The sequence below is a fragment of the Lissotriton helveticus genome, chromosome 5_1, assembly GCF_964261635.1.
Source record: "Lissotriton helveticus chromosome 5_1, aLisHel1.1, whole genome shotgun sequence".
NCBI classification, from domain to species: Eukaryota; Metazoa; Chordata; class Amphibia; order Caudata; family Salamandridae; genus Lissotriton; species Lissotriton helveticus.
Window position 1 is genome coordinate 508,449,933 of NC_136065.1, and position 576,716 is coordinate 509,026,648.

The following is a 576,716-nucleotide window of genomic DNA, read 5'->3' on the forward strand; positions in this document are numbered from 1 at the left end:
AGGTCAATGCGAGTATCCGCATAATTAAAGTTACTAGGCGGGCAAAAGGATAAACCCATCGATAGAGTCTTTAATTCGGAAGATGAAAGTTGCATAGGGGTGAGATTAATAATAGAAAAGTTAGACACACCTGATACCTCTACTGCTGTTTCTTCTTTTTGTTCCACGGCTTCTTGTGCGGTTTGCCCTTGAGTGCGTCGCCTTGTGTTTGCTTTACGGCGCTCTCTGCGTTTGGCATTGATGTTTTTGTGCCTTGTTGAGGGTCCACCCTGGGGCGTAATGTCGCCCGCCTGTCCCGGCTCACTATTTCCAACTCCTGAGCCATGGTAAACCGGGTAAACCCCAATCCCGAACGGGTTCTGCCTGTTTCATACTCCGAACCGCTGTCGATATTCGAGCTCAGATCTGCATTTGAAGAACTTGTTGGTGAGGCTGCACGCTGGGCCCCCTCATCTATGGAAACCCTCCGAGTTTTGGGAGGTTGAGACAATTTTCTGGCATCGTATTTACGCGCAAACGTAAAAATACGCCCTTCCAGGTAGTCCGTTTTATCACGCTGGAACTTATATTGTTTCCTTTTAATAATGATGTCCTCCTCCTTTTGAATTCGGACCAACATCACTTCTCTGAGTTTTAGACATTCTGCTATTGTGTCGGTTCCCAATTTCTCAATTTCCAAATTCAGTTCCTCTATTTGTTTCTGAATCTTAATCCGGTCTGACTCAGCGTAGCGTACTAGAATTTGGACGAGTCTTTTCGAGGATTCCAAATTGCATTCCGCCCACTCTCTGAGCATTTCAGGGTCCGGCTGGTCATAAGTTGGGGCCAACATCACTCGTAGCCCTCTCGGTATCCGGTCGACCTCAAGATATCTGCTCAGAGAGCGGTGCTCCCACCACTTTGCCTGCTCTTGTTTGGTCAATTTCTCCAATTTTTTGAACATACTGCGCAGATTCACAGCACCATCTGTTACTTGTTCAGTGGGACCTGCCACATGCGACCCCCCAGCCGGGGAATCGTCAAATACGTCGAGGGCTGCTACCTCCCTCCCTCTTCTTGCGCCAGCTGCCATGTTGCTTAGAAATAAAGTGTTTGTCACGCACAGTCTTGCGTTACTCACAGTTCATTGATTACTGGTAAATACCGTTCACCAACGAAACAGGAACAATACTCCTTCACGGAACGTGTCCAGAAAATTTGCCGGGTTCTGCAGAAAGTTCAACAAACCAAACGTGTGACCACCGCCACAACGCTGATTCGGATCCCTCTATAAACTCGGCATTGTAGATGGATATTCCGGGGCTTCGCAGTCACTCCCAAACAGGAGAAACAAATGACTCCGGGTCACCGGAGGTCGCGGCTTCCTGCCGCAAAGCCACTGATTGAAGGAGGGGTCGTGCTACGCCGGAGAAGCACTCAACCGGCTGTAAAATCCACACGGGTTCTCTCAAAACAGCGCTGGGGTATCAATATCACGGCAGCGCCATCAGAAAACAGCAGACCCAGAAGTTTCCGTGAGTAAATTAGTTTATTCTGCAACACACGGACAGCATAACGTTTCGGCCTCCCAGAGCCTTGGTCACATGGCATTCCAGGGCGGAATAGCAGAAATTTAAAGTGCACATGCATATGGCAATAGCCAATCAACGTAGAGATATGTACAACGGTGCAATAGACATGGTAAACATACTATGCGCTACCATGATGTTACAAATAACACTGCATCGTAACCATCTAAACAAAAGTTTTGGGTTAAATCCCAGAAAATTACCAACAGCCAGTGTTTGCATTTGACAAAAACCCATATACTGGCATAATGCCAGATTAACTGTAATGATATACGAACAGAAAAAACACACATATATATATACATTCATACAAAGGTGTATTGAATAATGAGTGGGTGTATGAGTGTCTGAATGGATGATTTAGTGGGTACATGACTGTATAAGTGAGTGATTAAACATGTCTTAGTGAATGCATGGGTGAATGACTGTTAGAAATGGGTGTCTCTAGTTGGCAATGATTTGAACCTTGTGCAATTAGGGACCCTTCCTTCTAGTCAGGGTAAGGGAGTTACACTCCTGAAATAACTCCTGCTCATCCCCTTGGTAGCTTGGCACGACCAGTCAGGCTTATCTTAGTGTGTAAAGCATTTGAACATAACGAACAGCAACACAGTGTAAGCACTACAAAAGGACACCACACCAGTTTATAAAAATATCCAATATTTTTATATGCTTAAGACAAGACCAAAAACAAAAGAAATCTACAATACAGTACTTAGAAATCTTCAGTTATCCAAATAAACTTGAAATAAAGTTCCTTGAAGTCGATAGCTCTGTCTGGGGCTATCACGGCGTTGTGAACAACAAATCCAAACAGTTCTGGCTGACTGCGGAGTCGCGGGCCAGCTATGGTGTCAGGAAGACCCGCAAAACAGTACCTTTAGAAATGCAGGGCATCAGTGACCTCTCATTGAGCTCCAAAAGCAGGGCGCTGCAGGCTTCGGTTCCAGAGGTCGGTGCAGGAGTCGTTGGGCCCTTGAAGTCACACGCGTTGCAGATCGAACTCCTCATTTTGAAGTCGGGAGCGCCAGCATCCGCAGGCATCGGATGCTGCAGTACGAAATCAGCGGTGCGGTATGCAATTCCCTCAGGTCGAGGTGTAAGCAGAGGCTCAGTGACAGTCGTCCAGCAGTATCGGTGAAACCAGGGCTACAGTGCAAAGTGATGTGGTGCTCGTCACGGTGCTGGCATATCATGGTGCAAGCAGCGGCGTCGTCGTTGCTAAAGTGCTGTAATCGGCTGTCGAACTGGAGTCACTGGCACCGGCGTCAGTAGGCCAAGGCTCCGGTGTGGGATGAGGGTGGTCCATCATGTAACTTACGAGCGGTGCTCTGGAACCACGGTGCAAACAGCGGCGCCGATGTCGGCATGCAGCATTGTCGTCGGTGATGCCAGGATGACGGCGTGAAGCGAGGCGGTGCGGAGTGCGGTGCCCACAGGTCTCAGTGCAAGCAGTTGCTCAGTGGCGGCGTCAGATGACGTCGTCAGTGAGACCAGGGTTGCGGTGTGGCGTTGCGGCGGTGCCCTCTGCAGTGTCTTCAGGACTTGAAGTCAGTACTGGCGTCGTAGACGGCATCAGGTTGCTTATTCTTCTGTTGTAGCACAAAACACACAGTCCCTAGTGCTGATGGTAGAAGAACTTAAAGTCTTTGCTGTTCCTGAGACTTCTTAAACAGGGGGCAAGCTCTACCTCAAACCTTCGGAGAAAGCCACAAAAAGAAATTGCAGAAAGTTCAGTCCAGTCCTTTCACTACCCAAGACAGAAGCACCCACTGCAGGCCAACACAGCAAATCATACAGCAAAGTGGTAGTCCCTCCTCACAGCTTCTCCAGCTTTTCTTCTTGGCAGTCTTCTTGGTTCCAAAAGAATTCTAAAGTTCTGGGCCTCAATATTTGTACCCCAAAATCCTTTGTCCTCTCAGGCAGAGAGTGTCTGTGCTTAGTCCATACCAGTTCTGTCCTTTCTGGCCCAGGTTCCTGGCAGGGGATGGAGACAGCATTGTTCATTGCAGACAAGGCCTATTCAGGTGCAAGGGAAATCTCCTTCCACCACTCTAAATGCAGACCAGGCCTATTTGGGTGCTAGTGAAAACTCCTCCCACTACTCTGAATGCAGCCCAGGCCTATTCAGCCCAGCCCTGACTCATTCAAGCAAAGGCAGGACACACATCATCCCCCTGGTGGCCGTCAGGGAGAATGCACCTCCCCAACCCCTGTCACTCCAAAGCCAGACAGTTAATACACATCATAGCAGAGGCACACGGGATGGCTATGCAAGAAAATACCTACTTTCTAAAAGTGGTACTTTCAAACATAGAATGTAAAAATCACCTTTAGTAAAAGATTCATTTTAACATTGTGAGTCCAGATATAATAAACTTTATTTTTCTACCTTGTTGCCAGGGGTAGTCATGTTTATAAGATAATATAAACAAAATCTCCCCATTCTGTCCAATGGTAACAGGCAGCCTTGCAATGGTGAAAAATGAAATACACTATAATTCACCACCAGGACATGTCACACACACCAGTACATGTTCTACATTTAACGTACACAACACCCTGTCCACAGGGGTACCTTGGGCCTACCTTAGGGGTGACTGACATGTAGAGAAAGGGAAGGCTGGGGCCTGGCAAATGGATGCACTAGCCAGGTAGACATGGCAGTTACAAACTGCACGCAGACCCTGCAGTGGCAGGTCTGAGTTACCTTTTCAGGGATACTTGTGTGGGTGGCACAATCAGTGCTGCAGGCCCACTAGTAGTATTTATTTTACAGGCCCTGGCACACCCAGTACCCTTTACTAGGGACTGACAAGTAAATCAAATATGCCAATCATGGAAACACCAATCCATAACACAGTTTTCACAGAGAGCATATGCACTTTAGCACTGAATAGCAGTGGTAAAGCGCCCAGAGTCCTAAAACCAACAAAGACAGGTCAGGAAAAAATAGGAGGAGGAAGCAAAAGGTTTGGGCATAACCCTGGAAAAAGGGCCATTTCCAACAATGACTAATCTGTGTGAATGTCTTTATCAGTCTGACAGTTGGTGTGTAAGTGGCTGCATGGGTTTGTGAGTAGCTGCATGAGTGTCTATAAGGGTTAATGATTGGTTGTCTGAGCACCTATATTGGTGCCTGAGTGTCTGTGTTGGTGGGTGGGGGGTATGTGACTCCCTGCAGGGATGTGTGAGTGGGTGATTCACTGGGTGTATGGGTTCATGAGTGGATCTGCTAGGGACTGTATGGGTGAGTGAGTGTGCGTATGGCCGTGTTGGTGAGTAATTAGATGTCTCAGTGGTGTGTGAGTAACTGCATATGTGAAAGGCAGTATATGTGAGTGTTGGAGTATAGGTGACTATATGCGAGAGTGAGTGACTGTGAGAGTGGCTGTATGCATAAGTGTGTGCTTATGTCAGTGATTGTAGAAGAGAGTAAGTATGTGTTAGTATCTGTATGAATAAGTGAGGTGGTGTGTGTATAACTATATAGGTGTGATTGATTCTTTGGGTGACTGAGTAGGTGTGTGAGTGGTGGTGTTTGATTGTCTGTATGGGTGTATGAGTACCTATATCAGTAGCTGTATTGATGAGTGACATGCGTGAATGAGTGACTGTATGGGTGAGTGAGTGGATATGTGTGTAGGCCTATGAATCAGTGCGTGGATATTTACTAACTAGTATTGGTGTGTCTATGGTTTCAAGAATGGTAGTCTTTATTTTAGAGTGGGTGTATGAAAGGTTATATTAGGGTGTGAGGAGGTGCATCAGATTTAAAGTGGATGATGTCATCAGTGACGTCATCCGTGATGTAATTGACCATGTCATGAGTAATGTAATATGTGACATCATCAGGAGTACATTGCGGGGGCAGAAGTTATAGTTAGCTCAGCTAACTAGAACGGCTGAATTTCTCTGGTTTTGTATGAGTGAAATGTTAACCTAACTATAACATCCCTGAAACTTGCGTTTTTTTAGTGAATTTCTAAGGTTTTTGAAATGATAATCCCCAACCATAACATCCCTGAAACCTGTGTTTTTTTCTGTGAATTTCTAAGGTTTTTTAAATGCTAATTTCTAACTAGGCCTACATAGGTAGAAATTGTACAGAAAGAGGAATAAAGGCGCAGAAAGAAGCAAGATTGGTTTAGAAAGGGGTAAGAGAGGTGCAGAAAGAGGATGAAAGGTGCAGAAAGAAGAAGAAAGGTGTAGGGAGAAGCAGAATATATGAAGAAAGAAGAAACAGAAGTCTAGAAAGAGGAAAAAAGGTGAAGAAGCAAAATTAGTGCAGAAAGTGGCAACAGAGGTGCAGTAAGAGGCCTACTTTGACTGTACCTCTCTACAGACTCATACAAAGTAGTCTAATCACGTTCCCTTCTCCCAAGACTTCCTAAACCTCACTTTTCTCTTGAAGGTTCACTATTCATCGACTGTTCAGAATGTTAGGCCTGCCCAATGTAAAACAGCAATTTTAACCACATCACTGTTGTAAGTCTGACCAAGTTTGTGAAGGTATACATGTGTGTCTCTGCTTTTACCTAGTGACATGTTACATAAAAATAAACATACAGATAAGTGAAAACCTGTGTTTCAAACAGCATACTCTGTAAATTTGTGTACAAAAAGGTGTATGTATTTCTTTCTGCTCATAATACAGGACACATGGATATTCAATAGTATTTGAGGGGCTCTATAATACCTATATACATAAGACATGTCTGCCTGTGCAACCGAATGACAGAGCAGAACTGAGATTTGACCACCTATAGGAGAAGCTACCCACTTTTTAAGCTATCATCTTCAGATGCATAACACATGTGAGAATACATGTACAAGTAAACATATATCAGTCACAAGAGCATGCCTACCTTTAAACTTGACAGCTCGCACTTCCCATTTGAATACAGAAAAAAACTAAAATTTGTGTCGAAAGAGTAAGAAATGTTCTGAAAGAGCAAAGAAAAGTGCAGACAGAGGCAAGAAAAGTGCAGAGAGAGGCAAGAGAGGTACAACAAGAGGGAATAGGGGTGCAGTAAAGAGTTGAGAGGGGTGGAGAAAGAAGCAAGAGACATGCAGAAAGAAGCAAGAGAAGTGTGGACAGAAGCAACAGATGTGCAGAAAGATGTAAGAGAACTGCAGAGAGAGGCAAGAGAGGTGCAGAAAGTGGGAAGAGGGTGCAGAAAAAGACAAGAGAGGTGCAGAAAAAGGCAAGAGGGGTGGAGAAAGAAGCAAGAGACGTGCAAAAAGAAGCAAGAGAAGTGCAGAAAGAGCAACAGATGTCCAGCAAGAAGCAACAGATGTGCAGAAAGATGCAAGAGAACTGCAGAAAGAGGCAAGATAGGTGCAGAAAGTGGGAAGAGGGATGCAGAAAGGGACAAGAGAGGTACAGAAAGAGGCAAGAGAGGTGCAGAAAGAGGGTAGAGGGCAGCAGAAAGAGGCAAGAATGATGCAGAAAGAAGCAGGAGATGTATAGAAAGAGGCAAGTGAGGTACAAAAAGAAGGGTACAGAAAGAGCGAAGGGGGTAGAGAAAGAAGCAAGAGAAGGGCAGAAAGAAGCAACAGGTGCAGAATGAGGTAGGAAGGGTGCAGAAAAAGGCAAGAGAAGTGCTGAAAAAAGCAACAGCGGTGCATAAAGAGGCAAGAGAAGTGCAGAAACAATGAACAGAAATGAAGAAAGAGACAAGAAAAGTGCAGAAGGAAGCAACCGAAATACAGAGAGAGGCAAGAGAAGTGCAGAAAGAAGCAACAGAGGTACAGAAAGGGGCAACAGAAGTGCAGAAAGAAGCAAGAGAGGTGCACAAGGAGACAAGAGAGGTGCACAAAGAGACAAGAGAGGTGCACAAAGAGGGAAGATGAGTGCAGAAAGAGGCAAGAGGGATGCAGAAAGAGGCAAGAAAAGTCCAGAAAGTAGCAACAAAGGTGCAGAAAGAGGCAAGAGAACTACAGGAAGAGCAAAAGAGGTGCAGAAAGAAGCAATAGAGGTGCATAAAGAAGCAATAGAGGTACAGAAAGAAGGAAGAGAAATGCAGAAAAAGGCAAGAGTGGCGCAGAAAGAATTTAGGAGTGGTTTGCGCACCATTAGTACCAACTTAACACCCACATTTAGCAATAAGTAACAGGTGACCATTCCAGGTTTTCAAAGGCCTTCCACCATGCTGTAACACTTGTCGCTGCATTTATGGTAACGTTTGAGCCGTTTGAGCTAGAAACAAGTCTTTTTTGTTCAAATCTCCAGATTATGCAGCATATGATGGATTATGTGGCAAAAGCGGAAAATGTATAATTGTGCGAAAATCAGTGCAGCCGAACAGTCGCATAATTCTAGTGGCCCTGTTCATACCTCTGATTAGGTCCAGAAGTGCTCCATAGTGGTTCCTTCTTTTTTTGCCCCATTGAGTTTCTAGTTTAGCTTCTATGGAAATGAGGAAGACTAAACCTGAGGTTACCACTCCAAAACACAGACTATTATACCAGATAATTACTCTCCATAACACATAATCCCACTCTACATAATTTCTAAACACTAATAACCACATACTTTCTATCCACATAATTTCACTGCACAACATACCCCATAATTGCAGTACACACAACGTACATCCACTCCACTCCAAAAAACATTAGTAAAAACCTTTTACATTTACAATGCCCATAGCTCTAACTCTCACAAATACGAGACCTATTACATTGCAAATGCTTCTTTATCTAGTAGTCGCGTTGGCAGAGTGGTGGAAAAAGTGGGCTGGGCCTCCGACCAGCACTCAGGAATTCCACTGCATAGGACTTGCAGGAGGTACCAGGAGGGCTTCCTGGCCCCAAATGTACCTCAGATGTAAAGTTTACTTCATCCCCCAACCAGTAGTGTGCCAGGAGGTGAGTTTGCAGAGTGATGGAGAAAGGGGGGCATGGCATCCACAGACCACTTAGCAATCCCTCTGTGTGGAACTTACTGAGGTAACAGAAGGGGTAGTTGGCCCTCAAGGACATCCTTGGGGGGGCCAACTACCCCTCCTATTACCTCCAGTAAGTCCAACACATCAGGATTGCTAAGTTCTCATAGCAGGCCACGCCCCCTTTGCCCACCACTCTACAAATGTGCTCCCTGGTGCGCTATTGGAAAGGGGATTGAAATCCCCTTTGCTGCTGGGGTCCTTTAGGGGACAACTAGCCTACCTCTTACCTCCAGTAAGCCCCAAACAGTGGGATTGCTGAGAGGTGGACACAGGCCAAGCAGCCCTTCCCCACTTCTCTGCAAACGTGCCCCTTGGCACGTTATAAGTTGGGGTATTAAGTCCCCTTCATTCCTGGGGGTCCTTGAGGATCCCTGGGGGCCAACTAGCCCACCAGGTACCGCCAGTAAGCGCCACACACCTGGATTGCTGAGAGTAGTCTGAGGCCACGCCTCCTTTTTACACCACTCTGCAAACGCGGCTCCTGGCGCACTGTTGCTTGGGGGGATGAAGTCCACTACCGTCCTGAGGTCCTCAGGACACAAGAGGACCTCAATGCCCCACCAGCAGTGCACCAAGAGGTGCGTTTGCAGAGTGGTGTAAAAAGGGGAGTGGCCAAAGAATACCTCTCTGCAATCCAGCTGTGTGGCGCTTACTGGATGTACCTGGTGGGCTAGTTGGCCCCCAGGGACCCTCAGTATTCAAGGGGACTTAATTCCCCAACTTAGAACGCGCCAGGGGGCGCGTTTGCCGAGTGGTGAAGGGAGATGGCGGGGCGTCAGGCAAGTTGCCGGCTTTTAAAAAAAAAAAATGTTAGTAGGGGGCGGTGGGGCCCCACTTTTTTTCTATTTTTGGGGCCCTGGGGACCCCATCCCCATATGCTCAGACGTGAGTCCCTTGCTCACTTGGCCACTGGATTCAAGATAGCCTGGCTGATGAGGATTATGAATCCGAAACCGGTCCCAGGATGCTTGTTTCCGGTCCATGGAAGACATGGCTTGGCAGTTCGGGCTGGACTGTTCCCATGAGGCACAGGGTCAGACTGATTTGCATATAGACATGTCTGAAATGGAGTGGCTGAGTGGGCTAAAGAATGGTGATGGATTAAACCCAGATCAGTTGACTGGGGGTGAGTGTTTGATTTGTTCAAACGCTCCGTCCATCATCCCCTTTTGTATTGCTTTGTTCGCCCTAAGTGTGGCAGGGTATGCTCAGACGCGAGTCCCTTGCTCACTTGGCCACTGGATTCAAGATAGCCTGGCTGATGAGGATTATGAATCCGAAACCGGTCCCAGGATGCTTGTTTCCGGTCCATGGAAGACATGGCTTGGCAGTTCGGGCTGGACTGTTCCCATGAGGCACAGGGTCAGACTGATTTGCATATAGCCATGTCTGAAATGGGGTGGCTGAGTGGGCTAAAGAATGGTGATGGATTAAACCCAGATCAGTTGACTGGTGGTGAGTGTTTGATTTGTTCAAACGCTCCGTCCATCATCCCCTTTTGTATCGCGACCCCATCCCCCAGGGCCTGACCCCTTTTTAAAAAAAAAATTTAAACGGGAAGGGGGCTGCTAGGCCTCCCTCCCAAGGCCAATTTTGACCCCGGGACCCCATCCCCGGGGCATGGCCAGGAACACTTTTTTATTTTTTAATGGCGGGGCCGCATGGTACCCCTCCTGAGGCTTTTATCTTCCCCGGGGACCTCATCCCCCATGGCCTGGCCTCACTTTTGGGGACCATGGTTTGGAGCCCCAATGCCCCCACAGTCCTGCTGGCTCCCCGCCTCCTGCGGGAGCCGGCATTGCTTTTGCACAAGGGGAGCTGCTGACATGCAGCAGCTCACCTTGTGCAAAAGCAATCTGCTTTAGTTTTTGTAAGCAAGAGCGTGTTTTTCTGCTCTCACATCCAAAAACCAAAGCAGATTTTGCTATGACAGGGCGGGAGCCATGCTCCCACCAATCCATAGCAAACAGCAATGTCCCGGGGATGTGCACCCCGGCTCATTGCAGGACGGGCCCTGGGGGTGGCCGCCCCAGGGCCATCAAGGGCTCCTGGAGGAAACCCCGGGGAGGTGGAGGTCCCCGGGATGTGGGGGGGGCCAGCGAGGCCCCCACCTCATGATTAAAAAAGCCCCGGCGAGGTGGTGATTCCTGGGGCAGCGTGGGGGGGTAGGGACCCCCCAAACATTTATTAATGAAGCCCCGGGAGGTGGAGGTCCCCGGGGCTGCGGGGGGGGCAGCAGGCCCCCCTGCATTCAATTAACTAAGCCACAGGAAGGCGGCAGTCCCCAGGGATGCGGGGCCCCCGCGAATTAATTACTGATTGCCCCCGGGACCTGGCCCGCCCAGGGGCTTATAGAAAACGAAGTGCGGGAGCCCACGCTTTGTTTTTTTAATTTTTATGTCCGGATTCGCAAATCCAGCGCAAATTCATCCGTTTTCAAAAAAGAAGCTTGTTTTGGGCCTGGGGACCCCTTGAGCAGGCCTAAGGGTGTTTCTGCCCTGTCCCGCTCTCTAAGTTTTCACCTTTTTTTGTACTGTTTTCTTGTGACTCGGTTAATGAGTCAAAAAAGGTCTGTCAACATATTTTCATTGGAATGTTGGCAGCCAATCAGAATTGAGCTTGTGCACGGGAACCCTCCCTGGTGCTCAGATATCGATATTTACATTTTTTTAATTTCTCAGCAACTACACAATTTGAAAAAAGGTCGCTTTCTGAAGCAAGAGCAAACTTTTTGCCAAATTTGGTGTAATTCTGTTCAGCAGTTCGGGCTGTAACCTGTTTCAAAATTCCTTTGGAAATTAACATGGAGAAAACATGTTTTAGGGCCCCCCTTTTTTCTCGGCTCCTGCTTGACAAATTACTCCGACAATTTCAAGACAGATGCTGACTATAGCGCCCCATTAGTTTAGAACATTTCACGAAGATTCGTCAAATGGTGCCAAAGATATTGGCAAATCAAAAAACGCTTTTCCCATGGAAAATACATTCTAACTATAACTACCTATATATATATTATATATATCTCCTACTGGCAGTTGCCAGTAGGTTGTTATAGTTAGGATCTAGTTTCCAAAGGAAAATTGTTTTTTGACTTGCCTATAACTTAGGCGTTGTTTGACAAATCTTCATGAAATGTTAAAAAAAAAGTGTTGAAGTAGGTTCTGTGTGTCATGGAAAGTGGGGTGATCCATGCAGTGGGGACAGTGAAATAGGGGCATGAAAAAAAGGTACGTTTGTAATGTTAATCCCCATGGGAATGCCTTGACGAACCTACAGCCCGAACCACTGGACGGAATTACACCAAATTTGGTAGAAAGGTAGACATTATTAAGCAGATTGTGCTTTTTGTTATTTGTCAGCTCAGTAGTTTTTGAGGAATTTAAGCTGAAAATTATAGATATATCTGCCCGCGGATATTTTGCAGTGGTTTTGCGGTTAATTGCATGCCAACGGAAATGCTCTGATTGGCTGGTCGCATTTGAACAGAAAGTTGCGGCTGATATTTTATCATCTGGTTAAGGTTCCCGGGGCTGAAAATTTGTGTGACAGCTAACATAAGGGGCCAGGCTAGAGATACTCTGACCCCATGTTAGAGAAACGGTGTTAGGGACACAAGTTATGTGTCCAAAATTGAATTTTTTTAATTGTGCGTGATATTTGCAATGACGCCTCCATCACCAGCACAGCCACCTGTGTACTACCACGGGGGCATCGTGGCTATCATGACATCATCGCAAATATTAGTGGAAATATTAAAAAAAAAAGAAAATCTGTGAATTATTAATATGCATTGTCGGGCCTGCCTGAGCTTCTGATAAATGTTTTTGTAGAGTTACTTAGATAGTAAGTTACCTAGTGTGATGGTTAGAATTTTTTATAATGTTTGAAAGTGGTGGTGGCTATTGAATTCCTGCTTTTGCTTTCCGCTTTTGCGCAGTGTCCGTGGGGATCGTGATTACCAACGGCATCTCAATCTCCGGTATGATCTCAAAAACAGAAAATAGTTGTTAGAGATAGTTGTTCTACAAATACACTAGAAAAACATGAGTTTGACGGGTACAGTGATAAACCCCTAGTGTGTAAAATGCTGTAATACTTGTGCATAAATGTGTTTTTCACATTATGGAAAAGGTGTGAACGTCGTGGTTAACGGAAAAGTAGGTTTTAAAGATGGATTTTAAAGAAACTTAATACCCAAACATGAGTTTAAAAATGTTTTTGAAGAACCATGTATATAGTAATATGTGTAGCTCAATGTTTAGAATAGATTTTTTTACTTGTGGTTTTCGGATGTATTGGTGGCAGTTGAATGTCTGCTTTTGTTTTCCATTCTCACAATGTCTCCACGAACATTGCGATATCGTCGCAAAGATACCCATAATCTAAAAAAAGGGACCTTTTAAAGAAAATGAACAATATTTTGGGTACATGGGTGGCCCTGAAAAGAGCCTTTGTGATGATTGTGTGTATATGAGAGCTACAGATAAGACCGGATGCAGAGTTTCAGGTTACTTAGAAACACCCTGTTGCCTTGGGCTGTAAAGTGAATTCCATCATTTCTAATAATTCCATACATGTCAAAATGCAGGTTGTTGTTATAGATACAACCCATGCGATGGTCTCTGAGGAATGCAGAAACAGTTTTATTAACATGTTTCCTGTCTTTGTCAATCTTTGGACAGAATTGATTTGACCACTTCCATTTCTGTCTTTGGCTTATTTTAGAGTACACCAAGACAGTGGGTAGGAAAAGCGACATCAGTTTTGCAAAGGTTTCTTGCATTAGGATTTCCAACCCTACCCCAGTCAATGTGCCTAGGTCACTGCCACCACAGTGCAAATCATGAGGCGAGGAGCTCGGGAATCCACAATGGATTTAACCAAAGCCAGCAACTGATGAGACTTTAACCCTCTCTAGCCAAACCAAATTATCTCCATATTTGGCAAACTCAAGTCCCTGTCAATACCTCTCGTTTTTGAAGCCTCTTTAGCCCAATAGACATTGCTCTTGCCCACAATCCACACTCTAAGCCTTCTGAAGTGAAGGGGCAATAGCAGTCAGGAGAAGGCTGGAGCTGAATGAGGTCATTTTCCAAATGAAAAGCAGTTAAAATTGAGGTTTTTTTTAAAGATATATTCCATCGGGTGCTGTCAGCATGAAAGTGAATAAAATTAGGTAGTGTGCTGAATGCCTTAGCAAGAAATCCTATTATTGGCTGTTGTTTAAAAAAAGAAATGTAATATAGACATGGATAGACTTTTGAATCTGTGGAGTAAACCACACCTGCTGTATCTCATTTGGAAGTAGCATGTTCCGTCTAGAATGTGCTGGGAACTTGTTCCACTTGGTTACAAGATACACTGAGCGAAGAGTGTATTGGGGGAGAAGGGTGTTAAAGACAGAGAAGCTGGGGAGCTATGATACAATTTAAGTAACAGCAACGTTTAATTTCCAACTTAGGACTATGTAATGAACAGTAGTACAGTATTCAAATTTTTAAAAACTGAAGCTAAATATCAGTTTGGACTCCTGTTTTTTGTGTGATTACTCCTCGATAATTGCAATAAAATCCCGAACACACGGCGACAGGAACCTCATTTTGAAATAGAGGGAAAGGGTTAATAGATGCTAACCATTCACAAGTGGCAAGACAGTAGTCTAAAATAAAAGGCATTAGTGGAAAGTTGAAGAGGTTGCCATTTTATAGTTGTTTTCTATGAGAGTGTTGTGCCATTCTTGTGCTTAGTTTTTACAAATTGTTAGTGCCAAAGCTATCCAGACAGAGCTAAAACAACAATATACCCTACAAACTCAATTCACTGGTATGTACATAACTTTATATTTATTTAAAAAATGTACATTAGAAATGAAGGTGTATATGAGAGTTTGATTTAAAGGAGTATCACAGTGATGTGAAAGAGAAATGTATCAGATGAACTATATCTGGCAGAGGGTATGTGTTTAAGATGTTAGTAAGGTTGAAAGTTAACATAAATAATATCTCTAAAAATGATAATGTTTTAAATGTCTAAGCATCATGTGCATACCAGACAGTTCTATGTTATTTGCATTCTGGGAAATGTAGTACTTTTAGTCACATTATTAAATAGGAGTAGTGTATGAATAAAGCATAAGAAAATGTGCTGTGCCTGTATTTCAATGATAAAGTAGTAATACTTGTTAGGTGTGTATTAGGAAGTGTTTGTCAATGTGGTTTTTAACTTATATAACTGGTTTGCATATTTATAGATGGTGAGATAGTTTTTTCTGGTTGCAGATAGTTATATGTACGATGAGACTCTTGAGATAACTTAAAGATGCAGTGAACTATATATTTTTGGAAAGATGGCCTGAAGGTGTATATCTATTAAGAAATCATATATAGGTTTACAAGGTGATCTATGTTTTTTAAGGGTGTTGGAAATTTCATGTATATGGTGAGGGTGTTGTATTTCTTTAAACATGCTATGTTTAAAATTGAGTAGTGTTAACAGTGCAGAATGTCTTTTGAGAATTCTTGTGCTAGCTTCACTTGGTGTGTAATGTTTCTTTGAGAAATTCTCACTGTATGTTTTAAAGACAAAGAAGTATTTGCGAAATGATGTCGGTATGCCATTAAGAAAAGATTTTGTGCTTTGAAAAAGTGAAATTGCTTTCAGTTTCAGAAACTTACTGACTCATGTGTATGCTGAGTAATAGAGCATGTATGCTCTTAGAGAGCCATGTATGCAATTATAACTCAAAAGTGATATCTAGGTGGGTACGTGCTGACTGCCGAGCAAGATGGCCGCTCACTATAGCGGCTCTGATCCCCCTCCAATCTATCATGCTCCATCCGCCACAATAATCAGAATCCAGCCTACACAATAAGCACATCACATCCAAATTATATTGTTATATTCCATATAGGTGCCACTCATAGGCGTAGGTAACATTGCAACCTTTCACCTATATCCTTCCCTACTTTACATACATAACGGTTCATAGGGACTGACATTTTACCTAGATACGAAACTGCAGTCAGAACGTGGGTTTTTCCCTAGTTCGAAACGCATACATTATGCATGAGGCTTCTTGGAAGCACAGCAGGACTGACAGCAAGACGACCATCTCCTGTACAATATCTCTGTATAAAGTTCAGGCATGACATCATCCTTTAGGCCAACACTGTAACACAGCAAGGTAGGACCCCAGGGGAGATCTGTGGGTATATGTACATCATGTCTTACTTGGAAAGACAGAGGAGACCGATATTTCCCAGCTGACACACTGACCAGAGACGCTGAGGTTCCTGCATGCAGACACGCCAGCTCGCAGTGGTCTAACATCCCTTGTGGTGTGTCCAACTCGAGAACAGGACGGGGTCCCATATTCTCTCCTTTCTCTGGTAATGGGGTTGACTAGATCCTAGAGGGATTCTTGGCATAACACCTACGTAGATGCTAGGTACATTTTGTTACTTTTAGTTAGGGATACATAGCACGCACTTTTATCATGTGTTTTATATATGTGTATGCATTCATGATTATCACAAAATGGTAGAACTGTACCATCCCTTTACTTTCGTAGTACTGCTAATCATATATCTCTGCTATTTGTCTAATGGTTGTTACAGCACATCTATTTGATACTAGAATAACAACTGTTCAATAAATCCTTATTGAAATGCCCAGATTGTTTATTCTGTGTATCTCTGAGACAAACTAAGTGAGCACGAGTGACTGAGCGAAAGGTAGTATATTGTTTCCACCATCCTGGGGGATCAGGGTTGTCATGTTCTGAGGTTGCCAGAAACTATTCTCTCCCTGATCAGAGGAGATTCTAGTGGCACTGTGAGCTAGCTAAAACAACAGGCTAACATATCCTGTGGGGGTGCTTGGAACCAGTCTGCCACCAAACCCACAGTTTATGTTATCTGAACCAGCAGATCCTGTATAAGAACTACACGACATGGCGCTACCAACGTTGGTTGGGTACTCATTTAACAGTAGAATCTGAGTAGTTCAGTCGTACTATTCTCAGAGACCCCTACTCACAAAACACCAGACACATCTGGAGTGGGTGGGCACAAACTCCGCCACAGCTGAGTAGGTGAAAATCCTACTTATTAGCTGTTGGTTAATCAAGCTTGAAGGACACAGTGTTCCTAAAATAGTGTATAAAAAACCTTTATCTTGGTTCCCTTGCACAAAACTTCTCCTTTACAAAAATGACAGATAGGAGAAAACCCCATAGTGGATCTACACCTCTCAGCCGGAGAAGAAGATACAGACGCAATTCCTATTGCAGAAAAATTCAAAAATACAGTCACCCTGAAACTGCTAGAGCATGGTTTAACACCTAGGGGTGGCAGAGTAGCATTCTTGATTGCGGCACACAAATCTAACAAAACAGAGGTATTTTATTCATGGGTTACATTCCCAGCAGCAAACATTTCATTCTTACACAGAAGAAGATGCACCAGAGGAATATTGTCCGTTCGAGGAAACTGAAGTTCCACTCACGTACCAGGAACATTTATACTGGTTTCAAGACGCCCTACCAAATATTAGAAGAGAAGTTAGACTCGGCCCGCTCATAGGAGAATGGGCAACACGGGCAATATTAGTGGCCTACACACCACATCCTGACATTGACACAATACCACTAGAAGACTTACTTATACAACAGAAAGATTTAATTAAAATCTATAGAAACATGACACAATTCATCATGAGGACATTTACAGTCCAACAAGCAATAGTTGCAACAAATGGAACTCAATCTCAGGGTACAGCAACTAAAAATGCACCACTAACATTACATGCAGGGATGGGCAAAATGCCCACAAAATGCGAACAAATGCCTTTCTGGGAAGCTCAGAAAATAATACAGTTAGAGGCAGAATTCCTGAATACTACCCGTATGAAAAACACAGAACGCTAACAATCTGCTTGCCCATTGGGATAACTCCACAAGTAGAGGATTGTATCACTTGGGGAACAGTCTTTGCTGCCATTTATACCAGGACCCATGGTATTCCTTCATTAACGGTGATATCTGATGCATTAAGGCAAATACAAAAAGAGTATGCTTTAAACCTAGGTATCAAGTTACATGGTTACTAAGCCCAGGTATCAGCCATAATTTTAGTTAACATAAAAAGGGAAGCAGCTTCAGTGGCTATCTGCCAATGCCTAAGGGAGTTTAGTCCTTTAGAACAGGAACATGAACTAAATTGGAACTGCGTATACAGAATTAGGCAGAGACAGTTTGGGTGGGAAAGCGTTAACACCACAACTAACAGGCAGTTCTGAAAAGGACCCTACCAAGCAGACACCTTCTTCTTCTAAAAAGAAGTGAGACAATAAAAACCAACAAACAATTCAAGGGAACAGATCTCAATCCCTGGGTATATTTCCTCCACAGAAGCCCTCCGAAAAGAGGTATAACCTCAGGAATTGGGATAATATTAGGAAACCTGACAGGTATCAGGATACTGATACATGTTCCTCTTATTCCTTCCAAGGCTCCTTATAAAACTCAGAGACAGAATGTAAATGTAAATGTACAGGAATTTATATAGCGCAAATCACCAAGCGGTTTCTAAGCGCTTGCTTAGGGAACCCGTCCTGGTATTCCCCTGTGAGATAACCCCGGCAGGGTGTCCGCAAGGTGAAAGCCAGGCATCCCGCCGCGAGGGGCCGTTGTGGAGATTAAGCAAGCTATTGCCCAGAGTCGCAGAGTGTGAACCCGTGAATCGAGTAGGCACCGAAGCGAGAATTGTCGAGTCCATGGACATTTTAGGACTCAAGACCCCGCCGAGCCGGGAATTGAACCCTGGTCCCGGGCTGACCTCTGCTTCCAGGTCTGCCTCCTCTAACCAGTGAGCCACACTTCTCCACATAAGGACGGTGAGAAAGACAAGAAGAGCGTACAAAGTCCAGAGACAAGCAGCACGCTCAAGATTACACTTCCAAAAAAGAACTAAAGCTAAAGCAAAAGCCACAGTACAAAAAGTAGAAGGTTGCAGGTCTAAAGATCAGACATGCCCAGAATTCTGAAGACTAAACTACTGAATGGGCTCAGACAATGCCAGACAGTGCGGCAGAAGTAACAATAGCTCACCAGAACCTGATGGAATTTCTGGTGATAGCGTACTTGAATGATTACATCACGGTGGAAACACCTGATACTAGGGTAAGTGTCCCACATAAAGTATATGAAATAACGCTCCAGATGAAGGGGGACAAGTGTAGAAAAGTTAGAGGTCTCTTTTGGAAGAACCTTATGTTTGGCTATGACATTTTGTTAGCTGAACGAGATTGGCCACCAGCATTCGTCATGGATTGCTCTAAAGGAGAAACAGTAATTCTACCGGCATTCTCAGATTGTATTCCCAGGCATTTGCAACACTCATATGCGCAGGAGTGGGCGGTAGCCCAGACTCCAGCATTATACAAAAACCATGTTGGATGGGATAAGAATTCAAACCACCACATAATTCCTTAGAAAAATACTCCAATGGCACAGAGGCAGTTTACAATAAAACAAGAAGCTAAAAAACAGGTCAGGGAGATGTTAGATCAACGTGAATACTAAGGGGTGATTGAAATATGCACCTCTCAAATGAACAATCCTTTGATTCCAGTCATAAAACCCGACAATTCATATTGTCTAGCTTTAGATTACAGACATTTAGGGGCATATGTATGAAGAAACCGTTTAGAGAATCGCAATTAGAGAATCGCAAAATGCAATGTATGTAGGATTTGCAAAAATTTTTGTGAATCCTACATATTCCTTATTTGCGAATCGCAAATTGAGATTCGTAAATAAGGAATACCTTGCCATTCATTCCAATGGGCTAGGAGGCCTATAGGAATGAATAGAAAGACATTCTCAATTTGCGATTAGCAATTAGAGAATTGCAAATTAAGAATGCAATTTCAAGGGTGCAAGGGTGTCATAAGGACACCCTGATGCACCCCTGAAATGAGCATGTGTGCACATGTGGCACACATACATGCCCTAAGGGCATGTATGTGTGCCACATGGCACTTTGAAAAAAGCAAAAAAGTGTTTTTTTCAAAGAATTAGCAAATTACCACCAACTGTCAGTTGGTGGTAATTAGTGATTTCTTATGTCAAATTCGCACAACTTAGGTGCTTTCTATATCGCATTTAAAGAATCGCAATTTGCGATTCCTTAAATGCAATTGCAAAATAGAGAATCAACAATGTTGTGATTCTCTAATTTGCGATGCCCTTTTATGATGATACATCCCAAAAGGCCTTTTCCCGTTTGCAAACGGGCCGATCTGAGAAGCAGCCCATTTGCGAACGGGAAAAGGGCTTGATTCATATGGCCCTTAAAAACTTGCACTAAGACATTTGCAATTCGAAATACACACAGTGCCGCATTAATGAATAACACTGTATAGAAAAAATACAAAACAACACTTGATATCTGGTCCCAGCGGCAATTTCATTGACTCGCCCAGGGGTATAAGAACAGCCCGGCGTTGTTTTCGGCCAGAGTTACTTAAAAAATTAAATGAAGAGGCGTTGTCCTATGTGGATGATATTTATCTGACGGACGGTGACCTAGAGGAACACTTGAACAGAGTGAATACCATAATTTCGGGATTTGCGTCTGAGGGCTACAAATGTAACTTTAAAAAATCAAACATTTACCACCTCAGTGTCCTGTTTTTAGAATATGAGCTTTCAAGTGAAGGAAAAAGCCTGGCGGCCAATTTTTTTGAAAAATGCGTGCCGCTCCAACCTCCAAAATCAGTACAAAATTTAGAATCAATCTTGGGATTCCTAAATGTTGGAGGAACATACATTTTGGATTACACAGAAAAAGTAAAACCTTTCTACAATTTAATAAAATCTGATTTTTCTGTAAGACATTGGACACAGGATCACACAGATACACTTTGTTCCATTCAAGCTGACATGTAAGCTTCCAAACACATACTCACCCTGGTGATCGGTATAATTGCGGGTCAATCTGGGTATGCCTATCTAACATATAACGAAGGTGAAGCAGTACCAATTACATACAAATCACATTTGTACACAAATGCTGAGCTGTGCTTCGCTTCTACTGAAAAGAAGCTGCTGTAGTGAGAGAAAGAGCACTGGCATAGGGGAAACAAATAATAGTAGTGACCCTGGTTCCAGGCTTAGAGGTTTCCACAGAGGCAATCGTTCCTAACGCTAAAGCTTTACATCCAAGATGGATACAATCAGCTAATTCCCTCACTGCAACAGATGTAGAATATAGGTACAACACAAATTTAAAGACACAAGCATTCCTGCAATACGAACAGGAATATCCTCTACCAAATTAAAAAATAACTCTAGATCAGTGTAAATATATTATTTACACTGATGGATCTGCTCAAACGGCCCTAGGAAATAAGCAACGACATAGCGCGGCATGTGCAATCGTTAAAGGACGCATGCGGGATGGAAAGTTCCATTCAAGTTGCACTAAAACGCAATCTCTAGGAGACTGCACGGCACAGTTGGCAGAGTTAAAAGCCTTGGTACTGGCACTTGTAACTACGAATCGGGAATTCCCCACACTAATTGTGTGCGATTCCTTTTACTGTGTGCAGTCATAGGATGAATACTTGCAGCACTGGGTTCAAAACGGGTTGAAAGACGCAAAAGGTGTCACAATTAGGCATAAAATGCTATGGGACCTAGCAGTGGAGTTGAAAACTGAACTACCAAGGGCTCACGTGATACTACACTGAGTCATCAGCGTGATGGTGTTCACGTTGAAGGGAATTCATTAGCTGATGAAGCTGCAAAGGGGGCTGTATGTGCGACTTCCGCAGCTGCAATTACTCATTCTAAAACTAAAATAGAGAGTGAGACTATGGTGGCTGTTATTGCTTCCCGCAAAAACAGCATTGCAGTACAAAAAAGATTTCCACTCAAGTACTCCTACAAGTTAGATGGCAATAAAATTCCATTTGCTCAGATTCCCGGTAACAACGCTATTGGTTGGCTGAATTAACAAAGTAGACTTAAGACTACATCTTGAAATGCGACATCTGCCAGCAGATGGAAGGTCCCACTGCAACACGTCCAGTGCAGACACCATTGTTAATAGCTGACAAACCACTAGCGTGTGTCTACCTAGACCACTGCGGCCCCTTGAAAAGAGATGGGGCTAAAAAATATATCATGGTAACAGTGGATTCCTGCTCGAGATTCTTATGGGTGTGGGCCCAGCGCTCTGCCGATGCCCGAACTGTTATAAAAGATTTGCGAGTCTTCATAGGATATACGCAGTTGGCATGTTACATTCTGACCAGGGCCCTGCGTTTAGCTCTCGGGCTTACAAGGAGACCATGCGAGGATTGGTTGTAGCATTGCGGGACTCCTCTCCGTACCATCCAGAGGGAAATTTGGTTGTGGAGATGAAAAACCGAGACTTAAAGCAGTCTTTAAATGCTAGAGCATTAGGCACAGGTGATAGCTGGGTAAAACATCTTTATGGGGTACAGCGGGCTCTTAACAACATGCCAAGAAGTTCTCTGGGGGGGGTCACTCCATATGAGGTCCTATTTGGGACAAGAATGTGGGTGCCTGATCTTCATTGTCAAGGAATTCGTTCCCCTTGAACCGGAAGTTCAACTTCAAAATCAAACTCAAAATGACAAACAAATTGCTTTTCGACCAAATACAGATGTCTACATCAACATGCCTCAACAAGAGCAAGGAACGATTTCTACAAATCCTGATGCAATACCAACAATTGATCAAACTTTGATACGTTTTCTTTGGATCCAAGTGAACCTGAAACGATGCCAGCCCAAATATCACTCAAGCAGCAAGTTACAGACTTTCTGAACTTTCTTATAAAAACGTACCTGGAATCACCATGAGTAGAACTATGGATAATTTCCAGGGTGCTTTTCTGTCTTTTCTGGTTATGCTTAGTAATAGTTTTTAGCATGCTTGTTAATGGCAAATACCTTCGACAAAGCTCTGAAGCCCAAAAGGTGATTTTAATTTTAAAACAACATCAATCATGTCATCGAGAACAAAGAGACTTGTCATCAGTGAACATTACAGCAGTTATTGTACCGGATGGTATAGTTTGGGACAAGTTTGATTTCAATATATTTGGCCCGACAGAAATTTTAAAAATTGCACACTTATTTAAAATCATTACCTCACATACATTTTCGGGTGATTGGGATTTTGAAATTGTAATCATGTTTTCTGATTTTGAAAAATCTGCTTCATTTTCTAACAGTGAAACATTAGAAAGCACACCACATTTCGAAACAATGTACTGTTATCAGCATTATGGTCATCACTTTTTGCATACATCTGCTAATCCTAGAAATGTGTTCACATACCATCAGTGGGAACATTGTCCAACACTGCCAAAAGGCAGTTCAAAAACATTTGCACAAAAGTTTCCATATTTTTCAGGGTTTAACCCCTTCGCCGCTAGGGTAATTCCCCCACGGCAGGAGGTGTGGGGGGCGCGACGCCGCGGTACTCGTGACGAGCCCAGCTCGTCATGAGGCACAGTGGTGCTGTGCTCATGACGAGCTAGGCTTGTCATGACTCCGCCCACTGATTGATTCTTCATAGGTGGGGAATCAATTGCGCATGGGAGTGCCGCGGCCGTTAGGACAAGACCAGCTCGTCATGAGCAGAGCACCACTGTGCTTCATGACGAGCTGGGCTCGTCATAAGCATGGATGTGGTTAATATGTCTGACCCATCCTCATATTATTATAAGGTTGCACCAACATCAACACAGAAAAATATACTAACACCAAGCAGATTTACTCTGCATCCTTTATTGCCCAGTTGTCTGAACAAGGTTACGACTTATGGAAAGACACCGTAGACTTAAAATCGTTCTGGGGTACTAGAGAAGAGCAAGTTCAGGGAACGGAAGCTTTATTTAGAGCATGCCTTATCCCTCGACAGATCATGTTTTTGAATGAGACAGTACAACAGAGGTATTGCCTTGGAATAGCCAAGAACAAAGACTTGAACACACCTTGGCTACCAACACCATCACTGACTAAGGGTAACTAAACATCACAAACAGAGGTTACATAAGATGACATCGTGCAATACAATAGATCAGACCCCGATTGGAAGAAATGGTTGATTTGGCCCACAGACACCAATAGTTGTCAGGCGAGATTCCTGGGTAAAACCGATGGGTTCGCTATCCACTCTCGTTTGGCTCCAGATAATGATTCCAGGTGCCGAGATGCGGCCTCTCAACATATTCAGGTTAGACAGCATATTACAGCATGCCATTTACTTTTACTTTTGCTGACCTTGAAGGACCTTTTTCTTGTAAGGACTGCCACTTCAAAAGCTTCTGTGATAGACGTTTCTCTCCTGAGTTGGGGGATTGCTATAATAGCCAAGGCACACTAGCATGGGTGGCTGCGTCTCCCCATAATCTAGTGAAACCCCATAACACAAATCTGATTCCTTCTTAGCGAATGTTCGATCATTGCCTAAACACGCCACTGAACTCTGGGATCTGTTGAATTCCGATTCCCCTGACTTAGGCTTCCTAACGGAGACATGGCTTAAAACCTCCTCGTTACCAGCTATTGCCCTTGCCTTTCTTGATAAGTGCCGGAATCTTAGACTGGACAGAGAAAGAAAAGCGGGAGGAGGTGTTGCCATTGTATATAAAGATGTGCTGAAAGTCAGCATCATTTACTCCACTTCTTTAAATAAAAAAAACTGTAAATGTGGTCCTCATTCTGTCAATTTACTTGTTGGCGATACTCCCTTTCCCTTGCTGGGGGCCGGCTAGGAATGAAGTCGTTCCACTCAAGAAATCTAGCTGCTTCCACTCCCACCCTTCTCTGATATACCATACAAAACAAGAGGAACAGGACCAACAGCTATTAATCGGCTTAATCATTGGACCCCAGCTTTTTGACTCCAATCGACCAACATTGCCCATGTCTTTGCCCCGACTACTGGGGTCACATGCTATGTCCTGTTGACTTGTAAATATAATGTTCTTTATACATTCCAAGAAGGGGGGTGGAAAACCTGATTTCCAAGCTCTACAAATCTCCCATCTTCCCAGGAAGATCACATAAAAGATAAATATTGCAGCCTTTTTGTTTATGGCAAGAATACTATCTTGGCATCTTCCAATATAAGTAGAGGGCTTACCTACACCTGCACTCCTGTAACCTCGAACAAAAATTTACAAATATCCGTCCAACATTTAGTAATCTCTGGGCAAGTTAAAAACATATGACGATCGTCTGCTGAGGGGTCTCGACATCTTGGGCAGACATACTGTGACTCCACATCTGATAACGAAATGGAAATTTTTATTTTTAAAATGTATTTTACCCCCAGGAATTTAAAGGGAGCTCCTATATATCACCCTCCCTGGCCTCTTAAAGAGTTTAACTTATAAATGATGGAGAAAATTGCCCCTCATAGGATTACCTCCAAACACTTTCTGCTACTGGGGGATTTCAATATCTACAGTGAAGATAGTAAGAATATCGATGCTGCAAATGTTCTTGCTGATATGGCCTTGCATACATCAATACTGGCCCTACCCATTTGGCTGGTTATACTTTGGACATCATACTCACTAACTCACCCTACATATCTACTGATCCCCCTTGCCCAATGATCTGATCAAATCATTCATTGATTCTGTTCCAGATTAATGGTTTCTTCAGGAATCGAGTCCCCACGCACTCCCAACACAGTCATAGAAGACAATGGCATAAAGTCACACTTGACTCCTTTTTCAAAAACGTTGTACCTCCCATATTTGATGAACATATGGATATTGCCAACAAGGTTAGGATCTTCAGCGAGGCTATCAATTCGTGTCTCTCCCCTGAGGCGGAAGCCGGGGGCTTAGCCTGCCATTACTTGTTTTAAAATTTTAATTTACCGTTATTTTGCGCCTTGAATACTGTTTGTCTTTTTAAAATACCTGCACATTCTTGAGCCTCTCATTCTAACCCCGATCCCCGGCGCACACGATTAGGTGGTGACGCTCTGGGAGAAAGGGTTGCAGCCGCCATCTTGAGCGGAGGAAAGGGTTGCGGTCCAGCTGTTGGCCGCCTCCCGCCCTCCCAGGATATTTTTTTTTTGGTTCGTAAGAGTTTTATTAACCTTTGACATTGTTACATGCAGTTCGCCTACAACCCGGAGGCCGGCTCCATTTTTAGTCATACGTTATGCGTTGTGGTACACAGCTATTCAGCCGACAACCAGCGGTCCGGCAGCAACAGTATCGGAGTATTCTATACAGTCAAAGAAATATCAATATTAAGCATCAGTGACTCTCACTTTTGTATTTTATAAACCAAACTAAAACTTTTGATACAGTATAATGAATAACAATCGATAGCTCTGCCCCGTTCACATGCCCTGTGCACCTGCGTTCCCGCTCTGTCCCTTGTGTTAGATCCGTGTGCAAGTACGTCCTTTCAGGAGTCTGTCCCATCATTCGAAGTCGCTAAGGAGACCCCGTGCCCACATTCATCACCTTCATTCATCCGAATCCCCCCCATCTGAACAGTCCAATTTATCTTCCGTTAGAGGGTCACATATGTCTCCCCGATATTTATTCCAGGGTGTCCAGACTGCATTCCATTTGCGCGGGTTGGCCCTCTTTTTATACACCACCCTTTCAGTCACCATAATCATATCCATGTTCTTGCACCACTGACCTAGTGTAGGTGTTCCCGCTACCCCCCACTTTTGTGCTATATCCCGCTTCGCTACCATGCAACCCACCGTCGTCCATATCCTCCCCTGGTGTGTGATGTCTGTCGGTCCCCATATGTGCAGTAGGGCCATACGGGGCTCAGGCACCAGTGTCGTGGCAAGCGTCTGTGAGATGGTACGCACTATACGCCTCCAGTAGTCTGCAATTTTCGGGCACTCCCAGAGTGTGTGTAGGAAGGTTCCCTCCCCACCACATCCCCTCAGACAGTGCGGATTATCAGCTCTGTGCAATTTATGTAAGGTTGTCCTAGTGAAGTATATGCGGTGGAGGACCTTCAATTGGACCAGACGGAACCTTGCCGAGATGCCCGCCTCTCTGGGGGAAGCTAGCGCCTCATTCCATTCAGTTTCGTCCATGTCCCCCAACTCTCCTACCCATTTCTCTCGCAATTTGAGTAAGGGGTCCGGCAGGATATGTAATATCTTACGGTATGTGAGGGAAGTGGCGCCCGTGTGCATAAAATCTGTTAGCAGTCTGTCTTCCAACGGCGACGACTCCGGCATCGTAGTCCCCGCTGGTATTGCGGTCATGAGTGCGTGTCGAATTTGGATATAGCGATATGTTTCGGTGGGGCCTAGCTGATAGGTCTGTTGTAGTTGTGTAAATGGGACCACACCACCTTCCGCCCACATGTCTCCTACCGTTGATATCCCTATGGTATCCCATGCATCAAACCCTTTGGACTGTCTCCGACTGCCAAGCGCCCTGGTGTCCCATAAGGGCGTCATTCTCGTTATGACTCCCTTCCATTTAAGTTTCGCCTGTGCGCTGTGCCAGAGAGTCACTGTGTGTTTGGTCGGCCCTAGGAGCTTATTCGCCTTCCCTCTATGATACAGCGGCGCAAGCAAGCCCGGCATTCCTAGTTGATGTCTGTCCGCCATGTAAGCAGGGTCGTTTTGTGGGGCATGAAGCCATTGTACCAGCCTCTCGTGAGCTTTACATGCGCTATTCGGGGCGGGCGCTCGTCCCATAACAGGTTGTTCACCACTGCTGTCACCTGTCGGATATAACTTGCGGGTATTACGCTAGGGGCATTCTCTAATACATACAGGAATCGAGGCAGCGCCAGCATTTTGAATAGCGCCGCTCTACCTAATAACGTCAGTGGAAGGGTCTTTCAGTGCCTGACGTCTCCCTTCAGTCTAGTCAATGGAGGCAGTAAGTTTTTTGCGTAAAAAACTGTAGTGTCACGCGTGACGTGTATACCCAGATACTTAAAGGAGGAGCCCGCCGTTTGCAAGGGGCAGTCAGCCGGTAATGTGGGGGAGGGACCCCTCAGTACGTACATGACAGACTTGGTCCAGTTTATCCTATAGCCCGATGTCCGCCCGTGCGCCTCACAAAGTGTCAATAGTGCTGGGATCCCGTCTTCGGGGTCTGTGAGGTATAGTAACATATCATCAGCGTAGAGGGAAACTCTGTCTTCCCAGTCGTTCCCCCACACGCTCCCCCGCAGCATTGTCGTGGCCCTAAGTATCACCGCCAGCGGTTCAAGGACTACCTCCAAGGATATTTAAACAGCCTGAGAGCGCAGCGCGCTGACTCAATTCGTGTCTCTCCCCTGAGGCGGAAGCCGGGGGCTTAGCCTGCCATCACTTGTTTTAAAATTTTAATTTACCGTTATTTTGCGCCTTGAATACTGTTTGTCTTTTTAAAATACCTGCACATTCTTGAGCCTCTCATTCGAACCCCGATCCCCGACGCACACGATTAGGTGGTGACGCTCTGGGAGAAAGTGTTGCAGCCGCCATCTTGAGCGGAGGAAAGGGTTGCGGTCCAGCTGTTGGCCGCCTCCCACCCTCCTCACGACCGGATATAAGGACCATGACACCCCGTCCGCGCAGCGCGCGGGCGGCGCAGCGGGCGCGCCGAAGGCGTGCCAAAGGCAAGCCCGTCTGCGCCCGTCCGCGCCGGGACCGGGCCAAGGGCCATGCCCCCTGGTCGAACGCTGACGTGGATCCCCTACTCCAAAGCCATGTTATTGCAATATCGACCACGTCCAGCTACTAATTGCCCAAAACATGATCCAGAGTCTATCCCTTTAATGACTATCAGCAGCTCCCACACTGTAAATCCTCGCTACCTTTTCTCACGAATATTGTAACTACCAGTAAAAAGAGTGCCACAACAAACCTAAATATATCCATAGCATTTATCAATGCTCGATCGTTAGGCAGACATAGACAGGACATATCAGACCTCATTACGGATAGGAAATTGGACATACTATTTGTCACGGAGACCTGGATGGATAACGCCTCAGATCCGGATCTAGTGGTTGCAGTACCACCTGGATATAAAGTCTATCGACATGATAGACAAAGAAAGAAGGGAGGTGGTTTGGCAATAATTGCCCGCACCACCTTAACGGTGACGTTGTCTCCTATACTCTCACCAACTTGTGAAGCAATTCTTTTTGCCATTATGTTGACACCCTCGCACAACTTTAAAGGAGTCCTCCTGTATAGACCGCCAGGAGCGCGTACAGAATTTCTCTCTAATTTGAACTTAATGCTTGAATCACTAGCAACAGAGGACTGCTTTACGGTCTTAGGTGACTTTAATGTCCACCTAGACAAACAAGACCATAATGAAACACAAACACTACTGACTGATATGGAAACCCTAGGACTTCCCCAATTGGTTACTTCATCTACACACGAGGCCGTCATACTCTGGATGGCATCTTTTCCAACTTTAAGGGGATCCACTTACAGGACATTTTCCCACTCCCCTGGTCTGAACACCATGCCATTCTTTGTGATATCTCAATTAATGATGCCCCATTAGGCAGACCAACCAATCCCTGTCGCACTCCCTTCAAAGCTTGGAATGACCTAGATAATGCAGATTTTAGAGAACTATTGGATAGCACCTGCCCTATTATCTCAGAGGACCCAAATTTAGCCATGAACCAATACTCAGAGTGGTTAGGCAAAGCCATAAAAGCATTGGTACCATACAAAACCATATCTAGAAATAGGACAGCCTCCTCTGCACCATGGTTCTCGGAAGAGCTCAGAATACAAAAACAAATCTGTAGGAATCGTGAGAGGATTTGGCGTAGATCCTACGACGTAGAAAGTAAATCTCGCTATAAGGAAACACTAGGCAACTACAAAAAAATGATTACTGAGGCAAAAAGGAAGTACTTTAGCGACCAAATAGATCATGCAAAGAACTCTAATAAACAACTCTATGACGTAGTGAAGCAACTAGTGGGGAATACCCCTGACCTGGCCCCTCCTCCCTCTCAATCTTTTTGCGATGTGTTGGCCAATTTCTTTTATACCAAGGTTAATGACATTTATCTAGCCTTTTCTTCCAAGGACAATTCCATCACACACTCCAGCTGCACTGTACCCCCTGCCTGTTCCCTATCCCAATTTAAAGAAATAACAAAGCAACAAATAATGGTGGACATCATTAAAAACAGGATCAGCTCTGCACCCATGCCCATCAAAAATGTTTCCACCTGTCATGGACCTACTAACACGTGTGATCACGCAAATATGTAATGCCATGTTTAAATCAGGGATTTATCCCAATGTTTTGAAAAACACCCTTTTAAAGACACTTCTAAAAAAAACGCAACTGGCCAAAGATGAATAAAAAAACTACAGACCAATAGCTAGCCTTCCTTTTTTGGCCAAGGTGGTAGAGAAAGCTATGAATTATCAGCCGTCTGAAGATATTGAGGAACATCACCTGCTGGACAACACCCAGTTTGGGTTCCGTAAATTTCACGGCACTGAAACCGTCCTCATTAAAGCCGCCGATGACATTAGAGTCATCAGAGACCAGAAGGGAACAGCAGTACTTGTACTGCTGGACCTCTCTGCGGCCTTCGACACGGTTGATCACTCCATCTTGATCGACCGTGTCGGAAAGATGGGCATCCAACTGGGAGCTAAGAACTTACTTGCCTCTTTTTTGTCTGGCAGGACTCAGGCAGTTGCACTAGGGCCATTTCAATCGGCCGAGCTATCTCTAACGTGTGGGGTTCCCCAAGGCTCATCCCTTAGTCCGACACTTTTTAACATCTATGTGTCGGACCTAGCAAGAGTTATCAAACAATATGGGATGGGCCTTACCTCCTACGCGGATGACACCCAGTTAGTCCTCGCCATTAACAACGACGTAGAAGATGTGGCTGAGCGCCTCCAGGAAGGTATGCTGGCAATTGGAGACTGGATGTCCTCTAGCTGCCTTAAACTTAACTCCGAGAAGACCGAGGTTGTCATCTTCGGGAAACTTTCCCCACGCTGGTCATCCGCCTGGTGACCTTCATCTTTTGGAACTCTGCCCAACCCTGTTCCAAAGGTCAGGAACTTAGGAGTTGTGTTTGATGAACACCTTAACTTTTCCGCGCATGCTAATCAGATAGCGGCAACAGCTTTTCATAAGCTAAAACTCATTAAAAAAATCATCCCGTTCCTACCCGACAGGGCATGCAAAACCCAGGTAAGCACACTTGTACTATCATCACTCGACTACTGCAATGGCTTGTTTGCCAATGCACAAACTCGGGTTGTTAACAAAATGCAATCGGTACAAAATGCTGCTGCAAGTCTGCTTTCCAGAACCCCCAAATTCAAACCTTTCGCCCAAACTATTCGGAACTTTCACTGGTTAACGATTAAAAATCGAATAAAATTCAAAACACTCTGCCTTGTTTTCAAAGCACTGCGTAATCTAGGTCAGCAGTTTCTTAGGAATCAGCTTACACTATACCATCCTTTAAGGCAACTAAGATTGGTGACTCTGCACCAATTAACTGTTACCCGCACAAAAACAGTCTCCTGGGGTGATAGACGTTTCCCAGTCACGGCAGCCCGACTTTGGAACTCCCTCCTTCTGGTGATCAGATTAAGTCACTCCCTTTTCTCCTTTCGTAAAAGTTTAAAGACTTGGTTGTTTGACCAGTAACCCTCAGGATTTATATCAGAAGAGCCACGATCTGAGTTTTCAGCGCCGAGACGCCCACGGGCATTCGTTCGCGCTCTATAAATCTCAAAAATAAATAAATAAAATAGACACTCTAGCCCCCTTTAAACATCAACAAAGTAACGTTCACCAAACATTTGCAGTTTGGTACACTCCTGACTTGCGTAATGAAAAATCTAAATACAAAAATCTGAAAAGAAATCGGGCACAAAACCCATATGGAGACTGAGAAACATTTCTATAAAAAAGCACTCATTTCCTACCACAACATTTTTAAAAAGGCACAGAAAGCCCATGTCATCTCAAAGCTCAATCAGGTGGGCAACTTGACCAATGAACTTTATAAAATTCTTTACACTTTTACTAATCCTACTGCTTGTATCTTACAAATTCCCCCCTCCCAAGCACCATATGATAACATAGCTGACTATTTGGATGAAAAAATAAATCTAATCTATGATCAATTTCCTCATGACTCTAACTCCTTGGATCCTTGTAATTTGCTGCCCTCAACCTTAAGAAGGTCTGATGCAGGCCTCCAGCAATTTAATGCGATACAGTTGCCACAGGCCGAAGCCATGCTAAGAACAGCGAAATCTGGTTCTCCTATAGATGTTATGCCAGCTTATGTGTTTGCCTTACTTGCCCCTCTTCTGGCCCCCTCCATCTGTAACATCATTAACACCCCTTTGAGTGAAGGGGTATTCCACTTGAATGAAAGGCCGCTCAAGTGTTACCAATCAAGGAAAAAGCTCAGATACCGAGGGGAGGTGATTGTCAACTACGCCCTATTTCGCTTCTGTCCCTTATGAGCCAAATGGTGAAGGGTACGTCAACACCCAGCTGATAGGTTATCTTGAATCTAAAGGTACCCTTGACCCCTCCCAGTCTGGGTTTAGTCCCAACCACTTTACGGAAACCACCCTCATCGGTGTCACAGACTATACTAAAATGGCTCTGGATAACAAGGCAGTGCTGCTGGCTTTATTGGTCGAACAGCAGTCCTGTCTCTCACCAGAAACCTTTTGGACCAGCGCATTCAGACGATTAACCTAGGCCCCTTTCATTCCCTTACCTTGAAGCTTACTAAGTGGGTGCCTGTGGGCTCTTGTTTAAGTCATACCATGTTTATTGTATATGTGGCCCCCTTGCCAAGATTATTAGGGCACACAGATTTACTTCCTATTCGTATGCAGAAGACATGCAACTACTCTTATCCTTTTATAAGGTTACAGAGCAAGCCGTATCTGGCTGGATGATAGAATATTTCCTCCAGCTGAATGCCGCTAAGTCTGAGATCCTGTTGTTTGGCTCTGCTCTAATAACGTGGTCCCCTAACTGGTGGCTCGCTATGTTAGGTCCCCCCTCCTACCCTGTTACTCATGGCAAAAAATGTAGTGGTCCGTTATTAATTCTCTATCTATGAGAGACCAAGTCATGGCCACCTCAGGGGCCTGCTACCACACTCTGAGTCTTTGTGCAAAGTGTTCCAGTGGCTACCCTTATCAGTCAGAAGAACCCTGATTCAAGCCCTGGTCATTGGCCGACTTGATTACTGTAATGCTCTTCTAACATCAGCAAACGAATCCCTCTTGAGTAGACTACAGATAGTCCATAATGTTGCTGCATGTCTGGCTCTCCAACTGACTCTTCGTACCGTCTACCGGCCTTCGCTGAGACGGCTTCACTGGCTTTCTATTCACCAGAGAATCAAGTTTAAACTCTGCTGCCTCACCCATAAGGCACTTTACGGTGCGAGTACTAGCTATCTGGCAGATAAATTAAAATGTTACCATCCAAGCAGGCTTCTTAGATCCAAAGGTAAAGGGTTGTTAGTGGTCCCCCGCAACAGGAAATTACTAACAGGAGGAAAAACATTTGCCTACCCTGCTCTGAAATATTGAAACACTCTGCCCGAGGACCTGCGCAAATGCCCCAGTCTTCTTCATTTCAGGAAACTCCTGAAGTCTTAATTATTACGGGACTGATTGTGCCTGGTCTGTCTTTTGTCTTCTCTGCAGCACAGAGATACACTTTCAGGGGTGATTCCGGTGCACTATAAATCCCATACAATACAATATAAATCCCATACAATACAATAGTCCAGATCCACACTATGTACAGCGAGAACATCAAGGGGTAGTGACATCCTACAGTGTTTAGAAGTTGTGCCTTGAATGGCTAAAAACCTCAACACTCACCGAGGTGAAGCAACACTTATCCTTAGGGATTTTTTACTAGGTCCCAGGAATCCACGTCAGACAAGTTTCATATATGCTGGCATTTATGCTGCCTACAATCACATTTGGAAAATATCCCAACAAGAGGCCACAGAGAGATTATGGAATATAGACCGTATAAACTTGGAAAAATCTCTAGCAGTGGTAGACAATGAGTTAACAACATTGACCTCCAGGATATATTCCTTAGACAACATTGTATCTTCTGTGATAGACATACTAGAACAAGAGTTGGCCATATTACAACACGGGCAATCTCAGTTACGTTCTATTATGTTGTTTAGTTGGACGCTGCAATCTTTGCATGCAGGCTATGTGCCTTGGCATTTTATCAACCGTACGTCTCTGTTTTCTGAATACAATCTAACAGATAAACAGATATAAATGGCACAAAAAGATGCAATGCTGCTTATCGAAAAACTGGATAGATTACCATTTACAAAGGAAGAGACAACGTCCACAGAATGGCTAATCCATGGCCACGTAACTCTACCCGTCACTACTTTTCAGTTTCAATATTGCCTTGAACAAAAGCAGGCAGGCAGATATGAAAAATGGTTAAGGAATACATTGAGGAATCTTGGGAATTACCATACAGATTTCGATTCCGGAGTGGGGATCGAGAAGTGTTTCTAAGCGGTACAAACTGTGAGAAAGCTTTAAGTGGATCACTCATATATCAGGATATAAAGTTGCATGGGCTTGTAATGGTTCTGTAGCAAACTTGTCCTGTCATCTATGGGGTGCCCCAGCTGCTGTGATTACTCCAGCGTTCGGGCTACTTTCAAATGGGAGTTACTTGATGCTGAACAGTCAAGGCTGCTGCGGAATGCTCCTGAGCATTGCATATCTGATAACTGTGAGCTCCAGGGTTACTTATATTGTTTCCACCGACACATACAGCCAGGGAGGCGCTGTTATGGCCTTCATTGAATGTTTCTTTAATACGGTTTGATACTCTAAGCAGACTGAAAGCCATGCTTTTACAGAAGTCTGTGCCCTTAACCTCCGCTCGAGAGACTTCTGATCTCCAGATCACAAGGTCTTCAGCAGAGATACAGGCGCTTATCCATGCAAACTGCCCCTTGCATTTCGTAGAAATGATAAATCGTATCTTTAACATGTCTGATATGACTGGCATTGTCCACCTGTTTAATACCATAGGTTCTGGACTTGTAGGCACCTTTCAGACGCTACTTGGAGTTATACCAAACTTCATACACTCCGTGTTCTGAAGCATCTTTGGAGGACTTCCGCTAATACTGTATCTAATAGCTGGTATCCTGATTGTCTTCTATCTGCTACGCAATGGACGTCCCAGTCACTAAAGAGATGGAAAAAGCACTCTTGGAGAGGAAATACTGTGACTGAATTGTACAACATCTAGGCACGCCTTGCCTGAGAGAACTAAGTGCATCTTGGTTCCTGTCATTGTGACCAGTCTGGATGGACTGCATCTTACCTGTCCTCCGATGCCTGTCTTGCAGAGAAGAATGCGTGTTAGACATTTGTTTAACACTCCCATCATGTGCGCAACCGGACGTGAATGCTCCACTGGACCCGATAACGGCCCATGTTCTGCAATGTCATCAGCGTATTTCAAAGTTGATGTCGGCATTCCTTGAGCCACCGCAGGTAGTAACTGCACCTGTTGGTATGGACACCGGCTCCTCCACTGACTCCCAGGCTTTAGACGACACACAGGCTACCCCAGCAGCGGCTGCGGATAGCGCGTAACGTACTCTGGGGGGTGTTACAGGGGCCGTCTACTGTGGAAGCAAGCAACAATAATGTTGCGTATACCAACCAGGACACATAAACATTTGACTCACATTTGGCTCGTCGTGTGCTGGAATAAATTTGCCCTTTTTAAAAAACTCGATTTGGAACTAAGAATCAAAATTGACATTCCTTTCGTTATTGGGCATAAATGGCTTTCTGATGCTTGTAGTGTTTCGGACCATAACTACGGACACTTTTAGAGCTGTAGTTTGCAAACATTTACCTTTCAACACTTTTTAAGTTTTTTGTAGACTTTTGTTTTAGATGTTTTTAACCATTGCAGCAATAGAAATGTTTTTAACACTTTGTGCATACCAATGTCCAGTTAGAATGGTAGTACAATTAGAGATTACATATGTTGTCCAGTCACAAGAGGAGTGGGTGTTATATTCCACATAGGTACCCATTATAGGCGCAGGTAACACTGCAACCTTTCACCTATATCCTTCCCTACATTACATTCATAGTGACTGACCTTTTACCTAGATCCGACACTGCAGTCAGAACGCAGGTTTTTCCCTAGTTCAAAACTCATACATTATGCATGAGGCTTCTTGGAAGCACAGCAGGACTGACAGCAGGACGAACATCTCCTGTATAATATCTCTGTATAAAGTTCAGACTAGATGTCATCCTTTAGGACAACACACTAACACAGCAAGGTAGGACCCCTGGGGTTACCTGTGGGTATATATACATCATGTCTTGCTTAGAAAGACAGAGGAGACCATGACTTCCCAGCTGACACACTGACCAGAGACGCTGAGGTTCCTGCATGCAAGCACTCCACCTCACAGTGGTCTAACATTCCTCGTGGGACCGGGACGGTGTCCCATATTCTCTCCTTTCTTCGGTCATGGGGTTGACTAGATCCTAGAGGGATTCATGGCATAACACCTACATAGCTGCTAGGTACATTTAGGTACATCTAGGTAGGGAGTCCTCTTAGGATGGACGCGCTTTTATCATGTGTTTTATATACGTGCATGTATTCATGATATTGCAAAATGATAAAACTGTACCATCCCTTTACTTTCGTAGTACTGCTAATCATATATCTCTGCTACTGTCTAATGGTTTTTACAGCACATCTATTTTACACGAGAATAACAACTGGTCAAAAAATCCTTATTGAGACTGTTTATTCTGAGTATCTCTGAGACAAACTAAGTGAGCACGAGTGACTGAGTGAAAGGTAGTATATTGTTTCCACCATCCTGGGGGATCAGGGTTGTCATGTTATGAGGTTGCCAGAAACTATTCTCTCCCCGATCAGAGGAGATTCTAGTGGCACTGTGAGCTATCTAAAACAAACAGGCTAACATATCCGGTGGGGGTGCTCGGAACCAGTCTGCCACCAAACCAACAGTTTATGTTATCTGAACGTGCAGATCCTGTATAGGGTATATAGGACCTACACGACAAATATCTGAGCTAAAACTGGAACTTGTTCAAAAAAGAAACACCCACCGAGATGACAGCCAGAGGCTGGAGGTTCGGCACCCACAACGGCACGCCTAAGGCCTATGGGCAAGTGGACGGGAACCTGAAGAACAGGGGAGAGCAGTGAGGGGTGCCGAGGAGGGCCGGTGAGGTGACGGGCCCTGGGCTGCACATGAAGTGACGCATTCACCCCGGAGGAGCGGGGACGTAAGCTACACCAGATCCCTGGACGGCAGTGTGTGCCAGAGTCAGAGACCCTCCCTGGCCTGAAACCTGTGGAGCAAATTGCCGGCGGCCCACCGGCCAAGGAAGGACAGAAGCGAGTTCCGGGGGGGGGCAAGTTGGAGAGGTGATGGTTCTCGGGCACCGGCCAGGCATGACAACCACACGCTGGAGGAGCAGGGCGGGGCCTGCCCCGACAAGAGAGGTGAGGAGTTAGTAGCGAGGGAGAGGCATGGCAACTGAGGTTGGGGCCTCCCTCTCTCCCCATCTATATACATAGCAGCTGGTAATTGCGGAAACGGGCCATACAGCCCATGACACTCTGGACCTCAGAGGATCAACAGACTTGTGACTCTGCCTGGTGCCGAGGTGGGCCCCCTTTCAGTTGTAGCTAATCACCGCTGGATTTAACGGGCACATCAGAGGTGTTGGAGGGGCACATACAAATGGGAAACGCAGGCCCCGATAGTAAATAACAGTAAGAAATAAACTTGTACGGGACGGAACCGGCTAGAACAACCACGGCAGCTTAACTGGACCACGGAGAGAGAGTAGGTGGGCATCCATTACTAAAATCAACGAATCCAAGACTGGACCTTACCTAGTAACACACATAATGGATGGCACATGGTGAAACTTACGAGATAGATTTATACTTGCCAAACCGCGAACGGTCACCTGGACTTGGGACTCCCAGCCTGGTGCAGAGGTGGGCCCTTACCGAGTGCTGATCACCGCTGGATCTAGCAGGCCCATCCGAGGTGGCGGAGGGGCTCAGACAAAGGGGAAACATAACCCCCAGTAGCTGATAGCAAAAAGGTATACATCCCTTATAGTGCAGTACCGGCTAGAGAAACCAAGGTGGCCACACCGGGCCATGGAGAGAGCGTAGGTGGACATCTGCTACTGAAAGCGTCAGATCCAAGACTGGATCTTACAGTGTCGCTGACGCAGGACAAATGGTGCTCACTGTAACACCAACAGGCCGCGGGGCGACACAGAGCCCTTGGCATCCAATAAGAAGTGTTGGCCCTGGTTGAAGTAGCAGATCCACCCCCAACTGCAATGCCGATCCCACCGCTGATGACTCACTAACACTTCGAGATGTCATGACAGCCATACAGGGAGCGCAGTCATCTCTGGAGAATAGAATCGTCACGATGAACGTGTAACTCATGCTAGTCCAAGCCGACTTACGTAATGTAGGGGCCAAAGTTAAGGAAGTGGCGACCACTACGGCAGCACTAGAGGTGAAAACAACCTCCCTCAAGGCCCAGGTGTCTGACCTGGAGTCTGCCATGGCAGACTGGTATGCGTGTCTAGAAGATGCAGAGGAACGCTGAAAAATAAATAACATCTGCATACTTGGCATACCAGAAAAATCGGAGGGTCCTGTGACTGACCTATTAGTTGAAGACTTAATACTGATAAACCTGCAACCACGAGGACTATTTAAATTCTTTTCAGTGGAGAGGGCGCATAGGTTGCTGGGGGCCTGTCCACGGCAGGGGGCTCCCCCACGTCCTATCATTGCACGAATCTTTAACTTTTGGGTTTGAGATGTGATCCTGCAAACTGCGTGGAATGCCCTGATACTGAAACATGACAATGCACTATCACATTATTCCCTGATTTTACTCTTTAGGTCCAGAGGATGCAACTCTCCTTCCTGGAGGTTAAAAAAGTGCTTTGAGATAAAAACATCAGATACTCTATGCTCTTGCTGGCCCGCTTGAGTTTGTTTTCCGAGGACAAAACCTGGTTCTTTGACTCAGCTTACTAGGCCTGGAAGAGGCTGGAGGGGTGGAAAAGAGCCCCGGGATCCACATCTCAGAACCAACGCGAAAGGCAAAAATTTGGGAGAAGAGAACAGCGACCAACAGCGTGGGATGAACGGGCGAGGCAGCCAGGGAGGCTACCCCTGGACCAACAGCACCTGGACACTCTGCAATAGACATAAACCAAAAGCTGGTGGGCACAACTGACTGAAGCTCTTAAGGTTGGATGAGGGAGAGGCGGCAGTGGATTCCCTCTACACAGTTGTTTGATCTGTTATTTGGGATGCAAGGTGCCCTGCATAGTTGCGGTGATGGGCAGTTCAAGGCTCGTTTTGCAAGGAGGCAGGGTGGGGGATAATGTTGGGATATAGGCACTGTTTTTATTATTATACTTAAAATGTTACAAGGAAATCACCACATCACGAATGGTACAACTTATCACAACAAATAGAAATAAAAGGCAACACTGGCTTAAATGACAGTAACGAAGAACCATGGCAGACACACTAGATACAGCGCAATTACGAATTCTGTCCTGGATTGTTAATGGGCTGGGCAACAAAATAAAAGGAGGGGTCGTACTCCAACATAAAATGGCATGCACCTAGAGTGGTCTTCCTCCAAGAGACGCACATGACCGAAAACAAGAGTAAAGCATTGGACAGATGGGGATATAAAATGCTGACACACGCTAGCTAACATCCGGTTCTCGGGGAGTGGGGATACTCATAAAAAAAAAAATTGCTTGCATTTCAAAAACACATCCTCCGAGTGGATGAGCATGGCTGATACGTAGTAGTGGCCGGCACGTTGGAAGCGTCCCCATTAACCTTATCAGCATATACTGGCCACCAAAACTCCAAGAAGCCAACCTGATGGGATTAAGTAAAATACTACTTACCTTCCCTGAAGGGGCACTATGCATGAGGATGACTTTAATCTAACCCTCGACAACCCTGTTGACTGCTGGCCTCCGAGAAATATCCGGTGGGGGGGGCGGCCACAGTTGGGAGACTTCATAAACGCCATGGGCCTGACTGGCATATGGCGTACCCACCACTCAAGGGAGCAACAATTTACGGTCAATTTGGAAGCGCATGGCTCCCTCTCCAGAATTGATTACCTCCTGACATTGACACAATACTTGCCACCATACCGAACAATTAGTCATTTGCCAAGAGCCATTTCAGATCACGCACCCATATGGGCAGTATATGGTGGAGCAAAACTGAGCCACCACCAACACATGAAGTTAAATCTGTGGTTCCTCAAAGTCCCCACTATCAGAAAGGTACTAACGGTAGCTACAGAACAATATTTCACTGAAAATTGGGCCTTGCGGACTCTGCAACGCTACTGTGGGAAGCTTACAAACCCGTCATCAGAGGACAGGGGTCTCCTTGGTCGTGGGGCAATAAAGGGACAAGAGGGCACAAATAGAAGCCATTGAAAGAGACATAGACCAGCTTGAGGCACAGCTTACTGATACCGACAAAGCAGACATAATGCATAGACTGGCCCTTAAGAGTAGGAATATCGTGGGCTTGCAAGAGAAGAAGCCAGGGTGAAACAAAGGGCGACTCTCCATCGTATTTATGAGATCGGGGATAAAGCCGGTAGATTGCTGGCCTGGCTAGACAAGAAAGAAAAAGCGAGGAAATGGGTACACAGGCTTTATTCCAACAAGGGTGAGCACATAACAGACAGAAGGAATAGCAGAGGAGTTTGCCACATACTACACAGGACTCTATTCCCCATCTAGATACACGACCTCGGCAGAATGTCGTGAATTTCTGAGAGATATTCCATTCCCAGTTCTTACAACTGAAGACAGCACTCTTCTTGAAGGAGACCTGACTCAAGAGTAAATAATGCAGACAATCTGAGACTTGAAAACAGGCAAGGCGTTAGGACCAAATGGCCTGCCAGTAGAACTATACTAGCTTAACACCGCAACACTGGCTCCATACCTCTTGGGGATTTTAGAGGAAAGTGGGGACTGGGCAATCCTTCCAAGAGATCAACAAATTGCTAAATTATTGCTATCCACAAAACTGGGAAACCCCCAGGAGAATGTGCCTCGTAAAGACACATATCAATCATTGTTGAAACCAAGATACTGGCAAAGGTGCTAGCCTACCGGCTGGAGCCGGCCTGCCAGACTGCTCCCCTCTCGAGGATCAACTTCTTAACGACCATATGACTTGTAAAGCGACCTCACTCATATACAGGAAACTCACAAATAATTTACCTGACACACTTTCACAACTACGGGAAAATGGGTACTTAACGTAGGAGACTTAGATGACGAATGGGCAGAGGCGCTAGCTGCACCTAAAGAGGTTGCCATCAAGGCTGGGTTCAGACTGATAAAACTCAAGGTACTACACCGGGTCTACTACGCTCAAACTACATTGATCAAAATGGGTGGGCACAAACTGAGACCAGTCGCCGCGCATGTAATCAAAAAGGCACATTTTTTCACATTATTTGAGAATGTCCAATGATACAACTCTATTGGGAGGTAGTAGTAGCTAAGATGAATGAGGACTGGAGCGAAACTGTTACCCCAACACCAAAATGGTGTCTCCTGAATGTATGGGACAAATCAAATGTTATGAGAATGGGGAAAATATGGATGACTTTAGGGCTGGTCATCGCCAAACGTAATATAGCTCAAGGATGGGGTGCAACTGGGGCCCCCAGTCTCAAGGACTGGGAAAAAGACCTGGACACAAATATGGTGGCGGTAAAAAACTGTATATGTTAACAGAGACTGTCCCGGGAAATGGGATAAGGTCTGTGGCAAATGGAATGATGCACGAGAGGGGCTGTGCTCCCTCCCAACCCTCCTGGACAGGACTTAAGTGATCAATGGCGCTGGACAGACGCAATGAGACAGCCCGCATGGACAATGCTGTGTTGCTTAAATGAAAAGATACCAACCTGATCCATGTAAACTGATTCTCAGAGGTGATTATGGAGCATTGTTACCTTTCCTTTTTCTCCCTTTTTCTTTGTTTCCTTAACCTCCAATAGAACAAGTTACTTACCTTCTGTAACAATATATCTGTAAGAAACATAGGTTAGCTATAGATTCCTTACCTTAGAATTACCCCCAGGCGTCAGACTGGATCCGGAAAGTTCTTCGTCAACAGTACCCCTGTGCGTCGGAAGGTGGCGTCGGTGAACTCAGCGTCCATCGTTGGCGTCGTGGTTCCCGGGATGACGCCAAGGTAGCTACATAGATGACGCCCTCGCGCGCTGACATCAGTTCTGAACACGACTTTCCATGCCAGAAGCGCAGAGCCATGCAAGACACCGACCACTGGTGCACAATACTAGGAACCTGAAAGGATATCCTTAACCCTAGAAATCAGTTCGTAGAACTGGGAGGATGGGTGGGGTGGTAAGGAATCTATAACTAACCTATGTTAATTACAGATATATTGTTATCGAAGGTAAGTAACTTGTTCATCTGAAAGAAACAGTTAGTTATAGATTCCTTACCATAGAATAGATACCCCAGCAATACCAACCCTGGAGGTGAGTTGCAAACCAAGTTCACGCCAGGAAGTCCTGTAGAACAGAACGGCCAAAGAAGCCGTCTCTACGGACTTGGCGGTCCAGGCAGTAGTGTCTTGTAAATGTGTGCAGTGATGCCCACGTAGCTGCCTGACAGATGTCATTTAGGAGGCTCCACGTCCCAAAGCAGTAGTAGCTGCCGTCGACCTGGTGGAATAGGCAGTTATCCCCAACGGAGGCTCCTTCGTAACCAAACAATAGCAGGCTTTGATGCACCTAACAACCCACCTGGAGATTATCAGTTTGTGCACGGCCTGACCTTTCTTAGCGCCCACATAACCAACAAAAAGGTGGTTGACCACCCTTAATTGTTTGGTGCAATCCAAGTAGAAAGAAAGTGCACGTTTTGGATCCAGACGGTGGAGCCTCCCTTCCTCTTTTGAAGGATGCGGAGGTGGAAAGAAGGTGGGAAAGTGATCATTTGGCCAATGTGGAAAGAAGTAACCACCTTAGGAAGAAAGGAAGGCCTAGTTATAGGGATGACCTTGTCCGGATGGACAGCCAGAATGGGAGGCTTGGAAGACAGATCTTGAAGTCCACTCATCCTGCATGCAGAGGTGATGGCCACCAGAAAATCAGTTTTCAAAGTGAGGAGTCTGAGAGGACAGTTATGCAGTGGCTCAATGGGAGCACACATAAGATATGTTGGAACCAAGTTCAAGTCCCACTGGGGCATTGCGAAGGAAACAGGAGGAAACAGATGAGTAATGGCCTTCAGCGATATATTTACAACTGGGGAATTGAAAAGAGAAGGCTGATCAGGGAGACTGAGGAAGGCTGAAATGGCCAAGAGGTAGCCCTTAAGAGTGCCAAGAGCAGAGCCCTGCTGGGCCAAAGATAGGAGGAACAAGAGAACCTCAGAAAGAGAGGCAGAAAGGGCATCCACAGCCTTTGCTGTGCACCATACCACAAATGTATTCCATCTGCAGGCATATACCGTCTTAGTGGAGGGACACCTGGCTGTCAAGATTACATCACAGGCTACGGGAGGCAGGTCAAATGACATCAACTGCCACCGCTCAATTTCCATGCAAGGAGGTGGAGGCTGGACAGGTTCGGGTGGAGGACCGTGTCCTGCTGCTGTTGACAGAAGATCCTCCCAAAGAGGCAGTCGGATCGGAGGATCGATGGCCATGTTGAGCAGCTCGGGATACCAGACTCTTCATGCCCAATCTGGCGCCACAAGAATGACTTGGGCCCGGTCGCGCTTGATCCTCTTTAGCACTCTGGGCAGAAGTGGTATAGGCGGAAAGGCGTATAGAAGAAGGCAAACTCCACTCGCGATGAAAAGGGTTGCCTAGCAAGTGCCACCTTGGAAATTCCAATGCGCAGAATTGCTAACATTGCGTGTTCTCTTCGGAGGCGAATAGATCTAACCAAGGCTCTCCCCACTGTAGAAAGAGATCTTGCACCACCTCCGACTGAAGACTCCATTTGTGATCCATCAAGCACCTGAGGCTTAGTTTGTCCGCCCTGGCGTTCAGTGAACCTGCCAGGTGTTGCACCACCAGGGATATGCCCTGATGTTCCAGCCATGTTCAGAGGTGGAGGACCTCTTGACATAGGGTTCACGACCCCACCCTCCCCGTTTGTTGCAGTACCACATGGCAGTGGTGTTGTCCGTGAACACCTGCACTATTCTTCCCAGGACAGAGGGAAGGAATGCTTTGAGTGCAAGACAAATTGCCCGAAGCTCCAAAAGGTTGATGTCGAGCCCGGACTCTGCCGGAGACCAGAGGTCTCTGATCTCCGCCTCTCCCTTGTGGCCGCCCCATCCCAGAAGGGATGCGTCTGTCACTACTGTGCATTCTGGTTGGGGAAGGGAGAGGGATGTGCCGTTGACCCAATCCTGGTTCGTTAGCCACTATTGCAATTGACATGCAGTGCCCTCTGAGATCTGGACGCAATCGGACAGATTCCCCTGATGCTGCGCCCACTGGAACTTCAGGCCCTACTGCAGAGCCCGCATATGCCACCTGGCATGATCGACTGGCTGGATGCAGGAGGCCATGAGGCCCTGCAGCCTCAGGGTCATCCTGACCGGAACCCGGGCTAGAGGCTGAAAGAACAGAATCATTGCCCGAATATCCTGGACTCGCTGTTCGGGAGGATAAACCCGAAACTGTGACGTATCCAGAACCGCTTGGATGAAGAGGAGCATCTGAGAGGGGGTCAGGTGTGACTTCAGCATGTCGATGGAGAACCCCGACCACCGCCATCACTTTTGTGAACACCTGAGGGGCACTGGTAAGGCCAAAGAGAAGCACGGTAAACTGAAAGTGCTCGTGGCCTACCGTGAATCGCAGATAATGCCGGTGGGCCGGCAGGACAGGGATGTGAAAGTAAGCATCCTGCAAGTCCAACGCTACCATCCTGTCTCCAGGGTCGAGGGCATACAAGACCTAAGCGAGCCTCAACCTTTTTGAACTTCTCCTTCTGGAGGAAGCGGTTGACGTTCCTGAGATCCAAGATAGGACCCAGGCCCTTGTCCTTCTTGGGTACCAAAAAGTAGTGGGAATAGCAACCATGACCTATTCTGGGGCAGGAACGCGCTCGATGGCACCCTTGGCCAAGAGTGCCGAAACTTCCTGTTGGAGAAGGGCTAAGTGATCCTCTGAGATGCGATGGTACTGAGGTGGCATGGAGGCTAGGGTAGTCTTGAAGGGGAGGGAATAGCCCCTTCGGGCTATTTGCAAAACCCTCCTGTCCGGCGTGATGGGTCACCAGTGGGGGAGGTGATGGAGGATCCTGCCACCCACTGGCATTTGGTGGCCCTGAAATGTCAGATTAGGAGGGTATGGAGGCTGTTGCGGAGGGGGTTGTGGTGGACTGGCCCGGCCGCTGGCCCCCACAAACACGACAGTGGTTCCTACGTCCCCAGCTGCACTGGGGCTGTGCAGCCTGTGCCGGCCTGTAGCTCTCGGCGGGATGTAACGGGGCACCGCTTCTGTAACCATGAAGGGGCAAAAAGCAGACTGTGCAGGGCGGGTGGTGGAGAGGCCCAAAGACTTGGCCGTAGCCCGAGAGTCCTTAAAGCGCTCTAGGGCGCTGTCTGCCTTGTTGCCGAAAAGGCGACAGCCATCAAAGGGCATGTCCATAAAGGTGGATTGGACATCCCCAGAAAAACCAGTAACACACAACCAGGCATAGCATCGAAGGGCTACTGATGTGGAAATCGTCCTGCCAAGTGCGTCGGCAGTATCCAGCCCACAGCAGATGGTAAACTGCTGCATCGCTCCCCTCGGCAACTGCACGGGAGAGTACGGCCCGGGCCTCCTCCGGGCACTTAGGCAGCACCTGCGCCACCTTATCCTACACAGAGTGGGAGTAACGACCCAACAGACATATGGGGCCAGATGTAGGTGGCCAATTACCGGTCGGTAACGGCCGTATTCGGCCGTTACCGACCGGTAATTGGATTTTGAGATGTAGGGGGAAAAAAACAGGCATTTTCGGTAATTTTACCGAATCGGTAAATATACTGGTCGGTAAAATTACCGAAAATGCATTTTCGGTATGTAGGTGCCAAGTTGCACATTGACACAGGGCTTTGAAAATCGGTATTTTACCATGCAATACAATTGCATGGTAAAATACCGATGCAGGTGTACATGCACATCTGTGCATGTACACCTGTGCCATGTGGCACACATACATGCCCTTAGGGCATGTATGTGTGCCACATGGCACACAAGCCTAAAACAGGGGTGCCAGAGGGTGTCAAAGTGACACCCCCTGCACCCTTGCTAAAATCGGTATTTACTGATTCTGTAATTACAGAATCGGTATTGCCCATTGATTCCTATGGGCTTCACAGCCCATAGGAATCAATAGGAAATACCGATTCGGTATTTCCAGATTCGGTAAATACCGAATCTTAACGATTCGGTATTTCCACATCTGGAAATACCTACATCTCCCCCCTTCATATTTACCACTTCTTAAATACCGAATCAGTAAAATTCGGTATTTAAGAGGTGGTAAATATGAATTACCTACATCTGGCCCATGGTGTTTACTGACCGAGGTCCCAAACTGGCAGAAGAAAAATGTTCTTCCCAAGATGGTCCAGCTTTTTGGATTCCCTATCCGGTGATGCGGTAAGGGAAGGTGCCTATAGAAGTTGAAGCTTGAACCACCAAGCTCTCAGGGGTGGGGTGTTGGGAGCAGAAGGTGGGGTCGCCCGGGGGCGTCGGGCAATCATCCTGTCCACAGGAGCCCCTGGGTTGGGCCTGGAGTAAGTGCCCAAAAGGATGTCCGTGAGGGCCTCATTAAAAGGCAGCAGGGGCTCCGAAGAGTTCGCTGCCGGTTGAAGGACCTCTGTCAGTAGGTTAGTCCTGACTGCCACCTTAGGTAGCTCGAGGTGGAGAGCGTATGACGCTCCCTCCTCAGTAGCCACGGTAGGAGGAGACAACAGGCCTAGGTCTGGTGAGGTGTCCAGACCACTGGCATCCCCAAGTTCCTCTCTCCAGTTCGGATCGTAATCTAACTGGTCTGTTAAAGGGTCACTAGACTCCTCCCAGTCTTCCTCACCCTCCTCTGGCTGCCAATCAGGTTGAAAATGGCAGGGAGGAACACAGGGACAAAAGTAACCATTGGCACTGGATCCGGCGTCGGTCAATGCCGGTCCGGCTCCGTGTTCACATCGGGGCAGAAGCCGGGGTTGACACTAGCTGGGGGTCCAGCCGGCATCGGCTGCGGGCGTGGTGCTGGTGGAATCGGCACTGTTGGATGTGTAATGAGGTCAACTGGCGCTGATCCGGATCCAGGCCTGGATCCAAGGGGGCCCTGCGGTGCTTTTAATTTATATCACTTATGCAACCTGTTCATTTCACGGCATATATTAAGGTATAAGTCGCCATTCTGCATAGGATTTGATGCATCCCCCCCCTGGGTCACCGATACATGTATTTTCGTTTGTTTCTTGTAGAAAATTCCCCCTGAAGAAGTGCTGCGGCTCGAAATGCATTGGGGATACATTTTTCAACATATTAACCCCTTCACTGCGAGGCTGTTTCCCCCGCTGTGCTGGGGGGCGCGCATAGCGCCCCGGTGCTCATGACGAGGTCAGCTTGTCATGAGCCACGGCGCTCCGGTTCTCATGACGAGCTGAGCTCATCATGACCACGCCCTTTCCAATGAAACGCTCAGCACAGCAAGGGAATCAGCCCAGCATGCGAGCGTTCCATTTAACGGTCGCGGTCATGACGAGCTCAGCTCGTCATGAGCACCGGAGCGCCGTGGCTCATGACGAGCTGACATCATCATGAGCACAGGAGGGGTTAACGCAACAATGATGGATAATTGATAATTATTTCCATTGATGTCCTATACCTGATTGATTTACTAATGGATGTTTTATCATATGATGTAATATAATTTAATATTATACACAAAAAGAGAGACAGGTAGGGCTTTATTTAACGGGGTCCAGTGCATGCGCCCTAATAGCACAGTGTCAAAGAAGGAATGCACAGTTCCCCTGGGTCCACAGACCTGGGACGCGGCAGTTGAAAGGTAGAAGTGAGTGGAGGCAAACAGGAGGGTTCCTCCTATTCAGAACTAGAGGCCTCACACACCCAGCAAGCTAGGTATCATGCTTCATCATATGGCCTTGCCCCTCGTCGGGTCGACGGTGCAATACCCGACGGGCACCCATAATGGGGCTCTTTGGCGGGGATCTTTTGTTCCTGCCTTATGGTGCTGTGGGTGTGAGGGCCCTAGGGAATAGTGGTGAGTGGTGTAGATGTGTGGTAAAGTGATATTAAAAAAGGTTGGGTAGTCCACCAAAAAGTTTTATTAAAGTGGTAACCCACCTTGCTAAAAACAAAGAGAGTGGTTGCCTAATCAGGCTCTAAGGTCCGTGAAAGCAAGAACCTACTCTAACATAAAGTGGTCGACATGTTTCATGCTAATGTGTTCAAAGCGAGAATCAACTAGGCACTAGCTATGCACTCTTCCAATCATCCAAGGAGTATTTTTGAACTCAACTAGAAACACATGTATTTACAAGTTTCAGTGAGGAATATGTACTCTTTTAGAACCATCTGGTGAATGATACATATAACCTGTCACACACTGTTTGCATGTACTCAGAAGAATTAGTGAGCTTTATGCTGTGATACAGATTAATGTACAGATTTTTATATGCAGTGTTTCTCAAAATTTAAATCTGACACATCTAATTAGAAAAGTACTGAAACACTAAATATACCAGTGACAGTGGTAGAGAGGCACAGAAATAGCTTATTAAATTGAGTTTTTGAATTTACAGTATTGAGACACTACATGTACTTTTACACTTTCGTTGATATTTATTTAAAATTGAGTACATAAGGTATAAAGTGGTCTTTTAGCGTGTATTAGTGAGAAATTAAGATATGGCGCAGGTGAGTTGTAGGAGAGGGTGATATAATATTAAAAGGTAACTAATAAATTAAGTTTTGTGTTTTGGTTCGGGTTTGGAACATTGAAGTAAGGGCTTGTAGTTATAAAGGTAGGTTCATTTGTAGATTTAAACTGAAACATAACATAAAAACTGCTTTTGTATTAAAGTAATTGGTCATTGACTAGAATTTTTTTTAATATAGATTTTTTTTATACAGAAGAACATCTGCATAGTTACAACAAAATGCCTACAAAAACTGAGGAAAAATGAACATAATCTATGCAGAACTGAGACTCAAAAGGGTCAAAATAAAGAAAAAGTGGTGAACGAAAAAAGTTATTGGTAAGAGGACAAAGTAATTTCTTAAAAATATACTTTTGGATGGTACTCTGGCAGACGTAGAAAAGGTTTTTGATGATCTGCAGTTTTGTTTCTTTGGTCCTGAGCAGGAATCTAGGGAAAATGAAGAGTTGTTAAGAGGAGCTGCAGAACAGGACACAGATATTACATTTGATAGTTTTGAAAAGAGAGATTAAAACATTTTAAAGTGTGGTCTCAAAAACCAAAGTGTATTTGTATATGTTGTCAGCGCACTCACCAGAAGATTCAAACACAGACTGATGACTTGAATTTAAAAAGTGAAAAAGTAAATAATGTTAACTGGCAAAAGTTATCTGTGTATTTATTTGTAGAGGAATGTTTTGACTTGTCCATATGGTAAGTTATATGTAAGAAGTGTTACAATAAATTAGAAGATAATATAAAAATGAAGACCACATAGATATTAGATAGCCATTTTGTAAGATAATAAAATACCTGCTAATGTAGAAAAAGTATGAAAGGCCAAAAATAAAAACAAATCAACATTTATGATTCTTTGCAAAAAGGGCTGCTCTCCAGCACTCACTACGACTCCACAATCCATGCAGTATGATGCCATCCAGGAAAACTGTGGAGCCAAATCGTGAAGTTAAAATTAGAACTCTGCCCTGGTATTGTTGCGGCTGCTATTGAGGTTGAGGGTCCTTCTGCCTTGCATTGCCTTCTGGCTGCTTTTGCACTATTTCTATGGTTTGTTTTAAGATGGTAAAGCATGGATCTAGTCCCGCAAGAATATTTTTTATTTGTACCCCCTGACAATGTCTTGTGACATATTGTGCATTGCGCAAATCTGCCCACTATGAACTCCTCTTAAAGAATGTTCAAGATAGATAAATGTATATATATTTTTCATGGTAACAAAATGGCAACTGGGACAGAAGGAATTCGAAAAATGTGCACTGAGAAATGTGCAAAAAATATAAAATGTGAAAAAAAGTTAGCTTGTATGATTGTTTGCAGCATTGCGAATAGCTGTAACACACTGCTCACCAGCACTTATAGCAATACTACCTTCCATGCAATACGTGGCCATTCTTGAAAACTCTGGAGCCATATCTGTTATAGTAGTCTGCATCTCTGATGGGACTTTCTATTCGGGTATTGTTGCAGCTGCCACTGATGTAGATGGTCCTCCAGCTTCCCTCTGGTAAATTGCCAGTTGGGAGACGTTTTCTATGATAGGTTTCAAGATAATATAAGATGGACGTCGTCCCCATTAATATTTTTGGTTTGTCCCCCTAGAGAGGGTCTTGTCACACAATGTGCATTGCACTAGTTTTGCAGCAGTTTTTGATTCCCCATGAGCTTTGGTACCAATGGATAGTTTGGTGTTTGTTTGGAAGTTATGTTGTGTTCGTGAGTTCAGATGCTGAAAGTTATTTTTTGAAACTGCGTTTTTTTTCAGAAATAATTGTCAAAAGAAAGTTAAACCAATATGTAACACAAACCTCATGAAAAAAACTCACAGTAGCTGGATAATGTGATCAGTGATGTCATCCGTGAGGTCATTTCCAATGTCATGAGTGATGTCACTGACTATGTCATGAGTGATGTAATATGTGAGGTCATAAGCAGTGTGTTAGACCTGGCACCTTGGCGTGAGTTTCCCTTCCACTTTTTGCTGATGTGCCTCAGATGTTTTCGCTGGTGTCCGCTGCTCAGGGCACTGCGCCACGGCCAATCCGTGCCGCAGTGCAAGTGCTCCCTATGTAAAGTGTAACTGTGATTGATGTTCCTGATTGGTTCATTGGATTTACTGTCAGTCCCCAGTAAAGTGCACCAGGAGTGCCAGGGCTTGTAAATACCAATGCTGCTAGTGGGCCTGCAGCGTGGTTGCGCCACCCACATAAGCAGCCTTTTAAAATGTGTCTAGGGTCTGCCTTTGCAGAACCTGTGTGCAGTCTGGTACTGTCATGCTGGCTGGGCAAGTGCACACACTTGCCAGCCCCTAAACCTTCCCTTAACTTCATATTAGTCACCCCTATGGTAGGCCCAAGGGCAGGGTGCATTGTAAGTGTAAGGTAGGACATGCTCTGATGTGTGTGGCATGTCCTAATAGTGAATTACAGCCAAATTCGTTTTTCACTATTGCAAGGCTACCTGTTCTCTTAGGCCAAGATGGGCTGCTGGAATTATGACACTATAATCCCAGCAGGCTCAGGGAACATGGTAGAAAATAAGGTTTAGTATGCCTGAACTCAAAATATTAAAATACTTCTTTTAATAAAGTTTATTTTAATATCCTGTGTTTGCAAATGCTACTTTTAGAAAGTTAGCATTCGCTTGCCTAACCATTTCAGCCCGCCTCTGCTTGGATGTGTATCTGACTGTCTGGGTTATGGTAGTGACAGGGCTGGGGGATAACAGGTGGTGAATGCAAGGATTACACCTTAGTGGGAGGTGGGAGTGCCCCTGGACTCTGAATAGGGCTGTGCTCTGCCACCACAATGCTGGCTTCCCCCCCCCCCTGTGAAGCGACTGATGACTCAGCCGGCACCTGGCCCAGGAAGGACGAAGCATTGTCATCAAGGTACTCCTGGCTGCCCCTGTCCACACAATGCTGGCTCCACCCCCTGTGGAGCGTCTGATGTGCCTGCCCCTCACACTGAAAGCAGAAACCAGAAGTACACCCAACAAAGTGCTCAGAGACTGAAAGAAGTTATGCAGAGCCCTGGCCTGCAAGAACAAAGAAAATGCTGTATAAAAGTAGGAGCCCTGCTCCTTGTAAATCAGATCCTGTTGATGCCAAGAAGAAATTCTGCCTGAAGAGAAGGACCTGGAAAAAGCTGCATGGAGAAGTACTGTCTCTAATCCTGAGAGACTGGCCTGTGGTTGGTGCCTTGCTGCTGAAGGAGAGGAAAAGAAAGACTAGAAGAAACTTTGCTTTATTTCCTACTTGTGCATCTGACAATCTCCAAGGGCTTGCTGTGGAACTTGCCCCCTGAACTGCGCCCCAGGAACAGTGGGCGCTACCCCCCCTGGAAAGAGAAGCTGCCGTGAGATCTGCATCTGCCTGGTAAACCCTCCTAAGGAAAAGCTGAGTGCGCTGTGAAGGAATCACTGCGCTCCCTGAGAGGCCCTTGGCACCCCCGTCCCGCCGAGCAACGCATCTGCTACCTGACAGGCCCCAGCTAACATCGCCAGGACCAGCCTCGCTGGCCCCAGCACCGTGCCTGTCGCCTGCCTAACTGCGAACTGCACCGCAAGACCGGACTCTGCCTTTTGCCCGCCTGCTCCTAAGGAGAAGTTGCCCTGAGGCCCCAGCCGCCGCCGTTCGTGTGAAGCAGCGGCGTGGGGGAAGAAGGAGCCCCCCTGTGCTCATCGAGGCTTGTTTGTGCCTCACTCTGCTGCCCGGGGCCCCGCCGCCTCTTTCCAGGACCGGAGGTGCTTTGCCCGACTGACCCGACCCTCACCGCAACGCCGACCTCCCGAACCGAGCCGTCGCTTGCATCAGCCAAGGACGACACTGCGACGTGGGACCTCGAGCCAACCCCTGCATTGCCGCCTTCATACCCTACAAAGATCTCCAAGGTACTGTGTGCGTGCGCGGTGCGAGCCGCCTGCCATTAAAGCTCGCACCGCTCTGTGTCCCTCTGGAGCCCCGCAGCGTGTAAACCCGAGCCGCGGTACGAGCCACCCCCTTCAGCGAGGCTCGCACCGCTCTTAGTCCCCCGAGGCGCCCCTGGCACGCTACGTGGCCTGCGCACCCTCCGGGTAGAGTCGCACACAGCAGTACGACTCGTACTCAGAGTTAGACCCGGCCGTGCAGTACGCATCTCACGCGAGAAGCGTGAGCTTTGGCAGGCCGGGCCCGCATCACCGCTAAGAAGCGTACAGAGGCGCTAGGAAGCGCACAGACCCCCAAAGAACTACTAAAGCAAACTAAATTTGACACTGAGAACTGTGGCAACCTGATTAAGAGTAACTGGAACCAATTTTAAACTGCACAAGACTGTATTTACAAACCTGCTGAAAGTACATATATATAAAGGAGATATATTTTTGCAAGAATACAGTCTGGTGTCATTGTGTGGTGGGTTGGTGGTTATTGTGTGTGATACTGCAAATGTTTAACCCTATGTGCTCTAGAGATTAGCCTTGACTGCTTGCGCCACACTACCTAGAGGGTATTCTTTTTAGAGGGTAATACTTCGCCCTGACTTAGAGGAGAGGGTCCCTGCTTGTCGCAAGTACATACCTGCGCCAACCAGAGACCCCCAATTCTAACACAGTGCATTGCGGGGACCTGAGTTATAGGTAGCTCAGCTAAAATGTGAACTGTCAGCCTACCTATATCGTCCCTGGAACCTTTGGTTTTTCCAGTGAATTTCTAAGGCTTTTTAAAATTATATTTCCTAACTATAACGGGCCTGGATACTTTGTTTTGTTTCAGTATATATATATATATATATATATATATATATATATATATATATATATATATATATATATATATATATATCGCTCAAAATCTCCTCCCCAGCCGGGAAAGAAAAAGCAGCACTCACGGGGTGTTTGTCAGTCTTCCAAAATATTTAATAGTCCTTACAGACGCGTTTCGGGTCCAGCCCTTTCTCAATGTGTCAACACGAGTGTTGTACACGGACTCATTTTTAAAATGCAGCGTGAAAGTTTCCAGAGAAAGAGAGGTAGGACTGCTCATGAAATTTTCATGAGCGCCATATTGGAATGTGCAAATCGAACATAACCACATAAATACAATTCATAGTTAACAATAGAAACTATAAACCATAATAACTCATCAATATTTACAATTTGTACACTTGACGCCGTGGATCGGCTGCCCCAATGTATGATTTTCTACTCATAATGAGTCACTGTAATTAAGCCGTGAATCGGCTTGTTGAAATAAACAGTACATGTTACAATCATGAATATTCAATTATCCGTATTCTGGCATTACAATTCCAAACACATGTCCCATATTAGAGTATTCCTGCAAGGGCAAATACATAAATGGTTAAATTGAACGATACACTTTACCAATAGAAAAATCTTGCCGTGGATCGGCACTAGCGGTTCCCAAAAATAGAAACCGCTAAAGATACCCCTCTGAGTGTCAAAATTAACACAATTCATACCCTGTAAACTACAGTAGTGGCCCTGTTAATATGCCTATTACTTCATTTTCCTAAATGGATGGCCAGTTCTTCTCCGCTATTCAGGCCCGTAGGAAGTTTAGTTTGCAGATCAATGATATATCAGGACTCTAGACGTCTGAGTTTGGTAAGTCTATTTCCGCCCCTTTCATGTTCTGGCACCTGATCGATCCCGAAGTACTGCAAATCATCCCTGTTGCTCCGATGTTTAATAGCAAAGTGTTTAGCCACAGGGGATGTCATATCTTTATTGGCTATAGCGCGCATGTGCTCTAGGATTCTTAATTTTACACTTTTTATGGTACTACCAATGTATCTAAGTTTACAAGGACACATCAGACAATACACAACATGTGTTGTTAGGCAGGTGATGAATGACTTAATAGGTTTTCGATTTGATAAACCTGGTACCTCATAGCCTAGAACCCTTTTACTGTGTGCGCACGCCTTGCACTTGCCGCAGGGGAAAAAACCCTTCATATCTGCCACTGTGTTCGCTCTTGTTTTAGGGGCATCTAAGTGACTGTGCACCAAGAGGTCCCTGAGTGACTTCGTCTTTCTGAAAGTCACCAAGGGAACTCCCGGGATGTCCATGCCAATGATCGGGTCAGTCTTCAGAATGTGCCAGTTTTTTCGTAATGATGCCTTTAAAAAGTTGGCATCGTTAGAAAAAGTTGTTATTAGGCGAAATTTTCCGTCTTCATTTTTGCTTACTATCTTGTTTTTCAACAGTTCGTCCCTGGGTATCCTGCTTACCCTGCTCAAAGTCTGATTCAGGTGGGTCGAGTTGTAACCTCTGGCTCGGAATCTTTCAATACTTTCTTTCGCCGCATTTTGAAAGTCTTCCTCACGGGTGCAGTTGCGTTTCAGGCGCAATAGCTCGCCGTAGGGGATACTTTGTTTGAGGTTTGTGGGATGGCCGCTAGCAGCATGTAAAATGCTGTTGCCGGCCGTGGGCTGACGGTACAGCAAAGTGACTACCTGGTTATTTATTATCGTTATTCGAAGGTCGAGGTAGCTCACTGCCACTGAGCTCACTTCGCCAATGAATTGCAAATTCACATTGTTGTTATTCAGGTGTGAGATGTAATCTTTTGCACTCAGATGTTGGGGCTCATCCAGAGCTTTGAATGTACCAGCAGTCCAAATCGTGCATCCATCTGAGGACTTTATTTTCCTGACACTACAAATCCCAGCATGCCAAGCTTCCTATCCAAGGGCGTGGCATGGTCTATCTAAAGAGGGGGTGTGTCAGGCAATGCACATTCTGACCTGTCGGTGCCTCTGAGGAAGGAGTTTTCACTCTGAAACGCGTCAGGCGAGAACGACGGGAAAGCTGCTAAAAGGGACGACATACTGGTCTTCGCTTGTACTCAATAAATACAGCTTGGTCTGCAGGTGCCATTTGGGTGCGTCTATGTTTGTTGGACAAACTTGGAGCTTGAATATTACGCAGTCGTCCTGCCGCGATAGACGCACCACCCCGGTAAAGTGGGGGCCACGAGACTTTGTATATATGGGGTCTCTTCGTGGAACAGCACCTTGGGATAAGAGTGAACACAGATGTTGGGGCTCATCCAGAGCTTTGAATGTACCAGCAGTCCAAATCGTGCATCCATCTGAGGACTTTATTTTCCTGACACTTCAAATCCCAGCATGCCAAGCTTCCTATCCAAGGGCGTGGCATGGTCTATCTAAAGAGGGGGTGTGTGTCAGGCAATGCACATTCTGACCTGTCGGTGCCTCTGAGGAAGGAGTTTTCACTCTGAAACGCGTCAGGCGAGAACGACGGGAAAGCTGCTAAAAGGGACGACATATTGGTCCATCCGGATCAGTCTGGCTTTATCCCGCATCGCAACACTGCTTTGAATCTGCGACGCCTTCACGGCGTGATGGCGAGGGCGGGGCTTCTGACTGAGCCGGCCATTTTGGCGTCCCTGGATGCCTCTATGGCCTTTGATACTGTGGAGTGGCCCTATCTATGGGCGACTCTTGAGAAATTCGGATTCGGGTGCGAGTTTATTAGCTGGATTCAGTTGTTGTATGCGGAACCTCTGGCACAAGTTGTGGTAAACGGTAGAGTGTCGGCTCCCTTCTCCTTGGGCAGGGGTACCCGTCAGGGTTGCCCCCTGTCCCCGTTGTTGTTTGCGCTCGCTCTTGAACCATTGGCGGCCTGGCTCCGGTGGGAACCGTCCCTTAAAGGGATTCGCTGGGCCCCGGACTTCGAAGACCGCGTCTCGCTTTATGCGGACGACATCCTTTTGTACCTTACTTCCCCTCGCAAGTCTTTAACTGTTTTATTTGACGTTCTTGTGTCCTTTGGCGCTAACTCAGGCCTCGTCATCAATTGGACTAAATCCTGTGTGTATGTTTTGTCTGGTGTCTTGCCTCCGTTGCCGAGCAGACTTCCTCTTCAGGTGGCCAGGGATGGCTTCAAATACTTGGGGGTTTTTGTTACCTTGGACTCGTCCCTTCGTTTTGATCGTAATCTCCTTCCCCCGTTACTTAGGCTACGTTTGGACGTTGCCCGTTGGCGCAGACTTCCCCTGTCTCCCCTGGGTCGGGCGGCCCTGTTTAAGATGATGTCATTGCCACGGTTTCTCTATGCTCTCCAGAATTATTTTGATCCTATCCCTAAGTCCTATTTTCGGGAGATTGAGAGCCTTCAGAGGCAGCTTATTTGGGATGGGCGTCCGCGCATTGCTCTCGCGAAACTTTCCATCCCGTGGTATGATGGGGGCATGGCGCTCCCCGATATTAAGAGATATTACTGGGCTTCCCATCTGTCCGCTATCAATCACGCTATGTTTTCGCCAGGTCGTAATCCGGCGTTTGAAATGGATAAACTTCAGCTTCCGGGAGGTGACTTTAACAGAGTGCTTTATTCTCGCTCCGCTGGACGCCATCTGGTGGGACCTACATTGACTGCTTTGACGGTGTGGCGTGCCGCGACTGTGAGCTTGGGATGGGAGGATCGCTTGACGTTGGCGACGCCGCTTTATGCTTCAGAACGTCTGGGCGGTCTTTGGTCTTCCGAGGGTTTCGACCGTTGGGACATGATTGGGATTTCCAAGGTGGGGGATGTGTACTCTAAGGGTTCTGTGCGTTCGTTTCAGGCCCTCCAGGCTGACTATGGCCTGAGTGGTCGGGAATTCTTTCGTTATTTACAGCTCAGGCACGCCCTGACTTCGGTGTTTGCTCCTGGTGAGATTCCACCTGACTCTTCCCCCCTTGAGGACCGTATCCTTGATGGACATCTTCCTGATAGCACTATTTCCCTGATCTATAAAAAGTTGATTAACAATCGGTCCGACTTATTGGCCCGACTTCGGGAATTGTGGATGGGAGATGGGTTGGAACTTGATGATGAGGATTGGCAATCAGCCCTCTCCTCCCCGAAGGAGGTGGCTATTCCGGCTCGTCTCCGTCTGGTTCAATTGAAGATCCTTCATCGGGTGTACGTGACGGGACCGCGACTGGTGGTGATGGGCTTTTCCTCCGATGGACTGTGTAAGCGTGGGTGTGGATTGCGTGCTACTTTCCTACATATTCTCTGGGAGTGCCCGATGGTGGCTGCTTATTGGGCGGCCGTGCTTGAAGTGATGGCTGTGGTGACAGGTGTGTCCTTGTGTCCGGAACCTCGTCGATGTCTTTTGAGTGTTTGGGAGCCCACGGACTATTCGGTGGCGCAGACTAGATGGGCCACCCTGGGATATATGGTTGCGAAGCGAGACATTGCACAACTCTGGGGGGCCTCCAGGCCCCCTGACCTCTCGAAATGGGAGGATAACATGGATTGGTCCATGTTCCGTGAGAAAACCGTCTATGTGGCCAGGGGCAGACCCAGGGCATGGGTGAAGATGTGGGGTCACTGGAACGACTACCGTGGCGACATTTGTACTCCTCCCCTTGTGGGCACTGTTGGGCTTGCCCTGTCTCCATAGGCAGGCGTTCTTGGAACCTTTCATATAGGGGTTGTGCTGGTGTCTCCGGCCCTCCCCCTTCCCTTTTGTGTACTGACTTCTGGGTCCCTTCCCCCCCCCTCCCTCCGAGCTCCTCGGTGCTTGGTGTTTTGCTACTGTACTTCTGTTGCTGTCCCCCCCCTTACATCCATTGAGCTGACCTTCGGTACTATACTTTCGCCTTTTGTGTGTGTTTGTTCTTCATATAAATAAAATCTGTTTTTGTCCTGTAAATAGAGCTGAGTATTGCATTGTTGATTGACTTTTACCTCTGCGGGCATATATGATATGTGTCCACTCCTCTTTTAGCGGCCGGCCCGTGTGGTTGTAGGCCCATCCTTGTACTTTTTTGCTTACTCAAATAAAGGTTTTTCAAAAAAAAAAAAAAAAAAAAAGGGACGACATACTGGTCTTCGCTTGTACTCAATAAATACAGCTTGGTCTGCAGGTGCCATTTGGGTGCGTCTATGTTTGTTGGACAAACTTGGAGCTTGAATATTACGCGGTCGTCCTGCCGCCATAGACGCACCACCCCGGTAAAGTGGGGGCCACGAGACTTTGTATATATGGGGTCTCTTCGTGGAACAGCACCTTGGGATAAGAGTGAACACAGATGTTGGGGCTCATCCAGAGCTTTGAATGTACCAGCAGTCCAAATCGTGCATCCATCTGAGGACTTTATTTTCCTGACACTACAAATCCCAGCATGCCAAGCTTCCTATCCAAGGGCGTGGCATGGTCTATCTAAAGAGGGGGTGTGTCAGGCAATGCACATTCTGACCTGTCGGTGCCTCTGAGGAAGGAGTTTTCACTCTGAAACGCGTCAGGCGAGAACGACGGGAAAGCTGCTAAAAGGGACGACATACTGGTCTTCGCTTGTACTCAATAAATACAGCTTGGTCTGCAGGTGCCATTTGGGTGCGTCTATGTTTGTTGGACAAACTTGGAGCTTGAATATTACGCGGTCGTCCTGCCGCGATAGACGCACCACCCCGGTAAAGTGGGGGCCACGAGACTTTGTATATATGGGGTCTCTTCGTGGAACAGCACCTTGGGATAAGAGTGAACACAGATGTTGGGGCTCATCCAGAGCTTTGAATGTACCAGCAGTCCAAATCGTGCATCCATCTGAGGACTTTATTTTCCTGACACTACAAATCCCAGCATGCCAAGCTTCCTATCCAAGGGCGTGGCATGGTCCATCTAAAGAGGGGGTGTGTCAGGCAATGCACATTCTGACCTGTCGGTGCCTCTGAGGAAGGAGTTTTCACTCTGAAACGCGTCAGGCGAGAACGACGGGAAAGCTGCTAAAAGGGACGACATACTGGTCTTCGCTTGTACTCAATAAATACAGCTTGGTCTGCAGGTGCCATTTGGGTGCGTCTATGTTTGTTGGACAAACTTGGAGCTTGAATATTACGCGGTCGTCCTGCCGCGATAGACGCACCACCCCGGTAAAGTGGGGGCCACGAGACTTTGTATATATGGGGTCTCTTCGTGGAACAGCACCTTGAGATAAGAGTGAACACAGATGTTGGGGCTCATCCAGAGCTTTGAATGTACCAGCAGTCCAAATCGTGCATCCATCTGAGGACTTTATTTTCCTGACACTACAAATCCCAGTATGCCAAGCTTCCTATCCAAGGGCGTGGCATGGTCTATCTAAAGAGGGGGTATGTCAGGCAATGCACATTCTGACCTGTCGGTGCCTCTGAAGAAGGAGTTTTCACTCTGAAACGCGTCAGGCGAGAACGACGGGAAAGCTGCTAAAAGGGACGACATACTGGTCTTCGCTTGTACTCAATAAATACAGCTTGGTCTGCAGGTGCCATTTGGGTGCGTCTATGTTTGTTGGACAAACTTGGAGCTTGAATATTACGCGGTCGTCCTGCCGCCATAGACGCACCACCCCGGTAAAGTGGGGGCCACGAGACTTTGTATATATGGGGTCTCTTCGTGGAACAGCACCTTGGGATAAGAGTGAACACAGATGTTGGGGCTCATCCAGAGCTTTGAATGTACCAGCAGTCCAAATCGTGCATCCATCTGAGGACTTTATTTTCCTGACACTACAAATCCCAGCATGCCAAGCTTCCTATCCAAGGGCGTGACATGGTCTATCTAAAGAGGGGGTGTGTCAGGCAATGCACATTCTGACCTGTCGGTGCCTCTGAGGAAGGAGTTTTCACTCTGAAACGCGTCAGGCGAGAACGACGGGAAAGCTGCTAAAAGGGACGACATACTGGTCTTCGCTTGTACTCAATAAATACAGCTTGGTCTGCAGGTGCCATTTGGGTGCGTCTATGTTTGTTGGACAAACTTGGAGCTTGAATATTACGCGGTCGTCCTGCCGCGATAGACGCACCACCCCGGTAAAGTGGGGGCCACGAGACTTTGTATATATGGGGTCTCTTCGTGGAACAGCACCTTGGGATAAGAGTGAACACAGATGTTGGGGCTCATCCAGAGCTTTGAATGTACCAGCAGTCCAAATCGTGCATCCATCTGAGGACTTTATTTTCCTGACACTACAAATCCCAGCATGCCAAGCTTCCTATCCAAGGGCGTGGCATGGTCTATCTAAAGAGGGGGTGTGTCAGGCAATGCACATTCTGACCTGTCGGTGCCTCTGAGGAAGGAGTTTTCACTCTGAAACGCGTCAGGCGAGAACGACGGGAAAACTGCTAAAAGGGACGACATACTGGTCTTCGCTTGTACTCTATAAATACAGCTTGGTCTGCAGGTGCCATTTGGGTGCGTCTATGTTTGTTGGACAAACTTGGAGCTTGAATATTACGCGGTCGTCCTGCCGCGATAGACGCACCACCCCGGTAAAGTGGGGGCCACGAGACTTTGTATATATGGGGTCTCTTCGTGGAACAGCACCTTGGGATAAGAGTGAACACAGATGTTGGGGCTCATCCAGAGCTTTGAATGTACCAGAAGTCCAAATCGTGCATCCATCTGAGGACTTTATTTTCCTGACACTACAAATCCCAGCATGCCAAGCTTCCTATCCAAGGGCGTGGCATGGTCTATCTAAAGAGGGGGTGTGTCAGGCAATGCACATTCTGACCTGTCGGTGCCTCTGAGGAAGGAGTTTTCACTCTGAAACGCGTCAGGCGAGAACGACGGGAAAGCTGCTAAAAGGGACGACATACTGGTCTTCGCTTGTACTCAATAAATACAGCTTGGTCTGCAGGTGCCATTTGGGTGCGTCTATGTTTGTTGGACAAACTTGGAGCTTGAATATTACGCGGTCGTCCTGCCGCGATAGACGCACCACCCCGGTAAAGTGGGGGCCACGAGACTTTGTATATATGGGGTCTCTTCGTGGAACAGCACCTTGGGATAAGAGTGAACACAGATGTTGGGGCTCATCCAGAGCTTTGAATGTACCAGCAGTCCAAATCGTGCATCCATCTGAGGACTTTATTTTCCTGACACTACAAATCCCAGCATGCCAAGCTTCCTATCCAAGGGCGTGGCATGGTCTATCTAAAGAGGGGGTGTGTCAGGCAATGCACATTCTGACCTGTCGGTGCCTCTGAGGAAGGAGTTTTCACTCTGAAACGCGTCAGGCGAGAACGACGGGAAAGCTGCTAAAAGGGACGACATACTGGTCTTCGCTTGTACTCAATAAATACAGCTTGGTCTGCAGGTGCCATTTGGGTGCGTCTATGTTTGTTGGACAAACTTGGAGCTTGAATATATATATATATATATATATACACATACATACAACACGTCCTTCCCCTTCTTGAAAGGATGTCAGCCCACACAGGTAAGTTAAAGTTCCTCCTTTTATTGCAGTGCAAAGAAACAATCTGCATGATGCACTTCATGCCTAATAGCCTTCCTCAGATGCCTTTGGTCGAATGGTGATTCACTGTTCACTTTTTGAAGCGCCTCACTTCGATTGGTAGAGACACTCCCACATGATTTCAGGGGCGGGTATTCAAACCAATGTCCGAACTTCCACAGCTGCAGCACCACCTGCATAATTACTCGCCCAAGTGGACGGTGTCTGCAGCTACACCACTGAATCCTGGATCTTGTACTGAAGGTAACGGGACTTTCATTCCTTCTTCCAGCCGCAAGTCACCACACGAGCCAAGGCATCCACCGCTTCAGTAAGCATGAACGTAGCCACACAGTCATGGCCCAGCAAATCCTGGCTTAACAACTCACTGTGGAGTGTGGCGGTTCGACATTTATATATATATATATATCCGTTATAGTTAGGAAATATAATTTTTAAAAACCTTAGAAATTCACTGAAAACCCCAAAGGTTACAGGGACGGAATATATATTTATATATATATGTATATTCACTACAAAAACATAGGTTTCAGGGACGTTATAGTTAGTTGAACATTCGATTCATATAAAACCAGAGAAATTCGCCTGTTATAGTTAGTTGACGTCACATATTACATCACTCATGAAATGGTCAGTGACATCACTGATGACATCTCAAATGACATCACTCATGACATCACTCATGACATCATCCACGTGATAATCTGATGCACATAATGATGCTCTAATATAAACTTTGATACACCCATTCTAAAACGCAGACTACTATTTTTGAAACCGCATAGACAAGAATGCCATATACTACATACTACTCACTATTTCCTAGGTCTACACACATATCCAGTCACTTATACTTGTAGTTACTCATCAATACAGGACTATAATATGCACTCATACATCTATACATGCAGTCACACTCTGCCACTCATCTATAGAGTTACTCACACACCTAGTCAGTAAAGCAAAGAATCAATCACATACCCATTTACACATGTATACAGTTATACACACCAACTTCGTTATTTGTAGACATACCACATCACTTATTTATACAGAAACTAACACATATTTACTGTCTTGTACAATCACTGATAGAAGCAAACACTTATTTATACACGCACTCTTCAAATAAGTCTTACGTATATTCATTTATATACTTCAACACTCACATATAGTGCCTTAAAACATATGTAGTTAGTCACAAATATACCACGGAGACATTCATTCAGTCACCACCACACCAATACACACACTAACTCACCCATACAGTCCTTCCCAGATGTACTTCTTAATCCATACAACCATTGAATAACCCACTCAGACATCTATGCACAGACTCATACAGCCCCTCACGCAGCCACCCACACAGACACTCAGGGAGCCATACAGATACTCACACAGCAAATCAATACCCTATATAGGCACTCGTGTAGCTATTCAGCAACCAATGCAGTTGCTTACACACTAACGGAGAGACTAATACAGACTGTCACACAGTTTAGTCACTAACCCATGCATTCAGTAAGACACATTTAATCACTCACTTATACAATCAGTCACGCACATACATAATATTTCCTTTAGGCACTTGTAAATTCATTCATTCTTTAATACACCTTGATATATAATATATATATATATAAAAACATATTTAACCTTTACATAAACACACATTCACTGGATGATGTCATAAGTGATGTCAAGAGTGATGTCATTTGAGCCGGCACGGTCAACATCCTTGAATCTTAGGCGGTTCTTTCGAATAGCGGCTGAGGCAACAAAGAAATGGCCTAGAGCGGGATGCCTAATGCTCGACCTGGAAAAGGCTTTCGACTGCCTGGAATGGGGATATTTAGCCAAGGTGTTGATGCGCTTTGAGTTCGACGTGGGCTTCCTACAAATGGTTGACCTCCTCTGCAACAACCCTGTAGTGAGCATGCAGCTGGGCCCCTACATCTCTGAAGCGGTGGCAGTGGGCAGGGGCACTAGGCAAGGTTGTCCCCTGTCGCCCCTACTGTTTGCACTGGCGATAGAGCCTCTGGCGGCGGCACTGCGGCAGACCCTAGATGCGGGAATCTCCCTGGGAGACGCAACACATCAGGTTTCTCTCTACGCCGATGACCTGCTGGTATTTGTACGAGATGTGAACTGCATACCGGAACAGCTGACCCAGCTGCAGAGTAAGTTCGCAGAAATCTCGGGACTTCAGGTAAACGTGTCCAAGTCCTGTATATACGCATTCGATAGCGGACTGGGCGACCTGGGGTACTGCCTCGGGGGCACAAGAGTCCAATGGAAGGCTGATACTTTTAAGTATCTGGGGATCCAGATCTATCGCCAACCAGCTGACCTGTTCGACGGAAATCTGGGGCGGGGGGTGGCAGCGCTCAGATCTCAGATAAGCTTTTGGTCCACGCTTCCGTTGACAATCATGGGCAGAGTAGCCCTTGCCAAAATGGTCATGCTTCCCAGGCTCCTCTACTATTTTGTCAATTTACCATTATTCATCCCGACCCCCTTCTTCTCATAACTCAATGCGGTCCTGCTGGACTTCATCTGGGGCACGTCCCGGCATCGACTAGCGCTGGCGAAACTGTTTCTGCCAACGGACAAGGGAGGCCTAGCCGCCCCTTGTTTTGAGCACTACTACCTGGCTGCACAGCTACAATGGATTGCCCGCTGGTTGGCAGATAAGGGTCGGGAAGACACTGCTACTATCGAGCCGCCGTACTCTTTGTGCCGTGTCACCAAGCTCTTTCACCCGCTGACGGCGCCTGAGAAGCCCGCTACGCTGTTGCTGGCGGTGGCATAGTGGCATTCAAGTGCCTCCGTAGAGCCCTGTTCCTCACTCGAAAGATGCTTCCGTACGCACCTGCTATACCCTTGGAGGGCTCTCCAGGGGGTGGGGGGCTATCACGCACCCCATGTTGGAGCAGTGGAGAGAGGCTGACATCCAGACACTGGGCGATCTTTTCAGGGATGGAGCACTAGTGGCATATGAGACGCTGGTATCCGAGGACGGGATACCTCCTGGGGGGTTCCTGCTACATCGCACACTCGTAGCGAAGATGGCGGCTAGATGGGGAGACATGGCGACAGAGCCTGAACAACACTTAACCATACAATACCTGCATGGGGAGGGGTAAGCACCTGGTCCGTTGGTTTGCCGCATCGCTAAGGGCTCACACAGAGATCAGTTTGGCTCCGCTCAGAGGCAAGTGGGAACGAGATTTGGAATGGGCGCTGACTGATAAGTAATGGGAGAGAGTTCTCAAAAGTCCAGTGCGCATTCCCCGAAACATGCGCTTCCGCCAGATACAACTCTTCATTGTTCATAGGGCCTACCTTACACCTGCGCTAATTAACAGATACTTCCACCGCTCCGCCGCGTTCTGCCCCAGATGCGATGAATTAGACGCAGGACTTCTCCACCTCTTATGGAACTGCCCTAGACTGGGTGATTACTGGAATGCGATATGTGGAATGCTCGGGGTGTGCACGGGTCGCACCATTCCCTTTAGCTGGCCTGAGTACATCTTACACCATTTCAAGAGGTCACCCAAAGATAAAGCATCATCCTGCTTCTTAGATCTGGGGTTGGTGGTGGCGAAGCGTCTCCTTACGAGACGGTGGAAGGCGCGCAAACCACCTGCTGCGCAGGCGTGGGTCTCTTCCCTTCAGGCGTGGGCTCGGGCGGAATGGATCGCCATACGGAGGGAGGAAACGACGGGGCTTCGAAAAGCACCTATGGCGGAACAATAGGAACGCATGCTCAATGCCCTACAATTGCCAAGGGGGGCTAGCGACTCGGATGCTGAAGCGACCTAGGTAAATGGCCTGAGGGGTTGGAGCGTACCGGGGGATACTTTACTGTCCGGATAACCTGTCACACAGTCTTCCAGCCTTCGGGCACGCAAGTCTGCGATACATACTAGCTCACGGATGACGCTGCACACGCGGGAGGGCGCTGGCGGGGCGGGGGGAGGAGGATCAGCACGCACAAATGCATGTGTTTTGCCGCTACTGTTCAAGTTCTTTTTGTATAACTGTTAGATAAATGTCATTTCTGGGCGCAAGTCCATAGTAAAAGGATCCACCCCACAAGCATGCTACTGTGCAAGACTGAACCAACAGATAGTCATGAATCAATATTGAGGGTGCCGGACTAGGCCCTACCCGTAACAGTCAGTTCTGAGCACATGCCCTTCGCTTTTAAGACATTGTCAGCGCGGCTTCACGATTTCACTCTGTATTGATCTGTGATGCTTGAATGTTGAGCTGGCGTGGCCGGAATGTCATGATAAATTGATCGTTCTTTGTATTGTACCTTGAAAACTATAAAATGCTAATAAACAGATTTGACAAAAACAAAAAAAACAAAAAAAAAATGAGTGATGTCATTTGAGATGTCATCAGTGATGTCACTGACCATGTCATGAGTGATGCTGATCCTCCTCCCCCCGATGTGATGTGACGTCATAAGCAGTGCATTGTGGGCGTGTGAGTTATAGTTAGCTCAACTAACTATAACAGGCAAATTTCTCTGGTTTTATATAAGTCCAATGTTCAACTAACTATAACGTCCCTGAAACCTATGTTTTTTTTGTGAATTTCTAAGGTTTTTTAAATGCTAATTCCTAACTATAAAGTCTGTAAAACCTATGTTTTTGTTCAGTGAATATATATATATATATATATATATATATATATATATATATATATATATATATATATTCACTGAAAAAAAACATAGGTTCCAGGCACGTTATAGTTAGGAATTAGAATTTAAAAAACCTTAGAAATTCACAGAAAAAATAATAGGTTTCAGGGGCATTATACTTAGCTGGACATTTCACTCATACATACCCATTGAAATTCCCCCGTTATAGTTAGTTCCGCGAACTATAACTCGCGCGCCCGCAATGCACCGCTGATGACGTCACATATTGCACCACTCATGACATGGTCATGGTCAGTGACATCACTCATGACATCACTGATGACATCTCAAATGACATCACTGATGACATCATCCAGTGAATGTGTGTCTTTCTAAAAATTAAATATTTTTTATATATTTATATCTCTAAGTCGATGGAAGAATAAATAGGTAAATAAGTGTCTAAATGGATGATTTTCTTTTGTAAAATTGATTGCATAACTGAATGCTTAAGTGTATCTTAGTGAATACATGGGTTAGTGAGTAAGGTTTAAATATGTAAATATCTGAATCAGTCTCTCACTTTGTGTATAAGTGGCTGCATGGGTTGGTGAGTAGCTACATAAGTGTCTCTATGGGTTATTAGTTGCTTTTTGAGTATCAGTATGAGTGTCTGAGTGTCTGTATGGTTCGGTGGGGGGTATTACTTAGCACATAGATACATGAATGAGTGACTCACTGTTTGTATGTGTTTTGAAGACAGCATGTGTGCAGGACTTTATGGGTGGATGAGCGTGTGTATGGGTATTCTAGTGAGTAAATGACTGTCTCAATACTGTCTTTATGAGTAACTACATATGTTTAAAACTAGTATATGTGAGTATTGGCGTATATAAGTGAGTATATGTGAGAGTGAGAGATTGGAAGAGTTCCTGAATAAATAAGTATGTTTTTCTATAAGTGATTGTTTAAGAGAGTAAGTATGTGTACATTTCTGTAGAAGTAAGTGTAGTGATGTGTGTATAACTGTATATGCAAGTAAATGGATGTTTTATTCTTTATTAGCATGAGTGACTATGTGTGTGAGTAACTCTATGAATGAGTGGCGGTGTATAACAGGATGTATAGGTGTATGAGTACATATGATGAGGGAGTACATGTATGAGTGACTATACAGGACTGTTGGTGAATGAGTGGATGTGTATGTAGATTTTGGAATTGCTGTTGTAACATTAGTATGCCAATTGTTTTGAAAATTTTAGTTTCTATTTTTGAATGGGTGTATCAAAGGTTATATTAGGGTGAGAAGAAGTCTGCCACTCTATCTCAAGGATGATGTCATGAGTGATGTCACAGACCATGTCATGAGTGATGTATTATGTGACGTCATCAGCAGTGCATTGCGGGCGCGCGAGTTATAGTTAGCTGAACTAACTAAAACGGGGGAATTTCAATGGTTTTGTATGAGTGAAGTGTCTAGCTAACTATAACGCCCCTGAAACCTATGTTTTTTTCAGTGAATTTCTATGGTCTTTTTAAATGCTAATTCCTAACTTTAACCCCTCCCACGGCGCTCCAGTGCTCATGACGAGCTCAGTTCGTCATGGCCCATGGAACGCTCAGGTGCGGGGAGAATTCCCCTGCTGTCTGAGCATTCCACGGGAGCCAATGCACCTGTGACGAGCTCAGCTCGTCATGAGCACAGGAGCGCCGTGCTCCCCCCCCCTCCCCCCAGCACAGCGGGGGAATAACCCCCGCAGCGAAGGCGATAACGTAACTGAAACCTATGGGTTTTTAAGTGAATTTCAAAGCTTTTTTAAATGCTAGTTTCTAACTATGCCTACATAGGTAGGTCATGTGAAGAAAGAAGAAAAAACACACAGAAAGAAGAAAAAAATGCAGAAAGAAGCAATCGAAATCCTCAAAGACGAAGAAAAGTGCAGGAAGAAGGAAGACGTGCAGAAAGAGCAAACAGAGGAGCAGAAAGAGGCCTTGTTGCAAAATCATATTTTACCCTCAAATTTTTCAGATGGGTACTGGTGGAAACTGACTCTGACTAACCAGTCTTAGATCCAGTGCTATGCTAAAACACACTTAGAATACAGTTAAAACCCCTACATACACCAGGGAACACTATGCGTTGGGGTACCCCTGTTATTAGCATGTCCTACTCTGTAAGCCCCTCGTATATAATAGGGCAGGGGGATTAAAACTACCTCTTAAATGCGTCACAGGGCGCGTTTGCACACTGGTGAAGGGAAGGAGGGGGCTGAGCTGACGTGTGCAAACACACCCTGTGGCCGTTTTAATTTAGGGGATAAAGTCCCCTTGAATCCTGAGTGTCCCTTTGGTACAACTAGCCCATCAGGTATCTATAGTTAGCACCACAGAGCTGCGTTGCAGAGAAAATGGACACAGCCTGGAGCACCTCTCTCCAATGCAGCGCAGTGGCGCTTACTGGAAGCACCTGGTGGACTATTTGGCCCCAATGGGCCCTCAGGATTGAAGGGGAATTATTTCCCCAACTTAAAACGGGCCATAGCGCGATTTTGCACACGTCACCTCAAGCCCCGCCGACTCCCTTCCCCACTGTGTAAACACGCCCTGTGGCCATTTTAAGTGTGGAGATTAACTCCCCTTGAATCCTGAGGGTCCCTAGGTGCAAATTAGCCCACTAGGTGCATCCAGTAAGCAACATTGCAGAGATGTGTAAAAAGGGGCACGGCCTGCACCACCTCTCTGCAAAGCAGCGTAGTGACGCTTCCTGGAAGCCCCTGGTGGGCTAGTTGGCCCCCAGGGTCCCTCCTCAGGATTGAAGGGGAATTATTTCCTCAACTTAAAACACGCCACAGGGCGTGTTTGCACACGTCACCTCAGGCCCCATCCCCTCCCTTCCCCACTGTGTAAACGTGCCCTGTGGCCATTCTAAGTTGAGAGATTAAGTCCCCTTGAATCCTAAGGGTCCCTAGGGTCAAACTAGCCCACTAGGTACCTCCAGTAAGCGCCACAGAGCTGCGTTCCAGAGAGGTGTAAAAAGGGGTGTGGCCTCTGAACACCAGCCGGCAACGCAGCTCCCTGGTGCATACTGCAGATACCTGTTGGGCTGGTTGGCCTCAGGGACCCTCAGTATTAATTCTCCAACTTAAAACGCGCCACGGGACGCGTTTGCACAGTGGTGAAGGAAGGGGGCGTGGCCTGAGGTGACATGTCTGCAAACATGCCCTGTGGCGTGTTTTAAGTTGGAGAATGAATTCCTTCTAAATCCTGTGGGTCCCTGGGGGCCAACTAGTGCACCAAGTACCTCCAGTATGCGCCAGGGGGCTGTGTTGCAAAGAGGTGTTTAGAGGCCACGCCCCTTTTTACACCTCTGCAACGCAGCTCCATGGCGCTTACTGGAGGTACCTGGTGGGCTAGTTGGCCCCTAGGGACCATCAGGATTGACGAGGAATTAATTCCCCAACATAAACTGTGCCACAGGGTGTGTTTGCACACATGTGCACTCAGACCCCGCCCCCTCCCTTCTTTATTGTGCAAACGCGCCCCGTGGCGCGTTTTAAGTTGGGGGATTAACTCCCCTTGAATCCCAAGGGTCCCTGGGGTGCAACTAGCCCACCAGCTACCTCCACTAAGCACCACAGAGCAGCGTTGCAGAGGTGTAAAAAGGGGCGTGGCCTCAGACCACCTCTCTGCAACGCAGCCCCCTGGCATATACTGGAGGTTCCTGATGGGCTAGTTAGCCCCCAGGGACCCCCAGCATTCAAGGGGAAATTGTTCCCCATCTGCAAACGCGCCCCCTGGTTTCAGAGTGCTGAAAGGAGGGGGCGTGGCCTCCAGCTAACGGGCACGAGGAGTCGAGGACATCGTCACTCATTAGAAGGCCGAGGGAAGGTACTCACCTGCACCCCTGCAGCTTTGCTTTCCTGTTCAGTTAAACCAGCCGGCGCTTGGAGGTAGTTCACTTTTCATATTGAGTGATATTCGCGCATTGCCCTCTCGATCCTCCATTCCGTAATAACGTCCTCACTTCTCTTGTCACTCATACGCGACGTCGGCTTTCTCGCCATCCCTGTTTTTTCTTCCATGGTCAGCGCACCCACAAACTCAGTCCCTCATTTTGTTCTCGCTCCCTCGCCCCAGCTACTCACTCACTTCCTTGCTCGGCCCATGCTCACTCGCGGACACGATCGCTAACCTCATTTACTCAATCCCTGATTTGCTCACTCACGCCATACACTCACTCCTTCACTCGCTTACCCAGTCCCTTCCCTACCTGACTCCCCAGGCCATCACTCACTCTCAGTCGGTAGTCGGTTAGTCACACCACTCACGGACCTGAAACCAATCATCGGATGATTTTACAGAGAGCGCCTCAGCAATTCGGTTTGGGTATCTGTGAGCTACATTTGACGGGAAGGAGGCACCGTCCCACCTCCCCCCCCACCAGGCCCTGACATAGTCTGAGATAATTAGTGCCCGCTGCAGTTTGACCCAAATTTCTGGTCCGGCAATGAGCTTAGGCCCCTGGCACCATCTCACCCAAATTGGTGCCCTGGCATCGCCCTACACCACTTGGTGTGCAATGCACTGGCACTGCCCACCTCACTCGGTGCCAAGCCACCGGCTCAGCCCACCCGGTGCCCCAGTACTTTCTCACCATAGCCAGTGCCCTGGCACAGTCTCACCCAACTGTGTCCGGCCCCGTCCAACCCAGCTCTATGCCAACCCAGTGCCCCGCGAATCAGCGCCCATGTACCGTTGAACTTTATGCAGTGCCACACTGCCCCATTCCACGCACTGCCCTGGCTCCATCCCAACCCACCGAGTACTCCGGGCCAGCCTCACCAAACTCAGTACTTTGGCACCAGCTGAGCCCACTCGGTACCTAGACCCGGCACTCCAGACTGAGTGCCCTGGCAGTGACCCATCCCGCTCAGTACCCAGGCACCTTACCAGCTTACTCAGTTCCCTGTACCAGCCCAGCCCACTGAGTGCCCGGGTATGTCCTGAGCTACCCAAACCTGGCCCGACTCAGCTCACCGAGTGCCCGGGCTTCGCTCTACCATAGTCAGTGCCCTGGAACGATTCAGCCCACTGAGAGCTCCAACCCAGCCCGCTCAGTACCCAGGCACCAGATTAGGCTACAGCGTGCCCCGGCGCTGCAGCGCCCCCTGGAAGTGTGTTTTCCATCAGGCGGAGTCACTTTGGACTCTGCGCCACAATTCTCAGGGTGTTCCGGTGGACGGGTCTTGAGGCCAGCGGTCTTCAGCTATCAGTGGGTCAGTCTCAGGCCCTTGCAGGCCGCATCGGTGCTGTCCCCTCACAGAGGACATGGAACCAAAGAGGCTAATCTCAGACCGGATTGTTTTCTGTATTTGAACCTGCTGGGGCCTCTCGGGTCAAGTCCATTCCGCAGGGTATTTTTTCTTTTAAAAAAAGCCCCGGGGGTGGCGGTCCCCGGGGCTCGGTGGGACCTTAGAGGCCCCCAACATTAAACTATTAAGCCCCAGGGGTGGCAGTTCCCGGGGCTGCGGGGGGTCATGTGCCCCCACAATTATTCATACTTTGCCCCTGGGGGTGGCGGTCCATGGGGCAGGGTGGAGGGGTTTGGGCCCCCCTACACTTTATTTTCAACATGCCCTTGGGACTTGGCCCCCGGGGGCTAATTAGCATCGAAGCGCGGGAGCCCACGCTTTTTTCTTTTTTTCAATCGGCAGGATCCGCTGATTTATCCGATTTAAAAAAAAATATTAATAATCTTGGGGCCTTGGGGGTCCTTGTGGGACACCCCTAAGCAGGCCTAGGGGGTTAGGGTGTTTTGTGCCTCGGTTCAACCGATGCACAAGATGGCTGCCAACACTTCCTGGTTTGGAGTGTTGACAGCCAATTAGCATACAGCTCGTGCTCGGCAGGGTGCGCGGATCCTGCACGGCCATAGATATATATGTGATATTAATTTTGATTTTCTCAGGAACTACTGAACAGATTTACACCATTTAACCAAAAGGCACAACTCTGAACCAAGGTCTACCTTTCTGCCAAATTTGGTGTAATTCAGTCCATCAGTTCGAGCTGTAGCTGCGACTAAAGGTTCCTATGGGAAATTGCATGGGGATAACACATTTTGGGACCCCCCTTTTTCCCGGCCCCTGTTTGATGAATCACCCAGTGACTTTTGGGATAGGAGTGGACCGGAGCGCCCCAACAGTTTTGAAAATTTTGCGAAGATTCGTCAACCGGTGTCAAAGTTATTCCAAATAGAATGTTACAGATTTCCTATGGATAATAGGTCCTAACTATAACTACCTACTGGCGACCGCCAGTAGGTAATATATACATATATTCACTGAAAAAACCATAGGTTTTACAGACGTTATAGTTAGTTGGACATTTCACTCATAGAAAACCAAAGAAATTCCTCTGTTATAGTTAGTTGAGCTAACTATAACTCACGTCCCTGCAATGCACTGCTGATGATGTCACATATTACATCATTCATGACATGGTCAGTGACATCACTGATGACACCTCAAATGACATCACTGATGACATCATCTAGTGACTATGTGTTCTCTATAAAATTTAAATATGTTTTATATATATGCCAAGGTGTATTGAAGAATGAATGGGTGTATAAGCGTCAGGATGGGTGATTAAGTAGGTATGTGACTGACTGTATAAGCGAGTGATTAATTGCGTCTTGCTTAATTCATGTGTTAGCGACTGATACAGACATTCACACAGTTTAGGTTGTCAGTTGGTGTGTAAGCGGTTGCATGGTTTGGTTAGCAGCTAAATGAGGATCTATATGGGCTATTGATTGCTTGTCTGAGTATCTGTATGGGTGCCTGAGTGTGTGTGTGTGTGGGTGTGACTGTGCATAGATGGGTGAGTGGATAATTCACTGGGTAGATGTGTTCAAGTCTGTATCTGTGAAGGGCTGTATGGCTGGTTGAGTGTGTGTATGGGTGTCTTTGTGAGTGAATGGATGCCTCAGTGGTACATGTGTGAGTAACTGCATATGTGAAAGGCAGTATATATGAGTGTTGGACTGTATAAATGACTATATGTGAGAGTGACTGATTGTGAGAGTGCCTGTATGGATCAGTATGTGCTTGTATTAGTTATTGTAGTAGAGTGTAAGTATGTGTTAGTATATGTTTAAATAAGTGAGGTGGTATGTGTATAACTGCACAGGTGAGTAAATAAAAGTGTGATTCATTATTTCCATTACTGACTAGGTGTGTGAATAATTATGAATGAGGGGCGGTGTGTGAGTGTCTGTATAGATATGTGACTGGATATGATAATGCTGTATTGATGGCTGACTGTATGTATGAGTGACTGTATGGGTGAATGAATGGATGTGAGAGTAGACCTAGGAATTAGGGAGTGGATATTTACTAACTGGTATTGGTGTGTTCATGGTTTCGAAAATTAAAGTCTGTATTTTAGAGTGGGTGTATCAAGTGTTATATTAGGGTCTGATAAGGTGCATCAGATTTTCACGTGGATGATGTCAACAGTAATGTCACTGACCATCTCATGAATGATGTAATATGTGAGGTCATCAGCAGTGCATTGCAGGGGCGCGAGTTATAGTTAGCTCAACTAACTATAACAGGGGAATTTCTATGGTTTTCTAGGAGTGAAATATCCAACTAACTATAACGTCCCTGAAACCTATGGTTTTTTCTGTGAATTTCTAAGGTTTTTTAAATGCTAATTCCTAACTATAATGTCTATAAAACCTATTTTTTTGTGAATTTCAAAGGTTTTTTAAATGTTGATTTCATATGTTAATATTTATAAAATCTATATTTTTTCAAATCTTTTTATATTTTGGAACTCTGTTATCCTTTTTTTAACTTCAAAAATTATGTAATGTTTAAATCTTACTATAATATTTTTTTGGGTGAGAAAAGTAGTCCCGTACCGGTAGTCTACCAAGCTCCATCAGCACGCGAATCCTATCCGCCATATTGAAATAATGCGCTTTTCGTATCTGACGGGTTCGTGGCACCGAGTCCCATGTAAGAACATATACGTATGAGGTCGCGCCAGCTGCTACTTTGGTATGCGACGGGTACGCAGTACCAAGCCGCGCGTTATGTCATGTACATATGGGTTCGTGCCCGCTGCACGGTGCGTATGCGACGAGTGCACGCTGCCAGGCCCTGTGTTACGTCATAGACGTGTGGTGTCGCGCCGGGTACACTATTCCCTCATTTTTTTTGCATGTCTCAATACTATATCTAAATAACTTTAAAGTGTATATGAGAGCAAGCATTAATCTAAAATATTTTAAACATTTATATATTTCTAACTGTAATAAACTTATATTATAGTATACATATTTTCTCAAAATCGCGTGGGGCGCGAACTCCTTGCGTGCTGGGTGTGCGATTGCCATGTGACCTTAATAAAAAGCATTTGATTGGTTGATAACATTTCCCATTGTAGCAGTTGGAAAATGCCATCCATTTTAGTCATTCTCTCTACAGCATTTGATGAGACACATCTCTTCTGCTTAGACAGCTTTTTTGAAAACTTTTTGCTATGTACACATATCTTACACTACACGCACCATGCAACCATCATCTTCATCAATATTCATGGTCTGTAAAGTAGCCTTCCACCTGTGTTATGTAACCTGAAAGTTACATAACCAAAGTTTTCCCCACTGCCAGAGGTAACATGGTTGCATACGCTGTCCACAGCACAATGTAATGTGGTACGGCTCATGGACAGTATCATGCATAGATAATGAACACACGGACACAGATAGATAGTGGAAGTGGATACGGGCACATGCGCTCAACACCTTTTTATTACCAGGGTCACATATCCAGTGACATCTGTGCTGGATGCGTGTGGGGTGAGTTAAACCAGGCCTCAGGGAATGGTTGCTGCTAGCATCAACTACAACAGTAATCATTGGATCACACACAGAGATTCAATAATAAAAGAGTCAATAGTTTGTGCTGCAGTAAGGTAGGGACAGTAGATGTAAAATAATACAGACAAAGTTCTATCGTAAAAGAACCATAACTTGTGATATACTGTGACACAGGCAATAGATCTGAGATAATACACAAAAAGATTGTATCATAAAGGTTCCAGCAGTTCTAGTGCGCTCAGATAGCCACATAAAAAGCATTCAGCATGTGCACAGCCAGCGATGATGAGTGCTGCGGACGGGCCGTACTAGGAGCAATGTCTGTTGCCATCAACACTGCATCATCTGCAATAGCGACTCGATCTGAATTGTGAACACTGCTGTCTGCAGTGTAGGCCAGAGAGAGCAGTCAGCAAAGGCCCACAGCCACATGCCGTGGACTTGAGCTGCCCAGTTTGTCATACACAAAGCAACAAAAAGCACGTGCGGAGCCTGCGATGACGCATATGCGTGGTGCGGACAGAGCGCACTGGAGAAATGTCATGTCCTAGAGGACTGCGTAATCTACAATAGCGACCCGTTCTGAATTGTGAACACTGCTGTCTGCAGTGTAAATTGAAGGCAGTAGTCACACAGACATCCATGAATACGTTTTCTCACTTCCTCTTCACAAAATACAACAACATAAATTACAGAAAACTCTGCAATAAATAAAACAAAACAATACAAATTGCGATTTCTGCTGTCCACAGTGTAGACTATTCAGTGTTCCTTTGAACTTGCAAGATGAATTTCGTCATTGTAGTAAACCTATAACTAGGCTTTCCTGTTTTCAGCTTCTATTTTTGGTCAATTCTGGTGGGTTTTTTCAGTGTTTTCAAGTGATGTCAATACCTTAAAAAAACAGTTATCTGTGGTTACACATTTTTGCTCCACAAAAAACAACAGAAAAAGTATTTATCCGGTGTTTATGGAACATTTTGCTTTTATTATTGCTTGTTTTCTGCACTGATAGAACATGGTATATAGACAGTGTACATAAAGTGAATATGAGGTCCAAATAGATTTTTGAAAATTAAAATTATTGTAGTACACCATTCAATACTTCTTCAGCGAGTCTTTGGTCATGTGCGCTCGCTCTTTCCTTCCCATGGAAACTCTGTGAAAAGGCCCTCTCAACATTGGCACTTGAGACAGGCAATGCCAAAACAGCCAATACACAATTTCTTAACTCTGGCCACTGACATAGCTTTCCATGCCAATACTGGTGCACTTGAAGATTGCGATTCTCAGGGCAGGTTCTGCAACATTTTCGTTAAGCTGGGCGCTTATGCCCTCAGAGTTATTGAAGTGGTGAAAATTAAGCATTCCAAATGACACTGCGTTCCATGTTTTCCAAAAGTTTGGTGTCATGTTTTCACCACTATCCCAGATACTTTGTGATAGCGCTCTTTATACATATACTTGTCACTATACCTTGCATTGAATGTTTAAACCAGGAGGTGTTGGCAATTCACCTACTATCAATACTGACCCAACAGAAACTGTGGGCTGATGTATTAATGGTTTTTACCCTTTCTCTGTGGGTAAATGTGATGACACATATTAGGAAAGATTCTTATGAAACCAGCCATTTTACCTATCAGTGAAAGAATCAAATGCAGCCCAAATATCAAATATCATTTTGATATTTCCTGATTCTCTACAGTTCATAAAATAATTAAACAAGACCTAAAACATGCTTCTAAATCCTGCATCTTTAGACCAAAGACCACAAAACTGAAAAAAGGAAGAAGAAACAATATTTTAGTGGCATCCCTAAACAACAAAACTTAAGCAGAATGTTAGCCCAGTCTTTCTTACTTCTAGCTTGTATAACAAAGTTACATTGTATAGACCCCTTCAGGAAGAAAATAAATTACTCTTTCACTCTCTATTTCCTTTCATTGAATGGCATTTAGTTTGCGGTTGTGCAGGTGTTTTTTCAGTTTTTATACGTTTTTACTGGTGAGGGCTATTTCTCTTTCAGTGGGGTTTTATCAGTTAGTATAGGATTAATCCTAAAACCCCACAGCCTACCTATAACTCATCTAAAAAACGTTCTTCGAGCAAGTATACTAAAAGGATATTGTGTATATTTCAAGAGACGTTGTAGTTAGTTGCCTACTGGATTCTGTAATTAAACAATCACCACTCAATCCGAATTGTGAGCCCTGCTGACCGCAGTGCAGGCCAGAGCCAGTGGTCATTAACGCCTCACAGCCACGTGCGGTTGGATTCGGAAGCATGGAGTTGGTTGCACCTGATCAGAGGGGCTACACAGAAATAATCACAGACTAACTTCTTACATCCTCAATCATAGAATCAAGACCCCGTTTCACTGTTCGGACCTGCTGTAACGCGGTGTACTCCACCGACTGGTGTCAACCAAGCACAACAATCATGTGCAACAGTTAGCTACGCAAGCACAGAGTCTGATGCACCTCAACGGAGGGAGTTCTATGAAAACCAAGCAACAGGTAATATCGGACATCTTCCATTGTGGGATCAAGACACCGTTCCACTGTTGGGATCTAGAGTTGGTTGCACCTGGTCGAAGGGAGTACCTTCATCTCCACTCTCAGATGCAGTTCTAACATCGTCCATTGTGGGATCAAGACACCGTTCCACTGTTGGGACCTAGAGTTGGTTGCACCTGGTCGGTGGGGGAACAAAGAAATCATAACAGACTTTAACTTCTGACATCCTCATTCATAGAATCAAGAACCTGTTTCACTCCTTCGGACCGGCTGTACAGTCCAGCGAGTAGAGTCAACCAAGCCCAATAATCCTGTACAGCAGTTAGCTACGGAAGCACAGAGTCTGATGCACCTCAACGGAGAGAGTTCTGTGAAAAGCAAGCAGCAGGTAATATCGGACATCGTCCATTGTGGGATCAAGACACCGTTCCACTGTTGGGACCTAGAGTTGGATGTACCCGGGCGAAGGGAGTACCTTCGTCTCCACTCTCATATGCAGTTCTAACATCGTCCATTGTTGGATCAAGACACTGTTCCACTGTTGGTACTTGTTCGACTACTATGTTAGTAGTATACAGAGCACTCCACGCTGCTGGACCTCAGGCTGAGCGCTGTGTGCCTGTGTCGCGGTAGCCATCGTTGATCGCAGGAGCCTTCCGAGCTCGCAGACATCGGCCCAGCAGCTGCCGCTGGCACTTGGTGAGCCCTCTTTCACATACGGCGGTGTCGAAAGATGAACTGTGTGGCATATATGCGTTGCAGCGGTCATGACAGATTCTCGGTACCAGCACGCTGAGAGCATCATTCATGCAGCCACCTTCGCTCACGGGGTCAACCTCGTGGATGTGTAAGCTGCGCAGACCTGGCAGACACGTTCGCCATTCCGGAACAAAACCACACCCAGAGAAATGTGCCTTTTATTCATACCCCTACGCTAGCCTTGCGTACACCGAGCCAGCCCACTACGCTAAAGATTTGGGGGGAGGAGGCACGTACGCTCTATGTTTCCGTAATCTTTCCTACTGACTGTACTATTATGGTTGCGTCCACGGTCTACTTCACTCAATAGACCATCAGTGTATGTTGACATGTACGTGTCTGTGCTCTGCATACTCAAGTCTGTCCAGCACATCCCCTCAACACTCTGCATACTTTTATAATCGAGAATCACTTACCACCTTAGCACATACTTTACTCCCATTTCTCCCCACATTCTGCATTGTGTAACAGAGGTGCCATGCCATGTTTGGTTTGTGTACATGGCTAGCCACGATTCCCACAGTACGTAGTGTTGTTGTGTCTGCTAGGTGTACATGTTGTTTGTGATTAAACAAGGTAGCACGTTTATTCACAAGCAGTGGTTTCCTCCCATTTACATATCGCTGTCTTAAAGAGCATACAGAAGTTTTTCTCACAGGTAAAACATGCGACCACAATGGCAGTCATTCATTACTATCCATGAATGTCCAACTGCACAACGCTTATAAGCTTACAGTCCCCAATTTTGCGTGCTTTCTTAAAAGCACACCAACTCCCACAATCAGACCAACATTCACACAGCTTTAGAACGGCAGTTATCTGCTTCTCAATAACATGCACTCCTATGGAATGTGAGGTATGCCCTTACTCTTTCAAACCGAGTAACTTCCTGTGGCAATGTCTATTCCCACCCACACAAAGTAACTCCCAAACTTCAACTTGGCCTTCAATCCCTACTTTAAAAACAGATTTCAATAAACTAACCAAGGTAAAGCGCTTTTGTTCAGAACAAAAGTGTCCCTCACCTCTGCAAAAGAAATTTATCGACTGCAGATAGCACGAACTTCAAGTAAAATACAGTCCCTTTTAATACGAACCTCCCATTACACTTTGTGAATTGTTACACAATTTTTAACACATCTCACACTCCATTTTCAATTTCATACAGCTTTATTCGATCATTGTGAACAGATCATAAAAGAAAAAGAATACATATAAAAATATTCAGATCAATAAATATTCATATATACATTAGTTAAAACATTATGAAATACATGTTGCTGTGGTCCAGTTAAAACCTTTAAAATCGGTTATAGTAGTAAAAAAAAAAACTGTTCATAATATGGTTACAGGGTGCTGCCAGAAACTATGCCCACCCTTTTCCTCTTCCTGAGGCAGGCCCATAGATATGAGGCATCACAGAAACAGACAAATGGGTCACATAGGGCTTTTAAGAAATACATTGCGACCCGACATTGCCTAAAATGATGATGCTTCAGAATTGGCAGTGTAAACCATTTTCTTGCTTCAGAATATTTTTGACAAAATAGTAGGATATGCAGATCTGTCTGCGCCGCAAGGTTGTGACAGGGGCAGCGATCAAGATCTGCTAGCCTATACTTCTTTTGTGGATATCCCAGGAGTAACGGGATCATGTTTAATCTAAAGCGCAGTAGAATAAATCTGTGCTGTGCGTTGTTTATTTGTGCTAAGTAATGGAAACCATCTCCTGGTATTAATGGGACCAAGTCATACGCAACAGTAGAGTGATGAATCTGTTTTTTTTCCCTGCGGGCGTATTCTGCTCTTTGGGAATGTAGATCTTTTAACCGTTTCTTTGTGACCCCCTTACAGGAGTGAGGGTCCTGAAAGAGTTTTTCCATCCCTAGTCTTTAATACAGTTTCTACATGATTTAGCCACCTAATTCTTTTGTAATAATCTACAGGGCTCGACAAATCCAGTCGCCCGCTCGCATTTGCGAGGGAGAATGGATGAGGACGAGCTATTTTTAGGTCCTACTCGACCTTTCTGGCGAGTAGAAGTCAAACTAACTTTTGTCCTCTGTCTTTGAAAACAGAGCAAAAGTGACAAGATAACACGATTTAAAGGCATTTTTATTGCTCACAAAGGGAATGAGCAATAAAGATGCCTTTAAATCTTGTTATCTTGTCACTTTTGCTCCGTTTTCGGAGACGGAGGTCAAGTGGGTTGCAGTCAGGTCGAGGGGATTTTCCATGGTACCAGACCTGCAGGACTAGTACCATTTTTCGGATTTGTCGAGCCCTGATCTAGGTTACAGCATTCTCTTATAATGGTTTGTGTCAAATCAATCAATCAATCAATCACAGCATTTATAAAGCGCACTACTCACCCGGTGGGTCTCAAGGCGCTGGGGGAGGGGAGGTCCGCTACTGTTCGAACAGCCAGGTCTTGAGCTGTTTCCTGAAGGCGAGGTAGTCCTGGGTCAGTCGGAGGTGGTTCGGGAGGGAGTTCCAGGTCTTGGCGGCCAGGTAGGAGAAGGACCTTCCTCCTGTGGTGGCTCTTCAGATGCGGGGGACGGCGGCGAGGGCGTGGCCGGTCGAGCGAAGTTGGCGGGTGGGAGCGTAGAAGTTGAAGTGGCTGTTGAGGTATCCTGGGCCTTGGTTGTGTAGGGCCTTGTGTGCATGGGTGAGGAGACGGAAGGTTATTCTCTTGTTGACCGGTAGCCAGTGCAGATCTTTCAGGTGTCCGGAGATGTGACTGCGACGGGGGATGTCCAGGATGAGTCGTGCTGAGGCGTTCTGGATCCCCTGGAGTCTCTTCTGGAGTTTGGCGGTGGTTCCGGCGTAGAGGGAGTTGCCGAAGTCCGGGCGGCTGGTGACGAGGGCCTGGGTGACCGTCTTCCTGGTCTCGGTGGGGATCCATCAGAAGATCTTACGTAGAATGCGCAGGATGTTGAAGCATGACGAGGAGACGGCGTTGACTTGTCTGGTCATGGAGAGGGAGGAGTCCAGGGTGAAGCCCAGGTTGCGTGCGTGGTCTGTTGGTTTGGGTGCGCTGCCTAGGGCGGGGGGCCACCAGGAGTCGTCCCAGGCGGAGGGTGAGGATCCCAGGATGAGAACTTCCGTCTTGTCTGAGTTCAGTTTCAGGCGGCTGGTCGTCATCCATTCGGCTACGTCTTTCATCCCTTCGTGTAGGTTGGCTCTGGCGGTGGCGGGGTCGTTGGTGAGGGAGAGGATCAGCTGGGTGTCGTCGGCGTAGGGGATGATGTTGAGGTTGTGTTGGCGTGCGATGGCTGCGAGGGGGCTCATGTAGACGTTGAAGAGGGTTGGGCTGAGCGAGGAGCCTTGAGGAACGCCGCAGATGACTTCGGTGGCTTCTGATGTGAACAGGGGGAGGCGGACTCTCTGTGTCCTTCCGGCGAGGAACGAGATGATCCATTCCAGTGCCTTCTCCTGGATTCCGACGTTGCTGAGGCGCTGCGCTAGGGTACGGTGGCAGACAGTGTCGAAGGCCGCGGAGAGGTCTAGGAGGATGAGGGCCGCTGTTTCTCCGTTGTCGAGCAGGGCTCGGATGTCATCGGTAGCTGCGATCAGGGCGGTCTCGGTGCTGTGGTTGGCCCGGAAGCCAGACTGCGAGATGTCGAGGGATCCGTTCGTCTCGAGGAAGGCGGCCAGCTGCTTGTTGACGGTCTTCTCGATGACTTTTGCAGGAAACGGGAGCAGCAAAATGGGGCGGTAGTTCTTGAGGTCGGAGGGGTCGGCTGATGGCTTCTTGAGTAGAGCGCTGAGTTCGGCGTGCTTCCAGCTCTCCGGGAAGGTAGTGGTGTCGAAGGAGGTGTTGATGATGTCCCGCAGGTGGGGTGCGATGACGGCGTTGGCCTTGTTGTAGACGTGGTGAGGGCAGGGGTCGGTCGGAGATCCGGAGTGGATGGAGTTCATCGTGCGGATGGTGTCTTCGGTGCTGATCGGGGTCCAGGCGCGGAGGGTGGTGGTGGGGGCGGTGGTTCGGTCGTGGCGTGCGTCGGTTGGGAGCTGAAGCTGTTGTGTATGTCCGTGATCTTGTTGTGGAAGTAGGAGGCGAGCGAGTTGCAGAGGTCTTGCGAAGGGGTGATGTCGTTGTTTCCGGCGTTGGGGTTGGAGAGCACCTTGACGATGTTGAAGAGTTCCTTGCTGTTTTGGGCGTTGTTGTCCAGTCGTTCCTTGAATGCAGTTTTCTTGGTGGCGTGGATCAGTTGGTGGTGTTTTCGGGTGGCGAGCTTGAGGGCAGTCATGTTGTTCGGCGTTGGGTCTCTGCGCCAGGCTTTCTCGAGGGCTCGGCATTTCTTCTTGGAGCTCTTGAGTTCGTTGGTGAACCATGGGGCTTTCTTGCTAACGGGTCTGCTAGGCGGGTCTTCAGAGGGGCGAGGTCGTCTGCGCAGTTGCTGATCCACTTCGCGAGGTTGGTGGCCGCCTGGCTTGGGTTCGTTGCGCTGGTGGGAGGGTGCATGCTCAGGGAAGTCGCGAGCTGGTCGGCTGTGATCTTGTTCCAGCTTCTTCGTGCAACCTGTAGTTGGTGGTGGTGGATCGTGGTCCTTCTGAAGCTGAAGTAGACGCAGCTGTGGTCTGTCCAGTGGAGTCCGGTGGCGTGGCTGAAGGCGATGTCATTGCTGGATGAGAAGACGGGGTCGAGTGTATGTCCGGTGTAGTGGGTGGGAGTGGTCACCAGCTGCTTGAGACCGAGGTTGGCGAGGTTGTCCAGCAGGGTGGTGGTGTTGCGGTCGTTGTTGTTCTCCAGATGGAAGTTGAGGTCCCCGAGGAGGATGTAGTCAGCGGAGGCGAGGGCATGTGGGCTGATGAAGTCGGCGATGTCTTCGCTTAATTGTGTGCGTGGTCCCGGGGGTCTGTAGATGAGGGTGCCTCTGAGGGTGGTCTTGGGGTCGATGTGGATCTGGAAGTGCAGGTGTTCGGCGGGTGCGAGGGTGTCGTCGGTGTTGGTCGTGATGCGGATGGAGTTCCGGTGGATGATGGCGATGCCTCCTCCGGTCTGGTTGACGCGGTCCCTCCGGATGATCTTGTAGCCGTCCGGGTTGGCGATGGCGGGCGCTGAGGAGGCGTTCATCCAGGTTTCCGTGAGGAAGGCGACGTCTGGGGCTGTGGTGTCGAGCAGGTTCCAGAGCTTGATGGCGTGTCTGTGGACGGAGCGGGTGTTGAGCAGGATGCACTTGAGGTGGTTGCTGCTGGAGTTCGGCTTGGTCGGTGCTGGTGTGGTGCAGGTCCGAGTGCAGGTGAATTTGCAGGAGTGGCAGCAGAAGGGTCCGTGGGTGCGTCTCGGGGTGGCTCGATAGCAGCCCGGGAATCTGCCGGCGTTGAGTGCGGTGAGTTCGGTGGCGTCGTAGGTCCGTCGGGTCGGCTTCCGTCGGTGGAGGCCAGGGGGTCTGGCGCTGGGCCCGGTCCAGGCGGGACGGGCGCAGACGGGCTTACCTTTGGCGCTCAATCGGTGCTCCCGCTGCGCGCGTCCGCTGCGCGGTCGCTCTGGGGGCGTCATAAGAAGGGAGCAGGTAGGGAGGGTCTGCGGGAGCGCGTTAGCCAATCGGCTGGCGGGGGGGCGGGGCCGCGGGCTGGCAGCGGCGGGAAAATCGAGTGCGGGCTTGGTGGGCGGCCCTGCGGCGGCTGGGGCGCTGGAGGAGGGAGCAGGCGGCGTCGGTGGCGGCAGGCACAGGCAGCAGGTAGGCACAGGAGCGGGAGACAGGAGGAGCGTGGGGGCGACCAGGCCGGTAGGCGCAGTGGTCGCTCCCGAGGTGGAGTCTGGTTCCCCTTAAGAAGGGAGCCGGTAGGGAGGGTCTGCGGGGAGGCGGAACGCGTTAGCCAATCGGCTGGCGGGGGGGCGGGGCCGCGGGCTGGCAGCGGCGGGAAAATCGAGTGCGGCCTTGGTGGGCGGCCCTGCGGCGGCTGGGGCGCTGGAGGAGGGAGCAGGCGGCGTCGGTGGCGGCAGGCACAGGCAGCAGGTAGGCACAGGAGCGGGAGACAGGAGGAGTGTGGGGGCGACCAGGCCGGTAGGCGCAGTGGTCGCTCCCGAGGTGGAGTCTGGTTCCCCTTAAGAAGGGAGCCGGTAGGGAGGGTCTGCGGGGAGGCGGAAGCGCGTTAGCCAAACGGCTGGTGGGGGGGCAGGGCCGCGGGCTGGCAGCGGCAGGAAAATCGAGTGCGGGCTTGGCGGGCGGCCCTGCGGCGGCTGGGGCGCTGGAGGAGGGAGCAGGCGGCGTCGGTGGCGGCAGGCACAGGCAGCAGGTAGGCACAGGAGCGGGAGACAGGAGGAGCGTGGGGGCGACCAGGCCATCTACTGTAGTTCTTTGCCAAATGGATAGCCACAAGAGGACGGGGCCATTCTTATGGTGTCGCTCAGAATGGGGAGCCCTAATTCAAGATGTAGAATATAATTTGAAGCCGATTGGGGTAAGGACACACGGTTTTAAAAATAAAAAGAGTCTTCCATTTGCTGTAACAGGCCAGTATTGGCCATCCCCCACACACACGCTCCACATGTTGTGGCTGATTTTATTTTGGCTTGATAAATATTCTTAGTTATGTCCAGTGAGCATCCACCCAATTTTTTTGCAAATCTTTTAAATTCGTTTAGGCTCCTTTGCATGCCCTGGGCTCTTGTTTTTACTAGTTTGTACTAAGAATGATCCTTATCAAAGAGCACTCCTAGGTATGAAAAGGAGTCTACCACCTTAATTTCATTGACGGCCATCTGGAATTGTGGCGGTTTTTCTCCTCTGGCAGCTCAGCTACAATTATGAAAGATTTTGTTTCATTTACTTTTAGGTCAAGGAAAGCCATAAAGATGGCGTAAGCTTTAATTAGTTTTTGTAGGGCCAGGCCCGTTGTTGCCATCAGCACCGCATCATCGGCGTATGCCAAAATCAGGAGGGGGGTTTGATCAAATTTGGGCATGTCCAGAGAGAGCAGACAGGGAAGACTCAACTCCGTTCCTATAGATTGAAAAAAGGAACGGGGCGAGCACACACCCCTGTCTAACTCCCTTTTCAATTTTAAAATGACGTGTGCACTCCCCCTTTCTACCATACCTTACACAGGCAGTGGCATTTGCATACAGCTGGCGGATGAACCCAATAATAGGTGGGTCTATACCCATGTCCTCCATCATGGACCATAGCCTAGAGTGTCATCATAGACTTTAACTTCTGACATCTCACACTCAAGGTCTGGCACACTTTTTTAACACGGTCTCCTCCGGCCTTCTCACAGGCTTTCAAACTGTTTTTGGTATAATACCAGACTTCATTCATTCAATCATCTCTTGAATTACAGGAACAGTGCCCATAGATCCCGCTCTCTTTGCAGCCATCCCACTAATATTTTTGCTTGTAAAAAATGGCTGCACTCCCTGTGGTAACAAGCATGTCCGACAGAATACGCCTCTACGCGAAGCTATATAAATACCGTGAAAAAATTGAACTACTTTTCGGCTGCCTGCCTCCATCTATTATCGTAGCCAGCTACAACATCACATTTATTTACATATATGCAATCTGCGTTCAACCATCTTTTTATTGCATAACTTGCCCATTTGACTGGCGAATAAATGTATGTCTTGCCAGCATCCCAGCAATCGCTCCCGCAGGTAATGCAGTATCTTGAAAACCATGGACTTGATTGTTCAGGCAGTGGAGCAATGGTGGATGCAACGCAAAAAGGTATCCTGGTGGAATGGGATTTCTGCGCAGCTGCGAAAGATCTCCTGCAACATGCGACCTTTCACAACATCGCAGATTGCCTGCCAATTCAAATTTCCGCTCCAACATTCGAGGAACATTACTGTCCTTTCGAGGATATGGATTGGATCGCTTTGCATTTCTCCCACGATGGGTATGGCCTTGGACCACTCTCAGAAATACAGCTGTGTGGGGCTTACTGGAGGTACCTGGTGGGCTAGTTGGCCTCCAGGGACACTCAGGAATGAAGGGGGCTTACTACCCCAACTTAGAACATGCCAGGAGGCGCGTTTGCAGAGTGGTGGAGAAAGGGGGCATAGCCTGCGTCCACCTCTCAGCAATCCCTCTGTGTGGGGCTTACTGAGGTAGGCTAGTTAGCCCCTAAGGATCCCCAGCAGCAACGGGGACTTCAATCCCCATCCAAGAGGACGCCAGGGAGCGCGTTTGCGGAGTGGTGGGCAAAGGGGGCGTGGCCTGCTATGAGACCTTAGCAATCCTGCTGTGTGGGACTTACTGGAGGTAATAGGCGGGGTAGCTGGCCCCAAGGTTGTCCTTGGGGGCCAACTGCTAAAACGTCTTTGGAAGAGACGCTCCTCTTTCTCCATCACTCTGCATATGCGTATCCTAGCAGACTACGGAATGGGGGATGAGGTTCACTCTACTCCTGAGGGACTTTGGGGACCCAGAAGCCCTCCTGGTACCTCCAGTAAGTCCTACGCAGCGGAATTCCTGAGCATTGGTTGGAGGCCCAGCATCCTTTCTGCACCACTCTCCAAACGTGTCTACTAGTTAAAGAAGGGTTTGCAATGCAATAAGGTTAGCATTTTCTATAGGCGTTGTAAATGTAAAAGTTTTTTACTAATGTTTTTTTGGAGTCGAGTAAGTCCGACGCAGCGGAATTCCTGAGCATTGGTCGGAGGCCCAGCATCCTTTCTGCACCACTCTCCAAACGTGTCTACTAGTTAAAGAAGGGTTTGCAATGCAATAAGGTTCGCATTTTCTATAGGCGTTGTAAATGTAAAAGTTTTTTACTAATGTTTTTTGGAGTGGAGTGGATTTACGTTGTGTGTATTGGAATTCTGTTTTAAGCTGTGCAGTGAAATTATGTGGATAGAAAGTATGTGGTATTTACTGTGTAGGAATTATATAGAGTGGGATTATGTGTTATGGAGAGTAATTATGTGGTATCGTAGTCTTTGTTGTGGAGTGGTAACCTCAGGTTTAGTCTTCCTCATTTCTGTAGAAGCTCAACTATGAACTCAGTGAGACAAAAAAAGAAGGAATCACTGAGGAGCACTTGTGGACCTAGGCAGAGGGATAAGCAGGGCCACTGGAATTATGCGACTGTTTGGCTGCGCCAAGTTTCTCACAATTATATATTTTCCACATTAGCCACATATTCCATCATCTGCTCTCTAATCTGCAGATTTGAACAAAAAAAGCCTTGTTTCTAGCTCAAATGTTACCAAAAATGCAGTGAAAAGTGCTTTAGCATGGTGGAAGGCCCTATGCAAACCTAGAACTTATTGCTAAATGTGGTTGTTAAATTGGTACTAATAGTGTGCAAGCCACTCTTGCTTCTTTCTGCGCCTCTCTTGCCTCTTTCTGCATTTCTGTTGCTTCTTTCTGCACATTTTGCTTTTTCTGCAATTCTCTTGCCTTTCTGCAAATCTCTTCTACTTTCTGCACCTGTTAACTATTTCTGCACCTCACTTGCTTCTTTTTTAACCCTCTTTCTACACCCTTCTTCCCTTTCTGCACTCTTCTAGTCTCTTTCAGCACCTCTGTTGCTTCTTTCTGTACTTCTCTTCCTTCTTTCTGTACCCCTCTTGCTTCTTTGTGCACCTCTCCTACCTCTGTCTGCACCCCTCTTTCTGCACCTCAGATGGTTCTTTCTGCACTACTCCTGATTCTTTCTGCACCTCTTTTGCAAATTTCGGTATCCCTGTTCCCTCTTTCTGCACCTTTCCTGCCTGTTTCTGCACTTCTCTTGCATCTTTCTGCACCTGTTGTTTATTTCTCTACTTATCTTGCCTCTTTCTGCACAACTCTTGCCTTTCAGCACCTCTGTTGCTTCTTTCTGCACTTCTCTGGCTTCCTTCTGCACCCCTCTTGCCTCTTCTGTACCCCTCTTGCCTCTGTGCACCTCTTTCTGCACCTGTTGGTTCTTTCTGCACCTCTTTTGCAAATGTATTTATTCTTCCTGACTCTTTCTGCACCCGTTCCCTCTTTCTGTACCTTTTCTGCGTTTCTGCACTTCTCTTTCTGCACATCTGTTGCTTCTCTCAGCAATTCTCTAACCTCTTGACTCTTTCTGCACCTCAAGTGCTTCTGCATTTCTCTTGCCTCTTTCTACACTTATCTTGCCTCTTTCTATACATCTCTTGCCTCTTTCTGAACCACACTTGCCACTTTCTGTTCTTCACTTGTCTTTCTCAACCTCACTCTCTTCTTTCTGCACCTCTCTTGCCTCTTTCTGCACCTCTCTTGCTTCTCTGTACCCTTCTTGTCCCTTTCAGCACCTCTGTTGCTTCTTTCTGCACCTCTTACTTCTTTCAGCACCCTTCTTGCCTCTTTTTGCATCTCTCCTACCTCTTTCTGCACCTCGCTTGCTTCTTTCTGCACCTTTCCTGCCTGTTTCTGCAACTTTCTTGTCTTTCTACACCTCTGTTGCTTCTTTCTGCACTTCTTTTGCCTCTTTCTGCACCTTTCTTCCCTCTTTCAGCACCTCTGTTGCTTCTTTCTGTACTTCACTTGCTTTCTCCTGCACCCCTCTTGCCTCTTCCTGTACCTCTTTTGCTTCTTTCTGCACTCCTCTTGCCTCCTCCTGTACCCCTCTTGCCTCTTTCTGCACCTCTGTTGGTTCTTTCTGCACTGCTCTTTCTTTTTAATGCACCTCTTTTGCAAATGTATATCGCTCTGGCCTCTTTCTGCACCCCTGTTCTCTCTTTTTGCACCTTTCCTGCCTCTTTTTGCTCCTCTCTTGCCTCTTTTTGCACCCCTGTTCCGTTTTTCTGCACCTCTCTTGCCTCTTTGTGTACATTTGTTGCTTCATTCTTCACTGCTCTTTACTCTGCACCCTTCGCGCCTCTTTCAGCTCGTCTGTTGCTTCTTTCTGCATCCCTCCTGTCTCTCTCTGCACCTCTCCTACTTATTTCTGCACCTCTCTTGCCTCTTTTTGCCCCTCTGTTGGTTCTTTCTGCACTGCTCTTGCTTCTTTCTGCACCTATTTTGCAAATTTCTGCATCCCTTATCTCTTTCTGCCCCCTCTCCCTATTTCTCCACCTCTCTTGCTTCTTTCTGCCCTTGTCTTGCTTCTTTCTTCACTGTTCTTACCACTTTCTGCATCCATGTCCCCTCTTTCTGTACCTTCCTTGACTGTTTGTGCACCTCTCTTGCCTCTTTCTGCACCTCTGTTGCTTAGTCCATCACTTCTCTTGCCTTTGTTGTACCCCTCTTGCCTCTTAAAGAAACTCTGTTGCTTTTTTCTGCATTTCTCTTGCTTCTTTCTACACCCCTCTTGCCTCTTTCTGTACCCCTTTTGCCTCTTTGTGCACCTCTCCTGGCTCTTTCTGTACCTCTCTTGCCTTTTTCTGCAGTTCTCTTGCCTCTTTCTACACCTCTTTTGCTTCTTTCTGCACTTTCTTGCATATTTCTGCACCTCTGTTGGTTCTTTCTGCACTTCTCTTGCTTCTTTTTGCACCTGTGTTGCAAAGTTCTGCACCCCTTTCCTCTTTCTGCACCTTTTGCCTCTGCATACCTGTTCCCTCTTTCTGCACCCCTTCTGCCTGTTTCTGCAGTTCTCTTGCCTCCCTCTGCACCTCATTTGCCTCTTTCTGCACCCTTCTTCCTTTTTCTGCACATCTCTTGCCTATTTCTGCATATCTCTTGGTTCTTTCTGCACCCCTCTTGCGTCTTTGTGTACCTGTTTTGCTTCTTTCTGCACCCCTCTTGCCTCTTTCTGCACCTCTATTGGTTCTTTCTGCACTTGTATTGCCTTTCTGCACCTCTCTTGCTTCTTTCTGCACCCCTGTTGTCTTTATGCACTCGTCTTCTCTCATTCTGCACCTCTCTTGCTTCTTTCTGCACTGCTCTTGCATCTTTGTGCACCTCTTTTGCTTCTTTCTACATTTTTCTCTCGTCTTTCTGCACCTGTTGCTTCTTTCTATACTTCTATTGTCTCTTTCTACACTTCTATGGTATCTTTCTGCACCTCTCTTGCTTCTTTCTGCACCTCTCTTGCCTCTTTCTGCACCTCTCTTGCCTCTTTCTGCACCCTTCTTCCCTTTTTTTGCATCCCTCTTACCTCTTTCTGCTGTCTCTTGCCATTTTCTGCACCTTACTTTCTTTCCACACCTGTTGCTTTTTTCTATACTTCACTTCCTTCTTTCTGCACTCCTCCTGCCTCTTTGTGCACCACTCCTACCTTTTTCTGCACCCCTCTTGCCTCTTTTTACACCTCCGTTGGTTCTTTCTGCACTGCTCTTGCTTCTTTCTGCACCTCTCGTGCCTCTTTCTACCCTTCACTTGCTTCTTTCTGTACCTCTCTTGCCTCTTTTGGCCCCTCTGTTGCTTCTTTCTGCATTTCTCTTGCCTTTTTCTGCACCTCTTACTTAGAGGTAGTTTTAATCCCCCTGTCTGATTATGTACTATGGCCTTGCGGGGGAGTTCATGCCAATCATAGGGGTACCCAACCCATAGTGTACCCTAGTGTATGTAGGTGTTTTCACTGTATTCTAAGTTTCTTTCAGCAAAGCACTGGCTCCGGGGCTGGTTAGTCAGTAAGTTTCCTACCAGTAGCAGTACCAGTCAGCAAAACGTTGGGGGCACAGGATGCCTTTGCAACAAGGCCTCTTTATACACCTTGGTTGGTTCTTTCTGCATTTCTCTTGCTTCCTTCTGCACTTTTATTTGTCTTTCTGGACCTCTGTTGCCTCTTTCTGCATTTTTCTTGCTTCTTTCTGCACCTTTATTCTTTTTTCTTCACATGTCCTACCTATGTAGGAATAGTTAGAAATTATCATTTAAAAAACCTTTGAAATTCACAGAAAAAAGCCATAGGTTTCAGGGACATAATATATTTAGAAATTAGCATAAAAAAATAGAAATTCACTGAAGGGACTTTATAGTAAGTTGGACATTTCACTCGTACAAAAACAGAGAAATTCGACTGTTCTAGTTAGTTGAGCTTACTAGAACTCGCGCCCCCGCAATACACTGCTGATGACATCACATATTACACCATTCAAGACATGGTCAGTGACATCACTGATTACATCTCAAATGACAACACGGATGACATCATCCACATGAAAATCTGATGCACCTCCTCATACCCTAATATAAACTTTGACACACCAACTCTAAAATATAGACTACCATTTGTAAACCAAAGACACAACAATGCCAGTTACTACATACCCACTCACTGTTTCCTAGGTCTACACATACATTCACTCATTCATCCATACATTCACTCATCAATACAGCACTATCATATGCACTCAGACACAGCCAGTCATCCACAGTTACTCACACACAGTCAGTCATGCAAAGAACCAATCACACTCCCATTTACTCACTTACACAATTATTCATACACCACCTCACTTATTCATATAGATATTAACACATCCTTCTCTCTTATACAATCATTGACACAAGCACACACACATATATATATACATATACATATATATATATATATATACATACATACACACGTTAGGTGTTTGAATGAGAAATGAGCTTATATTAAAGAAAAACACTGAAATATATCAGCTATGATTTCACTAACTAACTGCAACTTGAAGCCCCATCATGAACTGCTAATGACCTAACATATTACATTACTCCTGGCATGTTAAATTACATCACTCATATCATCTCAGTCATATCCTCTGGCGTGACCCAGCATCCAGTTCTAGGAAATGATAACACCAATTTTTTCTGGATAATTGTTGAAATGGTTCTCAGTAATGGTATTCTATGAAAAAAAATGTCTCTGAAATGAGTGTCAACTTCATCCAACATAGGGACATTCAAATTTAGATCTCTTCGTAACTCCAGAGAATGCACAAAAACCTGCTTGCAAGCAGGTGGTAATGTCCAGGAACTCATGGAGAAGCCCTTTCAATCTCATGACCAGAAACCGTTGATTACATCTTTCTTCAAATTCCACTGGCTCCCAAGATTCCTAAGACAGTTAAATGGGATTCATGCCATGTTGTCCTGATTACTGCTGCATGAGCCAGACATTTTTCATACAGAGATCTGTGGATCTACTGATGGGCAAAGTTGATCCAAGTCAAGATAAAGCCATATCTCCTGACGACAGACCACTGCAAGTTGTTACACCACAACACAGACTCTATCCAATTAAATGCTTTGAATTCTGACCTTTAAATATACCTCAGAAATGTCTTAAGATCTTCCAAACAGAAAGGATTGATTCCACTAATAAAGCTTACCTTCTGAAGGGGAAGGGATTTTGCATTTCGGCAAAAGCATGCAATTTAAATTCGCTCCAGGTGAGTCCTCAAGATTTCCTGCCAAATAGTCTTTAATAAGAGTTCAATTAGTATCCATATCCAGATCTTTATGATCTCCATCTAAACCACTGCTGTTTTTTTTCAGAATTGTAACCCTTTTAAGCACAAGCCCCCATTATAACGTTTTCTAAGGGCAAAGTCACATCAGTCAAAAAGCCACATTTTATTTCAAAATTCCCATTATCATTCCACCTGAATGAGAATATCCAGTTGCTGACATTTTTTATCCAGCCTTCTACTTCTGGGCAAAGGGCAAAGGGCACGAGATTACTTGGGCGTTAAACAATGCTCACATTTTTAGATGGACTAAGGTTTGTATAATTTATCCATGACCCTATCTCTAAAAAGGTTATCTCTTCAAGGGTTGCCTCATGGATCACTTCTGCCAGTTAAAAACTGACAGGCAAACACTACACAAAGTGTAATACACTGGAGCTCTTTGCAGGCATGCCACTTACAGACATATGTAAAGTTGCAATGTGTGCATTTACATTGACTTTTACAAAGCGCCACAGCGGAGATATGCAGTCCAGATTAGAGACAAACACTGGACAGGCTGCAATGCAACCACTTTTATTAAAACAAGCCTCTTCCCACCATCCTCTTTTTTTGTAAACTACTTTCATAGTCCTAAATCAAGCATACAAATCTGTGAAAGTCCCAATGCTGGAGAAGAAAAATGTTACTTGCCTGTAACTACAGTTCTTCACTATTGATGTTTGGAGGGGAGTGGAGTAAGAGGGACCAAAGATTGAGTTATAAAATGAAGATGATAGACTACTTATGGTCCATAACTGCTTTCAATGCAGTTGAATGGATAAACATACTGCTAGGATAACATTGATTATGGAGAGTTCACAGTCTGATGTCAGTACATAATTCAATCATGTGAATCTAGAACAGATTCTAATCCTAAAAAAAAATTACTACAAATAAGCAACCTGTTTCTTCTCATACCTTGCCTTTTTAGTGCGTTGGAGGAACTACATCAATTTAGGAATATAAAAGAGTGAAGAAAATATCATTTGAAAACATAATCAAAACCTGTGCATAGAGATACATGAAAGTACAACTGGGCAGTAGTAGGGGGTTCATTATTTTAATTAGTCAAAAAATGAATCTATGAATGCATATACACCATAGGGAATGACATTCACATATAGAGTTGTTATTGAAAAATGTGCAGCAGAACTAATTCATGTCTCAACAATACAATATATCACTCACTCTATTGCATTGCATGAACACAAAAAGAATTCACATTTATATAGAGAAAGAGCATTTGGCTGTCTGGAAACCTATCAATGTTGGTAGTCTTCTTTCAATTACTTTACTAAGAACTGTTCAAGCTTAATTTATTTCATACTTTGAATACCTGTAACATTAATTTTGATAGGACATTTAAAAAAACAAATAGAGAACACAAACGAAACCCAGAAAAAAAGAATTCATAGAACAGTCTACAAGCAATTTAGAACATGTCACAGAAACTTAATATTAGTAAGCATTTCATAAAAAGAGAACAAAATGGAATATTGTTCAGGGCTAAATAGACACAAAAATCTCTTTGGTAAAAATATTAGTGTGAAGTAGACATTTTACACATATGAAATTCTGACAATTGCACAGACTTTTCATTTGAAATTAAACATTTTTTTTTTTTAAATGAAAGTCATTACAATACTGGGTTCTACCACAATGATAACAGTCCATGTTGTTCACACTAAATCTCAGACAAGTAGAAATCAATGTTACTGATGGCAAATTTAGTCCATACGGTCAATCAACAGTTAAAGATGAAATATGAAGGTGAAGAGGATTACAATTAACAGACTGCTTTCATTAGCATAGCCACATAACCCCCTGCAGAAAACTAGCAAATGAAAAAGTCTGAGGTTCTAAGGACACAAGTATAGTATTCCACCTACAAATGTTACTGTATTTTGTTTTCTTTATAATGCATTTACATTCTAGAAAGTTCATAATACACCCGTTGTAATTTGAAGCCCAACCATTTGAGAACGTTTTAGAAAGCCTTCTGATGGGATTTCTTTGAGAAGGTTAGTTAATTATTTTAGAAAGTCTAAAAATTAGAGTGAACCCCTAATAAATTCGGCACAAGTGCAGTAAAGCGTCAAATTCAATAATTTAAATTAACACCAACAATAGTACTTTTAAATACCTACAGTATCCATAAAAAGGTTTGGAAGTACTGCATACGCAGTCAAAATATTAGTAAGGTAAGAGGAGTTGAGAAAAACTCATTAACTCTCTGTTAAAGTTCATCATGATAAAAATGTTCATCATGCAGTTGCCTGCCAAAATCTGTTGCTTCACTGGTAAGAAAGAGATCCAGGTTTTCAATAATTTCTGCCTCAGTCAGCCTGTTATCGTCATCCATGTCGATCTCTTCAATGACATGAACAGCCTTTAAAATAAAAACAAACTTGTAAGGACAAATGTATGTAGTACCTTTGCTGTTCTAACTCTTTAGCCAGGTATAAGACTGCACGCAATTTTAGGTCAAGATAACTCTGCCAACTTCTGAAATGGTTTTACATAACATCAAACACATCAAAGAAAACGCCTCTTTTTTTGTTTCATTAAACTTCAGAAAATAAAATGCACATAGGTGACACCACCATACAAAGCATAATTGTGCAATTGCATCAACTGGAATCACCCCCCCCCCCGCCATGAAAAGCTTTGAGGAATATTATTTGTTAAAATGATTACAAGAAAATCAGCAATAGTCATTCAACAATAGAGAAATGCTTATTTCAGATCTTGTAACATTTTGCACCACAGTGGACCCTCAGAAGAACTAAAAACAACAAATTAGTTACCCGTAACTTTAGGTCCAAAAATATCTACGCGTTGAGTATGTTACCAGTCAGTCTCTCCATGACAAAAGGTAAATGCATGAATTACTGTCCATGCATCACTTTAATAATAATAATAATAATTAAGAAGTACCATTCCCTGTCCATTGTTCTCATCATTTTAACACAGAACACGGTGTCCCTTTCCAATGGCCCAGTCTAAATATTTGCTACCACAAGTTAAGGAAGACATTTCAAAGCTGTCTCTGGAGGATAGGAAAGTTGTCGAGGTAATCACCACTGTGCTTGCTGTCCATAGTTACAGATACGTGTCATACTCTCCATCACACTGAATATGTAAGTTCACACTCTTCAGTCACTCCCACCGCAGTGTCAGCCTGGGATTTGGGAAACTAGAAAGATTTGACCATTATTATATTTGCAGAGAATGTCTCTTTAAAACTGGCATTAGCCCTGAAGTGAATGTCTGTACAATAATGCCTTACAAAGTAATCCAATGATGCTCAGGTTGTAGCCCTGAACATCACCAGCAAAGATGTTATCCTTATTAACTTGAAAAGCAAACAGCAAAGTGATGGTAACAGCCAGTATTTTAAAACAAGAATAAATGCTGAAGACAGTCAAAATTATAATTCAGTTAAGACAGCAAGTTGAATAGTGGAGTGCTTTCTGCAGACACCTAATGCCTTATGACTGCTGTGATTCCTTGAGCCTGACTCAAGTTTCTAAACTAAGGATTGAAAAATTGACATCAAGAAAAATTCCCCCTCTAAAAAACTTAGCATCTTATAGATTAGCCAAGAGGTCTGCCTCATTGTAGAACTGAAATAAATAGATAAAAACATCTTATGCAGTAAATTGGATAACCTAGCTGCCTCGGAAAACAGTCATATCCTATTAGAGAAATAAATGTGTTACTTACGGTATGTGTCATAGATTCATATCCATGATTCATTCCTCGCTGTCAGGCTAGGAATTCCTTGTAACTTTAAATCCCAGTAAACCGTGTTAAAATTGCCATAGTACCAATAACAGTTTGTTTATTGGCACATCCCCATCTTATTCGGAACACCCCACTCTTCAGCTAATGACGGAGAAGGGCTGAGTGCTCTACTCCTCACTAGAAGCCACCATTGCTCAGATTTCATAACACAAAGGTGAAGGATACACAGGTTAGGTAGTGAGCCTCTGACTAAGGAGGGCCACTTTCAAAACTAAGAAAGATCCCAACGCTGAAAAACTGCAGTTACTGGTAGCTTGTTTCTTCTACAGCATTAGATCTTGCACAGATTTGCATGCTTAAATGAGAATAAGAAGCAGTACAAAACATTTTAATAAAGCAGGAAGCGAGGTAACTGTTGAAAAGTAAACCTTCACACTCACGAAGGAAGGTAAGTTCCTCCAAGGTTTATTGCAGCATATACAGTGGCAACTTCAAACCACAACGACCAATGTTCCCTTCCACCCGAACCTCCACCTCTCCAGCCTTCTCTCCCCATCATCCCAATGTTCCACACACCTTCCCCCAACAACCTATAACAAATACAAACAACAAAAAAACACACACAGAAATATATATACACACACACACACACACACACACACACACACAATTAACACTAATTGAACACCCTTGTACACAGGTCCAAAGAATGAATCACCAGGTACCTCAAGGTCCATTCATCCATCATGAACTCTTTAAGATGCTCTGGTAATCTCCTCTCCCTCACACTAAGACGTACCAACACTTCAGGAGCACTTTGAGCCTCAGGAGAATACCAAGCTCTGCCACTTGCCACAACAAAACTTCCACTCCCACACCCCTCATTCACCCTCAAATTAGGTAAATTTCCTACCACATCACCAAATAAATATCCACCCACATCCTCCTGAAAATTTCACTCCTGACCACCGTGAACACCAGGGGCCCCTTTACACAAACACACATGGCGTAAATTCCGCACCCTTCCATCCTCAAGTCTTACTAATACACTCACAATCCTCAAAGGATCTGACCAACTAGGTGCTCCCTTTTCCACCAAGCCTGGTTTCCTCGCTCATACTTACTGACCTACCGAAATACACAGAATTTTCTTACCCACATTGAGCTTTTCCTGGACCAGGGTTTTCTATTTTTCCACTTTCCACTTCATTTTAAGATCAAACTCCGACTTACATTCCTCTCCCTTCTTAAGTCTCAACGACCATGGTACAAGTTTTGAAGAAGGGTTCCTCCCACTTAACACTTAAAACGACGTTCTGTCCGTTATGGAGCACGGAGTAATCCTATATGATTACAACATACTATGAAGAGATTACTTCCAAGACAACCCAGACTTCAGTGCAAATTGTATAGCCTCTTTGACCAACGTATTGAACCTCTCGACTTGCCCATTACTTTCGGGATGATACAGCGGCACCCTCACATGCTTGATCCCACATTTTCCCAAAAACAATTTCATTTTACTAGACGTGAGCTGTACACCATTATCAGATACCAATGTTTCAGGGACACCTTCCCTGGAAAAAACAACCTCCATAAAATAAATAACCACCTCTGTGGTCACGCTACCAAACATGCGTACTTCCGGCCACTTAGAATAATAATCAATAGGAACAATGGCGTACGCCTCCTTAGATGGCAACATGGTGAATGGCCCAATAAAATCAATTGCAACTTTCCACAATGGCTCGTCCAGTAAATCTGTTGTTTGTAAAGACTACAATGGGTTTAATCACCTTATCACTCGATTGACATGCACTACACTCCCTCACCCAATGGTATACCATTCCATCGACTCATGGACACCAAAAATGTTCTTTTATTTTCCTCCTGGTGCTGGACATTCCGCCATGACCCTCATAACCCAGTTTAACAAGGTCTTTGTGCATTCCCATGGGAGGTATAATCCCATCTCCCATCAGAACCATACTATTGCACACAGACAATTCCTCTTTCACTTACTAAAATGAACAATACTCTCTTTGTAACTGAGGTTCCGATGGCCAACCATTTACAATAAATTCCTTAACACCTAAAAAGCCCTACATCTTCCCCCCATTTCATTCATCCATTTGAACCTCTGACAATTCCGACCAACTCTCAACATCACTTTCCATACCACATGTCACATCTTCATACGTGTATGCCACCTCACATTCATTCATATCCTTTTCATGTATGTCACATGATTCCAGAGGGAGCTGTAAAAACCCATCAGCAATACAATTGTTCTTACCTGAAGTATGTACAATATCATGATGATACATTTGCAACTTTGAAGCTAACTGTGCTAACCGCTTGTAAGATTTCTCCCACCCCCTGGTTTTAAAATATTTACCAAAGGTTTATGATCTGAACACATTTTTAATTTTCTTCCTCAAATTTAAATTCTGAATCATTCCATAGCTCAAGTTGCAACAAGTAATTCCTTTTCTAGGACAGAATAATTCCTTTCCATTTGTGTAAGGGTGTGTAATGCATACAGGGGAGTGGAATTTAATCAAATATCTACTTGTACGTGGGGCAGGTTGCTTCACAATTCTACTTGTCCTGTAACAAAATCCACTTGTCCCTCAAAGTGCCATGTAGTGCGGTGACAAATCATGGCAGCAATCTCATTATATAAGAGCTCTGATACAGGGCTCATACCATAATAGTGTCTGAATACTTGCAATCCACTTATGTTGCCACGTTTTCGCAGATCTACATACTGGGGCTGAAGGTAGTGGTAAGCAATAGTTTAAGGGTTAGAATTAAGGCTGGGCGAACTGAGCAGTAGCCTGTTCGCACTGTGCAAGATGCCTTTTCAAAGACTGCACAGTGCGGACAAGCATCCGGCAGTGTGCAATCATTAAAAACTGCATCTTGCACGGAGCAAGCTGTAGTTTTCTGCCGCTCGAGTAGATTTTTACTCGAGCGGCAGCTTTCTCAATGCGGACTGGTAGTTTCTCATTGCGAGCGGTCGCGAGCTTACACAACTACACGCAATGAGAAACCTGACCTCCCCGCGAAGAGAATCTCGCCAGGAGGTTTATTTTCCACACTCGCGATGAGCAACTTGATGTTGCTGATCACGAATGAGGAAAAAGTCTCGCTGGCATGTCATTTTGCTTGCTCGCAGTCGGCAACTTGACGTTGAGGACCGCGAGCAAGCAAAAAATGACCTCTGCACTACTCTATGCATGTTTGCACTGTGCTACGTGCAGCTCGCGTAGTGCGAAGTAGCGCAAACTTCGCTAACTACGTGAGCGTAGCCTAGTGCTGCGCCCAGGACTAGTTAGAATGCCCTTTTGAATCTGTGCAAACCTACTAACTTTCATATTTTTAAGGGTTTTCAGCAACTCTAATCTAATCTAATATTTTCCCATACTGAGAAATGTTGAAAATTTACTCCTGACAATGGCAGACGTAAACCTTCTTCTAGAGTTGGGAAAAAAGTGCTTGGAGGGAAAGTGAACTAGCAAACACTCAGATTTTCGCATAAGCAAATCTACACATGCATATTTGCTCATGCTAAAATGCAGTTCACAAATATTTTCTAGGAGTACAATTTCTTCTCCTACTTCTGTAAATTCTAGGGAATTCACGAAAGCTTTATAGCTGCACTTATTGCAAGAACATACCATGGCTGCACTTTTGAGACTTTCTTTAATATTGGGCCCATAATTTGGTCTGGCGTGGACCTTGACCTTTAGCGTTTATTAAAATTCTGTCTCTCTCTCACACGCTCTCTCTCTAAGTATCGGCTGGCATCACTGTGAGTGACAGCATTCCGCACTTTCACAAGGGGCATATCGGCACACAAAGTAGTTTTGTTTAGTGGCAGTGTGTGCTTTATAAACCAAAAACAGTTTTTACTTTTGCCAATATTTGTTATAATGATGAGGGCCTGGCAACTCCCACACCAACAAGGTTTTACAAAAACCATGCCAAGACAAGTCACACATTGACAAAACTAAAACGCTGACCACCAATTTCAGTCCTACTGGCTTTGCCAATGCTCGCTTATTTTTGTTTCCCATAATCTTATTGAAACTGGTTACACTGATTTTCCATTAGGAATATTTTGGGGAAATACTAGCATACAAATGTTACTAAATTATGCTGCAAAGAAATGGTACCAGAAACTTTACAGTAGTCTAGCAGAATGTTTTTTTTTCCTGCTTTCATTTCTGATCAACATTTTATTTTGAAAGCAAAGAATCCTCAATCTTGCTTACAAGCTTCTGCAAATATTTGCATCAAATCAGAAAGCATTCTGGGAGCATTATACATAGCCTCATATTGTTAAACTTTGAAAACGTGTGTACACATTTTTATACTGGAACCACTGTCGGTAGTGCAGTCAGAGCTTACAATATTTACTTAGAGGGCTCGGCCTAATAATAAAGGCTTTCAAATAGTGAACCATAAATACAAATTTGAACAGCATTAACATATGGACAGAAATATTACCTTAACTGCAGACAGTGCAGTTAAGGCTTCCCTGATCCATAATGTGGCACTGCAAATGGCAGCTAAAGGGTTTGTGCTGCAGGGGGTTGGGCCTACTTATCCCAGGGACAAAATATACACAAAAACTTGTTGCCCTTGACCCCAAACAATAGGTCCTGGGCGCCAGGCTATAGGAATTCCATATCCCTGTGCATATGCTACAACCTACTCATTATCGTCCTTCTGCTGGGATAATACAGCTCCAACCCCGTAACCACTGACATCCACCGATATGGTACAATCAACACCCATTACAAATGATTTTAAACACCGTGCTTTTACAACAAAATTCTTAATTGTTGCAAACTCCTTACTGAGTGAGCACTTGTCACCAAATAAATAAAAAAAATGTAATAAGGCCAGCAAGTTCTCCCCCTTTAAAGCATAATTCTCCACAAAACGGGCATAACATTCTGTTAGCCCCCAAAAAGACATTAGTTGTTCTTTACGCTTGGGCTCTAGGGCATTCATATTGGCTTCCATATGACTGACTTTAGGAAGTAACCCTTCCCTGGATATAACATGCCCCAAGTATTCCACTTTTCTTCTTTTACCGTTAGGCCGCTGTTCATTAAAGCGTATAATAACTCCTTCAGAATGCTGCCATGCTCATCTTGATCCTTCCCAAATATTGAAATGTCATCTTGAAACACGTTCGCTCCTGTAATTCCTAGAAAACACCCTGGACATCTCTGGCTGAAACACAGCAGAAGCACTTGCCAACCAAAATGGCATCCTTTTATACTGGAACTTGCCCTCAGAAGCTATAAAAGCCGTACAGTGCCAAGACTCAGGCTCCAGTTCAATCTGATGATACGCGCTAGTCAAATTAATTGTGGTGAAAATAGTAGCTTCTCCAACAGACAATACCAGTTCTTGCAAATTAAGTAAAGGAAAAAAATCCACCCAAATACCCTCATTAAGACTGCGTACATCCACACACAATCTTAAATCCCCATCAGACTTCAAGAAAATTACAATCGGTGAAAACCAGTCTGACTTCTCTATTGGTTCAATAATGTTTTATTCACATAAATCCTACAACATACTTTTTAACTTTGCTCTGTAGTTAAATGGAACATTTCTAATTTTCTGCCTTACAGGCATAGCATCTTTGCCTAAAACAATCCTATGTTCAAAACCTGTCATCCTGCGCAACTCCCCTCCAAACACACTCAGAAAGTCTTTTTTTAAATTAGGCTATATAATTTGTCCTCCCATAGAGTTACTGTCCTCATCCACTGCATACACAGACTGATTCGCACATGGATCCATCTTCAACCCAAGTTCAAAAATATGCGGCTATCCCAGAATAATAGCATCCTTTTCAGCCACAAACACTTGACCAACACACTTCCTACTATCAAACTTTAACTCAGCTTGCATGCACGATGAGTCAATTCAATGCTGTAGGATCCTCTGAACTGAACGGAGTGTGTCACCGAGAACACACATGCACTGCACAAAGAGCTCAATACAAAACGCAGTGCAGCTTATTCCACTATGGCACCGACGTGGCGTGCCGTCGTAACATGCCGTAACGTGCCGACATCACAGTATGCTTACGTATCGACACTGCTTGCCTCGCTCCACTCTGCAAGTAACCTTAGACCTCGCGCAGCAACTGCTCTCCAGCTCCACAATGCACATGCTCTCTGGTAAGTAAGCTCAGGCCTCATGCTGCCCTCCAACTCCGCAATGCACGCGCTCTACGTCAACAGAATACCCAACATCAAATCTTACCTCCAATTCACGGAGAGCACAGATTCACGTCAGGGCAACAAACTCCTCGGATCTACTTCAGCTTCGTCCCGCTTGGAGCCCGTCATGACATCGCTCTCGCCCATCGCATCGCCATTGTTAAAAAGTAAACCTTCCCACTCACGAAGGCAGGTACGTTTATTAAAGGTTTATTGGCACATATACAGAGTCCGTAAGAAGACAATGGAAAAAGTGATGCCAGCAAGTACTCCAAACTGCTCCCCACCTGGCAACTTTAAACCACAACCACCAAAGTTCCCTTCCCCCCGAACCTCCGCCTCTCCAGCCTTCTCTCTCCATTATTCTATTCCATCTCAATGTTCCACAGTTACCTTAACACAGGTGGTGTAGAGCTGCATCGACATGCTTGCAGTAGTGCTTGGTGAAAGTGTATTTGCTTTCTCATGTGGCTGCGCAGCAGATACCAAGAGGCACACTCCTGCGTATTATGCAGCTCTCATTACTCTGATTCTTGTGGAATGTGGCCATTCATTGATGAAAAGCAGATGTATTGATCTACTGTAGCAAAAGGTGATGGAGGCTGACAGTCAGTGGGTAATGCCTTGTTGTGACAGAGGTGGACGCTGATAGAGTGTCTAAGAACAGATAGTTGATCTAAGGTTCATATCAAACCCTATGCATCAGTGTACATCCAACAAATGGAAGATCTTTCTACCAACAAGGATGGATTTGGGGGAACAGTGAGGAGAAAGACAGGCTTGTTTAAATAAAATTCCCAGGAGATCTTGAGAATGAAACAAAGGTTGTGTGTAAGGTGACTTTTTCTCTTATTGTGAATGCCTGCAGTTTCCCAATTCTCCTTTATGAGGTGAGAGCCAATAGTAGGCCAAAAAAGACTGTTCATGAATTGCTTAATGATTCTCTGATAAAACAATGTTAATGTTAAAAAGATTTTGTATAGCGCACGGCTACTCCGGGGAGTGTCCCGGCGCTTTAATAAAAACTAAGAGACAGACATCGGGGCGGAAAGGGACCAAAACATAAGGACCTACTGGACAAAGAGCAAGACTTTAGCTCCCTCCTAAAACCCAAAAGACTTGCGTTGAGTCTCAAGGACACTGGCAGAGAGTTCCAAAGCTTGGGCGCCAGATAGCGGAAAGAACGTCCACCGATTCTGGCCCGTCTGATTGATGGAACTTGAGCCAGAGCCAGGGAAGCTGACCTTAGCGTCCTCGTAGGCAGATAGAATGCCAAATGATTTCTAATGTATTTAGCTCCTGTGCCATGAAGCGCCTTAAAGGTCAGTGAGAGAGCATTAAAAGTCACTCGCTTTTTAATGGGGAGCCAGTGAAGATTTTTTAATAAAATAGTCGCACTAGTTCTGCGATGAAGCCCATAAATGGCTCTGGCGGCAGCATTCTGCACAACCTGCAGGCGAGAAAGAAGAAACTCCGGCAGGCCCAGGTAGAGAACATTGGAGTAGTCCAAACGAGAACCAATGAGCGCCTGGACGGTAACCTTCCGGTGGCAGAGGGCCAACAGCGGAAGAAATTTTCTCAGCATCTTAATAATACCAAAGCATTTGCCGACAAGACCCAAAACCTGGGGCTTCAAGGTAAGACCGTCGTCTATCTGAACCCCCAGATTCTTGGCCCTGGAGGACACAGCTGCAGGGGGAAACATAGCCGGCGGCCACCAGGTCTGCCATCTGGGGTCGGCGGAACAGCCAAAAAACATCAATTCCGACTTGTCGGAGTTGCATTTCAGGCAGTGCCGTTCGAACCAATCAAAAACGGCTCCCAGACAGCCTCTGATCTGCCCCCATCGAAGTCTGGCCCCTTCTGACTGGTAAAAAGAAGCTGGGTGTCATCAGCATAGGACACAGTCTGGGCACCGAAGGACTCCACCAGAGCTGCCAGGGGTGCCATTTAAATGTTAAACAACGTAGGGCTCAAAACAGAGCCCTGAGGCACCCCTACCTCAAGAGGTGGCATCTCGGCAGAGAAAGGCGGGGCCCAGACCGTTTGCCGGCGGCCGGCAAGAAATGACTTAAACCAGTTAAACACCGCTCCCCGCAGCCCAATCTCCCTGAGTCTCAAAAGGAGACTGCTGTGGGGAACGGTGTCAAAAGCCGCCGACAAGTCCAGCATAATCAGCATGGCCTTACCTCCCGCATCCAACACCTCTCTGATGGCATCTGTCACCTCCAGTAGGGCAGTCTCCGTACTCATGTTGGCCCGAAAGCCTGACTGAGTATCATGGAGGATGTTATTGCTCTCCAGGAAGTGCGCAAGAGAGGAGTGAACGTGCTTCTCCACGACTTTAGCCAAAGCCGGGAGGAGGGAGATAGGCCTGTAGTTAGCGTGCAACAGAGGGTCAAGATTAGGCTTCTTCAGAAGCGGCAGTATCAAGGCATGTTTCCAGGCCTGAGGAACAACTCCCAAATTCAGCGAACAGTTGAGCACAGGGTTTATAAGCTCATTAATGACAGGAGCCATTTTTGCCAAAACCTTCGCAGGACAAGGATCCCATGGAGAGCCCGATTTAAGTTTAGAAACCAGATCCAAAGAGGAGGCGGGAGAAAGAAAAGGGAAAGTAGCCAAGACCGGACCATCCTCCGGGAGTGATATAGAGAGAGGGGCGTATATATCAGAGGGAATCACCAAAGTGGAAAGAGGAAATGAGTCTTGGATAGTCTTGATTTTGGACGTGAAAAAAGCCATAAGGGACACCCAGGATTCCGAGTGATGAAGTGTGGGCATGGCCGAGCTGGGGGAGATGAATTCCTTAACAATAAGGAAAATTTCCTTACTGACCGTAGCAGCAGCCTCTATACTACGAGCCAGATAGGCTTTCTTCTCCACCAGAATACTACTATGATATCCCTTGAAGGCCTCCCTGTAAACGATTTTATCCAAGGGGTCATAATAGCGGCGCCAGGCTCTTTCCGCTTTCTTACAGCTGCGGCGCAGAGCAGCCAGAGAGGTTGAAAACCAAGGGGCAGAAGCCTGAATGCTGTTTTTGCGGACAGTAGAAACAGGGGCTAATTCAGCAAAACGCTCCGTCAGCCATCTCTGCAGGCGGTCGATATCGACCTCAAGACTGCCTGACAACTGGCAGGGATGTACAATGAGAGCTTGAGCCAGCATGTCCGGTGATACTCTACTAAAAACTCTTGACGTTTGACGCCCACACTCGAAAGGTCGAGCAGTGGACTTGTTAGCCAGGGAAAGCTGAAATTTAATGAGGTAATGATCAGACCATAAGACCGGTTCAGGGGGCGGTACAGCAATAGGGAGTGTACAATGATTCAAATTCATCTTTTCTTCTAAATCTCGATACTGAAGCCCAATAAATTCTAAGTGATGAGTATTAGTCCTTCTTGGCCTAGGTGCAATAAATACGGTAGTACTTAACACATCTACATCGAGTTGGGATTAAGTCCTTTAGTCTTGCACCACAAGCAGACGAGTTTCTAATTAGCATTTTAAGTTTTCCTCACATTCATTGCTCATGCTTGAACTAGGATTTATAAGCAGTCTGCAGGGATATTGAGATGGCCAAATTCTAAGATGTCAAAAACCAGGCTGACAAATTAAGTGATTTTAGGTTGTGGTGGAGGACCCAACCGTTGTGTCTGCAGAGGAGCTTCTTAGAATGGTTCTAGAATTTCATTGGTTGGTATTGTGACAGTCAAAATAGGTCAGTATTGCCAAAGTGATGCAGACACGCTGGGGAAAACAGTATCATTGAACAGTTATGCTTCTTGTCCTTGCTCAGCACCCTGGGAATGGGGTTGGGGGGAGGGGAGTGGTGGAAAGGTGGATGCGAAGATGATTCACCATGTCATCAAAAAGAGATTGCACTTGGACCCTGGGTGCCAGTACCTGCTTACGTAGTACAGGCTTTTTTGTTCTGCATACTGGCAAATAGTTGTAAAGTCAGATGACCATACTTTACAAAGACATGCTGCAATAAATCCTACTGGAGGTTCCACTCGTGGCAGTCTGACAGGGAGCAATAAAGAGCAATAAGAGCAGCTGCCTAGTTGTTTTGAATTCCTGGTAGCTGTTTCACGGAAATGTCCACCTCCTTAGCTATGACTGAAGCAGGCAGAAAGGCAATCATCCTATGCATAATGACATCTGCTTCAGTAATGATTTGTAAATCCTGAGTTGGATCAATTGTTTGCAAAAGATGGTTTTCGCCAACAGGGCCAGTTCTAGGATTTGTGGGCCCAGGGCAGGAGATGAACATGCGAAGCCCCTCTAATTTGCATAAAATGCAATATCACAGGAAGTGACACTGTGGGAAGTGTCAATTGACTATTTATTTTTGGCTCTGTTGAAGCAGCTTTGCAAGACGCTACTTATCTAGTGTGGCCCCCCTCCCGGGCTACTAACAGCCCCGGGAACCCGATCCCCCAGGGCTTGCCCTCTCTGTTGGGGACCATGGGGGGGTCCCCAATCCCCCCGGCCTCCTACGTCCTGCGGGAGCCGGCATTGCTTTTCCACATGGGGATGCAGCTCCCCATGTGGCAAAGCAATCGTCTTTGGTATTTGGAAGAGAGAACAGGTAACCTGCTCTGTCTTCCAAATACCAAAGCAGTTTGCTATGGCCATAGCAAACTACAGTGTCCCTGGGGTGGGCACCCCAGGACACTGCAGGAGCCGGCCCTGGGGGGTGGCGGTCCCCAGGGCCATGACAGGGCTCCAGGAGACAATGGAAAAAGTGATGCCAGCAAGTACTCCAAACTGCTCCCCACCTGGCAACTTTAAACCACAACCACCAAAGTTCCCTTCCACCCGAACCTCCGCCTCTCCAGCCTTCTCTCTCCATTATTCTATTCCATCTCAATGTTCCACAGTTACCTTAACACAGGTGGTGTAGAACTGCTTGACTCACCGACGTATCAGCAGCTGCATCGACATGCTTGCAGTAGTGCTTGGTGAAAGTGTATTTGCTTTCTCATGTGGCTGCGCAGCAGATACCAAGAGGCACACTCCTGCGTATTATGCAGCTCTCATTACTCTGATTCTTGTGGAATGTGGCCATTCATTGATGAAAAGCAGATGTATTGATCTACTGTAGCAAAAGGTGATGGAGGCTGACAGTCAGTGGGTAATGCCTTGTTGTGACAGAGGTGGACGCTGATAGAGTGTCTAAGAACAGATAGTTGATCTAAGGTTCATATCAAACCCTATGCATCAGTGTACATCCAACAAATGGAAGATCTTTCTACCAACAAGGATGGATTTGGGGGAACAGTGAGGAGAAAGACAGGCTTGTTTAAATAAAATTCCCAGGAGATCTTGAGAATGAAACAAAGGTTGTGTGTAAGGTGACTTTTTCTCTTATTGTGAATGCCTGCAGTTTCCCAATTCTCCTTTATGAGGTGAGAGCCAATAGTAGGCCAAAAAAGACTGTTCATGAATTGCTTAATGATTCTCTGATAAAACAATGTTAATGTTAAAAAGATTTTGTATAGCGCACGGCTATTCCGGGGAGTGTCCCGGCGCTTTAATAAAAACTAAGAGACAGACATCGGGGTGGAAAGGGACCAAAACATAAGGACCTACTGGACAAAGAGCCAAGACTTTAGCTCCCTCCTAAAACCCAAAAGACTTGCGTTGAGTCTCAAGGACACTGGCAGAGAGTTCCAAAGCTTGGGCGCCAGATAGCGGAAAGAACGTCCACCGATTCTGGCCCGTCTGATTGATGGAACTTGAGCCAGAGCCAGGGAAGCTGACCTTAGCGTCCTCGTAGGCAGATAGAATGCCAAATGATTTCTAATGTATTTAGCTCCTGTGCCATGAAGCGCCTTAAAGGTCAGTGAGAGAGCATTAAAAGTCACTCGCTTTTTAATGGGGAGCCAGTGAAGATTTTTTAATAAAATAGTCGCACTAGTTCTGCGATGAAGCCCATAAATGGCTCTGGCGGCAGCATTCTGCACAACCTGCAGGCGAGAAAGAAGAAACTCCGGCAGGCCCAGGTAGAGAACATTGGAGTAGTCCAAACGAGAACCAATGAGCGCCTGGACGGTAACCTTCCGGTGGCAGAGGGCCAACAGCGGAAGAAATTTTCTCAGCATCTTAATAATACCAAAGCATTTGCCGACAAGACCCAAAACCTGGGGCTTCAAGGTAAGACCGTCGTCTATCTGAACCCCCAGATTCTTGGCCCTGGAGGACACAGCTGCAGGGGGAAACATAGCCGGCGGCAACCAGGTCTGCCATCTGGGGTCGGCGGAACAGCCAAAAAACAGCAATTCCGACTTGTCGGAGTTGCATTTCAGGCAGTGCCGTTCGAACCAATCAAAAACGGCTCCCAGACAGCCTCTGATCTGCCCCCATCGAAGTCTGGCCCCTTCTGACTGGTAAAAAGAAGCTGGGTGTCATCAGCATAGGACACAGTCTGGGCACCGAAGGACTCCACCAGAGCTGCCAGGGGTGCCATTTAAATGTTAAACAACGTAGGGCTCAAAACAGAGCCCTGCGGCACCCCTACCTCAAGAGGTGGCATCTCGGCAGAGAAAGGCGGGGCCCAGACCGTTTGCCGGCGGCCGGCAAGAAATGACTTAAACCAGTTAAACACCGCTCCCCGCAGCCCAATATCCCTGAGTCTCAAAAGGAGACTGCCGTGGGGAACGGTGTCAAAAGCCGCCGACAAGTCCAGCATAATCAGCATGGCCTTACCTCCCGCATCCAACACCTCTCTGATGGCATCCGTCACCTACAGTAGGGCAGTCTCCGTACTCATGTTGGCCCGAAAGCCTGACTGAGTATCATGGAGGATGTTATTGCTCCCCAGGAAGTGCGCAAGAGAGGAGTGAACGTGCTTCTCCACGACTTTAGCCAAAGCCGGGAGGAGGGAGATAGGCCTGTAGTTAGCGTGCAACAGAGGGTCAAGATTAGGCTTCTTCAGAAGCGGCAGTATCAAGGCATGTTTCCAGGCCTGAGGAACAACTCCCAAATTCAGCGAACAGTTGAGCACAGGGTTTATAAGCTCATTAATGACAGGAGCCATTTTTGCCAAAACCTTCGCAGGACAAGGATCCCATGGAGAGCCCGATTTAAGTTTAGAAACCAGATCCAAAGAGGAGGCGGGAGAAAGAAAAGGGAAAGTAGCCAAGACCGGACCATCCTCCGGGAGTAATATAGAGAGAGGGGCGTATATATCAGAGGGAATCACCAAAGTGGAAAGAGGAAATGAGTCTTGGATAGTCTTGATTTTGGACGTGAAAAAAGTGGCCATAAGGGACACCCAGGATTCCGAGTGATGAAGTGTGGGCATGGCCGAGCTGGGGGAGATGAATTCCTTAACAATAAGGAAAATTTCCTTACTGACCGTAGCAGCAGCCTCTATACTACGAGCCAGATAGGCTTTCTTCTCCACCAGAATACTACTATGATATCCCTTGAAGGCCTCCCTGTAAACGATTTTATCCAAGGGGTCATAATAGCGGCGCCAGGCTCTTTCCGCTTTCTTACAGCTGCGGCGCAGAGCAGCCAGAGTGGTTGAAAACCAAGGGGCAGAAGCCTGAATGCTGTTTTTGCGGACAGTAGAAACAGGGGCTAATTCGGCAAAACGCTCCGTCAGCCATCTCTGCAGGCGGTCGATATCGACCTCAAGACTGCCTGACAACTGGCAGGGATGTACAATGAGAGCTTGAGCCAGCATGTCCGGTGATACTCTACTAAAAACTCTTGACGTTTGACGCCCACACTCGAAAGGTCGAGCAGTGGACTTGTTAGCCAGGGAAAGCTGAAATTTAATGAGGTAATGATCAGACCATAAGACCGGTTCAGGGGGCGGTACAGCAATAGGGAGTGTACAATGATTCAAATTCATCTTTTCTTCTAAATCTCGATACTGAAGCCCAATAAATTCTAAGTGATGAGTATTAGTCCTTCTTGGCCTAGGTGCAATAAATACGGTAGTACTTAACACATCTACATCGAGTTGGGATTAAGTCCTTTAGTCTTGCACCACAAGCAGACGAGTTTCTAATTAGCATTTTAAGTTTTCCTCACATTCATTGCTCATGCTTGAACTAGGATTTATAAGCAGTCTGCAGGGATATTGAGATGGCCAAATTCTAAGATGTCAAAAACCAGGCTGACAAATTAAGTGATTTTAGGTTGTGGTGGAGGACCCAACCGTTGTGTCTGCAGAGGAGCTTCTTAGAATGGTTCTAGAATTTCATTGGTTGGTATTGTGACAGTCAAAGTAGGTCAGTATTGCCAAAGTGATGCAGACACGCTGGGGAAAACAGTATCATTGAACAGTTATGCTTCTTGTCCTTGCTCAGCACCCTGGGAATGGGGGGGGGGGGGGGGGGGGAGGGGAGTGGTGGAAAGGTGGATGCGAAGATGATTCACCATGTCATCAAAAAGAGATTGCACTTGGACCCTGGGTGCCAGTACCTGCTTACGTAGTACAGGCTTTTTTGTTCTGCATACTGACAAATAGTTGTAAAGTCAGATGACCATACTTTACAAAGACATGCTGCAATTAATCCTACTGGAGGTTCCACTCGTGGCAGTCTGACAGGGAGCAATAAAGAGCAATAAGAGCAGCTGCCTAGTTGTTTTGAATTCCTGGTAGCTGTTTCACGGAAATGTCCACCTCCTTAGCTATGACTGAAGCAGGCAGAAAGGCAATCATCCTATGCATAATGACATCTGCTTCAGTAATGATTTGTAAATCCTGAGTTGGATCAATTGTTTGCAAAAGATGGTTTTCGCCAACAGGGCCAGTTCTAGGATTTGTGGGCCCAGGGCAGGAGATGAACATGCGAAGCCCCTCTAATTTGCATAAAATGCAATATCACAGGAAGTGACACTGTGGGAAGTGTCAATTGACTATTTATTTTTGGCTCTGTTGAAGCAGCTTTGCAAGACGCTACTTATCTAGTGTGGCCCCCCTCCCGGGCTACTAACAGCCCCGGGGACCCCATCCCCCAGGGCTTGCCCTCTCTGTTGGGGACCGTGGGGGGGGGTCCCCAATCCCCCCATGGTCCCGCCGGCCTCCTACGTCTTGCGGGAGCCGGCATTGCTTTTCCACATGGGGATGCAGCTCCCCATGTGGCAAAGCAATCGTCTTTGGAAGAGAGAACAGGTAACCTGCTCTGTCTTCCAAATACCAAAGCAGTTTGCTATGGCCATAGCAAACTACAGTGTCCCTGGGGTGGGCACCCCAGGACACTGCAGGAGCCGGCCCTGGGGTGTGGCGGTCCCCAGGGCCATGACAGGGCTCCAGGAGGGGGGCCGCGCGGCCCCCCTCCCAACATTACAAAAGCCCCAGGGAGGTGGTGCTCCCCGGGGGGTCCGTCACGGACCCCCCCAATTATAATACTTAGTGCCCCGGGGAGGTGGTTCAAGTCCCCCTACACAGGATTATTTTAAAATTAAAGCCCCGGGGGTGGAGGACCACAGGGCTGGGTGGGCTCTGAGCTCCCTCATATTTTTTAAAACCCCCAGGGGAGGGTGGCGGTCCTCTGGGCCCCCCATTACATTAAATATATTGCCCCCGGGACTTGGCCCCCTGCACATATACATATATATATATACATACATTACCTACTGGCGGTCGCCAGTAGGTATATATAGTTAGGATTTTTTCCCTATGGGATTTTTGAAAATTCTATGTCTAATAACTTTGGCGTTTGTGGACGGAATTGGCTGAAATTTTCTGGAAAATGGAACATTTTGTTTCTGAGCAGCCCCTGAAAATTTGGGGGGGGTTCGTCCAGGGGGGGCCGAGAAAAAAGGGGGGTCCCAAAACGTGTTTTTAACATTGAGTTTTCCATAGGGCGGTTAGCCTCACTTTTAGCCCGAACGGCTGAATGGATTTGCACGAAACTTGGCTAAATTGTAGGGACTGGTAGCCCGATGTGCCTTTTGTAGGTCTCAATATATGTGCTGCAGTGGATTTTGAGAAATTAACGTTCAAAAAAAGATATATATCTGTAAGCGCGGACCAGGCAGCGCCCCGGTTCGCGGACCTTAAGCGTACCAAAACTTCGCGTAGCTAAGCTGATTGGCTCTCCGGTGTCTGTCAACATTCTAAACAGTCCGGAGCGGCCGCCATCTTGTCTCTCGGTAGGATCGAGAGACAAGAGGAGGCCAAAACAAAGGGGTAAATAACCATAAGGGGGCATAGTAGATCCTCGCTGACCCCCTAGGTTTAATGTGGAGGTTTTAAAAGGGCCCCGCGGGGCAAAAAAAAAAATTTTTTTTTTGTTTTTTTTGCGTGGGTAGCGCCCGGTACGCGAACCGGGAAGCGTTCTGGGGAGCGTACTACAATGAAAAATGAATGATAGACTTTTCAAATGCTGTATGTTAATTGATTGTTGGATTTGTTGATTATTTTTTATTTTCTTTATCTTCCTAGGGAGCGACCCGGTACGCGAACCGTTGAGCGCCTCGGTTCGCGGACCTTAAGCGTTCCGGGAGTCCACCATTTTGTGTTTCAGTCGAATTAAGATACAAGATGGAGGGCAAATAATGTTCAGAATGGGTAGAAGGGGGCACGGTAGAGTTATCTTGACCCCCTAGGTTTTCTGAGGGTGGCTGAGGAGGCTTATATGTGCGAAAAAAAAAACATTTTTTTAAAAAAGAATTTTTGGGGTTAGCTCCCGGTCCGCGTACCGGGAAGCTAACCCGGGAGCGAACCAAAAGAAATAGAGCTTGCCAGAGTGCTAAACATTGTAGCAATTTTTTTTGAAAGGGAAGGTAGTTCTGAAAAGAACTTTTTTTTTAATATTTTTGTTGTTTTATATTTTTTTTGTATTTTTTGAACATTTTTTGTTTTTTTTGTATTTTTTGAACGATTTTATATTTTTTTTGGTTTTTTTGGGGGGGGGGAAACAACAAAAAACAGGCGTTGAAAAGGGCTCAACAGGAGCAAAAAAAAATTACTGGGGGCGGTTAGGGCAATCATGGTGTTCATATGCAAGGTTGAGTGCATTGATGCTCATGTTGCCACAAGCTAATAATGCACGACAGTGCATACATAAATGTATCATATGCCCAAAATTTGGTTGGATATTTGGCACAGTTTCCCGTGCCTCCTCTGGTGTTAAAGAAACCGATGTTGTTGATCTCGCCACAGGAGTTGCTCTAGGATTGTCCATCATATCCCTTAATTCCGCCCGGCTGTAATTTAGGGGATGTTTCCTCGTCATGTGCCTATGCATGGTGTGATTACCATAACTGTATTTTTTGTCCGTCCCTCTGGACAATTGTTCCTTGCATATGAGGCATGTTGCGTACCTGGCATTGACCTTTTTTTGGCCAGGAGGGATGGAAAAAAACTGCCAGATGAAACTGGCTTTCTTTCTTGAAACCCGGGGCAACTCTTCCAGGAATTGTGGTTGTTCTCCCTCCTCATCCATTTCTTCATCTTCCTCCTCAGTGTTGGTAACCACCTGGGGAGGTGGTCCTCTCTTCCCATGAGAAGGTGGAGGTGGTGGTGGGGGTGCACCAGCTGCAGCAATCAATGAAGCCATTTTCACACAACCAAAATAGGTCTTCCAAGAAGCAAAATAGGTCTTCCTCTCACAATAATGAAAGTCAGAGTGAGGAAAGAAGGAGGGGTTTTCATTATTTGTAAAAAACAATACTTCTCAACCAATGAAAAGTGTTATTTTTAGGTCACCTGACCTAGCCTTCCATAATTATGAAACTAAAAGTGAAATGAACCAATGAAAAGTTTTATTAACAAGTCACATGACCTCTAACGCTCATGTTACGCGCTGCGGAACGCTCCCCGGTTAGCTTCCGGTTCGCTGCGCTTCGCGCCTCGGTCCGCGCCCCGGGACACTTCCGGGTGCGCTAACGCGATACGTCACAAGACGCATTGCGCGGCAACGCGATACGTCGCGCTTTCGCGCCGCGGATCGCTTCCGGGGAGTTGCGTTTCGCGCCTCGGTCCGCGCCCCGGGGCACTTCCGGGTGCGCTAACGCAGTACGTCATAAGACGCATTACGCGGCAACGCGATACCGTCACTATGTTGATTTCTTACCGGTTCGCGGACCGGATCGCGGAATCAAATTGAGCTAATGGGAAGCTTTCCGGTTCGCGGACCGGGAGCGAAACAAAAAAAATATTTAAAAAAATTATTAATAAACATATAAAATATATTTTTGGATTTAAAGAAGAATAAATTTTACATCTATAGATATTAGCTTTTAAAAAACCAATGAAATTCATTGAAAAAACCATAGGTTATAGACCATATATAGTTAGGAATTAGCATTTACAAAACCTTGAAAATTCACTGAAAAAACCATAGGTTATAGACCATATATAGTTAGGAATTAGCATTTAAAAAACCTTATTTTACTCACACAAAACCATTGAAATTCCATATATAGTTAGTTGTACTAACTATATATCGCGCACCCGCAATCCACTGCTGATCATGTCACATATTACATCATTCATGACATGGTCAGTGACATCACTGATGACATCACTGATGACATCTCAAATGACATCACTGATGACATCTCAAATGACATCACTGATGACATCACTGATGACAACATCCAGTGACTGTATTTTTCTGTAAAGTTAAAATATGTCTTACATATTTAAGAATGAGTGGATGTATAAGTGTCTGGATGAAGGATTTAGTAGGTGCATGACTGACTGTATGAGTGAGTGGTTAAATGTGTCTCACTGAGTGCATGGGTTAGTGACTAAACTGTCTTAATTTGTGCATCATTATGTCTGTTGTTCTGTAAACTGCTGCATGTGTTGATCAGTAGCTATATGAGTAACTATATGGGTTATTGATTGGTTGTCCAAGCATTTGTATGGGAGACTGAGTGTGTATGTGGGTGGCTGGGAGGTGTATGACTCTGTGCATAGATGTATGGGTTCAAAAGTGCATGTGGAAACAGCTGTATGGGCGGTTGACTGTGTGCATGAGTGTATTGGTGAGTGAATAGATATCTCAGTGCTACATGTCAAAGTAAGTACATATGTAAAACACAGTACATGTGAGAGTTGACATATATAAATAACTGTGCATAAGAGCCAGTGAATGTGTGAGTGGCTGTATGGATCATTGTGCACTTGTATCCAGGATTGTATAAGTGAGTAAATATGTTTGAATAAGTAAGGTGTGTATAACTGTATAGTTGTGAAAATGGAGGTGTGATTGATTCTTTGCATGACTGACTAGGTGTGTAAGTAACTCCATGGATGAGTGACAGTCTGTGAGTGTCTGTTTACACTGAGTGTATCTAAGGTTATATTAGAGTCTGAAGAGGTTCATCGTATTATCACATGAATGATGTCATCAGTGATGTGATCAGTAATGTCAAATGAGATGTCATCAGTGATGTCATCAGTGATGTCATTTGAGATGTCATCAGTGATGTCATCAGTGATGTTATTTGAGATGTCATCAGTGATGTCATCAGTGATGTCACTGACCATGTCATGAATGATGTAATATGTGACATGATCAGCAGTGGATTGCGGGTGCGCGATATATAGTTAGTACAACTAACTATATATGGAATTTCAATGGTTTTGTGTGAGTAAAATAAGGTTTTTTAAATGCTAATTCCTAACTATATATGGTCTATAACCTATGGTTTTTTCAGTGAATTTTCAAGGTTTTGTAAATGCTAATTCCTAACTATATATGGTCTATAACCTATGGTTTTTTCAATGAATATATATATACATACATATATATATACATACATATGTATATACATACATATATATATATAACAGCTCCCAAACACCAGCCAACTGCACTCTCGAGCGGGTGCACACAAAGCGGGGGTGTGCCCGCGAACGTATTCAAGCTCCAAAAATCCACAGGATGTTAAATCCAAAAGAATGCAGCACACGCAGGGGTGGTTCCAACCAAGTTAGCACACGCAGGGGTGGTTCCAACCAAGTTAGCACACGCAGGGGTGGTTCCAATATATATATATATATATATCCTCTCCTCTCTAAGATGGCGGCCACACTACGGAGGCAGTTGAGCTATGTCTTTCCTCTATATATGGCTTCACCCTGACAAATAAGGTGTTATGGTTGGACATATTTACTGTTATTATGTCGGTTTGTTATTTTGGATTCTTTGTATATGTGGTTTTATTCTGACAAATATGACGTTAGAGTGGGTACAATGATTTGTATTGTGCCCACTTCTTCATTTCATGAGTATGACTGCATTTATCTTGACAGTTGCATCATAGATATCTGAATTTTATGGTACAGTTAGACCTTCTTTTCCAACTATGGTCTCAAATGGATAAATGTGATGTTAAGGGAACTGTTGTCTCTTTGGTTTCTTGCTCTCCCCATTCGAAACCTTTACCAACATGTCAGAACCGGACATTTATTTGACCTATCTTTCGACCTGTAGCACAAGTTACTTACCTTCGGTAACGATATATCTGTAAGAAACAGTAGTTAGTGTTAAATTCCTTACCTTAGAATATCCCCAGGCGTCAGACTGGATCCGGAAAGTTTTGGGTAGCAGTACCCCTGCGCGTCAGTAGGCGTCGTCTGCGGCTCCACGTCCGTCGTTGCCGCCGGGATGACGTCGGAGTACTTAGACGCCGCCCTCGCGCGCTGACGTCATTACTTATACACAGCTTTTCCACACCAGAACGCAGAGCCATAATAAAAACCGACACTGGTGCCATGAAACTTGGGCCCTCAAAGGGAAGAACCTTAACCCTAGATATCGGTTCGCAGAACGGGGAGGATGGGTGGGGCGGTAAGGAATCTAACACTAACTACTGTTTCTTACAGATATATTTTTACCGAAGGTAAGTAACTTGTGCATCTGAAAGAAACAGGTTAGTGTTAGATTCCTTACCTTAGAATAGATACCCCAGCAATACCAACCCCGGTGGTGGGTCTGCGAACCAATGATCACACCAGAAAGTCCTGGAGAACAGAACGGCAGAAAAAGTCTTCTCTCCGAACTTGGCTGTCCAGGCAGTAGTGTCTAGCGAACGTATGCAGCGAGGTCCACGTAGCTGCCTGACAGATGTTCTGCAAGGGGACTCCCCGACCCAGGGCAGTAGTAGCCGCCGTGGCCCAAGTGGAATGGGCACGCAGCCCCACAGGAGGCTCCTTTTTAACCAGTGAATAACAAGCCTTTATGCACAAACGACCCATCGAGAAATGGTTCGTTTGTGCACCGCCTGTCCCTTCTTAGCGCCCACGTAACCAACAAAGAGCTGGTCGTCCACCCGGAACTGGAGTGTGCGGTCCAGATAGAATAAGAGTGCACGTTTTGGATCCAGATGGTGGAGACTCTCTTCCTCTTTCGAGGGATGCGGAGGTGGAAAGAAGGTGGGAAAGGTGATGGACTGCCCGATGTGAAAGGCTGTAACCACCTTGGGCAGGAAAGAAGGACGCGTTCTAAAAACAACTTTGTCCGGATGGACAGAAAGAAAAGGAGGCTTAGAAGATAGAGCCTGGAGCTCACTCACTCTCCTGGCAGAGGTGAAGGCAACCAGGAATGCAGTCCTAAGAGTAAGAAGACAAAGAGGGCAATTGTGAAGTGGCTCGAAGGGAGCGCACATCAAATAAGTCAGAACAAGGTTCAAGTCCAACTGAGGCATCACGAAAGGAACAGGAGGAAACACGTGAGTGATGCCCTTCAAGAATCTATTTACAACAGGGGACTTGAAAAGAGAAGGCTGATCAGGAAGCCTCAAGAAGGCAGAAATGGCAGAGAGGTAGCCCTTAAGATCAGAGCCCTGCTGGGCAAGAGAAAGAAGGAAGAGGAAAACCTCTGAAAGGGGGGTAGAGAGAGGATCCACAGCCTTTGCTGTGCACCATGCAACAAATTTGTTCCACCTGCATGCGTATACCGATTTGGTGGAGGGACGCCTGGCTGCCAGAATTACATAACAGACTTCAGGAGGCAAGTCAAATAGCCTCAACTGTCGCCGCTCAATCTCCACGCATGGAGGTGGAGACTGGACAGGTTCGGTGGAGGACCCTCCCCTGCTGCTGCGACAGAAGGTCCTCCTGAAGGGGCAGACAAATCGGGGGATCAACTGACATGCTGAGTAGCTCGGGATACCATTATCTTCATGCCCAGTCTGGAGCCACAAGGATGACTTGGGCCCGGTCGCGCCTGATCTTCTTCAGCACTTGGGCAGAAGTGGTATAGGCGGAAAGGCATACAACAGACCGCAGCTCCACTCACAATGAAAAGCGTCTCCGAGCGAGTGCCGCCTTGGAAATTCCAATGTGCAGAACTGATGACATTGCGCGTTCTCTTCTGTGGCAAATAGATCTAACCAAGGCTCTCCCCACTGCTGAAAGAGACCTTGCGTCACGTCCGAGTTCAGACGCCATTCGTGATACATCATCCACCGATGGCTGAGTTCGTCCGCCCTGGCGTTCAGGGAACCTGCCACGTTTTAACCACCAGGGACCTGCCCTGGTGTTCCAGTCATTGCCAGAGGCGCAGAGCCTCCTGACAAAGGATCCAAGACCCCTCCCTGTTTGTTGCAGTACCACATGGCGGCGTTGTTGTCCGTGAACACCTGCACTACACATCCCCGGACAGAGGGAAGGAAGGCTTTCAGTGCAAGCCGGATCGCCCGCAGCTCCAGAAGGTTGATATGGAGCCGAGACTCTGCCGGAGACCAGAGGCCTCTGATCTCCCTCTCTCCCATGTGGCCCCCCCATCCCAAGAGGGACGCATCCGACACCACTAAGTGCTCCGGTTGGGGTAGGGACAGAGATCTGCCGCTGACCCAATCGCGGTCCGTGAGCCACCAGTGCAACTGACTCGTAGTGCCCTCCGAGATCAGGACGTGGTCGGACAGGTTGCCCTGATGCTGGGCCCACTGAAACTTCAGGTCCCACTGCAGAGACCGCATCCGCCACCTGGCGTGATGCACCAGAAAGATGCAGGAGGCCATCAGCCCCAGAAGCCGCAGCGTCAACCTGACCGAGACTCGGGATAAAGGCTGAAAGATCGGAATCAGAGCCTGAATATCCCGAACCCGCTGTTCGGGAGGATAAACCTGAAACTGCGCCGAATCCAGAACCGCTCTGATGAAGAGGAGCTTCTGTGAGGGACACAGGTGTGACTTCGGCACATTGATGGAGAACCTCAGCAAGTGCAGGAGGTCGGCCGTAGTCTGGAGGTGGCTGACGACTGTCTGGAGCGAGCCCACCTTCAACAACCAGTCGTCGAGATAGGGGAAGACTGACACCCCTAATCTGCGCAGATGAGCTGCGACCACCGCCATCACTTTCGTGAACACCCGAGGGGCGCTGGTAAGGCCGAAGGCGAGCACGGTAAACCGAAAGTGCTCTTGGCCTACCGTGAACCGCAGGTAACGCCGGTGGGCCGGCAGGACGGGGATAGGAAAATATGCGTCCTGCAAGTCCAACGATCCCATCCAGTCTCCGGGGTCTAGGGCAGCTAAGACCTGAGCCAAAGTCAGCATCTTGAACTTCTCCTTCCGGAGGAAGCCGTTGACGTTTCGCAGGTCCAAGATAGGGCGCAGGCCCCCTTTGCCCTTCTTGGGAACCAGAAAGTAGCGGGAGTAACAACCACATCCTACTTCTGGCCCAGGAATGCGCTCGATGGCCCCCATGGCCAAGAGGGCCGTAACTTCCTCTTGCAGAAGTTGCAAGTGATCCCCCGACACGCGGTGGTACTGCGGTGGCATGGCTGGAGGGGTCGCCTCGAAGGGGAGGGAGTAGCCCCTTCGGACGATTTGAAGCACCCACCTGTCCGATGTGATAGTGGAGGAGGTGATGGCGAACCCTGCCCCCCACTGGCGTCAAATGGGCCTGAAAGCTCGGACTAGGAAGGCTTTGAGGCGAATACCGCGGGGGTGGATGTGGACTGGCCTCGCCGCAGCCCCTGGCACCGCCACAGCGGTTACCACGTCTGCCGCCACGCTGGATGGTAGTCTGTGGCCCGTGACTGGCAGGACGTGAGGGGGCGCCCCTTCCTTGCCCACGAAAGGAGCGAAAGGCAGAAGTTTGCTGGCGCTGGCCCGACAGGTCCAAGGACTTGGCCATAGGCCTGGAGTCCTTTAAACGCTCAAGCGCACGGTCTGCCTTGTCGCCAAAGAGGCGACGGCCATCAAACGGCATATCCATGCGTGTGTTCTGGACATCAGCCGAGAAGTTGGCGGACCTCAGCCAGGCATGGCGGCGAACCGCCACCGTCGTGGAAACCGCCCTGCCTAGCAAATCCGTGGTATCCAGCCCACATCGAATAGAGTACCGTGCTGCATCTCACCCTTCCACAAGGGCTTGAGCGAGTTTTGCCCGGGCCTCCTCCAAGCAGTCTGGCAGCACGTCCGCAATCGTGTCCCACAGAGAGTGGGTGTAACGGCCCAAAAGGCAAGCGGTGTTGACCGATCGCAACCCCAAACTAAGTGAGGAGAACAGCTTCTTACCGAACTGGTCATACCTTTTGGATTCCCGATCAGGAGGGGCAGTCGGGAATGCGGTCTGGGAGTTAGAGAACTGGATAACCAGGCTCTCCGGGGTAGGGTGGGTGGACCGGAAGCTAGGGTCGCCCGGGCCGGGCGGTGGTGTCTGGCCACGTTCCGATCTACAGGTGGGCCTGTAGCGGGCTTGGACCAGGTGCCCAACAGAACGTCAGTAAGGGTCTCATTAAACGGCAGTAGAGGCTCCAAAGAGCATGCCTGCGGTTTGAGGACCTCGGTGAGGAGGTTAGTCCTCACGGCCGCGACGGGGAGGTCAAGAGCCAAGGCCTTGGCTGCCCTCGTCAACACCACGATGTAAGCATCCCCCCTCCTCCGTAGCCACGGTAGGAGGGGAGACAAATCCAGTGTCGGGCGAAGTGTCCAGCTCTAGCTCAACTGCCCAGTCCTGATACGACTGGCACTCCCGTGCCAGAGGGTCCTCAGACCCCTCCCAATCCTCCTCACCTCCCATATCCTGATTGTCAGGTGCAAAGGATGGGGCAAGATCATAGAAGAATTGCTCTTCTCTTGGCGTCGAATGCGGCGTTGAGCGATGCCGGTCCGGCGCCGGATCCGGACTGAGGGAGGGACCGGGGACGACATCGTCCGGGAACGTCATCGAGGGCGACACCCTGGGGGTCGGCACCGGCAGAGGGGTTGTAAGGTCGACCAGCGGCGACCCAGATCCAGCGGGGCCCTGCGGCGTCGGGACCAAATTCGTCGCCGGGGCCGAAGCACCCAACGGCGCTGGGGCCGAAGTCCCCGGCCCGCTTGGGCTCCTAGTCGGGGCCGCGGGGCCAAAAGGCGCCACAGCGGGACCCGACAGAGGAGAGAGCGACCTCATGGCCATGAGGAAGGCATCGATCTCCTCCGGCGTCTCGTTCAGGCCAGGGACCGGTGGGTATGGAGCGCTGCGCCTGCGGCTCCGGCGGAGCCGCGTGGGCGGTGTCGCCCGAACCCCCGGCCGCATTGCGCAAGCATCGGGGGGAGTCGGAAGAGGGATGTCATCTCTTCGACTTCTTGTGCCTCTTAACGGAGGACTTGGAGCCCGTCGAATGGTGTCGACTCGCCGAGCTGCGATGACTGTGGCCCCACGACCGATCCTTCGACCTCCTCCTCGACCGGGACCGTGAACGGCGCGGGCCGACTGCCGGAGCTCGAGGTGCTTGCGGGAACAGCTACCGCCTAGCCTTCGATGTCAAGGCCCGGCAGTCAGGACACAACTTGTCGTCGTGGTCGGCCCCAAGGAATTACAGGCACCGACGGTGGGGGGTCGGTAACCGACATCAGGTGGTTACAAACGGCACAGGGTTTGAACCCGGGCATCCCTATCAGCACAGAGAGAGTCTACCGACTCGGAAAAGTTAGTCAAAAAGTGACTAAGAAGTACTGCTTTTTCCGGATCTGCGCTTGCTGGCGCGGAAAAAAAGAAAAACTGATGTCAGCGCGCGAGGGCGGCGTCTAAGTACTCCGACGACATCATCCAGGTGCCAACGACGCCGACGACGGACGCGGAGCCGCAGACGACGCCTATGGACGCGCAGGGGTTCTGCTACACAAACTTTCCGGATCCAGTCTGACGCCTGGCGATATTCTAAGGTAAGGAATCTAACACTAACCTGTTTCTTTCAGATACCCTTACCAACCTGCCCGAACCTAACGGATATGGAGTTCACATTTTGACATCACTTTATATAGCAACCCTGGGTGCAGTTCCATATTCAATATAGTTGTTTTCTATCTTTAAATATCTATTATTAATATATTGGGGACAACCTGACATGACTATTTGTATCCAATGCAATGTGCATGGATCTTTAAATTGCATTGGTTAAGATGGTGGCTATTAAACCAACTTAAATACAGCTTACACTTGCATACTCCACAGATACTCATAATTGATCGGGTTTTAAACTCCGGCCTTTCACTTGAGCACGACTTTTTGAATTTGCCTTTTCTGCCCGACTGGCCGCATTCTACACGCATGGTAAGAATGGGGATTTTGTTTGTTTAGACACATGTACTTGTGCATCGAGCAATGGTTGAAGGGACTTATGGGTATATTGACGGGTCTTGCACTACGGATGTATGGTTACTATGCAACTTAGGGGGACAATACAGGGTGTTTATTTATTAACAAGACAGACGTGCCTGAGGTGGTACTACACATGCTATGATTTGCTGAAGGGGTCCTTCAGTACAAATTTTGGGCAGTAATTCAGTTCAATTCAAATGGATACAGCAACAAACAGACCGTTTGAGAATGTATGGATCTTTTAATGCATTGAGGGACTCTTGTTATCGAACAGGCAATGTTTTGATGGTACCCTGTATAAAGTAACGTGAGTGCCATTATAGGAGCACAATACAAATACCAACAGTAAACCATTGTAAATATTGAACTAGGATGCAAATGAGTGATATTGGTTGATCATATCCACTTGTGCCTGCGTGGAACGCGTGATGTAGCAATAGAGTTTCCTTTAATTGGAATCGTATTGGCTGGCCCCCCTTATTTTTTAAAAATATATTTCCGGGGCAGCCGTAAATTATCACTTGGGCCGCTCACTCAATATGGGCATGGGGAAATCCCTTTAACAGAACATCCATAAAGTAACAAGTGTGTTACCCTTGGGGTACAATTGTAATTTATGAATTAATGATGTGTGTCTTAGAACATGTAACGTGGTGGCATGCAGCATTGCAAGAGTAGGAACAAACCATAAAATCAGTGTTTATCAAATATTTTGAGAAATAGGGATGTAGAAGAGAGGTTGTGTTGGAAGATGTAATTGCTTTCTCCTCTTCATACTCTTGATAGATTCTGACGCCGACATGGGTTGGACTTTATAAGCTGACAACTAGTGCATAGCTTGACCTGTGGGTTTAATACATAACGACATGAAGTACACTAATCAATATTTGGTTTTAAAGAACTGTTGACGTCTCCCCTTGAAAAATGATGGTTAGTTTGCTTAATGACCCTCAATATTTTCGTTTTAGTGATCATAAATGTATCAACAACTGACAAAGGTCATAAAACAAATATTTGGACTTTTTTGATTGGCTACCAAACTTCGGCTTTTAGGCTAAGAACGTACAAAGCATTCTTAACCAACAATTTACACAGGTGCCAATATGACATCAAGGTACATTACGTTTAAATTGATTGGATACACCATTCTTTGTCCAATGTATTTAGGAATGACTGGCTTTGTGCACCTTAATTTTATGGGTATGAGCAAAACCTGAATTGAATATCACTGTTGGTCTAATCATAAAATATCTTTTGTGTGTGGATGTGTTTTGAGATGCATGCCATATATGAAAAAATTACAGCGACTCCCCTAAGAATGAAATGTATAGGTTGTGGAACATAGTTATGACAATTAGAATACGAATTGTAAATAGCCCCTTAACCTCATAGCTGCTGCCAAAAGCCGTCGCGTGCACTACCTTTGGAGTGCTGCGCACGTCCGTTGGCCGTCGCGGCCCCGCCCGCGCAATAAAACGTTTCGCACTAGCGCGGAACATTCGACGCAGTTAAGGAGTTAAACTGGGATATGGTTTCGCATTGGGTAAATTGAATTGGTAAACAATGAGATGTGCACAGCGAGTATATTGTTTGTAGGATATTAATCGAATCATTACTTGACAGTATGACATGCATCAATCACATGGATTGGCAGTTTGAGTGGAAAGGGATTTTTGTAATTGATTTTGATTATGTATGTATTGTCTAAATTTTGTAGCCCTGAAGAAGTCTCCTTCAAGAGACAAAACGAGTTAGCTAAATTGGAGAGAGACTCTTAAGCAGATATGAATAAACAAATCTATTTTCGAAAAAATGTGCATGAGTCTGTGCACCTTATGACTTAATTGATCTGTATCTCTTACATATTGTATATGACGAATGGTATGTGCCGATCATGTCTTTGTGACAATGAAGGGAAACGTTGATTAGCACCAAACTGGGAGAAGAACTCCTGGATAATAGCGTATTTGTTATGTCTTGGTCATAGTTAACCACTTGTGTTCTGCCGCGGGATGTAGATCATGAAAAACAAAAATCTGCTATGACAAACAGGAAAGGATAGCTTGAGCGCTCGACAAAAAAAGCAATGTGAGAGAGTCTGATTGCTTTTTACTGAAGTAAACATGCTGGTCTATTTCTCATTACATAGCAGGTAATAATTCATGCTTTCTTTCATAATTGTTATGTTGAGAAACAATCATATATAACTGGATTGCACAGTTGGCTGTGTTCCATGGAATTATTTTATAGTTACTGACTGAATTAAGAAGTCTCGTAAAGCTGTTGTGAGCTTTATATGGAAATGGTATATCCTAAGGAACAGAGCAAACACAATAAGATGATGGGACGGAGCGCTGAAACTTTTCAAACCCTCAACCCCAGTCACTATTCGATCTGGGTTAAATCTATCATTGCTCTTCAGCTCACTTCGCCACCCTAGTTCAGACCCAGCTATATGCAAATCAGTCTTGACCCTGCTCCTCATGGGAACAGTCCAGCACAAACTGACAGGCCTGGTTCTCCCTGGCCTGGAGACAAGCAAGCAAATTAGGTTCCTCTTTTCTGTGCTGACATTTGATACACAAAACTAACAAGTTTGTGTTTCAGTGCTATGATATTTCAGAAGCTCTAGGTACTTCACTCTCCTGGCGCACTTTGGGACAATCAAGATGACTTGGGCCTGGAATATACTGATGTTCTTTGGAGCCTGAGGCAAGGGAGACATCAGTGGGAAGATGTACAGGAGTTTTTCTCTCCAGTCCAGGTGGAATGTGTCTTCTAAAGAGTGCCTTGAAGGAAGCCCCAGTGCACAAAATTGCTTACAGTACACGTTTCTTATGATGACAAGTAGATCTAGTCAGGATTCTACCCCAGTGGTCGAAGACACCTTGAACAACTAGGAATAGAGACGCCACTAATGAACTGCCAAACAACACCTTCTCACTTCATCCACTCTGCCATTCAAGGACTCTGCTTCGTGGTTGGCAACCAGGAAGATGTTCTTTTTTTTCTATATTTCAAAATTTGTCTGACTGCAGAATAAAAATATCATGAATGTTCGGTGTTGTTTCTAACACTCTGTTTAATCATTGGCATTAAAGGAAGAAATCTTATCGAAGCTGCCATCACCATAAACAAACCCTACATTTGAACCTCAAATATTGTCTATTTATGCTTTTGGTTTGTTAGTGTATGGGGGAATGCACTACAATTATTTTTTAGGTTGTTTAGGTCTAATTATAAGAGCTCCTTGTTTCTCCTCTTTGACTCTTATACCAAAACCAGATGGGCAAGAACAAGGACAGGACCATGTAGCAATGTAGGCATCAATGAGTACAGCATTAAGTGGTAGCAAGTGCTCCAACAACATCTGTTTGTGTCTCAATGGTGAGCAAGTGCAGATCTAGTACCTTAGTTACCCTCTGGACCACTGCTGCAAACAAGGCACTTTAGGTTGCCTGTGTGGCAAGTCAAGTTCTGTTTAAGGGGAGGTGCCTAGTCCACTGAAATTGTGTCAATCTAACAATAGTTCATCATCAGTATAGTGAAGGGGAGGAATCCATCACCATCATATTAGTTCTGGGGCACCCTACGTGTGTCTTTTATAGGGTCGAAGTCAGAGCCAAAAAGAGAATGGAGTCTCTGCTAATAGTTGAGCTACAACAGAGGCACTGGGTTAGAGTGACAATGCATGATAACCAGTTGGGCATTTGTGATCTTGTGGCACAACATTGGTCAATCACAGGCTGACGTTGGTTCAAACGTCAGCACTGCTGGGACTTCCACTGGTACAGGTTGAGTCGATATTAGCGCCAGTGTTACAGGAACTGGGGTGGATCCCTGGGCCAGTGTAGAAGCTTGTATCAGAGTCTTTGTGGACCTGGTAATGGATTTCAAGGAAACATACAACTCCAAGTAGAGCCCACTGGTGGTAATCTCACTGGAGGTGCCTTTGCATGTCTGTGGGGCTCAAAGGCACACACTTTATGACTCTAAAGATATGTAGCACGGCTTCAAGGTCACTATATACTGCAGGGTCGACGATGGTCCAGGAAAATGTGAGCTTGACAGACCAGCTTACAAAGCAGTTCTGAAACTCTGAACTTTGCAAAAGTGCAGTGTTTACACCCTCAGGCCTTCTACTCTAAGCATGGGTGGTGGGATGGGGCGAGTCCAGCTGTGTCTATTTGTGTTTGGCTTGGACTTAGACTTACCCAAAGATTTCCGGCAAGAAATGGATCGTTAGTGGAAATGACCGTGTGGCGAGACCTGACCCACAACCTGAAAAGTGAGCAACACCTGTGCTGCTTCTTATGTTTGACGACAGTCCCGGATCATCTTTGGGTGCAATAGGGCACACAATTCACGACGCAAAGCTCATGACTGGAGCCCAAGCTGTAAAGACAAATCATGTGCAGGACAGTCAACATCTATTTCTGGCAGTCTTTGCACGGTTTAAAGCCTGCAGTTTTCAGAAGGGACGTAATTCCCTAGCACACTAATACTTTTGGAAACGTCAGAAAAATGACAAAAGATGGGACGATAGTAACAGATTATAGGTCTTCTTGTAGAGACGAAGATCAAATATGAAAGCACGAAAAACTATAAAGCTTGAATAATCACTGTTGAGATAGCACAGAAAACACAGTCCTGCAATGATGTCTCTTAAATGAATCCCAAAGAAGGACAATTTTACAACAAAGTCTTTTGTGCATAAGGCCTTAATCATAACTCAGAAATTTATCACCTCAGGTTAGGCACTCAAAACCCACTGTTCTTACATTCAGTAAAATATAAACGTTTTAGAGGTAGGTTATTTCATGTTTCAAGGCTGTCCCTCTGAAACTCACCTAATTTCCCCTCTGCACCAGAGACAAGTTCTTAAAGTTCCGACAGACCCTGATCAAGGATCTCTTCAGGCAGGCATTTGGCCTGAACGCTACCCAACAACACAAGCTCCAGTGATCTCTCATTTTAATGCAATCATTAGGTCAGTTGATTTTCCCACTTGCAATTCTTTGTACCCTATTTCCCTGAATAAAAGGGAAAAAATACATTGACCAAGAAGGTCCCTACTAATAAAGCATGTTTAAATTAAATGTACAGCTACTTATTTTGAAGTTGGAAATCCCAAGATAAAGTACAGGCACATCTGTGAATTTAAATTAAGATTTTGGAGTTGTATTTGTTAACTTAAGTATGTGGAGTATGTAACTTTTGGTTCTCTTCAGAAAAAGAAGGAGATGGAAGGAAAGGCCAGAGTCCAATCAGGAGCTACAATAGAAATGTCCAATTTTCAACCCATGTTCATTGCTAAGTTCAATTAAAGGCCAATTTGAATAGTTCCGTTTTCAGACGTTTCTGTGAGTCACATGTCACTGGAATCAGATTTCAAGTGTAGGCTGAAAGTATTCCTGTCTGGGTCCTTGTACAGATCTTGAAAGGAGGGCTCTGCAGCTGCATGGAAAATGGCCAGTTTCTGCAGGTATAACACAACTTTAGAACAGTAAGCGTAGTGGACAGGGAACTTAACCTTAATTTTAATCCTGGCAACCACTGGGTGCCAATGGAGAGCTTTACGGGCAGGTTGGTTGTGGTCCCACTTACGAAGGTTCAGGTTCATTGAGGCTGCTTAGCTCCAAAGTCTTTTAAGTCTGCAATTCGATTATTGGAGAAGTCAGACTTCATGATAATTCAGTGGTCAAGGAGAGTCAAGAAAATGGCTTACATCAGCTCAACTCTGTGGTCAGTGTCAAGAAGAGGCGGCATTTTTGGAAGACAGAGCAGCCATTTGCCACTAAATTGAGACGAGGAGGCAAAGTGATATCAGCATCAAATAGTATCCCCAGACTCCTTAATTTTGTGAGGTTTATGGCACTGTACACTTTTATAACTTGGGTACCTGAAGACATTGAAGAAAAAACATGTTGCTGCTTAGGGATTTTTGGTCTGTATTTTGGAAAGAGAACGTAGATCAAGTTAGGAAAATTGTATCTAATGAAACAGCCTTTGGTCTTTGGTTCAAGCAGTGTTACACTAAGCGGTTTTAATTGCTTTGTTTCCCTTCTCATTTTACTATAGCATTAGTTAACAATTTTGAGAACACACAAAGTCTGATGATTATATAGGATCTTTTTCCCATCTTCTTTGTGATAAATATAGTCTATTTGAATAGAGAGACCTGCTGTTTTCTTTATCAACTTGCAATTACTCATGGCTTTTACTTTCCCCAAAGGATTTGGTTAACACCATTTTTTTTGTTTTTATAGATTTTTCTCAACCTTTTATTTTACTGAATACTTATTAACCACAATCAAATATTTTTACTTTCCCTACTTTCAAGTTTATGTTAATTTGGCAATTTCTGATATTTACTGTGATGACCTATGGATAATTATCTGTGACCAACAAACCTGATGACGATGACAATCAAACCACAGAGGGGAAAAACAAAACTCTTAATCATTTCAACCCACCTTCCTGGCTTGCTTGTGCCTGCTACTATTCTTCCTCAACCACCACATATCTCACTACGCAGAATTTGCATTGCACAATTAAGTCTCTGCTACTTCTGATCCATCAATCTGGTTGGCTTTGATAGAATAAGCACTTGAATTTGGCCATCTAACAGTTAAGCAGCCTTATTTCCTTTTTCTCATACAGTACCTCTTCTTGTGCGATACCCTCGTTATTGGGAACTATCCAAGACAGTAGTTCTTCAGGGTTCAGTTGCCCATCACCATCTTTGTCATAATCATTTTCAAATCGGTCCTTCTCAACAAGGATCCATTCTGGATCATCCTTTGCTTCTAAAACAGAAAAAGAACGACAAATTAAATGTTGTAAAGAGACAATTATTTCCATTCATTTTACTAATAAAGGTGGATTTCCCTCATAACTAGACTAAAGATAATTTACGTTCTGTGGTTTCATGTCTTAAACATATTTAGTTGTTCTGACTCTTCAGCATCACAGAGTCACATTTTTTTATTGCTGAGAACCTGGGATATTTTTTCTTCAAACTGATATTGTTGCTAAAAGAATCCAGTTGAGTGTAGATGGCTGAATAGCCTAGCTGCAATATCAATATGTATATTTCTTGAGCTACTGGGTAAAGGCTCATGGAATCGCCCACAGTTTTGACAACGTACACACCGATTACTCCAGAACAAACACACTTGTAATAAATCAGTGGGGAGATCACTCATTCAGGATGACTGGCAAAACCAAAAACTACATTTAAGGCAATAGTTATCTGTAAACAAGTCTCAAGAAAGCTTAGTGTAGATCGGTGGGGTCCATCATAAGCCAGGGAGGGCTATATCCAGACCAGATGATCAAGATATCTGTCTGAGACACATTTTCATACAAATCATCTAAGTGGGACTTATTATTTATAGTTACTCAGCTAAGGGGGAGGGGGGTAACCCCCAAACACAATCTGGGATCAGCTACACAGTCAGAGTTAAAGGGAAAGTTAAGTGGTCACAGAAACCATGGAAGATCAGGAAACTGGTGAAAAAGAGGCAACTTGGGACAGTCCTATAGGTTGGGGTGTAAATTATTAGGGGAGGATTTGCCAGGAAAAGTGGTTTAAAAAGTGGTTTCCATGGAATTCAGTACTGGAATGACACCAATGTAGATGACAAAAGAATGACATGTTTGGTTTGTAATAAATGTTCGTTAAAACTCCTTACATTTACATCTTAATATTCCTTACATTAACATGCCAGTGCCCATTAAGCAAGCTGATACATAAAACTCTTTCAAATAGGAAAACAATCAACTATCTTCTTAGGCTTGCAGATGTGCCCGATGGTCCATCTTTCCGGTGCCACTTCTTGACTTATTGTCTAATCTGATCAAAGGAGTTTGTTACCACAGTCTTCAATGCTTTTGTGAACATCCCTGCTTCTTTAGTTAAAACCCGACACCTTGCACCACACCACCACTAGAGATTCCACTAATACAACTGAAGTGCTCATGAAAGGGTGGGCTACCCTCAGGACTCGATCATTCCAAAAGTCATCACTGGAAAGGTATCTCATTTACATTCTGAACTCTTTGCTGTTTCTCTGCCTGACCATTACTGCCTCTTAGATCCTTGCTCTTACCTCGCTATATGCAATATGCAGCAGTCACTTTATGGGTCTGACACCACCCCAGGGAACTACACTGAAGGCACCTTTCCACCTACCCACCTCTCTGCCATCAACAAAGGGTGGGCTATTTCACTGACGTTACATCATTCTGAGGATTATTACTGGAGGCACGTATCCACCTGCACATGTACAGATCTCATGGGTAGGTAGGTCAGTACCCGCATTCTCTGCCTCTGCACCCTGGTTTAGTATATCATAATGTCAAATCATAGGATGCACCTACCAGGGCTTCCAAGTAGCAATCTAATCAGCCAATGGCACTGCCCTTCTCACTCAAGCCAGGGAAGGCGTGCTCATCACTTTCATATTTTAACTACTACAATCATGGCTGCCTTTTCAGCTACTTCTTTCTTGACACTATGTCCCTTTTTTTCTCAAACACCTTGTCATTATCCACCTTGTGCCCCAAGCAACCTTTGTCTTTCTAACCTCATAATTGAAAGTGCTGCCTGTGTTTTTCCAATAACAAGCTTCACTCATAGGAATTCACGTGCTTTGTGCAACAAGACCATTTTCACTGCTAGACCCTAATTATGAGATTCTCAAACTCTCTGATAGGGGTAGTAACGGAATTTAACAGATCCCTAGATTCACAGTACAACCTCAGACCTAGATATATTCTGGCTGCTTACAATAACTGAAATATGCAGGGGAAAATATGTGAAATGATGGGAAATAACCAGGGAAATGTGACCCAGAATTACTGATTTCACATACTAATTCCCCTTTCCTCAGTGGAATCGCAAGGTTCCACCTGCAAATGTAAGTAACGCCACACCCTTGGATTAGTACCTGGGTGATGTTGGATCTCCACTGCAACAACGGGCACTCATATGATGGTCTTGATCTTTACTTTTCCTTCTTTTCAACTTCAAGCCAAGTTTTCTGCACCAATGCCTCATTTATTTATTTTTATTTATAAAGTTTTATATTGCGCAAACATGACCCAATCGGGTATCAGAGTGCTTTACAGGTGATACAAAGTAAGTAACATGTGAGGAACAGTGGCACAAAATGAAAAACAGCAAAAATGTGGTAAGTAACCTCAATACATAAGTTCAGCAAGGCAAATAATATACATATGGTGGAACAAGAGTCCAAGATAATGCAATTAGGGTAGCCGTTGGTTCATATGAAATGATTTCACGTATTTTTTGAATGATGCAGTAGAAGGGATCGGCCTGATTTCAAGTGGTAAGGAGGTCCAAATTTTCAGGGCAATACCTGAGAAGGCTCTGTTGCAAGTTTTCATTTTATGGATTATCTGTGGTTTTAGCAACAGGGAGCTGTTACTTCTAGAAGGTCTGTCTCCGACAGATAGTTTTAAGTTTAGTGCCAAGTATTGTGGTGTGTTGTAGTTTATGGCTTTGGGAGTCATGCAAGCAAGCTTTAGTTGTATTCTTACCTCATAAGGTTGCCAGTTCAGGGACTTTACATCTGGGGAGATGTGTTTGTATCTTTTAGTTCCAGTGACGAGTCTGGCAGCAGCATTAAGTCCACAAAGAGACGCACTTCCATAATACAATCTTAGAATGACTAAGGCTTGGAACACTGTTCTGAGTTCGTCATGAGGGAGGAAAGGTTTTAATTTCCTTAGAATGTTCATTTGGTAGTTTGCTCCTTTGGTGGCAGCACTGATGAGCTCTTGCATATTCAAGTACTTTATTTCTCCGAATCAATAATGTGAGGAGAGCAGTGAAGGGCTGTTATATGCTTTATCCATAAATCAGTCTTGGGTTTCGGATTGAGTGGGGCGATGAGGAGGAATTCGGTTTTGATAGCGTTTAGTTTGAGATGGTTATGCGTTAGCCAGTTTTGAGAATTTTGTAGAGTTGCATTGAGGGACCTGACGTCATCTGGGGAGGAGATTTTCTCAGTTTAGCATTGTCTACGTACATGTGCTATTGAATGTTGGAAGCTTCCAAGGAATCTGCTACAGGTGAAAGAGAGGACCCTTGTGAAACCCCTAGGATGACCGATGTAGCGAAGGAAAGGGACTGAATCACCTTAACTCTTTGGGATCTGTTGTGGAGAAATGAAGTGAACCAGTCTAGTACGGTTCCTGACAGCTCCATTCTATATTCAAGTAAATCTAGTAAACTGTTGTGTTTGTTGTGTTTAATAGTATCAAACGCAGAAGACAGGTCAAAGAGGATGAGCAGGCACACTTCATTTTTATTCAGCATTTTCAGAAAATTATCAACTATGCGCGTGAGCGCTGATTCAGTGCTGTGGCCTTGGCAGAAGCCAGATTGGAATTGGTCTAGAAATTTGAATTGATCTATATGGTTGCAAAGTTGGACCTGAACACACTCTCTAGGAGCTTTGCCAGGGTGGGAATGTTGGAGATGGGCCTGAAATTGTTACGGTCCAGGCCACCTGCATCAGGTTTTTTTTAGGATGAGAGTTACCTGCTCTACTTTCAGGCAATCTGGGATAGTGCTTGGTGAAGTGAACAATTAACTATCCTTGTCCAGAGTGGGAGTAAAGAAGATTTGATCTCCCTGAAAATATTCGGAGCTAACGGAACTATGAAGTCATTAGAGGGTTTCAATGCTGTAAGAAAGTTGTGGATGTTGCTTTCATTAAGGAATGTGAATGAATGTCAGGCAGCATTGTTTTTGAGGGAATGCACTGCGCGAACCCCAGACTCAATTGTCGATTAAGGGGGCAGATTGGTGTGAGGAAGGATCGTAAGGAGCATCCTCGCTATCTGCAGATCATCCTCGATTTTTTTTCGTTTTGCTCTCGAAGAAGGTAGCAAAATCAATGCATTTTGGAAGAGGCTTGTACCATTGCAAGAAGAATTGGGATGATTGATCGAATGTTGTTTGACAAGTTCAAAAAGTTTTTAGGCAGGTTTTTGGCTAGATCCAGTTGGGTTCTCAAGAAATTTGCTTTCAAACTTCTAATTCGTTTATTGCAGGTGTTCCTCACCGATCATTGGTGTTTTAGTTGATCAATGGACAGTGAGGATCTCCAAACTCTTTCTGCTAGTCTCAGTTTGCGTCTTTCCGCATGCAGGCTCTTGTTGAACCAAGGTATAGAGTCTTTGGTAGATATTCTTTATAGTTGTAAGGCCGCAACTGAGACAAGAATGTTCAAAATGGAAGTGTTGTAGTAATCAGTGAGAATGTTGAGGTCTGCCATGTCCACTTGGGGGTCAGAAAATTGTTAATGAGGGCAGTCCGGTCATTAGGGTTTTGGTTCCACAGACTTATTTTCAATTGTTTAGGTTACTTTAGTTGATACTTTTTTTAACTCATCACCTTAGAAATGAGGATGGTAATAAAGTGTTGATCTGATCAATCACAAGGGGATAATGGATTCAAGTTGGATGTTGTTCCTTTTCACAATGTTTAAGTCCAAACTCTGAAGCTTAATGTGAGCAGGGGTGTCATAGATTTGGAACAGCTCAAGGTCTGATAAAAATATTGAAGCTGTTCACTGCATGGTCATTCAGATCATTCCAGTGTAGGTTGAAGTCTCCCAGGAAGAACTGAATAGCTTGCTGATCAGTGTTGGTTGAAAAGATTTCCATGATTTGTTCAATGAAAGGGAGGTTGTCTCCAGGGTAATGGAAGATCGCGTGACGTTTGCAAACATGTTTTCTGTTACTAGCAATAGCACTGCCTAGCTATTCGCAAGCGGGAAGAGTAGCGGTATTTGATTGTTTCTCGTCAAGGGTGTTACGGAATATACAGGCTACCCACCACCTTGTCTGTTGCTCTATCTAGCCTAATGATACAGTGACTAGGAGGTCTAGTATAGGAGCAGAGGCATCATTAAGCCAGGTGTCTGTAAGTATAAGGATGTCCAGATTATGAGTGAAGATGAGGTCAAAAATATCTGGTGCCGCCGCTCTGCAGTTGAGGAGCATGAATTTAAGATGAGTAGAGGCATTAGCTAAGGGAGTCTCGGTGATGTTAATTGGCTTAAGATTGTCTTAGTTAACGGCTCAGGAATTATGCCTAGGTTCTCTGTGTGGATTAGCAGGAATAGTTTGGATTTGGCTCCTCATATCAGTTTCGGAATTTTTTAAGGGGTTTGAAGAGATGAGGCGGGCTTGGATGTCACAGTCACTAAGTTGCTCAGTCAGTCTGAAAGGCAGAGAGGGGACCTTCAGGAAGGGTATAGTCTTCCTAGTTAGAGGAGAACGGTGAAGGAGGGCGAGAGGGTGCCCTACAGCAGAAGTTGCTGGATGTACATGGGTACCCGTAAAGGTCAGCGGGAACCTTTTGGGCCTTTGAATGCCCACCAACTCTGCAGTGATGGATGAGAGGCTCCATAGATCTGCCTTGAGTTGACGAAGGTTGAGTGAGATCTCATCTAGTCTGGATTCCAGAGAGGCGTGGTAGGGGGTAGGCCGGTAGAGGAAGGGAAGCCAAGGGTAGTGGTAAACTTTTTTTGCTGAGCAAGGAGGTCCAGCACAGGGTATATCCGGCTGGACTAAAGTGGCAGTGGGGTAAGGGAGCGGTCTGAGAGTTGAGTGGGTGTTGTAAGAGATACAATGTTAGTCGTGTTAGAGAACTGATTTCTGAATGTCTGACTCTTGTACCAAGGGGAAATCAGATGGCGTGCAGACAGGAATCACAGGGGTGAATTCGAAAAACCATAGTACAGTCATGAGGGAGGGCTTAGAGTCAGGCCTTGGAGACTCTGTGCTCACTATTCTGAGAGCACAGACTTAATGAGGACCTGCTTGGGGCATCAATGGGAGAGCCATTGTCCGTTCCGAAAGAGAGGAATCTAAAGAATTAAGAGAGGGGAGCGAGGTACGGGCACATGGTACAAAGCAGCTGAAATGGGGCTGGAAGTGGCTAAGGCAATAGTAGGTGATACTAGAGATTCCTGAGAAAAGATTGAGGGGCCAATGTGAGCTTGGGAGGGGGAAGTAGCCCTTTTTGGCCACATCAGTTTTGATGGTGGTAAACATTTCGTCCAGTATTTCTAGGTTGTTATTAGAGGATTATAAGAGGATGATCCCATTGTTGTATTAGGAGGTGGTAGCATCTGCTCTGCAATGGGGAGAAGGGGCTTCCGATAGTCTGAGACCATGGGGTGCTTTCCTCCATTGTGCTAGTCTTTTAGTGAAGAAGATGAGGTCACTGATAATTGTCCCCTTATTAGAGCAGCAGAATAATGGTTTGGAGATAAGAGTTTCTGGGTGAGATTTGAGGAATCTATGTTTAAGTCTTTTAGAGGCATTTTTAGCAAGATTAGGAGGGTACTTAATTATGTAGGCATTGCATCCTGTTGGTTCTAGTTTAATATCTATTACTCTTGGTAAAATATGCTCATAGTCTGCAAAGAGATACGTTAACAATAGAGGAGGGTTCCAGAAATTAACAAACAGTACTTAGGTTACAGCGTTGGCTGTGAAAAGCGAACAATGTTAGTATTCTTTCCTGTTTATTTAATTATTTTTCCCTCTTTGTCTCTTTCCTTCTTTTTTTCTTTCCTTCTCTTATATTTTGTCTATTCTTTTATCCCTTCATTTCTTCAACTCTTCCTCCTTTTTTATTTTCCTTTTTTTCCTTCCTTCCCCTTTCTTTTTCTTCTCGGAGTGCCTTCCTTCTCGCTTTAGCCACCTTTTTCATCCTTTCCTTTTTACTTTTTTCTTTCCTGGGGTAGAAGGGTAGACCTTATCAAATGAAGTGGGAGAAGAGAAAGAAAAAAAAGTCCTTTGTTTATTTCCATGTGGGTAATGCCAGAACCACCATCTTAAGTTGGTCCTCGAGTCCAAGGATGAAGCGGGAAAGTTAAAATGGCCAGGAATAGTCAATAACAGTAACTTGCCAAAACATCAAAGGGCTCCTTCACACGAATCACCTCAATCCGGAGAACACAGCCAGAACTCCATCCCAGGCGAGTTACACGGCACCTCAAGCGATGGAGGAGGGGGGGGCTGAGGGTGTGGTCCGGGGACTCACCGTGGTCAAGGCTCAGGTCGGTAGAAACCGGTTGCTGAGGGGAACATCAGCGAGTGGAGAAGGTGATCCACCAATGCTGATCCACAATGAGAGTAGGGCGCCAAGCCCCTGACCCCCTTACTCCAATCAGCTTGGTAATGATCACCTAGTAGGGAGCAAGTGTGGAGCTCGCAGCGAGAATTGTGGAAACAGTCCCTCCTCCAGTCAAGACTCAGCCGTGCTTGATCCCCGGCCGACAGGCCCATGACCAGAACCAGTAGGGTGGATAGTGTTCTCCAGCTGGAATCCAAACATTGGATCTGGCAACAATGGGCAAGAGGACAAGCAGGGAGACTCGGAAGAGGCAGGGAGAGCCAAGTCGCAAGCAATCGGATGCGACAAGGCAAAGACACCCACCAGTTCACGCTACAAAGCATACTCGGGCATGGCCAAGCTGCCGATGGAGTGAGGCATGTCTCGCTGTGTTCCCGCTCCTACGTAGCCTTCCAAAGCAGATCTTTCACCATCAGTGCCTGCAATCTCCCCACTGTGGCTGCTCCGAGTTTCATACTGCTGCCTGCTGTTGGGGGAACAAGCCAAACGTCCTCCATTACTGCTCGACAGATCTGTTGTTTGCTGCCGGAGAGAATACCATGGCCTGAGCCGCCATTTTGAGGCCTGCGACGGAGCCGCCCATCGTCCCCGGATAGCCTTGCTGAGCCCGCTTCTGGTCTCCTGTGTCCTCGGCAACAGCCTACCTCCTGCTGCTGTGGAGGGGATCCCGGCCCCCGCCGTGACTGGGGATACCGCGGGGATCGTGCCTAGCCTCTTGGTCCTTGCGGGGCAGCTCATCCGGCACTGTAGCGCACTACCGTGGTGTTTGACCAATGAGGGAGACAGCCGGACCTGCAGCACTATGGGGATTGGCAGTCTCCTCAACTGCTGCTAAGATGCCCAAACTACCTGTGTCATTGGCTTGGGGCCTGCAGTGGTGCTGCTGATTGCCCCTGGGGGGCCCGGTGTGGCTTGTCGAATACATCTTGAGGCTCTGACAGTGGCCTGCTCCCCTCGATGCAGGATTACCAAGGCCACAACCTACAGCACTCTCCCGGTGCCTTTCAAGAACACAGCCACATGCACTCCGAAGGATCCAACCTGCAACTTCACGGCCTGTACTGTCGTCATTAGCCGCAAACAGTGGAAGCCATGGGCTTGAACTGAACTCTGCTCTCTGGCCCCCGAGGAACAGTCCGCCCGGCAGTACAACACACCTCGGAGGCCTTCACGCATCTGAGAGGGGGTGACGGGGACTGTGGTCCCCCACTGGCAATGGAACCATTGGTGGGGGAATGACACCCGAGGCCTGGATTGGACCCAGCCGAAGCTGCAGTACTGACCCTAGCGAGGACCCCTGAGCTGGTCTGGGACCACTGGACAATGTCTCCACACCACAGGTAAGGGGTGATCGGCTGTGATATTGCACAGCGGGATTCTCCCCCACCCTCTCCTATGGGTCACTCACCTGGTCCCTGCCTATGAGACCAGAGTACATCCTTAGACTCCACGAAGCTATGGCTGATGTTTATCTTGGTGCTCCTCCTCAGGACTATCACCTCCCTCATTGGTATGACCTGCTGATTCCATAGTCTGCCTGCGGCACCTCTGGGCCCCACTGACACTACACTTTGGCGCGACCTAATGCTGTCAAGGGACATTCTATGTGCCTCGACTCTCCTGCTGACCCCACTGCAGTGTTCGTGGTCTGACTTCAGGGCCTGAGATTCATAGGTCCACAGTCTTCTTGGGGTGTCAGTGTACCTGAACGAACACCCGGTCGTGCTGGGTATAAGGGGACTCTTTACTCCGGGGTACCCAGTTTGTTCCTTATGCAACAAGGTAGCCTGCACCCCTACTGGTGCCGGGGGGATCTGGGAAGCCCTGCCTTGTGGCTGGGGCTTTACGGAACTGGTTATCAGCGGTGGAGCTATGCTACATCCTCTCCTTGGGTCATGAAGGACTGCGTCTTGCCATAGCAGACCTTTAACTAATGCCGGGTTCGCACTACGAGGACCCCAGACGGAGGCTACGCTCATCTTGGCCCAGAGATATCATAGCAACCCCCCCCATGTCACTCATCAGACACTGGCAATTGGAGGGATCTGCTCCTGATCATGCCACACAACAAACCTAGCAAAGACATTCCAACCAGCCTTCCTAATCCAGTTCCTCCCATGTGGCTCAAATCTGGTCCAGGCTCCCACTGACCCGTGCCTCCCCCCACCCTCCCCTTGCCCGGCAACCGCGGGCAGTGAATCAACGGCCACCCCCTTATACAAGCCTATATGAACAATTTCCTCCAGGAAATAAAATTTTAAATTGGACCCCTCTAGACCGAATTCAAGGACTGCCTTTGTGTCCTTCGATGTGATATTACTGAGATTGGGGGACGGGTTGATGACCTAGAACATACAGTAGATGCACGCTTGGAGGAACAGGAGAACCTGTGGCGCAGAATCGCCACTCTCGAGGAGCAGCATATTGACCTTCAGCTGAAACAGGAGGATTTAGAAAACAGGAGCAGAAAAAACTATCTGCGCATTAGAGTGGTACCTAGAGGGGCTGAAGGCTCAGATATGATGGCGTTTGCGGCGGATCTACTCCAGACGGTTAGAGGTGACAAGGATGCCTCTCCACCGACCTTAGACAGAGCCCACCAAGTTGCCATGGCTCAGTGCTGTCCAGACTTCGTCTCTGATATACTCACACGTGTACACTTCTTCACTAAAAAGGAAACTACCCTGCAGGCCGCACAACATAAGGCGGATTTGGACTATAAGGGGACACTATTCAAGTATTTCAAGACATCGCTCCAATGACGTTGCAGTGTTGCAGAGATTTCAAGGTTGCTAGAGACAAACTACGTGACCTCCTCATCAAATACCAGTGTGGTCACCCCTTTGCTTTGATCTTTACATATGAGGGCAGACGCTAGGTGCATTGCTCCCTATGGGATGCTAAACAACTTTTGCATCTTCCAGTAGATTCCTGCCAGGCTTGTCCGTCTCCCCCCTCCCATCTCGTCCCGAGAAACCATATGCCCTGAGTGGTCCATGGTGCCCCCTGATAAACAGAGCCCATGATAAGGAACAGTCCTCCGCTGAAGCCTAGCCAGACATCATCCAACACCTCCGCTTCATGGACAGTGCACACTCCCCAGTCCGATCTAATTCAGCCTCTGGGTGAATACAGGATTGCTCCTCCCTTGGCTGGGACCCTAACTGTTTACTTGGTGTTACTATGCTCCAGCCGCCAGCACAATGTTACTCTGGATCCTATGTACAAGGGACTATTGGCCTCCTGTTATAATAGTCACTGACGCTGGCTTCATAGCGGGGAAACCCCTCGCCCTGACTACCACTCGCTGCGGAGGCTGGAGACTAGAAGATTCACTGATTTCTTCCATGTCCCCCGCTCAATATGTTCCCTCGGAGAGTGACTTCTCCAGAATGGCCCGGGCCCAGACTAATGGGCCATTCAGGACTTAGAGTTTTTTGGCCCGGTTTGCCTTTTACTGGCAATTCTTCTCTCCCTTCGCTTATCTGTATCCTATCCTCGGGGAGCTCGGGTTGGAGGTGGGGGACTTTTTGGGCTACTTCCTATATCTGCTCAACTCTATGGGAGGGTGGTTATCCACTTCAAACTCTGAAGTAGCCTCTTGACCTCACCTTTTATCGCTTTTTTCTCTCTCCTCTGGCACGGGGGCAATCTCTTAGATCACCACTAATGCTCACCGAGACTCTTGGAATTGGTCCCTTCAATACCCGGGTTGGACACCCTTCCCTACTTCCTCCGCTATAGCAGCTGACCCTCTCGCTCTAGACAATGGTTGATGCCCCATCCATCAAAGCTCTCTCTCTCTCAATGTGAGGGGACTTAATGCTACTAACAAGCGACGCCAGATATGGCGCTACCTACTTATACACGACCCAGATGTCATTTTCTTAAAAGAAGCTCAGCTTTTACAATATTATATACAACGAATGGCCCACCCAAAACACCAGACTCAACACTGGGCCCTCTCCAATTAAGAAGGCTGGGGGTGCAAACTTATGTAAGGCAGGATTCTGCTCTAAGGGTTCGCGGGTGGTATGGGACAGGGAAGGTTGTTTTTAAAAAATCAAAGTCCAACACAATGCACAGCCTCTCACCCTTCTCAATGTTTACACACAAACCAGTGGCAGGATGCATATGTTAGAACATTCTTGAAAAAAAAGGTAACACAGGAAGGGGACCGCTTAATTATGGGAGGGGATTATAATTTGGTCTGGGACCCTGAAAAGGACTGCATTGCTGCTACCTTCCAGGGCATGGGGGCGAGGTCCGCTGCGCTGATCAGGGATTATAATGCGGAACATGGAGTCAGCCCTCATCTTAGACATCTTCATCTCTGACCATACTCATCTGGAGATGGTGCTGCGATGCTGAAGCGCTACATCACGATCCTCCCCCCCGCCGGTAACTCTCTCCCCATATCCTACGCAACCCAGTTAATGTAGATGAGATATGGTGGGAAATGTCAGCCTACTTTGAATTAAATGACATACCCGATATTCCAGGCTTTATTCTATGGGATGCCTTTAAGGCAACAACTTGGAGCATCATTACCTCAATTGTTATTGCCCGCAATCGGGAGGCTCGGCTAGTGGAAGCCGGTCTGACTAAGGACATCAAAGCCCTGGAAAGGCTGGATCACTCAGCGCCCTCTAGACGCCACAAGAAGCAGCTTGCTCTACTGCGGGGCCAACTGAGGGTCCACTGGATGAACAAGGCGGAGCGATCACTATTGGCATTGAAACAAAGATATTATGAGGGAGGAGATTAAGTGGGATCCATTCTTGCCCATCGACTCTGCTGGCTGGCTACACTGACCCATATCTCAAAGCTCAACAAGCAGATGGTACAGGGGCTACTTCTGAGCGTGACAAGCAGTAAGCGTTTCACTCTTTCTACTCTATTCTCTGTGAGAAGGAAAGCCCTCCCCAAGATTACATTAATTATTTCTTGACCTCTTGTCCGTAGTCACTCCTTGATACCATACACAACTTCTAGAGGCTCTGATTACCTTGGTCGAACTTCAATGTGCTCTCAAAGATCTGCCCATTGGCAAAACCCATGGCCCGGATTGCCCCCCGGTCTTATTTTATCGCGTGTTCATGCCCCAGCTACAGGACCACTTAATAAGTCTTTTTAATTAGTTCTCTGAAACCACGGGCCTCACCCCCCACTATTTCCACGGACAAAATAGCTCTCATCCCTAAACCAGGGAAGGAGGCCTCTTTGTGTGAATCTTACCACCCTATTGCCCTGCTGAACACAGACACCAAGATTTATACAAAAATCTTGGTAAATCAACTGGAACCATATTTGCCCAGCCTGGTTGCCAATTTAGTTGAGAAGGACTACCAAACACCAGGACATCCCAGAATGCCTACTCTCTTTAGATGCTGAAAAAGCCTTTGACCAAGTTGCTTGGTTATTTTACGCGCAGTCCTGCCGAAAATTGGCTTGGGCCCGGCTATGATATCTCCGATCATGGCATCTTATTTATTTATTTATTTATTTATTGGGCATTTGTAAAGCGCCTGGTGACGCCACTGGCGTGTCCCCGCGCTGTGGTAAGTGAAGTGGCTGCCCCCCCCCCCCCCTCCCACTGAAGGCTACCTGCTGAAAAGGTGGGTTTTAAGCTTTTTCCTGAACAGGATTTCAGATGGTTCAAGTCGCAGTTCTAAGGGTAAGACATTCCAGCATCTGGGAGCGAGATATCTAAAAGATCTCCCTCCCATACGCGCCTTCCTTACCCTGGGTACCTTTAGTAGCCCAGTCTGAGAGGACCGTAAGTTGCGAGTGGGCTCGTAGTGGGACACCAGACTCTGAAGCGGCTCGGGGGCTTTCCCGCTCAGAATGCGATGGCATGTGGAGAGGGCTTTAAACTCTACCCTCTTCTCCATAGGAAGCCAATGGAGGGCTTGAAGAGCAGGTTTGGAGGGTGACCTCCTAGGGAGCCTGAGTACAAGCCGCGCCGCGGCGTTTTGGAGCACTTGCAGGCGGCCCATGACCTTGCTCGTGGCCCCCAGATAAAGCAAGTTCCCATAACCAAGTCGCGAGTTGACCAGGGCGTGCACCAGCGTCCTTCGAGCAGAGATGGGAAGAAGGTCTAAGACTTTCCTTAAGGCTCTTAGGACACCGAAGCACACCCCCGTCACCCGGCTGATCTGGGGACCAAAGGCAAGGTTTTATCCAGCCACACGCCGAGGTTCCTGGCCTCATGGCAAGGGGCGGGGACCTCGCCCAGGCAGGGCGGCCACCACGCCGACGACCAAGCCGAGGGCCCTCCCCCCACCACGAGCACCTCAGTCTTGCTACCGTTCAGCTTTAAACAGTTTGCGGACATCCAGGTTGCAAGGTCTTGCATGCAGTTCCTGAAGATGTCCGCTGCAAGGCCGGGTGCACGCGATAGGGAGACGACCAACTGCGTGTCGTCGGCGTAGGACACCAGGCGAAGACCGTGTCCCTCCACGATGGCCGCTAGGGGGGAGACGTAGATATTAAATAGGGTTGGGCTCAGGGACGAGCCCTGAGGCACGCCCTGGCCCAACTCAATCTCCCTCGAATAGCATTCACCCAGTCTGACCTGAAAACACCTGTCAGACAGGAAGGACCCGATCCAGCCAAGCGCTGCGCCTGTAACCCCACCTTCATTCAGACACTGTAGCAAGGTGGAATGTGCTACAGTGTCGAATGCTGCGCTTAGGTCAAGCAAGATCAGAGCCATGGTTTGGCCCTCATCCACACCCTGTCGTAGTGCTTCAACCGCCACGAGAAGTGCCGATTCCGTCGAATGACGGGGGCGGAAGCCGAATTGCGAGTCGTGGAGTAGCGAAGCTTTCTTATACCTCTCCCACAGCACAGATTTGGGTTTAGGGTCGGCTTTCTCCACCCATACGCATACAAAGGGGCACCAGGCAGATTGCCATACGTCAAGCTACAGACATAAAGAGCATCCCGTTTGGCGGCCTTGAACACAAGGTTGCTTTATTTGCTGACGGCCTCTTGCTCACACTGACTAATCCTAGGACCTCCCTGCCTACATTAGTATCTCTTCTTCGATCCTATGAGGGACTCTCAGGATTCAAAATTAACATGGCCAAATCCCAGGCACTGAATCTATTGATCCACCCACAGGATATACCCGCTTTACAATCACTTGCTCCCTTCAAATGGGCTTTGCACTCGCTAAGCTACCTAGGTTTGAATTTAACTCAGTCCCTGTCATCATGGACCAAAGCAAACTGGTCTCAGTGTAGACGATCTGTTCTAGAACTATCTATGTCTTGGCTCAGTCAAGATGTCCATTCTGCCAAAAGTCTTGTATTTATTTCAAACATCGCCCACACCTATTCCGCAGGCTGCTATCCTATGACTACAACGCAATGTGACTCTTATGTGGTAAATAAATAAATAATACCCTATTTTTGACTAGACTTATAGCATAACAGATAGCTCAATAAATAAGAGTCAAAATTCGAGGTAGTAGGAGTTTCTGCAGGTTTATTACAGCATAAGGACAGGATCAGGACAACCTGCATGGGAATAGGACAATAAGGCCCAGCAGGACAACTGGGGCCCAGCAGCTGCCGGGGCTAGGTCTGGGATGAGCGCGCTAACATTTAATAACATAACATTGACTTATATACATAGCGCAAACACATAGCATTACATTGCAGTAGGCGTAGCAGTGGGTGGAGTAGAAGGCGTGACGCGTAGCAGTCGCGAGAGATAACAGAAATAAGAGGTGTAACTAGGAGTTTACTTAGACATGTGATGCAAAACGTAACAGAATATGTCATGAATGGGCGGACACATTGGAGGGGGCTACCTAAGGAGCCGGAACCTCTAATCTAATGGTGCGCGAAAACTAGCAATGACGTGTTACTAGGAGAAGCTGGGGGCTACGAACTCTGTGCTAGGAGCAGAGACTAGAGTCTGGAGGGTCGGAGCGACATGTACCTAAACCCTATCTGGTATCTAATGTTTAGGGAACATGTTGATATAAACTAGAAGTCATGAGGGGAGAGGCTAACCTGACTCTAAGACTGGACCATGCATTATTCTACATGTAGTGCGTGAAGAATATTAAATGACCATTAAATACAGTATTTCTCTAACGTGGAGACGAGAAGGCTAGACAATGACGGAAACTATTGATGCAGTTCAGTAGCTTAGGAATGCAGAGGAGGAGGACTGAACTGATAGCAGGAACTATAACATACTTTTGGCAGACTCAGAGGCAGAGCCGGGGTGCACCGGGCACTGCAAGGCAGGAAGTAAGTGAAGGGTCGAGGATACAGGTGGGGGCTGTATCGCTCCTCAGCGAGGCTTTCAGGAGACAGGAGCTGAATCTGTGGTCCGGGCCCTTTTTGAGGCCTGGAAACGGGGACTTTATAATGGAATAACGTGCACACTGAGAAACGTGGCAACATTACTTACATAGGCCTGATATTCGTAGTATTCACGAGGACTGGAAACTAACATACTAGAGGTGGACACAACTGTAATTGCGTCTTTAATCAGAAATGGGGAATAACATATGCATATTGATCATGCACACATAACATATGATGGATGAGGCGTAGGGACACAGAACATGGCAAAATTTACTTTTCCACATTCCCTCCTTGTCACTACGTTTCCATCAGGAAACATCAATATTCATGATACCGTCTATCATTTCATACAGTACCATTTGCTCGTCTCGAATTGTCTTGGAACGGGATTTAGAACAGGGCTTGGGACTGGGAATACAAGAGGTAGCACACATGCTGCAAATCGCAGGGCCGCATTGTATACAGAGGCAGCAGCTAAATATAATCGCTACTGCAATACCTAGAAAGGACAGGACTTTCCAACCCCATGCGGAAATTATATTCCAGAACCAACCGGACCATGTCCAGGTGCCTGGATCTTGGTGTAACAGATGGGCAATTTTATGGAGTCTGGTTATAGCTGAATAAACAGACGGCGCGTTATTTGGAATGAAAATACAACAACTGGATCCGAGAATTCTACAGGCCCCGCCCCTATCGGCCAGTATGACGTCAAGGACGAGACGATTCTGTAAAACGACAATTCTCATAAAGGATTGCTCTTCAGTTAAGTTACCTAGAGCGGAGGCAGTCTCATCTACTACTGCTTCAAGGGTTCTTGTTAACCTACGAATAAGCTTACTATTTACAACTGTACCTAAATAAGGGAAAACACCTTTATCTATATCAATGAATTGCTCTGCGGCGGTTTCAGTATAATCGACAATCGGGAGATTTCTCTTGTGTCTAGTGTGTACTAAGAAAGAATTCCTATGATAGTCAGGTGGGGCTAGAAAAACAGGTGGCAGTAGGAAAGCAATGTAACAGGTTCCCTCCCAATCGAGGGGCAGACGGACATATGCAGTTTGACCACAAATAAAATAAGAATGACGTGAAGCTTTGAAAATAGATTTCCTACTGTCACTATACTGGATAACAGTAGTACATTCACTATGACCTATATGTACAGAACCATAACTACGGACACATAATTCGCCTTTGACTGGTAGTACTGAAATAACGGGTGAGTCTGGAGTGGTATCAGACTGAACATTCAGAACCATGAAATTCGACGAATAATTTCCTAAATTATATACCTCATTTTCTAAATCTAAACCTGTTCTGTGGGGGAAACCTTGCTTGTCTGGGAAACATGTACTGTTAAGAAAAGACATATCTGTTGAGGATGACGTTAACGTGGACCATGCTCCACACGAACCATTGTGTGAGAATGGATAAGGAAAAAGTGGCAGAACTCCCTTCGGTGTCTGGAAAGGGGGGAGTCGACCACACACCCAACAATTAGTGGCATTGCTGGTCTGGTGTGAATAATGTAACATACGGATAAATGTGTTATTACGCATTGCGAGGCGGTATGAATATTCGTGAGGAGGCAGATCACTAAACGTGTGCTCTACTGTAGCATGAGCAGACATATTTACATGAGGAACTGAAAAACACAGATAGAAAGCATAGCTGGTGCAGGAAATCATTATGCTGATGAATAATACGAAACTCAGAAAAACGATACATTTGATTGAGCTTTGACTGACTCTCTCACTATGGGGGTCTATTTTATACATGTCAGAAACAGTCTAACCGTTTCACCTAGGGGAGGACTTATACAATCAAACTGGCTGACTTATTAGACCTGAGCTTTAACTTATACTCCTGTTGCGGAGTTTTCTCTAACAAGGGAGGGGTTGTAATAAAGTCTTGTGCGGGACAGTCCTTTAAAACAATGTTCTGGCAATCCTTCGAATCCTGGGAAATGTTCTTGGAAATGTTTTTGAAGACTGGCTTCGGTCCTTTGAAAAGTTTTACATGAGAAAGGTGGACCCACCCCTTCCTGCCTTCCAACTTGACGGCAGTTCGGGTGGTCAAGAGGACCTGACGTGGCTCCTTCCAACGTGGTTCCAGCGGACTTGATCTGTCAAAATTTCTGATCATCACTAGGGAGCCTGGAACGATCTCGTGCGGTGCCACCTCGGTATTGTCTGGAAATGCGGCAGCAACCTGTGAACGACATGAGTTGAGGGCAGACATCAAGGAAGCTAGGTAATCTGTCAGCATATTACATGAAACATCGGTAATACTTCGGGGTCTAGGAGTACCCCACATATTAGGGGGGCGGCCGAAAACGACCTCATACGGGGACAGACCTGATCTAGAATGTGCGACCATACGCATGTAAAACAGAGCGACTGGCAAAGCTACTAACCAGTCCACACCCTTGTCTTTACAGACTTTTGCTATACGGATTTTCAGAGTCTGATTATGCCTTTCGACTAGTCCAGCTGCTTCTGGATGGCGTACACAATGGAACTTCCACTGGTACCCTAACAAAAGGGAAACATGTCTCATGAGTTCGGATGAGAATGGCTGGCCGTTATCAGAATATACGACTCTAGGGAGTCCATATCTAGGGAAGAATTCACGAACCAACTGCTTGGCAGTGGTCGCGGCTGTGTAATCTGGGACTGGATATGCTTCTGTCCATCTGGACAAAGCGCATACAACTACAAGGACATACTTGAAACCTCGACATCGCTCCATTTGAATATAATCCATCTGGAGGACCTCAAAAGGGTGGTCAGGGGGCTGGAAACCACCTTGTTCCACCGGGACACTTTTACCTGGATTAAACTGACAACATATCATACAGGTACGGACTTTCTGCTTGGCTGCAGCTCGTAAATGCTTGTTGAACCAAATGTTCTGGATACTGTCTAACATAGCTTTTTCTCCTAGATGTGCTGGACTATGTGCGGTATTGATAATGACTTGAACCATAGAATCGGGGAGAAACCATGTGGCTCTACCCTTCGTTAACCATCCTTGATCTGTCTGGACCCCTCCTTGTACAGACCATTTCTTGATTTCATCGGGAGTGGCATGTGACTGGATATCTATGACATCTTGAGTAGGGTCCTTAACTGTCATGCATGTAGTCAGATCTGGAATATGTGTCTGATTAACTGGAATGTCTGGAGTCTGTGCTGTAAGCTTGGCTGTGCGGTCTGCTAAATCATTACCTTGGGAAATAATGTCTGTAACTTTCGTATGTGCTTTGCACTTCATAATAGCAATAGATGTCGGTAAATGTATGGCATCTAACAGGGCTTGAATAAGGAGACCATGCTGAATCTTGGTTCCATGAGAAGTCATAAAACCTCTCTCCTGCCAGAGCACTCCGAAGTCGTGTACAACTCCGAATGCATAACGTGAATCTGTGTAAACATTAACCTTCAGGTTCTTGGCATGTATACAGGCTTGTGTCAGAGCGACTAGCTCTGCTGCTTGAGCGGACAGAGTATCAATACGGTGTGTTTCAATAACTTCAGTGTCAGTAGTCACTGCATACGCGGCGACTAGTTCTCCTGTACTAGTTCTCATACATGAACCATCCACATAAAGTGTCAGGTCAGGGTCTGGTAACGGAATATCTGTCAGGTCTTGTCTTGGCTTTGTCGTAATGTTAACTACTTCCACACAATCATGTGTGTCTGGATTTGAACTAACTGATGGTAACAGTGTAGCAGGATTCAGGACGTTGCAGCGTCTAATTTCTATGTGTGGCTGGAACAGTGTCAATTCATAACCTGTTAAACGTGCAATTGTCAAGTGCTGAGTTTGTGTTCGGTTTAAAAGAACTTCTACTGAATGTGGGACCTGTACTGTCAGGGAATGTCCTAAAACTATGGAATCACTTTGTCTGATAGCTAGTGCTGTGGCTGCAACTGATTTGAGGCACGCAGGCAACGCCTGGGCGACTGGATCTAATGTGCTCGAAAAATAAGCACAGGGCTTGTATTGACCTGCTTGATCTTGTGTGAGAACAGATAATGCTGTACCTTTGCGTTCTGTAACGAAAAGTGTAAAAGGCTTACTGTAGTTCGGTGTAGCTAGAACTGGAGCTTGACATAGGGCTTTCTTTAACTCGTTGAAACTAAGTGTATGGTCAGATGTCCAAGGGAGGACAGTCGATACGGCTGCCTCCTGTGTCGTTAACTGTATCAGTGGCTTGGCTAGGAATGCATACTGGGGAATCCATTGTCTACAATAAGAAGTAAGGCCGATAAAGGCACGTACCTCTTTCTGGGTTCTGGGCTGGGGAAGACTCGCTATTAACTGGATACGATCGGGTGTCAACTGCCTACCCCTCTTGGACAGCAAGTGTCCTAAGTATACCACTTGCTGGACACAGAATTGAAGCTTCGAAGGTGACACCTTGTGCCCCATCTCGGCAAGGAAATACAAAACTGTAAGTGATGCACGCTCGCAGTCACGTTCAGAACGGGCTGTGATCAGTAGATCATCGACATACTGGAGCAGGGCAGTGTCAGTTGGCATGTGAATATTGTCTAGTTGTCTCTTGAGTGCTTGACTGTAAATACTAGGGCTTTCTGTGAAACCTTGAGGAGCGCGTGTAAACATATAGCTCCTTCCATTTAAACAAAATCCGAAAAGAAACTGGCTGTCTGGATGAATTGGAACACTAAAAAATGCATTCTTGAGGTCAATAACAGTGAAAAACATGGCTTCGGAATCAATGGCTGTTAACAGGGAAGAAATATCTGGGACAACTGGGTACTGAGGAATAATACATTTATTAAGCTCTCGTAAATCAATCACTAATCGATATACTGGGGGTGCATTTGGATCAGTACGTTTCATGACTGGAATGATCGGAGAATTGCATACATTGGAGTCAGTTTCTACAACTACTCCTTGAGCCATGAGCTCGTCAATAATTTTGGATAAGGCTGCTACAGCCTCAGGTGGCAGTCTGTACTGCCTGATTCGGGGTAACACTACACCTGGTTTGAGAGTCACACGATAGGGTGTGATTTGCATGTAACCTACATCAGTTGGACCTTGCGCCCATAAATGCTGCGGAACATTAGACAATCTAGAATCAAAATCTCGTAATACATAGTGACCCTTAAAGTCACGTAGGAACAGACGTATTCCTTCTGGGGAACAGCAAATAACTGCACCTAATTCTTTCAATGTCTTAATGCCTAATAGATTTTCTGGACATGACTTAGTAAGTAACAGATCAGTAGTACGGGACAATGGACCTACTTCTAGAGTAACTGGCTTTGATATTTCATTAACTATGGGTTTTCCTGAAAATCCAAGGGAAACATTTCTTGAGCCTGAGAGCGGAGCCCCTGGAACTTCGGCGTGACTAATTGTGGTCCTACTTGCCCCTGTATCGATCAAAAACTTTCTGTCTTTCCCTAATACTTGACTATGAACATAGGGACCTTCTTGGTCTACAGGTATCTCGATGAGAGGCAAGCCTACCTCCCTCTCTAGGCTGTTTCATGAATATGACTGGTACTCTGGATACTCGGACTGTGCATACTGGTACATCTGCGATGTAACGTGCTGTGTTGCAGCAATAGGCTGCGGTACTGTAACTGTCTGTGGTGCATTCTGTGACTGAGAAGTCTGTGAAACTTGTTCTTGTCTCGGCGGACGTGGTCTTTCTTTAGTCTTACCAGTAGCTATATTGTGTTTCAGGACTGCACACTCGTTTATGAAATGACCTGGCTGTTTACAATAATTGCAGTTCCCTTTAACGGGAGCCGCAGGATGACTGGCTTGATTTGGACCCCTCTTCTGACTGTCTTGAGGAATAGATTGTGCAACTAGCACTTTCATTTTCGTGTCTTTCATACGTTTTCTTTCGTGTTCTTGCTCTTCTCTGATTCTATTCTGGTGATACTGAAGCATCTGGAGCATCTGAGACGGAGTATTTGCTTGCCAGGTGCTTTCGACTTTCAAAACTCGGTTTTTAATTTGTGGACTTGAATTCTCGACTAATTTGGTAACGAAAAGATGAGGGTATGACTCACTACTTGTCTTGAGACCACTGTTAATACTGAAACATTTCTCGAATCTAGAATAAAAATCACTAATATCCTCATCTTGTTTCTGTTTACAGGCTGAGATTGCATCCCAGTCTTCTTTTCTCGTTGTCAATAATCTGGGTAAAACTTGAATCAATAATTCTGGTAATTCTTTACATTTATCTCCAAGACCGGTACCTGGTACTCGTGCCTTGTCTTCAGCTTCTAGAGCTGTCCAATCGATCTTTTTCTCTCCCACCTCCCATTCTTTTTCCTTTAACTTTTCATACACCCCTGCGGGTAGCAGGACCTTTAACATTTTAATGATATCTGGGTAAGTGTATTCTCCCATACGGAGCATGTCTTTTAATTCTCTATGGAACCCCGCTGGATCTTTGTCATGACAGGGGATTAATTTCTTCATTTCAAGGAGTTCCATCTTTGATATCGGAGTGTATACAAACACTCGTTGCATTACGCCACCCGCCCCTTGGACTGGGTGGACTTCTCGTAGCGGATTCTGTCTGTCTATGTAGAATGGTTTACTTTCTGGGGGTGAGACATGAACAAAATGCGGGTTCAGGAACGTTCTATACTTGTGACGCTGTTCTAGAATGACACTAATTAAATCGGTACTTAGACCTCTCCATCTGTACTGGAGTAACTCGTTCAGGATATCGTGTAACGGGCCTGGATCAGAATGTTGACCCTCATACAGGGTAATGAGGTGCTGGATCATATACATACCCACCAGTCGTTGCTCGGCTGGGGGCAGTTTCAGAAACATTTGTGCCACTATTTCGTCTGGAAAAGTGGTAAAATCAGTAATCCATCGGACTGCTGATCGGGCTAGTTCTTGTTCGTGCATGGTACTTAATTCGCTATAACCGACTCGTGATTTCAGAATGTGATCGGTAGCTTGAAATACTTGTTCTAGAGAACCTTGTTCTGGTGCCGGATGATGAAAAATAGACTTAGGTTCTGGACGTAAATGGCGATCTGGAAATCTGGATTTTCCTACATACGCTATTCTGGCGGGATTCTCGTTCTCTTCCTCTTCAGGATCAGAGATACTTTCTTTCTCGCTTACTTGTGCTGCTTTACGCTGTTCGTGTAACCTTATTATTTCTTTACGAATTTTCTTGTACATACTTTCCATGGCACTAATGGTCTTGTGCTTACCCTCGGCTATATTATCACTCCACCTTGTTAGGATTCTCATTTCGGCGGGATCTTTAGACGGGTAATCTTGTTCTCTTACTAGACAATTGATCAGGAACTTTAATATCATGAGCTGAATCTCGGCTTTCCTTTGAGACATAATCTCGCCAATACTTTCTGGATCATCCCCTGTACGGATGAAACGATATATTCTGTCTAGATCTTCTTTCATATTTGGTAAGGTGACTAGATACTCGGTCACCCTTCTTACGCGTACGGAATATAAAACCATATTATACTCGCCTGGGACTGCGTCATAGACACATTCGGCAAGGGCTTGTCTGATTTCTGTAACAGACTTATTACTTTTAGGAGTACGCTGTGATGCTTGAGCATGTAATTCGAGTGCTGATAAACGCTTGTGTGGCGGCGGGGTTTGAGGAGTACCTCCTCCTGCGGCCCCTATACTAGAATCGTCGACTGACATTCTTCGTGCTTGCAGGGTCGGTAATTGTAACGTGGGCTGAACTTGTATGGCAGGCTGACCCGGGGGTACCGTAACAGGTACTCCGGTGTCTGGAGGAACGGGAAGTGCCTGATTTACAGGGACAGGTGGAGCGCGAACTAGATTTGCATATTCTGGAACTGTGTCGTCCAAATAGGACGAAATAAAAATATCAGCTGCGGTCGGTTTGTGACGTAGCTTGGTCGGAACTAGTGGTGGCGGGAAATTACTGGGTGCCTCTGGGGTCGCTTTTGGCAAGCCTTCGGCAAGGAGAGGATACATACCCTTAATAAGGGCATGCCTCTGTCTGTCTGACTGTTCGACTTTGACTTGTTCACCTATCTCGATTAATTCTCTTTCTTGGGCTCGTTCTTGGGATTCTCTACTTAACTCTGACTTTCTGACTTCCTTTTCCGTTCTTCTATGCGCTTCCTTACGCCATAACTCGATGGCATCTTTCTGTGACTGTCTGGCTTTCTTTTTCCATAATGCTTCTTCTACTCGCATGATACATTCGGCATCCCATGTACCCGATACGGGCCATCTATACTTTTCTTCTAACTGTTTGGTATACTCTACCCATAAATCTAGATACAATATGGCGCTTATGCCATGTTTCTGATACATAAAGTGACCTGGACTGTCCCTAGGCGGAACGGGAACTGCTGCTTCCAGCAGACCCTTTCTAGTTTTTAACTGACGTAACTTGGAAAAGAGCGGCATTCTAAACTTGAATCGGAACACAATACACTACACGAAAAACAATAACAATTGGGAAAACAATTCAGGCATACCACGACATTGGAAATACATTAAACAACATTATAAATAACAGTTCGAACAGAATACTACCTGAAAAAACTGAAAACAGAAACAGAACAGAATTCTCGAGAACGGAACAGACTAGAGTTACTGGATGCACTGCTGTAACAGTACGGAACATACCGGTCCCATAAAGGAACACATCAAGACCCGTATCCACCTAGGTGAACACTTCGTTTGTGGGCTTGGGTACCACCAACCCACGGACCAGGAGTCAATTTAGACTGACCCTGTCTAGATACTACCCCAGCAATGGTACTCACCGGGCAGCACAGAACGGAAGGCCTCGGACGGGACTGGACTACGACGACGAACTTCGGACTTCGGACTTCAGTTACGGGTGGACCTCCGGATACCTCGGACCTTGGACTCTCGGCTTGGGCTCTGGTCGGGACTCGCCGCGTTCCTCCACCGTCTCGTTCGGATGCTGGACCGCCTCCTCCGTCTCCTCCGTGGGCCTGAGGGATACTTGAGCAGAAATATCTGCCACTGCGCAGAAGAGTTCCGTCACGACTGCAGAGGGTCAGGGGGTCGGCGTGGCTTCACCGACGCGTGGGGAAAGGGCAAGTCCCTATTCGGGCGCCATTATGTGGTAAATAAATAAATAATACCCTATTTTTGACTAGACTTATAGCATAACAGATAGCTCAATAAATAAGAGTCAAAATTCGAGGTAGTAGGAGTTTCTGCAGGTTTATTACAGCATAAGGACAGGATCAGGACAACCTGCATGGGAATAGGACAATAAGGCCCAGCAGGACAACTGGGGCCCAGCAGCTGCCGGGGCTAGGTCTGGGATGAGCGCGCTAACATTTAATAACATAACATTGACTTATATACATAGCGCAAACACATAGCATTACATTGCAGTAGGCGTAGCAGTGGGTGGAGTAGAAGGCGTGACGCGTAGCAGTCGCGAGAGATAACAGAAATAAGAGGTGTAACTAGGAGTTTACTTAGACATGTGATGCAAAACGTAACAGAATATGTCATGAATGGGCGGACACATTGGAGGGGGCTACCTAAGGAGCCGGAACCTCTAATCTAATGGTGCGCGAAAACTAGCAATGACGTGTTACTAGGAGAAGCTGGGGGCTACGAACTCTGTGCTAGGAGCAGAGACTAGAGTCTGGAGGGTCGGAGCGACATGTACCTAAACCCTATCTGGTATCTAATGTTTAGGGAACATGTTGATATAAACTAGAAGTCATGAGGGGAGAGGCTAACCTGACTCTAAGACTGGACCATGCATTATTCTACATGTAGTGCGTGAAGAATATTAAATGACCATTAAATACAGTATTTCTCTAACGTGGAGACGAGAAGGCTAGACAATGACGGAAACTATTGATGCAGTTCAGTAGCTTAGGAATGCAGAGGAGGAGGACTGAACTGATAGCAGGAACTATAACATACTTTTGGCAGACTCAGAGGCAGAGCCGGGGTGCACCGGGCACTGCAAGGCAGGAAGTAAGTGAAGGGTCGAGGATACAGGTGGGGGCTGTATCGCTCCTCAGCGAGGCTTTCAGGAGACAGGAGCTGAATCTGTGGTCCGGGCCCTTTTTGAGGCCTGGAAACGGGGACTTTATAATGGAATAACGTGCACACTGAGAAACGTGGCAACATTACTTACATAGGCCTGATATTCGTAGTATTCACGAGGACTGGAAACTAACATACTAGAGGTGGACACAACTGTAATTGCGTCTTTAATCAGAAATGGGGAATAACATATGCATATTGATCATGCACACATAACATATGATGGATGAGGCGTAGGGACACAGAACATGGCAAAATTTACTTTTCCACAATCTGGGGGAGGGGAAGACGCCCAAGATTCTCTAATAAATTTCTCATTCTGCCCATTGACCGAAGGGGCTTGGCAGGTCCCAACCTCTTGGAGTACTATTGGGCTTTGCACCTCCGATATATTTCGGAATGTGTCATCCACGAATGCGAAATGCACTGGTTTCCATATGGATCACGCGGTAGCCTGTAGGCCACTTTGGGGTGGCTTCCAAGGCATATCCTGTAGCGCCTAAATAGCCACCCTAATGAAAACAATCCTCGATATCTGGGACAAGAATGCAATCTCCAGGGGTCTCGCCTCCTTTCCTTCTCCCAACACGCCTCTGGTCCGTAACCCCGATTTCCCCTCACCTAACAACCGCAATCATTCTTAGCTTGGGGAGAGGGTGAGTGCTGCATGATTCAAGATCTCTTTGAGGGGGATGTGCTTAAAACTTTCAAGCAATGCAAGAAAGAATTCTGCCTTACTGACGCATCACGACTGCGGTATTATCAAATCAGACATGGTCTGCTCGCACCACTGAATGCAGAGGGGGCAACTAGGCCACCCACTCCTTTTGAGACACTGGTATGCTCATTCGACGGCACGCGGGGATTGATCTCTGGCACAAATCAGGTGCTACAACACTCCACCCCTTCCCAGCTCCACACTTACCAAACACAATGACACAGACTTTACAGAGGAAATCTCCCCGAAACAATGGGAACAGCTATGGCGCGATATTCCTAGGATATACAGGAGCGTACCCAAACGTGAAACCGCCTATAAACTCATGACTAGGTGGTATTACACTCCGACATGCTTACAGAATATATGTTCCCCGCCTCCTCTCCTCGCTGTTGGCGCGGGCAATCGGAGATTGGCGATTTCACTCACATTTGGTGATCCTGCCCCCTACTCACTTTATACTGAAAGGAAGTCCTGAGGCACATCAAAGACACAGTAGGCTTTCCCCCACCGAACTCACATACAGTGGTCAATATGGGTATTTGGCACCAAACACATTCCGACTGGAACCTTGTTGCAAATATGCTGGGTGTGGCCAAACAATTACCTGCTCTCCACTGGAAGAAACCCTCTGTACCATCTATTACTATGTGGTTCACACACCTCTGGCATGTCATGGCAATGGAATTCTTATCACGCCGGTTGACACATACAGAAGCCAAATTCACTTGCATTTAGCAATCACTGATTGATCACTTCTCCAAACTGAAACACTCATGTTTCATTGCTCCCCGCCTTCGCGCCCTCCAACTCTTTGAAGATGTCCTCCTAACTCGTGGAGCCGAAACTCCTCTGAAAGATGCCCAGCACCATAACATCGAAAATCCGATTCCCTCCCCCTAGCCTCCGACAGAAGCATCAACGGATCTAACTCAAGATATTTCATCCCCTCCTCTCTCGCCCCCTCCTTTTCTCCCCCATTTCTTTCTATTCTCTTTCTTGTCTCTTATCCTCTCTTATTCTACTCTTCCCTTCACTCTCCCCATTATTAGCCCACCCAGGGCTCAACCTGCTGTATCTCTGGCTCATCTACTCTCCCCTTCCCCTTCCCCTTCCCTGTTTTCATGACCTGTTGACCAAGGCGTTGACCCCTCTTTGAGATCGGGGGAAGTTTTTGTTTCTACCTATTGCAACAGCTGCTGCTTCTCTGGCCGGTCACAGCTTTACCTTTAATCCTTATCCAGCTGGGTATGTGATAGAAGATGACAGTTGCTTTTAATGTATGCCTTTCATGTCCAAGAAATGATTGATAATATCAGCTGCCTGTCATATGTTTTACCCTATGGTACGTGTTTATGTTCTTCAATAAAAAAGAGTTGACAAAAAAAAAAAAAGTGTCCTCGAACTGACCTTACTGCTTCCCTTTGCTTCCAACAGGCATATCTTCACAGCCCAGTGCAATGGAGGTTTCAAACCTGAGCATGGAGTAGTGCTGCATCATATCTCTTAATTATATGACTGCTTTTCTTCAAAGAACCTTACTACTAACATTTAGATACCGCTTTCTAATCTCCAACTCTGATATCAAATTCCTCTGTTTCTTTATTTTCCCAGATCTCTGATTCTGATCTCCACTTATTCCTTAAGCTTATCAACTCTAGGGCATCCCCCTTTTCACCATGCCCTGGCCTATGATTATCTCTTAGCGCTATCCTCTGCCTCTATTTGCTCTTTTCAATTTTTCTCTCCTAATTCGTTCTATCCACCTTTTGTTTATACACACGGCTAGTTTCCCACATCTCTATCAAACCCTTTCTCAATCCTTCAGTACGCTCTAATTTCTGTTCTATTTGTCTTCTCTTTCTTTCTAAAATGTTTGAATTCACTGGGCACCTTCAATTCCTGACCCTGCTTGATTTTCACGTCCAGCTTCCACTTTTTCAGACAAGTTTCCATTCAGCCAACACAACATAAATAATTATTGCAATATTTAGTCAAGTCATCTCTGAATGCCATTCTAAAATAGTTTCTCTTCTCAATCTGCTGCCTGCTGCTTTCAATACAGTGAACAACCAGTCATGTTTCCAGTTTACCATCTCTGTATTGCTGGCATATATCTTTCTACTCGATCAATCCTGCTCGTTTCTTCAGTTATTTATTTCCCTTCTTTTACTCATCATTAATGGCAAGCCAAGGCATTGGTCCTTGTCTCCTTTCTAGCTGTACTTCAACTCTCTAAGGGATCATCACTTCTTTTTATCTTCTTACCACATCCGTTTCTATTAATTTCAGTTCTCCTTTTCCTCTTTTCAATGTTCACATTTGCACCACCTCCCATCTCTTTGGTTTCAATTCAACAATCTTCACAAATGTTTCCCCTTTCTGACATTCAGGACACTAAAACCCTTGTCCTCAGCTCTTTGCAGGCCGTTTTTGTTGCCTATTTTCTTGCCTGTCTAAAATCGGATCTGAACTCTGCCATCGTCTTCTCTCTAAGCTACTGCCCACTGTTTTTCTTTCACCTCACCATATATCTCTCAACTAGGTACCATTTTCTTTCAGTCATCTGTTTGGTTTCCTATTCATTGTCTCCAAAAGAGTGTCCTTGGTATGCCCACTCTTTACCACTCCACTCTTTTTGAGCTCTTCCCCTTTACACTCTGCTTCCCAGTTGAGGCCAACCTCCCCACGCCTCTTGGTGCCTCATCACCCTACTTTCCCCATGGCAATGGAACTCCCTCTCCTTGTCTTCATGCCCTTTTTTCTGTTTACACATATATGATAACCTTTTGAAAGCCCATCTTCTCTAGGTACTATCCCCATCAGTATTTAGATTGGCCAAAGCATAGATGAATTGATGTGTTATGCACTTCTGACATGGTGATTGAATAATTAATTGATCTGTACCCAATTTTATTTCTGTCATTTTGCACTGTACATTAGGTAGGAGCAAGTAAAAAATACAACAAAATAAAATGAAATAAAACTCCAATAGATGTAATCTTTATTCTGACAACAAATATATGTATTTACAGCATGAGACAAAATAGATCTCCAAGCTGTCAGTCAAAGGTTGGGCATAAAGTACAGTAGTTCCACACAACACGAAAACTTAGGCTCTTATTCAGAGTGTATCGGTCTTCAGCTGTGACCACCACCGCCGCGGCCTCAGGGAGACTGCCAAGCCCTTGGTGCATCCGCCTCCCTGAATACGACTTTAATCCAGGCCAGGCTGACAGTGCTGCGGCAGTCTCAAGGCGGTGGTATGTTAGGCTCATAGGAGAGCCTAACAAAGCATACAGATGCCATTAGAGAGTCTGCAGCATGCTTCTGGATGGTGTGGCATGCACCATGCTGTGCATGCCACACCGTGCAGGAAAGAGGGTGCAATACCCGCACGCACCCCTACGCCCTGTTAGGGCCCCTTACCTGCATGAACGCCACCCTTTTCAAGGCAGGGTACCCACCATGAAAAAGGCGGTGGATATGCAGAATGTAATATGCTCCTCAGGGCCGGCTTCTGCACTGCCAGCATATTCAGGCCCTTTGAAGACCGCCCCAGCCGTGTGATCTGTGATCTTGGAGAAGGCGGTAGTCTAGTGGCGGTCCCACCACCACTCTCGTAATAGGGCAGAGAGGTGGTGGAGTCCGGGCTGTTACCGTGAGTATGGTGGTCCCAGGACCGCTGTACTCGTAACCCCTTCGCTGCGGGGGTAATTCCCCCGCTGTGCTGGGGGGCGCGCACAGCGCCCGCATGCTCATGACGAGCTCAGCACGTCATGAGGCACGGCGCCCCTGTGCTCATGACGAGCTGAGCTCACAGGTGCACTGGCTCCCGTGAAACGCTCATCACAGCAGGGGAATTCTCCCCGCACCTGAGCGTTCCACGGGCCATGACGAGCTGAGCTCGTCATGAGCACTGGAGCGCAGTGGCTCATGATGAGCTCAGCTCGTTATGAGCATGGGAGGGGTTAATAAGTATAGAAATGAAGAGGATACTGAAATCTGTTTTTATTACTAGGGCACTAGGAGAGTGTGAAATTCCTGAAATTTGAGTTCCCGTAGTAATGCAAAATTTCGGCAAAAGTATTGGAAATTATACGTAATAACTCCAATTGAAAATCAGCCATTTTAAGCTATAATTTTGTGTGCGTTTCATTTCCCTTCCCACCGATATCAGGAGTAAATATTCAACCATTCTCAGAGTTGGAAATGGTCAGGAAAATTAGAGCAATATGTATGATAATACCTGCAGTCTTCTAGGCTTGTGGGTGGTAACAAACTCTCAGGGGAACTCGCACCCTTGACTACCTGCTGCATGCAACCAGTACATTTACTCACACAAGAACCTCCGTATGAACGAATTGATCACTGGTTCAAAACCGCAAAAAGCCTAAAAACGGTCGAGGAATTCTATTCTTGAGACTGGCATCTAACTTTACATTTTCATAAAAAACAGGTATGGTGCGACAAGCCACATCCTGGTGTGTTCATTCGCAGCCGACGTGCATGCCCCAATGCACAGCTGTGTCAGCTGCGTTGTGGAAGCCAAAATTAGACACAAATACATTTGTGTATGAGGTACAAAGAATGTCAGTAAGAACGCCTGGACAATGTTAAAGTGGCAACATTCTTAACTGAAGGAAAGTGGAGTTAGCTTTTAAGTACCCATTCGTAAGAGAAGCAGTTTGTTTGTAATAATTAAGACATGATTCAAAAACAAATTATTAAAAGTTGCAAAACTGCACACTCGCTCCAATTACCTCCACTTCTTAGAAACCATATAAACATTCAAAAGTTCATCCCAAAATTCCAAAATCAGTCGATCAGTCCAGAAACGCACTACAGGCTAAGAGCTAGGTCGAAGTTGTTTGCCAACAACATCTTGGGGACATTCCAAAAGCTTACCTGGAATTGCTTACAATTGGCTTCGTAACTCACATTTGTTTGCTTTCTATTAGCTGGGTTTTTTTGTTTTAGGCTGTCCAGTTTGAGTTCGCCCATCCCCTTGGCCAAACCCTATTTACAGTTATTCTTATACCAATACTGACTTTCTATAAATAGTCCTTTAAATCTTGTTCTTATATTGTCATATATACTTTGCATTTAATGACAGAGATCAAATGTCATGATCTGTCTTACAGGGAGTTTGGTGTTTGCTTATCTTTCTCTGACTTCAAATGAAAAGATTTATGTCACAATCATGCTGGCTGCTCTGGATGAGCTGTACAATGTTGTTTTTTAGCACAAAAAAACAATATCAAAAGTCTGTAAATGAACTGTGCGGATATTTGAGAATATGGAAAGCAGAAATTAAGCAAATTTTTTGGTAATTCTGAGATGTGGTGGAAACAAATATTTTAATACGATCAAAACAAATCAATACACTAGGTGGTGACTTATCCGCACATTATCGTTTGTGGGCTGTATACTGTTACCAGTAAAACTGTATGTCTGTGTAAATGTAATGGTCATTTCAACTGAAGATGTGTTGTCTATAATGGCAGTGTGCTACCACACCATGAATACTCCACTTTACCCCACTCCACACCACTGCCCTCTACTCTGCAACATTCCACACTGCGACACTGCGCTCTACTCTGCACCACTCCAAGCCACTTCAGTCGACGCCTCTCTACTCTACACATCTCTACTCTACACCAATGCACTCTACTACACACTTTCTCTACTATGCACCACTGCACTCCAAGTCACTCTAACCTACTTTGCACCACTGCACTCTAGGACACTCTACTCTATGCCACTGCAGTCTATGTCATGGCACTTTACAACAATGTACTCCACTTTATCCACTCTACAACACACTACTCTTCTCCAAGCCACTCTTCTCCGACACTCTATGACACTCCACTCTAAGCCATTCCACTCCCCTACACTTCTCCATCCTATGCCACTCCACTCCCACTCTGCCACTCCACTTAGCCCTATGTCACTCATCTCTACAAAACTCTACTCCATGCAACGCAACTGCCCTTTAGGCCACTCCACTCTGCTCTACACCACTCCACAACACTCTATGCAACTCCACTCTACAACACTTTATGCCACTCTGACACTCTATTCCACTCAAATCTACGCCCTCCCATTCCAAGACATTGTCCTTTAGGCCACTCCACGACTCTCCACTCTACCCCACTTTATGACACTAGACTCCACTCTCCTTAACCCCACTAACTTTTAGCCATGCTGAACAGCAGCTACGCGGAGTCTACAACATTGCTTATACATTTTGGCAAAGTCAACAGCTCTGAGACCTATTGACTTTGCCAATGCTTGTTTGATAAAAGCTTTAATTACTACAATTCCACTCTGAATTTACAAAGAAATTCTAAAAGCACAAACAATTTCAAACCAAAGAGAATGTCAGTGAACCATGTGCTGTGTTCCATTCAGAGCCTCTGCGATGCCCAGATTGGAGTCAAGGCAATCCTAACATAGGTCCTAAATCATCATTCAAGCCAATGCAACGCAGTGCTCAACCTGTGTCTACGAATATAAGGGTGAGATGAGTCTGAATGAATGTCTTACTGCTGGATTCTAAGACACCCACTCAAAGTAATATGTGTGTGTCACTAGAGAAAAAGTGTGCATGGGACACATGTAGGCTTGTTACAACTCAGGGGATTTTGCATCCCATGCCTATACTACCTTATTAGCAATGCTCTGCTTGTGTATTTATGATAAACCTGATTAAAATCACAATGGCTCCGAGTAGGTGCTCTCCTGGCATCTCTCCACAAAATGGAATCAAATGAGTCTGGAGTGAACAGGGCATCTAGTATTAAAGGATCGGAGGCCGTCTATCGAATTTATTTTACTGCTAAAGGCCCTTCCTCTTAGGATATCAGAGTGCTTTACAATTTGAGGCAAAGGTAACAAATCAGAACATTAGTCTAACATGGGGAATATAATGGGCATTGAATCAACTAGTACAAACATAACAGCTCAATATAACCTGAGTGCACGAGTAGGATAGGGCTATGTGATGGAGCATAGAGAGATAAGGGGAGTACATACAATAATCATATACAGGAATAATAACTAGTACCAAAACAATAATCGAAACAAGAGTGAAATGGGGAGTCTAAAAGGCATTGAATCAAATGTTAAACATCTAACAGATCATTTATACACCTGGTTGATCTTAATCAAGTGAAAAAAGTGCTGCTGAATATGGAGGTTTGGAGAGTTGCTCTTCGTAAGATCCGAACAAAGCTAGGTAGAGTGCTTAACTCGCTCCAATTGTAGGTCAGGCCTTCAAGAGCCTGCGCTAGCGCTTGCAAAAGTTTGCGCTATATAAAACTTTATAAATAAATAAATAAATAGGACTTAACTTAAGAATGTCCATAAATGAGATGAAGTCCTCCTATTAGCCACAATGTTTTTGATAAATAAAAACCACACTCGACAGAAGATCCCTAGAGTCATTTTCTGCACTTCAGTTGCTCAAGCTTTGCAGGACCAATTATTTCTTTTTGTTACACATTTGGTGACGATTACTGACTGTGAGGCAATTCTGGCGTAAATCAAACACGAACTGACTAGTAATAGCTGTCATTTAGGCAGGTAATACAGTCTTATTGTGGGTCAGATAGAGAAAGGGGACTACCAAAAAAGGCTTGAAACAGGTTTCTTGTAGTGTACATCCTTAAGGCAGCTTTAGGAAATGTAAACCAGAGTTTGGAATAAAGGCATGAGAACAAAATAGGTCTTGGATGTGCAGAGGGCCCAGTCATTCCACCTCATTGTCTGCCACAAGATCTTTGTGTATATGTGAAGGGGGCAGCCTACATGATATTTTAGAGCCCCTGCCATAAAATGCGCATGGGATCTCACTATTCGCTTACATTGCAGAGCAAATTAAAAAAAATGTTCTTACTTCGGTGCCAAGAATGGAGTTGCTTAAAAAAAAGACAAACTAGAAGAATGAAAGTGCAGAAAGTACGAGGTAGGCTCTAGTCCATACCGGCTGGAGGAACATGAGGCAAACAGCCTTAACAATGCAGGCATTACAAAGCAATTCCTTTACCACAAATCGTCTTTACAACACAATCTTCACAACATTTTCCCCAAACGTGTGCTGATGGTTCTTATTGTGCATCAAAAGTTTCTGGTTTATCCGTAAAGCGGGGGCCGAGAATAAAGGTGTGTGGGGGCGAGGGGGGTTAAAATGTAAATTTCCCATGCTAATTCCCATAGGAATTGTGAACATGATGACAGCACGAACCGCTATGCGGAATTACATCACATTTGGCAGAAAGGCAGCTCTTGGTCCAGAAAGAGACCTTTTTGTGATTTGGTGTAAATCTGTTCAGTAGTGTGAGATATTAAAAGAAAACCAAATTTGTATATCCCAAGGGGCGAATCCTAACAATTATGTCCTGAGATCGGACTGCCATCATGTCAACCAGGAAGCGTTGGCAGCCATTTTGGGACTCGGATTCAGTCGAGTAGTAAAAATAAAGCTAAAAATAAAGAAAAGGAAGCAGGGTAGGAATACCCTGACCCCTAGCCCTGGTACTGGGATCCCCCAGGGACACCGCCAGGGCAAAAAAGCTTTTTTATTTTCAATTTTGCAAAGATTTCGCAACCGATTTGCGGCAAGATTTAAAAAGAAAAACGGGTACGGTCTCCCGCCCTTATTTAAACATGGGCCCCTGGGTGAGCCTGGTCCCAGAGGCTTTATTATAATTTAAATACGGGGAGGGGGAGCATGAGTCCCCATCCCCATGGACAATATTGGCCCTGGGGACAGACCCCTCTTCTGGGCTGGCCGAATGGAAAGAAAAAAAAAAAAAAAAAAGAAGGAGGGCCTTGCAGGGTCCAACACCTCCTCAGGGCTTTATTATTAAAAAAACGGGGGGGTCTCGTGGACCACCCTCCATTGTTTGTAAGGACCCGGGAACCACAACCTCCCCGGGGCTACGTATATAATAGAGGGAAGTGGGCCATGTACAGCCCCAGAGACCATTGCCTCCCCGGGGACATGTAATCTGTGTTTTTTGATGAAGAAATATGGGACTTAGGGTCCGATGTAGGTAATTCATATTTACAGACTCTTAAATACCGAATTTTACCGATTCGGTATTTAAGAGTCGGTAAATATGAAGGGGGAAGATGTAGGTATTGCAGATTCTGTAAATACCGAATCATTAAGATTCGGTATTTACCGATTCTGTAATTACAGATCCGGTATTTCCCATTGATTCCTATGGGCTTTGAAGCCCATAGGAATCAATGGGAAATACTGATTCTGTAATTACAGAATCGGTAAATACCGATTTTAGCAAGGGTGCTGGGGGTGTCACTTTGACACCCTCTAGCACCCCAAAGACGGGCATGTGAGCCATGTGGCACACAGACATGCCCTAAGGGCATGTCTGTGTGTCACATGGCACAGGTGTGCATGCACACCTGGATTCGGTATTTTACCACCCAATTGGATTGGGTGGTAAAATCCCGAATCTGTAATGGCTTTGGGACTCTGAAGAGTCCCACCTACATATGAAAGATTCCGAATCGGTAAAAATACTGATTCGGTATTTTACCGATTCGGTAAATTTACCGAATCGGTAAAATATGCCCCCTACATGCCAAATCTTAAATACTGGTCGGTAACGGCCGACCGGTATTTTGGCTCCTACATCTGGCCCTAAAAGTATAATTATATTGTAAGTGTTTTTTTTATATGTATTTGACATTCTTCAGAGACTTTGTCGGCCATCTTGGTTGGAGATAGAGTTCCGAATTGTGTAGAAATGGAAAAAATATACATTTTATTTGCGTTGTGTTACGTACTGTACTGTGTTGCATTGTGTTGTTTTCTGTTAAACACATATGCGCTGCGCAACAGTACTTTTTATGTTCCTAAAAATATTTTTCTGTATATTTAAGTACATTTGGGTAAATGGATAAAAAATAAAATTCTACATTTAATAGTAATTTTTACCTTTTGCATAAAGTGTGGTAAAGGTTTGCATGTTAAAGGAATGAGTGGTAAAGGCATACGTTATAATGGTTACTTTAATGTAATCCTATCTATGTTAGTGTTAAAGGCATATATGGTAAAGACGCACAAGTTACTACCTGTGTAACGATATATCTGGAAGAGACATTAGTTGGTGATAGATTCCTTACCTTAGAATATCCCCAGGCGTCAGACGGGATCCGGAAAATTTTGCGTAGCAAACCCCTGCGCGCCGGCCGGCGTCGTCCGCGGCTCCGAGTCCGTCGTCGGCGTGGTTAGCGCCGGAATGACGTCGTCGGAGTACTTAGACGCCACCCATGCGCGCTGACGTCAGTCATGATACACAGCTTTTCCGCGCCAGATACGCAGAGCCATGTTAGGACCAACACTGGTGCCATGAAACTAGGGCCCTGAAAGGGGATGAACTTAACCCTAGATATCGGTTCGCAGAACGGGGAGGATGGGTGGGTCGGTAAGGAATCTATCACTAACTAATGTCTCTTACAGATATATCGTTACACAAGTAGTAATTTGTGCATCTGAAAGAGACACGTTAGTGATAGATTCCTTACCTTAGAATAGATACCCCAGCAATACCAACCCCGGTGGTGGGTCTGCGAACCAATAACCACACCAGAAAGTCCTGGAGGACGGAACGGCCAAAGAAGCCATCCCTCCGGACTTGGCTGTCCAGGCAATAGTGTTTTACAAACGTGTGCAGCGAGGCCCACGTAGCTGCTTGGCAAATGTCCTGCAAGGGCACTCCTCGGCCCAGGGCAGTGGTAGTCGCCGTGGCCCGTGTGGAATGAGCCCTTAATCCAACACGGGGCTCCTTCTTAGCCAATAAGTAACACGCCTGGATACACAAGATTATCCACCGCGAGATGGTCCGCTTGTGCACCGCCTTTCCCTTCTTAGCACCCACGTAACCAACAAAGAGTTGGTCATCCACCCGGAACTGGCGTGTGCGATCCAGATAGTAAGAGAGCGCACGTTTTGGGTCCAGACGGTGGAGCCTCTCTTCCTCTTTCGAGGGATGCTGAGGCGGAAAGAAGGTGGGCAAGGTAATGGACTGTTTGATGTGGAAGGCCGTGACAACCTTGGGCAGGAAAGAGGGTCTCGTCCGCAACACAACCTTGTCCGGATGGACAGAAAGGAAAGGAGGTGTAGAAAAAAGAGCCTGGAGCTCACTCACTCTCCTGGCAGAGGTGATGGCAACCAGGAAAGCAGTCTTCAAAGTAAGAAGATGGAGAGGACAATTATGGAGCGGCTCAAAGGGAGCACACATCGGGTAAGTAAGTACAAGATTCAAGTTCCACTGGGGCATCACGAAAGGAACAGGAGGAAACATGTGTGTGATGCCCTTCAAAAACCTATTTACAATTGGGGACTTGAACAAGGAAGGCTGATCAGGTAGCCTTAAGAAGGCGGAAAGGGCAGGAAGGTACCCCTTGATAGTGCCCAGAGCAGAGCCCTGCTGGGCAAGAGAAAGAAGGAGGAGGAGGAGGAGAACCTCAGAAAGGGGTGCAGAGAGTGGATCAACAGCCGTTGCTGTGCACCATGCCACAAATATGTTCCACCTGCAGGCGTATACCGACTTCGTGGAGGGACGCCTGGCTGCCAGAATTACATTACAGACTTCGGGAGGCAAGTCAAATGGCCTCAACTGTCGCCGCTCAATCTCCAAGCATATAGGTGGAGACTGGACAGGTTCGGGTGGAGGACCGTCCCCTGCTGCTGCGACATAAGGTCCTCCCGAAGAGGCAGACGAATCGGGGGATTGACTGACATGCTGAGTAGCTCGGGATACCAGTATCTTCGTGTCCAGTCCGGAGCCACAAGGATAACCTGGCCCCGGTCGCGCCTGATCTTCTTCAGCACTCTGGGCAGAAGTGGTATAGGCGGAAAGGCGTACAATAGACCGCAACTCCACTCGCGCCGAAAAGCGTCTCCGAGCGAGTGCCGCCTTGGAAACTCCAATGCGCAGAACTGAAGACATTGCGCGTTCTCTTCTGTGGCGAATAGATCTAACCAAGGCTCTCCCCACTGCTGAAAGAGGCCTTGCGCCACGTCCGAGTTCAGCTGCCACTCGTGATCCATCGGCTGAGTTCGTCCGCCCTGGCGTTCAGAGAACCTGCCAGGTGTTGAGCCACCAGGGTCACGCCCTGATGTTCCAGCCACTGCCAGAGGTGCAGAGCCTCCTGGCATAGGGTCCACGACCCCACCCGCCCCGTTTGTTGCAGTACCACATGGCTGTAGTGTTGTCCGTGAGCACCTGCACTACACTCCCCCGGACAGAGGGGAGGAATGCCTTCAGTGCAAGACGGATCGCCCGCAGCTCCAGAAGGTTGATGTGGAGCCGGGACTCCGCCGGAGACCAGAGGCCTCTGATCTCCGCCTCTCCCATGTGGCCCCCCCAGCCCAGGAGGGACGCGTCCGTCACAACCACGTGCTCCGGGTGGGGCAGGGAGAGGGATCTGCCACTGACCCAATCGTGGTCCGTGAGCCACCACTGCAACTGTCTTGCAGTGCCCTCCGAGATCAAGACATGATCGGACAAGTTGCCCTGATGCTGGGCCCACTGAAACTTCAGGTCCCACTGCAGAGCCCGCATCCGCCACCGGGCGTGATGCACCAGAAGGATGCAGGAGGCCATCAGCCCCAGAAGCCGCAGCGTCAACCTGACTGAGACTCGGGATAAAGGCTAAAAGATCGGAATCAGAGCCTGAATATCCCGAACCCGCTGTTTGGGAGGATAAACCCGAAACTGCGCAGAGTCTAGAACCGCTCCGATGAAGAGGAGCTTCTGAGAGGGACACAGGTGCGACTTCGGCATGTTGATGGAGAACCCCAGCAAGTGCAGGAGGTCGGCCGTAGTCTGGAGGTGGCTGACGACTGTCTGGGGCGAGCCCGCCTTCAACAACCAGTCGTCGAGGTAGGGGAAGACTGAAACCCCTAACCTGCGCAGATGAGCTGCGACCACCGCCATCACCTTCGTGAACACCCGTGGGGCGCTGGTAAGGCCGAAGGGGAGCACGGTAAACTGAAAGTGCTTGTGGCCTACCGTGAACCGCAGGTAACGCCGGTGGGCCGGCAGGACAGGGATGTGAAAATAAGCGTCCTGCAAGTCCAACACTACCATCCAGTCTCCAGGGTCCAGGGCAGCTAAGACCTGAGCCAAAATCAGCATCTTAAACTTATCCTTCCGGAGGAAGCCGTTGACGTTCCGTAGGTCCAAGATAGGGCGTAGGCCCCCTTTGCCCTTCTTGGGTACCAGAAAGTAGTGGGAGTAACAACCACACCCTACTTCCGGCCCAGGAATGCGCTCAATGGCCCAATTGGCCAAGAGGGCCGTGACTTGCTCTTGCAGAAGTTGCAAGTGATCCCCCGACACGCGGTGGAATTGCGGTGGCATGGCTGGAGGGGTCGCCTCGAAGGGGAGGAAGTAGCCCCTATGGACGATTTGCAGCACCCGCCTGTCAGACGTAACAGTGCGCCAGTGGAAGAGGTGATGGCGAACCCTGCCCCCCACTGGCGTCACATGGGCCTGAAAACACGGACTAGGAAGGTTTTGAGGCAGGAGCTGCGGGGGGAGGTGTGGACTGGCCTCGCCGTTGTCCCCGACCGCCACCACGGCCGCTACCGCGCTGTTGAACATTCTGCGGTGCGTGGCTGGCAGCACGTGTGGGGGCGCCCCTTCTGAGGCCACGAAAGGAGCGAAAGGCACCCGATTGCTGGCGTGTGGCTGAGAGGCCCAAGGACTTGGCCATAGCCCTGGAGTCCTTAAAACGCTCAAGCGCATGGTCTGCCATGTCGCCAAAGAGGCGACGGCCATTGATCGACATGTCCAGAAGAGTGGCCTGGACATCGGCCGAAAAGTTAGCGGACCTCAACCAGGCGTGGCATCGAACCGCCACTGTCGTTGCCATAGGCTCTGCCCAGTGAGTCCGTGGTATCCAGCACACATCGGATGGAATATTGCGCCGCATCTCGGCCCTCCACTAGGGCTTGAGCGAGTTTAGCCCAGACCTCCTCCGGACATTGTGGCAGCACGTCCGCGACCTTGTCCCACAGGGTGTGGGTGTAGCGGCCCAAGAGGCATGCGGTTTGACAGACCGCAGTTCCAAACTCAGGGACGAGAACACTTTCTTCCCGAATTGTTCATACCTCTTGGATTCACGATCGGGCGGAGCCATCGGGAATGCGGTCTGGGAAGTGGAGGCCTGGATGACCAGGCTCTCGGGGGTGGGATGGGTGGACAAAAAGCAAGGGTCGCCTGGGGCCGGGCGGTAGCGTCTGGCCACGTTCCTATCCACAGGCGGACCTGTGGCGGGCTTGGACCAAGTGCCCCCACAAGAACGTCACACAAGGCCTCATTAAACGGCAGCAGAGGCTCAGTGGAGCTTCCCTGCTGTTTAAGGACCTCAGTGAGGAGGTTAGTCCTCACGGCCGCGACGGGGAGCGTCAGGCCCGAGGCCTTGGCTGCCCGCGTCAACACTACACTGTAGGCAGCCCCCACCTCCGTAGCCACGGTGGGAGGGGAGACAAATCCAGTGTCTGACGAAGTGTCAATTCCACTGGCCTCCCCAAGCTCATATGTCCAGTCCTGTTGAGACTGGCACTCTTGTGCCAGAGGGTCTACAGACCCCTCCCAATCACCCTCGTCATCCATCTCCTGCAGAGCAGGGTCAACAGACGGGGCCGTTTCATGGAAATAGAAATCTCCAAAGGCCGTCGGAAGCGGCGCCCAGAGGCCCTGCTCCGGCGCCAGATCCGGACCGAAGGTAGGATTAGGGACGGCGTCCATAGTGGGCGCCGGGGGCGACACCCGCAGGGCCAGCGCCGGTGAGGTTGACCGGCGACGACCCGGATCCGGAAGCAGATCCAGTGAGGGCCTGCGGCGCCGGGACCGAAGTCGCCGGGGGCGCAGGGGCCGAAGCACCCGACGGCGTCGGAACCGAAGCACCCGACCGTTGGGCCCGGAGGCGCCACGGGACCCGGCAGAGAAGGGAGGGACCTCATGGCCATAAGGTACCGCTCGACCTCCTCTGGCGTCGCGCCATGCCCAGGGACCCGAAGGTGTGGGGCAGGCGGCGACGCCTGCGACTCCGTCGGAGACGTGTGGGTGGTGTCACCCGAACCCCCGGCCGCATCGTGCGAGTGTCGGGGTGGGTCGGAGGAACGATGACGTCTCTCCGACCTCTCATGCCTCTTACCTGAGGACTTGGATCCTGACGACCGATGTCCACTCCCGGAGCTGCGAGGACTCCGACCCCGTGACCGGTCCCTCGACCTCCTGTGGGACCGGGACCTGGAGCGGCGCGGGGCTGACTGCCAGAGCTCGAGACCGCTCCCGCCTAGCCTTAGACGTCAGGGCCCGGCAGTCGGAGCAGGTGCAGTCGTCGTGGTCGAGGCCTAAACACTTGAGGCACCGGCGATGGGGGTCGGTAACCGACATCAGTCGGTCGCACTTGGAGCAGGGCTTAAACCCGGGCCTCCCTACCGGCACCGTCGGAGGCGAAGACTCGAGTAGAGAAAAGATCAAAAAAGTTTAGTCAAAATATGACTAAGGGGTAGAGCTTCTCCGGATCTGCGCTAGCTGGCGCGGAAACAAGAAGAACTGATGTCAGCGCGCATGGGCAGCGTCTAAGTACTCCGACGACGTCATTCCGGCGCTAACAACGCTACGCAAAATTTTCCGGATCCAGTCTTACGCCTGGGGACATTCTAAGGTAAGGAATCTATCACCATATCTATCAGATATGCATGGTTAGGGCATGTGCATTGTAAAGAATGCTTGGTAAAGGCATGCGTGGTTCTGTCGTACATCCAACATGGGAGACGATGTTGGTCTTCAGAGCATATGTCAGGCTTTGGGGCCCAACACATGAAGGGAAATGCATTTGTGTTAATTATGCACACTGTTTTAGGTCCTAAATAGTTTTAGACTCTTCTCCATAATCACCATATGCTTGTTGCAGTGCCCAGAGTTTGAGAATAAGACTGTCAGAAGTAAAAGCAAGGGAAGTACCGGGTTATTTAGAACCCAGCGGTGCCAGGGGACACACCCAAAGACTTCGGATTCTCCTGTCTCAGACTACAGAAACGCAGAGACTTCTTGGTGACGTCAAAGATCAAATTTATTGGCTGCAACCAGTAACAGAGTTCCTAGAAGTACAACACGGTGTATGTTCTCAGGAGACTGCTCAACTTTACAAAGCTAGTCATCCCTTTTGTACCAAATATTATGCTTCAGGCAAACATTCCTTATTTACAGTTGACCATTCACAAATTTTCACGACAAAGAAAAAGCAGAGTCATGATGACAAGCCCATATTTCAGTTTGTCCAGCCCACAATCAATTACCCGGCAAGGCCCAACACTTTTCATCAGATAATCGGACGGACCCCTAATAAAATTGGGCACCTCCTCATCGTAAAGCAGGCCATAAAGAAAGAACAGAGACAGGTGTGAGTAAGATTAGACATAGTTGTGCGCAATACAGGGTTTATGGCATGTTGTGGCTTGATTCCTAATCTCGATCGGCCACTGGAAAAGGAACTGGCCGAACAGGTTTGGCTTCGGGCAGTGAAGTCAGCTTGCCCAGGTCACACAGAAGTCAACAGAAAGTGTACGTGTTCCTAAGACTCGTTCGGCCTTAGTCATCGGCCTATGTGAGGGCAACCACAAAATGGCTGCCGTACACAAAATGGAATCCGAGGGTTCAGAACGGAATCCCTGATTTCATGGTGATCTCGCCACTCAAATATGACGAAAATACTCGCACACCTTACACTTGTCATTTTCAGTCTGATGTTACCAAAATCGTCATGATACGGCGATTCTTATGACACGGGTGCAGAATTTCAGTACCACAGACCCTCCTTTTGCCCTTACATAGGCAATAAACTACACTCACGCTAATCTGAGTCTAGGTCTATATTCATAAAATCATTGAGATGTTGCTGTAGCATCATCCTATTACTTAGCTCGTCCCTCGATATAGGTTTCCTCATACATGATGTAGCACAGAGGCCACATATAGTAGGAGCACACTGTACGCACAGACAGAACAGAAAAAGAATGGCTAAGATCATCTCAATGACCATCAGAATCTTCCATCCCCAGGCGGATATCAGTTCCCAGAACCACCCCATTAACGACCAATCTCCTTTATCCACATGTATAGAGTCGGAGATCTTATGCAGTTTGGAAATGGCCTGGTACACTGTCGGAGCATTATCTGGAATGAAAACACAGCAACTTGATTGGATCACTTTACATACCCCACCTCGGTCTGCAAGTATGACATCTAATGCAACTCTGTTCTGGAGTGTCATAAGACGATTCGACTGGAGCTCAGCAGTCAAGTTACTAAGGGCACCAGCAGTTTCAACTACGGTGGACTCGACCACCCTCGTCAATTGTTGTATGTTCCTGCTGTTAACCATAGGTCCCCAAAACGGCAGAAAACTCTTCAAGAAATCTCCTAATTCTTGTCCTGTAGTATCTTCCTCAGTGAAGACACCTCTAAACACCCTTGTCTTGTAGTAATCTGCCACAGCTGTGTAGGTGGGAGGCAACAGGAACGAGACAAAACATGTGCCAGAGAAATCAGGGGGCAACCATGTGTATGCTCTATCGTAGCAGATGAAGTAGGTACCCTTAGCTGCTAAGAACGAAGGGGAAGTCTGAGACGCAAAGACATATGTCTCTTTGCAGATACTCTTCCCTAGATGAGCTCTTGGATTCTTGCCATTACCCTGCAGACAGTAGTGACCCTGATGGGGTACAACCCAAATCGGGGAGGATCTTTTTGCACTCTGGTTTTCACTCAGACTAACTCCATATCCGGTTACATTCCATCCAATGTATGCCAGTGTCTCATCTCTCGGGATAGTCTCATAGGAAGTAGTCCCTCTAATCATATCCACTATACCCTTAACTAGAGCACTACTCTTTGGACTATCTTTTATAGAACGTAGGGGATGGACTTCACGAGCATAGATGAACATCGTTCTGTATGCCCATACAGAACCATTGTAGCTGAATGGCAGGACCAGGTAGGGAATACCTTTATCAGTAGTATGAGGCATAAGACCACACACCCAACAGTTAGTTGTGTTCACTACTAATTGGTGTTGGTGCAGAAGCTGAACTAAAGAGTTATTAACGAATTCCAATTTTCTAAAGGATTCATGTTCAGGCAGAGGGTGAAAAGAATGTGAGGAAACAGTAGAAAAAGGCATAGGCTGTGCGGTGGGTAAAAACGTCACTCGAAAAGAGAATAAAACATATCCTATTAAAAACATCATTACGCTAAACAACATGAAAATGCATAATATCAGAAAACGTTTTCTAGTCATCATTGTACACATTTTGGCTCTAAAGTTCATCTCTTTGGCAGGTCTCTCCTTCTCGAAAAACTCCATCCTCTAACCTTGCTGCTCGCGGAGGTAGGGTGTTCCGTGCTAAGGAATGCGCCTGTCAGTCCAGGGAACTCCCGAGGACCAACCAGAACCGTCGACCTTGTGTCTTCGGCTTGCACTCCAAAGACTTGACGCCGCGACCCTACAGCTGAACCTGGATGGTGGTTCGAAAAACAAAAATCAAAAAAGTTTCTCAGATGAGAAAGCTGCACTTTCAAAAATAGCAAAGAAAAGGAATTTTTATTTATTTGTCCATAGTTCTCGGCCTCAAATTATAACGGCTTTTTCCTGGTAATGTCTCATCTCGAAGCTACAGGTCAGGCTCAGTAGTGTCCAATCGAACTGCAGATGGCACGGCTTCTTGCAGAAGATAGTCGCTTTCACGTTCAGAATTTGTCCCAATTAAACGTGCATCGCTAAAAGGCAGAAAACGAGGCACAGTCTCAGTTTCAGAATCTGCAATACCCTCCTGGACCCACCGGTCGTACGGCAGAGGCAAAGGGACCCTCTTACAGTGTACGCCATGGATCCAGTTCTTCTTTCCTTGCACTCGCACTGCAGATCTCGTTGATAACAGACTAAATAGGGGCCGTTCCAGCTGGGCTGATCATTCTTTGTCCGCTGAAAGTTTTTGACTAAAACCCATGAACCAGGATCGATGACGTGTCCTGGATCTTCAGATGCCTGAGGCAGTGTATCGTGAACCTGTTGGTGTAAAACACGCAATTTAGCCGTCAAATCATACAAGTAATCGAGCAGTACAGGGTGTTCAATCTCGCTGAATTTCGCCCTCCCCATATGTTGGCCGGGCGACCGAACACAATCTCATACGGACTAAGTCCCACTCGTGAATGCACAGTCATTCTTGTCGATAGAAGCGCTAGGGGCAAAGCATCAGGCCATTTAAGACCAGAGCTCGCTTGTATCTTGGCCAATTTCAGTTTTACCGTGCCATTATAGCACTCTACTAGTCCAGCTGATTGGGGGTGATTTGCAGCGTGAAACTTTTGACGGATTCCTAGCCCTTCACATACTCTCTTCATCACTCGACCTACAAATTCGCTCCCATTATCACTCCAGACCATTCTCGGCAAACCAAATCTGGGGAAGAATTATTTGACAAGGGCTTTAGCTGTGGACATGGCAGTGTTATCTTTCAGGGGATATGCTTCTACCCATCTCGAAAAGGCACAAACAACAACGAGTACGTATTTCAAGTTGTTGCACCTCTCCATGTGGATGAAATCTAGCTGCAAAACCTCGAACGGATACGTTGGAGGCGCAAAATGACCAGCTGGAGTTGGAGTTCCCCTACCAGTGTTGTATTTCAGACAAACCATACAATTCTTGACCACATTCTCTGCACACTTAGAAATTCCAGCATTTTGCCATACTGGAGCCAACAACTTACAGATCCCTTTCACACTGATATGAGCCATTCCATGCGCCATCGTAACCACTGCAAGCACATACGCATCGGGTAACAACCATCGCTGATGCTCTGACAATTCAACCCAACAACCATTTGCATTTAATTTACCCGTACTCTCTCTCCACACACTCAGCTCTTTCTCTGTAGCTTCAGCTTGAATAGACTTCACACTCTCTATCGTATCTTCACACATTCCAACGTCACCAATCCATCTTGCAGGGCCCTACACATACATTCGACTCATCACATCTCTTGCTGTTTCTTTCGCCACTTCATCAGCAAAGGCAGTACCGCGACCAACGTCGTCAGTAACCTTCTTGTGTGCACTACATTTCACAATCCCAACTTGCAATGGCAAGGTAAGTGACTCAAGAAGCTCATTCACCAACTGACCATGCTGTATCTAGGCTCCATGCGAAGTCAGAAACCCACGCTCTTTCCACAATCGTCCAAAACTATGAGCCACACCAAACGCATACTGGCTGTCAGTGTATATGGTCACTTTCATTCCTTTTGATAATACACACGCTCTCGTAAGTGCAATCAACTCGGGTGCTTGAGCTGAATTATGTGGGATACGTGCAGCTTCAACAATCGTATGCAAAGTCGTAAAAGCATATGCCGCAGTCGTATCCCCATTCGGAAGCTTGAAGCATGAACCATCCACCCATAAGGTACCATCACACTTCACAAGAGGAGTGTCCTTAAGATCTACTCTCCCTTTCGTTTCTTCTTCTGTCCTAAGAAAGCAATCATGCTGTTCAGAAACATCTGTCTCTGCTACAATCGGCAACAACGTAGCTGGATTCAACGTGTTGTATCTCTTTATGTGCAAATGACTCGCTAAAAGTTTTAACTCATAACCTGACAATCGAGCACTAGTTAAGTGCTGTGTCTTGGTCCTGTTTAACAAAGTGTCCACTGCATGTGGAACCATTACAATCAACATATTATTCATCACTAAACCAGCAGACTGTCGAATAGAAACAGCTGCTGCTGCTGTCGCTCTCAAATAACTCGGCAACGCTCTAGCCACCGGATCTAAAGTTGACGAAAAATATGCACATGGACGCTGCTTGTCCCCAAAAGACTGTGTCAGCACTGACAAAGCACAACCTTCTTTCTCATGGACATACAATGTAAAGGGCTTACTGTAGTCGGGGGTACCCAACACAGGAGCCGAACACAATGCATCACGCAATTCGGAAAAACTTTTCTGACAATCTTCAGACCACGGAAGGGGATTTGGCGTATCTTTACAGGTCAATGCCACCAAAGGTTTGGCCAGCAAGAAAAAATTCGGTATCCATTGTCTGCAATATGACGTGATACACAAGAAAGCTCGCACTTCTCTCTGTATAATTGGCACACTCAACTTTGCAATCGCTTGAATTCGTTCTGGGGTCAATCTTCTTCCCTCCTTCGATAAGAGATGACCTAGGTAGGTCACTTCTTGTCGACAATACTGTAATTTAGAAAGGGACACTTTATGATGCAGATCAGACAAATGACGCAACAACGACAAGGTGGCTTCTTTACAAATCTCCTCAGTATCTGCAGCGACTAGTAAATCGTCAACGTACTGAATAAGAGCAGCACCATCAGGTAAAACAATCGTATCAAGCTGTGTCTTCAAAGCCTGACTATATATTGATGGACTTTCACAATAGCCTTGGGGAGCGCGTTTGAACCGGAAGCTTCGTCCTCCTAAACAGAAGCCGAAAATATCCCTACTCTCCTCGGCAATCGGGATGCTGAAAAAGGCATTTTTCAGGTCAATCACCGAGAACCAAGTGGCGGAAACCGGAATCATCGTTAATAAGGCAGTGATATCAGGAACAACTGGAAACTGTGGCACAACTATGTTATTCACCTCCCTAAGATCAATCACAAACCTGTAAACAGGTGGCTGAGAAGAGTCAGTTCGTTTCAGAACAGGCAGAACAGGGCTATTGCAAACGTTACCTCTTGTTTCTTCAATTACATCTTTCTCAATCAAGTCATGAATGATCGCTAGCAGCGCCTTTTCACCTTCACTAGAGATCTTGTATTGGGGAATGCGTGGCATTTTAACGTTTGCTTTCAACGTCACAACATATGGCGGTATTTCCAAAAGACCCACATCATTAGGACCAGTAGCCCAAATAGAATCAGGAAGAGAAAACAGTTCTGCCGGAAGTTTATCCTTCGACAAATACATCGGGGAGACCACTTTCTTACCCAATGTGAGTTGTACTCCCGAAGGAGAACAATACAATGTCGCGTACAATCTTTTCAACAGATCCAATCCTAACAAGTTCTCACCACAACCCGTCGTCAGAATAAGGGGTGCTTCGAATTCACAAGGTCCAACAGAAAGAGACATAGGAATAGAAATCGGGTTCCTAAACGGGGCGCCAGAAAAACCTACTGAAACGTTCATTTTGCCAGACAAAGGTGCGCCAGGGAGTTTAGAGTGCATAATAGAACTTTTTGTAGCACCAGTATCCAACAGAAAAGGCTCTGACACGCCTGATGTAATCACCTCAACATAAGGTCCACTCTGATCTACTGGAACTGAAACAACTCCCTCTCTTTGTCTATGGCTGTCCTAGCAATCATCACCTTCCATATTCTCACCTTCTGCATAGTAGTCATCAGCATAGTACTGAGTCGTTCTACCAGACGCGTTATTCTGCTGATCACAATTATTCATTGAACTCTGTGGAGGAAAGGGACGTGTGTTCTGGGGAAAACCTCCACGTCCTCTACCTCTAGGAGCTTGTGGAGCACCCCGACCTCTTGAGCTAGAAACACCATTCATACGTTGTAACAAAACAGGGCAGCTACTTTTAAAATGACCCTCTTTTTTTTGCAATATGCACACTGGTTAGGGCCTACAGGAAAACGTTGTTGAGAAAACTCGAACCTTTGCGAGTTTCTCTGAAACTGCTGAGGTTGCTGATAATCACGCTGGCCACCACGAGGTGGGTACGCCTGCTGCAAAAGAACCTTCGTCTTCAATTCTTTAGTTTTCTTGTCTGCCCTATCTTTCTCGTCCTTATCTCTATTTTCGTAGTACTGTGCAGTAGCCAATATCTGTGCTGAAGAGGAAACGGCCCACGAACTCTCTGAATCTTTCAATTTCTTACACAACTCAGGAAGCAAATTGTGTACAAACTTGTCAACGAACAACCGTTGACCACCTTCTGTACTCATGTCTTGACCACTGTGGTCGATAAACGTCTCTTCAAACCCGGTGAAGAAATCAGACACGGTTTCCTCTTTCTTCTGCTTGCATGCAGACAATTTATCCCAATTTACACGCATCGCACGCATTAAAGTTTTCATGTAAGTAACGATCTTACCAGGGAGTTCTGCTACTAAAGGCTCAGGTTTAGCACCACCAACTTGTCGGCCATCTGCAGCAGCAATATTAACCCAGGTATCACCTAACTCCTGCCCATGATCTGTATGACGAATTAATCTCCACAAAGGCTGTGGAACCACATTTCCAAACAACATGTCTATGTCAGCTAAATTCATAACACATGAGTCTGCAGTCTGAGATAGTTCCTTATAATACCCTGCAGGATTCTTCCGGGGGTCAGGTAAAGTCTGCTTAAGGGCCAACACTTCAGCACGTTTCCATGGAACATGTATCCAAACACGCTGAAAATGAGGCTGAACAGGTGGATTCGCTGCTGGAACCCCTTCTTTCCAAACTGGGGAAACTTCTCTCATCGGATATTGTCGCGCTTTTCTCCTAGCAGAGGGATCAGGTTCAAACAACGACCGAGAGATAGCCTCACGCCTAAATGACAACAATGTCGCAACTGCTCTCTCAACATCGGAACCCACAATCGTGCCTTTCGCGAACTCGAACCGTACACGACACAACTCAGGCGGATTGGATTCCAAATCATTATCCTCCAATTCTTCACAAAGAAAAACACACATTTTATCAAAAACATATCTTTGCTTCGGTGCTTCCCATTGGCGGAAGACATCCATAACAGACTAACTCATATCTTGGAGGATCAGTAACCCATTTATGCGCCAAGGGATCCAACACTCCCTTCTTTCTAGAATCCGGCAGTTGGCTACGTAACTGTTTACGCTCTGAAACAGGGTTCGTAGTTAATGACCCAAAGAAAGGAGACAAGAGACTAGTAACAGTGTCAGTCATTCTCTGTCGAACGGAAGGAGAAGTCGACAAAAGAACAGGAGGAAAGACAGGATGAGACAAGGCAGACGCAGAGGCAGTATCAGGAGGAATATCGGAAGAAGTAGTTGATACAGTAGGCAAAGTCGTAGGAAGTATAAGCGGAGTAGGTAGCAAAGTCGGCGGCCCTTGAGGAGGCTGCGCAATAGCAGTGGTAGCCAACTGAAGAGGAGCTGGCGGTTGTGGAAGAACCTGAGGCAAAACAACCGGAGGTTGCACAACTAAAGGTTGCGGAGGTGCTGTAGCACTCTGCGCATAAGGGGGTGGCGAACTCAACAAATGCGACATTAAAGGATCTTTCTCGAGTTCCTTTGCTGCATCTTGCTGAAGAGGCGGCAAAACCGGATAGCATTTATCAATTGCCATTTTACGTTGCCTGTGCAACTGCTCACTCGCTTGTTCTTCTTCATCACCTTTATACTGCATAGCAGCTTGCATTATCGAGATACCCTTTTCTCTTTTGTTCCTCTTTGCTAATTTAATTTCTTTCTGTTTGGCTTCCTTTCGCCATAGGCGGAAAGAGTCAAACATCGCCGGCCGGGCTTTCTTCTTAAAAAGTCTAACCTCTAGATTGTCTAAGATTTCCGTGTCAAAACTACCATATTGGGGCCATTTGAGGACACCGTCCTTCCTCGTGTATCGAATCCACACTTCATTATATGTCATGGGGCCCACGCCATGCTTCACATAGAGTTCATAGGTTGGAGTTCCAATCGGAGGAACCGGACACGAGTCCTCCAATCGGGAATCCCTATTTCGACCACAACAAAACAAATTTCCAAGTCTGCTAAGACCAGGCATCTTCGCTCACTAGTCTAGCTTCAAACTTCAAAGGATTATCAAATACGATAGTCTCGTGAATACACGAGTCCCTCGGCTTTGGTACTTGCAAGTTCCAAATCAAAGATCCCAAGGGGATACCCAAAAACTAAGGACTGGGAGACGCTCCACTCATACTTAACTGAGGTATCGATGACGTCACCAGAAGACTCGTCTATCGTTTCGCTCTACAAATCATCAAAGGGTCCAAGACAGGGCGATAGTCAGGGCAGCAGTCCTTCGTAGCCGTCGGAAAGCGGGGAACCTCGCAGCAAAGACTTTCGGACCACGACGACATACAGGGGTCGATGAAGTGGTTGGCCTTCCTCCAGAATTTTCACACGAAGCTCCTCACGAACCTCTGGCTTGGACCGGTACCGCTGAAATCGCCCCACGTTGGGCGCCAAATGAAGTACCGGGTTATTTAGAACCCAGCGGTGCCAGGGGACACACCCAAAGACTTCGGATTCTCCTGTCTCAGACTACAGAAACGCAGAGACTTCTTGGTGACGTCAAAGATCAAATTTATTGGCTGCAACCAGTAACAGAGTTCCTAGAAGTACAACACGTTGTATGTTCTCAGGAGACTGCTCAACTTTACAAAGCTAGTCATCCCTTTTGTACCAAATATTATGCTTCAGGCAAACATTCCTTATTTACAGTTGACCATTAACAAATTTTCACGACAAAGAAAAAGCAGAGTCATGATGACAAGCCCATATTTCAGTTTGTCCAGCCCACAATCAATTACCCGGCAAGGCCCAACACTTTTCATCAGATAATCGGACGGACCCCTAATAAAATTGGGCACCTCCTCATCGTAAAGCAGGCCATAAAGAAAGAACAGAGACAGGTGTGAGTAAGGTTAGACATAGTTGTGCGCAATACAGGGTTTATGGCATGTTGTGGCTTGATTCCTAATCTCGATCGGCCACTGGAAAAGGAACTGGCCGAACAGGTTTGGCTTCGGGCAGTGAAGTCAGCTTGCCCAGGTCACACAGAAGTCAACAGAAAGTGTACGTGTTCCTAAGACTCGTTCGGCCTTAGTCATCGGCCTATGTGAGGGCAACCACAAAATGGCTGTCGTACACAAAATGGAATCCGAGGGTTCAGAACGGAATCTCTGATTTCATGGTGATCTCGCCACTCAAATATGATGAAAATACTCGCACACCTTACACTTGTCATTTTCGGTCTGATGTTACCAAATTCGTCATGATACGGCGATTCTTATGACACGGGTGCAGAATTTCAGTACCACACAAGGTAAAAAGTGAAGGAAAGACTGAAAAATTAAGGTGTAAAACAATGTTACTTGGCAAAGGAGAAAAAGAATAAAATTTGTAATATCTTGCTCCTGCAAAATAAGTACAGATATGTATGTATATATATATATATATATATTAAAAAAAAAAAATTTAACCGTCCTAATGTTGCTACAGTTCAAAACCACTGCAAACCTGTACTATCCCATGATTGAATAATGTCTGGTGCAAATGCCACACATTTTTGGAACCTCTCTAAGAAAATGTTACCAGCTGCCCAAGGTAAAATGTACCAGACTGGAAACTAAAGAAGGTGGGTTAATCACTGAATAGGAAGGGGACCAGTTACTGGCTGGTGGTCAACCCAACACTTAAATAAGTACATATACATACAAAAAATCTAAAAGTGACCATATTGCCTTTTGTGTGCTACTACCACCACCACAATCAGCCTTCATGTATTTCGAAATCCAGTCTCCCACAGGGTTGTGGATTCTCCAGAGTACATTTCACATGTAGCTTAACTTGGGCTAATAACACCAGAGAGAACAACAGTTTCAGTGCGACATTATTGAATCATGTATAGTCTGGCAGGATACTAAAGAGGACAGTGGCTATTCTCAGTAGAACCTCATGACCAGTCACATCATTGATTATTTTACCCAGTGCCTTCCAAAATGAGGACAAAGCAGATCACTCAAAAAACAAATCCAGATCATTTGCTTTTAAGGTATTATATATCAGTACTCTTGAGAGTGAAACTTAGAGATCCAGAGGAGAGAGCTAGTGTTTGTACAAAAGCTGAAGGGAGAGAAATGAAATCATATTTTGTAAGAGCAATGTCAGGAAGAAAACTGCCCACAGTACCTATGTCGGGAAGGCACAGAACCTGCAACTTTGGTGTTAATGTGTGTCCTAGTGCCTTCCAAGGACACGAAATACAAGTGAAGCGGTGATGCATTTTCTTCATGCTGGAGCTTTCCCATCTATCGCCAAAATGGCACACTGATGACTCTGCCATGGCTTTGGGAGCGGGAAAGAAAGAGGGGGGCTACAACTGACCCAAGCTGTCAGGACCCAACAGCAAAGAGACCACTGAGATCAGGAGGGAGCAGGCGAGGAAGAAACCATGGGACCCGAGGAAGCCACCTCTGTTCTCCACTTCAAATCACAACACTTAGCGAAGCTGCCCGCAGAAATGGGAGACCAAAGAGGTTTCTAGGCAAAAAAAATCATTATGTCCCAATCCACATCAAATCAGATGGCTCATGCCTCAATGGAAACAACCTTTAGATAACGGATTTTACATAGCGATACATGGTGCTCTAGACTAAGGAATAGTATGATTTACTATTCCAACACCTTCCCTACTGTTGCACACACTGGAGTTGGAATAGTAAATCATACTAGTCCTAAGTCCATCTAGCACAAGTCATTGTAACGACTTTCGTTGTAACGGCACTGCATTGTAACAACGCAGTCGTTGTAACAACCGCGTTGTGAATGTATCGTGGTGTAAAATCCACACTGTAAAGTGCTATATTCATGCCTCAATCCACGTGAGACACAAAAACAGCAAAGCATAAAGGGGCAAAGGATTGGAAACTCCACATCAATCTCACAGTAGATCAGGTGAAGGGTAACAGAATGTCCTTAGTGAGCTAACTTACTGTTGACATCTTCCCCCCTCACTACATGTATATGATGGTGGTTTTGTTACAAAGAAAAGCTTGTCTTCAAATTTTGATGAACTGCTTGTCGACTTACTCTGCGCTGCCATGATTGTTGCAAATGGATTTTGTAAACCTTGTCTTATACTCCATAAAGCTATCACTGAGATTTGATGCTGAAAAGACAATGCTTAAAAACACATTAGCATATTACATGGTCCTTTCACCCATGATTACGAATGGTACTGCAGGTCATTTGTTAAATCCATGGCACACAAGGTTTCAGAAATCCTTGTTTGGACATTCTCTCTCAATCAATACCACACAAAAACAGCAGTTGCATCTTTTGACAATGCATGAATTTGTAAAAAGAAGAAAATAGAAGCTAGTATCTTCTGTTTAAAATTTTACCATGCATCCTCCTACCAAAAACATTTAAAATGTGTCCATGTTTTGAGTTATTGGCAATACATGGAACAGCCAAAAACAAATTGTCCTAATTGAAGATTTAACTATAGTTTTCTTTTCCAGTGATGGTCAATTTCATAGTTTGGTTACAGTATTACATAATGTGCTTATACTGTCCTCAGACCATCTCTTTAATGGTTTCTCTGGTCATGTGCCATTTGGATTATTGGAATGGCCTATACAGTGGTCTCCCCAGCATATATCTATCAAACCTCCATATAGTCTAGAGCGATGCAGCGCACCTATCAATTGGGTGGAAATGACAATCACATCAAACCATTTCAGAAATCCATCTACTGACTGCTTATAAAAGAGTGATGTTCAAAACACCTTTCCTTATGCATAAAGATCTATATATATGCCTGTCATACCAACGATTTTTTTTAATTGTTTGCTTCTTACCATTGGACCAGAAGCTTCAGATCTGCCACTCAGGCATACTGATGTCCCTACCATTGAGATACAAGAGTTACTTTAGTAGATTTATTCAAGCCCAGGCTTCTCCCTGCAAGAACTCTCTACTACTACAATGGAGAATGTACAATAACTACCGCAAAGCACTCCTCCCCCTTTATAATAACATCCTAGAAAGTGAGCGAATCCCTGACTCCTGGAAAGGATCAATTATTTCCCCTATCCACAAAAAGGGTGTCATGTCAGACCCAAAAAATTATAGGCTTATCGCCTTAATAGACATTGAAGCCAAATTCTATGCAGGGCTCTTATTAAATGAACTAACAGTTTGGGCTCTGGAAAAAAACTTAATTCCCATAAATCAAACTGGTTTCCAGGAAGGTCTGGGGACTTCAACAAACATTCTCGCACTTTCCCTCCTGTCTGACGCCTCCAAAAAAAATGAACAAACCGCTATTCGTCTGCTTCATTGATTATAAGGCAGCTTTAGATAGCATCGACAGGGGGCTACTTTGGGCAAAACTGGCGAGCTGGGGAATCCCTACAAACCTTCTAAACCAGCTAATCCTGCTTCACTCTGAAACTTGGGTCCAGATTAAAATTGGAGCAGGAGATACCCTGTCTAGAAAAATTCCTACTACCAAAGGGCTGAAGCAGGGATGTGTACTGGCCCCAACTTTGTTCAACCTCTTTGTCTCTGATCTTTCCACCGACTTGGACAACTGTAACAATCAAGCACCGAACTTAGGGGGCTTAACACTATCGAACCTCTTGTACGCTGATGACCTCCTATTAATTAGCCGTACTCCAATCGGTCTCCAGCATCTGATAAACACCACAAGTACCTTCGCAGATAAAAATGGGCTGACCATAAATCTGGAAAAATCTAAAGTAATGGTATTAAACCAAGGTCCAAACAAACCCTACCTACGATGGTCAATGAACAATCGGCTGCTGGTCCCAGTAGAGGAGTACAAGTATTTGGGAATCATATTCGAGAGAAACGGCTCATTTTCTAAACAGAAAGCCTCCATCAAAGGCAGAGGAATTGTATTGGCAGTTGCTTTAAAAAACATCGAGCAAAAAATAACTAGCCCTAGCCTTCTCCCTTTGCTAGAAGTGCTTCGAGCGCGCCTCCTTCACTCCATCACCTACGGAAGCGAAGCAATGAGAGGTAGAGATGAAGTCACCCTGGACATTGCGGTTGCTAAGGCCCTAAGAATAATATTCAATCTTCCGCAATTTACCTCACCAGCGCAAATAAGATTAGAATTTGGACTGCTAAAGCAGGAAATCTCGCGGAAAGTGGCCTACGCCAATTGCTGGTTCAAAATAAAGGGGGCCGCGCCGGGCACATTGAACTCATATCTGTGGTTGGAAATTTCAAATAGAAATGAAAGCCCAGCGAAGACTTACCTCCAATCAGCAATCAAGCTGTTAGCTTTACAGGACCTATGGGACTCATGCCCATCCCAGAAAAGTTTTACGGTCCTGGTAAATAAGTCAGTAAAGATCGCATCTCTCGCAGAAGACAAAGCTGCCCTTAGTAGGAGAGCCCACGGCTGGTTCATAATTCAGAGCTATGTGTCAACAAAGCCCCAACCATACCTAGGAACAGGTTTTGCAAGAACAACAAAAGAACGGTTCCTTCATTTGAGGTTGGGAATCCTACCAGCAAAGCCCCATCTTCCTCCATGGAAACGTACAACCTCCACCAACTGCTGCAGACTGTGTGGAAATTTAAACGAAGACATAATACATCTACTATGCATCTGCAACGGCTTGAAAGCGGAAAGGAGATAGTTTCTCAAACAGCTCCTGATTGTAAGTCAGGTTCGATCCTGTAGGGAAGCGGTAAAGGCCTGTTTTGAGGGCAGCAATATCCGTCTTTCCTGCAGCCTTGTTCGGTTTATGAGGGAAGCGAACGCTAAACTAAGTCGTGAAGACCCCCAAGTCATCGGTCTTTATCCTATGCTAGCGCACTTATGAGTCAAGGTCAACAACCGTCTCTACTAGCGCTTTGATTAAGTCCTATGAATACCTCCCTAGTTGTCAAGCTCCCAGCAGTCAGTACGGCCTGGCTTTGAGCTCATTGACTCGTTCTCTCCACAAATATCATTTCTTGGTGTGGATCCGCCAACGAGAACATGCCCTATGCTGATTTATCTTTTTTTCCAAGAAGAACCATTTTAGTTATACATTTTTACTCCTTTGTAATTTTATTGAACTACAACATATTTGTAATCTTTTAACATCTTTTAAAGGAGAAGCTGTATCTTGTGAACTAATGTTTTACTTGTTTGCGAAGGTTTTAATTAATCATGCAATAAAGTCATTACCTTACCTTACTTCACCTCAAATTCAGAAGACTCTTAAAGGCCCACTTCAAATCTGAAATACTCCTTTGCAATGCTTTGTTTGGGGTGAGGTATTTTCAGTGAGAAGTGACCTAAACCCATTAAAGGAGATATTTGAAAGAAGGGGTACTGCTGATGCTTCTACTCATATTAGACGTTGGTCCTGTGGACTGCAGGAATATTCCTTAGCTACATGTTACGTTCCTGGTGCATGTAACTGGGCAGCAGATAGTTTATCATGCTTGGTGTCAGAATCTCATGGATGCGGAACAGAGTAAGGCATATGTGATGAAGAGATGGCATATGTGGTTACTAGTGGGGTGATAGTGGAGGGAAATTGGAAGAGGGAACTGTTAGAAGACAAAAATATGCAGGAAAAGGTCAGAACATAGAAGGAGGGGTGAAGCGTAAGTCTTGTATGACTGCAGTTTATGACATGCTATAGGTAGGTGAAGGATAACCTTGCTGAGAAGGCTGATTTGGTGTTGAGAGGTACACAGTTGATAATACCCACATCCACAGGAAAACATATTACAGAATAGGCTTATGTGGGGCACTTGATGTGATCAAGAGACGGAGAAATTGGAGCTTGATTTTTGGGATCTGGTCTACACATAGATTGAGCAGATGGTGAGAGAATGCTGGGATGCTGCAAGAGTGGCAGGGTTCTCACCACCTATGCTTTGCAGGAAGGTTCTAATTGTTCCATGGGAAGAAATATCCTTGGATCGGCTAGGCCCATTCCCAGAGGGGTGACTTCCACGATGTTCTGCTGCTTGTTTATTTGCTTTCAAGAAGGTGCCTCGAGACATGTTGGGTGAGTGATATTAGTTTAAGAAGTGTAAAGAAACTCCCAGAAGATATATTTTGGAGAGTCTATCAGACAATATTTACAGTTTTGTTGCAAAGAGATTGAAGATTATTTTCAGAAAGTGTGGCATAGGTCATAAAAAGAGGGCAGTGTATCACAAGGAAACCAACGGCATGGTAGAAAGATTCAGCTGCACATTGAACAAAAGAATCTGTTGGCCAAGGTGTGTGGGTTAGAAAAGAAGAACAGACTATTTGCCTTTAGTAAAGATCTGTCTAACCACAGATTCTGCACCTTGTGAATATTCCCCAGGAATCAGACTGGACCCAGAAACTTCAAAGCAGTATCCGTGTGCACCAGTAAGTGATGTTTTGCATCTCCTCATCAACATCGTTATGCGCCGGATGTGATGAGCAGAGCTGCATATAAGCACCATCCATGTCCACTGACGTCAGTGGTTTCTTAGGCTCTCCACACCCTCAGACGCAGAGCCCATCAGCAAATTGGCATAACATGCTTGTAGATCACCAAAAAGAGCAATATCGAAGGTTAGTAACTTTTTCTTCTGATAGATACTTCTAACCACAGACTCCTCTCGTCTTGTGAATAGATACTATAACACTCCCTCTTCAGTTGGCAAGACTATGGACTGGGTCATACCAAAATGTCCTGCAGGACTGATCAGGAAAAACGTCTATCTTGACAGACCTAACTGTTGAGGCATTAATGTTTCCTGAACATGTGTACTGATTCCCACACAGCGCCTGACCAATCTGCAGAACAAGCACTCCGGGCTGCCAACGCAGTAGGAGCAACTTTAGCTTGGTGAAATGATCCCATAGGCATTCTGGAGGTGGCTTCTTGGACAGTGTGTAGCAGATCTTGATACAGACTACAATCCATCAAGAGATGGTCCGCTTCTACACTGCTTTGCCCTTCTTTGCATCAGCTAACCCCACAAAAAGCAGATTTTGCACTTGATGTGCTTTGGTGGGATCATGTAAAAACTTAGTGCTCTCTTGGAGTTCAAACAATGGAGTCTCTCTTCCTCCTTGATGGATGAGGCAGAACAAAGAATGTCTGAAGGGTGATAGCCTGCCCAACATGAAATGGTAATACCACTTTTGGGAGAATAGAAGTTGGGGTCCTCAGATCCAGCTCATCTTGGATGAAGGTCGCTCACATGCCAAACTGATTTCATGGCAATGAGGAAGAAAGTGTTGAGGGTCAGGAGATGGAATGGGCACCTGTGCATCAGCTCAAAGTGAGTACACATTAAAAAAAGGTGAGAACCAAATGTAATCGCAATGTAGAATCAAAAAAGTCTTTGGTGTAAACATATGTTGCAAACCTTCCAAAGATCTTATAACAAAGGGTGAATTCATCAATGAAGGTTGATCCGACAACCACAAAAAAGACAACAGAGCTGAGAAGTAATCTTTAACAGTGCTCAAAGCAAGTCTTTGCTAGGCCATGGAGAAAAGAAACAACAAAATGTCGGACAACTAGGTCTACAGTGCGTCAATGTGGTGAGTGCTGCACCAACCCACATATTTGTCCCTACGAGTGGCATACCCCATTTTGTAGCGGGACGCATTGCCTTCAAGATGAGACCTCGGGAGAAAGGTCAAAAAAGGTCAACAGCTACAGCTCAATCTCCAAACAATAAGATGCAGACTGCCTAGGCCCAGTTGCAGCACTCTGCCCTGCTGTTGAGACATTCGATCCCCTAAGGGGCAGCTTGATCTGAGGATAGCTACTCATGCCCAATTTTCACAGGTACCACACTCTCCTGGCCCATTCCGGTGCCACTAGCATGACTTGGGCCAGGTCCATCCTGATCTTCAGAACTCGGGGTAGGAGAGGCAGCAGTGGGAGGGCATACAGAAGTCTCGAGCTCTTCTCTAGGTGGAATGCATATTCAAGACAGCCTCATTGGGAACAACAAAGACCAAAAGTGCTGATACTGCATGTCTTGGCAGTGGTGAAAAGACTGAACCAGGGTTCTTCGCACTGATGGAAGATGCCCTGCACCACACATCTGCCATTCATAGTTTGCTAAGCGTCAGTAGCTGAGTTCGTCCGCCCTGGATTTAAAAAATGCTGATAAGTGATTCACCACCCCAAAACCTCCCTGGGAGTCCAGCTACTTTCAGATCGCAGTCTCCTGGCACAGGACTCAAGACCCCACTATGCTTGTTGGAGAACCACATGGCAGGCTGGTCCAACAGCCTTCCTCTCACGGTTGGTAGAAATGCATTTAATGTCAAGCAAATTGACCTCAACTCCAACAAACTTATGTGAAGTCGAGCTGTCAGTGACCAGAGACCTCTGATCTCCACCTCTCCTAGATGATCTTCTCAATCCAGAAGCAATCCACCTTCACCACTGTCAAATATGGATAGGGTAAGAAGAGGGGGGCTGCCACTGACCCAATTGTGAGCCAGCAGCCACCACGTCAGGTATTTTGCAGTCTCCTCCAAAATCTGGATACAATTCGAAAAATCACACTGGTGAGGTACCCACTGGGATTTTAGGTCCAACTGCAAAGCCCACATTTGCCATCTGGCATATTTTACCAGCAGGATTCAGGAGGCCTGAAATCCCACTATGGTGAAAAGATACAAAACATTTCTAAAACTAGAATGGCTCAGATGAACAAGAACATCTGCGACAGAGTCAGGTGTGACTTCAGCATTTTAATAGTGAACACCAACAATATTAAGAGTTTCGCTATTGTCTGGATGTGGTTGATGACTGCCAAGCACAAGCCCGCCTTCAAAGACCAATCGCTAAGGCAGGGAAGACTTCCAAAAGTGTTCTACGCCCAACGAGAGGCACAGATGATGGCAAACGGGAGTACGGAAAACTGAAAAAGCTCCTGGAACACTGAACTGCAGCTAGCACCCGTGGGCCTGCAGGATGGGGATAAGGGAGTTAGTGTCCTGAAGGTCCAGTGCCACCATTCAGTCTCCGGGGTTAGGCCAGACAGCCCTGGGCTATTGTGAGCATCTTGAATTTTCCCTTCTACAGGAAGACATTGTGAGGATGGAGAACTACAATAGGACGCAGTCCACCATCTCTTCTTAGCACCAGGAGTAACATGCAGCTCTTAATTCCGAAGCCAGAACCCTCTATATGGGCCCTGCACTTGCAACTGCTAGACACACAGATTGTTCACAGTTAGCCGCCCGATGGTGGGGAAAGGTGCAGCGGGGTGGAAAGAAATGGGGAGGCATAACCTAAATGGAAAATTTGGAGGACCCACTTGTCAGAGGTGATGGCATGCCACCCCTGGAGGAAATGCAAGATCCTGCCTTCAACAGGGTTGCAATGCCTCACAAAGAAGGCACTAAAGGGGTTGTGTGTCTGTGGTTGCTGGAAGGGTGGGGGACTGGGCTGGAAATAGTACATGATGCTCTAGGCATTGTCTCTGAGTAAAATCAAACACAAAAAGTGGTACAGTGGCAAGCTTAGAATAAACTACCTGGTGTGCTATATACCCAAACTTTGGTCTAGCACAAGAATCCAGATTATGGAGGTGACTAAAAACTTGTTTCCTATCTGGGCAAAGTCCTCCTTACTGGAAGAGGAAACCTCACACACATAGTAGTGTCATGCTTCATCATCTCTATCCTCTCCCTATCCTGGTAGGACAGTGCCATAAGGGCGGACTCGAAGACTCCTCATAGACTGTACAGAAAGAACGGAGTTCTTATATAAATCTTTCTGGACAACGTCCAGATTGAATTTTTTTAAAACTTAGTGTTCCTAGGATAATACTTGTATTCACCAGGACACTAGTTATGACTAAAAGTCTCATCTAAATTGGTATTTTGAGAGTAATGACACACCCACTTACTATCCGCCATCATGTTTCGGCCTATATCTGTTAGCCTAAAAGGACCGGGGCATTCTCCAGAGCTTATGGATCCCTATTGATAAATTTTGTGATTGTTATAATCACTCACATTTAATACTAAAGAGTGTGAAACTACCTTTTTAGACCCAGGTGAGCCGTACCTGGAACTGGATAAGTCGAATTGTTATACCTATTTGGGAATAGAATCACAATTAAGTATAATTAAAAGCATTTTGTACGTAGAGGCGATCCTAAAATTAAAATACATGGAAAACACCCTGGAGATATCAAGACTTAAAGATACATTTTGGCATTATTATCATGAACATGCAGGTGCTCTCTCTCTGCAGTCTCCTGACTATGGAGGACTACATGCGAAACTATAGTGGTAAGGCCAAATATCCATCTTGAGATTATCACTTAGCTATACCATTCAAACTCTCATGCTTTAGGAGATAATCAACCTGGTTCTTACCCTAGATTGGTCACAGAGGGGGTGGTGTCCTTTGTAGTTACACACTATTAAAGAAGGGGGTAACATATTAAATCTTAACATAAGGTATTATGTATATGCTCGTAAATGATGCACGATACCTATAGTAGGCCACAGGTATCTTTGATTTTGAATTATTTTTAGGCTTTGATATTACGAAGACAATCCAACAGGTTGATCTGATAAATGGTATCCTGTTCTTTACAACTCTTTTTCAGGGTCTGTTTTCTTTAGATACAGGAGGCGAGTTGTGCTAGTAGTTAGGTACTTCTTCCGACCATTGGCTGAATTGTAAAATGTCATTTTGAGCGGTCATATTCTTATCGGTATCTGACATCTGAGGCTGCCACTTAACACTACTTATTTCACTACTTCTTTGTGTTATCTCGGGATACCGATAGGTGAAACAATGGAGCCCGTTTCAAGAGTTTGCATTTCCTTTTAAAATACCCATCATTGCCAAGATACTGGTGCAGGAGCTACTCGTTAAATATTTAGTTCATATCTCCTCCCCTCTCACCGGCTCCAATTGTCATGGAGTTCCTGTTGGCCCATATCGAAAAGTAGTGCCCCCATAAGCAATCAAATACACAGCCACATGGTTCCATATAACACGTTCATCCACACCACCTCCCAACCAAAAGGACCAGTGTGCTCTGAAAATGTTGGAAACCGCTGTTGAAGAGTTGTTCCCGCCCGCAGCTCCCCACACTTACTTCTTCAGAAGGTACGCCACTCTTCAAAATTGTCAATGTCCGAGTCAGTATCAAATATATTGTGCAACTCCTAGGCTCTGCTGCGAGGTAAACACAAGGTAACTGAATCAGATGGGTTGCCGGATGGCTGGGCCCTAATAGTATTAGGACACAGCCTCGGTCAAGGTTATAGATTCCTTACCTTAGAATTACACCCAGGCAGCAGACTGGATCTGGAGAACTTTTTTTGTAGCAGTACCCCAGCACCGCAGTAGGTGGCGTCGGTCGACTCTGCGTTCGTAGTCGGCATCGTGATCACCGGGATGACGTTGCAGTATCAACTTAGATGCTGCCCCTGCACGCTGACGTAGGTTCTTTACACGTCAATCCTTGCCAGAAGCGCTGAGCCATGCAAGACACTGACCACTGGTGCACAAAACTAGGGCCCTGAAAGGGAGTCCCTTACCCTAGAAGTCAGTTCGCAGAACAGGGAGGGTGGATGGGGCGGTAAGGAATATATAACCAATATATGTCTCTTAAAGATATATTGTTACTGAAGGTAAGTAACTTGTTCATCTGAAAGAGACTATTAGTTATAGATTCCTTACCTTAGAATAGTTACCCCAGCAATACCAACCCCGGTAGTGGGTCTGCGAATTTAGTTCACACCAGAAAGTCCTGGAGAACTGAATGGCCAAAGAAGCCGCCTCTCCGCACTTGGCTGTCCAGGCAGTAGTGTTTTGTGAACGTGTGCAGGGATATCACTGAGGGGGACTCCATGTCCCAAAGCAGTAGTGGCTGCAATTGCCATGGTGGAATGGGTCCGCAGTCCTACTGGGGGTCCTTTTTTGCCAAGGAATAACAGATTTTAATGCAAAGGACGACCCATCTAGAGATGTCCGTTTTTGCACAACCCAACCTTTCTTGGTGCCCACAAAGCCAACAAAGACTTGATCGTCCACCTGGAATGGTTTTTTGCGATCCAAATAGAATGATAACGCACGTTTTAGATCCAGACGGTAGAGTCGCTCCCCTTGCTTGGAAGGATGCGGGCGGGAAGAAGGTGGGCAAAGTGATGGCCTGTCCTATGCGGAAAGAGGTAACCACTTTGGGAAGAAAGAAGGTCTAAGGACAAATTTGTCTGGATGAACAGCCTGGAAAGGAGGTTTGTAAGAAAGAGCCTGTAGCTCACTCACCCTGCGAGCAGAGGTGATGGCAACCAGAAAAGCACTCTTAAGAGTCAATAGTTTGAGAGGACAATTATGTAATGGCTTGAAAGGAGAACACATACGGTACGTTAGAACCAGATTCAAGTCCCACTGGGGCATTACGATAGGAATAGGAGCAAAGGGGTGAGTAATGCCCTTAAGAAATCTATTTACGATAGGGAACTTCAAAAGAGAAGGCTGATCAGGAAGCAGAAGAAAGGCCAGAATGGCCGAAAGATAGCCTTTTGTGGGTACCCAGAGCAGAGCCCTGCTGGGCCAAAGAAAGAATGAAGAGGAGAACCTCTGAAAGGGGGCAGCAAGGGGATCCACAGCCTTTGCTGTGCGCCATGCCACAAATTTGTTCCATCTACAGGCGTATATCGTTTTGGTGGAGGGATGCCTGGCTGCCAAGATTACATTACAGACTTCGGGAGGAAGGTCGATAGCTGTGAACTGTCGCCGCTGAATCTACACGCAAGGAGGTGTAGGCTGGACAGGTTTGGGTGGAGGACCATCCCCTGCTGCTGCGACAGAAGATCCTCCCGAAGAGGCAGTCTGATCGATGGCCATGTGCAATAGCTCGGGATACCAGACTCTTCGTGCGTAATCCGGAGCCACAAGAATGACTTCGGCTCGGTCATGCCTGATCTTCTTCAGCACTCTGGGCAGAAGCGGTATAGGCGGAAAGGTGTATAGAAGACTGCAACTCCACTCGTGACGAAAAGCGACGCTGAGTGAGTGCCGCCTTGGAAATTCCAATGCGCAGAACTGCTGACATTGCGCGTTCTCTTCGGTGGCAAACAAATCTAACCGAGGCTCTCCCCACTGCTGAAAGAGACCTTGCACCCCGTCCGAGTGAAGACGCCATTCGTGATCCATCATGTACCTGCGGCTGAGTTAGTCAGCCCAGGCGTTCAAGGAACCTGCCAGGTGGTGAACCACCAGGGACATGCCCTGATGTTCCAGCCATGTCCAAAGAAGAAGAGCGTCCTGACATAGGGTCCACAACCCCACCCCGCCCTATTTGTTGCAGTACCACATGGTGGTGTGCAGGTGTTCACAAACTACTCGTCCCCGAACAGAGGGAAGGAATGCCTTCAGTGCAAGACGAATCGCCCGGAGCTCCAGAGGTTGATGTGGAGCCCAGACTCTGCCGGAGACCAGAGGCCTCTAATTTCCGCCTCCCCATGTGGCCGCCCCATCCCAGAAGTGATGCATCCGTCTCCACCGTGAACTCTGGTTGGGGAAGGGAGAGGGATCTGCCATTGTCCCAATCCTCGTTCTTTAGCCACCACTGCAATTGGTGTACAGTGCTCTCCGAGATCTGGACACAATCGGAAAGATTCCCCTGATGCTGCGCCCACTGGAGCTTCAGGTCCCACAGCAGAGCCCGCATATGCCACCTGGCATGATCCACCAGCAGGATGCAGGAGGTCATGAGGCCCAACAGCCTCAGGGTCGTCAGACCGAAACTCGGGATAGATGCTGAAGGATCGGAATCATAGCCCGTACAACCCAGACTCACTGCTCGGGAGGTTTAAGCCCGAAACTGTGCTGTATCCAGAACCACCCAATGAAAAGGAGCTTCTGAGAGGGATTCAGGTGTGCCTTTGGCACGTTGATAGTGAACCCCAGCGAATCCAGGAGGTCCGCTCGAGTCTGGAGGTGGGAGACGACAGCCTTGGGCGAACTCGCCTTTAACAGCCAGTCATCGAGATAGGGGAAGACTGGAACCCATGATCTGAGCAGAGCTGGGACCACCGCCATAATTTTCGTGAACACCCAAGGGACGCTGGTAAGGCCAAAGGGGAGCACGATAAACTGAAAATGCTTGTGGCCTACCGTGAACCGTAGGTAATGCCGGTGGGTAGGCAGGACGGGGATGTGAAAATAGGCGTCCTGCAAGTCCAACACGGCCATCCAGTCTTCAGGGTCGAGGGCAGACAAGATCTGAGCTAATGTCAACATTTTCAACTTCTCCTTCTGGAGGAAGTGGTTGACGTCCCTGAGATCCAAGATAGGACGCAGGCCTTTGTCATTCTTTGGTACCAGGAAGTAGTGGGAATAACAACCACAACCTACTTTTGGCACAGGAACTCGCTCTTTAGCTACCTTTGGCCAAGAGAGACGTAACTTCCTGATGGAGAAGGGCCAAATGATCCTCCGACATGCGATGGAATGTGGGTGGCATGGAGAGAGAGGTGGTCTCAAAGGGGAGGGAGTAGCCCCTTTAGACTATCTGCAAAACGTACCTGTCCGACGTGATGTTGTGCCACTGGGAGAAGTGATGGCAAATCCTGCTGCCCACTGACAACTGGTGGCCCTGAAAGGTCGGATTAGGAAGGTTTGGAGGATGCTGCAGAGGGGGCGCTGGTGGACTGGACCGCCTGCTGGCTCCCAGACCCACAAAGCTGGGCCCCACGTTCCCGCAAAGGCTGGGTAGCTTGCGCAGGCCTGTGGCTCTGGGTGGAGCGTGGTGGGGCACCCCTTCCATAGCCACGAAAGTGCCGAAAAGCAGACTGCATGGGGAGAGAGGTGGTAGCGAGGTCCAAGAATCTGGCCAAACAAGCGACGGCCATCAATGGGCAATAGAAGCCCTGGATTACATGACCCAGAATAAAATACTTGCGTAAGTGTTATTTTAAGATGCTGAGAAAGCTTTTGATTTAGTGTCATGGGAAAGCCTTTTTTTCTGACATTTAGGTTCACTAAAGATTTTAAACAGATAGTCACACGCCTATATAAGGATGCCTTCATGCAAATAATTATTAATTCCAGAAAAGTAGGCAGTTACAGAGTAAATAGAGGCACTCGTCAAGGGTGTCCCCTATCTCCAATACTCGGTGCTTCGTTCACAGAACCATTAGCAATAGCCATTAGGCAAAAAGCCGCATTTTCAGATCCTATGCATGGTATGTCCAATATAAAATTATATGCTGATGATATTGCCCTCTTTCTTAACCTGAGAGAAAATATTCAAAAGGAAATCTTTGCAATATTCAGGGTATATCGAGCACTGGGCGGGTATAAAATAAATAACGGCAATACCAAAATCCTACTTTGTAATTGTTCACAAGATTCATTAATACCTGAATTCCAGCCATTATATCTTAGGACCTAAGCGATATTTAGGTATATTTGTCACTGAAAACGTAGACGACTTATACAGATTAAACTATGTTCCATTAATACAAGAGATCAAGAGATTATTCGTAAAATGGAACCAATTACCAATTTCAGTTATCGGACAGGTAGGTCTAATACGCATGTTGATTCTACCACGTTTTATCTTTCTATTTTCAGCAATCCTGAATGCATTACAAAAGTCTTTTTTTAAAGAAATACAAAGGTTATTTTCATCTTTTATATGGCCCAACAAGTCACCAAGATTAGCACTAGCCACTTTAAGTAATCCAACCAAGAAAGTTGATATTGCCCTCCCCAATCTTAGGGAATACCATCATGCACATTTTGCACATATTATGCACAGAATGTTTAGCTACTCTGATCCACTTCATACAGAGAATTTTTTATAACAAGAATTATGAAGGAATATAGAATCCCAGATCTAATGAAGCTAGTAAAGAATCCCCCAAAAAGTGTCACAAGGTGCTCCAGTGGCTTTTAAAACAAAAAGCGCAAATGTTTAAGTTTTATAATAGTCCGCTTATAAACTGCACCACAAGCCTGGTAGACTTATATGCTGGGGAGTAGCGACTTGTCTAACCTAATATTGTATACAAATGGGAAGAAAATGGATACACAATGGTGGTAGATTTTATGAATGTTTATTCCTGGAAAAATTGGACAGAAATTGAACGAGGTCTAAGTCTTTTAAAGATATACTTAAATGGTCTTTTCTACAAATTAAACATTTAAAAAAATATATAGATCCTATTATACTTTTTGCAAAGTTAGACCTTAGTGAAGCCCTTTTGGAACTAACCACATGTAGATCGATCAGCGGTTGGCAGCAATTAATTAGAGTGCATAAGGACAAGAGGTTGTATGAAAAGGCCCGAGATAAATGGCAAACTAAAGAAGGCATTTATCTATCTGGAACAGAATCAACAAATTCAGTACAACTCTACTGAGAAGAACAAATGACAGGAAAATGCAATTCTACACCTAATGGTTGCTATATAGGACCCCAGCTTTTCTACACAGTATACACCCCCAGATAGAAGATACATGCTTTCGCTGTTCAGCAGGAGGAGGGAGTAGCTGGAATCACATTGTTTGGGAATGCCCTAAGAGTAATCCTCTCTGGGACGAGATTGAGAAATACTGTAGAAATAACGTAGGGCGGGGGCTAGCTATTGATAACTATATTGCAATTCTCAACAGCTCCCCAAATATAACAGTCAGCATTGCACATGTGGAAGGTTTATATATTCCTGCCTTATTGGCAATATCACCAATACTTCAGAATAGGCGGAATGAGTATATACCCTCTTTTTGCCACTGGCAGATTAATCTACACAGAGTTCGAGAACAGGAGAAATGATACGCCCTTAGGTCAGGTCTTAAAGCCCTATGGAAATCTATGTGAATTAAGCTGAGAAATATTGGAGATTGGAGGTGAAACATAATATGGTCATTTTTAGGTCTCGCCCTGGAATTCGCATCCGAAGGATGCGTCCAGGGACGGAGACTTAAAGCTGCCCGATGCCGGGGAATGAGGGACAAAAAACTGTCACGAGCTTTAGCTGGCGGATTTGGCTGCGCGAACGCGCACGTTCCGTCCTGCGCCGTGCACTTCCCTCCCATACTCCCAGCAAGTCAGGCTAACGCGCATGCATGCACACGCATTTACACTTACACGCAGGCACCCAGACAGGCAACCCCCCACAGTCACACACACACGCATACACACAGACTCCAAGACACATACACACACACGCACGCACGCTCACACACATACACAGCCCGCCGCCGCACGCGCGCGCGCACACACATGCCCCCCCCAACAAGGCGAAGCCCCACTGACCGGCTTCCTCGGCTCTCACCGGCAGCAGGACTCTTCCTTCCTTCTTCGGCACCGGGGCGCAGGGTAGGCTCCTGCCTGCTCCGGTGCTCAAAACAATCGCGGCTCTTCCGTGGGAGGCGGGGTAGGCTCCCGCCCTCCTACTTCCTGTTTCCGGTTGTCCCGCCCGGCCTGCCTGACTTACTGCTCGCAGGCCGGCGGCGGACTGCAGCACGCGCCATGCTTGTTCCAAGGAGAGGCCGGCGGCTTGAGCAGGGGGATGGGCAGTTTGGTGTTTGCGTGGTATAGGAAGGTGAGAGCCCAGCAGGAGGACGACAACTTGGAGTTTGTTCTCATTTCATTATATTTAATTACACCCCACACTTACCACGTACTGGCGCCCCTTGCACTCACATGCCACCTCTACACTCGCACATTAAGCGCGCATAGCCTCCCCCCTCCCAAGTTGAGGACACCCACGCTCACTTTAGTGCCTGGATGTAGGTTTTTCGGCGGGGATACGGAGGGTGGGTGAGGGTTTTCAGTGGGTTTATGTGTTGCAATAGCAGTCTGTTACGGTGTGCCTAACCCCCTGTAATAATGTCACATTATTGAATGTGAGAACATCAGATATCTCATTTACTTGTTCTTGTAAGCAGGAAATTAAACACTGTGCCATCCTGAAATGTAAGTTCCTCGATTGTGAGTATTTGGTGCTTTTTGATGTTTATCACCATGGCATTGCTTGTTGTATTCACATGCAGCTTGTTACAACTCGCTTGCTGACTGATCTATTCCCTTTGCGAAACGCTGCAGAGAAGGCAATCGGTCTAACTTCCATTTAAGAACCTGGTGGTAAAGGGCGGTCATGTGGGATAGCAGACTAACAGCAGCGAATGGCCTTGTCGATCCTTCTCGATCCCGGGTCCAAGAAATTCACGGAGCACAAGTTCTCGGTCTCGTGAGTGGGTTGATAGACGGATAATGAATGCCATCTGTGTGAGCTGCTACATTCAGGCGGGGTGCGTTAATCCTGTGGGGGGTGCCTGTGTTCGCGCCCCCGCCCCCACACTCCTCTTCTGCCCCCACTCTCCGGAACGCAGCCCCCAGGCCGCCAGACTTGTGTAAAAGCAGAAAGTCTGTCCAAGTCACAAGTGCGTAGCGCACGTGGCAGCCATTTACTGACACTGCCAGCAGGATAGTTCGGTGGGTTCGTGTGCCTGCCGCACAAGGTTTGCCTCGCCAGAGGAAGCTTTCATCCTCCCCAGGTTGATACATTCCGAGCTGCTGTGCCGTGTAATATTAACCCTGCCGTAACCACAGATCATCAGACACAACCCACCCGTGAAATTGCTCAGTGGGTTGAGGCACTGCTGCATGTCTGCAGTAAAAAAAAGTGGTTCCCTTGTTTGGCACTGCGGATAGCCAGTAGTAATCTGTATTCATGGTACAGTACGGCATTTGGCATTAATTTAATGCCATGATAAATTGCAACTCTTCATTTCTGAGCTGATTACCACAAGTGTGAATGAGCACTGATTTTAAATGACAGCTGCTGTTGTACTAAGGTTTACATATTTTGTATGTTTATTATTCGTTAAGTTGCAGTCTACACACAACATTGTTATTGCCTCTAGAGATGGTGAGTGTACTGATTTATAGTCTAGCCTGGATCATAAGGGTCAGGTATACAGGATCTAATGTACTCGACCAAAGTGCTTGCCATCCCTGCCCCATGGAAAATAAACCCTTCCACCTGATAAAAACCCAACATGGTTTGTCCCATATACATTATAGCATACAAGGCTCTTTAAAAAAAAAAATATATATATATATTATATACACCTTTACAAAAAACAAATACAATATAATGCAGTTTTACCTTTTATGGGTTTTGTTTTCTAGACTGTTGAATTTTTACTGCGCACAAGCTGTGGCAGTCGGGACCTATATGAAATAACTTCTGATGAATGCACACAAATATGTATGAATTCTTAAGTTTTATAAAACGTTATGTTACCACTGTCAGTTCTTCCGTAGAGTCCAGTGCAGTCAGTCAGTGGTATCATTTCAGGATTAGCTTTTTTGCAAGTGTCAGTTTTTCATACACAGTAACTTTCCTCAAAATCGAGGCAGGTGTTACACTTGATTTGTTGTGTGTCGAAAGCCTCAGATACGTATAAATTGACATTCTAGCCAATCACAATGCATTGCCGATGATCCAGTATGCAATAGTGTTTAATATTGCTTTTCATTTACAGATGACTGCATTCAATTCTGGAGCAGCAAGTACATTTCCTGATTTTCCTCTATTGTTTATTTCAGCATTCATTTGCACCCCACCCACTCCCCCCGTTACTTTCAGACTTTTCTTTCTTAAATACTGCAGGTCCTGTCTGGCTTCTCCTTCCTGTTCGTGCTACTGAAGTTCAGATGCAGGATTGGAAGTTTTCTTTGCGTATTTGCATAAATGTGTTTTAAATTGGCTGCTGACTCCTGAAAACATGTAGAACTTCAAATGCCCGTGGGTCTTTTGTCTTTGTGTTACAGCTTACTGGTGGGCGTTTCAGTTGGCTCAGGATTTCAGCCTGATCCAGTGAGTGAAATCTGTAATTGTGGGCATGTGAACTTCTGAGGCCAAAATCAGTTGGTTACATGCTAACATGCAATCCACACCATGCACAGTTACCCCAATACGCGCACACACAAGCACAAACCCACACGTTCATGCAGTTACATTCATTACTGTTACATATATGACCGCACAAGCACTCACGCACATATGAGCTAATTCAGACATGTACAGATATAAAAAAAATAAAGCAAAGACAGACAGATACAAGTGAGTGCAGAGTGACAGTGAGTGCAGAGTGACAGTGAGTGCAGAGTGACAGTGAGTGCAGAGTGACAGTGAGTGCAGAGTGACAGTGAGTGCAGAGTGCGTGCAGAAACAGTGAGTGCAGAGTGCGTGCAGAGTAACAGTGAGTGCAGAGTGACAGTGAGTGCAGAGTGACAGTGAGTGCAGGGTGAGTGCAGAGTGAGTGCAGAGTGACAGTGAGTGCAGTGACAGTGAGTGCAGAGTGACAGTGAGTGCAGAGTGACAGTGAGTGCAGAGTGACAGTGAGTGCAGAGTGACAGTAAGTGCAGAGTGACAGTGAGTGCAGAGTGCGTGCAGAGTGACAGTGCGTGCAGAGTGACAGTGCGTGCAGAGTGACAGTAAGTGCAGAGTGCGTACAGAGTGACAGTGAGTGCAGAGTGCGTGCAGAGTGACAGTGAGTGCGAAGTGACAGTGAGTGCAGAGTGACAGTGAGTGCAGAGTGACAGTGAGTGCAGAGTGACAGTGAGTGCAGAGTGACAGTGAGTGCAGTGACAGTGAGTGCAGAGTGACAGTGAGTGCAGTGACAGTGAGTGCAGAGTGACAGTGAGTGCAGAGTGACAGTGAGTGCAGAGTGCGTGCGGAGTGACAGTGAGTGCAGAGTGACAGTGAGTGCAGAGTGACAGTGAGTGCAGAGTGACAGTGAGTGCAGAGTGACAGTGAGTGCAGAGTGACAGTGAGTGCAGAGTGCGTGCAGAGTGACAGTGAGTGCAGAGTGACAGTGAGTGCAGAGTGACTGCAGAGTGACAGTGAGTGCAGAGTGACAGTAAGTGCAGAGTGACAGTAAGTGCAGAGTGACAGTGAGTGCAGAGTGACAGTGAGTGCAGAGTGACAGTGAGTACAGTCACTCAGCACCACCACATTATCACTCAGAACCACCACAGCATCACTCAGAACCACCACAGCACCACTCAGCACCACCACAGCATCACTCAGCATCACTTAGCATCACTCAGCACCACCACAGCACCACCACAGCACCACCACAGCACCACCACAGCACCACCATAGCACCACTCAGCACCACCACAGCATCCCTCAGCATCACCACAGCCCCATTCAGCACCACCACAGCATCACTCAGCACCACCACAGCACAAATATGTTCTCTCAATGTTTCAAGCTTTATTACAAATGTCACAAAAAGATGTTAATATTTCACTTCTGTTCTTGGATTTCGTAAAATACACTGAACATAATCTTCACAAAAGTTATTTACAAAAGTTTAAGCTATTGCCATTATAAATTACAATCACTTTTATTAAGTATTAAAAAAAATTAAAAGCCATTGTTATTTGTAATATCAATACATCTAAGTCACGTAAATACAAATGTTGCATTACAAATGCTATAGGTGTCACATTTGCGAAAGTTATAACTATTGGCATTGTAAATGACAAAGCTATTAATTTAGCTATTTTCAAAACCAACACATAAATGAACATTTGGTGAATTACCATTAAAATATTTGACTTTTTTACTAAGATATTATTGTACTCTTTTATGCAAACAAAATTTAGATACTGCATAAATAACTTTAATAAAACATATTTTATATGTAGCTTTTTATGTAAAAAAAACTATAGCACAAAGCAAAAAACAATTGCCATTTACAATGCTAATAGCTCAAACTTAAATAATGCGAGACCTATTGCATTGCAAATGCTTGTTAAATTATGTAGGCCATAAGTGGGATTGTGCAATAGGTGTGTTTTTTATTATACCGATTGAGCATACCCTCCTTATTTATAAAAATTACATTGTATCGTTTGAATATGGATCCTCGATGTTATGTTTTAAGCACATTACTGGATAAGAATACCTGACATATTTATTTATAAGAACTATAATGTATCAATTGAATATGTATCCTGGATGGATGTTTTACCTGATATATATCAGGCGCATTTGTATATGTGTTATTACTAATTGAACTCTCAATAAAAACATATTTTATTTAAATAGATGTGCCTTCTCTGATGGTATCCCATGTCTGAAAAACAAGTGTTCAGCTTTTGGTGAGTCTGTCACCAATCAACATAAAGGTACAATCCAAATGTTAAACTCTGCATTTCATCTTAATCTTCAAAATGCATGTATCTCTATATGCAATACTACCATCGGCTCCCTTGCTAGTAGCATCAGCTTCCAAAGTAGCACAGCCTCCTTTCATTACTCAACAGCGAGTACTTCCCATGGCAGGCAAGCGAGATGAATGAGTGTTCATCCTGCCAAATGTAATGACAGGCTGTTACTTAGTCACTCTTCGGTCCAATGCAATGCATAAGATGGTGTGAGTTCCACTGCAGTTATCGCTATTTTCCTAAACCATTTTGCCAAAATGTACCTTAAATTGCTCTCACTAGATACCACCACCTTATTGCCACATTGTATCTATCATAGGATCTATCAACAAACCTTTATCCAAATATAAAGCCTGCATTTTACAACCACATGTAATTTAAGATTAAATCATACATTAAAGCTACTAGAGAGATTATCAACAAAGTAGAATTTTTATCCTTCAACTCGAATACTGATACGTTGATAACTCTAGATACTGAATCTTTCTACAGCAATATACCTCAGTGAAATGCTTCACAGAGGCACAAAACAGTATGGGCCAGATGTAGGTAACTTCCATTTAGCGAGTCCTTAATAGTGATTTTTACCGAATCGCTATTAAGGACTCACTAAATGGAATGTAGGTAGGAATCGCTAAAATATTAGCGATTCCTTAACATTGCTTAATAACGAATCGGTAATTGAGATTCGTTATTAAGGAATACCTAGCCATTCATTCCTATGGGCTAGGAGGCCCATAAGATTGAATGGGAAGAGATTCACTATTAGCGATTCGGTATTACCGAATCACTAATAGCAGGAGGTATTTCAAGGGTGCCAGGGTGTCCAAATGACACCCTGTTGCACCCCTGAAATGTGCATGTGTGCACATGTGGCATACATCCATGCCCTAAGGGCATGGATGTGTGACACATCGCACATTTAAAAAAGCAAAAATGTGCTTTTTTTAAAGTAAATCGCTACTTACCCCCAAATTGAAGTTGGTGGTAATTAGTGATTCCTTAAGGCTGAAGTGCACTATTTTTAGTGCCAAGTACATTGCATTTAAGGAATTGGTATTTCCGATTCCTTAAATGCAAGAGCAAAATAAGGAATCACTATTTAGCGATTCCTTATTTTGCAAGTAGGTTTGAACTCACCTACATTGCACATGGCTAAATACCAGTCGGTAATGCAGTAGTTTACGGAATTTCGGCGTTACCGACCGGTATTTAGCCACCTACATCTGGCCCTATATGCCCACACGCATTTGTCGTTGAATGCCTCAGTATTGGATTATCTGAAAATACGTTTGAGTTTGGAGGTAAGCTATTCAAACAAACTAAAGGTGTCCGTAGGGGAGCATCTGTAGCCCCGTCAGTAGCCAATAAATCAATACTGACAACGAGGTTGCTCCTTTCTTTAAAATCTGCGACCTATTGGTCAAGCTATATTGATGACATCTTTTTTATCTGGAATGACACAAACTCAGAGTTCCTTCTTTGGCTCGACCACTGTCAATGTCTAAGGTCAAATTCACAGCCCATACGAGCGATTATCAAGTAGATGCTTTAGACATCTTAAATCATAACAATGATGGGATCCTAGAAGTAGACTTGTATGTGAAGCCTGCAACTAGAAACACCTTTTTACACTACAAGAGCCACCATCCTCTGGCCCAAAAACAAAGTATACATTTTGGACAATTCTTTAGGCTTCAGAGATATTGCTCCAATTTATAGGATTACGACACACAAGTGATTGAAACGAAGGAAACTTTTTATGAGAGGTTATCCAAAATAACTTGTGAGAGACACATTTAAAAGAGCTAGAATTTTTGATAGAGACCATCTCCTACGAGAACAATCATGTCAGTCAGTACCTCAATTAGTGTGAATCACTAAACATTTCACCATGAACGAGAAAAGCAGACAGATAATTAATTCTAATTGGCATATTCTAAATAGTGATGCCACACAGGAATCCAAACTTCCCAAACCACATTTTGCCCTTCTGCGAAATAAGAATATCAAAGCTATCGCTGTATGTTCTTGTTTTAAGACTGGCATACCCTTCATACAAAAAACTATAGATGGGAATAAACCACTAGTAGGTACATATAAGTGTACACTATGCAAAGCCAGTGATAGAGACAGAAACTTTTACCCACAATGGGTATACAATAAAGGCAAAAAAGTTTACCAACTGCAAAACTATAAATCTTCCCTGTCTCTGGTATATAATTTGGGTTACGTCAGTGAAACGGCTCGCCCTATTGCTACACGTCTTAGAATCCGGTATTTGTAAAGCGCAAACTAATCACCCCATAGGGTCTCAAGGCACTGCGGGCCGCTGTGGAGATTAAGTGAGCTTTTGCCCGGAGTCACATGATGCTGAGCTGAGCCGCCGCCTGGGATTGAACTGTGAGCCCCACGCTCCGGAGGCAGCTGCTCTGGTCGCTGCGCCACACCTCTCCCTTATTGAACACTGGGCAGCTATAAGCACATCTAAACTCACAGCTCCTTTGGTAAAACATTATTTAGAAAAGGAGCATACTGCAGATGAGATTAGACGGCTAATACTGGAGAAAATCGAAGTAGATCAAGAAAACCTAAGCCAAGAAATCAGAAGAAGACGCAAAGGCTTCTGGATATCTATTCTGGACATGTCGACCAGATTTCACATTCACAAATACACACGGGTACTGAGAGCAGCAGAGTAATACCTCGACCTCGACTATATTTGTTAAAAAGAGAGGCGCCTCCTTTCCCCTAATTGTCTTTTAACTTTGACCCCAAGGACCTACAAATAAAACGGACTCCAGGGTACTGGCAGGGCAATTTTAATACACTTGCACCACCCTTTTTTAGGCCCACACACCCACATGCACAACTGCGGCGCCTCCTAAAAGATCTCCAACAAAGAGCTCTCTCGCAGGGCCCGTGAAGGACAGCAGCGCCACCCCCACAAGGAGTAATGCCCGATGATGAAGCATGACACTCGCGAGAGTGTGTGAGGGTACTAATTTCTAAAGGAGAAATTCCCCCTTCTTCATCAGACTGAGAGCACATCTAGAGATCATTTTATAACTTCTGTCCTATGTAACCCAGTAGGTTATATCTCCCTCTTTTAGGAACAGTTACCAACAAGTGAGTACATATTAATTCTTGGGAGCAACGGTACTGGACCTACCTTTTCTTTAACGCTCCCTGTGCCCCCTCTCTTAGTGTTTAAGGTATTTATTCTGGACACCTTTATACAGAAACTGAATAATAAGATTTGTTTGGAGAATGCTATCAGGTACAACATTGTCATTTATTCAATTTACTCAGACCTTTGGGTATATTCCACCGTTAACATAAATAGATTCTTACACATATTTACAGTTCTATAAGAGTACAATGAATTGTACGTAACCAAGCAGTCAGAAAATATTAAGATTCATAGGCTTAATATATTCTGTCTCTTAAGCCGATTAGAACTTCTTTGCCAACGTAGAAATCCTTATTTTGTTCTCATATTAGTTTTAGTTTTTCTTATAGTCTTTTCTTTATTTTCTTCTTTTTTTATTTCAAATAAATAAAGTTAGCTGCCTAGATGTAAACATAGGGTCAAGGAACATATATATTCATAGGCATTACAATAAAATATTTTGTCAGCATTTAAAGATTCTTCCGATCATCTGGCAGCAGTTCATGTTATTAAATAAAAACCAAAGGTGGTGATGGACGGAGCGTTGACAATACAAACACTCACCCCCAGTCAACTGATCTGGGTTTAATCCATCACCGTTCTTTAGCTCACTCCGCCACCCAGTTCAGACATGGCCATATGCAAATCAGTCTGACCCTGTGCCTCATGGGAACAGTCCAGCCCGAACTGCCAAGCCATGTCTTCCCTGGACCGTAATCAAGCTTCCCAGGACCGGTTTCTGGCATTACAGCCGTCTTCAGCCGGGCTTGCTTGACTCCAGTGGCAAAGTGAGCAAGGGACTCACGTCTGAGCATACCCTGCCAACTTAGGGCGAACAAAGAAAAACCAATGTTATCAAATAGTCTTTCGTTTATTTCCCTATACTAGCATGAGTTCAGTTTACAGAAGTTCAGTCTAGTTGTTCCCAACACCATAGTCGTCGGTAACCATCTTGACGCCTTTTACGTCACTCACATCGTCTCCCAAAATCCTTTATAAAGGAAGCCTTTTCCTCTTAATCCATCTATCACCATTCTGGAGCAGAGGACCTTTGCCGATCTGCTTGTAATCTCCCTACTATCACAGGTACATTTTTGTTTACCTTTTTGCATATTTGTTCCCATTCAAATCTCATGCAATCTCATATCTTGATATCGCTGAGCAAATTATATGTCTACTAAGGGGAAAGTCACCGCTTGTTGGCAGGGGAAGTGCGGGTGGAGTTGCCTCTACCCCTGCCCTTGTTATGGTTCCCTCTGTAACCTTCGCAAAAATAGCCTCTGGAGGGACTAGATTGGTTGTTCCCTTTGTAAGAAGAGGAGGGACTTTCTGATTAAATACTTTTTGAGCCACCCCTGTAGAAGGAGCAACGAAAGGAGCCCCTGCTAGAAGGTAATTGTAGGGCTCCCATGGATTTTGCAGTGTCAGTATCTTTCTCCATATTTTCTAATGAAGTATCCAGAGGTGGTTCTTCTGATGGAAGTTCTTTGGAAGAAGTCTTGTCCCTTTTGGAGTGGATTTTGGCATCGAAGATTTTGGTTCAGAATCTTTGGGTGCCGCATGTTTTGGAACAAGTTCTTTAGTTTTAGCCAGTTTAGGCAGTGTAGTTTTTGGAGTGGTTTGTTTCGGCTCCGAACTTTTGGCACAGAGGTTGTCGGCTCAGAGCTTTTAGGTGTGGAGCTTTTCGCACCGAAGATTTCGGCTTGGACGACTTTGGTTCTGACTCCTTTGGCTTGGAGGGTTTCAGCTCAGAGGCTTTCGGCACCGAAACATAAGGACAAACGTGTGCTTTCGTCAAGAGTGTCCGGACCTTGCCGCCCCCCAACCCAGTTTGCTCGGTGCAATACATTAGCTGCAATATAAGGCCAGCCCTGAGTTCTAGAATACTCCAGCAGGATCATGACAGACTTTCCATTACCCTGGAACCCTTCTGTAATGAGCAACACAAGCAAATAAACATGGTTGGCAATCTCCTCAAAGTAATTACCAGTGGTTCCAAAGAATTCAAACATTCGAACAGACCGAGCAGGCGCAAGACCTTCAGGACGGGAACAGCTGATCCATTCTGAAAAAGTGGAAATATTGCCTGGGTGTCTTGAATTCTCTGTAGAGGTGCGAAGGCATGACTCACAGTAGTGTCCGGTTCTGTTCCTATGAACAGGTTACGTTGAGAGGGCACCAGGTGAGAGTTGGGTACATTTATCGATAACCTCAAGACGAACAATAGTCATGTTGTTACTTGCAAATGATGCAGCAACATCCCTGGCGACTTTGCATTGCGCAGCCAGTCGTCCAGATAGGGGAAAAAAAAAACATATGTTCTGAAATGTGCTGCCATCACCTCTGTAAAGACCCGAGGTGCGGAATTAAGACCGAACAGAAAGACTGCAAACTGTTACAGTTGAGACCCCTCCGTAAAACAAAGATACTTCTGATGCGACTTCAGGATGGGAATGTGAAAATATGCATGCTGCAAATCGAGCGACGCCGTACAGTCTTCCTTCTGCAGCACAAGAAGAACCTGAGCCAGGGTCAACAACTTGAATTTCTCCTGTTTGAGGTAAAAATTCAAAACCCTGCGGTCCAGAATCGGCCTCATGGACCGTCCTTTTGGGAATCAAGAAGTACCGGGACCCCTTTCCTGCTCCGAAACCACCTTGAAGCAGGAGGTGCTCTTTGAGCACAAACCCTGACTAGGAGGGAAAGGAGGGGGGACTCCTGGAAGGGTAGAGTGTACCCATTCTCTAAGAAAGTTCAACACCCAGAGATATGTAGTAACAGACCTCCAATTTTGTAGAAAATTGGACACACATCCTCCCATTGGATAAGCATGCTCCAGGATGGAGGAACTAGAGCTGCTCCCCTGCCGTACCAGCTGGAGGGGCAGAAGAAGAGGAGGAGACTTGCTGTTGTGCTGAACCTTGCAGACAACCTCTGCCCTTTTCCCTGTATGACCTGTACAGAGGGTTTGCTTGCTGTTGCGGCTTTTGAGGCTGGTTCTTGGCAGGAAAGGATAGTGTCCTGCAAAACCATGAAACTTACGCTATCTAAAGCCCTTGGATTGAGACTGGAGACCCAAAAATTCTGCTGTGGCTCTGCGGTCTTTAAAGCGCTGCAGTGCTGAGTCAGATTTGGCCCCAAATAGACTAGGTCTAACAGGGTAGCTTGGACATCAGGGGAGAACCCCTGAACCCCGTAATTAAGCATGCCTCCTGGTCGCCACAGAGGAACCCATTGCCCTGGCAACCGAGTCAGCAGTGTCCACACCCGATTGTATGGCCTGGCGGGCCGTAGCTTGAGCATCAGAAATAGCCTCCGAAAAATGACCCTGAACATCCTCCGGAAGTTTCGGGAGCACTTCCCTTGCCCAGTCCATAAGTGCATGGATATAGGGACCCAACAGACATGTAGCATTAGTTGACTAGAGAGCTGTACTACCTGAAGAGAACACCTTCTTTGCAGATTGCTCCATGCGTTTGGACTCCCTATCTGCAGGTGTAGACGGGATTGACCCTGCAGACTGCTTCAAGGAGCACAAAGCCTGGACACCAAAATTTCCGGTGATGGAGGAGTGGATAGGAAAGCAGGATCTCCAGGAGCCACCTTATACCTTCTCGCCACTGACCTGGACACCGCAGGAGCAGTCATCGGCTTCTGCCACACATCAAGGATGGACTCAGTCAAAGCCCCTTTGAAAGGAAGCAAAAGCTCTGAGACGGAAGAAGGGGAATGAAACACCTCCGTCAAAATGTTAGCCTTGAGTTCTACTGTGGGCAGAGGTCACTCCAGTAGATCCGCTGCCTTTCTGATCACAGAGTGATAAGATGTAATCTTCTGCGTTGGGATACCTTTTGGAGAGGAGAGTTCCCATTCAGGAGATGTATCCAGGCCACTAGCTTTCTGCAGACCTTCAAAATCCTGATCAGGGTCCACAATCTCCCCTTCCTCAGCCTCCTCATGTTGTTCTTGATACTCCTCTTTTTCCATTAACCTCTGTGCTTCTCTTCTAGACCTCATCCTTGGAAACAGCGTAGGTGGCGATAGATGTGGCGCTGGCGGCTTCAGGATCAGCGTTGAAGGAAGGTCTACTAGGACAGTAGACGATGCTGGTAGAGGTCGGGTTGACGCCGGTTCGGAACAAGACCGTGCCAGGGAAGATCCGCCCAGTGTCACGTGCCCCTCCAGAGATTGTACCGGCATCGAACATCTCGGCGCCGGGAGAGGCCAACTCCCTGGAGCAATCAGCATATAAGGCATGAGAGGTGACTGAGGGAAGTGAGGAGGCAAACCTCCCAGGGAGTATGCCAACGGACCCATGGGGCCAACCAGCGCACCAGTAGGGTTTGCCACTCTGGAGAACAAGCCGAACATCACATTAAGAAAATGCGACGGATCCGTACTCAGAGTTGGGAAGGCAGGATACCCTGTATCCAGTACTGCAGGCTCTAAGACTGCCCGAGGAGGCAGCACATTCGGCTTTGGTTGCGGCACCGGAAACCCTGGAGCCAGAGGTGAAGTGGTCGGCAACAGTGGAGGTGTTGCTGCTTTTGATGCCGGTGAAGTCACCGCTCTCGGAGCCGGAGACGGGGCCACTTCAGGAGATGGAGAGACTTCGTCCTTCCGATGACGCCGGTGTGCCGGGGACACCAAATTCGGCGTTTCATCTTTTGATAAAGGACGCCTAGACCCATGGCGCCGCTTCCTTGACTTCGAGGTATGCAGTGGCAGTGACTTGGATTGGGACCTCGATCTTCATCGACCCCTTTTTAGTTTTTTAGAATTGGCCATGAACAATTTGGCCTCCCACTCCTTCAAAGCCTTGGGGTTCATGCGCCTACATGACGTACAGTCCCCGACGTCGTGGTCCGACGAGAGACACCACAAATAGTCTTCATGAGGGTCAGTAATCGACATCTGACCCCCACATTTCCTGCCTGGCTTGAATACGTTTTCCTCTAAGTCGCCATGGTCGCTGCTACAAAGACCCGAAGACTTGCAACAAAGAAACTCCCAGAAATGGAGAGCCCTGGGAAAAACCGTTACACGTCACCGGCGCGGAAAAAAGGGAACTGACATCAGCACACCGACGAGGTCTTCTTATGGCTTAGATTACTTAGGACTATAGTGCACCCTCTTCTTCCTCTAGTGAGCAGCAAAGTTAAAGTTCCCTTCGGCTCAGGAGAGTGCTACTTTGTGAATATTGAACTAGGGCTGAACGTTGTAATAGCTTGCAAACAGATATCAGAGAATAGTTAAGCTTGTACCAGAAAGTGCTGAGAAAATACGTGAGGGTTGTCATCATACAGTGATGTTTATTATATCCACCGCCAAAAGATGAAAGGACCTATTCTTATTAAAACCTGTGACCGAATGGTAGCACAAGACTTTTTGTGGGAGACACATTAAACTGTTGTTCTATTTCCTTGACTGGTTTCCCAAATCAGACGTGAGCACAAGAACAACTGAACGTTTTCAACATTTTTTAATACAACCCTCATTTATTTAGAGTAAACTTAAACTCCTCCATTTTCAGCAGGAAATCCTAAATATTCCACCACCATAGGGATGTTATTGTGGAAGAAATTCAGCTGAAGGATGCCATTTCATATTTAGTGTTTCCTCCAGCTATTGGAGGATTGTCAGTTCCCTCCAAACCCTAAATGAGACCCTTAGTCATGGAATCTCTAAACCCTTCTCTCAGTGAATATGAAAGGCTTAATTTGTTAAACCATTTAAAGCAGTTTCAACAGTTCCCAAATCTGAAAACACTAATTCAGAAGTTTAAAGATTATTCTGACCCTAAGCCACAACTAAGAAGTTAACAAATAGAGTGGTTTAGCAATGTTCCATGGTAATTTGCCTAGTACATTAGCAGTGTAAACTACTGGGGTAACAATGAATTGTGTGTAAAAGGTAAAAATCATCATCTATTAAGAAAAGACTTTATGTGAAGACAAAAAATTAAGTGTATTTGTAATTTAACTCCAAGATGATCCCTCGGGGAACCACTGCAGGCTCGGGTGAGGCATAAGCATTGACATCAATGATTTTACTGGCTGTCTTTGCACTGTCTACGGATTTTTATGACACCACCAAAAAAAGAAAAATTGATTATGATGTATGATGAATCAAAACCAAAATGTTCTGTATGATACAAGTATGATTAATTTCACACAACACCTTCAGCAATGGTATGTTGAATTTGTAACTTTTTTTCTTACCTGGGTCTCTCCTGTAATCACCAAGGAATTCTTCTAAACTTACAAATCCGTCACCGTCTTTATCATGTTCTTCTAATGCTCCATCAAGGACAAACTCCTGAAAGGAGATTCATAAACATGGAATTTTATAAGTATTCCTAATAAAACTTTCATTTGGAGACTCCACTGAAAATTTTTAAAATAAAAGACAAATTAATAAAAATGTTATGAACCACCTGTGGCATTAATCAATCAACCTCTGGAATGCCCCACCTCCACAGGTCAATCTTGCTATATTTTTTCCAGTATTCAAAAAATGCTTTAAAAATATCTTTTTTCTATATTAAGTCCAATGGCCCATTATTTCTTTGTAAACCTGATCAAATGTACTTTTTAACTGAGTCTCTAATGTAATTACTGTATTTTAGCCAAGCCAACCAGTGGTCCCTGTATACTATAGTCGGTATACCATATAACAATACTGTATCAACCACTATCTTTTTATCAAGCGCTCTGTCATTCTTCCTGTAGGGTTTAGTTTGCACTGTGGAAAAACCAAGTAAAGAAATAGAAAATAAATAAGATCATCAAATTTAAAGGTGATTGTCAAAATCATATTTCTTTGCATGCCCAAAAGATTTGCTTTCACTCACAGTAGGCTCATATGCGACAAAAAATTTGAGGTGACTGCTTAACGTACATAGATGATGTCTTTCACTTACATACCAAAATATCTTTTCACGAATGGCCAACAAAGCTGTCAATAAGAAGCTATGTTGGTGACAGAAGCAGTGGTCTCTTAAACACGATCTAGAAATGACTGAGGTCTTGTTACAATCATATATATAGCACACACTCAGCCATTAGTCGGGTCTCAAAGCAGCAACAGAGTTTAAGTAGCTTCCAACCTTTGTTTCGAGGAATAAAACACAGATGAGGGTATAATTCACCTTGTGAGCCGGGCATGGCCAAGTAACATGGCCGACAGGATGTGAGCCTTCGTAGCTCCCAGTCCGTTCGACCAAGAATCCTGCTGCAGATGTCCTTCACTAGTCAAAATAGAAGTACACCGATCTCTGGAGTGCGAGGAATCACCCAGGAGACAGCTACAACAGGATTTGAGCTGCTGTCCGTGAAAGAGATCGCAGTGGTCCGGAGGCCTGGTTTGGGAGTGGTCGAGGCCTTGTGTGGGCGATGGAGTCTGGGGACGCCTGGTGGCGGGGGAGCCGCATTTACACCTGACTGGTGGGGATTGTTGCGCTCCCTCCCCACCAACCCCACTACTTGCCTCCTAAATGTTTTGCTGGGTGCCGCGGCAGCGGTCGGAGCGCCAGGGGGAGCGGACTTTGATCCTGATCCTGGACGGGCCCGCCCTGCTGACAACGCGCGGGCAATCTTGCCGTATCGCCGCAACTGCACAGTGCTGGAGATGCTCATCGGCAGGAGGTCCGTGAGGGACTCTGGGGCATGCTGTGACTTAGGACCACCTGGCAATTACGACGGCAGAGGGGCCGCGTGGTGCGGGGCCCATTTGGAGGAGGTTATTGCTGTAGAGGTGAGATCTGTACGAGTGTCGCGCCCAGCTGTGTGTGTGGCAGGAGAGACAGTTTCATTGCTCTGACCGGGGTGGATCCAATAAACATCTGAAATTGCTAGTGGCCCTGAAGGAAGATCCTGCACCAGCATGAGAATATACCCACCCCAGCTGGTAAGGAGAGGGGTTAAAGCCATCTGGGGATCCCCCTGCTGTGAGAAATAGAGCCGACTGGCAGGCCAGCATAGCCAACAAAATAGTGTGACCTGGCCATTGGGGACTACTGGCTGACTTTGGGGAGCGGGCCCTGGGATTTGCCGCTCTGATCGGGGCATGGATTTTATGCCAAGACGCGGGTCCTTTGCTCACTGTGCCACTGGATTCAAGCTAGCCCGGCTGATGAAGGTGTGTCCAGGCAATTGGCGGGCGGCAGGGCCCTGAGTTGTCCGGACTCGTAACTGTCCCCTCCTTGTGGCAAGGTGTAAGAATTGGGGGGGTCGCCTACTGTGGCCTTACAGTGGGCCCAGGCTGACTGGTGGTGCCAGTGGAAATGTGTGGCCCAAGACGGTGACTCCACTACGCCTGGGTAAAGGCCTGAATGTGAAGTGGCACAGTGGCCAAGGGGTTGTCTGATTCCCCCCTTGGACGGTAATTTCAATACTCAAGATTTTAGTGAGCAGACAACCTGGGCCAGCACCGCCCACTGCAATAAGGAGAAAGGTAGGGGGAAAAACACCAACACAAAACAAAAAGAACACAGATGTAACAAGCCTACTTGGTAACTTTTTGCAAGGATACAACACAAAATTATATTGCTACAAGCGCCGGACCAGGCCCTAGCTTCGGACTATGTTTTTGGCCAACCCGGCTCGGAGTGCAGCTGAAGCCTCCTGACACTACACAAATCGCTATTGGATTCCTGTTGCTGTAGGGGCCACAATGGTGAAAGATAAGGCGCAGAAGTCAATACAATTACTCAATACACAACCACGAGGCACCCTCCGCAGAGATTGACGAGGCAGACCGGGGGTGCGGGCCTGATGATGAGAAAGGAGAACTGGAACCCACTAAAGCGGATCTCATGGCTGCCATTCAGGGGTCCAGAAAGGTGTTAGAGGATCACATTGAGACTGTCTCCATTGATGTTAACCTACTGTGGACTGATCTCTGGAAAGTGGCTGACAAGGTGACAACAGCAGAGGCTAATATAGTAGAATTGCGAGGAGATGTGGTAACTCTCAAACAGCAGGTGGCACAGATGACAGTGGCCACGCAGGTGATGGAGCGGCGTGCTGAGGATGCTGAGGGAAGAGTTTGGCGTAGCAACAATTTTCAAGAAAGCTGAACAAAGCACACCCAAACAATTCCTAGAGCAGTGGATTCGCACGCAGCTTCGACCTACAGGACTGTCTCCCCTGTTTGCGATTGACAGGCCTCATAGGGTATTGGTGCAGCCTCCGCCCCCCAGGGCTCAACCCTGTGCACTGATTTGCAAAAGTGCTCCATTATCTAGACAGGGACTGCATCTTGCGGGCGGCAAGGGAGCATCAGAACTTGCAATATGAAAATAATAAAGTCTCACTGTATCCAGATTATACAAGACAGGTGCAGAAACTTCGGAAATCATATCTGCAAGCAACGGGAGTTAAAGCTAATGTACATGTTAGTGTACCCAGCTGAAGGTTCTTTCGGGGGGAAGAGCACATTTTTTCGACTCGCCACAGGATGTTTGGGAATGGTTGGAGCTGCAGGGGGATGGCCGCCCATCTAGAGACCCTTGTGGGCAGAAGCGGGGATGGGGGTCTCGGCTGGGTAAAAATACTCAGCAGCAAGCAGAAAAATGGAGAGTGCAGGAACCTATAGAACAGACTGACCATAGGATTACAGTGGGGGAGGATGGCTTGCTGCAGTTGGATGCCACAGTGGGTCCTGGTGAGGGGAACACTCCGCAACTGGACGCCCTTGTCAGAATCGAAACCCATGGCACTGGTACTGGACTCAACGATGGAAATTGTCCTGGAAATTTTGATGGGAGATATCTCTGATCATGGCGGGGACTGGTGGGAAGACACTGTCCGCTGAAATGGTGAACTGCAATAGCTGGAACCTACATGGTTTGATGTCATTGAAATAAAGAAATCCATACTAATATTATAAAGAGAGCCCAAACCTTTGAGGCGGGTAATCTCAGTAACCACAGCACCAATCACAACACCCAATACAGCGGTGGAAAGGGCAGTTGCAGCAGAAGGACATAGGCTATGCAGATGGCCACCATACTTATTTATGTATTTATTTAGCAGAGTTTTATATAGTCCGAACTTAACCAGAACTGAATCAGGTATCAGAGCGCTTTACATAGCACCAGTTACGTTACATGAGGACACATATTCGGATGTTGGATGTTGATTGATAGGCTTTATTTCGATATAAAAATATCATAAAAGCTTGTTCAACAATTATAAAACGCAACATTTGCAACAATCACTTCCTAATTACACAGAAATCACTTCCTAATTACACAGAAAGGGAGAAAGGGGGTAAAATGTTAAAACAAGAATTAAATTGACAAGGACAGCCTTCTAACACGAATCAACCATGACCACTTTAAAAATTTTGAAACACTGCATACAACCAAAGCGGATGTGTCAGACATTAAAATGCGTAGCGCCACTGTGTGCTGGCGGGTGCCTAAAGGTCTACATAAGGGTTTGAGCCAGCGCCTCCTAGGTGCACAGTAATCCGGACACATATTAGTTTTTGTTAGGCACGGGGTGATTACGTGATTTGCCCAGAATCACAGGATGTTTGTATCGTTACCAAGACTCGAACCCAGATCCCCAGGTCCGAGGTCGAGCGCCTTAGCCATTAGGCCAACTCCTCTGTACATTTAAAAGGTAAAAGAACCATGCCAGCAAAGTAGTCCCTTGTGGGCGTGTCTGCGTTGTGCTGTGGGCATGACTAACGCTGGGGGGCGTGTGGTACGGCCATCACATCGTGGGCTGTGGGCGTGTGCTGGGGGCGTGACAAACGCTGGGGGCGTGTGTCTGCCCTTCATGCCATGTGAGTCGTACATACAAGCGCCAATTACGTTGCTACGCAGCATCAAGGGGCACGCTGGGGGAGTGAGAAACGCTGGGGGTGAGTGTCCGACCTTCATGCCATGTGAACGCAATTGCGCCGCATCAACGGGCACGCTGGGGGCGTGAGAAACGCTGGGGGCGTGTACTACGTTCTGCCCTTCATGCCATGTGGGTCGTACATTAATCAGAAGATCGTCTGCTGTGGCCGTGTGCTGGGGGCGTGACAAACGCGTTCACCTGGAAGCCTGGTAAGTAACGTTACTACAGCCTCTCCTGCGCGCTGTTACTGAACTCTCTCATTCAACGAAATTACACGCGCCTGCTACCATCAACCAGGGCTCTAGCTGGGCTCAGGCGGCGGATCAGTACACTAATTACACGCACCTGATAACATCAACCAGGGCTGCAGCTGGGCCTCAAGCGGGGGAACACGCGCCTGCTAACATCAAACAGGCCTGCATCTGGGCCTCAAGCGGGGGAACACGCAAATGAGCGTGTCTGCGGGGCCAATTACTGCAGCCTCTCCTACTCGCTGTCACTCAACTCTCTCATTAAACGGATTTACCCGCGGCTGATAACTCGCTCATTCAACAACATTACACGCGCCTTCTAACATCAACCAGGGCTGTAGCCGGGCTCATGCGGCGGATCACTACACCAATTACACGCGCCTGCTAACATCAACCAGGGCTGCAGCTGGGCATTCTCCGTCCCTATTCTAATGAAACAAAAAAATGTTGTCTGCCGCGAGATTTTAAAATAAATTGCCCTTGCCAAATACACACATTACACACATTCTATTTTATACCCGGACAACGTCGGGACGGGCTGCTAGTTCTTCCTATAAAGGAACTGGTCAGTCTCTTGTTCTCAGGATAGGGGGGCGTGGCGGAGCACCACTCCATGAACATCTAGTATCTCTTCTGCGTTGCAGTTTGCACCCAACAATCTTCATTCCAACTCGTACAAAAGGAACTTAGTGGTGAAGTGCGGACACTTGGGTCCGCCGTTGGCCTGTGCTTGTCTTTTGCAATAGCATATGTGTTGATGGTCTGTGGAATGAGGTAATGTCGAATTACTTGTTATGCCGGCTAGAAATGGGCACACCCTGACTCCAGAGCCATGTGTATGGAAAATGTTGCGGAAGGTCCAGGGGTGGCTACCTGAGAGATATCACTTATCTGCAGTATTATAGATTGTCACGTTTCCTGTCTGAAGCTTGGGGGGGGCGGACTGGGAATGTAATGTTTTGTATTGCCCCGGTTGGGCTAAATGGTTAGGTGTGCACGTCCTGGCACGAGCAAGTGGTGGGCAGTATCGTCAGTGATGTTAGCCGAGAATTGTTTGTTGGTGGGCAGGCATTTAGTTTAAGTTCTTGTTTGTGGATTGTTCTAGGTTATATTAATACAGTAGGTGAGATGGAGCACCAGATCAGTGACCACGGAGACACACATGAGGTGAGGAAACTACAGGGACATAATGACACAGGAAGTTAAGTGTCTTAGCTGGAACGTCAGGGGGCTGGGCACGTGTACTAAGCATCATAGAGTTCTCTCTTTTATCGAAAAGCATAAGATAACAATTGCATGTTGTAGTGCTAGAGGCACTCTTGTGGTCTGACACCCTGTGATGTCCTTTGACTACCATTATTTTAACTGACTTTAGTGTGTTATTTTACCCTAGACTGTATGTACGATGTCCTGCATATGCCTGTTTCTCTTAAAAGTTTCTTTCTTGCAATCTTGCAGTCTTTCAGTGGGAGCTGTCACGGAGTAAAACAGCCTTGCCAAGAACAGAACGTGTGGGATGTGCATTTGAAAGCATGAGAGGGAGAGAGAGTTGTGGAATGTACGTTTTGGTCTCGATGTGCAGTGTTGTGGGCAGTGATGCACACATGTGCTCGGTGTTGTACAGAGATGAAGTATGTGATGCTATAGGACATTGAGAAATGAAGTATGTGAATCTATAAGCAGTGTGTTCACAAATATGCATTGTGTTGTACATTGATGAGAATTATGAAGTTCTTACTATTGGCTTTGACATGGCCTCATGTCATCCTGGATTCTGACTTTGCCTTGCTTGAGCTTTATCTGCGTGCACAGCAGCGCTTGCAAGTTGTTTGGGTTAATCACGTTCAAGGATTATTTTTGTGACAGATTCTTTAATGTACACGGGAGGCTTTGTGAGCTATGTCAAGATAAAGGCTGGAACATGCGAGAAGGGGATGTGGGAACTCCTTCCAGCCATTGGAATGCTTGCTTGGAAGCTGGCCAGTTCTGGTAAGATTCCTCTGGCAAAGAGGGGAGGTATCTCTCGAACCTTCCAGTGTGTTTTGAGATTATAAAGCTGAGGGTTGTTGACTTAGAAACCGGGAGTTTGGAATCCGAACGGGGACGGACGCGTCTACTTCGGTGCGTGGAACCCTGGTTGCTGAGCTCTTGACCACAGCTGTTTAATTCTCCCAGTCAGGAGTGGGCTGAGATGCAGTGTTTGCACCAGGTAAAGTATTGAGTTTTGACTAGTGCCACTGTGATGCGTGGTTCCAGTGGCTGTGGTCATTTGAGGTGCTTGAGCTTTGATTGTTGCCATTGTGATGTTTGGCCAGAGGCCCTGATCATTTGAGGTGTTGTCTTTGGATTGTGTAAGTGAGTTGAGGTGCACATCCAAAGTAATCATTTGATGTATATATATCTTTCTGATCTCTTGCAGGATGTCCTAGTATAATTGTTGAGTCGTATTTCATATTATGTGCTGCTTGTTTATTATTCATGCATTCAGACCAAGTGTGTTATTATTGCTTACATAGAAGTGTATATATATATATATATATATATATATATATATATATATATATATATATATATATATATATATATATATATATATATATATATATATATATATATATATATATATCTTTGTGTATTTGAATGTTCTGCATTTGGCATCTGGGAAAGTCTTTCTGTTAGAGAGGATTGTTGTGCCAGTCTGCTGGAAACAGGCAACAGGGACACCACTTCTGAAGAAAACCACGCTTGGTCCTCTCTGTCCATCCAACTACAGACCTATCTCCATGCTCCCTTACCAAGTAAAGATTCTAGAGCGACTAGTCGGCAAAACCCTCTCACAAATTCTAGAAAACAACCATAAGTTAGACGATGTACAATTTGGGTTCCGCCGAGCTCATGGAACAGAAACTGCACTAATAACGGTCTTGGATGAATTAAGAATGCGAGCAGACACAGGCCAGTCAGTTATACTAGTGTTATTAGATATGTCAGCCGCTTTTGACACGGTTAATCATAACATCCTTTTGGGAAGACCTATGGATGTTGGAATTGGGGGGAAAATGCTGTAATGGTTTAAGTCATACCTATCGGATAGGCAACAGGCTGTGGCCTTAACTCCCTTTACTTCTAAATACCATTCCATTCAGCATTGTGTCCCTCAGGGATCGGCGATCAGCTGATTCTGTTTAATGTATACTTGAGCCCACTAATTTCCATTATTAAATCTTTTGGAATTAAATTGGTAAACTACGCTGATGACACACAACTTATCTTCTCACTGGAGGGGAATCAATCAGTATCACTGGACAGATTCACGAATGTACGAGAAAAACGGCAAGGTGGCTCAGGGACAACTCTTTACAGTTTAACGGTAACAAGACAGAAATCTTGCACTACACAGCAAACAAAGTCCCATGCCCACTTCCGACCAACTTTTGGCCAACTCCCACAGGAAACCAACTAATCCCATCAAAGACAGTGCGTAATCTGCGGGTGATGTTTGATGATAATCTAAAATTAGACTCCCAAGTTGATAAAACAGTGGGAATCTGCCTTTCTTTTATCAGAACCTTGCGGAAAATACTTCCTATGCTACCATCCTCAGCCAGAGCATTGGTGATGAAAAGTGTTATCATGAGTCGGCTCGACTATTGTAAAGCTCTGCTACTGGGTGCACCACGCACTGATGAAGAAACTTCAAAGAGTTCAGACAATAGCGGCCAAGATAGCGCACGGACCTTCACTGGCTGCCGATTATTCAGAGAATACAGTTCAAATCGCTCTGCATAGTCTTCAAGGTAGTACATGGAATGGGATCCAGACCGTGGAAGAGTAAATGTACCTGGTACAACCCGGTCAGAAGTCTTAGGTTAGCAACAGCTAGGCTGGTGAATACCCCTAGAATTAGAAAAACCAGGATGGGAGGCAGAGCATTTAGCACTGTAGCCGAGCGACTGTGGAATGACCTCCCGGTAGATCTCAGACAAATAGGCCATCTACTACAGTTTAGAAAAAGGCTCAAAACCTGGCTTTTACCGAGAGATTAAATAAACCCAGCTTCAATCTGAGTTAATTTCGGTTGTGGATTGGTTGTACATGTGCTCTGTAAAACTTAAGGTAATCTCAGTGCCAGGATACCCGTGGGGCGATAGTGCGCGTTATAAGTATATGTTACATTACATTACAAATGCAGAAGGGGCAGTGGAGGAAAATGATGTGAGAACTCACCTGTCACCTTATGAGTTTTGCTGGTTTTGTCTAGACTCTACTGATGATACTTGGAATAATCTAACACAAGTGATAACATACAATGTCACTGAAGGTGACATTTGTTATAATCTGACCAGCGACCCGATTAACAATGGTAAATGTGCTCAAATACGACTTGAAGGAACTGAATCACAGATGACGTGGGAACAACTAACCGTATGCAAAAATCGAAATAAGAGTACATGTAAAAATATGCATAACAATATGTCATGTAAAGATGAAGTATCTGCTGCCAGTCATATTAGGCATGTTAAATTGCCAGTAGGGTGGTTATTTTCTTATGGTAATGTTATCCACACGTATGTTCTAGCAAATATCACAGGTGGACCGTATGACTTTACTAGATTAGGCCTCATGATGGTCCCATTATATCCAACATCACATGTCCAGAATACGAGAGAAACTGTTCAACTCAGTGAACATTGTGATTCTGCAGTTCATTTATTATCCAAGTCTGAATATATCAGTTTAGCTGCTTCAATAGAAGGAATTCCAGGCTTAACCATATATAATTCTAAGGCTGTTAGTTAATTAGCAGGTTTGATAGTGAAGAATATTAATCATACATCAGTTGCTTTAGCAGAATTATTATTAGATGCGCGGGGGCAAGAAAAGCTATCTTACTTCTGTCTTGACCTTGACATTGACCAGAACGGTCAGCTCGGTTTTTCGTAACTGACGAAAGGGGGCGAGGTTTCTAGAACCTTCGCCTCAAGTTGAGTAAAGGTATTAAAGGCAGGGAACCTTCGCACCCAGATGGGAGCTCGCTTGTGGGGCAAGCGTGTCTTCAAAAGGAAACAGAACTTTTGATAGTGCCGATTGGAATCCTGCCTGCCTGTCAGAAGGGCTCCTCCAGCCCGAGTTGACAAGGATGTCGAGTGAAGGATCGGTAAGCTGTTACTTACTTACTGTGTATATCATTTCTAAGTTTCTCTACTCCATGTATATATGAAACATTTTATTCTAGTTTTGCGTCAAAGTTACTTGATATTTGGGAGTCTGCATTAACCAATATATTCTGCCTTCCTTTTCAAAGTGCTGGATTAATAAATATGTGTGTGTCACTTTAAATGCACCTGAATTCGTTTTCTTCCTTCGCCTTAAGAGAGTGCTGCGTCTTGTTTTGTGGTCTCGTCTTTTGGGAGTGCTGTGTTACAGGTTATTTAAAAAGGTGCAGCAGTATATTTGCCTCTTCTCGGGAGTGCTGGGTTTAAGTGTGTCCTATTGTTTCAAATCTGAAGCATGACACCCACTCCTACTGCTTGGGAGATCTATCATATGGCCAGGCAAGCATCAGAGTAACGACTGATATCAAACTCACAAAAACTGCACTCTCTATGAAGAAACACCTTCAGAAGCTCACAAGACGGGCACAAGGCCTAAGGACAAACCCAAGCATCTGGCAAGAAGTCCGATCGACAAGGAGACAATACAAGAAGCTGGTCTGGATGGAAAAAAGGAACAAAGCTAACGACTTTTGGGCTAAATTGTTGTACAACATAAAAAATCAGACTCCAGGGCTCTCTGGATGCAAGTCAACTCCATTAACAGAGCAGCACAACCTGTAAGTATGACATGCATCGCTGAAAACGATTGGGCCCAACACATAGTCGAAACATTCTCAATAACGCCAACGGCAAATCAGATTACAACGTCAATACCTGCATCTGAAACATCAAGAGCTATGAACCAGGAAAGTTCGATTGTTTCTAGCACTAATGGCATGACCACCAGCCAGGAAGACATGGGTCAATCAATACGGACAGATGACGATTGCCGAATACTACAAGTAATCAAGAAAGGCAAGCAAGAGAGTGCGCCGGGGCCAAATGGCATTCCGCAGGCAATCTACAAAGAGGACCCCAAGTTCTGGGCATGCAAATTCAATATCCTATTTCGGTCAATTAGCAACTCAGATCGGGTCCCGGAAAGCTGGAGGGGTGCCATCATCAATCCCATCTATAAAGGCGGGGACCGCAAAAATCCAACTAATTACCGCTTAATAACCCTGATTGATGCGGAAGCAAAATACTACGCATCCCTGGTACTAGCCGATCTAGCACAATGGTCGGATATGAACAGCAAAATCCCGTTAAACCAGACAGGGTTTCGTCGCGGAACAGGCACTATGGCAAATGCAATGGCGTTATGCTTGATTGGTGAAAAAAGTCTACAAACCTGGAACGTTACACCTGTTTCGTTGACTTTAAGGTGGCCTTCGACCGTGTCAACAGGAAATTACTATGGGCCAAACTGAAGCAGCAGGGCCTGCCAGACTCAATCCTAACGCCGATCATTGACCTGTATAGTAACACCTGAATGCAGGTAAAGATCGACTATGGACAGAGGCTAACCCGGAAGATCAATACCTTTGATGGATTAAAGCAAGGCTGTGTGTTGGCCCCCCACCTCTTTAATTTATTCATGGCGGATCTAACAGTAAGCCTTGATCAGATCAATGCTCATCCACCGCGGCTAGGTAATCTCTGCATAACACACCTGTCCTATGCCGACGATGTGGTCCTACTAAGCCAGACAAGAATAGGCTTGCAACGTCTAATACAGGAATTGACCCGCTATACCAAACAGAACATGCTAGTAATAAACAGCACAAAAACAAAGACTATGGTTATATCCCGACGCCACAACGTGCAACCAACCTTCACTATAGACAATGTTAAATTGGAAGCGGTTGAAAGTTACAAGTATCTTGGGATACTACTGGATAAGTGTCTTGACTTCACTACGCATTTCAATAGCATGGAAAAAAAGGGCATGGTCCTATTGCCATCTTTTAGTAGCTTGGCAACCGAACCTAAAGGCCCCCTGGTCTCCCCCCCTGCTAACAATAATGAAAGCTAAACTCTCCCAACAATAGCTTATGGGAGCGTTTTACATCATGGCAAGAGTGCACAACTCCTGGACAAAGTTCAAATGAAAATCTACAAACGTGTATTTGCGTTACCTAGCAATGCATCACCCGCACAAGTAAGACTTGAATTTGGTTTGCAATCCCAAGTGCTGCTGAAAAAGTACGAGACCATAAACTTTTGGTACGATTTTTGGATGAACTAAGAAATTGCGCTGCATCGTGCCATGTGGAAAATAATTAGTAAAAGTCCCAATTCTCACTACGCCAAGTATCTTAAATCGTCATTAGAATTAACTGACTTGGCCGAACTTTGTGAATCTAAGCTCCCAGTATTTTCCTTTAAACAGCTGGTAAAGAAGGCTGCCAACAGGCATTCGCTGCTCGATGATAAATTAACCTTCAGTCGTCGGTCCCATGCCTGGATGACAATTCAATCATACAAACAATTAGTACCGGCAGCCTTCCTAGACCTTGCTTTCTCGCCATTCATCAAACGGAAACACCTCAATTTAAGGCTGGGTAGCTTCCCAACAAATACTGAGTCACCAAAGTGGAAGCCCCAAGAACGTGATGGATGCGGTTTATGTGGCGCAGGAAGACAAGACTTTATCCATCTGATCTGCATTTGCCCGGCTCTGATCCAGGAACGTCGGAGTTGGTTAAAAACCAAATTTAAGGAGTATGGAATACGCACCTGCCGGTCCGCGATCATACTAATCCTATGCTCAGTAGATCCGCAACTCATTTGCAGAGCAGCCAAATTCATTGACAATTTCGAGAAAAAGCAAAGAACACTGGCAAAGTCTTGAACCCGGAACACGTCTATTTTATTTATTTATTTTTTACTTGAAATACCCTTTCATTTTATAACTTTTTATCACACACACAACAGTGTAAACTTTCTGTGTTTTAGTATATTGTCGTATATATACTTTGTAATGGTTTTTACAAACTACACAATAAAGTATCATTAATGGCATCAGAGTAACGGCTGATCCTGCAGGGCCGTTTCTGCTCAGAGGAGCTCTCCAACCATTCCGGTTACATACACACTCACAGAACCGGTACTGGAAACAAAACACGGCATTCACACGAAAACTAATTAAATGTGACATTCTTATAGCCCAGATTGTCCGGTCCTGTAAAGAGTACGACTTAAAGACTCTTGGACATCATATCAACAGTTTGGTGGAAACATGTTGGAAAGAACGAATAAACACAAGTTAACCACTCCTTTAGTACTTGTACTGGAACCCCCCCCCCTTACACCAGAAATTCACTGCAACAACCTTCACTAATCTCACCTGATTTCAACATCCTTTTTAAGCTGTGTTTGAGGTTATGCGGGCAGCTGTCATTTGTTTATTTCATTGTTTTTATAAAGTTGTTTTGAGTCTTGAAGGCTTAAAGTTTTGGCGAGGAAAAACTATGGACCTGATTTAATGTTTGGCAGAGAGAGTACTCTGTTGCAACTGCAATGAGTACTCTCTCTGTCAAATGCTTCGTTCACCGTCTGATTTACTGGTGGGTGAACCCTTAGTATCTCAATAACGGAGCCTACTCCAGCTCTATCACAGTGATAGTGTTCATATAGCCAAACAAGAAGCGTGAGTTATTGGAGTTTGGCAGTTTGACCACTTGCCCAATATCAGTCACCACTATGGTAGGCCCTAGCTAACCCTATAGGCAGGGTGCATTGTAGGTAAAAGGTAGGGTGTGTGCCTTAACTGTGTGGCACGTCCTGGTAGTGACAAACAGCCCTTTTGGTTTCTCACTACTGTGAGGCTGTCCCTGATATGTGCTTCAGTGGTAATTCCTCGTAGGAGAGGAGTAACGTGATCAAGTGTGGTATATTTGGAATAGTGGTAATAAATGCTATGCATAAGAGTTCGCAGATTTATTATCACTATTTTAGAAATGCTACTTTTAGAAGTGGGCATTTCTGTGTGCTATGTGTCTTTGTGCCTGCCTGATGTTTATTGCATGTCTGGCTCTGGATGACAGGGGCTGAATGAGTCGGCGCTAGGCTGAATAGGCCGATCTGCATTGGGAGTAGTGGGAGGCGTAGCATCTGGACCTGAATAAGACTGTGCCTGCCTTACACAATGCTGGCTCCACCCCCTGAGGTTTGTCTGGGGCCAGAGCCTACACTAATAATGAGAGTGTGTGTGTGCACTGTAAAGATGTACAGAAGTACCCCCCCCAGAATTAGTTTGGACTGGGCTTAGGCCTGTGCCAGGGGGAGAACAAAGACACTAACTGATTTAAATATTGGGGCTGTGACCCCATGTCTTGGTACCTGTTGGGAACTGTGCTGCTGAAGGACTGCTGGGCGCCAGGTGGAGCCACCACAAAGGACCGCCCGTCTGCTGGAGGGCCCTGTGAGCTGTCCTGCCTGGGCCCAGCTCTGCCCTGTGGGACTTTGGGGACTGAGCATGTTGTGAGTGCTTAAATTTCCCTGGCAAGCAATCAGCGCGCTGAAGGAGTGTGGTGAGCATTGTGCATCCAATCACCGCTGGAGCAGTTTGACTACTTATTTCCCCACAACGGGGAGGGGGCTGGACAATGCGGTTTTAAGAGCCCGAGAAGTGCGCTCAACTTTCCTAGATGCGGCGGGCGCAGTGTGCGTTTGCGCCGTGAGGAGATCACCTAGTCTTCCCCTCAATTCGTGCCCGGAGCAGCGTGTGGCTGTGCTGTGGGCGTGGGGCTGCCTTCCCCAATCCAAGAAGGTGTGGAGGCTTCGCTCCGTATTCACCGGCAGAGGAAGTGAGCCGCCAGAACGAGACATGGAGATGGGACCAGAAGCCAGGCGGCTGCTGCCCGAGTGTGGGTGGGGCCGTGCAGCAATAACTGACGCCGAGGGCCGGACGCGCCCATCAGTGGAATTCAGGCGGTGCCTGGTGGTGGCAGAGGCGCCGCAGAGTCTGCATCCTGCCGGGAGCCTACTAAGCATGAGCGCTAAATCCGCTCCGATCGCGGATTTTGCGAATTTTCGGTAAATTCGCGATCCGCAAACTCTCGCGAATTTGCCGAAAATTCGCAATCCGCGAGCGGCGGATTCCGGGGGCAAAAGTTCAACCATTCCTGGTCTGTTGTAACTAATTTACGATGGCGCCGGCAAGCTGCCAGCGCCATCCTAAGATAGTTACTAAATTAGCTTCAACAGGAAGCTCTAATAGATAAGATAAAGCAGGTCATCGAGCGCCTGCTTTATTTAATCTATTAGAGCTTCCTGTTGAAGCTAATTTTGTAACTATCTTAGGATGGCGCTGGCAGCTTGCCGGCGCCATCGTAAATTAATTACTACAGACCAGGAATGCAATAATACCGTTGTGGAGGCTGGGCAGGTGTGCCTTCTTCCCAAATATACCGTCGAAAATCAGCTGTGACGCTGGACAAAGGCCTTTGCATCTTTGACCTTTCACGAGCGCAATCCCCGTGCTGTTATGTGACCAGGGCTTCTGTCTCTACATCTGCTGCTCTGATCAGTCTCTGACCTTGTATACACACAAGAGCCATGTGCACTCGCATGGAAGCGCCGTCCGTTTGGCCCCACCCACACACTCGCGGTGTGCACCGTCTTCCCGCCATTTACCCACTATGATGGGCAGATCACTCAAGGGACCCCTGCGCCCTTCGGCGCGATTGCATAGTACCACACACCTGGCCGCTGTAGACAACTCTCTGCCACTTTAAGCAGCTGTAGTGTAGTAAAAGCACTATACATTTACCCAACGAGGTAGCACTTACTGATTATCCAGTAGAAAGTACGCCAGTTGAGTAGAGGTATGGCACAAAACGGTGGCGTCTTCTTGAATAAATACGAAGGGCAGGGTTCAATCTGGCACGATGGTCCTGGCATGGAAGCCACGCCCCAAATCCGCCGATCCGCTAAATCCGCGGATTTTGCGGATCCACGATCCGTGAATCCGCAAATTCGTGAATCGTGGATCCGCAAAATCCGCCCATGCTTAGAGCCTACCCCGCGTTGCCGATCCGCAGAAGGAAGCAGACAGAAGCCAGGCTGGGCTTGGTTGTAGGCAGGCGAAGCAGGCTCATGCTCCAGACCGCAAGACAGAGGAGCACAGGAGCCTGAGCCATCGGTGGCGGGTTGACTGCCATGTAACTCGCTCAGCCCCCAAGGAATGGTGAGTGGGGCTGAGCTTTTGTGCATCTGAGCTCCGGTCACCGTGAGGGCGGGAGCAGCACGCTTCCTAATCCGGGGCAGAGAAGGGGGAGCAAGGTATCGGTTTCCCTCCCCCTCGGGGACCGAGACTGCCCGGGGTCGCTTTTGTGTTGCCCAGAGTTTGAGGGCAAGGATCAGTGTTCGCAGCTGCACCGCCAGATCGCTGGCAGCTGCTTGATGGACACCCAGTTAGGAGAGCCCTGACTTTTGGGCAACGGGCCCCCAAGGTCAAGGCCAGTAGGCCTGATTGTCGCCCCCTATGTTTAGGTGGGGCCTGAGGTGATATGGTGTAAGGGTCACCTCCAGTGCACTGGCACTGATTAGGGTGTATGCCTAAGAGGGGCATGAGGCAATATGAAAATGATACATTACTGATGATCTTTTCTGCCTAATGTGTTTACACTACTGGTGGATTGTATTTCACTACTTGGGTGTGCTAATGGTTAAGACTGTGACCTGATTGGCCCTGTAATGTATAGAATACCCTGTAAAGTGATACCTTGTGGCAGGTGGCACAGTGTATATATGTGATTGCATTCTAATGTGTTTTATGAGTAAGGCTCCCTGTTTTCTGTTTTTATGATTTTTTACAGATAAATACAGACGGAAAACAATGTGTTTTCTGTCTGCATTTATTTTCAAAAATGGATGTATACGGAAAATTGTGCTTCTTTTGACTCTCCGTGCTTTCTTTCACGAACTATAGGCAAGCAGCTGAGCAGATGGACAGCATGGGAAATTAAAAAGCAGGATGACATTTTTTTTAAATAACGCCATATGTCACCATACATTTATGGTATAATGCTAGTATTTACCAGTGGATGCAGTGGTATGTAATATTTGACAGCTTAAATAGCTAAAACATGACAGAATGCACAGTATGAGTGCGCGTCTAACAGTTAAATAAATATGGAAATGTACAGTTTTACAACTTCGTTTATACGAAAAACACAAAATAAATATGGATAAATACCGATAAAATGGCCCCAAAAATAAATATGGATAAATACAGACGGAAATGTAAAAATAAAAAATACCATAAAACCGGGGGCCTATTTATGAGTAATACAAAGGCTATTTTTTATATAACCTTTTGTGGTGTGCCTAGTGTGTCGCTGCTGTGTGTGTGTGTTGCGCAAACGCTTTACACATTGCCTCTGGGATAAGCCTGAATGCTCTGCAAAGCTACCAATGGGGTGAGCATGGATTATCTTCAGCATGTAACTCCCTTGACCTGACTAGAGTGGTGGTTTCTGCCTGGCTTAGGCGCATGCCCTAGCCAACCAGAAAGCCCATTTCTAACAGCGACTGAGTATTTGACTTCTTCACCCTGATGGAGTTCAACCAATACTACGCACTATAAAATCAGTCCCTATGTAATATTATCAAAGAATTGAAATTTGTATACAAAAAAAACACACAGTTCATGAGATATGGTGGAAGGCTGCACAGTGCTGCTTTGGTAAATAAACGCATTCTTCTTAAAAATAACACTGTGTCCTCCTTGGACTCTTCAAAAGACATAGCCATCTTCAAGTTGCATGAATTTTAAAGATACATACATAACGATAAGAGTTTCAACAGATGCCATTTTAAAATAATTTACTTTTAAAGGTAATTTTGTGACAAATTACGTTTTTATAATGACTCACAATCACATATTCTACTGCTCTGCATATATTTCCTGCTATCAGAATTGAAGTTAAATAGTATCTGTTACACAAAGGTGAAAAGAGCTAAAGAAATGTAAGGGGCTGATTACGAGTGCGACAGTCTTCTTAGCAGTGGCGGTCCACTATCTTCTGGATTACGATTTCGTAACGGTGGTGGACCGCCGCCTGCGGTGGTACAGCGGAGGCCCAATGTAACATGCTGAGCAGGACTGGCACAGTCCCGCTGAGCATATTATGAGTTCCTCCACCGCTAGACATTTCATGACGAGCTCCCTGCCATGAAAAGGCTGGCAGTGGAGGAACAAAAGGAGCCAAACGTCGTAATTGGCCCCTAAGATTTGCACGACTTTTACAGAACATGAAATACTTTCACAATTCAACCTCAGAAAGAACTTTTACCATCTGCGCAAATGATGCCAGACATTTGAAAATATTTAATTTAATGCATCAAATACAAGTTGAAGAATATCAATAACACCTTCTTGTCACAGAGGACTGAATGTGAGAGGAAACGTTTTCCACAGACACAGTGCATGCAACGTGCCAGTGTGAAGATGGGACAAACCTTACCGTCATGTGCTCGGTCTCTTCAGGGTGTTCAAAATCTGTGAATTCATTTACGTTCAGCCCAGGTACCCCATCTATGTCAGCATGTTCAAAACGCTTCTTGTCCTTCAAGTGAATCTTTAAAGACAACATTGTTTTTAACATCTATTAATTTCCAAATAAATTGAATAACAAAAAGGAATTTAAACAACTAACAAGTCATAGATTGGGGGTAGCTTCTTTTCCATTTAAAAAAAACTTATTGTTGCAGTATTTACTAGCTCTTTTCACGTTGGCTAATTTACCCTCCATGAGAAGACAAAGGTAATTGCCACCCAATGTCCGATATTAAACCATCTCTTGTGTACTTTCTGGCCAAATATAGTCACATATGCTGACTTCAGACCAGTGAAAGCCATCCTGAATTTCTTCAGAGGTGCTTTCAGGAATGAGATTTCTCTCTTTCTTGCCCTCCATCTTCCTCAATCCTGTCCCCAATAAAGTGAACAAGAGGGCAACCTCTACCGAGCTAGTCCAGGCTAGCTCTGGGCAAACAAGATTAACAGTGACTTTTACAGATATCACTACTGAGTAGATGTGGCCACATTTAGAGGATTCTTTTGGCATATTATGCCCTTCCCGTTCAACTGAGAGCCATAAACTTGAAACAAAATAAGTGATCAAACAGTGGAAGGGTGCACTCTGCAGGTCTAAATCTAGGTAGTGTGCACAGGACAATCAACATAGTGGGGAAGGGAGTCTCAGGCAACGTCACCCTTCCTTCCATAGGGGGCCTGAGATGCCCTCTCCCAATCGCAATCTTCTAAGACATTTTTCCTATCCTGACTGAACACTCTATAGCTCTGCTTTCAACCAGGACATTACCACACGGTAATATTAAATTCTGGTATACTACTTAATCAGTATTTCTTTCAAAATGAGGGTCTGTGAGAAAATAATCAATTTAAAACATTACCCCTACACAAAGAACTGCCTATGCAAAGATTATTTTATAGAGAAACTCACGGCTCACAAATCCCAAACATTGTCATAACATTAAAAAGGCTAGGACTCTGTGGGGTTAAAAAAAATAAAAATAAAAAGGAGAGCACATAAATATGCAGAGCTTTAATTATTTTCAGCACGGACAAGGAGTTTAGTAAATCACAACAAAAGGGAAGGAAAATACAATGATACTCCAAATCCACATATAGCACTGAAAAGCAAAACATAGGTTTTCAATCCTTTGAACAATTAGGGCTATTTGCAAAGCTGTCCAGTTTCTCTGACTTCAACAGGTGGGGACCACAGACGACTGTTGAAGACAGGATTCTGTCTCATTTTAAATTGAAGAGGAACAAAATCTAGGAGAAACCTCTTTGGCGGCAATAAGGTTCCAAACCATGTGGACATCAGCGTGTACACTAACATTTCCAAAATATCTTACCTGTCTAAATGATTCTTCTTCGTAATCATCCAGTGCTGTGTTTTCATCAAAATCTATAAAGCGATCATACATTTGAATATTGTACTCTTCCCAAGTTACTACTCCATCACCATCTTGATCATATTCGATAAACTGTTGTTTTGCATCTTCATCTCTATAATGCTTGAAAGACTTTTGGATCCAGTGACTGATTTCCGCTGCAAAGTGTGTTCAGAATCTCACAATTAGTTTTCGTGTCTTTAACACAAACTTTTCAATGATCAAAAAATATATTATACAAATGGTCAATGTTTTATAATGTAGTGTAGTTAGGTTCAATTTAATTTGCCAAAACATGTCTCACATAATAGGGTAGAATTAGTGGCACTGCCAAAAAAACATTAACCTCAGAAACTGCTTCATTACATTCAAAACAAATTACCAACCATCTATCCCATGCTTTTACAATCAATACAGCTTTTAGATTCTTTTACATGCGAGAGAGATTTTATGGGAAGAAACAGTTATATATCTCTGTTAGACCTGGACCTTTTGACAGGTTTATCCCCATACTTTTTGCCTTTTGCCTCCTATTTTTCTGACTTTGTTCTTGTTGGCTATAGGATTCTGGGCACTTTTCCACTGCTGATCAATGCTAAAGTGCATATGCTCTCTGTATAAATTGTGACAATGATTGGTTATCCATAATTGGCAAGTTTGATTTACTGGTAAGTCCCTAGTAAAGTGCAGGGTGTGTGCCAGGGCCTGTAAATCAAATGCTACAAGTGGGCTTGCAGCACTGGCTGTGCCACCCACATGAGTAGCCCTGTAAATGTATCTCAGACCGATCACTGTAGTAGCTGTAAACTGCCATGTTGTCCTGACAAGGGTACCCACTTGCTAGGCTGAAACCTTCCCCTTCCTTACATGTATCGCCCCCCTATGGTAGGGCCTAGGTACCCTCATGGGCAGTTTGCAGTGTATGTGGAAGGTAGAACATGTACTGATGTGTGTGTTATGCTCTGATACTGTGAATTTCATTTTTCACTATTGAAAGGCTATCTCTCCCATAGGCTTATCATTGGGGTTGCACTGTAGCATTTGTAGGCCTCGCCTACGCAGTGTGCATGAAATCGAGTCGCTTTTTCGCCCAAAAACGTGCACGCTTTGCATTGCTTTCAATGGCAACGCGTGCACGTTTGGCGATTCCCTTGCGGGAGCGAGCTTTGAAACCATCTGTTTGTAATTAACTTGCAACCAGATGGTGCCCCTGCTTGCTCCCGCAAGGGAAACAGGCACAGGGCCCCTCCTCTCTCCCCTCCCCCTGCTGCCTCCTCCTCTCCTCGTCAAACTTATCCTCTTTGGCTTTTTTTTCTGCTCCTACTTTTTTTTTATTTTTTTACACAACACCGGCTGGGTGGGTTCCCGTCTCTTACGCGTCTGCGCTGTCAGGCGACTTAAATTTTGTTGCAAACTGCTTAAGTATCAGGTAAAACCCACCTCAAAGAGGGCTGAGATATTAAAGCGAGGGGCGTATTCATTTTTGAGCGCTCCTCCCAGACAACTGTCACGGAAAAATCCAAACATCAACCAACCTCCTCAACGTACGCGGTCGTCGCCCTCAGCATGCGTCACATCACTGGACCAGTCCCTGTTATCTAGCTCGAACACCTCATTGGCTGACGTCCAGGTAGCGTGAGCTCTACTCACATGGGAGGCCCACCTCCAATTGTTCGGGCAAAGTGAATCAATGAGGAGAGGGCGGATGTTAAAAGATGACAGGCTCTTAGGATTAGCACGGGGCTCGCAATGGGCTGAGGACGTGTTTTCCGTTAAAGAATATAACTTGACAGTACTGTACATGTATGCTACTGAATATTGCGCTTGGCCCCGCCCCTTTACCTGCTAATGACCGTAGGATGGCGTTCATTAGGACCAGAGGAGCGCTTATAGGCTCCCGTGTCACCAGAGGGCGGCCTCATCCTCCAGCCAGCCATAGGCTTTCTCGTGCTCTGCTGCATCCTTCTCCATCACCCCACCTAAAGAGGCAGCAGGACCCGGCATAGGTGGGATAGCCCACTGCACCTCATCAAAAATACCTCAAATTAGTAGCACAGATATTATTCATCACTAGCTCCATTCCAACACCATTCCCTCTCTACCGCGAATCCATTCTAAATAAGATCTACAGGCATTAACTAGAAAGAAAAAGCTGCCACCCCACTAAGTAGGTCTATCACTAGCTAGCAATTATTCCTAAAGCAAGCATTTCCTCTAAGCCGAGATAACAGACGGACAGGGGTAATGTGGATCCCCAGAGTACTGTAGGTGCCACTGTTATGTTATGTTATGTTAATAACATTTATTAGGCGCAACAGCTGCCCCAGCGAAGGGGCGTCCTGGCGCCTGATCATATGCAACAACACAACAGATCAGAGCTGAAAAAGGGGGATATTAGCTAACAGAGATAAACAGGTGGGTTTTAATGGCTCTTCTGAAGAGGGTCAGGCTATTAAGGGCGCGAATGTGAACAGGAAGGGAATTCCATAGGTCCGCCGCCAACACGCGGAAGGAACGTCCTCCCATCCTGCTAAGCCTGAACCTAGGCTTGTTCGCCAGATACTGGGCTTCGGATCTGAGGGATCGCGTGGGGACATACGAAGAAATAAGGCCTGTCAAGGCCGGGGGAGAAGAAAGCTTTAAAATCTTGAATGTCAGACAGAGAGCCTTGAATTTGATTCTCTGTCTGACCGGAAGCCAGTGCAGAGAGGCCAAGACTGACTCCACTTTACATGAAAGTGGATCAGAATACATTCTCCTCTGGACACCAAGACCACGGTCTATTAGGTTTGCCCCAATGCGCTCCGTTGGCCTGCGATTTAGAGATGACAATTAATTCTGAGCTTCACACCAAGAAAAGCCTCACCTTAAAGCTATTGTAGCTAATGATTGTTCTTAGTATTAACTAGACAACAAACACTCCAACCCCTCATTAACTTGAGGAGTGGACTTTTAAAAGTCATGCACAGAGGGTATGGCTTGGACAAATCCCTTAAAGGAGGGTGAAACATTGATGCTTTTTTCTTACAGTGGAAGACTGTCAGACAACCTATTTTTAAGATGTATATTTATCTAAATAGATAAAATGTTGTTCTTTTCTTCATTTGCAGTCCTGGGCATTTGAAACATAGGCAAACTAACATGGAGAGATACTCAGTGAGGCATATTGTTTAGGTCGGGTTTAATTACTACTGAAATGTCATATAGGTTTTTATTGTTTTTCATCAACTGTATGCGGTTTCCTTATATCTAAGGATTCGTGGACTTTGCATGGTTATAATGTTGCCTTTCAGTTCTACAGTTGTAGCTTTGATGACACTCATCATCAAGGTATTTGTGTTACAATCTTCTGTTGCCCTTGGCATCTTCCGGATGCAAGAAATCATGGTGTTACCCATTGATTGCATTATTCCTGCTGTCAGAATGTAATGATTAAAGAAATGTTTTCTCTGAAGGATGGATAAAACTCGCTCCTCCTAAGCACTTTAGAGTCTTGAATGACTCCTAATATGTAAAACATATGGACGATACAGAGGGGATTATTGACATCTCACACATAGCGTGGCAATTGTATTCTCTGCAGTGCAATAAAGAGGGTTTTTTTGTTCACTCAAAGGTAATTTTTCTAACTGGTTAATCATACAAGTATTGATAAAGAAAAAAGTATTTATTCCTGAGAGAAGTATCTAATCCTGCTAAGCACTTGTAGAAGGGTCTAGGGGCAGTCTACAAGCTCAGTGGTAGAATATTGAACTAGTATGGCTTATAGGTTTATGATTTGTAAAATGTAAACTTTAAGGCAAGGCCAAATCACGTTAACCATTGAATACATTAAACAAAATAAAACAACCAGAAAACAAAACGATGATGCATACAAACAAAATATACTAACACCAACCTACAAAGATCATTCTTGCCTAACAAACCCCTTTAAAAATAATTCAAGGAACCTATTTGAAAAGGTGGTCCTTGCTGGCATCGACGTCCTCTGCATAAGTTCTGGAAGGTGTACCACCCTGTCCTTGTTAGTTTTTCTATAAAGCCTGTTTCCCTCTTGTGAGCTTGTCAATCATGCAAGCCCACCGATTTGCTCCATATCATTAGGTCTGGCTATTGAGACAGCTTGACGTGTCTCACCTGACTATAGGGGCTTCTGGTAAGGGGACTTCATCCATTTTTCTGTGCAAGTAACCTCCACATTTTGCTTATGGCCACAACATCATTCAGCAGGAATCAATTGATCAGAACACTTTACCCACTGACTCCCTTCACTCTGAGTAAATCTACTAAACATCTACCTAAAAGTACTTTCGTTGCCTTAAATTGTAAACTGATTGAAAGTGTGCTTTTTAATTATATCAATTTTTGCATTACTTTAAATGCCAGATGTGTTTTTGCCTGCACTCCATTAGAATGTTTGTTTTAACGTTTTTAAATGACATTCTAACATGGTACCTGGATGCAATTTGAGTGCTTGGTTAGGTGGTGATTTATTCTTGCCTGGTTCACAATTAACAATAATCATTACATTCACAGCACAATCAACAGCCTGGCCGTAAAAAAAATTGTTTTAAGGAGAATAGCTGTATCTGTAAATGTTTTTAAATGTGATATTTTTATTACAAGTATAGGGCGGCCATGTTTAGGTGAAGGCCCATTTTCTTTTTTCCCCCCTTTTACTTTTTGGAGAATATGCTTGCAGTACACAAGAAAAAATAAATCCCACCAGTTTGTCAAGGCCAGGGGTTGTATCTTGGCTGCAAAATATACTAGCACCTTCTCTTCTTTGAGTAGGTCTTCATTTCAATTGTTTGATTTGTGAACAGGGTAATATCAGTTTGTTTTCTAAAGAACAGTACAGACTGATCACTGATGTGGTCAAGTGTTCTACACTGTGACATACTAAATCAGAGTTCCTAACCACCTCCACCTCTTGGATAAAGCCTTAACTGTTCTCATGACGACCTTGAGAGAGTGAAGTGCCTAGATACAGTAGTACCCTGGCTATCCAATTGGAGTGCACCAGTGCTCTGGACCTTGGACCCCAGTGATAAACAGTAGTACCTAGGTGAAATGCTGCCCAGTATCCATTGCCTTCCTCTGGAGCACAAGAAAAGTCGTCGGAGACCTCAGATTTCTATCTGCACTTTAGGTACTTCACATTGTACTACTGGGCACCTTCAACCTTCAGGGTTTTCCTTTCATCAGAACCTGAAAATAAGTCAGGATTTACAGGGGTACATCTGCTGCAGAGATGACTAGCCTTCGACATTTTCCTCACAACTGTATATTAAGTGCACTTCAAAGTTAATCACAATATATGAACATCAGAATTATACCTTCAGTGAGAAATCCATCTTGATCTAAGTCGATTTTTTTTATGACACCTTTAAGTCTTCTTATCTGTTCATCTGGACTAAGTTTTGCGAATTCCTCTGCATCTTCCTTTGGGACAAAACATGCAAATGTAATACCTCAAAAACACATATTTTCAAGAAATGCACATGTTCAAAATACAAATGTTTGACAATTGAATTAAGGGGAGTATTGTACTACATTACCTTCGTACTCTTGTTTCCACAGTTATAGGACTGAGAGTACACCTGGAGCCAAAGAAGTCAGCGGATGTTTAGTGGAAAGGCTCTCCTGCCGCCAGCCCGACAATCCATTTATGCTGTGAAAATTGGCATGTTTATCCACTAGCAATGGTACGTTAGCGTTAGTGCATGATAAGAAGAGGACCCCAGACACACAGTGATGGATGTTGGATTGTTTCATATTTGACCTTGATGGGAGCAACGGTCAGCTGGGCTGGAAACAAAATGGCGCTGCCAGACTTTGAACTCTGCGTTTGCCCTGTTGGAAGGTGCACTGTGACCTAGTGGACACCGCTGACCCCATGCTGCAATGCTGCCATCCTTTCCTGCACACAAGTGCTGCTAGGGGAGAGTTGCTGCAGTGAGTTGGAAGACATTTCCGCTACCTCGAACGGGATAGCCGTCTTTTTCACTGTGTGAACTGCAACACAGCTGGTTCCTGGTGAATGGAATAGTAGGTGTGCCCCCAAGGAAGCCTCCCAGGCGTGAATCAAATTCAAGCACATCATCGATCAACATATTTGTGGTCACCCGAGAAGTTGTCCTGGTTGCCACCATGCATCCGTCAATGTTTGACATGTAAAAGAGTAGTAAAGATCTCTCTGAAGCTGGATGCATGCTGCACGATGAAGCAGAAGATACCAAGGGCTGCTCAAGGAGGAATAATATATGTATAGCAGAGCTATGCAAGAACGCCCTGGGCTCCTTTGTCGATTTATTTTTGGAACTATGGCTGACAGAAACAGTAATTCCAGAAAACCTTTCACTTTGATATGGAATTAGCATATCAGGTACCAGCACAATCCCTCTAGACCTGGTACCCTCCCAGCTAGATTGTGATTCAACTTTTACATTTAGAGACTGGGGTAGTATCTTGCCGGTGGCCAGAAGACATGGCCCATGGGAGATTGATTGAAGGAGGAAAACTTCACATTTTTCCAGATTATATGCTAACAGTGCAGCAACATTGCAGCAATTTTCTGACAGTTGAAAAACATATTGCAACACCTAGGCCTTAAATATGGTCTGATATACCATGTGAAACTAGGGATGATAATAAATAATGTGGTTAATTTTTTTACAGCCTCATGTGAGGTTTGGAAATGGACTGAGGATAGGGGAATTTTAGTTGTCCACGCTCAGACCAATGATGGATAACGTCACAGAAGCCATAATAAACAATATATACAACAAGCGTTGGCAAGCAGACCTCTCTAGACAACAGGCAGCTGTGCTGCAGAAGCATGACAGCTCTCTTTGCATGATCAGGAGTTGTCTCGAGCAGACAGACACAGACAGACAGACACAACTACATTCTCTGAGGGTGTTGTAACCCAATAAAGTCCCCCTTCACCCAATGACTGCAGAACATTTTGTTTGACGCTGAGAGCAACCAAGAAATTGCAAATTTCTTAAGAAAAAGTGATATAGGAGTTTGCAGTTTATCTCCTACTGTATTATTGAGAGGCCACACGTCAGCCAATGCAATTATTCAGTGCACCACTATCTGTGCCCTGCTGACTTCCGTAGCACAGTCACAGTCTTTCCATCAATATTCAGTCATGCCACCTGCAATCAATCAATCAAGTGGATTTATATAGTGAGGCTAAACACCCAAGAAGGTATTCAGGTGCTTGAGGGTCACGATGGTTCATGTGACCAAGCTGAACAGCCAGGACTTGAGTGCTTTGTGGAATTCCAGTAGAGAGGTGGAGATCCGTAGCTGCAGAGGGAGGTTGCTCCATGAGGTATGAGGTATGAGAGGGAATGTCCTTTGTTGCTTCGGTGGATGTGGCAGAGGCGGGCGAGTGAGAGGGAGGCGGAGGTAGTGGGCTGGTGGAAATTCAGGTGGTGGATGATGTAGGATAGATGTTCAGGGCTTTGTAAACATTGATCATCAGCTTGAATTGGCATCCCTTCTGCATAGGCCAGTGTACATATTCTATGACTGGAGGTGCACTCCCTTTACAAGTGCTGATGTCTGAAGATGACCGTACCGACTGTAAGTGCTGTATTCTGGCTGCATGTGCCTTGCATGTGCCTTGCGGACTGAAGTAGCATTTGTTTCCTTTGTTTTGCTGACAAGAACCATAATCATTGCCCATGTGCCACTGACTACTGCCACCCCATGCTCCAGTGCTTGGGCCTTAATGACTCAAAATCCCCTTAGTTCCCCCATTGTTGCTAGGGTTCTCACAATCCCCTTTGCCCATCTGTAAGTCCCCAAGCCCTGACAGGGATAGGCAGGATCCAGGTGGCAATTACTATGAGGATTATGGCAGGGATACTGGCAACATGTAATCTGATAACTAGGAGTGATAACTCTCCTTCTCAAAGCTGCCTGCCTAAGATATTGGTCTCTTTGGTGGACATGCCCAGCAATGGCTTAGTCACCTTCACAGTGTGACCATGTAGCAGAAACTGCCCCAGCTTCCTGGCCAGTGCCCAGAGAACACCCTCTAAAGTCATTGATTAACACTCGTGCCTGGTCAATATGAAATGCTGGGAGGTCCGAGTGGCGGGTCTAATAGGCAGCGTAAAAAGAACAAGCAGCTGCCTGCTTTCTAAATCTTCCTTGCTTAAAGAGCAGTAACAATTAAGTGGCAGGATAGGGCACCTAACATGCCACCTTACAGTGGGTCGAGCTGGAGAGTAAAGCTTTGTGCAGAAAGGAGACCAGAGAGGCCTGAGAAAATGCCTGCTAGCTTCCAATTGGATTGACATGAGGTTTAATAGAGACTTGCAATCTTCTTGTTCTCCCTGAACCTAATGTGCATGCCTCCCTGTACATTGCATCTCACAAAAGAAACAGGAAGAACTTGGAAGAACCTGCGCTAAGTCACTGCAACCTTGCAATAGTCGTGCAACTTTTCATACCTGCCCTAATCAATTGTGTGCCTTTAACTTTTCATACCCGACCCCCTTTTTCTTTATTTTTTTTTAACTGAAAAGGTCATTGTCATTAATGCCCCACTGCTTACACCATATGAAGAAACCTGTACTGCTCCTCTGCCATACCACTAACAAATATGCTATCTGCCATCGCCCAGCCTGATTGATCAATGATTTACACCCAAAGTTTACTTTTACTCAGCAAGTTGGTTCATCACAAATTGGTATTATATACCACTATCTTACAACGAACACTTATGCTGTTCACTGTGACTATGAGTAGTGACACAATCCCATATAAAAACTGCAAGATCCAAAATCGAGATACTTTATTCAGTTGCACAAGCAGCCATAACAGTGCATAAGTGCAATAAAACAAGAATAAATATCGAGCTTTTCGTTGACATTTTCCATCAACTAAAGAAATGTGTGAGTGCAATAAAAGCAAGCATGCATGTCCGACAGCTCCTTACCGTTATACATATGCTAACAATGCATCACAAAAAAGTGCGTACGTGCAATAAACACTGACTTGCGTATCCGAGATCACCTTGGCATTTACAATGAACTGGCAGTATTCAAGCCTGATAACACATAAATCAGTAGTTTAAAAAGGTATAAGAGAATGAGCAATAAAGCACAAGTTACTACTTGTGTAACAATATATCTGTAAGAGACATTAGTTAGTGATAGATTCCTTACCTTAGAATATCCCCAGGCGTCAGACTGGATCCGGAAAGTTTTTTCGTCAGCAGTTCCCATGCGCGTCTGTAGGTGGCGTCATGCGGCTCCGAGTCCGTCGCTGGCGTCATAAGCGCCGAGATGACGTCACAGAGACTACTTAGGCGCTACCCATGTGCACTGACGTCAGTTCTATACACGCCAGGAATGCAGAGCCATGCAAGAAACTGACCACTGCTGCCATGAAACTAGGGCCCTGAAAGGGATGACCTTAACCCTAGACATCAGTTTGCAGAACGGGGAGGTTTGGTGGGGCGGTAACGGAATCTATCACTAACTACTGTCTCTTACAGATATATCGTTACACAAGTAGTAACTTGTGCACCTGATAGAGACACGTTAGTGATAGATTCCTTACCTTAGAATAGATACCTCAGCAATATCAACTCCGTTGGTGGGTCTGCGAACAAGATGACACCAGAAAGTCACGGAGAACAGAACGGCCAAAGAAGCCGTCTCTCCGGACTTGACTGTCAAGGCAGTAATGCTTGGTAAACATGTACAGCGAGGCCCACGTAGCTGCCTGACAAATGTCCTGCAAGGGAATGCCGCGTCCCAAGGCAGTAGTGGCTGCTGTTGCCCTGGTGGAATGGGCACGCAGCCGCACAAGAGGCTCCTTCTAAGCCAACGAGTAAAAGGCCCTGATGCAGAGAACGACCCACCGAGAGATGGTCCGTTTGTGCACGGCCCGACCTTTTTTGGCGCCCACATAGCCAACAAAGAGCTGGTCATCCACCCGGACCGGTTGTATTCACTTCAGATAGAACGAGAGTGCACGTTTAGGGTCCAGACGGTGGAGCCTCTCTTCCTCTTTCGAAGGATGCGGAGGCGGAAAGAAGGTGGGCAAAGTGATGGTCTGACCGATGTGGAAGGGCGTGACAACCTTGGCAGGAAAGAAGGACGGGTCCTTAAAACCACCGTGACAAGAAGAACAGAAAGGAAAGGAGGTTTGGAAGAAAGAGCCTGGAGCTCACTCACTCTTCTAGCAGAGGTGATAGCTACCAGGAAAGCCGTCTTGAGAGTGAGAAGACGCAAAGGACAGTTATGAAGGTACTCAAAGGGATCTCAAATCATATACGTCAAGACAAGGTTTAAGTCGCATTGAGGCATTATGAACGGCACAGGAGGAAATGGGTGCGTAATGCCTTTCAGGAAACGGTTAACAACTGGGGACTTAAAAAATGAACGCTGATCTGGAAGCCGTAGAAAGGCGGAGAAGGCCGAAAGTTAACCTTTGATAGTGACCAGAGCAGAGCCCTACTGGGCCTAAGAAAGAAGGAACAGAAGAACCTCAGAAAGAGGGGCAGAAAGGGAATCCACAGCCTTCGCTGTGCACCATGCCACAAACTTGTTGCACCTGCAGGCGTATACCGTTTTAGTGGAGGGACGCATGGCTGCCAGAATGACATCACAGACTTTGGGAGGAAGATCGAAGGCTGTCAACTGTCGCCGCTCAATCTCCACGCATGGAGGTGGAGGATGGAAAGGTTTGGGCGGAGAACCGTCCCCTGCTGCTGCGACAGAAGACCCTCCCTAAGAGGCAGTCGGATAGGTGGATCGATCGCCAAGCTGAGTAGCCCGTGATACCAGTATCTTCGTTCCCAATCCGGAGCCACAAGGATGACTTGGGCCCAGTCACGCAGAATCTTCTTCACCACTCTGGGCAGAAGTGGTATAGGCGGAAAGACGTACAACAGACCGCAACCCCACTCGCGATGAAAAGCGTCGCCGAGCGAGTGCCTCGGCAGAACTCTTTGGTGGCGAATAGATCTAACTAAGGCTCTCCCCACTGCAGAAAGAGACCTTGCGCCACTTCCGAGTTCAGACGCGATTTGTGATCCATCAAGCACCGGCGGCTGAGTTCATCCGCCCTGGCGTTCAGATAACCTGCCAGGTGTTGAACCACCAAGGTGATGCCTTGATGTTCCAGCCATATCCAGAGGCGAGAGCTTCCTGAAATAGGGTCCACAACCCCACCCCGCCCTGTTTGCTGCAATACCACATGGCGGTGGTGTTGTCCATGAACACCTGCACCAGACTGCCCCGGACAGAGGGAAGGAATGCCTTCAGTGCAAGTCGGATCGCCCGAAGCTCCAAAAGGTTGATATAGAGCCGAGACTGCGCCGGAGACCAGAGGCCTCTGATCTAAGCCTCTCCCAAGTGGCCGCCCCATCCCAGGAGGGACGTATCGGTCACCACTGTGTGCTTCGGTTGGGGAAGGGGAAGGGATCTGCCATTGACCCAATCGCAGTTCATGTGCCACCACTGCAATTGTCATACAGTGCCCTACGAGATCGGGACATGATCTGGCATGTTGCACTAGCAGGATGCAGGAGATCATCAGGCCCAGGAGCCGGAAGGTCATCCTGACGAAACCCGGGATAGAGGCTGAAAGATCAGATACATAGCCTGAATATACCGGACTCACTGCTCGGGAGGATAAACCTGAAACCGCATCAAATCCAGAACCGCTCCGATGAAGGGGAGCTTTTGAGAGGGACTCAGTTAAGACTTCGGGCTCCGAAGAAGCCGCAGGGGCAGAACTCTGTCCCCCTCGTCGGCTTCCGGGGATCGACGGGGGACGTCTGAGAGCAACAACGCTTCTTCGACTTCTTTTTGTGTCGTCTCTTACCCGAATCCGAGGTTGAAGACTTGGAGCCCGAGGAGCGATGATGGTGGACCTGCGAGCATTCTCTAGAGCGGCCCCGGGACAGCGAACAGCACTGGGACGAGTGCCGGACCTCAAGCAGCTTCCTCCGCTGCTCCCTCAAGACCTTCGGGGCCATGGCCAGACAGTCCATTCAGGACCGAGAGTCGTGGTCGCATTCCAGGCAGTAGAGACAGACGCCGTGTGGATCCACCACCGACATATTGCGACAGCAGGCCCCAAAAGACTTAAAACCAGGCATCCCTACGTGCACTAGAGTAGACTTACAGGAGACAAAAGTCTCAAAAAGGTAGTCAAAAAGTGACTAAGGTAAGTGCTGTAACCGGATCTGCGCTAACTGGTGCGGAAAAAGAAAGAACTGGCGCCCCCTACAGACGTGCAGGGGTACTGCTGACGAAAAAACTTTCTGGACCAGTCTGACGCCTGGGGATATTCTAAGGTAAGGAATCTATCACCAACGTGTCTCTTTCAGATAATAAACTTAATTGAAGTGCATTGTGCCTCAGGAACGCACTGCAGCACGCAGGAAGATATCTGTTTAACATAATGATATATTTGAATACAGTGTCTGAAGTTTCTAGATTTCATAAGAGGAACTACAAATGTTTCGCTGAATCTTTTGTAAAAAACGCTGAAAAAGATAAAATGTAACATTGATTGACCAGAAGTGTCATTGCAAGGGCACTTTCTAGATTATGCCGATAGCCTGACGGAAACAGAGCAGGTAATTTGAAGTGAAACAATAACATTCGTCCCCATCTCACACCGATTTTCCGCAGAAAGTTAGTAGGGGAGTTCTCAGGACTTAAGTACAAGTAGGCTGCAACAGTCAGTGTATATGTTTCTAAATTTGACCTATGTGCTTGTGCCAGCGCTAGTAACAATGCTTGTACTGGCTTTCTTCCCATGGGGACATGTGATGCAGCATTGGAAAAAACGCAACTTGGACCAATATCGTCAAATGATTTCTTTACATAGGCCAAAAAAGGGATGGTGAGCCCTCTGTCGCAAGCTAAACAGTCGTTAATTATATCTCTTGTTAGAGAGGTCTCTTAGGTTTTCCAAATGGACAGCCATAACAATTGAGGTTGAATACAAGTTCGATCATTGGGTAGCTTAAACCCAACTCCTTGTGGCAGATGAAATAGGGGGCGGATAGGGGTGCAGACAGAATCTTGCTACAAAGATAGTTTTCCTCCATTTGTAGGACCATGCCGTTGTCAATACCCCAAATTTCTGCCCCGTAAGAAGCTACAGGGACTCATTGGGGGTGTGTATCTGCAGCAGTGGAGCGAGTGCCCTGACACCCTGTGGGAATGGGAGACAAAGAAGTGAGCCGACTGCCCTAGATAGCTTTTCACTGCGCTGTGCTATGTTTTGGAACCGAAGAACCAGCTGCCCTGAAAGTTGCTCCAAATTGGGGAAGCTGCTAAATTAACAGTTAGAACCAGCTAAAATGCTGGAGAGACGGGTCACAACTGTCAATATTTATAATTTGTATGCATTACAGTACAGGCTAATGCCACGGTTTTATTATCATTGCAACCTTTTTGATTATAAACTATATTTCTGAAAATGCCAATATAGAGGTCTTTAAAAAAATAATGTGAGTTGCTGCACAGAGTAAATAAGTCTACTCTAAACATGGAACTAAGACATGGACAAAGCCGTATTCTCTGAAAACAAGCACTATTGTACTGTCTTCAGTGGTTATTTCAATTCTGGTATTTCACCTTGTACATTGGATCAGGAATTGAAATATTCTCCGTTTCTATAGTTTTCAGTGGAATAGGATTGAACTGCTACTATCTACTAACTATACTTACTAGAAGGTCCTTAGAGCAGACCATGGTCCCCTGAGGGTTTTATTCTAAAGGCTAGTATGGCCTGTGCTTCATAAGGGGAATGTAGTGCATAATGGACTTGAGGGTAAAGAAAATCATTGAGCATGCCTACCGTGTGAGAAAACAAGTTGATCAAAACATGGAAGGCAGCACGAAATCAATCGTAAAATGATTTTCATGTATTGCTTAATATTGTTTTGAATTAACTTGCAATGATTTTACACAGAGATGCATGTTTTACCCAGTGTCAAATATTTTGGTGAAATGGCACCTCTGGATTAGATACAAGATCTTCTGGCTCCACTGCAGCTTATCGCTCAACCATATCTTCTTAGACATGCAATGACATTTAATATTAAAGACTAGCAAAAACACCAGAGGAAAACAAATCTTACCTCTCCACCCAGAAATGCCTCCCGGTCATACTTTGTGTTATGGTCTCCATCCATATAGTGCTCCTCACTATCAGGAGCATGTGAATGGTGCACGTGTGAAGCACAAAGTGCAATGCACACAATGAAGAAAAACATAAAAGTATGCATCGCCTTCACAGATGTGCATCCTAAAAAGCAATAAAGAAAAGTATGAAGTACACCGTACAAAATATTTAAAGGACTTTATGTGAAAAGTTCTGATATCTGACATATTATCTCCATTTGAAAAGATGATATGAAGAGTAGTTACAAAGAATGCAAATAATTGTCACTAAACTAGAAGTTGACAGAAAAATGGAATCAAAAATAAAATTAAAATATGAAATACATTAAATCTGATCAGCAAAGGCTGAACATGTTCTAATTATTTTATAAAACACTTAGGGCCTTATAACAAGTGCCCAATAATTTTGTGAAGTAATACTGCACGTAGTAAATACCCACACCATTGGGAGAAGTATTTACCGGGTACGATTACCCTTTTCATTCAAAGATAACCACCATGAAATGGGGGCTAATGCAATAAAACTGCAGGTTTACAAGATGCAAATCGCAGAATATCTCATCCAGAATAAAATCTGAAAAGCTTTTTGCAGATGGGCAAAAAGAGTACAATAGTTTTCATTCAACGTTCAATTATTAGGCACTCAAATAACAATAGCCCAGAGACAAAATTAAATAGAAAACATAAGGCTAAAAGATACTGTGAATTGAGTCATCTGTTTGGGACCTGACAGCACTGAATCCAGAGCTGAGAGCAACACTGCAACCTTTGCTCATACTACAAGTTCAAGTTCAAGGATTTATATAGCGCACTACTCACCCAGAGGGTCTCAAGGCGCTTGGGGAGAGGGTACATTATTTATCGAATAGCCAGGTTTTGAGTTCTTTTCTGAAGGAGATGTGGTTCTGTGTAAGGCGGAGGTGAGTGGGGAGTGAGTTTCAGGTTTTGGCCGCCAAGTAGGAGAAGGATCTGCCTCCCATGGTGGATCTTTGGATACGTGGAACTGCGGCGAGGCCTTGATTGGAGGATCTTAGTTGTCGGGTGGGTGTGTAGAAGGATAGTCGAGTGTTGAGGCATTCGGGCCCTAGTTCGTAGAGGGCCTTGTGCGCGTGGGTGAGGAGACGGAATGTTATTCTCTTATTGACGGGAAGCCAGTGGAGGTCTCTCAGGTGGCCGGTAATGTGATCTTGACGAGGGATGTCCAAAATTAGTCTCGCCGATGCGTTTTGGATGCGTTGGAGTTTTTTCTGTAATGTGGCTGTGATTCCGGCGTAGAGGGTGTTTCCGTAGTCCAGTCTGCTCGTGACCAGTGCGTGGGTGACGGTCTTTCTTGTCTCGGTGGGGATCCAATGGAAGATTTTTTTGAGCATACGAAGTACGTTGAAGCAGGAGGATGAGATGGCGCTGACTTGACTGGTCTGGTCATCGAGAGAGAGGAGTCTAGGATGAAGCCTAGGTTACGTGCGTGGTCTGTGGGTATGGGTGCTGAACCCAGATCTGAAGGCCACCATGAGTCGTCCCAGGCAGAGGGGGATGATCCTAGGATGAGCACTTCCATTTTGTCTGAGTTAAGTTTTAGGCGGCTGTTTTTCATCCATACGGCTACTTCTTTCATGCCATCGTGAAGGTTGGTTTTGGCGGTGTTGGGGTCTTTGGTGAGGGAAAGGATCAGCTGGGTGTCGTCAGCGTAGGAGATGATGTTCAGGTTGTGTTGACGCGCGATGGAAGCGAGTGGACTCATGTAAACGTTGAAGAGGGTGGGACTGAGTGATGATCCTTGTGGTACACCGCAGATGACTTCGGTGGCCTCTGATTTGAATGGGGGGAGTCGGACTCTGAGTTCTTCCGGCAAGGAATGAGATGATCCAGTCCAGGGCTTTTCCTTTTATGCCGATGTTGCTGAGGCGTTGTATGAGGGTGCTGTGACAGACAGTGTCGAAGGCGGCGGAGAGGTCGAGTAGAATGAGGGCCACTGTTTCTCTGTTGTCCAGTAGTGTTCGGATGTCGTCTGTTGCTGCGATGAGGGCGGTTTCAGTGCTGTGTTTGGCTCGAAAGCCGGATTGTGAGGGATCGAGGGAGTTGTTGGATTCGAGGAAGGCGGCGAGTTGGCTATTGACGGCTTTCTCGATGACTTTGGCCGGGAATGGGAGGAGGGATATGGGGCGGTAATTTTTAAGTTCAGAGGGGTCTGCTGTGGGTTTCTTCAGGAGGGCGCTGACTTCGGCATGTTTCCAGCTATCTGGGAAGGTAGCAGAGTTGAAGGAGCAGTTGATGACTTCGCGGAGATGGGGTGCGATGATGGAGTCTGCTTTGTTGAAGATGTGGTGGGGACATGGGTCGGTTGGCGAGCCAGAGTGGATGGAATTCATTAGGCAGATGATGTCTTCAGTGGTGATTGGGTTCCAAGCGCTGAGGTTGTTAGAGGGCGGTTTAGGTTCTGAGGGGGGTGGAGAGGATTGTTCGTTGGAACTGTTTTCGAAGCTGTTATGTATGTCGGCAATTTTGTTGTAGAAGAAGGAGGACAGCGAATCGCAGAGGTCTTGGGAGGGAGTGATGTCGTTTGAGGCTGCGGTGGGGTTGGTGAATTCTTTGACGATGTTGAATAGCTCCTTGCTGTTGTGGGCGTTGTTGTCGAGTCGGTTCTTGAATGCTGATTTCTTGGTGGATCGGATCAGCTGGTGGTGTTTGCGGGTGGCTGCCTTGAGGGTTATCATGTTGTCGGTGGTTGGGTTTTTTCTCCATGTTTTCTCGAGAGTGCGGCATATCTTCTTGGATTTCTTAAGGTCATCGTTGAACCAGGGGGCCTTTTTGCTGTCTTGTGTGGTGTGATGGTTTTTCAAGGGTGCTAATTCGTTAGCGCTGCGAGTGATCCATTGTTTGAATTTGATGGCAGCTTGGTTTGGGTTCGATGATAGGGCGGGTGTGTTTTGGTTGAGCGATGTGAGGAGTTGGTCGGTGGTGATTTTGTTCCATTTTCTTCGGGGAATAGGTTGTGGGGGGTTGTGGGTTGAGGTGGTTTTGTAGCTGAAGTGAACACAGCTGTGGTCCGTCCAGTGGAGAGCTGTGGTGCGAACGAAGGAAAGATTGGGTCGAGCGTGTGTCCGGCTACATTGGTGGGTGTGTCAACAAGTTGTTTGAGGCCGAGATTGGCCAGGTTGTCAAGGAGGGTGGTGGTGTTGCTGTCGTTTTTCTTTTCCAGGTGGAAGTTGATGTCTCCTAGTAGAATGTAGTTCTCGGAGGCCAGGGCATGTGGACTGATGAAGTCAGTGATGTCTTCGCTGAATTGTTTACGGGTTCCTGGTGGTCTGTAGATGAGGGTGCCTCTAAGTGTGGTTCTGGGGTCGGTGTAGATCTGGAAGTGGAGGTGTTCTGCGGTTTTGAAGTTATCGTCGGAGCTGGTCGTGAATTTGATGGTGTTCTTATGGACGATGGCGATGCCTCCTCCTGTTTGGACGGTGCGGTCTTTTCGGATGATCTTGTAATTGTCCGGGACGGCTATGGTGATGTCGGGTGTTGATGATGCGTTCATCCATGTTTCAGTAAGGAAGGCGACGTCCGGTGATGTAGTGTCGAGTAGATCCCAGAGTTCGGTGGCGTGCCTGTGGACCGAGCGGGTGTTCAGCAGGATGCACTTCAGGTGGTTAGTGTTGGAGCTGTGTTTGGGGTTAGTGGAAGTGGTATGGGTCTTGATGCTGGTAAATTTGCAGGAGTGGCAGGCGAAGGAGCCGTGGGTACGTCCCGGGGCAGATTCGTAGCATTGGGGTGAGCGTCCGGGGTTAAGGGCCGAGAGGGTAGCGGCGTCATACGTAATGCGGGTGGTGTGGGTTTTGCGAGGACCAGGGGGTCTGGCGCTGGGCGCGGTCCAGTCGCGGACGGGCGTAGACGGGCTTACCTTTGGCGCACCTTCGGCGCGACCGCTGCGCGTAGGTCCATCTGTCTGAAATGGAGAGTGGAGGGGGGCGGAGCGTGGGAGGGTCAGCTGGGAGGCGGTGGCGGAGAGGAGAGGCGGGCCAGGGGAAAGCACAACAACAAGATGGTGGTCGGAAAGAGAAAGCGAAACAGGGTTACAGACAACAATAATAAACCCCAAATATGCAGCAAATATACCAGCAGGCTTGCAGCATGTCTCAGCAATGTCGCGCTAATTATCAAAGCTGAAAGTGCCACGCTCCGATGTTATGCGCTATGTCCGGCTGAATGGGCTAATAATATAAGTTGAAAACAGGCTACGATACCAGTCGCGGAAAGCAGGGCAATGCGCTTCAGCTGTAGGAGTCGCGAAAAGCAGGTTGATGCGCTTCAGCTGTAGGCGCTAGGTTCTGGAGTCAGGAAGCGTGGGGAGCGACCGCTTTGGAACAAGTCCAGACGGTCACAGCGTTGTGTAGGAGGAGGCGAGCCTTCTATCCGTGGGTGGGAGGGTCAGCTGGGAGGCGGTAGCGGGGAGGAGAGGCGGGCCAGGGGAAAGCACAACAACAAGATGGTGGTCGGAAAGAGAAAGCGAAACAGGGGTACAGCCAACAATAATAAACCCCAAATATGCAGCAAATATACCAGCAGGCTTGCAGAATGTCTCAGCAATGTCGCGCTAATTATCAAAGCTGAAAGTGCGACGCTCCGTTGTTATGCGATATGTCCGGCTGAATGGGCTAATAATATAAGTTGAAAACAGGCTACGATACCAGTCGCGGAAAGCAGGGCAATGCGCTTCAACTGTAGGAGTCGCGGAAAGCAGGTTGATGCGCTTCAGCTGTAGGCGCTAGGTTCTGGAGTCAGGAAGCGTGGGGAGCGACCGCTTTGGAACAAGTCCAGACGGTCACAGCGTTGTGTAGGAGGAGCCGAGCCTTCTATCCGTGGGTGGGAGGGTCAGCTGGGAGGCGGTAGCGGGGAGGAGAGGCGGGCCAGGGGAAAGCACAACAACAAGATGGTGGTCGGAAAGAGAAAGCGAAACAGGGGTACAGCCAACAATAATAAACCCCAAATATGCAGCAAATATACCAGCAGGCTTGCAGAATGTCTCAGCAATGTCGCGCTAATTATCAAAGCTGAAAGAGCGACGCTCCGTTGTTATGCGCTATGTCCGGCTGAATGGGCTAATAATATAAGTTGAAAACAGGCTACGATACCAGTCGCGGAAAGCAGGGCAATGCGCTTCAGCTGTAGGAGTCGCGGAAAGCAGGTTGATGCGCTTCAGCTGTAGGCGCTAGGTTCTGGAGTCAGGAAGCGTGGGGAGCGACCGCTTTGGAACAAGTCCAGACGATCACTACATCTTAGTCTGATGAAAAAGTACATTGGAGTCTCCATGAATCCAGATTTGCAGAGTTGTTGAGTTATATTTGTGAACAATAGTTTATCTGGAACGAAGCAGACTCATTCCTCAGATGCGGCTAAGTAAATCTTCAAAAGGCAACTTTTATGTTAAGTAGTGTCTTAGATCGAATTTTTAAAAAGGTATGGCCTGTAAAGTTGGACCAAAATGTTCAGCAGTTATCCCAGATGCTGCTAAGATAAACTAACTAAGGTATTAATACTCTGGGAGTTTCTGGTTGACTTGGAGCTTCTCAAAGAAGAAACATCAAACTGTGCACCCTAAAAAACTGGCACCAGGTGATTTGGCTCTGGAATCATAACCATTAAAATGCATATCTGTCCCGACATGACTCTTCTTGGCCGCACATGGCAATGTTAAGAACAGGTGAGGCTAATGAAGGGGTTGAGAAGGGTTTGATGGACAAAAGAGGGGTAGGGGGAGGATTTGAAAAGGGGGTATTTATATCTTCTTTGTGGGCAATATTGCGCAAAGCTCTTGTAATGATTTCCAAGACTGTAAAGCCTTTCCTTACAGCAGTAGTGTGCGCATGTTATGAGAATGACTGGTATATGTATCTGCCTGTGAATGGATGTACTCGGTTCCCAGCAGAAGGTATGTGTGAGCATGAAAGCAGAGAAGTGACAGCTTTGCTTATTACAGACTGCACTGCAAGGCCTGTGTTTACCACGATGCCCTAGTAGGCCAACTTCTCCCCAGCAACAAGAGTTGGATTTAATGCACTGGAAAGAAACAAGGTGTGCCCTTGTGTCTGTGTGTTCTGACTTATTAAGTGTAGATGAAGTTACTCGTTGGAGCGAATGAGAGGTTACGTGTAGGTGAGATTCAGAGGAATCAGTCCATGGTGTGGCTGTATTGTGTTGCCCGGATCAAGAGAGTTCTCCAAAAGCGCTGCCCAGGTTTGTGGGCGATACTGGGAGATTAAAGAGACAAAGCAGGTGCATAAGCTGCTCGTAAGTGCATGAATGTGACCCCTGGATCTCTCAGCCTGGCCTCGAGCACTAATTAAAAAAAGAGCTATCCAGAAGTTTCAGGGGGTCTGCATAAACACGTCAAGCAGTGTCTTCTCACAAAAATGGAGCACCATGCATGAACATAACAAACCTTAAAATAACCAACGGTTTCCAGGGGTCTCTTTAATTGGTGCCTTGGTTAGATAACTTGGACAGGTGCCAGATCACCAGTGTAAGATGATTAGTCCCATTTACATTTGTCATTCGTATCAGGGCCTCAAGCCCCCCGGTGTTTATCAGTCCCAAAGGGGGATTACAGAAAGCGGAAAGGTACCGCCCATATAGCAGACAGACTCTACACTGGTGTTGTTGACATGTCCTCTAACAAGAGACAGGAGAGTAGAATTCACAGGAATGTGGGCAGTCCATCCTTCACGGAAAGGGTGGTGGGTTATCATATTGCCATGCTTAGGAAAGGGGCCTAAGTGCATGCTACCACAAGTATACCTGAATAAAAGATACATAAGCTAATGTGTCTGCCTTTACTGCAAGCATCTTGTAGAATGTTATTCCTGGTGTTAAGTGCCAGGGATTATCTGCAGAATGTGTAAAGGGAAATAATTCACCCAGGAGGAACTGTAATTGTCCATGACCATGCCACACAAAGGTGGCCCCTCTATGTTGATCCCTTGGGTTTAGGAGAATCCCACGCCTTATAGCGAGATGGAATACCTGATGACTACAGAGCACCAAGTGCAACACATCCAAAAATCTATGTGGGAAAGGAAACATTCTACAAAAGATACTGAAGGTATTTTGAAGCCTGTCTGGCCAAAGTGAGCACTACAGCTGACGTGCAATACATAACGCCTGCAAAACAATTGGGGAACTCTGAGATCCCATCAAAGGAGAGAAACCGCAGGTTTTATTCCTCCTTTGTGAAAAAGACACAACCAGGATTATATTCTTCAATTACATTAGTTTAGTACTGCAACATCAATTTCAGAACGTTTTAGAGTTTGGACAGTTATCAAAAGAACAAGTACATTTCAAAAGTAATGGGGCCTTCGATCAAGGAAATACAAGTGAAGGCGTTCATCTAAATGCAGCTTCACAAAGAACAAATAAATACTTTCTGGTCAAGGATCCGGAATACAAATTTTAACTTCTAAGTTGATCCAACAATTATGCAGGTTTTTTTTTTTTTTAAAACAGCAAATATTGGATACCACTGACATTTTTCAGATTGGGGCTGTCAGATAATGACAGGCTAGTAATGGCTTTGGCAGTGATCTAATAAATATGTTTCATGAATGCAAAAGAGTAAATCAACTTTAAAGACTAATCTTCGAAGATCATGTTAAAATTTGGAAATCCAAATAACAATCTTTAAAACAATGATTATCCTTGGCTGTGATCATCAAAGAAGCTTCAGAAGCAGCGCCTATGGAAATCATTAAACATTGCAAAGAGATTTATTTTGAAAATATGATAATGATAACGTGCTCCCTAGCATCATTGGAGAAGTTTTTTAATATAAAGACGACATAGCTATATATATTTGAATAGAAATATTTTTTTGAAATATATTATGAATTGCACTTTATACAACACTTATTGAGGTTTGCTCTTCCCTAGCCACCGCCTTTTTTTCCTTCCTCTTCCCATTTTCCGTGTGCGTTCACCTGCAAACGTCCGCTATCACCTTAACTTCATATGATTATAGCCTTCATACAGACTACAGCTTTCCTTATTGTAGGAGAGTAGGGTCTGTAATCCTATGGTCACCCCATTTTTTTTGCTTCACTGGTTTTCGACTTAATGTGGCTGTGGGCCTGCTAATCAGACCCACAGCCCTGCTGTTCTCTCTCTAAATTTCACACTATGTACTTTAGGTACATCATCAATTGGGATTTGGGTCGCTCTTATGAGTCCCGGTACAGTGTACTATAGGTACCCAGGGCATAGGTGCACCCAAGGCCTACCAGGGGCTGCAGCATATCTTTTGCCACCCCTGGCTGGCCATCCAAACTGACACAACTGGCTGATCACTCAGCTGGGGCAAGGTCGTGTAATCACCCCTTGCTTAGATATAGTATTCCTATGTCTAACCTTATATCTGGACACATATGCACCTATAAGTCACTCCTATGGCAGGCCTTAACAATCCTGGAGGCAGAGTGCTTGGTTTTATGTGAGATGGTGCTCTAGCATGAGCTGAGCCTGTCTGCCGCTTTCGGAACCATGTCCTTATAGCTGTTCTATGATATTGCCATACCATATACTCTTACGTGCATTATAATCCTCGCGGTTATTGCTAACTTTGGTTTGGCTTTATCAAAACATGTCGTGTAAGGTGTCATACGCTTTGGAATAATACCCCCTCGCCAGTTCTGGCGACGGGGGTAGCATTCCACCCTTCTAGAGGGAGAAGACATGTTACTTCCATTATTCCCGGTTAAAGTTAAATAGAGCCTCAGCATCACAAAATGGATGCTGCTGCCACAGACACAAGTCTGACCTCTTGCTGCTGGGAGCCCTTCCAGGGAGGGAGGCTTGGACAATAGGTTTCCTGTCACAGGGAGGTGCTAGCACCACCCCAGACAGGAGATAGTGGATTGGGGCAGGGAGGGCTGAATGAAAGGAGACACTGCCTGGGGCACACAAGGTGTCCCATGCATAGGCCAGTTCAAACCGGTGCTGGGGCTCTGTAAGCCTGCCAACAAGTTTACAATTTCCTAGTGGACACTACTTCATCGACATCATCCATTTTAACCATTCTTTGTACAACCCCCTACACGAAGATAAGGAACACAATTGTTGTGATTAAACCAGTAAAAAACAAAGAAACAAAATTCCTTTATAGTGCATTATTGATATTAAGGACCTGATTACGATCTTAGTGGACAGGTTACTCTGTCAAAAAGGTGATGGATATCTCATCCACTGTATTACAATTCCATAATATTCTATGGACCTTGCAATATGGCGGATGGGATATCTGTCACATTTGTGTTAGAGTATCCCATTCGCCTATATCGTAATCATGCCCTAAATAATTTATTAGCATACATATTCATAGAAAAAACTTTGCATAAAGATATCACTTCTGCCCACCTTCATCTCCTTGTCTCTCAGTGTTTTGGGTTTACACACAGGTGGTAGGGACTATGTTTCATTCCCTTATCCACCGGGTGGTAGTCCTCACAGTGCAAGAAGGAAATCTGTAGAAAAAAACAGCCTCTCCAAATATAGTTTTTGATTCCTCGTTTGATTGGCTGGTTACATCAACTTTGTAATCATCCGGCTATTTTATGGCTGATCATTTTCTCTGCTATTGCTGAGCTTCCCATATAACGGGGATTGCTCCTTTTTTGGTTTTGGGCAATAGTGCAGGATTACTTTTCCCAATAATGTCTCGGCACTGCAAAAATCACTCCTAATCAAGGTTTTTAGAGGAAAAAATGGTGGCTTGGGTTAACTTCTCTTGATCCTATGTTCTTAAGAGTCTGATCTATTTGGAAAACTACTAATTGTCATTTGTATGGATATGCCATGCAATTCTTCTTTTAATGCATCCCATAATACCTTATGGAAAGTAGTATGCATAGCTCTCATACCAGTCACAATTGGGCGGCTGCATATTTACACCCGGCAAAAATATATCTTTTGAGATCTTCTCTATAAAATTCACAAATGTTTGTGGCTTCAACAAATTTCACACAATTGCATATTTTCACACTTAATTCTGTTTCATGAAGTAATTGTATGAACAGTCATTTATTTAGTGACTGATACCAATGTGTAGTCTGTATCCAAGTGTCAACAATGTTGGTACATAGAGGAACTGTGGCAAGGGGAGGTGAAGCAATTTGCACAGATGCATGCTGTGTGCATTGTGGGGAAGATAGACTGAGACATCATGGCAATCCATGGTTTAAAAATATTCCATCACCCGATACCATCGTTTAACCATGTTTTTGAGGTTCTCTCTCAGCAACTTAACCACGTAACCTGATCTCCTTCCAGTACAATGCAGGGTAAACTGAACAGATCTTGGGAAGTTTGAAGTGAGTGCTACATAGAACATTAAATGGAAAGGCCTGGCAGGTCTACAGTAGACAAGTCTACAGTTCTTGAAGTTGAGACCTCTGAAGTATGCAGATCTTTAAACAGATTTAAAAAAATGTTTTTAAAATCTGTGAAAACAATACCTAGCACCATGAATCTCAGCAAAACACATGAGAGTTTGCAACATTTTTGGAACTTCACAACTTTCTCCAACCATTTTGCAGAGAAATAAAATTGAGATTTGTTTTTTTATTTGTTGCAAAACAGATTAGCATTCTAATTAAAATACAACAAAGTGACCTTGGCAGTGATAATATTCATGTCTAATCGAAAATATTTAAGTGGAGTGTTTTAGTGAGAAGCTGAATTACTGAGTTACACAGTAAACGACACAAGAAATATTTATATACGCGTGTGTGTGTGTACACACACACACACACACACACACACACACGCACGATCAGAAAGATCCCTGCATCACAAGTGATGAACAAACATTGGCAAAGACAATAGCTCTCGCCAATGCGAGATCTTTTGGGTTTGTAAAGGTTTTTTATAGCCATGACCATCTTATACAGCTACTATGCAGCATAGCTAACAGTAAAAAAAAGTGCGATGGCGTGGTCAGCTGTGTCATATCACTTTTTTTCCCCTTTCAACCATGCTGTCCAAGGCTAAAAAAAATATGTTGACAAAACCAAATAGCTCTGAAGTACGTGAGAGCTATTTGGCTTTATCAATCGTTCTTTTGTTTGTGGAGGGATTGGAGGGACAAAATGTGGGAAGGGATGGGAGGGGTAGAGGGGGCAAGCAACAACAAAACAGGGCGCCATAGCTCAAGCTCATGTCTTCCCGGTCCAGGGAAGACATGGCTTGGCAGTTCGGGCTGGACTGTTCCCATGAGGCACAGGGTCAGACTGATTTGCATATGGCCATGTCTGAACTGGGGTGGTGGAGTGAGCTAAAGAATGGTGATGGATTAAACCCAGATCAGTTGACTGGGGGTGAGTGTTTGATTTGCTCAAACGCTCCGTCCATCATCCCCTTTTGTATCGCTTTGTTCGCCCTAAGTTGGCAGGGTATGCTCAGACGTGAGTCCCTTGCTCACTCTGCCACTGGATTCAAGATAGCCTGGCTGATGAGGATTATGAATCCGAAACCGGTCCTAGGATGCTTGCTTCCGGTCCAGGGAAGACATGGCTTGGCAGTTCGGGCTGGACTGTTCCCATGAGGCACAGGGTCAGACTGATTTGCATATGGCCATGTCTGAACTGGGGTGGCGGAGTGAGCTAAAGAATGGTGATGGATTAAACCCAGATCAGTTGACTGGGGGTGAGTGTTTGATTTGCTCAAACGCTCCATCCATCATCCCCTTTTGTATCGCCATAGCTCAAGTTTAAATAAATAGTTTAAAAGAATGAAAAAGCTCTATGACGTTGTCAGCGCTGGTCAAGTCAATGCATGTTTTCTTTGTTACAATAGGTGGGGTGAGCCAACATAGACAGCAAGAGGAGGGCTGGACGAGACAGCAGGTCGACTGGCTGCAGCAGGTGGTCCGTGCAAACAACAACACAAGGCAGGGAGGAGACTGCCTGCAAAGACATTCACTCTTAGATAGTGCTGCTACTAAACAAAGTAGCTCCAAAAGTGCACCAGTGGAAGGACACTAGGAAAGGAACAGGTACGTATGCCATGCTCCAGGGGAGTGACAAACACGTGAAGCAGGCAGGCACTAACCAAAGAGAAGCATGGAAATGAAAATGACTATGAAGCCAACCAATGATAAGCAATGGGTAGACTCTAAGCCCCCTTCATGTAAACAAAGTGTCTTGCAAGTGCTCTCAGGCAAAAAATAAAAATTAAGTGTTTGAAAAAAGATGCAGCCTTAAATAAACTACAACAAAAAATGCAATATGGTCACACAATATGATCTCGAATGTTGCTGAACTAAAACATCACTAAACTTACCATTGCAACTTCAGCTAACAGGGAAGACTACCAGCTCTAACCACTTGGTGGCTGTTTGGCATTCTTTACTAAAGGAGTCTGATCTCAGGCTTATCACACACGTTCAGACATTCAAGTAAAGTGGTCAGGGTGAAAAGCAGATTGGAAGGTGAGTGAATGTCTTCCTTTAGGTTAAGGTCCTCATAAAACAAGGTGGGTGTCAGTGGCAATGCGAAAAAGCTTGCATTGCCAGGACTGGTGAGAACCTTAACGTATTTAAGCATCTTCGAAAAAAATTACATGTTAAAAAAAAAAAAAGGAACTTTTAAAAATACTATTTTCTTTTACAGTTTATCAACTTAGAACATAAATGAAATTGGTAATACTAATTTAGGAAAAATAAGAGTACCAATTCTACCTTACATTCTATCACTCCCCCAGTAACTCATTAAAATTGCATTTTAGGTACTCACATTTTGTCCATGTGCGTCAAGCACTCACTCATATGTCTGCTCAAATCAAATATAAAATACCAAAAATTAATTTTATCGAGACATTAGAAAAAAAATACGGAAAATGTTTATTGTACAGAAATTCTTTTTTTATAAGGACACCAAGAAATGTATTTGTACCCTTGAAAATAAATTTGCCTGTTGAGTTGTTGCTGGTTATATCAGGAGGGCTGTACATAGAAGGAAAATCTCTTGCGTATCTAGATCATCTAGTTTATGAAGCTGATTGAAGAATGCCCCAGATTGAAAAGTAAAACTAATAAATGGGACAACAAGGTGATTTGTACATATGAAGTTTTAAAAGTCATACTATGTATTATACAAAATTAATTGATAGCAATGTTTTAATTGTATGCACTTTCATGGATCAAAACAAGATTCGAATAAAGTTTTATGATTGATTGATTGGATTTTGAGGGAAAATAAACACGAACACTTATGTATACATCAGCATATACAATTGCAGAAATACAAACAACAACATATCCTGAATCTATATAGAGAGGGAGGTGGAGAAAAGGAGTATACTGATCGGCTTTACAATTAATGGTAATGGCATGTCACAAGACCAAACTACTGTCAGACTGTTCTACAGAACTGCAAACTAACATGATTTATTGTTCAATATAAAACAGAGTGTGTCCCAGAATATCAGAAAGCAAACAAACGACATTCTTGACTATCAACATTAATTAAATAAAAGTCAACTTGAGATTGCACTGCATTGTATCGTATAGCAGCATTTATACAGCATTTACCACCCCTATGCGCGCCCAACGGCTTGTCTACAGGATGTGTGGTTAGAAGGGTGTTGTCTTTGGATTTTTGATCCTATGTGGCAAGTGTTTGCATGTCATGCGTGATGACCAGTGAGCTGCAGTTATGCTGTAATGGGACACACCGCTTAACAGTGTGGATAAATTTCATCTAGAAACACTAAATCTACACCACCCTACCCCAAGATATATAATACAAGAATGTTACGCTGAGCTATGTTTGATTATTCCTCTGTCTTCTGTTGCAATGCTGTAAAAGGCAATAAATAAAGTTTTCAGAAAAAAAGAAATACAAAATGCAGATTACATTTACACTACCCATAAAGGAGAACACAAAGTGGCAACTAAATATAGCACTTTAATCCATCTCATGAAGGCACTAGGCAGAAATTCATCTCAAAACTAAAACCACAACCAAATAATGTTAAACATTCAACTAGTTGTGTTTACAGAGTGAGTAAAAACTAATCAGCCAAGCTACTTCCATGTCCTTGTTATATAAGGGGTGATCGTGAACTCTACCGTTGGGTCCCATGAGACAAAGTAAAAATAGCTCCTCCTTTGCCCTTAATTTTGGACTGACCAGAACATTGTAAGGCTTGTGTAGATGGAACAAAAGTTAGCAAAATAAATGACATCCTGGCAGTATTTTTAATAGTCCTGAGCAGTGAAACCTACTGAGTTTGCCAATGCTTTTTTGGCTAAGTTAGCCCCTTTGAATGTACGTGCATCTCCAGTCGACATGTTAGAATGGGTTTTAAAACTTTACAATTGCATTAAAAGATGCTTTTAATCATTGTGCGGATGTAGGTAAAGAATAGGAATACTTTTTATAGACACATACACACAAATAAAATCCCAAACCCCAATACAAACATTTCAGGTGAGGGATAGTTTTAACCCTATGTAAGTTGTGAGCCGGCTTAGGCTAATAAATGGACGTGATGGAAAAGATAACTGGGAGTTCTGCAGAAATACATGGTTCACAGTGCACATTCGTTTTAGGAAATACACATATAATGTTGTATGGTCACTATAGCTGCGCTGAAACACATAAGTAGATTATATTTCTTTGCAGACTCAAACTTGACAGGACATCAATAATTAATATAGATGTCACAGAAAAGGTTACCAAATCTCTATTTGTTAAACAAAATGAGAGGCCGACAGTAGAAACAGTTTTTGCATTGGCATGGAGCATTGAGTACAGGCTGTAAACATGGGTGGATTTGGACTTAGCGCAAGCCTGTTGAGAATATGTTAAAGTCAGATAGGCTGGGCCCAATGACGTCAAACAAGAGTTAATCACTCGCTATGCAGAAAAAGAAAAATGTGTTTATATGTTAGCTCACATTTATTCTGAGAACTAACCCACAAAAGGGGGCTGCTGCTAAAAATGGACACATGCATAATTTTTGGAAATATTTACGATTTTGGCAATATCTTACATGCCCAGCTTGCTATTTGCGTCATATCGGAATCTGCTACCCGTGTTTTTTGTGATTTTCACAGTATATATATATATATATATATATATATATATATATATATATATATATATATATATATATATATATATATTGTAAACACCGGAATCCCCCAGTCCTCGGGATACACCTCAATCGAGAGCACACGGAGCCAGTATCTCGTGGTTTAGCCAAATTATTTATTAGAATTCATTCTCTGCAAAAACAATGAGCTTACAAACGCGTTTCGGCGTTGCCGCCTTCGTCAGTGTAAGCGCGCGTTGGCATTTCCACATTATTTAAACACCAACACGGTGATCATCTATCACGTGTTGACCAATCAACAACACAAAAGAAGGCACATGGAGTTCGCCGAAAATTATACGGCGGCCATCTTATAATGGTAACAACAAAATATATGAAACCAAATCATAAGTCAATATCCACAATCTATTGGATGCCGGAGTATGGTAATAACACTCAGATTATATGTACGTTAAATTCAAACTATTTACAAATCAATTAGAGCATTGATGCAAATATGTTCATTCTCTGTGAATACATTTAAACTCATAATATAATGTATTTTCACATATGCAGGTTCTAATTACACCTTGAGTGCCTTCTAACCTAATAATTCATAATAAACCATACATGGGTATTCTCAGGAAAGGTTCACACTTCAAAATTCCGCGTGTATAGCCTGCACCGTTGTCATGCCCTGAATGGGCTAGCAAATTCATTCACAAAACATAATGACAGTGTGGTGAGGAGGAGCAAGCATTCCTCAATATATATACATGATCCTAAATCCAGAATTATAAGAAAACAACACATAGAGTAAGGTGGGGTGATTAGATATGTGTCCACATCTCTTCCTCATTATTCATCCCACCCGGGGCCTTGGTCTGAAGTTGGATAATGAATCTTGATTCCAAGGTTCTCAATTTTTTCACCCAATTGCCCCCTCTCTCTGTTCTGACCAACTGATCCAGTATGAAATATGTCAGTAAATTGCTGTTGCTATTGTGTTTTTGCTCGAAGTGACGTGCTACAGGGTAATTGGGGTCTTTTGTTGTGATCGCCCTCATATGTTCAAGGACCCTCAATTTAGTAGCTTTTATAGTGCTGCCTATATATTTCAGTCCACAGGGACACATCAAGCAATACACTGTATAGTCAGAGTTGCAGTTAAGTAGTTTTGTAATCTTATTTTTTGTTTTCTTGCCTGGGATGTAATATTCCTTGACTTTTTGAGAATTTTTACAGGCCTTGCACTTCATGCAAGGATAGAAGCCAGAAACAGTACTCTTTCTCTTTTTCTTTTTATCATAGTGGCTACTCACCAGGAAGTCTTTAAAGGAATTTCCCTTCCTATAGGTGACAAGGGGATAATCAGATACAGATTTGCCGATTACAGGGTCTGCTTTCAGAATCCTCCAGTTCTTCCGTAGTATATTAAAAATTTCTGGGGATTTATCTGAATAATCCGTGATTAGTCGGATCTTTGAATCTGTGGATTTGACCTTATCACTCAGTAGGTCCCTCCTCTCTACTTGTTCGCTTTTTGTTTCAGCTCTATCAAGGACCCCTTTCCCATAGCCTCTCTGTGTGAATCTCTCTCTTGACTGTTCCTTTGCTGTGCAGAACTCCTGTTTAGTGGAGCAATTGCGTTTCAAACGCAAGAACTCTCCAAGGGGAATATTATTGATGACACTGCGCGGATGATAGCTATGTGAGTGTAATATAGAATTACCCGCAGTGGGTTTCCTATATGCCGCTGTCTGAATGGATTCATTCTCCACATAGACCCGAAGGTCCAGGTAGAAAACCTCACTCTTGCTAATATTGCTGGTAAATTTCAGATTCAAACTGTTCTTGTTCAAATCAGCAATATATTTCTCAGCTTCCGACTGTGGACCGCGCCACACCAAAAAGAGATCATCGATCTAGCGGGTCCACAGAACGATGCTGTTCATCCACTTCTCATTCTCCCCCGCCCAGGCCACGTGCTTCTCCCACCACCCCACGAATAAATTCGCGTAGCTGGGGGCGAAGCACGTGCCCATCGCGGTCCCCTGCAGTTGTAGATACAATTTACCTGCAAACAAAAAAATATTGTTACGTAAGCAGAAGTCCGTAAATTCTATCAGCATGTTGTTATGGCTTCGAAATTTAATCGGTCTATTGTCCAAAAAACTCCTCATTGCCAGCAGGCCATCCTCATGCTTAATGGAAGTATACAGGCTGGCAATGTCCAATGTTATCAAGACCATGTCCTCTTCCCATTTAACATCCTGTATAATCCTTAAAAAGTCTTTCGTATCTTTCAGATACGAACTAAGATCTTTTACAAATGGAGCAATGAAAGTATCAATGTAACTAGAGGTTTTTTCAAGCAAACTCTCTTTCGCAGACACAATCGGTCTGCCAGGAGGCCATATCCTACTCTTGTGAACCTTCGGTAGGTGATAAAATGTTGCAATCTGTGGATGTTCACATTTTACATTTTCCCAATCTTTCAGATCCAAGATCCCTTTGTCTTTCCATTTCCCAATCATATCATGGAAGGCCTTGATACTCTCAGTATATTTCTCTCTTTTGATCTCAATGTAATGCTCTTTCTTATTCAATTGGGAGAACGCCTCGTCCTCATATTGGTTGCGATTCAAAATAACAATGTTCCCACCTTTATCACTCGGTTTAAAAATGATGTTGTCATCTTCTCTGAGATTTTGAATGGTGGCCCAATCCTCCTTGCTTAAGTTCCTCCTTTTCCAATTGAATGGCTCAGACTGTAGACCTTTGAGTTCTTCAATAACTATCTCTTGGAAAGTATCTATTCCATCATGGGGTGTTCTTGGATTGATCTTGGATTTGATCGTCATCTCACTCTTACAACCCTGTTGAATTATTCCACATTCTTCCAATGTTTGTGTGGGTTGTACCTCCCAATCCTGAGAATCACTAGTTTCAATCAAAGTTTGAACCACTGCTATGGCTTGTAGATCTTTGCCAGTTATTGTTGCTAGTGGGTCACTATCACCAACTGCACCTGCTACATATCTGGTGTCAGCCTTAGGGTTCAGAGTATGTATTTTCTGTAACTTCATCTTCCTGATAAACCTAAATAAGTCTATCCGTGTCTGAGTATAATCATACGTTGGGGTAGGGCAAAAAGATAATCCCAATTGCAGTAAATCCTCCTCCTTTGGTGTTAATTTGCGATCTGACAGGTTAATGATGGTATTGGTTTTTGGCAGCATTGAGTTCATTTCCAATTCTTGCCTCGGGCACTCCTTGTCACCACGGGGGTAGATCTGCCTTGTACCCCCCCGCTTACCCCTCCTCGTTTTCCTTTTGGGGTTCTTGGTGGGTGAGTGGTGGCCGCGGGTCGTTGCCTGAGCCCCCTTATAACTTCGTACTCCTCGAAAAAAGGATCGGACTCTGGGGTTGCTGCAGTCGTTGCAGGGGGATCGTCACCTCCTTCTGCACCCTTTGTCGACTCGTCGCCTGAAACTTCCGATTCCTCAGTGCTCACTGGGGTTCTGTTCCTCGATTTCTCTTGTTGGAGCGTTTTTCTAGGGGCATCATATTTTCGCGCGAATGTCAGGATTCTCCCATTCGTGTAGTCTTTCTCGTCGCGAATGAATTTCGATTGCTTCCTCAATTTGATAGTATTCTCATAATCAATCAGCCGTTTTCTCATCAGATCGCGTAGTTCCTCACATTTCTTAGTATCTTTCTCATTGCCAATCTTTGCCTCTAATTCTTTGATCTCCTCTTGTAGTTTTAATCTATCATTCCATGCATGTTTCACTAAGAGTTTTAACATCCCTTGCATAACATCAGTCATGAATTCTGACCACTCCCGTAATAACTCATTGTTGGGCTTTTCATACGATGGGACCAATAAGATCCTAAGTCCCCTTGGGACTCTCCCAACATCCAAATATTTTTGAAGACTGGTGGCCTCCCACCACTTACGAATTTCTCGCTCGTACGTTTTTTCTAACGTCGAGAAAAGTTTTGTGATGGTGTCGGGTGTCTCCGCTCTCTGTGAGGGAATGTCTTTTTTCCTTGCTCCGGTTTGGCGAATAAACAGAGTGTCTGCCGCCTTCTCCCGTTCACTGTCACGGAACATTTCCTGTTGCAGAGAAAGTAATTTCAATTCGTGCTTGGCGTGTACCTTCGAAATGGCTGCACGTGGTCTGCCGGGCTGTAAATCGTAGAAAATAAAGCGTCGCTCACTCACCAGTTACCAAGCTTCCCAGCCGTCAGGTTCCCTCACGGTCGGTCGCCTTTCACTGGGTTGAGTTGCGAAATAACGCTCGTTGCCAAGTTGTGTTCTTTGCACGCCTTCCCGGCGGGGCCAGCGATAATCCAATTTTATGGCACACAGGTTCCACCAACCGCCGCTCCACACGTCCACGGGTGCCTCTCAACGCACAAAAAAAAAAAAAAAATATATATATATATATATATATATATATATATATATATATATATATATATATATATATATATATATATATATATATTCAAGTTCACATCCTCCGCAGCGCCAGGACATATGGAATTGGCGGAAGAATGGGCTGAGAACCTAATGGGCTGTTCAAACCGCATGCTGTCTATCCTAATTAAACATGCATGGAAAGATCGTATGGCATTATTGAAAATGATTATGGAGTTAAAAGAGGAATTGAGTAAGGAGGATACAACTGAAAATTTCTCAAAGAAAATGGAGGAAATAAACAACAAAATGATTAAACATGAAGATGACATAGTGGCTAAAAAGGAAAGGAAGTTCCTGAGAGATAAAATTGACTACCAGGAAGGTCGTATATTCACCTTTGCTCGTAAATATGACAATCTACAGAGAAAGGGAGTTCAAGCAAATATAGATGCAGTAAGTGCTGGGGCCACAATATCGGAGGAGGAAGTCGAGGAGAGTGACGCTTCGGAGGATGGTCAACTACAAACGCCCAAAACTGCATCTAAGAATATAAACAAGCCGTCAAATTTTTGGGTGGAATTCAGGATGATGAATCAGACTATACAGCAACAGAGCTGGCAAATAGACAGGGGTCGAGGACAAGGGAGAGGATACAGAGGAAAAGGCAGAGGAAGAGGCAATCCTGGAGGAAATACTCCAAAAAACAAAAGCCAGTCAGGAGAGGCGGCTGGAACAAGCGGAACCACAACAACCCCAATGGGAGTGGAAACACGGGGTCAAAAGAAAATACGAGGAAAATGAACCGGCTGAATGTGGTAAACCTCTCCTCTCGTACATTATCTAAGGTTGAACATGATGTGTTACATTTTGGTCTCTCTTTTTGCCCCTCGGCTAATTTTAATTACTCTCAAGAACGTGTAGACTTGTTTAAATTTACAAGGAAGCTGAGACTGCATAAATGGAACAAGCTCAAGGTTAAAAATGCAGCTATGACTGTCTCTAATATTGAACCTGCTAGAGAAACTATTAGGGAGGTGGAAACCTTAATTGCAATGCGAGATTTGGAGTTTGGTACACCAGACAATGCTCCCAATGAAGCATCCTCTTTGGGTTTTAAAACAGATTTGAATTGTACAAACCACTTTAAACCTAGATCTACATTTAATCCAGCACTACCTGCTTGTAGTATTGATACTTTTGAAACCTTGGTTATCAATGATTTTAAAGAGCTTGCAAAAAAGAAAAGTTGGTTCAATGATAACTTGAGCAAAGCAGAAAGATTAGCCTTGAAGTCATTAGAAGAAGACCCCTCTATTGTCATACGTCAATCTGACAAAGGGGGGAATGTTGTGATTATTGATGTGAACAACTACATCAAAGAGGGTCTTAGACAGTTGAATGTGAAAGAGTGTTATGAAATATCTTCCCTATTGTCAATTGAACAAAGCAATAATACTTACTATGAGATGCTCAAGGAGTGGCGCTCTAGTGGTATTATTGAATGGGACGAATACTCGTTTTTGCTAAACCGACATCCAAGAATAGCTGTTTTATATTTACTGCCTAAGCTACACAAAGATCCCATTGCTCCTCCAGGTCGGCCAATTGTGTCTTCGATTGGCTCTCTTTTAGAGAGCACCTCAAGATACGTTGACTTTTATTTGAGACCCTTTGTTGAAAATGTTCCTTCGTATCTCAAGGATAGCAGAGATTTCATGAACAAAATCAGTAATTTTATTTGGCAGGAGGGCTACCTTCTCATTACTTTAGACGTGTGTAGTCTTTACACGTCTATTAGGCATGAGGATGGCATCAAAGCATGTTGGGAATTCCTGGGTTTGAGATCGATCTCATATTTGGAACACTCCAAAATGATTATTCAGATGATGAGATTTTGCCTAGAACACAATTTCTTTGTGTTCAATGATGTCTATTATAGACAACGACAAGGCTCGGCAATGGGAACTTGCTTTGCTCCCAGTTTTGCGAATCTGTTTATGGCAAGCTGGGAGCAGCAAGTTGAAAGGACCCATCAGATGTACCGTGGCCACGTGAAAGTATGGCTACGTTACATTGATGATTTGTTCATCATCTGGGAGGGCACACAGAGGGAGGCTGAGAACTTCATTGTGGACCTTAACAACAATGATCAGAATATCAGACTGGAAGGTCATATGAATACAAAGAATACGGTGTTTCTGGATTTACATGTAAAGGTGTGTGAGAACAAACTAACCACTAGTCTATACCGCAAGGAAACTGCAGGCAACACCCTACTGCATGCGGATAGTGGACATCCAAAAAACCTGATAAAGAGTATTCCCTTTGGTGAATTTCTCCGGGCCCGGAGGAATTGTAGCACTGAGGATGAATTCCTGCGTGAGAGTGTATGTATGAGAGAGCGGTTTTTGGAAAGAGGTTATCAACCTTCCATTATCAATGCTGCACTGAAAAAAGCTAGTGCTATCAGCCATCAGTCTCTCTTAGTTTCTGATAAAGATTCTAAACCCTCTGACAGCAATGAGACTGTCAGGTTCATCTCAACTTACCATTCAAAATCATGGCAGGTACATAATACTCTTAAACGCCACTGGAATGTACTTAAAACTGAAGTTACTTTAACTGATGTCCTGAATGAAAATCCTCAGATGACCTATAGAAAGGCTCATTCCCTACGTGACAAGTTAAGCAAAAATGAAGTGAGCATGCATACAACTAAATCTAACGATATCAGAGGCTTTTACACTTGTATGAAGTGTAAGGCATGCAAATATAGTCAGAACATCAAGAAAGTCCATTTTCCAGTAGAGGCAGTTGATAAAACCATTAGCAAACATCTCACATGCCTGTCCGAGTACTGTGTATATGTCTTGACTTGTCCATGTGCCAAGAAATACGTAGGGAGCACTATGTTCCCTGCTAAAAAACGTGTCCTTGAACATATGAGATCTATTGAGAATAAGGACCAAAATTCGCCCATTGCACGTCACTTTGAAGAACTACACAAAAGCAACAGAAATCTGTTGAGGTTCTTCGTAATTGACAAGCTTCCAGCCATGAAAAGAGGTGGGGACAAAATCCGTAAGTTGCGACAGATGGAGAACAGGTATATCCTTGAATTAGATACCCTTATGCCCAGAGGCTTGAACTCTGAAGAAGAGATGAAATGGCACTTAGGGGAATAGGATATTAGCCGTTCTAAATGAATCTAAAGGTTTAGGTCCAAGGACGACAGTGTGTCTACTGCTGTTTTAATGTAAAGTTTATGTTATGTTTTCACTGTTTAAATTTGATTAATAGCCAATCTGAGAGTTTCTTTGGTATGCTTCACATTGTGTATATGCTGACGGGCTCCCCCTTGTTTTGTTTTGTATTTGAACTGTAGGCAGTGATACTGTAAGATGCAGGAAGAAAATTCGTTTTGAAGAGTGAAGGCTGAGAGTGGCTCGCATATTGACACTACCCTATTCTCACTTGGGACTATATACCACAGGAAATTATGATAATATTAAAAAACTTTCTGTTAAATCTATGTGACACTTACAGACTTGTGAGGTAACAAGTCGAACATAGGTGATGTTACCACGTTCCATCACTATTAGGGTGTGGATCAAGTTGCTTCTCCCTTATATCAGCATGTTTTGAACCTGCAATCTTGAGAGTATGCCTGAATGGCAGACCTCGTGCATCCCAACTCACTTGAGTTTGGGACTAGTCAGTTATTAATTTAATTCAATTGAATTTGAATTTTTAATTTTGAGACTTTACCTTATTAGGGTTTTCATTTATAAACAAGATATGCCCACTCACTTGAGTTAATACTATTTTGATGCTATGTGAAAATGTTTTGTTTTCAAAAAATGTGTATATAACAATGCTGCTTTGGAATTATGATCGCACTGACATTGGTTTAAAGCGCGCATACAATGTATTACTCAAATGTATTGAATTGGCCAGTTTGTACATAATAGCGTACTACACTCTAAGATGGCCGCCACATTGAGGCTATGTGTCCTTCATTTATTTTTGTTACACCTTCACGTAAAACTTTATTTAATGTTTTCTCACTGTGTCGAAATCACCCGTGACCAAGGCGAGCTTCGTCGCCGAAACGCGTTGGGTTGTGTTTGTATCACGATGCTGCATTTAAATGAATAAATCTCTTTTGGAAAGCGCTACATGATTTGAAATCTGATCCCTGGTTTTCTCGAGGCGAGTGCAGTGGACGTGGCTTCTTGCTACGTTGTGTGGAGTGAATATATATATATATATATATATATATATATATATATATTCCTTCGCACTTTACCTCGTCGCAGGGGGAACACATTCACGCTGGTGCCATCATCGGGATCGAGGTCGTCTCCCGCTTTACATCCAACCCAAGTTTTCAAAATTGATGGCACTCCACTCAGAGGTTGCTTTTCAAATTATTTATTAACAACAATTGAGATCGCCTACGCGTTTCGAACTGAAGCGTTCTTGATCACGGCATAATTTTAGACAGTCAGTCCTTCTTTGCTTTCCCATTAAATACACATGTAAGTAGCTGTGCATTGTGGGCCTTGTAGTGCAGCTTATTTACATGTGTGCATTTGAACAATTTAATTCATTGGACAAATGAGTGCATTGGCAATTATTTCATTCAAATACACTTGTTTTCTTAAGAACTAGGTTCTTGGGCTTAGTGCCCTTTATATATTTTTCTATTTACAGGTGTATTAGCAGATAAACAGATCTGAGTATTTTTCCCATTGCCTGTGCGGCCTTGCGGCGAAATGCTTCCCATCCGCTCATATCAGTAGTTAGTGCATTATTCTCTGATATGCCCTTATGTGTTTAATCAGGGAGTGAAATAATTGCCAATGCACTCATTTGTCCAATGAATTAAATTGTTCAAATGCACACATGTAAATAAGCTGCACTACAAGGCCCACAATGCACAGCTACTTACATGTGTATTTAATGGGAAAGCAAAGAAGGACTGACTGTCTAAAATTATGCCGTGATCAAGAACGCTTCAGTTCGAAACGCGTAGGCGATCTCAATTGTTGTTAATAAATAATTTGAAAAGCAACCTCTGAGTGGAGTGCCATCAATTTTGAAAACTTGGGTTGGATATATATATATATATATATACACACACACCACTACTTGTTATCCAGCACTTTGAACTTCAGAATTTGGTCTCTTTTTGAGACTGGCTGATTTTCCCCAATTGATTGATGGATTACAACCATATTATTGTGTAAAATAGTTCTGTCTTACTTTATTAATAGATTTTCCCTCCAACATATTGGCATGACTAGCCAGGACCGCTGCATGACCTAGAGAAGGCCTTTGATTCTTTGGAGTGGCCCGATCTCGCTGCGGTCCTGCGTAAATACAAGTTGGGTGACTGGTACCTGCAGCTGGTGCAATTATTGTACCAGCACTCCTCAGTACGGGCCCGTACGGGTAGGCTCATCTCTGATACGATTAGAGTCAGACGTGGAACCAGGCAGGGATGCCGTCTATCTCCATTGCTCTTCTCCCTTGCCATGGAGTCTCTTGCTGCCTCTTGCTGCCCTGCTCCGTGAGAGCGGCGTGGACTGGGGTATCCCGTTGGATGATGGTCTCCACACAGTGTCCCTGTATGCAGATGACCTACTGCTGTACATAAGAGACCTCCATGCAGTCTCGCCGGCCATATACGCGCTATTTCGCGGCTTCGAGGAAGTGTCAGGCCTTAAGGTGAATTGGGCTAAATCGGGCGTTCATTCGTTCCATGAAGACGTGGCCGCAACTAATATAGTTATTAACGGGACTGTGCTTGCTTGGTATCCGACCATGTTCAGATATCTGTGCATCTGTCTATAGATCCCCAGCAGACATCTTGGAGGGTAACCTAGTGAATGCCATTTCCTCCACAAGGGTGCAGATACAATTTTGGAAGACTCTACCACTCCCTGTGAGTAGCCGTATTACTTTAGCAAAGATGATAGTATTGCCGAGACTGTTCTATTTTTTTTGCAAACCTTCCGGTATATGTTCCAGTGCGACTGTTTCAGGAGTTGGAGGGATTAATCAGAGGTTTAATCCGGAATGCGGGGCGACCCAGGATAGCACTACAGAAATTGTACACACCACCGTCGAGCAGAGGCTTGGCAGTTCCACATTTGGAACTATATTACTTAGCTGCACAACTACAATGGGTCAAAAGATGGCTGAGTGGCAAGAATCTGATGGACACGGCGACCGAGTCATCGACATGGACGCAGACTCATATCTATAGCTTGTTTCATCCACTAGCAAAACTCCCCCGCCCGCCACAGTTACATATAGAATTAGCCCATAGATGCTACCGGAGGAGCCTTCAGCTCACAAAAGACACGATCCCTTATGCCCCGACACTTATCGGGACAACCAGAGGCAGAGACTCTGTGACAGACGTAGTGCTGGCACCCGGACTGCAGCGGGAGTGGAGACGTTAGGAGACCTGTACGAAGACGGTGCCCTTATGCCTTTCGCAACCCTAACGGCAGACAGTGGCATACTGGTAGACCAGTTCCTTCTACATGCAGCCATCATACGGTCGCTGACATCGGCATGGGGTGACTTGACAGATGAACCACCGACCCATCAGCTGTTGCAGTATCTGCATGTGATGGGGGAGGGGTCACACGTGATCCACTGGCTAGTGCAGGCCTTACTTGCTCATGGACAAATCGCCACAGAGTCTCCGTGCACGTTGGACTGAGGACAGAGGCCGACCATGTACTGACAAGGAATGGGAATGTGTTTTAGCCGGTGCCACACATATACCACCCAATTCACGGTTTAAACGTATACAAACATATATATTACATAGAGCGTACCTCTCACCAGATAAGATCAACAAATACTTTAACATTAACACCTCCAATTGTCTGCGATGCAGTCTACTAGGCGCTGACCTTCTACATATGCTGTGGTTTTGCCCCTCACTTCTATCCTACTGGTGCGCGGTAACAGAGACACTTACTAACAGCACTAACATCGAGGTACCCAACACAAGGAAGGTCTGTATTCTGAGGTTTTACAAACTAACAAAAATTAATAAAGTAAGCTCTAGATTCCGTGACCTAGGCCTTATAACCACAAAACGATTGATAACCAAGAGGTGGAAACACAAGGACCCACCGGAGGTGCCCCACTGGTTAAAATCCCCAGAGATCTGGGCGCAGGCGGAGATCACTATTTTACATAGGGAAGAAACAACAGGGTTACGTAAGTATCCCATCGCACAGGCCTGGGATGATACCCTCAAAGCCCTTACACACTCTAATGCCACACCACAAGCATCCCCTATGCAAAGAACAGGAGATAGGGATTAACATGTTGTCTGGGTGCAATAGACACTCGGAAACTACGAGGCACTGCGGCCAGCGCTGTCAGGGTGGGCAATGACCACACATTCCATCATGGCACTTCGTACACATGACTTTAGATACAGGGTACCCTGGTGGCCATGCGACCGACTATATATGGTTCAGGAAAAACAGTTCGCATCCAACACAAACCCACAATCCTAGACATGACTGAACTCGAAAGGCACCTAATACACTAGATACACATTCCTCTCAGCATTAGATATCTCCCTTTTCTTTTTGATTTTATTTTATTTTGTTAATTGTGGTTTAAATGTTTAAAATATGGAAATCTTGCAGTCGGTTATGATACTCGCTTCTTCTGCCCAAGCAATATTGTGTTTTGTGATCCTACAGCTGAACCACATATGGGCTACACACCTCTGCTCCTATTAATATACTTACATATTGACAGCCACAGTTGGGCAGAGGCAAGCATGACAGACATGTCCCCGCTCTTCAATCAGAGGTGACGGTATGCGTGGGCTATTGATACCCATGCTGATCTGCAAATGCAAGTCAACTAATAAGATGCCGAAGTACACCAAGCTATAACTGTAAGATTTAAATACTCTGAACTGTGTAAACGGTGACATTGTACTACTGATCTTGTTATAAGTGCGACTTGTACCACTGTTTGGATTATGTGGAGTAAGGAAAGAGAAAATGCAATAAATATATTAAAAGAAAAAAAAGAAGGGGCTTGACACCAGCCTCCCACCTGCCGTGGCACCCTATATAGCGCCTTACCATCTCCCGCTGCGCAGGACGCCGAGTGCTGGGGGCCGTGTGTTTTTGCTAAGCCCCGGAACGACAAGGTTCAGCTAATCTTGCTACAAGGAGGGGCCTGACACCAGCCTCTCGCCTGCCGTGACGAGCTATATAGCACCTGAACATCTACTGCGGCATGGGACGCGCCCGGGCGAAGGGCAGGTCCATCTTGTGCCAGTCGGCGACAGCAGGAGACAGGGCAAGGCCATCCCCCTTGGCTCTGCATTCGTCTATAGGAGGATATTTCATGTAGGTGAATGGTGCACCTGCACTAGCAATAATATGCCCTTAATGTTCAGATTTTGACATTACGTGAGGAAGTCTGTGGTATATGGGAGCCTGTGGAAGCGATTATATGGTTCGATCCAGGGGGAATTATTTAAATTTTGAAGTGTCAATCGGACAATCTAAGTCATTAGTTGACCATAGTCTTTGAGCACTGATTGACCCTCCTGATGGTTTGCATTAGTGTGGAGACGATCTTCCTTTGGAACATTACAGTGTTCTCGCTGGTTCATTTGGTGCCCTTAAATAGCGTAAAAACCCTATAACTGTGATTTTTTTTCTTTCATTCTTTGTTTATCTGTTTATTTTATGTTGTAATTTAAATACCACCCATATAGAGAAAAGACGAGGAACAAAAGTTAAAATAGGTGCTATGAAAAGAAAAACCAAATAAATGATTAACCACGAAACATCAAAATGGGTAAGAGAAAAGCCACTGAGACAGCGACAGGCAATGGAAAAGTAGAGAAAATAAGTTAGAGTGCAGCAGAGATTAACGTTCTAATTGAGGAGGTTGAGTTAATATTATCTGACTAAAAGAAGTACCAAGCGTAGGGACAGAAAAAAATAACAACCTTCTATAAATGTAAAGAAGCGTACATAGTACAGGATCCATGGGAAGCAACACTGTTTCAGGAATGGTCTCTCATGACACTAGAGCATTAGATCTTGTGCCTTCCTCCCTCTCTCCGGATAGTATAAAGTATCCTTACTCAAACATTTTCCCCAAAGTAATTGTTCAAATGGGGCAGAAAGCGGGGGTGTAATAAGTATAAAATGTACAAACAGATACGAGCCGCTAGCCACCCTGAAGAGCAAGAAGGCAACAAAATCAGCTATATAAATTGTAAGCTCAAGCCTAATGAACATAGCAATGAACAAAACGCAACTCGAACCATAATGGGAGGTAGCTGTCTGACTAAGCTTGAAATTCCAAACATAATGATGACTGGGCTTTATTCGCGACTTGACAGCCTTACCAAGGAAGTTGAGGAGCTAAAGTAATTATTAGGGAAATTGGTGACCCAAACCAGCAATCCAGGGTAAAAACACAAGGAGATCCTTGTAAGGCCAATACGAGATGTGATTAGTTTTTTGGGACACAGTCGATCAAATTAATCAGCCTGTAGTTCCCTGGCGAGCATCTGTCTCCTTATTAAGTCGAGCCCGTAACAGCGCGCATGTGCTGTTCTGGCAAGACTTCATGTAGGGGCTTTCAAAAACTAACCAAAGAATCCCACAGGCTTGTGCATGTGTTTTTTGTTTTGGCCCATGATATTGGCCTTTGCGTGCGTCTTTTTAACAAAGACAGCACGCAATTGGCCAAAGGCAGGCACATTGCTCCGCCCATGGCCTATTGGTGTCGGTTACCCGCAGGCCCGACATCGGTTTGCAATTATCATGCACAGAGGCATGTGCGATAATAGGAAACATATGTCTCGTTGTGGCTCGCGCGCACCACTAGTTTAAAAAGTTATCGCCTACTTCCTTATTTTTCTTTTAGCTCGCGCACAAACAACTCCTGGGCTTTTGTTTTTAAACTTTCACTTTTTTGTCTTCTCCGGTCGCGGATTCCCATCAGAGCATCTTTCTAGCCTTCCGGCCCCCTCCACCACTCGCGTCGCACACAACTCCCTCTTCTCCCCCTCTCCCACCACAGATCGCGTCTTGCGGCCAATGCTTGTTTGTGAGGAGACATGTTGAAAGTAGTTAACATTTTCCTTGCTGTCCCACACATTTGCGAGTTAATGCTCCATCGAGGGAAGATCAGCATCCCCCTCAGCAGGACAGTGAATGAGACAGATGTGAATGTGTTTCCACTCCCGCGAGCCAGCTCTCCCAGCCTCTTCTTGAGGGGCTCTCCTTCCTTACTTGATGCTGAGACTCCGAAGAGGTAAGCGCGCGTTCCAGTGTTTGCAGTTTGAGGGAAAGACCCCGCCTCCAAACGTAGTAATATAAATAGGCAGTTAAGGCTACAAGAATTTATAGCGCTCTGTATTTTTTTTTTTTTAAGTAAAGCACTTTTTTTCCGGTGTATCCTGCCGTCAATGCATCATTTTCAACTTTGTATCGTAAGCGCCTGGGCAGGTCACATGACTGGCAGGTCATGTGACATGTCTCGGCACGTAGTATTTTAAAAATGCAACAATTTGAATTTAAGCCAGCAAGACTTTCTCGGAAAGTGCTAAAATATTTCTCCTTTCCTGGCTACGCTTTTGCTTGTTAAACTGCTTCCGTTCTCTTATCACTTTTCTCGATAGTTCCAATAATTCTTCATGTCTCTGAGCTAGTAAAGATAGAATTATAATAGCATGTATACAGCTCTTACTACCCCTGACGAGGTGTTGAAGCACTTTGCGGCAAATAGCACGCTACTACAGAGCCAAAGTTAGTGGCGGTTGTTTTAACAGCTAAACTGTCTACACTTTAGTGTGCTACATTTCCTCTTTAATGTATTCTGGGCAATGTAGTCTTATTTAAGTATGGATGAAGAAATGCATCAAACGAGTTGCCATTGTAATCCAATAATACCACAAGTCATTGTCAAGGAAGATGCTATTAACAGTATTTTGCACTTACATCGATATTTGCTGGCAAGGGGAAACGCATGTTCTTGGACTACTTTTCCCATAGATTTCTGGACAACTGAGTGCTTCTGTAGTTTTATAGGAGAAAATATTACATAATCCAGATTGCATGTATTTGCGCCCCTCAGTGAAAGTTTATTGCACAGCGCTCACGTTTTTCCAGCACCTTGTCCGAGTAGGTAATCCGATCCGGGTTTTTCTTTGCTTTCTGGGACTTGTAGCTCTGATTTTATAATGAAATTAACCAATGCTGGACCAAGTTCTCATGCATGCGCCTCGCAATCCTTGAGAGCTCCGGTATTTACTAGAATGTATTCTGGGCTGTAACTAGTTACCGATTATTAACAGTAACTCAGATTGTGCAGGGTCACCAGCCTCATTGTTGATTGGTTGAGTCCTGGCTGCAGTGTTATTTATTTGTTGAGCCGTAGTATGTTGTCACGGGTGAGTTGGTTTACACAGGTGGCAATACGATTGGTTACGAATAAGTCTCAAGAGTTTTTACACATTAGTGTCAGCAAGATTTATTTTGTGATGAATTGTTTTTCATTTGTATCCAGTTCTTCATGGAATGTCTTTCTTGTGAAGCTTTATGAGCTGTCTGTCCAACTCGTAAGTCTTGGCAGTAGGGTTACTTGACAGTATTTTAGTGTTCCAGTCACTGTTATGTGTGCACTATTTGATTCAATGCCTATTAGATTCCCCATGTCAGACTCATGTTTTGGTTTGTTACCTTTCCCTCCTTCGGGATCAAGTCCGCGCTATATAAAACTTTATAAAACAAGCATTTGCAATGCAATAGGTCTCGCCTTTGCGAGAGTTTAAGTTATTTCATTGTAAATGACTATGCCTTTTATTTATCTTTTTTGATTAAAAAACATAAATAAAAGGCATTGTTATTTACAATGCCAACGGCTCAAACTCTTGTAAATGCGAGATCTATTTAATTTCAAAGAAGTGGCCACCATTGTCGTGGGCTACTAGATAAGTTAAAGCATGCACAGAGCGCTGAATGTTGCAGGAAAGCAGATCCTGCCTGCAGTAGGAGAAACTCATTAAGAAAATAGTGCTTTCAGACTAAATAAGTCATACTGTGTAGCAGAAGTAAAAGAGTCAGTCCTCATGGGAGATTACAAATAAAGACAAGGCGGTACTAAGGAGGTACTAACCAGCCTATTAACGAATGTGAAGCCAGCATTTACAAAACGACAATGACACAAGCCAATGAAAAATATGGGCAGAGCTTCAAATCTATACTCTAATACAGAATGCCTCGCAGCGCTGCCCAGGCTTGACCTAAAAAAAAAAACTACAACCACGGGTAGAAAGGTAACAGAGGTGGGTCATATAAAACAGCATTTCTCTTATAAGTCGCATATATCACAGTGTGACCAGTCTCCTATCAAGTTGTCACAGCATTTGAGGTGAAAAGCAAGAGAGACAGAGATGGAGAAGATATTCTCTTCTGAATCCTTGTATGTGTAGGTTTCGAAAAGATAACATTATAAATGACAAAATGCCACAATACGACCTTATACTGGGAGTTGCACAGTTATGTAGTCCAATTTACCCAGAACCTGCTTGACTGACTGCTGAAAAAACAACATCAAGAGTCATTAAGATGCTTTATATACGAGAAACCTCCTCTCAGGTTCATCTGTCTGGCTGCTTAACAAAATGCCATACTTGCTGAAGTATTCCGGATAACCGAACACATTCAGACACCATATCATCTCTAGGGACACTGCTGTAGAACAGACACTTTCAGGCACAGGTTGATGGCTATTGACGATTACCAGAAGTCATGGCGTGAACACAGATGCAAAGAAAAGAAAACAGGCAATGGGAGCAAGGGAATGAACCTCAGTGTAAAAACATACGCATCATGGCTGTGCCGGGCCGCCGCGCTGCCCGCGACGACCCGGAAGCGGTTGGGAAGCCGGCCAATGCCAGCGCGGCCCCAACCGGAAGTCCCGCCCCATCGCGCCGAGAGACAGAGAGAGCTGCCCGAGGAGCCACGAAGGCTCCGCATTGAGTCCCGGTCCCGAGATGGGGGACCGGGTGAAGAGCGGCCGGGCGCATGGGGAAGGCGGGGCTCTCATGTGGTGAGAGAGCCCCGCAAAGCGCTACCGCCACCCGGGAGAAGGAGCCGCCGCCGTGCACCGCCAGAACAGGTAAGTTGAGTGAGAGGAGGGGTGAGTGGGGGTGGGGTGTACGCGTGTGTGTGTGTCTGTTTGAGTGTGTTTGTGCGTGCGTCTGTCTGTCTGTGTGCGCGTGTGTATGTTTAAGGGGGGGTGCGTGTGTGTATATGCAGTGTGTGGATGCCTTTGTTTGTGCGCATGCGTGAGTGACGACGTGCGCGCTCACGAGGTAGAATCTCCGGCAGGAGACGCTCGTGACAGTCTGCTGTCCACATTCCCCGGAATCCCTGGAAAGTGGCGACATAAGTAGTCTCCCTAGACAGCAAAAAGCTTCGCTTTTTGCTTTCGTCTAGGCGAGACCTAAAAAAATACAAGTGAGGAAGTTATAAAAATATTTGACCAGGGATCTCACTTACAGTAAACCCAGTAGGCACCATCAGTAACGCACAGAATGTAAGCAATCTAAAAGCAAATAAAGAGATAAATATGAGTATAAGGAACATGGGGTAAGGTCGTTTGGAGACCATTTGCAAACAGGAGGGCGGGTAGTGATGAGGGGCCTCGATATTCATGGAACTAGAGAGTCTAACTGACACCCAATACCCAATACCTGACAGACATAGGTAAGATTCTGAGCCAAGGAATAGAAGGAGAGGATTCTCCAAGGAGCCAAATGTACCCAGGAAGTAGACATGCATACCTAATACACCACCCAATAGAATATCTTAATAGGCGCCCATGAAGAAGTGAAGAATATAAGGTATATATACTAAAATATGTTTATGTTTATGCGATTTTTATAGCGCGCAACTACCCGGGGGTGTCTCGGCGCTCAGAATACAGAACCGTCACTGTGGCAGAAAATTTATACTGAAAAAAACCAAGTTTTTAGTTTTTTTCTGAAGCTGATGAGGGTGGGGGCGGTTTTGATGTGAAGGGGTAATGAGTTCCAAAGTTTGGCTGTGGAAATAGAGAAACATTTTCCACATGTTGCTTTATTTAAAACGGGTTATTCAAGAGAATTACTTGTAAACTATTATTTTGCAAAACCATTTATTTGTCATGGGGCTACATACAGCATCAGAAAGGGAGAAAAGAAGCCGCAGACAGGTCAACAAACAAGTGAAGATGCAAGAGCAGGGTATGTGTTCACATCCTCAATCTTTTACCTTTTTCACATGAGCAGAATTGTGGAGGCAACAGTTGTTCCACAGCAATACAGATGTATGCCTGAAATTTTTTTCTAGATAAAACTATTTATTAACACACTAATCCTATTACTCTGTGATAGAAGTGCACATCCAGATACTATGCTACAAATATCAGTTTTGTGTTTTTCCCTTCTGAACATTTACTGTTAGAAGCAGTACAAGCAGCAGTATTACAGGCTATTATTAGGTGCCCGATGAAGATCGAGGTCTTCATAAATGTTTGAAAAATGTACGTTTCGAGTTGTTTAAAAACAGGATAGGAGGAGCAAACAATTACATGCAGTATTATTTGCCCTGGGGGATCTCACTGACGTCAGACAGGAAGAACAGCTGCGGAAAGGTAAGAAAAATGTGAGTTGTAAACTGGGCCTGAACTGGACATTAGCGTAACCAGAATCATTTCCACACAAGCAAAATGTTTTGCTAAATGAATTACCCAATTGCCCTTAGGCAAAAGACCACCACCAGATTCTCAGCTGCTAACAGTAACTAGTTTCTTTCTTGCCATTTAGAAACTGTTAGAAGTTTTTGGATTTCATTTGAAATAAAACACTTGAGTTTTTTTTGCTCTTGAGCAGGAATGTGCAGTAGGTGAGAGATCATATTATAAGGAGGGAGTTGGCTTTTATAAATAAATAAATAAATAAATAAAATATAATGGGTGGGTTTTAACTGACACTGGTGAGAAATAAGGGTTGAGGCTTCCACTAGTCTTGATAAATGCAATAAAATATGCAAGCTGCAGGCAAAAAAGTGTTTTCTGTTTCGAATGCAAATATAAGATAAACGTTTGAATTTGACAAAAAGCATGACTATTATATGTTCAGTCCCTCATGCACTGTAATAGCAGCACTCACTGGGAACCCGAATAAAACAACAAACAGTCAAGAGCGTGCAGTAATAGATGTATAGGTGTCTCCAAGCAGTCCAACGTGAGCCTACAGTAGCTCCCAGACACCTTCAGAATAGTTCACAGCCTTGATTTCATTTTTAAATAAGCACAAGGTCATATTTTCCTTTTAAAGATAAGGGAAGGCTGAGTTTATTTTACATTATTATTAGTGGGTTGCAAATAGCTGGGCCTGATAATGAGCAGTTCTCAGTCAGATTTATGATCCAGGCTGGGGCTTTGGCACAGGTATTTAACTCTTAAATAGAAGTCCTTGTCAACTCAGTACTGGAGCTGTAAACAAAATGGTGTTTCTGAATGCATTTAAATGGGAGAAAATTCAAATGAAAAGTTACCTTAATGATTAGATTAACTCTTCATTTTAATTTTCACCTATATCAAAGTGTCACATTTACAAACAGCAGACCTCTGGCTCCCTGTGGCCAATAGATTTACAACTGAAAAATACGGCCTTTTTATAAATGAGCGAAATGAACATTTTTGCAGAACATTTTTCTGCATTAAAAAATTCTCCCATTTAAAAAAAAAATTGACGTATGTATGTATGTATATGTTCTACATGTAACAATGTCACATATGGCGAAAAGTATGCCCGGTGCTGCAAGTACATACAATACAGGCTGTTAGTCACCCATACAAATATATACCATTCATACGCACACATGTTCATACATCCCTAAACACATGGAAGCCATGCCATAGTGCCCCTAGCCAAAGTATTTTGTTCAAACCATAGTATCTGGCTCTCTGGACATTAGGCTTAAAGTCAATGAAGCTAGGTGCAGGGGGTGTCTGGTAACAATGCACGAATTGCTGGTCCTTCAGTAGCTCACAATGATTTTCACTGATCAGAAGTAGATCTACTACATAAAAGGTTGGAGATCCCAGTCTAGGCTGATCTAAGATGTGAGTGACGTCTCTAATCAACAGCTGAACAGAGCTGGCAATAGCAGGCCAGGAGCTGAAGGGTGCTGACACAAAGCCCAGTCTCTGTAAATTGGAAACAACGGGTAGTGCAGCACAGGAATCTATATAACGCCCTGCAGGCCTCTTTCTTTCAAATAGAAACATAGTTGGTGAGTCGCATTGGTGTTGTCAATGAAGTCCACTACGCAGGATGGAGTAAGAGGTAAGTGGGATTATTGTAAAACAGAGGTTTTCAAACTGCCAATCTAGCGCTCCTCAGCTCCTAGTCCCAACTTTCTATAGTGCACTCCCAAGGGTTCCAGGGTGGAACCAAGATCCAAGATACACAGGGGAGGAGCAAACTATTAGTGTGAAAGGATAACAAAAGGTGAAAAGTGAATTATAATAAAAGAGAAAAGGATAACCGTGTAGGTTCTGACACCTGAGATCCCCAAAGTGACTGAGTTGTGAAGGAGTTCTTTTGAGCCTCTAAGTTCACAGACTTAACCACTTGGATGCTAAGGTACCTGATATTCCTCCATGTAATTTCCATTGAAATCAATGGAAACTCCATGACGAGCTGAGCTCGTCATGAGCGTCGAAGGAGTTAAATATTTCTCTCCTAAAGTGTTCTTTTCAGTATCTATGTATTCTGGACATTGGCTGGGTGACTGTGAGCTTTGATTTAACGTTCTCAGTTTCTTATTTTTTTCACTGATAAGGTGATGCTTCATCTTGGGCCAGTTTTCAGAGTCGATCCACGAGAGGAGTGTCTACCTCTGGGGTGGCTTTTAAGAGCGCTCACTTAAATGAAATTTGTAATCCTGCCACCTTGGCATCTCTGCACAACTTCATGCCCTATTACAACTTCAGGTGGATGGATGTTTTACTTAAGATTTTGGTTCACATGTAATAGCTTCAATGAGGCCTTGATTAAAATATCACATACTGTTATCATGATCAATTTTGGAAGATTTCCTCTTTCTTACATTTTCCTGTGGGCTGGTGTTGGTGATTGGGTAAATACAAATTTTGTATGTATACTGGGACAAGAAAGACAGAGGAGGAGGTAATAATGATTACCTGCAAGTAATAGAATCATGTACATTTTCCAAACTAAATTATGGAAGTAGGATGCACACCTATATATTCAACACTGTCCAAACTTGTCCAACTGTTCCCAGAGTGCGTGCAGACTGGTGTGGTGTCATGCCCAAACGACACCCAGGTAAACAACAACATTACGAAGTGGGGCGTCAGTCATCTCGTCTCAACCAATCGCACTGCTAACTTGCGCCATTTTGGCTATAATTTTATCTCCACAATAATCCATGTAATCAAACTCTTTTGCTCCTCTATTTACTTAAGTATCGAATGTTATGATTCACACGCGGTTTTCTGTGCTGTTTTTCCAGATTTTTTCTGTTCGAACTGTGCCCCTCCGGACCTCTCATAAGAACATGATTGATGCAGAGTTCCTTTAAAAGCCAATGTTTATTCAATACATCCAATGCATTTCGGACGGGGGCGCCCTTCATCAGGGGTCACTACAAATCACAATGAAACAATAGCCAATTATTACTTCTGATCGTAATATAACTTCTCACTCAAACAAACATCACAAATTCATATACGATTCATTGCAATGTCATTTTGCGTTTCAACCCATTTATCTATGTCCACAATCAGCCCCTATGTCAACAGTGTTTCAACACCCCCATAACATTTACTTAGCGCTCCATTGCCACAATCGAAACATTACTTTCGTTCACATCGAACAATCCCCTCTTTTCACTTGCTGACAATATCAATGTGTCACATGCCCTTATCAGACCCCATTCTCTCCCTTCTTCCCACCCATCTTTCCTTGCAGTTGACCTTCAAACCCAGTGCTATTTACAAAAACCTATTCTAACACTCTGGTTCCGTCCTTCGCTCTCCCCCTTCCGTTCTGTTCTTTCATATGCATTCATTACTTCCGCTCCCACAAACTTCATTCACACTTTATCTTCGTGCACTCATTCTCAATCATTCATTGCATCCTTCCCCACTAAAAACAAGCATTGGGCATAGCCAATAGGTCTTGTCTTTGGGACATTATAAGTGTTCAGCCATGCAACAGTTGATGTTGCACCAAGGATATTGTGCTGCATAGTTAAATACTTTTAAGGCTCCAAAGGCGAGACCTATTGGCTATGCCAATGCTTGTCTTACTTTAAGGCTGGCTGTGTTGGGAGAGCCTTGGCCCATCCAGCCGCAAAACCAGTAGGAGGAAAACAACATTTTCTTCAGGTTTATCCCTTGTTTACCGCTGCAGATAAACAATGCTCCTGGTTTCATGGACAGACCTGATGCATGGAATATTGCATGAGTTTTTCCTCCAGCAGTGTTTGTGGAATCTTTCACTTTTAGCTCAAAATACTTAGAAATGTGATTCATAAAATTAAAAGTGTAGCTTAATTTAGTTAATTTCCAAAAAAATACACAACCTTGGGTTGAAAAGTCCTCTGACTTGCTTATTTGCAGCATTACTCGGCTGGTTTGTATACATTATCCATGGGGACTGGTTTACCCTACTCCAGTTCTAGAACTATGCAATGGTTCTTATGCGTGACCCTACTGGGACCCTACTACATGGGGGCTCAGACCTCTACCACCATGACCCTTCTCTCTAGCTTTTTTCCGTTCTGTTCCCCATCACCCCTAGGATGAACGGACCTCTGACTAGCTCCCTGCTATGTGTGGCGAGGAAGGTGTCTGTGACTCTCAGAGCCAATTACAGCCCACACGGGATGGTTCAGACTCACCCCTAACACGGGCTGACTCAGTTTCCATCCTCCCAAAGTCAATAAACTGAGTGCTTCTAGATCTGGGTAATACCAGTGTCTGCAAATTACAGTGCTTTGAAGTGGTAGAAGTGCTTTACGTATGAAACAGCTCGCTATTACTGTGCTTTACATGTAATAGAAATTCACAGTGTCTTTCACTCCAGTTGCCACTAAAGTCTCAGAGAACGACCAGTAGAACAATTATGTACCTAGAAGAAATAATAATGCATTTTATATAGCACCAAACGCTACTATTCTGCTGTTTCTAAACACTGTAAAACATGGACTTACCCCTCTCGGAGGAATGAAAGACTGGGTCCGCCTTATTCGGATTCGAACTCATGACTTTTTCCAATAATGAAGATAAGAGAAAAATTGGCATAACGGCAAGAGCTAGCGACTTTGGAGTTGGTAAACTAGTTTCGAATTTCATGTGGGCTCAACATCCTGTGATTCTGGGCAAATCACCTGTGTCGGTCAGGTGCGCCCCAACCAAACCTGCCGCAATTTAGGAATGAGTTGAAGAAGCGCTGCGTCATGACCAGTGGCACCAGAATTATGTGATTTTGCCGCCAGCACCAGAATTATGTGATTTTGCCGCCACCTTTTCCGCATAAATGATGGATACTGAAACTGTAAATTTCCTTAGGGGCAGAGTCAGGCTGTGGGCGCTTGGAGACAAGGCGGTGTTTAATGGCATGCAGGGGGTGGGGGGAGCCCAACCTTCGCCCTGTACAATAGTCCGGTGGGGGTTCAGACCTGCCCCTTGTGGAACTGTGCCCGGCGCTGCCCTCCATGCCAGCTCCGTGCAGAGTGGCGTCACCGCCCGTGAGACCCGCGGGATGGGGTACATGAAGGTACGGTACAAACGCCAAAGGGCAGGGCCGCTTTCATCCCTCGCTGCCACCCTGCCGTGCCCCGCTCTTGGCTGCAGCGGTCCTTTGGACTGCGCTTCATCTATCAGACACATGCGCTCTCTGACCAGGTACTCTATCTGTGGTGCATTCAAGTCCCCCCGACTCTCCTCCAACCCCAACGACACAGTTTGAGACAACCCCCACCCCAACAGTTATCTTCATTTCAGTCCCGTTTCCACACCTTTCGAGTCATGCCATGCCGCCTCTGCTCTATGACGCGCCTTCTTGTCCATAGTCGACTTCCAAGCACTGTGTGCCGACAGAAAAAGCAAGAGTGGCATGAAAGCTAAACTGAGAGTAGAAGGGAAGAAAGAAACATGATATGTGTTTTTTTTAATGCACTTTATACAGTTCCACACATTGACAAAGCTGCCTTGAAGCGCTACTCAGGTTTTCGGATTCATTGTAAGTGATGTATGTTTTGTTCGCTGCATTCTCTCTATATGCCGCTTTCTTTCGCTCTCACTAGTGCGCCAGACGTCCCGGATTTCCTCGGAGCGGCAAGGGTTTAGAAGACTGCCCCAGCCCCTTCTAAGCACTCACTAAGTAGCGCGCGCCTGTTGAAGCTTTCACCGTGCAGCCGTCCCATCACACCATGGATAACAGAAGAGTTCCCTTCTTTAAATAGTCACCTGCTGGGAGCCTCGGTCCTTTCTTTAAATAGTCGCCTGCGGGAGCCTTGGGTCCTTCATGCAGCTGTGAGCAGGAGTAAGTTTGACGAAAGGCAGCAGGGGGAGGGGAGAGAGGGTGGGCCGGCACCCGTTTCCCTTGCGGGACCGAGCCGGAACCATCTGTTGATTACTAACAGATGGTTTTGAAAGCTCACTACCGCAAGGGAATCGCCAAACATGCACGCGTTGCCATTGAAAGCAATGCAACGCGTGCACATTTTTGCCTGCAAAAGTGAAGCGATTGCTAAAGGTCTTTTTCCTAGCAGTGCATGCGCGCTGCGTAAGTGAGACCTAATCATTTACACTCTTTGCCTTCATTACTCAAATTATAGTCAAAATGGCGCAAGTTAGCAGCGTGATTGGTTGGGACGAGATGACGCCCCACTTCGTAATGTTGTTCTTTTCCAAACTAACCATTTGGTTTACCTTCAGAAATAATCATAATAGTATGCAAATTGTGATCGCTCTGAATGCTTGGAATACATCCTTTAGGTAAAGATTTTGCAGTAAAGATGTAATCTACGCATGCACGCACACAATTCAGCGAAGCCATCGCAGACTTCGTCAGCCAGCACGCCCTAACCTCCTCAAACTACATCCTCCTTGGGGACCTCAACTTCCACCTGGAGAACAACAATGACAGCAACACCGCCGCCCTGCTGGACAACCTCGCCAACCTCGGACTCAAGCAACTGGTGAACACCCCCACCCACTACGCCGGCCACACGCTAGACCCCATCTTCTCCTCCAGCAAGCACATCTCCTTCAGCCACTTCACCGGACTACACTGGACAGATCACAGCTGCGTCCACTTCAACTTCAGGAGAACCACGACTCACCACCACCCGCAGCAGGTTCCCCGCAGAAGCTGGAGCAAGATCACCGCCGACCAACTCACCACCTCCCTCAGCCAGAAACATCCCACCAACACGAGGGACCCCAACGAAGCAGCTCGCAACCTCACACAGTGGCTCACCAACTGCGCCGATGACCTGGCGCCACTGAAGAACCCTCCCAGCAGACCCGGCGCCACGACCAGACAACAGACAACATGACAGCCCTCAAGAACGCCATCCGCAAACACCACCAGCTGATCCGCACCACCAAAAGGACAACATTTAAAGAACGTCTGGACAACAACACCCACAACAGCAAGGAACTCTTCAGCATCGTTAAAGAGCTCTCCAACCCCAGCGCCTGCAACAACGACATCACACTCTTGCAAGACCTCTGCGACTCACTTGCCTCGTTCTTTCACCGCAAGATCGCCGACATACACAACAGCTTCGGCGCACAGACCACGCACCCAACCACCGAACCAGCGCCCCCACCATCACCCTCTGCACCTGGACCCGGTCAGCACCGAAGACACCACCCGCACGATGAACACCATCCACTCCGGCTCCCCAACCGACCCCTGTCCACAACACATCTTCAACAAAGCCGACTCCATCATCGCACCCCAACTCCGGGACATCATTAACAGCTCCTTCGCATCCGCCACCTTCCCGGAGAGATGGAAACATGCCGAGCTCAGCGCCCTCCTAAAGAAACCCACCGCGGACCCCACGGACCTCAAGAACTTCCGCCCCATCGCGCTCCTCCCTTTTCCTGCCAAAGTCATCGAGAAGACCGTCAACAAACAACTCTCCGCCTTCCTCGAGACAAACGGATCCCTCGATCCCTCGCAGTCCGGTTTCCGAGCAAACCACAGCACCGAGAACGCCCTCATCGCAGCTACCGACGACATCAGGTCCCTGCTCGACAACAGGGAAACAGCTGCCCTCATCCTCCTGGACCTCTCAGCAGCCTTCGACACCATATGTCACCGCACCCTGATACAGCGCCTCAGCACCACCGGAATCCAAGGAACGGCCTTGGAGTGGATCATCTCGTTTCTCGCCGGAAGAACTCAGAGAGTCCGCCTCCTCCAGTTCCGATCCGCGGCCACCAAAGTCATCTGCGGGATACTCGCTCAGCCCCACCCTCTTCAACCTCTACATGAGCCCCCTTGCAGCCATCGCACGGCAACACAACCTAAACATCATCTCCTACACCGACGATACCCAGCTGATCCTCCCCCTCTCCAACGACCCCGCCACCGCCAGAACCAGCCTCCAGAAAGGAATGAAAGACGTAGCGGAATGATTGAAGCTCACCCGTCTGAAACTGAACTCAGACAAGACAGAAGTCCTCATCCTGGGACCATCCCCCTCTGCCTGGGACGACTCCTGGTGGCCCCCTGCCCTGGGCACCGCCCCCAAGCCAACGGACCATGCACGCAACCTGGGCTTCATCCTGGACTCCTCCCTCACGATGACCAAGCAAGTCAACGCCGTCTCGTCATCCTGCTTCAACACCCTGCACATGCTCCGAAAGATCTACCGGTGGATCCCCACCGAAACCAGGAAGACGGTCACCCAGGCCCTCGTCACCAGCCGACTGGACTACGGGAACACCCTCTACGCTGGAACCACAGCCAAACTCCAGAAAAGACTCCGATGCATACAGAACGCTTCTGCACGACTCATCCTGGACATCCCCCGTCACGGCCATATCTCTGCCCATCTGAGAGGCCTGCACTGGCTCCCCGTCAGCAAGAGGATCACGTTCAGACTCCTCACCCACACACACAAGACATGGGCCCCAAATACCTCAACAGCTGCTTCGCATTCTACACACCCACCCGCCAGCTCCTATCCGCCAGCCTCGCCCTCGCCACCGTCCCACGAATTCGCAGTACCACCGCCGGAGGAAGATCTTTCTCCTACCTGGAGGCCAAGACATGGAACTCCCTCCCCACCCACCTACGGCTGACCCAGGACCATCTCTCCTTCAGGAAACAACTCAAGACCTGGCTGTTCGAGCAGTAGCGACTCCCCCTCCCCCCAGCGCCTTGAGACCCTAGCGGGTGAGTAGCGCGCTATACAAATTTGCTGATTGATTGATTGATTATAACTGAGTTAGCTCCATGTCCCACAAAAGTGGGCTGCTGGGAGATTTCAGTGGGATTCAAAAACAGATCATGTTCCAGTAGTTAAATATACAGCATAACACCCTGAGGCTCCCGAATAACATCAACGTTTGAGTCTATGCATGTAAAAGGATTGTCATTTAGGTACAATTACCTGCTCCCCAAACTAACATTAAAATCACCATCCACAGTAGGCAATATTCCTTACCTGGATCTGACAATAAATTTGGTAATTGTCAATAAAACCAAACAGACTGTGAAAGCTTAAATTATATTTGCCCATAAACTAAGCATTTTTAAAAAAATGATCCTCACCAAATTAGTTACGAGGCCAAATAAAAAGGAACGCCTGGATGAGGAGGTAGTTAATGGTGTTTTCGAACATGGAAGGGTAGTCTTAAACCAACAAATGAGCCTGGGTTTTACCTTACCGGATGGTGACAGGTTTGTGGGGTCAGTAAAACACACATAACAATTGCAATAACAATAAGTAGTTGCCCATGATTCCTGCACTAAAATATTATCAGACCTGAAAGTATGTTCTAGCCAGTTATCATTGCTAAATTCCGACAATTCTGTAACATTCTCACTACCGATTCTAATAGTCAAATGAGAAGGACAAATAGCATTTGCTGGTATTCCTCCCTTTTTTGCCTCGCAAGGCGATGAGTGAGGGTCATCTATTCAGCTCGCCATGTCAGTCATTAGCAAAGATCTTAGAGTACAGCGAACCTATGAAAAGTATTAACCTCAATAACAGGGCTCCGTAGGTGGGTGGGTGCAAGCTTTGATCGTCTCGTCTGGGCTTAGATGTCTGAGAAAAAAACATTTTTGTAAAAGCTAATGGTAGCACCCTTAGCTGCCTAAAACATATCTAGGTGTCATTCAAGATTACTCCTGCCAAGAACGGGAAATCTAAAATTACCAGTCTCAAAGTTTGAGGCTATAGGCTGCACTGATGGAATATGCTCGTAAAACTTATTCATTCAGCACCAGCTTTAGATGAAGGTGATACCAACCCTGACCTCCCATCCCCCATACTTTTTAACTGGTCCTCTATCCAGTGGTCGAAGTGGGGGAAAAAAAGTAGGGGAACTGTGGGCGGAGAATCAGAGGGCGGGAATAACCTGAGGATTGGATCAGTGGACGGAGTTAGAGGTGTGGCGAGGATGCGCAAACATCCCAATCTTTAGTATTTGTGTGGCATTTCACTGACCAGTTACAGCTTATTATGTTATGTGATTCAACCAATGGATACACATGATTATTTAACGATTAATATGAGCTATTGACATTAGAAACATATTCCACTTTGTGAATTTATTTTAATCACAGAATGTCCCAAAAATGATTAAAAGTGGAAGCACGAGCCATTTGTTTCCGAGCCATGGAGTTTCTGTCATCAGCAATATACACAGAAACAATCAATTTTACGTGTGTAAATGACTGTACAGGAAATGTTACATAAGACAAAGGACTACAAGGTGTAGGAGTCACATGATAACCATACTAGTAGACAGTATAGTTTAATAGTGATTGGCCTGGAGAAACACAAACTCAGAATTTAAAACTTAATACCATGATTGGGGGTTCTCTTTAAAAATCCTTATTGATTTGTATCAAAAATAACACTTTTTGCAACATTAGGATAATCAAAGGCTTAGGGAAAAAAACATAACGCTCTAGTTTATACCTTGCAGTTTGTATGCAGCTCTTAGATGAAAGTTAATAGCTCACTGTTCTTGGTTAGGATTTTAACTTATAAACTGTAGCAAAAGGATCTCACTGACAAAAGCAGTAACCCACTGACCTATTTACAATATGTGCACTTTGTGTTGGGCCTGGTACATTTTCTTTGCAGCAGGCACATTAACCCTCTGCGCTATCTTTCCATGAGTCAAAACTTCCACTAGACAAATCTCCGATCTCGCTCTAGGAAGAAGTTTACTCATCAGAGTTATCATGACATTTTTATTATTGCACAGAAAATAGCTGGCGGCCAGAAGGAGGCAGCAAGTGCTTTTAAAAACCATAATATAAGACGCCCCCACTCAAATTCAGCGCCCGTTTCGGTCACACCAGTCGCCGGTCCTAGGATTTTCGGAGCCCTGGGCAAAAGGGAATGTGGGAGGCCCCTAAAATCTACATAAGTGACGCCTTCTGATCTCAGGGAAGCTGCTTTGTGCAGACTCCACATGGGCCGCAGCTCCTCTTCTCAGCCACCCCAAGCAACTCTTGTACAGCCCATTTCGAACTGAAGGTGTGAGAATTGGGGCTGAGTTAAACCTGTGTGGGCTAAAGTGCTGACAATGGGCCCCCTGCCGAGTCTCTGAACTGGCTGCCTGAGAGGTTTACCCTCCCCTAGGCCTTCCCACATCATCCCTTAGAGGCCCCAGGAGGGAGGTGGCCCTCCCATGAGCCCGTTTGTGAAGCATTTCTTTCACTCTGATCGGCAGACATACACGAGGACTAGTGGGGTGTTAATTGCCATTGTGGGGGGCCCCATGCTGGCAGGCAGAGTGCCAGGCTCTGGACAGCTGCCCACACTGCCCATGCCTAGCGCCGGCCCTGCCTCCAGGTAGGAGGTACTGGAGGAAAACAATGCTGTTCAAAGAAAGACAAGAAAACAAAAGTAGAGCTTTACTGGCAAACTCTGTAAAGTGGCGCTAATGTGTTGGGGTTTGAAAAAAATTATTTGGCCACTTTAAGAACACTCCATCTTGATGTATTTAATTATTGTTCAGAGTTTGAACATTTTATTTCCGAGGCTGCACTTTGGAATAGAAAAATGTCAAAACGGCATTTCCAGCAAAAGTGTTTTTCTTTTTTGCATCCATTTCACAGGGGTACAAATGGACGACAGGAAGAGACGGTGAGAACCATTTCTTGATTCATGATTTTCTGTGAGAAGGAGTTAAACAGAACGAGAGGGAATAAGAGTAAGAAAGAGGGGGCAGCTGCCAGCGGCAGAGCAGAAGCAGACACCTTGCTTGTCTTGTCTGGGCAGGAGGTAAGAGACAGAGACCTTTTCCTTCTCGCTCCCCGCCCGTCCACGAACAGAATATTTCTGACGTCCAGGGACACATGTTCATACTACAAAAGTAGGGGAACGGAATCTACAGAATTAAAGAAGTAGGGGCACGCCGTGCCCTGCTGTTCCCGCCCACTTCGACCACTGCCTCTAAGCATGTACATAACAGACAAACATTTATCCAACAGCGATTTGAATTTTATACACATCCGATCTAGAAGGCCAAGCAGAGAAATTGGATTCGATTTCACTTGGTCTACTTGAATCCTATTGGCCCCGATTCCTCTTTTTGTCTCTTTTAATGATTTTATATTTTCTCTCTTATGCTTTGGTACAGGCTCTACAGAGAAATGACACTCAACGAAGTTGGTTAGTGAACCAGAGATTTTGTAGAGATTTACAATTTATCCTTTCTTGTCAACAACAGAGCCATGACTTTGGACCTCGTTACAAGAGCTGGGGTGTAGAAGGGGCAGGCAGGTTACTGCTGATAGAAAGGTGCTTTTTGACAGTACTATTTCCTTTGAAATTACCTCAACTGCTTGCTCTAAAAAGCCATTGTTGCTGGTGTTTTGACACCTCTCTGGGCAATCTCTTCTCCATTGCACTTACACATTGTTCTTCTGGAAAAAACGAAAGAGGGACGGCCCGGCTGGTCTCCTTCGGGCTCTGATGGGTGCTAACGGGCCTGGTCTCAGGGGCGTAGCTGGGGTCAGTAATACTGGGGGGGAGGGGAGCGGGCGGTTGTAAGCTTCAGATTTCCAAACAGTCATGTCGGGATATCTTGCTAGAAAACATTGTGAGAAGAGGACACGAGTGGAGGCCTAAAAGGTAGTAGTAATTTAAGAAGAGTGTATATTGTTAGGAGTACTTAAAACACAATAGTTTTCAAACTACCCAAGTTTTAAGGCAGAGACGAGAGAGAGTGCGTGTGTGTCAGGAAGGGCATGTAAAAATCCAGGGTGAACTTTGACAGACCCAGCATAATACCCGATTGAAAGCACCTGCACCAACTATTTACTAAAAAATAGATTTTCATAAGTTTGTAACAGGTGCTAACTAGGCAGATTAGCTTGGCACCTGAGGAGACAGAGACACTATGTGGCTGAAATTGAAAGCCATCTCTCACTTGAAATAAAGCACTAACTCCAAAGCAATATCAAAGTTTCAACTCTCAACATTCCGTTTATTTGTTGATTTTGCATAATGCTCACAGTCATAGGAGACTGCTTCATAGCAGTAATAAAAACATTACATGATGACAAACGTAAGAGATCCCTGGATACAACTCTTGTCCCAAGGCATACTTTGCCACGCATATTACAAAAGAAGTGCATTTGATGCGACACAAAATCAATGGTATTAAATGTAGGAGTTTGACATACGAAGAATAACGCGGATAAGATTCTAGTGTTCATATTTCACTGCATGGCAGAAAAGACAGAATGTTTATAAATGAGTATGTTACTTCTCATACGTAAGCTCATACATAGTCCTAAACATTCCTGGCTTTGCATTAACAAATAAGTCATAGCCTTGAATACATATGAAAGCATGCATTTTACGTTACACATTCACAGAAACAATTAAAATGTGCAGCAACGTTTGCGCTTGGGCTACGACTGCACAGTACATGCATTAATACATTTTTGGTTTATCAATGTTTCTTGTGTCTGTATTGTAAGGTCATTCCCAAGCCTGGTCCAATCATCGTGTATGGCGCATCTGACCTCAACGGTGCTGCGCATAAGACCTTTGATCCAGATAACCCTAACCAATAATGTGATTAACCTACCCCCCAAGCAGAGGGCTGATTAAGTCATTACAAATTCTTAATTTATCCCACTGTGCAACACACAAAAAACCCAACTCCTCGAGGCTGCCACAGACACAGTACAAAGAAGGTAAGCGTGGCCAACCCAGCCAACCATTTATATTGGACATTCAGCTATAATGGACATTCAGTACAAAGTAGGCACCCGAGACATGCATAAGCATGTGCCTCAAATGAGACGGACTTGTTCTGAATGCTCTTCTAGACGGCTTCATTGAATTAAAAGAGGTCAGTCTGTGTTAGGTATAGTATTACACAGACATTATGGCTAGGAGCATCTCACAAAAAAATGCCACTGGAATCATGACACTTTAGGAATCATTTGGGGCTGTCACTGGTAAACATTTGTAAACACAAACCAAAATAAACAAACTGCCAATTCACAGTCAAAACTCCAAAAACGGACAGAAGGAGCCTTACCTCGACCTGTTTGGTAGGGAACACTCAAAAATCCCATCACTTCGTTTTTGTCCTCGACTCTCAAAACCAATAAGTGAAGACAGAAGTGGGCGTAGTGAGAAGGTTTTAAGTGATGGGTGGTTAAAAAGAAGCCACTGGGAGGAGCTTGGTAGCTAGATTTCTCCTTACATTCTGCGATTGGTCAGAAAGAATCGACCCGCCCAAAACGGTACGACCCACTCTTCCATTACAATAGAAAAGAGCCACCTACACCGGAAGTGATCATCGCCTGCTCCGGAACCGATTGCCAACAAGTGGGTGGGTCTTTAGGTTGAAATGTCTTGCCTGTGGCGTGGGAATGTTTGAATTTGGAGGTTCCGCTTAGGGCTAGCTTCAGCCTGTGACCGGGCAGGTGTAAGCGCCTGTCACACGCAGCGATTCCTTCATAGAGATCACTTGGATTTCTGCGGTTGATGCAATGGGAAGGGGGCATATAAAGATCACAGTCAGCGGCGCGTGGTTTCACACGTCTGTGAAACTGATTTTTTACCAGCAGCTGAAAGACTTCTCCCTCAATGTTTCGCCTTCACCAGTGCCGTAGGATTCATTTGCGCAGATCGATATTGCACACCCTTTACTATAATTGGCTATGTTACGGGCAGTTTAGAAAACATATGACAAATCTTTAATGTTTTCTTCTAAGAGCACGGGCACTTTATGCTGCTCAATATTGTTGGGTATACATTTGTGTCAGAACGGTATTTATGAGGGTCATCCCAATAATTGTTATTTACAGCGCTTACGAACAGATGGGGCAGTATGAAACGCTAAACCGGACACGTTATTTTAGTGTGTCCTTTAATATAGCATTGTAGTTAATAACCCCTAAAGTGATTGGGCAGGTTGGTACGCCCCCTCCTCAGTCTTGTTTTTGTTTGATATTTTGCAAACATTACATCAGAAAAAGGAAGAAGTCCATTTGAAACTATGAGACGGCATAGTACTACACAATATAAGTAAGGTAAATTCCATTACTAAAAGCTAAATTAATTTGAAAAAAACTTAGTTACACCAACCATAAGACAACTTACAGTCTCCTTTTTGGAACACAAGCATCAGTAAATGCATTAGGTTTTGTCTATGTGAATAATCATAATAAGCAATTTCTGGTTGTAGCTGGGTGAGCAGTTGTGCAATATAAGTTACTGAAACTTTGTTAAAGTATTGACTTACAATTACACTAGCCTAATGGAAATAACAGACAGCGAGCAGGCTGCCATACAATTTACTGTGTTTAACAAGAGAAGGGCACATGATTAAATGATTCGTAAGTAATGCGTAGATGACAGACAGAGCAGGGTCGGCACTTGCAGCGAGGTTGGCATAGAAAAGATGATTTGTTGGCTCCTGGTGATGGGGCGACATTCCATCACTATGATGTGTAATATTAGTGATACAAGTGCATCAAGTGTGTGAGTATATCTGACTAGCGACCACTTTAATCATGTTGAGACCAAATGTTCAAGGATTCCCAGATGCAGAGATTGTTGTGCCTTTTGATGGTGGTGGTGTTGAGGAAGGCATCTGCAAAAGCTCCGAGATTTGAAGGAGGCATTTAATTAATGAGCAATGAGCATGTGATAGTTTGAGTAAGTAAGCAGCTAACAAAAAACACGTTTGCACACTGGAACTTCCCGATTGAGTGTGTACCATGAAGTCCTGTTAGTTATCGAAAATGGATGGAGAATTGGGACACTACTAGTTAATACACAGTTGTTGGACTTGGCCCTTTTTGCAGGGTCATAACTGAACTTGTTGCCTTCCTCCTGGTATTTTTTCTGACCTGATGGTGGTGGTTCTAGGACTCTGGGCACTTTAGTACTGCTGTCCTGTGTAAAGTGCTTGTGCTTTCTGTGGTAAACATGGTAAGATTGGTCTAAACCTGTTTGGCGTATGTAATTTGCCTGTCAGTCCCTTGTAAAGTGGCATCCTAGATACCCAGGGCCAGTAAATTAAATGCTACTGGTGGGCTTGCAGCACTGCTTGTGCCACCCACCAAAGTAGCCTTTCAAACCAATCTCACGCCTCTGCCATTGCAGGGCCTGCACGTGCAGTTTAATGCTGTTGTGACATGGCACATAAAGTGGGTGCCACGTCTGTGACTCCCCTTTTACTACATATCAGTCACCCCTAAGGTAGGCCCTAGCTAGCCCTATCGACAGGGTGCATTGTAGGTAAAAGGTAGAACATGTGCCTTAAATGTATGGCATGTCCTGGTAGTGACAAACCACCATTTTGTTTTCTCACTGCTGTGAGGCTACCCTCTCATAGGAATGCATTGGGGATTCCCTGATAAGTGTTTCAGTGGTAATTCCTGATATGAGAGGAGCAGCGTGATAAAGTTTGGTATGTTTGGAATAGTGGTAATAAATGCTGCGTAATGGTGTGCATAGATTTATTATCACTATTTTAGAAATGCCACTTTTAGAAGTTGGCTTTTTTGTGTGCTATGCGTCTTTGTGCTTGCATGTCTGGCTCTGGAGTGACAAGGACTGGGGTGGAGCTGTGGCACCAGAGGGGCTGGGTGAGTCAGCACTAGGCTGAATAGGCAGATCTGCATTTGGAGTAGTGGGAGGAGTAGTCCCTGCCCCTGAATGGGTCTGTGCCTGCCTTGTACAATGCTGGCTCTGCCCCCTTCTGGTGTGTCTAGGACCAAGACCTGCAATGTCAAAGGGGACTGTTGTGCACGGCAAATAAATATTGAGTGCCCCCCAGAACAGGTTTTGACTGGATCCCCAAGCCCTGTGCCAGGGCAGAACGAAGACCTGGCTGGTTTAAATATTGGGGCTTTGACCCCATGTCAAATGTTGGTACTGCTTGGCGCTTACTTTTTTGGCCAGCAGGCTGCCCCTGGAGGAACCGCCCCTGGGATTGACCTGCTTCCCTGCTTGGCAGCTGAGGGGTCTGCTGTCTGTCTTGGAGCCCGACCGTGCTGGCCTGCCTGTGGACGTCTTGTAGGGAAGTGCTACCTGCTCCCTGCTGGTGTCTGCAGGTGTGAGCATCTTGCGAGTGCTGCCTGTTTGTTGTACCCATTGCCTGGGCCACAACGCTTTCAGAGGAGTAGTTGGTAGCACTTGGAGTGTGGTCCCTTTCTCCTACAGCGGAGGAGAAGCGGTGGGTAGAGCACCCCAGGATTGATGTGCCCTGGGGGTTTGGAGACCTGACGGGGGCTCGTGGGACGTGATTGCCCAGCCGGCGCTGAACGAGAAGCTGTGCCGTTCCTCGCAATTCGAGGGAGACCTCGCTCCGGAATTCCCATCGGGCCGGATGTCAGGCATAGACCCAACAACTTGGGCGACACACCAGTCTTGGCAAGTGCCACTTCCTTCTGCTGTTCCTTCTTCTCACTGGCAACTTTCTTGGTACTGGAGGACCTGGTACCTTTCTTTGGGGCCATCTTCTTCAGATGTCAGAGGGCGCAGGTGCACAAGTTGCAGAGATGTCTCTGGACACACGTGGACGTTTACTTGGTGCGCAACAGGACTTCTATCTGGCAGTACAACGGGTTCTGATGATGATGACACCTCCTCCTCTGTCTTTTTGTGCACCTAAAAGCAAAGAAGCCCAGGAGAAGAACATTAGTTAAATGTTGCATTTGCTGTTGTGGTTCAATTACTACTAGTACAAACAAACAAATAAAATATATAACTTAGTGTAGCCATTTGTGAGACTTTGTCAACAAGGGCTTTCGTGGTATACTGTGTACACTCTCAGGAAGGATAGGAAAGAAGAGGAACAACAACAAAAATACAAATGTAATGGAAGTGGGCCCTGTTTAGCATTAAATTATTTGCTCATTTCATCATTCAGGGAGCTGCAGCTGGCAAAGGGGATGGATGGAAGAAGTAAGCCAAGATGAAAACCATGCAGGCCTAAATGGCAACAGCAGCCCACTTAGAACTCCCACCCACTTAGAACTCCCACCAGCCGCATGGACACTCTCAAATCACAAGCAACAAGCAGGAGGCCTGGAAAACAATGTACTGAAAACAGGCCTATAGTAGCCAGGCAAAGACTGCATGCTAAACCACACTGCTTTGCCTGTAATGAAATATAATGCAAAAACAAGAATCCACAAGGCTAAACAAGGTCTGCAAGGTACACAACACACTGCACACACAACAAAGGCATTTATTTAACACCCCCCCAAAAACTGAAATACACCTAAAAATACACATTTTGCAATTCAATCCAATGTCATCCATGCCCTAAATGATGTTTGAAAAACATTCAACACACACCAAAGTTACAGTTGCTTCATCATGCACCCACCCATGACTAGCTCTGGACCTACTGGCTACCCAAAACTATTTTTCTTTACAATTATGAAAAGTACCAACATTGTAGTTGAAGCAACTGCAATGCCCCAATCAAACAAAAACAACACCAACTTACTTGTAAAATTTCAAATCCAGAAGTCCTCAAATCCAATGATAATGATGCAGCAGTCACAAAGAGTGATCCTTCCAGCTCAAATCCAAATGATGAAAAATGACCAGGAGATGGACAAAGCACTGGGAGTAGCCTGCTAGACAGGAACAGGAAGTAGGGGACTCTGTGGCACTTCCTCCCTCTCCCCCTTAAAAAATTTGGCAAAAAGGACAGCCAAATGTCAATCTGAGGAGTTTTTTTTCATCCAAATCATCATTTTACAGAAGGTGTTATGCTGCTTGAGATATTATTCTTCTCCAGATTGAAAATTTTGCGTGTTCGGGATCGCGAGCTTCACTAACATTCCACTGGATGTCCGATGGCGTGCTCAAATGACGTGTTCGGGCTCACAGTGTCTCTCGCGGTGCACGATGGCGCGGCAAATGACGTGTTCGCGATCGCACACTCTTGCGGTGTCCGATGGCGTGGCGAATGACTTGTTCGCGATCGCAAGCTCTCGCGAATCGCGAGGCCGGTTACCAAAATCTGGTGGCGAACGGATAGGAAAACTTGTCGGCGAATGCAGAATCCCAGCAAGTCGCTATCACCCACGCTAAAACGCATTTTTAATGCGAGAACAGGAAAATAATTCCGCTATGCCACAGATCGTGGAATTTTTGGAAATTTCGAGTTCTCCATGGAACGTGAAATTGCTTTAATTCCGCGAACGGAGCGGAATTTGACGCCCAGGCCTAATAATTTGAGACTTTCATTGATTGGGTGGAGTAATCTGATCAAAATGATATTCCTACCCAAGATTCTGTATCTCTTCCGGACTGTTCCGTTGCAGATAGGCAGCAACTGGTTTAAATTACTTGACAGGATGTTAACACAATTCCTTTGGGCCTATGCTAATCCCAGGAGAGGGTTAAGATTCATGACTCTGCCGGAAGAACACGAGGGCTAGCAGTGCCCAATGTCAAATTTAATAATTGGGCTGCTGCTCTCCAACAACATTCTTCTTAGGAAGAAGGAGGCCATCTCTGGGCAGCATGCTATGACCCATCTATATATGACCTATTAGGGGAAAAAAGCTGGGGTCCCTATTTCGGCAAACTGAATTTGCATATTACAAGAGAGTCTGATTTAAAGTTTTAATGGTGGCCTATCGCATATGATGCAAAGTTCGTAAGATATTTAGCCTGGGGAGATTCAATCATTATACCCCAATACAGGACAATCCACTTCTACCTGAAACTTTTCAGGATACATATGCTACATATGTTGGTAATTGGGCGACACACGGATTACTTATATTAGGAGATTTCTTTATGTCAAACTCATTTAAGACTTTTGACACCATTCGACAACATTTTAAGCTTGACCATAAGGATTTTTTAAAATACTTTTAAATCAGGGATTTTTTAAGGAAGAAAGGTGGTGGGACGATGCTATTTGACAAGATAAAGGCTATTAATTTGATTTTGGCTGATGATAGTAGGATAGGGGCCCTATACAGAGTCTTAAATAACACATAGCAGGATGACTTGGCTAAACATTCAAAGGGCTGGGAAGATAAGACATATGCTCAATCCAGCGACTTGTTAAGGTAGCTAGAAGGCGCACAGAGGTTTTTAATATCCGCCAATCTACAGGCTCAACATTTTAAAAATTGGTTTAACCTCTGTATAACTCCGGGGAAGATTGCCAAATGGGGAGGGGTCACAGGGACAAGATGCCCCAGATGTAAAGATTTTGGAGCAGATCTTGTCCATATGTTGGACACGTGCCCTGTCCTAGATGGTCTTAAATCAGGGATTAATGCATTTTTGGCAGACAAGCTGCGGATAGATATTACCTTATCCCCTCTGTGGGTTCTATTAGGGGTTCATGATGAGACAGCCCCATCTAACATTCAATCCTTTATGTTTGTCGCCATGGCCGTTTATAGGATTTGTTTGACAACTGCTTGGCTTGACCCCCCACCGCCCCTCAGTGTTCCAACAATGTCTTGAACGCCTATTGTCAATTTACCATCTGGAAATGGCAATCTATTCCCGGAAAAGTAAGAAGATTTGAGAAAAAATGTCAAGAGTATAGCTTCCTCTTAGCAACTGGGAATCAATAAGTACTGCCTGGAGTAGTAGTTGAGTGCGATATGATTATGCAGGGGGTGGGATGTTTGGATTGGAAGTGTATTTGTTTTCTTCCTTGACCTTTAATATTTAGGTGTTTATTTGTCAAAGAGTTTCTCTTCTCCTCCTTTTGGATACCTGATGCTGCTTATAGATGTAGGCATTTGATGGAATTTTTTCAGAACCTTGTATCGTCAATTATTTAAAGAACTGGTTATATCTTTGGAAAGTGTCTGCTTGGGGGATGGGGGTTACTCTTATTATTATATTATGGTGTAAAATCGAATAAAAATAATTCAAAAAAGAACATTTAATTAGTTGACAGATGTCACAACATAAAACATTTTCTTGTTTGTTGGTATAAACTTTGCCACCAATATCTTTGCTGTAAGAGTGAAAGTATGGCAGCCACACCAGCATGCACAGAAGCTCTACCTTCATGTGCGGCCACAATTAAAACATGTCTGCAGTCCGCGTTAGAAATCATGCAATGCCCAATGCCAGGAACAGCTACCAAAGCAACATTCTGGTGACTTAAATGATAGGAATATTTTGAAGGGAAGCCCCTTGCTAAAGGGGTGCTATTTTAGTAGCATTCACAGCAACCAAAATATAATTGTCGATACGATACTTAGAGCAAGTTATCATTACTATTTTGGCAACTACAGATTTGCCAAAGAATTCACTACGGCGTGTGCTCCCACAAGTTGGTGAATCAATGTATGTAGAACATGAGTTTGTGGCAATTTATCTTTACAGTCTGCCACTTTAACCCAAAGCAACTTGTGCTTGATTGTGCTACTTTTGTAATCTCTGTAATCATTTTGTTTCCAAAAGTGTAAATTATCCTTAAAAGATTGTACGCTATAATACGAATCATACACTATAAGGGAGGGTAATTTAGAATCCTCATTTTCAAGTGCAAGAAGCAAAGCCTTCAATTCAGCCAACTGTGCAGTACAGTCCCCAAGAGACTGTGTACGAGTGATCTGAGGGAGAAAAACGCCATTGGAGATAATACCAAGAATAATGGCGCATGCTGCAGAATATTGCTATTTAGAACCTGTAGTTAGTTGGCTGAGCAGAACCATCAGTATAAATGATGGATTTATGTTGGTCAAGAGACAGAACCAGCGAAGACAAAGGATGTTTGTATTCCAAAAATGTCTGTGTTTGCAAAGAAGGGTCAAAGACACAGTCAACATCTATGGCTGATGAGGATGTAGCCCACTGTATCCAATGAGGGTAGAGGGCTTTAGAATGTGGAATGCTGGGTTTTGTAACAGCCTCTAAGGCTGGTACAGGAAAAACAACAATAATGCATTTACCTTGAGCAAGTGGCCGCTCATTCAGGATGTTCATCTGCACAGCAGTTAGAATTTTTTCAGTGGAAGCAAAACACATTTCTGCAGGTGAATACAAATGTGATTTATTAGCAATCGGTATGGTTTCACCTTCATTAAAGGTGACATAAGTAAATCCAACTGCACCTAGGAAAACCCAGATGACTAAGTTTGTTCCACAGTATGTGGACTATATCACAGTCCACTCTAGAGCAGTGCTAGCAGGTTGTCTTCTACGATCTTTGGTTGTTTTAGCTGGGATGGGGAGCAGTGCCATTGGTGTAGTATTTTATAGTACCTAGCTTAAGTCATGCCACCCCGGAGATGGGTATCATGGTGTTCCAGGACATCAGCCTAGTTTTCGGAATCAACCTGTGGACTAACGGAGAACCACTCCTTCTAGTGTGCCTGTATAGGAGCTGATCGAGCCAGAGTGGAATCAATACATCCTCTCCCTGACACCACGCTCCTGCCTACCCTACTCATTTGACCCCAGAAGAACCAGGAAGTGACAGGAAACTGGGAGGAGAGGAGGAGCGAGGTGGCCCTGAGAGGAGAGTTATATGAGGAAGCTGTGAGAAGGCTGCGTTTGAGTGGCACTGCTGTGGGAAATCAATCAAAGACTGCTCTAAAAAATCCCTTGTCAGCCCCCTCACCATGTGACCAAACATGCTCTGCTCTGCCCAAAAGTTTAGAGGCGAGAGTCTAGCTTACTTCGGTGCATCAGATGCCGTTGCAGCTGGGCCGTCCACAGCCACTGTGCCTGATCCATTCTTGGTCACATGTGTACGACAGGGCAGAAGGTTGGTCAGTGGCGGCGCAGTATTGCACAAATCTAGCACAACATCATCGTCAGCATCTCATTATACTTACGGTTCAATGCGGGTGAAGACAGCAGCTCTAGGAGCAGGAGGAGAGGTGAGTGAGACCATTGTGCTGCTGCTGTTGTCTTGTGGTGACCCGTTGTTGAGCAATTCTCCTGTTGGTTGTTCTGAGCAGTCCGGGAGCAGCACAGGAGGTTGCTAGAGATGTGTCCTCCGCGTTCCTGTCACGCTCTTGTTTAGACTCTGGGTGGTGGGGGGGTTAAGCTCCTGTGAAGACTTCCCGCTGGGATCTTGCTTAACTGTCTTCACTTCTCACAACTCCTCATAACTGCTGCTGGTACTGTGCCATATTTGGGACTCTGTCAATTATACTCTACTTGCACTTACTTCTTGCAAAAAGCTTGTTAAAGGGCCACTTTCTTAACTCCCATCTGCTGCTAAGTCTAATGATCTTTTAATACAACATTGGTAAAAGTAAGAGTATTAGCAAACCTCCTGGGGAGCCAGTGGATAATAAATCCATTGACTGTTCCCACATTGTTATTGTCATGAAGTGTGACAATCTTTAAAGGAAGTGGAAAACATTCTACAGCCGGAGAATCCTTGCCCCAGCGGGACATCTAAAAAAAAAGAAGCAAGTGGCTCCTATATTTGAGAAAAATCTGGTAGCTCCAAAGCTTGGCTACCAACAGCTCAGATTCCAAACGAGAATTACAAGACCAAGAGTATCAGCGGGAAGAGAATGTTGAAGTCAGTTCCCCCATGTGTAGTCCCCTTCACCTCAATCTATTCCAGTTCCTGTAGAACCTGTTGTTACATGTGCAAATCGATTATCTGTACTCCCCACCAGTGAAGTACCCGCCGCAAAACATTGAGCCACTTGCCACCTTACCCCAGCAGACCACAGAGACTGAGAATGATGGTGCCCAGATTAAGGATCTCTGGGCTGTCATTAAAATGCTGAGGACAGAGGAGAAGGAGCTACGCATTGAGCATGATGGCCGCTTAGGACTTCAGCTCTGCGTAGCAAGCCCCCCAGCTCGCAGATCCTGACATTTATCCTGACTCTGGAGGGCGCCGCCCGATTTCCGCGGTGCGCTGACCCCCGACCGTTTCTCCGGTCCCGCTGGGGTGCCGGGGGCCGAGCTGGGGTGCCGGGGGTCGAGCGCAAGTTGCGACCTGCCGGGCAGATAAGCCCCGAGACTCGAGTGACACAGGAGCTGGTGTCCAGTGAGACAACAGCGGCGCCGGCAACCAGAAGTGCCCGGGCTGGCCTGCGAGTTGCGACAAAGGACTTCTGGGCACCTTGAAAATCACTGCCCGATAGCCGGACTCTGACTGGGGGTCCATATTGCATCACCGGTCCCTCTGTGGTGACGGGGACTGGAGCGGAGCTGCGAAAGGAGCGGTGCCCAAGTGTTGGTGAACGCGGCGGAGGAGCTGACAGCCGGGAGTCACGGTGCCGGCCCGTGGCGGGGGAGGGACTGATACCAGTGGGATAGGGGGTGTCGCGGTCGCTGGCTCCCCCCCCCTCCTCAGCACTGAGTTGCAATGACTGGATGCGGCGCTGCCGCCAGCAAGGAGAGGTGGGAGCAGATCCACTCAGTGGCGTGCGGTGAGAGCGGATATGGCCGGCGGAACCCTACATCATTGCTGCTGACGCTCCACATGGCCTGGCTGCATTGAATGTGATTTTGCCTCGCGGGGTGGTGATGGGCTGTCCCTGAGGCCCTCTGGCCCCCGTGCTTGCTGCAAACCAAGTGCCGCCCGGTTGATGTCTGGCCTGCGAGGACATTCACCATCCTGATCCTTACTGCATCTGCCCCACGGGGTTAAATCGGCTGCCCTGTGCAGAGCAACCTGGAGTCTGGCGGACTGTGGCCCGGGGGCTGAAGGTGAGCACCCTGCTGGTCGCGGATGTCGTGAGATTGGCGGAGATGCACGCAGACGCGTTACTATACTTACCGGGGCTTGCGGGAGACAGAGGCTAGCATCTGAGCCGTAGTGCTCCGGGTTCGCGACGGACTAGGTCGTATAAGTGGACACCCTTCCCACTATTATTGGACATATCACTTGTTTTTTTTTTGCTGCCACTCTGCTCCTGCTCATCAACCTGGTCTACTGAGGTCCACGCGGAACTGGGAGGCGAGTCCCACTGGGGAGAGACACACATGGTGGCCAGGGGAGAACCAGATAAAACTCTGTCCAGATCCGCGAGAGAGGCTAAACCGGTCCAATCCAACAAATTGGACAGATATACTATGCCCAAAGGATCAGCGGTGGAGAACAAAAGGTCCCAAATGGCGAGTGGAGACTCCCCGGGCACGCCAGCGGAACTAACGCTCTCCGATGTGATGGCAGCCGTTGAAGGAGTCCAGGCTACGTTAGGGCAGAAGATGGGGTCTCTTGACAGCAAATTGGACACTGTAACAATAGAAGTTAATCTTATCCTTGCGGACCTCGCCAAAGCAAATGAGAAGGTCAAATCATTGGACATAAAGACCGCCAGCCTGATGGATGATGTATCACAACTCCAGCAGTAGGTACGTAATCTTAAGGCCTATTGGGTTCAAACGGATAGGAAGCTGGATGACTTTGAAGGGAGAGCCCGACTCAATAACGTACGCATCCTTGGGGTTCCGGAGAAGGCGGAAGACCCGGCACCGGATCTATTTGCCGAAGATCTGATTCTCAACCATCTTAAACCCAAGGGATTGGGGAATTTCTTCACTGTTGAAAGGGCACCCAGAGTACCTGGAGGTAGGCCCAAGCCCGGAGCTCCTCCCCGCCCGATGATCGCGAGAGTCCTCAACTTCAGAGACCATGATGCAATACTGCAGGCATCCCGTAAGAAAGGGCCTCTCCAGTATGAAAATGCCTCCCTCTCATTCTTCCCAGATTTTACACAACTTGTGCAGAAGCAACGTCAAAGCTTTCTCCCGGTAAAGAAGAAACTGAGAGATAAAGGGTTGCGGTATGGAATGATGTTCCTGGCAAGGTTGAGAGTGGAGGCGAGGGGGAAGACCTGGTTCTTTGATAATCCTGAGGTTGCGGCAGATTGGATTGATTGCTTCCACCCGACTGAGGCAGAGGACCACAGTCGTGAGGGAGACGGCGACCAGTGAGAGGGCAAGTGAGGGGGGTGGGCGGGACTGTGACGCTGGGACGATGGTCATTTGAGAGACTGACCCTGTTCTAGATGAAGGGGTGACTGTGGGGCCATGGGGGGGCGGGAGGGTGCCTCCGGAACGAATGTTCGAAATAGAGCTGGAGGGGCATACTACATCAATTCTCCTCCCTGATACTATATTTAGTTAGTGTTAAGTTTGAGTGTGGGGCGACAGGCACACTGCCAGTTGGGGATGGGCGTAAGCCGTAAGCAGCGGTGCAGGGAGGGAGGGGGGATCCTGGGTCAGCTGACTTTCTTTGGTTACAGAAGGTTCAGTTTGGGGGTATGTTCTGTTTTCATTCTTTGCATCAGGTGTCGATTTTGAAGTCGAAGCTAGAGGTAAGGGGTGAATGTCGTGTACTAGTCAGGGATCGGGGATAAGGGTGTTAAGCTGGAATGTCAGTGGTTTGGGAGATAAGATAAGATAAAGAGGGGTTTAGTAAATCAACTAATCAGACGACATTCTCCAGAAGTTGTATTGCTGCAGGAGACACATCTTGTTGGGAATCGGTGCATGGCCCTCCATAAAGGGGGCTATAAACTTGTGGCACAAGTGGGATTTACATCAGGATCTAGGGGTGTGGGTATCCTTACAAAGAATTCCTTTCCGTTGGAGGTTCTGGCTACTTGGGTGGACCAGAGAGGCAGGTATGTGGGTGTCTCGGGGCAGCTAGGAGGTAAGACGGCGACCTTCTTGTCAATATATGTACCCCCAGGCCTTCAATCCGATACTTTCTGCGATTTGAGTGCTGTTTTTCTGCCCCTGCCCCTGGGCCTCTTGGTGCTAGAGGGAGATTTCAATGCAGTGCTCGACGGGGAAATGGATAGACACCCGGCACGTGTTCATACGTCATCACAGACGTGGCTCCCTGGTTTCCTTGAGACTTGAGGATTGGTCGATAGCTGAAGGGTGCGTAACCCGACCCAGAAATATTTTACTCATGTTTCCGCCGCACACAACAGTATGTCCAGGTTAGACTACATCTTGATACCGGCTGCCGAGGCGGGCTCAGTCAGGGAGGCGAGGTACCTAGGTAGAGGCATCTCCGATCATTCTCCGATGTGGCTGCAGGTCGAGTTCGGGCAACCGACAGTCGGTAGGGTGGCTCCGATTGATGCATGGCATCTGAAATACCCGGACATCAAAAAAGACATACTCTGAGTCTCAGAAAGCTATTTCCCTGAGAATGTGGGCACAGTTGACTCAACATAGTCACTGTGGGAAGCGTACAAAGTGGTGCTGTGGGGTGAGGTACTCTCCTTGATAGTGGGCAAAAAGAAGAAAGGCCAGGCGGAGGTGAATAGGGTGGAGGCAGAAGTCATGAGTTTAGAAAAGCGAGTTGCCGAGTCTGCTGCTCATGAGGACCTCCACCAGCTGAAGTTAAAACAAGAGGAATATAGCGGCCTCTCTAGGGAACAGGCGATTACTAATAATCATGCCGTGCAAAGTCGTATATATGAGCATGGGGAAAAGGCAGGTAAACTGATCGCTTGGTTGGAACGAGGGGAGTGGGCCTCTAGGTTGGTGCTCGAGCTAGAGGGGTCGGGATCTGACAGAATCACAGACCCGCAGGTGGTAGCGAACGAATTTTCGTCATATTTCAGGGACGTGTATGCCTCAGTGGGCAGTTTTACAGAGGCCGAAAATGGCGAGATGATTGAAGATATCGGCATGCCGAGTCTGTCGTAAGATGATAGGAAATACCTGGACTCCTCTTTAACAGATGATGAAGTAGCGCAGGTGATTTGAGGTATTAAATCAGGGAAGGCAACGGGCCCTAACGGGATACCGATAGAACTATATAAATTGAATTCCCATAAAGTTGCTCCACATGTCCAAGCCATGTTTCTGGAGAGTAGGGAACTGGGTCAGCTTCCATATGACCAACGAGTTGCAAACATTGTGGTCATATACAAGACAGGCAAACCCAAGACATCCCCTTTCTCGTATAGGCCTATCTTGCTGCTCAATGCTGAGCCTAAGATTTTGGCGAAGTTGCTTGCTACCAGGTTGGTCAAGGTCATCACAACCCTGGTGCATCCCGACCAGTCCGGCTTCATGCCGCGTCGTAACACTGCCCTGAATATGCGGAGGCTGCAGGGGATCCTCAGTGGTTCCCGAAAGATATTGGAGCCAGCGGTTTTGGTGTCCTTGGATGCCACTATGGCATTTGATAGGGTTGAATGGGCCTATTTATTTGCGATATTGGTGAAGTTGGGCTTTGGCCCGGAGTTTATCGGGTGGGTTTGACTGTTTTTTTTGTTTGTTTTTTTTTTAAAACCATTTTTATTGCAGAGTTTAGTACAGGTAATACAACATATTCGCAGTTATCTTGTTGCGGGACCGTAGGCCCTTAAGTTCCATCCGGTTAGCATGCACACAGCCTTATAACCCACATCCCGGAGGCCGGGCGGCGTTCCACTCTTCGACAGCCTCCTTTAGATTCAACTGGTTAGTGCTGTCAACCCAAGCGGTCTACCGCTCTCTGCTTTTAACACTTATCGCCCCCCCCCCCCCAACACCCATTAAACGTGTATCGTGTCCGCTATCGAAACTGAGATGTGTCTCTCCTTCTCCACTCTCCGCCCCCTCCCCCCCTGGTGTCCGTACCTGTGTCTGGTGTTGGAATGTCTAGCTGTGTTGGGAGTCTCAGGAGTCTTGAGTCGGTTATTGTGTTCGTGTGTCTGGTGCAGGTGCTTGGCTTGGTGCCGCCTCCCTTAGGGTCCTAGGATCTACGGCCACCCCCTCCTCTTCACTCTCCACTGCACTATCTCTGAGAGCTTGAACCAGGACTTCCCACGCCAGTGCTGCTTCCTGAGCTTTCTCATCTGGTCTACGTCGGGCCAGCTGGTACCTAATTGTGCTCTCCGCCGCAGCCCATTTCAGGAACTCATTCAGCCATCTCTGGCGTGTTGGCGCCGCCCTTGATTTCCATCCCCTGGTTAGCTCCCTCTTTGCAATAATCAAGCCCATGTCTATAAATTTGCTCGATAATTTGTTTTTGCGTGTGTGCGGAAACCAGTGTAATATAGCAACCGCGCCGTCATAGTGCAGTTCCCTGCCTGTCGCCTCGTTCAGGGTGTCTCCCACCTCTCTCCAGTAGCCATGTAAATGTGGACAGTCCCTCAACATATGTAACAAGTCTGCATTTAGTTGCGCACATCTGGGGCATGCTGCGTCTTCTGCGCCAAAATACGTTGCTATTTTGTTCGGGGTGAGGTAGGCCCTATGAAGAATGTAAAGGTGTATCAATTGGAAGCGGGCGTTTCTGGTGCTTTTCCTGGCTCTCTGAACTAGTTGGGACCACGTTGTATCTGGGATTTCCTTCTGTAGGTCAGCCTCTCATTGAGTTTTGAGGCGCGTAAGAGGTTGCAGATTTTCGGTATGCATTCTGGAGTAAAGGCATGTAACTGCCTTGAACGTCCCGGCTGCCATCATCGTGTATTGGCAGGCTAATGTTGTCTTGGGTTCCATCAGTCCCTCCCCCCAGTGCGCCTGTATAGCCCTCACCACGGCTGCATGGAGTAAATAGTCTCCTCTTGGGAGGTCGTACCGCTCTTGCAGGGTTTGGTAGGGTGTTAGTACTCCGTCGTCATAGAGGTCTCCCACCATCTGTAATCCAGCCTCCTCCCAGAGTTGGAGTCTCGACCAGTCTCCACCATGTGGCCGCGCTGTTATCATGCCTATCGGGATTTCGGGCGCATATGGGTGGTCAGGGCCGGCACGCTTTTGCATGCGGTTCCAACATAGTCTCAGGGTCCGTTCCTCGTGGGACAGCCCTCTAAGTACCAGCTTTTGTTGTAAGGTTACATAAGCTAGCACGTGGCGGGGGGTGCCAGTGTCCCTCTCCTGCTCTGGGCCCCGGTATGCCCTCGCTACCTCATGCGTGAAGAACTGTAGTTGTGCTGCCAGGTAATAACGCTCGAAGTCAGGGACTGCCAGTCCCCCCTCGTTCTTCGGGCGGGTCAGAGTCGCCAACGCTATTCTCTGCCTGCTTGTTCCCCACAGGAAGGACACCATCAGGGACTTTAGGCGTTTAAAGATCGCTCCCGGTATCCATATGGGAAGGGTCCGAAAGTAGTACAACAATCGTGGCAGGGCTATCATTTTGAGCAATGATACCCGGCCGGTCACGGATAAAGGGAGGGTGGCCCAGAAGGACATGTTACCTTGCAGCGCTCGGATACAGCGGTCTATATTGCCATCCAGTAGATCTGCGGGCTTGTGGTAGATATATACCCCGAGGTAGTGCAGGCAGTCAGGCTCCCAGCGTAGCCCGGGACGGGCCAGGGAACACCTTTCTGCCTTTCGGATGGGGAAGAGGCAAGTTTTCGCCCAATTCACTTTTAAACCAGAGACGTCACTGAAGCGCGCTAGTAGTTCCTCCGCACCCTCCACAGCCTCCTCGGCGTTTTCCAAGAACAACAGGAGGTCGTCCGCGTACAACGATATATAATGGTGGGTCCCTCCAACCTCCAATCCGCGGTAATACTCACCACTTCTAGCCATCGCCGCTAAAGGCTCCACCGCAAGAGCAAACAATAGGGGAGAGAGTGCACATCCTTGTCTAGTTCCCCTGTGTACCTCATACCGATCTGATATCAAAGCTCCCACCCTCACTCTAGCACCCGCCGACGCATAGAGCACCTTAGTCCATTGTATGTAATTCTCGCCCAGGCCAAAACTTTGCATCACCTTGTATAAGTAACTCCACTCCAGGCTATCGAAGGCCTTCTCGATATCGATCGCCAATACCATGGGGGCTCTCGCGTTTGGTGGAGGATTCGCTATTAGCCGAAGCAGCCTGCGGATGTTGTGCGACGTGTTTCTGGTCGGAATGAATCCCGACTGGTCCCTATGGATCAGGTCTCGCATATGGGCCACCAGTCTAGTGGCTAGGATTGTGCTTAAGATTTTATAATCTGTTGTCAACATTGACAACGGTCGGTACGAAGCCGGGTCTGTGTTCTCCCTACGTGGTTTTAATAGGGGAATCATAATCGCCTCGCGCATCGAGTGGGGTAACTCACCCTTCTGTTTGGCTTCACCATATATTATTTGAAGTCTTGGGGCTAGTAGATCTATGTATTTCCCATAGAACTCGATGGGCAGTCCGTCCATTCCTGGTGTTTTATTGCGCGCCATTCCCTTTATGGCCCCCCTAATTTCTGTTAAGGTGATCGGGCCACCGATGGCATCAGTTTGTTCCTGTTCTAGGTGAGGAAGCTGTATCTCGGTCAGCAGGGCATCTATCGCCTCGTGTCGGTTCTCCAGGTCTCTGCTATACAGTCGTTCATAGTATGCCCTAAAGCAATTCAATATGTCCGGTTGAGTGTTGTAGACTTCGCCACTCGACCCTTTTAGGGACAGCATCGGGGTATTGCCCCTATTGGGGTTGGCTAGCCAGGCTAGGAGTGTCCCCGTTTTATCCCCCTCAGCAAGAGTTTTGGTCAGGTATGTTTTGTAGTCAAAGCTGCGGAGGCGCTCCACCTCCACTGCTACCGCCTCTCGCGCTGCACATACCCTTTCCTGGAGTTCGGGGCGGTTGGGTCGTTCTTTTTCTGCTACTCTCAGTGTCCGCTCAGGTTTGTCTAAATCATCCATTAGTGTCCTACGTGCACCCGCGAATTTCCCTATACAGTGCCCCCTCACCACTACCTTTAGCGCGTCCCATTCCGTAGCTCTGGAGGAAGCAGTACCCTCATTCTCCGCAAAGTATTGGGAGATCATGTCCCCCAACGCTGCGCGGAACGGTGGGTCATCCAACGTATCAGGCCGAAGCCGCCACGTCGGAATCCGTGTAACTTCGTTCATCCAGTCTAGTGTGAGGAGCAAGGGGTTGTGGTCCGATATCGTGCGTGTTAAATATTCGGTCCGGGCTACCATCGGTAGTACCGGCTGAGAGCATAGAAAAGCATCCAAGCGAACGTGGAGGTCGTGTATGCTGGAGTAGAAGGAGTAGTCCCTCTCCGTTGGATGTTGAACTCGCCATACATCTGTCAGGTCCCACTTCCCTTGCCAGTCTGATCTATGTCTCGCTAATCTGTGTACTGGGGAGGTATGCAGCGGTGGGTGCGATCTATCCAATGTGGTATCCGCAATAGAGTTGAAGTCCCCTCCCATCAGCACTGGCCCGGTGAAATAGGTAGCCAATATTCTGGAAAGCCTAGTGAAATATGATGCCTGCTCTACGTTTGGTGCATAGATGCTGCAGAATGCAATATGGCGACCCCTGAGTAAACCCTGGACTGCTACAAATCTCCCATCTGGGTCTACAGTGTGCCTAGTGACCTGGAATGGAACCCCTGTGCGAATCCAAACCAGCACTCCCCTAGCAAACGCTGAGTACTCGGTGCAGAACAGGTGCCCCCTCCATCGCCTTTGCAGTGCAATACCTTCTTTTTTAGTTAAATGGGTCTCTTGTAGGAAGGCTATGTGGACCCCTCTACGGACCAGGTAGGAGTGGATCTTGTGTCTCCTCGCCATTGAGTTCAGGCCCGCACATTCCAGGACACGCATTTTAACGACCCCACATTATCCATTGTCCTGTCGGTTTCGGACTAGGTCCATGTCCCTTTGTGACCAGACAACAGGTTTGACATCAATCCCGCCTCCCCCCAGCAAACCCTCAAATCCCCTTCTCTGAGCCCAGTTTCCCTCCAGCTCAGTTCCTCCCCCCTCTCTCCCAACTTTGCCCTGAGTCACCCCAACCTCTCTGGGCTCCCTCCCCCCCCCCCAGAACAGGACCTAACTGCAAAAGAGTTATCCCCATCCAAACTGGTGAGCAACGTGCTCTCAAACCTTCTTACTCCGCAGTCTGTACTGCAGTGGCCTTATGGGCTTCTGGGTGCGTGTACTAGCTTCCGCTACGTTTAGTTGCCGTCCCTATTCCCCCGCCCTTCAGTGTACATCCAGACTCACGCAATTCAGTCTTACGGCCGCCTGCTCTAGTGTTCATGTGCGCCATACCAGTTATTTCTGCCACAGCCGGTCCCTCACGTTTCATTTTCAGCTGCCGAAGATTTCTTCCGCTGTTTGTGGGGTGACTTTCGGACCCCTAGTGCTGTCCACCTCTGATAGTTCAGTCTCCGAGCCCGTTCCCAACTCCTCTGAGTTCGATTCTCTCTCCAGTGGCGTTCATGTTGCGCCCGAAACCTCCTTCACTGCTTGCAGTGCTGCTTTCCGCTCCTCTTCCGTCTGAGATTCCGTCGTTTTTTTCGGTTCTCGCCTACGCTTCCGGAGTCTCTTGGATTTTCTCGCTGGGCGCCTGTGGAGCTCGTCTGCAGCTCTGATGCGGGCCTCGTCCGTCCCAGCCTCATAGGTGTCCCACCAGGCCCACGCCTCCGCCGATGTCGTGAACAATAAAGCTTTTCCATCCACTATTACTCGGAGCCTGGCCGGGAATAAGAGCGAGTATTGTAGCCCCTCTGTGCGCAGTTCTTTCTTAATGGACAGGAAGGAGGCACGTAGTTTTTGAGTTTCAAAGGTGTAATCCGGGAATAATGTGACTTTACTATTGTCTACTTGGAAGGGACCCATTTCTCTTGCTCGTTGTAGTAGCCAATCTCTGTCCCTGTAGTGAAGTAGTTTGATCACCACCGGTCGAGGGGGTAGGCCCGGACTCGGGGGTCTGGCTGGTACTCGGTGTGCTCGCTCTAAAGTGAAGAAGGGGGACAGGCCCTCTGGGGCCACTACTGTCCTCAGCCATTCGTCTAGGTAACCCATCATGTCTGCCCCTTCTTTTTTCTCCGGAAGGCCCACTAGGCGCACATTGTTCCATCGACTGCGATTTTCGGCGTCTTCTGGGTTTGACTGTTATATGCCGCTCCCCTAGCTAGAGTGATCGTAAATAATTGTAAGTCAGGAGATTTCTCCATCGGGAGGGGCACTAGACAGGGATGCCCGTTGTCCCCACTTCTCCTCCCACTAGCGTTGAAGCCTCTGGCGGCACCGGACCGGTCTATACGTGGCTTGCGGTGGATACCAGAATGGGAGAACAAAATTTCGCTCTACGCGGATGATATTATGCTCTACCTCACCGACCCTACGGCGTCCCTGAGCAACTTTCTGGATGTCTTGGCCATATTTGGCAGATATTCCGGGTTTGCTATCAATTGGTCAAAATCGGTACTGTTTGTTTTGATATATACATACAGACGCTTTCTGTTCTCTCCTCGAAGGCAAACCAGAAACAACGAACCACCAAACAGCATGGAATGTAAGCAGAGAGATTTATTATCCCTTTTTTTTTAAGCTCAGCATGACGCGTTTCGGGTAGCTAGTACACTTGATCACATCATATATATATATATATAACACCTTGGACCCGAAAGTGAGAGATGCCAATAATCTGGGACCCCCTGCAGAAGGTTTAGGAAGGATGTGGAGCTCTCCCCCCGGTGTTATTTAAGATGATAGCTTTGCCTCGGTTCTTATACATACTCCAAAACACGCTAGACCCGGTGCCCCTATCCTATTTTAAGGAAATTGAAGCACTCCAAAGGCAACTCCTCTGGGGTGGCAGACCCCGCATAGCGTGTGTCACATTAACCCTCCCGTGGTACGATGGAGGTATATGTCTCCCAGATTTGAGGAAGTATTATTGGGCCTCCCACCTAGCGGTGGTGAATCACGTGGTTTATGGGCCCCCTGGGGACCCAAGATATGCTGTGGCTCGTGGACTGGCACCGGGGGGAGATATCATCAAAGCCTTGTATGCCACGCCCGGGAGATCCCCACTGATGGGCCCGACAGCGCACGCTGTGCGGGTTTGGCATTCAGCTACCAGATGTTTGGGGTGGGAGGGCAGATTGACACTGGCCACCCCCCCTGTTTAGTTCGGAGAAACTTGGGAGCCTGTGGATGTCTAAAGGGTTCGAGAAATGGGACCTTATTGGAATCGGCCAGATTAAGGATGTGTGGGGGAGGGACGGTGTACATACATTTGAAACCTTAAAGCAACAGTACAACTTGAATGACAATGAGCATTTCCGATACCGACAGGTTAGACATGCCCTTCTGGCTCACATACCCAGAGGCGCGGAACTCCCGAAGGCTTCTCCTCTTGAGGACCGGGTGTTAGATGGTCACATCCCTGAAAAAACGACCTCCTTAATATATAGGAAGCTGGTAAACAATATGGAGGACTCGTTGGGGAGTATGAAAACAGCGTGGGAGGCGGATGGATTGGAGCTAGATGATGAGGACTGGGTAGAGGCTGTTTCTTCCCCTAAAGTAGTAGCAATTCAGATGAGACTCCGCTTGGTGCAGCTTAAGATCTTACATAGAGCTGACATCACGGGGCCTAGATTAGTGCATATGGGGCGGGCGGTAAGCGGAGACTGTAGGAGAGGCTGTGGAGATCTTGGCACTTTCATACATATCCTGTGGCACTGTGGGGAGATACAAACCTTCTGGGCAAGGATACATGAGGAGATTACAGAAGTAATGGGAGCGGAGGTGAGACCAGAGGCCCGGAGATGTATACTTAATTTTTGAGAGCCCACAGATTTGAATGTGTATCAGAAACAGTGGGTGTCATTGGCTAATATGGTGGCGAAACGTAATATTGCTCAGTTGTGAGGAGCCAGTCGGCCACCCCAGATTCTTAAATGGACCAGGGACCTAGATTGGTGCATGTTATGGGAGAAAGCTGTATATGTGGCATGGGGTTGTCTGGAAAAATGGGAGAAGATTTGGGGGGCCTCGAATAGTCACCGTGGTGACCTCTGTACACCCCCGATGCGGAACAGGGAAGCAGAGGCACAGGCGTCCCCATGATCCCCAATTTTATATATATTGTTCGTCATGATTCTGTACGTAAGACAAATTGAGCCTCACGATGATGTCAATTATTGTACACCTGATGCTAATGTTTGTTTGGTTTTTGTTTAATGAAAAGAATTATAAAAAAGAAAAAATGCTGAGGGCAGAAGTCCAGTCCCTCAGAGAAGAGCTCCACACCCTGTCAAATGCTAAATCCGGTGAACACTTTCAGGAGAGGGAGTCCGGGGGCCATAGGGTAATTCGTAAACTGGTGACTGACCACCAACATGAACCTCATTCTAAAGTGTTGATGACCAGACCATGGAGTTTAGCTATACTAGCTACTAGACCTTTGGGAAATCTAAATAACACTGAGGCACGAACTAACAAATCCTTCCCGCACGACTCACAAATCAGGCCTTGACCCACGATTTCACCTAATCCCCTCACCAACAGTGCATCAATGGGAGGTGACCAAGTAAGCTAAGGGGGTATGTAATCAAATCAGTATACTCAAATGTCCTACCCTCTGATTCCCCCCTCCTTCTTCCATCACTTGCCCCCACAGCTGAGCCAGCAATTCCAATGCACTCCTTGCCGCACCCAAATCAAATGTTTCCACCCATCCAACAAGACAATATTTATGACTGGGGTCACAAAATATTTGCTGCAAATCATAGAAGATGAGGCTTCCCTGATCAATAAAGTGATCCATTGGATCGCCAGCATGAGGAAATGCTCAAGTGTCATTCGTGCTGACATTATAAAGGCTTCCTGAATACCCTTCTCGGATTATCTGGAATGTATTGAATTACAGTTCACTTACCATACCATTGTAAATGGGTTGTTCTCCATGCAAACTTGTGCTTATAACCCCACAATACCCCATATCAAATTCAAAAGCCTGATTTTTCCTCCCCAAGGAAGTGAGTATCCCCAATCTCCTTCTCACCTTTCCTGCATAGACTGACTGGCAAGTCCAGTGACCACGAGTACTGATAGCAAACTGCAACCAACACTGCCCTTCTTTCTCCCCATTAACACATCCCAGACCTGCCACTTATGGAGTCTAGTAATACCACACATCTTGCCACTGAACAATTTCTCAACCCCCCGCCCCCGGTAGTTCCTCATCCACAGTACAATGCTGTTTAATGCCCTCAAGCTACCAGGATGTTCAAGCTCCACCCACTTTCAATTAGCCAAATTCTTCCATATTGATTTGGTGGGACATCGCTGGCTTGGGGAGTAAGCTAACCCAGAGGGAATGGGGGCCTTCATAGATTAGCAGACATAGTAATGCTTCAGGAAACATGGCAAATGATCCTCACCCACAGACTAGGCTTTAAGACCTACCATGTGCCAGCCAGTAAGTCTAAATCGGGGAGACCGTCAGGTGGACTCACTAGATGGGTCAAGGTCTCTTTAGGGTGCCAGGTCTAACAGCTATCCACTAACTCCCCAGATATTCTTGGTCTCAAAATCTTTGTACCCAATAGGAATTATAAATTCCATCTGTTCAATGTTTATTGCAGGAGTGTTTCTAGGTCTGCTGACCCCCATGTAATCCATAAACTGATTGATATCATTAATAACAACTCCAAAGAAGAGACTGCCAACATCATAGGTGGGGACTTCAATGTGTGCTTTGAACCGAACATGCTGCAAAGAGATTTGGCCAACTAAGAAGACCACCATTGGGGTATCCACAAAATTCTGGGCCCTTTCATTAATATAATCCCGAAAGGAGCCTTGCAACTAACTGATTTTAGCATATGTAACCAACTAAGAGCTTGCAATGGAAGAACCAAATGGGATCTGAAGAGACACCCGACATTCACCAAAAACAAGTACACAAGCCACATTGACTATTTTTTTTGTCCCTCCAATAATAGGTTTACTTTGTGTCCCTCCAACGCTAGGTTTACATCGAAGACATTCCTAGGACAGAAAGCGATCACTTTCCCCTTTTTCTAACCCTCAGAGGTATAGCAAATACATTCAAAAGGGATGTGAGTATATTGTGTGGTGACCTGACAGTGAGTAATAACCGTAGAACGGTCAAGTGAAGGAGCATTGTGGATAATGAGGCCATTCACGCCCACATCTATCATAACTTGATCCCAACAATGACATTCCTAGCCCCTGAAGAGATTATGGGTGTCCATGCTAAATGGTTTGAGGAGCTAAAAATTCATTTTTTTACCAAGCCCTTAATAACAAGGAATTATTCTGTGTCAATAGACGCTACATGGTATTATAAAGAATGAAGAGTGGCAAAAACCCATCTCCTAGGTGCCCTCAAGTGGGGTGGTCTTACCATGAGGGCCAGCTCACCAGTTCTAATTACAAGCAAAGCCAAAAACCTGCAATAACTTACTGGGACACAGCAATCTGGAGTGACCTATTAGCAGCTGTTTGAAAGAGGAATCAAATATACTTTTGGCATGTAATATCTCACAGTGCTAATTTAGCCAAGATGAAACCAGAATCCCACATTTTAACACATGATTGGGTGACCCATTTCAAAACCTTATTCATTTGCCCACTCCATACGATGAGTCCACAAACAGATCAGAACAACCACAAATCACTAGCGTGAACCTACCCCGTCCCAAAACAGACTCTTTCTACAAGGCCGGCTTCTTTAGTAATACAGAGGTCAAATCTGCCATAATCTCCCAGAATTCAGGGAAGGCCCCAGGGTTGGACCGAATTCAAAAGGATCTCTTTATTTCAGAACAAGCCATCTGGGTTCCATATCTTATCTGCATTTTTAATGCTATCCTGGCAGGTGCAGATATTCCCAAATCATGGAAAAGGGTGGAGCTTATCCCTATCCACAAAAAAGGGTCAAAACTGGATCCAGCAAACTACTGGCCAATCAGGCTTATTAACTCAAGTAAAAAAAATGTGTAAGATTATCCTGGATCGGTTGCTGTCCTGGATTGAAGAGAGTAAGATTCAGACCCAATTCCTGGCCCGTTTTTGCCCTAAGACCAGCAAAGTCGACCATGTCTTCAGGTTCCAGTTGGTAAAGTTAAAAGAGGTGGATCTCGGTGATGGCCCATTTGAGGTTGAAAAAGAATGTTGCCAGGGTTGTGTACTTGCACACACACTATTCTTGTTGTTCATCAATGGATGTATTGATGACTTGCTGACCGATGATAATGATTCCCCAGCTCTTGGGGGGGACCAAGATCCCAGCTTTGTTGTTTGCAGATGACATGCTGGTAATATCAAAAACCCCTAAGGGCTAGAGACCCTCTTGAGCAAGTTTAGTCTTTTCTGCTCAGATCATGGCCTAATGATAAACGAAGGTAAAACTAAATTTATGGCCATACGCTCGCACAGAGATTTTGGAGGAACAATATTGCTAAAGGGGAACAGATAGAGAAAGTGAATGAATTTGACGATCTCAGCATACATCTGTCCAGTACTAACTCCTGGGTAAATCAAGTCACAAAAAGCGCCGTCATCTTAAAACACCGGGCAGCAGCGTTATTAAAATTTGCAAACAATTTCTCCATCCACCCAGTCGCTCCGGTTCTTGCATTATCTATGGTGTGGAACTGTGAGATCATGTTAATTTAGATGCACTGGAAGTGGCTGAGAATAACGTCTTGCGAAAGGTTCTTAAATTTCCCCAAAGCACTCCTCAAGTCTTCAAATTCGACCTAGGCATTCGGCCTATTGTCCGTCTAATACAACTCAGACCAATTTTATACTTGTTTCGAGTGTGGTCAACCCCCGAATTGGTAAACTACAGAGAAGGCTTTTAAGACATACCTGATAGGTCCCAAGGTGGGAGAAAGCTCTCGTGGTTGGCCTTTGTGAAACAGACGTCTCTCACTAGACCTAGAAAAGTATTGGACGGATCCACAATCGATCTCCTCTCATGAAATAAAAAACCTGAAGGTAATGTACTGGGACCAGGTGGGGACAGAATTATTCAGCCGGCCAGACCCAGGGAAACTGACCGAATTTTTCTTAAGATTTAAGCCATATTCTCTTTTCGAGAAATACACGGACGGAATTGAAGATCCCCCTCCCCCACATTCACAAAGTCACTATATATCAGATTTAGGTTGGGCACCTTACCTTTATCATCTGTTACTTGTAAATAGAAAGTCAATCATGGGGGTTCCAATTCCTGCCCTGCAAGCGGAGATACCGAGGAAACGGCTGAACTTTTATTGTTCTTTTGTTTAAAATGCACTAGGCAGAGATGGCACTGGATAATTCCATTAAGCCGTTCTCTTGGCGTCTGCCACTACAGGGTAGCAATGAGATTCTGTAGAGCGGATACATCCCCAGTCATAGTTTTTTCAATTGCTAATTTTTTTTTTTAGAGTATTTGGCCAATCCAGTGCACAGTTTTAACATGTACTAACCCCACAATAAAACCCAAAACATCAGCAGAGGTTACCTAATTGTATCTCTAGAATAACGCTGTCTGATTTTGTAGACTAGACCAGTGTTTATTTTTTGCTATGCTGATTTTATGTTACTTTTATGTATTATTTTTAGACAGCATTGAATCAATATATTCGTATTGTATTATAATGGATATTGCTTTTATGGTTTATGACCGAAATAAAGTATACAAAGGAAGACTAAGTTTGTAGTATTAACACATGTATGTAAACGGCATGTTTCAAGTAAGTCAGAGTGTAAAGATCTGAGTGTGGCTCTGTGTTCAGACATTCAACTGGAAGCGGAAAAATCTGGGCGTATCAAGGTATAAAGAATTTTAATACATTGCGCATAGTCAGGTATGTAAGTCCTGCCAAAATGTAAAAATCCCAGTAGAGACTGCAATTTTTTAAGTGTACTTGGAGGTTGTAATTGAGCTCACTTCTCCAAAAAATGAGGGGCAAGACTTTTTCTCTCATTGGTAAGCTGCTATCCCAAGGAAAGGACACTCAAAAAAGCAATATGATTTTTTAAAGTTAAATTTGTTCCCAAGGTCTGCAAATCGCAAAGTAATGTGACCAACTCTCGCCCAATGAGGGTTCAGTTCATCGTCTGTTAGTAGAAATCATCCATGTAGGACAGAGCATCAGGGTCAACTTCATGAAGAATCAACATTATATGTGCTGTAAAGACTTCTGGGCTATTCTTGTAGTGCATAGGAAGTCTGGAGTAGCGCCTCTGAAAACTGAGGACACTAAACGTGGACCAGTAGTGGCTCTATGGAGCTTAATTGTGACTGAAAAAGCCATTGGAAATATCCAAGGTAGTTTTATACTGTTGTTTACATTATTAATGAGCGGTGTACTGTGTGTATTTTGTACCGCAGAGGTGCATGTATGACTAATCAAATGTCTGTAATCTAAGACAATGTGGTAGGAATGATCTGACTTCAAAACCTGTGGGGAGGACCGTATAGGAATAATGTGGTGAGGAGAATCCTAACCCCAACCTGTATGATTACAATAAAGTGCACAAGCCAATGCAAAGGCCCATTCAGAGGCATAAGCTTGTTTGACTTTGTCACGTACATGGTGTGAAAAAGATGGGAGAATGGCACCTTCACCCTGAGGCCATGCAAGAACAAAACCCGGGGGCCAATCCACCTACGCCAAGAGAATATCATATGATGTAGTTAAATTGTCCAAATATTTTGCTTTAATGATGCGTTTAACGTTACCTTCAATTTGAATATCCAAAAGAAAGTCTTTCCGGTGGGTGTCTGTTGTTGCTACTGTAATAAATGTTTCAGTTGCTTTCGCCACCAGAAATTGGTGGAGATTCCGGTATACTATGGTGACCTTTGCCTCGCTGTCGATGAGAGTCACTGCCCAACTCCTGTTCAGGACAGGGTGCTCACCGTCTGTGACATATTTATCTGTTAATGCCGCAACTTTCTTTTTCTGAAAAGAGGCTTTATAAGGAGGCGGTCTATCCTCTTTATTTATCGGCACGTCAGACGAGCGTTGTGTCTCCTTTTTTGGGTGCGCATACTCTCCTTGTCGTACTGTTGGTCAGACAATTCCTGAAAGGAACAAGGAGAATCGGGATCAGGAATCTGATACCTATCAGGAGCTTTAATTTTTATGCGATCATGAAAATTGTATTGCCTGTCAGATAAGTCAGGGGATGGAGAATCATTTGTTTGTTATTGTTGCGACTTGTCCATTGAATTCTTAGGAAACACACGGGCCGGCCTGGCATCCTTATTGGACCCAGATTAGCAAAGAGGTGGAACTGCAGGTCTGGTCCCCAAGCTATTGTTTCCTAAAGATGTATAGTCATTACCAAAATGAGAGGCAACTCACATTTGCAGTCGGCAACTGCCACCGCGGCAAAGCATTGGCGTATGGCCAAATACACTGCTTCACCTTTAACATTAGAAAGAATCATATCAGAGATGACAGGAACATTTCCTACAAGTTTCATCCCCAAATTGAGGGTAGGACCTGCCCCATGCCCATTTGGTATCTGTTTGAGAATGTTCAGTAAAACTGCCATCGAGGGAGTGCCATGAGAAAGTGTGTAAACTGTGGCAAAATGAGTCCCCCAGGTGTTGCAGTCAGCCACAGTGAGAACCAGACTATTGGGAAAGCACATGGTCAGAATCCTGTGCTTGTCTTGTGGTCCTATAAGGGGAAACACAGCTTCTAGTTGATCTATTTTCTGGTCAATCTAAAAAAGGGATTTCCTCATGATTCGTGGGTCGTTTCCAGATTACTGAATTAACCACAACAGGAATAACTTTGGGCCCAGCAAGCTGCTGTGCTTGCTCCTGAAGGCCAATCCTGGCGGACCAGCTTACAAAGTATGAGAAATTAATTGTTTTTCTTTGTGGTTTTTTTAAAAGTCCTCATTTGCCATTGAGTATAGACAGAGTTCTTTTGGGTTTTTCTGAGGCCCCCCCTCTTGATTGGCACCAACCAGAGAGCTCTGTATCCAAATAGGTGCACTTTACACAGAACCTCTCCTTTCGTGGTTGATCCATTCCGACCCTCTCTCTGAGTTACCCACAGACCAATCGGATTGGTGAAGTATCTTAGTGTAGAGGTATAATAATCGGACTGTGTCCACCCCCCCTTTCAAACCAATTTACGCAGGGTAGCCAGAAGTCTTTCTTCTTACTTCTCTCATTCAGGGATGCCCTATCTAACTTCATTGTATATTTCAGAGCGTTAATCCAATCTAGAGTTGTCTGGGGAACATTTTTAATCCAATATTTACAAATTTCCCTTCATGCAAGTAAAATTAGATAAAACAATGACTTATTTTTGTCTATGGATATAGATTCATGACTTACCATGACACCCAAAAATACCAGCATTACGCTTACCCGTGGGTCCACCCTAAGTATAGCTGAGATATTTTTACTTGCATCGGTCCAGAAATGTTGTAACATTGGGCAGCCCATAAACATATGCACATCATCTGCCTTTTCTTGGAAGCATTTAGGACATTACTGGGTGGCTCCCTTCCTGAATTTGGAGAGCCTTAAAGGAGACCAATACACCCTGTGGAGACAAAAGATGTGATTTCTCCTGAGGTTTGCAGCTTGGACTGTGGAATACTAAGTGATACTTGCCATAATTCTTCTCAATGGATTCCAGGCAAGCTCTTTCCCCACAGCTCCAGTGGAAGTTCAAAATCCCCCTCCGCAAGATCGTTCAGGAGCCAATATGAATTTGCCACCTCCTTTTTCCTTTTGACTTTCATCCTTAAGGCGGACTCCAAATCATTGGGTATACCAATGGTTATCATTGGGTATACCAATGGTTATTCTGACTGCTTGATGCCAGCTTTTCATTTGCAAATACTTAAATCTAGACAACCCATTACCCCTGATGCTCCACAAGTCATCCCAAGAAAGCAGAGAGCCCTCTTTAACAAGTTGCTCCAAACTCAATATTCTGTTTTTTTCAAAGGTGCTGCCAAGTAGTCCTTAGTCCATTCTGGGGAGCCAGGGGCATCCCATATAGGTGTCAATGCACTATCGTAGCTGATTTTTTATGTCTTCCTGATTCTGTGCCACGTGGAAGCTAGCCCATGCAACATCTTGAGGCGCACCTTTTTGAAATATCTGGGATCTCTAAATTTATATATAAAACCTTGATCCCCCTCCCTTCAGATCTAGCAGCATCACCTTCAACATTTTCCAAATATCTAAACCGTCTGGTTCATTCAATAGCATTTTCCCAGCCTTTATAAGAAAAACCCATGCATAAAAAACGAAATCTGGAAAACGCAGACCTCCCTTTTTTTTTTTTTCTTAAAAAAAAGGTTTCCATGCAATTTGTATACTTCTAGATGCCCAAATAAAGCTGCTTATTTTTGACTGGAGTTTCTTCAACCACTTTTCTCTGACAGCTAGAGGGATATTCTGGAATAAATAAATGAGTTTTGGAAGGACCATCATTTTAACTAAATTTACTCTGCCAATTATTGTCAGTGGTAGATGTGCCTAACCTATTAGAGATTTACATATCTCTTTGCTAACTTTGTTCAAATTTATTTCTGGAATTTTCTCGATGTTTTGTGAGATCATGATGCCCAGGTATCTTATCTCCTTTTTCATTGTATATTGCTGCGCATCCATGTTCCATGCCATGCACTCTGTTTTTGACGCGTTCCCCTCACAGCCAGAAACAAGGCCAAACTGTGAAGCCAAGTTATTCAAAATTGGGACCGCCGTAGTTAAATCTGACGTGTATACCATCAGATCGTTGTTGTATAGGGCCACCTTTTTTTGTGGTTCCTATATTTAAAGGGAGATATTCCAGCATGCTGTCTGATCTTTACAGCTAGGGGCTCAATACACAAGTTAAAAAGTAAAGGTGATAACGGGAACCCCTCTCTAGTTCCCCTTTGCATCTTGAATGGGGCATACATATTCCCATCCACTAAGACTTTGGCCGTGGGGGTTTGGTATATCAGACTCACGGTACTGCAGAAGATTTCTCCCAGATTACACAGCCTCAGTATTCGTTGTAAATACGGCCAATCAACCATATCGAACGCTTTCGTTGCATCGAAGGTGATAATGGCCAAGGGTGCTTTATGAAGTGTAGCTAGGTCTATTGCCCCAATCAAATTATAAGTCAGGTCCTGAATTTCTCTCCAGCGGACAAAACCTTTTTGATCCTCATCTAAAAGGTCCCCCACCACCCCATTTAATCTCTCTGCTAAAATCTTGGTGAAGATTTTAGTCGGTATTAAGCAGGGAGATGGGCCTGTATGAATCACAAGAATTTAGTGTTTTTGATTGTTTGAGGATCAAAGCGACTATGGCTTCATTCCATGATAGTGGCATGTTCCTGCCCTCTTCAAAAAAGTTCGAAAATAGTTTCTCCATTATAGGGATGAGAACCTCCATCAGGCACTTATATAGGTCTGCGGTATCCAATCGGGGCCTGGCGCTTTCCCAGACTTCCCTGCCATTATCGCCTTCTTCACCTCGCTTCTTATAATTGGACTATTAAGAGTTTTAGAATCTTTCTCATTAATTCTGCTCGGCACATCTTGGCCCAACCAAGCCTTGATATCTTCCTCCAGGACGATTAAATCCTCCTGCTAAACCTTTTCGAAGTGATTATGGAAAGCCTCCTCTATCTCTACACAGCTCTTGAGGGGATTTCCTGAGGTTTCACATCTTAATTCTTTTATAAAGCCTTTTGCTGGTCCTGTTTAGTTTTCCAGGCTAAATGTTTTCTGCAGCCTTCCCCATATTCGAAGTGGGCTAGCTTGCCACCGTTTCATTAGTCTCTGTTCCACCACCCCAGCAAGTTCTAGTTTAACCACTTGGATGCTAAGGTGTTTTATGGCTTTGAATGTAATTTCCATTGAAGTCAATGGAAACTCCATGACGAGCTGGGCTCGTCATGAGCGTCGAAGGGGTTAAAAGATTGAAGAACTGCTTGAGTGCCTTCTGTCTCCTGACTACTCCTCTCCAACTGCTGGATGTTACGCTCAATTTCCCCCACTTCAGCTCTATATTTCTTTTGTCTGGATATCTGAAGAGACGTTATGTATCCTCTTAAAAGGCTTTTTAAGCGTCACAAAAAATTCTATGTGGGCGCTATCTAAATTGATTGCAAAGAACTCTTGTGTCCCTACACTCAACTTCTTGATCACTTCTTCTAATAGAATGGCACGTTCTAGAGTCCACTTCCTATGTGTTGGTCTGACTAGTAGTTCTAATACTAGAGTTATTGCTGAATGGTCCGAAAGATGTGCCCCCCGATGCTTTGTGGCTTTAACCATCTTTTCAGATAATGGTTAACTAGAAAGAAATCCAATCTTGATTTATGTCCATACTTCCTGTTATTAAACGTATATCCTCTTCTGTTTCCCATTTTAACTCCCCATATGTCTACCCATCCTAAATGCCTCATAGAAGCTTTTATTATTGATCTCATCTTGCAGTTTGATGTTGTTCTGCTTTTTAGTGAACGATCCACAACCGGATCTAAAACCAAATTGATATCTCCTGCAAGGATTATAGGATCCGGAAAATTTAACAACTCCGTAAGCAGGCCTCTAATAGGGCCAGGGTCATGTATATTTGGCCCATAGTATCCTGCCACAGTAAATGTATGAGAATAACATTTAATCTTCGCTATGGCCCATCTCCCCATTTTATCTACTCTGCTGTTTTCTGCAATAATGTATGGATTTCTTTTAATTAAAATTGCCACTCCTTTTGTTGTTATCTGTTGAGTGGTACAAATAAATTCTAGACCCAACTTCTGGATTTAACCAGGTTTCTCATTTGCGTATCTATTAGATGCGTTTCCTGTAGTATAAAAACCTGATCTGGAACGTCTTTTAGATATTGTTGAATCTTTTCCCTCCTATACTTAATCCATTTACATTCCATGACAGAACCCTCAAGTGCACATTTTGATCACTTGTTGGCTGTGTCATATCCCCTACACCAAAAGAGTTTTAAGAATCATCCACAGGCGAATCAGACAGATTTTTAAAAAATGTTCTCCCAGTGCTCCCTATCTTGCCCCCTCCCCCCCTGTGAATCCCACCCTGGAGAGCCCCCTCTTCCTTCCTTTATGGCCCTACACTGGCCTATGGGCCCCCCCTCCTTGAGTCAGAATATACAATTCATTGTTAAGCTATTTAATGCTCCTTACCCATCATTATTTATTGCCTTAAGTAAAGAGAGAGAATTGTTTTTATTATTATTATTTTTCTCCTCTAGTTTACCCCTACCTCTGAGATGGATTGTAGGAAGTTTTCTGCATCTTCCACCCGCCTGAAGACTTGCATTTTATTGTTATGCATCACTTTTAATATAGTGGGGAATTTTAATCATGCGGTAGCGCCCTGTTTCTTCAAAGGATCAAGAAGCTTCCCCAGCTCCCATTGCTTGGTTGCAGTAATTGATGAAATGTCAGAGCGTATTATTTTTTTTTGTTAGTGTTTTATATAGCGCGAACTTGACCCGAATCGGGTATCAGAGCGCTTTACATAGCACCTGCTATTAGTGAGCTCATCATGATCTCTTTATTCAGGATCTCTTCCTTTAGTTTGTACGTTAAGAAATGGACTACAATTTTTCTGGGCCTTGTTTTATTCGGGGTTAGCCTGAACGGGTCTCTGTTAACCCTCTGGATATCAGCCATAGGAGCTTGCTCAGTAATGTCAATTTGTGTAGCTTGTCTAACCCTTCTGCCCCCTCTGGGATCTTAAGCAACTATATGTGGTTTCTCCTTTGAGAATTTTTAAGGGATTCAAGCTTTTCTTGAAAGCCCACTTCTTTTTCTTTTATCCGAATTATGTATTTTTATTTTCTTCTGTTTGAGCGACTAACGTCATCACAGTGGATTCCAAGGCTGCTGTTTTAGCCGTTAATGAATCTAACTTCTCTTTCATCTTTTCACATGTTAACTTAATCTCAGCTTGATTTTTTGCCGATACTTAAAATCTATTTCTAATTTCAATTGTCTGCAATTGCACCAAATCTGAGACTGACTGGGAGGCTACCTGGCCTGAAGGTTCATTCCTCTGATCTAACATTGGTACTAGACCTAGGTGGTTTTCACATATTTGTGTGTCCCTCCAGATCCCGCTTCCCCTTGGTTCGGCACGGCTTTCGTAACTACATCTTTATTTTCTTTATCCGCCATTGGAATTTCCCCAACACTTTCCTCTGATAACTTAGAGTTGCCTGCAAGCGGTTGAAATCTTTTGGGGCTGAGAATACCTTCTGGATATTTAAATGTTTGGGGGGCACTGTTAGAGATGGAAATATCTGTGGGTTTTAATATTAGGGTCCTGGGCATAACCTTAAAGAAACTCCTTAGGAAGGGGGTACGTTTTACCTTGTATTGGTTCAAGGGGGGGTTACCTTTCTTGATATTCTTCTTTTGGGGTTAATCCACTCCTCCACCTCTGCTTCCGGCTGGGAAGGCCGGGTGATTGTGTATTTTTTCCCACTATGGGTTTCCTGCTTTTGAGCTATGTCCAAGTTATTTTGAGAGAGTTGGTAGCCTGTTTTAAAAGGTCTTTATGCTGCCTTGAACCAGCACACCTCAGGGCATATCTCTTTTGCTGCCCCGTGCCTCTAATACTCGCTCTCACCCCCTCCTCCAAAGTTCCTCCAGGGTTACCTTCTAATGCTGTAGTCCCCTTGCGGCAACCCCGTGATTAACTCTTCTCCTTACCTGCTTCGACCTCCACACCGGCAGGGGCTCTTCCTGCAGCCTTTGTCCTTCTCGGATTCCCTCGTGATTCCTGCACGGGGCAGAAGTGCTTGTGCTGCCCCTGCCGCCCCAGATGGTGATCCGAGCCACGCCTCCCCGCCCTCGTTCCAACTCGAGGGCTGCACGGGACCAGAACAGCTCAGTCTCCCAGACCAGCCCCTCCCGGGCCGCCGCTGCAAGCTCCGTCAACCCTGTCACCGCCGCAGCAAGGGGAGAAAACCTGAGCAAAGAGGAGCCTTCAGGAATCGCAGTAACAAGACACACCCTTTCGCTCTCTTTCTCGTTCTTGTCCACAATGAGTTAACCAGGAGACAAGAAGAAAGTTTAGAATATTTATTCAAACTATTGTGCTCTGAAATGCAGTATACATGCCACAATCAGAAAACGGATGCATAATAAAAATACTGTTAGCATGGTTAATAGTCCATATACCATTAAACTTGCTGTCATTTCATAGGACAGAGTGACCTAAGCTCCTCCCTTGCTACTACAGCTAGATGATTATATGAAAGCTCTCTGGTATTACCAGCAGACCCTGTACCTTTGTACACACAGATGGACGCTCTACTTCTCAGCGGATGCAGTCCTCATGTATCCGAACTCTCTTTCTATGTGTCTGTTTGTGGCTCATGTACTCATCTATATGATAGAACTTGTGTGCACATAAACAACAGCTGCATTCTTGTGTTATGTCTAGGTGCTAGTGCCTGGCCAGAAACATAATAAGGGATAATGTTGTTTGACCTTGTCAGTGGTGTTCAGACTAAATCCCAAGAAAAAACACAACACAAAAACATATTCAGTACAATGTTGCAGAAAGGCAAACATATTTATATAGTAAGGTGTGCAAAGGAAAATAAGGCCTGCGACATATGCAGTTAGGCTAACATAGGGAACTACAATGGGCCATGCGGGAAACACATGACTGCATCAAATTTGCATTAAGGATCATGAATAATGTCGCCCTAAGCAACCTGCAGTTGCTGGTGGACCGGGGAGGCCTGGGGACCCATCCTTCGAGGCATACTTTCTGGCAGTGCAGCTCCAGTGGCTGTCTCGCTGAATGGCAGGGCGTTACCTCGGGAGGTTTGCTCAGAATCTGAGCCCTTGCCGGCAATTCACCACTTGCTCTTATTGGGAGCCCAACCTGCTTTGCCCCACCCCATACAAGTTACTATAGCGAAGGCTAGAAGGATTAGGATACATCGCCTCTCCCAGGGAACTCCGTTCTCTGCCCCTCAGCTTCCATTGGTTGGCCTGCCTCGTGGCAAGGGCTATTACACCACCTGGGAACTACGAGTCTGGACCAACCACTTGCTGCTCGAGGTGGATGCTTAATTTTCTGAGGGTCTACTCCTCCCTTTTGACCAGCTGACCAAGAAGAATGGGCTCCCCACGGGGCAGTTGCTCCTCCATCGACAGCTCATACACACTTGCCAGTGCCTCTGGGACCTATCTAGATGCGAGCCCTTGACACACCCAGTGCTTCACACTATGTTAACTATGGGCCCTGGTCGTCATCTAATTACCTGGCTGTATAAGGCTATACAAGAACTGTCGCTCGTTCCACTCACCCCACGAGCTCTAGAATTCCCGAAGAAGGTTTCCCAGAACTCACGCTTAAAAAATATTCAGTTTTTCATACTACAACAGGCCTATATGACACCAGCGCAGCTCCACCGCCACGTCCCAGAGACACAATTTGCCTGCCCCCACTGTCACGCCCCTAGCGCAGCTCTACTACACATGTTCTGGGCTTGCACATCTAGTCCTGAGAAGCCTGTTCGCTAGGCATATTTAGGCGTAGGAAGCAACACAAGGTGCAGACACACTTCGCAGCCCTGGCCCTCCTTTTAGCCAAGCAAACAATCGCACTACACTGGTGCACGCCTGCGGGCCCTTCTTTGGAGGCATGGACAGGGGCAGTGCACACATGGGGCACCACAGAGGATGTAGTGCTCCGAAACTAAGGAGTGTGCCGGGAGTGCCGATCTACCCTGAGTGGGCTATTGCTGCAAGGGGCACCCTGTTAAATATTCCCCCCAGTGGGGGTGATCTATCTTCCCTATGAGGAGCACCCTTCGTAAACTCATAGGTGCTTCTACTACTGTTAAGTACATTGAGATATCATAGTGTGCTTTTGTGCGCCAGAGCCCGAATTCCCCATCACCAGTGCAGTATCAACATACACCCGTGCTACCTTCCTCCCATCGTCCATACCTGTATTTGCTCCCCAAGTTAACAGTTTTAAGTTCTTTTTCCGGGTACGATAACATGAGGCAACACCTCCTATAGGGGTAGCTTTCAGTTCATAAGCATACCATTGATTACTCCTCGATGCTTGCCTTATAAATTGTGCGAGCCATATGTCTTAGATTTACTATTGTATCTCTTGTGTGTCACATGCAGATTCATGTGGCAAATGTTTGTAATGATACTAAAACATCAAACCCCCCCAATTTCTTTTTTTTAAAAAGGTAGGGGACCTGCCTGCTTTTAGCTTGTGTATACATTATCTTTAGACTAGCCTTGAGATGGTCATACCATGCCTGAAGTAGAGATTTATTGATTTCATATGTATTGCATTAGTGATTATGCTGTGATTTCAAGTATGTTTATGGTTTCTATTAACAAATGCACTTTATTTTGATTGATTGACCCCTACCTCTGAAATGGGGACCACCAGTGAACCTCTCCAGAAATCTGAGACGGACTTAGGATCACATGTTTTGTATGAATTTTTGTTTGTCACATCTTTTGATAATTCACAATATTCATGTTGTTGAGCAGCAGCACTAGTTGGTCCTGAATAAAGTCGCTACACATCTACATGAGGGTGACAAGGCTGAAACATGTGCCCTGTTTTAAATCCTGGCCCAGGGTCATTCAAATAAAGGGATATTACGTACCCTGGAGCTAGTTTTACTCTTGCATACTTTTTCTTTGTGCTGCTGTCCCCACTGATCGTTGTGGTATATAGTATAGCGTATTTTCCATAGAAAACACCCCTGAGCTCCTCCCTCTCAGTGAGAGAGTTGGAGCTTGTGCCCTGCCTAGACATAACCGCACAAGGAGTGCTGGTGAAAATCCTTCACTTCAAGGAAGTAACGCAGTGCTTCACACCACCAGACGGATTGGACCCTGCAAGTGGAGAACAAGCATATTATGTTATGTCCTGACTTCACCCATGCCGTGCAGCACCAGCAAACGTCATTCCTATAGGTAAAACATTGTCTCTTCCAGCGGGGGATACAATATTAGCTGCTGTTCCCAGCATGTCTCAAGATCATCTCTGAAAGTGCTACTTTCTTCTTTACTGTCCCTGCCAAAGCATGGGATTGGACTGACCAGCACTCAAGAGCTTAGGCCTTCAGACACTGTCTGCACCCTGCTGGCCAGAGGGCCCCGGAAATAGCAAAGACACAAGAAGGGAAACCAGTCATGCATGAAGTCCTCACCCTGGAGATCCCTTGCTAGTTCCCAATCATTGCAGACCACAGGCGAGCCCTGCAGGCTGCAGCAGACTTGGGACCAACCTCTACGGCCACAGACGACAAGAGGGGCCCCCTCGTCTTCACTTCCAAGGAGGACACCAGTTGCTCAGGCACCTTCCGCAGTCACTCCCCAGATGGCAGGTACTGTTATTTGACTGACCCAGGTTATCCCACCCATGCCACAGTTTAAGATATACTACAGCATTGATATTGAGGTTCCGTGACACTACTGCTGCCCTTCCACCCTGGTCCTTCAAGGCCAGCTCACCTCGTCTGGTCTGGGCATACGTTTAGCTCGCCACCCATTATACATTAGAACATATACATCATTATCTGTTTGGACGTACCGTCAGTTGTGGCAGGATCCCGCCATTCTGAATACTTCCCTCTCCAGTGACTATACACTCTCCTTAGCCCTCTCTTCCTTCCATTCCCACAACTGTGGTACGAAGGTGACACCAGGTTCCTGGAACAGGCACATCTCCACTGGGAAAGGGCCTTCTTATGCGTCTTCCACACACTAATATCACCTTGCCATGGCTTCTTCCGCTGACACCTGTCTCCTCACCCTCAATGCTTGAGGCATGCACACAGCTCGTAAATGCTACGCAGAGTACTCTTACATCTCAAACGTCGGCAGGCACAGATAGCTTATTTGCTGTAGACACATCTCACAGCGGGGGAGCTGGACCGTCTGCGCAAGCGATGGATCTGTATTTTTTGTGCCATTACCATCTCAGCAGTTGCGCGAGGGGCTTTGGTATGGATTTGAACCGACTTCCCATTCCAGGAAACTTACAGAGTGGTTGACTCGGAGGGCCGGTACACTTTCCTCGAGGGACACTTGGATGGTGAGCCTGTACTCCTAGGTAGTATTTATGCACCTGACACAGACCAGATAAAATTCTGGGAATCCCTTTCTAGCACGTTGGCCCACTATACAGCGTCACAATGATACTACGGGTGGGGCTATAATTGCTTACTTGATCTTTCCCTAGATAGGTACCGCCCTTCCCCATGCCCCACTTTACGTTAAACGGAATGCTTCCATGCCTGGGTACAACACTGGTCACTCAAGGATGCTTGGAGAGCACACCATCCCATGACTAAACTATACTCTTTTCATTCTGTTCTGCATAACCTTTATGTGCGTCTTGCCCGCTTTCTACGCTTTCCCACGGTTGTCCACCTGATCCAGCACGTGGATTACTTAGGCCGAGTTCTTTCTGACCATGACGCGCACATAAGACTCTTAAGTGGAGACCCCCCTCACCTCCCACTCCCAACTGGCGGCTGCCATGTGAAGGTCTTGAGGATCAAGTGTTCTGTCAGGAGCAGGAGATCAGTATCCACCATTATTTTTCTGAAAATCCCCATACTCCGTCCACCAGAACACTGGAATGGGACACATTTAAAGTTGAGACTAGGGGAGTTTGCATTTGACAGATAGCTGGAGTCCGCAGAGCACTTGAGAGAGACTTGAAGGCGGCAGAGCGCAACCTGGCTACTTTAAGCAAGATGGTGGACACTACTTCGACATCCAGAACCTGGCTGGCGGAGGCAAAGACCACCTACGCGGCTCTCCTCAAGGTCCTGAGGTGCTATAACTTTCTGGCTCATGCCACCAGGGTGCATCGAGAGGGCAAAAGACCTGGCACATTCTTGGCATGGATCATCTGCCAGGACTCAGAGTCCCATCCCATTAAGGTAGTGGTTGTCCTCTCCGGCAACATGGTCCGTACCCAAACTGACATCCGTTGTATACCGGGCACTGCTGAATGATCAGTTGGAAATAATAGATAAGTTCCTAGTTGACCTTGCCTTGCCCCAGATCCACCTTCCCACAAGGACTTCCCTAGACGCAGAGATCACACCAGCTGACGTCAAACAGGTGATCATTGATCTGGCTCAAAATAAAACCTCGGGTCTAGATGGCTTGCCTCTAGAATACTATAGCACTTTTGCAGTTCTCCTGGCGCCTCAGCTGGCGGCAATGTATAAGGACTCGGCTCCAGTGGCTGTCTCACTGGTGGAAGGACATTACCTTGTGGAGGCTTGTTCAGAGTTTGATCAGAGCCCGATGCCGGTAATTCACTGCTTGCTCTTACCGGAAGCCAACCCGCCTCGACCCACCCAAAACAAGTGACTATAGCATGGGCTAGTATGGTTAGGTTACATCACCTCTCCCGGGGAACTCCGTTCTCTGCCCCTCAGCTGCCATTGGTTGGCCTGCCTCGTGGCAAGGGCTATTACACCACTTTGTAATTACAAGTCTGACCAACCACTCTATCCTCGGGGTGGAGGCTTTATTTTCTGAGGGCCAACTCCTCCCTTTTGACCAGCTGGTTAAGGAGAGCGGGCTCCCCCCTGGGCAACTCCTCCTCCATCGACAGCTCATACGCACTTGCCAGCGACTCTGGGGCCTATCTGGAGAAGAGCCCATGACACACCCAGTGCTTCACACTGTGTTAACTATGGGCCCTGGTTGTCATCTCATCATCACCTGGCTGTATAAGGCCATACGAGAACTGTTGCTTGTTCCACTCCCCCAAAAAACAGAAGGAAAAATACAGGAGGACGCTCCATGATAATGAATGGGAGCGAGTTCTAGAATTCCCAAAGAAGGTTTCCCGGAATTCACACTTCCACTTCAAAAATATTCAGTTAATCATACTACACCAGGCCTATCTGATGGCTGCGCAGCTCCACCGCCACTTACCGGAGCTACAATTTGCCTGCCCCATTGTCACACTCCTAATGCAGCGCTAGTACACATGTTCTGGGCTTGCACATCTATTCCTGTGTAGCCTTTTCGCTAGGCATATTTAGGCGTAGGAAACAACACAATTTGCAGACACGCTTCGCTGCCCTGGTCCTCCTTTCAGCCAAAAGAGCAATCATTAGTGCGCGCCTGTGGGCCCTCCTTTGGAGGCATGGGCAGGAGCAATGCATACATGGGGTGCTACAGAGGAAGACGTGCTCTAAAATGAAGAGGTTTGTCGGGTATGCCGACGCCCCATCTCCCCCGAGTGGGCCATGCTGTTCCTGCGTTTCCGGCAAAAAATTGACAGCGATGTTACACCTCCGCAGTCCCAGAATTCGCACAGGCACCCAGTTGAGTATTCCCCCTGGCGGGGGTGATCTGTTTCTCCTATGAGGACAACCCTTCCTGAACTCATAAGTGCTTCTACCACTGTTAAGTACACTGAGATGTCATAGTGCGCTTTCCTGCGCCAGAGTTTGCATTCCCCATCACCAGTGCAGTATCAACATACACCCGCCCTACCCACCCCCCCAATCATCCATCCCTGTATTTGCTCCCCAAGTTAACAGTTTTAAGTTCTTTTTCTGGGTACGATAACATGAGGCAGCACCTCCCATACGGGTAGCTTCCAGTTCATAAGAATACCATCGAATACTGCACAATGCTTGCTGTACAATTTTTGAGAGCCATCATATGCCTCAGATTTACTATTGTATCACTTGTGTATCATGTGCAGATTCCTGTGGCAAATGTTTGTAATGATACTAAAACATCGAAAACACAATAAAATGTTTTGGGGAAAAAAGGTGGGGGACCTGCCCGCATTTAGCTTGTTGTATGCATGATTTTTAGACTAGGCTTGAGATGGTCACACCATCTCAAAGACAGTAGAATGGCCCGGATGAAGGAACAAGAGTGAGGCAAGAAGGCCAACTCTAAAGATTCAAATGGACAAGTGGTAAAAGACAATTGAGATTAAGTGTGTCAATGAAACATATACTGCCTACAATCATCAAAGAAACACAATCTAGTGGTATAAGTGACACAGAAGAGGACCAGCAGACTCTGAGGAGATCCAAAACAGCCAGAGTACCATGTCGAAGGTATTCAGCACCTGAGGGAACTTACCACTTGAGAAATGTGCGAAGTGACTCAAAACAAAGTTCAAATGAACCGAGCTATGAATTGTTTAAGCCTCCTTCATATGCAACACTGACAGACACCATAGATTAAAACAAAATATTTGAAGTAAACATTGCAATGGTGAACCTGACAAACCTTATCTGAACTTTAGACTGAAAACAGTTTTAACGACAAGTGATTTACTGTGTTAAAGTCAAGAAATAAAAAGAGACTGAAACAATAAAAAGAACTAGTAAAAAGATAAAAGAATTAGGAAGAATTCCTTAGGTCCAAGTTTGAAGTAGAAGAGTAGAGAAAACACATTTAGAAGAAGACGGAGTAAGGTTAGGAATGGCTCAAGAAGATTATTGTATATAAGCTGAATTAAATAACCACAAGTCAACTTTCAAAAAGAAGACTTGGTTTTGCTTTTTGCACAAGTAAAAATTAAGACAGAGAATTGAACCTGCTTGCTACTATATTCTACTCAATGGTCTGATTGTAGACAAACGTGTTACTTTACCAAGGCTAGATGTAGGATCAATTTAGGTGTTACACAAATAGTTGTATCAATTGGAATCATAACATGGTTAGTGGGATTACGTTTTGCACTAGGGATATAGATGCCTGTATTTACACCTGAAACTACAACAACAGCACACACAATAGATGAAACAAAATTAAAGGCTTTGTTTGTAGACTATTTGAAAGATTACTTTTCAACTAATGTTGAGTCTAGAATATTTCCAGAATATATACGAGCTTTAGATGCCAAAGATTGCTATGCCTGCACTCATTTTCCTTCTTCAGCTACAGGTGACTTATCATCACATCCCACTGTCATATGCAATTATATGTAGCATACTGCTTAGTTTATGTTAGAGACCAGAACGCTTTGAATATTATTTTTAAAATTACCACATGATTCTTTCAAAAGTACCTCTTTTGAAAAGCATGAGTTTACACCGACATGCAAAAGAGCAAGACACTGCTTGGTATTTCTTTAGATCACCTACTGTTATAGACACTGTTAAAGCATACAAAAACAATTTGGCCTGTCTGATGACACCATTAGAAATAACATACATTATGAAACCAGAAGAAACAACACCTCATATATTTCATAGTAGAGGTAAGGCTGACATTTATAAGAATGTTTGGAAGAAAGAAGAAGATGAATGCAAAACGAAAATGGTATTTCCAAAATTGGACAAAAGACAAAAAGGGAAATGATTTTTCTACAAAAGAAGAAATCAATCTAGAAAAAGGCATATTGGGATTAGTAGTTGTGAACACACATTTGAAGTTTTAGGAGTTCCTGTTCAAATTCTTACAGGGGAAGAACAGTTACTCCAGGGGGTTATTTTGTTTTTGGACAAGATACTTATTTCCAGTTGCTGCTGAGTGGAAGGGCCTTGCTGTTTAGCTTTAGTGTTTCCCAAAATGTTTCATGTAAATAGTATAGCTGGTTTAACCATGACATCATCTCATAGACATGAACATTGTTTTTATGATCAGACAGTTAGTAGGAGATATTTATGGAGCAATCATAGCATCTGTAGGAGTAGTCTTCAATGATGAAAAGATTTGAAAAAACTGTCATTAGTAGTGGGTAAATTAGCAATTAGTGCACCTGGCGCTTTGCCAGCTGTTAACACAAAATTATTGACTATTAGATCAATGGTTTTACAAGATCGAGTAGCTTTAGACATTTTACCGCCAGAGATGCTGAAAGCTCAGCATTGTTGCTCATACATACCTGATGAGAGTAAAATGATAGAAGAATTTGCAAAGAACATTTCTGATCATTAGAAGAAGCTGATATCTAATTGGTTTACAACAGTCGGAGGAGGAGTTTTTAGAGTCATTTTTGAACCTTTACTTATTATAGGTGCTTGTTTGATAACCGGTTATGCTGAATATAAAATAGTTAGGTGCTGTTTAAATAGAAGGAATAGTTGTGAAAGAAATAGAGAATTCAGGAGAGAATTAGAATTGGAAGCGAAAAAGAATAAGCAATACAAGAAACTAAAAGAATTTGGGAAGCATACATTTGAAAAATAGGGCTCAATAGGGAGTGAGAGTGTATTTCAGTGATTCATGTGTGATGGTTTTTCAACCATCAGAGGGGGGCAAAACTGCCACTGTGAATTTAATTATATGACAAAGACTTTATTAAAAATACAAAATGTGCGGAATTTATGTAACTGATAAATATGTTTAGTGTAAAAATTGTAGTAGGTAACTATACTTAGAAACGTTATGGCCTGTAACCTAGTAATAAGGCCTTTATTTTAAAGTTGACATATGCAATCACACCACGTTTTAACGCAAAGACCCATTAATTCTGAAATGATGGTTTTTCACTTAAACTGAAAAATTGTGCATGTTGTTTTCCTTCTGTTTGCTGCGTGTGTTGTATTTCCAGAAGTTACTGTTTATTAGTTAAAGAATAGACATTTGTTGTATTAGACCACTATTAGTGAGGTTCACATCATAGAACATATAGACCCAGGTAGGATGAATCATGGGAAGATGATATTATAAATAGGAAAGAATATGCCCGCAAGAATCAAGGACACATGGTTGAAAGACGAGTGTATTCTGGTGAGAAGATGGGGAGTAGATCTGTTCACAGGAGTGAGCTGAATTCTCACAGGTCAACAAGAAGAAGAGCATATGAATGTTGCAAACTTAGAAAACATGTTTATATTAGTGCTGGTTCCTAGACTAGTTAGGCAGATTATTCCACACTTTGATGCAGAGCAGACTGATTAAGTTTTCACTTTTCCTATACCCTTTTCCTAACTTTCTGAGAAGATACTCTGTGCTGGGTTTCTTGGACATCTCTTTATGAGAAGTCTTAGTTTAATTCTTTATTTCTTATTATTGGAGCTGAGAATACTTTCCAGCTTATTCTGCTGAAAAGCTTTAAGCTTATGGTCTATTCTCTCATCAGAACTCTTCATGGGTTTCTCAACTGACACCTTTAAACTTTTTCCCATTTATATCAATACTAGCTTAGAATAGGGATGTTTCTTTGTGGAACACGCTAGTTAAATTTACTTTCTTAATGCTTATTTTGGATTACTGAATTAATTCATCTATTTACTAAAACATTGATCGATTTGTTGTTAACCTTAAATGATGAATCCTGGAGAATAATACTTCAGTAAATTAATGAATAACAAAAAGATTTAAATAAAACCGTTTAGCTCAAATAAACTGTCTTTATTGACTGAACTAAAGTAATGCGTATTGGTAATGATTTATGTTGCAATTAACTTTGGTGTCTCAGCTAACAACAAAGATCCATCGACCTGAAATGTGCGTGGGGTTTACTGTGACGAGTGAATAAGAGATGGAACCTTGTGCTCCAACATTACCCTTTCTGTGCTGGTATCAATTCTGCAAACATGCATTGAAAACTTAACAGTTGCTGTGCTGGCATGAGATGGTGGATGAAGAGCTTTTGACACCTTGAAATCCAATGACCCAATTTTCCTTTTTTTTTATAAAAAAACTGGTCTAGCTAAAAAAGAAGCCAATAACCCAATATTTGTTTGAATAAAAACAGATTTAGGTAGAAACACTGAAAGAGATAATACATGGTGGATATTTGGTCTTTAGGTGGAAATGCTGACTTTGAAACTGTCCGACCCTCTTCAGGGGAGCAACAGGCAGGCAATACTGGGCCACAACTGTAAGGAGAGAAACCAGTCAATGGCTTCTGTGGATGTAATTGAGAGCAGAGACTCCGAATTCATACAGTCAAAAACAGACACAATAACTCCCTTCCCAGCCCACTGCTTGTCTTAATAAAAATAGAAGTATTTTAATGTCACTCCAAAACAAGCATGAGGAAAAGAGTTCAATCTTGCAACCGTTGCTCTCCCAATGGCAGGTTTATCTTTAGAAGTTCAAGATGTCGTCCCTCAGTCATAGGCCCGTGTTACCTCTTTACTGGGATATGGCTCGCTGCAGGGATTGGTGATGTGCTCATTGGAGTCGCACCATCAGGGTCTTCATCAGCGGTGCAGGGTCACGGGCCATAGACTTGTTCCTCACTTAGGCTGCTGGGAACGAACAGCGCAGCTGGCCTGGTTGTCTGGTGCCTGTCTCCTGAAGGTGCAGTCTGTCGGCCGTGAGGCAGTATTGTTGATTCTTGCAGGTTCAAAAACTTATCAAAACAGCAGCACAAATCCCTCAAGTCTCACTGGAAGGATGCTGAATGGTGCGGTGTGCTATTGTTGATGACTACTGTACTCAGTTTGCCACATGAACCATGCAGTGAGGCCAACTGATGCCTCACAGGTTAGGTCAGCTTCTGCTGCATGCTCCATGCGTTGGAAAACATCTGGTCTTCCCCCCTGGACAGTCTCTCCTCGTGCATGGGCAGGCATTCCCTCTGAGCCAGCAGGCAGGGTTTTATGTGCCATGCAAATCCACTAAATCTCCGGTAAGTTGCACAGACTTCAGGGGATGTCCCCTCACCTTCAAATTACCATGGTCAAACCTAGGCCTCTGTGCCACGATAGATTTTCATGCTGGCTGAGCCAGAAAATCAGGATACCAGTTCCACATGGTGTAGGATGACTCAAGGCAGGGGTACAGGCCTGTTTATCATGCTGGAGACATTCTTGTCCAATAGATGGTCCTCCCTCATCAAACTACAAGGAACCTTAGTCCACTATTTGAGAAGTCCTGTTTCTAGATTGGCATAACTGGCAGGAAAGTTGATCTGCATTCCAGCTTTGTAGTCTACAGTGAAATCTAGGCCTTCTTGTCAGATAGACCATCTCACCAAGGTGGGTTTACCCCCTTCATAGTCATCAACCACTTTTGACCTGCCTGTATCACAAACATGGTACCAGATAATTAAGGCTGCAACCTCTTGAGGAACTGCGCTAGTGCAAAGCATTCCTTTTCAACTGCAGTCCAGTTCTGTTCCCTGGGAAGCACACTGTGATTGATGAACATCACTGGATGCTCTATTTGTCCTTTTTCCATGGAGTACGTTTCTATAATGAAAGGCTGACTGTAGTCCGGTGCCTTTAATACAGGAGCATTGTATAGTGCTGACTTTAGGCACCAAAATACTTTCTGACATGCTGTAGGCCAAATAACTGTCTTAATCTCCTTTTTGGATGTCAGGGATGTCAAGGAGACAACTACAGAAAAAGTTGACAACAAAGTTCCTATAATATGCTATGAGTCCTAAAAAGGCTCTCACCTGTGTCTAGATTGAGAGAGCCTTCTACTACAACATAGAATGGATCTTGGCATCTAACGGGTAGATATTACCTTCGACGACCTGCTGCCCAAGGTAGACTACAGAGTACTTTAGATAACTTCTGCACTACTTTTTTTTAACACACCACTTCTCCCCCAAAACCCTAGGACCCTGACCCACATGGTATCCTGTAAGTATTGCTTTCTTATTGTAGCATTAATTCATCAGCTCCTAGCTTACGTGAAGGTTTTATTTTACTTGACTCATGTATTACACCACCAACTTCTTGAGGCTAATCACATAGTTCACAAAAAACAAGTCTCCTGACCAGAGTCAAACTGGCTCCTTAGGAAAAAGCGAGATGGGGGACCATTGGTACTCCTAGTGACAGCACTTCCACTATTGTGGGTGGGAGGGGAATTGACCCTTTTCTTTATATAACCCTCACCCACTCCTTTTGTAGGACTGTGGCAATCTTCTAAAGGCAGCCTAGAGTGCACCTGGCTTAGGTTTCACAGGATTTCCATTCAACAGTCCTTCCTCCCAACCAGTCTTATGCCTTCTAACCACTCCCTTGGTGATCTGTTACTGGGCTTCCTTCTGAAGTAGCACAATTGTAGGGTACTCAGCTTATGCCTTGCAATCCTCCTCCGGTGTTGGTCCCCCAGCATCTTACAAACCCTGCATCTCTGGTATTGACCAAGACGTCAAGACCTGGTTTGCTTTTGTTGGCTCTTCCTTCTTTCCTTCTGAACCAGGGGTGATGTATACCACAGCCTGTGCCTTCTCAGTGTCTGCCCTAATTCACTCACTACGCTTAATGGGATGGTCTCAGTCCCTTCCAGAGACTGATATGCAGCCTATGCTCTGGTCAACGCAGCTGGCATGGACTAAGCCATGCAGGCTTCTGGTCCAGTTGCGAAACTGGAAGCAATCTTATAATTGCCCTAGAGACATTTAGCCCCTTCCTTTTCTCTCACCCCTACATCAACCATGGCTGACTTGCCAATGGTTCCTTTCCCAGCTTGGGCAGTCGGGTCATCCTCACTGGCTATTAAACCTTTATCATTGGAGCCAGGGAGAATCTCCTCAGTTTTTAGATGCGTCCTAAATCTTACACCTGCAAGCACCTGTATCCCTCACGACTGGAATTTTCCTCCTATTGAATTTTGCTTCAAACACAAAACACATGGTTTTTGGATGGATGTAGTTTTCAGGAACTGGGTGCCTTTACCAAATGTCCATTGCTAGGTAGAGCATCACAGTTCCCTCATGGGTCCCCCTCACCCAAAGTCTGTATACTAGTTACAATGAATGAGGCTGGTACAGGGTTGTTCACCTGACAGCCACTTTTTTAGTACTCTCCTTGTGACACCTATAATTACCTTTGGCTTGGAAGTACCTTCCTATCCCCTCTTTTCCTTGTATTCCTACTTGGAATCCACCCACCTTCCTAATCACCTCAATCATGAAGCACAATATGAACATAAGTTTCCCTGGGAACACCATCTGCTCTCTTTCTTTCCTTGAACCTTTGAAGTTTGTGAGCAGTCTTTAGCCACTCCTCTGATCAGAGCTTATCTCATTTGCCCATAGCTACAAGCATTCGCCCCAATAACTACCATTCCTTCCATGGTAAAGTATTTTATAAAGTGGCTATCTTTAGACACGGCATTCTATAAACAATGTTAGAACCCACAAACTACCCCAAAATATCCTGCGCTTTTACGTCCATGTACACAAGCTCTTTTGAAATCTTGGCAACAACTAGAGAATTGAAGGGCAATAGACTTTTATATAAACGGAGGGAATGAGAGGTTGGTTGTACGTCATTTGTCCTCCTTAGAAATTATTCACCAAAACCAAGGTACCGTACCTTAGTTTTGGAGGAGTAGACTTTTCTAGATGTTTTCTAAGTCTATTTACTCTCTCTAATTCCCTTTCTTCTTTCTTTTCCTGCCTTTTGTTTTTCCTTTACCTCGCCTCCCTTTTCTTTCTTGTTCTTGGGCCAATTCCTCCTGTCTCTCATACCGCTTTTCTCTTGTCCTGGCACAAAGTTCCTGCCCTTCTCTTCTTCCTCATACTTAGCATTCTGGATGGCCAACTGCAAGTTCAGGGTCTCAGTCAAACTAACCCAGTCAAGGGAATCTCCGATAGTGACAATGGGATCCTTGAACTCAGTTGGGGGGTGGTGGAAATATCTCCGGGAAACCACAGAAATCGAAGTGTGTCTGGGTAAAACCCATGTGAAGAGCTAATAGAGCCTGACACCACAGCACTCCCTCCATGGGTCTCTATCATGGTACCCCCCCCCCCCTTAGTCCTTCACTTTTTCTTCTCTACTGCTAGTTTCCCTAACTGATCCTAAACAAAACTTAAAAAGATCTCCCTATTCTTGTTTCTGGGAGCCATACACCCACTTGCTAAACACAGATCCCTCAACTGATCTAAGGACAGGGTATTGATGTTTACTCCCACAAATCTTGTATCTGCTTTTGTACTGTGGAGGTGATGTTGGGTTTCAAGCTGAATAAATTGTTTTGTTCAGGACAGTTGGAACTGGAAATTGCAGATCCTACACCACTTGCTGAGAAGTATCAGACCTATTCGGTATGCCACAAGGCAGACGCCAGCTTCTGGACCACAACCATGGTGGTTAAGATTATTTGCCACTGGTGTCTTGGGGTTCGTACTATTATGACTGCAATCTGGGAAAAATATAGCCTTTCTGCACCTGACTCTCAAGGTAGCGAAGGCAAGCAGTGTAAGGCTTCTCTGGGAAGGAGCTTGAAGGCAAGTGTTGAGAACTCATTAGATTCAATTACGTATTGCCCGGTCCAATGCTAATATTTTTTGTAGGAAAGTGGGTATTATGTAGTGAGGATGGTTAGGTTTCACTATGCAATAATCTCATGTTACCTAAATAGGTCCTTGGATTCTGGTTGCACACACACTCAGGGAGACCCAGCATCTCTGCATGACCCTTCGTCTCTACTTCTGCCCGGGCAGAGGTTCCCAACAAATACTCCAAACCACCTTCTGTGGGCTAGTAACCACTCCCCATACTAAGCTTACCAAGGCTATTGGATGCAGTCTAGTCACATTGTCAGCAATCGTCACCTGGTGACTAACGCCAGGTATAATTTTGCCATGGGAAATCAGTCTAGCTGCCATCGTAGTGACACTGGCCCCTGCATCCCTTAGACCCTCTACCTCAGTCCCATTGACTGTTGGACTTTGTTTGTACTTCTCCAGGCTTGGAGGTAAGACTGGCAGGGCTTCAATATCCACCCCACCCATGGACACTAAGGTAACCTTTGGCCTGTCCAGAGTATACCTCAATTCTCTCCTATGCTAGCCAATTCCTTGGACTGTCACCATTGGGGGACTTTTTGGGGCATGCTGAATCCTCTCTTTTATGCCCAGACTCTTGACAGTCATAGTATGTTCCAGAAGCCTTTGTAGGGTCACAGTTATTTCCTTGATACCCCTTATATTTGGACTGGATGGGCATCATGGCCCACCCTCCTTAGAAAATATTTTGGGGCTTTTAGAGAACGCCTTATTTTTATCCCTGCAGTTGCTCACATCTTTTCCCTGCTGGGAAGTATGAGCACCCTTCCTCTGGTCACTCCCACCATGGGCCCTCTTGGACACCCTGGTTCTGACCCATTTGTCAGGTATCTTCCCCAGCTCTCTGGGAGAAGACAACTTCAAATGCACCAAATGATGATTCAATTTATCTGTGCTACAATTAGTTAGAATGTGCTCCTTCATAATCAGATTATATGATCCATCATACATGTCCACCTCATTGCCTTTTATCCAGCCATCTAGTGATTTGACTGAGGAGTCTACAAAGTTCACCCATGTCTGATTCTGGCCTTTATGGGTGTCCCTAAACCTTTCGCTGTACTCTTCTGTGGTTAGTCCAAACCCTTCCATTAAAGTTACCTTCATGGGATTATAGGACTCAGCCACATCCTCATTAAGGGTCAGAAGTCTATCTCTGCTCTTGACTGAGAAAAAAATCCCACAGTAGAGAGCCCCAGTGCTGGTGAATAACCTTCTCAGTGTGCAGGCCCTCTCAAAGGCTGCAAACCATTTATCAATGTCATCACTAAACTTGGGGGCAAACTATTTGGGGATCTTGGGGTCAAATGTTTCTTTTTTTCCCTATTTACTGTTACGCCACCATTATCTTTGGGCTTTAAGCCCATCTTGACCCTTCTTTCTTCTAGGGCTAGGCTCCTCTAATTCAATCTTTTTCTCCTCTAGTGAGAAGGGTCCAAGCTTTTCCTCAAGGTTAACTACCACCCTTCCAGTAGGGAGGGTTACTAGAGTGACTTTTATTGCTCACCTCTCGGAAGGGGGTCTAGGGAAGGGTCTAGAGTTTTGGTCTTCAATTTCTTTCTCATCATCTTTTACTTGGGCCAAGGCATCATCCTCATCCGCTTCGGGTTGGTCTTCTGAGGAATGGCCTTCCCTCTCAAATATTCCCTTCTCATAGAAGCTGAGGGCTCTGTCAAGCTCTTCCATTTTGGCTATCTTTTGGTAGACAATGCTCACAATTTCACACAAGTCACTCTAATCAATGATCTTCAGAGCCGGGAGTATGGATAGGTTGAGGTTCTTGTCAGCCTCTATTGTTCACTAACCTTTCATCTGAAAGTTGAAACCTTTATAAAAAAAAAAAAAGAATCTTTACTTAAACTTTTTTCTAGCTTTGTACTTTTTCTGGAACTGAGGTTTACACAGGGCCCTATCAATTGAAATTTTTTTTTTAGAAAAAATCTGAAAAATGTATTTGGGTCTAATGTCAATAGTGGATTTCTCGTGCAAAGTCACTGATGACCAAGTGGTACTGCGAAACACAAGTTCAGGATCCCACTGCTGTAACACCCATGTAGGAAAGTGGGTTATCATGTAGTGAGGCTAGTTAGCCTACACTATGCAATGATATCACATTACCCAAATAGGTCCTTGTATTCACATTAATAAATCTCTAGCTCAGTCCTGGTAGTGTGGCTCACAGCTGTGTGGTACTGAAAATTCTGGACCCGTGTCATAAACATCGTCGAATCATGACGATTTTGGTATCAGCGGACCGAGAATGACGAGTACACTATGTACCAGCATTTTCGTCGCATTCGGGTGACGAGATAACCCTGGAATCAGGAAACTCTTCCTGAACCCTCGGGTTCCATTTTGTATACGGCAGCCATTTTGTGATTATCCTCACATAGGCCGGTGACTAAGGCCAAAACCGAGTCTGAAGGACACGTACACCTTTGCTGACTTCTGCACGACCTGGGCAAGCTGACTCCACTGCCCGGGGCCAAACCTGTTCGGTCAGTTCCTCTCCCAGTGGCCGGTCGAGATAGTATCAAGGCACAACATGCCATAAACCCTTCATCGCACACAAACCCTTCCTAATCTTACACACACCTGCCTCTATTTCTTTCTTTATGACTTACTTTACGAGGAGGAGGCGCCCGTTTTTATTGGGGTTTCGTCGATATCTGATGAAAATACTGGGCCTTGCCGGGTAATTGATTGTGGGCTGAACAAACTGAAATATGGGCTTGTCATCATGACTCTGCTTTTTCTTTGTATTGAAAATATGTGAATGGTCAACTGTAAAATAAGGAATGTTTGCCTGAAGCATAATATTTTGTATAAAAAGAGAAGGCTGGCTTTGTAAGATTGAGCAGTCTCCTGAGAATATACACCGTGTTGTACTTTTAGGACGCCTGTTACTTGGTTGCAGCCAATAAACACGATCTTTGACTTCACCTAGAAGACTCTGAGTTTCTGTAGTCTGAAACAGGAAGGACCCGAAGTCTTAGGGTGTGTCCCTGGCACCGCTGGGTTCTGAAAAACCCAGTACTTCAGTGTGGCGCCCAACGTGGGGCGATTTCAGCGGTACTGGTCCAAGCCAGAGGTTCGTGAGGAGCTTCGTGTGAAAATTCTGGAGGAAGGCCGCCACTTCATCGACCCCTGCATGTCGACGTGGTCCGAAAGTCTTTGCTGTGAGGATCCCCGCTTCCCGACGGCTACGAAGGACTGCTGCCCTGACTATCGCCCTGTTTTGGACCCTTGATGATTTGTAGAGCGAAACGATAGACGAGTCTTCTGATCACGTCATCGATACCTCAGTTAAGTATAAGTGGAGCGTCTCCCAGTCCTTAGTTTGGTTCTTAGTTTGGGTATCCCCTTGGGATCTTTGATTTGGAACTTGCAAGTACCATAGCCGAGGGACTCGTGTATTCACGAGACTATCGTATTCGATAATCCTTTGAAGTTTGAAGCTAGACTAGAGAGCGAAGATGCCTGGTCTTAGCAGACTTAGAAACTTGTTTTGTCTTGGTTGTAATAGGGATTCCCGATTGGAGGACTCGTGTCCGGTTCTTCCGATTGGAACTCCAACCTATGAGCTCTATGTGAAACATGGCGTAGGCCCAATCACCTATAATGAAGTATGGATGCGATACACCAGAAAGGATGGTGTTTTAAAATGGCCCCAATATGGTAGCTTTGACACGGAAATCCTAGATAATCTAGAGGTTAGACTTTTTGAGAAGAAAGCCCAGCCAGCGATGTTTGACTCTTTCCGCCTATGGCGTAAGGAAGCCAAACAGAAAGAAATCAAATTAGCAAAGAGAAATAAGAGGGAAAGGGGTATCTCGATAATGCAAGCTGCTACGCAGTATAAAGACAACGAAGAAGAACAGGCAAGTGAGCAGTTGCACAGGCAACGTAAAATGGCGATTGATAAATGCTATCCGGTTTTGCCGCCTCTTCAGCAAGATGCAGCAAAAGAACTTGAAAAAGACCCCCTAATGTCACACTTATTGAGTTCGCCACCCCCTTATGCGCAGAGTGCTACAGCACCTCCACAACCTTTAGTTGTGCAACCCCCGATTATTGTGCCTCAGATTCTTCCACAACCGCCAGCTCCTCTTCAGTTGGCTCCTACTCCTATAGCGCAGCCTCCTCAAGGGCCGCCGACTTTGCTACCTGCTCTATCTGTACTTCCTACGATCTTGCCTACTGCATCGACTACCCTTTCTGGTATTATTCCTGATACCGCCTCTGCGTCTGCGTCTATCCTGCCTCACTCTGTTTTTCCTCCTGTTCTCTCGTCGACATCTCCTTCTGTTCGACAGAGAATGACTGACACTGTTGCCATTCTCCTATCGCCTCTTTTTGGGGCAGCGAGTATGACCCCTGTTTCAACACACAAACAGTTGCGTAGTCAACTGCCCGACTCTAGAGAGCGGGAAACATTGGATTATTTAGCACATAAATGGGTTACCGTCCTGACAAGATATGAGCTAGAGTCTGTTATGGATGTCTTCTATCAGTGGGAAGCACCAAAGCAGAGGTAAGTTTTTGATAAAATGTGTACTTTCCTTTGTGAAGATTTAGAAGAGAATGATTTGGAGCCCAATCCGCCTGAGTTATGTCATGTACGGTACGAGTTTGGAAAAGGCACAATTGTGGGTTCAGATGTTAATAAAGCAGTCGCGACATTGTTGTCGCTTAGGAGTGGAACTATTTCTCAACAGTTGTTTGAGTCTGATTTTTCTGTTAAGAGAAAAGCGAGACAATATCCAATGAGAGAAGTACCCCCAGTTTGGAAAGAAGGGGATCTAACAGTTAACCCACCTATTCCGCCTCATTTTCAGTGTGTTTGGGTACATGTTCCTTGGAAACGAGCTGAAGTTTTGGCCCTTAAGCAGACATTGCCTGATCCCCGTAAAAATCCTGCAGGGTATTACAAGGAATTGTCTCAGACTGCAAGCTCTTGCATTATGAATTTAGCGGATATAGACATGTTGTTTGGAAATGTTGTTCCACAGTCTTTATGGGGAAAGATTCGTCATGCGGATCATGATTAGGAGTTAGGTGATACATGGGTTAATATTGCTGCTGCTGATGGCAGACAAGTTGGTGGTGCTAAACCCGAACCTTTAGTGGCAGACCTCCCTGGTAGGATAATTACTTACATAAAGACTTTAATGCCTGCAATGCGAGTTCATTGGGACAAATTGTCTGCGTGTAAGCAGAAGAAAGATGAGACCGTGTCTGAATTCTTCAACAGGTTCGAAGAAACATTTATCGACCACAGTGGTCAAGATATGAGTACAGAAGGTGGTCAACGGTTGTTCGTTGACACGTTCGTGCACAATTTGCTTCCCGAGTTGTGTAAGAAGTTAAAAGATTCAGAAAGTTCGTGGGCCGTTTCCTCTTCAGCACAGATATTGGCTACTGCGCAGTACTACGAAAATAGGGACAAAGATGAAAAGGATAGAGCAGACAAGAAAATGAAAGAGTTAAAAACGAAGGTCCTTTTACAACAAGCGTATCCGCCACGTGGTGGTCAGAGTAACTATCAGCAACTTCAACAGTTTCAGAGGAACTCGCAAAGGTTCGAGTATCCTCAACAGCGTCTTCCTGTAGGCCCCAATCAGTGTTCATATTGTAAAGAAGAGGGTCATTTCAAGTATAGTTGTCCTATTTTGTTACAGCGTATGAATGGTGCTTCTGCTGCAAGAGGTCGAGGTGTTCCACAAGCGCCTAGAGGTAGAGGACGTGGAAATTTCCCCCAGAATGCGCGCCCATTTCCACCTCAGAATTCAATGAATAGTTTTGATCAGCAGAATAACGCGTCTGGTAGGACGCCTCAGTACTATGCTGATGACTACTACGCGGAAGATGAGAATATGGAAGGTAATGATTGCTAGGACAGCAATGGACAAAGAGAGGGAGTTGTTTCAGTTCCAGTAGATCAGAGTGGGCCTTACGTTGAGGTGATTACATCAGGTGTGTCAGAGCCTTTTCTGTTGGATACTGGTGCTACAAAAAGTTCCATTATGCACTCTAAACTCCCTGGCGCACCTTTGTCTGGCGAAATGAATGTTTCGGTAGGCTTTTCTGGCGCCCTGGTTAGAAACCCGATTTCTAGTCCTATATCCCTTTCTGTTGGACCTTGTGAATTAGAAGCACCCCTTATTCTGACAACAGGTTGTGGCGAGAACTTGTTAGGATTGGATTTGTTGAAAAGGTTGTATGCGACTTTGTACTGTTCTCCTTCGGGAGTACAACTTACACTAGGTAAGAAAGTGGTCTCCCCAATGTACTTGTCAAAAGATAAACTTCCGACAGAGTTCTCGTCTCTTCCTGATATTCTTTGGGCTACTGGTCCTAATGATGTGGGTCTTTTGGAAATACCACCATATGTTGTGACATTGAAAGCCAATGTTAAAATGCCACGCATTCCCCAGTATAATATCTCTAGTGAAGGTGAAAAGGCGTTGCTAGCGATCATTTATGATTTGATTGAAAAAGATGTAATTGAAGAGACAAGAGGCAACGTTTGCAATAGTCCTGTTCTGCCTGTTTTGAAGCGTACTGACCCTTCTCAACCACCCGTTTACAGATTTGTGATCGATCTTAGAGAAGTGAACAAAATCGTTGTGCCACAATTTCCAGTTGTTCGTGATATCACTGCCCTATTGACTATGATTCCAGCTTCCGCGACCTGGTTCTCGGTGATTGACTTGAAGAATGCGTTCTTCAGCATCCCGATTGCCGAGGAAAGTAGGGATATTTTCGGCTTCAGTTTAGGAGGCCAAAGCTTCCGCTTCAAACGCGCCCCCCAGGGCTACTGTGAAAGTCCATCAATATATAGTCAAGCTTTAAAAACACAGCTTGATACGATTGTTTTACCTGATGGCACTACCCTTATTCAGTATGTTGATGATTTGCTTGTGGCTGCAGATACTGAGAAAATCTGTAAAGAAGCCACGTTGTCGTTGTTGCGTCATTTGTCTGATTTGCACCACAAAGTGTCTCTTTCCAAATTGCAATATTGTTGACAAGAAGTGACCTACTTAGGTCATCTTTTATCGAAGGAGGGAAGGAAACTGACCCCAGAAAGAATTCAGGCAATAGCGAAATTGAGTGTGCCTAGGACACAGAGAGAAGTGCGTGCTTTCTTGGGCATTACATCTTACTGCAGACAATGGATACCGAATTTTTCCTTGTTGGCCAAACCTTTGGTGGCATTAACTTGTAAAGATACACCGAATCCCCTCCCATGGTCTGAAGAGTGTCAGAAAGGCTTTTCTGAATTGCGCAATGCATTATGTTCGGCTCCTGTGTTGGGTACCCCCGACTACAGTAAGCCCTTTACGTTGTATGTCCACGAGAAAGAAGGTTGTGCGTTGTCAGTGTTGACACAGTTGTTCGGAGACAAACAGCGTCCATGTGCGTATTTTTCATCAACTTTGGACCCGGTAGCTAAAGCATTGCCAAGTTGCTTAAGAGCCACGGCGGCAGCAGCTGTTTCTATTCGGCAGTCTGCTGGTTTAGTGATGAATAATACATTGGTTGTGATGGTTCCACATGCAGTGGACACGTTGTTAAATAGGACCAAGACACAGCACTTAACTAGTGCTCGATTGTCCGGTTATGAGTTGACACTTTTAGCGAGTCATGTACACATAAAGAGATGCAACACGTTGAATCCAGCTACGTTGTTGCCGATTGTAACAGAGACAGATGCTTCTGAACAGCATGATTGTTTTCTCAGAACAGAAGAAGAAACGAAAGGGAGAATAGACCTTCAGGACACTCCTCTTGTGAAGTGTGATGGTACCTTATGGGTGGATGGTTCATGCTTCAAGCTTCCGAATGGTGATACGACTGCGGCATATGCTGTTACGACTTTGCATACGATTGTTGAAGCTGCACGTGTCCCACATAATTCAGCTCAAGCAGCAGAGTTGATTGCACTTACAAGAGCATGTGTGTTATCAAAAGGAATGAAAGAGACCATATATAATGACAGCCAGGATGCATTCGGTGTGGCCCATAGTTTTGGACGATTGTGGAAAGAACGTGGGTTCCTGACTTCGCATGGATCTAAGATACAGCATGGTCAGTTGGTGAATGAGCTTCTCGAGTCACTTACGTTGCCCTTGCAAGTTGCGATTGTAAAATGCAGTGCACACAAGAAGGTGACTGATGATGTTGGTCGTGGAAATGCATTTGCTGATGAAGTCGCAAAAGAAACAGCGAGGGATGTGATGAGCCGAATGTATGTTGCAGGCCCTGCGAGATGGGTTGGTGACTTTGGAATGTGTGAAGACACGATAGAGAGTGTAAAGTCTATTCAAGCTGAAGCTACAGAGAAAGAATTGAGTGTGTGGAGAGAGAGTATGGGTAAATTGGATACAAATGGTTGTTGGGTTGAATTGTCGGAGCATCAGCGATGGTTGTTACCCGATGCGTACGTGCTTGCAGTGGTTACAATGACCCATGGAATGGCTCACATCAGTGTGAAAGGGATTTGTAAGGTGCTGGCTCCAGTATGGCAAAATGCTGGAATTCCCAAGTGTGCAGAGAATGTGGTCAAAAATTGTATGGTGTGTCTGAAATACAATCCTGGTAGGGGAACCCCAACTCCAGCTGGTCATTTTGCGCCTCCAACGTATCCGTTCGAGGTTTTGCAGCTAGATTTCATCCACATGGAAAGGTACATCAATTTGAAATACGTACTCGTTGTTTGTGCCTTTTCAAAATGGGTAGAAGCATACCCCCTGAAGGACAACACTGCCTTGTCCACAGCTAAAGCCCTTGTCAAAGAGTTCTTCCCTAGATTTGGAATGCCGAGAATGGTCTGGAGTGACAATGGGAGTGAATTTGTAGGACGAGTGATGAAGAAAGTATGTGAAGGGCTAGGCATCCAACAGAAATTCCACGCTGCAAATCACCCCCAATCAGCTGGACTAGTAGAGTGCTGCAATGGCACATTAAAACCAAAATTGGCCAAAATCCAAGTGAGCTCTGGTCTTAAATGGCCTGACGCTCTGCCTTTAGCACACCTATCAACCAGAATGACTGTGCATTCGCGAGTGGGACTTAGTCCCTATGAAATTGTGTTCGGCCGTCCGGCCAACATATGGGGAGTGCCAAGGCCGACAAAATTCAGTGAGAACGAACACCCTGTACTGCTTGATTATTTGTATGAATTGGTGGCTAAATTGCGTGTTTTACACCAACAGGTTCACAATACTCTGTCTCAGGTCTCTGAAGCTCCAGGACATCCTATTACTCCTGGATCCTGGGTTTTGGTGAAGAATTTCCAGCGGACACAGAATGATCAGCCCCGCTGGACAGGCCCCTACCTAGTCCTGTTATCAACAAGATCAGCCGTGCGAGTAGAAGGGAAAAAGAACTGGATCCACGGCGTACACTGTAAGAGGGTCCCTTTGCCTCTGCCGTACGACCGGTGGGTCCAGGAGGGTGTTGCTGACTCTGAGACTGAGACTGTGCCTCGTTTTCTGCCTTTCAGTGATGCACGCATAAAAGGAACAATTTCTGAACGTGAAAGTGACAATCTTTTGCAAGGAGCTGTGCCACCGTCAATCCAATTGGACACTGCAGAGCCTGAACTCCTGTTCCAAAACCAGACATTACCTGGAAAAAGACGCTATAACCTGAGGCCGAGAACTATGGGCTAATAAAGTTTTTCTTTCCTTTGCTATTTTTGAAAAGTGCAGCTCTCTCATCTGGGAAACTTTTTTATTTTTGTTTTTCGAACCACCATCCGGGTTCAGCTGTAGGGTCGCGGTTGCCCAAGTCTTTGGAGTGCAGCTGAAGACGTTAGGTCGACAGTTCTGGTTGGTCTAAGGGAGTTGCCCTGGACTGACAGAAGCATTCCTTAGCATAGAACACCCTACCATCGCGAGCAGCAATTAGAGAGGATGGAGTTTTTCGAGATGGAGAGACCTGCCAAAGAAATGAACTTTAAAGCTAAAATATGTAGAATGATGACCAAGAAACGTTTTTTGATATTATGCATTTTTATGTTGTTCAGTGTAATGATGTTTTTAATAGGATATGTTTTATTCTCTTTTCAAGTGACGTTTGCACCCACTACACAGCCTATACCTCCTACTACTGTTTCCTCGCATTCTTTCCACCCTTTTCCTGAACATGAGTCCGTTAGGAGATTAGAGTTTATTAATAACTCCTTCGTTCAGCTTTTGCACCAACACCAACTAGTAATGAACACGACTAACTGTTGGGTGTGTGGTCTTATGCCTCACACAACAGATAAAGGTACCCCTTATCTGGCCCTGCCATTCAGCCAAAATGGTTCTGTGTGGGCATACAGAACAATGTTCATCTACGCGCATGAAGTCTACCCCCTGCGTTCTGTGAAAGATAATCCAAAGAATAGTGCTCTAGTTAAGGGTATAGTAGATATGATTAGGGAAGATACTTCCTATGAGACTATCCCAACAGATGAGACACTAGCATATATGGATGGAACGTGACCGGATACGGAGTTACTCTGAGTGAAAAACAGCGAGCTAAGAGATCCTCCCCGATTTGGGTTGTACCCCATCAGGGTCACCTATGTCTGCAAGGTACTGGCAAGAATCCCAGAGCTCAGTTAGGGAAAAGCATCTGCACTGAGACATATGTTTTTGTGTCCCAGACTTGCCCTTCGTTCCTAGCAGCTAAGGGTACCTATTTCATCTATACAAACAGTAAGTGCCTCACCTACATGTAACTACATCCATATAGAATACCAACAGGGTAGAGATACTGATTATTAGTACTACCTGGAATATGTCCAATAACATGAATCCTTGGGTCTGGATGTGTACTTCAACAATATAAAATCACACAGGACCACACCAATTCACCAAGAAAAGTTGTGAAAAATAGAGAGAGTACCTCACGGTAGAACAACCCGAGGGGGTTCCCGGTTAACAATTACCGGTATACCCACTTCTCATCATTGGCAACTCTCTCTATGTGAAAAGACAAACGTGCACTCAAAGGAAGAATAGTGCGGACGTGAGAATAGTGAAGGAAAAACACAAATAGTGACCAACGTATCAACACTGACACCCACTTATAGTGTACAGGGACACATGAAAGGACCCCTAAACAACCACAAAGAAAATATAAATTGTGTGGTAGGGCTTTGCTTGCTTTACCGTTTTATTCTGATGCAGCAAAACCCTACTGATTAAAAATGGTTACTTATATACCATCAAGATTTATATCCTCAAGCCGACATGTTTCATCGCTCCTATTTTTAGCGATTTCATCAGGGCATATGAGGGGTTTTCTATTCTCAGCCTTTTCAGAACATTATGGACCTGTGTGAAAAATAAAACGGAAGAACGCTCAGAGCGCCATTCACATACCTCACCAGGGAGGCATTACCAAAGCAGCATATATTGACACACAATTTTCAGGTGTTTTTACCTTGAGTGCGCTATGTCAGCACATACCAGCATCACTCATTAGGACACCGTGCCAAGTGTTCACGTGTCCACAAACGTGACCGGAAGTAGTCACAGTCACCTGTACATGGTTAAGAAAATGAATTCAGTGTCAACTAGGCGTTTGCGGACAAGGGCACTGATTACAACCCAAGAAGTAGTTGTTCCTTACTGCTGCCCCCAATACCCCGCCTTGCACGACACTGCACTTGCAATTAAGTGTTTCCACACATTTCTCATTTACATCAGATGGCATTCACCCGGCGGCAAACAGCCATAATATGCGTATGCTCAGAAGACTGCGCCCAAACCTCCAACATGCCCGTTTATTGCTCTAACTTGCGAAGCTAATTATCAATGCACCCCTGTCCATTTCGCGCTTCGAAATCGCACTGCACTTTTACACGCAGTAATTCGCATTTTTAGGGCATGTAATCACAGTCACGCCCCGACACTCGACCCATAACACACTCTTACTGTTGCCGCGTCCCTCCGGCGCTTCCGACGGTCCTCGTGCCAGGTCTGTGTGAGGAACAGGAAGTAGCCGGGGGGGACGTGACCCCGCCCATTACGCCGCGTAACGCGGCCATCTTGGAATGGGCTAACATCCACTCGTAGAGACTTCAAAACAATTGCCGTCTCCTCCCCTGTTGATTGTACCTTGGCATCCAATTAAATTAAAAAAGTCAGTGTTATGTCATCAATGTGCAATGTAGACCGGGGGCCCACTACAAGGTGCATATACTGGATGTGCATGGCAAACAGATCCCATTCATTTACTGATCACGTGTGGGGTAGGAGATAGCAATGTCAAACACAGGAAGAAGGGGATATACATGTGTTCATATCCAAATGGGAGTGGGCAAATACAGCAGTAGAGGGGGGGGAAGACAAGACTGCCTATGTATATATGATGAAAATACATGACCCACGCTTGACTGATCAGTGTCAAATGCTCAATTGTTCAGAGGTGTAAGTGCCAATTTTCATGAAAACCAAACCACTGCGTGGGTGGAACTGGAGGTGCATAACAGAGCCCTGTTACCGCCTACTCACTTTATTCCACTCAATATTTTCGTTGAGTCCCTCCTGATCAGCCTTCTCCAAGAATATCCATTTCGCTTCTTTTCTTGCCAGGATATTCTCCAGATTACGTGTTTCGCCCACCACTTTTTCCAGGACGGTCCACTTCAGATCCTTAGGGTCATGTCCCGATGTATTAAAGTGTTGTACCAAACGGGTGGTCAATTTCTTCGCACGAATGGTACTCAGATGTTCCTGCACCCGTATTTTTATTTTGCGGGTGGTAAGACCGATGTAATAAAGACCACAACTGCACATCAATCTATAAATAACGTGTGTGGTGTTACAATTGCTGAACCGGTTGAGAAACCAGGTCCTGCCCCCACGTAAAGATACAGTCTTGGTGGCTGCTGTAAGCCCGCAGACCGAACAATTACCACATGGATAATGTCCAACCGGTACAGTACTTGTCTGGGCAGTACTCTGATTTCGTGTGTGGACCAATTTGTCTCGTAAATTCAGGGCTCTTTTGAAGGCAAAGCGCGGAGTTGGCATCTTATTCCCCCCCCTATGTCAAGTATGGACCAATGTTTTTTTATGATCTGCCTTATTTTACTTCAAAGTGGGTCAAAAGTTGTAACTACCGGTAGACACGTTTTTCTTTTACATTGCGCTCCAGCAGTGCTTCCCTTGGTGTGTTCAAAGCCCTCTTCTGTGCGTGTTTAATCACTTTAGCTGGATAGTACCGTTGTTGCAACTTGGTAACCAGTTCAGAGGATTGCTCAAGAAAGGTTTCAGTGGATGAGCAATTGCGCCGGTATCGCAAAAATTGTCCAACCGGGAGATTGTCCCGGAGTGATCTTGGGTGGAACGAGTGATAGTGGAGGAGGGAATTTCTATCTGTTGCTTTGTGATGCACACTAGTTACCAACTTGTAATCTGCCACAGTGATGTCGACATCAAGGTATAGCGCAGATGTGTTGCTGATGGACCAGGTGAACCGGAGGCTCGAGTCCACTTGGTTCAGCCATTGTAAGAATACATTGAGCCGGTCCTCTGTACCTGTCCAGATACAGAGGACGTCGTCAATATAACGTCTCCAAAGAGAGGTATTTTCTCTGTATGGGTTGGACTCATGGAGGACCACATTCTTCTCAACCTGGCCCACGTAGATGCAGGCCAGTCTGGGAGCAAATGTGGCCCCCATAGAAGTACCGGAGTGGTTTTATGACACCCCCCAAACATTCGTCATGCAGTGTATTGAGTTGGCACTCACAAAACATTTTTTTGAATATCAGGGACAACTGTATTTGCAGACCTCCGGTACTTCTATGGGGGCCACATTTGCTCCCAGCCTGGCCTGCATCTATGTGGGCCAGGTTGAGAAGAATGTGGTCCTCCATGAGTCCAACCCATACAGAGAAAATATCTCTCTTTGGAGACGTTATATTGACGACGTCCTCTGTATCTGGACAGGTACAGAGGACCGGCTCAATGTATTCTTACAATGGCTGAACCAAGTGGACCCGAGCCTCCGGTTCACCTGGTCCATCAGCAATACATCTGCGGTATACCTTGATGTCGACATCACTGTGGCAGATTACAAGTTGGTAACTAGTGTGCATCACAAAGCAACAGATAGAAATTCCCTCCTCCACTATCACTCGTTCCACCCAAGATCACTCCGGGACAATCTCCCGGTTGGACAATTTTTGCGATACCGGCGCAATTGCTCATCCACTGAAACCTTTCTTGAGCAATCGTCTGAACTGGTTACCAAGTTGCAACAACGGTACTATCCAGCTAAAGTGATTAAACACGCACAGAAGAGGGCTTTGAACACACCAAGGGAAGCACTGCTGGAGCGCGATGTAAAAGAAAAACAAACGTGTCTGCCGGTAGTTACAACTTCTGACCCACTTTCAAGTAAAATAAGGCAGATCATAAAAAAACATTGGTCCATACTTGACATAGGGGGGGGATAAGATGCCAACTCCGCGCTTTGCCTTCAAAAGAGCCCCGAATTTACGAGACAAATTGGTCCACACACGAAATTAGAGTACTGCCCAGACAAGTACTGTACCGGCTGGACATTATCCATGTGGTAATTGTTCGGTCTGCGGGCTTACAGCAGCCACCAAGACTGTATCTTTACGTGGGGGCAGGACCTGGTTTCTCAACCGGTTCAGCAATTGTAACACCACACACGTTATTTATATATTGATGTGCAGTTGTGGTCTTTATTACATCGGTTTTACCACCCGCAAAATAAAAATACGGGTGCAGGAACATCTGAGTACCATTTGTGCGAAGAAATTGACCACCCGTTTGGTACAACACTTTAATACATCGGGACATGACCCTAAGGATCTGAAGTGGACCGTCCTGGAAAAAGTGGTGGGCGAAACACATAATCTGGAGAATATCCTGGCAAGAAAAGAAGCGAAATGGATATTCTTGGAGAAGGCTGATCAGGAGGGACTCAACGAAAATATTGAGTGGAATAAAGTGAGTAGGCGGTAACAGGGCTCTGTTATGCACCTACAGTTCCACCCACGCAGTGGTTTGGTTTTCATGAAAATTGGCACTTACACCTCTGAACAATTGAGCATTTGACACTGATCAGTCGAGCGTGGGTTATGTATTTTGATCATATATACATAGGCAGTCTTGTCTTCCCCCCTCTACTGCTGTATTTGCCCACTCCCATTTGGATATGAACACATGTATATCCCCTTCTTCCTGTGTTTGACATTGCTATCTCCTACCCCACACGTGATCAGTAAATGAATGGGATCTGTTTGCCATGCACATCCAGTATATGCACCTTGCAGTGGGCCCCCGGTCTACTTTGCACATTGATGACATAACACTGACTTTTTAAATTTAATTGGATGCCAAGGTACAATCAACAGGGGAGGAGACGGCAATTGTTTTGAAGTCTCTACGAGTGGATGTTAGCCCATTCCAAGATGGCCGTGTTACGCGACGTAATGTGCGGGGTCACGTCCCCCCCGGCTACTTCCTGTTCCTCACACAGACCTGGCGCGAGGACCGTCAGAAGCGCCGGAGGGACGCGGCAACAGTAAGAGTGTGTTATGGGTCGAGTGTCGGGGCGTGACTGTGATTACATGCCCTAAAAATGCAAATTACTGCGTGTAAAAGTGCAGTGCGATTTCGAAGCGCGAAATGGACAGGGGTGCATTGATAATTAGCTTCGCAGTTAGAGCAATAAAAGGGCATGTTGGAGGTTTGGGCGCAGTCTTCTGAGCATTCGCATATTATGGCTGTTTGCCGCCGGGTGAATGCCATCTGGTGTAAATGAGAAATGTTTGGAAACACTTAATTGCAAGTGCAGTGTCATGCAAGGCAGGGTATTGGGGGCAGCAGTAAGGAACAACTCCTTCTTGGGTTGTAATCAGTGCCCTTGTCCGCAAACGCCTACTTGACGCTGAATTCATTTTCTTAACCATGTACAGGTGACTGTGACTACTTTCGGTCACGTTTGTGGACACGTGAACACTTGGCACGGTGTCCTAATGAGTGATGCTGGTATGTGCTGACATAGCGCACTCAAGGTAAATACACCTGAAAATTGTGTGTCAATATATGCTGCTTTTGTAATGCCTCCCTGGTGAGGTATGTGAATGGCACTCTGAGCGTTCTTCTGTTTTATTTTTCACACAGGTCCATAATGTTCTGAAAAGACTGAGAATAGAAAACCCCTCATATGCCCTGATGAAATCGCTAAAAATAGGAGCGATGAAACATGTCGGCTTGAGGACATAAATCTTGATGGTATATAAGTAACCATTTTTAATCAGTAGGGGTTTGCTTCATCAGAATAAAACGGTAAAGCAAGCAAAGCCCTACCACACAATTTATATATTTTCTTTGTGGTTGTTTAGGGGTCCTTTCATGTGTCCCTGTACACTATAAGTGGGTGTCCGTGTTGATACGTTGGTCACTATTTGTGTTTTTCCTTCACTATTCTCACGTCCGCACTATTCTTCCTTTGAGTGCACGTTTGTCTTTTCACATAGAGAGAGTTGCCAATGATGAGAAGTGGGTATACCGGTAATTGTTAACCGGGAACCCCCTCGGGTTGTTCTACCGTGAGGTACTCGCTCTATTTTTCACAATTTTTCTTGGTGAATTGTTGTGGTCCTGTGTGATTTTATATTGTTGAAGTACACATCCAGACCCAAGGATTCATGTTATTGGACATATTCCAGGTAGTACTAATAATCAGTATCTCTACCCTGTTGGTCTTCTATATGGATGTAGTTACATGTAGGTGAGGCACTTACTGTTTGTATACTGTGTGAGTGGGGGGCTGCCTCTCCTATTCCCCTCCCCCTCTACCCCTTCAGATTGTGCAGATTTAGTACGGCGGCTCAGCTGTGAGGGTTTCAACTCTTTTAAAGAAGTGATAAACAGACTTTATCATTTTTTCCTTTGCAGCATATTTTTGGCACATAGCTTTCATTTTCCTTTTTTTGACACTGCAGGCACACTAAATTGCTCCATTTCTACCCTGTGTCTCAGGGATGAACTGCCTTGCCTTTTCTGACGAGCAGATTGCTCTCATCCTAGCCGGTCCCCCATTATTACCTGATGCACCCCTCAGCACAGAAGGCACAGCCAGGGAAGAGTGGGATAAATTAAGCGCTTTGAAGAAGCGCCAAATCCGTGTGGCTTTGCATGGAGCGCTTATGACTGAATATCTTCGGGCAGGTGCCTCTCCTCCAAGTTTGATAGTTCGACTTGAGCTGAAAATCTTTCTCGAGGATAAGCAATTTCGGGTGGATTGGAGTTTCATTGCTAATAATTGCACCCGTGATTGGTTGATAATAATAATCAACACGGCAAAACGCCTTAGCGAGGCATTGCTCAAGGAAATATTGGAGCTGGAGGAGAGCCTTAACAATAACCAGGCCCTTATTGATGCTAAAGAGCAGCTGTCACGCATACAGGGAGACCTGGCTGAATACAAAACATATATGGTTAATCAAAAGATTAAAGGTCTCAAAAAGAATCTTGAACGTTACACCCATGCCTGGGCCTTTCCCTACACAGAAGACGAATATTATGATAGACCACCAGAGCAAGTGAAGGCACAACCATACCAGAGACGGGGGCAATTCCATCAGAGAGGAGGCCACAGGGGACAAAGGGGAAATAGACGTACCCCTAACAATTGGCGATTTGACAACACAAGTAGTGAGGACGAAGAAGGCCCAGCTCGCCAAACCATACCCGTAAACAACAGGGTTAACTTTGCCCTGGAAAATAGATCTGACGAAGACCTAGGAGCTCTATTGAGGTCTTCTTTAGGTCAGCCCCAGAGAGGGGGTCGGAGGGGAAGAGGCCAACCACAGGGACGAGGCAGGGGAACACAACAGACATTGCAAACATTCTCACCCAGCATTACACGGAGCAGGGCCAACTCATTCCACAATTAGGAGGAACGAACAAAGTACCATCTTCTATTACCAATGACGTCATGGTAAATCTATCCTCCTATGAATTAACACCTATCGAACGGACCGTGTTAAATAAGGGCCTCGGGTATGTCCCAACACCAAGGCATGACCCTTTTTTATGCAGATCAGAAGTCTCAGAGATGATGAGAAAAATAAAACTTCATAAGTTTTTTGCCGATAAAGAAAGCACGCCTCTCTCTCTCTCTCTTCGACACAAATCTTCGTAGGCCTTCCAACTTCTGCCCTCCCACATCGCTTCTAGGGCCTGAGGTGGCAGTATTCGAACAACGCGTCATCCAAGACATAGAATCTCTTGAACAAACAACAGGACAAAATTCGATCCACAATATGACGAGGGAAGAATGGCAGGCGGTCGGTACCTTACAAAAAAATTTGGCTATTACCATCAAGCCAGCCGATAAAGGCGGGCCGTAGTTATACTAAACACCAGTGACTACGAGACAGAAATTCTTAAACTCTTGGGGGTTCGAACTAACTATCATCCCCTAATGCGGGACCCCACGCCTGAACTTACCAACACCATCAAGCAGATGGTTTCTGAGGCAGTCTCGAAAAAATGGATCTCTTCCAAGGAGGCGGACTTTATTATTAACATCAATCCTAGGGTGCCGGCATTTTACATCTTGCCAAAGATTCATAAGCCCCAGCGTCCGCCTCCGGGACGCCCTATCGTCTCAGGGATCCAGTCCATCCTGGAACCTCTGTCCCAGTTTGCCGACTTCTTCCTAAGGGATGCGGTGGTCACTCAGGAGTCATATGTCCAAGATACCACTGACATTCTGAATATCTTGAAAGAAACAGCTTTTGACCCTTTAAACCAACTACTGGTTACAATTGACATCGAGTCATTGTACACCAGCATCCCCCAGGATGCCACATTGGTTGCAGCAGCGCGGGCCCTGGGGTCGATGGAGTGGTTTTATGACACACCCCAAACATTCGTCATGCAGTGTATTGAGTTGGCACTCACAAAACATTTTTTTGAATATCGGGTACAACTGTATTTGCAGACCTCCGGTACTTCTATGGGGGCCACATTTGCTCCCAGCCTGGCCTGCATCTATGTGGGCCAGGTTGAGAAGAATGTGGTCCTCCATGAGTCCAACCCATACAGAGAAAATATCTCTCTTTGGAGACGTTATATTGACGACGTCCTCTGTATCTGGACAGGTACAGAGGACCGGCTCAATGTATTCTTACAATGGCTGAACCAAGTGGACCCGAGCCTCCGGTTCACCTGGTCCATCAGCAATGCATCTGCGGTATACCTTGATGTCGAAATCACTGTGGCAGATTACAAGTTGGTAACTAGTGTGCATCACAAAGCAACAGATAGAAATTCCCTCCTCCACTATCACTCGTTCCACCCAGGATCACTCCGGGACAATCTCCCGGTTGGACAATTTTTGCGATACCGGCGCAATTGCTCATCCACTGAAACCTTTCTTGAGCAATCCTCTGAACTGGTTACCAAGTTGCAACAACGGTACTATCCAGCTAAAGTGATTAAACACGCACAGAAGAGGGCTTTGAACACACCAAGGGAAGCACTGCTGGAGCGCAATGTAAAAGAAATACAAACGTGTCTGCCGATAGTTACAACTTTTGTCCCACTTTCAAGTAAAATAAGGCAGATCATAAAAAAACATTGGTCCATACTTGACATAGGGGGGAATAAGATGCCAACTCCGCGCTTTGCCTTCAAAAGAGCCCCGAATTTACGAGACAAATTGGTCCACACACGAAATCAGAGTACTGCCCAGACAAGTACAGTACCGGCTGGACATTATCCATGTGGTAATTGTTCGGTCTGCGGGCTTACAGCAGCCACCAAGACTGTATCTTTACGTGGGGGCAGGACCTGGTTTCTCAACCGGTTCAGCAATTGTAACACCACACATGTTATTTATAGATTGATGTGCAGTTGTGGTCTTTATTACATCGGTCTTACCACCCGCAAAATAAAAATACGGTGCAGGAACATCTGAGTACCATTCGTGCGAAGAAATTGACCACCCGTTTGGTACAACACTTTAATACATCGGGACATGACCTTAAGGATATGAACTGGACCGTCCTGGAAAAAGTGGTGGGCGAAACACATAATCTGGAGAATATCCTGGCAAGAAAAGAAGCGAAAAGGATATTCTTGGAGAAGGCTGATCAGGAGGGACTCAACGAAAATATTGAGTGGAATAAAGTGAGTAGGCGGTAACAGGGCTCTGTTTTGCACCTCCAGTTCCACCCACGCAGTGGTTTGGTTTTCATGAAAATTGGCACTTACACCTCTGAACAATTGAGCATTTGACACTGATCAGTCGAGCGTGGGTTATGTATTTTCCTCATATATACATAGGCAGTCTTGTCTTCCCCCCTCTACTGCTGTATTTGCCCACTCCCATTTGGATATGAACACATGTATATCCCCTTCTTCCTGTGTTTGACATTGCTATCTCCTACCCCACACGTGATCAGTAAATGAATGGGATCTGTTTGCCATGCACATCCAGTATATGCACCTTGTAGTGGGCCCCCGGTCTACTTTGCACATTGATGACATAACACTGACTTTTTTAATTTAATTGGATGCCAAGGTACAATCAACAGGGGAGGAGACGGCAATTGTTTTGAAGTCTTTACGAGTGGATGTTAGCCCATTCCAAGATGGCCGCGTTACGCGACGTAATGGGCGGGGTCACGTCCCCCCGGCTACTTCCTGTTCCTCACACAGACCTGGCGCGAGGACCGTCGGAAGCGCTGGAGGGACGCGGCAACAGTAAGAGTGTGTTATGGGTCGAGTGTCGGGGCGTGACTGTGATTACATGCCCTAAAAATGCGAATTACTGCGTGTAAAAGTGAAGTGCGATTTCGTAACGCGAAATGGACAGGGGTGCATTGATAATTAGCTTCGCAAGTTAGAGCAATAAACGGACATGTTGGAGGTGTGGGCGCAGTCTTCTGAGCATACGCATATTATGGCTGTTTGCCGCCGGGTGAATGCCATCTGATGTAAATGAGAAATGTGTGGAAACACTTAATTGCAAGTTCAGTATCGTGCAAGGCGGGGTATTGGGGGCAGCAGTAAGGAACAACTCCTTCTTGGGTTTTAATCAGTGCCCTTGTCCGCAAACGCCTAGTTGACGCGGAATTCATTTTCTTAACCATGTACAGGTGACTGTGACTACTTCCGGTCACGTTTGTGGACACGTGAACACTTGGCACGGTGTCCTAATGAGTGATGCTGGTATGTGCTGACATAGCGCACTCAAGGTAAATACACCTGAAAATTGTGTGTCAATATATGCTGCTTCTGTAATGCCTCCCTGGTGAGGTATGTGAATGGCGCTCTGAGCGTTCTTCTGTTTTATTTTTCACACAGGTCTATAATGTTCTGAAAAGACTGAGAATAGAAAACCCCTCATATGCCCTGATGAAATCGCTAAAAATAGGAGCGATGAAACATGTCGGCTTGAGGACATAAATCTTGATGGTATATAAGTAACCATTTTCAATCAGTAGGGTTTTGCTGCATCAGAATAAAACGGTAAAGCAAGCAAAGCCCTACCACACAATTTATATATTTTCTTTGTGGTTGTTTAGGGGTCCTTTCATGTGTCCCTGTACACTATAAGTGGGTGTCAGTGTTGATACGATGGTCACTATTTGTGTTTTTCCTTCACTATTCTCACGTCCGCACTATTCTTCCTTTGAGTGCACGTTTGTCTTTTCACATAGAGAGAGTTGCCAATGATGAGAAGTGGGTATACCGGTAATTGTTAACCGGGAACCCCCTCGGGTTGTTCTACCGTGAGGTACTCTCTCTATTTTTCACAATTTTTCTTGGTGAATTGGTGTGGTTCTGTGTGATTTTATATTGTTGAAGTACACATCCAGACCCAAGGATTCATGTTATTGGACATATTCCAGGTAGTACTAATAATTAGTATCTCTACCCTGTTGGTCTTCTATATGGATGTAGTTACATGTAGGTGATGCCCTTACTGTTTTTATACTGTGTGAGTGGGGGGCTGCCTCTCCTATTCCCCTCCCCCTCTACCCCTTCAGATTGTACCTATTTCATCTGCCATAATAGAGCCTATACATGGTTGCCCCCTGACTTTTCGGGCACATGTTTTGTTTCGTTCCTGTTGCCTCCCACCTACACCGCTGCGGCAGATTACCACAAGACAAGGATAGTTAGAGGTGTCTTCAGTAAAGAAGACACTGCAGGACAAGAATTTGGAGATTTCGTGAAGGGTTTTCTGCCGTTTTGGGGACCCATGGTTAACAGCAGGAACATAAGGCAATTGATGAGGGTGGTTGAATCCACTGTAGATGAAACTTCCGGTGCCCTTGGTAACTTGACTGCTGAGCTCCAGTCGGATCGTCTTATGACCCTTCAGAACAGGGTCGCGTTAGACGTCATACTTGCAGACCGAGGTGGGGTATGCAGAGTGATCCAATCGAGTTGCTGTGTTTTCATTCCAGATAACGCTCCAACAGTGTACCAGGCCATCTCCAAACTACATAAGATCTCTGAATCTATTCATGTGGATAAAGCAGATTGGTCGTTGATGGGATGGTCCGGGGAACTGATATCCGCCTGGGGATGGAAGATTCTGATGGTCATTGGGATGATCTTAGCCATTCTTTTTCTGTTCTGTCTATGCATACAGTGTGCTCCTGCTATATGTGGCCTCTGTGCTACATCGTGTGTAAGGAAATCTGTTTCGAGGGACGAGCTAAGTAATAGGATGATGCTACAGCAACATCTCAATGATTTTAGGAACATAGACCTGGACTCAGATTAGCGTGAGGATAGGTTGATTGCCTATGTAAGGGCAAAAGCAGGGTCTGTGGTACTTAAAATTCTGGACACGTGTCATAAACATCGTCGAATCATGACGATTTTGGTATCAGCGGACCGAGAATGACGAGTACACTATGTACGAGCATTTTCGTCGCATTCGGGTGACGAGATAACCCTGGAATCAGGAAACTCGTCCTGAACCCTCGGGTTCCATTTTGTATACAGCAGCCATTTTGTGATTGCCCTCACATAGGCCGGTGACTAAGGCCAAAACCGAGTCTGAAGGACACGTACACCTTTGCTGACTTCTGCACGACCTGGGCAAGCTGACTCCACTGCCCGGGGCCAAACCTGTTCGGTCAGTTCCTCTCCCAGTGGCCGGTCGAGATAGTATCAAGGCACAACATGCCATAAACCCTTCATCGCACACAAACCCTTCCTAATCTTACACACACCTGCCTCTGTTTCTTTCTTTATGACTTACTTTACGAGGAGGAGGCGCCCGTTTTTATTGGGGTTTCGTCGATATCTGATGAAAATACTGGGCCTTGCCGGGTAATTGATTGTGGGATGAACAAACTGAAATATGGGCTTGTCATCATGACTCTGCTTTTTCTTTGTATTGAAAATATGTGAATGGTCAACTGTAAAATAAGGAATGTTTGCCTGAAGCATAATATTTTGTATAAAAAGAGAAGGCTGGCTTTGTAAGATTGAGCAGTCTCCTGAGAATATACACCGTGTTGTACTTCTAGGACGCCTGTTACTTGGTTGCAGCCAATAAACCCGATCTTTGACTTCACCTAGAAGACTCTGAGTTTCTGTAGTCTGAAACAGGAAGGACCCGAAGTCTTAGGGTGTGTCCCTGGCACCGCTGGGTTCTGAAAAACCCAGTACTTCAGCTGTCAGGTTTTACTAGAGGAACCTGTGTTAAGCATTTCAGAGCACCAACAAGGATGATTAGTAATTTACACAACTTGAAGGGAATTCAACACCAATTTATAAACATAAAGCAAATTTTTTTTATAAATATAGACACCAAAATGAATACAACCGAATGAGTATAACTGGAGTTATTGATTTTTAAAGGAAAAATAAATCAGTGCATTTTACTCCTGCAAAATATTAACATTTCGGTCTGGGTCCAAAGTAGCACTCTCCCTTGCAGCTCTGCCCAACAGCCGGACCGCTCAAGTCAGAGCCCTCTCCCAGCAGGGTTCGAGCGGCACCGTAACATTTCTGTGGTATTTTCCGGACTACTGCTTATTGTTTTGCCCTGACTGCTGCTTATTGTTTTTTTCTCTCTTTACTGCATTTTCGGTGCCCCCGCATCCCTTGTGTATACTTTTCCCGCCGCTGCTGCCCCTGCGGCCCCGCCTCCCGATCCAGCCCTGCTCCCGCCTCCCCACCTCTGCTCCCACCCCCTTTCGCCTACTAAATGGTGAGCACATGCAGAGGTCGCACGGCTGGTGCGTCGAAGGCTGTCTGTACCAGTCCACGACCAGCGCCAGGTACCCTGGTTCTCCTAGACCCCACCACTATGACTCAGCCACCCTCCACGCTGTCAACCACGGAGGTCACGCCGATTGTGGAAAACCATCGCCAGCCACGACCCATGGACAGTTCTCGTGCAGACCCTGCCGAAGACCCTTCATCGTAGACAAGGCTCCCGCAGCCGCCGAAGGGCCACCTACTTGACGCTCCAGCGGAATCCTGATGTGCATCCTTCTCATGATGCACTCCCTGCACCAACACGCCATCAAAATCTGGGACCTAATTGACACCCTCTCGCCCGATGTCGCATTCTTCATGGAAACCTGGACCAACGCCACCTCCGGCCCCAACATCGCCACGGCCATCCCAGACGTCTACAAGATCCAGAGAAAGGACCGCCCACACTGCCCGGGAGGAGGACTCGCCATCGCGCACAAGACCCCCCTCCGACTCTCCACTTCCAAATCCAGACCAGCCCCAGGACAATGCTACGCAGCACCCTCATCCACAGCCCACCAGGACCTTGCGCCCACCCTGCAACCACCATCGCCGAGCTCGGCGCACCCCACGCCATCACCTTTACTGACTACATTCTGCTTGGGGACCTGAACTTCCACCTCGACAACAGCAACGACACCGACTCCACCACTCTCCTTGAAAACCTCACCAACCTAGGACTGAAGCAGCTTGTCCGCACACCCTCCCACAGAGCGGGTCACACCCTCGACCCCATCTTCGGGGGAGGATCAAACATCTGTTTCAGCCACACCACCCAGCCCTTCTGGATGGACCACCACTGCGTCCATTTCACCTTTGACACCACCACCGCACCCAAGCCCGCCAGCACCCGCCATGACGGAGCTCGGGGACGGTCATTGAGGAACACCTCAACACCGCCCTTCTCCAAGAACCCCCAGCACCACGACCGAAACCAACTCTGCAGCCAGGGAATTTCACTGCTGAGTCTCCTGCTGCACTGACAAGTTGGCACCCCTCTGCCACCCCGCCAAATAATGCTCTCTGAAAGCCGCCTGGTTCACCACAGAACTCAAAGAAGCCGGACGGTCCTGCAGACACCTAGAGAAAACCTGGCGGAACCATAAGACCACGGAAGCACGGAACAACCACAAGAGCGCCCTGAAGGAATACCACCAGCGAATAAGAGACACCAAACGGACCTTCATAAGAGACAAAGTCAATACAACGCAACCAACGTAAAGGAACTGTTCAACGTCATTCAGCAGTTCGCAAAACCCACCTGCGAAACCACGGACATCACACGACAAACTCAATTCCTACTTCCACCTAAAGATCAAGGCCCTCTACGACAACTTCAGCGAGCAAGCACAAGACAGCACCCCACTACCCACCACCGGTGAGAAGCCAACCATCACATCCTGAGCCCCCGCGTCCATCGAGCTCATCATCGCAACCATGAAGAAAACTCACTCAGGAGCCCCAAAGAACCGCGGCCCCCCTCACATCTGCCACAGGGCAGCCACTGTAATCGCACCCACACTAGGACGGACGATCAACTCCTCCCTCAGCTCCGGCATCTGCCCAGATGATTGCAAACGTGCGGAGGTAAAACCCCTCCTCAAGAAGCAACGGCTGACCCAACAGACCTGGAGAACTACCGGCCCATCTCTCTTCTCCCCTTCGCAGCCAAAGTCACTGAGCGACTCGTGAATGCCCAGCTGACCGCCTTCATTGAAGAGAATTCCATACTAGACGCCTCCCAGTCTGGCTTCCGCAGCAACCACAGCACCGAGACCGCCCTCCTCACTGCCAATGACAACATCCACATACTGCTAGACCAAGGACCCACCGCAGCCCTCATCCTTCTAGACCTCTCCGCAACCTTTGACACCGTCTCACATGGCACGCTAGCCACCAGACTCCACGACGCAGGGATACAAGTAGCCACCCTCGAATGGATCCAATCCTTCCTTTCCGGCAGAACCCAGAGGATCAGACTCCCTTCCTTCCTTTCCAAACCCACTGACATCAACTGTGGAGTACCCCAAAGATCATCACTCAGCCATCGTGAGACAGCATGGGCTCCGCATCGTATCCTACGCCGATGACACCCAGCTCATCCTCTCCCTCATGAAGAACCCCGAAGACAACAGACTCTGCTTCCAGGAAGGAATGAGGTATGTGGCAGCCTGAATGAAGCACAGCTGCCTGATGGTCAATTCAGAGAAGACTGAGGTCCTCATCCTTTGACCCTGCACCTCCGCCTGGGTGAACACCTGGTGGCGATCCACCCTCGGGAGCCCACCCACCTCAACAGTCCACGCTCGGAACCTCAGCATCATCCTTTACTCATCCCTCTCCATGAACCGCCAGATCAACGCCGTCGCGTCCACCAGCTTCAATTGCCTCCGCATCCTCCATAAAACCTTCAAATGGATCCCCCTCCGACTGCAGAAGGACCGTCACCCACACACCCATAACCAGCAGACAGGACCACGGCAACGCCCTCTATGCCGGAATCAACAAAACTCTTCTACACAAACTCCAAACCATCCAGAACGCCGCAGCCAGACTCATCCTAGGGACACCTCGCCACGAGCACATGCCCCAACACCTACAAGGCCTCCACTGGCTCCCCATCGGGAAGAGGGTAACCTTCAAACTTCTCACCCATGCCTACAAATCCCTCAACAACATCGGACCCAAATACCTCAATGACAGAGTATGTTTCCACATACCCAAAAGGAACCTAGGCTCCACCGACCTCGCTCTTGCAGAGGTCCCCCGCATCCGCAGAAACAGAACCGGTGGGAGAGCATTCTCCTACATCGCAGCCAAGACCTCAACATCGGAGGCTCCCCGACCCTGCACACATTCAGGAAGGACATCAAGACTTGGCTGGAGAAAAGGACCAGTGACAACCAGTCATTTGCAGGTTGAACTCCATGGAAACTACTAGGTGGTACGGGGTGAAATGGGTCCCCAGACAAATCTCAGGCAGTCTGGTGCTGAGTAACCCTGGCTGTCTCTGGTACTGAAAATGGGTGCAGCTGGTGCTCATTTTGCCGCTTAGACAGTGCTGGTGAAGAAGGGCGTGAAAACTCAACAACGGGCCACAGGGGCATCATGTTGAAGATGCTACAAAGTTCCCTCAAGGCACAGCACCGAATAAAGGTAGTAGTACCCCAGCTTGCCACCAACAAGCCTTGGTAACAGCAAGTTCAGCCTTTGGTTGCTTCAACATCCTGGAGCCCATGGAAAGACAGTAGCCACCTGAAACTTGTTGGAGGTCAGGACTAAGTGTCTTGCGGTGCACTAGCCATTTACTTTTGCACTATTCCCTCAGTGGGCCCGAAGGCGAGTAATTCTTTGGATCCGGGAGTGTCTCCAGGCTGCAGGAAACTAGTACCTCCAGTCCAAGGTAGTTCTGGAGTTGCCTTTGTCCTTCAGAGGGGTTCCAATACCATTTGGAACCCACCGCTGGCTCAGGACGCCCCTGAGTTGATAACTTCTGTAGGAATATGTCACCTTTCTACCCAGAAGCCTCCTCTATTCAGCCACTTTTACAAATGGCAGAAACCTTCTTCGGCTGTACAGATAGGTAGCCCATTCTAGAGGTTAAGCTAGCCTTCTGTGGGCGTCTGCCTCCTAACTATCTAATTTTCCCGCCTGCCCAGGTTGCAAATGTGCATTGGGCAGGGGGTTGGCTTGTCCTGCTCTGGGAGGAAGACTACTTGCAAATCAGTAGTGGTGAGAGCTTTGAAGCTCACTGCTTTGATATGCCACTTCAGTAGCCATTCTGTTGAGGGAGGTGACACCTCCCACCCAGGCTGGCCTTTGTTTCTGATTCCTGGAGCATTCATACCTCCAGGGTGTCCAGGGTGTCAGATTCCTGTCTTGGAGGCAGCAGCTGCAGGCTGTCAGCCAGGGCACAGGAAAGGCTGCGGCAACCGGGTGAGCAACCTCTAAGGTAACCACATTGTATCCGACTTTGTAGTGATAACTGTTCATTTTAGAAATACAGACCATAAGAAGGAAAAGTGTTTAAACTATAGCAATAAATGTACTCATTGACCAGCCTGTCTCCGTGACTGTTGGCTCTTGCGGCAGGCATTATCATGTCACAATTTTACTGTAATAAGTTATTACAGCTAATCTCAACTGTAGTTTTTTCAAGTGAGCAGCTATGTTAGTTCCATATTTGAGGTGGCTCTGGACGTCAAACCTCAACTGTAATAAGGAGCACTGTAATAAGGAAATTAGAGCCAACTTTTTATTTATACTCGGATTACAGAATTCCAAGTGTTATAAAAGGGAAACAACTTTTACAACGCAGTAATTAATCAATCAATCAATCAATCAATCATGGCACTTGTATAGCGCGCTACTCACCCGGAAGGGTCTCAAGGCGCTTGGGGGAAGGGGGCCGCTACTGCTCGAACAGCCAGGTCTTGAGTTGTCTCCTGAAGGCGAGGTGATCCTGGGTCAGCCGAAGGTGGATGGGGAGGGAGTTCCATGTCTTGGCCACCAGGTAGGAGAACGATCTGCCTCCGGCGGTGGTACTGCGAATTCGTGGGACGGTGGCGAGGGCGAGGCTGGCGGATAGGAGCTGGTGGGTGGGTGTGTAGAATGCGAAGCGGCTGTTGAGGTACGGCGGCGAGGCTAGCGGACCGTAGCTGGCGGGTGGGCGTGTGGCAGGTCAGGCGGTAGTTGAGGTACTTGGGGCCCAGGTTGTGGAGAGACTTGTGTGCGTGGGTGAGGAGCCTGAACGTGATCCTCTTGTTGACGGGGAGCCAGTGTAGGTTCCTCAGGTGGCCGGAGATGTGGCTGCGTCGAGGGATGTCCAGGATGAGTCGAGCGGAGGCGTTCTGGATGCGTTGTAGTCTTTTCTGTAGCTTGGCTGTGGTTCCGGCGTAGAGGGTGTTTCTGTAGTCCAGCCGGCTGGTGACGAGGGCCTGGGTGACCGTCTTCCTGGTTTCGATCGGGATCCATCGGAAGATCTTGCGGAGCATGCGGAGGGTGTGAAAGCATGAGGAGGAGACGGCGTTGACTTGTCTGGTCATCGAGAGGGAGGAGTCCAGGATGAAGCCCAGGTTGCGTGCGTGGTCTGTCGGCTTGGGGGCGGTGCCCAGGGCTGGGGGCCACCAGGAGTCGTCCCAGGCGGAGGGTGATGGTCCAAGGATGAGGACTTCCGTCTTGTCTGAGTTCAGTTTCAAGCGGCTGTTCTTCATCCACTCGGCGACGTCTTTCATCCCTTCGTGGAGGCTAGTTCTGGTGGTGTCGGGGTCTCTGGTGAGGGAGAGGATTAGCTGGGTGTCATCGGCGTAGGAGATGACGTTGAGGTTGTGTTGGCGTGCGATGGCTGCGAGAGGTCTCATGTAGACGTTGAAGAGGGTGGGGCTGAGTGATGATCCTTGCGGGACGCCGCAGATGACATCGGTGGCCTCGGAGCGAAACGGGGGGAGGCGGACTCTCTGTGTTCTTCCCGCGAGGAACGAGATGATCCACTTCAATGCCTTTCCTTGGATGCCGGTGTTGCTGAGGCGTTGGACGAGGGTGCGGTGGCAGACAGTGTCGAACGTGGCAGAGAGGTCCAGGAGGATGAGTGCCGCTGTTTCCCCGTTGTCGAGAAGGGCTCGGATGTCGTCGGTGGCTGCGATGAGGGCGGTCTCGGTGCTGTGGTTGGCTCTGAAACCGGACTGCGAGGGGTCGAGGGATCCATTCGTCTCGAGGAAGGCGGCAAGCTGTCTGTTGGCGATCTTCTCAATGACTTTGGCAAGAAAAGGGAGGAGCGAGATGGGGCGGAAGTTTTTGAGGTCGGTGGGGTCCGCTGTTGGTTTCTTCAGTAGGGCGCTGAGCTCGGCATGCTTCCAGCTCTCCGGGAAGGTGGCGGTGTCGAAGGAGGTGTTGATGACGTCTCGGAGTTGGGGTTTGATGTTGGAGTCGGCCTTGTTGAAGACGTGGTGGGGGCAGGGGTCAGTCGGAGATCCGGAGTGGATGGTGTTCATCGTGCGGGCTGTGTCTTCGGTGGTTACTGCGGTCCAGGTGCGGAGGGTGGCGGTGGGGTGCGTTGGTTCGACGGTTGGGTGCGGGGATGGTGCGCCGAAGCTGTTGTGGATGTCGGTAATCTTGCAGTGGAAGAACGAGGCGAGGGAGTCGCAGAGATCTTGTGATGGGGTGATGTCGTTGTTGCCGGTGCTGGGGTTGGAGAACTCCTTGGCGATGCTGAAGAGTTCCTTGCTGTCGCGGGCGTTGTTGTCCAGTCGATCCTTCAGTGATTTCTTCTTGGTGGCGCGGATGAGCTGGTGGTGCTTGCGGGTGGCGTGTTTGAGGGCGGTCATGTTGTCAGTGGTCTGGTCGAGGAGCCAGGCTTTCTCGAGGGTGCGGCAGGTCTTCTTGGAGTCCTTGAGTTCATCGGTGAACCAGGGGGCCTTCTTGCTTCTGGGTTTGTTGGGAGGGTTCTTCAGTGGTGCGAGGTCGTTGGCGCAGGCGGTCAGCCACTGCGTGAAGTTGCGGGCTGCTTCGTTGGGGTCCGGTGTGCTGGCAGGTGGGTTCTGGCTGAGGGAGGTGGTGAGTTGGTCGGCGGTGATCTTGCTCCAGCTTCTGTGAGGAACCTGCTGCGGGTGGTGGTTTTTCTGAAGCTGAAGTGGACGCAGCTGTGGTCTGTCCAGTGAAGTCCGGTGGAGTGGCTGAAGGCGATGTGCTTGCTGGATGAGAAGACGGGATCTAGCGTGTGGCCGGCGTAGTGGGTGGGGGTGTTGACCAGTTGCTTGAGTCCGAGGTTGGCGAGGTTGTCAAGCAGGGTGACGGTGTTGCGGTCCTTGTTGTTCTCCAGGTGGAAGTTGAGGTCCCCTAGGAGGATGTAGTCGGCGGAGGGGAGGGCGTGTGGGCTGATGAAGTCCGTGATGTCTTCGCTGAATTGTGTGCGTGGTCCCGGGGGTCTGTAGATGAGGGTGCCTCTAAGGGTCGTCTTCGGGTCGGTGTGAATCTGGAAGTTAAGGTGTTCGGCGGCGGTGTAGGTGTCGTCGGCGTCGGTCGTGATGCGGATGGTGTTTTTGTGGACGATGGCGATGCCTCCCCCAGTCTGGTTGACGCGGTCCCTCCTGATGATCTTGTATCCATCCGGGATGGCGATGGCGATGTCGGGGGCTGAGGAGGCGTTCATCCATGTTTCAGTGAGGAATGCGACGTCTGGTGATGTTGTGTCGAGTAGGTTCCAGAGTTCGACGGCGTGTCTGTGGACGGAGCGGGTGTTGAGCAGGATGCACTTGAGGTCGCTGCTGGGGTTTGGCTTGGCGTGCGCGGTGCATGTTCGGAGGCAGGTGAACTTGCAGGTTGTGCAGGTGAAGGGTCCGTGGAAGCGTTTCGGGGCGGCCCGGCAGCAGGCGGGGTTCCGGCCGGCATTGAGTGCATTGAGGGCGGCGGCGTCGTAGGTCAGTCGGGTCGTCTTGCGTCGGTGGGGACCAGGGGTCCTGGCACTGGGCGCGGTCCAGGCGCGGCCTTCAGCGCACAATCGGCGCGGTCGCCATTTATGGCGAAGTGGGAGGGAGGGAGGAGCAGCTGGGAGGCAGGAGCGGGGAGGGCACAGAAGGAAAAGGGGGCATGGCCGCTAGCACGGCGGCGGGAAGCGGGGAGCGGGGCGGGCAGGCACAGGGGGGCAGAGAGGCAGTACAGCAGCACAGGCAATAACAAAAAAGCAAGAACAGCAAATGGGAAACAAAAACAAGATTAACAAGATGCAGGAAAAACAAAAAGGAAACAAAATATAATCAACAGTACACGCAAATACGGAGGGGGGCGGGATCGGCGAGGCAGGCTCGGCGAGGCTGCGGGCAACAGCGGGGCGAGTTGCACACACAACAGCTGGTGGCCGTGCGGCGCGGGGGTGTCCTGAGAACAGGTCACACTCACCTGCGCCGCGCGGTCGCCATTTATGGCCAAGTGGGAGGGAGGTAGGAGCAGCTGGGAGGCGGGAGCGGGGAGGGCACAGAAGGAAAAGGGGGCGTGGCCGCTAGCACGGCGGCGGGAAGCGGGGAGCGGGGCGGGCAGGCACAGGGGGCAGAGAGGCAGTACAGCAGCACAGGCAATACCAAAAAAGCAAGAACAGCAAATGGGAAACAAAAACAAGATTAACAAGATGCAGGAAAAACAAAAAGGAAACAAAATATAATCAACAGTACATGCAAATACGGCGGGATCGGCGAGGCAGGCTCGGCGAGGCTGCGGGCAGCAGCGGGGCGGGTTGCACACACAACAGCTGGTGGCCGTGCGGCGCGGGGTTGTCCTGAGAACAGGTCACACTCACCTGCGCCGTGCAGTCGCCATTTATGGCCAAGTGGGAGGGAGGGAGGAGCAGCTGGGAGGTGGGAGCGGGGAGGGCACAGAAGGAAAAGGGGGCGTGGCCGCTAGCACGGCGGCGGGGAGCGGGGCGGGCAGGCACAGGGGGGCAGAGAGGCAGTACAGCAGCACAGGCAAAACCAAAAAAGCAAGAACAGCAAATGGGAAACAAAAACAAGATTAACAAGATGCAGGAAAAACAAAAAGGAAACAAAATATAATCAACAGTACACGCAAATACAGCAGGGGGCGGGATCGGCGAGGCAGGCTCGGCGAGGCTGCGGGCAGCAGCGGGGCGGGTTGCACACAAAATAGCTGGTGGCCGTGCGGCGCGGGGGTGTCCTGAGAACAGGTCACTTCACGCACATACACTACACTTACAAAGCAGTCATTACATGGCAGCATCCTTTACAACGCATTTCACTACAATGCAGGCATTACAACGCATACCATTACAATGCATGACACTACATCTCATGTCACTACAACGCAGGCTTTACAACGCATACCGTTCCAACGCATAGTACCCCTACATTATCCAACACTTACCCACTTACCCTACTGTTGCACCCCCTGGATTTAGAATAGTTATTTTTACCCCTACACTATCCAACACTTACCCTACTGTTGTACACCCTGGAGTTAGATTAGTATTTTTTACCCCTATACTATCCAATACTTACCTTAAATGCAATGTAATGGTATGAGTTGTAATGGTAGTATGCAATGTAATGGAATGCGTTGTTAAGGTAGTTTCTAAAAATGCGATGTAGTGTCATGCGATTTAATGGAAGGCGTTGTAAAGGATATTGCGATGTAAAAACTGCGTTGTAAAGGCATGCGTTGTAAATGTATGCATTGTAATGTCATACATTCGTTATAAAATGCATATTTATAAATATAGAATGTAATGTACAAAATCCATGAATGGATATGTTCATTGCATCAGTCAGTATATTTTCCTGGTACCACATCTCAGGGACATCATAAACAACAATCATACTAAATATATAAAATTGCTCAGCTCCATCAATAATAATACAAATTTAAATAGTCACTATTCCCTGCATTAAAGAGGCGTGTGTAATTAAACCAGGATCAAAATGTAAGTACATCCACCATTACATTATTATATTCACTGATAACATCTGTACCTGTGTGTTCATGACTTTGACAGTTGGAACAGGAAAGGAGAGAACTGGGGACCTTACTCCCTGTCACTTCTTAATATTACCAATCATATGTATCTATACTTAGTCCAAATGGACGTTGTCCCTTTCCTGTTGCACATGTATGCACATTTGTTTCTCAAAAGGAGCTAGGATTGAAAATTTACAAAGAAGTACACTATTAAATCGGCAATTCTTACAGATGAGAATAAATTTACATCGAAGGAACAAGATGTATTCTTTATCTTGTGTCATGGTTGTTCTACAGCTAGTTGCATTGCTTCTTACAGCCGAGACATATTTTGTCCCTACTGACTGATGAGCATGGGGCATTTGCTGTCATCATTAACAAGGACAAGAAAATATAAAGAGATTAGTATGCAGTGCTTTTAGTCTAGTAATTTCCAATGTCAGTTCCAATGGCACCAATGTGTCTGTCTTTGTGCTGCTCTCCACAGGTTCATCGCAGCAAACAGGGGAACTTGTGTACTGAAACAAAGAATATGTGAATTCCATGAGATCTAGAAACCTATAATCTAGAATCAGTCTGGTGGCTTGACCACGTACAAGCTGGGGTTTGGCAATTTAATTTCCTCCGAAACTGCCCCTGCAGCCCAAGTGCTTCTTTTTGATGAGAGTTTAATTAAAGAAAAATCCAAATATCTTGCAGGCTTCATGTTCATTGAAAAATCTTAATTGTTTCTCAGACTTGTTTTGGTAGTCGTTTCTCCTTCATTGTCAGTTGAGGCCAGGGCTAAAAGACTACTGCTTCTCTTGATATAGATGGTCCCAATTCGGTACAAGGGGCCAATATTGAAGTTTCAACTATAAACGTATTACACTCTCCCTGTAGAGGAAATAATATTTCTGATAGTGATTTACCAAGGGTCAACACAGAGATGCAGCTAACCTCAATAGGTTTCAAGATTCATTCCTCTCTAAAGCGGGTGAAAGAATAGTTAACACAATGTGGATTCATGGATCTTACAAACATTACAAAGTTTTCAAATGGTGTTTATTGACCCTTCAGTTCAGGTATCTCTACTGGAACCCATAACATTTGCTCTTCAACCATTAAGGCGTTCTCCTATTTTCATAGAACGTTGAGGTCTTACTTTTCATGAGGGTTATAGAACTTTATTGTCCCCATCCTCAAGGTTTTTAAGGAATATTTCCTAAGTTAAAAAATAGATAACAGCAACATATCAGATTCCACCCTATTTGTTTGTTTACTTTCTTCTGAAGATTGAGACAATTACCTGTTTAAGAGATCCTCTTCAGGCTGAAGACTTGATGGCCCATCTATATCTGAAAGATTCTTACCTAGCGGTTCCCATCTATACAGCTATTAGGATATATCATGTGTAATCATTATCTTGACATCACAGGAACGAACCCAAAGTTTAAGATCAACCATTCCTAAAGTCTTTAGTACTACTCAAAGTCAAATGTTCAAAATTGTCCGAGTAGGTTTCACAACACGACTTTCAGAATAGTTCTCAGTATTCAAAAATGGTCTTCCAACACTCTCTCAAGGAAGCAACTATTCTTTGCTAGATTAAATGTTGATACCAAGTAGCAAGGTCTTGACTGCTGCAACATTGCAACAGTATTGCCTACGAAGAATGCTGTCATTCATGAGGAAGGGAATACCTGATGATTCAAGATGGCCGTCGCCATCTCTAACAAATGTGAGATTTCAAGGACTGCCACGTAGTACATTCTACACAAACACATAGGGGCCCATTAGGATGCCGGGCGGATTGCCCCCGCCAGCCTGGCGAAGGCAATCCACCCGACATCCGCATTCTAATTCCCCCCGCCATATTAGGATGGCGGGGGGGACCGCGGCAGACGAAAACACCGTCCGCAGCTTTTCCGCCCCGGTCGCATTGCGGCTGGGGTGGTAATGGGACCATATGGTGGCGGTGTCTATCAGACACCGCCATCCATATTAGGATGTCCGTCTGCAGCTGCTTTTCCGTGGCGGCATGCGGTAATTGCTTGTGGGGGCCCGTTGCGGGCCCCCAAGGACTCAGGGGGGGTTAGGGGGTGCACATGGGGGGTACCTATGGTACCCCCCAGCAGTTCCATGCACAACATGGCAGGCACCGCGCGGTGCCTGCCATGCTGCGCATGGAAGTGCACAGCATGCCTTCCTGCCATTGTGGCGGGCGGTGCTGAATGCACCGCCCGCCACAATGGAATGAATGCAGGATGCGCCCGCCACTGTGGCAGGCGCATCCTAATGCTGCCCACGGGATCCCCGCCCTTAGGGCGGGCGGTCCCCTACTACGACATCCTAATGGACCCCAAAGCCTCTCACCAAGTGTTGCCCTGATATTCTGTAAGTACTGCCAGCCTTTCCTTCGCTCACTATGAGCAGATTTTGAGTATTTTGCCCTTGCACCATAGGTGGTGAGCATGTCTTCAGACAAGAAATCTTGACACTCCTTTAAACACCTCTTTGCTTCCTGTCTGTTTTCCTAACTTACCCAATTGTACAGCTGGAAAATTGATCTGTTGGCTCTTTTCCTGGAAGATTTTATTCAGGATTGGAGCCTGGGCCTTCTCTGCTCAGCATGAGAGCTAGTCGGGTTACTCATATAAGATTTTCCTAGTCATCTCACATCATTCCTACCCCATTTTGGGCTACCAGGTCTTGTTTTAAGATCTGGAAATGTTACTAGATTAGCCAATATTTCTTCTTAATTTATCCTTTCTCCTAATGGATCCCCCAAGTTCACATCTCAACATAATTCTGTCAGATACATAACCCACATAAAGTCTAGAAACATAGCTATTCATACAGCACTGATTTTCTTTCTTCAGGCTCTGTTTATTTGCCCCAGGAAACGTTTGGATATCATTTGCCCCATTGATGTCAATCCATCATAATCATCATACCTTGGAAAGTTTGGGTGACGTCACAACAATTGTAGGTTGCCGGCATTTTGTCAGACACAGCCTTTTGTCAGACACAGACTGAGTCATTAGCAAGGCATGGGCTCCAGGAACTTCTATTTGCAAATCTACAAGGTCTTCCTACACTCACTCACATATGTGTGAAAATTCCAATCCCATTTCAGATTATGTCTGCCTGATATTTAATTACACGACTTCTCTTGTCTGAGAAAATATCTTTTTGAACAGTCAGTATCATTATATTCGCAGTATCTTTTCATCATAATTTAATTAACTGTATACTTGTGGAACGTACACTAGCCTGTCATCTTTTGAAAGGAATCCAAAATATGCTACATTATGGGATAGCCACCTACTCTTAAAATAGTTCTCTAATTGTGATGACCATGACACTCTTTCCATAAAGTTGCAGACTACTGTGCTGTGTCTACTGTCAATTCAGAGGATTTCTTTTTTTTTTTTTTTAAGCTTTTTATTTGGCAGTTCATAAATTGCAAAAACATTTTTAATGAAGAAAGAAACCACATTTTAGTCAGCAGCAAGTTACACACAGAAAATATAAAAACTGAAGACAAGGATTGATATATAAAGCAAGAAGATATCGGGGAGAGACGCGTTATTATTTACAAAGGTATGTAGAATCGAGGTAACAATTCTGATATCATTGCTCCAATTCTCAATGGGTTTCCAAATCTTAATTCCCCGAGCTTTAGCCCTCGACCCTTTACAAGCAAAAATCGCCTTTTCTTGATTGTAGATACCCAAAAGTCTTGATATCCATACCTGAAAATTAGGGGGATCAGTGTCTTTCCAACGAGCTGTTAATATAATACGATACACAGCTGTGCCCAAAAACAACAGAGTTTCCTCTTCAGTGGTATGTGAGAGTGTATTATCATAGCCCAAAATATACAAAGTGGGGGATTCGGCCACTGGATGTTTAAACACTTCCTGCCAGAATTTCATTATCATTTCTTTCAAGACTGACAATTTTTCACACGCATAAAGCATGTGGATTAGATGTGCCGAATTTTTTCCACATCGGGGACATTCTGAGTTGGCTCTTTTCCCCCAAGAGTATAGTTTAGCGGGTGTAAAATATAAATCATACGTAGTCTTATACAACTGTGCTTTTAAATTAGAAGACATAAACAATTTTGTTGACATTATAAGTATCTTATCGATATCGACATCCGGATTATTTAATTTCCGAGACCAAGCCTGCTCGGTCACAGCAACATCGTCTGTTTGGCTGTCAGCCAGAACATCATAGATCGTGCCGATCCTAGATGATTGTCTTAATAGACAGTCAAACAGAGAAATATTCTCCAATGAAATATCTGCATTTTTTAATTCTAAAATCGTGTTGATTTGAATATATTTAAATACGCTATTACTGGGAATAAGAAACTTGAGCAGTAACTGTTGGAATCTTTGATCAGCAGGAGACAATAAAAAATCGCCCAGAGTCAAAACTCCACAAGTTTCCCATGCCCTAGCGATCACATCGTATACTAATGGTGGCAGTAAGGTAGAGTGCCATAAAGAGATATATTTATTGTGTTTGTTAATATTCAGTTGTCTTCTAATTTTCTTCCAAATACCCCACACGCTCGATATAATCTTAAATGTCACTTTTTTGAAATATGAGGGTTCGAGTTGCCTTACTAGAAGACCTCTCGCCCTATCCCCGATAATCAATTCAAATATTGAGGGAATTTCATTCTCGCCTGTTTGACATCCCAAAGATTTCATATAGAATAGAGGCTTCATCTGCTGAAGCAGCGCTGCCAGCATGTAAAATTCCAAATTAGGAATTGCGAGACCTCCTCTTGTAACTGGGAGAGAAAGAAAGCGGATAGATCTCCTTATCTTCCCATACCCCCATACGAACTTCATCATCTGGGATTCAAGGATCTTAATAATCTTATCGTCCACCAGCAATGGAATCGCCCGGAACAGATAGAGAGCCCGGGGAAGTATGTTCATCTTAAGGAAATTACCTCTTCCGATAATTGACAGATGCATACTATCTATCCGCTTTAAATCTGTTGTAATTTTTTGTATAAGAGGATCAAAATTTATTTTGATAATCTCGTCAGTTTTAGAGGATATATGAACTCCAAGGTACAGTGCACTTTCTACTTTCCTAGGATCTATTAATTGTATATTTTCAGTGCATATTACCATTGTTTTATCCCTATTTAAGGAATACCCAGAAACTTGTCCAAATGCATGAGCAATTTGTTCAATTTCAATTATTGCCTCCTTGGGGTGTGATGTAACTACCGCCACGTCATCGGCATATGCTAGTATTTTGGTGTCAAATGGGCCGAGAGTAATTGGTCTAATTGCCTCCGTATTTAGCAATTTTATGATAAAAGGGTTTATATAGAGAGCGAAGAGAATAGGGGAACATGGGCAACCCTGCCTAGTCCCCCGGGATATATCGAAGAGGCTCGACTCCTGACCCATCGCCAAGACTCTGGCCTTTGGTAAATAATACATTGCTTTTAGAGATTTTAAAAATCTTGGTCCCATATTATTTTGTTCAAGGACTGCCCACAAAAAGGCCCATGAGACCCGATCAAAGGCCTTCTCGGCATCCAGGAGGACCACCGACATCCGGCCCCCCGCGACAGCCACGGCGTCAAAGAGGGCAATAACCCGTCTAGTATGGTCCGTAGTGCCCTTACCCGGGATGAAGCCATGCTGCCACGGGGAGACCAGTCGCTCGATAGTCCCCCTGAGCCGATTAGCCAAAATCTTCGAGTATAACTTCGAGTCTGAATTAATCAGTGAGATAGGGCGATAAGATGAGGGTAGTTTGGGAGCTTTCTTTTTTTTTGTGGAAAACCCACTATGTTCGTTTCCAGCCATGACCTAGGGGGGATACCGCTAAACTGTATTCCTATAAAAAGATCGAGGAGTAAAGGAGTTATGATGTCACCCAGAATCTTATACAGTTCTAGTGGAATTTTATCTGGTCCTGCTGCCTTGCCCGCAGCTAGCTCCACTAGAGCAATTTGTATTTCGTTCATGGTTATATCTCTTTCTAGATCTTGCCTAGTAGCCCTATCGACCCCCGAAGTATTCTCTGACTCGACAGCCCATCTACCCACTTCGTTTTTAATTGTATCAGGATCAGACGAGTCCTCATTCTCATATAATTTCTCGTAAATCTTTTTAAACACTTCTAATATTGTTTCCGGTGTTTTAAATTCTTGCCCTTCTGACTCAATACAAACAATTGAGTTAAGAGATTGTTTTTGTCGGGTACTGAGTGCGAGCTGCTTCCCCACCCGCTCTCCTGTTTCGTAGATCTCGTTACGATGTGATTGATAAGTTTCAGCTGCCTTTTGGGTATATTTACTATTTATCTCTGCCTTGAGAATCGCCATTTCTTTGAGAATTAGAGCCCCCTCACCCTCACCACCACCTCCGGCCTGAGCAATTATAGCGGTATGCTTCTCTTCTATTCTGGCTAATCTTTGTAGCTGAGAATCATTTAAAATGGTACTCTCTTTCCTCTGCCTAGCTACATAGCTGATTGTCTCACCCCTGATTGACGCCTTGAAACAATCCCAAACCGTGTTCCTCGATGAACTATAGCGATTAGAGTCCAGGAATCTTTGCGTCCATACTTTAATATGTTCAATATATCCCCTGTTGACTAGAAGTTTTTGATCGAAGGTCCAGCTTGTACGGGGTCTGACCATATTGTCTATGCAGAGAGAAAGTACTAAGGGATTGTGATCTGCTATAATCTTTGGTAATTTGAGGATTCCTACCTGGCTTGTCCGGTTACTAGTCATCCAGATATAGTCAATACGTACATATTTGTTGTGAGGGTGTGAGAAGTACGTGTATCCTGGGTCATGTGGCTGCTTTAGTTCCCATATGTCAGACAAACCAAGACTTTCCTTTAGTTGGGAAAGAGCACTATAGACTTTAGGTTTACGGCCGACATATTTGTTTCGAACTTGATTGTGTACTAGATCAATTTTTGGCATAGAAATGTTAAAATCACCACAAAATATAAGTACCTGAGGCCAAGATGATAGTTCAATCTCCAGATCATTGAATATAGAGGGGACATCTTCGTTGGGGGCATAAATAGAACAAATTGTGATCCCAGATTTGAGTTCCACGATAACCCACCTACCCAGAGAATCGGCAGCTACACGTTTGGCATCTCCCAGGAATGGCTTAGCAAGTATAGCAACTTCTCTAGTCCTTGAGGTATGAGATGTACATCCAAGTAAATTAAATCCAGGAACCCTTAATATCCCCCTTTCAGCCCAAGGGATATGAGTCTCTTGGAGACATATAATATCGAATGCATTTTGAGTAACTATTCCACACATTTGATCCCTTTTCGCCCTATCATTAAGGCCAGCCACATTCCAGGAGCAAATTTTTACCCTAGCCATACTTTGCTCTGTTTTTTTTTTTCCCCATCCCTGCTCTACTTTATCATTGGACCAACCTTTATACACAATACTAGTACTACGACTTATTTTTCTGATTCTGCTTCTACATTCATGACTGCCATTTTTATGCATTTTCCCCATGTTTTACCCACCCCCGCCCCGCCCCCTCCCCCGACCCTTAACCCTTGACCTCCCCCACCCTCCCAAAAGGAAGGCATTTAGACTCCGTTAGAGTCTGTAGTGATGTACGTGCACTGTCGCTTTAGTGCTCTCAATTAATATTTAACAATCCAAGAAAGAAAACCCCCAGACCCATAAGTGAAAAAATCCTAAGATAAAGAGAAAAGAATAAAGAGAATAAAGAAAGCTATAACACATACTTTTGTCCTGACTTTATCTTTCTCATGTGAGACTATCCAAATATTCTTTTGCCTGAACCTCAGAGGTAAAAAACTTTGTTTGATCACCATTAATTACTTTCAACTTAGCAGGATTATTTAAGTACGCCTGAAGTTTCTTATCCTGGAAAGGTTTTATGAGTTGGCGCAAGCGCCACCTCCGCTTAACTGTGGTATGACAGAAATCAGGGCGTACGAAATAGGTTATGTGACCACTAGATTTTTTTGCCTCTGGCCTCGCTTTCTCCCAGACTGCTTGTCTCAATATAAAGTTACCGAAATATACTAGTATAGCTCTTGGATATGCACCGGGTTTTGGGGTATTTTGCATGGTAAGAGGTACTCGATGCGCTCGCTGCACCTCAAGGTCCCAATTCCAAGCAGAGAGTTCAGGTAAAGAGTCTTGTAATAGTTTTACTATAAAGGGACGAGCATCGCCCCCCTCGACTCCCTCGGGGACACCCAAAACCCGCAGATTATTTCGACGTAAGCGGTTCTCCATGTCCTCGAGCTTCCACATCACGTCACATAGCCCTTTCTCATGAGTGTCGATCTGTTCACGATTTGTAGCAATCTCCGATTCGTTAACAACCACTCTCGTCTCCATCTCCGCCATACGGTCATTGAATGAGGTCATTTTTCTTGAGAGCTTGCGGACCACTCCCTGGACCTTCCGTAGCTCGGCTTGCGCCTTCCGCCCATTGTGAGAAGTTTCTTCTCGATGTGCCGCAATGGCTAGTAGCACAGTCTCAATAGTAGGGGCAGGCTTGTCTATTGAGTGTCCTGATTCCGGCTGCTGGATTGGACCATGTAGGTTTACTGTTGCTACTGACGGTATACTACTTGTGGATGCATAGTCCCATGTCAGCTCAGCTGTATCATGTTGGCTCCTTCTATGTTTTAATAAAACTTTTTGAGCAGTTCTCACAGCCTTGTTACTGGTTTCATCATCGCTAGAGTCATTTAAATCTGAGCCTGTGCCTGTACCTGTTGACCAACCCAGCTCATCCGAGAAAGAATAGAAGTCGCTTGGGTCCTTATCCCTTTCCTTATCCCTATCTTTATCCCTCTCTGTATCATCATCGCTTTGAATACATAAGTCATCAGAGAGGATAGCCCTTTGGCCCAGCTGCGGAATGCCCTGATTTTCCGGTCGAGTATCGGTTTGGGCCTCCACGGTGATAATTGCAACTGGGTCTGAGTCTAGGTGCTCCAGGCTTTTAGCCCCGGATTCAGCAGGGATTAGAGGGAATGCATTTGCTGTGTTTTGAAGAGTAACAGGACTTATAATAGGCATGGAGGACGTATTAGATTGCACCAGTATTACACCCTCCTCCTCTGACACCTCCCGCAGTACAGGTTGTATTGTTGGTCCTGGTTGCATTGTGGGTTCATCCAATATATCGTCTATGCCCCCAGGAGTGCCTTCAAGGATCCCAATAGCTACAACCGAGGGAGAGGGAGCAGTGCTAGGCAGATTAGTTTCCATAGTTAAAAGGGGTGGTGTCATTGAGTCAGACTGCCCGTTTACACTAATCTGTACATTTGTCGTTGCCAGTGCTTTTTTTTACCTTGCTGTCCATTCCGCCTGCATTCTCTGCGTCTCCACAGTTCAGCGTGTTGTCCCGGGCACTCTCACCTTCTGTTAGCACCCCCGCGTGTATGTCGATTTCAGTCTCGGTGTCTTCAGCCGATCTGGCAACAGTAGGCGGCGTCTGGAGCGTGTGCTGAACTCTTGGCTGACTCTGTGCATCGTGACTCGGAAGGGATTTTTTCCGGGAACCTTTCGGAGAAGCTCAACCACCGATGGGGCATTCTGAGCGCCCTTCCGAGCAGCAGCAGTTGCGGTTGGCTTGCCAGGCGTTTTGTCTGTGGCCCCCACAACAGCTGGGCTCCTCGCCGCGGACCCCCTCACGGTTGCCTCCATATTCTCGCGGAGAGCGTGTTTTGCAGCCCTTGTCTTCGCTGCAGCCGCCACAGCCCCAGCGTTCTTCGGCGCCATATCCTTAATGCAGCCGCCCAGCTCCGGCTCTAAATCTCCGGAGCAATGCAGGTAAGGTACGTAGCAGCCGCGGTGTCTTTTATTGAGTTGGCAGAAATATTGTAGTATAGTGAGCCCAACTGCTGTAGTGAGTGCAGGGACTCGAGTTTTCACTTGAGCGGGCTTTTCTGTAGGTGAGGTGTCCGGGACCATCATAAAGAGAGAAAGGCTTTGAGACCGGATCTTAATGGGTTGAAAGCGAGTCCGGTTGCATCTTTTTGTCTTTTTTTGCCGGTATCGCACTGGATATCCATTCAGTAATTATTCATGCTGCAAAGTTCTACCACATTTTAGGGGGTAAAGTTAATCTCTGATTGAGAGCACTGAGCGACCCGCACTGCGGTCTCAGACGACCGCCATCTTGCCCATACCCGGGATGAAGCCATGCTGCCACGGGGAGACCAGTCGCTCGATAGTCCCCCTGAGCCGATTAGCCAAAATCTTCGAGTATAACTTCGAGTCTGAATTAATCAGTGAGATAGGGCGATAAGATGAGGGTAGTTTGGGAGGTTTCTTTTTTTTTGTGGAAAACCCACTATGTTCGTTTCCAGCCATGACCTAGGGGGGATACCGCTAAACTGTATTCCTATAAAAAGATCGAGGAGTAAAGGAGTTATGATGTCACCCAGAATCTTATACAGTTCTAGTGGAATTTTATCTGGTCCTGCTGCCTTGCCCGCAGCTAGCTTCACTAGAGCAATTTGTATTTCGTTCATGGTTATATCTCTTTCTAGATCTTGCCTAGTAGCCCTATCGACCCCCGAAGTATTCTCTGACTCGACAGCCCATCTACCCACTTCGTTTTTAATTGTATCAGGATCAGACGAGTCCTCATTCTCATATAATTTCTCGTAAAACTTTTTAAACACTTCTAATATTGTTTCCGGTGTTTTAAATTCTTGCCCTTCTGACTCAATACAAACAATTGAGTTAAGAGATTGTTTTTGTCGGGTACTGAGTGCGAGCTGCTTCCCCACCCGCTCTCCTGTTTCGTAGATCTCGTTACGATGTGATTGATAAGTTTCAGCTGCCTTTTGGGTATATTTACTATTTATCTCTGCCTTGAGAATCGCCATTTCTTTGAGAATTAGAGCCCCCTCACCCTCACCACCACCTCCGGCCTGAGCAATTATAGCGGTATGCTTCTCTTCTATTCTGGCTAATCTTTGTAGCTGAGAATCATTTAAAATGGTACTCTCTTTCTTCTGCCTAGCTACATAGCTGATTGTCTCACCCCTGATTGACGCCTTGAAACAATCCCAAACCGTGTTCCTCGATGAACTATAGCGATTAGAGTCCAGGAATCTTTGCGTCCATACTTTAATATGTTCAATATATCCCCTGTTGACTAGAAGTTTTTGATCGAAGGTCCAGCTTGTACGGGGTCTGACCATATTGTCTATGCAGAGAGAAAGTACTAAGGGATTGTGATCTGCTATAATCTTTGGTAATTTGAGGATTCCTACCTGGCTTGTCCGGTTACTAGTCATCCAGATATAGTCAATACGTACATATTTGTTGTGAGGGTGTGAGAAGTACGTGTATCCTGGGTCATGTGGCTGCTTTAGTTCCCATATGTCAGACAAACCAAGACTTTCCTTTAGTTGGGAAAGAGCACTATAGACTTTAGGTTTACGGCCGACATATTTGTTTCGAACTTGATTGTGTACTAGATCAATTTTTGGCATAGAAATGTTAAAATCACCACAAAATATAAGTACCTGAGGCCAAGATGATAGTTCAATCTCCAGATCATTGAATATAGAGGGGACATCTTCGTTGGGGGCATAAATAGAACAAATTGTGATCCCAGATTTGAGTTCCACGATAACCCACCTACCCAGAGAATCGGCAGCTACACGTTTGGCATCTCCCAGGAATGGCTTAGCAAGTATAGCAACTTCTCTAGTCCTTGAGGTATGAGATGTACATCCAAGTAAATTAAATCCAGGAACCCTTAATATCCCCCTTCTGTAGTAGGGGATCTCTGTGTATAGTCATAATCTAGTGAATAGTCCCGCCCATGTGCGTGGACCCCGGAGCAATCAAAAATAATCTCTTACAGTGTCAAAAAATGCAGAAAATGCATAGACACTTAAGAGAGAATTTAAAGACAGATAATGCAGCCAAAAAGGCTACACTGTCCAGTACTTCAACTAGAAATTCCACCATAAAATCCACAAAACAGCAAAGCCTGTACAGATTTCCCTTGCTTAACAGCAAAATCCCTCAGGAATGATAGAGAGAAGAACCTGGACAGACAAGCCCCATAGGCTGCCATTATGTGGCTTAATTAGGATACTGTGCCTTTAAGGAACCTTCCAGAACCTTCTCTCAGTATCCCAGAATGCATAGCAGGTCCAACTTAGCCTCAGTTCTTTTTTCCGGCTCCTGCAAGCAGGACCCTGGAGCATTGAGCTCTCCCTTTTCAAGGGTTTTTGTTAGTGTTTTACACTAATTTCGATTTTTGGTACTTTTAAAGTACTTTGGTGACTTTCTTTCTGTGTTTCTGCACTCTTTTATTGTCCATAATGCCTGCATTATTCGACAAATGCCCTGAGTGCTCAAGAAAGAAGGCCAGGTCAGACTCCCATGAGGTCTGTATTCTCTGCCTTCCCTCTTCCCACATTCCTGAGGAGTGTGTGATCTGCAGAAGCTTCTCTGGAAGGACCCTGAAGGAGAGGAAGAAGATCAGGCTTCAGGGACTTGAGGAGAGAAAGTTGAAGGCACGAGGTGGGTCAGGAGGGGCTCCTTCTACCCATGCTGAGGCCTCTGGGGGGCTCCCCAGGGGCAGGAAGACCAGCCCTCGCCCAAGATCTCCGTCTGGGTCAGTTGCGCTGACCACGACGTCGAGGGGACGGTCAACGGCCAGTTCCAGGTCTCCCCAGGGCTCTGGGTCGAGAAAACGTCGCCCGTCGACGTCGAGGAACGTGTTCCGGCCGCCGTCGAAGCCGGTGTCGATATCCTCGTCGTCGCTGTCGGCGTCGAGTGGTCGACATCGGAGGGCCCGGCGTCGGCGCTCGCCGTCGAGGCGACACCGCCGTTCGCCGTCGAGGACATCGTCGTCGAGGGGATCCTCGTCGTCGAGGTCGCCGTCGAGACGGAAGGCGTCTCCGGCGCCGAAGAGGTCGACGTCGAAGCATTCCAAAAGACCGACGTCGAGACGGTCAAGGAGATCGACGTCGAAGAGGTCGAGGTCGCCGTCGAGGCACCATCGCCCGTCGTCGAGGTTTCGTGGCTCGTCGATCTGGTCGGGGTCAACGTCGAGACGGAGACACGGTTCGATGTCGAGAAGTGTGATTCGGTCGACGCCGAAGGACCGTTCGACGTCGAGGGGACATCGGTCGTCGTCTGGGCACCGGTCTTCAACGTCTGGAGGTCCTAAGGACAGGCCCAGGACTGTGGGGGGCTCCCCACGCTCCGGAAGAGATGGTGGCTCGCCGGGAACGGCGCATTCCGGGGTGGATACTCCGATGAAGCCTTCTACACCTCCTTCGCGGCCTGCTGTGCCGAAGGGTCCGCCTCCGAAGGCCCCTACCCCACCTCCGAAGCCGGCTCCGCAGACCCCGCGTCCGGTTGCTCCTCCACCCCCGGTCCCACCGAGGGCGGTGTCGATGCCTAAGTTTCCGACGCCTCCGAAGAAGACTCCTAAGAAGCCTAGGACTCCTGACCCTGGGAGGCCGAAGGAGCGTCCGAGGCCCAAGAGGTCGAGGTCTCGCTCGGGGAGACGGGACAGATCAAGGAGTGACCATGGATCTTCCTCACGATCCAGGCGTCATCACAAGAGACGTCGGTCCAGGTCACGTTCTCCATCTGGGACCCGTTCCTACTCGCCCACGCTGTCCGATTCGCCGGAGACTAGGGTGTCTCCGATAGACGATATAAGCACATTTCAGGAGGTTCTCCTGCGTGGAGCGGCGAAGTTGGGCATTGAGGTTGAAGCACCTACGGCTTCTACCTCGGTGATATTTGAGACATTACACAAAAGGCACTTGTCTCGCCCCCTGTTACCTCTGGTGCCGGGGCTCCTTGAGCCCGCCGAACAGCTATTCCTGACGCCGGCAACGGTGAAGTCTGTACCTTCCAGGATCCTAAAAAAGTACAGGGCTCCGGACTCAGACCCAGCCTTCTTGAGGAAGGACCCGGTACCGGATTCGGTCATCGTGACTGCTGCACGGAAGCTTCATGCCACCTCCCCTGCGTCCACGGTGCCTCCGGACAAGGAGAGCCGTTGGATCGATTCTGCTGGTCGTAAGGCGTGTGGGACATCCGCCTCGTCCATGAAGGCCGCCAGTGACTCGGCTTTGCTGGGACGTTACGACCGGTCCCTGTGGGACTCGATGGAGCAGTTCGCAGACCTTGTCCCTCGAGACCGCAAGGAGGACTTTGTGGAGATCGTCAAGGAGGGGATGCTGGTCTCTAATCAGGCCATCAGCGCCGCAGCGGACATATCATTGCTGTCCGCGCACGGATATTGCCACGGGATTCACCAGAGACGCCACGCTTGGCTCAGGTTGACGTCATTGAAACCGGAAGCACAGCAACGCGTGGCGAATCTCCCGTTTTCCGGAGATACCCTCTTCGGGAAACACGCGGATGATGAGATGGCCAGGATGAAGGCCGAAGCGGAGACCCTGACGGCAGTGGGCTTGGAGAAGCCCAAGGAAAAGAAACCCTTCCGACAGTACCAACGTCGGTTTGGGTCGCAGGGTCGTGGAAGGGGGCAGTCTGCTGGACAACATCAACAGCAGCAGCAGCAGCAGCAGTACAGGCGGCCCTTCCAGAAGCGACAGGGTGGTAGAGGTCGTCAACAGTCCTCTACCGCGACCAAGGGCCCGGCCGGGTCCCGTCCCTGAGCTGTTACTTCCCCCTCGTCCGTTACCCGCTCCGGTGGGGGGAAGCGTTCAATTTTTTCTGGCAGAGTGGAGAAAAATTACTCAGGACAAGTGGGTGCTGAATATTGTTTGCAATGGATACAGTCTACGTTTCACCAGCCCTCCTCCATCGATTCCTCCCGTCAGCTCGCAGTATCAACTGCGCGAGCTTCAGACGGAGGCGGACGTTCTGCTAAGGAAAAGGGCGATCGAAGACGTACCTCTGTCTCAAAGAGGAAGAGGTCTGTACTCTCGGTTCTTTCTTGTCCGCAAGAAGGACAGAAACGAGTTCAGGCCCATTCTGGATTTGCGGCAGGCAAACATGTGGATTCGCAGAGAAAAGTTTCGCATGCTGTCGTTGCATCAGATCTACCCTCAGCTGCAACGAGGAGACTGGATGTGTGCCATAGATCTACAGGACGCATACTTCCACGTGCCCATTGCATGCAAACACAGGAAATTTCTGCGCTTTCAAGTCGGCACCAATCATTATCAATACACGGTGCTACCCTTCGGACTGAAGTCTGCACCCAGGACATTCTCAAAATGTATGGCAGTGGTAGCGGCACACCTGAGGAAGAACAAGGTGTTTGTCTACCCGTACCTGGACGATTGGTTGATCAAAGCCTCCTCCTTCTCGGAAGCTCAAGCACACTTCCAGAAGACGTGCGTTCTCTTGAACAAGCTGGGGTTGCACATCAACATGTCCAAGTCGGTCCCGATTCCGGTACAGTGCATCCAGTACTTGGGGGCCTCCATCAATACGCTGTCAGCAAGCGTGTCTCCTTCGGAAGAGCGACGTTTATCACTCGTTCGGAAGGCTCAGGCTCTCATGAAAACTCCGTCTACGACTGTGAGGACGGTGTCCTCTCTACTGGGATCGATGGCCTCTTGCATCTTTCTCACTCCTCACGCACGGCTACAGATGAGACCTCTGCAGGAGTGCTTGGAGGATGAGTGGGACCAGAGGAGAGGTTCTTGGGACGACAGGATACGACTGTCTCTACATGCTCTTCAGTCTCTGAAGTGGTGGTGCTCGAAGGAGAATCTCCTCAGAGGCGTTCCCTTCCACAAGGACATTCCCACACAGACCATCGTGACGGATGCGTCTCTCCAAGGTTGGGGGGCGCATTCCGGAGACCTGCAAATTCAAGGGACGTGGTCCCCGACGGAGTCCACGTACCACATCAATTTCCTGGAACTGAGAGCTGTTCACTTGGCACTGAAGGCCTTTCATCCGTCCTTTCAGACCAACTCTCTGCTTGTTCAGACGGACAACACGACAACGATGTATTACCTCAACAAGCAGGGGGGCTCGAGATCGCGCACTCTGTCGCAGGAGGCGCAGGCGATCTGGCACTGGCTTCTGGCTCGAGGACTGTCGATAACGGCCACCCATCTGCCAGGTGTGCAGAATGTTCAGGCAGACGAACTGAGCAGAATCGTGCAGGAAAACCACGAATGGGTCATAAACGACGAAGTACTAGGAGAAGTCTTCGCAAGGTGGGGAACTCCAGACGTAGATCTGTTTGCCACCGCCGAAAACAGCAAATGCCAAGGCTTCGCCTCCAGGTACTACCAGCCAGGGACGCTGGGGAACGCGTTATGGATCAACTGGTCGAACAGCTTTCTGTACGCTTTTCCACCAATTCCCCTGATTCCGGCGGTTCTCATCAAGCTGTCTCAATCCAGGGCGAGAATGATTCTGATTGCCCCGGAATGGCCCAGACAGTGGTGGTTCACGGACCTGCTTCACCGATCTCTCCTTCCTCACATGAAGCTGCCGTGCAGGCCGGACCTTCTCACGAAGTTCGGGGGGCGGATGGTGCACCCCAACCTCTCGTCTTTGAGTTTGGCGGCATGGCTCCTGAAATAGTGCAATATGGCCATCTGAATCTCCCAGAGGATTGTATGGGCATACTGAAGGAGGCTAAGCGACCTTCCACTAGGACTTCCTATGCTTACAAGTGGAAGAGGTTTTGCATCTGGTGCAAGTCTAAGAACTATGACCCTACGTCATGCAAGGAAGATGTCATCCTTCCATATCTGCTTCATCTGGCGCAGTCGGGCCTTAATGTCCATTCCATTAAGGTTCATCTGGCTGCTTTGACTGCCTACAGGAAAGGCCCTTCACAGACTTCCTTTTTCCAGATCCCTGTGATCAAAGATTTTTTGGAAGGCTTGAAGAAAGTGTTCCCTCCTGTCAGGCTTCCTTCGCCTTCATGGGACTTGAATGTGGTGCTGTCCAGATTGATGAAGGAGCCTTTTGAACCCATTCATAAGGCTTCGTTGCAGCACCTGTCCTGGAAGGCGGCGTTCCTCGTGGCCATTACATCGGCCCGCAGGGTGAGTGAGATTCAGGCATTGTGTTGCCAAGAACCTTATACTGTATTTCATAATGCTAAAGTTGTTATGCGTACTCACCCTAAGTTTCTTCCCAAGGTTGTTTCTGATTTTCATATCAATCAGACTATCACTTTGCCTACGTTCTTTCAGAATCCTTCATCTCCGGCGGAAAGGTCTTTACATTCCCTGGATGTGCGGAGGGTGCTGAAGTTTTATCTTGATAAGACTAAAGATATTCGTAGGTCAGACCAATTGTTCATCAATTATGGCTCAGCCAGGACGGGTCTTGCTACCTCTAAACAGTCCATCTCTAGGTGGATTGTGTCCTGCATTCAGTTGTGTTACTGCAAAGCTAATAAGACCTTAGGGGGCAAACCTAAGGCTCATTCCACCAGGGGCAAGGCTGCTACGACAGCTATGCTCCGTAATGTTCCCATTGCAGAGATCTGCAAGGCGGCCACTTGGAAGTCGGTCCATACCTTTGCTAAGCATTACTGCCTGGACACTGATGCCAGGGCAGACGCTCAGGTTGGGCAGGCTTCGCTGCGGAATCTGTTCGCACAGTAGTGGCGTTATTTTATTCTCCACCGCCGCTTGGTGTGGGGATGGGCTTGCCATTCTATTCACTAGATTATGACTATACACAGAGATCCCCTACTACAGAAGGAGTAGTTTCTGTCCTGTTACTCCAGTTCTGTAGTAGGGGTATCTCTGTTATAGTCATAAGCGCCCTCCCGCCTCCCCGGTGGAGTGTTGTTCATGATCATAATGCTACAGGTCTGGCGTTTTCTGCGCCTTCAAAAAGAACTGAGGCTAAGTTGGACCTGCTATGCATTCTGGGATACTGAGAGAAGGTTCTGGAAGGTTCCTTAAAGGCACAGTATCCTAATTAAGCCACATAATGGCAGCCTATGGGGCTTGTCTGTCCAGGTTCTTCTCTCTATCATTCCTGAGGGATTTTGCTGTTAAGCAAGGGAAATCTGTACAGGCTTTGCTGTTTTGTGGATTTTATGGTGGAATTTCTAGTTGAAGTACTGGACAGTGTAGCCTTTTTGGCTGCATTATCTGTCTTTAAATTCTCTCTTAAGTGTCTATGCATTTTCTGCATTTTTTGACACTGTAAGAGATTATTTTTGATTGCTCCGGGGTCCACGCACATGGGCGGGACTATTCACTAGATTATGACTATAACAGAGATACCCCTACTACAGAACTGGAGTTACAGGACAGAAACTACTCCTTTCAGCCCAAGGGATATGAGTCTCTTGGAGACATATAATATCGAATGCATTTTGAGTAACTATTCCACACATTTGATCCCTTTTCGCCCTATCATTAAGGCCAGCCACATTCCAGGAGCAAATTTTTACCCTAGCCATACTTTGCTCTGTTTTTTTTTTTTCCCCATCCCTGCTCTACTTTATCATTGGACCAACCTTTATACACAATACTAGTACTACGACTTATTTTTCTGATTCTGCTTCTACATTCATGACTGCCATTTTTATGCATTTTCCCCATGTTTTACCCACCCCCGCCCCGCCCCCTCCCCCGACCCTTAACCCTTGACCTCCCCCACCCTCCCAAAAGGAAGGCATTTAGACTCCGTTAGAGTCTGTAGTGATGTACGTGCACTGTCGCTTTAGTGCTCTCAATTAATATTTAACAATCCAAGAAAGAAAACCCCCAGACCCATAAGTGAAAAAATCCTAAGATAAAGAGAAAAGAATAAAGAGAATAAAGAAAGCTATAACACATACTTTTGTCCTGACTTTATCTTTCTCATGTGAGACTATCCAAATATTCTTTTGCCTGAACCTCAGAGGTAAAAAACTTTGTTTGATCACCATTAATTACTTTCAACTTAGCAGGATTATTTAAGTACGCCTGAAGTTTCTTATCCTGGAAAGGTTTTATGAGTTGGCGCAAGCGCCACCTCCGCTTAACTGTGGTATGACAGAAATCAGGGCGTACGAAATAGGTTATGTGACCACTAGATTTTTTTGCCTCTGGCCTCGCTTTCTCCCAGACTGCTTGTCTCAATATAAAGTTACCGAAATATACTAGTATAGCTCTTGGATATGCACCGGGTTTTGGGGTATTTTGCATGGTAAGAGGTACTCGATGCGCTCGCTGCACCTCAAGGTCCCAATTCCAAGCAGAGAGTTCAGGTAAAGAGTCTTGTAATAGTTTTACTATAAAGGGACGAGCATCGCCCCCCTCGACTCCCTCGGGGACACCCAAAACCCGCAGATTATTTCGACGTAAGCGGTTCTCCATGTCCTCGAGCTTCCACATCACGTCACATAGCCCTTTCTCATGAGTGTCGATCTGTTCACGATTTGTAGCAATCTCCGATTCGTTAACAACCACTCTCGTCTCCATCTCCGCCATACGGTCATTGAATGAGGTCATTTTTCTTGAGAGCTTGCGGACCACTCCCTGGACCTTCCGTAGCTCGGCTTGCGCCTTCCGCCCATTGTGAGAAGTTTCTTCTCGATGTGCCGCAATGGCTAGTAGCACAGTCTCAATAGTAGGGGCAGGCTTGTCTATTGAGTGTCCTGATTCCGGCTGCTGGATTGGACCATGTAGGTTTACTGTTGCTACTGACGGTATACTACTTGTGGATGCATAGTCCCATGTCAGCTCAGCTGTATCATGTTGGCTCCTTCTATGTTTTAATAAAACTTTTTGAGCAGTTCTCACAGCCTTGTTACTGGTTTCATCATCGCTAGAGTCATTTAAATCTGAGCCTGTGCCTGTACCTGTTGACCAACCCAGCTCATCCGAGAAAGAATAGAAGTCGCTTGGGTCCTTATCCCTTTCCTTATCCCTATCTTTATCCCTCTCTGTATCATCATCGCTTTGAATACATAAGTCATCAGAGAGGATAGCCCTTTGGCCCAGCTGCGGAATGCCCTGATTTTCCGGTCGAGTATCGGTTTGGGCCTCCACGGTGATAATTGCAACTGGGTCTGAGTCTAGGTGCTCCAGGCTTTTAGCCCCGGATTCAGCAGGGATTAGAGGGAATGCATTTGCTGTGTTTTGAAGAGTAACAGGACTTATAATAGGCATGGAGGACGTATTAGATTGCACCAGTATTACACCCTCCTCCTCTGACACCTCCCGCAGTACAGGTTGTATTGTTGGTCCTGGTTGCATTGTGGGTTCATCCAATATATCGTCTATGCCCCCAGGAGTGCCTTCAAGGATCCCAATAGCTACAACCGAGGGAGAGGGAGCAGTGCTAGGCAGATTAGTTTCCATAGTTAAAAGGGGTGGTGTCATTGAGTCAGACTGCCCGTTTACACTAATCTGTACATTTGTCGTTGCCAGTGCTTTTTTTTACCTTGCTGTCCATTCCGCCTGCATTCTCTGCGTCTCCACAGTTCAGCGTGTTGTCCCGGGCACTCTCACCTTCTGTTAGCACCCCCGCGTGTATGTCGATTTCAGTCTCGGTGTCTTCAGCCGATCTGGCAACAGTAGGCGGCGTCTGGAGCGTGTGCTGAACTCTTGGCTGACTCTGTGCATCGTGACTCGGAAGGGATTTTTTCCGGGAACCTTTCGGAGAAGCTCAACCACCGATGGGGCATTCTGAGCGCCCTTCCGAGCAGCAGCAGTTGCGGTTGGCTTGCCAGGCGTTTTGTCTGTGGCCCCCACAACAGCTGGGCTCCTCGCCGCGGACCCCCTCACGGTTGCCTCCATATTCTTGCGGAGAGCGTGTTTTGCAGCCCTTGTCTTCGCTGCAGCCGCCACAGCCCCAGCGTTCTTCGGCGCCATATCCTTAATGCAGCCGCCCAGCTCCGGCTCTAAATCTCCGGAGCAATGCAGGTAAGGTACGTAGCAGCCGCGGTGTCTTTTATTGAGTTGGCAGAAATATTGTAGTATAGTGAGCCCAACTGCTGTAGCGAGTGCAGGGACTCGAGTTTTCACTTGAGCGGGCTTTTCTGTAGGTGAGGTGTCCGGGACCATCATAAAGAGAGAAAGGCTTTGAGACCGGATCCTAATGGGTTGAAAGCGAGTCCGGTTGCATCTTTTTGTCTTTTTTTGCCGGTATCGCACTGGATATCCACTCAGTAATTATTCATGCTGCAAAGTTCTACCACATTTTAGGGGGTAAAGTTAATCTCTGATTGAGAGCACTGAGCGACCCGCACTGCGGTCTCAGACGACCGCCATCTTGCCCCTCGACCACTCCTCAGAGGATTTCTTATGTTCGAGCTTACAATTTAAATCATATATATTTCTCATCTCCTGGTGTGCGTTTTCAAATACATAGAAGAATAAAATCTGGTCAATACCCTTTTTTCCTTCTCATCCAAACCTGTAGGTGTAATTGTGCTTTAAAATACTTCATAAAGTGAGCATGGACGCTACTTAAAGCTGGAGCTAATTTGAGACATGGTGTTTGCTACATACAGTTATGGAGTGACATGTGTCTTAGTTGAATAGCTAGAGCAGCAGTATTTTGCCGCCTTAATCATTGGTAAAGGGTTATTGGCAAAGGAACCTGAAAATAATGTGCTGGAAATGCAGCAGAGTTTGTTAACATCTCTAAAGTTTTTACAGAGCATAAAATAACCCAATACAAGAACAGAACACAAATGAGGAAAACAAAAGGAAACAGTAGAAATCAATAAACAAAACACAATAGAACCATCATAACGCACTCATCCATAACAAAGCCCAATATTGCCGCATAAAAAAACAACCTGAACCAAGAATGTCAACTTTAAAATGCGCCCTCTTATCAACTTCTATTTTTTTTTTCCATAAACCACATGATCCAGTTCCATCTCTCATGCAAGTCAGATGGATAGCATTTGATATATATCTGGATGCTATGGATATTTTTTTTGTTGCTTTGGAGACCATTCACCAAGAGGAGTCATGGCCGCTATGGCACACTGGTCTGGGTTAGGCCTTATAAGACATTCCTAAAGCTGCTTAGTTGTCAGTGACCACATTTAAGACGTTTTACTACAAACCAGTGGCTCCTGTCTCTACACGTGTGATTAATATACTTTAAACAAGTATAATAGTGCTAATAAATCTATGTTAAAAACTTGAAAGCAAGTATTTGGCTTCCCCTGTGTCTTACAATGTTCTTTTAGATTCTTATACCATCCCTTTCCCAACGTTGTTATGAGGTGCTTTGTATTTACTTGTAATCCCGTCTACACCAATGCCTTTATGTTATTGAGTGTGAAGACAATACTTTTATCTGGGATGTGAGTGACTATACCTGGGCTGGGATGCCTTTACGGGTTTTCTGATTGGTTGGTATTCATCTTTTCAACTAACTACTTTTCATCAAGAAAGAAGACTTTTGTTCCCCAGCCAGTTCCCATATTATAAGATTGGTTGTTCAATTGTTCAACACCCAAGCATACTAGGATGTTTGGTTTGTTGCTATTGCTTCTGGAAACTGTTTGAAATTAAAGGAAAGAAAGACACAATACCTACCACTTTTAATAACATCAGGACTTTCCATCAAGCTTGGAAAATCCATACTTGAGCAATCAAAGGCATCACAGCAATAAGTAATACTTTCTCCTTCGGCTGATTGTTTTCAGACCTGCCGTAAACAAAGATGAAACACCAATAAATCTGAGTTTTGAGATAAGCAGCCAATTTTGGGTGCATTCCTTAGTAGAACAATAACGGACTTTTAAACTCATTTGCCTTCTCCCAGTTTATTTAAAGCATGGATTTATTGTGTGCATTACTAGCAGCAAAATGTATATATATTTTTAGAACGTTATGCCCTCTTCCAGTTTTTCGGGCAGGATTTGTTGACTGTTCCATTAAGGTTATTAGAACAATGTGTCTTATGTCATAGAAGCACTGTCCCTTTACATTAAGGCTATTGAAAAGGCGTGCCACCAAAGAATGTTCAAAGAGAACATTATGCTTCATAGGTGTGCCTTATTGATGACCTGTCACAACTGAGCCAATATACACATTACAACCTCGGATCAGTCTATTTATTTTAGGCAATGAAATGGGCACTGAGTGTACAGTCAACTTTCTGAAAGCCTTATACAATGCATATGCATGTGAAGCGGGGGCGGCTGGTGATGTGAAGTGACCTGGTACATTGTAAGAGAGTTCGCCATGACTGACCTGACCCAAGTGTGGTTGGCCTGGGAGTCTGTGTCCCCTCATGTTTATTGCTGGAGTGGAGTAGAGTAGATGTAACAGGATGCTTCCACACGAGTTTGGCTTACCAGAGATCCTCACTGTAGGTTAGGTATAGACAGGCCAAAAAGTGAAATTGTAGATTGAGTGGGTGGCAGTTCAGTAAGTGAAGTGCAAGAAGGAATGATAACAATGACTTAAGCACCTGGCACAATGCATAAGTGACAAAGGTACAGAGAAAACTGCAGTCAATGTTACACTTGGAATGTTCACATAATAAGCTGTATAGAAGCTTTACTTATGTTAAACTGTATGCCTGTCTTGACATCCAGGAACTGGGCCAGCTTAACATACCATAATGTATCAACATAAAATGACCTACAGCTCCTGGAAATGATTCCCAAACTCCCACCCTCTGAGTGCACTAGTTATTTACTTATTAAGGAGTTCTATTTAAGTGTTGTATCCTAAATAATAGAGCTGTTGGAGTGATTGCTGGCATGGTGTGGTGCAGGAACTCGTGGTCCAGTGCAGAAGTGATGCAGAGAGAACAAGTTGGCTTCAGAGTAAGGTGCAAAGGTGATGGAAAACGACACCGTTCCAGGCACATTTCCCCTTCCAGGCACAATTGGCTCTGTTGGGCTGAGCAGACAGAACATGTTACAGCTGGAGATGGTAAACACTGGAGCGGCGTGAAAAATTGGCACAGCGAATAACAGTCCCATACAACAATTCCTTTATAGTATTGGTGTCCCTCTAAGAAGTCCTACAGACCGAAGAGTGCAAGTATCAAAGTCCTCCTCTTCTTTTGCCCCCTTCCTCCGTGGATGGTCGATTACCCACAATAGTCATCCCTCCATGGCATGCGATATGGTCTCATTGAAAAATCGGAGGGGCCTATTTATGAGCCCCTAGCGCCGTCATTGCGTCACGCTGCGTGACGCACCGACAGCACAATCTGCTGCATGAAATTTACGAACACACATAAAGCCACCCTGCATGGCTTTACTTGTGCTTGTAAATTTTGCCCCATTTCACGTAATTCACTGCGTGTTAGGGGCGTGACATGGGTGTCGCTGTGGGTGTTCCCACATAACACCCATATTCACTAATGCATTTACAGATTTACGAGCAATTGTAAACCTGGAAATGCGTCAGGATACTAGGACAAATCCAGGGGTGGCGTAGCGAGGCACAACTAGGAGAAATGTTTCCATTTCTCCTAGTTTTTTCCTCTTTCAATGCGTGCTGCATTCTACAGCATGCATTGGAAGAGGAAATCACCTCAAGGGATTGTTTTTGTGCAGGAAGGTGCCCCAAAACATTCTCCCCACGATACAGGCATACTTGCAAGGGTGCCTGCGCCAGCGCATGGCAGCAGTTTGTGCATCAGCGCAGGGAAAGGCACAGAGATGCAACATGTTGCTTAAAATATGCCCCATCCCTGTGCCTCGAAACTAACGCAGCGTGGTGCAGAAAAATAATTTGCGGCACCGCGCTATGTTACTTTTAATGAGGCCCTGAATGCCCTTATAGTCTTCAACAGTCAGCGCTGAAGCTGCATTGTGTTTGGAGCCCCACATACAGCAATGAATGAAAATGTAGGCAGAGTGGTATATGTCCCAAGATTGGTCAGGGACGTTACTAGCAGGAGAGCGGTGGCTTTTGTCTCACTGCTGACTGTTGTTGAGGCATGTGAAGACATATGATCCAGCCATTGATATTGTTAGAACTGGGGGTCTTTAGTTGGCAGAGGTAGGTACCACTGTCCAAATAGGGACCCTTGCTTCTAGTCAGGGTAAGGAGGAAACACTCTTTAGATAACCTCTGCTCACCCCCTTGGTAGCTTCTCACAAGCAGTCAGGCTTATCCAAAAGCAATGTGTAAAGTATTTGTACCAACACGTACAGTAATACAGTGAAAACACCACAAACTGACTCCACAACAGTTTAGAAAAATAAAGGTATTTAATCTAAACTACACAAGACCAAAACAACAAAAATCCAACATACACAGTTCAAGAATATGGTTGCGAAAGAGTTCTTAAGGTTGCGATAAAAATAATCCACAGTTGCGTGAAAAGTTCACAGTTGAGTCACGTTTTGCCAACAGTACCTTTTAAGAGCGACAAAGTCCCAAAGCAGAAGCTGGTGCGGTGGAAAACAAGCGATGCGTTGCTCCTGAGACCCTGGGGAGGCGATGCGACAACCCCGCTGCAGCAGCGGGCGTGTTGCGACGAATCCAGTCTGTATGGGGAGGAAGGCGGGCTTGTATGGATTCCGGTGCGTAGGTTCCGAAAGGAAGTTTGCCCTCGCAAAGGCACGATGCGATGATCTTTGGAGTTGCGACGATCTCAGGGGCGATGATGCACGGACCAGCGGTGATATCTCTCTCACAGCTCCTCGATGCGGTGGCTTCTGCGACGCCACTCGCAGCGACGTGATGCGGTCCACAAGCAAGCGGTGCGACGATCTCACCCAGCGTTGACAGGCTCTGCGACGACACTCGGAGCAATGGTAATCTTCCCGCACCAGTCTGGTGCGACCCGCTAACGAAAGATGCGATGGCTCTGGCAACAACAGGCGCTGCGACGATCTAGACCTTCGTAGCAGCGGGAATTTCCTCGCACTATCGGGGATGCGCTCCGCAAGCGAGCGATGCGACAAAACTTGCAGAAAGTCTTTAAAAGCTTGGTTTCCAGCTTCCCAACACAGGTACAACTTTCAGAGGCACCGCAACTGGCCCAAGCACTCTAGGAAGGACAGAACTCTCTCAGCAGAGTTCAGGGAAGCTGGTGGTGAAGTCATTTTGTTCCTGGGACTTCAAAAACAGGGAGCCAGCTCTTCTCGGGCCCTTGGAGATTCCTTCAAGACAGGGGACACAGCACAAAGCAAAGTCCTTCCACTCTCCTTGGCAGCAAAGCAACAGCAGGTCAGTCCAGCAGAGCAACAGCAGGACAGTCTTCCTTCTTCAGTTTCAGCTTTCTCCTTGGCAGAGGTTCCTTCTTTTTTCCAGGGTGATCTAATTTTATGTAGTCAGGGGTCCTGTACTTATACCCCTAAAAGTCTTTTATCCCTTTGTGCAGGAGGGCTCTGAGCCCGGTCTGAACCAGATCTGGGTGTTCCTTGAGCACTTTGTTTTCCTGGCCTCTCCTTTCCTTTCAGAGAGAGGAGCAGGGTTGTCAGCCGCCCAGTAGGAGGTGGAGCCAGCATTGTGGAGGGAGAGCACAGCCCTGGAGCACTTTGTTGACATGATTCCTTCTCTCCTTTCACAGTGCAGGGCAGAGCCATCACACGCACCACAGGGGGCGGAGCCAGCACTGTGGGGGGCAGGCACAGTCCTATTCAGAACCCGGTGCTATTCCCTCCCACCACTCAAGATGCAGGTGCAGTCACTCAGCCTAGGGCTGACTCAGCCAGCCTCCTGGGTGCTCCCCAGCCCCTGTCACTCTCAAACCAGACAGTCAATTCACAAACAGGCCAAGGCACACAGAAAGGTCAGACGAGAACAGCACCTTTCTAAAAGTAAAAGTGCTGTTCTCAAACACAGGATTTAAAAACAACCTTTCCTAAAAGATGTGTTATGAAATTCTGAGTTCAGGGATACCAGACTTTTATGTCCTACCTTGCTCCTATGGGAAGATATGCTGGTAGCCTCTGTAGCCAGCATTCCCCATGATAGCCTATGGGGCAAGATAGCCTTACAATAGTGAAAAACGAAAATGGCTGTAATTCACTACCAGAGCATGTCACCTGCACAAGTACATGCTCTACCTTTCACATACAACTGCACCCTGACCAAGGCGGTACCTTGGGCCTTCCATAGGGGTGGCCAATGTGAACAGAAAGGGAAGGGTTAGGCCTGGCCAGTGGGGACACTGACCAGGAGGACATGACAGTTCACAGACTGCACACAGGCACTGCGGTGGCAGGCCTGAGACACCATTTTAGGGCTACTGATGTGGGTGGCACAATCAGTGCTACAGGCCCACTAGTAGCTTTTGTTATCACTAGCACTGGCACACTCAGTGCACTTTACTGGGGACTTCTTGGTGACACAAATATGCCAATAATGGATAACCAATCATAATAACAATTTACACAGGGAGCACTTGCACTTTGACACTGAACAGCAGTGGCAAAGTGCCCAAAGCATCTAAAGCAGCAAAAACGAAATCCAGCACAGCATCAAAAATACAGGAGGTAGATGCAAAAATATAGGGGGGAACCACGCCAAAGAAGCCAGGTCTTAACACGTGTCCCCTCCATCTGAAAGTGGGGAGAACTACCCACCCTCTTGGGAGTTCTCTTCACTAAGGTGGAAAAACCTGGACAGACCATCAGAATTGGCGCTGCTTTGTGCCAGTTGTTGTACAAGACAGGGGACCCTAGTTATTTAGGATCATGGGAAGAATAGAGATATACTGAATAGTATATAACCTCTGTCCAGCCGGACAGGAATTTATTAATTAGATTTTTTGTGGTAGTTCATTTTTTCACATTAATACAAAAGTGGGCACGACCTGTAACCCACAGAAAGCAAGACAAAACAAGTGACAAGAATTCATGTGGAAAGCGCACAAGGCGGTCTGCACTATTACTCAGTATCACAGACTCAGATTCATTTCTAGCAACCCATTGTTGGCGACATTACTGTAAATTCATAACAACATATGGTGCTTTTAAAGTCGACGACGTTTCGATGCAATTCAAAGATACATGCATCATCTTCAGGACAAAGCTATTTAAGTCATGTTTGTCTTAAGATTAATTTGCACATGTTACATAACCACTTTTGCGATTCACATAAATATAAGGGGAGAAAAAGGAAAAAACATAAACAGAAGAATTTCCATTAGAACGCTAGGCATGACTTAATATATAGTTTGGTGCTAATGTCAAAAGTTTAGAAGTGACATGATTATTTTAAAAAAAAATGGTGACAGTTGTGTCAATAGTAGCATGCGTGCACCTTAAAAAGTTTCCGTGTTGAGCCTTCTACACAAGAGTGCGAGTGATGCTGGTTGATTAAAAAATCATATAGACCGGTTGCCTCTATTAGAGCCACTAGGGGTGTTTTCCGTGGTTTGTAGCGTTAGATATTGAAGACTTTCGTGAGGGCGCATGCATGCATGTTTTTCCGAGTTATTTGTATTCATCGGTATTTCTTGAAAATTTCGTGCTCGCGGGTGGAGCTATGCATAAAACCGTGACATCTTTAGAATAAAGACATAAAAAATTATTTTCAAGTGAACGGCGCAGTGAAAATTGAACCGGCGCAGCGAACAGGGTAGAAGGAGGTTGAGAGGGGGGGGCTACCTCGGTCGACCAGGTCATCCCTGGTAGAGCTGAATACCTTAGCCGTATTCCAGCAGTGGGTTGATTTGGATTAATCGTGAAGGGCCGCGGGAGTTTCACAAGGCATCTAAATATCCGGGAAAATAGATAGCATTACTTAAGCCATTTCATTTAAAGTGACCCGAGCTCATAAATAGTGCGGCCAAAATACTCACTTAAGGTCGGCCAGCACGGGGAGTTAACTTGAAACTAAGGAGTAAAGGGAGGGGTAGTTAGCAAAACGACATTCCAAAATTGGCGGATATCCATAAAAATAGAATGAGGCTTACTTGATATCTCGGATGACTAGATCTGGAACGCGGTGCTGCCGGGCTTCCAAAATTGGATTGCTGGGAAGGCAAGAGGCGTGATTAACGCGGGGTCGGAGTGGGGTGTATTGCAAGGTAAAAGTGAGAGGGGCTCAGGTATCTGGAGTCACTTACTGTAGCAGGTCCTGCTCGATGGCGGGCCGAATGGGGTTCTGGCGGTGATCGCTAGCCGGTTGAGGGAGGGACTGGGTTTAGGAGGTATCAGAGATAGAGAAGGGACTAATAAGTCCGTGAACGGGCGGACATCTTGGAGTGGTGAAAAAGATATTTGGAGATTTTTTTTTAAAAACGTGAACAAAAGTGCTCTTGTGACATGTGGTGATTCATACATGCTTTTTCTAAAAAACATATTCAGGGACATTTATAACAATTCGATAAATTTCAACAAGGAAGCAGGTTATAGTAAAGAAGTCCAGTCTTCAATCCTGTTGAGCCCTTTCCTTATACTGTCTGTCTTCAGGATCCAATGCAACTCCTCTTTGTTTAGGATCTGAGAAATGTCTGCTCCTCGTGGGGGGGCTTTGATCTGTGTTATGACTGTCCAAGTGAAGTCCTCTTCCGTGTGTCTCATTTCTTTGAAGTGTTCCACAAGGGGCGCATTGGCTGTTTGGCATCGGATTCTGCTCCTGTGTTGACCTATTCGTAGCTTGACCTTCTGACTTGTTTGTCCTATATATAATAACATACATGGACAAACAATCGCATAAATCACATTGTTGGAATTACAGTTTGTGAAGTACTGTCTGTCATATTTGATTGTTCCGTAGGAGAAGGTCTTGCCCTCAATGGTAGAGTTACAGGAGACGCACTGCCCACACTTGGCATGGCCCTTGAGGGCCGGTAAGCCCCACATATCATCTAGTGTGGTTCTTATGTCAGGCTGAGGAAGTGATGCTCTTACTAGGTGATCCCTGATATTTTTCGCTCTTTTGAAGGCGAACATTGGTCGTTCTAAGTTAAGGATCCCTGCATTAAGTACCGGCCAGTGTTTTACAACACTCTTCCTAATTGCATTGGATGCAGGTGAGAACGTTGTGACACATGTAATTCTTTCTGAGTTGTTTTTTATGCGTGGTTCTAGCAATGTCTCTCTGGGACAGTACCATGCTCTTTTAAGGGAGCGGCGTACCAATTTGCGTGGATAACCTCGTTGTCTTAGTTTTTGGCTCAGTGTCCTTGCCTCTGCAAAGTAGTCTTGTTTGAAATAGCAATTTCTGCGGATACGTAGAAACTGCGAATAGGGTAGAGAGTCTCTTAGGGCACGAGGATGGTGACTACTATAATTTAGTAACGTGTTTCTTTCAGTTGGCTTTCAGTGAAGGCTTGTGATTAATTGTCCCTCACAGTGTTTAATCTCAATGTCAAGGAAGGGCAGGGATTCTTTGCTAGTGTTTAGGGTGTATTTCAGGCCCCCACTGTTGTTATTTAGCCAGTGTAGGAATTGGTTGAGTAAGTCTTCAGAATCTGTCCATATCATAAAGATGTCATCAATGTACCTTTTCCACAGGGCAATGCCACTGTGGAAAGGGTTTTATGCATCTAGAATGGTAAGGTTTTCAAGGTGGTCCATATACAGTATGGCCAAGTTGGGGGCAAAAATAGCCCCCATGGATGTACCACGGACTTGCCCATAAAATTGTCCTTCAAAAAGAAACTTTTTTTGGTTAAGCAAATCTCTAGCAGTTGCAGGATGAAAACAGATGGGACATTATGAGGCCGAGGACGTCTGTCTAAAACAGTTTCAATCACTCGGAGGGACTCAAATTGGGGTATATTAGTGTATAATGATTCCACATCCAGCGTGCACATAGTGCTGGATGTGGGATCAAAGGGGTATTCTTCAATGAAGTTAATCATAGACATAGTGTCTCTAATATAGCATGTGGTAGTGGGGACAAAAGGTTTGATGAAATGATCGATATAGTGTCCCAGAGGTTCTAGAATAGATCCACACCCGGACACTATGGGGCGTCCTGGGGGTCGTTCAGGGTTTTTATGGATCTTAGGGAGGCAATATATGACCGGAGTCCTTGGCGCTTTGACATTGAGGAACTCAAATTCCTTTTTTGATAGAAAGCCTGCTTCTAGGCCTTCGTTGGTCACTTCAGATATTAATTTCTGAATTTCAGCAGTCGGATTTCGGGGCAATTTACAGTAGTGTTCTTGAATTGACAGTTGGCGCAGAATTTCATTTTTGTATTGCCCAATTTCTTGAATTACAATCCCTCCGCCTTTATCGGCCGGTTTGATCACTAATGATTGATTGTTTTTGAGGGTAGAAAGAGCGTCTTTCTCTTGAATCAAGATATTGTAGGGGATGAAAGATCTTTTATTTTCTAACGAAGCCAGGTCATTCAAGACTAATTTCTCAAATGTGAGAATTTCAGAAGGAACCATGGCGCTAGTAGGTGAGAATTTGGATGGAGGTTTAAATGGGGTATTAGCATATTTTTGAGGGCTAGGGTTCAGGATGAAGTAGCTATGTAGCCTAACTTTCCTGAAAAACCTAAGGAGTTCAGTCTGAGCATCTAGAAAGTTAGGGCGGACCGTTGGGACAAATGAGACCCTTGCTGAGCAGGGACATTTCACTTGATGATAGCGTATGTTTGGTAAGATTAAAGATAGGGAGAAGTGTGATATTATTTTGGGCAGTTTCATGATCCAAGTCGTGTTCAATTACCATTGGTAATGTTGACGACGGGTGGAGCGTTCGCCTGGGGGGTTCGGCCATCTCTGTGGTTGTTTGCCTCTGCCCTTCCCGGGTGGTTCTGGTTGCCCTTGGCCTCTCGATAAAAAATTCCTGTTTGAGGGGCCTGGACTGTCACATTGATCAGAATTACCTGAGGAATCAGCTGAACTGTCTGAAAAACCTACAAAATTCCTCCGCCTGTTAAACCTGCTTTGTGCCAGGGCGGTGTTCCACCGTGAAGTCCATTCCCTGTAGGGAGATGGGCCACCTCACCAGTTTTGGGTTCTCACCCCTCATCTGCATCAACCATCTGAGGGGCCTCTGGTCTGTCTGAACACGGAAGTGAGTCCCAAACAGGTAGGGCCTCAGCTTCTTCAGAGCCCAGACCACAGCAAAAGCTTCCCTTTCAATCGCACTCAACCTCTGTTCCCTGGGGAGTAGCCTCCGGCTAATGAAAGCTACAGGTTGGTCCCAGCCCTCGTCAGTCATCTGTGAGAGTACGGCTCCCACACCATGCTCTGAAGCGTCTGTCTGCACTATGAACTCACTGGAGAAGTCAGGTGCCTTGAGCACTAGTGCTGTGCCCATGGCAGTCTTCAGGGCATCAAAAGCAGTTGGGCAGGCTTTCGTCCAATTCACTTTTCTGGGCTGGTTTCTAGAAGTCAGCTCTGTCAAGGGGGCAACGATGGTGCCATAACCCTTGTCAAACTGTCGGTAATACCCGGTGAGTCCTAAGAAGGCTCTTACCTCTGTCTGGGTCTTGGGGGGCTCCCAAGCCAGAATGGTATCAATCTTTGCCTGTAGGGGTGCCACCTGGCCGCTCCCTACCTGGTGTCCCAAGTACACCACAGATCCCTGCCCTATCTGGCACTTGCTGCCCTTGATAGTGAGGCCTGCCCTTTGCAGAGCCTTCAACACTTCACAAAGGTGTTGCAAATGTTCCTCCCACATAGAGCTGAACACAGCAATGTCATCCAGGTATGCGGTGCTGAATTGCTCCAGCCCGGTCAGTACCTGGTTGACCAGTCTCTGAAAGGTGGTGGGGGCATTCTTCAACCCAAAGGGCATGACTCGGAACTGGAAGTGCCCCTCTGGCGTTGAGAATGCAGACCTCTCTTTGGTCCCATCAGTTAAGGCAATCTGCTAGTACCCAGAAGTTAAATCAAACATACTGAGCTACCGGGCAGCTCCGAACCAATCCACAAGCTTATCAGCTCTGGGGATGGGGTGTGCGTCAGTCTTGGTGACCGCATTGAGCCCACAGTAGTCCACACAAAACCAGAGTTTTAGAGTGGCACCTGGTGCAGCAGCTTTTGGGACTAAGACCACTGGGCTATCCCAGGGGCTGCTGGAGGGCTCAATTACCCCCAGCGCCAACATCTTGGAAACCTCTTCCTTGATGCTGGCCCTGACCTTGTCAGCTACCCCGTAAAATTTCTGTTTCACAGGTAGACTATCTCCAGTGTCCACATCATAGACGCACCAATTGGTGACACCTGAGGTCAGGGAGAACAGGGAGGAAAACTGACCCAACACCTGGCGACAGTCCCTCTGCTGCTCTGGGGTCAGGGTGGGCGAGAGGACCACACCATCCACTGACCCGTCTTGCTCCTTAGCTGCCAGGAGGTCAGGGAGAGGATCAATATCCTCTTCCCCTCCAGTCTGTAGCCATGAGCATTGTCACTTCAGACCTCTCAAAGTGGGGTTTGAGGCGGTTCACATGCAAGACTCTCAGGGGCTGCCTGGGAGTCTTCAGGTTAACCAGGTAGTTAACTTAGCTCTTGCGCTCCACCACCTCATATGGTCCAGTCCACTTGTCTTGGAGTGCACAAGGCTCCACTGGCGCCATCACCCACACTTTCTGCCCAGTTTGAAATTCAACCAGAGTGGTATTCTGATCGTACCATCTTTTCATTTCTTCCTGGCTAGCTGCCAGGTTCTCCTGAGTGAGCTTCCTGAAGCCTTGTGTCTGGTTGCGGATGTCCAGCATATAGCTGAACACATCCTGGGGGGTTTTCCCACGGGATTTCTCCCACCCCTCCTTCACCAGTGTGAGAGGTCCTCTAACAAGGTGGCCATACAGGAGTTCAAAGGGACTGAACCCTAAGGACTTCAGAGGCACCTCCCGGTAGGCAAACAACAGGCATGGTAACAAGACGTCCCACTTCCGTCTCATGGGCTCTGCTAGGCCCATAATCATACCTTTCAGGGTGCGGTTGAACCTTTCAACCAACCCATTTCCTTGAGGGTGGTAAGGAGTGGTGAACTTATAAGTTACCCCACACTCCTCCCACAGAGACTTCATGTCCCTAGAGATGAAGTTGGTACCGCGATCGGAGACCACCTCTCTAGGGAACTCCACTCGGGAAAAGATCCCCATCAATGCACGGCCCACCACGGGTGCTGTGATTGTCCTGAGAGGGACTGCTTCCGGGTGGCATTGTCCACCAAGACCAGGATGAACCTGTTGCCTAAGGCTGTCTTGGAGTCCAGGGGCCCCACGATGTCGATGCCCACCCGCTCGAAAGGGGTGCTCACCACAGGAAAGGGTTGGAGGGGTGCCTTGCACTTCACTCCAGTCTTGCCACTGGCATGACAGATTTGGCAAGATCTGCAAAAGGCACCAAAGTGCTTCTTAATCTGGGGCCAGTAGAAGTGGGTGACAAGCCTGTGGTGGGTCTTGTCTTGCCCCAGTTGTCCTGCGAGAGGAACGTCATGAGCCAGACCCATTAGGAAGTTCCTGAAGCGCACGGGTACCACCAGCACACGGGCTGCACCGGGCTCAGCAAACTTAGGCTCTCTATATAACAAATCATCTTCCCAGTAGATGTAGTGATCTCTGGACGATCTACCTGCTGCCTGGTCTGCAGCCTGTTGCTGCACACCAAAGAGAGAAGGGCACTCTTTCTGTTCCTTACAGAATTCCTCCCTGGAGGGCCCACTTCTTGCTGCCAATGGCCCAGCTCAGGCAGGTCGCCCAGTTCGGCCACCTGTTCCCCTGTAGTTTCCAGGGCATCCCCCTCAGGTTCTGCTTCTTCCTGGACCATGGGAACAGCTGGGGCTGGTTTTCCGCGCCCGCTGCCCTTTCCTCCCCTGGCAGGTCTCTGGGCCACTGTTTCAGGCTCCAGTTCTGCTGAATCACCCCTACTGGATGCCATAGCACGCGTGGTCACACAGATCCATGCAGGCAAACCCAACATCTCCAAATGAGTTCTGTGTTCCACATCCTTCCATGGAGAACTCTCCAGGTCATTACCTAGCAGACAGTCTACAGGCAAGGCATCACTGACAACAACTTCCAAGAGACCAGTGACCCCTCCCCATTCAAAGGGAACACGCGCCAACTTGCAGAGACGCACTGAGCTGTCAGCTGCCACTACAGGGCGGAGCACATCAGGAATGACCTGCTCTTCAGACACCCACTGACAACTCATGGATGTCACGCTGGCTCCTGTGTCTCTCAGAGCCTCTATCTCTCTCCCATTGATGGTCACCTTCTGCCCGTATTTCTTAGTGTTAGGGGGCAGTAAGGTTTCCTGGACCATCTCTTGGTCTCCTAAAGAGACAAGTGTCATAACTGCTAAACCCTCCTCCCCACTGGAAATCAAATCCCCTCCCAAAGCTACACTTGCTAACTCTGGGGCTGGAGCACCAGTGGGTGCTGGATTCTTCTTGGGACATTTAGGAGCAAGGTGGCCCACCTCATTGCAGTGATAGCAGGTAGGGGGACCCCTGTTGTCCCGGTTGTCTCTGTTATCTCTATTGTCCCGCCTGCCCCTAGAGGGCCATGGCTGTCTAGGTCTGGGGGGTTGGGATTCCTTTCCCTGGGAACTATTTTGGGGCACTTGCGAGAACTCCTTTTGGTTACCCTTGCCCCCTCCACTCTTCTGCTGGGGACCCTGCACACCTTTGGCTGTGGTACCCACAATTCCTCTATGGACCCTTGTACTGGTCCAGCGGTCCGCCTCCTTAGCAAGTTCAATGGGGTCTGTCAGCTTGCGGTCTAAAAGATGCTGGTGCAGCTCTGGAACACAAAGACTACTCAAGTGCTCCCAACTAATTAAATGCAACAACCCCTTGTAATCAGTTACTTTGCTGCCCTTCATCCATCCTTCCAGTACAAATTCACACACTCCATCCAAGTCTCAGACTCTCTCTTCTTGGAGTTTCTAAACTGCAGTCTGTACTGCTCTGGTGTAAGTCCATACCTGAGACATAAGGCCTCCTTCATATTGGGGTAGGTAATGGCACCTGCTAATTCTAAGTGCTCTAGAGCACTCTTCCCAGAGGCCTCAAAATGTTTCCACAGGCCCCCCCCCCCCAATGCTGTTCAGGCACACCATTCATTCTCAATGCAATCTCATGAGAAGTAAACCAGGCATAAATATCCTCACTCCTATGGTATTTCTGGACCAGATCCTTGGGGATGTATACTTTGGTGAGCAGCCTTTACAAAGTGGGCATTATCACACACTGCCATTACTATGCTGCTATTACAACGCAAGTCGTTTCAACGACTTGCGCTGGAGGTCGCTGTTGTAAAAGGAATAGTTTAATTTTCTATTCCAACACCTTCCCTACTGTAACGTGGGCTGGAGTTGGAATAGAAAATTAAACTATTCCACTATCCAGCGCTTACAGCGCAAGTCGTTGTAACGACTTGCGTTGTAAAAACAGCGTTGTAATGGCATGCGTGGTAATAGCCCGCGTTGTAGTGTCATACAACCGTATACTTTACCCCTCTGCACTGGCTGTGCGCTGCCACCATTTGAACTGGAATCCACCTCCTTGGCTTTAAGATCCAGTTCTCTCATGTTCAATTAATGAGCCAAAAGCAATTTCTTTTCCTCCAGGGCACGGGCATTTTCGCTCTCCTCCGCTGCCCTCTCTACTTCCAATTGCTTCATTTTCCTCTTCATGACTTCCAAGTCATATTCTCTCACTCTTTGATTCTCTTGTAACTCTTCTTGGGTCAAGCCCCTACTAGAATGGTTGCTACCAGGCCTTGAGCCTGCTCTGCTCACAGGCAGATCTGTGATTTGGAAACTATTCCCTATACTTGTATCATTTCCCTCTTGTGCCTCCCCTCTCTGCAACTCCTCCTTCCTGCAGTTGCTCTTTATGGGGCACTCAAACTTGTGGCAGAATTGCTGAAGCTGTGTAACTTTGTAGGAATACAAATCCTCAATGCAAAACTCTAATTCTGCCTCCACACTGGGTACCTTCTCATTCACAGACATGATGCTTGGAAGAGTTACTCAAAAATAGGATCACCAAAAAAAAAAAAAACAATAGTATGCAGTGGCATAGTGGTCTGCACTCACTAGTGATGTACACCAATCACTGTGGGTCTAGTACAAATAAAAGCTCAAATCCCAACGCTGACCAACAATGTTAGAACTGGGGGTCTCTAATTGGCAGAGGTAGGTACCATTGTCTCACCCAGCGTTGACAGGCTCTGAGAAGACACTCGCAGCGATGGTAATCTTCCTGCACCAGTCTGGTGTGTCCGGCAAACAAAGGATGCGACGGCTCTGGCAACGGCAACAGGCGCTGCGACGATCTCGACCTTTGTAGCAGCGGGAATTTCCTCGCACTATTGGGGATGCGCTTCGCAAGCGAGCGATGCGACGAAACTTGCAGAAAGTCTTTAAAAGCTTGGTTTCCAGCTTCCCAACACAGGTACAACTTCCAGAGGCACCACAACTGGCCCAAGCACTCCAGGAAGGACAGCACTCTCTCAGCAGAGTTCAGGGAAGCTGGGGGTGAAGTCCTTTTGTTCCTGGGACTTCAAAAACAGGGAGCCAGCTCTTCTCAGGCCCTTGGAGATTCCTTCAAGACAGCAGACACAGCACAAAGCAAAGTCCTTCCCCTCTCCTTGGCAGCAAAGCAACAGCAGTTAATTCCAGCAGAGCAACATCAGGTCAGTCTTCCTTCTTCAGTTTCAGCTTTCTCCTTGCAGAGGTTCCTTCTTGATTCCAGGATGATCTAATTTTCTGTAGTCAGGGGTTCTGTACTTATACCCCTAAAAGTCTTTGATCCCTTTGTGTAGGAGGGCTCTGAGCCCGGTCTGAACCAGTTCTGGGTGTTCCTTGAGCACTTTGTTTTCCTGGCCTCTCCTTTCCTTTCAGAGAGAGGGGCAGGGTCGTCAGCCGCCCAGTAGGAGGTGGAGCCAGTATTGTGGAGGGAGAGCACAGCCCTGGAGCACTTTGTTGACGTGATTCCTTCTCTCCTTTCACAGTGCAGGGCAGAGTCATCAGACACACCACAGGGGGTGGAGCCAGCACTGTGGGGGGCAGGCACAGTCCTATTCAGGTCCCGGTGCTATCCCCTCCCACCACTCAAGATGCAGATGCAGTCACACAGCCTAGGGCTGACTCAGCCAGCCTCCTGTGGGCTCCCCAGCTCCTGTCACTCTTAAACCAGACAGTCAATTCACAAACAGGCCAAGGCACACAGAAAGGTCAGACAAGAGAACAGCAACTTTCTAAAAGTGCTGTTCTCGAACACAGGATTTAAAAACAACATTTCCTAAAAGATGTGTTATGAAATTCTGAGTTCAGGGATACCAGACTTGTATGTCCTACCTTGCTCCTATGGGAAGATATGCTGGTAGCCTCTGTAGCCAGCATTCCCCATGATAGCCTATGGGGAAAGATAGCCTTACAATAGTGAAAAACGAAAATGGCTGTAATTCATTACCAGAGCATGTCACCTGCACAAGTACATGCTCTACCTTTCACATACACTGCACCCTGACCAAGGGGGTACCTTGGGCCTTCCATAGCGGGTGGCCAATGAGTACAGAAAGGGAAGGGTTAGGCCTGGCCAGTGGGGACACTGACCAGGAGGTCATTGCAGTTCACAGACTGCACACAGGCACTGCGGTGGCAGGCCTGAGACACTATTTTAGGGCTACTCATGTGGGTGGCAAATCAGTGCTGCAGGCCCACTAGTAGCATGTGTTATCACCAGCATTGGCACACTCAGTGCACTTTACTAGGGATTTCTTGGTGACACAAATATGCCAATCATGGATAACCAATCATAACAACAATTTACACAGGGAGCACTTGCACTTTGATGCTGAACAGCAGTGGCAAAGTGCCCAAAGCATCTAAACCAGCAAAAACGAAATCCAGCACAGCATCAAAAATACAGGAGGTAGAGGCAAAAATATAGGGGGAAACCACGCCAATGGTGCGAGGTCTAACAGATATAATTTTCTAAATAAATGGTTTTATTGAAGCAAGCGCAGACTACAAGTAGGTTTGAAGGGCCCAGGAGATCAACACCAACTGAATCCAAGGTTCTCTCCCTCTAAATCATCACATTCGACCCTCCCCATCATCACAATCTACCTTACACATTACATTGCACTACTTACAAACGAAACCCATTGAAATACTAATCAACACAAGACACTCTTTCCACATCAGATAACTGATGGGACCCCTCGGGCAGTCCCAAAGGAGAAGGACACCTCTAATCAATAATTATCATGATTCTTTAAGCCCACCCTTTCTCTTGTCTGATCATGGGATGTCATCCGCACCCACTGAATAATGTAGCCCAGCACTGGTTACCCCTTGAGAACTATGAACCAAAGTCCATGTTCTCTAAAATTGCCTACCTTGCCTCTAAGCTTGATTTATCCCTTGGGATAAATAAGTTGCTATAGCCTATGAAGAATTCTGAGATCTGAGACCACATCAGAAGTAATGTCCTTTCTCTCTACCTATATGTGCTGGTGAGGCACAAATAATACTGGTAGCTGTCCTTAACATCCCTGGTATACCACAGTGCCAGCTAGGCAAATCCCCCAGCTCCATGACTTGGTTTGGTCCTAGGAAGGTAAATGGCACCCATGTAGGCATAGTCCCCTACCTCCGTCCAAACACAATGTATAAATAGATAGCAGTTGTGACCTTGATGCTTTAGGGCTGTGTGGCACCAAGTAAGACCATTTTTTGTTGGCGCATGGCATGCCCAGGGTGACCTGGGCCCATGCTCATATCCAGAATGAGCCTCTCCGTGTATCCTGTTGCTGAGAGGCAGCTGCTCTGCCTGGTTCTTGCAACTCAAGAGTGATATACATTCTTCCTTTCCAGTTCCTTGTTAGTAGTATCTTGGTGCGCTGAGCAATCCATCTCCACTACCTCAGAGAGGGCATCACTCCATCCAAGTAGATTATTAGTTTTTTTGAATAGTTGGGGCTATCAAAAGATTGATTCCCTATTTATATTGCCTAATAATTTAGATATGGTCTATTTTTGTGGTCGTTTTGCACTTGTGCTGGGGTTTGTTTTAAAACCCATATTGTGTATTGCTGACTGGCAAAACCACCATTGGTGTTTATATAGAATAAAATTGCTTTAATCCTTACTTGAGTATTAAGAGAGATTAGCAAGTGTCCAGTACTTGGTGGAATTGGTCCATTACCTTTCTATTCTTGCTGGGAGAAAGCAATTTCCAGGTTCTCTGACCACATATATGCTGGTGATACTCAGACTGTCTCTTCCCCTGTTTCACTACGCCGCTCACATTTCTTACCGTAGTTCAACTATCTACATCTGGATGGCACACCACTTCTTCAAGCTAAACCATAAAAAAACTTAAATCCTCTAGCCACATCCCTCTCATCTAAATGCCCATTGCTGGACCGAGGACTCAGAATGGGGCTAGATTCCTTTATCTCCTCTACAGTTACAGCTAGATAGTATCAGCTGCTCAAAATAAAATGATTACTCGTGACTTTCCATTCCAAAGAACTAAAAACCCCATTAACGCACTTGTCATAAGAGGGCTCGAAAAACGCAGTAGTTACAGATGGGTCTCCCTTACATCCCATCTCCTGCATTGATAAACTTTTCCTTCTGATTACTCCTCACCCCCCCATACCTTGAACCCTCTAAACACAAGTTGGCTCTCAGTTGGCTGCAGGTTCCAGTTTAAACTCCTTAACCTACTTTTCAAATCAACCACAGACCATCCCATGCCAACCACCTTTGCTTACTCGTTGTACCCAAAGACTCAAACATCCAATTCAGTTTTTGCTCATTCCACCTACTTTACCCTTTAGACTAGAATTTTATCCTGTTAATGCCAAGGGAAGTTCCCACACACCTACGTTCAAGATCACACAAAAACACATAAAAATCAAGAGGCACCAATATCATGGTCTACACTGCACATCTCTGTGAACCCCCTGCATGCTGATCGCTCATGGAGATTGAACTGTAAGTATGGACATATGTGAATTCTCATCTTATTTTTTAAATGAATATTTTTATTGGGCTTTTGCAAAAGTTACCTCAAACATCTCAAGCAATGTGCACATCCCTTTTATGATCATTTGCTGGTAGTCTTACGAGTTAAGCATGATTCATGACTAGAAGTCCAGTGTCGAGGCGCTATGGAGACCTGCTTCCCTAGGGCCCTGAAGTCTATTTTATATTTGAGCAGGAATGTGCCTCATTCCTCCTGAAGGTCAACCCATCCCCTCTGAGTGGTCCACCCTGTGGTTATTCACATCTGATTTTGATATTCAGATTACTGTGAACTTGGGTTTCCACGTTCCACAACTTAATACTACACTTTTTTTTGCCTACATTAACTACATCAATGTATTGTCCCATACCGCATACCGCCATTGTTCTCTGTACAGATTTAACTTTGACGTTCTAAATGCTAAGGCTGCTAAATAAATAAATATATATATGTATTGGGTGCTGACCTTCCATGTCTAAGAAGCTGGAGGGTTCACCAGAACCCACCCACATGCAGCAATGCAAGGGATGTGTTGGCCTACCCTGTACCCAGGAGAAAGGAGCTGTAGGGTTGTCACCTTAGGCTGTGCTAGACATAAACAAACTGTGTCTAGGAAACGGCAGCTGAGTTACAGCAAAAGGATTGCAGGGTACTCAATGCTTCCTATAGAACGGGTGGGCCGCACTAGTAAAAGGAAGGATACAGCAGCTCCTGATACTTGTAGGCGAAATGTTCCATGTGGAGCTGTAGTTTCTATGCCTTCCAAACAGAGCCAGCTGGTACTTACCACTACAGCTTCTCAGTTCTACCCCCTCCCCCCCATCCTGCCCAGGGGTGAGGTGGGAGGAGAGGGGAGTGGAACTGAGAACCTGTAGTGGCAAGTACCACTGCTGCTTTTATATTGTTACAGGGAGGCCGGCCCCCAGTGACAAGGCCAGCTTCCGGCCCTCTCGGCCGCAAAACTGGCCCCCACCCTTCCGGCCCACTGGGGAAATGCCTGGTATCCACTACAGCCAGTCCGGCAATGGCCAGATGAATGACTGTTTTTAGCGGTCGCAAATGGAAATTGGCCCATTTGCAACTGCTAAAAAGGGTTGTACCATGTACAAACCCTATTTTGCAGGTCAGTAACCTATTACCGACTCACAAAATTGGGTTTGCGAGTGGCTATTAGGAAGGGGTGTGCAAAGGTCACCCTTTCCTAACAGCGAGTCACAGGGGAATGTACAAATGTTTTGCTACAGCAAATGCGGTCGCAAAACAATCACAGTTTACGCCATTAGCAAATGGGATGTGGTCCCCATGGGACCCGTTTAATTATGTGATTGGCAGTGAAAACGTTTTATCCTTTTAAAATGCATCCCGTTTTCCCTTTAGGAAAGCGGGCTGCATGAAAAAAAAACAGATTTATTTAAAGAGCAGTCACAGACATGGTGATCTGCTGACCCCAGGATGCCACCATCCCTGTGAGTGCTGGCCATTCCCAAAGGGTCGCAAATTGGGACCTGCCTCATGAATATTGATGAGGCTGGTAATTTGCGACCCCTAAGCCAGAGACACATTAGTACATTCTGTTTTGTGAATCGCAATTTGCAAGTAACAAAAAAATCTCAATTGGTGGCCTGCAAAATACAATGGTCGTACATCTGTCCCTGGTCTTTTCTTTCTTGCATGCAGAAACTCAAGACGAAAGAAAAGTAAATTAAGAAGCCCTCAACAAAGCTCAAACAGAGCTGGAATATAATCCAAAGGTTCTTTAATCCGTTTTAAGAATATGATCAAGGAAATTTAGCACAGCATGAGAATTTTCAAAGAGACGTTGTGACTAACCAGACACAACTCATAGCTTATCAGAGCATGAGCTCAGATCTACGTAAAAAATGTTCACCTTTCAGTGTGTGTGAATTGCAGCACAAACCAATAATCACTACAAAAATCACATCACAAGTGCAATACAGATTCAGAATTGGCACTCCCATAACATACTTCTTTGAGCATTTCAGTAGGCAGGCTCCCAAATTTCTCAATTCACCCCACTGTGGCTCCCTTTTTGACCTCTTGATATTCGTACACACATGATCCCTTCGAGTGGTTCCCTATTGCTTACTGCGGTGCCCCTTTAGTCCATTTAGGGGATGCTAGGTGTCGCAGCTGCCAGATTGCTCCTTGTGATCCCTGGCTGCGCCTTTACGATCCCTGGACTCAGAGACCACAAAATCAATGTCAGGAACACGGTGGCAACTCGTCCTGAAGGACATCGTTTGGCACTCCATTCATATTTACCGAGCACCCTGAGGCAGAAGTGCCTAGTAACCATTATTTAGGCGCCCCAAAGTCGGGTTATTGATTTTCTGAGCTCTGGCCGACCAGATGTTAGAATGTGTTGGAATGGACTCTTGATTTTTATTTATTTATTCATTTAAAGATTTGTATAGCGCGAACATGACCCAGGTGGGTATCAGAGCTCTTCACATAGGATTAGGTAGCGAGCAAGACAAGTAGGGCAATATACACCAAGAGCAAAACAGATAAAATAAAATAAATATAAAAATATATTTAGAGGGAAAAAAAGACATTTGTAGGCAGTCAGAGCATAACATTAAGATCAGCGCAATGTTCATTAGAGGAGTATGTTCAGTAGTAGAGATTTGACTTCCTTTTTGAAGGCAAGGATAGAAGGAATCAGTCTTGTTTCTACTGGAAGGGAGTTCCAGATTCTCGGTGCTATGCCAGAGAATGAGCGATTGTAGGTTTTAAGCTTATTACATTTCTTGGGCTTGAGCAGCAGAGTGCCTGAGCTCCTTGTGGCCCTGGAGCCACCAGATAGCTCAAGCTTGTTAGTCAGGAAGAGAGGGGTGTTGAAGTGTAGTGCTCTATGGGTCATACAAGCAATCTTTAATTGTATCCTAGCTTCAAAGGAAAGCCAGTTGAGCAATTTCAGGTCCGGTGAAATGTGATTGGACTTTTTGGAGCCCGTGATGAGTCTGGTAGCAGCATTAAGAGAGACTCTGATGGGAGCTAGTCTCTCCTTCACTTATTCTCCAAAGACATAGCAGACCATGGTAAGGGCACAGAAGGCTAGAAGTAGTTCAAGAATGCATACTGGGAGAAATAAAGGACAACCTGTATACAGCCTAACAGTAGAGGCCGTGTCTTCAAGCATCCTAAGCAGTACTTAATCATGCAGTGGAATTGGTCATAATGTTGACAGTGCTCCAGTGTGGAAGCTTATAAACAGCCACATCAGGTCTGAATTTTATGTAAAAATATATATTTTCACATACAGGAAGAAGAACTGAAACGAAGACCACTCCGCAACATATTGCGTATTGGCGGCGTTTCTATCAGCCAGTTGCTTTGTAATAAGTTTGCAGGAGCCAAATGGGTAAATATTACCTTCGAGTAAACCATGTATTGGCCGAAACCATACCATGGCCTTTAGCAAGGTGTGCTAAGAATGACTGTATAGCCAAGAGAGATGAGATAGAAGAGGCATTACCACCACCAGGGCCGGACTTGCCGGAGCGGGCATCAGGCGTTTCTCTGGTGAGTCGGGTGGGCCGGTTTTCTGGCTGTGGGGGCCGGTTTTGTCACTGTGGGCTGATTTCGCAGCTGTGCTGCAATATTGGGCCCCCTGCAACAAAAGCAGGAGCAGTGCTCTTTTACTAGCACCCCCCCATTTTAACCACAACCCGACCCGCGCCCACACCCAGGGCTGGTCGAGCAGCAATCAGCCAGGGCTGGTTGCTGTTCCCAGTCCGGCCCTGACCACCACCTCAGTCCTCACGAGCTTACACATAAGGCTGTCCCAGCCTTTAGACACAGTCCACTACCCAATCTAGACCTTTAGACTCTACAATCAGAGGACGTCTTTTCTGCAAATACATCCACTTGAAGCACTACAGCAGTGGCGGCCTACTGACATTTAAAAGAAGTGAGGCGTAAAAGTTCAATTTGACCGCCCGGAGGCGAGCGACCACAGCCCGAACATCATAAGTGAGGTTTAGGGGGTTTCCCACCAGGAACAGTTTGAAAAAAGAGTGGGCAAATGGTGCATTTTCAAGAAAATTTGAGAAGGCAAGAAGGTTAATAAAGCAATTGAAGTTAGGTGCATCATTAGGGTACAAAAGAATGTAAGCCTGTAACGTGTGACACAGGCTGATACCACTTTGCATATTATGGAGGATGTGGAGGTCTTTTAATAAAAACACCTCTCTGTTCTGAGAGTGCCCACGGTCCTTTTGTGAGGCAGAATACAAAATCCAAGTAACGGAGGGACCAATGACAGCCGGCTCATGCAAGTGGTACCATTGGATGAAAATATTTACAAGGCTGCACTGTGAGCTAACGAGAATGACGTGCTCACACTGTTTCCGTCGTTAAAGGTTTTAAAACCCTCCTCTTCTTAGCAGTGGTGTAACAAAGGAGCCATGCATATTATAAGTTATCAACTAGAGGGAGTGGGGGTGCTGGAAGGGAGCACAAGAGAGAGATGGAGCGAGTTAGAGAGAGCAGTGGGCTAATGCCCATATGAGGAACTGGGACACTCCCTCTGAGCCTTGGTTCACACAGAATCTAAGACTGCTTAAACAAGCATGGAGTAGGCAGGAAAGAAAATGGAGGCGTCATTATGAGCTTTCAGAAAAAGAGAAATACAAACTTATTTTAGCCTTATATAAAGATTAGATTTTTAAAGAAAAATCCAAATGCTTCACCCAGAAGATAGAAACAGCAAACAATTCCACAAAATAACTTTTTGCAACTGTTAAACAGTTATCTAAACCTTCTGATACGGGGTTTCAGGGCATGAACCAAATATACTGTAATTTATTGGCTTCCGTTTTTCAAGATAAGGTTAAGTCTGCCTTTAATCTTTTTTCCTCTAATCCTTTGGTTGAGTACAATGATTCCCAAATTAAAAATAATAAATGTCACAGTGACTCCAACATTATTATTAATAATGAATGTAAGGTCCATATAACTTATTTTGCTGAACTCTCTCAGGACCAAACTAAAACCATCCTCTTGCAATCAAAGTCAGGATCTCCTCAGGATCCATGACCACCTAAAACAATTTATTTAGCAGCTGACACTATTTCAGAAAACCTAACAGAAATTTTGAATCTCATGATTAAGTCAGGAAAATTTCCCAGTGTCTGAAAGAGAGCTTACATTCTTCTTTATTTAAAAAAGCTAGGGGGGCGTGGCCAAGGATGTCAAGATGGCGGTCGCACTCTAAGAGTGCCCCAGACCCCCCATCCGTCATCCGTCTGGCATCCGCCTGCAACAGCACTCACCTGTGGGCGTGTCTACGGCCCCTGGACTTCCCTGGCTGTGGGGCTGCTCCCGGTGCCGCTGAGACTCTCCTGGAGGCTTGCTGGTGCCTCCGACGACCTCGGTCCCTCTGGCCGTGCGATCTACAAAATGGCGGCCCCCTGGTGATTGGCGCGGAGAGCTGAACCGTCGGCTGACAGTGACCACTCCCTGATAGATTGGTGGGCTCCGGCTCTCGGCGATTGATCGGACTGCGGCGATGTTCCGCCTGGAGCCCTGACGACTGCGAGGCCTTCCTGGAGCCGGTGGGTCATCCTAACTGCATGCGACCACGCATCGGACCCCGGGGCCGTGGAGGTGCGGGTGCCGTGAGGAGTGCTCTGCCCGTGCTGCCGGGCCTGCGGAGGACTCCCAGCGCGAGCTGCTCAGATTCCTGGGGTGGAGGAGACGCTTGAGCCAGCCGGTGGCCCGTTAGCATCGGGGGCCGCCGCGGATCTAACGAAGGAAGGGAGGTCATCCCCCGAGGTCCGAGGCCCCCCCTCTGGCCCCTGCGACTGCATGCCTGAGGGAGCTGTGGGCCTGGAGGCCCGGACATACTACCAGCGCCTGCGGCCCACCCGGCCTCGCACGGGTGCCTGAGGAGCGGGCTGGGAGGCCAGGGGGCACCCCCTGATCACGCCACCTTTCGAGAGACCCTCGTGCGTGCCGGGCGGACCCATTGAACTCTCCGCTGAGCTCCCCCCACTCCCGCCAGTGGAGTCTCGGAGGCGGTGGCCCCTGCCCGGAGGCTGCTGTGGGCCCCCCGAGGAGTGGAGGTACCAGGCCTAGACTGCGGTGCTCCCTGAGGCCTCGCCCAAGGGCTGAGCGTACAGGTTGGCAGGCCGGGGTGCCCTTGAGCACGACAGCTGGGGAGTGGCCTTGGGTGGATGCCTGGTGGGCCGGGCGATCCCTGCCTCACCTCATCCCCACCCCAGAGGGGCGAGCTTCAGGACGGCAGCCCCCATTTGAGCGCCGGGAGCTGCTGCGGGCCCTCTGAAGAGGCGGGCGCCCGGCCCGGACTGTGGGCTCCCCTTGGCCTCGCCCAAGTGTTGGACAAACGGGCTGGGAGGCCGGGGAGCCCCCCCAGATGTGTCGCCTATGGGTCGGCCCCCTGTGGATCCCTGGAGGGGCCGTGGATGTGCAGCGGGGGCCCGAACTGCCATCATCGCAATGCTCCTGCAGTGGGAAACTTTGACCTGCAGCCCTGCCTGCCTCCACCTGGAGGCCTGTATCGCCTGGGGCCGCTGCATCGCGGGGAGCGCCCAGGGGCGAGAGGGAGCGGCTCGAGGCTGGTACGGACGGCCTCCATTGGTGGCCCCCCTGGGGACACCCCTTCTGAGCCCCGACTGCCCCGTGTGGCCCCCGAGGGTCTGGCCCTGCTTACCTTTGTGTGAGAGGACATTTTGAGAGCCCCTGCGGAGGAGGATCTGGAACGATTGGAGCCGAGGTGAGAGCGGGGTCAGGACGGGGTTGGGGCCCCCTCTGACTCTCGCCAGCAGCCTGCTATCCTGGGCTGGGAAGCCGGGCGACCTGGTGCCCCTCGGGCGCCTATTGACCCCCTCGTCTGTCCCCGGCCTGGGCCCCGATCCCCTGGGCCGATGCCCTCTGCGTCTGACCTGGCAGTCTTGAGGCTCTTCTTCAGCGACGAAAGTGACGTGTGGACCGGTGGAGATGCCCACGCTCTGGGGCTGTGCGGCCAAGACTCTGATCTTCCATCCTGTGCCTGGATTGGGCCTACTGCCGTCTGGCGCAGCGGCCGGGACGTCGGCCGGATTGTCCCCCTCGAGCTTAATTCCCTCCACCAGGACCACTGCAGCTCCCCCTGATCTTTCCCCCCCGCTCCTCGACCCTTTGTGATCTCCCACTCGCGCTGGGGGATTCCTGAAGAATTACCGTGGGCAGCTGGCCCCACCTGCACCACCGCGGGAACCGGATAGCTGGGTCCACGGTGAGACCGGACGGCTACACCCGTTGGGTTGAGCGCCTGCAGCTGCGACGCTCCCCCCCGGCCAGCGACCACCCGAAGAGGCCATGGTCAGGGGAAAGAACACGCAGACCCCGGTCCCCTTCTCCCAGCTACGTATGGACCAATTTGCAAGGACGGACCATGGCCCCGGCACTGGATCCCTCGGGGTGGAGGGTGGGGACGTATCGACAATCCTTCAGGCGATCAGCGCCTCCCAGACATCGGTAGAGACCAAGATTGGGGAGGTGTGGGTTGATGTGGCCCTAATCCAGCAGGACCTCAGGAATGCCACGGCGCGTATCACTGAAGCCGAGTCCCGCATTTCCATGACGGAAGATGATCTAGCCATCCTCAAGACCCAAGTGGCCCGCCTTCAAACCTTGACGTCTGATCTCCATCACAGGGCGGAGGACGCGGAAAACCGGGCCCGAAGGAACAACCTGCGCCTCATAGGCTTCCGGAAGGGGTGGAGAAGGTGGAGAAACGTGGTTCCGCTCTTGGATGCCGGTAGAGAAACTCCCCGCCCAAACCCTACCCTGGAGGCCCTGCCTGACCCTTCATCCTCCGCATCTTTAATTTCCAAGACCGGGATGCCATCCTGGGGCGGCCAGAGACCTAGATCCCCTGCGATTCCAAAACTCTAAGATTATGGTCTTCCCGGACTACTCCAGAGAGGTCCAGTCCCAAAGGAAATCATACGATGAGGTCAAACAAAAGCTTAGGGCGATGGGTCTGCGGTACGGCCTCCTGTTCCCCGCCCGGCTCAAGGTCCTCTTCCAAGACAAATCCTTCTTTTTTGATACCCCGCAAGCTGCCTGGACTTGGCTCAGGGAGGAGCGTCCCCTTCTGCCTGGGCGGATGCCCTCCCCTCCCCGAAGGTCCGGCATCCACCCCACCACAGACAGAGTCAAGCCAAGGCGGCGCTGGACCGGCACCCGTAGACGGGTCCGCCGGCGTCAGGATGCCTCCAGCTCACCGAGAGGGATTGGGCAGCGTTCTCCTCCCCCCCCTGGATCGCAGTTCTCCCCCGGCGGCAGGGCCCTCCACTGTGACTACCACTGATGAGCCCCTGGACTCTGGCGCGTGCCTGCGTAAATCCAGATCGGACTCAGACCTGTCCACCAGCCCGGTGATCCGGGACTTTCCATGGGAGGCAGCCGCCTGAACCTGGCTTTGAGAGATGTATACCCTGCCCACGATTGTCCGGTGCGGCCGGACTGTGGGGAAACCTTTTCTTCCCAGGACATAACGGACACCAGAAGGACGGACTGCCGTAGGAAGGCTACACTTGAGATTTGTAGTGGAACCATTTCACGCTTCTCTTCCCTCCTGCATTCCCCTCTTTCACCCCCAGTTTTTTCTCCTCTGCCTATCTCTCTCTGATCTCCGCCTAGATATCCTGCGCTCTTTGGAGATGATGCTGATAACTGTTGATGTCCTAGGTTTAAAACTTGTTCTCTACTGTTGATGGCTGTTGCTACTCGTTCGTTAATACGGAGGGGGGTCCTCCCTTGATTGACTTTGGACTAGTGCCACTGCTCCCAACTAATCGTTTCAGTTTAGTTTCAGTCTCCTAGTGAGGGGTTTCCTTCTGGGTGTTCTATTTAAGGGCGACAGATGCTTCCTGTTCTGAAGTGTAGGGTGGGGGGGGTGTCGGGTGAGGGGGGCCGTTGTCTCCCATGGGGTTAATGTTGTTGGCCACCTACGGGCTGCTTTTCAGGTTAGTATTGTTCGGCGCTCCTCAGCTTCTGTAGTTGCCGCTTACGAGCGGCTGGTAGCAGCTCCTCCTACTACTGCTCAACGGTGGGCACATCCCTGTCCGACATACACTTCCTCCACATTGAGGCTTTGGCGGCCCTGGGTCCACATGGGCAGCCGGGGGAGTGGACCGCGGGCGGCCGCCCCCCTTCCGCCTATCGCACTAGCGTCCCGGGCCCAGCTGACCTGCGCTGCATACCCTGTTCTCTGGCTCGAGAGCGATGTGATGAGTCCCGCCCCACCGGCGCGCCCCCCTGATACCCCCGTACTCCTCCACAGTCCCACCCCCCTCAATGGCGTACTCCTTAGCTAGACCCCTCCACGTTCTCTCCTGGAACGTCAACGGTCTCCTCAACCACATCAAGCGTACGGCGGTCCTCCGAGCGGCACATCGCCTATTGGCAGACGTGCTCCTTCTCAAGGAGACCCACCTCTTGGGAACCCAATGTCACTTCCTAGCTCACTACGGATTCGCGATGGTCTGGCACTCTGAGTTTCAGCGCGGATCTCGGGGGGCGGCAATCCTGATTCGTAGGGTTCTCCCCTTCACCCTGATCAAAGCCTACACTGACCCACAGGGGCGATATGTTGGGGCATCGGGCGTAATCGAAGGCTGTCCCCTGAATATCCTGAATGTCTATGTCCCCTGAAAGATGCCCAGTTTGAGACCCACCAGACCCTAAAAAATAAAACTCTGCATTGGTTGAAATCTAACAAACCACTACCTAGGGGTATGGAGGGAGTAATCCTGGGAGTCCGCAGGGTAGGCTGGATAGGACAGAGTAGGAAACGACTGGAAGGGGACTGCGTGGTAGTTAATTTCCAAGATAATAGAGTAGCACAAACAATTTCTAACCCGAATCAGCATGTGGGTGGCCTTGGCATTAGCGTGGTGGACCTGTCCTACTTCTACCCCCGCCCCCCTATGAATCACATCAGTCCAGTAATTGGGGAAACAAACTATAGCTCTAGCGACCGCCCATGGCACTCGGTGGGACCCCAGTTCTACCCCCAGGCAGTATGGCCAGGATCGATCTGGGGTACAACAGGGTATTGACTTGAAGATCCCCGTGGGCTGATCCCTGGGTTCTCTAAAGTGAGAAGGGCTACTAATTCTACTGAAAGGCTGACTAGCTTGCCCCCTCCACCAGCTAAAACCGCAGTAAATATTGTCTGGAGCGACTCTGAGGGTGGGCAGGTTACCAACAGTGTGGGCGATGGCCCATTTGTCCCGCTTGGGGGTGTTGCCGACTGCGAAGTAGAATCCAGTCGCATCCCAGTTGTAACGGACCCAGCCTTTAGGGTTTTCAGCTGGAACGTGGCTGGATTAGCTAGAAAGCTTGCCCTGCCTGACTGGAATGCTCTCGTGGAGGAGCACCCGATTTGCATCTTCCAGGAGACGTGGAGTAGGGAGCCCATCCACAAGGCCGGATACTCCTCTTACTCCATTCCAGCTGTCTACCCAGAAGCAGGGAGGGGACGCCCCTCTGGCGGTCTTCTCGTCTGGGTGGCTGCTTCATTAAACTGTAGGGTAGAGGTCCACCAGACCAACAGCCCTGACCTCCTCAATATCATACTGAAAGATGTCCGGGGTCGTCCCATTCTGAATATTTTTAACATCTATGTACGGGGCACAAAGGGAGGTAGACAGTCGCCCACAATTGCCCACTTGGAGGGCTTGTTAAGGACAACTCCCTATAAGTCATGTACCTTAGTTGCAGGCGATCTAAATTGCACGTTTGAGCCATTGGGCTCGGACGACACTTTGGATTTGGAGGAGGCGGACCAGAGAAGAGGGATCCCAGCCTTAGAACTAACCCCGGTTAAGAGGTGGACTGAAGTGGTGCTTCAAATTAACACCCTTAGTGTGGCGTTTGATCTGAGGGCACTCAATGGGAGGTCACGATCAGACAGGGCGGGTGTCGACACATACAACAGGCCTAATCACACATCGAGAATTGATTACATCTTGCTCGACATGTGCCTATGGCCCTTGGCGAGGGACATGGTAATTATTCCGTCCGTAGAGAGCGATCACAACTTGCTCTCGCTGACCCTGACTCCCTGGTGGTCAGTTAGTAGAGGGGGTCCCTTGCCTATTGTCACTGCCATCTCTGGGGACTCAACTGTTTCACATTGTGGCAGGCGGCTGAAGTGGCCAAAGCTTAAGCTCTCTTTCGAGAAGGTCGAGGCAATAACGCTACTCCTGGCTGCAGCCCAATGTGATTTGGTTAATTCACAGGGAGTGAAATAGAATGAGGCTTGAGCGCACTGCTCTTAGTTGTATGAAAAGTTCTTACTTTCGCTTGTGACTTATTGAGTTTAAACGTGCAGTCAAGGCGGCGCCTCTTGCCTGTAGTCGCCCAATGAACAGTCTAACAAGTAGTGCTTCCCACCGCCAAAGTGGAAGCATCCCCTGACGCACAGCTGTAGAATCCTACTGGGAACGGCCCAGAGTTCCTCTAAAGTTTATAAAGCACAAATGTTTTCAATGTTCATAAGTCTCTTTAATTTTCACATTTTCAAAAAGATATTTTATGATTCAATTCATCAGATTCATCATTATGAATGCATTTCATTTGTACTCAAGTCCAATGCATTTCGGTCATTAGAGACCTTCATCTGGGACCACATGAGCTGAAACAAGGTATAACAAAAAACCATATCAGAAAAACAAGTATATATAAGAAATAATATCAAAAAGGTACATGCTGTTCATTTATCAATATGGTGACTTTCTGTGCAATTCACCCAAGTGCAAAACCAGCTTTCGTGTTATTGTGACATGATATAACCGAAAAAACGCCCATTACGGGCACTCACATTTTTCGTAAATGATGAACCATTAGCGAGTTAAGCTATTGCCATGTTAGCAAAACTGTCAAGAAAAACGTAAAGAACGACTTTAATTTCGAGCCTCTTAAAGTGCATCATTAATTTTTGGTGTTGATTATGATGACTTATTTATTATTTATTATTTAAAATATTTATAAAGCGCGGCTGTCACCTGGCAGGTATCCTGGCGCTGGTAGCTACTCCTGGGAGTTTATTGCCGGGGGGGGAATTGACTGTGGCAGGTCTATCTAAAGGGGTGAAGGAAAGAGCCAAGTTTTGATTCGTTTCCTGAATGGGAGGAGATGGGGGATTTGACGGATATCGACAGGCAGACTGTTCCACAACTTGGCTGCAGCTACTCTGAACGATCTTCCCCCCGTCCTGGCCTTCTTATATCTGGGCACTTTCACGAGGCAGGCAGTTGTGGACCTGAGTGTTCTGGTAGGGGTGTACCAAGAGAACAGACGTTGAAGAGGTCTAGGTCCTGTACCATGTAGTGCCTTAAAGACCAGGCAGAGGGCCTTGAAGGCAACGCGTTGCTTCAAGGGCAGCCAATGCAGCTCGGCCAGTGCAGCGGTGGCCGAGGATCTCCTGGTCCACCCAAGAGCCAGTTTGGCTGCTGCCGACTGAACTCGTTGGAGTCTGTCCAGTAGTGTCACTTCTTTCACTCATTGTGTTATTATATCATCATGACAGAAGCATCGAGAGCTTCGTTAGGAAGCCGCACTGACAGGTTATTTTGGTCTTGGAGACTCGTATGATTGGTTGATATCCCGCTCACGTGACCGGGAATCATCCAATCAGAACGATAGCTAGTATAACGTTTCACTGCACATTGAGCCTTAAGACAGGTGATTGGACCGGCTTCTTGTGAATGCCGGGAAATTGCCGACTGCGGTTTCTATCTCAGAGCAGGAGAGAGAAGACGCTGCTTAATGCGTCGAGAAAGTGAGTGAAACTTAAGAGTTTTTTAACTATCAGATGAGTTTTTTAACTATCAGATGCACATTAAGAGGCTCGAAATTAAAGTCGTTCTTTACGTTTTTCTTGACAGTTTTGCTAACATGGCAATAGCTTAACTCGCTAATGGTTCATCATTTACGAAAAATGTGAGTGCCCGTAATGGGCGTTTTTTCGGTTATATCATGTCACAATAACACGAAAGCTGGTTTTGCATTTGGGTGAATTGCACAGAAAGTCACCATATTGATAAATGAACAGCATGTACCTTTTTGATATTATTTCTTATACATACTTGTTTTTCTGATATGGTTTTTTGTTATACCTTGTTTCAGCTCATGTGGTCCCAGATGAAGGTCTCTAATGACCGAAATGCATTGGACTTGAGTACAATTGAAATGCATTCATAATGATGAATCTGATGAATTGAATCATAAAATATCTTTTTGAAAATTTGAAAATTAAAGAGACTTATGAACATTGAAAAAATGTGTGCTTTATAAACTTTAGAGGAACTCTGGGCTGTTCCCAGTAGGATTCTACAGCTGTGCGTCAGGGGATGCTTCCACTTTGGGGGTGGGAAGCACTACTTGTTAGACTAATTCACAGGGAGGCCCGGTGGGGGTGTAAGGGAAATTCTGCGACCTGACCAAGGCCATAAGTAGTTTGTTTATTCTACCAACGAGACATAAGGGGGCTAAAACCAGGCCTTTGAGAAGACAGGGATGGTATACCCACAACTGCAGGGTAAGGAAGAAAATGTTGGTGGGTGCAGTCAAGTCAAAATACCAAACTAGGATTAGGGAGGCCCGGAAGCTCTACTCCCAGAGTCTACTAATAGCAAAAAAAGAATGGGAGGATAAGTTCTGGGAGGACCTATTAGCCGCCAGCAAAGGAAAAGATGCCAGGGGCTCCTGGAACCTGGTGGGTTCTAGGAGTCGTCCCGACGACACACTGAGGACTTGTACCATCCCGTCCCAGACCTGGTCCAATCATTTTGGGGCTTTATACTCCCCGGTAGAAGGGACCCTTAATGAACCTTTTGTACCCTCCTCCTTAGGTTGGAATGGAAATACTGACCCTTTCACCGTTCGGGAGGTAGTAAATGTAATAAAGTTCGTGGTACCCTTGAAAGCAGCCGGCCCAGATGGGCTTCCGGGGGACTTACTTAGAGCATACCCGTCCGAATGGGCCACCCTGATTCTCCACCCTTCTGAATGCCATCATGGAAGGCGGACCTGTCCCAGATTCTTGGAAGGGGGCGGAGGTGGTCCCCATATTCAAAAAGGGATGTCGGGAGAATACAGGGAATTACAGGCCAATAAGTCTGATTGACTCAACACAAAAAGTGGCGGGAAGGTGATTTTAGGGAGGATCCTCTACTGGGTGGATGAAAACTATATCCTATCGGACTTCCAGGCAGGATTCGGCTCAGGAACGGGCACTATAGAACAAGTCTTTAGACTTATGCTTCTGCACTAGAAGGTGGTGGAACTGGGTAAGGGCAGTCTCTATTTGGCCTTCATCGACCTAAAGACTGCCTTCGACCTGGTTCGAAGGGAGGAACTTTGGAGGGTTCTCCAGGGCCTTGGGATCCCTCCCTACATTCTGTCGCTCCTGATAAAACTCCACACTGACAACTTTGCCCAGGTGCGGTGGGGCCAGAGTGGGGAAACGACCGAAAGGATCCCGGTGTGTAGGGGCGTCCGCCAGGGCTGTGTGCTGGCTCCCACCCTATTTTCACTATACGTAAATGGTGTGGTAGAGCATCTGCTTCAAGAACCTGCGGATGCACCCTCCCTGGGGGGCGTACGGATCCCCACATTGTTTGCGGACAACACCCTCCTCATCGCCAAGACTCCACAGGGTCTCCAGAAGCTTTTGACCCGATTCCAGGACTTCTGTTTGGCAAGGGGATTGGTGATCAATGTGGACAAAACAAAATATCTGATCATGCATCCACCACGGAAACTAGGACGCCCCCCAGTTTTGAACTCTACCCCGCTTGAGAAAGTTTCCGAATTTGATTATCTGGGAATACGCCTGTGTGACACTATGAGCTGGACATCACATATCAACAAGATGGTCCTCAGCCACAAAAGGGTAGGGGGTGCGTTGCTAAAGGAGTATCATGCCTCATCTAAAGAGTCTGTGGCACCGGCAATAGAGATTTATAAAGCAAAAGGAGTCACCTCCGCACTTTATGGGGCGGAGTTATGGGGCTTTTTTAATCTGGAGTCCCTATCCAAGTCAGAGAGCAAATTTTTGAAAGACTTACTTGCTCTCCCCTCGAGTACTCCTACAGTCCCGGTTTGTTTAGACGTGGGCTGTAAGACAATTAAGGACCAGGCTCGTCTCCGGCCGTTGCTACTATGGGCTCGTTTGTGGAGGGTGCCAGAGCTAAAATCTTATGCTGACGGGCTGTCTGAGGTGATGGAAATGGGGGGCTGGCATAAGATCAAGTGGCTGAGGGAGATAAAAAAACCTTCTGGGGGAGTTGGGCTTGGGAGACTGTTGGACCACAAAATCTGCCCCACCCAAGGTTATCCTGAAAAAACTGTATTGGGACTGGGTTTCCTCCCAACTTATTGGTAAACCACGTCACTGCAATTCGACCGCAGCATTTCTTAGAATCAAGGACGTGGTGGCCTACGAGCCCTACCTGGATTTGATCACCATGCCAGTTGATAGGGCTCTTCACATCAAGTTCAAAATAGGCACTCTCCCGATTGGGGACCTTATATCCCGATGGAAATCGCCAGTGCAGCTTTCGCCCTTTTGTGCTTTCTGCCCTAAAAGGCCTGAGACGGTGGCACCTATCCTTTTTGAGTGCCCAGACTATATCCGTCCAAGGAGGTGCTGGCTCAAACCCCTATTCAAACGCCTTGGGACACACGAACATTTGGCAGCGCTACGTATTTTGTTAACAGACACATCTCCTCCTATAGTGTGTGGTATCTCTAAATTTTTATAATGGTCGTGGATACTTCGCAGAAACAGACTGTCTATTTCAATTTAATCTAGTTTTAACTAATTTATTTCATGCATAAAATGGCATTTTTATTTGTTCTTAACTTGTGAGACACTTGTATTGTTTATCTGCAGTCTCCAACTATTTGTAATGCTTTTAAGATACAATTGTTTATCGAAATAAAGCTTTTCAACAACAACGAATGTCTATGTCCCACCCGCTCTCCTGCCCCCGACGCTGCGTTCCCTCACGCAGATCCGATCCGCTTTCCCGCCCGGCCCCACAATTGTTGGCGGCGACTTTAACGCTGTAATGCAGCCGGGATGGGACGTGTCTGGTCCCCCTTCGACGGCCCGTTCCTCATCTGCGGCGGCCCTCTTGAGTTGGGCGTCAGCCCTGGGGCTTTGTGATGCCAGGCGGGTGTGGAACCCCGCAAGACACAGTACACTCATACCTCGGCTTCCCACCACACTCACTCCCGCATAGATCTCCTCCTGCTCCCGCCCACGGATTGCTAGTTGGTCTCCGGAGTGGCTATCTTGCCAAGGGGGCTGTCGGACCATTCCCCAGTCTCCCACCGAATGGGCTTCGCCCCGGGAGGACCGCGTGCGGTGTGGCGCTTCAATGCCTGGTTCCTACAGGATCAGGCACGTGGACGACCTAGGGGGCAGGAACTTCCTCACTACTTCAATACCAATGAGGGCTCCGTCCAGTCGCCGGGTACCCTGTGGGAGGCGGGTAAGGCGGTGATTCGTGGAGTGGCGAGAGGACTGGTCCATGCCAAACTAACAGACCGGCTGGCCCGGCTTGCGGACTTGGAGTCCCAGGCAGCCCGACTCGAGGCCGATCTAGCTGCGAGCGATCGGGCGGATCCCACTCAGCAGCTGGCGCTGATCCGAGAGGAGCTCCGCCAGGTCTCGCTTGATTCGGCCCAGCAGCTGTGGCGCTCATATGTGGCGCGAATATACGGCTGGGGTGATAAAAATGTTAAGCTCCTCCACAACCTGGTGTCCTAACCTAGGGTTCACCGTGTCACTCCGGAGATTCGTGCACCGGATGGCACCCTCCGAATGACCTCCGGGGCCATAGCAGGAACCTTCGCCAAATTCTACACTCGCCTCTATGCCGCGCGCCCTCCGGACGCGCTTCTAACTACCCTTCTGGACGGCGACGGCGTCCGGTTGTCCTCCCTCGCTCCAGAGGACACAGAATCCTTGGAGCAGCCCATCTCGCAGGAGGAAGTCTTGGAGGCTATCCCTCGTCTGAACCGGGGCAAAACACCTGGCCCGGATGGATTCCCACAGGAATTCTACGTGGCTTACCGGGATACTCTGGCCCCCCAGCTGCTACATCTCTTCCACCATGTGATAGAGGAGGGCACCTCCTCCCCCGAGTCGGACCTGGCCACGATCGTGGTTATTCCTAAGACCCACCCGTCCTCAGTGAACTGTGCGGACTTCTGTCCTATTTCACTCATCAACGCCCGCGGTTCCGCAGCTATATTGGGGTCCTTTATGCGAACCCCAGAGCCCGAGTACTGGTCAACGGGACGCTCTCAGAGACGTTCCCGATACGTAGAGGGACGGGCCAGGGGTGTCCCCTGTCTCCACTTCTATTCGCGCTAGCGATGGAGCCCCTGGCGACGCTCATCCGGCACGACCGCCTCATTCAGGGGTGGACCTGGAGTGAGAGTCACATAGACAAGATCGCCCTCTATGCCGACGATGTGCTCTTGTACTTGGCGGATCCGGCGAACTCGGGTCCCAAATGTCTGCAACTCCTCCTAGCCTTCGAGCAGGTATCCGGCCTTCGGCTTAATGCAGCCAAGTCCACCCTGGTCCTGTTGCACTCCTCCCGGGAATGTTTCGACTTGCAGTCGTCCATCCCCCTTCGACACCACTCAGTCAAATATTTAGGGATATGGGTGTCCTTGCTGCGGGAGTCGGAATGGGCGCTGAACATCACGCCCCTGGTGACCCGAATGAGATCGGACTTGAAGAAATGGCAATCCCTTCCCCTTAACCCCCTGGGACGGAGCTCACTGTTCAAGATGATGATTCTTTCCCGTTTCCTGTATATCTTACAGAACACCTCCATTCCCCTTCCCTGTGCCTGGTTTCGGGAGCTAGAAGGAACCCTCTCCAGGTTCCTCTGGGGTGGCGGACGGCTGCAGATTTCCCTCGCACACAGCCGCATCCCCCCCTTTGACGGAGGCCTAGGGGTGACTCATCTCTACCTCTACTATCTCACCACCAAACTGATAGTCATTCACGACTGGTATGCGGGCGGCTGGTCCGACCCGGCATATCGGGTGGAATTGGAGGAGACGGACTTCCCTAAGATTCAGACACTCCTCTACGGATGCCCGATCCCGCAGGCCTTGCCCCCCATTACCAGAGCGGTCTTACTGGCTTGGCGCACGGCCCTCCGCCACACGGGATGGGACCGCAAACTTACCCGCCAGACGCCACTCTGGCACGGGAACTGGCTCAGAGAAACATCGTCCCTGGGCAGGTTCCGACGCTGGGATCTCATTGGGGTATCGGTGCTCGGGGATGTCTGGATGGGAGACCACATCCGATCCTTTGCCGACGTATAGCAGCGTCACGCCCTTCCCCATGCTCAACACTTTCGATACCTGCAACTGCGTCACGCCCTCCATGCGCATCTCCCCGCGCCCACTACTCTCCCAGAATTCAGCCCACTAGAGGCCCAGGTAATGATGGGAGACTTGGGGAGAGGGGGAGTATCCCGGATCTACCGTGCCCTAGTCAATAATAGCCCCGCGTCCCTTGACCACTTACGCACCCGATGGGAGGGATGGGTGGGGCCCCTGGAGGAGGACGATTGGAGAGACGCCTTGATGGCCCCCGCACCCTAACCACGTCTTCCAAGCTGCGTCTGGTACAGACATATTATCTACACACGTCCTATCTCACCCCAGAGAGGCTTTTTCGCGCCCGCCTGAGACTCTCCCCGGACTGTCCCAGATGTGGGCAATCCCCGGCCGATTTTTACCACATGGTATGGACATGCCCGGGGCTGGAGAGGTTTTGGAGGGGAGTGGAGAGAGAGTTATCACAGGCCTTGGGCTGGGAGGTCCCTCATGATCCACTTCGGCTGCTCCTGGGGATATTTGATGGACTGGATAGCAACAGAGCGGATAAACGCGTGCTGGGGACGGCGGTGGCCTTGGCTAAGCGAGACATAGCACGGCACTGGCTGCGAGATTCAGCTCCCACGGTGAAGGGCTGGAAGAGAGGGGTGGATTGGTATGGGGCCCAAGAAGAGGCCTTCTTCGAATCCCGGGGCTCGCCAGAACAGTTCTCTAAAATTTGGGGTAAATGGTACAATTTGATGCCACCGTGATCCCAGGTATATGCTTTGTATCTTACCCAACCCATGTATATGTAATGTCGGACCAAATTGCTCTGAACCCTTTTATGTATACTGCTGATTTTCTCCAAATGCACCTATTAATTGTCGAGCTGCTGCAAATGAATTTTCTCTGTTGTTTTAAAACTGCTAATAAAGTTGATTATCAAAAAAAAAAAAAAAAAGCTAACGTAGATCCTTCAGATCCTAGGAACTACTGTCCCATTTCCAGATTGGATCCCTGCTAAAATAATTGAAAAAGCTATTAATTAGCAGTGGACAGCTTTCATTGAGCACTAGAGCCACCTAGACTCTTGCCAGTTTGGTTTTAGGAAACATCACAGCACAGAATTGTTAATGATAGGTGTCTCGGTAAAAATCAGATTGACGCTGGATGCGGGTGGTAGTGCAGTATTGGTCCTATTGGACCTCTCAGCGACATTTATCACAGTAAACCACCAAATCCTGTTGAAGAGCTGGAGGATATTGGAGTAAAAGACAAAGCCCTCGCTTTGGTCAAATCATTTCTGTCAGACAGAATTCAGTTTGTTGCAGATGACAATTTTAAATCCTTATCCTTATCTTTCTCTCTTCCTTGCGGTGTCCCCCAGGGGTTGTCTCTTGTTCTTTTAACATTCAAGTAGCCCCTTTGGCCAAACTTATTAGATCTTTTGGGTTCTCGTCAATCACCTACGCAGATGATACCCAATTTGTGATCTCACCATCATCTAATATTTCAGAGACAGCAATACGTTTTTACAACTGTATGCAGGGGGTCGGAAAATGGATGATCCAAAAATGCTTAAAGTTGAATTCAGGCCAGACCGAGGTACTGATCTTTGGGAAGGATCCTTCCTTTTGATCCCAAGACTGGTGGCCACCTGAACTTGGCCATCTTCCCATCACCAGTTACAAAGGTAAAAATTCTTGGAGTAATCTTTGATAATCAACTGACCTTCGAAGGGCACGTAAATGCAATCACGTCTGCCTCCTTTTTAACTATGAAACTTTTAAGAAAGATATTTCTCTTCATGCCGAAAAAAAACCTGCAGAAAACTGTAATTTCCACCCTGATACTCTCAAAAATTGACTATGCAAATACTCTTTTAGCAAATATAAGAAAAAAAGTCTCAATACGCTTCAAGTACTACAGAACTCAGTTGCTTACCTTTTACTTGGTATATCCAATAGAGAATCCGTATCAGCTGCCCTTCCACTTCTACACTGGTTACCTATTGAGAAGCGTATACACTTTAAGACCATGTGCATTGCTTTCAGGGTTCTTCATGGGGAAGGCCTGCATGTTTTTAAGCTTTGATTTCGTTGGTATTTTCTGCCAAGGTCCCTTCACTCAGAATCAGTATGCAATATTATTGTTCCTTGAATAAAAAGAGCCAAATGAGGTGGGAGATGTTTTATAGGGAGCACTTCCCATCTCTGGAACAGCCTTCCCTCATTCCTGAAAAAGGAACCGGACCTCCTCTGTTTAGGAAAAAAACAAAAAAACCTGTAGGAGTCTTTAAACTCTGGCCAGCCGCCTAATCTGGCATTGCCCTGTTAGCAAGCGTGCGCGCCTAGACACCCCAGGGTAGTAGTGCACGTTTATTATACATTTTTATTTCATTTCATAGAAGAGTTGAGCTCCACATTAATCTCATATCCTTGAATACATTTTTCCCCGACAGAGTAGTCCCCAGGCCAAATCCAATATTCAGGGCAAAGGTATGATGGAGCGAGGGTAGAAACAAAATTTTGTATACCCCTTGTGAAATACCTCTCCCATAACAGTAACATGAACTAATTGAATGGTTTGAAATGCTAATCAACCTAGAGTAAATTTGCACCTACACAAGTACATGTGGGAAACTAATTTTGCTCATATTGCAACCATAATTAACTAATAAAGTGATTTTGTCCTGTCCTAAACTAACAAGCAGCTTTAAATTAATCCAAATGCGGCATGAATGTGCTTTCTGTTTGTCTATTGGTGGCAGAAACCGGAAGATGGGTAAGCAAATCACGCATAATTGTGGCTTTATTTGCTAGGTAACAACTAACAGGGATACCTTAGTAAAGGGGGAGGTAAACAGAATGGGTTTTAATTCAATAATTAATAGCTATCTGTGTTTGTTTCTATAATAGTTCCCGTATGGGCCTTTACGGCCTGTAGAAAAATGAACGTTTGCATGAAATCGAGCTTAAGGGGTACTGCGCATGTGCAGAGCTGTGAACGAAAACTGCAGATGAAGCCTCTAGCTGAATGAGATGGGTCATGGACAGTTTGCCCTGAAACCCTGAATGACTGCCAACAAAATGGAAGTCCGTAGTGAAATCATGGGAATAAAGACCAATATTGCAAATTGAGGACACGAGTGACGAACATTTACAGAGAGAATGGCTAAATTCAATTTTGCTGATGCCGCGGAAGCTGAGATGAGGTTATGCTCATCCATTCCGTGAAAGGACCACTTATCCTCATTCCCCATTCTTAACTTCCCTTACCCTCACTCTCCTCTCGCAGTCACCTTTTCCCAGTCCCTCTGCTTCACTCTCCTTCCTCTTCTTTCCTTCCTTTGGTCCCTCAGTCATTCCCCTTCCCTCAATCACCTTACTCCCCTTTACTCACTCATTCTCTCACTCCCTCTGTCCTCTCATTTCCTCACTCCTCTTCCCTCACTCCCTCTGTTACCCTCACTCCCATTGTCCCCTCACTCTTACGCCCCTACACTCACCCTCACTCACCTTCCATCCCTTTGTCGTGAATCCACCCTCACTCACTCCCCCTTCCCCGTCACTTACTCCCCTTTCCTCCTTTAGTTTTCCTAACTCGCATTCCTTTAGTATCTTACTCACCTTCAGTTCATTTCTTTCTCCCTCTCTTCCTGTGTGTCACTGAATGTATCCGCCTCATTATCCTCTTAGTAATTTGCTCTCCCTCTATTTCTTTTTCACTCTGTCCTTCACCATTCCTTTGCTTCCCTTTGTGTCCTTCACTCCTATTTTATTTCTTAGGACTCTTTTATAACTTTTAATCTCCTGCCTTGTCTCTTGTATTTCGAAATAAATATTATAAAAATTAGAAGTAATTTTTTTCCCCTCTTCCACAGGTATTACATTTATTAAAAATATGTCATTAAGTTTACATTACTTATAAGGTAAGTTTGACAAACAAAATTTACTTGCTCAACACTTTTCCTTAACCTCACTAATCTTCTCTCAACCACCCTCACCCCCGTTCCCTTACTCTGCTTCCCTCACTTATTCTCATTCCCCATGTTTACTCCCCTTTCCCTCACTCCCCTCCCACACTCACCTTCTTTTAGACCCCCTGCTTTACTTCCCTTCACCTCTTCGCTACCTTCGCTCCCTCACTCATTCCCCTTCCCTCACTCACCTTACTCCACTTCACTCACTCCTTCTCCCACTCCCACTGTCCTCTCCCATCCTCACTCCCCTTACTCTCTCTCTTAGCCTCACTCTCTCTGTCCTCTCACTCCTCTTCCATCACGTTCACTCCCTATAACTTACCCACACTCCCTCACTTACCTTTCTTTGCTCCCTCACTCAGTCCCTTTCTGTCACTGCTTCCTTCACTCCCTCTATCCCCTCACTCCCTCACTCCCCTTGTCTTACCCTCTCACTTTTATCCACCCTCTTTCACCCCTCTTTACTCACGCTCTCTGCCCTTCTCTCACCCTCCCTCACCCCCGTTCCCTTACTCCAGTTCCCTCACTACCCCTTATTCCCCATCCTTCTCTCCCCTTCCCTTTACTTTCATCCCCCACTCACCTTCTCTCAGTACCTATGCTTCAGTCCTCTTCCCCTCTATTTCCTTCCTTCGCTCACTCACTCATTCCCCTTCCCTCACTCACCTTACTCCACTTCACTCACTCCTTCTCTCACTCCCTCTGTTCAGTCACATCCTCATTCTCCTTCCCTCACTCCCTCTTAGCCTCACTACCTCCGTCCCCTCACTCTGTCCCCTTCCCTCATGCTCACTCCCTTTACCTCACCCACACTCCCTCACTTACCTTTCTAAGCACCCTCACTCAGTCCCCTTCTCACTCAGTCCCCTTCTCACTCTTTCCTTCACTCCGTCTCCTCACTCCCTCAGTCTCACGCTCACTTGCCTTTATCCACCCTCTATCACCACTCTTTCCTCAACCTCACTGCTCTTCTCTCACCCTTCCTCACCCCCGTTCCCTTACTCCGCTTTCTTCACTTATCCTCATTCCCCATATTCACTCCCCTTCCCCTCACTCACCTCCCACTCACCTTCTTTCAGTCCCCCTGCTTCACTTCCCTTCTCCTCTCTTCCCTTCCTTCGCTCCCACTCATTTCCTTTCCTCTCTCACCGTACTCCACTTCACTCACTCCTTGAGAATATGTAAGGAATGTAGCTCTTTTTGGAGAATTGGAGGTAGTTCTAAAGAACTTTTTTTTTCTTCTTTTTTACTTTTTCCGAACGTTTTTAAATTTTTTTGTATTTTTTTCAGAACAAAAACAAAACTACGGAATGCCAAACTGCTCAACAGGAGCAAAAAAAAAGGAGAAAAATTAGTGCCGGGTGGAGCAGCGGTGTTCCTCCTTTCTGCGAACAACAAGTTTGACGCTCTGCTTCCCATAGAAAATCAGTTCATCGCAGTCCTTGCAGAGAAATTTCAGACCTGCAAAGACCGGCTGCACGTTTGAAACTAGTCTTTCAGGTCTTCCGGAGGGTGTTGCTCCTCCAGTGGAGGTGCTGCTGCCATCTCTTCGGGGATTGCGTGCCAGGTCCCGGACACTCTCCCTCGCAAAGTTATTGGGGTGCCTCCTCTCCACATGCCTGATTAAAGTGGTGTTGCCAAAACTGTACTTCTTTGTTGGCTCACCGCGTGACAAGGTAGTGCTGCAGATTTTGCAGCACACCTTTCGCCGCATTCACCTTCAGGGAAGGTAAAACATTTCCAAATAAAGTGTTCTTTTACTTTGCGCCGAGGAGGGTCCTCTGGCACAAACTCTTCATCAGAGTCACTGGAGGTTGTCTGTCTTCCAGCCATTCTTCTGAAAAAGACAATGTGCTGCAGAAGAACCAGGGAACAGCTCTTGCTCTCTCCAAGTTCAAAGTGGTAGTGAGGGAAATGGGTGGGGGCTTTCAATATTTGGGAAAAAAACTGTTATGAACCAATGAAAAGTGTTGCTTTAAGGTCACATGGCTTGACACGCTGGCTTGACACGCTTACGCTACGCGCTCCGGAGCGCTTCCGGGTGCGCTAACGCGGCATGTACGTAGGCGCTTCCGGGGGTGCTTACGCGGCGCACCACAATGACGTTTTACTTGATTTTCAGAAATGTGTTTAGAGTGAAAATAGGTTTTTTTTAAATAAAAAATACTACTTTTATGAGTATGCTACTGAATGTCTTGCATTATTATTTACTTGATATTATATATCACTGATGACATCATCCAGTGTCTGTGTGTTTCTGTAAAGTTTGAATATGTTTTACATATTGAAGAATGAGTGGATGTATAAGTGTCTGGATGAAGGATTCAGTAGACTGACTGTATGAGTGAGTGATTAAATGGGTCTTACTGAATGCATGGGTTAGTGACTAAACTGTGTGAATGTGTGCATCATTATGTCTGTTATGTAAGCTGCTGCATGTGTTGATCAGTAGCTATATGAGTGGCTATATGGGTTATTGATTGGTTGCCCAAGTATTTGTATGTGAGGCTGAGTGTGTGGGTGGCTGGGAGGTGTGTGACTGTGCATAGATGTGTGAGCAGTTGATTCACTTGGTGTATGGGTTCAAGAGTGCATGTAGAAACAGCTGTATGGGCGGTTGACTGTGTGCATGGGTGTGTTGGTGAGTGAATGATATCTCAGTGCTACATGTCCAAGTAAGTACATATGTAAAACACAGTGCATATGAGAGTTGGCATATATAAATGACTATACATGAGAGCCTGTGATTGCGTAAGTGACTGTATGGATCAATGTGTACTTGTATCAGTGATTGTAAAAGAGTAAGTATGTGTTAGTATATGTTTGAATAAGTAAGGTTTTGTGTGTATAACTGTATAGATGAGGAAATGGGAGTGTGATTGATTCTTTGCATTACTGACTATGTGTGTGACTAACTCCATGGATGAGTGGCAGTGTGTGAGTGTCCGTATAGGTGTATGAGTGCATACGATAGTGTTGTATTGATGAGTGACTGTATGTATGAGTGATTGTATGGGTGAATGAGTGGATGTGTGTGTAGACTTAGGAATCAGTGAGTGCGTATGTAGTAACTGGTATTGGTGTGTCAATGGTTTCAGGAATGGTAGTCTGCATTTAACACTGGATGTATCAAATGTTAGATTAGAGTGTGAGGAGGTGCATCGTATTATCACATGAATGATGTCTTCAGTGATATCAGTGATGTCATTTGAGATGTCATCAGTGATGTCACGGACCATGTCATGAATGATGTAATATGTGACATCAGCAGTGGATTGCGGGCGCGCGAGTTATAGTGAGTCCAACTAACTATAACGTGGGAATTTCAATGGTTTTGTATGCGTAAAATGTTCAGCTAACTATAACTGTTGTTAAACCTATGGTTTTTTCAGTGAATTTCAAAGTTTAAAAAAAAATGCTAATTCCTAACTATAATGAGTGTTATTTTCAGTGAATATATATATATATTACCTACTGGCGATAGCCAGTAGGTATATATAGTTAGGATTGTTTTCCATAGGGAAATCGCAACATTCTATTGGGAATAACTTTGGCGCCGGTTGAGGAATCTTCCTGAAATTTTCCTTAACTTTGCCTCGCGGCGCTCTGGTCCTTCCCTGAAAGATTGGGGGGGGGGGGGGGGGATTCGTCAAGCGGGGGCCGAGATAAAAGGGGGGTCCCAAAACGTGTTTTCCCCATGTTAATTTCCATAGGGCGGTTGGACTCACTTTTAGCCCGAACGGCTGAATGGTTTTCCACCAAACTTGGCAAAATTGTAGGGACTGGTAGCCCGATGTGCCTTTGCTATGTCTCAAGATATGTGCTCCAGTGGTTTTTACGAAAATTAACTTTGAAAAATTATATATTGGGCTACATTGGGCTATATATATGTTAGAGCCGAAATGTAGCCCAATGTAGCCCAATGTAGCCCAAAGATGGCCACCAGAGACAAAAAAAAAACAAATGTAGCCCAAATATCAGCCAGATGTAGCCCAACTATAGCCCAATCACAGAATGCCCCAGAGTGTTCTAAAGAACAACTAGAGTGCTAACAGTCTTACTTATGACAAAAGTATGGCACACCTGAAGTCATCTTGATTGGAATAAAGTGTTAACACTTAAAACATTTAATTTGCAAAGGAACAAAATGAGGGGGTTCATTTTGCCATAGAAATTATGATTAGTGCTGAAGAAAGAAAAATTAGGGCACATTTTGAGTGACTTCTCAAATGCTCTTATATTTCATTAAAAAAATTCTGATATGCAGTCTCCCAATATGGCCACCAGAGACAAAAGAGCCTGTGCTTAAAAACTCTGTTAGCAAAGCAGGCATTTGAGATTTAAAAAACATTTTAATATATAAAAACATTATCCGCTAATAGAATTAGCATTTAAAAAACCTTGCGAATTCAATGAAAAAAACATAGGTTTCAGGCCTTATATAGTTAGGAATTAGCATTTAAAAAACCTTGCGAATTCACTGAAAAAACCATAGGTTTCAGGCCTTATATAGTTAGGAATTAGCATTTAAAAAACCTTTGAAATTCACTGAAAAAACCATAGGTTTCAGGCCTTTTATAGTTGGGAATTAGCATTTAAAAAACCTTTGAAATTCACTGAAAAAACCATAGGTTTTAGGCCTTATATAGTTAGGAATTAGCATTTAAAAAACCTTGCAAATTCACTGAAAAAACCATAGGTTTAAGGCCTTATATAGTTAGGAATTAGCATTTAAAAAACCTTTGAAATTCACTGAAAAAACCGTAGGTTTCAGGAGTTATATAGTTAGGAATTAGCTTTTAAAAAACCTTTGAAATTCACTCAAAAAACTATAAGTTTTAGTGGTGTTATAGTTAGCTGGACATTTTACTCATACAAAACCATTGAAATTGCTCCTATATAGTTAGTTGTACTAACTATATTTCGCGCACCCGCAATCCACTGCTGATGTCACATATTAGATCATTCATGACATGGTCAGTGACATCACTGATGACATCTCAAATGACATCTCTGATGACATCATCCACGTGACAATCACATACACCTTTTCCTACACTATTTCCTACAATTTTTCATCACTCTTTGTAAAATACAGAGTATCATATTTAAATCCCTTGTCACAGCAATACAAGTATCTAAAAATCCACTCAGTGATTCATAGATGTATACACACATCTAATCACTTACTTATGGATTCACTCATACATGCTGTCAATGAACAATAGAACACTATCAAAAATACTTATACATCTATATAGCCATTAGACAGCAGCACGCATCCTATTCACATATGAAGTCATCCTACTCACTTATGCAAACTATGGATCATACTTACATATTTACTTAGCAAAACACTTATACAAACACCACTTCTATTCATTTAGATAGTAAGTCATACTTAGTGAATTATAAAATCATTATTACAAGTATACAGTTATCCATACAGTCACTCACACAATCATTGTGTCTTATGTATACTTATTTATATACAACAACTGACACATACACTGCCTTTTATTTTTCTAGTTTGTTGGGCCTGTACCATTGAGAAATATATTTGCTCATCACCACACCCATAAAGATATTCACTCACCCAAACAACTGTTAGAACATGTAGTTTTAACTTCATATATCTACTGAATCAACTATTCACACATCTTTGGACAGTCACACACCCCCCACCGAACCACACACACTTTCACACTCCCATACAAATACTCAGTTAACTAATCAATAACTAATATAGACTTTCAGATAGCTAGTAACCAACTGTAGAATCCGTTTGCACAACAACTGACAAAGTGATACAGATATTCACACAGTTTAGTCACTATCCACTATATTTAGTGAGACATTATAAATTGGTCAAGTAAACAGTCAATTACACTGCTACTAAATCCTCCATCCAAATATTTATTTATATATATCCACTCATTCTTCAATGCAAATTGCTATATATATAATGCATATTTAAATAACGAAGCAAACCACATTCACTGGATGATGTCATCAGAGATGTCATTTGAGATGTCACCAGTGATGTCACTGACCATGTCATGAATGATCCAATATGTGACATCAGCAGTGGATTGCGGGTGCGCGAAATATAGTTAGTACAACTAACTATATAGGAGCAATTTCAATGGTTTTGTATGAGTAAAATGTCCAGCTAACTATAACACCACTAAAACTTATAGTTTTTTGAGTGAATTTCAAAGGTTTTTTAAAAACTAATTCCTAACTATATAACTCCTGAAACCTACGTTTTTTTCAGTGAATTTCAAAGGTTTTTTAAATGCTAATTCCTAACTATATAAGGCCTGAAACCTATGGTTTTTTTCAGTGAATTTGCAAGGTTTTTTAAATGCTAATTCCTAACTATATAAGGCCTAAAACCTATGGTTTTTTCAGTGAATTTCAAAGGTTTTTTAAATGCTAATTCCTAACTATATAAGGCCTGAAACCTATGTTTTTTTCAGTGAATTTGCAAGGTTTTTTTAAATGCTAATTCCTAACTATATAAGGCCTGAAACCTATGGTTTTTTCAGTGAATATATATATATATATATATATATATATATATATATATATATATAATATACTTGTTATATTAGTACATTTAGAAAATCATAATACAAATTAAAATTAATATTTTTTTATAATAGTTTAACATTATATATATGTACATAAACATACATATATGGGTTTGTGTAAATAAGTTTGTCTATATATATTTTTAATATTTAAACATTTAATTTACACTATATTAATGTTGAATGTTAAAATAACTACTATGTACTCAACATATTTTTTCGCTATTCGTGTAAAGTGATATTTTTTTTCTCAAACGTTATTGCACTCATATGTATAGGAAAATGATTTTTTTTGTGATCGATATTTTGGACATATTTATGGTGTAGATTTTGTCACTGAACTATTTTTGTATGAACAGAAAACAATTGTTGTTTCCATCCCAGAGCCAACAGCCACTGTTAGGCCTCTAAGCAACTGAATCGTCAGTTTTAATACACCACTTCATATGCAGATTACTGAGTTTTCATGTACTGAATATTAGAAATAGCACCGACATTGAGAAATTGTTATAACTCATTACATAGACATGTATGGCTCATAAGTGTTATATCCGAGAGGCCTCCTTGAAGGAGCCATGCTTCCGAAGTACTTTGGCTAGCTGCGAAGACTCGTTTTTGCACTACAGGTTTCTAGTCAAGAATAAACTGACTGCAAAAACACCCAATAGAAGCCTGATTCAGGAAGAACGTGACTGGATGTTGACTTGAGAATCCTACCACTGGATTTACCAGCAACGGACATCGTTCTTGAAGAACCTACTGGCAAATCCAACATTTTATGGCTCATGGAGCACCTTAACTACATACTGGCAGTAGTTTCTTATACAAGACTTGTTAAAAAAAATAATCGAGAGTTGATGCTCTACTTTGTACCGTAACTTCATATTTGGCTATTGTTCCACCCACTGGGATTCCCTCTGAGGAGTCTAGCTAAGACAGAACAAACCAAACTCAATTTCATAGCACCTTTGCTGTACTGTGTTCCAATTTTTACCATGATCAATTGCATAAATAGTGGGTAAGCACAGCAGCCTAATTCCACACAGTAAAACATATAAGTGAATTACTTGGAGGATGCTCACCATCAACGCCTAAGTTACTTTCCTTTTAGGTAGTGGTTTAGGAAGTGTACCCTATCGCTGTAGCATGTTCTACTGGTAGGCTTAGGGCACTGGAAACTTGCAGAAAAATGGAAACCTGCGTCTCCTGTCTAAGGTTCCATCCCAAGATATCCACACCACATCCTGGAAATTTGAATTTATCTGGCAAATTTTGTGAAAAGGGATCTTAACGTTTCCAAAGTGAGCTGTTTGGGAACGAAGTTAACCATTTCTCACAGTGAAAGATGCTGCGCATAACCCTAAATGTCTCACAGGGAACAACCCAGGAGGGTATGCAGTCTGCTCCCCAAAGCCCTTCACCGGAGATGCTGTATTCTTCTGAAGATTTCTTTAAGACTGCTTCCTCTTTATCAAGGCGAGCGTGAAAAAGTCTTGTCAGAATCCTGCCTCTTTAGAGCTGAAATGGAAACACAGGATAGGTTACCCAGTTTATGTCCATCTAGGGTACACTTGAGGATGCTCATTACTCACGACTAAAGGACCCTGCACATGAAGATAGGAGCTCTGCTTGGGATCATTCAGCCCCAATTCGTCACTGGCAATCATATGATAAACATTCATCTGGCTGCTCAAATTTAAAGAGGTGCACATTTATATTTCTCGTAAAAGCAGCTGGCTGCTAAAATAATTCACATTCCATAATTACAAACACCCTTTTAGGTCTCCAATTGAACAAATATATAATTTTTTTAAATGTCACTCGATATACAGATTGTTAGGGTTTTCTCTATTGAGAGCCAGGGTTCACTTAAAACGTAGTTCTTTCCTCCCACATTGATGATCAGATTGCTAAAGCCACAAATTGTAGAAATATGCAAGAACTGATACAAAATATTTTGCCAATTTTATGGCATTTTCTAATATCAAGCCTTCACATTTCAGATGATCTTGTTTGAAGAGAAAACTAAATTAACTGTGGTTTGTTTTAAATTCCATAGCGGAGGGCTACATTTTAAGACCTCTAATTGACTGAACAAGCCATTTTCATAGACCACTGCATATACAGCGTATTGGGTTTTGGACTATTGACGACCAGAATCTTACTCTAAATATAGTTTTTGCCTTCCCCAATGATGATTTGCTTCCTAGAGCCATAAATGGTTGAAATAAATTATATAAGAAAAAATATATTTGTGGCCATTTAAAGCATTTCTCAGTGGAGGGCATCACTGATGTTCATCAAAATTCAGACATTCACATTTAAACACATTACCCAGGAGGTTGTTTGGTTCACATCCCTCGATAAAGGACCACTTTTTTAGGCTTTTAAGTAATCGACAAAGCAATTTCCATAGATTTCACTGAACATACTGATTATTGGTATTTTCTCAAATGAGTGCCTCTAAATATACTTAGTTAAGTTCCATAACGGTGTTTAACTTCCTAAAGTCAAATATTTGAAAGATGCAAGATTAAAAAAAAAAAATCCGACTATTTGGAGGCATTTTATATGATTGAATTGTTTATTTTACATCCCACAGTAAACCACCACTTTTTAAAGAATATAATAGACAAAAATGGCAAATTTGAAATATTAGATTTTACTTCAGGTATAGATTAGATTTTAGCCTTTTGAGTGCCAGGAACCCCTTTAATGTAGTTATTTTAGCAGGCACAATAATATTCAACTTCCTAAAAGATGCAACAAAAGAAAGGTTTTGCCACTTTGAGGCATTGATCAAGGACTGTTTCCTTGATGTTCATCAAAATTCAAAAGTTCTCACTTGAACAGAAAATGACTGCAAATGTTTATTTTATAGCCAGAAAAAAAGCAGAAAAAGATATTAGTTTGATAATACCCCAATGTATTCAACAAATACATTTAAGCTATAAATCACTTAACATTTTTAATTGTGTTTTTTTATTTTGTGATGTAATTTTATGCTCATCAGTCGGAGATCAGGAGATGGCAATGAGTGCATTTAGTATTTGACACTCTACAAGCATTCTTCTCAAATAACATCTCAGATTATGGAGAACTAGGCAACGACGCAACGTGCTTTAGAACATGAATTGCTAGCTTGCATTAATGACAAAGTACACTAATAGCATTTCTGTACCATTTTTCAAGTCGCCATACAGTAGACACCCATTGGTTCTGGGGTGGAGAATAAATCCGTGAAAACCATGGTTAACTCCAAAGACAGGTATGGGTGCAGCCCTTTGGGTTGAAATGGATCATAAATATACTCCTAAAACTAATTCCATTTGATTCATTCACAGTGTGCTGAAAAAGTCATGTTTACTGTCAACCTTATAAGAGGGGTGAATAAGAATTATAGTGTTAAGTGAGCATATTTGTGCCCTGGTTACAAAACAAATCTAGCATGATTTTAAAGTAATGCATACACAGGGACGCATTGGACCATAGTTCATTTTTGATATCTGCTCGTAAATGTATTAGGGACAGCTTTACTGATTTTATGGCTCCTACCCCGGATTGTACTACAAGCTTTAGAAATACCAGCAGTCAGGGTCAGTTCCAGATGAAATGCAAGGATTGAATGACTTTGCCTAATTACTAGCAAAGACCGGAACATTTTGCCTTCAACTGTATTAGAATTATTATATTTAAATAAAGATATACATTCAACAAATGAGCATCATCAGGGGAATGATCGCATTATATATATATATATTTAAAGCATGTTGCTGATGTTTTTTCCCCTAATGATTTATAAACTGGCCCTATACCTAAAGGATGTGAAATCTCCTTAGCAACAAGGTAATGAACGTGTAGATTAAAATTCATATTATAAACAAATTGAATCCTAGATACTTCAAAAAAATGGACTCTAATTTTTTAGTACCCAGAAGCCAACTGAAATTCATAGAAAATGATCTATTCCTGAATGTCAAGAACTTGGATTTCTCCATGTTTATCTGTAAGCAGCGATCATTAGCATACGAGTAAAGATGAGATTGTCTGTATTGGCGGTCAGGTCCAGGATCATGACGTCATCTGCATATAATATTTAGGTTTCCATTTGTGGTATGCACATAAGAAAATAGGCTAGAACACATGCTTTTTTTAAGCTATAGTGAAAAGAATTTCTCTGAATGAGTCCTTGATCAGAACCCATAACCATTTCTTCCACGTATTGGTATGTAGTACACCCAATTGATCCTATAAAAGATTCCGGTCTACCTTGCTGAAAGTTATGGTGCAATTAATAAAGACAGGGTAGGCCAGCTGTCATTGTCTTATGACAATTTTCATATATTAGTTATACTGCCATTATACTCTATAGAAAAGAGTATTTTTTTCAAAAACCTATTTGTTCAAATGGTAATCTTTTCTGATGTTTCGCCCAGGTCTGTAGGTATCCCAGGACTTCTGCAGGAGATAAATTCCTAATAGTATATAATAACGCAGTTGATTTGTACTTTTTTGGCTTTGAATGAGACTCCTCCTTATGAATAGGCAAGAGTTATACTTTCATGCCAGAAATCAGGAATCATGTTGTAATTAAAACAAACTGAGGTGTTGGGCACTGGGTCCTTGCTTTTAGGTTCTGCCAACTGGTTCCTGGAGGATTTGTCCTGGCTGCAGATTTTTATGGATCCTGGCCACAGAGTCCTGGAAGCCGCTGCTTCCTGGCTGATAGATCTAGACCGCTGGGGCCTCACTACTGAGACCTGACAACTAGTACCCGATACTACGTCCTTGCTGCTGGATCCAGTGGCATAACGAAACTTGAGGTGACCCACTGCAGAGTACATGGGGGTCCCCACCGGAGCACCACCTACCACTTTACTCAGTGTACTGTGTTGAGGGGGCTCCGGCAGCTTGGGTGCCTACTGCACCACAGGGGCGGGAGGGGGCTAATGTTAGGCCACTGGCCGGACCTAGATGCTAGGACTTGGTAGTGAGGTCCTGTTGGCTAGATCCTGCTTGCTAACTCCTGTTCTTGAATAATGAGAACAGCGTGAATAGGGGGTTGTTGGATGATGTAGTGTGGAGCACAGGTATCTTTCACTGCTGGCAACTACTTGATTTTTTTTGTCTGTTTTTTTTAAAAGTCCTATGCATTGCTATTTTCGTTTTTTTTTTTATTCCTTCTCCAAACATCTATTATATCCTCATCCCTTTATCAAACGCCATAAATATTTCTTCCCGCATCAGAGAACCACCCTTTACTTCCGAAGGCCATAGGTGGGAGGGAATTTAGTCCAAATATACCTGTAATAAATAGTCCAAACAAAAGAACACAACCTACATTCACATGGGTGCATTAATGCACCTATGCATCTATGCCCTAGTCCGTTCGTTAATTTATTTACCTAAAGGTTTTTTTGTCTTTTAATGTGTATTAATACATAACACGTATTAATGAAGCACACGTTTACCCCTTTGGGCATCTCAGCATTGACCAACAGCTATTTATTGCTCCCCAAATTAGTGGTATTCATTTTATTGACTTCGGAAGAAAATCAGGCTTAGTGGACCTGCCCACATTTGAACCTGTGACTAGGAGGTCAAACAGGATCCTGGAGCAGATGCGATAGTCCACTGTGCCTGGTTCTCGCTCACAAACAAATTATGAAAAGATAAAAAAAATCATATGTGCAGACTACAATCTGGGAATTTTTGTGATTCTTTTTTATACCACCGATAGAGTAGATATTACACTTGACAAAATGTATGACAAAAGTAGTAATTATAAAATGTATGACAAAAGAAGTAATTATGACGTTTACACAAATGATGACGTGTGCTCAGAATTTCCATGTTTATTTTAACTGATATGAAAATTTGATTCATATACTGCATCGTACAAGCATGCAGATGGGAGAATTGTTTGGTTATATTTTATGTTCAATTTCAATAGATGTGATTATAAACAAGTATCAATGGTTTTGATCTTAGGATTTTAATAATGTGATCTTTAAAAAACAAAAATTTTATGCACAATAGATTAATTTACATGTGAAAGAATAAGACACGATTAGGTCATGATATAACGTCTGCACCGAAAATAACAAAAAATAAGTAGGTGCTACACAGGTTTTTGTTAAAGTTGTTTTTGTGAAACTTCCCTAACGTACATTTTATACATGTGACCTTTGAATAGCATTCACGTAAAGTGACTTCTATGTATTTTTCCTATGTGTGTAACATTGACACTTACACATTTTTTTATGAGTACCTTATTCTTAAATGAATTATGATTTGATTGAATTGTTTATTAATGTGTTCACTTACAAAATCAATGTTCGTTTATTATTAATGTGAGGTTTATAATGCATCATAACTGATCGTGAATACGCTGTATTTCATGTAGGCCTCATTTCTTGCTCGCTATTCCAACGTGAACTTTTGAACTGAATATTCTGAAGCCTGTGGGAATATTCAGCAAAATTACCATTTGTATTCCAACTTTTAAATGTTTCATTTGACATCCTCTGTGCAACAATTGCTGTAACATAATAAATCAGCTACTTGGGAAACGAGTACAGATGAATCATATCTTTTTTTTCTCTTTCTCTCTGAAATCTCTCATTGTTCATACGACTAAGCTTACATTATTTAAGAAGCTACATAACTGATTTAAGGGATTTTTCCAGATTGTATTCTTTTTACTTGCTGCATCACCCTCGTCCTAACAAGACATACGAATAGGACAGAGTGGTCTGACAATTCTGTTGATGCCAAGTGTTGTCACCCCAGAAACTTATGGAGTATAATTGCTCAGATAATAGGACAGATGGTTCGGCACCCATTCTTGGATTGGAGGTGGCTTGATTTGGACATCCGAGGATTTCGGCTACTTATGACTTAACACTGGTGTGCTAATGCAGTACTGAACCTTTCGGCTGAAGGGTTTCACGATATGCTGCTGTGACTATTGTTGCAGACTTGACGAACCAGAACTGATGATGTCCCAAATTACTAATCCTAAAATTGCCCTAAATTCTTCTGATGGTCTCATCACTTGGGTTTTGAACTAATTATAGAGGTTAGAAATGTTGTTGGTCTTATAACAAGTATATATTATTGGTGATAACAATTATCCCCTTCCTAGTCCTCATAGGATAATTGTCCATCCTCCGAATATTCCAGCCCCTGTCAGTACAGAACAAGTTCCCTCGGAGGACCAAGAGGTTGACCTGGTAGCTAGAGGGTTTAAAAGAAATATATTGCAACAATAATACCAAGTCGATGATAAACAAATGTATGGGCCCAGAAGCAATGCTCCAACAGTCACCACGAGTTAGTTCTCTTGGTGACACATTTCATGCCAAAGACAGGATCTGTTGAGTCACAATAATATTTTATTGGGGACAGTTGTGCATTATAACAGGGCTAAGCATTAAATGTTTATTAATACCTGGCTGGGAGGCACAGTGCACACACCTCACGGACTGGGGCAAGCGTGTGTTATTGAGAAGGGCGATTACCTGACAAAACACTGGGCACGCAAAAGATGCAATCTAGTCTAGAGACTTGGCAACATGTGAACTGCTGTCTGTTTCTTGCATGCGCTTTGGGGCCCACCAGTAGGAGGGGGGGGGCACTGACCACAGACACAGGAATGGTGTGATAAAGGCCGCTTTATTGGAATCAGGTGCACCCTGCCTAATCCCAACCTTGGCCTGCGCCGCACAAAACTATGTCTCACTAAATAAGTGAATGCCTAACAAACCCCCCACCACTCCTAAATGGATCCCCAACATTGCAAACTCATACAACATCATCCCGTCTGCAACCTACCCCCCTGCCTAAAACTGCAAAAGACCTCAGTGTCCCCCACCGCCTACAAAAATCCCACCCAGGCCTCTTCCAATACCCCCAACTACCCCCTTTTTAACTAGGAGAAGCGCCACTCGAAAGCCGCATTAGCGTCTTTCGACCCCCCCCTAGGACTCCAGCCTCCTCGGATACCTGCTCGGCCCCAACGCCGCATCCAGTGCCTCCTTCAACTGACCGATGTATAGCTCCATCCCATACCATGAGAGGTGAACCCCATCCTCCCGAAAGAAATACACCGCCCCGTACCTAAGCTCGGGATGCTCCATCCTGCCTATCCCCTCCCTGGCACAGAAATCCTTCATCTCCCTGTTCTTTCTCCTCGTCCTGTCAATAGCTCCTGGGTGCTCAGCTCCCATCCAACTCCTTCTGGGAATAAAATCCGACCAAATCAAATGACAACCTGACCACGGTCTCTTAATCTCCAACAAATCTCGTGTCATCTGCTTGACCAGTGCCAAACCTTTACATTGCACTAGGTCATTTTCACCCAGATGTATAACTACCACATCCGGACATACCACCACCCCCCCCCCCCACATTATTCAGCAAAGGCATCAACTCGTGCCAATGCATTCCCCCCTTTCCCCGCCAAAGACATCTAAACAATCTGTCATCCAATTCCAAGTTGAGCGTCCGGAGTTTGTCCCATTCAGCCTTCTCAGCCCGCTTGACAAATAAGTGTCCCACAATCTAAATGTTCAGAAGCGCCACCTCCGGCCCCGCCGCTGCACCTGAAAAGACATGGTTGTGATATGGAAGAGGGCGAAACAAAGTTCAGACCGTCCCCTCTACCCCCGCATTCTGACATATCGCCTGTAACAATCAGACTTCCACCGCCCCAGCCGCTTGATCTCCTCCGTCCCCCATCCACACTGCGCTGCCTCTGTCGCCGCCCTGATTCTAAAAGAATGCGTCCCAAACGCCTTTGGGTCCTCACCCATAGTCCGTAGGGCGTGCCGCAGAACCCACAAAGCCTGAGCCGCCGTCACCCTGCCGCCTTCTTTCCGACCAAAGACCTCGTCATCCGTTGCATTCCGACCCCACATCGCCGGACACACCCCATCCCGACCCCCCGGTCCCAACACCACCCACGTCCCCACACCCCTTTGATCCGTCTTTCAGCGTCGCAAGTGCACCGCCACTTCCCGGGTCTGCATCTCCACGTCCACCCACCGGAGTCCCCGCCTGCCTTTCACACCCACCAGCTCCGACACCCGAAAAGCTCCAAAAAACAGCCAGGACATGAGTGTGGAAAACAACGCCGTCTCCTCCCCATTGCGACACACCGACGGCAGCGCAGCAATCAAGTCCACCAGCAAAACCCCAGTTATCTGCTGACGCTGTGCCACGTCCGCTCCTCTCTCCCTCACCCACCCTTCCAGTAAACGAGTCCCCAACTCACCCGCCGACGGTGGATACCCCCACCACAACTTCCCCATGAACGCCACCGCCGCCAGCTTGCCCGCAATCGTGACCCGCGACAAACCTCTGTCCATCAAGCTCAACATGAATCGCACCACCTGCTCCTTCTGCCGCCAGAGATCCCCCCGCCTTACTGCACCTGAGCGCCGAAACTCCCCCCACGCCTGTGCATACGCCTTCCACGTGGACGCAGCCACCGATGCCCTCACTAGCTGAACTACTCTGTGTCTCCCACCGACCAGAGCTCCCCTGGGACCGGCGTCTTGACCGTCTCCGCCGCCGTGACTAGCCCATGGAACCTCTGCCACTGTGAACGAGACAAGGCATCCGCAATGTCATTGTCCACTCCTGGCACGTGGCGCGCATGAAACATAATGTCATTCTCTAAACAGCGCAGCACAAAAACTCTCATCAGCTTCAACACCTGGAGGCCCCGTGCCAACTGCCTGTTCATCACATGTACCACCGACATGTTGTCCCCGCGGAACACCCACTTGTGCGCCAACTCAGCCACCCACACCGTGACTGCCACCAACAACGGAAACAACTCCAGGAAAGCAATGCTCCGTCCCCCCCCCGCCTGCCAATGTGTCGGCCATTGCTCCGTGCACCATCTCCCGTCCCAATACTGGCCAAAACCGCCGACACCCGCCGCATCGGAGTACAGCGTCACGTCCCACTCCCAGTCCCAGTCCTCCGACGGCACCATCGGCACACCATTGAACCGTTCCAGGAAAACCCCGCAACATCCTCAAATCCTCCTTCCACCCTGCCGAGAGACACACGTGGTGATGGGGAAGCGTCAAGCCCGACAGCGCCAAACCCAGCCGCCGACAGAAGGTACGACCCGCTCACACCACGCGACATGCAAAGATAAGATGCCCCAAGAGAACTTGCACCTCCCGAACCAACACCTTCTGTTTGCCCAGCATATCGTCCACCAACGCCAACATAGCCGACCTCTTGTCCTCAGACAGGCGTGCTTCCATGGCCGCTGAGTCGAGCTCTATACCGAGAAAGGACAACACTGTACTGGGACCGTGCATCTTCTCCGGCGCCAGGGGAACCCCAAATACCTCCATCATCCCCGCCAAACTGTCCAGCAACCGCTGGCAGTCCGTCGCACCGGGTCGCCCCACCAGGAAGAAGTCATCCAGGTAGTGCATCACCATCTCAGAGCCAGTGCGCCTGGAAAAAGCCCACTGTAAAAAGGAACTGAAGCACTCAAAAAGCGCGCAGGAAATGGAACACCCCATCGGCAGTGCCTTGTCCACAAAAATGCCACAGTCAAACTGGATCTCCAGTAACTGGTGGTCCTCCGGGTGTACCAGGAGCAAGCGGAACGCCGACTTAATGTCACACTTTGCCATCATAGCGTCCCGCCCCACCCCTGACACGAGCTTCCGCGCCACATCCACCGAGGAGTAGGACACAGACGCCAAGTCTAACGCGATGAAATCGTTGACTGACCAACCAGCCAGCCACGACAGGTGTTGAATCAGCCGGAATTGCCCCGGCTCCTTTTTGGGCACCACCCCTATCGGGGATATAATCAACCCCGGCAGCGGTGGCTCTGCAAATGGGCCCACCATACGGCCCTCCTTGAACAGCTTCTCCCTCACAATACCTCTGTGAGCCTGTACTGATTTCAGATTGACCACCCAACGCGCAATCCGCGGGCCCTTATAGCCCAGCCGAAAACCATGCCGAAACCCTTTTCGCAACACAGCCGCGTCGTCCTCCCGCAGGTACGCCGCCAGCCATGGCTCCATCCGCGCCACTCTAACCGGCGTACAAGCCTTTTCCCAAAGCCCCAGACCCCCCCGGCCACCTCCCCTCCCCCCGCCCTGTGACCCCCCGCCCTGAAATCCACCTTGTGTGGGCTGCTGTCCTGGCGGCCCCGTGACACCCCAGCAGCGTACCACTGGGCGTCGCCACCCGCACGTGGAGCACTCGTGCCGGAAACAGCACACCTGCTGGCCACACGCCCCCTTATTGAAGTCCCAGCAGGCCCAGATTGTGCTCTGACCGTTGTGCTCTGACCGTTGGGCTCACCCTGCCCCACCCCCCGCGGGTGGGGTGGGGCGGGCCGAAAAGGGGGCAGTCGCGAGCGGCAAACCGCTGGCCATATAGACGGTGCGACCAAACTTGGCACCTCCCATCGTCTGCTGGCAAAGGTCAGAATCCAGCTCCCCCCACTTCGCCTCCAGGTCGGCCGCCATCCGCGCCCAGAACTCCTCGTCATAATGGGACCAGGCGTACCCCCCATATGTCACCTGCGCCCTCCGCATCACGTCCATGTACTTGAATAGCGCGATGGACCAATCCGGGAATTTTTCACAATATACGCTGGCGTATATTAAAAAAGCCGCTGACCAATTGTCGATTGTCAACGGGAGCTTGGGGCGCCGAGCCAACTCCTGCTCTTCCTCCTTGGACCCCTCCTCAGAAGTCAGTTCCCTATGCAACAGCTTTAGAATGTCAACGTACTCCCGTTTCCAGATCTTCTCCCGCGTCGCCAGCGACAAGTGCGCCCCCAGCGGCTTGGTCACCCCATGTATGGAAGCTTCCGCACCGGCACCACGCAACTCTCCTTACTCCCAGCCGCGGCCGCCCTCGCGCATCCCGATGCCGTCCCCCCGCCAGCGCACGACCCGACTGCGCTCGCCAGTGCCCCGCCATCCATTCCCACCCCTGTGTCTTTTACATACCGACCTTTCACCAACCGTCCTTCATCATACCCCCCCCAAGTATCGGTCGCCACCAACACCTGCACACAGCGCCTCTTGCCCACACCACTCCCCACTCCGTCTCCAACCTTACCTGACGTCAAGGTCGGCGTCCGAGCTGGATCCTGCCGCCTAACCAGTGGAGCGGAGGGGGCCGTCACCCTGGGCGCGTCCTGCTGGGCCGGACCTGCAACACACTGCCAACAACATTACTAGATCCCCCGTCCCGTATCTCCCCCTCCTCTTCAGACTCCCCATCCCCAACATCCTGAAGCCCCCGGCCGTCCCCACTGGACTCCAGCCGACTCAACCCCGCCTTGTCTCTACACACCCGCTTCAGATCCACCAGATCCACACACTCGCCCCCTCCCGCCGCCGCACTCGTACCAACAGCCAAAGTAACAGGAGCTCCATGCACCCCCCTACCCCCGGCGGCCAATGTGACCCTTTGGGGGGGCTGGCGGTGACTCCTCCTGTCGCCGCACAATGCCGTCCCACGCCATGTCCCACGTTGGAGCGCGACCGCCCGTACAAGGCAGAGCCGGCCCATCCCCTCGGTGGAACGGAGCTGCATGCTGCTCACCTGAGCCCCACGCCAACATGTCCTGCCAATGAAAAAAGGTTGAGTCCAGCATGCCGGGGGAAAAAAGGCCCTTCCTTCCCCCCCCACGCGCTGCCCCATCCCAACCCCGCTGTGCACCTCATCCCCACCGTGCAGAATGTCCCCCCCTCCGTGCCGGGTGCCCCCAGCTCCCGCCCCAGACCCCCATCCCAGTCCCACCCCCCAAACCGCCCCACCCTACTCCCCGTCGCCTCCCCCCGGCCCCACCCACCAACCGTGTCCCCCCTGCCACCTCCGCACCCCCCCCGCCCCTCCCCTCGGTGCCCTGCCCCCCGCACCCCCACTCCCCGGTGACAGAGACCTGCTCGGGCCCACCACGCTCGCCCCCTCCCCGGAAGAAGACCCCAGTCCAGCTCACTCTCCACGCCCCCCCTCCCCCCTCCTCCTCCCCCCTCCCCCTCCCCCTCCATATCCGACTCCTCTATTAATAGGGGGGACCCCGCCCCCCCTGCATCCTGTCCTGCCCCCACCCCCCTTCCCTCCCCCCACCCTCCTGCAACACCCCTGCACCCCTCTCCAGGCCCTCCCCATCTCCTGCTACTCGGCCCTCACCCACCACTCCTGGTGCCCCCACCCCCCTGTCAGGGACCGCACCGCCATCTTCCCCAGCCCCTCCCCCCCTGCCCCGCCCACAAATTGCAAGGTAGGGCGTCCCTGGGGTCCTCCAGCCCCCTTTGCACTCTTCTGCGCCTTACAGCGCCTTGCCCCGCCGGCCTCCCTCCCACCCCTCCTACCTCCCGGGGCCTCCGCGGTCATGACTGCGGAGGCCCACATGAGATCACCGCTGCCGCGGCACCATTGGCAGCGCGCCGCGGCTGCCTTACCTGGAGGTCGGGCCACACCAGGTCTGTAGGGCCCACCTCCCTCAGCAGTCTCAGCGCCTCCTGGACGCGGTGGTCACCCAACGCCGCCATTTCCTCCGCACGTCCTCACTGCACGCGAAAAGCCTCCCAACACTGGGCACCGCCGCTACCTGCTGCGACGCCACAGAGACCAAAACCACAGAGCAAAAGCACCAAAGCACGCAAAAACACGTGCCCCAACATTTTCTATCGGCTGCTGTGTCACTGTCCCACAAAATGGTGGACACCTACAGGCCCCAAAAACCCCGTGGGGCAAGCCTCCCGCTGGTCGGCTGCCCCCCAAATCCCCATTGTGAAATAATACCACTAAACAAAATACAAAGATGATATTGAAAAGAAAAAAAACAAACATGGGGTCACGCACACAGTCTCCCCTTTCTGATCATAAACTGGTGGCAGAGAGAAGTGTTCCGACTAACATTAGTGCTGCATTTGGTAGAGTTTGTGTGCCAGTCATGCAGTAACTTTTGTGAAGTTTCCCAGAGTTAGAACATTTCCTGTTTTTTGTTTTCTGTCCCCCAGTTTTTGGACAACTCACAGCTCATAATCAAACAGATCTGAGTGTGTAAGGCCTACCCTTTTATATAGGCCAGCTGCTTCCGAAAGCGTAGGTGAGCGGTCTGGGTAGGTGGGGGCATGTATGGAGAGTATGCACTGTCCAGATTGCATGTGTGAATTAAGGTAATTATGAAGTATATCACTAGTGCTTTACTGTATGGTGACAAAAATACATTTTGGATATCGTGTGTATTATACACAAGATGGATAAAGAAGACTGTCCGCCAGACAGGAATGTAGAATGTAGGATTATTCCTCAGGCCATTTGAAGTTAACCAGGCTCCTTAAACGGAAGGAAAGAGTGATTGAAGTGTCGGGATAGTCCCTGCCCCCTTCCTCCATTATTCTCCAGAGGTGCTACTATAGAACATAGTATCAGAGTGGGAAGACTTTTCCCTCTTTTGTGCCTATGTTTTGAGTTTCTATGATGGGGGATGAACCATCTGCACCCCTTTTTCATCATTAACTTTAAACAAACAAAAAAAAAATTGGGGGGAATCCTCATATCACCAAATATGCGCCTGCAATTTTTAGAGCCGCCCTTCTGAACTATGCGCCTCACAGCTACTGCATTCACTTTGGTCTGTGAATGAATCCAGACCTGCACCATTGTTGATGACTTGGCGCAATTATTGTACCATGAGAGCTAATTCGAATCCTGAACCTCTACACCACAATATAAAGACCTGCCAGATATAAAGGCAAGTCTATTTTCCTCCTCCCTGGTCCAGACGGGCCATTTTAGAAGCTCCGTCAACCCAATCTTCCAATTTAGGGGGCAGGGGGCCTCTCCATTTAATACATATTTCCCTCCGTGCTATCAAAACAAGATACAGCAGTAAACCTCTGTGAGAATGCTTAATCTTCTTACTTATCGTACCATCTTCCCCAAAAAATACAAGTGCCACATTCAAGATGATTTCCCTGCCAAAAATACCAAAGAGGGCTTTCTCAATTCAACTCCAATAGGCTGTCAGCCTGGGGCAGTCATAAAAGACGTGGAGGTCGTTAGCTTTTATGAAATCGCATCTTAGGCATTTAGGGGTGGGAGATGGAGCAAACTTTGCTATCTTATTCATTCATTCAATAAACTTTATTTTGGTTAGTTTTAACCATAAAAGTACATAAAATATACATGTTTACTTTTCCACACTTCATTTGTAGATATAAGAGTTAAAATACATCATATGCAGTCGGAGGGGCGAAGACAAATTGTTAAGACATTAAAAATGTTAATTAATTTAAAATTCCTTTTTTTTTTTAAAGAGATTAAAATAGCATTAGTTGATCCAAAGTAGTTATCAGGTCTCAGCAAATAAAAGCATAAAGTGCCGTATTATTTAAGTGATTTCCTTCTTATAGACCACATAGAAAACAAATTTAGTGATAGCAGACACTATCAAAGGATTCGTATCGGACTTCAGAATCCTAAAGAAGACTTGGTAGTCCCTAATGCCCAGGTTATTGCATAATTGTATTAACCACTTTCTTGGTATGTGTAAATAGGCTGGACAGAAGAGAGTAACATGCAAGATTGTTTCATTTCCGATTCTACAGCTGGGACATAAATGGGTTGGGCCCCCCATAAACTTGTCAGTCGTAGAATAAAGAGGCAGCGTTCCAAATCTAAACTGTAAGTACAGCTTCTTCGCTAGAGTAGGTTGGATAGCGTCTATTTCTTGTTCAAAGCTGTATGTGGACTTATGGCTCAGGAAGGCACCAGTCAAGCTCGTTGATGGTACTGAGCTAATTGTCCTCCCGAGACTAAAGTCCTTGACAGCACTAGACAATGTTTTCTTAGAAATAGATAAGGATGTGACCTCAGGATTTAGCCACAAATTTTCGTAACCAATTTGAGCAAGAGACTGTCTTACAAAATGTAGCCATGGAATTTTACCTGCTCCTGGGGAGGCTAAAACCACCATTAGTTCTCTTTTGTAGCTTTCCAGCTCAGGGGTGCTCCACAGCCTCCTCCAATAAAGAAGGGGGTGTGAAGCAATAACTTCCGCTATAGGCCTAATATTCAAGTCTAGTCTAAGTGGGACCAAAGGAGTGCTTCTGGGAAAGGTTAGTATTTGCCTAATAAAGTTGTTTTCTGTAATGGTTAGGTCAGTGGAGGGAACGTGTCCCAAAAGTTCCGCCCCGTAAAGGGAAGAAGATCTTGCTTGAACTTTGAAGATTTCCAGTGGGGCACTTATAATTTTATTCGCACCGTTTTTTTGGACTTTTAAAATTCCCCCAGATGTCTGTATTAGTTTAAGATTTGCCTTGGCCGTTTGGGCTCCCCACCCCATTTTGTCGGTGAGAGTCAACCCTAAATAATCAAATGTTGGGACTCTTTCTAATGGTCTACCTTCCATCAAGGGGTGTGGACAGTTGATCGTATTGGCATTAAATACCATATACTTGGTCTTGTCGATGTGGACTACTAAATTTCTATGTTTGCAGAATTTAATGAACTGGTTTAAAACCCTCTGCATGCCCATGGGAGATTTTGAGAGGAGCAGAGTATCATCTGCAAACATTAATGCAGGAAACCTCAGCGAGGCTAATTTTGGGGAGTCAATATCTTTGATTGATTGTAGGTCTTCGATGAGCCCATGGAGAAGAGGGTGGGGGCAAGGACGCAGCCCTGCCTGACCCCTTTCTCAACCGGGAAGGGTCCTGTTAACTGACCGTACTTCCCACAGCGCACTCTGGCATAGGTGCCATCATGTATGTGTTTGAATTGGTGGCATAAATAGGGTGGCACCCCCATTGATGATAAAATTGCCCAGAGTTGGTTACGATCCACCATATCGGAGGCTGACTTCAGGTCTACAAACGTTAGATATAAACTTCCCCGGTCCAGAATAACGTGCTTCCAATAAAGGACTTGGAGCCGGAAGAGTTGATCGATGGTAGACGTTTTGGCCCTAAAGCCTGCCTGGAGGGGGGTCAGTATATTATTATCGTTTGCCCAATCCTGTAAACGTTGTAAAAGTAGTATCGCATAGATTTTTTGGCTAACATCGATAAGGCTAATGGGCCTATAATTTGATGGTTCTGACGGAGAACCTTTCTTAAAGATGGGAATGATCTCCGCCCCTAGCCATGTGGCTGGCAAAGGTAGGCCCTGCAAAATTGCATTGTAGAGTAGTAACAGATAGGGGGCCCATACTACTGGTTCTTCTTTAAAGAGATCACCTGGGATCCTATCTAACCCAGGTGCTTTGTTTGATTGCAGGGAGTGTACTGCAATAAGAATCTCGTCCAAGGTAAAAAGTGGTATAGGACAGTTAGGGTCCATATCCGTCAGAACGGTAGGGACTAAACTATTTACTATTGGGGGGTAGAATATAACTCTTTAAAATATAAGGACCAAGATTCTTCAGGTATGTTTGGGTCAATTGAGGTCCTGCCTTCTGGTTTCCCTGTGTGAACTAAATTCCAGAAGGACCGTGTATCTTTGGCCTCAAGTGCGATCCTGATGGTGTACCATCGTACTTCTTCCCACTCTTTTTTTGCATTAAAAATCATTGATTTATAGGCATGCCTAGCTTCAGTCACGGCGGCCGTGGAACCTTGTTTCAGTGCCATGAGTAGGCCCTGCTTCATTTCTTTACAGTCCCATTGAACCAGGGGTGTTTAGTAACAAAGGGTTTGGGTTTAATAGGGGTTGATTTATAAAAAGGAGTTCGCCAATAATCCAGTTAGTTCCTCGTGCAGCCCTGCCAGGGACCTTTGTACACTATTGCTAAATAGTTGGGTCATGATTAGCTCAGCCCTTTCTAGGAGGGGAATTATACTCCGGTACAATTTACCCAAATCTTCAGTGGATTTCTTCATGTTGGCCCATCTGATTCTCCTCCCACCTTGAATTATTCTGAGGTCACTGTTTTCGTAAGTTTCAGTGGCCTCGGTTATCAAGTCAAAGTTAATCTCGGTTAACAGGGGGTTGTGGTCGCTTTCTGTGCGACTTAGGATTTGGAAGTTGAGAATCCTGGGCCATAGGGGCATACTGACCATGAAATAATCAATTTCAGAAGAATGACCCCTACCACTATAGGTTGGTTGGGCTGGCCTATCCCCCTTAAAACACCCATTACATACTCTAATAGAAAAGGAATAGGTTATGGAGGTTAGCTGAAGTACCATGGCTGACCATTGTTTAGCTGGATACATATTTGGGTGGGGAATTGACCATAATTCATCCTCATCTGTGGAGGTAAGGTGGACTCCTAATAGTGGTTCGTAATGACAATTGAAGTCACCACCAATCATCAACTCAGCGTCTCCCGGTAGGGAGTACCAAAGAGAGGACAAAGAGTCTAAGGTTTTGGAGGTGCCCCCCTGTCCTACTGGCCTCGAGTAAATATTAATAAGTGCCAGTTTGGGTGTTTTGGTGTGTGACAGTATAATACAAGTTATATCAGGGCTGTTGGTATCTATTCTTTTTACAGAAAACCCAAGATTAACACCTACCCAAATGCATAGTCCCCCCGATGGTCTACCTCTAGGGCCTTTCAGAGCTGGCTCCATAAACGTGACATAACCCGGTCTATGTATGGGGTTAAGAGCCCAAGTTTCCTGGAATATACATATCCCGTGGAGTCTACAAAAGCACACCAGTCGGGGTTATCCTGATTGGCGGCAAGGCCTGCTAGATTCCAGGTTAGAATTTTTAAAGTTGGGTTTTGATTATGAATTCTAAATGACTGTTTACCACAATTAGCCAAATTAGCTGAACAGTCAGACGTTTGTGGGCCCTTTTCGTGCTATTTTAGATGGTACAAGAGTAGAGACAGTAATATGGGCTGTTGGTAAAGTTAATGCTAGTCCTCTTAGTGATGAATCCCATTCCAAAGGGAATTCATCGCTAGAGGGTAACAAGTCAGTAGGATCTTCTGTACCCTTCGACTCCAATCTAACATCTAGTGGTGGCTGGGCTAAATCTCGTCCTAATCCCTTTTCCATAGATCCCCCGATATTTAAAGATACACTATTCTGTGCTGACGTTTGTTGCTCAGAGCGACAGTCGCAGTCCCCCAAGCCTGACAGGGCATCAAATCTATTAAAGAGCATGATGTTCCCTAAAGGGCATGAGTTCAGGGTTTCGTCCTGTGGGAATATGGTTCTTGCAGTTGGATACCGGGGTTCGTAGAAATGGGACAGTGGCAGTGTAAAAATTCCAGGCATCAGAGTATTTTGGGGCCATTTACAGATGAATTCGACGCACCTCCAGTCTCTGAAATTGATAATAATGCAGTCCCCCACCATGGTTTTAGTGCTCTTGCCAATCCAGTTCACTCTCCTAGCAAAAAGAATTTCTGCTGTAATGTTTGTTGGGAGTGGTCGTTTCTGGTTGAGCCAAAAAGTGCACTTATTTTTAAGTTCAGCATAGGTATCCCTTTTTCCCCTGAGCCAGAGCAGGGACCCCCGCCAAAACCACCACATAGGGCGCTGATTGTGGTGGAAGATCGATGTTGGGCAGGGGTTCAGTGCTCTGGACCAAGGGAGGTTTTTGAAATCTAGCTGCTGTGCTGTTAGCAGCGGTTTGATGGAGTTTGACCCTTGTAGCAGTGTTCGCTCCTGGGGTCAAGCTGGGCGGTAAGGCATCAACAGAGATTATGGTAGAAGGACTTTGAGTGGGGACAGACGACTTTTAGATGCTGCAGCAGCATTGGCATCGGTTGGCCTTGGGCCTGGAGATTTTGTCTGCCTATAGGTAGAGTAGTTAGCCCTAGGACCCACTTGCTTCTGAAGTGATGCAACTGAGGGTTCGAGGCAGACTAGTCTATTCTCAATTGAATCTAGCCATGTGGTAATCGGGGTGCAGAATTTTTTTAACGTACTTTCCAGTTTCTTCCAGAACAATGGACCCATATCAGGTTGGTCATCTCCTCCCAAGGCATTTTTTGTTCCACTATGCTCTTCTATGGCAGTCGTTGGTGGAAAAAGTGGGTTAGGAGAGAGTCTGGCGGCTGGGACTTCGTTGGGCACGTCCGTTTTACCAGTTTTAGCTTTTTTGCCTCCTAGGGTGGTTTGTGCACCAGTGCGGTTCCTTTTAGCAGCAGCTCCCACGTCTCGTTGGGGAAGACATAATTTTGCATTGGAGGCTGAGCGGGTTTTAATATTAGGGGAGAATGTAGCCTTGGCGGTATTTTGGGCAGCCAACCCAATAGGGGAGTTCAAAGTAATGTCATCAATAACAACTGGCTGTGAAGTGTCACTTCGCTCTACTACTCCCGAGGGAGGCAGTGTATCTTGAGAATTAAATGGGTGGCGAATAGGTGATCTTGCCCTCGCCAGGCTTCCCAGGGAAGATCTTTTATCAAATGGGGTTTCCAAGGAGAGTCTCTGTTCGGTAAGTTCAATGTCCTTGGCCAGGGCTGACGATACCCTAACTAAGAAGTTGTCCAGGGTACCTAATAGTGAGCCCCCGGTTGATTTCCTAATATTTGGGGGATCAGATGGTACAGTTGTCATGATTGTTTTTAGAAGGCTTGTCAGTTAAACCCCTTAATAGAAATGGCCAGTTACAATAAAACAAGGTGGAAAACTGACCTTCATTCACAGGGGCAGATGAAAGAGGGGTGGCCCGTCCCGTCCTTGGCCGGTCTTGAACGGGCTTAAACGGGCCTGCCCTTGGCCCGGGTTTCGCCCGGCGTCCCGCGATGCGGGTCTGGCCGCAGTTTAAATGCGCCTTCTGGCGCTCTGAAGGCGTGTGTTTAGCGCACCGCCGCTGAGCCTGCCGGGTAATGTAGTCCCGGGGCGGCGGCACGGAGCTTTGTGTCCTCTGACTCTTGGCGGAGGCTGCGCGATGTCCTGGGCTCTGCCGTGACTCCTGGCGGTGGCGGCGCTGGTATCCCAACTCTCGGCAATCAGGTAGGTTCGATCTTAGCCAGAGTCCAGTACAGCCGATTGATAACAAAAAAGGGATTCTTCTTGAGGTTAGCCGGCTTTACATACTTCTGTAGAAGCTTCAAGGAGAGTTCAAAGATTGCTTCAATATCACACTCCAAAGAAACCTCATTCCATACTGAGTGTTGTGGAAGATACTTCTCATCTGCCTCATGGACTTCTTATACCATTTAGCCATTTGCTTGTTCTTAAGATTTACATCTTGAAGGGATTGCTCCAGTTCCCATTCACCACATATTTCATTCTTCTCAGCTGTAAACCAAGATACTAATTGCATGTATTTGAATCTAGAGAAGTCACTTCCAATCCTAGCTCTTTAAACCTCCCATGGATGAACCCCCTCTGATGTTATCAGATCTGACCATATTGTAATGCCAGTCTTTCTAATTGAAATAGTTAGGCTATCTTTAAGGCATAGTGGAATCCCAGGAGATTCCCAGATTCCCCATCTGCGTCTAACCTTATACCACAGGCTGAGGGCAGACTTCAGTACTTTTAAACATACTTTTTTTTAAGTACCTTGGTGCCCCAAATTTGTACAAGAAACCATCCCCACCATCCTGCCTTATCATTTCAGCCAGAAGTCTTCCCCAAGTTGAATCATCAGGCTTCGTGAGCAACATCCGGATATTCTTACTTTGGGAGGCTACACAGTACCAATTGATATCAGGAAGAGGCAGTCCCCCTTTAATAAGCCTGCGCCTAAGCTTCTTCCAGGCCAACCTAGCACCCTTATAGGCCCAGATAAAACTTACGATCTTACTTTGGATTTTACGAATGCCCAACTTGGGGAAATTGATGGGGATGGCATTAAACAAGTAACTTAATTTGGGGAAAATAACCATTTTAACTAGGTTAACCCTTCCGTGGATTGCTAAGGGAAGGTTTTTCCACCTTGTTAATAAACAAATGATTTCTTTCATAACCCTATTTAGGTTAATCTGTGGGATCTTCTCAATGTCCTTAACTATTATAATACTCAAGTATTTAAAATCTTGACTTATTCCCCCCCCCTCAAAAGTTGATATTCCTACACATCACCTCGGTTTGAGGTGTTGGCTTGATACACAGACAGAGATCCGAACTCTTCTAGCAAGGCTTCAACCCTTGGAACTGCCACTGCGGGGTTATCTGTATATAACAGCAAGTCATCAGTGTACAAGGCAACCTTGCGGCTATAATGATGGAATTTAAAGGGAGTCAAGACATCTGCTCTTATTGCCTGTGCCAAGGGTTCTACATAAATATTGAATAACAGGGGCAAAAGGGGACAACCTTGTCTCGTTCCTCTGAGTATATGAAAACTAGATGTTAAGATCCCTTTCAATAGTATTTTAGCAGGGGCCCCCTGATAACGTTTCTCCAGAGTCTGGATAAAAATAGACCCAAAACCCATTATTCTTAACGCTTCCCAAAGATAGACCCAGCATACGCTGTCAAACGCCTTGGCTGCATTGAGTGCCACCATGGCCAAGGGTTCAGCTTGAGCAGCTGCCAAGTCTAGGTTACCTATGAGTTGCTGTGTTTGTTCTTGAATATATCTTTTAGGGATAAATCCTTTCTGATAAGAATTAATCAGCTGTTGAACAATTTTGACCAGCCCCCCTGCTAGAATGCTCATAAAGATCTTATACTCCGCATTCAACAGGGACATCAGTCTGTAGGAATCAGCTCTTAAGGGGTCCTTAGTGGGCTTCAAAATGAGCACTATCATTGCCTTCTTACAGGACCTAGGTACCTGGCCCCCTAATCAATAGACCGTGATCGGCACCAACTCCTCCATCAAGAGTTTATATACCTCACTAGCAAGCGTGTCTGTTCCTGCTGCTTTATTAGTTTTGCACCTCCCAATTTGCGTTCTGATCTCGTCCTCTGTTATTGGGGCATCTAGTTTTTACGGCTTTCAGATGTTAGAGTAGACAAGGATTTCTCCCTCAGGCAGGTTTTAAGGGTCTCAGTATTAGGTGAGATCTCCTCCGTATAGAGCTCAGAGAATAAAGAGTAGACAAGCTTGCATGTCCTCCGATCTACTAGATGTCGCCCCATTTTCATTTATAATTAGTTTGTTTATGTGGTTCTTTGCCCGATTGGTTCTGGTCTTCCAGGGCAAGAAGTGCTGCTGCATGGACTTTGTAAGCCACTGTGCTTTACATTTGTGATCGAGCCTGATCCTATATTCCTGGCGGGCATTTTCAAGCCTTCTCTGAGCTTGTTGTATTCTTTCAGGGGCCCCCTGATTGAGCCGAAGTAGGTCAACTTCAAGTTGGGAGATTTTATCCTCCAGCGTTTTTAACTCTTGTGATTCCTCTCTATTTTTAGTACAAATAAAACTATGCATGAAGCCCCTCAGATATGCCTTGAAGGCATTCCAAACAGTCTATAGACGTAGATCCAAAATTTATAATAAAATAGTTGAGGGATACACGTTTGAGCACTATAGCTAGCTCTGGATCTGCCAACATAGATCTTTTAAGTGTCCATCTAGGTCTTAATTTATACCTACTCCCGCTAAGGAAAAAACAACAGGGGAGTGATCTGATCTAAAACTTGGCTGAATGGTTACTGACGTCATATCTATAATAAACCTATTGGCCAGAACATAGTTGATTCTTGAGAAATGTCCCTGTTTCTTACTGTGTAGGGTAAAACCCTGTATGTTGCCCTTCTTAGCTCTCCATATATCAGACCGCGCCAGGTCATGCATCATGTTATTTACAGCCTGACGGACTAGGGGCACCCCTACATAGTGACTCTGACTCGATCTATCCAGCAGGGGGTCAAGCAACACATTAAAATCTCCCCCGATTATTATAGGGGAACTTCTTCCATCAAGTTCCAATGCAGCTTACATAAGTGCGCAGGATCATCGATGATTGAACTGTAGAAGGATACAAATGCTAACTCTGATCCTCCAAAGTCTAGTTTGGCTATAATCCATCTCCCAGTTTGATCTGTTTTAAATGATTTAATTATGCATCCCACCCCCTTTTTTAATCAAGATAGCGACCCCCTTGCAATGGATTGGCTGTTCTGATGTACAGAAGTATTTTATCCAAGGGTACTGCAAAAATATGATACAACTCTGAAACAATCAAAGGGCTCTCCTGGATTAAGCAGATCTGAGCTGGGCTTTGCTCTAGATATTTCATTGCTAATTGCTGCTTACGGAGACATCTTAAACCATTAATGTTCCACGAATGGAGATTTAGATCTAGAACTCCCATCAGAAAGGATCATCATTGAGGGGGCCAACTAGGCATATCTAAAACTAACAAGAAAAACCCAGGACATGCTAACTGATATTAAAAATGTAATAGAGAATTATTTTAAAAAAAAAATTCCCACTGCTCCCCACCTCGTGATCCACCCCCACTTCCCAACCACCACCCCACCCACGTGCCCCTCCAACCCTCTGGGGAACCCTCCCTACTATATTAGGCTAAAAGCCTAAGGGGCTTCAGTCCCATGGGCAAAAATAATTTGTTTTTCACGTTTTCCTTTCCCTGGTTGCTCCAAGACTCCCTCACTTCCACAACTCTACACCTATTCCCCTGCTCCCTTCTTAAATTTATCTATAAGATCATCTACCTCCGCTACTGAGCGGTGGACATACATATGATTGTTCCACATAGTACAAAGTGATGCTGGAAACTTCAACTGTGCCCTAGCCCCCAGTTTGTTCAATTCCTCCATCCGTTTGCCCATCTCCCATCGTTTCTTTGTGGTGGTGTGGCACACATCCGATCTAATAGCAAATGAGAGAGTCAATTGTTAAAGTGCCTTCCTTGAGCGCTCCCGATACATTTTTTTACTGATACTGTAAAAGACAATTCTATCAGGATTTTCCTGGGCTTCTGTTTTGCGGTGTGTCTTTATAAGGATCTTGATGCACCCGCTGTATCTCTAGGGATAAATCTACATTTGGGGACTTTAAGACTGTATCTTTCAGTAATGATATCACAAATATCCTGATATCAGAGACTTCAGGAGCTTCGGGGACATTGATTAGTCTGCAGTTTCTCCTAGAATGATTCGAGACGCTCTAGATCTTCCTTCATTTCTCCATTTTGACTCACTAACTTAGCCATTTCTGCTGAGGATATGTTAAGTGCCTCTTTGATTTTCAGTCTCTCATGCCAGTCTTGGCAGTCTGCCTAGTCAGTCTGGGACAAACCTGCTCTGAAACCTCCTGAAAACAGCCCCTGAGATGGCTCTCTGGACGCCACATTGTGACAGGCACAGCTAGGATATGTACTGGATAGAAACCCAGATGGGGTGTCAGTATTGTCATGGACCAGTAGAATTGTACATCCGCCATGGTAGATAGGAATCACTTGAACTACAGAACTAGGATACCCATTGCTGGCGTCCTTCCCGGGGGATAACCTTTGAAGGTTACAGAATAGTAGTGTTGTAGACTGCCTGGAAAAAAGGAGGAACTGTCAGCAATAGAAAGGGGATAGCGCAACTGCATTCTCCCCCCTGCCCAACAAGCGAAGAAGCCTACCTTGTGGAATCATGACCTAGATGTGTGGGGACTAAGGAGCTGTACAAGAAGCCAGGATCCTAACACCACTGGAGTAGTTGAATCTGCAGTGAAGGAATAGGCTGAACTTAAGGAACAGTGCTGCCCAGTGTGCCCTGCAGGAGGACACCACCTAGAAAGGAGACCAAAGCTGTGCAGTAACAGAAAGAACTGATGTATGGGGGTCAGGAGCCCAATGGAAGGTGGCACAGGTGGCCAGAGCCCACCACTATCAGGAAAAGGAGGGAACCTGTTCAAAGATGCTTGCTGAGGTCTATTTTAGGTCCTGGGTGGCTAGCCATGGCAGAGGTTATAGTCTGGGCAGTTGTAAGCAACAGTGGTACTCGAGGCAGAGTTGCAGAGGACTCATGGTGCAGGTAGTGAAAAGTCTGGCAGGATTTCGCCTAGCCATTGGTCAACAGCAAATTGGTTTTGTTAAAATGTCTTTAAGACTGGTAAAAGCGCTTGTCTCCCATTGAGAGTTGTATCCCGGTTTCATTCCAAGAATTTTTTTAATTGAATATTTCTGTACAACAAATAATACCGTGAGAAACATATGTGCTGGTGAAGGTACATCTGAACAAGGATAAGGACATATGGCTGAATCAGATAGACCAAGCATAGAACGGATAATCCTGATGGACATTGTTACATACAGATGTGACCGGACATTTTGCTTGTATCTCAACAAATTCAGGAGGCCCCATTAGATGGAGGACAAAAAGAGGTAGAGGAAAGAAGGAGAGAGAATAGACCTATATAAGAAGAGATTAGTAAATGAATCAAGTGTAAATAAAGGTGCTAGTAGTGGGCAGAGATCTCAGATTAATGCTTTAATGGGCGTCAAGTATGGTTTAAAAAATATGAATGTAAAGTCAAAAACAGTAGGCCTTTCTCATTGATTACAGTTACTTTGAAAAAGAGTGTAAGCATAACTTAGTTGATCTAGAAGAGTTCATATTATTGCAATAGGCCTCTTTAAAGATATTAAGGTTTTCCACGTAAAGGTTTGCCGGCACACAGTGTGTTACAAGGTACCTTGAAGATAATATCAGCAGTCTAGATTCATGAGGTTAGTTCTGTCCGTTATGAATCTTTAGGGTAAGGGATTTGTACCCTGTTTACCTGTAAGTGCCCATTTAGAAAGAGCTTTAAATTATTATTTCCACCGAGAATGTGTATTATCTGGTATAGTTTCTCAATAGTACATCGGTGTGATTTTATACTTCATATATGGCATTTGTGTGTGTGTATATATATATATATATATATATATATATATATATACATACATACACACACATACATTAAGTCGAATTTGTCTGGATGTTTGTGGCGAAACATTGGTAGCAGCCCCCTCTTGCCGCCCCGAGTCACAGGATATTCAGGGATATTTTGTCAGCGAGTAGAATCGGACTGATTCGAAGCAGAAGCAGACAGTACCCGGTGAGTGACGACGGCATTGTGTCAGAGTGGGGAGATCATAGGCAGTTTAATTGTGTATAGCCGTTACAAAACGCAGGCTATACCACAACCGAAGTTAATATCCCTCAACATGACAGATGAGGCTGTACGCCAGCATGAAGCAGCAGCAGATGAATTGTTCTGTAAAAGATCAACAAAGGCATCTAATACTGCAATCACTACAAGCACACCTCCAATGGCCGAAGAAAATGAGAGAATGTTATTAAAAAATCTTGAAAAGAACATGCGTCTAGAGATAACTAAGTGGTGGGAACATCGATCACTATCTAAGTATGCTGAGGTCGGCCGGGTTCCGAGGGGTCTTCGTATCCTTTTGGCGTCCAGCTTTGACAACCCCAACCTGTCAATGCTAAAAGAATGGGCACAAAATAATTTAGACACTTCCATGAAGTCTGTACACATCCTCATCAAATATGCAGCTATCGATCGCATAGAAATCGTGAAGGAAATCGAAAATATTGAGAAAGAACTAAAGAAATCTTCACAGGTCGATTTCATCAAAACTTCAAGAATCACCATCGACGAGAGGCTACGCAAACACAAGGAAAAAATTACACATCGGAAAGCCCATAAATTTGCCCGAGATGAGTCCGATTACAACAATGGACAAATATTTACATTTGCTCGCAAGTACAATAATGAAACTCGTAAGAAATTTGGAGAAAAAGAAAAAGACAAAGGGGAATCTTCAAATACACATAAAACAATTGCCACAGAATGAGCAAATGCAGAAAGCTCCAGCTTCTACTCTATTTCAATTACAAGCGAGTCTAGCATTGACAGTGGAGATAGACAAATACCAGCTACTGTGCTTAACATGGGCGAGGAATTGAATTTTTTAGTAGCAGAGAGACTACGTTCTTTGAGACCGAGAAAGGACAACAAACAACAAAAAAATGCAAGAAAAAATAAACGAAGAAAAGAAAGACGAAAAAAGTGCAAGCAAAGGGGTAAAAAACAAAAAGAGGAACAATTGTACACGGAAAAAGTAGATTTTAATAAATCCATTATTAATTTGTCCAATGTACCCCTTACCATTGCGGAAAAAGAACTGTTATCACTCGGTCTCAATTTCTGTCCTGGCCAGTCGTTTGATTACAGCTCTACAAGAATCGATATTTTCAGGTTCGTCAGAAAACTTAAGCTAAGGAAGTATTTTGTTTTGAAAACTAATAGAGACAAAAATGGTGAGTTTCAGGATAACACCGATACGAATGTAGACAGTTTGGGGATTAGGGCAGCAGATATACCCACATATTAAAATCTACATGATCTGAACACCGGAGAAGTTGAAACTGACGATACTAGCTGTGATCTAACTACTCAAACCAGACTTAGAAATATCAATCTACTGCAAAAAGGAGCTGGGATCAGCCCCTTTAAGAAAAAATCTAAGTATATTCCCATGATGCCCAGAGACGCTTTGGATACTTTCCACGATTGTGTGGTGGAGGACATTAAAAAACTAAACACACAAATACAGTCCAGAAAAATAAATAGGAAAAAACATATCCAGCAAAAGAAACGAGACTATGCCAATTTAATGAAAAAACTGGAGGAGAATAATGAAATCATCATAAAAAAATTAAAAAAAATAAAAATAAAAAAAAAATAAAATCGGACAAGGGTGGCAATTTAGTGATTTGGCCTCGAGGGGACTACATCAAAGAGGCCAAACGTCAACTCAACAATGCTGACTGTTATGAGTTGTCTAACATCAAAAACTATAAAATTGCCACTGAATCTCTAAAGCAACTGTTGATGCAACTACGCAGAGATGGACTAGTGTCAAATGATGAATTCAAATTCATGTACAATGACAACCCTATTGTGCCGGTTCTTTATTTAATTCCGAAAGTGCACAAAGCTGTTTCTCCCATCCCCGGCAGACCTATTATCTCTGCTATAGGGAGCGTAGCCGAACAAGTTGGTCAATATGTTGATTTTTTCCTGCAAAATCTCGTTAAGTCACTTCCTAGCTATATCAAAGACACTGGGGATTTTCTTAGTAAAGTGGAAAATCTACAATGGTCAGAAGAAATGTATCTTATTTCATTAGACATTGAGTCTTTATATACTAGCATTGACCACCAGGCAGGACTTAACGCAGTGAAATTCTTTCTGGACCAAAGGCCGTGTGAATATTATCAACACAACAAGGCTTTAATCAGTTTGATGAGCTGGTGCTTGAATAATAATTTCTCTCTCTTTGGGAAGGAGTTATTTAAGCAATTGAGGGGTGTGGCAATGGGAGCCTGCTTCTTCCCCAGCCATGCGTGCTTGCACGTTGGCTGGTGGGAGGAGCAGGTTCTTAGGAGGGACTATCAGGCAATTTTTGACACCAACATCAAATATTTCCTTAGATATATTGATATTTTCATCGTATGGAAAGGGAGCAGACAAAAAGCAGTGAAGTTCATAGATAACATCAATATGAACAATTTAAACCTACACTTTACCTCCCACATTGATGACTCCAGTATAGAGTTTCTGGATGTTAAATTATTTGTCAAAAACAATAAGGTAGAAAGTACCTTATTTAGGAAGCCTACCGCTGGCAAATTGGCAATGTAACTCTTCATGCCTCCAGTTCCCATCCCAGGCATCTTATTGCCAGTATCCCCTATGGAGAGCTTTTACGTCTCAAAGGAATATGCAGCACCGATACTGGGTTCAATACTTGTGCAGCTGAATCAATACAGAGAATGAAAGCTCGAGGCTATTCAGATAAATTACTGAAGGTAGCACTAGCCAAAACCGCTCTTAGATCTAGAGCAAGCCTGTTGCCTCTACCAAGGGAAGAATTAGTGGATTCTAACAATTCTCTTGAACCTATGGCCATTTCAGGGATGGAGGATTATGACCAATGTCCTAGACTGATAACTTTCAGTGAGAACGAACGGAAAATCAGGTCTATTGTCAAAAAGAACTGGGCAATAGTTCTAACTGATCCTGTTTTGAGAATGAATTTGCCCCCAAGTCCAACTATAACATTCAGCAGAGCAAGGAACATGGGATCTATATTGGATCCAACCAGTCCAGAAATTAGAACTAATTCCAACTGGCTAAAACCCATATCAGGTTTTTATAAATGTTCCACGTGCCGTGCATGTAGATTTGGGGTCAACAAAACTGAGTACCAAACCCCCTTTTGCCCAACACCACACAAAATAGTGGGTAATTACAACTGTAAGACTGATTTCGCAGTCTATGTTCTCACGTGCACCTGTGGTCTTAACTATATTGGTAGTACCAAGCTACAGGTGCACGTGAGAATATTACAGCATTTACGCGCTATTTTGCACAGTGACCCTAATTATCCTGTGGTGCGCCACTTCAAACAGGTGCATGAGAACAACTTATCCTGTTTGCAATATTATGTGGTGTCCTCTGTTCCGAAACAGAGTAGAGGAGGCAACAGAGAGGTATTACTCAGGAGATTAGAAACTAAGTTCATTCTCAATTTTGATAGCAAGTGCCCGAATGGACTTAACAACACGGAAGATATGTACACTTGTCTATAAAATTCGAGATTTGTTCTATGGTCTAAAATAATTGCATGTAACTAAAAATGAAATGACGATCTGATTAGGACTATTCTGTTTACTGTATGTATTTTAAAATTGGTTTTTCAAGGAAATTTGGGTTCCCTTTATGTATATAGGGATAGTTGGTAACACTTCACCTTGCCGATTTGCACTAATGCCAGGGATGTGTACAATAGTTTATATATAAAAGATGTGGATGATTCTGATACGAAGGATATGTTTCTTGGTTCGAAATTACATCTATTATCTTGTGTTGTAATCTATTTGTCTGCCTTGATATTTCAAATTTTCTCTGTTTTGAGATCTTATTCTGCTTGATTTTTTGCACATAATAATTGCTGCTATGCTCTATTTTGCACATCCCTTAAATCAGTGTCAAGAATGAAGTGAGTTTCTTGCATTTATGCAGATAAGAATTTGTGTTTTTATATATACAAGATTGCATATATGATTTATCCAGAAATATTTTGAATCAAACAAGACTTTTATGATGAAGCGTGTTTTGATAACTACTCAATTGGACTCTGGTCATGGCATCTGTATGGAATTAATTTCCTTTTTCTGTTCATATATTCATACAGATAAAAGGAATGATGTCATGCCCATCGGGCAGCAATGAAATTGTTATTAATGTTGATAACACTTGAGCCCGTGTTGAATGTCTAATATACACATTTCTAATTTTTGTAGTTAACGATTTTAATATGTCACACTAATGTGCATAATTGTTCATCTGCAATAGCGATCATTTTTTTTAAAGTCTGTTTTCTAGTTTCATGCGAAGCTCACTGATCATGTGACCCGAGTAGGATGGGGCATATCATTTAAAAATGGCTACAACCAAACCAGTCTATGTGATCAAGGGCTCTCGAGCCCGAAACGCGTCATCCGTCGATTGCTGTTGTGGATATGTACGGTTGAATAAAGAACATCTTGCCTCAAAATAAGAGGTTCGCTTCTCCTTCTTCGCCGCCGAGGCTTTGGTGGAAGTGGTCGGAGTGCTTGTTCGATTATATAGATCTATATATTACGCTCTGTGTAACGCCAGCTGATTGCACTCTTGAGCGGGTGCTAGTCTGACGGGGGTGTTCCCCCCCTACAATACACCGCTGCAAGGTTCCTAGGGTACACCTGCCCAGTGAAGAACGACAGCACTCGCGGGAAGAGTCCTGATAGATTTTATTTGATGATCGGACTCGCAACGCGTTTTGGCGCTAAGCCTTCATCAAGGTGTGAAAAATTGATGACGGCTTAGCGCCGAAACCCGTTGCGTGTCCAAGAGTCCGAGCATCAAATAAAATCTAACAGGATTCTACCCGCGAGTGCTGTCGTTCTTCACTGGGTAGGCGTACCCTAGGAACCTTGCAGCAATATATATATATATATATATATATATATATATATATATATATATATATACACACACACACACACATACATACACACAAAAATGCCCTCAACAAAGGTGCCACCAAACAGGTAGATTCTGCTTCAAAAGTAGTTTTAATGTTGGCTGTTTGCAAGCGAAGATGGACACATCACAAAATACAATGTCCTGGCCTTGACGAGTTTCGTGCGGTTCACACTTTTTCAAAAGGCTCTGCTTAATGAACACACCTGACGTTAGCGCACTTTTTTTAAACCAAAGAAATCCAGCCTCAGTGGGCGTGGCAGCTCACGCTGCACCATGGACTCTGTAGTGTCGCTGAAACATTCTTCTCAAGTGAGATGTCAGGAAGTCCATACTCGACGCCAGATATCATTCCCCAGTGGGTTGCTTTGTCGTCCTCAACGCTTCACAAGCACCTTGCTGCCAGCATCAATGAGCACCCGTGTCCTAAAGAGTCTGCACCGCCTGGCGCACTCAGGGGCCGCTTTCCGCGTACAAATTCTGGCCAGGACATTGCATTTTGTGATGCGTCCATCTTGGTTGCAAACAGCCAACATTAAAACTACTTTAGAAGCAGAATCTACCTGTGTGGTGGCACCTTTGTTGAGAGTAACCTTTATTTTTGGATTTGTACGCCTAACCCAGGCGTGAAGGCAGCCCCGCCGCGGAAAGCGGCCCCTGAGTGCGCCAGGCGGTGCAGACTCTTTAGGACACGGTTGCTCATTGACGCTGGCAGCAAGGTGCTTGTGAAGCGTTCAGGACGACAAAGCAACCCACTGGGGAATGATATCTGGCGTCATGTATGGACTTCCTGACATCTCACTTGAGAAGAATATGTTTCAGCTACACTACAGAGTTCATGGTGCAGCGCGAGCTGCCACGCCCACTGAGGCTGGATTTCTTTGGTTTAAAAAAAGTGCGCTAACGTCAGGTGTGTTCATTAAGCAGAGCCTTTTGAAAAAGTGTGAGCAGCACGAAACACGTCAAGGCCAGGACATTGTATTTTGTGATGCGCCCATCTTCGCTTGCAAACAGCCAACATTAAAACTACTTTTGAAGCAGAATCTACCTGTGTGGTGGCGCCTTTGTTGAGGGTAACCTTTATATTTGTGTATATATAATATCTATCCCCACACAGTTCTCTTCGTGAGCTTGAGCCCATGACCCTGCAGGGCAGCCTCAAGCAAAAAACGGGCACGAAACATCCCGCACAATTGCAACCAGCATAATGAAAACATGGCCGAGCATTTATTGTGCTTGTGGGCAGCAACACTAGTCATCTGACGCGTTTCAGCTGCATAGCTTTATTCATAGAGGTATCACTGGCATCTCAGTCCCATAATGCATCATATCGCTAAGTACCATTCTCAAAGTTCAATTGTTCATACATTGATGCTTATGCGTGTCGCCACAATACCTTAGCAAATGCCCCATTGCAACTTCACAAGAAGCGATGAAATATCCATCTTGGTTCCCTTGCGCCTCTCCTTTTAAACAAGTGTATATTTGAAACGGAGCAGATCAGTCTCCCGTCAACCATTCACACACAGTTCTCTTCGTGAGCGGGAGCACATGACCCTGCAGGACAGCCTCAGGCAAAATACGGGCACGAAGCATCGCGCACACTTGCAACCAGCATAATGAAAACATGGCCGAGGCACTGGTAGAGTTGAACAGAGCATTTATTGTGCTTGTGGGCGGCAACACACATACATACATATATATATATTAAAGTAAAAACACGGACTGCACAATAGATTTATTGTGTGTTATACGCATTACTGATTGCGGAGTTTCTTTCCAGCCCAGATTATCTCTCTGAAAGAGACTTGGACTGCTCTACCAGCGCTGCACTAAAGTCAAGTGTTGCAGGGCTTTGCAGGATTTCCAGTTTGAGGCAATAATAGTAGGGGGGGACGTCAGTGGTAAAACAACTCAATTGATACAGTTGGGCTCCTTGACCCGTGATTCTAGGAACCACTGAGAAAGTCCTCACATCACTGCATGTGTTTGATTCCCAAACACATTTTATTCACAAATGCTTGAACCACAAAACATGGCTCAAAACTAACTTTCACAAACATATTTAAAATCTATCATATGATTCATAACTACAGTAACTGTACATAGTCAAAAATCCTTACAATTTTACTAAAACAGTTTTAAAAGATTTTTAAAAAAATGCCTTTCATGTGGTTATTGGCAAATAAAGAACTATTACAACAACTCTGATTGAAGTTACAAGCAGAAGTGCTTTACATTGTTCAATGTGAACATATTCCTGCTTGAATCATTAAGTGACATTTACCCACTCCACACTGAGGCGAAGTTGCATTAATAAAATTTGCGACATTATGGAAATATAATTTATTAAATATTCTCTGCGTAGTGCTCCTGTTGAAAGCTCATGTGCATGAAAAGTAACACACCCCTTTTCACTTCAAAAGGTTTTGATTGACAACTTAAAACAAATACTAAAAGGGAACATCTTGTCCCGGCAACAACAAATACCATATTTAACCAGAAAGTGTCAAGTGTACATGGTGCCCAATATCTACATGATCTAGTGAGTGCAGATATTCAACTTTATTTTGTATAACTAAAATGTGATCATTTTTCTCTGGAGAAAACAGTGTACCCAGTGAGTTCTGGAATAACACTCACAAGAGAAAATACACTGCTCTTTATCAAGCACTCGGTAGAGGGATCCACCGTCAGCTTTACATTCACAATAAAACCTTGTACTTCTAGGCTACGGCGGTTCGTGCACTTTGGAGGAAGAGCGTCACTCCACTCCTTTTAAGCAGTGGGAAGCAGAAACCTAAAACGATAATAACTTTGTGTTATCATTTTAGTTCTGCTTTCTGCTGCTTTGCAGGCGAGTGATTGGGCGATGCTGCTCTGCTCTTTGACCAGGGCAGGGGCGGAGTGGTTTGCCCACTTAAGTGTGCATTGACTGGTCGGCCCTCTGCATTGCAGCCTGCATGGAGAACAAGCCCAGGCCCCCATTCCCCAGTTGAGCGTCAAACCAGGACGCTCAAAACATATCACAATGCTGCTGCAGAATTGTGATTGGTTAGTGGGGCCTGCTTCTCGATGTGCGACCCCCCCCCCCACGCGATCCGTCCTGCCGGCCACCCCTGCTTATAGGACTCTAAGCACAACCTTCCACACAAAAGGCCCTGGAAGGAAACTAGGAGAGTGAACTTCCTAACACTCTAGAAATCCTCTATGCTCACAATGCCCTCAATAACAATCACACTAGCGGGGTAAAAAACATTACAGTGAAGGTCCTGCAAATCAGCCAAAGGGTGTATCTAGACCACAAGATAAGAAATCACCAACACCATTATTCTATTTTTAAAAGAGACTAAGTGACAGCAAAATGTCCCCTCAAAGTAGTCAAAAGTCAAATAAACTTAAATATAGAGAACTAAATATGGGTCAGCTGTGTGTTACTGACACCTTTGAACAAACACGGATTTATCTAGTTCTGTGAAAAGCTGAGATCATTAGTGTTCTAGGAAGGAATAAATGTGTGTGCAGGTCACTCCCAGATTTATGTAAGAGGTCTATAGATGGTGGAATAGGCAAGTGGTCCTAGGTCGCTTCCACGATTTATGAAAGTTGTATTTTTTTTGTAGAAGCATTCATAGCAAAATGTGCAGCAAGCAGGCACACTAAGGAAAGTAAACGGGCACATCAGAGAGGGCGAGGGGGGAATGAAGGACGCTAGAAAAAAAAAAAACAGACAAAAACCATGAATGCACAAAGAGGTGGTCAGGCAGTCTTCTCAGCAGGAAGCAGCCCACTAGGGAATGGCAGGCCCATGGTTTCTTAAATCAGTTGTTAAGATACTTTAAAATTACTGCCCAGACAAATATGACCCATCAAGACACACCTCAGTGCACAAAGATTTACCCAGCCAAACCGGGCAACGATGAACGCAGTTAATAACCAACCACTCTCCAGCATGGACCAAGGACTGGACATGCTATAAAGTCTATAGATCCTAGGTCTGCTCAGACCCCAAGACCTATGCTTATCCTTTTCATATCTGTATTTCTTCTCCTCAATCCCACCTCTATTATACATGTACAAAATAACGCACATGATTGGTATATTATTCGATGCAATATATATGTCGTCTCATTTTTGCTATCCATTCTTTCAACATTAAACACATGCTCACCATGCCTCTCAAGAGCATACAAGGTAGCACCTTTAGAAGTGCTTGCATGTGTAAATCGTAGTAAAATGAGTTAAATTAGAAATTACTGACACCAAACCAGTCAAGCAGTGTCCAGCCTACCATGAATAACCTCTGCATTTTTTGTTGTTGACTGGCCTGCCCCCTTCAGATCATCCTGGCTTGGAGTGTAGCTAGGCATTTAATCCAGAGAAAATATCAGTGATTAACTGGAGAGTCACTCGGGACACGCCATTGACAATGACTAGTGCCCCACACATTTAGTGACCATGCAGCTGCAGTGACGTCCGAGATCTTCAAGATCCTCCCATCTTCTCTGTTGAGTGTCGCGCATTAAGGTAGCCAACCAACTCAGTTTGTCCTGACCGAATCATCCATTCATTTCAGACAACTGGGAATCCCACTTTCAATCATCTCCAGTGGTGGCTCCGCAGGTCTGGAAAAAAATCCAAAGTAGTTATTAAAATAAGCAGGGAGAAACAGGGCCCTAATTATCTATGGGCTCTCTCTCCATACATACACTTTCTTCACTCAAGTAGAACACCTATAGAAAGAACAGCAGCGGTAATTATTTGTCCTCTTGGAAAGGTGGAATTATAACAAACAAAAAAGACCACACAAAGGAGATATTCAGGGGTGAAAGTTGAAGGTCTTGGAGGTGATTGGTGAAATGTTTACAGTTTCAGTGGAATTCATTGTTGATCACCAGAGTTAAATTTACGCCAGATTGTTCAGGATAACAAACGAATTTATTGTTTTTTGCGTAAATTCATTGTATGCAAACTGCTCTCCTGTGCATAATCTGAAAATCTGGCATGAATCTGTCCCTCTTTGCAGAAGTTGGACACATGGAGCAAATGCCTTATTCAATACATCAATATTATTGTTCTGAGAGTAGGGAGTGGAATGATATCTGCCCAAAGCACACTGCCAATAACCAAGTCTATATCACCTATGTAACTGATGTAGTGCTTCAACCCCTCTGCATGTCTGCATGTGTCAATGTAAGCTTCCTGCTCCCTCCCAGCTGCAATAATGCGCTGGACTGACACTTCTTCAGTCACTCCCACCAGGGACACAATGTTAGATAGCTCCCATTTCAGTGGAACCACAAGGAAAACAATTGGATTAAGAGATTCAACTTGAATTGTATTAAAAATTTGCTTTAGGCAAAATATTTAAAAAGGAGTACTAGAAGAGGCTAAAACAAACGATAAAAATAGGGGAAAATCTCTCCCAATCAGTTCTCTATTAATTTGAACTCTGCTTACTAATGCTTCTATACCATTCTGTTACAAAGAACCCACACCATTACACACTAAACAAACAAAAGAAACGTGAATTAGCCAGGGCAATACCAAGTTCCAACTTTATAAAATATAAAATCAGTACATCAACACCTTCCTTTTTCAAAGGCTTTCAGAATCACTTTGAAACTGTTAAAAGTGAGTGATCAATTGGAGGTTTATTGGGAATTTGTTTCCAAACACTGTGTAGGTGTTAGTGTGGGAATGGTCGTAGTTCATGGCAATGCAACAGAATCATGTGACTGCAGTCCCGTGTTTTGCACAGTGGCTGCCACACGTCTGCACATTTAAAGTCTAAATTTGAACTGTCCCAAATTGTCTCCATCTAATGTAATAACTGGCTGGGGAAGTCTGCTGCCTCATGGAGCAAACACCCTGAAAATGCTTTGCTTCAATTTTTAACCCGTTCCGTGCTCACGTTGGCCAACGGCCGACGCAAGCACTCCCTCCCGGGTGCTGCGCACGACAGTTGGCCAATGCAGCCCCGCCCACTCTTCAGAATGCCGCCGCGGTAAACGGGTTGAACAGGTCAGAATAGTGCACTCAAAGAAGCCGTTATGTCACTAAGTCACTCAGACTTAAACCTCAAAAATATGTTCCATCACTTCTTATGTTCAATGTGTTGAATCTTGGAGCTTGACTTCGATTTCTCCTCCACAACGGTGACTGATATCCCGTCCCCCGAAATATAAATCCCATAGGATATCATGGGATTTATATTTCGGCCTACGGGATATCTGTCACCGTTGTAATGGAGTAACCTATCTGCTGAAATATAAATCAGGCCCTCAGTTTCTCCTCATAAGCAACAGGTTATAAATATTAATACCATATACTGATCAGCGTGGCTTTTTCTAGTCTGCTTTATACATAGGATTCCGAATCCTTATCTTATTGCTGTGCAAATTGACTGTTTTGACCCACCATCTATTCAGGGTTCATCAGGGCTGAAGGAGGAGTAAGAACACAGGAGAAGATGGTTCCTGTCAGGAGACATGATAGGAGTGTAAGAAAATAAAAGGATTGATTTTATTGTACGAAGCAGCCCCAGAAAAGTTCAGCAGTCAAAATGAGAATAAGGCTTCAAAATGCCATGGTCCAAATAAGGAGTAGCCCTAGGAGTCAAAATATCTGAGAACGAAACTAGGGGTTAATGAACACTCAATGGGCACGCTAACTTAGTTATCGTACGTAAATGGTACATGGTGATAAACAAAAATGCTTATAATTGGAGACGGAGGTAAATTTATGCCCATGTGGTGAAATGGACAAAGGTCATAATTTATAACAAAAGTGTTTAAGATTCCATCAACCATAACTAATCATGAAGGAGTACATAGGGTAAAGACAAAAACGTACAAATTGTAGGCGATTGTGCAGGTCCACAAGAAAATCCATACAGCTAGATGCTTGAGACGCCACATAGGTTGCCTATAGGAAATGCATGCTAATAAATGTTGAACAATCGCGGTCAAATAATGAAGAGTAAATAACTAGCTACAAGTTATCTTAGGGTTCAGGGAAATAAATCCAGTTGAAGGGGACTGCATTTCAAATGGCAATTTTGTGAAACTGCACCTGTATGTTGTACAGAAACTAAAGTGCCCACATTGGCTGATCTGCAGGTCATTGTGGGGCAAGAGTAAGCAGTCCAATTGATGCAAGAGTAGATACGACAATGCGACCACCAGTGTTAATAGTCAAGCAGCACTGAATGCAGTGGTTTGCACTGCTGTATTCAAAGAGGTTACCTGCTGGTACAGAGGTGGGAGCTGCATTGAAAAACAAAATAAAGGGTGCGAGTTGCATCGCGAAAAGGGGGAGGGTTTAAAGTTAATGAAATTATTGCGGAATGAGAAACTTAAAGAAAAGTATTTCATAAAAAGGGATGAGGGGAAGTATTGAATAAAAAGAGAAAAATAGGATAGCCGAATGATAACTTAAGGTTAGAGGAAATTGAAGCATGGCATACCCATGTTCCACTGACACCTCAACCAACTTAGTGCATTCAGTGAGCCAGGTGGAGAGGTTCTTGGCAGCCTGTTCTGACAGGCACACCCATCAAGCCCACCAAACTCAAGAAACCCTCCAAACAAGCCCACTGGTACACCGCAGAACTGAGAGCCAAAAAAAGCAACTGCAAGCATCTTGATAGGATATGGAACACCAGCAAGATTCCACGGACTGAACCACTTTCAAGCCATCCCTCAGACAACACCACCAACTCCTGAAAATGACAAAAAGGAAAGAAAAAAAATCACTCCCACCCCAGGAACTCTGCGAAACCCAGGAGAACATCTTCCCTGACAATATCTCTATCTACAAAAACTTTGAATCCCAACCCACCGCCAACACCCTCAAACTCCTCGCTCCTACAAATGCAAACCCTGACCACCTGCTCACCAACTGGGACCAGGTCACCAATCAAAACACCACCATCATCTAGAACTCCCAAGGACTCCTGTCCCCACTACATCTTCAACCTCTGGAACAAAATATTCAGCAAGCTCACTGCCATCTTCAACGCATCGGTCACCACGGCCACCTTCCCTGAAGAATGGAAACAAGCAGAAGTCAAACCCCCATCTCAAAAATCCATCTGTCAAACCCAATGATCCCAAGAATTAACATCCCATCCCTCTGCTCCCCTTTCCTGCCAAAGTCCTTGAAAAGGCCATCAACCGCCAACTCACGGAACACCTGGAGAACATCAGTCTGCTGGCACCTCCCAATCCGGATTTTGCACCAACCATTGTACTGAAATCGCCCCGATCACTGCCACTGATGACATTTGAACCCTCCTTGAGTGGGGAGAAACAGAGGCCCCTGATCCTCTACGACTTCACAGCTGCGTTCAACACTGTATCCCACCACACCCTCAAGATACTCCACCACATTGGAATCCAAATAAACCCCTTCAAATGGATCTCCTCCTTCCTCACCAGAGGAACCCAGAGAGCCCACCTACCTCCCTTCACGTCAGAACTCAATATCATCATTTGTGGCATCCCTCAAGGCTCGTCCCTCAGCCCTACACTGTTCAACACCTACATGACCCTCTTGGCCAACATAGTCAGAACCCACAGACTAAACATCACCTCCTGCACCGATGACACCCAGCTCATCCTATCGCTTTCGGAATGCCCCTCCACTACTATGGCTAACTTCCACAGATGCACAAAAAGCGTCACCAACTGGATGAAAGACCAACTGCTTGAAACTCAACACAGACAAAGCGTAAGTGCTGATCTTCGGGAACAGCGCGTCATCGTGGAATGACTCCTGGTGCCTTCCGAACTCAGACCCTCACCAACTCGGACAGACCATGCCTGCAACCTTGCCATCCTCCTGGAAAAAACAGATCAACACAGTCTACTCCACCTGCTTCCTCACCCTTTGCATGCTCCGTAAGATCTTCAAATCGCTCCCAGTCAAAAAAAGATGAACGTCACTCAAGCTCTAGTCACCAGCCAGCCGGCTGGACTACGTCAATGTACTCTATGTAGAAATCTCATTGCATATTCTGAAAAGACTTCAGACCCTACAGAATTCAGCTGCCAGACTCATCCTCTACCTTCCCAGATGAACCTGCATCACCCCCATTCTCAGGAAGCTCCACTAGTAGCTCATTCAGAAGATTTGTCAATTCAAGTTGGCATATGCAGCAGGTGCAGAGCGAGGTTAGTTCCTAGTGCCAGAGGTCGCAGCTCCAAGGGCTGGCCTGGGCAAGCTGCAGGTGCCAAGTCCTGAAGTAAGCAGCTCCACAGGCCTGGCTCGGGAGTGGATACCCCAGATGAGGGGCTCTGGAGATAGAGGGCAAAAATACTGTCATACAAGGTCACAGCCACTCACGGAATTGGCTTGGCCGATAAGCAGATTGGCCGCGAAGGCAGCAGCGCATAGAGTGGGTGCCACCTGTTTAGGGCATGATGGAGTGCCGTGCGAGTTCATAGACTAATCACCAGTGTGGTACGGACATGTGTAAGGTTTGCGACGAATCGCTGGTGGGGGAACAAATGGAAGGCAAACAGATTACTCTCTATAGGCTAAAGACCCCGAGTGGTCTCTCACCCACGTATCTTTACCCTTGGGCTGGACCCAGCTCTGAGTGTTGCATGTGCAGTGCTCGGGTCAGAGGTTACCACGTAGGGACCAGGTGGCTCACTACATGTTGCACACCACTGTGGCCCTCATCTCGGGTAGCTTAGGGATATTTATTTATTTTTTAAATAAAATGAGATGAGGCTTGACGAAGGAAGTATGGAAGCAGGTTTGAGTCCCAGTGTTGGCTCAACATCTTGTGATTCTAGGAAAATCATTTAGTCTGCCCATGCCTAAAAAATAATGTGACCTTGTACAATGTATTCTGGTGGGAGACGTATGGTATTTAACACAACTACCAAGAATCTGTATGATTTACAAGCATTGATGACCATAGAGGATGATTGATACAGAGGATTTGGCTAGAGATTTGAAAATTGAGGACCATGTTATTAAGAATCGTGTTCTAAGGGAAAGATCTACCTTTATTCCTAATTTGTCAAAAGACAATGTCAATGACGTTTCTTGGGAACTGGACACTTAAGAAAATTACATGTAAAAACAATTTGAACATTAAAGAGAAGAGAGCTTTGGAAAATCTACAAATTGACTTGACATTATTCGTCAGAATGATAAAGATGGGACTGAAGTTGTTTTAGATTTTAAAAATTAGGATTTGGAAGCTAAAAAAACAACTTGCAGTGTCTAGTGAGTATGTGAAATATAAGAACTAAACCTATGTAGATACTCAAAGGAAATGCCATACTCTTAAAAGATGTTTCATGAAGGAATGTTGTATCATGAGGAGATAAAAAAATCTATATGTCAAAAATACTACTATTCCAATCATATATTTTTTACTGAAAATTCATTAAGGTGGCTCTATGCCACCCTTTAGACCCATCACATCTGGCACTGGTTCATGTACAGAAAGATTATCTGAATATATTGATATGTTCCACATCTGGCACTGATTCATGTACAGAAAGAGGTGGCTCTATGCCACCCCTTAGACCCATCACATCTGGCACTGGTTCATGTACAGAAAGATTATCTGAATATATTGATATGTTCCTATCACCCATGGTTAGCAATTTAGCTTCATACATTCAAGATGAAAAAGATCTGCAAAAAGGTTGTGTGGAATCCTAGGGGAGGAACTGGGTCTGGTGGCTTAGTGGACTAATGTGTTCACTGTAAGGGCCTGTGTTCAATCTCATGGTCACAGATTCAAATCCCAGCAGGTCCACTCAGCCTTCTGAGATTGATCAAATGATTACCACTAAGTTGGATAAGAATAAACATCTGTTATTCAGTGTCATGCTACCCTTGGGTGAAAGTGCGCTTTACAAATGCCCGTTGTTATATTTTATTATACAGTCTCGATGGATTTTAAGAGCTTATATACACTTATTCAACATGAGGAGTGTGTGAAAGCTATGATGCATTTCTTTTCATGTAAATATGCTAACCTTTTGAAACAGGTCTATGGTTATAGAAATTACGAACTTTGTTCTGAACTATTTTCTGTATCAGGGTGACCTATACTAACACATTAGGGGTAAAACAATGGGAGCCAGATTTGCTCCTTTTGCCAACCTCTTTATGGAGTGGTATGAGAGGAAGCATGACTGCAAAGAGAATCTCCATGTTGGTTACAATCATGTGGTTACATGGTATAGATATATTTGAAATCTAGAATGGCACGCAAAAGGAATTCCATGAATCTCACAAATGTTTCAACTCTAATTGAAAATAATGGTGTTCTTAGACTTGGAACGCTATGTGAAGGAACAGACTCTACATAGTAGATCATACGGGAAACAGACTTCCAGCCATAGCATTCTTTATTTTGAATCTGGAAAACCATATAAACAGAATATGAACATCCCTTATGGTGAATCTATTAAAACAAGCGCAACTACAGTAAGGATACTGAATATAGGATACAAGAAAAGGAAACAGAATCTAGATTCTTAGAATGTGGATATCCAGAAGAGAAGTTATATATGGCAGTTACAAAGGCGAGGATTATAAATCGAACAGTATTACTTAAGAATAAGAAGAAACGGAAATGGAAATAAATGAAATTGGTGAGATTTGTAACTAGGTTCTGTGCGGAGAATTAATACATTTTGAACATGCTTGACAAACATTGGACCATTTTAACAATGGATCAGGAATTAGCAGGGTACTTCACTAGGAACCTCTTGATCACACATAAAAAGGTGGATACTCTCGAAGCTATTGAGTCCGAGTGACACATACAAATATGTACAAAAGATGTCAGTACCTTGGATGGGTAGTAAACTTAGAGGGTGTTTTAAAGGTAACAACTGTGTCTGTTGTAATTTGTAAAAAATACAGTTTCAGAATTTTCTACCCATGATCACAAGACTTTCAAAATCAAGGAGTTCATAAATTGTAGCACAACTTTTTGTGTGAATACAATAGAATATGTGTGTTCTTTGAGATATGTAGGATCCACGATCAGGCCTCAAAAGAACATTTAAATCTATTAGAAATAAAATACCATAGATCTCCAATAAGCAGACATTGTCTCTGAAAATGGCTCCATGGAAATTAGTCGGTTTGCATTATTTGGGATTGATCATATTCGGAACTACTATTGATGGGGAGATCGAGAACAGACTCAGATGTAAAGAGATATGGTGGACAGAAACTTTGTGGACTGTCAAACATTTTTGAACACTGACAAGGAGTTTCATACTCTTCTACATTGAGAATTATATGGTTTAATAATTGTGGTTGCTAGTTTTGGAGTAGCTCACTATTTTGTAGCCCTTTTTTATAACAAAGTCACTGGTATTTCTGTGTTTGATTACAATATAGACATGAAGAATACATATAGTATCCTTTGTTGTATGGTAGTTGAGATAGTGGGTTTGTAGAAGTTATTGGAATAAACCTTGTGACTATAGACTGGGTCAATGAGAAGATGATACAGTAAGGGATGGAACTACGGTTCGAGACTTGGCCTTTTGACAGAGGATTTTTTTCAGAATTATCTAGCATTTGGATTTATACCTAAATGGCTTTCAATTTTTGGTCATTGGATTCTAGTTGTTTTAGGTCTTTGTTATAACCGTGGATTTGTTGAATTGTGGAAGTCAATACACTTAACCTGTGAACACAGAGTACGATGAGGAGGAGATGGTACGGCAAGAGAAGGAACCACGGTTAAATACCTGGCCTTTCCTTAGGTGAGGTTTTAGTACTTTGAACTTCATTTTTAGTTGGGGGGGGGGGGGGGGGGGGGGAGACTACTTCAGCCGTTTTTACTATCCTGCATAATCCTGTGCCCTAGGAACTATATACGTTGCCACACCTATTGCGCTGCATAGCGCAGTTCCTGGAGCAGAGCATTGTTGCTGAAATGTTTCTTCAGAATGGCACAGAGTGCCCTTTACCTGCCATTTTCTGCTTGCCACATGGCTGGAGTTGGAGGTGGGCCGTTGGGCTTGCTACGGATACTGCCAAACACTGCGGGGCCCTGCTTGTGCCCTTTGGAGCCCTTGCAATCCGAGGTGGGGGCTTTGCTGAGCTGGATACTGCCCCTGTACGTGGACCACACCCAAGCATTTGGGATATGCGGGGGCGGCCTGTGGCTTTGTTTGGGCCGTGCATGGCCGGCGGTGTGGTGAAGAGCCGTAGGAGTTGTGAGAAGACTGTAGCCCTTCTTCAGACCAGAGTTACGGTGCGGGCATAATGACCTGCTGCCTACCGCTCCAGAGATTGAGTGCGTGCTCTGCTGCCCTGGGGGGCTGCTGGTCTCACTGCAGAGATGTCTGGCCTCCTAGACACGCGTGTTGACAGAGTTCACACAGCAGGGGCAGAGGATGCTGCTGGACTCCTGCGGGTCATGTCGCTCAACTCGGCCAAGCATTGAGGGGAAGGGTGCAGACCGTCACGCGTGGCGTTCCCCATATATCATAATTGCTGGGCTGTTTGCTCCCGTGGAGAGCCCTTGGTCAGTGTCATTAAACACTGGGGTGAGTTGAGCCCCAGTTTTTGTTTGGGCTAATAAGGCTTCTGTTTCCACTGGCAGTGGCATTACTGGGGTCCTTGGTGCCCCTCAGGGGTCTCTTTTCCTGCAGCTGGTGGATAATGTTGGGGTCTCTGACCTCTGTTCCTGGACCTTAGTGCAGGGAGCGCTATCCCACTGCTTACTACCACTGTGCTTAGCTCTACATAGTGCCTGTCTCATTGTCCCAGTCTGCTGAGGGTGCAGTGTCACTGATCACAATGGGAAAAACTGATAAGTCACAGTCCAAGCTTCAATTGGACCAACGCAAGACCCCTAGGCCTTGTAAGGAGGGCGTGGTGGCACCCAAGGCCGTTCCTGAGGCTCCCACATAAGAGTTAAGAGGCAAGCCATGCCAGGTCTTAACCGCTATGCAGCTTAGCTTCACCAAGATAGATGCCCTCACCTATCGGAAGGAAAGAATGTTGGAGCGAGTGGATAAACTTGCTGAGCATCTGTACATGGTGGAGCGTCATGTATCGGAGGTGGAGGAAAAAATAGGTCACTGTTACTGATCAGCATAAGCAACTAGAGCAGGCGCACTCTTCCCTGCTGGCCAAAACTGAGGATCTGGAGGCCAACTCACCTAGGAACAACCTTTGCATTGTGGGCCTTTCAGAGTCCACCAATGTGGGGAACATGGAGAAATCTGGGGAACAACTACTTATTGACCTAATGGGGCATAAGATATTCGCCGATATCTTTTTGGTGGAGCGCACCCACCATTCGCTAGTACCCAGCCGGGCACCGAGTCAAGCCCATCAGATAATTGCAAGACTTAACTACAGAGACCAGGACTCAGCACTCCGCTGGTCCCAGGTGTTGCAGACGCTTCACCACAAGGGTACTGAACTTTCCATCGTCCCTCATTTTACTCAGCAGATCCAGGAGGTGGAGACAATTTTTGCCAGCTAAACGCAAGTTGCAGTAACTAAAACTGGAGTATGCTGTGCTATATGCCGCTTGTCTATGGGTAACAGTGGATGGGAAGGCCAGGTTCTTCAGTGACCCTAAATTCTTGCAGCAATTCCTCCAGAAGTCTGCTGCGGCGCGCTCTCATCGGCAATCACTGAGGTTGTAGAAGGGTGATCCGGAGCCCTCTCAGGACTTAGAGGTGCTGGTTTAACTCCCTTACTGTTTACTTGCTTCATATTTTTTATTCTGTTGATTGTCTCTCTTTCGCAATGCTCTACAGATGTCCTGCTGCATGTATTTTCTATTCTGAGTGTGCGTAGATGGGAACGTTTCCAGCCCGGACACCTGTAGGTGCAGACCTTGGTGGGTCACGTCAATCTTATGCTTGGGGGGGTCCTGCATGTGCAGGCATGACGGTTGTCTGTTGGTTGGATCCCGACCCTGTGTGCCTTTTATAGCTCTGTCAGATACTTGACCCATGTTATGTGGGTGGTTATGTGGTGGCGCTGTGTGTTTGCAATAGGATTGGCACACACTATACCTATGATGAAGCCCCCTATGACTGTGTAGCAGGGGTGCTCATGGGCATTTTCTGTACCCATTTATGCACCACATTGTTTCAATTGGGGTTCTGTTTTTTGGGGTATTGGGTAAGTTTATGGAGGGAAATGTATCTCTGTGCTGTTTGTGAGTAACCCATTCTACCGCCCATCCATGCAGAGTCCACAGCAACCCTTCATCTTCCAAAAGCGAGCACCAACGTCGCTGTATGATTCACAGTATGCTTGGCATGTACAGACTGCTCAGGGTGGATATGGCTGTCAATGTGGCTAATGTGGATACCGGTGCTGGCCGTCCCATGCTGCGGAAGATTCTCACATGGAACGTTAGGGGACGGAATGACTGCAGGAAAGTCCACAAGGTGGTAATGTACTTTCAACACCATTGTATTGATGTTGCCATTTTACAGGAGACGCACTCCGGGGAACGGGCTGCTTACACAGACGCATGAGGGGTACTTGCTACGGGGCAGGTTTTACAGCACATGGGGTGTTGGTTTGGGTTCAGTGTAAATCTGGTGTCAAGGTTCAGAAAGTTTGTAGTGGTCTGATGTTACAAGTATCACTGTGCCGCTCGATCGGTAAGGGTTTATGGCCCCAATTACGATGGCTCTCAGGGTCCGCCAGTGCACTCCTTGCCTGAGGCCCGTGCTATTCTCGATATGACGACACTACGGACTGGGAGATATTTAGTGCTATAAGACCCCCTTGGGCAAGGGAAATACTCCTTCTACAGTACAGGATTTCCACACGTGAATCGACTAATGGCTCCTGTCTAGGATTCTGGCGTCTTGGGTCTGGCGCGGAGTACATCTGCCATAAACATATTCTGACCACTTCCCTGTGTTGCTGTCTTTGGAGCTGGATAGTTTAAAGCCCCCTGTTTTTACCTGGCGGTTTCGGACGTATTCCTTACTTGATGCTGTGGTCCACGAGAAGCTTACGGAAGCGATTGACAAATATTTGCACATCAACCTAGGGTCGGTCGAAAAGTTTGCCACTATTTGGGAAGCTTTCAATGTCTATATTCGAGGGGGGAGGGTGATCACCATCTCCAAAGATGCAGGTGTACTTTGTTCGCCCTGGGGCTGCCTGACGTAGTTAAAGCCAAATACGGTGGAAATAGAGCTCTCCTGTACAGAAACTGCAGAGCAATGTCTGCTGGGGAATATTAGGGCTAAATTGGATGAATATAATGAAGTAGCTCAGACTCCGGTCACACACCTGGGAAAATACGCAATGGCATAGATTTATAGAGTAGGCAAGCAGAACGTTTCAGTGCTGGTGGCCCTCGTTCGGCCTTGCCATGAATATAGCGTGGTACCGACTATTGGCGATGAGCAGGGTGCATCCCTATATGAGGTGGCGGGTGGATTCTGCCATTACTATGTGGGCCTCTATACCTCACGGATTGTACATAACGAGTGGACCATGATAGACTGTCCCACATCGCCATGATGTGGCTGACGGAGGCTCAAAGGAGCCCCTTATGGCACAGCTTTGCCCCTCTGAGATCATGGCTGTGCTCAAGGGCATACCGGGACGTGAAGGCACTGGGTGCGGATGGGGGTGGCCTTTTACAAGGCCTATCAGGAAATCCTGTTCTGCACTTGGTTACCCTCTTCAAGGAAAATGTAAAGGATGGGCACATGCCTCCTATGATATGGAAGGCCTTGTTGGCCACCTTACTCAAGCTTAGATTGTTTTTCGTCCTTCCGACCCTTGTCATTATTAAATACTGACATAGAAATCTTTTGGAAAATTCTTGCAAACCACTGTCGCCACAGCTACCCAGCATTGTCGGCCCTGAGCAGGCTGACTTCATTCCTGTTAGGTTGCTCATATTTAATCTCAGAAACCTATTCAGCTCAATCTCTTGCATTGATCCAGACATGTGCGCTGCCGCAGTTTTACTAGATGCTGAAAAAGTGTTCAATTCAGTTGAGTGGGGATTTATGTTTTCGGTACTGCAGCATGTGGGGGTGGGCGATGCTTTTCTACACCTTGTTCGGATGCTCTACACGGCACCAACAGTCTGAGTGTGTGTCAATGGAACAGCATTAGATTCTAGAACTATTACGAGGGGCACACGGGCAGGGTTGTCCCTTGTTGCTGCTATTGTACACGCTCATGGAAGCAGCTTTGGCTTGCGCACTAAGCGAATATCACTCTCATCCAGGTGTCTGCTTCCCACACTACAGCCGAAGTGTGTCAGCTTAATGCGGATGACAGGCTTCTGTATGTCTGGAATCTGGAATACAACCTCTCTCGAGTTCGCAGGGAGGTTTTTCTATTTGGTGGCCATTCTAGACTGCGTACTAATTGGGACAGTCTTTCATCACCTCCACGACGCGAGTGAAGCTAGAGTTTCCACTACAATGGACGACGGGTGCAGTGATGTACCGTGGCAAACAGGTTCATACAGACCCAGAGTTGGGAAGGCATGCTGCTTCCCCAACGGCTAGCGCTGAATCACACTCAGATGGGAGAGTCCAGTTCTTAGGTGCAAGGATATGAGATCTTCTGCATACCATGCTATACATAGTCCCCAAAAGATCTGTGTTGAGTTATGAATGTGAATCAGCTGAGTTACGTAAGAGCCATATATAGCGAATACCGATTGTGATTAAATGTGAGTGCCGAGGGAGGGTAGGGGTGGGGGGAGTTTAGTTTGAACTAGTTGGCCTATAGAGAAAAGAAATGTCTGATCACTGCATTGAATACTGTTGATGTGTGGGAACAACACGATGCAGACCTTCTCACGGGGTCGAATATGCTGTATTGGTTCTTACCTGCATTACTAATAAAAAGATTTTTAAAAAAAATAAAAATACAGACCCAGAGGTGGTGCTATTGGAAAATAATGGGAGGGCTGTGCAGCACCTGACAGAGGCAGTCGACCGATGGATCCGTTGACCTTTCTCCCTCAGTGGCCATATGCCAATCATGAAGATGGGGTGCTGCCTCGATTTTCCTTCCTATTCACCAATAATCCTATTCTATTTCCTATTAAGACTTTTCAGACCTTGCATGCCCTATTTGTGCATGGAAAGCAACCACGGGTACGATGGGACACGCTCACTCTTGTACGCAATGGGAGGTTTCAATGCTCCGGACCTGGAAGATGTCTATAGAGCTGCACAATGTATGTTTGCACATTATTGGCTGCAAGGGCCAGAGGATCTGCCCAGTCTCTGCTGGAGCAAGAGGATCTGCTCTTTGCCCAAGACCTTATTTTATGGGTCTGCATTTCGCTTTTGTAATGTAGATCTTATTGGTACCACTCAATACGTGTTGAAAAGGCTAGTGACCTCACAGGCTGGGCCCCCAATTGGTGTATGTGGTTTCCCCTGGGGCAGGAAAGAGCCGCAGTGGGTGCGCTGCAGGAGACTGGAATCCGCTACATGGGCGCTTTTTTCACTCTGTAGTCCGTACTGTTTCTCCTGAATAACTTGCATCAGCTGATTGATTTGAAATATCATTTTTTTGAAGACCTTTATTTGCATCATTAGGATAAACATGTACGGGCCTACAACCAATCCGGCCGGCCACAAATCAAAGACAATCAAGAGGCGACACAAGGCCAGGTGGCAGGCAAGCAAACATAATCGAACAATGCTAGAAATGGGATAAGCAGCAATAACGGCCCAACATCAGGATCAATGAGGTCTATTTTATAATAAGGGGACAAGGCTCATGGCTGACTCACAAATACGGAAAAACCCAGAAACAGGATTATACCCATGCCAGAACGAGAGGAAGAGGAAGGGGGGGGTGGGGGGTTGGAGGATGTAAGGGCATGTTACGACCATAGCACAAAACAGACGCAAAATGTAGTGGAGAAGCATACAAGTGCTACCAAGATCTAATGACCCCCACCCAATAACACGCTAACGGAGGCAAGGGGAACGGAAAAATGTACGAATCAAGTCCACTTCTCACAATACGAGCCTGGGAAAAAGGGGGAAGGGGGGGGGGGGGGGAAAGGGAAGGGGGTGGAAAAATAGGAAGGAAACTAGGGGGAGGAAACCAAAAAAAAGGGGGGACAGAAAAGGGGGGGGGGAAGGAAGGGAGAAGAACAAAATAAAGGAAAAATAAAAGGAGAAACACAATCGTGCGAGATGGGCGCCACCCCCGGGCCAAGCAACCCGCGGCTAATAGTACAGAAGAAAGTGGTAGCTGGCGAAAAGAAGGGTATGGCAGTCGCAACGAAGCATCGAAACCGAGAAAAGTGGCAAAGCAATAGACCCCAACCCACCCAAGCCTGAGAAGCGAGGACAGAAGCGGCACCGCTATAAAGGGATAGAAAAGGGCCATAGAACCAAAAGAAAACATCTGAAAGACCCCACCCACCCATCCCACCCCGCACCCCTGCAGAAGGCTACGGCCTACCCTCCAAACAGCGTGCCTGTCGCCCTAATCCGAAACCCGAAATATAGGGAAAGAAAAGTAGAGGAAGAAGACAAAAAGAGAAGGAGAGGAAATACAAAACAAAAATAAATTGTGAGGGAGGAGCCAGAGAATATGATCAAACACATTCGGCCACGACCCTCCCCCGACCAACAAATGAATAAGTATCAAATCAGTACTACACCTTCACATACAGCAAGAACCACAGGGAGGGGGAGGAGGGAGAGATCGTAACGTTTCACCGTGTCGAGAATACAAACATCAATGCAACGGGCAGGTAGACCAGCAAACTATCATGTCGTGTAACTCACCCCCAACCCTTCCTGATCACGAAACCAACCCAATAAAGGATAATGTGGAGCGGACCACCCAGCAAAAAATCATCATTACGTAGTCCAGAGTCACGACAATGATATAAATCAGGTAGAGCTTTCGTACGGAGGGAATACAAAAAGTCAATTAAGCAAGTCAATTGTAGCAGTAACGACAAGGCAAGCAAAGGCAAGCCGGAGTCCAGGTGCGCAGTTCGACAGTACAAAGGTATCCCTCCAGAACAAAGGCTCAAATCCAACGAAGCGGGAGCAAACAGCGGCCCACCATGAGTCCCAGGTACCCGGGAAGGAGCAGATCTCCGCGGCGTGTGGAAGTCCTCGAAATCCAGGCGACGAGGAAGCAGAGGGTCAAAAGTCATCGGCCCATCAAGCGGCCGAAGAACAACAACAGCAACTCCTGGCGCAGCCAAAGGGGGTGAAGCAATGGCGGCATCAGGACGACAGGGGTGCATGAAAGAGCGGCGGCCCAAAATGGTGGCGAGCCGCACGGGGTCAGCAGAGGCACCGGGGGCCAAGACAGCGTACAATGACATCAAGGCGTCCAGGACATCTCCGGGCGTGGGCGCTCGAGTACACACCCAGGCCTCTGCACAATCCGGCCGGCAAGGAGCATCGGTGCAGAGCGGAGTACCCCCCACGTTGTCGGCAGCCATCTTGTGAGTCTCGCCGCCCCACACTCCACCGTGGGCCCCCAAACAGTACCCAAATGTAGGACTTTACAGACCCCCGGAGGCTCCCAACAACGGCCTCACCGGCACAGGATGGGAGAGCGCCCGATGGGGGGGATCCTCTCCGAACAGCGGCAGGCCCCACAGGCAAGAGCCAGGCGCGGGGTCCAGGACCGCCGGACAGGACAAAGGCGAAGGGACCCCTTCACACGGTCAGCCCCCAACACAGCTCGTCCCCCTCCAGCCGCACGGCCCAGTCATCGGGCCGGTTCAGGATCTCCGGGGCACACGCACAACGGTTCCCACCAGTGGCTCACTTTCGCGGCCGGGGCCGGCAATCTCTTCTCCGCCGGTCGGGTCCCGCAGGAATCTCTTCTCAGCCGGTCGGGCCCCGCAGGCGAGGTCCCGGTCTCGAGCGCCCGGAGGCCCCAATCTCACCGAGGGCACAGCCGCGGATCCACAGCACCCAGGGTCCTCCGGATCAGACTGTGAGTAAGAGTGGGTGTTCAAAGTTCGAATTCTGTATGGAAGTAGCGTCGCAGTGCAGGATATATGACAGGATAGTCGGAGTTAGCCGGAGGGTCGACGGAGCCGAGCTAAAAGGCGGCCATTACGTCCGCGAGCTAGGCTCCTCCCTATTTGAAATATCTTAACCGAGTCTATTACATCTCAGCTCGGCTCTTTCGATATGGCCTGCGTGATTATTCCCCATGGCCACGCTGCGGTGCAGATGGTGCTGGCTTTGTGCATGGTGCTTGGCTCTGCCTGGGCAAGCAACACTTTTGGATCATGGTTGTTAGACCTTTGCATGAGATTATGGGTAAGATCATTGCTTTTACCCCCCGTTGGCCTTGATGGGTAATGATAGAGATGTCTTAATGCCCTACAGTCACCTCATTGCTTTGGGGCTATTGCGGCACAGGACTGCGATGCACTGGATGAAGGGTACTCTCCCAACTTTACGAGACTGGCACACCGATATGCCCTACTGCAATACTCAATCTGATGCTCGTCAGGACCTCATGCCTATCCTTAACCACCAGAGGGATATTTGGGGACCCTACCAGGCATTTCTCGTGCATCCCGGGGATGATAATGACAACTATGGATGAGGGGGAAGGGGGGACTTCAATGTTAGGTTGAGCGAATGGCCATATGCTCAGGGTGTGTGTCAAGGCGATTGATGTGGTGTATGATGCTGCCTTGAGTCTGAGAGCTAGTCACTGCTTGTGATGCCAACCTGCGATGATGGTTCAACGGTTGTCTACCTAGGCATTCCTGTGTTATGGTAGCAGCAGTTTCAGAGCCTGTGATGTACATTTTCTGTTTTTACACCGTGTGATTTCCATTAAGCTGCCAGATCTTCCTTGAATCGTGCCGTGCTAGCTGTGAACCTGTATTATATACTCAAGACCTGGCTCTTCGAATGACCCCATGGAGTTGCTCACCTCTCCACCCCCTCCTCAGAGCCTTGAGACCCTCACGGGTGAGTAGTGCGCTCTACAAAACCATGATTGACTTGTGATTTTTGTTTCTCGCCAGTGATGGTCTGGCCAAGGTATGCTGTCTAACAAAATTAAAAAAAAAGTTTAAAATAGTTTAAAATGGACATTTGTGTACTGTACACACTTAGGGCGTAGAATGATTGGCAGCCAATAGCATGGGTTATGTGAGAAATGCTCTTCTGAGTGGAGCCAGAGTCCACGAAGTTTATTCTTTTGGTTAAGGATTAAGAACAATAGGTAAACCGAATGCTGCCAGACCTAAAACGGTCATCTGTGCATCTTTATTTCTTGTAGGAGAACTGCAGATGGTGTAAGCAGTAGCCACACAAACACCTTTTTCCCCAGGAGGAAGGGTGTGATTGTAAATTAGTATTTTCCTCTTTTTATGCATATGCCATTTAAGTATTTTGCCTCTTGTGAAGTGGCACTGCATTCTTGAGAAATCCATCAGTTGGCCGACATGACTTACCTCCACGAGGCCAGCAAGTTCTTTAGTAGGAGAAGGGGGTTTCTTCCAACCAATTCCTTCCCCCTGTAGATGCTGTCTGAATGTCACGTTAACAAAGAGTTGTCTTTTCTGCTACTCATTCCTTGTTAGTCAGGAAGAGCTCTGCATAACATTAATGTTTGGCTTGTTTTCCATTTGGTCTTTTCTAGGCCTAGACAGGGATCAGGCAAATTTGGAAATGGAAATAATTTACTTTGTTAATCCATAATTAAAAGGGCATCACCAGGGTGTGAGGGTGGATTAGGGCAGTGCTTAATTTGTGGTGATCGTTGCAGGTGGTGAGATCCGGTAATCCTTTTTGGAGACAGTTATTTATGTTTCATCAACAGGCTTCTACCCAGAGTAAGAGGAGGCAGGAAGAGGAGGAGGAAGACTAAGATAGTAAAACTGGGATTGAGAGATGACGGCTGATAACCCCTTCAGTGGTAGGATAATCAGGAAGTGTAGGGTGTATTGCCATCCAGGCAGTGGCGCCTGGCCTACAGAGAGGTCAGCGCACTGAAGCACGAAAGCGCCAGCACACAATATGCAGTATATGTCCAAATACTGCATGTATAGTATTGGACAAGCAGAAATGCGACAGTAAAGGCTGTCGTGATCACCAACCATCAGACTGTATTTCACTAGTCTATAGACACCTGGAAAACTTAGAACAAAAAAAAGACAACATTCGTCTCTGCCACTCAGTAAACGGGTCCTCCTAGCCCAGTGGTCGGAGGCATTAACCCTACTCATCAGATCTGTAGTTACAGACCTACTGGTCAAGTTCATGGATGTCATCCATCAACTCCAGTCCAACGACATTAACGTTGTAAATATATAACTATGTAAGACTCCTACATTTCATAGGCAGAAGCTGACCGACCAGAGCACAAGTACCAGCCTCCAATCAGAATGCTCAAACCTACAAGATTAAGCCAACTCGGCGATGCAGCGCGCGTAAGGTAAATTGTTTTATTTAATTAATTACTTACCTTACTCCTGTCCGTCGTATCTCGGACTTCACTACCCCTAACCCTGCCCCGGTATGCAGCACACCCATGGTGAGCCGCCACTGGACATACACTGGCTCACCCCCAGCCCCCCGCCCCACTGCCTTTGCTCATTGGTGCTCCCCTGCACATCCATGGTATTTCCATAGCGCAAGCCTAGTGTAATGATGATGTCCACATGTAGAGTAGTATTTAATGATGCTTTATTCCAAGATGTAAAGGGAGACCCCACCAGGAGCATCCATCATGGTACTCAGCCCAGCCAACTGTGAACTCACTGGCAGGACACCAACATTCTGAAGGGTGCATCATATGAACATTCTAATGGAGGGAGAGAAGGGTAGCATAGGGAATACCAAGATACTACATTATCCTCTCAAACAGATAACAAAAAGCTAAAAAAACAGCAACGGAGAACAGAAGGAAAAGAAAGCTAGAGAATTAAGCAAAATTGGAAAAAGGAACAACAAAGAGAGAATACTCATAAAAAGAGAATAAAGAAAGAAGAATGCGAAAAACGTATAAACCATCCTCCTTTCTTACACCATATAATCTATATAAATCATTCTCTCTTCTTATAGAACTTAAAAGGAAGGAAACAAAGGAAGACAATAAGAAAAGCGCAAGAATGAAAGAAGGCTACAATTCAAGAACAAGAAAGATGAGGAATAGAAAAGGTGAAACCTCATCAAAACACTATTACCTCTAAGCAAACTACAATACGCAATGCAAGAAATAACAGTGCAAAAAAAGTTGCAATAAAATTACTTTAAATCTAAACATATTTAGCATATAAAGCATAAAAGCATATAAATAGTGTAGGAAATGGGATCCCCGGCCGACCAGAGCTTGCGCCAGAGGCAGTCAGAGACCACCACTCCCCTGTCAGGGCCAGGGGGTCACCCACCAAGACATCCCCTACTCGCCCTCTAGGTAACGTGGCGCGAGCAGCCAGGCCTATCTCGGAGGTCATGTGTAAAGCATTTGCGCACGCACCCCCAGCAACAACCTCCCGGGCCCCCCCACAAAAGGAACTCCACACCAGGTATATATGAAAATAGTCTTTGTATTAAAAAGGACACATAGGAACACATACCTTACAGGGTGCCAGAGGCACGGGCAGGATTTACAAGGGAGAATATACAGGACAGGGCCATGGGACCACTGCCATGAGTATGCACATGATGGAGTTGGCATTTAGAACATATAACAACTGGGAGTTTCCTCGAACTAGGGCTAGAACACAATCACCAGGAGCTTAGCATTAGAATACGTCACGCCCCGGGGTTTCATAGGACTAGCAATAGAACTCACTCTAACCAGTATCAACATACATGAGGCAAGGTTATACAGGAGGGAAGGAATGGCACGGTACATAACACCACAGACGTACCTGTAGGAAGGAAACACAGAATAACTCTCAAGAAGCAAAGTTAACATTAGCCAATACTTTCAACAGGCCAGCTGGCCTCCTGGGGCTAGGACGCCCATAGTCTCAATGTTCAGGACAGGCTGTAAGCAGCCCAGCGCACACCTACACGTAGCAGCGGCCCACGAAGTGCTGGGTAGCTGGGGACCAAGGATGGGGCCAACACGTGGGAGCCTCACAGACTCGGAACCATGGGCTAGGGTGGAGCCTCTCAGGCTCAGGAGGAATGCGCCAAATGGGGGTGCCTCTCTGGGCTCGAGAATAACTGGGCCACGTGGGAGCCTCTCGGGGCTCGGGACACTGGGCCACGTGGTGGGGCCTCCTCGGGGCTCAGGGAATATAGCTGGAGCCTCTCAGGGGGTACGTTCACGGTGGAGCCTCCTCGGGGCTCAGGAGATAAGTTATAGAAGGAGCCTCTCAGGGCTCAGGGGCCAGAAATGCGGATGGAGCCCCTCGGGGCTCAGGGGTAAAAATACGGAAGGAGGCTCTCGGGGCTCAGGACACGTGGGAGCCTTCTCAGGCTCATGGCGCACGATGGGGGAAGGCGGGGCCTCTCCCCCTCGGGGGACCCGTCATCACTGGGGGCCCCGCGGGCCTCTAAACACATGTCTGCTCACGCGGGAGGGGAGGGGCGGCCACCGGCAATGTGGCCCGACGCCCCGCCTCCCCTCCTGCAGCACTCACCGGTCGGCGAGCACGCCAGTCTCTCTTCGCTCTCCGGGGCTCCCTCTCGCTCCTGGGGGCCCCGGGGGGGAAGCGGCACTTCTCCTGGGGGGACGCAGGGGCGCGGAGTAGGCTCCCGCTGCCCCCTGCCTTACTCAGCTCTGTCTTCCGCCTCCACAGCTCCCCGGGCCGCCGGCCAATCAGAGCGCAGCCCGGGGAGACGTCATCAGCCCAGCCCGGGCCGGCACCCAATCAGAGCGCAGCCTGGGGGCAGGCCCCACGAGGGTCCCGGGCTGCGGCGGCGAACACAGGGGAAATTGACGAGGGCCAGGCCCCCTCGATGAAGATAGTGATGACGGGGGCAAGCGAGGTAGGCACTCGCTGGGGGCTCGGGCCCCCTCCCACGAATGGGCAAATGCCAGGTGGGCACCAGCTGGAAGATTATAGCGCTCCCCGCGCGAGGAGCAGGATTGCAGCGGCGTTAGGAGCATGGAGTAAGCGCCCCACGACGCTAGGACAGCCAGAAACGGGAAATAAAGCGCCTCCAGGCGCTGAGGTATCAGAAAGTAGCAGTGTCGTGGTAGGGTCCAGGACAGCAGTAGTTCAGGGGCTGGGCAGGGCTCAGGGAGGCAAGCCTTTCCCCTGAGCCCCAAGCAGCCGCACGCCCCTGGCAGGATACCAGTCAGGACAAGCAGGAAAAGAGCGAGAGAAGAGGGCACACCCTCCTTTTATACATGAGATCCCTTTGTCTAAAAAGGGGCAGGCAGGATGAGAACCAGCTAGAACTGGTTATAAGGAATTTCTTGTTACTGGCCAGGCTAGGACACCAGACGCACCCCAGGTGGGTGGAGCCAGCATTGTGGGGGACAGCCCAGACCCATACAGGATACAGGCACAGCCCCTCCCTCACTTCAGCCAATCACGCGCCAGCATACTTACTGCACACACACACCGATGTCTAGAAGTGGCACTTCTCTTTTAGACACACACACACGTCGCATACATCATCTTACAGCATTCAATCACACGAGTCCATACATACCAGACTCGAGCCTGTTCCCCCCCCACGCACCAGGAACTATCAGGGACACACCCATTCCCCATGCAGTCCTATGGGAGGGCAGGCTTCTCTCATCTACACGCACTCAGAGGGGGAATCACCATCCCCAGGTCACATATAACAAGCACAACTTCAGGTGTGGACCTGCCAGAAGGGCCCAGTCCAACAAATCGAGAAAACATAAGCTAAATATGTGGATGTAAAACTTTAAAAACTTAGACTCTTAAAAGTGACTGGCAAACTAGTACATGTGAAACATAAAACATGTTCAAAACACTATACATATGATGCTATAGGACTATAACCCTAGCAAAGCTCCTCTGAAGGAGACATTTGTTTTGTTTTTTTACACCTAACAGAGCATAAAACAAAAATAGACAAGGTCGTGCGGACAACTGACATAGTGTCAGGTGGGACTAAAACCCACTACAGTAATTTAAATCAAGTAGATGGGACTATAACCCACTACAAACAAATGGGACTGAAACCCATAGTAAATACAAAGAAACTGCGCACGTAGGACTAACACCTACTGCAAGCAAATGGGACTTGAAACCCATAGCAAAAATATTAAACAAAGTAGATGGGACTAAAACCCATTACAAGCAAATGGGACTAGGACCCATCACAAATATTAAATCTACACAAATGGGACTACAACCCATTGCAAAATATAGCAAACATGTTATGTCAAATGGCATACTGGGGTGTTGGGACTTAAAACCCACCCCCAACGCAAGGGAAAAGAAAACATGTTTCAAAAAGGAAATGGGACTAGAAAACCCACCCCTATACTAACCACAGCTAGAAAGAAGACATATGTGGAAAAATAGCATAATAAAGCAAATTCACATAAACCTGATAAAAGAAACGTTTTCAAAGAACAGTTTCAAATGCCCATGAAAAAAATACATATATATTCTTTACCCCCATTTCTATGTTGAAGCTAGTAATAAGGCAATGACAGTGGTATGTGAGGAGGAAAACAACAAAACTACATTTAAAAGCATAAGCACACCTCCTGCCACCCTGCGCCCACAAAGTGCTATTCTTAGACATGTAAGCACCACAATATCAGAAAATGTACTGCCCCTTAATGTAAAAGCAAATAGGCAGATGAAGAGGTGCAGCACAGGAGTTAAAGATCACACATAGGCATATTGTCATGTTTATAAACACCGGGGCTCGATGCTTGCCCCCGAAAAATATCTTTATATATGATGAACACACAAGGATTCAAGACAGCGCTTCATAAGACTCCATGACTTTCATGAGGAAAATTTCACAGTACCTTAGATTCAAGACGGAGCTCCGTTTTTAAATGAGGGAAAAATTACACTTGTCTTGCTGTCAGCATTGGAAAGATTAAATGAGAAATAATAAAAACGGCATGAAAGGTTAGCATCAGAACTCCAAACGACGTTGAGACAAATGACAAACAGCGCTCTAAAATAAACATGGCGGCACGCACAGTGACGCAAAGCAGGGTGGTTCACGGCGCTTCTGAAGGGAAGAAGAAGGCACGTCACAAGAGTTCGATTGAAGACAGGTGAGAGCGTGCACCAAGGCGCTGCATTTTTAAATGAGTGAAGCACTTAAACTGTCAATGGCTTCGGTGGCTCGACTTTCGGTGTAATTTGCTCAAAAACACGGTAAAATTCACTTAGTAACATGGAACAGATAAACCAAATTTCTCCACTTGTACACGAAAGAAAAAGAGCAGTCACAAGACGTTTTCCTTCCAGCTCAAGTTCTGCATACATTAAAATGAAGGCGAAGGCAACATAAACTTAAATATTCCTCCATTAGGTTGCAGCAAGTATTCATTTCTTCAAGCTGGCAAAGCTATTGAAATTATACCACCATTTAAATTGTAATAAAAACGATGGAATTAACACTTCAGTTCGAGGATTTCACCTTCAAGGATTTTGTAATTAAAAGTCACTGTTGCACATAAATTCATACTAGGTCAGAAACAACTTTTTTTTTCAAACTGCGTAGATGATGAAAGTCAATGCTTATTTTCAAGTAAAAGCATAATACAGGATGAGCTAGGAGCAAAAACGATTTTGGTTTAACCCATTAAAGGGCACAGCTCCAACACAGCATAAAGAAGACTCTCCTTGTAAATAGGACAACAGGCAGAGTTGGCAAAAGTAATGCTTACCCTCATGTGAGGATACAGCGTGAGTCTCAAAGTCCGTACAAACAGGCTTACCCAGTGTCAGGGCACAGTTCCAACTTAAAATTTGTAGACTCACTGTTACACAGGACGACTGCCAGACTGCTGTGGGCGACCGGTTGTAGGTTACTGGTGGGGTCATGCTGGCAGTTGGGGTAGTTTTTCTGGTTGCAGGAGGTCCTTTCATACTTTGTAGATTTCTTTGTTAAAATCTTGTAGTTAGAAGTACTTCTTGACTTGACAAGCGTAGGTTCTTTCATAAGAACGTCGCCATGAATGTAATGATGAGATGTCCACATGTAGAGTAGTATTTAATGATGCTTTATTCCAAGATGTAAAGGGAGACCCCACCAGGAGCATCCATCATGGTACTCAGCCCAGCCAACTGTGAACTCACTGGCAGGACACCAACATTCTGAAGGGTGCATCATATGAACATTCTAATGGAGGGAGAGAAGGGTAGCATAGGGAATACCAAGATACTACACCTAGTCAAAAGGCGGCTGAGCTTTACTTGTTTCAAACATACAGTCCTTTAATGTGATCTAAAATTGCACCAGTCATTGAGCTATTCATAGTCTCAGCCACCCCTCTAGATACTCCTTTTTATGTTTAAAAGCTTTATTTAGATCATAACAGGAAATACAGAAGGCCAGCAGTACAAAGAAGATCACATTAAAATAGATATATAGACAATAAAATGGCTTGCACAAGAGCAAAAGAGAAAGCGGTTTACATTTTTTGAGGAAGTTTACTCCTGATGCTGCCAGGCTGCTTTTTCTACAGAGTGCCCAGTGGAGAGTAATGTCAGACCTACCAGCCCTCAGTGACATCTTAAGGATTTCTGGGGCCGGGGCCAAAGGCCCCTGGTCACAACAGCTTTTAATTTATGATCCAATTTCAACTCTTTCATGCCCTCTTTGGCCACGTCATTGACAGTGCACAGGCACACTGGTCCAAATTCTAAATCGGTTTACATCTAAAATATAGAGATAGTCGTGCGTGATGTTATCATAATACAGCAGCATTTCACTAATATTATTGCAAATCTGAGTGATCCCTTGCGATTTCTCATATGGTTTGATCTAACAGAAACTGTTTTTATGGATGTCACACAGTGTTAAAAAATATATATATTGCTTGCCAAATGGCTGTATTGACTTCAAAACATCACCCACAGGAAAAAAAAAAAATTAAAGGAAAACGGTATGTAAAAAAAATTGTTAAACATTATTCAAGGTCATTAGGGCAAGAATAGAGTTGGCTCTATCAGGGGGCTCCCTTCAAAGGCTGGGGCCATGGGCCTGGGCAAACTTTGCCCATGCCTTAAAACATCTCTGCCAGCCCTGCCACCAGGTCACACGCCTAAATCTCTCGTCCGAAACGAATTGCTTTCAGGAAGTTGCCTTAGGCCTTCTCTCTTTGTTGAAAAGATCTCTGAAAAGTGAGAGCATTGTGGTAGGCTTCTAAAAACCATGCTCACTTGCACCATATCCTTTGTACTGGTTTTATGATGTAGGTCTAACGTAGAAACCCAATTCAGTTTTTTCAGGTGATCTCATTTGCTTTAGGAAAAAGTGAATCTTTCATGTTCAAAAGATTTTTTATCTTTCCTGTTTCCATTGACTTCAACATTAATGCCCCTAAAACAAAGCAGGACTCGGATTGCCAACAGCTTACCCACACTGTCCACAACATAGTAAATTGCTGTTCAGTTAACAGCCTGTGGTCTCTCAATCCTTGATGTTTGATTCATCCTTTCATTTTTAAGGCTAGGGCATAACGTTTGATTTGTCCACTCAGCCACAACTGTCAAAGATAAAGGTGCTTATTTTCTTACAATTGGGAGCCAATTCATAAACTACCTTTTGTAGTACTAAAACAGTTCTACTAAAATACTTCCAAATGCTATTCACAAACCAACTCTTGTAAAACTCCACCCTCCCATCTTTTCTGTGGGGAGATCCTCACAGATACAAGTTTACTACTTAGTTGTAAATGTAAGAGGGACCGAGGAAGTGGCATGATAAAGGAGCATGCTTACCACTAAATAGGAGGGACATGTGCCCACCCACAAAAAAGTAAGCTCATTGCTATTCACAAACTGCACCTCTAAAGTGACTACAGTCAAAAAGGGACCCGAAACAGTAGGAAATTACTCCAGCTGAAAGCAGCAGTAAGTCCAGCATCACACATGACCATCCACTTGTACTGCAACACCCTCCCATAGAAAAAAAATGGTGGTGGGGATTTAAAGTGAAACCCCATAGGAAATAATGTTAAATTAAATTTCTTTTAAATAGTTACAAATCATAAATATATACAAGGTTAAAAACATCTGTAAGTATTTATTTAACTATAAAATATTTTAACAGTTTGAGTATAGAAATGACTGTATAACATGGACTTATTAAAATATAATTAAATTACTTTTAAATCTATTCATCACTTTTTTAAAGTGTTACGGCATAGTAGAAAAACATTTTTACTTTAGCTTGGAATCAATTTTTATTAAACTTCAGAAAAATAGTTTGATCAAAGTAAAATGCTTGCAGATATGGAGTTTGTTGCTAGATTTGCACAGGTTTACCCTCCTGATTATATCCACCAGGCTCCTGAACTAGCCACACACCGATCAATATTGGTGCATTTTAGAATGTATAAATATATTTATAAACTGTAAGGGACAGTGCTACAGACATATGGTATAAAAGTCATATCCGAAACTATTCACTTATGCCACAAAGCAAACAAGTGTAAACTGAGGAGAGTGCAGACCTGAAAACCCTGTGAACTCTGCAATGCTGCATAGCTTGGGAGAAACATTTGAGGGTTAACCCGTCCCTCCCCCAAAAAATCTCAACCCTCCACCCTTTAACACTCACCTTTGCACTGGAAGGGTCCTGGAACATACCCTGGCTGGAAAGCAGAGACACCCATTCCTTCTTCTCATCCCTAGAAGCCAAAGAGATACATTGTAGAGTTGTGAAGGTGAAGTGCCCTGTTTAGAATAGACATAAAAATCCATAGGCCTAGTGCTGTGCAGAAGCCCCCTCTCCCACAACGAACAATCAACACTCACTCGCTGGCCGCTTCTAGGATAAAGCTGCAGCTGGATCCATTGTGGTTCTGCCGCAGACACATCAAGAAGGCTGTGCTGGGCAGACCGAGGGCCTTGGCTTTGAAGTTCTCTGCTTTTACATTGCTGGAGCAGGCGTAGTCTTCAACCAAGAAAAGATCATTCCTAGGAGAGGTGGCCGGGGAACAAAGCTCTAAGTTAGAAGCCATGATAACAATGCAGTGTAAGAAAGACAAAGGCAAAACTCAAGGTGGAAACAAGAGAATTCAGCAAGAATCTCAAATGCATTCTGGGTGAGCAAAGACTCATCTTAAGGGTAATTATGGTGCATTGGGACATCTTGCCATTCACAAATAGAACTACAGATACACCGGGGATCAAATGCTCACGTCTGTCGATTAAGCAGTCCATTGCCCATTCCTAGGGAAGGGGATGAACCCATTTCAATGAAAAGTGAACAGGGTATAATTTAGTGGCATTAGGAAAGTGGCTGGATAGTCCAGGGGCTGACAAATATTGTGTTAATATAGAGCCTTTCAATTCCACTTTAAATTCCTACACAGACTATATCACACACAAGCCCAGCTGCATGGGATAGGACTTGTGGAGCATGTGGGCTGCCTAAGGTGTGCTGCTCCAGAAGCAACATTTCTCCACCTTGCCTGGAATTGCCCCACAGTAGCGATTTTCTGGAGCAGCGCTTATTGCAAGGTGGCTCTGATCACTGGTCATCTCCCACAGCAAACACCACTGGTGGTCTTATTGGGATACATGAAAGAGATTCCTTCTGAGACTCAACAACTCTCTGCACTGCTGTTGCTTTTGGCTAAATGGAGGGTGGCCATTCACTGGGGCAGGTGACCTGCTCCTACGGCTGAAGGAGGCAGCATATTGCTAGGAACCGCTTGCAAACTTCTCAGAACTTATGCCATTACACTCCCAGCCCAACTTGCTGAGGATGCATGGGGCGGCTGGACAAGATGAGTCTGTTGGCCCCAAATGCTGCTTCTCGCTTGTAAGCAGCCCCCAGTGGTGTCACGCCCCATGACTTTGGGCATCCCTCCCAAGTGGTCCTACGTCCCTGACCCCGGCCTGTTTATCGCTGTACCGTACACTGTATTTGATGTGGTTTCCCTTCGTGTACAAATGCTTGATATTATCCTATGATGCTTTCATGCATGTAAGGTAATGCTTTCTTGCTCCCATTTCCCCCCTGTTTTGTTCGCCGTTCAAAAGCCAAAAAATACAATTAAAAATACAAAAAGTTTAAATTGTTAAGTAACTATACTTGGATTGAAGGCTGCAAGCTATACACAGATCACTACGTCAGAGGCATTAACCTACTAAGCTATAGGAGTAATCCCCATGAAACCCTATTAGTGCGGTGATATCCCTTAGGGAAGGACTATTTGCGCTTTCTAAATCATGCTTAATAAAATAAATTAAACTAAATAAACCTTTGAGCAGTATTGTCACCTTGTACATGTTTGGTCAGTTGAGGATTGGCTTTTTATGCCCTTTATTTTATCAACAAAAAATTATACAAGCGCCAACTAAAGTAAACACCTTCAAGTGAGTATTCATTAAATGGGAAGCTCTACCCAAGGTTAGTCTGCCGTGGTAAGGTACCCCCTAAGGAGATAAGAATCTGTGGACCTGATGGAGGACAAATTCAAAGTCATTACTTAGTGCATTCTAGGGCTGCACCTCATTGAGACCATGGACATACTCACTCGAGCCTGGAGATGAGCAGCAAGTCACAGAAGAGGTGCAAGTACAATGGCCTTGTGCAGATTCTTGGCCTTTGTCCCGGGGAGGACTCCAGTAGGAGAATCTCTGACAGCATCCCCTCCCGCAGCAGCCAACGTCCACGGGAGATGAGGGGAATTGACTGTGAATGAAAGAGGCATAAGTGACTTCTACTGGTATGCTGCAGTCAGAGAGATGGTAAAATAAACAAACACTGGCAAAGCCAAATCAGTCTCGCATATGCAAGAGCTATTGGTTTTGGAAATGTGTATTAGCCATGTTGCACACCAGTGTGCCAGCTGTTCAGCATGGTTAAAGATTAGTGGAGTGGGGTATACTGGAGGGGAGTTGGGTATATTGAATTGGAGTAGTTTGAGGTAGATTGAGACGAGTGGATGTGGGTAGATTGGAGTGCATTAGATCGGAGTGGGGTAAGTAGTGTGGAGTGGGGTAAGTAGTGTAGAGTGGAGTATTGTGGCGTAGAGTCAAGTGTCGTAGAGTGTCTTAGAGTAGAGGAGCATACAATGGAGGGACATGTCGTTGAGTGGAGTGTCGTAGAAGAGGGTGGCGTAGAATGGAGGGGCATAAATTGGAGTAGAGTGGTTTTGTGTGGAGTGGTGCAATGTGGAGTATGCATGGTGTGATAGCACACTGCCCTTACAGACCACACATTTTCAATTGAAATGACCATTACATTTGCACAGACATACAGTTTTACTGCACACAAAAGGTCTGGAAATGTCATCACCTAGTGTACTGATGTGTTCAGATCGTATTCAAATATTTGTTTCCACCACACTTCAGAATTACATATAACATGCTTCATTGGTACTTTCCTAATTCGGATACATTCTAAAATAATAATAATAATAATAATAATAATAATAATAATACACATTTGTAAAGCGCACAATCACCCGTAAGGGTCTCTAGGTGCAGGGGGCCGTCGGGAAGATTAAGCAAGCTTTTGCCCAGAGTCACATGGTGCTGGGCTAACCTGCCGCCAGCACCGGGGATCGAACCGTGATCCCGAGATTCCAACGTCAGTCACCCTGGCCTCGGCGCCACACCTCTCGGACCGGAGGGGTTGCCTAGGTGAGACCGATTGTGGTATCCCGGCATTAAATCTAACAGGATATTGTTCCCCTACCGATTCCATGGGGCACAGTTAGGCCTCTTTTCATGACCACGTGATTAAGTTCGGTCGCGTAGGTACCAGATGCATGCCTCAATTATTTGCAGCATAAAATTGTTTCTATATTTAATAGTTTATTAGACTTTGAATAAGTAGTGGCGAACACAGGGCTGGTCCCTGTGTAGCCCTGAGGAAGTACTAGGGGGACGCACGAAACATGTTGGCAGGCAGGAGTTGTTAGGTACACCTAAACCCATTATAATTTAGGTATCCTACCAGTTCTACCCCATTTTTAGCTTTACCACCTGGGAGCCAGAATAAAGTGTTTGCAACTCACTAGGCAGGTAATTTTAATCAATCACATATACTCCACTCCTTCACATCACATTCCTTGCACCACACATAGTCTTTTGTAAGTGCTCCTACGTAACTCCGTAAGTTGCAGCACGCCCCAGTCCGTAGAGGGCTGGGATGGCCCCTATGATTAAGCATGTCACCGTGGGGCAACCCTGGTGAGCGAGGGGACACCTAAAAAAGGAATATTTTTTCCTTCTTGAAACTATTGATACTATTCCAACACCATTGTGTGCTTTTGGAATAGAGTCATAGACCACGGCTGGGTTCTTGATCTCTGTCCTCAGAGATTTTTTGTGACTTATCGAAACTAGGAGGGTGAGCCCTAGCCTTTCTCCCTCTACCTCCCTTTTTTGTTAATGTAGACAAATGCACTTTAGCAGAGTTGAACTGAATAAAAAATATTAGACGCATAAAAAACTGAGGTCTAGCTAAAAAATAAGCAAAATTCATTTTTATTACAGAATAGTGAAAAAAGCAGTACAAGAGTGAAAAATGCAGTGGTCACCATAAAGGTCCAACTCGGCACTACAGGAAATAATGCAAAATCATACATTTTAATTAGGCATATTCTAAGTAAAAACTCTAAGTTTAAAACTCATGGAGAGATTGACAGCATAACAGGACCCCCATAACAAAAATAGCAAATTATCCCTGTCAAAGAAAAAGAATATGAAACTCACAAAACACCAGATCCTAAAGGTTTTATAGCAAATTCCCCCAAACTCTTAATAGATTTTGCAAATCCAGTATGGGATGATTATGGTCATCGGGAACAACTTAATATTTATTTAAGCACCAACCCATTTCTTAAGGTAAGATAACTCGTCCATTGCTTCCTCAGCAGCAGCATTCAGAGATGAATAATACAAATTAGACATTTCTCGAGCTATAGCTCATAGAAATCGCATCTTCAGCAGAACTTCCAGTGGAAGTCATTGAAAATGATACTTTGGGTACACCATGGAGGCCTCATTCACAATACACACTTTCTAACAAGATATTGTAAAACACTAATTTCATGGATGTCCTCTGCTTGTTCTCTGTGGACCAAGGGGCTGTGCAGTGGGACACTGATTGGGAAAGGGCAATTGAGATGGAGAAGTGAAACATAACACAAGAAACAGCATCCATTTTAAAAATAATGGTGTACCACACGAAAATGTGGCCTAACTATTCATGGCAATATCTATACTTCTAAATGACCTATGCAATTTGGTTTAGATGCAATTTTATAAGTTACGGCTCTATGCACCATTAAAACTAAAGCATTTCAAAAACAATTTTCACATGGCATTTGCACATTTTGCATATTTTGAAAAACACTTTCAAAACTGCTCAGTTGTTCATGATCTGACAATTTCCTTCAGCCCCCTGCTTTCTCTCCTCCCATTGGACCACTGCTCTCAGGCACACATTCTCGTTTTTGTTTTCTTTGTGGCCCGTGCTACTCTCACCTCCTGCCCCCCCGCCCCCATGCCGGCTTCTCTTCCGCCAATAAGAGAAGGTGGGGGGACTGAAATAGGATACTAGTCCTCAGTTGCTGTGGAAACAGGGGAGATGGGGTCATATGGTGTGTAGGTATTCTTGAGAGAACAAACCTTCAATACACTAGATCTTCTTGTTTCCAGCACTCACATTTGTCTACTGTCCTGGACTGACTCTTTCCTATTGAAGTATGAACTTGTGAAAATTACTTTCCATCCACTTGAGAACTCATCCCACCTTCTTCTCCCTTAGTAAAGCATCAACAATGTATCTTTCCCACATGCATCTTCTCTAACACTGTATAGCCTGTTGAGTCTACCACTCACACACTGAAGCGGCTACGTGATACATTCTGGCCTGCATGGGCCTCTAATTAGTTTTCTTTGGTTTAAAGTGAACCATGAGCTCCGTACTATGTATATACTCTAGCACCCTTGTTATTCCAGGTTACATGTCAAACGTAGTAGCAACACTTGGAGCATTTGAGCCACACAAACATGTTAAATAAGAGTACTCCCACATCTACATGACCATTAAAACAAAAATCCAGCCCCTGCTTTACTGAGTGAGAGGAGGGTGGGGAGGATGCTCAGGTGGACGTACAGAAACTTTCACAAGTTCTACTTCGAGGGGATGTTGTCAACCCAGGGAGGGAACAAGGAGATCTAGCATGTCCAGGGTCAGTTGACTGCTACAAGACTGGTAAACAGTAGGGCGGTACTACCAAAGGATTGACTGTGGCTGGAGGTTGGAATTTTTTTGCTTCAGAAGGTCACTCTGGACAATGAGTGGGCACTTTATGAGAGGTTTGATAAGGAGAGGAGTTTCTCAAAAATGTTAGTGAAAAAAGAATGGGTTAAATTTGTATGGAGACTGCCGGCAGACCACAAGATGTCCAAATGAGTTGTGTGTGGTACCTGTGACTCAGGGTAAGTTGGTAAATGTTGGTGTGTGCCTTGCTGAGAAGGTTGTCAATTCCATACCTCTAGATGAGGTGAACGAAGAGTGGGGGGGTGAGGGGTTGCCAGTGTGGAATTTTGTTCAGAGAAAAGTCTAGAAAGGGGCTACTTAAAGTAACCGATGGAGACCAGATGAGTGGCAGAGAAGTAGTAGGAATTTGTTCCATGTCTGGACTGCTCATCAAACTCTGTCTCACGTTCCACCCACCCACCTATACAATGTACTGATTTACCAACAGTCAGGTTCTCACGTACAGCCTGATGCAAACTCCATAGACAGCATTTCTGATCAAAATTCTCAAATTTTTAAAGATGTGAGGCCTTCCTTTGTTTGGCCTCACTCTTGATGTTTATGATTGATTAGGGGGACCAAGAGTGACTCCCAGTATATCCCGCTCGCTCTTGTTCTTATTACATGATCTGCTAATGTAACGTTGAAGGTTGTAATAGGAACTATACCATCTCATCAGCACTCACCCTGGTTTTCAAAAACTGGACTTGCTTCACCAGCCGCACCAGCGCCTCAGTCTGCTTCATCCGTCCAACACCCTCGTTACACTCCGAGACAATCTGTGGAGGGGTAGATAGCATGGTCAAAGAAAGAGGACTGGTTCATCAGGACACTAATCTTTGAAGCTCTAATTTTATATTCTAAAATGAGTTGAATGCAATTGGCAGTGTGACTAGAAGGTACAATAATTTTGACCTCTGACCCTCTTCAAAGCCCCCTTCCCCCCCCCCCCCAAGTGAAGAACCACCCACTAAAATATAAGATTTGTGCCTTCAGTGCATCCACGGGTGAGGTGGGAGTGGACAACACGTATTTAGTCTGCTCTGCATTCAGTTTGGGAGTTTGTTTTGAAAAATAAATAAAATAGTCCTTAGAGAGGTCTCGGTTCATGAAAGTGTCATTTTTTTACTTGCCTGGTTCCTCTAAGCCTCATGTTCCTGGCATTTAGGGCTGCGCGGCTATCCAATCAGGGAGCCTCTTGGGCAGGGAGGTAAATTATGGCATTCTGTTATTGGGCAAGCTAGAGATCTTACCTGACTCACTGCTTTCAATGCTCTGCCCACGGAGACTGCCATCACAGAGCCCACTTTGGACCGCTTCAGAATGGTCTGCAAGAAACAGAACAGACACTTATGGCATGACAGTGGCAGCTCGGCTAAAACAATGGATGCCAAGCAGGAGGTTCTCTCTCAGGTGTCCGCCAGCCTCACCTCCAGCAGGATCTTCAGACGTGTGATCCTCTGGAAAGGCAGAACTAGGAAAGACTTCAGAGTCTGTCGTTGGCACACTGGCTGCTGTTCCAGCTTTTGTAAAACCTGAAGGAACTTGAGGTTCTCCTGCCTGGAGGAAGAGGATGATTCACACACTGAGTCATCATTCACTAAAGTAAGCCAGAAGCTGAACCAAGTGCAATACATAAGAAGTCAAGATGAAGTGCCAGTAACTTCTCAGAAACAGAATAGATAAGGACACATAAAAGCCCCCACAAATACCAATGACATGACATTTATGATTAAAGGCAACGCTCATTGATCAACTGAATCCTTTTAGGCTTGCTTGGGTGCAAGATGCAGGAAAGGGAATTAGTTAACAGCACATTCCAACTTCAAAAGGAGTTTTATTAAACAATTCACTATAAAGCTTGGATATCAAAATCAATTGGACTGGAGATAAGAATTATAATGCTGGTAAAAGTTTGATGGTTCTACCTTCAAACTCTATGCAAACACACTATGTTGGATTACCTCTTGGTATAACCCCCCTGTATACATCGGTCTTCAAAAAAAGATGATGAAGTAAAAAATTGGGCTGATAACTTTTTTTAATACAAGGTAATGCATCAGTCACTGTTAATATTTCAGGCAGTAGATAGTATAGGTTGAACAGGATTCAGCTAGCTACTATGCCTGAGTATTTTTAAATACTACACTTCTTGTTTGAGTTCAAGACGGTTTCTTCTGAAGGGCTGCGCTATATTTATTTATTTACTGCAGTTTTATATAGCACAGACTTTACCCAAAGATGTCAAAACAACCAAGTACATTACATAAGGAGATTTACAAACTAACAAGTTAAATACCATCAGGATAATTAAAAAGATAAAATAAGGAGGTAGCAAGAATAGGTTAATATAGGTATATAAGACATATTTACAGTGTTGAGCTCAAATGAATGCCAAGCGGCCTTGAGGGACACGAGTGAGGGTTGAATTAATCCTGGAAGGGTCTTTGGAAGAGAAGAGATTTAAGATCTGTTTTGAAGGTCAGTATAGAGGCTGTGGTTTGGAGGGTTGGAGGATGCAAGTTCCTAATTCTCGCCGCATTGCCTGAGTAGTATTAATTACAAAAAGGGGGTGGTGATGGACAGAGTATCTGAGTTAATCAGAACACTCCTACCCAGTCAACAGATCAGGGCTTGATCCATCACCGTTTTTTAGCTCACTGCACCATCCCAGTTCAGAACCTGGCTATATGCAAATTAATCTGTCCCTGGCCCAGTGCATCATGGGAACAGGGCAGACCAAACTACCAAGCCAATTCTTCACTGGAAACATCAGGATTCAAGCAAGCTGGGCCGAAGACGGCTGTGATGCCAGAAACCGGTCCCCGGAAGCTTGTTTCCTTCCTGGTAAAGAATTGGCTTGGTAGTTTGGTCTGCCCTGTTCCCATGATGCACTGGGCCAGGGACAGACTAATTTGCATGTAGCCGGGTTCTGAGCTGGGATGGTGCAGTGAGCTAAAAAACGGTGATGGATCAAGCCCTGATCTTTTGACTGGGTAGGAGTGTCTTGCTTAATTCAGATACTCTGTCCATCACCACCCCCTTTTTGAATAGTTTTGGCCACCACAAGTGTGGAAGGGTATGCTCAGATGTGAGTCCCTTGCTCACTGCATCATCAGGATTCAAGCAAGCTGGGCCGAAGACGGCTGTGATGCCAGAAACCGGTCCCCGGAAGCTTGTTTCCTTCCTGGTAAAGAATTGGCTTGGTAGTTTGGTCTGCCCTGTTCCCATGATGCACTGGGCCAGGGACAGACTAATTTGCATGTAGCCGGGTTCTGAGCTGGGATGGTGCAGTGAGCTAAAAAACGGTGATGGATCAAGCCCTGATCTTTTGACTGGGTAGGAGTGTCTTGCTTAATTCAGATACTCTGTCCATCACCACCCCCTTTTTGAATCGTTTTGGCCACCACAAGTGTGGAAGGGTATGCTCAGATGTGAGTCCCTTGCTCACTGCATCATCAGGATTCAAGCAAGCTGGGCCGAAGACGGCTGTGATGCCAGAAACCGGTCCCCGGAAGCTTGTTTCCTTCCTGGTAAAGAATTGGCTTGGTAGTTTGGTCTGCCCTGTTCCCATGATGCACTGGGCCAGGGACAGACTAATTTGCATGTAGCCGGGTTCTGAGCTGGGATGGTGCAGTGAGCTAAAAAACGGTGATGGATCAAGCCCTGATCTTTTGACTGGGTAGGAGTGTCTTGCTTAATTCAGATACTCTGTCCATCACCACCCCCTTTTTGAATCGTTTTGGCCACCACAAGTGTGGAAGGGTATGCTCAGATGTGAGTCCCTTGCTCACTGCATCATCAGGATTCAAGCAAGCTGGGCCGAAGACGGCTGTGATGCCAGAAACCGGTCCCCGGAAGCTTGTTTCCTTCCTGGTAAAGAATTGGCTTGGTAGTTTGGTCTGCCCTGTTCCCATGATGCACTGGGCCAGGGACAGACTAATTTGCATGTAGCCGGGTTCTGAGCTGGGATGGTGCAGTGAGCTAAAAAACGGTGATGGATCAAGCCCTGATCTTTTGACTGGGTAGGAGTGTCTTGCTTAATTCAGATACTCTGTCCATCACCACCCCCTTTTTGAATCGTTTTGGCCACCACAAGTGTGGAAGGGTATGCTCAGATGTGAGTCCCTTGCTCACTGCATCATCAGGATTCAAGCAAGCTGGGCCGAAGACGGCTGTGATGCCAGAAACCGGTCCCCGGTAGCTTGTTTCCTTCCTGGTAAAGAATTGGCTTGGTAGTTTGGTCTGCTCTGTTCCCATGATGCACTGGGCCAGGCACAGACTAATTTGCATGTAGCCGGGTTCTGAGCTGGGATGGTGCAGTGAGCTAAAAAACGGTGATGGATCAAGCCCTGATCTTTTGACTGGGTAGGAGTGTCTTGCTTAATTCAGATACTCTGTCCATCACCACCCCCTTTTTGAATCGTTTTGGCCACCACAAGTGTGGAAGGGTATGCTCAGATGTGAGTCCCTTGCTCACTGCATCATCAGGATTCAAGCAAGCTGGGCCGAAGACGGCTGTGATGCCAGAAACCGGTCCCCGGAAGCTTGTTTCCTTCCTGGTAAAGAATTGGCTTGGTAGTTTGGTCTGCCCTGTTCCCATGATGCACTGGGCCAGGGACAGACTAATTTGCATGTAGCCGGGTTCTGAGCTGGGATGGTGCAGTGAGCTAAAAAACGGTGATGGATCAAGCCCTGATCTTTTGACTGGGTAGGAGTGTCTTGCTTAATTCAGATACTCTGTCCATCACCACCCCCTTTTTGAATTGAGTAGTATTAAGCCATAAATCTTTCCCTTTTGAAAGTAGGGGACTCGAGCAATAGGTTTTCAGCATTGCGTGAAGATGTAGAACCACCTGAGACTTTGAGTTTATTCGCCAGATAGCGAGGGGTCGAAGTGTGCAAGGCTTTGTGGGTGAAACTGGCAGGCTTGTAAATTGATCTTGCTTTGATGGGAAGCCAAAGGAGAAGAAACTATGGGCGTGATGTGATCATAACTTATGGCCCCATATACAAAACGTGCTGCAGAATGGGGGACAGATTTAATAGGGAAAAGGTGGGTTTTGGGGAGGCCAGAAAGGAGAGAGTTGCAGTAGTCTAATCTGGAGAGAACCAGTGATTGTACCAATGTTTCTAGGTCTTGCTCAGGAAAGAAACATTTAACCCTCCAAAGAAGGCGCAGTTGGTAACGTGCATTCTTGGCGATGGTATTGATATGGGAGTGTAGGTTGAGCCTTTTGTTCAGTATGACACCTAGGAATTTAGCACAGTCGACAATGATAGGTTTGTTGTTAAGTTAGTTCAGATTGTCCATCCATGATTGAACAGGAGGAGGAGAAAGAGGGAGAGAGAAGAAGGAATTCAGTTTTTGAAGAAGGATTCAGAATAAGTTGAGGAGTTGACATCCAATTTTGGATGGAGCTGAGAGTGGTGTTGAGGATTGAGAGGTCATGTGCGGAAGACACCTTAAGGTAGATTTGGGTATCATCTGCATAGAGGTAATAATGGATCCCAGATTTTTTTCCAGGAGATTTCCTACGCTTCCATGTAAAGATTGAACAAAGTGGGTGCGAGGACAGAGCCTTGAGGAACGCCTTGTCCTACAGTAATTGAAGTAGAGAGAACACTTCCTATTTTGATCACTTGAGATCTATCCAAAAGGAATGAGTCAAACCACTTGAGCACTATGCCTTCAAACCGCATTCTTTGTTAAGAACTCAGAAGGGTATTGTGGTTAATAGTGTCAAAGGCTGTGGATAGGTCGAGAAGAATCAAGAGACAAGGCTTTAGGCACTGTATGCAGTTTGTATGTTTCGCTCATCATGTATTGGCCATTTTTCAAGTTGCCATTTCATGACCACAGCACAGAGGACAAGACACCAACAGTTTCATAGCCTATTTGTTCAAGTGCATACATTATCACAGTGCATCTGGGTCCATATATTTGTCTGTTCAACAATATTTACAGGAAGGCTGCAGGGTTCTAATGGTTACTCTCCTGTGCTACTACACGGAATGATGCAAGGAAATGGTAGCAGTTTACAGTGTTATTTAATTACAATGATGATGATTTAAGCCCTGGAATATATGAGAGAGGATGTAGAATTATCGACGGCTTCTCCTCTGTGCTGTGGTCATGAAATGGCACCTTGGAGTGGCAGCGTCATGACAGTGTTCTTTAATTATCGTGACCACATGATCATTAGAAGACATAAGACCTCTAGCGTTTGTGATAAAAAGTAGGAGTAAATCTAATTAGATGGAATAAATTTAGCAGCCAGTCCTGAGGAAAGTGGAAGAAAGTTAGGATTTTCCACCGAAACACGCGTCAACGTTTTTAGATGTCCACTGATAGCCTGAAAACCAAACAAAACTTGAGTGCCTCTTGGATGAGGCAAAGACTTGCTTTTGCTTAACAGGGACTTGTTGTTCAATGGGTTACAGACTTTTTTGATAATCTGTTAAGTTGTGGTTTGGTTTGAGGGCTATTTTCAAGATACTTTGATTGGTGTTTTTTTTATTATTACACGCATGAATTCTGATAAAAGTGCTTTGTGATCATTCACTTATGAACTACAATAGCCTTACAGCCAGCCGACGCAGGCTATACTGGCCTTTAAAGGCACCAATCCAGCATTAATGGCCTGGGCCGAAGGCTAGGGCCTTTAACAGGGGAGCTGAACTTTAATGCCTGAACAGCCCAGCTACAGAGGGCTATAAGGCTATTAAAACATTCCTTCACTAGAGGGCAGAATATTCTAACAAATAAAGTAAAGGCCTCAAAGAGCCATAGGGGACTGAAATCCCCTTGGGCTCAGTGAGGCCTTTGTTCACAGCAACAGCTATTAATGACAACATTGGGTTTTTGGAGTCCCTGGCTTCTACTGGACATTAGAAGCCCAAAGCACTCCATTGTTTTCAAATGAGCTCCCAACATTCCAATGTTCTAATACTATTGATTATATTGTTTATATGTTTTTGAAATAAATAATGAAAATGCTCCTGGATTAAATTGAAGGATAGTGTATATTACGAGGAAACGTTTTTGTGAATGTTAGTTGAGTGAGCTCTCCTTTGCCTATTGTGTGCCCAACCCTCTTTAGTTAAATTTGTTTTGAATAACCTGAAATACCAGGGCAGTGACAAGCCTCGGCTCAACTCTCCTTCCTCTCCGCCCCGACAGGGTAACTAGTACCGTTGTGCGGAGGGCGGACAGGTGAGAGCCAGGCACTTCCGGCAATCACTGGAGCGGGTAGCGCTCTAGTGGTTCTACTTCAGGGGCTATTCAGCCCTCGCCCCCTATTGGGCGCGCAGCGACCGCGCGCAGCCGAAGACACGCCAAAGAGCAGCCAAAGAGCTGCCCGTCTGCACTCGTCCACGACAGTACGGGGCTAGGGGCTATGGACTCGACCCCTTTGATTGCACCACCCGCAGGGACGCAGTATATCAGGTACTCTGCCCAGACCCTATTGGATTTAAGGACACTCCCACAGAAAGAGTGTAATAGAGACTCCTGGCCTTGTCCAGAAGGCCCCTTCTCTTGTTTTAATTGTCACTTTCAGACACCTCATAGTAGTCCTCAATCCAAGGTTATTAATCCAACATTAGTACCATTAAATGGTTTAAAGTGTTTTCTCCTTAATGTCCGGTCCCTACCCACACATCAGCTGGAAGTATAGGATCTGGTACATACATTGCAACCTTACGGAAACCTGGTTAAAACCCCATTCTATTTCGGCCATAGCATTAGGAGTTCCCCTGGGATATAAGTTTACATTTAGATTGCCCTGATAAAATAGGTGGTGGCTTAGCCATTATGTATAAAGAACACCTGAAGGTCACCATACTGGAACAAAAATGCTCCCCACAATTTGAAATAATGATTTTTAAAATCAAAAGTGCCACACATACTTTCTGGAAAGGAGCAATAATTTATCGTCCACCGGGACCTAGTATGGGCTTCCCCCTTTCTCTTTTAGAACTCTTAGCTCCACATTTTAAAGCAAAAGAAGATTTCCTTCTTCTTGGGGATTTTAATATTCACGCAAATATTTCAGTACATCCAGAAACTATCTCTGCTCACCGACCTTTCTACTCTTGGTCTAGTATTAAAGAATAGCGGGCCAACACACATAGGTGGTCATTCTCTGGATCTGCTTTTCTCTAATTGCTCCAGAGTACGGTGCTCTTCTACAACTCAAATAAATTGGTCTGACCACTTTATAGTGGAATTTTCGTTATTAGGAGTGGACAAACCCTCGCAAAAGAACACTCTCCCACCTATTTGGCGTCGACAGTGGCACAAAGTAACGGTTGAGGAATTACAGAGGGTATGGAAACAGCCTACTCCCACAGAAAAGGATGATGTAGAGCTGGTATTATCCAACTTTAACCATTCGCTCATAGAAGCAATTGATAAGATAGCCCCTCTGAAGCTACATAAACAATATCCTACTTCCAAACAGGAAGTTTGGTATACTGAAGCACTTAGAGTAGAGAAGCAAGGATGTAGGAGGATAGAAAAGAAATGGAGGAAAACGCAAACAGAGGAAAGTAAGAAATCATACCATGAGGCTCAGTCTAATTACTACAGGAATATCAAACTTGCACGAAATATCAAACTTGCACGAAAGAACAGCCTTACCCAACAACTTGTAGAGGCAGGAAATTCCTCTAAGGAATTATATAAAATATTGCAGGCATTTGTAAAACATGTAGCATGTGAAAGCCCAGATGACTTTTCCCAACTCCTATGTGACGATATTTCCCTGTTTTTTAAAAATAAAATCAATTTGATTTATGAGAAAATAATGAAGGCATCTGGTCAAAAGAACCAAATTATTGCCATCCTCACTCCTCCTATACCGCCCAAGCAGAGAGATATCTCATTAATGGCATTTCCAGCAGTCAGTGACTCAGATTTACCTCTTCTCTTTAGTCACATAAAATCGTGGTCTCCAGAAGATCTCTTGCCCGCCAAAATAGTTGGCCCCCTAAGTATCTTGCTTGGACCCCAGATCCAAGATATAATAAATCAATCGCTCAGGGAAGGATGTGTGCCCACAGAGTGGAAAAAAGCGGTGGTGAACCCTATCCGGAAGAACGCGGCACTTCCCTGAACAGACCTCTCAAACCTGCGACCCATCTCCCTCCTGCCTTACCTTGATAAAATGACAGAGAAACATGTGAACTCCCATTTGTCAAAATACATCGAGGCAGCGGAGGGCCTGGACTCTTCTCAATCTGGGTTCAGGCCCAATCACAGCACCAAATCTGCCCTCCTCTCAGTGACCGATACCATCAGGATGTCACTAGATGGAGGAGCTTCAATGATTCTGGTGCTGTTGGATTTATCCGCTGCCTTCGACACGGTGTCGCATGAAATACTTCTCGGTCGTTTGAGGGAGATGGGCATAGGAGGTGTGGCTCTGTCCTGGTTGGAGAGTTCTCTCAGGCCGCTCGCAAGGAGTCAGATTGGGCTCCATCATTCCATCTTAAGGGAGCTCACCAAGGGAGTGCCACAGGGCTCATGCCTAAGCCCCACACTTTTCAATGTGTATGTGGCCCCCTTGGCAGACATTGCAAGAGCATATGGGTTCACCCCGGTGTCATATGCTGACGACACTCAGCTTTTATTCCCCTTTCGTACCCTAACTCCCGCAGTACAAAAATCTTTTGCGGAAGGTATGAGGGCCATATCGGACTGGATGGCTTTCAATTGCCTCCAGTGCAATGTAGACAAGACTGAGGTTATGCTGTTCGGGGAAGGCCACGCTTTTGTGGTCACCAGAATGGTGGCCCCCGGATTTGGGACCAGTCCCAACTCCCAAACAGACTGTAAAAAATCTTGGTGTGTGGCTTGATAAGGCACTTCTGTTTAAACAAATCAATCAAGTAGCAGGGTCCTGCTTTCATGTCATCGGACTGCTACGACGTGTCTTCCAATTCCTACCGGACAACCATAGGAAAACTCTTGTCCAGGCATTGGTAACCAGTAGGCTGGACTAGTGCAATGGCCTGTTTATCTCGGCCAATGAAGAACAACTACAAAGATTGCAAGTAGTCCAGAATACTGCAGCGAGACTTGTTCTCAATGCTCAGCCAAGGACTGCTTCTCATCCTCTCCTGGCCAAACTCCACTGGCTGCCGGTTAGGCAACGTGTAAAATATAAAATCTGCTGCACAATACATAAATGGCACGGGACCCAAGTACTTGAAAGAAAAATTCTACTACTACAGCCCTGGGCGCATTCTGCGCTCTAGTAGCCAGCAATTGATCCAGGTTCCAAGAATTAGAAAAGCTAGGCAAGGAGGCAGAGCTCTTTCCTATAAAGGCCCTATTTTATGGAATTCACTTCCCTTCACCTTAAAACAAATTGCAAATTTCTTGCTTTTTAGGAAGACTTTAAAAACATACCTCTTCTCGGCTCCCTAAGATACGATACTATACCATTTATTTTTCCACAGCTCACTAGTACTATAAGGCCTCCCTGGAAAAGCGTAAGCGCGGAGATATCCCTACGGGAGTCGAATCCTGCGCTATATAAGAATATAAATAAATAAATAAAATAAACATCCTCATCTACTGAAGCCTGACCTAGGGGAAAAGGGCATTGGCGATTCTGTAGGAAGAAAGGGAACCAGTCAACAAACTACTTAATTTACAAGAATTATGCTCATGCCATGACTCCTATCCTGGAAGCTTGCAATAATGTATTTACAACTCTTCCATTACACTCTCATAATGTGGTAATGAACAAAGGTAGAGATGCAAAATGGATGATCTAGTTCCTATAATTCATATATGTACCTTTTGTATACATCCATTTGAATAGAGGAAGTAGAGAGGAGACACCTGGCTCTAAGATGTAGAAACCCACAATGTATTTAAAATCTACAGTTGTCATAACATGTGTCTGTTGCTTGGCACTATCTGGTTCATTGTTAGGGCCTTATTGTTGGTGCCCCAGTACCCTGGTGGGGCAGGTAATGGGGGTTAAGGTCCAAGCAGGATGACCGGTTTTATTTCATGAAGAGATATCAGCTGCTTAAAACATACCGAATCCCAGGATGGGACATGCTCGGGGAAACGTGGGATTGAACATGGAAACATATTTCCACACTAATACCCAGTAAATCCAAACAGGAAGTAGTTTCTCCCCCTGGAATTACTGATGACCCTGGTATAGTCAACGCCAAGGGGAGGGGGGGAATACTGATCTGACCCAGTCTGCCATCTGTCCCTTCGAGGCTTACTCTAGGCCGTGATTACAAGTTCAGGACTAAATTCTGTTCCATGTGCAAGAAGATTGCACAGACATCGGAATTTAGAGTTGCGCGATATGCACCCACCCTTGTGGTTTTCACCAGCAGCTTTTTGCCAGTCAAACTATAGCAATAGAAAGACCCGGGTACAAGGCAAAACATGCAGAATTTGGGGTGTTAAATGCGGGTTCTGCTTCACTTGAAAGTAACAAAAACCCTCCAAATTGGAGGTAGCCCTGGGGTAATGGGTTTGACTGGATATGGTTAATCTTCCACAATAATGCACACTACTTGTAATCAAGGCCCCAAGTTGAACACTAAAGCAAAATAAACTCAGTATTGACTGAATTCCAAAAGTTGTAGGTCCGAAGCACTCCTCCGGACGAACTGCGAGAGGATTGGAAGTTTTCATAAATGTCTAGATTGGCCAGAAAGGTAAAGGAATCTGCAAGTTTGCAGCAATGGTTGTGTAGGCTTGTTAAAACGAGAGGAGGAAAGCATTGTGGTAATTAGTTTCTGTAAAATTCAAATTTCGATTGAAAAATTATTTGTGCTTTAATACCTTGGATTCTGGAACCTAAATAAATCCTAAAGTGTTCAGAAAATATGTAATCAATGGACAGAATCTATGTATAAGCATTAAAAGCAGAATGCACTTGAGTACAAACATTGAATCGAAAATATTTCCCATTTGTTAACCAGGTCAACCGTGCCGAAGACCATGTTTATAATTCCTGCCCCATCCAATCCCCACCCCTTTCCCCGGAATGGTCCAGGATAGCCATTTGGATTGTACTAAAAGCTCAAAGCGGTGCCCATTTTTAGACACTTTGAATCTGATAAAGCTACATTGTTTCCTAGGGAGCCTCAATAGCTAGAAGTAACCCAGACAACCCAAACACTACCAGGACAAGGTTAGTACAAAACATGCAAGCGATTTCAGATTCACTATATTAAGCTAATTTTAAAAAGAAAGCAGTTTGTCAATTTGCACATAACTGTTGCAAAGTGCAAAGCATTAATTTAATCAATTTCAGGTGCAACACAGCAACTCTGTTTCAAAGGAAATGGTTGGATATACTGGCGACACAGGCATTCCTTACATCAGCCGCTGTGCAAGCTGCTCCTGGTACATCTGGTTGGTTACATAGGGGACGTAGACTTTGTGAAACGATGGGCAGTGCTTCAAGAAAAGCTCTCCAATTCCTGAGAGAAAGACGTCCACCTCCAGCTGCTCCTCCAGATCCATGAGAAAACTACAAGAAGACAGGTAAAGAGTCACCAGGGTGAAAAGTAAGAAAGTAGAGATTGTGGAGCTACCATCCCTTCTCAATTGAGCCCACAAGGTAAAACGGGGGACTGCATTCTAAGAAGATTTGGGGCAAACTGGAGGAGTATTGTCAAAGTGTTGTGTTCTTGTGTCCCGCTGTTTGATTGGCAAGGGTGCAGTTGGTCATGATTGAGGGACATTGGTAGACTTTTGTAGAGAATCCAGTACTGGCAGAGTATGGTATGGCAATGATCAGGAGGGAGGAACCATGACAGAGATGTAGTTCTTCCCACTACAAGGATGGTGAAGGAGAGGAGGGGGAAAGGTCAAACAATGGAAGACTTGTAGATAGGGCCCAGCAATTTAATAGCCGGGAGACTGTAGCACAACGGAGGTGTACTAGTGCAGTTGCATGTGGTCCCTCTTCTGATGTACAAGGACTGCTGAAGTCAGGGTGCAAGTGCAATTGCAGAGCTTTGTGAGGTATCTCAGTGTAGGACTATTAGTGCACACTACCGAGAAGAGGTGCATTGGCAGAACTATGTGGCACATCAATCTTGCAATTCCAAGGAATATAAGTATCGGGACAGAAATTGATTTGCCATGGTATGAAGTACAAAGGCATAGGGCATAATGGCTTTAAATTCACCATTTGCTTAGGATTGTTAGGAATATGGGAGATAGGGAGGAGATAATGTTTTCGTTTCTTACCTCTCGCTTACATCCTTCACCTGCTGCAGGTTGGAGAACAGCGTGTGCACCTCAGTGACACAGAGGCATTGCGTGAGCTTTTGGGATCTCTGAAAGTGATTCACGGCCAATGAGAGGCTGCGGAGATATGAAGCTTCTGATGTGACCACCTCAAACACAGTCTGAAATAAAAGAGGACAACAGCATCACAGGTGATGAAAAACAACAACATAGTAACATGACCGACCTCATACCCAAGCATACATCCTAACCACAAGTTCCTGTGGTGGAGGGAGAACAAAACAAAAATGCATACAGACTGTTCCTACAGAGAAGCTTCACCACTAGGTGGTTATTTTCAAACTTCGGCCTCTGAGGGGACACACGGGCTAAAAGCTACATGTTTCCAAAGGCGATCTGGCTTTGTTGCAATTACAATCCTAGGACAGGTCTTTGGCTTCAGCAGAGTGCCCAATAAAAGCACCAAATGGACAATGTAGACATTTTAAGCCATCCTCTAATACATTACAACATATTTTCCTAGCAGGTAGTTTCTACATATTTTGCTAGAGGAGTTGAAGTTGAAAGGGTTTTGTATAGCGCTCTACTACCAAACGGTTTCTTGGCGCTGTAGACAGAAACTAATACTAAGGGGAGAAGGGGGTGAGATTTAAAGAATGTAAGCAGAAGAGAAAAGGTAGGTTTTCAGAGCAGCCCGAAAGTCCAGATAAGAAGGGATAGATCTAATTGTCAGAGGGAGTGAGTTCCAGAAGAGGGGGTAAGTGTCGAGAATCTTGAACCACCCGATTTCTTCTTACGATATCAGGGGACTAGAAGGAGAAACTGGGTGGAGGACCGCAGATGTCTAGCAGGAACATATGCAATGATCTTGGATCTGATGAAGGCAGGGGCAGTGCCAGCTAACGACATATAGGTCAAACAACCCAGCTTAAAGAGTGAGCGCTCCTTTATGGGGAGCCAATGAAGAGTTTTGAGCAGGGGTGATGTGACTAGATTTGGGGAGCCTAAAAATGAGGCGTGCTGCTTGGTTTTGAATAAGCTGCAAACGACATCATTCATAGGCTGGAATGCCCACATAAAGGGCATTACCATAATCTAGTCGGGAAAGAATCACTGCCGAAACAATGAGTTTGAGAGCTTCAGCCGAGAAGTAACAAGAGACTTTCCGGATGATTCTGAGAGAGAGGAATCAAGAGGAGACTACTGCGCTTATCTGGGGGCGTAGAGAGAGGTCCTGGCTGACCTTGATGCAGAGGGTTCTGACAGAAGCAGAGGGGGGTGGGGGGAACCGAGGATGGGGGGCCAAAAAGCAGAGGACCAAGGGTTAGAGGGACCACCGATAAGAACCAGCTCCGTCTTATCGGGGTTCAATTTAAGATGATTGAGGTTCATCCAATTATGGATGAAAGTAAGAGTGGAATGAACCCTGGAAACTGAATCGGGAGAAGAGGAGAGTTTGAAGAAGAGCTGGAGGTCATCGACGTAATTGAACGCCGTGACCTCCATGTCCTATAAAGCAACAATAAGGGGGTGTATGTAAAGGTTAAACAAAAGAGGGGAAAGAGAGGAACCTTGGGGTACCCCACAGGAAACGGGCCAGATAGGGGCAAGGAAACCTGCCAGCCGAACAGCCAGAGTACGGCCTGTTAAAAAGGAGGTGAGCCAAGACAAGGCTGGCCCCCGTAGGCCGGCACCTCTGACACGGTCGAGTAAGATGGAATGGTCGACCGTGTCAAAGGCCGCGGATAGGTCGAGTAGAACTAAGGCCTGGGGGGAATTGGTGTCTGCACTACGTCTGAGCTCATCAACCACTGAGAGGACCACAGTTTCCGTAGAGTGTAAAGGACGGAAACTGGCCTGGTGGTCAGCCAGGAGGTGAAGAGCCTCAACGTAGGTAGAGAGCAAAGAGGTGATATGGCTCTCTAGGATCTTGCTCAAGAGTGGAAGGAGCGAAATAGGTCGAAAGTTGGAGGAAACAGTAGGTTTCTTTATAATGGGGATAACTGTGGCTGATTTAAAAGCATCTGGTACAATTCCTGAAGTGATAGAGGCGTTGAGCAGGGTAATAGGGGGGGATTGGGCAGCAAGAGAAGATCTCCCTCAGGACATGTGCCGGGCAAAAGTCAGCGGGGGAACCAGTCTTAACTTTGCCCAGGAGGGTATGAAAGGCTTCTTCTGAAATCAGTGGGAATTGGTCAAGAAAGGAAGGGGCGGGGGGAGTGGAGGACAGACGAACAGAGAGGGTGCTGAAGGGATATTCTGTTTTATGGTAGTGATTTTCTCAATGAAATAGTCCTTGAGAATATTGGGATTGGGAAGGAATGGGTCTGGGCACAACTCTGTTAGAGGCAGCAAGCTCATACACGATTGTGAAGATCTCTTTAGATTTGTTTGCTGCCTGGTTGATTTTCTGAGAGAAATACTCTAGCTTGGCGGGGAGTATCGCTTTTTTATAGGCCCGAAGGAGGATCAGATGGGAAATCTTGAGGTCAGGGCAGTATCTGCAACGCCAGTGGCGCTCAGCCTGTCAAAGGGCCAGCTTCTGGTTTTTCAAGGCATTGGTGAACCACCTATTGGCGTCGTATGGACGACGTGTTCTAATTAGTCTGGGTGGAGCAACTGGATTACAGGCCTCTGAGAGCCAGTTATTAATGGTTTCTACCTGCCTATTAGGGGACAAGTCTGTCAAGGTAGGGGCAGAGGAGGCTAAGGAATTGCCTAGACCAGCTAGGTCTACCCTATTCCAGTTGCGGGCATATATATTTTTGGAAGGAGGAAGGGTGTTGGTCTCCCTCAAGGGGACGGAGAATGTGATCAAGGAATGATCGGACCAGGCACAGGGAGATATGGTGGGTGTGGAAATTGACAGATTGGCAGACCAAACCTGGTCGAGGGTATGCCCGCGAGTATGGGTGGGAGCAGTAATATGTGGCGTGAAGTTAAGGCAGTGGAGGGTGTCGGAAAAATCTTTGGACATGGTGTTCTCATGAGGATCACCTGGCCAAAAATTGAAGTCACCCAACAGGAGGACAGCGGAATTGTTAACTACCAGTGTGGCTGGTAGATCCTATATGGCTGGGATGAAGTGAGGCATGGGTTAATGGGGACGATAGAAGAGCACAATAGTGAGAGGGGACGCCAGATTCGTGGAACGCACCACTGAAAGTCAGTTGAGTTAATAGGATGGTGAGTGAGTTTGAAATTGAAGATTAGAGCGTAACATCATTGCTACTCCGCCGCCGGTCTTCCCCTCCGGGCGGTCAGCGCGAAGGATGTAGTAAGCGTCAGGAAGGGAAGTGAGGATATCAGGAAGGGAAGTGAGGATATCAGGAAGGGAAGCGGCCATATACCAAGTTTCAGTGAGGCATAGGATCTCGGGTTGGAGGGTGTCAAGAAGGTCAAAGAGTTCCAATTGATGGTTGACCGCAGACCGGGTATTAAGAAGGGAAACTGAGGCCATGGGTGGAAGGCTAGCCGCGAGTTTGGAGCAAGAATGAGGAGAAGCCGAGCGTGGCAGCTCCTTATGGAGGCTGGGATGACAACTTGCGGGATTAGAGTAATCATAACGGGCGATTTCAAGAGAAACAATCCGGGTCAGTGTTGAGGGATTAATGGGCCAGTCGTCATGATATGCCAGGAGTTGGTTAGGTAGGTAAGAGAGGGGACAGGCAGGGTGGAGGGCCCCGGGGCCCGGCCTGGCGCGGACGGGCGCAGACAGGCTTGCCTTTGGCGCGCGGCCGGGAAAGGCACATAGTTAAATAGAGGAAAAAGATTCATCTGTACTCCCTCTGTTGTGTTTCAATCGTTATTTGGGGGAAATGGCAAACATGGAAATGGAGCAGTCCTGTTTACTCAACTATGCTCTTACTCCGAATATCAACTACTATCAGCACCTCCAAGCCCATCATGGCAACTCCTTATTGCGCTAGGTCCACCGAGCACTAGCTGGCCCTAGCCTCCAGAGATACCATAGGAGTACGTATTAGTCTACGTACTCTGCGCCAAGAACCCCTGCACAGCGAGGAGATTACCCTCACAAACACACCTTGAACTGAGGAGAATACCTAAGAAAGTGTTAGGGGAGTCAGGGAAGATGTGGGTATATGAACAAGTCTTGGACTGGTTACAGACCATGTACGCTAGAGAAGGGATAGGGTGCTGTGGGAAAGGGTTATACTTTAGCATCTGCAGAAACCCTTCATGTCAAGCCTGGCTGTATTCAATAATCAATTGGGAAAGGATCACTTGTCCTGCACAACCTTAGGTATCTTGCAGGAGCGGGGGGTGCGTCCCAAATTAAAAGACCCTCATGCACGTGATGGGTATGTTGGTGTTGTAGCGGTGTATCTTGGTTCTCCGCTTTTTAATCACGTGTGTGCATAATCATCAGGTCGATCAGGTTATGCAACCTCCACTAGGAGGTATTAACCCAAGGTTGAAACAGTAGTGAGCCAGTGATAAGGAATCGTTAAAAAGGCCCGGAAAACCAGAAAGCAACTTTAATAAGTCTGGGTTCGGGTCTAGTAAACTCTGGTCTAGTGTATCTTAAGATACTTTTTATGAGCAGTGGATGCACTTAGAGTATGAATAAAAGGATTTAGTGAAAGGGAGGGGAGTTAAAAATTGGTCGACATGTTTCTGCCTCTTACGCCTTGATAGGACTTATAGGCTTTCATCAGGACCGTTATGTGAATACCGTGAAGGTAAGGGGGTGCGTTCAAGGTGCTCCAAATAAAGTGATAAGGAATAGGTATATTAACCTGTCTCTTGTTTTGAATGAGGTCTCAATGTACCGTGTGTGTGTGTGTGTGTGTGTGTGTGTGTGGGTAACGCGCTCCAGTCCGGTAAAAAAGGGCCTTCAGGCGGACTATTGCGTCCTGTCCTGGCGTCCTCTGTGAACGTGCTGCCTTCCTTGACCCGGAAAAAGCCTGGCTGTATGTCATGGCTCAGGACATGGCCCTGTAGAGCATAAGTGCCATGGTGTCCATATGGAGCATCCTTTGGTCCCGTGCTCAAGACACACCACTAATTTAGAGCGGAATGGAGCAGCAGTGACGTGCAAACGTAGCATATGACAACTACTGGTTGGTGCCAATTTGGAGGAGCTTCAATAGTGTAGGAAATAAAATGGGACTTCCATAACCAACGAAAATGACAATCTGCCCATGACTTTTAAAAATTACACACAGACATTTAGTGCATACAATGAAAACACTAGGGTTCAAAGGCTTTTCTCTGGTAATAATTCATGCTTTTTGAAAATGTTAAAACATGCACAGGTAAAAATTCGTAGTTAATGTAACTAGTTTAGATTTTGTTTTAATTATAGAATGTGTTTTCGTAACGTACAATAATTATTAAACGTGTGAAATGGTAGTGTATAGTTTGTATTAAATTAACTACATTAAAAAAAAAATGCACAAGAGCAGTGACAGCTAAATAGAATTTATAGTTTGCAACTTGAGGGTAAGACGCTTTATTTGACGTTGCCCTTAACAATAGAATATGCAGTGAAATAGAAACTCTCAGAAGCCTTCCTGATATCGTGTTAGTTGCTGGTAGAATGATATTTTAAACAAGCTCTATTCATGAACTGACTTAAAGCCTCATTTATTTTCTGTAGAAATATAACGCACAAACATTTCAAAATGCATTGCCACAATATGTTTCCTGTTTAAATAATATTTTTCTCTTGTAACAAATATATCGCGTTTATGAGGTAATTTAAAAAAAGTTTCAAATATGTTGTGAGGACAAAGAAATAGGCAGTGCCTGATGAATTGAGCATGAACTGGAGGAAGGGGAAGATGTGCTTACCAGAGAATTCTGGATTTCAATTGGAGAGGACAAGAACAGACCACATATTTTGTAACATTTACAGATTTAAAAACTTGTTCCTAGCTTAGGAGTTTCAGAGAACAGAGCAGAACCAGAGGTCGAGGGGAGACTTAGATCCATAACTGAAGAGAGCAGAGGTGATTTTGAGAACTGATCTAGATGGAGGGGAGCAGAGAGGTGCAGATCTAGATGCATGGGAGGAGAAACTATGATTCAGCTGCTGAAGAGGGGGAGGCAAGGCTGCAGAGCTGAACAAAAGGATTTGTGTCTCTGTGACATTTAATAAAACCCTAAGCTTTTTGCTTTGACTAATTGGATTTACCAATCGTTATTTGCTCTATGCTTTATTTTCTTTTTATGAGAAACTCTGTAATGATTGATTTATTAGCTTCATGCTAATCTCACTCTTGCCTTTATTTTTTAACCGTTTATGGGTTCGGGCCGACATAATTTGTGCCCAATTCTTAGAATAGGGAATCTTTCCTTAATGGAATTTGCAGCATGATATTATAATATGATCTGCACTAATTATAGTTTTCTATTATCAATTCTGTAATTTGCCTGATATTAGTCTACTCAATAAAGACTCAGAGAAACCATTGTCTTCAATTATAAAATAAAACCCTTTAAACTACTTACAAAATATTTATTTGAATTTAAATTATTTGCTTGTGTTTATGAGGGAGTTCTTTTGGTCAAAACATGGTGGCAAAGATTCGTCACCTCGAGAATATATATGAGAATATATATTGGCGTGGAAAAATAGTAATGGTAATTAAAGGTAATTCCCGCCACATTTACTAAATGTTCCAAAAAGATTTGTGAGATTTCCGCTCTAACAAATGCAGCACCAACTCAAGACACATTTGAGCTTCCTACCTTATCTGTTAGGGTGGAAGGAATAACTGAGGAGCTGCACACAACTGTTGTAGGAAGGGACTGTAATTTTGTTTCTACCGGAGGCCATGTTCAGAGTGACAGTCGGTCAAGAATGTATTGATATCCACAGCAACATCACAGGCACAACCAACCAAAGGATCATTATTGGACCAAGAGCGTTCAAAGGTGAGATGAAGCCAGGGTGGATGACCACAAAAGAACAGCAAACGAGAGATGGGAAGAGCAACATTAAATGTGGGGGATAGGGGGCATTCACTCCCACACCCCTGGTGAGACTGGACTGCATTCAGAGTAAACCTAAGGTGGTCAACAAAACCCCTCCCCTAAGTTATATTCAGAAGAGTCTAATACCATGACCAAAGCTCGACAGAAAAGGGAATGGTTTGATCAAGAACACAAAGTACAGTTGTTCCATTATCTGGCAAATTCCACTGAGGCTGCCAAGAGAATTTAGGCCGATAACAGATCTTCTGTGTTCACAAAATGTTTATCAGTGTGTCCCCCTTTCAGCATTATCAGTATGTGGAATGGGAAAAGAATGGTCACCACGTCCATCAAGAGAACCAAAAAATAGTACTGCTGCAGGACACTGCAGACCTATTCCCTCACACAGGAAAATACACAATTGCAAACAAAATGGCACACAATAAGACCCATCGGGGAGAAAAAAGCTATCCTCCAAAGAAAGTGCAGTGGCAAAACAGAAGTGTTACAAAGGATGAAAGAAATTGGCGGCATGAAGGACCAATCATATGGATCAGGAGGCTTAGAAGCAAACTCACAAGAAGTTTAATATACTTGAAAACGAAATTTGCTCCCTTTTACAAATGTTAGCATGGTGTGGTTTTGGGAACAAGGTATGAGGTAGAAGGGTGCTCACCGGTCATCTAAAGTCCCAGGGAACATGACCTGGAGTATTCAGAGGTGGCTAGGAATCCCAGGGTTGTTTTGATGGGGAAGTTGGGTTCTTACAGAGTCAGTTTATGGGTCAGTTAATATGCAGTTGAGGTTACAGGTTAAGAAACTATTCTACTGGCACAGGTATGGTTTCCACAGCTCTAGTAGAACAAGGCCATAAAGACTCACTAACCTCTGCTAACAACAAAGTAGAATGGAATACACAACACCATGGTTAAGATTATTAGGTGTAATGCTAAATGCCTCTGTGAAAAGCAAAGCATGTTACACTAAATGAAGGGAAATATATATGCCAATACAAAGGGAATCTCTCCTTCAAAGGCACTGGTCTTTCCATAGTTGGAAATGGCTGTCCAAATAATTCTTTGCTGTCCAAATAATTTTTTGCTCAGTACATTATCAGACAGGTGGAGTTACTATGCTTCTACTAGGTGCCATTTGTGAAGTGGTAAAAGCTGTACCAGGCAGTACAAGTAGGTCTGGGCCTCTTGTGCTTAAAATAGGTTCACACTATACACAGATGTTAACCTGTGTGCCCCAAATATTGGGTAAGGAAAAATTCCTTAAGTGCGCCATCACCCACATAATAGAAGGGGAGCTAATACTGCATGAGATCTTGACATAGTTCTGGATAGCTCTAATCATAGATGCTCGATTCAAAGAGGACAGACAGGCTGACCTTAAATAGAGAATACAGACTGACTGAAGAGTATGGGAATGGCTGATGATTATCAATCACAACACTCAGAATATACATCTTACTTATCTGTACACCCTAGTCATATGCTAGGTTAGATCAAATCCTTGTATCAACATCCATTTTACAAATTATACAGGAAACATGACATATAGGCCTAACCATGCCCCTGTTACCTTAATGTTTAATGCTTCCTTATGGACTATTCCCTGAATGGCATGGAAAGTAGAAGATGAATCAACATTATCAAAGGAGCGAGGTTTGTGAAGTATGAGTACAAGTTGACCACGGATGCAGACATCTCGATTCAAAAAACTGTTCCTATTCATCCACTAGCCACCAATGAAAGTCTATTGAGCAAACCGAAGTGGCAGTATTTATGATTAACTTACAGAAATCACATTTATTGAAAATAGCCACACAGAGGCAGATTCTGGTTCTACAGGACCTCTCCCACTTTCAATGGGTGAAGGAATCAATAACTTAGATAGGGGTTCAAATAATATCTACCAGGGAATAGGTAATCACCACCATTATATACTTACTTTCAAAAGCTATTCAGAAGGACTTAAAATCATGGCATATGGGGGGTTTTCTTTGTTGGGTTGCTTCCAAACAGTCCCAATACTGATGCCTTCCTCTTTGCTTAAAACTATGTATAAAGTGCATTCATTTGATCTTGGCTGATAAAAGGCAAGGATCATGTGTGATTTTCTAAGATCACCATGAAAGAGTGATTGGTCTCCCCAATGTCATGAATACGGTCAGACTGGTCAACTTCACTCCATTATAAATTTTTAAATGAGTGGAATCCGAAAAACACGTTTGCTACATAAATCATATCAATCATTGCTGGGACCTACATTTCAAATACTTATTGGCTTGAGTAGATGCCAGGTACATGGGGCAATATTCCTCCCCAGTTAGGAGAGGCAACCCACATGTCTGATCAGAGAAGTCAACGATTGGGCCTCTCCCTCCTGTCCCTCACCTTCAATGGCATTCGTAGAAAATCCCACCTTAGCTCCAGTACTTGAGGAGAATTCTTATTGCATATGGGGAAAATCAAAGGGTGTACGAAAATAGGCAAGCTGTTTAAGGTAGAGGGTGTTTAGCCCTTTTGAACCATCAAGAAGGAGCAAGGCAACCACAATAGAACAATTTCATGATCAGATAGGGAACTACCACATGCTAGTCAGCATCTAATCAAATTTGAAAGATGGATTCTTACAAAAGAGTGACAAAAGGGTGATCTGAGATTTATACATGTATAGTAAGCATTCCTACAATAAAGATTGCAGCTGAAATATAATGGGAATGAAAGATAGGGTGCACACTCACAGCAAATAGAATGGGATGATACATTATTTAGAATACTTCCTCACCTAGATACGTTATTGGAAAAGAAGTCTGCATTAAAAGTGTACTCTACTGGTATCGCACACCCCTCGAGATTCATACTATTGCACTGCCCAAAAATCCCAAACTATTTGACAAAGATAATTTATGCAACTGATTGACTGTCAGACAAATACACCCAAGATTCATGAATTACACAATTACTGGGTCAGTCCAAAAAGCAGAGTGGCACACCACATTCCACAAGGGGTAAGTAGATCTTAATAGCAATATGTGCAACAAGACTTTGATGACAACACAATGTGGCAAGACCAAATCTGTTAAGAGATGGGATAGATTGGGTCTGGGATATTTTAGGGATGGAAAAGATCACACATTCACATGAATGGAAAGCAGACACCTGTGAAACCTAAGAGGTACCTCTTTGAATAATTTAGAGAACTCCTACACCTAAGGGTTTTAAACTCAATGCAATATGCCCACAGAGAAATTGCAGTACTAAAAGCTTTTCCATTTGTTAATCATTGATAAAATAACATCTGCATAGGAATTACTGCTACATCCCCTCTACAATAGGTGTATATTCTTTCAAGGAATAGGTGACTTAATAATGAGGTAGTACCAGCGCATAATTGGTGGGCAGAGGCCTGCTTTTTGATTGTTCAGGTATACACATTTTCATGATCTGTGACACTGATAAAGCTGTGCAGGCTATGTGATGTTGCAAGTGTATATGTAAACAATAAACACCAATTAAAAAAAGATTGGGAAAAATTATTAGTCTGGCAAAGTGCCTATGAATTTTTGCCATTCAATTTTCACTAGTCTGCGAGACACATCAGCAAGCTAAGCATCTGCTGTGGAGATCAACGTGAAATCCACCATTTTGTTAAAGCCCAGTTTGACTCTGCTTTTCTACCTTTTAAGGTGGTAGAAAGTATTTCTATTGAGTTATGATAACATTAATAGTGCTTTAAAAATCCAATCCAGTGTGCTCTTCGCATCTTCTGTATTGAAGAACTCTTTATACTGTTGCTCAAATCCCATTAGTATAAATACAAAAATAAAAAACTTTCAGTACTCGTATCCACAGCACACACAGGTCAGTGCCTCCTAGATGATCCAGCTTTAAAAGAAGGAAATTAGGCATGCTGGGAAAGCTTCAGATCCAAAAAGATGACCTGAAAAGGAAGAGCTCCCTAAGTTTCTGCTAGTGATAGCCAGAGAAAGCTACTTCAATCTGTGCTATTCTCAAGGACAACAAAGTGATACCTCAATCTGTTCCATCTGGCTCAAAGAGGGCCTCCATCAGCCTATGGTATTTTTACATAGTAAGAGGCCACCAGAAGTCTGTGGTAGTGTTAGGCAGAGAGACACTCTGAGCGGGCTTGAGTGGATCCCTCATTCTCCAGTATTGTCAGGTGCAAAGATCTGTCATCCCATCTACCATGTTTTATATCCTCAATTGCATCACTGGCAGGGCTCTTATAAACAATCCCCTTGTAAGTATTCTAGACCACATATCATGTATACAGACCCCTTCACATTTTAACACTTTCAGACCTCCAAGTGGTTGCTCGCCTTACCTCTTGCAGTCTACGTTCCTGGGGGGTGATGTGCTTCAGCAGCCCACTCTTCTTCACCTGCGGAATCTCCTGCCAGGAGGAGAAGGTTGAATCCCGAGGAGACATCAGAGGAGGAGACAGGAGCCCTGCCGTCATCATGGCTGCCATGGAGACGGAGCGGGAGCGGTCCAAATGGAAGCCAGGCGAGCCAGGGCTTGGGTCCACTCCAGTGAACTTTGACCAGTACTCCTGGTAAAGGGGTTCTGGTAAGGAGAACAGGAGCTAGGATCAATGAAAATATAACCAAACTTCCGACCACTGACAGTTAGAACCAAGCAAATATTTGTGTCAAAATGGCATCTTCCTTCTCCAATGGTTCATTCTGCCAACCTCCTTTGTTAACTTCATGGACTTGTGTATAGTGCTTAATCGGTGCTGGTGGTGTACACATGCACTTCATTTTAATTGTAAATAAGACAGCTGATCACTACTACTGCTGCTGTTGCTGTATTTGATGCACTCTTATCCAGGTGATATACACCATAGAGATGCATAAATAGCACCAGAGACAAGCCTCATTACAGCATTAACGCACATCACTAATCACTCTTACTTATGTGCTATGAAAATCACAAAGAATGTTCCCTTCACAGAAAGTGCCCGTAGTGGGAGATATGTTGCTGTAGAAGGGACCTTTAAAATCACAGACTTTCCTGTGCAGAAGAGTGAATATGTACAGGAAAATGGTGCTCATCTTCACTGCTACAAGTTCCTTACATAAATTAGGCAAGGGATAATGGCAACAAATTCTGTTTAAGTCGGTTCCTTCCCAAGGAATGGTGTAATTTGGTGATGACACAGGTCATCAAAGGGGGGGAGGGGGGGACTGATAGAGCGCCATGTTATTCTTAAAATTGTAGGGGTGCGTCATAATCATGGGTAGTTAACACCCGCATATTTAGAGGACTGTATTAACGTGTGGTTATTATAAGTGTAGTAATTAATCAAATTATGTTAGAATGTCTAGAATATTCATATCGTTTGAAGATTAATGTAGTGATTGACCGAGAATATGCCTTAAGTAATGCAGAAATTATTGCTTCACGTATAAGATGTTGCATTAGGATTAAACGTTCACCCTATTAAAAGTTGCAAATGTAGGTTTGCTTATTTACGAGTGAAATATAATGCTTTTATAATTATTTTGAATGTAACGCTTATGATATAGCTTAGAAATGTGTGTAAATGTAAAGGCCTGATTGTATGAAAGCACCACTAAAGGCCTAATTGTGTTTTCGTAGATTGGCTAAATGTTGTAGGCCGAAATGTATTTTACTTGGGAAGGCTCCTTTTCTTAGTTGAATTTGGATTGTAGATTTGTGTACGTGCAAGGTCCATCTGCTCACAGGCTTTCTGTTGCAGGTGCAAGGACACATGTTTCATTAGGCAGAACAACCTTTTGTTTTAGGAGTTAGGATGGTAGAGTCGAGCACGGTGGGAGTGAACAGGAATGTCAAGACGATACTTTTGGCGAAGAAGGTGCCTGGGACCCAAGGACACACCAACGGTTTTGGATGAAGTTGAAGTTTTGTTGGAAAAATACAGGAGAGGAGACCTGCCGAAGGGGTGTGTTTAGGATGTTTAATGTTTTGGGGATTTTGTATTAGGGACAGTACCCCGAGGGTGGAGAGGAGAAGGCTAGAGGGGAAGCAAAAAGGAGCATCTTAGAACGAGCTCTGTAGCTTAGGCTACTTACCCATGGAAAGTGAGTGAACTTCTTAGGAAGGCTTTACTGCGGACACCTTTTTCTCTTGCCTGGGTGGGATTGCTAAGTAGGGATGTCACCTTAGAGATAGTGTAGGGATAGACTAATATTCTATTATTTTCTTTGAGCGAACGCAGCAGAGACTTCAAGCAGGAATTATCATCATTTGCCTGATGCTTTTAGAAATAACACTGATAATATTGAGTCGTATGAGACTTCTGCGTAGGATTATGTTTGTATTAGTGCCTGTTTATTTTCTTAATCTCTTGCCTGTATGTCCAGTTATTTTTGGCTTTGTAATACATATTTAAACTGATTCTGTAGTCAGTGGTCCATTAAATTTGATTGATTTGGGTTCATACAAAATTATTATGAATTTGATGTTCTTCCCTTTACACTTCTTAGCAGACAAAAACGGTCTACTCGACCAAAGATTCTAATGATTTGATAGATAGAGAAAATCTAGATAAGAATCCGGCTGCCACAGTTCAATAGAACTCTATGATAAAGTAACAATAGAACACTAAGGAATCAATTGACAGACAGCTTCTGCTGTTAAAATAACATGTTTAATTCAGCGTGCCAGGCCTTTTCATACGACGGAGGAGGATTTGAAAAGTTATAGAAAATGTTTTTTCATTTGAGCTTTCCCGTGCACTAAACATAATTTCAGATTATGCTTTTTCCTTCTTCTCCGTTTATTAATATAATTTTCACAGCAGCCCATCAAAACAAACTTTTACAGAAAATTACATCTCCCATCATTCTTTTTATGACCACTTTAAAGCAACCAAGCTGTCCCTGGTGCCATAAAACACCTCAACACCATTTTGAAATCAAGTTTCTTTGCCGCTAACCATTCAGCTAAGTAACAGGAAGTGATTTTTTTTCTCCCATAGATTATGGTGCGGTTTGTATCGTTTTGCTCTGCTATATTAGGCCCCACTCAACCAGCTACTACTAACGCACCCGACCAGGGTGCCCAGGTGCAAGAAGTGCTCTGCAGGACTGATGTCTAGTGGCCAAATCCCCTTTTTACCTCCCCCGCAAGTGCACAAGCAGCAACTCAGGAAACCCAAAAGTAGCTGGCTGTGAGGACACGCCAACACTTGGCAAGAAGAGTGACTTCCAATGCATACACTTACCCTGCTTACTTGTGGAAGATTCCCATCACTTCCCCCACACCCAGAACACTGGGGCAAGTATAAACTGCATCTACAGGCTACACCGGCGGGGACAATTGTAACCGACCTGCCTCCTGTAAAGCAGCCGAACATCTTGATCGCTAACCCCCTTTTTTCTGAGCAGCATACCTCAGAAACCCCCACTGCTCCCTCACTGAACCTAAATACCCATCACCTTAAATGACAGACACTTGCATCAGGAAGAGGTTCAAGAATAGGTGATTAGAAACTAGTACCTTCTTGAAGACTTCCTTTTTGAAGCTCTTGACAACCATGTCCCCCACTTTGTAAACAGAGACCTGACTGTTGCCCTCCAATGCTTCACATGTCAGTTGAGGAAGTACACTCCTAACTCCACCTTCTCTAAACCCTTCATGCCTCCCACAATCCTTCCTCAACACAGGGGTGTTGAGCCCTTGGCCAAGTCACCTGAATAGCTACATGCAGCCACCATGAACCGGTTTTCACTGAGCCTCATCCCTGACCATGCTTATTCAGTGTTTGGACCTTCAGCTAGAGACACATCCCCTTGCCCTAGGGATGGTAACCACGATTTGGACATGGCATCCACTCACTCCTCACATTTTTACAACTCTCATATCCCACCTCTCCATGCCAAAAGCTCACAAATAAGCTCTCTGGACCACCCAGAATTCCAATACTTATACAACGTAGACTCTTCCTACTCCTTGGACTTTGATCCTGACTACATTATCCGACCCCCTCTTCCAACTTGTCCCCACTTCCTCCAATGTTCAACTACGTGCAATCACGACTACTCAGAAGCTCTGACCACAAGATCTGCAATCGACTGCGCTCTGAATGCCCCAGACCCGACATCCCTGACAAGGTAGTGGAACTTCTGAAATGAACCCTGACCTGTGACCTTCCTCAAGCAGTCAGCGAAAGAGCCAAAGAAGGATACATGCAGGTCATGGAAGGCCTGTGAAGACAAGGTCCTCGACCTGGCAGGTTCCCCTCCACAACATTTTAGAAATGGTCGTTCAGGTGAAAGATGCTGGCACACAAGTAGATCCAGACAATCTAGTGGGATGGGCCTTCTAGGCAATTCCAATTGTGTCTTGTCAGTCGGGCGACAACAGCATAGACAGGCCCTACGGCTAATGGCCTAGTATTTGGTGACAAATTTGTTAAGGACCTGGGAAGCTTTGTCCAGACCTTTACAGCCCTGGGCAAAGCCCAATCATCCTTGAAAGAGTGTTCCACCTATGGATTTTTGGCCAGGCCGGTCAATATAGAGGGCGTTCAGCTGGGCTATACTTCATTACAAGGCCCCTCCAGAGGCTTCCATTCACAAGGCCACAGATACACCAAAAACCAATGCTCTTTCTACCCCTCCAGATATCGAGGGGGTCAGGGAGATACAGAAGAGGGACCTTCCAAAACAAAGGAAAGGTCTCCGCTGGCTCCTCCTCAGGTAAGCTTCATATCTCCAAAGTCCATTACCCTGAGGGGCAGAACACTGATTTTCTCTCCAACTCAGTGAATCTTGTGAAAGACTCATGGATGCTGGAAATGATCCATGGATTTAAGATACAGTTCTAGGGGTCCCCTTCCCAATACAGCCACACTCCGGCCCTCTATTTTTCCAGACAAGAGTGGATTTTAATAGTTCAGGAAGACTCTGTTTCTTCAGAAGGAAGAAATATGGCAATCGACCCTACACCTGACAGATTTCTATAGAAACATTATTGTGGTCACCAAAAGAGGGGGAGGGGGTTCCTGCTTAGTGGTCCAATTTAAAATCATTAAACTGCTGGATTCTATACTGACATTTCAAGATGGAAGGCATCCATCTTCTCAATGATCTAATACAGAGTGCAGACTGGATAGTATGGCTAGATCTGAAATATACTTATTTTCCTTCCTCACAATTTGACTCCAACGGTCAAGGGTACAAACACAAACTTCTGTTTCAGGCTATCCTCCACCCCTTGGTGCTTTACCAAATTCATGAAACCGGTGGTGGAACACCTTCACTCCAGAGGGTTCTGATTGATTACGAATCTCGATGACATCCTAACGGCACAGGAAAAATGTACTCTCCAGACCCACTTAAATGGGACTATTCCCCTTCTCCAGGACTTTGGGTTTCTGCTAAACAATGCAAATAACTCCTTACTCCTTCCCAATGCATGGATTTCCTGGGATTACAGATCAACTCTCTGACAGCCCAACTGCCCTCCCTAGCCAGGCTAGTAGGACATCTAGCCTCCTGTATCCAAGCCATTTTTCCAGCCCCCCTTGCACTACATGGCCCTTCAAAGTTTCAAAATTCAGCGTCTATAAAGAGGGATGCCATACGTGGATCTGATCGATCTGACTTTAGACACCAGAGCAGTACTTCAGTGGTGGCTAGACCACATGTTGACCTGGAATGGCAAGGCCATCTTCGGCAAGCACCTAGACATCATTATCGAATCAGACGATAACTTAGGTAGCTAGGGGGGCCTGGTGCAGAAATATTTCAATTGAAGGCCGTTGGGCACCAGACAAATCAAACCTACACATAAATTACCTAGAATTACTGGCAGGGTCTTTTAACAATAAAAACTCAAGCCCCTTAAAAGTTGCACTGCTGCCTTCTGCTCCAGATGGACATCTAAGCAGCCCATTACATAAACAAGTTGAGGGTGAACCAGATGCCAAGGCCTGCTAAGACATCACAAAAAGTTCTGGCAATATGGTCTCTAACACCGCATCTCAGTGAGAGGGGATTATCTCCCAGAGTGGAACAACGTAGTGACCAATTGAAACGAGAGACCTGCAAGATTTCAGCAATTGAAAGCTGAACCATTTTGTTTTTCACAATCTCTCCAACATCAATTGGGATTGGGTCTATGCCACACTGACCTGTTTGCCTCTCACCTCACCACTCCATTGAGGAGATTCTTTTCCTGGAGGCTTGATCTGATAGCCACTGCCACATATGCCTTTCTCCAGAATCGGCATGGTATCTTTATTATGCCTTCCAGCAAGAAGGCAGAATTTATAATGGTGACCCTTCTGTGGAGAACTCAGTCATAGATCATGGTACTTCTAAAGATGCTATGTAACTCTCCTGCCCACCTTCTACTGTCCTGGAGCTTCCAATTGATCCATTGGGCCTTCAACATCCATTGGGCCTTCAACATCCTTTAATCCTCCAGAATCTGTTGCACCTTATGGCCTGGCGAATTTCAGGAGATTAAGGCTCTTGCCAGGCCTACTGGAACAATCTGAGAGCTTCATCGCCCAATCTTGGTCTGCAGTCACTCATAAGAGATGCTCTTCAGAATGCTGAAGGTCGTTGGGTTAGAGAGACTATCATAATCTGGATACCTTGGGGGGCTCAAGTTACCTTTGTGATCAATTTTCAGGTAGAATTGGCCTCTGGTGGCCTGGGCTTGAACGTCAGTCAATAACTATTGTTCAGCTATTTAAGCCAGTTGGTCTGTTGTAAGTGGGAAACCAGTCAGTAAACATCCTCTGGTATGGAGGGTTAAGCAAGGTCCATCTGTCTAATCCTCCTGAGCCAAAATATAGCGGCTTATGGTATTTAAATATCATCCTACATTTTCTTCAGAGATAGCCTGCTAATGCAGATCTAACCAAGAAACAACTCTTCCCGAAACTCACAATGCTACTTTGCCTGGTCTCCTGCAGAAGAATATCTGATAAGGCACTGGATTTAAACAGGACGGCTATTTTCTCCGGACAGAGTTACTTTCAAGCTGTCTAAAAGAACCAAAACCTGTTGGAAAGAATTTGTATCCAAATTTCCCTGACAGTCCAAAGCTCTGTAATATCAAATCTCTAAAATAATACGAGGAGCGCACTAGAGACTTCAGACAACCCACTGGTGGTCAATTACTTATTGCCATTCAAAAGCCTTTTAATCTGGTCTTCTCTGCCACATTAGCAAGATGGGTTAAGTGGCTAATGGCGGAAGCCGGGATAGACGCGATTATATTTGGAGCTCACTCGGTCAAGATGGACAACTGCTTTCAATTTTTTTTTATTGGGTTTGCAGCTTCATGACATTATGATAGCAGCAGACTGGTCTGCTGAATCCACGTTTAAGTGATTTTACTATAAACAGATTCTAGATGTAGTCTCAGTGGTATTGGGAAACCTTTATACAGGCATAATCCGAAATCTCCGATCACGATATAGAATTTAAAAAATTCTAGCTTTCAAGTCTAGAATTTAATTCTATTAAGGACTCTGAGGTGAGGATTAGCCCACCTTGAGATTTGATCCAAACTTCATGATTGTGTACACCTATCAACCCACCCTGAAATTGTAAAGCATTAATTATTGCAATATCATATCGTCAATACAGAAATGATACACAATCCTTTGTTTTTCCCTCCAAACAATTACCAGAAACAGGAGAGAGAGGACGGAAGGGCGAAATGCACTTTGAACTTCACATCCTATAGACCATCCTGGACAGTTCCATTTTCCGGACGCTGCTTCCAGAGGATGCACTTCTATGGTTCATTTTTTTCAACTGTTGGAGATGGCTATGGAGTCTGATTTTGTTTGCTACGCTAAAGGCAAACAAACAAACAAGGAAAGAGGATTTTAAAATGGTGTTGAGGTATAAAAAGGGTGTGAAATCATAATAATGGGAAATATGTTTTTCTGTACAAGTTTATTTTCATTGGCTGCTGTGAACATTCCGTTAATAAAGAGCAAAGAAGGAAAAGCATAATCCTTGCCTCAGAGTCCTAGATAGAATTGAAAATTCTGGAGGAGAAACCTAGAACACGTTTTAACCCCTCACTCTGTTGGTTACCTCGGTCTCCTCCATAGAATATCTCGTTAAAGATGATGTCATAAATGCAGTTTGCTCATATGGGCACAGGTGCATTGACTCCCTGCTGCTGCGAGCCACTACCTCCCAGGCTCCTTTTGTCTGTTTAAATTGGTCCGGTAAGTTCCTCTATTCATTTTATTTCCTTCTGGGCAGGGCTGCGGATCTCTAAGTGGACGGGATGAACAGCTGAGGTTGAAATTTAGCTGCACATGTCAGATTGGCTGGTATGGTTGCTCTTGCCAGCCTGACACGCACAGTTCAGGCTTTCACATTGAAGGCATCCATGGAGATGCATCAGCAAAGACACAGCCCCATCAGTCTTCAATGGAGCGTCGTGCTTCCATGCCCCAGCCAATCCCAGCACTGTGTTTCTGATGCTGCTTAGTATCATATGCAGCAAAAAAAAAAAAAAAGTTGCATTACATGCAGTCGGGTTTTACTAAAATCTATATTTTGGAAGCAATTTTTTATCTTAAACCTTTTTTCGCATTTTGTAGCAGCCTTTCTTATACTGTGTGCAAGGCAAGTTTAACATAATGACTTCACAGTGCTTTCTTTCATAGACTGGGACCTTATAGTCCTAAACATACACAAGTCACTATTCACAACTGCACCAACCAGGGTTAATTTCTATGGCTCTCTGGTTAAAGACAGACCTATGTAGAGCATTAACTAATAGAGGTTTCATAATGTATGATAATCCATTTCCCACTGATTAAGATAACTTGCATATCATTTTCAATTAAGCTGCGTTTTAATTTACGTGTAGATATCTGAAGGGGAAAGACTGAAAAACGTTACAGAATATTTTGGGTTTTTTGCCAGGCCTTTGACCACGCCCATTCACCCCACTTCCATTGCGTACAGCATTACATTTCCAAATAAATTTTTTCATGCACTTTGACCACTGAACAGCAGACACACAGGCATTAGCAAGCAAACACCACAGATTTCTCCGAGGCTGTGTTATCATCAGACACAAGGTCATCTCCGGTATCCTCAGGCAATGTGACAGCCATGTGTACCAATACCTGGTCTGATCCCAGGCTACTAGAACACCAGGCTTTGTGACTACTAAGTATGTCACTATTCAGACTGATGGCAACCAGTAAAATGAGAAGATTGAGACACTTCTCAGGATCACCCCAAGCACTGAGAGTACAGAGGTATTCGGCCGCAATCTGACACCAGGGAACCAGAGTTGAATACCAGCCACAAACCTCCCACGCCCTGCCTGCCCCAACTTTTCTCTTGCGGTCTGCTCCCCCTGCGTATTTGCAGTCTCCCAAGCACCTATGGGTACCTTGTGCCTGCCACTCCTGTTCCTTCAATATCCCTACCACGAAACCCATACCATTCACCTTCTGTCATCCCTGCACGGCTTCTTAATTCACATCCTACTGCACCTTCAGTTCACATATTTCTGGCTATGGACCTACCTCATAAGGCCCAGCACTTCTCATCCTTTACCCCTCTGGTTACCCTCTACCTTGCCACTTGACTATTGATTTGGGCACCCACCACTCCAAGTCTGCCCCTTCACTCACATAGTCTTCACCATGCCCTGTGCCCCTTTATCCAAACTTTCCCTCTCCACTCATCTGGTGTCTTGTACTAGTGCTTATTGCCACTATGTAGGGCACTGAAGCAATTGCCTACATGGGCAGTAAGCAATTAATGCCAAGCACTACAGAGCTCAGATAACCACGCTGGGTGGTCAGGAAAATACAACCCAACGCCTTGTAGGGTGCTCTACTACTTTTTAATCTTTATTGCTTGCTGCCTTATTGTGTCCAGTCAGAAAAATCACAATAACTTGTATTCCCTCAGTAGATTTTATTTGCTGAGGTATATCAATAAATAAAGAAATCTGTGTGGTGCTCACTGCATTATCATCTCAAAGTCTGTTAGAAGTTCTCTGCCTATACTGATTAAGCAGCTACTCATGTCATTATCATATGAAATCCCTTTATTGTTGTCATAACTACAATTTCACCATAGCTTTATTAACATTCTTGCTTTCTCATATTTGCTTGAAAATGCTCCATTTGCTCACTCTTTTATAACATTTCCTTTTATGACATTAAGGCTCGCTCTCTCGCCACAGGGCACTTAACTTTTACGCCTCACCACTTTCAAATGTCACTGCATAATTGACCAAAAATACAAATTTGCCCGAACTGATTTTTTTAACCAGTTTGTTTTGTATGTGCATCAACACCTCCTTGTTCATTTACTTCATCAAACACCACGGGCAAGGATTTACATTCAATAACTCCTATTCGAGCATCATGGCCTTCATGTGTGCCTAATATTGGTCATATTTGTATAAAGTCACCATTCTAGTTATTCATTAACCCCTTCCGCGCTCATGACGAGCTCAGCTCGTCATGAGTGACGACGCTCGTACGCTCATGACGAGCTGAGCTCGTCATGTAACGCGTTTTTTTTTTTTTTTTTTGTTTTTTTTAAACGCAGCGCACAGCGGGAAAACCGCTAGCACCCATGCGGTTAAACCCTGTTGGGTGAAGTTCAGTAAAACACTAACCAACTGGCAGGTAGCTGCTATCATTGGAAGTACATGTTCCAATATGCAGAGGGGACTTTCTCACATGGCGGAGAAAGATATATCAGTGTATTTGAAAATGTATCCTTATTCAGCTTATGAAGTGCACACCATGAATTCAATGAAACAATCATTGACCAAAACAAGTGCAAGGTAACTGGGCTATTAATGTGTGAGATATGAGACTTGTACAAGTAATAGGTCCACAATTATCCCCTCACTGGGAACCAATCGCCCCACTTGTAGCACCCGAATCACTTAGGGTAGTGAAGCAGGGCAGTCCAAGGCCTACTCAGGGGATGTTCCGTGGGCTATTAATCATTATACTCCGCAACAGCAAATCCTATTCAGTGTCTCCTCCGAGACTTGGTATCCAGCCTCATGGAACCCTTGTCATCTACAGCCTAGAAGCTTCTTCTTGCTGGAGATTTTCGAGTTCCAAAAAAAACTATCTGAAAGTAGAAATCTTCAACGTAACTTCGTCCAGCAGCTACCGGGTGACGATGCCTTCTCCTCTGACATTGTCTCACTGTGCTGAACTTTACTTTATCTAACATTTAAATCCTAAATGTTTTCAAAATCAGAGGGTAAGCGCAGACCGGGCCCAATCCACTCCTTGTATCTGACCTGCACACCATCATGGTTAGCCATAACTTTCAACTTTGCCCAGATCTCGCATGACTAAATGTCTACAGTTGGCGCTTTGCTCTTTTAGGGGCTAGACTGGTCTTTAAACGTTGAACATTCTTAACACCAGTTCTACGGATTGCATTTTTGTCATATTGGTGTCAAATGTATTAAAATGTACTCTATTTTTCTAAATTGGTGTGGGATTTTTATTGTGTTGTATTTTCACTTTATTACTGTTCAGGTGCTGCAGAAATACTTTACACATTGCCTCTAGGTTAAGTCTTACTGCTTTGTGACAAGCTACCAGAGGGGGACTCTACCCAGGTCAATAACTAAGTGGGAATTCTCTCCTATTGAATATTGTTGCTTAATTATTCTACTTTTAACCAGTGCAAGAGAAAAGGACAGAAAAAGAGAAAAGATTGAGTAACAATAAGATATGGAAATTGTGACGAGTGTAGAAAGGGATGAAAAAGAAAGCGCACGATTTAAATGGACAGAAGTTTTGGGGTGGAAGAAGAAGTATACAATGGAATCAAGGCTTGGCAGACTGCTCTGCAACACCTGGCGTTCAGCCATGCCAGCAGAGGACTGCGGACAAACTTTGGTGCCCTGATTTTTTTTTTACACATATCAATCATTGCTTCTGCCACAGTGCATCTTTTTGAAATTCTTGGTATTGCTATTATATCTATACACCCTTTCTGCTCACCTCATTACTGGTTAACTTAATTAATCAAATAAAGATTTTACAGTGGCACACAGAACAGGTTCTTTAGAGATAATGGGAGAAAGATGTAACCCTACAGTCTCCGAACAGGACAATACACAATCCTGGATTTAAATCCCAGCTTCCCCACTTGGCCAAGCTGCGTGATCCTTAAGGCTATAGCATTACTTCACTATGTATCATTTTCCTTATCCATTCAGTTTGAGAACACATTGAAGTAATTTGGTACAGGATTTGGGCTCTACAAAAACTTAATTTATATGGTTAATATAAAATACCCTTATTTTACATTGAATAAGAATTTAGGCTCTATAGATAGAGAACATGACAAAGTGACAATTTGGGTAACTCACAATGTTATTTGGGCATGGGGCGGTTCTTGATGGTTTCATTTTTAAAAAATACTTAAAATGGGTGTGCCTTCGAGACCAGAAAAAAAGGCCACCTGAAGTGTGAAGTCCGTCCGCTGGGGAGATTGCACCCAAATATCTCCTATGATCCACTGCCCTCAAGCCCAAATGTGGCAGTGCTGAGCACCTATGTGAATAATATACCGGCTGGACCCCCAGAATTCCAGCAAAAACCTGTCGGATGTGAAAATGGATCCTGCGGCACTCCGATTATCGACATTTCCGCCATGCACCTGCCACATAGAGCGTACTTGACCACAAAAGACTAAGGAAGAGGTCTTCACGTTTTTCAGCCTGCTCAACTACCCCCTCCTCCTCCTCCTCCTCCTCCTCCCCCCCTAAATCACCTTAACGCAGCCCCACATTGAGTGTGCAGCCCCAATGCTAGGTCTGGGACCTACCGCAACAGATTTGCAAGATGGCGCCACGATGATTGACTGTCCCCCACACAAATGCCTCATAGCGCCCGAGGCAGTAGAAACATTGTGTACTGAAGAATGCCTGTGTGCGGGCCCACTTTCTTGTTGTGGGTATTCCACGCCGTAAACACCCGCTCTGCAAAATAGCACTGCGGTGACTCCCTATCCTGCGCACCCATACCGCTCAGCAACCAGGGCCCCTAAGATACAAAATGAAAATGTAAGCCCTTAGCCATCAATCCAAGCACCTAAGGCAGGAGCGTCAGAAGTGCAGTCGCTCTACCTAGGCGAGGCCTAGATCACATTGAATTATTTGTTAATTAGATGGGAACATAAAATGGCGCTGCAGAGATCCTATCAAACCACGCACCCGCCCCTCATAAAACCTTGCATGCTGAAGGGGATAATAAGACTGACTGTTTAACGCATCTCCTCTGCCACTCCCAATGTGAGGCGAGTCCCACCCTACACCTCATGCTCAATCGACATGTACTTATGGGGACAACTCACAAATCGGTGCCACTTGCAACCTTCTCAGATCAAAAGCGCGTGGGCCTCATAGCGCCTTTCAATAAACAGCAGCAACCCAGTACACTACCGCACTGCAATGCATGATAGAGCTGAGCAAACTGCAACCTCGAGATTCCCTCAACAAGTCTACAGACTGTTGCTTAAGTGCCACGAGGGGTGAGCCGACAAACATCACACCCCTACTGACTGACATCCCATAACAATTTGAAGCGCATCCTATTGCCTTGCATTGTGGCCCTCCTTACCTGATACTTACTAGAGCTGAGAACAGAGCCTCCTGCTTTCCCAAGGCGGGCACCACTGTAAACAACACCATCACCAACACAGTGCCACAGATCAGCACTTCTGCCAGTAAATCCTACTACATCACTGCCTGATCTAACCAAAGTAGGATGTGAACAACCTCCTGCAACAGGACAAACGCTACAGGACACATTTCCTACAGATTATAGGGTCACCTCAATACGAATTTTCAAACTGTTGCAACAACAACTTTAAATTACTATTTGGCAATCTCCTTCATTTGAGGTATATTTGTGGGATCTGTTTGTTTCAATGCGGCCTCCCTGCTCCAAGCGTTTGGTTCCGGAAGTGACTCGAGTCAAATGCCAAATAGTAATTTAAACAAGAAGCATATATAGTGCACGGGCAATACGAGGATCTAGGGCAGACCAATCATAAACCGAGAGCCCACCCCCATTTGAAAACACACGCAAGAGTGTGGCTCCAAACGTACAGTGGTATTAAATTTTCCCTAAAGAGAACTAAATATTAAGGCTCTATCAAAATAGCCAGAAAATACACTGAGTATTTTTGGAATTATGAAATTGAAGAATCATATTGCGTAACAATTTTATCAGATTTTAAAATGTTTCATCCTGATTAAGGTGGAAAAAGACAAACTGTACACCGAAACGCCTCGTCTACTTTAACAAAAATTAAAGTTTTTAAATGACTATAGATATGAAATCGTTTTAGATGGTTACCCATTGGGAAACTTTTGATTTAAATAAAACTGTTTTATACTTTAGTCTAGATGTGATGTGTAGTGCACTGTGAGACTGGCAACATTGTTAAGCATATTGATTGAGAGATTTAGCAGTGGCAGCATCCCAAAGGGAAGAGGTGTATTATAGATCACCTCACAACAGGGTCTTTAGTTCTTTGGTTTGATAACCCCTTCCCCGACAACAAGTACAGGGGTACCTTCCTCCTTTTTTGACTGATCTCTTTTGACTACAGAACAATTGGCTCCCCTGTATCTCTAGCTGCTGTTGTAAATTCACCCAAGCCTGCTGTGCCATATTTAGATTTCCTATGTCAGTAGGCAACAAGCCTGTACTGCCCCTGGTACAAATTTTCAAAATGAAGGGTCTCCCAGTCCTGACTTATGGAGCTGCTATTTGGGGGTACCGTAAGTGTAAAGGAATCCAGCTGGAAGAGGACAAATATTGAAGGAAGCTCCTAGTGGTGGGCCCAAACAGCTCCTCATTTGTCACTCAGGAGGAAATGGGCCTAAACTACATGGAGGGCCAGGTTAAACTGGCTCCACAGTTATTATGGATATCTGTTTGGGCTAATGAGAGCTTGTGGTTCAAGAGGAATGTGATTGAGGACTGCATGGATTGCACCTACAGGCTAAAGATACAGCGGATTAATTATATAAAATTGGTCGCCCACTCCCTCGATCGCACAGACATCTTAGATAAGCCACATCTCATCAAAAAGGGTGACCGCAGAGCTTTAATAGGAATATTACTTAATAAAGCCAATGAGGAAAGGGAAGCTAGGGTGCTGATGAAAGACTACTAGATCTAGATCTTTCCTGTTGAAAACTGTTAGTGGCCCTGAAAATTCTCACGACAGTTAAGCACCTCACGGATCCATCCTTACTTACTAAATTTCGCTTGGGTACTCCCCGTACAATGATTTGCTTCCCGCCGGGCCAGTTTGATCCTCACACTCTTAATTTGCCCTTGTGACAACCGTTCCCCCCAGCCCCAATACATCTGGTCCTATTTTGCAACTACTATGAGTTTTTCCGTAGAAGATATTTATTACCTCTTTTAAAAGTGAGGGGCTTCACCCAACAGCGCCCTGACTTTTATATTTACAACTTTTACAGGATCAGGTGGTGATGACTGCAGTCATCGGCTATTTAAAAAGTGCCCTATTTTGGAATAAAATACTGTGTGCTTAGTAATAACGTGCATGCTAGGCTGGGGTCCTTATTTTAAAAGTATTTTATGAGTCTATGCATATTTTAAATTGGATGAATCGAAATCTGCCTAGAAAAGGTTTTTAATTAATTTTATGCTCTTTAATAATAAGTACCATTGTTGTTTCTCTTTTTTAAGACATGACTTATCTTTTATGATTATTGTGTATAATAGAAATAAAGATTTACTAAGATTTACTAAGAAATAGGCCCTGGATACCAATGACAAAATTAATTTATTCCTATGCAACCTCTCATTGCAGGAACTGGCGCAAAGCACCAAAGTGAATACAGACCTACTACAAATGGAGACCTCATACATGCAAAATGACTTCATATCCCTCTCCGCGGAATGGGGGAAGCAGAATCTAGAATCAGTAGCTGAGTGGATGAGGATCTCAAAGACAAAAAGCATACACAGGCAGCTTCAAAACAAAGTACACAACCTCAACAGAAGCATAGCAGGCTTAGAAAATCGGAATAGAAGGGGAAACCTCAGAATCTTTGGCCTACTTGAAGGCATGGAAAATGAAGCAACCTCATGTGTCTCCTTCCTCAAACAATGGATTCCACAACTCTAGGAATCAAGTTGGAGAGACCATTCGAAATCGAAAGAGCAAACAGAGGGCCAACCAGACCTAATCCAGGTGCCAAAACTCCAGACACTCCTCTTCAGGCTGCTTAGATTCCAATATTTCGAGACCTTACTAGTGCACACAAGGAAGGTTAAAGCATTAACCTGGAACTACGTCGAGATTGGAATATATCAGGATTATGCAAAAAAGACTGAGCTTTGCAGAAAATGCTTCTGCGCTCTAAGAAATCCCCCAATATCGGTGACCATCACCTTCATCAGCCCAAACAGATTTAAAATCATCCACAAAGGAAAGACTAATCTTCCACGACCCTGCAGAGCTCTACACTTACACTGAAAAACAACAGCAACAAGAAATGAGAACCTTACTCAACCGCCCACACAATCCTAACAGGCACACATGTCTACTTCGCATCCCAACAGATAGACTTCAAACTTTCAAGTTAATCATGATTTATGTATGAGGTCTATATGATGTTGCCATGTCTTGTTTCAATAGGTTTACCCTCTTAAGCCTATACTGGGTCCCTGATGTTCTCATCCTCTGACTCACAGGTACTTCTTCACACTTGTACACCTATCCGAGGGCATAACTATATGTTTTCACTCCACTACAATGTGCACTTAATCGAGCTCAGGTGCCCCCCCCCCCACACACACACATCCGCGTATCTGCACTTCATATGAAAAACGTTACCCTAGCAAGATGAAGCCAAGGCACATTGATACACTCCGAACGAAACAATCGCCACCTCACCACATACATGGTATCATCGAACCAAGGCTTAATCCACGACCTACCAAGAAAATCTATAAATGTGTTCAGATTTGTTCACCTTGTTCATGGACTCACCTCAACTCAGCTGAACTTGTCGCACTTGCTATATTTGCTCACAACAGCAAGCTTTTTGTACTTCTGGCAAGCCTTTTGTATGTGTAATTGTTATTGTTTCCCTTACAAGATGTTCCCCAGTCAATACATATATGATATAGGTACGGCTCCACTCTGCAAACATCAGGTCTCAAATCAATCATTAATTGGAGAGCTGATTAATTCAACTATGGACTAGAAGATCGAACTACATGACTGAGCTATGTTTTTTTTGTACATGCTGTATTCAATTGGATTGTTTGTATGACATCTGTTTGATCACAAGTAATTTATGCAAACTAACAGCTCAAAATGGCACTCCCTAATCCTCTTGGTGATGCTGCATTCTCCTATGCCTACGCCGAGGTTGCTGTCAAACTAGACTACAAGATAACAATCCGAACTCCATTCCATCAACGCATATTCAGAAGGTCAACTGTGCGCTCTATCGTTAAAGTAAATTTCCAGACTCCAGGTACACTCTGCTTTCCACTCACCCAACTATCAACCGCTCCCCTCTGCTGCCATAATGCCCTCTCCTTTGAGCTCCCAGCAGGTGGATCCGTGGCTTCCACTGCCCTGCTTTCCATATAGGGTTGGGAAATTGGGTTCGCTAGTTATACTTTACTTTCCTCGCTTTCCTGTTCTTGGTTTCCTCTCCTTCTTAAATCCTACTCTCTCCAGGGGGTATCCCAAGCCTCATCCTCCAAATCCCTTCATCCCCTCATCTTAGACTATGTGCCACAGTCGAAATAACACTATGTATGCCTCAAAACACCCCAAATTCCACTGAGTAATTCACAACATATCAAGCCTGACAACACCCTTAAGGTTCTCTAGTTAAACATGAAAGGGCTGAATCAGCCTGTTAAAAGAAAGGAAATCATAGAGTACTGCCATGAACTGAAAGGTGAGATCTTCTTACTCCAAGAAACCAGTATAGATAGCGATATTGCCCGCAATCTAAATAAGTGGTGCTCTGAATTGGCATGCTACCCTGATTCAGATAAGACAACTTGAGTCATGGCTAGGTTTGCTGATCAGCAGCCATTTAAGTAATTAAAAAAACATACATGACAGAAGGTAGATGGGTCATCGCACAAGTATCCAACCACAACCAAGAACTATTTATTATTAATATATGTGCCTCCAACTCCCCCTCATTTTGGGTCAACCTAAATAAAAGACTGAAGAAAATTCCATATGGCTCAAATATATTACTAGGGGGAGATTTTAATTTTCCTATGGATTTAGTGTTGTACAGACTATCCCACTCTGACTCAGACCAGGGAAATCCCACAAGCACATGAAAAATATATACTCAGCACACAACCTAACAGACATATGGAGGCTTTTCAACCCCACAGGTAGCGAGGTCACTTTCTATTCCCACCCACATAGCTCCCACTCAAGGATTGATTGCATCTTAATAAAATCAGAAGTTTACTCTATTCTGCACCATCCCCAAGACTGAATTCATCATCATTTCAGACCCGCCTGTATTTAATTACACATTACAATATCTGACTCCCAAAACCCAGATAGACTATGGCATCTCAATGAGACGCTACTAAATGATACAACCAGCCGAGAAGAAATATGCTCCACAGTCGTAAGCTACTTCAACGAAAATGCTTCACCAGAGATCTCCCCAGAAACATGCCATGAAAGCAACAATCAGAGGTAGAACGATTAGTATCGAGACCAATAAAACAAGACAGCCAATAAAAAACTTGAAGAACTAGAAACCAAAGTGAAGTAACTTGAACTTCTCCTAATCTCAAATCCCTGCACCAAATTTATCAATGAACTTAAAGCCCTGAAATACCAATACACCAATAAGGCTAAAAAAACGATGTAATTTCAACAAAGCTGGAAGATTCCTAGCTAATTAACCAAAGGTCAAAAGCTAGAACTCGTCGATAACTGCAATTAAGAGCAAATCAGGAAAAAAGAGACTAAACGTGTAGCCACTTGTTTCACAGACAACTATAAAGAGTTGTACAACCCTGACTGGCAACCAGGTAGTAAGGAATGAGATATCCACCTCCAAAACATCCAACTCTCATCAATTAAAAAGGAGGATAAGACTTCTCTAAATAAACCAACAAAGACACAGGAAATAGAAAAAGTGATAAAAGCACTTAAAATAAGGAAAGCACTGGGGCCATCATCGTTGTTACAAAACCTTTAAGCCACAACTTCCACCACAGTTAAAATCCCTCTTCGACTATTATTCATCCAAGGGCAAAACAGGTTCGAATTTCTCAGAGGCCTTGATAACAGCCATCCACAGAGAAAACAAAGACCCACTAGATACCAAACACTATAGGCCATATCCCTTAATGTAGATTGTAAAATCTATGCAAAAATCCAAGCTACAAGATTGGAAAAATTACCCCTCATAAATACATCCCTCCCAAACTGGTTTCATAAAAGGAAGACTGGCATCCTAAACATCAGGCTCTATGGTCACATTAGAAAAGGCTCGGTTTCTTCATTCCCCAGCAATGGCCCTGGCCTTAGATGCCTATAAAGGCCTTTGACAAAGTGTCCTGGCCTTTTCTTAAGATCAGTGATCTGCAAATGCAATCCATCAGTCAGAGTGAGAGTAAATAGATACTTATCTGATCTATTTAAATCATCCCAAGGAACCAGGCAAGGCTGCCCCCTATCCCCACTATGTTTTCTCCTAGTCATCGAGCCCCTCCTAACTGAATTATAATTAATCAGCATTTGTTAAGCACGTAGCTACCTGCAGGTATCCCAGCGCTAGTGACAACAAGCAGACAGAGTTAGGGGTTCTAAGGCATATTCTGGAGTAGCCAGGTCTTCAATTGCTTTAGAAAGGAAAAATTATGGGCCGTTGATCGAAGAGGACTAGGAAGGGTGTTGCATAGTCTAGCGGTGTTGTAAGAGAAAGCGTGACCAACGCAGCTGGCTCACTTGATTTTGGGAACAGATGCCAGAAACAAACTGGAATAGCGGAGACATAATAGAGGGCGATAGAAAGTGATGAAGGGAGTGATTGATTTTGGGGCCATTCCACCAGAGGGTCTTATGAGCTATACATATTATGGGCTCATTTATTTGGCAGCCAGTGCAGTGATTTGAGAGCCGGCTTGGCAAAGTGAGTTTTGGGAATTTTGTGTAGCAGCTTGGCTGCGCAATTCTGCACTACTTGCAGTTTCCTTGTAGTGGATTTAGGGGCACCCAAGTAGAAGGAATTCCCGTGGTCCAGGCAGGTGAGAACCAGCGCCTGAACCATGACTCTCCGAGCGGGTAATGGAAGAAGAGGTACAATTTTCTGAATCAATCTGATAATACCAAAGCAGGTGGCTGCTAGCTTCACTGCTTGGTAATTAACTTTGAGAGAGCTATCCAACCAAACTCCCTAGCTTTTGATCTTGGGTTTAGGGGCTGGCGGAGAGTCAAGACAGTTGGGCCACCCCAGTCCTGATGTAGAGATGGAATGACTGCCCAAGATCACTAGCTCGGTCTGGTCTTCATTTAGCTTGAGGCACAACTGGTCCATCCATTTGGCCACTGTTTCCAGACAGGTTTCTAAGTTACCTGGCAGGTTTTTCCTGGTGTTTTAATGTTAACACTAGCTGTATATTGTCAGCATATATGACGATATGGATCCCATATGGCAAAACTAGCTCAGCAAGAGGTTTTAAATAGACATTAAACAGAGTTGGGCTCAGTGAAGAACTCTGGGAAACTCCACATGTAAGTGGCACAGGTTTAGAAGTGGTGTTACCTTCGAATATCTGAAACAATCTGTCAAGTAAAAAAGACTTGATCCAGGCCATGCCATTACCGGAGACTCCAACACTTCCCAGTCTGTCAAGAAGAATGTTATAGTTGGCAGTGTCAAAGGCGGAGCTCAGGTCAAATAGGATGATGGCCACTGCTCCTCCCTGGTCGAGGACTTTCCTCGATTCCTCCACTACTGCTATAAGAGCGGTTTCCATACCATGTTGTGGTCAGAATCCTGTCTGAGAGGTGTGCAGTAGGGAATTAGCTTCTAAGAACTCAGAATGAGTTCTAATAATGTATTTCTCCAATATTTTGCTTGTTCGGGGAGAAGCAAGACCAGTCGGTAGTTATCCCATACCTCAGGGTCAAGATTAGTTTTTTTTTTTAGCAGTGCTCTGATCACGGCATGCTTCCATTACGAAGGTACTGGACAAGTAAATATAGATAAATGTAACACTTTTAGTAAGACTGGGAGTATGGTTTCCTCTACCTTACGAAGCATATGGAGGGGTGCAGGGTCGAGAGGGGAACCAGATTATACCTGGGCATAGAGTTGAGAAAGGGTGGACAGGTTCATAGTTGGAAGTTCCTCCAGTCGTGGTATGGTGCCAGATGGAGTATCGACTTCTAAGACCGTGGTATCGGGGCAGAGGGCCAGGGGGAAGGTATATATATCTAGAACTTTCTTATTGAATAATTCTGCAAGTTCATTACAGCGCGATTGAGAAGAGACAGGTAGTGTCTCAGGCGAATGACACTTCATAAGATTTTTAGCTATCCGAAAGATTTCCCTGGGAGCGTTGGCAGCGGATGTAATTTTTTCTTCAAAATACTGTGCTTGTGCTCTTTATTTCGGTTTGGTAGGTTTTGATGGACTCTCTATATTTCAGTTTTTTTTTTAAAGGTGTTGTACTCTTTCCTCCAAGCTCTTTCTAATCTTTTGCAATTTTGTTTAAGTTCCAGAAGTTTGGGTGAGTACCAATTGTAGTTTTCTCTTTAGAACATTTCTGGCTCAGTTCAAGCGGTATAGTGGCATCCAAAGATGATTCAATTCAATGGTTGAAATTATCAGTGGCAATGTTGGGGATTAATAGAGGTCTAGTATTTATCAGGGCTGTGGTCCATGCCTCTAATGAGCGTTTCGTCCAGGGGCGTTCACAGCTACTAGAAGACTGGATGTTCGTGGGCTGTGGCGGGATGTTCCATTGGATTGGAATCAAAAAATTATCCGACCATGGCACCGGGCTGGGATTACCTACTGAAAGCTTCTCATTGTTAGATAAGATTGGGTCCAAGATGTGCCCTTTGCAATGTGTCGGACTAGTGACTTTTTGAGTCAGTTGGATAGCAAATAAGTCTTGGGTGAGATCCAAGGCTTCAGATTTAAGAGGATCTACAAGGTGCAGGTCAAAATTGCCTGATAGGGTGATGTTAGGCGAGGTGCTTGCTAACGTAGCAGCGGTATCTGAGAGTTTTCAGAAATTGCCCACAGAGGCCTGGAGGGCAATCAATGAGGATTCCTGAGAGGGTATGAGAGAAAGATTGCGAAGAACATATTTTCACAATCTTGGATGATGTCAGGTTCAATACGCTCCTTCAAATGGTCCTTAAGAATGATGGCAATGCCTCTCCCTTTTCTCAGTTCCTGGTCTTTCCTCAAAATATAGTAACCAGGTTTACATCACCACACCATCATATAAGCATTCCATTCAATTCAAAACCACATACGGTTCAGCCTACGCCGATTATGTCCTCATCTTCTCTGAAGATGCAGACACAGCCATACCCGAAATTTTGAACCGGATCAATACCAATGCTAAAGCCTCAAGATACACACTGAATAAAGAAAAAGAGGCCATACCCTTAACACCACTGAACACCTGCACATCTCTGTAACAATAACCTCAAATGGCAACATCTTCACTTTAATTACCTAGGCCTTCAACCCGGGAAATCTCTGGTCAAGTCTCGCACTCATATTGAAAACACACTCCTTAAAAAAAGAAATTAAATGGCTTATCAACACATGGTCACCCAAACACATGACATGGTGCGGCAGATTGGACTGCACCATAATGTTGATAGTAGCCCAGGTAAACATGATCAACGTGTTCCCACTGCACCTCTACTACCTTTTTTAAAGTGCTCAACAAGACTATCATATAATTTATTTGGCACAGTAAAAGACCCAGAATCTCAACCAAAGTTTTCTTACTGGACAAAGAGAAAGGTGGATTCAGACTTTCCAAATTGAGCAAACTCCAATTGGCATTTATATTCAAACAATCTATTCATTGGCTACAATTGAGTCAGGTGCCCCCTCCCATCTGGGTAGAGATCGAGAAAGGACTGTTTTTCTACTTCACCCACTTAGCTGCTATCTTCATGAAACTTTAAACCCCTACACTCCTCAAATATAAGCAGAGACACAATAATGGCAGTTAAGCACTTAGACAAGAAATGTCTAGTCAAAATCAAGCCCTCCTTCTAAGCCACTCTGTGGCACAACCCACTAATATAAATTGATGGTAAAACTCTCCATTGGAACACCTGGACATCACATAACATCTTGTACATTAAGGATATTGTTGCCAGGGCCAATATAACCCCTTTCTCATAATTACAAACCTGCTATAACAATCCCGACAAGGAATTTTACAATTTCCTTAAACTCAAAGAGAGAGTTCCACTCCCCCAGTAAGTTGACGCCTGAGGCCCCAGACCCACGAACGTGAGCTGCCCCTGTCGCTGGCCAGAGCTACTACACGAGTCCCCGGCCATGGGCCTAGTGTCGGGACTTGCGCGAATATTGCAGTGGAGGGTCTGGGCCGCCAATACCTGGCATAACCGCCCCCTGCTACCATCAGGAAGCTCCACGACCTATACGGTCGCTGAGACTGCGGGAGGGCCTGCATTCAAGGACCCCAGCCCACCACACGCACCCTGCGGGCGGGTGTGACTGGTGTGCCTCTACGGGGCAGGAGCTACCCGGCGCCCGCTGCCTCGGAACTGAATGGGGCCCTGGAATTACTTGTTTAACACCCCATAGACCTACGGTGGGCTTCTCCGCTTTTCCAAGGAACAGTACACAGGGGAGCGGTGACCAGGCTCCCCGGGTTTGAACCCAGGGCCCCCGTACTGGCCACACGGCGGATGCTCCTTGGCCCCGGTACTGGACGTAGGAACAGAGGCGGTTGCTGACCCCCTTGCCTCGGATAAGGTTCTGAGGCTACGGGGAGGTGGATTCCAGAACACATAGCCAAGTTGTCGCTGACACCCCCCCACCCCCCGGCTGGTGGCCTGGGACCCTGACCTCCAACTCTAACAGACAACGGGATATAGGAACACCACGCGACTGCCGCCGCGGTGTCCAGCCACCTGTGCGTCCCTCACTGACCCCACCTCCGGCCACCTGCTGGAATTCCGAAGGTGCCACATCTGTAGACGGGCCCACCTGCTGTGGGCGATCCACGGGTAGTCACCGGTCCCCGCCCCGGTCACAGTTGAAATTCGAGAGCTACCTGCCTAGTGACAGGGTTCTAACGCCGGAACCCTCCAAATGGCGGGCAACGGGGGGAACAAACCGACCACCCAGAAACAAATGACTAAATTCACTTGGGCGTCTAAAGGGGACGGCAGGGATCCGGCCACTGGGGGAGACCAGAAGGAGATGCCGGGGACGGCAGGGACCCGGCCACTGGGGGAGACCAGAAGGAGATGCCCTCCTCACCTGCGGCGAAGTCACAGACGCTGGAAGATGTGATGAGGCGATTGCGGGGTGAGGTCCTCTCTGTAGACTTGTATCGACTGTTAACATAGAGGTCACCCTCTTGCGGGCAGACCTCCGCAAGATGGATACTAAAGTAAAGGATGTCGAAATTAAGACGGCTGCCCTAATTGATGACACCTCAGCCCTCCAACAACAAGTGGCACAACTGCAAAAACAACAGCTCCTCATGGGTGAACTACTGGATGACTACGAAGGTAGATCTAGATGCAACATCCGAATTCTGGGGGTTCCGGAGCGAGGCGACAGATCTATTCGTGGAAGATCTCATCCAAAAGCACCTCAAACCCAAACACCTCTCTGCCTATTTTTCCATCGAGCGGGCGCAGTGTCCCCCCGGGGGTCGCCCGAAACCAGGGGCTCCCACACCCTATCATAGCGAGAGTCTTCAACCTCCGAGATGGGGACTCCATCCTCCAAGCGGCCCGCACCGGAGGACCTCTGCAACTAGAAGAGGCTAACATCACATTCTTCCCGGACTTTACAGTAAAAGTGCAGGCCCGCAGGCGCAGCTTCCTTGAGGTAAAAAAGGCCTTGCGAGACAAGGACATTAAATATTCCATGCTCTTCCCTGCGAAGCTCCGGGTTGAGGTGGAGGGCAAGTCCTGGTTTTTTGACTCACCGGCCGCGGCGTGGGAATGGCTGGAAGGCTGGCGCAGGGTCGAGAAACCGCGAAGGTTCTGAAGCGGGCGAACGCCGAGACCATCATCCGGGGTGATGTGACAATGGGACTGAGGAAGACTCGACCGAACAATGACATCTCCATCCAGGATTGGAGGACTTCCACTGGGATTGACACCCCGGGGAGCTGCTGTAGCCAGAAGTGGTGGCTCTACCGGAGGCGAGAACCGATTTCATTGTTGCATAGCATTGCCTCACCTATTTGGCTCGGGGGAGGGACGCTCACACAAACCGTATGTTATGATCTTTTATTGCTATATTTTTACATGCAGGTTGGTTGATAATTGATCCTAATTATTTGTTATACTATGATGCTCTAAGGCGAGGGCCTTTACGGCTCACCAGGCACCCCATCCATGAGTGGGAGGGAGACAGGCACTCTGCCTAGTTGGGGAGTGGATAGTTGTAAATCCACGGGCAGGGGGCAGGGTGGGAAGAGGGGAGGAGGGTGGGAGGATGTTCCTGTTTTTGTTGACGGCCTTTTTGCTTTGTATCAGAGTCTCTTCTTGTAACATCCTACTTCATACTTTAGATCTGGGTATATTGGTACCACGTGAACTACACAGTCCGAGCTTTTGCAATGTACTGCCTGTATTGGTCTTGCTAGCTATCACACTTCTTGTTTGCAGTGGAGTCTTTTACTGTCACATTCCACACCTCTCGCAGGGTCCGACCAGGGCATGTTATATCCATTTGGTGTTTTTGACTCCTCAGAAGGTCCTGTGGCCCCCTGATCCCATGCTCCTTCTTGCCACGCCCACTCAGTTGCGCAAGTTGGTTCTCCTCTTGTCACTCCTCCATAGATCCCACAACATCCACAACTATGTCACAGTCCCTTTCTAGAACCATCACAGTTATGTCGTGCAATGTCAACGGATTGGGGCACAAAATCAAACGTGGTATAGTCCTCCAATACCTACGGCGCCACTCCCCCGACATTGTATTACTGCAGGAGACACATTTAGTGGGCAACACTTGTCAGGCACTTCAAAGAGGCGGCTATAAACTGCTGGTACACGCGGGGTTCACCTCTGGATCCCGGGGTACAGGGATTTTGATTAAAAGGAGTTTAGCACTCACATACACTAGGACGTGGGCTGACCCCCCTGGGCCGCTTTGCACTCGTTGAGGCCGTCTGGGAGGGACGTCCCTTGAACATCATATCTGCGTATATCCCACGACTCTAGGTCGTGATTCCCTCAGAGACTTGGGCACCCGACTGACAGGCCTCCCCACCGGTACACTGCTCATTGGGGGTGACTTTAACATGACGATGAATGACGACCTCGACCGACATCCTAGACGCGCTTCACATAGGCAGGACTCTGAACTGGCGGGGTTTGTACAAGCCATGGGACTTGAAGATGTCTGGAGAACCCACTACCCAGACACGCCTTATTTTACTCATTACTCTGAACTGGCGGGGTTTGTACAAGCCATGGGACTTGATGTCTGGAGAACCCACTACCCAGACACGCCTTATTTTACTCATTACTCTAACGCACACAACAGCATGTCCCGAATTGACTATTTTTTCTGCCCCACAACAGATGTGGGATATTTTGTGCGTCCGAAGGGCCTCCCCCGAGGCATTTCTGACCACTCTCCTCTTATTGTAGACTTAACTTAACACCACCAATACACCCGAGGCCCTATAATTATCAATCCTTGGCTTCTGCGGATCCCAGACATAAAGGACTGCCTGATAGAACACACAGACTTCTATTTCTCTGAAAACTTCGGCTCTGTGCGTTCAGCGGCCACGATTTGGGAAGCGTACCTGGCGGTCATTAAAGGCAAGGCACTGGCCCTCAAACTTGGTTATATACAGAAACATACCGACCAGATCCATCAGGCCGAATCTAACTTGTTACGTCTAGAATTAACCCATGACACTGCCACCTCGGACGAAACGTCCCGTCGTCTCCGAGCCCAACAACTTGACTATAAAGCACTGGCGAAGGAACAGACACAGGCTCGATTACTCCACACGCGCCATCGCGTCTATGAATTCGGTGACCGTGCAGGGAAGATGCTTGCATGGTTGGAACGGCGGGAACAGGGAGCTAGATGGGTGTCATCCATTGTGAGGCCGGATGAGACGTCAACCGTAGACCCGCAGGAAATAGCAGGCGCTTTCGCCAACCACTTGGCACGTGTCTATACAGCTGGGGCACATTACAACTCGGAGGAGTCCAGGGAACTCCTAGAAGAGATGAGTCTACCTACCCTTTCGGAGACTGACAAAGAAACGCTAGACGCCGATATCACGGCGGACGAGTTCACAATGGCGCTCTTTGCCGTCAACTCTGGCAAAGAAATGGGCCCTAACGGAGTCCCCTTTGAATTCCTAAAGGGCATGTCTCCCAGCATTGTCCCACATCTCAAAAATATGTTTGAGGACAGCCTAGACAAAGGCATCCTACCACTGGATCAAAGACTGGCCTCCATAGCGGTCATCCTCAAACCGAATAAATCACCCACTGATTACAATTCCTATAGACCGATCTCCCTGATCAGCGCGGAGGCCAAGATCCTCGCCAAGCTTCTAGCCAACCGGCTCCTAATAGTGCTTCCCTCCCTCATCCACGACCAGTCGGGCTTCCTTCCGGGACGAAATACGGCCCTAAATTTGAGAAGAGTCAATAATGTATTGAGTCGGCAAACTATTTTACAGCAAGACGTCGCCATTCTGTCCCTTGACCCCGCGATGGTGTTCGTTCGATTGAGTGGTCCTACCTCTTTGAGGTCCTGCTAAGGGTCGGCTTTGGACCCAAATTCATCCAATGGGTACGGCTCCTCTATACAGGCCTATTGGGCCAAGTGCGGGTAAATAATCATACGTCTCGCCAGTTCGAACTTCACAGGGGAACCCGGCAAGGCTGCCCTGGTCGTCGCTACTCTTCGCTCTCACCCTGGAGCCCCTGGCCCACTGGATCCACACGGATGCTTCCATCAGAGGCCTCCAATGGAATGCGGATACAACCGATAAAATCTCCCTCTATGCCGACGACATCCTGGTATACGTCCCCTCCCCTCGCTCCTCAATCAATAGCCTATTCCATGTCCTCACCAACTTCGGGAAATATTCGGGCTACTCGATCAACTGGTCTAAATCAACACTATATATGCTACGAGGCCCACCACCCCGTATACCCCGAGGATTTACTATAGCTCAGGATGGCTTTAAATACCTTGGTATCTTCGTCATCCCAGATTCCTCATTATTCTATGACCGGAATTTACTGAGCCCCCTGCGTCGGCTACATAGTGACGTAGCCCACTGGCGATCCCTACCACTCTCCCTCCCTGGCAGGGCAGCCTTATTTAAGATGTTAGCGCTCCCGCGCTTCTTGTATGCCCTACAGAACTGTCCCTTCCCGATTCCTGACTCCCATTTCAACGCTGTGGAAAGTGACATACGACTTCTGCTATGGGACGGCGGGGAGGCCCGTATAGCCCTCAAAAAGCTTACCCAAAGTTGGCATGATGGGGGCATCGCCTTGCCTAACCTGCGTCTCTACTATTGGTCAGCACAGCTGGTGGCCACCAACCACTGGATCCATGGGTCACCCCCAAATCCAGCCTTCCACCTAGATAGATTCCAGACGGGACGTGAGGGCTACCTAGGGGCCCTCTACAGTAAACCAGTCAAGAACAGGTACGTGGGACCAATGGCACACACACTCACAATCTGGCATAGGGCCAATAGATGTCTGGGCTGGTCGGACAAAATCACCAAAGCGACGCCATTGTGGTCAACGCAACAGTTAGGTTCCCTTTGCTTCCACTTGGGATTCGACTGCTGGGACACGATAGGAATATCGATGATGGGGGGGACCTACTACACAAAGGCAAACTACTGACATTTGAGGATTTACGAACCAAGCACTCTCTCGCACGAACAGAGTTATTTCGGTACCTCCTAATTAGGCACGCTATCCTCACTGCTATACCCGATCTCTCTTCCATACCGGAGACCTCTCCCTTGGAGGACAGATTGCTCTCGGAACCTCTCCCCTCAAAGGCCATCTCCTACACCTACTGAAAATTATGTAACAATCTCCCTAACACTTTTCAGTCCCTGCGAGACAAATGGCAGACAGATTTAGGTCCCCTGGAAGAAGATGACTGGCAGTCAGGCCAAATGTCCCCTAGCGAGACAGTGATCAACCACAGGTTCCGACTGATTCAATTTAAGGTACTACATAGAGCCTACATGTCTATTACGCTGTTGGCTAGAATCGGCAGGCGTCCTGATGACCTGTGTTTAAGGGGCTGCGCCTTACCTGGCACTTTCTATCATGTCTTGTGGGAATGTCGGGTAATACAACAATTCGGGGGGGGGGGGGACGTGTCCTTAATATATGGCAGGCCACGGACCTAAATGAACTTGAATTACAGTGGGCGGCGCTGGGTTTCCTACTTGCCAAACGCTCAATAGCTATGAAATGGGGCTCTACTGAAAGGCCACTGGTGGTTGGTTGGATGGCGGAGATGGATCGCTGTATGCTCGCCAAAAAAACTGTATATAAACTTAGAGGCTGCCCTGCAAAGTGGGATAAGAAGTGGGGACACTGGAATAAATACAGGGGAGAATTGTGTGACTCTCCGATGTTGGAATTAGCCATGAACAGAGATGGACCATAGCTCGAATTGTGCACTGATCTACCAATATATTTGTTTCATATCTTGCTTTTATTATGTCATCCTAAATGTGACTGATGTATTGACTCGGTTTTCTCTCCCAAAAAATGTTATGTTAAACAAAATAAGACTGAAAAGACATTAAATCAATCTCCTATCACACTTTGTGTGCCAGGGTATGCTTTCTCAGAAGCTTGGATAACATTATTCTCAACATAACTATGACCATACCAGATCCAAACAACTTTGGCTACCCCTAGATGCATATTTACAGATCAATGCCCGTCCCAATCCAGGTACCGAGCTGAATACTATTTAACTACCCTCTACCCACAGACAGGATCTTGGACTACCCCCCCTCCCTTTTCAACCCTACCTCTTGCTATCCTCCTTCTAGCTTACACTCTCGTCTTTACTCTCCTCTTCTTTCACAAGGTAAGTACACCACCAAAGGTACAGAAGCTAACCAGGTGGCTCTACTGACCAATGAATTTTGCTGATGCGTACATTAATGCCTTCACACGGTTAAGTATTTGTTTTTTGTATTAGCTGCTCATATATCATGCAAACCCCCACTGTGTTTTTTTACTGCTCATACTTAGTTCTTACCAACTTTCTGTAATGCTTTCTTATTGAAAATGCTCAATAAACTGTTAATAAAATATAATTTAAATAAATGTCACTTAATTTTGTAATATAATTCTGTTTATTTAATTGAGACACAGAAATGTTGAAAAATATATGTATTTTTTGTTAACTCTAAACCATTTTTTCCATTACATTTGTTGGCTGACTTGCATCTGTTGCTGGCTCGTCTTGTGCTCTGGCTCTAGAAATCAAGCCAGACTCCTAGCTCATGGCTGTCCATGTTCTGTCACTCCTACCCACTCGAATGTAGTGTCTCCTACAATCTTCCCTCATGCTACTGCCATTTCGATTATCATTTGACATCCTATGCAAAGTTTACATTGGAATGCGTGAGGGTCTATTTTACATCACAAAAGTACACTGAATCATCACACATCCAAGTCAGTCTCATACATGCACAGAAAGTATTTTTTTATTTTGGTGCTCCCGTTTTTTCAATATTTTGTTTAGAGCTTTTGTGCGAGCCAGACTTTAAAAATGGCAATCATGATGTGCTGTCCAGATGAAAACAGCCCAACTTCAATTGGCTGCGGGCCAGTTACAGCTTGCAACGCATCTAGACAAGGAGTCTCCAACCTTTTGAGTAATACGCCCACTGCCGAGGACCGGGTGGCATTTTCTGGGAGGGTTACCACGCCGGCTGAGCCTACCTCTTGCTCCGCTGAGGCTCCGCTGAGGCGTGCTGTCTGTTCTTCGTGGCTGTGGGGCGGCCGGGCTTTGCTCCGCCGCAGTCCATCTCCCTGCAATTCCGACTGGCCTGGATTGGCTCCGCCGGTCGGGAGAACAAGCGCACTACAGCCCCCAGCAGCCTTCACGCCAGGACGCCTCCCCCATCATCATCTTGCAGCGCCAGGAGGCGCATAAAGCTACGCCCACTGCCTCGTCCCGCGAGGACGCGCGCGGGACACGCCGGGCTAAGCCCGGGCAAAGGGCGGGCCCTCAGAGACCGAAAGAGACTGGGCTGGGCCACCCCCCTTTTGGCTTCATTAGTATTCCAACAAAGGTAATACCCTCTCACGTCTGAGTGTAAAAAGTATAAATAGTAGCGGTTTGTACCAGCTCTGATGGAAGGTAAAAGTAAAAGTAGAGCTGTAGTTAAAAAGACACCTATGTATACACGTTCTGCTACCAGAAAACTAACATTGGCGCCAACTCCACTACCTACCTTAACCGCTATCGACAGAATGCTGCAGCAAACAATTGGGGTTGTTGTTAATGCGATTGAAAATACTGAAAGAAGACTATTACCACCTAGCATGTGTTTAATAACCCAATCGCCAAAAGTAGCTAATACACCTGCAAATTTTACAAATGAAACAACGTTATCACATGACTCCCTTTTATTACAATCTTTCGCAGGTTTGCCAGGGAATGACCAAAATCAGATTGTTGCACCACAACCTTTGGAACCTACTGTGTTCTCTGCTAGGGAGAGTAGATTATCATTAACGCCCAATTTGACAACAAGTGTCATACCGCAACCCATAACACTGAATGATGTGTCTAATGACATAGGGGAGCTGGATGGCTGTGACATCAATGGTGTTATCCCTATTGCAGACTCAACCAACACTAGTCTGTCAAGTAGTGCAATTGATCACGGGTCCGTCCGGCACAAAAGGAAATCTACTCACAGTAGGAAAATGTTGGTAGTTAGTAAGCAGGGTAAGAGATACAGACGCAAATGTAAGAAAGTAGCCCAAATTTCAATAGACCATGAGAGGGAGGGTGAGGTACACCAAAATAGTGGAAATACACACTCAAAGGAAAAACTATCCCCAACCAGTACCGAGGGACTGGTGCAATATTTAGAGAAAATGATAAAATCCTACATTGCACCAGTAACTGAAATCTTAGAATGCCCAAGTAAAAAGGTAGAGAACCTAGAAAAACTGGGCATAGCTAATTTAGATATTTTAGAACATCTGGGCACACAAGTCAAGTCTCCCACGACTAATGCACCGACTGGGAGACTGAGCAAAAATACACCAAGTATGGCAACTAGAGTTCCTAGTGGGCCCTCCACTGTAGTGAACTCGGCACCAACCACAAGTGGAATGAATACGTTAGCAACCACCGCCCCAAATATAACAACTGGTCAGAAAGTTGCCGGGGGACAAAGGGAGACAGGTGACCGCATTCATAACAAGAACTTGTTAGCTCCCAGGCGCCACACTAACAACATCATTCCTGCCACAATTAACTTACCACCGGAATGCAGACCGTATGTAGCTATCCTTGCAAATGTACCCAAACTGCAGCCTACCCAATTTGAAAACCAGAAAACCCTGAAAAATAAAACCTTGCACTGGCTTGTGAACAATTGCGGTTTCCCAACACGAGGGGCTAGCCAGATTATTTCCACACAGAGGGTAGGATGGGTGGGACCAAGTAAAAAGGAGATAAATGGGGATTGCATAGTTATAAACT

The 576,716-nt window shown here is 45.8% G+C and overlaps 2 protein-coding genes across 4 annotated transcripts in view; both read right to left on the minus strand.

Moving 5' to 3' along the window:
* Nucleotides 1-48,992: 48,992 nt before the first annotated feature.
* RCN2 (reticulocalbin 2) lies at nt 48,993-297,094 on the minus strand. Of its 2 annotated transcripts, none has more exons than XM_078642835.1 (8): nt 296,851-297,020; nt 248,426-248,592; nt 239,628-239,733; nt 234,250-234,446; nt 232,827-232,940; nt 214,371-214,467; nt 130,279-130,421; nt 48,993-49,136 (listed from the first exon to the last, which is right to left on the minus strand). In XM_078642835.1, exons 1-8 carry the CDS (start codon nt 296,885-296,887, stop codon nt 49,047-49,049), a joined length of 951 nt encoding a protein of 316 aa, XP_078498961.1. In that variant the 5' UTR covers nt 296,888-297,020; the 3' UTR covers nt 48,993-49,046. The 2 variants fall into 2 exon arrangements, with proteins under 2 accessions (XP_078498961.1, XP_078498960.1); XM_078642834.1 differs by lacking the exon at nt 48,993-49,136 and adding an exon at nt 94,135-95,479 and having other exon boundaries at nt 296,851-297,094.
* Nucleotides 297,095-483,782: 186,688 nt separating this feature from the next.
* Nucleotides 483,783-576,716, minus strand: part of LOC144754701 (rho guanine nucleotide exchange factor 19-like) — a 202,334-nt gene continuing 109,400 nt past the window's right edge. For both annotated transcript variants that reach the window (XM_078642836.1, XM_078642837.1), the window contains exons 4-13: nt 544,039-544,280; nt 532,741-532,901; nt 531,863-532,015; nt 520,925-521,054; nt 520,748-520,822; nt 520,181-520,273; nt 515,752-515,909; nt 514,022-514,183; nt 513,825-513,894; nt 483,783-486,758 (exon numbers count right to left, since the gene is read on the minus strand). In XM_078642836.1, the coding sequence (XP_078498962.1) occupies nt 486,729-486,758; nt 513,825-513,894; nt 514,022-514,183; nt 515,752-515,909; nt 520,181-520,273; nt 520,748-520,822; nt 520,925-521,054; nt 531,863-532,015; nt 532,741-532,901; nt 544,039-544,280 (1,274 nt within the window). In that variant the 3' untranslated portion in view covers nt 483,783-486,728. The remainder of the gene's footprint in view (nt 486,759-513,824; nt 513,895-514,021; nt 514,184-515,751; nt 515,910-520,180; nt 520,274-520,747; nt 520,823-520,924; nt 521,055-531,862; nt 532,016-532,740; nt 532,902-544,038; nt 544,281-576,716) is intronic.

Excerpts from the sequence above, each read along its gene's own strand:
- RCN2 (XM_078642834.1), bottom strand. The coding sequence starts at position 296,887 with ATGGGATTTTTGAGTGTTCCCTACCAAACAGGTCGAG. Across the intron at positions 214,468-232,826 it reads AAGAGACCGAGCACATGACG|GAGTTTGTCCTTGATGGAGC; the intron begins GTAAGGTTTGTC and ends ATCTCCTTTCAG. Across the intron at positions 95,480-130,278 it reads AGGGTATCGCACAAGAAGAG|GCTGTTCATGTCATTGAAGA; the intron begins GTACTGTATGAG and ends TTTATTTTAAAG.